The 449,176-nt window shown below is 43.5% G+C and overlaps 142 protein-coding genes across 178 annotated transcripts, besides 1 other annotated feature; 75 read left to right on the top strand and 67 right to left on the bottom strand.

The window, feature by feature from the left end:
- The first annotated feature begins 2,038 nt into the window (after positions 1-2,038).
- BCIN_01g05310 (hypothetical protein) lies at positions 2,039-3,597 on the top strand. 2 transcript variants are annotated; one of them, XM_024690539.1, is made up of 3 exons: positions 2,039-2,509; positions 2,573-2,878; positions 2,960-3,597. In XM_024690539.1, the coding sequence occupies exons 1-3, from the start codon at positions 2,281-2,283 to the stop codon at positions 3,247-3,249; spliced, it is 825 nt and encodes a 274-aa protein (XP_024546308.1). In that variant the 5' UTR covers positions 2,039-2,280; the 3' UTR covers positions 3,250-3,597. The 2 variants fall into 2 exon arrangements, with proteins under 2 accessions (XP_024546308.1, XP_001561412.1); XM_001561362.2 differs by having other exon boundaries at positions 2,573-3,597.
- Positions 3,598-4,715: 1,118 nt separating this feature from the next.
- On the top strand, positions 4,716-6,003 carry BCIN_01g05300 (hypothetical protein). Its single transcript, XM_024690538.1, has 5 exons — positions 4,716-4,970; positions 5,030-5,071; positions 5,135-5,298; positions 5,348-5,746; positions 5,799-6,003. The coding sequence occupies exons 1-5, from the start codon at positions 4,798-4,800 to the stop codon at positions 5,876-5,878; spliced, it is 858 nt and encodes a 285-aa protein (XP_024546307.1). The 5' UTR covers positions 4,716-4,797; the 3' UTR covers positions 5,879-6,003.
- Positions 6,004-7,531: 1,528 nt separating this feature from the next.
- On the top strand, positions 7,532-9,914 carry BCIN_01g05290 (hypothetical protein). 4 transcript variants are annotated; one of them, XM_024690536.1, is made up of 5 exons: positions 7,532-7,939; positions 8,001-8,262; positions 8,359-8,697; positions 8,764-9,515; positions 9,570-9,914. In XM_024690536.1, the coding sequence occupies exons 2-5, from the start codon at positions 8,072-8,074 to the stop codon at positions 9,614-9,616; spliced, it is 1,329 nt and encodes a 442-aa protein (XP_024546306.1). In that variant the 5' UTR covers positions 7,532-7,939; positions 8,001-8,071; the 3' UTR covers positions 9,617-9,914. The 4 variants fall into 4 exon arrangements, with proteins under 4 accessions (XP_024546306.1, XP_024546303.1, XP_024546304.1 ...); XM_024690534.1 differs by having other exon boundaries at positions 8,758-9,515; XM_024690537.1 differs by having other exon boundaries at positions 8,764-9,914.
- Positions 9,915-10,113: 199 nt separating this feature from the next.
- Positions 10,114-12,779, top strand: BCIN_01g05280 (hypothetical protein). Its single transcript, XM_024690533.1, has 5 exons — positions 10,114-10,587; positions 10,656-11,041; positions 11,124-11,518; positions 11,796-12,127; positions 12,210-12,779. Exons 1-5 carry the CDS (start codon positions 10,321-10,323, stop codon positions 12,474-12,476), a joined length of 1,647 nt encoding a protein of 548 aa, XP_024546302.1. The 5' UTR covers positions 10,114-10,320; the 3' UTR covers positions 12,477-12,779.
- A 20-nt stretch (positions 12,780-12,799) lies between these two features.
- Bcrrn3 lies at positions 12,800-15,481 on the bottom strand. Its single transcript, XM_001561369.2, has 2 exons — positions 14,808-15,481; positions 12,800-14,759 (listed from the first exon to the last, which is right to left on the bottom strand). Exons 1-2 carry the CDS (start codon positions 15,364-15,366, stop codon positions 13,291-13,293), a joined length of 2,028 nt encoding a protein of 675 aa, XP_001561419.1. The 5' UTR covers positions 15,367-15,481; the 3' UTR covers positions 12,800-13,290.
- Positions 15,482-15,751: 270 nt separating this feature from the next.
- Positions 15,752-18,156, bottom strand: Bchap3. Of its 4 annotated transcripts, none has more exons than XM_024690530.1 (5): positions 17,622-18,156; positions 17,087-17,531; positions 16,668-16,778; positions 16,480-16,607; positions 15,752-16,402 (listed from the first exon to the last, which is right to left on the bottom strand). In XM_024690530.1, the coding sequence occupies exons 2-5, from the start codon at positions 17,238-17,240 to the stop codon at positions 16,385-16,387; spliced, it is 411 nt and encodes a 136-aa protein (XP_024546298.1). In that variant the 5' UTR covers positions 17,241-17,531; positions 17,622-18,156; the 3' UTR covers positions 15,752-16,384. The 4 variants fall into 4 exon arrangements, with proteins under 4 accessions (XP_024546298.1, XP_024546299.1, XP_024546300.1 ...); XM_024690529.1 differs by having other exon boundaries at positions 15,752-16,384; XM_024690532.1 differs by having other exon boundaries at positions 17,626-18,156.
- A 1,919-nt stretch (positions 18,157-20,075) lies between these two features.
- Bcgim4 lies at positions 20,076-21,091 on the bottom strand. Its single transcript, XM_001561371.2, has 4 exons — positions 20,964-21,091; positions 20,822-20,912; positions 20,483-20,675; positions 20,076-20,420 (listed from the first exon to the last, which is right to left on the bottom strand). Exons 1-4 carry the CDS (start codon positions 20,995-20,997, stop codon positions 20,388-20,390), a joined length of 351 nt encoding a protein of 116 aa, XP_001561421.1. The 5' UTR covers positions 20,998-21,091; the 3' UTR covers positions 20,076-20,387.
- Positions 21,092-21,187: 96 nt separating this feature from the next.
- On the top strand, positions 21,188-21,903 carry BCIN_01g05240 (hypothetical protein). Its single transcript, XM_024690528.1, has 2 exons — positions 21,188-21,302; positions 21,396-21,903. The coding sequence occupies exons 1-2, from the start codon at positions 21,266-21,268 to the stop codon at positions 21,602-21,604; spliced, it is 246 nt and encodes an 81-aa protein (XP_024546297.1). The 5' UTR covers positions 21,188-21,265; the 3' UTR covers positions 21,605-21,903.
- Positions 21,880-22,501, bottom strand: BCIN_01g05230 (hypothetical protein). Its single transcript, XM_001561373.2, has 3 exons — positions 22,407-22,501; positions 22,188-22,354; positions 21,880-22,115 (listed from the first exon to the last, which is right to left on the bottom strand). Exons 1-3 carry the CDS (start codon positions 22,407-22,409, stop codon positions 21,971-21,973), a joined length of 315 nt encoding a protein of 104 aa, XP_001561423.1. The 5' UTR covers positions 22,410-22,501; the 3' UTR covers positions 21,880-21,970.
- A 136-nt stretch (positions 22,502-22,637) lies between these two features.
- Positions 22,638-23,468, top strand: Bcost2. Its single transcript, XM_024690527.1, has 3 exons — positions 22,638-23,016; positions 23,132-23,253; positions 23,307-23,468. The coding sequence occupies exons 1-3, from the start codon at positions 22,741-22,743 to the stop codon at positions 23,371-23,373; spliced, it is 465 nt and encodes a 154-aa protein (XP_024546296.1). The 5' UTR covers positions 22,638-22,740; the 3' UTR covers positions 23,374-23,468.
- Position 23,469: 1 nt separating this feature from the next.
- Bcgrh1 lies at positions 23,470-24,870 on the bottom strand. The gene is made up of 3 exons (XM_024690526.1): positions 24,568-24,870; positions 24,435-24,518; positions 23,470-24,384 (listed from the first exon to the last, which is right to left on the bottom strand). Exons 1-3 carry the CDS (start codon positions 24,736-24,738, stop codon positions 23,569-23,571), a joined length of 1,071 nt encoding a protein of 356 aa, XP_024546295.1. The 5' UTR covers positions 24,739-24,870; the 3' UTR covers positions 23,470-23,568.
- Positions 24,871-24,912: 42 nt separating this feature from the next.
- Bctgs1 lies at positions 24,913-27,080 on the top strand. Its single transcript, XM_024690525.1, has 5 exons — positions 24,913-24,995; positions 25,058-25,839; positions 25,908-26,110; positions 26,159-26,257; positions 26,314-27,080. The coding sequence occupies exons 3-5, from the start codon at positions 25,962-25,964 to the stop codon at positions 26,837-26,839; spliced, it is 774 nt and encodes a 257-aa protein (XP_024546294.1). The 5' UTR covers positions 24,913-24,995; positions 25,058-25,839; positions 25,908-25,961; the 3' UTR covers positions 26,840-27,080.
- Positions 27,081-27,111: 31 nt separating this feature from the next.
- Positions 27,112-28,446, bottom strand: BCIN_01g05190 (hypothetical protein). The gene is made up of 2 exons (XM_024690524.1): positions 27,886-28,446; positions 27,112-27,832 (listed from the first exon to the last, which is right to left on the bottom strand). The coding sequence occupies exons 1-2, from the start codon at positions 28,132-28,134 to the stop codon at positions 27,200-27,202; spliced, it is 882 nt and encodes a 293-aa protein (XP_024546293.1). The 5' UTR covers positions 28,135-28,446; the 3' UTR covers positions 27,112-27,199.
- Positions 28,447-29,539: 1,093 nt separating this feature from the next.
- BCIN_01g05180 (hypothetical protein) lies at positions 29,540-30,469 on the top strand. The gene is made up of 2 exons (XM_001561379.2): positions 29,540-29,902; positions 29,958-30,469. Exons 1-2 carry the CDS (start codon positions 29,742-29,744, stop codon positions 30,343-30,345), a joined length of 549 nt encoding a protein of 182 aa, XP_001561429.1. The 5' UTR covers positions 29,540-29,741; the 3' UTR covers positions 30,346-30,469.
- Positions 30,470-34,160: 3,691 nt separating this feature from the next.
- On the top strand, positions 34,161-36,847 carry BCIN_01g05170 (hypothetical protein). Its single transcript, XM_024690523.1, has 8 exons — positions 34,161-34,567; positions 34,695-34,707; positions 35,145-35,177; positions 35,352-35,413; positions 35,506-35,671; positions 35,733-35,892; positions 35,943-36,179; positions 36,248-36,847. The coding sequence occupies exons 1-8, from the start codon at positions 34,420-34,422 to the stop codon at positions 36,401-36,403; spliced, it is 975 nt and encodes a 324-aa protein (XP_024546292.1). The 5' UTR covers positions 34,161-34,419; the 3' UTR covers positions 36,404-36,847.
- A 6,840-nt stretch (positions 36,848-43,687) lies between these two features.
- BcMsn lies at positions 43,688-47,424 on the top strand. The gene is made up of 3 exons (XM_024690522.1): positions 43,688-44,782; positions 44,835-45,413; positions 45,606-47,424. Exons 2-3 carry the CDS (start codon positions 44,864-44,866, stop codon positions 46,859-46,861), a joined length of 1,806 nt encoding a protein of 601 aa, XP_024546291.1. The 5' UTR covers positions 43,688-44,782; positions 44,835-44,863; the 3' UTR covers positions 46,862-47,424.
- Positions 47,425-47,595: 171 nt separating this feature from the next.
- Bcdph6 lies at positions 47,596-50,293 on the top strand. Its single transcript, XM_024690521.1, has 3 exons — positions 47,596-49,034; positions 49,091-49,843; positions 49,923-50,293. The coding sequence occupies exons 1-3, from the start codon at positions 47,781-47,783 to the stop codon at positions 50,214-50,216; spliced, it is 2,301 nt and encodes a 766-aa protein (XP_024546290.1). The 5' UTR covers positions 47,596-47,780; the 3' UTR covers positions 50,217-50,293.
- A 13-nt stretch (positions 50,294-50,306) lies between these two features.
- Bcprp28 lies at positions 50,307-53,012 on the bottom strand. Of its 2 annotated transcripts, none has more exons than XM_001561388.2 (2): positions 52,642-53,012; positions 50,307-52,545 (listed from the first exon to the last, which is right to left on the bottom strand). In XM_001561388.2, exons 1-2 carry the CDS (start codon positions 52,942-52,944, stop codon positions 50,395-50,397), a joined length of 2,454 nt encoding a protein of 817 aa, XP_001561438.2. In that variant the 5' UTR covers positions 52,945-53,012; the 3' UTR covers positions 50,307-50,394. The 2 variants fall into 2 exon arrangements, with proteins under 2 accessions (XP_001561438.2, XP_024546289.1); XM_024690520.1 differs by having other exon boundaries at positions 52,320-52,583.
- Positions 53,013-53,162: 150 nt separating this feature from the next.
- On the top strand, positions 53,163-54,220 carry Bcmrpl25. The gene is made up of 3 exons (XM_001561389.2): positions 53,163-53,651; positions 53,739-53,799; positions 53,855-54,220. The coding sequence occupies exons 1-3, from the start codon at positions 53,191-53,193 to the stop codon at positions 53,891-53,893; spliced, it is 561 nt and encodes a 186-aa protein (XP_001561439.2). The 5' UTR covers positions 53,163-53,190; the 3' UTR covers positions 53,894-54,220.
- A 2,074-nt stretch (positions 54,221-56,294) lies between these two features.
- On the top strand, positions 56,295-58,872 carry BCIN_01g05120 (hypothetical protein). The gene is made up of 2 exons (XM_024690519.1): positions 56,295-56,885; positions 56,947-58,872. Exon 2 carries the CDS (start codon positions 57,124-57,126, stop codon positions 58,549-58,551), a length of 1,428 nt encoding a protein of 475 aa, XP_024546288.1. The 5' UTR covers positions 56,295-56,885; positions 56,947-57,123; the 3' UTR covers positions 58,552-58,872.
- Positions 58,873-59,091: 219 nt separating this feature from the next.
- On the bottom strand, positions 59,092-62,674 carry Bcrim8. The gene is made up of 2 exons (XM_024690518.1): positions 61,414-62,674; positions 59,092-61,359 (listed from the first exon to the last, which is right to left on the bottom strand). The coding sequence occupies exons 1-2, from the start codon at positions 61,873-61,875 to the stop codon at positions 59,365-59,367; spliced, it is 2,457 nt and encodes an 818-aa protein (XP_024546287.1). The 5' UTR covers positions 61,876-62,674; the 3' UTR covers positions 59,092-59,364.
- A 1,705-nt stretch (positions 62,675-64,379) lies between these two features.
- BCIN_01g05100 (hypothetical protein) lies at positions 64,380-65,699 on the bottom strand. The gene is made up of 2 exons (XM_024690517.1): positions 65,511-65,699; positions 64,380-65,432 (listed from the first exon to the last, which is right to left on the bottom strand). The coding sequence occupies exons 1-2, from the start codon at positions 65,511-65,513 to the stop codon at positions 64,767-64,769; spliced, it is 669 nt and encodes a 222-aa protein (XP_024546286.1). The 5' UTR covers positions 65,514-65,699; the 3' UTR covers positions 64,380-64,766.
- A 136-nt stretch (positions 65,700-65,835) lies between these two features.
- BCIN_01g05090 (hypothetical protein) lies at positions 65,836-68,324 on the bottom strand. The gene is made up of 7 exons (XM_024690516.1): positions 67,924-68,324; positions 67,569-67,748; positions 67,344-67,439; positions 67,198-67,275; positions 66,827-67,140; positions 66,673-66,732; positions 65,836-66,623 (listed from the first exon to the last, which is right to left on the bottom strand). Exons 1-7 carry the CDS (start codon positions 68,129-68,131, stop codon positions 65,997-65,999), a joined length of 1,563 nt encoding a protein of 520 aa, XP_024546285.1. The 5' UTR covers positions 68,132-68,324; the 3' UTR covers positions 65,836-65,996.
- Positions 68,325-68,726: 402 nt separating this feature from the next.
- Positions 68,727-70,475, top strand: BCIN_01g05080 (hypothetical protein). Its single transcript, XM_001548288.2, has 4 exons — positions 68,727-69,137; positions 69,186-69,380; positions 69,434-69,927; positions 69,984-70,475. The coding sequence occupies exons 1-4, from the start codon at positions 68,806-68,808 to the stop codon at positions 70,322-70,324; spliced, it is 1,362 nt and encodes a 453-aa protein (XP_001548338.1). The 5' UTR covers positions 68,727-68,805; the 3' UTR covers positions 70,325-70,475.
- A 268-nt stretch (positions 70,476-70,743) lies between these two features.
- On the top strand, positions 70,744-71,827 carry BCIN_01g05070 (hypothetical protein). Its single transcript, XM_024690515.1, has one exon. The coding sequence runs from the start codon at positions 70,806-70,808 to the stop codon at positions 71,346-71,348; it is 543 nt and encodes a 180-aa protein (XP_024546284.1). The 5' UTR covers positions 70,744-70,805; the 3' UTR covers positions 71,349-71,827.
- Positions 71,828-71,992: 165 nt separating this feature from the next.
- BCIN_01g05060 (hypothetical protein) lies at positions 71,993-75,840 on the top strand. 2 transcript variants are annotated; one of them, XM_024690514.1, is made up of 5 exons: positions 71,993-72,596; positions 72,795-73,151; positions 73,214-73,781; positions 73,834-75,180; positions 75,229-75,840. In XM_024690514.1, the coding sequence occupies exons 1-5, from the start codon at positions 72,442-72,444 to the stop codon at positions 75,709-75,711; spliced, it is 2,910 nt and encodes a 969-aa protein (XP_024546283.1). In that variant the 5' UTR covers positions 71,993-72,441; the 3' UTR covers positions 75,712-75,840. The 2 variants fall into 2 exon arrangements, with proteins under 2 accessions (XP_024546283.1, XP_001548342.1); XM_001548292.2 differs by lacking the exon at positions 71,993-72,596 and having other exon boundaries at positions 72,630-73,151.
- A 307-nt stretch (positions 75,841-76,147) lies between these two features.
- On the bottom strand, positions 76,148-76,964 carry BCIN_01g05050 (hypothetical protein). Of its 2 annotated transcripts, none has more exons than XM_024690512.1 (2): positions 76,719-76,964; positions 76,148-76,523 (listed from the first exon to the last, which is right to left on the bottom strand). In XM_024690512.1, exons 1-2 carry the CDS (start codon positions 76,866-76,868, stop codon positions 76,296-76,298), a joined length of 378 nt encoding a protein of 125 aa, XP_024546281.1. In that variant the 5' UTR covers positions 76,869-76,964; the 3' UTR covers positions 76,148-76,295. The 2 variants fall into 2 exon arrangements, with proteins under 2 accessions (XP_024546281.1, XP_024546282.1); XM_024690513.1 differs by having other exon boundaries at positions 76,148-76,439.
- Positions 76,965-80,004: 3,040 nt separating this feature from the next.
- BCIN_01g05040 (hypothetical protein) lies at positions 80,005-82,889 on the bottom strand. Its single transcript, XM_024690511.1, has 2 exons — positions 81,724-82,889; positions 80,005-81,667 (listed from the first exon to the last, which is right to left on the bottom strand). The coding sequence occupies exons 1-2, from the start codon at positions 81,832-81,834 to the stop codon at positions 81,398-81,400; spliced, it is 381 nt and encodes a 126-aa protein (XP_024546280.1). The 5' UTR covers positions 81,835-82,889; the 3' UTR covers positions 80,005-81,397.
- A 1,084-nt stretch (positions 82,890-83,973) lies between these two features.
- On the top strand, positions 83,974-84,498 carry BCIN_01g05030 (hypothetical protein). Of its 2 annotated transcripts, none has more exons than XM_024690509.1 (2): positions 83,974-84,159; positions 84,215-84,498. In XM_024690509.1, the coding sequence occupies exons 1-2, from the start codon at positions 84,035-84,037 to the stop codon at positions 84,306-84,308; spliced, it is 219 nt and encodes a 72-aa protein (XP_024546279.1). In that variant the 5' UTR covers positions 83,974-84,034; the 3' UTR covers positions 84,309-84,498. The 2 variants fall into 2 exon arrangements, with proteins under 2 accessions (XP_024546279.1, XP_024546278.1); XM_024690510.1 differs by having other exon boundaries at positions 84,212-84,498.
- Positions 84,499-84,702: 204 nt separating this feature from the next.
- BCIN_01g05020 (hypothetical protein) lies at positions 84,703-85,768 on the bottom strand. The gene is made up of 2 exons (XM_024690508.1): positions 85,561-85,768; positions 84,703-85,434 (listed from the first exon to the last, which is right to left on the bottom strand). Exons 1-2 carry the CDS (start codon positions 85,642-85,644, stop codon positions 84,982-84,984), a joined length of 537 nt encoding a protein of 178 aa, XP_024546277.1. The 5' UTR covers positions 85,645-85,768; the 3' UTR covers positions 84,703-84,981.
- A 1,063-nt stretch (positions 85,769-86,831) lies between these two features.
- On the top strand, positions 86,832-89,292 carry BCIN_01g05010 (hypothetical protein). The gene is made up of 6 exons (XM_024690507.1): positions 86,832-87,025; positions 87,082-87,218; positions 87,281-88,539; positions 88,597-88,622; positions 88,689-88,856; positions 88,915-89,292. Exons 1-6 carry the CDS (start codon positions 86,983-86,985, stop codon positions 88,983-88,985), a joined length of 1,704 nt encoding a protein of 567 aa, XP_024546276.1. The 5' UTR covers positions 86,832-86,982; the 3' UTR covers positions 88,986-89,292.
- A 2,328-nt stretch (positions 89,293-91,620) lies between these two features.
- On the top strand, positions 91,621-92,397 carry BCIN_01g05000 (hypothetical protein). The gene has a single exon (XM_001548298.2). The coding sequence runs from the start codon at positions 91,708-91,710 to the stop codon at positions 92,155-92,157; it is 450 nt and encodes a 149-aa protein (XP_001548348.1). The 5' UTR covers positions 91,621-91,707; the 3' UTR covers positions 92,158-92,397.
- A 240-nt stretch (positions 92,398-92,637) lies between these two features.
- BCIN_01g04990 (hypothetical protein) lies at positions 92,638-93,445 on the top strand. The gene has a single exon (XM_024690506.1). The coding sequence runs from the start codon at positions 92,771-92,773 to the stop codon at positions 93,290-93,292; it is 522 nt and encodes a 173-aa protein (XP_024546275.1). The 5' UTR covers positions 92,638-92,770; the 3' UTR covers positions 93,293-93,445.
- Positions 93,446-93,644: 199 nt separating this feature from the next.
- Bcsdh2 lies at positions 93,645-95,092 on the bottom strand. Its single transcript, XM_001548300.2, has 2 exons — positions 94,392-95,092; positions 93,645-94,335 (listed from the first exon to the last, which is right to left on the bottom strand). The coding sequence occupies exons 1-2, from the start codon at positions 94,819-94,821 to the stop codon at positions 93,863-93,865; spliced, it is 903 nt and encodes a 300-aa protein (XP_001548350.1). The 5' UTR covers positions 94,822-95,092; the 3' UTR covers positions 93,645-93,862.
- A 2,314-nt stretch (positions 95,093-97,406) lies between these two features.
- Positions 97,407-98,757, top strand: BCIN_01g04970 (hypothetical protein). The gene is made up of 2 exons (XM_001548303.2): positions 97,407-97,876; positions 97,929-98,757. The coding sequence occupies exons 1-2, from the start codon at positions 97,800-97,802 to the stop codon at positions 98,464-98,466; spliced, it is 615 nt and encodes a 204-aa protein (XP_001548353.1). The 5' UTR covers positions 97,407-97,799; the 3' UTR covers positions 98,467-98,757.
- Positions 98,758-99,202: 445 nt separating this feature from the next.
- Bcpot1 lies at positions 99,203-100,841 on the top strand. Its single transcript, XM_001548304.2, has one exon. The coding sequence runs from the start codon at positions 99,412-99,414 to the stop codon at positions 100,672-100,674; it is 1,263 nt and encodes a 420-aa protein (XP_001548354.1). The 5' UTR covers positions 99,203-99,411; the 3' UTR covers positions 100,675-100,841.
- A 13-nt stretch (positions 100,842-100,854) lies between these two features.
- BCIN_01g04950 (hypothetical protein) lies at positions 100,855-103,250 on the bottom strand. The gene is made up of 3 exons (XM_001548305.2): positions 102,858-103,250; positions 101,284-102,511; positions 100,855-101,202 (listed from the first exon to the last, which is right to left on the bottom strand). Exons 1-3 carry the CDS (start codon positions 103,083-103,085, stop codon positions 101,096-101,098), a joined length of 1,563 nt encoding a protein of 520 aa, XP_001548355.1. The 5' UTR covers positions 103,086-103,250; the 3' UTR covers positions 100,855-101,095.
- A 156-nt stretch (positions 103,251-103,406) lies between these two features.
- On the top strand, positions 103,407-107,107 carry Bcmsh4. The gene is made up of 8 exons (XM_024690505.1): positions 103,407-104,267; positions 104,336-104,654; positions 104,774-104,814; positions 104,862-105,219; positions 105,270-105,673; positions 105,726-106,000; positions 106,054-106,202; positions 106,254-107,107. The coding sequence occupies exons 1-8, from the start codon at positions 103,692-103,694 to the stop codon at positions 106,754-106,756; spliced, it is 2,625 nt and encodes an 874-aa protein (XP_024546274.1). The 5' UTR covers positions 103,407-103,691; the 3' UTR covers positions 106,757-107,107.
- A 456-nt stretch (positions 107,108-107,563) lies between these two features.
- BCIN_01g04930 (hypothetical protein) lies at positions 107,564-108,285 on the top strand. The gene is made up of 2 exons (XM_001548307.2): positions 107,564-107,870; positions 108,000-108,285. The coding sequence occupies exons 1-2, from the start codon at positions 107,695-107,697 to the stop codon at positions 108,091-108,093; spliced, it is 270 nt and encodes an 89-aa protein (XP_001548357.1). The 5' UTR covers positions 107,564-107,694; the 3' UTR covers positions 108,094-108,285.
- A 1,185-nt stretch (positions 108,286-109,470) lies between these two features.
- Positions 109,471-113,179, bottom strand: Bcdtc1. Its single transcript, XM_024690504.1, has 5 exons — positions 112,267-113,179; positions 112,071-112,215; positions 111,901-112,012; positions 111,513-111,793; positions 109,471-111,463 (listed from the first exon to the last, which is right to left on the bottom strand). Exons 1-5 carry the CDS (start codon positions 112,926-112,928, stop codon positions 109,673-109,675), a joined length of 2,991 nt encoding a protein of 996 aa, XP_024546273.1. The 5' UTR covers positions 112,929-113,179; the 3' UTR covers positions 109,471-109,672.
- A 2,437-nt stretch (positions 113,180-115,616) lies between these two features.
- Positions 115,617-117,364, bottom strand: Btp1. The gene is made up of 7 exons (XM_024690503.1): positions 117,101-117,364; positions 117,029-117,048; positions 116,944-116,980; positions 116,808-116,890; positions 116,362-116,747; positions 116,210-116,305; positions 115,617-116,153 (listed from the first exon to the last, which is right to left on the bottom strand). The coding sequence occupies exons 1-7, from the start codon at positions 117,297-117,299 to the stop codon at positions 115,799-115,801; spliced, it is 1,176 nt and encodes a 391-aa protein (XP_024546272.1). The 5' UTR covers positions 117,300-117,364; the 3' UTR covers positions 115,617-115,798.
- A 380-nt stretch (positions 117,365-117,744) lies between these two features.
- Positions 117,745-118,949, top strand: gstII. Its single transcript, XM_024690502.1, has 5 exons — positions 117,745-117,953; positions 118,003-118,025; positions 118,084-118,195; positions 118,250-118,433; positions 118,486-118,949. The coding sequence occupies exons 1-5, from the start codon at positions 117,920-117,922 to the stop codon at positions 118,808-118,810; spliced, it is 678 nt and encodes a 225-aa protein (XP_024546271.1). The 5' UTR covers positions 117,745-117,919; the 3' UTR covers positions 118,811-118,949.
- Positions 118,950-120,061: 1,112 nt separating this feature from the next.
- On the bottom strand, positions 120,062-122,079 carry BCIN_01g04890 (hypothetical protein). The gene is made up of 3 exons (XM_024690501.1): positions 121,889-122,079; positions 121,197-121,834; positions 120,062-121,146 (listed from the first exon to the last, which is right to left on the bottom strand). Exons 1-3 carry the CDS (start codon positions 122,011-122,013, stop codon positions 120,215-120,217), a joined length of 1,695 nt encoding a protein of 564 aa, XP_024546270.1. The 5' UTR covers positions 122,014-122,079; the 3' UTR covers positions 120,062-120,214.
- A 282-nt stretch (positions 122,080-122,361) lies between these two features.
- Positions 122,362-124,710, top strand: BCIN_01g04880 (hypothetical protein). The gene is made up of 4 exons (XM_024690500.1): positions 122,362-122,895; positions 122,942-123,227; positions 123,277-123,411; positions 123,465-124,710. The coding sequence occupies exons 1-4, from the start codon at positions 122,674-122,676 to the stop codon at positions 124,382-124,384; spliced, it is 1,563 nt and encodes a 520-aa protein (XP_024546269.1). The 5' UTR covers positions 122,362-122,673; the 3' UTR covers positions 124,385-124,710.
- A 2,520-nt stretch (positions 124,711-127,230) lies between these two features.
- BCIN_01g04870 (hypothetical protein) lies at positions 127,231-129,224 on the top strand. The gene is made up of 5 exons (XM_024690499.1): positions 127,231-127,466; positions 127,530-127,658; positions 127,734-127,949; positions 128,081-128,844; positions 128,901-129,224. Exons 1-5 carry the CDS (start codon positions 127,416-127,418, stop codon positions 128,968-128,970), a joined length of 1,230 nt encoding a protein of 409 aa, XP_024546268.1. The 5' UTR covers positions 127,231-127,415; the 3' UTR covers positions 128,971-129,224.
- Positions 129,225-130,969: 1,745 nt separating this feature from the next.
- Positions 130,970-131,985, top strand: BCIN_01g04860 (hypothetical protein). Its single transcript, XM_001548319.2, has one exon. It carries the CDS (start codon positions 131,088-131,090, stop codon positions 131,526-131,528), a length of 441 nt encoding a protein of 146 aa, XP_001548369.1. The 5' UTR covers positions 130,970-131,087; the 3' UTR covers positions 131,529-131,985.
- A 240-nt stretch (positions 131,986-132,225) lies between these two features.
- On the top strand, positions 132,226-134,736 carry BCIN_01g04850 (hypothetical protein). The gene is made up of 4 exons (XM_001548320.2): positions 132,226-132,638; positions 132,732-132,836; positions 132,918-133,749; positions 133,796-134,736. Exons 1-4 carry the CDS (start codon positions 132,605-132,607, stop codon positions 134,553-134,555), a joined length of 1,731 nt encoding a protein of 576 aa, XP_001548370.1. The 5' UTR covers positions 132,226-132,604; the 3' UTR covers positions 134,556-134,736.
- Positions 134,737-134,738: 2 nt separating this feature from the next.
- BCIN_01g04840 (hypothetical protein) lies at positions 134,739-136,860 on the bottom strand. The gene is made up of 5 exons (XM_024690498.1): positions 136,357-136,860; positions 135,924-136,296; positions 135,858-135,870; positions 135,735-135,805; positions 134,739-135,686 (listed from the first exon to the last, which is right to left on the bottom strand). The coding sequence occupies exons 1-5, from the start codon at positions 136,632-136,634 to the stop codon at positions 134,868-134,870; spliced, it is 1,554 nt and encodes a 517-aa protein (XP_024546267.1). The 5' UTR covers positions 136,635-136,860; the 3' UTR covers positions 134,739-134,867.
- A 433-nt stretch (positions 136,861-137,293) lies between these two features.
- Positions 137,294-138,794, bottom strand: BCIN_01g04830 (hypothetical protein). 3 transcript variants are annotated; one of them, XM_024690496.1, is made up of 6 exons: positions 138,638-138,794; positions 138,252-138,497; positions 138,077-138,199; positions 137,894-138,021; positions 137,745-137,829; positions 137,294-137,690 (listed from the first exon to the last, which is right to left on the bottom strand). In XM_024690496.1, exons 1-6 carry the CDS (start codon positions 138,690-138,692, stop codon positions 137,494-137,496), a joined length of 834 nt encoding a protein of 277 aa, XP_024546264.1. In that variant the 5' UTR covers positions 138,693-138,794; the 3' UTR covers positions 137,294-137,493. The 3 variants fall into 3 exon arrangements, with proteins under 3 accessions (XP_024546264.1, XP_024546265.1, XP_024546266.1); XM_024690497.1 differs by lacking the exon at positions 138,252-138,497; XM_024690495.1 differs by lacking the exon at positions 138,638-138,794 and having other exon boundaries at positions 138,252-138,571.
- A 240-nt stretch (positions 138,795-139,034) lies between these two features.
- BCIN_01g04820 (hypothetical protein) lies at positions 139,035-139,504 on the top strand. Its single transcript, XM_001548323.2, has 2 exons — positions 139,035-139,242; positions 139,293-139,504. The coding sequence occupies exons 1-2, from the start codon at positions 139,173-139,175 to the stop codon at positions 139,361-139,363; spliced, it is 141 nt and encodes a 46-aa protein (XP_001548373.1). The 5' UTR covers positions 139,035-139,172; the 3' UTR covers positions 139,364-139,504.
- Positions 139,505-139,562: 58 nt separating this feature from the next.
- Positions 139,563-140,443, bottom strand: BCIN_01g04810 (hypothetical protein). The gene is made up of 2 exons (XM_001548324.2): positions 140,032-140,443; positions 139,563-139,977 (listed from the first exon to the last, which is right to left on the bottom strand). The coding sequence occupies exons 1-2, from the start codon at positions 140,392-140,394 to the stop codon at positions 139,705-139,707; spliced, it is 636 nt and encodes a 211-aa protein (XP_001548374.1). The 5' UTR covers positions 140,395-140,443; the 3' UTR covers positions 139,563-139,704.
- A 286-nt stretch (positions 140,444-140,729) lies between these two features.
- Bcsam50 lies at positions 140,730-142,551 on the bottom strand. The gene is made up of 4 exons (XM_024690494.1): positions 142,494-142,551; positions 142,317-142,430; positions 142,076-142,262; positions 140,730-142,023 (listed from the first exon to the last, which is right to left on the bottom strand). Exons 1-4 carry the CDS (start codon positions 142,521-142,523, stop codon positions 140,846-140,848), a joined length of 1,509 nt encoding a protein of 502 aa, XP_024546263.1. The 5' UTR covers positions 142,524-142,551; the 3' UTR covers positions 140,730-140,845.
- Positions 142,552-142,656: 105 nt separating this feature from the next.
- Bcubc6 lies at positions 142,657-143,954 on the top strand. Its single transcript, XM_001548326.2, has 2 exons — positions 142,657-142,944; positions 143,013-143,954. Exons 1-2 carry the CDS (start codon positions 142,918-142,920, stop codon positions 143,781-143,783), a joined length of 798 nt encoding a protein of 265 aa, XP_001548376.1. The 5' UTR covers positions 142,657-142,917; the 3' UTR covers positions 143,784-143,954.
- A 66-nt stretch (positions 143,955-144,020) lies between these two features.
- Positions 144,021-145,519, bottom strand: BCIN_01g04780 (hypothetical protein). Its single transcript, XM_001548327.2, has one exon. It carries the CDS (start codon positions 145,326-145,328, stop codon positions 144,426-144,428), a length of 903 nt encoding a protein of 300 aa, XP_001548377.2. The 5' UTR covers positions 145,329-145,519; the 3' UTR covers positions 144,021-144,425.
- Positions 145,520-149,106: 3,587 nt separating this feature from the next.
- BCIN_01g04770 (hypothetical protein) lies at positions 149,107-150,017 on the top strand. Its single transcript, XM_024690493.1, has one exon. It carries the CDS (start codon positions 149,242-149,244, stop codon positions 149,713-149,715), a length of 474 nt encoding a protein of 157 aa, XP_024546262.1. The 5' UTR covers positions 149,107-149,241; the 3' UTR covers positions 149,716-150,017.
- Positions 150,018-150,690: 673 nt separating this feature from the next.
- On the top strand, positions 150,691-152,230 carry BCIN_01g04760 (hypothetical protein). The gene is made up of 3 exons (XM_024690492.1): positions 150,691-150,783; positions 150,877-151,037; positions 151,203-152,230. The coding sequence occupies exons 2-3, from the start codon at positions 150,936-150,938 to the stop codon at positions 152,064-152,066; spliced, it is 966 nt and encodes a 321-aa protein (XP_024546261.1). The 5' UTR covers positions 150,691-150,783; positions 150,877-150,935; the 3' UTR covers positions 152,067-152,230.
- A 1,680-nt stretch (positions 152,231-153,910) lies between these two features.
- On the top strand, positions 153,911-155,759 carry BCIN_01g04750 (hypothetical protein). Its single transcript, XM_001548332.2, has 4 exons — positions 153,911-154,414; positions 154,468-154,572; positions 154,621-155,009; positions 155,064-155,759. Exons 1-4 carry the CDS (start codon positions 154,235-154,237, stop codon positions 155,614-155,616), a joined length of 1,227 nt encoding a protein of 408 aa, XP_001548382.2. The 5' UTR covers positions 153,911-154,234; the 3' UTR covers positions 155,617-155,759.
- A 242-nt stretch (positions 155,760-156,001) lies between these two features.
- On the bottom strand, positions 156,002-157,878 carry BCIN_01g04740 (hypothetical protein). Its single transcript, XM_024690491.1, has one exon. The coding sequence runs from the start codon at positions 157,821-157,823 to the stop codon at positions 156,099-156,101; it is 1,725 nt and encodes a 574-aa protein (XP_024546260.1). The 5' UTR covers positions 157,824-157,878; the 3' UTR covers positions 156,002-156,098.
- Positions 157,879-158,180: 302 nt separating this feature from the next.
- On the top strand, positions 158,181-159,211 carry BCIN_01g04730 (hypothetical protein). Its single transcript, XM_024690490.1, has one exon. The coding sequence runs from the start codon at positions 158,578-158,580 to the stop codon at positions 158,911-158,913; it is 336 nt and encodes a 111-aa protein (XP_024546259.1). The 5' UTR covers positions 158,181-158,577; the 3' UTR covers positions 158,914-159,211.
- Positions 159,212-159,685: 474 nt separating this feature from the next.
- On the bottom strand, positions 159,686-161,293 carry Bcgab1. Its single transcript, XM_024690489.1, has 2 exons — positions 161,010-161,293; positions 159,686-160,954 (listed from the first exon to the last, which is right to left on the bottom strand). Exons 1-2 carry the CDS (start codon positions 161,158-161,160, stop codon positions 159,828-159,830), a joined length of 1,278 nt encoding a protein of 425 aa, XP_024546258.1. The 5' UTR covers positions 161,161-161,293; the 3' UTR covers positions 159,686-159,827.
- A 156-nt stretch (positions 161,294-161,449) lies between these two features.
- On the top strand, positions 161,450-163,863 carry Bcnop7. Its single transcript, XM_001548337.2, has 2 exons — positions 161,450-161,603; positions 161,734-163,863. Exons 1-2 carry the CDS (start codon positions 161,518-161,520, stop codon positions 163,688-163,690), a joined length of 2,043 nt encoding a protein of 680 aa, XP_001548387.1. The 5' UTR covers positions 161,450-161,517; the 3' UTR covers positions 163,691-163,863.
- Positions 163,864-164,011: 148 nt separating this feature from the next.
- Positions 164,012-168,314, top strand: BCIN_01g04700 (hypothetical protein). Its single transcript, XM_024690488.1, has one exon. It carries the CDS (start codon positions 164,246-164,248, stop codon positions 168,023-168,025), a length of 3,780 nt encoding a protein of 1,259 aa, XP_024546257.1. The 5' UTR covers positions 164,012-164,245; the 3' UTR covers positions 168,026-168,314.
- A 382-nt stretch (positions 168,315-168,696) lies between these two features.
- Positions 168,697-169,883, top strand: BCIN_01g04690 (hypothetical protein). The gene has a single exon (XM_024690487.1). It carries the CDS (start codon positions 168,724-168,726, stop codon positions 169,756-169,758), a length of 1,035 nt encoding a protein of 344 aa, XP_024546256.1. The 5' UTR covers positions 168,697-168,723; the 3' UTR covers positions 169,759-169,883.
- A 1,228-nt stretch (positions 169,884-171,111) lies between these two features.
- BCIN_01g04680 (hypothetical protein) lies at positions 171,112-171,856 on the top strand. The gene has a single exon (XM_001548340.2). It carries the CDS (start codon positions 171,242-171,244, stop codon positions 171,779-171,781), a length of 540 nt encoding a protein of 179 aa, XP_001548390.1. The 5' UTR covers positions 171,112-171,241; the 3' UTR covers positions 171,782-171,856.
- A 213-nt stretch (positions 171,857-172,069) lies between these two features.
- BCIN_01g04670 (hypothetical protein) lies at positions 172,070-173,414 on the bottom strand. The gene is made up of 2 exons (XM_024690486.1): positions 173,150-173,414; positions 172,070-173,092 (listed from the first exon to the last, which is right to left on the bottom strand). Exons 1-2 carry the CDS (start codon positions 173,358-173,360, stop codon positions 172,353-172,355), a joined length of 951 nt encoding a protein of 316 aa, XP_024546255.1. The 5' UTR covers positions 173,361-173,414; the 3' UTR covers positions 172,070-172,352.
- A 545-nt stretch (positions 173,415-173,959) lies between these two features.
- BCIN_01g04660 (hypothetical protein) lies at positions 173,960-179,723 on the bottom strand. The gene is made up of 4 exons (XM_024690485.1): positions 179,667-179,723; positions 175,917-179,609; positions 174,885-175,864; positions 173,960-174,787 (listed from the first exon to the last, which is right to left on the bottom strand). The coding sequence occupies exons 1-4, from the start codon at positions 179,678-179,680 to the stop codon at positions 174,201-174,203; spliced, it is 5,274 nt and encodes a 1,757-aa protein (XP_024546254.1). The 5' UTR covers positions 179,681-179,723; the 3' UTR covers positions 173,960-174,200.
- Positions 179,724-184,699: 4,976 nt separating this feature from the next.
- BCIN_01g04650 (hypothetical protein) lies at positions 184,700-185,550 on the top strand. The gene is made up of 2 exons (XM_024690484.1): positions 184,700-184,931; positions 185,023-185,550. Exons 1-2 carry the CDS (start codon positions 184,897-184,899, stop codon positions 185,261-185,263), a joined length of 276 nt encoding a protein of 91 aa, XP_024546253.1. The 5' UTR covers positions 184,700-184,896; the 3' UTR covers positions 185,264-185,550.
- A 7,757-nt stretch (positions 185,551-193,307) lies between these two features.
- On the top strand, positions 193,308-197,392 carry BCIN_01g04640 (hypothetical protein). The gene is made up of 4 exons (XM_024690483.1): positions 193,308-194,076; positions 194,228-194,473; positions 194,676-195,215; positions 195,273-197,392. The coding sequence occupies exons 3-4, from the start codon at positions 195,012-195,014 to the stop codon at positions 196,284-196,286; spliced, it is 1,218 nt and encodes a 405-aa protein (XP_024546252.1). The 5' UTR covers positions 193,308-194,076; positions 194,228-194,473; positions 194,676-195,011; the 3' UTR covers positions 196,287-197,392.
- Positions 197,393-200,191: 2,799 nt separating this feature from the next.
- BCIN_01g04630 (hypothetical protein) lies at positions 200,192-201,376 on the bottom strand. The gene is made up of 2 exons (XM_024690482.1): positions 201,098-201,376; positions 200,192-201,037 (listed from the first exon to the last, which is right to left on the bottom strand). The coding sequence occupies exons 1-2, from the start codon at positions 201,285-201,287 to the stop codon at positions 200,532-200,534; spliced, it is 696 nt and encodes a 231-aa protein (XP_024546251.1). The 5' UTR covers positions 201,288-201,376; the 3' UTR covers positions 200,192-200,531.
- Positions 201,377-204,003: 2,627 nt separating this feature from the next.
- Positions 204,004-205,745, bottom strand: BCIN_01g04620 (hypothetical protein). The gene is made up of 2 exons (XM_024690481.1): positions 205,545-205,745; positions 204,004-205,466 (listed from the first exon to the last, which is right to left on the bottom strand). Exons 1-2 carry the CDS (start codon positions 205,641-205,643, stop codon positions 204,141-204,143), a joined length of 1,425 nt encoding a protein of 474 aa, XP_024546250.1. The 5' UTR covers positions 205,644-205,745; the 3' UTR covers positions 204,004-204,140.
- Positions 205,746-206,240: 495 nt separating this feature from the next.
- Positions 206,241-208,230, bottom strand: BCIN_01g04610 (hypothetical protein). Its single transcript, XM_024690480.1, has 3 exons — positions 207,810-208,230; positions 207,475-207,754; positions 206,241-207,425 (listed from the first exon to the last, which is right to left on the bottom strand). Exons 1-3 carry the CDS (start codon positions 207,900-207,902, stop codon positions 206,377-206,379), a joined length of 1,422 nt encoding a protein of 473 aa, XP_024546249.1. The 5' UTR covers positions 207,903-208,230; the 3' UTR covers positions 206,241-206,376.
- Positions 208,231-211,600: 3,370 nt separating this feature from the next.
- BCIN_01g04600 (hypothetical protein) lies at positions 211,601-214,034 on the bottom strand. The gene is made up of 3 exons (XM_001547242.2): positions 213,151-214,034; positions 212,679-213,083; positions 211,601-212,613 (listed from the first exon to the last, which is right to left on the bottom strand). The coding sequence occupies exons 1-3, from the start codon at positions 213,561-213,563 to the stop codon at positions 212,523-212,525; spliced, it is 909 nt and encodes a 302-aa protein (XP_001547292.1). The 5' UTR covers positions 213,564-214,034; the 3' UTR covers positions 211,601-212,522.
- Positions 214,035-218,686: 4,652 nt separating this feature from the next.
- Positions 218,687-219,648, bottom strand: BCIN_01g04590 (hypothetical protein). 2 transcript variants are annotated; one of them, XM_024690478.1, is made up of 2 exons: positions 219,323-219,648; positions 218,687-219,155 (listed from the first exon to the last, which is right to left on the bottom strand). In XM_024690478.1, the coding sequence occupies exons 1-2, from the start codon at positions 219,391-219,393 to the stop codon at positions 218,978-218,980; spliced, it is 249 nt and encodes an 82-aa protein (XP_024546247.1). In that variant the 5' UTR covers positions 219,394-219,648; the 3' UTR covers positions 218,687-218,977. The 2 variants fall into 2 exon arrangements, with proteins under 2 accessions (XP_024546247.1, XP_024546248.1); XM_024690479.1 differs by having other exon boundaries at positions 219,474-219,648.
- Positions 219,319-219,393: a sequence feature (Short protein (BCIN_01g04590, ATZ45735.1) was converted to a misc_feature.).
- A 348-nt stretch (positions 219,649-219,996) lies between the features above and the next one.
- On the bottom strand, positions 219,997-222,294 carry BCIN_01g04580 (hypothetical protein). Of its 2 annotated transcripts, XM_024690477.1 has the most exons (3): positions 221,619-222,294; positions 220,336-221,564; positions 219,997-220,270 (listed from the first exon to the last, which is right to left on the bottom strand). In XM_024690477.1, the coding sequence occupies exons 1-3, from the start codon at positions 222,172-222,174 to the stop codon at positions 220,268-220,270; spliced, it is 1,788 nt and encodes a 595-aa protein (XP_024546246.1). In that variant the 5' UTR covers positions 222,175-222,294; the 3' UTR covers positions 219,997-220,267. The 2 variants fall into 2 exon arrangements, with proteins under 2 accessions (XP_024546246.1, XP_024546245.1); XM_024690476.1 differs by having other exon boundaries at positions 219,997-221,564.
- A 919-nt stretch (positions 222,295-223,213) lies between these two features.
- On the bottom strand, positions 223,214-226,078 carry Bccao1. The gene has a single exon (XM_024690475.1). It carries the CDS (start codon positions 225,517-225,519, stop codon positions 223,570-223,572), a length of 1,950 nt encoding a protein of 649 aa, XP_024546244.1. The 5' UTR covers positions 225,520-226,078; the 3' UTR covers positions 223,214-223,569.
- Positions 226,079-226,231: 153 nt separating this feature from the next.
- On the top strand, positions 226,232-228,924 carry Bcphs1. The gene is made up of 3 exons (XM_024690474.1): positions 226,232-226,880; positions 226,931-227,896; positions 227,963-228,924. Exons 1-3 carry the CDS (start codon positions 226,858-226,860, stop codon positions 228,804-228,806), a joined length of 1,833 nt encoding a protein of 610 aa, XP_024546243.1. The 5' UTR covers positions 226,232-226,857; the 3' UTR covers positions 228,807-228,924.
- A 99-nt stretch (positions 228,925-229,023) lies between these two features.
- On the top strand, positions 229,024-231,482 carry Bcphd1. Of its 2 annotated transcripts, XM_024690473.1 has the most exons (3): positions 229,024-229,255; positions 229,361-231,347; positions 231,434-231,482. In XM_024690473.1, exons 1-2 carry the CDS (start codon positions 229,216-229,218, stop codon positions 231,127-231,129), a joined length of 1,809 nt encoding a protein of 602 aa, XP_024546242.1. In that variant the 5' UTR covers positions 229,024-229,215; the 3' UTR covers positions 231,130-231,347; positions 231,434-231,482. The 2 variants fall into 2 exon arrangements, with proteins under 2 accessions (XP_024546242.1, XP_001547285.2); XM_001547235.2 differs by having other exon boundaries at positions 229,361-231,482.
- Positions 231,483-232,124: 642 nt separating this feature from the next.
- Positions 232,125-233,980, top strand: Bop2. Its single transcript, XM_001547234.2, has 2 exons — positions 232,125-232,861; positions 232,924-233,980. Exons 1-2 carry the CDS (start codon positions 232,499-232,501, stop codon positions 233,575-233,577), a joined length of 1,017 nt encoding a protein of 338 aa, XP_001547284.1. The 5' UTR covers positions 232,125-232,498; the 3' UTR covers positions 233,578-233,980.
- An 894-nt stretch (positions 233,981-234,874) lies between these two features.
- Positions 234,875-236,160, top strand: BCIN_01g04530 (hypothetical protein). Its single transcript, XM_001547233.2, has one exon. It carries the CDS (start codon positions 234,929-234,931, stop codon positions 235,952-235,954), a length of 1,026 nt encoding a protein of 341 aa, XP_001547283.2. The 5' UTR covers positions 234,875-234,928; the 3' UTR covers positions 235,955-236,160.
- An 894-nt stretch (positions 236,161-237,054) lies between these two features.
- Positions 237,055-238,492, top strand: BCIN_01g04520 (hypothetical protein). Its single transcript, XM_024690472.1, has one exon. The coding sequence runs from the start codon at positions 237,155-237,157 to the stop codon at positions 238,364-238,366; it is 1,212 nt and encodes a 403-aa protein (XP_024546241.1). The 5' UTR covers positions 237,055-237,154; the 3' UTR covers positions 238,367-238,492.
- Positions 238,493-238,810: 318 nt separating this feature from the next.
- Positions 238,811-241,104, bottom strand: BCIN_01g04510 (hypothetical protein). Its single transcript, XM_001547231.2, has 3 exons — positions 240,531-241,104; positions 239,998-240,476; positions 238,811-239,947 (listed from the first exon to the last, which is right to left on the bottom strand). The coding sequence occupies exons 1-3, from the start codon at positions 240,826-240,828 to the stop codon at positions 238,967-238,969; spliced, it is 1,758 nt and encodes a 585-aa protein (XP_001547281.1). The 5' UTR covers positions 240,829-241,104; the 3' UTR covers positions 238,811-238,966.
- A 283-nt stretch (positions 241,105-241,387) lies between these two features.
- On the top strand, positions 241,388-243,879 carry BCIN_01g04500 (hypothetical protein). Its single transcript, XM_001547230.2, has 7 exons — positions 241,388-241,941; positions 241,992-242,211; positions 242,259-242,356; positions 242,410-242,530; positions 242,592-242,976; positions 243,031-243,161; positions 243,227-243,879. Exons 1-7 carry the CDS (start codon positions 241,689-241,691, stop codon positions 243,726-243,728), a joined length of 1,710 nt encoding a protein of 569 aa, XP_001547280.1. The 5' UTR covers positions 241,388-241,688; the 3' UTR covers positions 243,729-243,879.
- A 486-nt stretch (positions 243,880-244,365) lies between these two features.
- Bcmsh6 lies at positions 244,366-248,695 on the top strand. Of its 2 annotated transcripts, XM_024690471.1 has the most exons (5): positions 244,366-244,824; positions 244,879-244,926; positions 244,985-245,150; positions 245,200-247,607; positions 247,662-248,695. In XM_024690471.1, exons 1-5 carry the CDS (start codon positions 244,477-244,479, stop codon positions 248,379-248,381), a joined length of 3,690 nt encoding a protein of 1,229 aa, XP_024546240.1. In that variant the 5' UTR covers positions 244,366-244,476; the 3' UTR covers positions 248,382-248,695. The 2 variants fall into 2 exon arrangements, with proteins under 2 accessions (XP_024546240.1, XP_024546239.1); XM_024690470.1 differs by having other exon boundaries at positions 244,366-244,926.
- Positions 248,696-249,907: 1,212 nt separating this feature from the next.
- Positions 249,908-252,107, bottom strand: BCIN_01g04480 (hypothetical protein). Its single transcript, XM_024690469.1, has 2 exons — positions 251,216-252,107; positions 249,908-251,149 (listed from the first exon to the last, which is right to left on the bottom strand). Exons 1-2 carry the CDS (start codon positions 251,738-251,740, stop codon positions 250,304-250,306), a joined length of 1,371 nt encoding a protein of 456 aa, XP_024546238.1. The 5' UTR covers positions 251,741-252,107; the 3' UTR covers positions 249,908-250,303.
- A 1,413-nt stretch (positions 252,108-253,520) lies between these two features.
- BCIN_01g04470 (hypothetical protein) lies at positions 253,521-257,417 on the bottom strand. Its single transcript, XM_024690468.1, has 9 exons — positions 256,818-257,417; positions 256,722-256,753; positions 256,566-256,669; positions 256,331-256,518; positions 256,072-256,281; positions 255,696-256,021; positions 254,913-255,643; positions 254,506-254,860; positions 253,521-254,450 (listed from the first exon to the last, which is right to left on the bottom strand). Exons 1-9 carry the CDS (start codon positions 256,840-256,842, stop codon positions 253,728-253,730), a joined length of 2,694 nt encoding a protein of 897 aa, XP_024546237.1. The 5' UTR covers positions 256,843-257,417; the 3' UTR covers positions 253,521-253,727.
- A 1,242-nt stretch (positions 257,418-258,659) lies between these two features.
- Bcbre2 lies at positions 258,660-261,055 on the bottom strand. The gene is made up of 2 exons (XM_001547224.2): positions 260,485-261,055; positions 258,660-260,434 (listed from the first exon to the last, which is right to left on the bottom strand). The coding sequence occupies exons 1-2, from the start codon at positions 260,949-260,951 to the stop codon at positions 259,177-259,179; spliced, it is 1,725 nt and encodes a 574-aa protein (XP_001547274.1). The 5' UTR covers positions 260,952-261,055; the 3' UTR covers positions 258,660-259,176.
- A 132-nt stretch (positions 261,056-261,187) lies between these two features.
- BCIN_01g04450 (hypothetical protein) lies at positions 261,188-263,628 on the bottom strand. 2 transcript variants are annotated; one of them, XM_024690467.1, is made up of 5 exons: positions 263,531-263,628; positions 263,224-263,392; positions 262,594-262,993; positions 261,874-262,526; positions 261,188-261,815 (listed from the first exon to the last, which is right to left on the bottom strand). In XM_024690467.1, exons 3-5 carry the CDS (start codon positions 262,985-262,987, stop codon positions 261,657-261,659), a joined length of 1,206 nt encoding a protein of 401 aa, XP_024546236.1. In that variant the 5' UTR covers positions 262,988-262,993; positions 263,224-263,392; positions 263,531-263,628; the 3' UTR covers positions 261,188-261,656. The 2 variants fall into 2 exon arrangements, with proteins under 2 accessions (XP_024546236.1, XP_024546235.1); XM_024690466.1 differs by having other exon boundaries at positions 263,224-263,387.
- A 230-nt stretch (positions 263,629-263,858) lies between these two features.
- Bcarp9 lies at positions 263,859-266,560 on the bottom strand. 2 transcript variants are annotated; one of them, XM_024690465.1, is made up of 4 exons: positions 266,079-266,560; positions 264,364-266,029; positions 264,212-264,304; positions 263,859-264,093 (listed from the first exon to the last, which is right to left on the bottom strand). In XM_024690465.1, exons 1-3 carry the CDS (start codon positions 266,377-266,379, stop codon positions 264,289-264,291), a joined length of 1,983 nt encoding a protein of 660 aa, XP_024546233.1. In that variant the 5' UTR covers positions 266,380-266,560; the 3' UTR covers positions 263,859-264,093; positions 264,212-264,288. The 2 variants fall into 2 exon arrangements, with proteins under 2 accessions (XP_024546233.1, XP_024546234.1); XM_024690464.1 differs by having other exon boundaries at positions 263,859-264,304.
- A 2,495-nt stretch (positions 266,561-269,055) lies between these two features.
- Positions 269,056-271,314, bottom strand: BCIN_01g04430 (hypothetical protein). Its single transcript, XM_024690463.1, has 7 exons — positions 271,077-271,314; positions 270,882-271,015; positions 270,702-270,825; positions 270,440-270,646; positions 270,011-270,388; positions 269,590-269,957; positions 269,056-269,538 (listed from the first exon to the last, which is right to left on the bottom strand). The coding sequence occupies exons 1-7, from the start codon at positions 271,232-271,234 to the stop codon at positions 269,234-269,236; spliced, it is 1,674 nt and encodes a 557-aa protein (XP_024546232.1). The 5' UTR covers positions 271,235-271,314; the 3' UTR covers positions 269,056-269,233.
- Positions 271,315-272,754: 1,440 nt separating this feature from the next.
- On the top strand, positions 272,755-275,268 carry BCIN_01g04420 (hypothetical protein). The gene is made up of 4 exons (XM_001547219.2): positions 272,755-273,432; positions 273,579-273,983; positions 274,064-274,555; positions 274,725-275,268. Exons 1-4 carry the CDS (start codon positions 273,100-273,102, stop codon positions 275,175-275,177), a joined length of 1,683 nt encoding a protein of 560 aa, XP_001547269.1. The 5' UTR covers positions 272,755-273,099; the 3' UTR covers positions 275,178-275,268.
- A 185-nt stretch (positions 275,269-275,453) lies between these two features.
- Positions 275,454-278,852, bottom strand: BCIN_01g04410 (hypothetical protein). The gene is made up of 10 exons (XM_024690462.1): positions 278,719-278,852; positions 278,496-278,583; positions 278,134-278,178; positions 277,631-278,053; positions 277,475-277,578; positions 277,329-277,418; positions 276,827-277,267; positions 276,371-276,773; positions 276,201-276,289; positions 275,454-276,144 (listed from the first exon to the last, which is right to left on the bottom strand). Exons 4-10 carry the CDS (start codon positions 278,035-278,037, stop codon positions 275,768-275,770), a joined length of 1,911 nt encoding a protein of 636 aa, XP_024546231.1. The 5' UTR covers positions 278,038-278,053; positions 278,134-278,178; positions 278,496-278,583; positions 278,719-278,852; the 3' UTR covers positions 275,454-275,767.
- A 2,646-nt stretch (positions 278,853-281,498) lies between these two features.
- Positions 281,499-282,911, top strand: BCIN_01g04400 (hypothetical protein). The gene is made up of 3 exons (XM_024690461.1): positions 281,499-281,965; positions 282,089-282,636; positions 282,691-282,911. Exons 1-2 carry the CDS (start codon positions 281,848-281,850, stop codon positions 282,334-282,336), a joined length of 366 nt encoding a protein of 121 aa, XP_024546230.1. The 5' UTR covers positions 281,499-281,847; the 3' UTR covers positions 282,337-282,636; positions 282,691-282,911.
- A 2,950-nt stretch (positions 282,912-285,861) lies between these two features.
- On the bottom strand, positions 285,862-289,699 carry BCIN_01g04390 (hypothetical protein). 5 transcript variants are annotated; one of them, XM_024690458.1, is made up of 3 exons: positions 288,743-289,699; positions 287,811-288,552; positions 285,862-287,760 (listed from the first exon to the last, which is right to left on the bottom strand). In XM_024690458.1, the coding sequence occupies exons 2-3, from the start codon at positions 288,380-288,382 to the stop codon at positions 286,704-286,706; spliced, it is 1,629 nt and encodes a 542-aa protein (XP_024546229.1). In that variant the 5' UTR covers positions 288,383-288,552; positions 288,743-289,699; the 3' UTR covers positions 285,862-286,703. The 5 variants fall into 5 exon arrangements, with proteins under 5 accessions (XP_024546229.1, XP_024546226.1, XP_024546227.1 ...); XM_024690460.1 differs by having other exon boundaries at positions 287,811-288,544; XM_024690457.1 differs by having other exon boundaries at positions 289,113-289,699.
- Positions 289,700-292,359: 2,660 nt separating this feature from the next.
- Positions 292,360-295,899, bottom strand: Bcrim9. Its single transcript, XM_024690456.1, has 4 exons — positions 295,237-295,899; positions 293,874-295,135; positions 293,655-293,824; positions 292,360-293,607 (listed from the first exon to the last, which is right to left on the bottom strand). Exons 1-4 carry the CDS (start codon positions 295,421-295,423, stop codon positions 293,001-293,003), a joined length of 2,226 nt encoding a protein of 741 aa, XP_024546225.1. The 5' UTR covers positions 295,424-295,899; the 3' UTR covers positions 292,360-293,000.
- Positions 295,900-298,039: 2,140 nt separating this feature from the next.
- BCIN_01g04370 (hypothetical protein) lies at positions 298,040-300,537 on the top strand. Its single transcript, XM_001548965.2, has 2 exons — positions 298,040-299,003; positions 299,064-300,537. The coding sequence occupies exons 1-2, from the start codon at positions 298,147-298,149 to the stop codon at positions 300,259-300,261; spliced, it is 2,055 nt and encodes a 684-aa protein (XP_001549015.1). The 5' UTR covers positions 298,040-298,146; the 3' UTR covers positions 300,262-300,537.
- Positions 300,538-300,660: 123 nt separating this feature from the next.
- Positions 300,661-304,242, bottom strand: BCIN_01g04360 (hypothetical protein). Its single transcript, XM_024690455.1, has 4 exons — positions 304,100-304,242; positions 303,691-304,013; positions 302,806-303,558; positions 300,661-302,749 (listed from the first exon to the last, which is right to left on the bottom strand). The coding sequence occupies exons 2-4, from the start codon at positions 303,697-303,699 to the stop codon at positions 301,100-301,102; spliced, it is 2,412 nt and encodes an 803-aa protein (XP_024546224.1). The 5' UTR covers positions 303,700-304,013; positions 304,100-304,242; the 3' UTR covers positions 300,661-301,099.
- Positions 304,243-304,276: 34 nt separating this feature from the next.
- Positions 304,277-305,561, bottom strand: Bcisd11. Its single transcript, XM_001548962.2, has 5 exons — positions 305,394-305,561; positions 305,109-305,273; positions 304,895-304,957; positions 304,789-304,838; positions 304,277-304,738 (listed from the first exon to the last, which is right to left on the bottom strand). The coding sequence occupies exons 1-5, from the start codon at positions 305,445-305,447 to the stop codon at positions 304,729-304,731; spliced, it is 342 nt and encodes a 113-aa protein (XP_001549012.1). The 5' UTR covers positions 305,448-305,561; the 3' UTR covers positions 304,277-304,728.
- A 1,104-nt stretch (positions 305,562-306,665) lies between these two features.
- Positions 306,666-309,300, top strand: Bcmet3. The gene is made up of 6 exons (XM_001548961.2): positions 306,666-307,012; positions 307,088-307,224; positions 307,348-307,375; positions 307,426-307,608; positions 307,658-307,803; positions 307,854-309,300. The coding sequence occupies exons 1-6, from the start codon at positions 306,981-306,983 to the stop codon at positions 309,047-309,049; spliced, it is 1,722 nt and encodes a 573-aa protein (XP_001549011.1). The 5' UTR covers positions 306,666-306,980; the 3' UTR covers positions 309,050-309,300.
- A 1,852-nt stretch (positions 309,301-311,152) lies between these two features.
- BCIN_01g04330 (hypothetical protein) lies at positions 311,153-312,270 on the top strand. 2 transcript variants are annotated; one of them, XM_024690454.1, is made up of 4 exons: positions 311,153-311,220; positions 311,275-311,818; positions 311,870-311,969; positions 312,028-312,270. In XM_024690454.1, exons 1-4 carry the CDS (start codon positions 311,178-311,180, stop codon positions 312,097-312,099), a joined length of 759 nt encoding a protein of 252 aa, XP_024546223.1. In that variant the 5' UTR covers positions 311,153-311,177; the 3' UTR covers positions 312,100-312,270. The 2 variants fall into 2 exon arrangements, with proteins under 2 accessions (XP_024546223.1, XP_001549009.1); XM_001548959.2 differs by having other exon boundaries at positions 311,153-311,818.
- A 13-nt stretch (positions 312,271-312,283) lies between these two features.
- Positions 312,284-312,912, bottom strand: BCIN_01g04320 (hypothetical protein). The gene is made up of 2 exons (XM_024690453.1): positions 312,778-312,912; positions 312,284-312,720 (listed from the first exon to the last, which is right to left on the bottom strand). Exons 1-2 carry the CDS (start codon positions 312,821-312,823, stop codon positions 312,497-312,499), a joined length of 270 nt encoding a protein of 89 aa, XP_024546222.1. The 5' UTR covers positions 312,824-312,912; the 3' UTR covers positions 312,284-312,496.
- A 1,729-nt stretch (positions 312,913-314,641) lies between these two features.
- On the top strand, positions 314,642-316,744 carry BCIN_01g04310 (hypothetical protein). The gene has a single exon (XM_001548956.2). The coding sequence runs from the start codon at positions 314,981-314,983 to the stop codon at positions 316,523-316,525; it is 1,545 nt and encodes a 514-aa protein (XP_001549006.2). The 5' UTR covers positions 314,642-314,980; the 3' UTR covers positions 316,526-316,744.
- Positions 316,745-316,983: 239 nt separating this feature from the next.
- Positions 316,984-318,607, top strand: BCIN_01g04300 (hypothetical protein). Its single transcript, XM_001548955.2, has 4 exons — positions 316,984-317,289; positions 317,349-317,582; positions 317,674-317,833; positions 317,917-318,607. The coding sequence occupies exons 1-4, from the start codon at positions 317,258-317,260 to the stop codon at positions 318,370-318,372; spliced, it is 882 nt and encodes a 293-aa protein (XP_001549005.2). The 5' UTR covers positions 316,984-317,257; the 3' UTR covers positions 318,373-318,607.
- Positions 318,608-318,632: 25 nt separating this feature from the next.
- BCIN_01g04290 (hypothetical protein) lies at positions 318,633-320,002 on the bottom strand. The gene is made up of 2 exons (XM_024690452.1): positions 319,913-320,002; positions 318,633-319,817 (listed from the first exon to the last, which is right to left on the bottom strand). Exons 1-2 carry the CDS (start codon positions 319,932-319,934, stop codon positions 318,787-318,789), a joined length of 1,053 nt encoding a protein of 350 aa, XP_024546221.1. The 5' UTR covers positions 319,935-320,002; the 3' UTR covers positions 318,633-318,786.
- Positions 320,003-321,295: 1,293 nt separating this feature from the next.
- BCIN_01g04280 (hypothetical protein) lies at positions 321,296-324,580 on the bottom strand. Of its 2 annotated transcripts, XM_024690451.1 has the most exons (2): positions 323,340-324,580; positions 321,296-323,276 (listed from the first exon to the last, which is right to left on the bottom strand). In XM_024690451.1, the coding sequence occupies exons 1-2, from the start codon at positions 324,275-324,277 to the stop codon at positions 321,731-321,733; spliced, it is 2,484 nt and encodes an 827-aa protein (XP_024546220.1). In that variant the 5' UTR covers positions 324,278-324,580; the 3' UTR covers positions 321,296-321,730. The 2 variants fall into 2 exon arrangements, with proteins under 2 accessions (XP_024546220.1, XP_001549003.2); XM_001548953.2 differs by having other exon boundaries at positions 321,296-324,580.
- Positions 324,581-326,635: 2,055 nt separating this feature from the next.
- On the top strand, positions 326,636-333,138 carry BCIN_01g04270 (hypothetical protein). The gene is made up of 4 exons (XM_024690450.1): positions 326,636-327,292; positions 327,365-327,481; positions 327,657-327,857; positions 327,908-333,138. Exons 1-4 carry the CDS (start codon positions 327,224-327,226, stop codon positions 332,573-332,575), a joined length of 5,055 nt encoding a protein of 1,684 aa, XP_024546219.1. The 5' UTR covers positions 326,636-327,223; the 3' UTR covers positions 332,576-333,138.
- Positions 333,139-333,398: 260 nt separating this feature from the next.
- Bcser2 lies at positions 333,399-335,336 on the bottom strand. The gene has a single exon (XM_001548949.2). The coding sequence runs from the start codon at positions 335,106-335,108 to the stop codon at positions 333,660-333,662; it is 1,449 nt and encodes a 482-aa protein (XP_001548999.1). The 5' UTR covers positions 335,109-335,336; the 3' UTR covers positions 333,399-333,659.
- Positions 335,337-335,588: 252 nt separating this feature from the next.
- Positions 335,589-340,194, bottom strand: BCIN_01g04250 (hypothetical protein). Its single transcript, XM_024690449.1, has 4 exons — positions 339,635-340,194; positions 339,249-339,525; positions 336,310-339,192; positions 335,589-336,250 (listed from the first exon to the last, which is right to left on the bottom strand). The coding sequence occupies exons 2-4, from the start codon at positions 339,517-339,519 to the stop codon at positions 335,934-335,936; spliced, it is 3,471 nt and encodes a 1,156-aa protein (XP_024546218.1). The 5' UTR covers positions 339,520-339,525; positions 339,635-340,194; the 3' UTR covers positions 335,589-335,933.
- Positions 340,195-341,200: 1,006 nt separating this feature from the next.
- BCIN_01g04240 (hypothetical protein) lies at positions 341,201-343,119 on the bottom strand. Of its 2 annotated transcripts, XM_024690448.1 has the most exons (7): positions 342,906-343,119; positions 342,770-342,845; positions 342,195-342,698; positions 342,067-342,140; positions 341,740-341,810; positions 341,355-341,681; positions 341,201-341,277 (listed from the first exon to the last, which is right to left on the bottom strand). In XM_024690448.1, the coding sequence occupies exons 1-6, from the start codon at positions 342,950-342,952 to the stop codon at positions 341,581-341,583; spliced, it is 873 nt and encodes a 290-aa protein (XP_024546217.1). In that variant the 5' UTR covers positions 342,953-343,119; the 3' UTR covers positions 341,201-341,277; positions 341,355-341,580. The 2 variants fall into 2 exon arrangements, with proteins under 2 accessions (XP_024546217.1, XP_001548997.1); XM_001548947.2 differs by having other exon boundaries at positions 341,201-341,681.
- Positions 343,120-343,734: 615 nt separating this feature from the next.
- On the bottom strand, positions 343,735-345,418 carry Bcmet16. The gene has a single exon (XM_001548946.2). It carries the CDS (start codon positions 345,030-345,032, stop codon positions 344,106-344,108), a length of 927 nt encoding a protein of 308 aa, XP_001548996.1. The 5' UTR covers positions 345,033-345,418; the 3' UTR covers positions 343,735-344,105.
- Positions 345,419-348,550: 3,132 nt separating this feature from the next.
- On the bottom strand, positions 348,551-351,022 carry BCIN_01g04220 (hypothetical protein). Of its 2 annotated transcripts, XM_024690447.1 has the most exons (3): positions 350,284-351,022; positions 348,723-350,198; positions 348,551-348,661 (listed from the first exon to the last, which is right to left on the bottom strand). In XM_024690447.1, the coding sequence occupies exons 1-2, from the start codon at positions 350,653-350,655 to the stop codon at positions 348,753-348,755; spliced, it is 1,818 nt and encodes a 605-aa protein (XP_024546216.1). In that variant the 5' UTR covers positions 350,656-351,022; the 3' UTR covers positions 348,551-348,661; positions 348,723-348,752. The 2 variants fall into 2 exon arrangements, with proteins under 2 accessions (XP_024546216.1, XP_024546215.1); XM_024690446.1 differs by having other exon boundaries at positions 348,551-350,198.
- A 177-nt stretch (positions 351,023-351,199) lies between these two features.
- BCIN_01g04210 (hypothetical protein) lies at positions 351,200-353,384 on the top strand. Its single transcript, XM_024690445.1, has 6 exons — positions 351,200-351,495; positions 351,570-352,004; positions 352,058-352,354; positions 352,407-352,824; positions 352,882-352,995; positions 353,056-353,384. The coding sequence occupies exons 2-6, from the start codon at positions 351,836-351,838 to the stop codon at positions 353,246-353,248; spliced, it is 1,191 nt and encodes a 396-aa protein (XP_024546214.1). The 5' UTR covers positions 351,200-351,495; positions 351,570-351,835; the 3' UTR covers positions 353,249-353,384.
- A 2,808-nt stretch (positions 353,385-356,192) lies between these two features.
- Bchox5 lies at positions 356,193-358,776 on the top strand. The gene is made up of 3 exons (XM_024690444.1): positions 356,193-356,393; positions 356,447-357,971; positions 358,115-358,776. The coding sequence occupies exons 1-3, from the start codon at positions 356,224-356,226 to the stop codon at positions 358,700-358,702; spliced, it is 2,283 nt and encodes a 760-aa protein (XP_024546213.1). The 5' UTR covers positions 356,193-356,223; the 3' UTR covers positions 358,703-358,776.
- Positions 358,777-359,992: 1,216 nt separating this feature from the next.
- On the top strand, positions 359,993-362,267 carry BCIN_01g04190 (hypothetical protein). Its single transcript, XM_001548941.2, has 2 exons — positions 359,993-360,288; positions 360,355-362,267. The coding sequence occupies exons 1-2, from the start codon at positions 360,089-360,091 to the stop codon at positions 362,204-362,206; spliced, it is 2,052 nt and encodes a 683-aa protein (XP_001548991.1). The 5' UTR covers positions 359,993-360,088; the 3' UTR covers positions 362,207-362,267.
- A 2,082-nt stretch (positions 362,268-364,349) lies between these two features.
- Positions 364,350-366,430, bottom strand: BCIN_01g04180 (hypothetical protein). The gene is made up of 5 exons (XM_024690443.1): positions 366,078-366,430; positions 365,630-366,025; positions 365,136-365,575; positions 365,016-365,086; positions 364,350-364,957 (listed from the first exon to the last, which is right to left on the bottom strand). The coding sequence occupies exons 1-5, from the start codon at positions 366,294-366,296 to the stop codon at positions 364,443-364,445; spliced, it is 1,641 nt and encodes a 546-aa protein (XP_024546212.1). The 5' UTR covers positions 366,297-366,430; the 3' UTR covers positions 364,350-364,442.
- Positions 366,431-366,667: 237 nt separating this feature from the next.
- BCIN_01g04170 (hypothetical protein) lies at positions 366,668-368,761 on the top strand. The gene is made up of 5 exons (XM_001548938.2): positions 366,668-366,936; positions 366,993-367,124; positions 367,174-368,069; positions 368,116-368,270; positions 368,319-368,761. Exons 1-5 carry the CDS (start codon positions 366,811-366,813, stop codon positions 368,567-368,569), a joined length of 1,560 nt encoding a protein of 519 aa, XP_001548988.2. The 5' UTR covers positions 366,668-366,810; the 3' UTR covers positions 368,570-368,761.
- Positions 368,762-368,771: 10 nt separating this feature from the next.
- On the bottom strand, positions 368,772-370,760 carry BCIN_01g04160 (hypothetical protein). Its single transcript, XM_001548937.2, has one exon. It carries the CDS (start codon positions 370,624-370,626, stop codon positions 368,992-368,994), a length of 1,635 nt encoding a protein of 544 aa, XP_001548987.2. The 5' UTR covers positions 370,627-370,760; the 3' UTR covers positions 368,772-368,991.
- A 106-nt stretch (positions 370,761-370,866) lies between these two features.
- Positions 370,867-373,289, bottom strand: BCIN_01g04150 (hypothetical protein). 4 transcript variants are annotated; one of them, XM_024690442.1, is made up of 4 exons: positions 372,867-373,289; positions 372,628-372,812; positions 372,381-372,575; positions 370,867-372,320 (listed from the first exon to the last, which is right to left on the bottom strand). In XM_024690442.1, the coding sequence occupies exons 1-4, from the start codon at positions 372,889-372,891 to the stop codon at positions 371,571-371,573; spliced, it is 1,155 nt and encodes a 384-aa protein (XP_024546210.1). In that variant the 5' UTR covers positions 372,892-373,289; the 3' UTR covers positions 370,867-371,570. The 4 variants fall into 4 exon arrangements, with proteins under 4 accessions (XP_024546210.1, XP_024546211.1, XP_024546208.1 ...); XM_024690439.1 differs by having other exon boundaries at positions 372,628-373,289; XM_024690441.1 differs by having other exon boundaries at positions 372,171-372,575.
- A 729-nt stretch (positions 373,290-374,018) lies between these two features.
- On the bottom strand, positions 374,019-375,207 carry BCIN_01g04140 (hypothetical protein). The gene has a single exon (XM_024690438.1). The coding sequence runs from the start codon at positions 374,590-374,592 to the stop codon at positions 374,146-374,148; it is 447 nt and encodes a 148-aa protein (XP_024546207.1). The 5' UTR covers positions 374,593-375,207; the 3' UTR covers positions 374,019-374,145.
- A 1,252-nt stretch (positions 375,208-376,459) lies between these two features.
- BCIN_01g04130 (hypothetical protein) lies at positions 376,460-381,459 on the top strand. Its single transcript, XM_024690437.1, has 9 exons — positions 376,460-377,126; positions 377,202-377,652; positions 377,713-378,270; positions 378,321-378,446; positions 378,497-379,299; positions 379,350-379,727; positions 379,790-379,979; positions 380,035-380,215; positions 380,270-381,459. The coding sequence occupies exons 1-9, from the start codon at positions 376,806-376,808 to the stop codon at positions 380,991-380,993; spliced, it is 3,732 nt and encodes a 1,243-aa protein (XP_024546206.1). The 5' UTR covers positions 376,460-376,805; the 3' UTR covers positions 380,994-381,459.
- A 274-nt stretch (positions 381,460-381,733) lies between these two features.
- Positions 381,734-383,776, bottom strand: BCIN_01g04120 (hypothetical protein). Its single transcript, XM_024690436.1, has 4 exons — positions 383,335-383,776; positions 383,191-383,284; positions 382,932-383,131; positions 381,734-382,878 (listed from the first exon to the last, which is right to left on the bottom strand). Exons 1-4 carry the CDS (start codon positions 383,665-383,667, stop codon positions 381,802-381,804), a joined length of 1,704 nt encoding a protein of 567 aa, XP_024546205.1. The 5' UTR covers positions 383,668-383,776; the 3' UTR covers positions 381,734-381,801.
- A 1,202-nt stretch (positions 383,777-384,978) lies between these two features.
- On the bottom strand, positions 384,979-386,645 carry BCIN_01g04110 (hypothetical protein). The gene is made up of 3 exons (XM_001548932.2): positions 386,046-386,645; positions 385,271-385,987; positions 384,979-385,217 (listed from the first exon to the last, which is right to left on the bottom strand). Exons 1-3 carry the CDS (start codon positions 386,284-386,286, stop codon positions 385,069-385,071), a joined length of 1,107 nt encoding a protein of 368 aa, XP_001548982.1. The 5' UTR covers positions 386,287-386,645; the 3' UTR covers positions 384,979-385,068.
- Positions 386,646-387,510: 865 nt separating this feature from the next.
- Bcmdm32 lies at positions 387,511-390,277 on the bottom strand. Its single transcript, XM_001548931.2, has 2 exons — positions 389,272-390,277; positions 387,511-389,219 (listed from the first exon to the last, which is right to left on the bottom strand). The coding sequence occupies exons 1-2, from the start codon at positions 390,065-390,067 to the stop codon at positions 387,853-387,855; spliced, it is 2,163 nt and encodes a 720-aa protein (XP_001548981.2). The 5' UTR covers positions 390,068-390,277; the 3' UTR covers positions 387,511-387,852.
- A 21-nt stretch (positions 390,278-390,298) lies between these two features.
- Positions 390,299-391,712, top strand: Bcpno1. Its single transcript, XM_001548930.2, has 3 exons — positions 390,299-390,501; positions 390,565-390,704; positions 390,767-391,712. Exons 1-3 carry the CDS (start codon positions 390,426-390,428, stop codon positions 391,322-391,324), a joined length of 774 nt encoding a protein of 257 aa, XP_001548980.1. The 5' UTR covers positions 390,299-390,425; the 3' UTR covers positions 391,325-391,712.
- An 826-nt stretch (positions 391,713-392,538) lies between these two features.
- On the top strand, positions 392,539-395,837 carry BCIN_01g04080 (hypothetical protein). Of its 2 annotated transcripts, XM_024690435.1 has the most exons (6): positions 392,539-392,979; positions 393,066-393,094; positions 393,152-393,269; positions 393,331-393,478; positions 393,530-394,800; positions 394,854-395,837. In XM_024690435.1, exons 1-6 carry the CDS (start codon positions 392,932-392,934, stop codon positions 394,866-394,868), a joined length of 1,629 nt encoding a protein of 542 aa, XP_024546204.1. In that variant the 5' UTR covers positions 392,539-392,931; the 3' UTR covers positions 394,869-395,837. The 2 variants fall into 2 exon arrangements, with proteins under 2 accessions (XP_024546204.1, XP_024546203.1); XM_024690434.1 differs by having other exon boundaries at positions 393,530-395,837.
- A 735-nt stretch (positions 395,838-396,572) lies between these two features.
- On the bottom strand, positions 396,573-399,519 carry BCIN_01g04070 (hypothetical protein). The gene is made up of 4 exons (XM_024690433.1): positions 399,077-399,519; positions 398,904-399,026; positions 398,758-398,850; positions 396,573-398,701 (listed from the first exon to the last, which is right to left on the bottom strand). The coding sequence occupies exons 1-4, from the start codon at positions 399,236-399,238 to the stop codon at positions 396,911-396,913; spliced, it is 2,169 nt and encodes a 722-aa protein (XP_024546202.1). The 5' UTR covers positions 399,239-399,519; the 3' UTR covers positions 396,573-396,910.
- A 289-nt stretch (positions 399,520-399,808) lies between these two features.
- Positions 399,809-402,584, bottom strand: BCIN_01g04060 (hypothetical protein). 2 transcript variants are annotated; one of them, XM_024690431.1, is made up of 4 exons: positions 402,307-402,584; positions 401,373-401,967; positions 400,992-401,310; positions 399,809-400,937 (listed from the first exon to the last, which is right to left on the bottom strand). In XM_024690431.1, the coding sequence occupies exons 2-4, from the start codon at positions 401,768-401,770 to the stop codon at positions 400,518-400,520; spliced, it is 1,137 nt and encodes a 378-aa protein (XP_024546200.1). In that variant the 5' UTR covers positions 401,771-401,967; positions 402,307-402,584; the 3' UTR covers positions 399,809-400,517. The 2 variants fall into 2 exon arrangements, with proteins under 2 accessions (XP_024546200.1, XP_024546201.1); XM_024690432.1 differs by having other exon boundaries at positions 402,311-402,584.
- Positions 402,585-404,542: 1,958 nt separating this feature from the next.
- Bccox23 lies at positions 404,543-405,565 on the top strand. Its single transcript, XM_001548923.2, has 4 exons — positions 404,543-404,705; positions 404,777-404,884; positions 405,084-405,111; positions 405,167-405,565. Exons 1-4 carry the CDS (start codon positions 404,644-404,646, stop codon positions 405,215-405,217), a joined length of 249 nt encoding a protein of 82 aa, XP_001548973.1. The 5' UTR covers positions 404,543-404,643; the 3' UTR covers positions 405,218-405,565.
- Positions 405,566-405,621: 56 nt separating this feature from the next.
- BCIN_01g04040 (hypothetical protein) lies at positions 405,622-409,544 on the top strand. The gene is made up of 9 exons (XM_001548922.2): positions 405,622-406,066; positions 406,166-406,456; positions 406,510-406,590; positions 406,650-406,745; positions 406,802-407,148; positions 407,196-407,571; positions 407,627-408,482; positions 408,537-408,658; positions 408,707-409,544. Exons 1-9 carry the CDS (start codon positions 405,935-405,937, stop codon positions 409,427-409,429), a joined length of 3,024 nt encoding a protein of 1,007 aa, XP_001548972.2. The 5' UTR covers positions 405,622-405,934; the 3' UTR covers positions 409,430-409,544.
- Positions 409,545-409,571: 27 nt separating this feature from the next.
- On the bottom strand, positions 409,572-410,595 carry BCIN_01g04030 (hypothetical protein). The gene is made up of 3 exons (XM_001548921.2): positions 410,214-410,595; positions 409,995-410,130; positions 409,572-409,938 (listed from the first exon to the last, which is right to left on the bottom strand). Exons 1-3 carry the CDS (start codon positions 410,349-410,351, stop codon positions 409,682-409,684), a joined length of 531 nt encoding a protein of 176 aa, XP_001548971.1. The 5' UTR covers positions 410,352-410,595; the 3' UTR covers positions 409,572-409,681.
- An 18-nt stretch (positions 410,596-410,613) lies between these two features.
- Positions 410,614-412,414, top strand: Bccdc43. The gene has a single exon (XM_001548920.2). The coding sequence runs from the start codon at positions 410,982-410,984 to the stop codon at positions 412,326-412,328; it is 1,347 nt and encodes a 448-aa protein (XP_001548970.1). The 5' UTR covers positions 410,614-410,981; the 3' UTR covers positions 412,329-412,414.
- A 33-nt stretch (positions 412,415-412,447) lies between these two features.
- BCIN_01g04010 (hypothetical protein) lies at positions 412,448-413,977 on the top strand. The gene has a single exon (XM_001548919.2). The coding sequence runs from the start codon at positions 412,642-412,644 to the stop codon at positions 413,791-413,793; it is 1,152 nt and encodes a 383-aa protein (XP_001548969.1). The 5' UTR covers positions 412,448-412,641; the 3' UTR covers positions 413,794-413,977.
- Positions 413,978-414,163: 186 nt separating this feature from the next.
- BCIN_01g04000 (hypothetical protein) lies at positions 414,164-415,699 on the top strand. Of its 2 annotated transcripts, none has more exons than XM_024690429.1 (3): positions 414,164-414,392; positions 414,477-414,623; positions 414,674-415,699. In XM_024690429.1, the coding sequence occupies exons 2-3, from the start codon at positions 414,553-414,555 to the stop codon at positions 415,440-415,442; spliced, it is 840 nt and encodes a 279-aa protein (XP_024546198.1). In that variant the 5' UTR covers positions 414,164-414,392; positions 414,477-414,552; the 3' UTR covers positions 415,443-415,699. The 2 variants fall into 2 exon arrangements, with proteins under 2 accessions (XP_024546198.1, XP_024546199.1); XM_024690430.1 differs by having other exon boundaries at positions 414,164-414,396.
- A 437-nt stretch (positions 415,700-416,136) lies between these two features.
- On the top strand, positions 416,137-417,488 carry BCIN_01g03990 (hypothetical protein). The gene is made up of 2 exons (XM_001548917.2): positions 416,137-416,520; positions 416,570-417,488. The coding sequence occupies exons 1-2, from the start codon at positions 416,444-416,446 to the stop codon at positions 417,336-417,338; spliced, it is 846 nt and encodes a 281-aa protein (XP_001548967.1). The 5' UTR covers positions 416,137-416,443; the 3' UTR covers positions 417,339-417,488.
- Positions 417,489-418,187: 699 nt separating this feature from the next.
- Positions 418,188-419,939, top strand: BCIN_01g03980 (hypothetical protein). The gene is made up of 3 exons (XM_001548916.2): positions 418,188-418,773; positions 418,850-419,223; positions 419,283-419,939. Exons 1-3 carry the CDS (start codon positions 418,434-418,436, stop codon positions 419,658-419,660), a joined length of 1,092 nt encoding a protein of 363 aa, XP_001548966.2. The 5' UTR covers positions 418,188-418,433; the 3' UTR covers positions 419,661-419,939.
- A 37-nt stretch (positions 419,940-419,976) lies between these two features.
- Positions 419,977-421,485, top strand: BCIN_01g03970 (hypothetical protein). The gene is made up of 2 exons (XM_024690428.1): positions 419,977-420,289; positions 420,368-421,485. Exons 1-2 carry the CDS (start codon positions 420,114-420,116, stop codon positions 421,089-421,091), a joined length of 900 nt encoding a protein of 299 aa, XP_024546197.1. The 5' UTR covers positions 419,977-420,113; the 3' UTR covers positions 421,092-421,485.
- Positions 421,486-425,098: 3,613 nt separating this feature from the next.
- BCIN_01g03960 (hypothetical protein) lies at positions 425,099-425,972 on the top strand. The gene has a single exon (XM_024690427.1). The coding sequence runs from the start codon at positions 425,259-425,261 to the stop codon at positions 425,628-425,630; it is 372 nt and encodes a 123-aa protein (XP_024546196.1). The 5' UTR covers positions 425,099-425,258; the 3' UTR covers positions 425,631-425,972.
- Positions 425,973-426,562: 590 nt separating this feature from the next.
- Positions 426,563-428,256, bottom strand: BCIN_01g03950 (hypothetical protein). Its single transcript, XM_001548911.2, has one exon. It carries the CDS (start codon positions 427,917-427,919, stop codon positions 427,194-427,196), a length of 726 nt encoding a protein of 241 aa, XP_001548961.2. The 5' UTR covers positions 427,920-428,256; the 3' UTR covers positions 426,563-427,193.
- Positions 428,257-432,253: 3,997 nt separating this feature from the next.
- Positions 432,254-434,400, top strand: BCIN_01g03940 (hypothetical protein). Of its 2 annotated transcripts, XM_024690425.1 has the most exons (6): positions 432,254-432,538; positions 432,598-432,948; positions 433,005-433,092; positions 433,148-433,417; positions 433,473-433,821; positions 433,870-434,400. In XM_024690425.1, exons 1-6 carry the CDS (start codon positions 432,349-432,351, stop codon positions 434,215-434,217), a joined length of 1,596 nt encoding a protein of 531 aa, XP_024546194.1. In that variant the 5' UTR covers positions 432,254-432,348; the 3' UTR covers positions 434,218-434,400. The 2 variants fall into 2 exon arrangements, with proteins under 2 accessions (XP_024546194.1, XP_024546195.1); XM_024690426.1 differs by having other exon boundaries at positions 433,473-434,400.
- A 27-nt stretch (positions 434,401-434,427) lies between these two features.
- On the bottom strand, positions 434,428-435,700 carry BCIN_01g03930 (hypothetical protein). The gene is made up of 2 exons (XM_001548907.2): positions 435,089-435,700; positions 434,428-435,034 (listed from the first exon to the last, which is right to left on the bottom strand). Exons 1-2 carry the CDS (start codon positions 435,386-435,388, stop codon positions 434,729-434,731), a joined length of 606 nt encoding a protein of 201 aa, XP_001548957.2. The 5' UTR covers positions 435,389-435,700; the 3' UTR covers positions 434,428-434,728.
- A 1,113-nt stretch (positions 435,701-436,813) lies between these two features.
- Positions 436,814-438,803, top strand: BCIN_01g03920 (hypothetical protein). 2 transcript variants are annotated; one of them, XM_024690424.1, is made up of 3 exons: positions 436,814-436,969; positions 437,045-437,860; positions 437,959-438,803. In XM_024690424.1, the coding sequence occupies exons 2-3, from the start codon at positions 437,050-437,052 to the stop codon at positions 438,693-438,695; spliced, it is 1,548 nt and encodes a 515-aa protein (XP_024546192.1). In that variant the 5' UTR covers positions 436,814-436,969; positions 437,045-437,049; the 3' UTR covers positions 438,696-438,803. The 2 variants fall into 2 exon arrangements, with proteins under 2 accessions (XP_024546192.1, XP_024546193.1); XM_024690423.1 differs by having other exon boundaries at positions 436,814-437,860.
- A 7,236-nt stretch (positions 438,804-446,039) lies between these two features.
- BCIN_01g03910 (hypothetical protein) lies at positions 446,040-447,095 on the bottom strand. Of its 2 annotated transcripts, XM_024690422.1 has the most exons (4): positions 446,789-447,095; positions 446,683-446,732; positions 446,461-446,586; positions 446,040-446,252 (listed from the first exon to the last, which is right to left on the bottom strand). In XM_024690422.1, the coding sequence occupies exons 1-3, from the start codon at positions 446,866-446,868 to the stop codon at positions 446,516-446,518; spliced, it is 201 nt and encodes a 66-aa protein (XP_024546190.1). In that variant the 5' UTR covers positions 446,869-447,095; the 3' UTR covers positions 446,040-446,252; positions 446,461-446,515. The 2 variants fall into 2 exon arrangements, with proteins under 2 accessions (XP_024546190.1, XP_024546191.1); XM_024690421.1 differs by having other exon boundaries at positions 446,683-447,095.
- A 334-nt stretch (positions 447,096-447,429) lies between these two features.
- Positions 447,430-448,042, top strand: BCIN_01g03900 (hypothetical protein). Its single transcript, XM_001548904.2, has 3 exons — positions 447,430-447,616; positions 447,706-447,789; positions 447,875-448,042. The coding sequence occupies exons 1-3, from the start codon at positions 447,509-447,511 to the stop codon at positions 447,944-447,946; spliced, it is 264 nt and encodes an 87-aa protein (XP_001548954.1). The 5' UTR covers positions 447,430-447,508; the 3' UTR covers positions 447,947-448,042.
- Positions 448,043-449,176: the final 1,134 nt, after the last annotated feature.

Genomic DNA, 449,176 nt, shown 5'->3' with positions numbered 1-449,176 from the left:
CAAACTGGTGCTCACTAAGCTCAACCTTATATCGATTGCCGTTTCAACTTCGACTCAAGCTTGTCTCTTTCAAAGTCGCAAATCGTGCAACATCGAGTTGTCATAGCATTTCCAACTCTTCTATTTTTCTGTCTCCCTTATCTATCGAATTGAAGAATTCTGGGCACACGGAACAGACAAATTGCATCAACAAAGCCTAGAATTCATCAGCAAAACACACCCTTGCTCCCCCCTCACTCGCAATGTCACCCAAGATCGTTTTTAATTTAGATTTCATGGCGAGAACAAGGAGGATCCCACAGGTCATATAATGCCCAGGAAAAAGATTCGAATTTCCCCGCGATTTATGCGTTTCAGTGTTTGTTATGGGAGAACTCGAGACCCGAACATGAAGTCATCGTGATTTTTCCAACCCAATGTGGGATGTGTAGAGATTGGCAAGATAATCATGATGATATTCATTCGAACTGCTGTATTAATGATAGAGCGTGTCCCAGATGGCGAGTTGCACCGCGAAGTCGGCGAAACATGTTTTAGATCACTCGCAGGACAAAATGCACTCTCGGCATTGTAAGTCCAGCTACTGTACGTAACGTCTTCACGTAGTCAGACAGTTGTTTGGGCTTCTAGAGTCACAGCGCTTAGACATTGCAATTGGCTGGCATCAATCCATCTGGAAGCTCCCTCGCTCTTGTCGAAATGGCCGACGACTAGACTGAAGAAAAGTGGTATCAGACTATCAGTTCATATTCTAATTATCAATCACGGTAGGTAAGGGGTGTTTCCGTCTCTTCGTAGTCAATCACCGGAAGTTGCTTCAACTTGGGGAGGCCGGTGGACTCGAGAGTTGACAAGCGAAGCCCACTTACCCACTCAGTGTACCAAGCAAAGACTTTACTCCGTGGGAATCGTCTTCTGTGCGCGAGTGGACCTTGCAAGTTGAATCATTGTTCCTTGGTTGGCCACATCATTTTTAATCTCGTATTCCTGGAAGTTGCAATCAAAAGTGTAAAAGTCAAACAACAGTTCAATCCAATCCACTGAATTTACCAATTAATCAGACAAAGTTTGGTGGCTGACGTTAGAACGAGTATAAATGATAGCATCGGCACAGTCGGTTACGCGATGTAAAGTTTTTTTGTGAGACGACACCGAGTATCGTGAAGATGTTTGATATTTCTGTGCCATGCGTGCATGCCTCGAGCATGCTTACTCGATGTGATTGAGCCTTGCTTCTGCGCTTCGTCCCCTCCCTTTCCTCCCCGTTTATTGGTGGTGCAAAAGCTAAGCTTCTGTCTACTGCAGTCTGCAGCAACACTAGATTCCATGGAGGTCCTGCCCGCCTACAGGGTAAAGTTAACTGTTTTTCGTAAGGCTCAGGTACCCTTTCCTTTAGTCCTTGTAAATCAATGCATTAACGCATCCTAGAATTAAGGTTATCTATAGGGAATACTAAGTAGTGAATGATCTACCTGATTCTATGCACGAGGTGTATTTGGACTTTCGACTCAGACTTTTGGGTGTCGATGAAGGGGTTAACCGAAGAACATCTGATATCCATTCGGTACATGTCATTCATATCATCGCCACATCGTGAGACGATAGTTATTCTATTCTTACCCAGCCTTGAGCCAAACTGCAGAATTCGATTCGTGCAACATGCATTAGAGCAGTACGTGCCATGGAAGAGGGTAAAGTTAAACCCTGTCGTACTAATTTCCTTTTCCAGGGTTTTATCGTCAGTAATTACCTATGCTTCCAACATAATCCTCGAATCAAACGATTCATATCCCACCAAGCTATATCTCGTCTAATAAGCCTCCGCCTCCAATTCCATCCTCCGTCAACCAAATCTTACACCAAATTCACTCAAATCTCTCTTGTGTCAATCACCAATGTGTCGAATTTGGTTCCGTGTAAGTTTGTGACCAATCCAGATCCAACATCCTTACTCTAGCGTTTAATCCTCCATTTATTAAAATGTATAATTATATCCCAGCCTAGAACTCCCCCGAGCCACCCCCCTCCCTCCCCATAAGTAAGAAGTGGTGCTGCCAAGGGTAATGGCACACGCACCTGTAAGGTTGCGAAATGAGAAAGTGGTTTAAAGAATCCTCTCCTTCCGGTTTCTGACATTCCTCCCTTCTTTCTTATTCACTCCAAACTGAAAAATAATAAAAGAAAATCAATCTTTTTTTTCTTCTTTCCCAAACTTAATCTTTTGTATCTTTGATACTGTCCATTCTTTGAATTTCTTCTCAATCAACCCTTAATATCAAAATGCGTTACCAATTCGTCTCCGCCGCCATCTTGGCCTCCATCTCCTCCGTCTTTGCCCAAACTGCTGGCTTTGACGCTATCTCAGTTCCAACCAACGGTCAAGTTGTTCAAGTTGGAGATGTTTTGGATATCACCTGGGCTCCTAACTCCGTCTCCGGAACTGTCACCATCAAGCTCTTGGAGGGTGCTTCCCCAGCTACCTTGAACTACGACCCTGTCGTCGTTGCCAGTGAGTTACAATTCCTCTCTATGCATTGAAGATCAGGGCAATTGTACTAACAAATACACTCAGCCTCCGTCAACAACTTGGATGGATCATACAAGTGGACCATCCCAGCTTCCGTTGGTAGCTTCGCAACATACGGTATTGCCATCTTCCTCGATTCCGATGTCAACACCTTCCAGTGGTCCTTCCCATTCGTCATTAACGCTGCTGCTTCCTCTTCTTCCTCCGTCATCGTTTCCACCACCGCCTCATCATCTGTTGTCGCTCCTACCTCTGCCGTAACCTCTGTTGTCGTCTCTGCTACCTCCGAGCCACACGCCGCCATGTCCTCCTCCACCAGCTCTGTCTTCTCTAGCATCTCTGGTATCCCAGGTGGATGCAACCCAGCACACCCAGGATCCTGCCCAAGCTCCTCCACCAGCTCTGTCTTCTCTAGCATCTCTGGTATCCCAGGTGGATGCAACCCAGCACACCCAGGATCCTGCCCAAGCTCCTACTTCAGCACTGTCACCACTGCTACCGCCACCCCAGCTCCAGTTCCAACCGTTGTCCCAGCTACCAATGGAACCGCTTCCAACGGAACCTGGACTGCTCCTTCTGGATCTAACGTCACCTTGAGCGCCGGTGCTTCTGCTACCAAGACCGGCTCCGGTGTTGTTACCGCTACTGGCGCTGCTTCAGCAAAGGTTGCTACTGGATCCTTCGCCATGTTGGGTGGTCTTTTTGCTGCTTTCATGTTGTAAATCATTTCTCTTCGTACCGTTAAGATTTGAGATATAATAGATAATACCATGATAGATACAATTATTTTCATTGGAATTATAAAAATACAAAGGACATACAAAACGCATTGCGCGGCGCTAGACAGCAACACATATTTCATTGAGTTTGGTTTGGGTGCGGATTTCAAGCTTCTGGTTACATAGGATTATAGGGTCCACAAATGTTATGATAAACTTCTTCTACATACCCATCGCAAGTTTTAAGAATACCCCGTGTTATTTGGTTAATGATGGATTGGCTTTGAGGGGCATTGTTGCAGTGGTTTGGCTTTTAGAATGAGGAATGAAGTCAGCATTTTTGATTTTATACTATATTTGCGCATACAGTGACTGACAGACAAGTGACCATTTCGCGTGATGCTTGTGATATTTGCAATAACTTTGACCAAGGGAAGGGTGTTGTGCTCTGCCAACTTCGAAGCGGATTTATTGAGCAGTCCAAAATCACTCACGCTTCCTGTCGTGGTTTCATTCATCTAACCTACATTAGCCCAACCAGCTCACTTCCCCAACTAGACGGAGATTTGGGAGATACCATGCATGATCTCTTTTTCCAGCCATCAAAGTTATTCATGTCAATATGTTCTCACTGCATACTCAGCATTGTCTCAAGTCCCATCAGCTGGAAACGGAACATCAAATGACGATGAGGATCAAGATAGTCTCGACCTCAGAGTTTCATCTAAATCTAGACTGCAATAGGTCAATTCCATCGCAGTGCGAGGATAGATACCATTTCAATTTTCGATCTCTGGGCCTCTAGTTAGATTTCGTGAAATAGTAGAACGAACATAAGGTATTGGAAGGAAAAGAGGGGATGAAGCTCTCCCTCGAATCAATTGGTAGGATTCGAAGATCTCAGACGAAAAACCAGTTGAATTTGTGTTGTTCGACACTCATATGGTGGATGAATGATCAGTCATGTCATATGCAATGCTTAGATCTAGCTAGCAGTCGAAACTTCACTTGGCCGTGACACCTGGTTCTTGTTCCAGACCCATTGGACCTCTCAAACCTAGTTCTAGGGCGTCTAGGTCGATGAAGGGGGTTGCTTCTGTCGTCGTAGAATAAAAGCGGTGGTAGTGTTCTTATTAAATCCCGGGCTTGAAAGTGCGGACGCCTGCATTATCGAGACTTCGTGATGTGTATCCAAGCATCTACTAGGTAGTAGGCACAACACCGCGTCTTGAGTACGCGAGCGATGATATATTAGAAAGCTGATCAAAGATAACCGGAAAGGTAGATGATCTGTAAGTTGTCCTCGGCAAAACTATCATAAAGTCCTACGAGTAACTACTTGCTTGCAGATAGATAACTTATTGCACCTTGCGCTGCTTTCGATACCCCGCCGCGGGGTAAGGTGGGTGGGTGGGTTGCACTGAAACACCAGCATGATCGCCCACTAAGAGATAACCACCAATCTTCCCGTCTTCATTCATAAGTTGCACCTTTCCCTCGAGGAACGGCTATACAAGCTCAAGCACCGTCAACAATAAGTCCCTAAGAAGCATGTCACCAACGGCGACTTCTCTCGATAATGAATCCGTGAATAATAGTCGAGTGGGAGCAAAGGGGACGACGGTGTCGGGTAAAAAGCTAAAAATCAGGTCGTACCCGAGGTTCGAAAGTTTAGAAGAAGAGAGATTATATCGCAAACAGCATTTGGCTGCTGCATTTAGGATGTGAGATCTTCTTTCTTTCTGAAACCTGTAGTACGTGAATTATTACTCATACATGACAGATTCGCCGATCGAGGTTTCGACGAAGGGGTTGCTGGGCATATGTGAGAATGCCGTCGAGTAGTATTCTAGTCGCCGATGATAAGAAGCTAATTACATTTGAGTAGTTCAGTTCGTGACCCCATTCTCACTGATCACTTTTGGCTTAATCCCCTCTCCCAACATTTCTCCCAAATCTGTGTATCAGACCTTATCTTGGTGAACGAAGATGGCGATGTGGTAATTGGAGACGAGCCAATCAATGCTGCAGCGTTTGCCATCCATTCTGAAAGTACAAGAACTCCACAGTCGGGCTGTTCGAGATAGCTGATATTGTGCAGTTCATAAAGCTCGTCCCGATGTACACGCTGCGTGTCATGCCCATTCTGTCTATGGAAAAGCCTACAGCGCATTCGGTCTTCCTCTAGATATGATAACTCAGGATTCTCTCCGTTTTTACAAATCACATAGTGTATATGACAATTTTGGGGGCATTGTACTTGACCGCGAAGAAGGTATCCGTATCGCGAAGAGTTTGGGCAATGGAAAGGCGTGTATTCTACAGAATCACGGATTGTTAACTGTTGGTCAGAGTGTGGATGAGGCAGCCTTTTGGTTCATTAGCCTTGACAAAACCTGTCATGCCCAGCTGCTTGTTGACGCTGCGGCTTCAGGTAGTGGGAAGACGAAGAAGATTATAGGAGATGAGGAAGCTGCTTTTACTTATGATCAAGTCGGAGGTATTTGTGGCTTCCATTCGGGAGAAATCTACAGATTGCTGACTTGACATAGGACCAGAAAAAGGGTGGTTAGCATTTCAAGGCTACTATGATGAAGTTATGGCTAAAACAGGTGGGAATTTCCTAAAGTGATAACACTGAGAGGCATGGAGAGAGAATCTAATCAGCCTGGTTGATGATCTTGTGCAATTCCATATATTCGCCGGCGCTGTCGTGGCTTGAAGCATCGTCTAGTCTTGATTTGACCAATTCATGCACGTAGAGATCTCGATGATCAAAATATCTGACGAATGCTCTTTCGTCTGTCGCTTATTCCGTAGTCATATTGTTCAATTTCGTAATCGTAGGCGCTTCCCATGCATGAAGCAGTCACAGACATGCAGGTCTCCGTTTAGGACGCAATTGTTTCTCCGAACATGCGACTGACACGATAATCCTTCGACGATTTTTCATCCTAAATCTCATTGAGACAACACTCAGGAAGTTTTCCTCCTCATCCTGCATATTTACAATGATCGGGCATACATATCTGTCCTATGTGTTGTAACATCGAGTAGAGTTTCCATGGTGAGCACGAAAGAGATCGCGATTGTCATGCACCCATGAATTCGGAACTTCCTGGTGAGCACCCGGTACCGATTATTCGGATATGGTAGGGAATGGTGGCTGAGAATGGGAAGAAAAGATTGAAAATGGGGGATCGCTCTTCTTGGGTATAGACATCTAAAGGTGGGACTGATAAAATGTTGCCCAAAAGATGTTTGGGTAGCGGCCAGTTATCATCCACGAACAAGATTTGAGGTACATGTAGCTATGCCCTGTCGTGGAGCTGACCGACCCAGAGAGAAATCGAGGCAATGCATGTGACGTGACGACAGCGAGGCTGACCACTATTGAGACCTACGTGGTAACATATGAGACCACTTTGTTAGGGGTTGGTCAGCATCAGCAATGAATTCCCATTCTCTTTTTACTCGTTTCACATTGTTCTATTTGCCCTCCTGGCTAACTTATCCTCGGGAAACGTCGACTACTGAAGGGAAAGTGGAAAGGTGTTGGTGGTTCAAAGTGACATAGACATAGACATAGACATAGACATAGACATTGAATGATGAAATGTGTATTAGATACACCAAATGCATGCATGTTCTTGCAGTATCTTCTGCAATGTAACTTGGGCTTGTTAGTGATCGAGGCGATGTGCCCATTGCCTCGGGAGGTGATGGTCGATGTAGATCCGAAATGTAGCAGATCAGATCAGATCAGATCAGATCTGTAGGGCGGCTAGCTTCTTGTGTCTTTTATCAGTAGGGAGTTGATAGCAAATCTGGGAGGCAAAGAGCTGATTAGCTACTGCCCAACCCGTCCGGAGTGGAATGTCACTGTGCCGATAGTTTGTAGCTGGCAGGTAAGTACGATGTCGAGGTGCAGCAGGATATTGGTTATACTTGGGTAGTCTATTCGAGACAAGCTAGAAGACCAGCCATTGTGTTGTTCAGCATCCCATTCTTGCGTTTGTGTTGGTTTTCCGTGCCATCCTCGAGACATCCCACACGAGACAAAATACATGGGAAGGCATGTATGTAGATGTGTATGTAGATGTGTATGTAGATGTGTATGTAGATGTGTATGTAGATGTGTATGTAGATGTGTATGTAGATGTGTAGGTATGCTCACCGGTGGCTCTTTCTCCTTTTGGGCGATGACTGATCTGGCTGCCCCTCCCCCACCCCCCACCCACCACCCACCACTAATAATAAAACCGTTCCGAGTTCAGAGTCCAAAGCTCATCCACATTTATTATTCTTATTAACACGACGGTCGACCGTTGTAACTAACTAGGTAGGTAGGTTGATAATTAATTCACTTACTTCATTCAATTCCTCTTCTCTGTCGTATCCTTTTACCTCTTCATTCAACGCCTGGTCACTTCATACGAACATCTACAACTCTCATTCTTCGTCTTTGCAAAGAACTATTCCTTCTTCCACTCGACATTCTACACATACTCTGCCTACAGTTTACTCAGATGCCATGTGCCTACCTACTCTCTAAATTACCCATCCAGCTGAGTTGGAACACCACCGCAACTAATCATCGACTTCCAAGGTAGTCAAAACAGCGCCACCAAGGACGTCGTGGTTTCGTACTTTCGTGCTTCGGTGATTTGCGAAACCAGATAAAATAAAAGAGGTGTGGTAACACGACGCGGGAAGCCTTGATCATATTCAAGAGCGGGGCTGATATCTTTTAGACCTATCTTTACCACCTTTTACTCAAGGTCATCTCACTTTCTAGCATACGGTTGTTGCTATCTCATTAGACATGTCAGGAATGCTGGCTGCACAAGCAGGAAATGCTCGAACGAATCGAGGAGAGACTTCTCTCGGCGCGGCAATGCGAGCGCCTTCTACTACCACTCCAGATGTCGTCGTTCTCAGCTTTGTGGACGAGGATATAAAGGTTAAAGAGGCGGCGGATCCAAAAAAGGATCTTTGGGTGTCTAGTGTTGACGGGTATGTTGAATCTATTATCTCTTGCGATTTTGTTTGGATTGCACATTAGTTTCTCAGAAATCGCGAACAATCAATACTAATTCAATCATAATATAGTCGCTATTCATCGCCGATGATACCGGTTCGTGTCGGACCTCATGCCCAAACCTTCTATGTTCACCGCGACATACTCACCAAATCGGAATACTTCAGAAAAGCGTTGGATGGAGGGTTCAAAGAAGCTCAAGATCAAGCCCTTGATTTACCTGAAGAGAATCCTACACTGTTCGAGTTTGTCATTGCGTTCCTCTATGAGTCAAAGTACTCTCCTCTGCGTCCTGTCGCAGAAATCCTCGTTGTCGAACCTGAAAAGGGCAAAGGGAGAGAACAGAACGAAGATGGAAATGCTTCGGGTAGTGATGACGGATCAGACAGTGGAACCGCAAGCGATGAAAGGTAGAATCCCCTGCTGAATATCCGAAAACTCTATTAGATCTTGTTACTAAATGCTCAAAGTGCCAGAAGTCGGAGAAGACGAGAAACTCGCCGCAGACGTCAAGAGCGAGCCTGGGAACAAAGACAACGAAAGGAATCTGGACGCCATCGACCGGATTGCAATTGTGCTCAATGTACCGTAGAAACCTTTGGTCCAACCTGCTGGAACTGTGGCGTGACGAGAAGAATACCTCCACCCAGAAATCGTTGGATGAATGGTCTCCCCCCACCGCCTCAGCCAATGCCGGTCATGGCTCGTAATGTTTATCCCCAACCACCCCCTGGTCCGAGAGACCGTAGAAGAGGTTCTCGAAACAATGCTTCGGATGAGCCTCCTACAGAGGAGAGAATGTCTCAAGAAGACTTGAGAACCTGGTCAATTGCGTATTCTATAAGTGTCGATGTTTACGTTTGCGCCGAGAGATATCTGATGCAGGACTTCAAAAGCTGTATTTCCGCATTCATCGTAAACAATTTTGAAGTTGCTGGATCAGATGCTGCACTACCTTCGGTCTTGAAATCATGTAAAACTTTATATGATGGCGTAAGCTCAATGGATCCTCTGCTCAAAAAAGTCTTTGCTAGAGTTGGTTTCTTACAAGCTAGATTGTGGAAGAAGTTTCCCGAGGAAACGTCAAATTTCTTCATGGACAATCCGGAGCTATCAACACTAATTCTTAAGGAAATGGCTGAGAGGAGAGAGGAAGACGTCAAAGAAGACTTGCCTGCTATGGATCGTCCTCCATTGCCACCGTTGCCGAGAGAAGATGTAATGCAAGGTCCGAGACGTCGAAATTATGGTCCAATAATGCCTTATCACTAACTTTGACAAGACTACAGGCAACAGCGGGCACCACCACAGCGTTACTACGTGCTGTAACATATTCTCACGCATCAATACTTCAAAATGTGCAGCATTTTTCCTTTTGTTTATGGGATCAAGGATCAAGATGGAGCAAGGGCTCACATTTCTAACTTTTTTTTATAGCGTTTTTTCTTATATGGGATACCTTGCATAGTGATGCGTATCTTCTCCTTATACCCTCAGTGTTTATGGAAGCAAAGGCTATTGGGGAGGACTGGCGTTCGAGGGCAGGTCTTGGTCTTGATCACGTTTACCAGCATTAAATTTACTTAGTCCGGAAAAAATACATATTTCGGTGTAGCAAAGCCCGATATTTTAATCCACTGATGCAGTTGTGATGTGATATGATGATTGATATGTACCTATGTATCAGCCAATATATTTCCAGTCTTTCTATTGGTCGCTTATTTCACTTAAAAAGTCTAAGCAGAATCCTGGTCGGATTTATCATTTTCCCGAGCTCTTTTCCCCCAGATCTGCATAACCCCGCCATTCAACGTCTCTCTCCAGTTGAAATGTTTCTTCAATTAGGAATCAAGTTTGCATGCATGCATTCATTCGTTCATTCATTCGTTGACTAGGCAGGTACGGATGAATGAATGGATGATTGACACTCGAAGTAGGGGATTCTGGATATATAAAGCTTGTGAGTGCCAAGGAAATTGAAGGTTGAAGTTATCATCCATTATATTTCCTCGAACGTTTTGGTTGCTTTCAGAATGAATTTAACCTCACTTCACTCTGTTCTACTTTCGTTATTCGTCTTTCCATTTCTTGCAATCGCGCAGAACATCACAGCATCTCTAGATTATGGCACATTCCAAGGTGCATACTCATCTACATATAACATAACCTATTATCAGAAGATCCCCTTTGCAGCACCTCCAACTGGCAACAACAGGTTTAGAGGCCCACAACCTCCTCTCCCTATCACAAATGGAACCTATAATTCCATTCAAACCTTTCCCGCCTGTCCCCAAAAAGGTGTAAGCGCTTTATCCCCATAATCACACTGCGTATCCGGTCAATTCAACTCTGACATAACCAAATGTAGAATGTTGGATCAGAGGACTGTCTTTACTTATCTCTCTACTCTCGCCCATGGACATCCAATCAGCCACTTCGACCAGTCATGGTAGTGTTCTTCGGGGGCGGATTCATTCAAGGCGGTGGTTCGCTGGCAGTTCCCCCTTCGGCCTATCCCATCCTCAATGTTTCTGCTCAAAACGATATACTCTTCGTATACCCCAATTACCGTGTCAACACATTTGGATTTCTACCAGGAAAAGAGATTGCGGAAGATGAAAGTTCAGATCTCAATCCGGGATTGCTGGACCAGAGAGCGGTTCTTGAATGGGTGAATAAGTATATCGATCAATTTGGTGGAGACAAAGATAATGTGGGCATTTGGGGGCAAAGTGCAGGAGCGGGAAGTGTGGTGTTCGTTACTCCTTTTAATACCTCTAGAGCGAATTCTCTTATATACCGAATGCATGTCTTGACTAACAACAATCTCATACAGCGCACAAGTCCTCGCCACTTCCGGGGAAACCACTCCACCCCTTTTTAACCGCGCTCTCGCCTCCTCTCCTTTTTGGCCTAAAACATACACCTACGATGCTCCCCAAGCTCAATCCATTTACGATACCATGACCGACCTGACAAACTGCACTGGTGCTATCAATGGCACTCTACAGTGTTTGAAATCTCTAGAATGGGAGGTTCTAGCCGAGGCGGCGCTAGTTGTTGCGGCGAGTCATACTTGGAATACCAGCAGTTATACGTGGGCACCCGTAATTGATGGAACATTTCTGAAGAAAACTTTGAGCGAAGCAACGGTTAATGCGAAAGGTGGTAGGGGTGGGAAAGGGGAACTCGCTATCACGGGGGGTTGGGGCATGTATAATGCACATGAAGGTAAGATAGGGTTCTTTGCTGGTCAGAATAGTGAAGGTGAAAGTGTTATGTTGAATACCGCGCTGGTCTGATACCGCAAAATTTCACTTTGCGCCTTGAGGGAATATTTACCGCATTTGATATTCTATGATTCTCCCAGTAGTTTTGGGAAATCGAAGAGATATTGAAGAGAAACCATTCCTTTGGAGCCTCATTACAGATACAACAAAGATCTTGCTTTTCAACTGAAACCTCTCTCTCTGAGCCTCAAAACACAGCCACTAACATCACCAACTAGGTGAAAACTTTGTTCCCTCCGGTCTCCAAAACGCCACCGACACCGGTACACCACCCTTCAACTCCACCATCGCCTCCTTCAACGTCTGGCTCGCCGGTTACCTCCCCTCATTTTCCCATTCCCAGCTCGATGCCGTGCGCGCCCTATATCCTCTATCTGGCCCCGCAGAGACATTTCCAGCCTACAACACTACATATGAGAGAGCAGGACTTATATACCGAGACTCGGTATTAGCGTGTCCGGCACTGTGGACGAGCAAGGCGGCAAGTGGCAGCGGATGGATGGGAGAATATACGATTAGTCCCGCGCGCCATGGAAGTGACACCATTTATGTAAATCTCTCTCTCCCCTCCCCTCCTCCTCCCATTCTCCCCCTACTCCGTACGCGTACGCTAATCCAAGCACCCCAATAAGTGGAACCAAGTAAACGCGGTCCAGAAATCGCAACCGCTCATCTATCAAGGCTACGCCGGAGCATTCGCCTCCTTCATGGCAACCGGGAACCCGAACCAACATAAACTGACAAATGCATCGGAGCCGGGCGTGCCAGAAGTCAGCACGGGAATGGAATATGTGATTGCGAGTGATGGATTCGAAAACGTGGAGATTGATGGGGTAAGATACAGTTTGGAGGCGAGGTGTAAGTTTTGGGCTAGTGTCGCGAGAAGCGTGCCGATTTGAGGGTGGAGGGAATTCTAGGGTCTTGACGCTGATGGTTTGGTTGGCTGAGTCGTGCACTGGGAATCTGGTATAGCTTATGGGTGAATATTAAGTTGTTCGCATGGATGTCGTAGAACGTATGCACACCCTGTCTATTATTGTTGTTTACCTAGGTGCCTGCAATGCTTTTCAGTACGTTTCTTATAGGCCAATAAACTTTCCTTACAAGGTTAGTGTCATGTATCAAAGGCAATAAAGGCCCGACGAGAATCTAGGCAGTGCAAGAATGAAAAAATTGTCAAGGAAGTTTAATCACGTCGGCCATCAAAACGAAACGAGCATATTGTAAGGTTCTTTCATTTGTAGATGCTCTCTCTGCGCGTTCTATTTCTCACAGAGAAACTTAATAGCCCAGCCTAACGTAGGTATCTGCTGGTTCATGAGCTGCTGGCAACAGCTAGCTCTATGTACAAGATCGCTAAAACTGAGAAAATATCGAACGGCAAGCAGGTCTACAATTGTAACTTCGTCGTACACCATTGACTAACCCCCACACATAATCGCCGGGGCCTACCATCCTTTTTTGATCCCATATATCAATCCGTTTATGTAGGAATATCCCCCCAAAATAAAAAATGAACGCCAACAATGCCGACGCCAGACTTTTCCCAACCCAACCATACAACGCCCGCTTGTCTGTTTTGCCCGGCACCTTCGCTGAAAGACTCATGCGTCTACCCGATAATCCCCTTACGATGAAACTCCGAATAGTATATATGTCGTCAAAACTCCTTGTTTCGAAAAGTGGCATTGCATCAAACTCCATAATGAAACCTTAATCTTCCGCTTCTTCGTCGGTTGCCGTATCATCGTCTTCAAGCGCATTCTCATCATCCTCATCCTCCTCCTCATCCCCACTGCTATCGTCATCACTTTCTTCTTTATTTAGTCCTGGAATGCCTTGCCATTGCACATAGTCATCCTCGATCCACTTCTTTGACACAGGTAGTTGATATGGATCAAAAGGAAAGTAAGCATCCAATTGGTGCCAGCTGTCATTGCTTGCACCATTACCCGAGTCTCGCAATGCTCCATTCCCAGCCGCACTCGAGAACTGACTTAAACGAATGCGTTTGTTGGTCTCTAGCAAAGGATATACGTATATAAATCGTAGATGATGTGCGATTTTAGCGAATTCGGAGACAATGGGCGGGGAACAGATCTTAAGAGGATTAAGTTTGGAGTAAATAGCGCGAGAGAGCGTCTCTTTTATGCCTGGTGTCCAGACAAGATCTTGGCCAATGAATGCTGTAGGGTCCTCGTCATCAAATACCTCGGAAGAATCTATAAGATCTCGCCAGCGGAAGCAAAAGATATAAAGTAGAGCTTGTGTCATAGCATAAAAAGTGCCGTATTTCTTTAGATCGGGTCCACGACAAGTGAGTTCATTTTCCATTCGAATGTGATCCAGATTGCTCCCGATGAGCTCGAAAACGGTCCTAACCACTTGAGGCTCAACATGTGCGCCTCGCGCCACAAAGCTAGCGAGATAGGCCGCGGAAGATTGTCGAAGGACAGCGGGTCTGCCTATTTGGAAAGCTAGTTGCACGCAAGTTCCGGCGAATTGATCGATAAGATGATCAGACTTTTGTGCAAAGTGGAAGAGGAGGAATTGTGTGTGTCTAGATCTGTATGTGGGTAGAATGATATTGGCGAAATGTCCTAGTAAAGTCTCAAACATATTTGCGGCTTCTATACTATTTGGGTCTGTGAAATAAGGATCATAGATAGCAAATAAGCGGTCCAGTATTGCATCCATTTTCTCAACACTGTCTTGGATTTCTTTGGCTCGTTTTGCTTGATCTCCACTTTCATCATCGCTATTAATCGATTCCGCGTCGCTGTCGTCGGAATCATCTGCGTCATCATCGTCGTCTTCTTCCTGATCAGAAGGATTCATGGCGAGACCTTGAACAATAGCACCTGCAACCTCATCGTCAACGTCGTCCAAGTCGACCTGCATTTGTACATCGATTTTGACCAGTCTATCCGTGATGAGAGCGAAAACATCCGACTTCAATTCGGGAGCATACTCCAGAACACGAACGAGATTGTTGATATATGTGACATGTACTCTCTTTGATTCATCGGCGAAGGGAAACTTGGTTGAAAGGATGGGTGAGAGTGTAGCGCTGGCGGAGGGGATCAATCGAAGAAGGTATCTCAGTGCAAAATGAACTCTCGAAGAAAGCGTATCGCGATTAACATCTGGGCAGCCAGGAAGACGCCCACTCGATACTCGTACTGTATTAAAGTTAGCAGAGCTTGGGAGACTGAGGATGGGTACCATACCTCCAGTGAAGTTATCAACAAGCGTTCCAAGCACCAGCCCAACGTACGCCCCCTGTGCACTAACTAAGTTTCCTAAAAACTGAGCATACGCCTTGACGAATGCCTCTTCTCTGCCCATCCAGTCGCATTTCAATATGGCCTTGACTAGCCCGTTGCAATCCTTATTCAATAGTGATGCATAGCCAGTAAGTGCTAGCAGATATGTTTTCGCCTCATCATTTGCACCCGTATCCTCTCTCTCGTCACCCTCAGTCTGCGCAAATACTTCTTTAATGCTATCGTACTTTTCGCTGTCGCCTATGCTATGTGCTTCTATTGCGCGTTTGACCTCCACTCTGATACTTTCTAAACTTCTACCCTTTGCGACATATTCCTCTAAAACCTTTTCCTCGACCTTGGGATTGAAAGACACCCTCGCTCGTTTTGGATTTGGCACCTCTAAATCGTCGTCCAGATCTGCATCTTGAGCTTTTCTTATCGTGCCTGACATGGTAGTCTTTAAAAGTGGTTTGCTACCGGTGGTGATAGGTATGGAGGGTTTCGAGGTAAGAGATACCATATTGCAAAAACTTGCAGTGGACAATTAGAATGCGTTAAGACCATTAATAGAATTGGAAAAATAATTATTGTGCTAAGAAGAACTATGTTATGTTCGAAGCAAGGCTACAATTGGCGATGGTGGTTTTTGCTCGTGTGCTTTTCTGAGGTAAGCCAAAAAAATATTTTAGATCTTGTCACATGATGAACCCCAGCTTTGCCCCTCCCTCCCCACTAAATGGTATGTATCTGCTGTGGACATCAAAGGGTTTCTTACCAATGCTTTACTTCTACTGTAGCAGTGAATCAATACATGATGTTCAGAATTTTCGATCACTACAAGAGCACTGCATAGTCCACAGCTGGAAAATAACTGCTGCTGTAAAGATGACATCTGCACATGTTGATGGTATCATTATATTCATTTTCCCCTTGATATACAAGCCATAGAATGTGTAGTATTATTCGAGCCATCTGATGTGGGGCTGTTTAACCTACATCTGATGCTGTCCTTACTGCCCAATGTCATTCGTCCATCTCTGAGCTTTCATGAGACCGAATCCCCTGAGGTTATCGGCTTCTTGCTCTCACGAGCCAAGAAATCTAATAAAGCATCAAAAAACACCCCTTACTTTTGACCCCATCCTTTGTACAAGGTAAGCAATTTGGATATCTCAAAAGTGGCCCATTAGCACCCGCCCAATTCCTCCCTTTCCAACACCTTTGCATATAGTTGATACATTCTTGCAATGTAAATCTTTCGCCCGTAAAATTCACCGATCATCCGATATAGTCAATTTGAATCCAAAACAAAACACCTAGTAACCTTCTCCACCAGTAGCGCCATTGTGACCACCACCATAGACGTAAGCACCGCCATCGTGTTCTGCTTCCACCTGTTGACCAGCAAGAACATTGTTGGCGCCCTCTGCTCCGACCGGGAACGTTGCCGAAGTTGCATTTGCAGTAGTAGCTCCAGAAGCTGGCCCAAAGCCAGAGCTTCCTGGTCTATTTTGGTTATCTCCTCGAGTTGATTGTTGCTAGAAGTTTCCGTTAGTCTTGTACATGGTTGGCCCAGTAAGCATGGATCATAGGTAGATGCTAAAGGACATTTGAATTAAGTGACTTGACTCACTTCTCGATATTTTGATAGGTAAATTTTGAGTGCTTCGGCATAATTTTCGAACCCCAAAGAGGTCATGGCGAAAAGGATATCTTCTCCATTGACAGTCTTGCGCTTCTCTTGATGACATTTCTCAGAAGCTGTGATAGGACAATTAGAACAGGACAAAAATTGATCTCGAATTTCAGACCGAGACATACCTTCGCTTGTGATGAAAGAGATGAATTCGCTGACACACTCTTGCATGCACTCTTTGGCCTCTTTTGCAATCTTTGCATTTTCAGGCAGAGCTGTCTTCATGATACGTGCAACTGGCGCAAAGTTACGAATGTTAGCTTCTGAATGACCAAGATCATATTTTTCTTCCCTCGAGGCGCCTCGCGTCTCCGGTGATTGAGAAGATGAAGTGTGAGACATGATAGGATGTATGATCACAGTGACACCGCTAGATTGAAACGTTTGTACTCCAAGCTCTTAACTGGTCCAAAGGCGAGGACATGCGCGTGTAATTAGTGCGATCAACGAAGCGATACCATTCACCATAAACTTCAATATAGGAAATCACACAAGATTCAATTCGAGATGGTGAATGACTGAAAAAAAGAAATCATCAACTAACCATTTGCTATAGGGAGCCATCTATCTTGTTCTTTGACTTCAAACTCGTAGCCTCCAGGAGCGTGTGGATCCGTATGTTCATTCATTTGTGCATCCGTGTCATCTGGCGAGACTCCTTGTTCAACGTCCGTTTCCTTTGGAGGGGAATTGGACATGATGTATTTGGGTAGGTGCAGGTGTCGGATAGCCGCTTCCTCAAAATTCCTTGGTTGCCACGTCGGCCGTATGATGTGTAGGACACGTCGTAAAGCCTTGCGATCTCGCAGTTATGCGTTCTGCGTGTTGACTTGCGTTGACCCTCGAGCAGACAGCCTTCTTTTCCCAATGTGCTTACGCTACCTAGCTGGATGTTGCCGGAAAACGCGAGTGAATGGGGGTACGCCTCCGTATGAAACCAGGGTCCTTTGAAAGGGTATCACTTTCTGGGCTGAGCTGCAGGTATCCTACTGCATAAATCGCGTCAGAGGGTTTACAAAAATTCGGGGATAGAAGGGTGGGTAGAGAATTTTTGGTATGAAATGGTAAAGAAAGCTTACCCACTTTCGTTCGAGGTCGGAGATATTCAAAGACTTCCTGCACGAATGCGCCTTGTGTTTCTATGTTTATGAAATCTGCAAGACAATAAATAAAGGATGCGCGTGGGTGGGAAAGATAGAAACGTGGGGTTTGATAAATGAACGAGGGAAGGAATGGCCGAGAAGGGTTCTTTTGGATTGTATGGCTAAGTGTATTTTTGTAATTGAGGGTATGGAATAGATGGTAGGAAGGGCAGGAATGGCAGGAATGGTTGTAAATGGTTGTCGTCGGTATGGGATGTTGTGGATGTAGCTTTATAAGTTAGGTAGGTACTGTGTGCTCGTACGGATGTAGCTTTGTTGCTAGACGTCAATCAAAAAAGCACGACGGACGGAGCAAATGGTAAGCTGGAGGGAGGGTAGATGCTCGATCGGTTGTGGCCTTTGACCTTATAAGGTTCCAAAGGGAAGGAGCTATGATTTTAGAGTAGCTAGCTCCGAGGCTCTTTCTTTTTAGGGTTGAATCACCAGCACAACGACAGAAAAAGAAAAGTCCAAGTGTGGCGGATAAGAAGCTGGTAGAGTCAAGGGACAGGTACGGGGTACAGACCTTGAGATACAGCTCAGCTGGCAAGATTCATTTCAATTCATTTCAATTCAATCCAGTTCAATCCAGTTCCATCTACTTCCTACCATTCAACGCCAGAATCGAGCAAGAGTCAATAAATGGTCAATTTCCTTAGCCCGGGATCCTGTATGTTGATAGAACCGTAGCAGTGCTCCTTGAGTTCTAACACTGTACCTGCTCGGTGCTTTCTTTACAGTAGACCCATGCAATTACGGTACGGCAAACAGCCATTGCCCTTTCGTCATGGCCGGATGGATATTGGGGAGAACATTCAATAGATACTTACGAAAACACGGTGTGTGGGTGGCAGTCTCTTACGTGGGTGCAAGTGTGAGTGTAATAACTTGAGTGTGAGGTGGTGTTGTGTAGCTATCAATCTGTGACACCATGCAGCTGTGAAGCTTTAGATATGTATACATTCAAGCACCGTACCTGGGCAATAATGTATTCTGTGATGTGATGCTTTGAGTAGGTACGTACGTATATGAGCTTCCCAGCAATGCGAATAGATGTATATTACTACTGATTCTGCATCTAGTTCTGGTTGAGATTGATTGTGGTGCAATACCAACCGACAACTCCCAAAAGCTGTTTTGTTATGAACGCCGAAACTCCATCCTGATGTGAATTAATTTTACCTCGAGCTCTGAATGGTCGACGCAAGAGTTGGTCGAGCTTCTAGACGTCAGGTACAAGAAGCAAGGCGTGGGATCGGCTTGGGGATTCTCTCGGAAAACGGTAAGATGTGTGAATGGAGAATTCAACTCCTATGCCTTCATGATCTGCTGTCCAATGAATAAATGAAGCTTCAATAAAAATCGTCATTGGTATGCTCGTTCAGATAGAATTGGAAAACAAGTGCAATGATTCGGGAATCGAGTGATTGTGTCAGGCCTGCATGCCTTTTACCCTCCAATGGCTTACTATTATTCCATATGCAATAAGTAATTGCGATTCACTCAACTGGCCAATACTCTTCAAGATATATGCGGCCTATCAGCTGCACCTTCCATCACATCACATCCTCAGTCGACCGATGAAGCATTGTTTGCTTGTCAACCATCCCTCCCCTTAGAATAGCATCATGCCATCCCACAAAAGGCACTGCATCTGTGCGTTGATATCACCAAATACGCCTACACTTTTGCTCCCACAGCTTGGTATTACGTGATGTCACGTCCGAGGCGTGGGTTAAATGAATAATTAAGACGACGGTGATGACGGAGAAAGTATCTACGATGTTATCTACGTAGGTCCTTGTCAAAGGAAAGTCTTGATCTGCTACTTTTGTTTTGTCACAAAGGTGTTTCATCGACGTTGATGAGCAGGTAAGATTGCACGTGTACACAGCGGGAGAAGGCCACATCGGATTGCTCCACATTCGCAATACAGTATCAAGTTATTGTAGGGGAGATTCGATCAATAAGATGTGGATGAGCAGGGGAGGTTACCTAGAGATGAGTATATCACAAAGCTCGCTGTCACCGTTGTATCGATTCTGAAAATGGACATCACATCTGTCTCTGTGCAGAAGTATCATGTTCGTCATCCATTGAGAAAATACGAGGTGAACCATAATCATCCTGCTTCATACCCCCACAACAGATATCATTTCTGCAGATGCAGGGTTCTGGCAAGCCTGACGGTGATTGAACAACACACCGCGCTTCTCATGCGAACTTAGCCAAAAATATGAACGTCTCGGGTCCTCTCGTTCCTGACAGCCCTCTATGATTGGGCATCAAAGACACCAATTCGAGGCGATCTCGTTGGGCGTCGAGACGCGAGCCGCCGTGATAATTCAGGACTCAGGCTCGAACTGGCAGGAGCACTGGATGTCTTGGGTCTAGATGGTTTGATTCATCCACCGATTTACGAGCAATCCAATGTTACTATGACGTTGTACAAACTCTCTTGATGCACATAAGAATATCACAACCTTCGGGGTAACTTAGTAAGGAGAATCATTTTGACAAGTCGAGATCTTGGGCATGAATGCTTCCCCGCGTATGTCATATTTGCTTCCCCATTATGCAAAAGAATAGCCTGGCAAGCTCTTGCCTCCTCATTGACTGCCTTATGAGCCGAAGCAGATTTTTACCCATCTTGCTGTTGATGCAACGCCCATACTCCAAAATATGTGACAAATGCTGACGCTTTTACTGCTGCACGACCTGGATGTTGTTCTTCTTCTGTGTAACAACACTCGTCAGCAAATGATTTCTATCAAACCGAAGAATCGTCCCTTTCATACCTTCCATTTCTCCATTTCTGATTGTTTGCTATTGTATTGCTTGACCAAATCCTCCAGGACTTTCCGTAGACCTTCCGAATTTGTCTTCAAAGCCGGCACCACATCCTTTACAGTCCTCTCAACTAACACGCCATTTATCATTCGAAAACACTTCCGGTCACCAGGAAGAGGTTCAAGTGTTTCGAGAACAAGTCTGTTTGAATTAGGACGGTGAGCATAAGGCTTTCAAGCGGTGAGAATTTGAATCTCCAAGTATGTCTTGTATATGTAATACCCCGAACCCTGAGGATGATGAATCTCTGTAAGACGGGGGTAAAGTAAAACAAGCCTGGAACTCACTTGTGCTCCTCTGCTTCTGTCTCTACATCGCCAATCTTTGAGGCTATTTGCTGCAGACCATTTTTGTAATTTGTGTACTGGTTTTGGAGCTCTGATAAAGTGTCAGCTAATAGATAGTTCCAGTGTGCAATGAGGTATGTACCTTGCTGCTTGCGCGCCGTAATTTGTTGCGCCATTTTTAAAAGTTAGGACTTTGGAATGACCGAGAAAGTATCGTTTCTTTGAGTCTCAAAGAAGGTTGGGAGTTTGAGTCGAAGAGCAAGTAGATACTGAAGTACAGTATATCATATTAGAAAGATGGGCGCGGGGCATCCACTAAAATTAATACTGCCACTTTCACCGCTTAGAATCATCCCGAACACTTTTGAACGATCTCAAATGTCATAATTTGTAACCCAAATAAAACATCGAATTGGGATTCCACAATCAAGAAGAAGTTTCAAAATGCATCCCCATTTATGGACCAAAGATAATTCTGCAGGTACTATATTCAACCTCTTATTCCCTTGCGAACTCTACACATGCATTTGGGAAAGCTCATCAGACCATTTCGACAATCTCTAATATTCAGTAGCTTGCGAAGAAGTCATGGCAGCTTTGGATGAATGCCATGCCAGAGGATTCCTTTGGAAATGTATGGGAATGTGCAACGATAAAAAGACAGCAGTAAACAAGTGTCTAAGGGCGCAAAGACTGGCACGAACAGCGGCGAATCGAGAAGCCGCAAAGGTCAAGAACGAGAAAATCAAAGCGAAATGGGCAGAGATAGATGAGGCTTCATGAGGGTATAAGTCAGACTTTGCAGACACCTCTTAGGGATTGGGTCATGGGGGAAGGGCGTTGGTTTACGATAGAGGGGCGTTTGGATGTCACTGAATGTTAAATCGTATCGGCATTACATTCCGGTATAAGATGTATGCCACAATGATACAAATGGATCGACTTGATAGAGGGAGGTGTGTCGGATATGGAGTAGGTGCTATGTTTAGTGTCGGTACTTCGTGGACGAGACCATATCAACAACTCAACTCAACTTAAACATCATGACAAATCTACCGTGAAAGGCCTTGGAAATATTTTCATTGTTGAAGTATAACATCACACCAAATTTGATCAATTTTGGAACACGCCTGGCCTGGCATCCCGTTTTTACTTTCGCGCTCTGAATGCATTGCCGAAGGTGAACAGTCCGTACAAGGCGAGTAAGCTCAAACCCGCGGGCAGAGGCTTTTGACTGCGAATTGCTCTTGGGATAGAAGAGCCTGCAAGAACGACAGACGCGAGAAGAGCGAGCCTGTAAAGAACAATGTAAGCTTTGGAATAAAGGCAAATGGTTGGACATACGCGGTGGGTCGAAGAGACATACTCAACACCATAAGACAGGCGGCTTTGGATACGATAACCACCCAAGAGGTACAAGGATCCAACAGTGAGGCCTGCGGCAACAGATGGAATACTTCCAGTCCTGACATAACCCATCGTTCCACCACCCGCAGTGAGTGCACCAAGAATATATGCTGGCAATTCGATTCCCTAGCCACCGTCAATAAACTGTACATGTCAAGGAGTAGATTCATGAACCCACCATATTTGCGATTTGTTCTTCAATTAGATTTAGATTGGGATTGATTGATGAAATGTTTCCTATGATTCGATACTACTCGGCAGTTCTGTGATATCTTATTTAGTATTACAAAGCTAGAGCAATTGAATGATGGAAGCTACCCCTCGGCTCTGGCCCCATGCAGAAACCCCTGTAAACGCTAGCGGCATCCCCATAGTAATCGCATCAAGCTTCGTGGCCTTCGAGCTCTAAGTCAAAATTCACAATTCACAACCACAACCTTCACACTTTTCCAATTACACCACGAATTTCACGTTCTTTCCTTCCCACGCATACGACCTTTAGATTCTGAACAATGGCGCCAAAGAAGAACGCTGCGGCTGCGGCTGCCATCGCACCACCCACCACACAAACCACAACTACCACAACTACTATCCCGTCCTCCACACCCATTAAGATACCCTCCAAATCCTCTTCGCAATATCAATCGCCCCAACAAGTAGCCATCGGTATCTGGCAAAACTACCTCAATAAAACACCACAGAGAACAAAGTTGATCGATGTGTTCATGTCATTTTTGGTTGTAGTGGGGGTTCTACAATTCGTCTACTGTATCTTGGCTGGCAACTACGTGAGTACCATATTGTACTTTGGGATGTGGATCGTGGGGAAGGAACATATGGCGATCAATGGAGAATAATGAGTATGGGTCAGTGGAAAGTCATGTGCTAATATAATCGTAATAGCCATTCAACGCATTTCTTTCTGGATTCTCGGCAACTGTAGGACAATTCGTTTTGACGGCTTCATTACGCATACAGACGAACGAAGAGAACAAGGCGGAATTTAACTCTGTCTCTCCAGAGAGGTATATAGGTCCCATTTCTTGATGAATTGGGGTACGGCTAACAATATAAATAGGGCTTTTGCAGATTACGTTTTTGGAAGTTTGATTCTACATTTCTTTTGCGTTAACTTCATCAATTAGATGTGTGGATTTCAGGGGAGCTTTGATGCAGCGTGGGAAGACAGATTTGGCAGGGACTGTAGGATTACCAAAAGCTGGGGAGGAATCTATTCCTACTATTATGAATTACAAGGGTGTTTTTTGTTTTTTTCCAAGTCACGACTGCGTATAGAAATGTGGAATTACTGGCTATACATTTAGTGCTATCTGGGACAGTTAATCAACACCACTATCATATGGATCTTTCGTCTCTGTGGGTATTGGACTGGGCGCTGGACTTGCGGCTTTGGGTGTCCCGCTCCTTGGAGGGCCTCCAGCTTTAGGAGGTGGAGGCACACCACCACTCTTTGTGCTCGGCGCATGATCTAACTCTCTACTCTTTTTCTCTCCCTCCATGAAATAGTCATCCATGAAGTTATTCGGATTGTGTCCATGTTTCTTCTCTTTCTTCCTTGCTGGTGTCGTGGTTACTGGGGCCGCTAGTTGAGCTGGCACCAAAAATTCACCTGGCTCTTGTGCCACTGCAGCTGGCATAAAGAGCTGACTTGCATTACTTTCACTTCCCATATTCTCTCGAGGTTCCTCGTTTGAAAACCTCGCGCTCTCTCCCTCGAACAATGTCTCTCCTGGTCCCGCAACAGGCTCGCTCAGCGGAGCTGGCAATCTATGTAACGCCCCGTATCCCAAAGTACAACCCAGAGCCCCATCCCCACCCCAGTCTCTACTCGGGTGAATAGTAACTTCTCTTGTGACATTGTATTCATTGTTGTAAATGTAGAGTCGTAATGGTCGCCCAATGTGATCCTCAACCAATTCACCCAAGCCACTCTCTCCGTGTAAGACTCCCTCAGGGGTACCGAGGATATAATCGCTGTAAGGAAGGAGGCCCGCGAGGTCGGCTGGAGAGTTGGCAGGTACGTCTAAGATGTGCCATATATTTGAAACCGTGGAGAGAGATGTCCATTGGAGGGTCAGGCCCAAGGATGGAGTATCAGAAGGAACGGGAATGTGGATAGTTCGAGTACGTTGGCCCTAGATATGTTAGTTTGTCGAATGTGAACGAATCGCGAGGGAGGTTATGCCTTTGCGCTCCAGAGACCAAGAGTTACTGAACTTCCAGCACAATTGCGTACTTCTTGAGCAAACAGATTTGCATCTGAATCATCCTAAACTTAATCAGCTATGCCAATAGTATTATTAGATAAGAGAACGCACGATCATTCGTCCATTAATTCCAACAATAAAATCAAACCAAGGCTCAACCGCCAGTTCTGAGGTCTTGTTCCTAAGAACTTGGAATCCAAATGCGCTATGGTTGTCCCGGTTCTGGTGAGTGGGAGAGTCCGAATCTAATCGGGAGATAAACCGATTCAAAGCGTTGAACATGTTGAAATGGATAATTCTCAAAAGGGTTATTTATTGAAGCTCTGGAGAGATTCAGTCAACACATTTGAGACGTGTTGTTCTCAAGGTGCGACCCTTGCTTTCATCATCAGCCTTGCAGCTACAGTATGGCCCAAGCTTCCTTCGCCTTGTTTGCAAATTGCATGTGGTGTGGAAGGCTACCATCACAAATTTCAACCATTCACTTCATCCTTTTGAAATTTGTACGAGGGAATGGATGGTGTAGTAATTCAACTGTTGTATGTATTCTTCACGTTTGAAACATTGAATCATGGGTCCTGAAGTCACTGACCATTTCTAGATAGTACCTGAGTTACTAGAGTGCTCATTCTCTACCATCTTCTTCATTTGGTTCAACAAGGTTGAAACTGAAGGATCTACATGTAGGAAAAGAAAGGTGCTTGTATAAGTGATAAAAGAAGTTTGTTTTTGGAAAAAGAAATCCGCGATCTACTCGTGTCTGCTGGCTGCCATCGGCCAAATCTTGATTCGTCTCAAAGTACTCTTCTCCTGTACGTACAGACACGGCAACAGAAAGAGAAGAATCGACGATCTTTAGAAGATATACTACGTCCACCAGAACCTCTTTCTTTACTTCATTCTGAGACATCATTGTGCCTTTTGAACTCTGGAAGACGTCCCCAAGTGATTGTCAGACAAGGACCTGGTGTTGTCTCAAGCATCGCAGTACATGTTGAAATTGGTGCCAGAGGGAAACCAATATCACCTCCGTTAAAAACGCGACTGGCACGAACTCTAGTTTAAGAATTCTTCGGTCGGGCAGTGCTTTCCAAGAAATTAAACAGGTCTCTCGACCCAGAACCCAACCAGTCAGCTCCTCAAAGTCACGGGGCTCAAATCAGCAAGTAGATACTGTTAGATCATCGATTTCGAAATTTCGTCCTCGTCAGACTAGTATCGTGACTCTCACTCCTGTGTCCCTAAACCGGATCTACTCGCCTTTGTCTGACAAAAGGATTGTGTCATTTGCTGGCTATACTGCAAGCCATTCAGCGTCAGAGCAGTAGGAAGCGAGCGAATCTTGCCATTTTGAAAGGGTTGTTGAACAGCTCTAGAACTCTAGTGAGTACACCTCCAAACCCTACACTCGATTCATGAATTTCAGTTCTAACAATAGCTTCATCGACAAGGTTTGCAAGGAGAATTGAGTCAAAAATCTCGTTCCAGCTCAGGAACATTTAAGAATGGTCGTCAATAGCAGCAAGTCGTTTGGACGTGCGGCCGCGAAAGATTATGAAGAGAACCAAGATGACGATATCCCTGCGCAATTTGAATTGGACGAGAATTGTACGCATTACACCTCCTTGAAAGAAGTACCCTGGGATCTACACAAGTAGGTTTGCATGTCATGATGTAATTTTCATCCAGCTGACATTGTTAGATACTGGCAGCAGCGTTATAGCGTGTTCTCACTCTACGACAATGGTATCTATATGACAGATGATGCTTGGTTCGGCGTTACCCCTGAGCCTGTAGCTACGTATGTCTCCCTTATTACACGCACACCTGTCCGTATTTATCCCTAACTATGCGTAGTCAAATCGCTCAGGACTATGCCTCTTCTACATCGCCCACAAAAACAACTATAATTGATCTATTCGCTGGCGCTGGCGGCAACTCCATTGCATTCGCTCTCTCTAACCGTTGGGCCCATGTCATAGCCATTGAGAAAGATCCGTCGGTTATCGCCTGCGCCGAAAACAATGCATACGTCTACGGTGCCACAAACATAACTTGGGTTAATGGTGACTGCTTTGAGTATCTTAAAACCCACGCCTCTTCTATTAATCCTTCAGAAACTGTCATTTTCGCATCCCCACCATGGGGAGGTCCTGGCTATACTTCTGAAAATATCTTCGATCTGAGTACTATGCAACCATATTCTGTGCAGTATATTCATGAGGCATGTAAGGCAATGGATACAGCATTGTATCTTCCACGAACCAGCGATCTCAGACAAATCTCTGCGCTGTTGCCCGATGGGAAGAAGGTTGAGCTTGTGCAATATTGCATGGAGGGAGCGAGTAAGGCGCTCGTGGCGTATATTCCAGCTATCGAATGAGAAGGATGTGATCGGTTTTATGAAGACTTCGGAGATCCGGGTGGAGCTGCAAGTCGAGGTGCCTTGAAGCCTGAGGGCTGAAGGCTGCAGCACACATGCGGTCTATCATGTGGGGATGGGTACAAAATTTTGTTGCATATCGGAAATTCCTGAGGCAAATGGTGGGAGAAGACTTGGCCACATGAGCATGATATCGAAATATGCAGATGGCATGAAGTAGCTTATAATATAAATCTATACATATAGGAATGAGGGTTACTACCTCTAGTATTTGAAGGGTTTCGTTCATACCAATTCAAACTACACATTATGTCAAATAACTTATATATCCAAGATTACACAGTTTACATATTTACAGTCTCATCTAACTAAGGTTCGATCACTTCCTGATGTCCTTGAATTCTGCAACCCCTGCTGTAGCCTGGTCTGCATCGCCTCCAATATTGCTCTCTCTTCGTACTCCAATGGCAACCAGCTAGGTATAATAATGTGATGCTTATCAATCTTTATTGTTCCTTCTTCGGAAGTGTGTTGAATTTCGGTTGGCTGTTCCACTCCACTAGCACTTTCTGAACTCTTCTCGGTATCTTCTTCAGACCGGCTGCTTAGCGAATGCGGCGTCCACCAGTATATGGGGAAAGTCCTCTGTATGTTATTCACGAGACAAGCGATAGCAACCAGAAGAACGCTCCCTAGCAGGACCAAAGGTATTAGAAACCACCCTATCTCCGTGATCTCAGGTGACGTAGCAGCCAACAAAGCAGTAGCTCCAGCGGGTGGATGAATCGTGTTGGTCAAGCCCATCACAGCAGAAGCCACACCGACTGAAAGAGCACCAGCCAACCATCGTAGATTCTCAAAGTCTCGACTAAGTTCGAACAGTTTTGTTATGCCGACGCCGATGATGGAGGCGAATAGTTGACCCAAAATTGCATTTCGTGGCTGGGAGAGAGGAGAATCGATTGTGTTATATTCTAAAATTGCGGCAGCGCCCTATCATTATCGTTAGACATGACGAAACTCCATGCAAACTTCTGGTAGCATACTAAACTTGCGATGACCAATGGAGTGCCACGTTCCTTGAAGTATGGAAGTCGGTATATATTTTCGACAATCGCAATGCCGCAGAAAGCTCCAATGAAAGCCCAAAACCAAACAACTAGACTACCAGTTCGAGACCTCGGCTTACTTCGATATCCAAGGAACCAGGATATTGGCGTTGGGAGAATGTAAAGTCTAGGGGAAGGAATAAAACGATTCAGATAATAATCTATATCAAAATCTAAGTTGGACATTGGTCCTAACTTTGGGCCAAGAACTCTGGTGGCCAGAAAAGAAATTCTGAAGAAACCTCAGGGATTTGACAAGATGTTTTACATACAAAGGATGTATACACAAACCATGTATATAGTAAGAAGAGAATCGAGCATAGAGCAAACGCAAGAGTCATATGAAAAAAAAGTCCAACAAAGAGACTATTCACACCCAACTATGACATAAGGGAAACTTTCCAAATCTCAGCATCTCCGGTGAATACAAGTTACACAGACGGAATCAATGCACAAAACCATTCACAAGGGAACGAAACGCATTGAAAGGTATGGGCCAAAGGAGTACTGGAGAATCGGAATCCGGGGTAGAAGCTTGGAAGAGGATTGACAATATATCCACGATATTATGTCAGTCAAAACAACGCACGAAGGAACCTATAGAAAGCGTGAAAGCTCCGTGTCGCCATTGCACATGACGATTCTGGATACCGAATTTGTGCGAGGAGAGGTGTACTGGTGCTTGCTGTTGCTAGTTGTTAGTTGTTAGGTTTCGAAAGGAGGCGCCATGACACATAGAAATGAAAATTCACCAGTAGAGTCGCGGATCGTTCGGGATATTTTGGTGCCTCAGGTCGTGTAGCTTCCGATGCTCCGACGATGCTACGGCAGGACAGCTCCATGTAAACTTGAAGATGTCTATGATTTGGCAGGTGGGTGCGTACATGTGTTTTGATGTTGGATTTAACTCGTACTTCGCTCGGCGTGTTTGCCGCGAGTACGGAGTATATATATCGGTCTAATTGATCGCTTCATGCCCACTGTTCGTATTGCGAGATTTTTGGGAACGTCTAAAGATACCCTTGTGGCCGGATGCTATGTTGCTCACTGTTTTCATTTCAGCAATTCAATAGCACGGAGCTGATCATACATGCTCGTGTGAAATTGCCATGTCGTATTGGGGGTGCAGTTCTCGTAAGCGCTGGCCCCACCACTGGTTAATTTAACTTGTACGAAGTACAAACGCTCCTGTTGAGATCGAACCACATACTGGTACTCTGCGACTTCAGTATCCCACCCTCTATATGTATTAGCCTGTTTATACTGTTCCTTCTGCCACGAAAGCTTGTGGGAGTAGCGCTCCATTGGCTCTTCATACATCGATCAAGTTGGTTTGACGTGAAATGTATTTTGGTTGTCGAGTACCAGGCTTTTCATGGCATTTTCTGTCTGCCCTATTTCTGTAGCATTTAGGTAGAAAGTCGATCCACAACGATTTGACATGAGGAATGTCTGGGCAAGACTGCGCATAGCCTTTATTGTGGATTAGGCCGTTGTATACGACATAAATTCCTTCGTTTTTCGCGTAAATACGATACTTTCAGGCGGATAAGCGTCATGGTATATAAAAGTATAAGCCTCGTCTATACATGAGAGTTCAGCAACAAATTCCAAGTGTTTTGTCCCTTATTTACATAGCTAGGTACGACTCAGGCCATTGCTTCAATTCGTATACCTCCTCGTTCTACTCCCGACTTCAACTTTGACTCTCCACCTGATAAGTTAGCCATTAGCTATATCGCGTCAACGAGCCCATTCCGTCGACTCCCATTCTATCCCAATCACCTGTCATAATGTACACTTCTACGGCCCTCTCATTTCTTTGTCTCTTTATGGCCTGCATTGAAGCCATTGTTATACCCGCTCCGGGTCAGATGAGAATATCCGTTGAAAATGTCGAAAATGTCGAAAATGTCGTCGCTTATGTTGGCGTCAGCGGTGTCAACCTTGGCTGGTAAAACATAAATATCCCTCCCCTTCTCGTCACCTAACCGACTAACATCCCAAAGTGTGGTATCCGATGACAACTTCCCCGCCAAGTCCGAGATATCCAACAACACTGGCACAGCAAATTGCTGGAACTGGGGCGTATCAGTTACAGATCTTGAAGTTACCTGGGGTAATTTTGATTGGATCAGTCTATATCGCGGCTCCGACTGTAATTCTAGCGACAAAATCACATACTTAAAAGACAATATCGATCTAGTCGATGGGCAATCATGTCATTCGACGGATATCGTGAAAGGCCAGCAATTCGTCAATTTACTTTCTAGTGGCTCAATACTGTTCGGTAGGGGTAGTGCACCTCCTAGTGACATACTTGTGCTTCCGAAAGCCACTCCATCTGTGGACTCTGTCGCCAACAGATTAGAGATGTTAAGGAATGAGGAACTGTAAACTCAATGGTAGATACACTGTACTGTTGTTGGTTTTATGGAGTTACGCGATTATGATACCCGGATGAAAGGAGTTGATTCATTTAATATTCATCAATTATACTTAATTACAAACACCGCTTCCATTCCACTATCTTTCAATCATGAGATGAGAACATGCGAAACTGTAACTATCTTGCAATAGTAATCACTGCCATCTTCACAACACGTGACAAAAACGAGCCAGTACTTTACTCGAGCGTGTAAGTCCTCACTCTATGGCAATGGGATACCAGCAATGTTTTTCTGTAAATAGCATTCGGATTGTACGAAGGGTAGGTAATAGGCGAATAAAATTTTGTGACGAAGTTTCTGTTCAAGTTTAATATCAGATACATGCTGCTTGATCTATACAAATTTAGCATGATCTAGTGTTCTCACTTCTACAAAGCCGACGTAGCAAGCTGCTCATCTTGCTTCGTGAATAATCTTCAACTGTCCATGAATACATCCATCTTAGTAGCATCTACATCCGATCCTTCCTTTGCCTCCTCCTCTCTCCATCTCAGCTTGTCCATTCATGTGGCAAATTGAAAGCCATTACATTCGTTAAGGTGATCCCTTTCGCCTCGTTCTTTGATACGATAAAACCCTATTTTCCAAGATGACGAGACCACATCGGGGCATTAATCTCCCCCCTCGAAAGACCTGTCTGCATTTATCTCCAGCAAAAGGCCCGCTGTTACACTTTACTCTCCATTGCCCGCATTGAATACGATGTCCATTCTCTGGTACTTTTGTGCTTTTAGCAATTCTTCAATCGGTTGTTCATTCATCTGTTCTGATTTCACACGGATGATGTGCAATAGTTTGATATTTTACGGAAGCAAGCAAAATTCTTCTATCTCTTTCTCTGGGGTAAGTATATATAGATAATTCTTTGCGGTTTCGAATAAGACGAGATGCTTCGATGTGGTCATTGTGCATGAATCATCGGATCTGTATAATTATAGCATATTTCGGATCTTGAAGGTCTGTGTAGCGAGGAGATCTAGGGGAGAAGACAGTATAAATTAACTTCGAAGTACATTGGTGTCTTTTGATTGAATGCTTGTTTCGTGTTGATAGCGTTCAATGACGAGATGAGGTCGAAGGTAAACATCGCCGAGAGTTCAGTTTTCAGAGCAATGGGCTAGCCGAGTTGTATGAGTTGTACGAGGAGATATCATCTCGGCTAATGTGGAGTTTCTTGAACTCACGCCTTTTTCTTTCGGGGATAGGATAGGAAGAGCGAGCAATTGGAGAGGATTGAATGGATTGATGGTCCAAGATCGAAGAACGAGATCTGGAAGTGTCGGCATAAATAATCATATGAAACCAACGGCCCCTGGTATCTTGTATAACGAGTGGAAAGGGATGGTTGTTAGGAGAAATCAATGAAGATTCTTACCTTATCGATATCGAATGATCACATTTTATGCTAGGAATTAGAATGCGCTCTAAGAGCGACATGCCTCAAATAAACTTGCTGTAGAAGGGTAATTTGAGGGTTCAATAGATTTCATGAGAGTTCCAGCGGACGCATAGAATCATGGGCAAAAGAAAACATCCAATATAACTATACTTTTCCGATTTTTTTGTATTGTTTAAGATCTCGAATACAATCATTCATTACAGGTCATGAAATGAGTTTATATGTTTTCATAGGGCATGAATTCAGATCAAGGTCTATTAAAATTCGTCAGAGGTTAAGAGGTGTCTCATCAGTCTATACATCCACTTTTGGGCTGCGATAGCTCATGATATAAGGTTCAGCCTGAGCTTTGAATTTTGATGGCTCCAAAGTGAGCGAGCTAAAGACTGAAGGTTTGCGTTGAACAGTCGACTGAAGATCAACTGCGAAAGTAATGAATATGCTGTTTGCCCATGTGGCGGAAAACCCATTTCAGAGACTGTGAGTTCTGATCCAAATATTTACGAGAGTCATGTTTATCTTTCTCATACGAAAGATTTCTCTTGAAGTTTTTTCCATAAATACCCCTTCAACCAACTGGCGAGATCAGTTGACACAATTTCAGTGGCAAACAAAAACATTAGAAATAACAAATCTTGTTTGCTTGCGGTAATGAACATCTTCACGCAAGCCTAGCAATGCATTCGAGTTGCTATGGGAGGAGCATAGTGAAGTGTATATCTGAGGTGAAAGATATAAACAGTAAAAGGGATATATACATAACATTCTTATACCACTAGTGGTATGTTACATTAGATCATGTTGTTTTGGGGTTGAGTTCTTGTTCAATGAGCCGCAGATGGCGTCTTATCAAAAATCGACAGTGTGCATTACAAGTAGCAAGCAGCTCGGAGAGTGCTTTGCAGCCAAAAAGAAGGAGCATTTGATAATCCTGCTCCCTTCTCAACCCATTTCGTTAACGGCGATGCGAACCTCTGATTGCAACAACTACATACGCGTTAAGGTATCAGTTGAAGAAGGAACATTGAAGGCTCGGGCTGGGAACGAGTAGCCGAATGATTGTCGCCATCTGACAAAAGGGGAAGCGACAACGAGTTAGCAAATGGTGATCACGCCCCATGGTAAATTGATCTCACACCGTATAAACTCTCCCATTTCCTCACCTCTTTTGTGATTTAGATACATATCTATATTCACTGATTCTCTATGCTAAGAGTCATGTTGTCCACTGATTCTGTATGGTAAGAGTTATGTTGCAGATTTATATGTTCATTTAGATTTGAAATCATGTATGCCTTGTGTGTTTGATCTCACGGTAGCATGCCTATCCGATAATAACAACAGAGTTCTGTAGCTAATGATTTATCAAGAAGGCATGTCTAGATACCATCAATAATTTCTGCTATTAGACGAAGACAATGATCTAGAAGTTTTCACCAAGAAAAGATATGCTGCTATCTACCTGCTGTGGGCGACCAACAGTCTGCGCAAGCCTAGAAACAAACAGATTCGGTCGATGAAAGGAATGAATTCACTCCATATTCTTTCCCGAAACACACATGCAGTACAGTATGTACTGCACTTACATATTACAGTGTCCTATTAGCTACCTGCATTGTAACTTAACACACAGAACAAACTGCTAGACAATTAGCCAGTATGAACTCGCAAGCACCAGCATCATTCCAACAAAGCTATTCTACCAATTGGATAACTAGCCATTGCCTGCTCGAACAAAGATGAGAAACAAAAACGGGCGTCGATGAAACATCTCTTACCTGCGATGTCACCCAAACTTCCTTACCTATCTGCATGTATCGTAACCCCTCACATAGTCACCAGTCAGTTAGCGAACAAGCAATAATAAATCTCACATGTCATCAGCCAAGAGAAAACCCGAGGAATGTAACTGTGCAATGCACCTCTCAATCACGCATCGACAGTTATGTAAGGCACAGTCTTCTTCGACGTGGGTCAGATTTTAGATGGCAGAGTGCGTAGTACGTACTCCCACCGGTTTCTTTCCTTTCCTTTCCTTTGCTTTGCTTTTCCTTTCCTTGCCCCGTTCAGACACTTGCGAAACAGCCAATTGCAGATGAGCATGGCGTGTGAGTCGCGACATACATGATTATCAAAGCGCGGAAACGGCACGGGAGTTTTCTTTCTAGGCCATTTTCACATAGAAAGTACGGATCTGATGGGGATCTCGCTCCATTGAGTAATGGAATCGCGGCCGGCATACATGTGCGGTGGTGACAATGGAAAAGTTTGCAGCTGCTCGCATTGCACCGCTCGGTTCGTGTGCGCAAAACTTCAAACTCCCATAGTGTTATGTGGGCGCAATGCAATGCGATGCGGTGAACGGCACGTAGTTATCACGGCACGCCAACGAGGTAAGATATTGTTCGGCGATGAATTCTCAAGTAAACAGACATTTCAAGACATTTCATTCTTTTTTTCTTCTTCTCCAATTGTTTTCTTATCTTGTCGTTTGCATATTCAAAGTCAGATTTGTCAAAAATAGCCACAAGGAAAAAGAAGGAAACCTGCAGTTTCAGCCACAGATAAGGCAATATTCCAGAAATATCAGCTTATTATTAGTCGCAATCCTACCCCAACCCCATGGCACATCGACGAAAAAGTCCTTCTCCAGGAACGGAAGGTGTCTATTCGAGGAAACCGCTTCATGATGAGAAATCATCCTTATTGGGAATTCCAAATCCGTTTTCCAATCGTAACACTCCGATATTAAAACAATGGACCGAATTAGGTGAGTTCTGCAGGAACAAGCAACACCACTTCCTACACCCTCCCCCCACCAAACTGCGCCGTGAAAATATCTTCGAGAAAGGGGCACAGGCTGATGTGGTGGCGTCGGTCTTACGACGTCTTGATAGAGATATGGCAACAGTAAGTGTCACCTCGGTCTTTTCTCTCCAAATCCTACTTCGTGGTTGGCTGTTCATGAAATCACAAAGAGGATTCCGAAAATTCTCGCTCGCAATACGACATTGCAACGTTTTTATGTATATTATACATGTCGTGTGTAGTGTATGTAATGTCAGCTGTACATTCTCCATGCCATCGAAGGATCTGGCGTGTGCTGGTTACATTACTTGTGCTGTCGCTTCCTACACGAATTCCTCGAAGGATTCAACGCTGTTTTCCCTCGTTGGATAAGTGTGGTTTTTAAGCATGAGTGCGACGTTGCGCTTGTGTAATTGATGACATGGAGGGGTCCTTTTGATCGTGGAGGGGTTGTATAATCGCTTGACTTTTGATTGAAGGGGAATGAGTGGAGGGGAAAATCAGCTGACTGGGATGAGATGCTAATTGTTTGTGTGAAGGGAGGATAATCATTTCATCGAGACAGGATATCGGTATGCAGTCTATTTTCCCTTCTTTTTGCTCATCCTGCATTGCCTTGACGTTGCATTCATCTCAACTTATTTAGCTTTCTGAGTAAGGCGTGGAGGAAGAGTGCCACGTGGGTGCTTGAAGCTAGAGGAATTTGTAAAGAATCATTTCTAATACTCGACTTTCTTTGATGGTAGAGCGGCATCTAATTCTCTTCGAGAATGTTTTGCAAGTTGGGGATACCTCCACAACGAGACTAGTAAGAATAGACTGACCCCAATGTTGCAATATCCTCAACGTGCATGGATGATGTGTAATGTTCGAGATATTGAAGCTAAACAAAGCACGTAGTTAATATTTGGTCTCATTTAATTGGGGCAGCGTTGTTCGTGGCTCTGCCGGTCTACCTGTACAAGGCTGAGATACCACCTAGATATGCCGTGGCTACCAAAGAAGACATCGTAGTCTGTGGGATGTACTTCTTAGGGGTGGCGATATGCTTTTGCTTGTCGGCGTTGTTAGTTGCCAATCTTTGTCCTTTGAACGCCAGAAGGCTTTGTGACTGATGTCATCCATAGGTATCATACCGTAATGAACCACAGCCAACAAATGGACACATTTGGAGCTCAGCTGGATTTCCAGGGAGTTATTCTTCTGATGTGGGGAGCAACGATTCCTCTAGTATACTACGGGTTCTATTGCGACACCGCAATTCATAGATACTCTTATTGGGCTCTGGTATGTAGCCTTCCTGTCTGTTGCTGGGAGAGGAGGCTAACTAGAGGAAGTTATCACTCCTAGCAGTCGCTTGCTCAGTATCTACCTTTCAACCTCATTTTCGAGATCCATTTCTGCGACCTGTACGAGCCGCCACCTTTGGCAGCTTAGCTGTGGTCACAATGGTGCCTGTCGTCCATGGTGCGACTATATACGGCTGGCGAGTACAAAATCAACGGATGGGAATCACCTGGGTTTTGATCACGCTGATGTTGAACGTACTTGGTGCAACAGCATATGCCATCAAGGTAAGAAAGCGAACAAAACTTCTTTGGAGAGATTACAGTCCCTGCAGAATAAGTCCTGACCGATACAGTTTCCCGAGCGCTGGTTCAATAAATCGTTCGATCTTTTTGGGGCTTCTCATCAACTCTTCCACATGATGGTGGTACTTGCAGCACTCGTGTACAGCAAAGCCATTTTACAAGCATTCGACTTTGCCCATGCATACGACCACACATGCAACCGATGAACACACATACATACATACCGCTTTCTTCGGATACCGCCAGAACCAACCTCGCCATGGGCATATCCATCTCTCTTCACCGTTCATAGCGTTTCAAGGATTGTTTGCCGGGCCAGACTTCCACCCACCATCTCTTACACACTTCATGAAGTCTCGTGATTTTGACGGCCCATGGCAATCTAACGGTACGTCCGGATATGGAAACAAACATCATAGCGTACATCGCAGACGAGCCTGAAGATTACTGAAAAGGCGAAATAAAAAGGCATTGGCATCTTTCAATCTTCGGTTTCAATTCGAGGAAGAAAGCGAGACACGTGTACAAAAAAGGCTCACCTACTTTCATATCGATACCCAAGCTTGTGGAGAATGACAAGTATTGTATATAATATAGAGTGCATAATTACTATCCATAATACATTGCTAGCAAATCTATCGTAGACCGCATAAACTTTTCCATCCGTCAAACGGGGGATAGCTTCTTCATGCACATGCTTCAACCTTGGTGTACCAGAGTTTGATCTTCAAGACGGCATAAACTTCCGCAGCAAATCATAGCAGCGGATGTGATATTACTATTTCCCCACCTGCTTTCTCTGCGGCATCGACCGCGAATCGTCCGGTTCATGCGATTCTTTGACAGCTCTTGCAATAGTAGGGCGAGAAAAAAAATGGATGTGGAAGATTGGAAATGATGATGGATATTGGAAAAGGACAAGGTCATGGATGCCGTAATTGAAATTGTTCTGTAGCTTCATGAAACGTTCTCGAAGGCCCGTCAACAAGGTTCGCGGATATCCAGTCCCTCCAGAGACAAGAGTGTGTTATTTGTCGGAGAGCATGCTACATTTTCGGCATGAATGTCCGTGGCTGCATACAAAAGTGGAACGAGCACTTATTTGCTTGTGTATATCTGAGCTTTCTGAAGGTTTGCTGGTGTGTGGATGCTATGCCACTGGATGGTTATCTCTCTTACGAACATCCGACGTTTTGCTCTGCTTCAGAGACAAGAGGGAGATCAATCATCTTCCTAGACGCAGCTGCAGGGTATGATATGGAACCCTCAATCGAGGGCAAGGGCATCTGATTTGGCAGCGGACGGGCCCCCATTTATTTTAAATACCGGAAGGCCAGTAGTGTACCAGAACTTCGACACAAACGGACATGGTTTGTGAAGTATTGGGATGAAACTTATCTCGCTATCATCTCTCAAAGCATCACTAGAACGTCTGCACCCCTCACAATCGATTTTCCAAAACCTTCTTTTCAAGGGCTTACGGCATCGCCTACGGATCCGAGTGACTAATTGGTAGGAACTGCCGACACTGGTATCTTAATGTAGTACAGGCTCATTTCGGCCTTAGATCGACGTCTCGAACGGTTGCGGAGTGATCCTCGAGCAATTTGTTCTTGGACTTGGATAGCTTCGTTATTGATATTTGTAAACCCACCGGCTCGAGTGAAAGTTTGTTATATGCCAGTAGATCATACTAATGAGACATGTACTGCGTATATCCCTTCACGAAGGGTCCTCTTGTATTGGACCCTTCTTTGGGTCTCACTATTAGAATAGCCCATAGACTAAGAGAGTTGTTATCGATAGTTTAAGCTTTTTGCCGCCGCTCAGGCTGTGGAATAGAATACAGTGAGACATATCAGTGGCAAACGCATTTGGAAGATGCTATTGTATTGTATTGTATTGTATTGTCATGGAAGGCTTTGTGTCAGCAAATTGCCTTTCTCCAACATGTTTGAGACCCGTTCTTCCTTCCATCCGAGCAGCGCCGCTCGCTTGCAGTCAAAAGTTCGGCTTTAACGGTGAGCCTCGATACAAACATAATTGCAACCCTCGAGGGTAGAGTCGAAGAATCCGGGGTTTTCGAGCCAGTTCCAGTCCCTCCTCGGCCATTCTTTCCAGCCATGATCAGAATAATAGTGCCGTATCGGTGTGCTTGAGTATTCTCTGGACAATGAAAGAGGTCGAGGACCAAGGAGCCCTCGGAATGTAACTCTAGCCTGCAAACAAGAGTTTGCGAAGCTTCGAATCATTCGCGATCGAGAAAGTATATCGTAAACTATAATAAACTAGATGCATGTGCCTGAAGGGTAACTTGATTGTCAAATCTAACTTTTCAATATTGAATCGTGCTATGAGATGAGGCTTAGGTAGGTGGTAGGTATGCGTACATTTCGCATTCCGATTCACATCGTCACGCGTTATTCAAACTCAGAATAGTGATGTTTTCAGGCCGGCATGGATCTACAAGAATATGTCATAGGGTACCTAGATCATCAGGACTAAGATCAAGCAGGACTTTAGTGAGGAAGGTTCCGCAGTTTGTAGAGGAAAAGCGTGCTATAGCGGTAGTTGGGAGATAGTTAGTATGTCGACCGGCTTTGGCTGGTCTCTATCATTCTATTTCGATGACAAAAAGTGGCGCGCCAGCAAGCACAATCTCTGGTAAAGTAGAGTCGTAGCATTATTCATTCCCAGGTCCCATCCCGCTGGGACATCTGACAACCGTCTTTCTTTGCATGGAGCCATCGGTTGACATGTAACCTGACTCGAAGAGCAAGGGAGGACTCTCCACATAAATCGATGGTATTATGGTCTTTGACCTACCTTCTTCCAATAGTGAAGCTTGTCAAGGTCAAGATTGAACGGACGAGGGCATTAGGAATACCAAACCCGCGAGCCGTGAGTGGGTCATTGTAGATTCGAGATTGAAAATCATTTGAGTTGAACCCAAAAAATGGCCAGCCCGATAGCCTCGCCAGCGAGCGGCCAAGCTAGGGTTTGGGGCTCTAGGAATGAATCCCCGCCGACTAGCCCGCCTGGCGTGATATAGTAGTACGCTCCATATCATTGGCATTACCCACGGGAACAAGCGAAGGAACTTTCAGATGACACCGGTAAATAAATCATAAATGGGGTGGACAGAAAAATCGGGACAAAACTTAGATTCTGATGGAGTAAGGACTGGGACTGGGACTGGGACTGCAACTGGAACTGGAACTGGAACTGGAACTGGGACTTATGAGGGTTCAAGATTGGCAGGCTCGTCTTGTTCCTGCTTTTCGATGCAAGAATAAGTAAGTAACATCAATCAGCAAGCAAGCAAGTATGTATGTATTCACACATGCATATGCAACATTTGTTGAGGTCGAGGTCTCTCCAACCTTCTTTGCCTTCGTCTTTCATCATATTGTCAAGCATCCTCTCTGTTCCTGCTTTGTTCCTGCATCGGTTCCTGCAGTAGCAACCAGCGAATTTGGAAATGGGGTGGGTGGACACACGTAACGATGCCATTCATTGCCCGATTGGTGAATGATAATTTTAATGGGTAAAGTGATGGATATATACGGAGTAGAGAAGGTCCCATTTTGACCGACCGATAAGAAGACGGATTGGATTGCAACGGAAAGCCGTCAGAATGCATCATCCACTCAGAATCCCTACATTCTTTTCCTTCCCCTTCCTTTCCTAACTTTCCTTTCACCGCGACCATGACCGTGAACTTGCCGGGTCGAGGACTAGGGCAGGGCTCCCTAGTCAAGTTCATATCGCAACTTCTTCTGGAAGTTCACCGGAAGAGGGTTGGTTTGGCTTTACGATGCAGAGAAATGGTTCTATGGATTCGATTCTATGGATTCGGCCCAGGTATGGTGTGGTCTGGTATGGGATGATATGATGGTACCGTACTCTGTGATATAAAATCCATGTCAGCCAATTCGATACGGATTCGGGACAAAGTAATAATGAAATGCCACCCCATTATGCAGGCCTCGGTCAAATCAGTCGACTCCACCACATTCAAGTTATACTTTGTTGCACCAGCCTCTTTATCCTTGATGGCTGATTACATTTGACAAAAAGCAGCAAGGGAATCCAAACCAAACAAGAAAATCATCCTCTCTCCGCTCCCCCGGAGACATCCAATCAGATGGAAAAGGCTCTCTCTATGTTTAGATCGGCTACGCACAAACTTGCATTAGAATATCACTGCAGAGTGCCACTTTTATGCAACATGCAACATGCCAGTAGGAAGCAGTGATGTGATGATGATTGTCGCGCAACCACCACTAATGGAATCCTATGCACCTTCTGCACATCGTTAGGTTATTCGCTCTCTTTGGGAAATGCTATTCAGGAACCAAAAGAAGCAGCCAGCACAAGACCTACATGTTTGGTTCGTGCAACGGACTAGGAGCATCAGAGTACACACCACACCAGCTGGATTTTACCACCTTGGACATGATAGGACAGGCATCCCACCAAGTATATCTCAGCATCCCACATTGAAGCCTCGAACCTCGTGTGCTGCCTTGTTGTGATGATGAGAACCATCATTGACAGGCTGTGGGAACTGGGCGAAACGCTGTGCATTATTGGAAAAGTGTGTGCATTCCATTTTATGCAGCCATCTTAGTTCTTTCTCGGCGCTAGGTGGCCGGGACTCATCCTATCGCAATGGTTATCACCTTATCGATTAGACGTAGAAGAGTGGGCGTGAACGAGTTCCCGGTCATATGAGGTCAGATTTTGTACATGAAGAATCTTCAAATGATGATGTTTGGAGGAGTTAGACCCCTAGTGGTCAAGAGGAAGTGTGTGAAATCAAGGTTCAACCCGATGGAAACGATAGCCCAATACGCGGCCTAATCGTTCGGGTGATAGTACATGATAAACTTTAGATCATCTCAAACGCCGGCGTCTAAGGATTAAGGGCTCCGTCTCAACCATATATTTGACTTTTCTCAGGCGTGTTCACATGAAAGACAGTGTTTCAATTGCCAGTTCCAGACTGCGGCTATAGACTTTCTTTTGGTGGGATGTTGATGGTACACAACTTGCTTGCAGAGTGTATCAGTACCACTGAGTAAGCCGCAACTCTAAAAATCTCTGAATAATGACTTGTCAGCGTAAGAAACTGACGAAGTCGGATCTAATCAAATGTCTCGCGGGAGGCGGGGAGACTGTCTGATCTTATCCTGATCTTCGAAAGTCAAGAGAAGGAGATCGTTGTTTCATCTTTTCATGATGGCGTCTTTCTTCTCCCCCACAAATCAACCTTTGCAGTAGACGCGGGGCAAAGCGCTCTTGGAGTAAGCTGAAAGAGGGCTGGATCTAAGGATCATTTCTCTATCGATAGGAAAAAGGGTTTCTTCTTCTTCTAGTCTTGGGGGCGAAGGAAGGAAGGAAGGGGTGGATGCACATTGGATGCACACGATGTCATCTAAGGTTGCCTCCGGCGAATTAGGAGCTGTCAGCTGTAAGCTGTGAATTGCTTACAACGTAGGTCGTTGTAGAAGAGAGAAAAAGGTCCATGGCAAGATGTGATAGGGTGAAACCCACGACGCCGAAATTAGAAGAGAGGATTTCCCATGTAGCCAACGAACCGGGGACGTTAGCCAAATCGAGCCAGCTAGAGTTCGTAATACAACGGCAAAAGTAAAGTTGTTGGGTAGCGTTGTTGGATCATTTTGCATTATCGCCTTCGCCATGCACGAATCACACTTTAGATTCATGTAGATATCCTAAAACGGTCTTTTGATGCATATCTGAGGGTGTGCTTCACGATATGAATGGCCCAGCAATGTGTTTCGTGTTTCGCGTCTCGCTTTAAACTTTTTCATTTGTTCCTTTGCCTTCTGAAGACTTGGATCATCCAAATAAAAACAAGTTAAAACAACATTACCACCGAATGCTTGGGTTGGTTCAATGATGTTAAAGACAAGATCCAAAAGTTTGTTAGGCCAAAATATGTTTCCCCTTGGATTCAGATATTTTGGTTTTGGGATGTGATTCGCATCGCCAGTCGGAGAGGCCGTATTAGATGAGGGGCCTGTTTTCTTCTGATCACTTCAATTATGGGATTCTATTGGCACTTGACGATTGCACGGGAGCGTTGTGAAGAAGATTTTTCTCCAATGCGGCGGCAGGGCTGAGGTGAGGTGGGCTGTGTATGGTTAGTTGTTGTAGGTTGATGTCAGTGTCATCGATGAATGATATAGACAGTGGACCATGAGATGAGGCAAACTTCATCAAGATTTCAACCTGGCAGGCAGTAGGTAATAGGTAGTCGGCAGTGGGTAGCATGGAGCAAAATATTGTCTAAACTGGTCTATTTTGCTAAGAATATAGTTTTCCGAAAGAAATCTGTGTGGTTGAGTTTTGCATGCATTGGACGGACTGGACGGATAGATTTAGAAATGTCTATTGAATGATTTGGATCTTGACGTGGGCTGTTATTGAATCGACAATAATAATGATTAGTTTTCCATGGCATCCCAAATAGATAATGTGTCGGTCGTAATCTCCGCCCATCATGATTACCATCGGTTTAGACCCACCACGAATGAACGAGCGAATTGAAATCATGCCATCTACTGCGTTTGTATTGATGGTTGCTATACTTTTTGTTTTATTTTAGATAACCTTGAGAGGTACAGTAGTCGGACAGCATAGCTGAAGTTTATGTTAGTTGGCATTAGCAAATGAATGCAGTGGAAGTAAAAGCAGGGACTACGAAGACATCTAAACTTTGAGCTCCAGACTTCAGACTTCAGACTTCAAACTTCAAACTTCAAACTTCAAACTTCAAACTTCAAACTCCAACCTTCCAGGTGAGTTCTGCTCGCTAGCTAGATAGGTCCATCATGCTGTATAGTTGAACGTTATTGTATGACCTCAGAAATAACGCAAATAGCAGCTACCTACCTTGCAATCTAAAGGAAAAAGTGACGCAGCATTCGAAAGTAAGATACTCGTAACCCGTAACTCGTAACTTGTAACCTGCAACCTGTAACTAACTCGTACCTCGCTCGCGTACCTGTCCAGGACTCCAGGTCCATGTTCTCACAGAAGCCATCAACCTAGCTGTTTCTCATAGTGTGCTGTGTCGTATATATTCATTCGTATGGATAATACATAGTACATAATACATAATGCTATGCTATGCTATGATTATGATTATGATACCTTCCAAGTTACCACGCTCCCACTCTACTTTAGTCTATCATTCGGGCTTATGCATGCATGCATACATGCACAATGCTCGACGGTCGTGCGCTGCTTAACCTTCTCGCCGCTTTTGAATGTTGGGAAAAAGGACACAAAGTGGCTAGCGAGCGAGGGAGAAAGAAAGGAAAATGGGATAAAATAGATAAAATAGATAATCGTCACAACCATAATCACCACAATCATAATTATAATAAAATCAAATAATGAAAAGAAAAGTGGCTTGATGTGAATGTGAATGCTCAAGCCAACAACTAATGATTATTGGTCATTAACCCACGACGTATTAGACCTTCCCTTCCCTTCCCTTCCCTTGAGCCATTCATGACCGCCTCTTCCTCCATGCCCTTTCAATACCCAGGACAAATAAACTGTCCGTACAAGGACCCTAGCATTGCGTGGATGGGTAGACTTATTAGACCATTCTATTCCATGTTCAGTAATATATCTCCTCGACGCTCTCCACTTCTACTCACACCTGGCATAGTACAGTACCACCCGAGCCACCAGAACGAGCCCACTATGGCCACTAATCTACTAGAATCCGTGTATTAGTCCAGAAAATCAAAAAGTTCCCGGAGAATCATCACTTTCTCAAAGAGCAATAGCGTCGAACACGAAAATGCTAGGATTCCGAATCCACAGTCGTACTAGATTTAGAAATTTCCATGCTACTCCATCAATCTATTCGTCCATCCCATCTCAATCGCTGCCGGTTCCCCCAGACAGGGTCCTGGACGCCGACTCACCACATCCACACCTAACTCACCCACTCATTGCTTTCTTGTTCCTGGCCCACCCGTTTCCCATGCCTTTGCCTGAGACTTGGCCTTTCGGTCGCACTGCCTATCTTACCCTCTATCACTCTCGTTGATCTTTCGAGATCTTTACTTTATTTGCAGGGTCCCCGTCACTACCTTCGTTCGTTCATCTTGTCTAGGTTTCCCTCATCGCTACCATATTCTTCTTATACCGACTAACGGTTTCCTTTTTGTAACTCAATCTTTTGGAACATCTTCGACTTGCGCTTTTTATATCATAAGCCTCCTCGAACTTCTTCTGTACCTTCATTTGGCATTCTGCTATCGCTCTTGTTCTGTTATCTCGCACTTCGATAATCTACTATATTGCACTGAACCATTGTGTCGACATCAATCAATCCTTCCACTTGACGAGCCTATGTATAATCAGTTACTCCAACATTGCCATTATTAGACAGATCTCCCTGCAGCTGTTGTCCGCCCCTCATTCATTACCTGCGAAGCCTTGTATTACTTGATTCAGCATCGACATCTTGACCAACGTGGTCTGCCAACAAAGTACCTTAATCTACCAAACTATCCTAACTAAATTTCACATCGGTACGTTGTGCTTGGATACAGGGTCCGAGGAATGCAAACTGACGTCCTGCAGACCAGCTGAGAAACCAAGGGATACTTACCATGGACTCTTACGCACAAGCAATGGGACAATCCCCATTTTTCTACTACAACCCAGACCCAAAATCAGACAACCGTCAACATGGTCACTTCTCTCAACAACCAAGCCATATGCCTATGCCTATGTACCACCAACACGCTCAAACCCTCCCATCAACACCAATGTACTCTAGACCAAACTCTTCGTCTTCGCAGCCTCCAATGCAACAGAAGATCTTCAACTCTGGCTACCTCGGACACATGACACCAATGTCCTCTCCACGCCCAATGTACCAAAAGCCCACCATATTGATTCAAGATCATTCCCCAAGACTGATCTTGGATTCGGAAAACGAGCACGACATGTACTATTACCCAGCAACCCCACCACTTTCAGCATCTTGCAGTGCCATGAGCAGTCCATCCAGCTGTGACATTCTACCCACCCCAGTTAACAGTGTATTTTTCGGCGCCGAGAGTTTCGAAGGTGTTAAGGAGGGATGTGAAAGTGAGGTTCAATCGGAGAATCTTGCCGGTGAATGGGCTCGTTGCGGGTCTCCACCTATGACACCAGGTATGCTATTTTACTATTCGAGATTTTTATCCTTACCAGCTTTGGAATTGTTTGAAAATGGATAACGACAACGGATTGCGATAATCCATTTGACAATCCGCATCAAAATTGTTAACGCCATTGTTTTCAATGTTCTGATGCAACAATAATAATTATTGAAATAATTTACTGACGAGGCTACCAATTTTCCAGTGTTCATCCATCCAAATTCGCTTAGCTCTCACGCTAACGAACTCCTGTCTGCCACTTCTTGCCCTTCGCTTTCACCTTCTCCTTCCCCTTATCCTCGCTCCGTCACCTCTGAACAATCCGACTTCGACTTCTGCGACCCAAGAAACCTCACAGTTGGCTCCTCAATTTTGCCTCCGACTTCAAACCCAATTTTGAGTTCGGGTCGTGAATTCTCTACTTTGCCAACCCTCTGTGCAGCTGAAGAAGAAGAACATCAATACATGTTAGGGGGTAGTGACGCATTCGCCAAAATCGAAACACGTGCGAACACCTTTGATTTCACAACAACCACAACATCCAACCACGGTCTTCCTACTTTTGATCACCTTTCCGAGCTCGATTCTGAAGACGAATTTGTTAACGGTCTTGTGAACTTCCCTTCTACCGATAACGTTCAATTCTTTGGTAGCAAGAGACAACGCACTGTATCTGATCTCGTTTCCCCTGAATCAGAGACATTCATCAGTGAGGACGATTTTGAAGACTTTGAGGATCTCGAGACCGAAAGATTTGCAGTTGCCTGCCTCCCAAGTCCACCTGCTTCAGGCTCTGAAGCTGAGCCCAAGAAGGAAAAGCGTACCAAAAAGTCAAAGATCGTTCATTGCGACGAAGATAGCTCGGAATTTGATTCTATGGTCCGATCCCGAAAATTCACTGTCCCAATGAATAACTTATCGGGCGCTCAGCCACAAGAGACTTCTGCCGACCACCAACAGACATCCACCGCCCCAAGTCAATCCGGTTCTTCAGAAAGCAACAACATGATGGGCTCATCAGGATCAGACGCTGCCAACACCCATCAAGCACCAGTCAATCGTCGCGGTCGCAAGCAATCCTTGACTGAGGATCCTTCCAAAACATTCCACTGCAAGCTTTGCAACAGACGTTTCCGCAGACAAGAACACTTGAAGCGCCATTACAGATCCCTCCACACTCAAGAAAAGCCATTCGAATGCCACGAGTGCGGTAAGAAGTTCTCCCGCAGCGACAACTTATCTCAACACTCCCGCACCCACGGAAGTGGTGCTATTGTCATGGGCGTATTGGAAGATGGCGAGGTTCCTGGCGACATGGAATCTGGCAGTGACGGAGAGCAAATCAGAGCCCTTGGCACCGCACTCTTCACTGCAGCCGCAGGTGCATCTGGCAGTGAAAGCAGCGGTACCGATAGTGAGTCCGACAGCCAATCCCGCAAGAAGCGCAAGAGATCAGAGTAAATACTGGTGTACGAATACTTGATTGGCCGGAGTACGCCGTTTACGAAACTTACGAACACAAAAATTAAACAACACTGAATATTTGGGCTTGCGCATTGCTTGTCGTGTGTTGGGCATTAGGGATAAAGGATGCATTGACGCTGTCATGATGATTTGGGAGGGTTGCTTGAAACACAAAAGTCATTGTCCCGTGTATGTGCTGCTATTTGCACACTTTTTTCACCATTCTTGTACTTTACTTTACTTTATTCAACTTTGTATTTGTCGTCGGTTTAGCGTGATGATGGATGGTCTAAGGTACAACAACCTTTCAAAGCGTGTACTTTGATGATGGGAAGCAAGGGAAATTACTTTCTTACATTCGTTGTAATAAATATCAGTGGAGCTGTGGATGGAAAGCGGGCGACCGTCTCTGATCTTTTGCTTTGCAATTTTCTCTTCAGAATTACTTGCGTAGCTCTTGGGTCTTGCCTTGTGCTGGCCAGAATGTTGAGATATACCAACAGACTACAAATACAATAAATAAATAAATACATTTCATAAATATCAAACTATTCTCATCATGAAACTGTGACTCAAGTGACCCAAGTGACCCAAGTGACCTCAACGATTGTGATGGTCCTCTTTGCAGCAGAGTGGTTTCTCGAATGCCTGAGGCATGGTCACTCACATCCCCCCAACTTGGTGACTTGAGTGTCCGAATTGATGTGAACATTTAATAATTGTGAATATTTGAATCGCATTGGATGCACTTATTAAGGCTCAGGATTTAGAATTTCGTATTTGAAAAGTGCTACGGACAAAAAGTCGAATGCGTCCCATGGCAATTTCTACCAACGCCTAGATTTTCATCTGCCCACATTGTTCTCGCGAGCAAAATCTGAAAATTCACACTACCGACCTGAAATAAGATATAGTCATGTCTGAATCTCTCAACGTGATTGCCTTGGTATCAGGCGGAAAAGACAGTTTCTTCTCAATATTACATTGCATTCAAAATGGACATAAAATCGTCGCTCTAGGAAATCTTCATCCACCTCTCACTGAGCCACAAACGGGAGAAAGCAATGGTATTCACAAGGATGAAAATGACCTCAATAGTTTTATGTATCAGACTGTGGGGCATACCATTATACCGTTGTATGAAGAGGCTCTCGGCATTCCATTATACCGACAGGCTATTGTTGGCAGTGCTGTTCAAACGGGGACGAGTTATGACGATGCGGATCTCACGAGTTCGGATGCTGAAGAATCGGTAGAAAAGAAGAGAGACACGGATGGGGATGAAACGGAATCGCTGGTTCCTTTGTTACAAAGAATCAAAGATGCGCACCCTGAGGCAAATGCTCTAAGTACCGGTGCAATACTCTCTACATATCAACGAACGCGCGTGGAATCCGTGGCCATGCGAATGGGACTCGTACCTCTTTCGTTCTTGTGGCAGTATCCGATTCTTCCCCCTGGAATGCAGATTTCTCTTCTGCAGGATATGCAAGCTGTAGGATTGGATGCGAGGATTATCAAGGTGGCGAGTGGTGGACTCGACGAGAGTTTCTTGTGGGAAAATGTTGCGTGTGAGAAGGGGATGCGGAGAGTGGAGAGAGCCATGAAAAGATTCAGTGTCGATGGTGATGGAGCTGTGTTGGGTGAAGGTGGAGAGTTTGAAACTCTGGTTGTGGATGGACCGAGCTGGCTGTTTAAAAAGAGAATAGTAGTGGAGACAAAAGACACGAGGGTCGTGAGGGAAGGTGGAGGCTCTGCTTGGATACAGATAAGTAGGGCTTCTTTAGTGGATAAAGAGAGCATCGAGAGCAAGGAAAAGTCTTGTCGAGTACCAGAATTGCTTGATCAGAGATCCTCGGAAATCCTATCCGCCTTGGACAAAAATGATCATTCCTACGACCCCTCCACATCAGGCACACCGGGTAGCGAAACATCGGCGTCGCCAACGTGGGAGCTCAAATCTTCGAGTGCTAATGGCATCGAAGGCGGCAACATGACACATTGGACAATCACACCAGAGAGTGCCTCTTGCTCATCGATATTAGACGAAGCCAAAAGTGTTGTAGAATCCATAAAAGTGCGACTTAATCAAGCATCGTTGAAAACCACCGACATTGTTTCGACCATGATTATGCTACGCTCAATGGAAGATTTCACAACGATCAACAAGGTAATTCCAAACACAGCTTGATGTCATAATAACATACATATCTAACCCATCTATAGATTTACGGCACTCTCTTCCCTCATCCCAATCCACCATCTCGCGTGACCATCTCCTGCGGATCCTCGATGCCCTCAAGCATATCTCTAATAGTTCATCTCACATTACATATTCCCTCGACTATCTCAACGCCCCGTAAAGCCCTACACGTACAATCGCGCTCCTACTGGGCCCCCGCCAACATCGGACCATACTCTCAAGCCAGTTCACTCCCCTCCTCGCTCTCCTCCTCCCAAACCTTCACCATCGCCGGACAAATCCCCCTCATCCCCCACACCATGCTTCTCCCCAGCTCATCGCCCTCACCCTCACCCTCATCTCCCTTCCACATCTCCACCATCCTTTCCCTCCAACATCTCCTCCGCATCGCAGACGCCACATCCATCAAATGGTTCACCAGCGCCTGCATCTACATTCCCAACCCCAACCCCTCCTCCCCCTCCTCCACATCCACCCTCTCAAAACTCGCCTACCAAGCCTGGAAACACATCCACGACCTCCCAACCCAAGACTCCCACTCCGACGACTCCGACTCCGACTCCGAACCGCGCGATCTCTGGGAAGAAAAATTCCGGTACTCCAACACCGCCCCCCTCTCAACCGAACACACGACAACCACATATCCCGACCACAATATCCTGCAAACGGTCACCCCTACGATCCCACCTTTCTGGACCGCGGAGGTGGATTCCTTGCCCCGTGGAAGCGAGGTAGAGTGGCACGCGCATGTGGGCATATGTGATGGTCCTATCGATGTTTGTTTTCTCCCCTCTCTCGTTCTTCTCCTACCCGCTGAAGAAATAGCATTATAATGACTGACGATCTTCGCAATAGATAAAGAATATTGAGACGCTCGAGCACCGCGGCAATTCGCTCACGACTTCATCTACACGCCATACTGTTCTTACTTTCCCCTATGATGTCATTCCTTCGTATGATGATCTCAAAGATGACTATGGTAATCGAGGGTTGATTCATTTAGTTTACGTGGATACATCGCTTGTTGATGTGAATGAACTTTTAAGTACAGGATGGGAAGGTAAGGGGGTGATACCTTGCAAAAGTTTATGGGATGGCGAGGGGAGAAGATTGAGTACTGTGATTGTGTTTTGGGGAGATGCGAGGTAGAGATAAATAAAAAAGACTTTATGATGTTGAATGGATTGCAGACTGGGATATGTATCTAATAAATATCTGGTATGATATAACTGGTGACTTTGAATCCTTTCAAAGACCCCTCAAAAAATTAGAACCTCAATACTAGCATGCTTTCAACATCTGCCATTACCCCTATCATTTTGCTGAACTACCAACCCCCACCACCTCCTTTCCCACCAAAGCCACCCTCTTCAATCTTCTTCATACCCTGTCCCCTTTGACTCTTCTGCTGCGCCGCCTCATGTTTCCTCAACTCTTCCGGCACCCTACTAATGCTGCTCTTCGTCAACATCTGCTTCAAATCATACATCGTATCGCTATCCTCATTGCCCAAGAATGTAATCGCCACACCACTCTTTCCTGCTCTTCCAGTTCTACCAATACGATGAGTATAACTTTCAATATTCGTCGCCATGTTAAAGTTCACTACCAACGATACATCCGGCACATCAATACCACGACCCGCCAAATCAGTTGCAACGAGCACATTAGTAGCGCCAGAACGCACAGATGCCAGAGCTGCTTCACGCTGCTCTTGAGTTTTGGAACCGTGCAGTGTAACAGATGTGAAGCCCATATGTTTGATGTCACGAGCCACAGCATCACAGTTCCGCTTAATGTTAACGAACACGATGATAGGAGGTGCGAATTCACCCGAGGCAAGAATTTCATTGAGACGCTTCTTGCGTTTATCTTCACCGGCAACAAATTCGACGCGCTGTTCGACAGTCTCGACGGCCTCACCAATATTACCAATGGTGACAATCGCAGGACGACGAAGATACTTTTTAGCGATTTTTTCGACTGCTGGAGGCATAGTGGCTGTGTACATCATAGTTTGACGATAACGGTCCTTGCCTCCCAAATGCCTACTCATCGCTTGGGCATCTTCTGCATCATCTGTATCTGGCTTCTCGTTACTGACTGGAAGGGCGTCCAAGATTTTGTTCACAGATTCTTCAAATCCAAGATCGATCATGCGATCTGCTTCATCCATGATGATATAACAACATTGCCCAAGGACGAGAACTCTTCGTTCAATACAATCGACTAGACGACCGGGCGTCGCAATGATGATTTCAGCACCGTTACGAAGGTTGTAAGATTGTTCCTCCAAGGAATGACCACCAACGATACTAACACAAGTGAACCCAAGGGGTGTTGCAAACTTCTTCGCTTCAACCTCAATTTGCTGTGCCAATTCACGGGTAGGCGCTAGAATAATGGCGTACGGTCCATCATTCTTCGTAAATTCGTTCAGAGGAGGTAATTCGGAAATGTAGACCAGTAATGGCAGTAAGAAAGCCGCAGTTTTACCCGAACCAGTGACGGCAACACCGATCAAATCTCTTGCTTGTAATGCTATAGGAATAGCAGCTCTTTGTACCGCTGACGGTTCGTCATAACCAACTTGATGGATAACATCCAGCAGACGTTTGGGTAACTTGGATTCTGACCAATTCCGCATAGGATTTGGAATCGCACCTCCTTTTGTACTGATATTGAAATCTTCCTTGAAAATACGCCAATCTCGTTCTCGCATATGTTCCAATTTCTTCTCACTCCAATGTTTGTCAAGTGAGTTCCTGCCGGCATCTTCTTTCCTCCGCCTCTCCATTTCCACAATTTCTCTTGCACGCGCGCCTCCAGCCTCCGCATCTCGTTCTTCCAAAGCTTTTGCATATTTCAGAGTTGCTCCTTCGTCTTCAGCAAAACCACCCAATCTACCTCGACCATATAGACCTGCTTCCGCGCGATTTTGGTAAATAGGGTTATAATCTGGGCTAGTATCCTCCTCGGCATTCCACTCAAAGTTAAACTTCTTCTCTGTCGTCCTTCTACGTTTCTTCTTCGCGGAAAATGTCGACTGATTCGTTTCGGCGCCCATGTATCGCGTTTTTATTAGAGCAGCTTGAAGATCTTCCGCGTTCGCGGGTCGTTTCTCGCCAGCTACCGAAGCTTTACCCGTACCTGCAGCAGCCGATTTAGCTGGTTTTGGCGGTGGCTCCATATCGTTCGGCTTATCACTACTAGATCGACTTTGCTGGCTATTCCGCATAGCTCGAGGCCCAGTGGGCACAAAAGAGGATTCTCGACGCCCATTTTCCTGCTGATATGATCGTTCATAACCATCTCGACCATTCGCAGCAGATCCATATCCGTTTCCATTTCCATTGACACTTCCTATAGATATCCGGTTATCCTGTTCTGCTTCACGCTTCCGCTTTTGTTCTTCGACCTCTTTTGCTCTTTTCTCAAGAGCCAGTTTCTCTCGAGCAGCTTTTGATAGAAATTTAGGCTGTGGTTTCATATAATCAGTATTGATCCCAGGAAATACTAGACATGTATTGTGAACATGGCTGCCAGCTTCATGTGAAAGGGAAAAACTACATACCTTAGCTGCGGCCTCGTCTGCCTCTTTCTTCTTCTTCAAAATATCTTCGATGCTCAGTGGACCTGGTTTTGGAGCTCCCCAGCCTTTCTTCTTTTTGGGTTCTGGGGGAGGAGGTAGTAACTCGGAGGGAGGAGGTGGTGGAAGATCGCTGGAAGGAGGAGGGGGAGGAGCTAATGAGCTTGGGGGTGGTGGAGGGACGAATGAATCTGGAGGTGGAGGTGGAGGGGATGGTGGTCTTCCATCGTTATCGCTCGGGGGCGGCGGTACTGCATCAGCGCTATTTGAGTATCCATTTGAGGCCATGACCGGAAATATGAGAGGTAGAATAGATGTCTCAAAATCGGATAATATCTATAGCTTAACAAATTTCCGAAGATTGAAACCTGCAAAAGAGTTGGCGCAAGACAAAATAACTTTGAAGACTGAATATCAAAGACAAGGCTGAAGAGTCGAGGCAACCAAAAGACTTCAGCTTACATAATCACCAATCATGAATTTTATTTCGACATCGACAACATCTCGAAATCTCAGCCTTTTGCGACAATCAAGATGCTGAAGCCCGTTCAATATGTGAAGCTTGCGCAATCGCTGCCACCGCAGCTGCAGAGATTTTTCGCCCGTTATCCACCTCAAGCCATTCTCCCACAGGCCAACGCTGTCAACACAACTTCAGATGCGGCGACATCAGAAGCTGTCAGCAAGGCTACCTTGAAGATCGAGGAAACTTTGGATCAAGCTACGCACCCAGCAATTACAGAGGCGACATCGCCATTCAGACCTCACAAGCATCCAGTTACTGGGAAGTGGCATGATCCAGTGTTTTCCCTCAGACGACAAGCAGATTTGTGCAAACTTGCAAGGCAACATGGAGTAGAGGAACTTTTACCACTCTCTGTAAAGAGTACTGAGGAGAAATTACGCAAGAGGATGGAGAATGGACTGAGGGTAAAGGGTACTGGTGTTGGACAGAGAGTCAAGGGAAAGGAATCCGAGAGAACATTGAAGTCGAGGTATGTTTTGCTCTCGCATTTGATGGATTGGTCGAAGCTTTGGTCTTGCATTTTTTGATACGTTTACTAATTCACGATTTGCAACAGATTGGAGAAGAGAAGAAAGGCTATGTTGGAGATGCCACAGATGATCCAGACATGGAAAGAGGTTCGTCTTCCTACATCAACCCAAATTAATGTTCGGCTACTAATGAATATCGCAGAGAGGTCATGGTCGTGGATGGAAGAAGTGGCCAAAATAGATATGATAATGAAGATTATTTGGCGCAACGTCAGCCGCGTAGCAAGACTACTCGTTGTACAAACACCACATTGGGAATGACTGCATGGGAATGGGCGTTTCAAAATATTGTAGAATTGTGCAATTACACGCCCTCTCTTTCGCAAATCGAAGAACACGTTTGATATATCAGGGGTAGAAGTTCAAGAATTGTATGTCTACTTAGCTCATGTGAAGATTTGTACGAATGGAGGATCTCGAGGTTTACTTTGAAATGCATGTCTTAACCACACTGGGTAATTTAGCACGTGCAATTTGATCGAATCGACTTTTAAGAATCTACGCCATATGTCTGTCGAGCGAATGTAGCCATTCTGCCGAAGGGTTGTCAATGCGGTAAATAGTTGAATCCTGAACGTGTGAAATGCCACATATATAGCAGGCTGTAATATCGATATACTCTCTCGATTTTGTAAGCTTGATTTTGTAAGCTTGATACAAGCTGTAAACGCCAGCCTGAAGCCAACTCCATGCGTGATAGCGTTAGTGAAACATGTACAGATAGATCCATTTGCCATCAAATGTTTTGATAGCATGTAAACTCCACATGGCCAGACCCAAAATTGATGAGTGGCAAAAGAAGATTTGCGGTGATGTGGATATACTTCGAGGTGATAGCCGAACTTGTAACTCAGGGGGTTTGTCGAATCGCCCAAACATATGGATTCTCTTGAAAGATATTCCAAATCGCTACTTTGAGTCTTCAACCGCGGATCAGGCTCGGGACGGGGGAGGGAGGTTCTCATTTGCACATGCTTCCATCAACTTCTTCGTCTACTCCCTCGCAGCGTAATGCGAAACAAGATACCGAGGTTTAGATCGATCCAAGTTCGGAGTGCTAGGTAGTTAGTGAAGAAGGAAGGAAGGCAGACTCTCGGGAGATGATGTGGATGGTATGGATGGTATGGCACGCCATAGCACACACAGCAAGGCATGACATTTGGCATCTTTTTCCCACAGGATTTGAACTCTTTCGAGTCTTCGACCCTCTTCCACCCTTGTAGCGATCATTCGTTTTCAAGCCCCAACAAAAAAAATAGAATACATGGGTCCTCAAATTTGTTGGGGAAATCTTTTCGGGTAAATTGACGAATGGGGTTTAGTCTCGAACCCTTTTCTGCAAGCTTGAGAATGCTCGATATGCCATGCATGACAATACAAGGGGGAACTCTATATGGCAATGGTGTGATTGGTCGGCTGTAACATCAAAACAGCTTTCCGTTCGTAGGCCAAATGGCAGGAGTCTCTGTGTGAAACGGGCAACCAATTTTGCTCTTTCCGTTCACAATATTCCTAGAACGTGTTTGCGTCTGTATGAAGAACATGGTACTTTTGATGCATGTGAGGATGCGAAACAGGCCGAAATCGCTATGCGAAGATTGAGCCTATGAGGTAGAACGAACCCTTCTTGCGTGTCTGGGTGTGCAGTATATGTGTGGGCGTACATTGATCGGGCTGTTCTTACACAAGCTGAATGAATGTTGTGCCGACACCATTCAAGCCTTCTACGCTGAGCTGGGTGAGCCACTGTGCGTGCCACTGTGCCATTGATCTGTATCCTCCGGAAGTGCTCTAGCGGTGAGTAAGTAATTAGCACAACCAACTCATCGTGTCCGTGTCCCCACAGAATGAATGCTCTGTCTCTCGTTCTCTCTGCTAGCCATGTACATGCACTAGAGCGCTTTGAAACGAACGGCCTACCTGTCAAGGGTTCTCCACGACGGAACCGAGAGATGGGTGGCGTGAGCTTCAAGTCCATCGGAATGTCCGTTATCGAAGAGGGAGGGACAAGGTGAGGGGCGGAAACTTGGAAGGAGGAAGAACAGTTGGATATTGCTGTAGAGGAGGGTGGTACGAGATATCACCAGATAATTACTCCGTGGGAGATCTTCTTGAGTAATCCTTTCTCGTCCTCTCGTTGCCTCGTTGCCTCGTTGTCTTCGGGATTTGCTTTGATGTGTCTGAACAACAAACGTGCAAGAAAACTCGGCATCTCTCATTCTCCACTGAAACTCAACAACAAAAAACGGTTCTGCAAATTGAGATGGATTGTAACAAACCCCACCATACGATAGCCAAATGGATATGCGTTATGGATATCATGATAAGATCTTCACGGCCCCTTTCCCATGTCTTACGTTCTTAACGAGTTGTTGTGGTGGGTGGGTGGTGGCAATCGAATCAAGATAATTGGACTCTCACATCGATTTCTCCATATCTACTTGTTTTAACAACCAAAACACAAGAGAATGTCTGGAAGTAGAAGGGATTGTAGCAAAGTAGCCAGACATCGTGTCTCGTGTACTCCATACATATATAAAGCGCACAGATGCAGTACGAAGCAAGCATAGAACGCATTTCAAGAAAGTGTCTACTCAGATTCGACCGTATTGATCGATTGCACGTAGCAGACTCCTCCTCCTCCTCCTCCTCCTGAATATTTTCTAGTGACTTTTGCCTTTTATCATTACACTTGCGTAGATCTGAGGATTTGACATTTTATACTTGGGCACTCCGTAATCATCCTAATCCATATGCTGGCCCCTCCTTGGCCCTTTCCCGTCCCTTGTTCAATCTGGAATCTTGCAGTTATTTGAGGGAGAATGACTGGTCCATAACAGTCAATAGGAAAGCGCTACGGAGAAATATCTCATTCTTTTTTTTTTTCTCTTCTCTCTTCTTTAGACCTTTAGGGCCAAGCGACGTGTGAACATCCCTCCCATACTTACTTTTAGTCTTTTACTAGGTATCTAGGTACTCCACCACTCACTCCACCACTCTCTCAATTCATCCCTCCATTCCTTTTCTTAAACCACCCCCTCTCCCTCTCCCTCTCCCTCTCCCTCTCCCTCTTATAAGTCCAAATTCTTTCCCTCCTCCATCTTACCACTTGCTCTCCAACCTCTTCACAAAACCTAATACACATCTTGAGGAGTGTGTACGAAAGTTGGTAAGTAGATGCCTCTAGCATTCGACCCGATTAGAAAGCGTTCGGAAGCTAACAAATACTCCTAGAATTTATCGTTGAGCCTTCTTTAATTCTATCCCACCAAAACCTCAACAAATTTGGTCGATTCACTTCAGACGGCTACAATCTTGTCACTCCCTATTGCCTCGAACATCGAAGTGATAATTTCCTTCGAATTCTCATTCTTTTTCTCTTAATTTCGAGTCTACAAAAATTACAACACCATGGCCTCTACCACTGCTCTCCCAAAGCGCACCGCCGTTCAAAGAACGGTGACCTCCTCCACTGCCGAATCAGCTCCCTCGACAGCTGCCGGTTCCCCCAATGATACCCCAAGACAATCCCCCTCGTCTACTTCTCTGTCATCTATGTCATCTCTAGGCGAAGATGTTAAGAGCACCAAGCCATATGGCAAACTCATCGATACTTACGGAAACGAATTTGAGCTTCCAGATTATACCGTCAATGACATCCGTAACGCAATTCCAAAGCATTGTTACGAGCGATCTGGAGTAAGGGGTTTGGCTTATGTTGCTCGCGATATTGCCAGCTTAGCCACCACATTCTTCCTCTTCAACAAATACCTTACACCAGAAAACGTTCCCTCAACTCCAGCGCGCGCTGTGCTGTGGGCTTTATACACCGTTGTTCAGGGTTTGTTTGGTACTGGTCTCTGGGTTCTTGCTCATGAGTGTGGCCATCAATCTTTCTCGACTTCAAAGGTCTTGAACGATACAACTGGGTGGATCTGCCACTCTGCTCTTCTCGTCCCATACTTTTCATGGAAGATCTCTCACGGCAAGCATCACAAAGCTACTGGCAACATGGAGCGTGATATGGTTTTCGTTCCAAAGACCCGTCAAGATTATGCTACCCGCGTCGGCAAGTTCGTTCATGAGCTTCACGAGCTCACCGAGGAGACTCCAATCGCAACTCTTATTCACTCCATCGGACAACAACTTGCTGGCTGGCCTTTGTACTTATTCATGAACGTCACCGGTCACAACAACCATGAGCGTCAACATGAGGGTCGTGGAAAGGGTAAGGTCAACAGTTTCTGGACCGTCAGTCACTTCAACCCAGCCAGTCCTCTTTATGAAGCTAAGGATGCCAAATTGATCTTGTTGAGTGATCTCGGTATCGCCATCACCGCCGCTGTCCTTATCATGCTTAGCAAGACATACGGATTTTACAACATGGCTATCTGGTACTTCATTCCATACCTCTGGGTAAACCACTGGCTTGTTGCTATCACCTTCCTCCAACACACCGACCCAACTCTTCCTCACTACTCTGGCGAGAGCTGGAACTATGTTCGTGGAGCCGCAGCAACCATCGATCGTGAATTCGGATTCATCGGACGCACTCTTCTTCACGGTATCATCGAGACCCACGTTCTTCACCACTACGTCAGCACCATTCCTTTCTACCACGCCGATGAGGCTACCGAGGCCATCAAGCCTATCATGGGTCGTCACTACAGAGCCGATGTTCGAGGCGGATCCCTTGGATTTTTGAAGAGCTTGTGGTCCAGCGCTCGTTGGTGCCAGTGGGTCGAGCCATCTGAGGGTGCTGAAGGTGAGGGCAAGAAGGTATTCTTCTTCCGTAACCGCAATGGACTCGGTACACCACCAATGAAGCTCAAGGCATAAATTGAGTATACGAAGTGCTCGTAAACTCAAACGTTGGTGGAGGGAATTAGCTCAAAAGTAACGGGGGGCCTGTGGTGATTTATCTGCTTTTACATTTGTTGAATTTCTGGGGGACGGGGTGTTAGGAGGCGCAAAATAACTTTCAAGCTACGAAACCATTTTGCACGTTCGCTCGCTGTAATACGCATCGATCAATGTGGTAGTCGGAAACGACGACTTACTGTTTCTCCTTTCTGTATCCCGCGCTGCAAGTTAGAGCTAGAAGAGAATGGCTAGATTAAAAACCAAGAAATGAAAATTTATGAATGAATAACCTTTATATCTTTCTCTATTTGTTCCTGTCTAGTGAAAATGATGACACTAAAGGATCGAGTAGAAGATGCATAATTCCAGTTACAAATCTCCCGGAGATGGATATGTGTATTTTCAAGGCTAATGCACGGTATTTGGGATCTTCATCCTAACATGGACGGTATTTCTAGAAATAGTCACAGGTGTCTGGCCATTTTCTACACACAATAATGACTGGGGGATTAACAATGCATAGATATTAACCTAGGCAGGCAGGTAGGTAGGTGACAATTGATGGATAATGTGATGTATCTTAGTAGTTAAAATTTTGGATATTATATATTCATTTAAATCGTCTGCTAGCAGCTTTCTTGGAAAGTCTCCCTCAAGCGCTGCATAGCATGGCATGGCATGGCATAGCTTCTAATAGTCTCTCGCTGTTTCAACCTCCTCTCCCTTCCCCCTTTCACCGTCCATGGGTATTTACAAGTACAAAAGCTCTTATTCACATACATTCCCAAATCACCTCTCATATCTCGGCGGTAAAGCTTCATGACCCGACGATGTTCCCTCAAAATCCTGATGTGCATACCCGCTTCCATATTCGTCTTCTTCGTGAAATATCGGCGCCGAAGGTTCATGGTCATGCGGTGCCGAAGCAGCAGCACCCTGTCGGCTACTCTCGCCCTCTTCTTCCAACTCGGGAAACTCTGAGGGCGCGCTTGCTTCAGCTAGGAGTCTTTGACGTTCAAGTTCTTGTTTATCGTCTGTGGCGTGCGAGGCGTGTGAGGCATGCGGTGTGAGATCCGAGAGACTGGGGGCTGAGGGGCCAGCAGGTGGAGATTCGCTTACGTGCGGATTTGACGGGTCAACCGGATGAGACGCAAGGGGCCTGGGGTTACTAGGCGGCAAACCGTCGGCGGTGTAAAGATCTTCATCGGCTGGATTAGGTGCAGATGGCCCAGGGTTGCCCCTTGCTGCAGCCGATGATGACGATGATGATGCTTGGAAATCTGGGGGCTGGCTAGGAAGAAGTCTCTGTTCTGCTCTCCTGAGTTGTTCTTTTTCACTGAGTTCTGTTTGACCTTCAGTTTCTGGTGGTGGAACGTATATTTGTGTATGTGATGGAGGTGGGTATATAGAATGTTGATCGGAACGCTGTTCAAAGTTGTGATTATATTCATAAGGGTATGGTTCGTCATAATTCGGGTCGTAATATTGGTAAGGATGATTAGGGTATTGCGCATTTTCTTGGTGTATATACTCGTGGTCGAACGGCTCTTCGTGTATGGGATTTTGAGCCGGAGAAGGTGTGACTGGCCTCGAGTTTGAGGATTCAGCTGGTTGTTTACCGGCATGCCTTGCTTTGTTTCGAGCACTATCCGTAGTCCCTACAATAACTTCAAAAACACAGGCAACCACACTCTTTTCTCGCCTAATGTGGTCCGTATCAACAATGCTACCCCCAAAGGCAGCCAACATGCTGGCATTCCCTTCTGATCTATTACCTGTGCTTCCATAGGCGGCAGGTAAGCTAACTGTTCCAATGCGTGGCACGTGTCGTTGTTGGCCGGCTAATTTCCCTCCCAGATCAACTACAACTTCAACTTGGTATTTGAAGTTTACCATCTGGCCAGGCACGCCACTTATAGTTGGAAAGCAGTCTTCGGGAACTCTGATAGATGCTGTAACGTGTGCAGTCAAAGTTGAAGGGTCAACAATGAGTGGCGCAAATGTCTGCGAAAGATCTTTTCGGAAGACACTAGTCGATCCAGCGGAACTTAGTGACAGACCACCTAAGCCGGTCTTAGATTTAGGGTAATATTCTTCATGCTTAAGCCTTTCAGCTTCTTTCCCTTTGATATCCTTGAACAGTGATAGAGGAGGCGAAGAATCTATTCGGCCTTGTCTGTAAAATGTAATTATAATGCCATGCATACTTTTGATAGCCTTAGTGTGCTGTACAGTAATTTTGACCGGCAGATAATCTCCTGGTAAGCATCCGGACTTGAGTAATTCGATTGTAGCTGTGATGGTTTTATCGTCTAGGGAATTGCTGCTGTTGCCTTGGCTATCTCGAGCAGACCGTGCCGATGATGGAACAGGTCCCAACCGAAAGCTGAGGCCAGTACTACTGCTTATCGTACTGTCTGTACTGAAAGTGCTTTGGACATCGCTTTGCGCCGGACTTCGAGGTTGCATTTGGTTATCATGCATATCCACTTGGCTCGCCGAGTCATCCGGTCGCGGTGACGTAGCTTCAGTTGTATCACTAATGGATCTTGTGTCCGCATGTTCGCGAGATGGGGGCTGGTCTTTCGGCTTAATGGACTTCTTCCTCTTTGCTCGTCTCGAAATAGGTTCCAGTGATATTGTTCGGGGTCGGGGTGGACCCAAGGGACCAACATCCACTCTCTCAACCAGCTCAACCTTCCTTTCGCACATCGAGGTCGCAGCTATTGTAGTTGGCCGGGTAATCGTCGAAGAGATCTGATATGATATCGTTCCCCTTTCAAACTAATCACATTCATTAGTCCAAGTCGCATTGGGGTTTGCTCAAAAGTTGCCTACATCGACGCTTGTCGGAATACCCTTGGTGGGAAATTCCAGTTCGAAATTAAATCTATATACTCCAGCATCAAGTCTACCTTCACCACATAATATAACTTCATCTTGGAAGAGTGAGCAATAACCATTCCCAAAGTATTGTGACTTCATGGGGTTGCCCGAGGCATACGTCACTGTGTCTGGCAGAGGCTCGTTCGCGCCATTGGCATTCTTGTAGACGTGTATGAAACCATGTAGGCAGACAGTGAGGTGAGTGATGCGAACGGGTTTGACAACAGTCAACACCACGGCACCCCTTACCAGATCCCCTGGTGCATATCGCCGATGAGGTTCAAGTGGTTCGATATGGAAGTCGGCCAGGTTGCGCGTACGGGACTTCAATGGGGCAGTCAATCTAGAAAACAGAGAGCGACCTGTCGATGCGGTCGGCGACGACTGGGCCGTGGAAGTGGCATTCGCGCACATGCTAATATAATATATGATATGTTCGCGGTGCCAAGTCTTAAATCGTGTCTGCCAAGTACTGGGAAGGAATTGACGGAAAGTCGCACGCAGAATATTGGCAGAACTGCAAATTCCGGGCGACTGCGGGGGGAATCAACGACAGTTGCCAATGCTAAGTCGTTATAATAAGAAGTGAATCAAGATGCATGGCAAATGCTTGAGTGTGGAAATTGAGTAATAAATAATAGTAATAGTAATTGGAACGGCAATAATGCAACAATCAACGACAAAATAACAAATATATAAATAAATATGAATATAATAGTGAATCGGAACACGAATGGGGTTTCGTTGATGGAGACAGTTGGGTCAGTCAATCAATATTGATGGGTTGACGGACAATGGAAGACGGAAAATCGGGAAGACTAAGGGTTTTAGGTCTCTCGAATTCTTGAATCTAAGACTTAATGACTTCTTTCTTTTCTCTCTTACTCGTAGAAGGATTTAGAAACGGGGGGTTTTGTGCAATGGTGATTTGTGATCTGGAACCAGGATTTGCAATCTTCTTCAATGAATGAACGGAGGGAGGAGTGGGTGGATGGGTGAGCGAGCGAGTAAATGAATGAATGAATGAACGTTTTGTTGGTCAAAACTCAAAAGATTTCAAATGCACCTAGTAGCTTTTTTCGTGCAAAGTGTACCTAGGCAGTAATTCGTCGTGGTTCCTCAGATTAGAACTTGTCAATGTTTTACCACTGCCCATAAATTGTCCGAGTCCGGGAGCAAAGGTAGGGTACCAGGTAGAGGAAGTCGGTGGCGCGGTGGGTAGGCAAAGTATGAGAGCAGCCAGAACAGCCAGAACAGCCAGAACGGCCAGAACAACGAGTCCAGCGCGCGTGCGAGTGCGAGCAGAGAGTATGGGGACTGCACCTGGGTAGCTACGAGGTACGAGGGATCGATTGATATGAAAGGTGGGGAGGGAGAGACCCAACGAGAGAGCAAGCGGGATGCACCTCTTTTTTCTTCATGAGAATGCGAAAGAACCTTGGAATCCCAGAAACAATATCTGGATGCGGAAGGTTTCGAAAATCAGTCTTCCTTTTGGTTTGAACAAAAGTTTGTTTTAATTTAAGATTTGTGATAAAATTGGGTACAAATCGTGGAAGCCGTGTAGCCCAGACAAATTTGAAGGGGTTCAAGAGGGACCCGGAGAAGGTCCTTACGTGTTGCAGAAAGCTTGAATTTGCTCAGGGGTCCAAGGTCCCACAGTTCACAATTCAAATGATCCAGTCCACGATATAGTTGGGCGGGCGAGTGGTGTGTGGTAGGTATGCGGTGTATGGTGGGTATTGGCGTGTATGTATTCGCTGAAACCTGACAATCTGATACTCTGCTTTCAGTTATAAGGCTGAGGGATAAAAGGGAGTTGAGGAGCTACGTGAGGCAGAGGTGGTGTTATAGTGCGTAAGAAAGCGCTTAGTAGGCAAAAAGCGTCGAAACTGCAAAGATATGTATGTCCCTGGTGAGAAGAAGACGGAGAGGAGAATGAGTGCTCAAGTGAAAAATGGAACACGGAAGGACATGAAGAGCATTACATTATCTACCTACCGATGCAGACTTATTCGGCTCTAGGGATATCCGTTTTGGATGATTTCTATCGGGAAGCGGTAGGAGAATATCGGTCCAATGCAAATTTCATGTATATACACTTGTCAGCCAACCATTTCGTATGTCAAAATATACTAATGAAGGATGTACAGCATGTAGCATTGTAGCAATATAACTTTCGGTAACTTTTCGGTGCAAGCGAGTAACCCTCGAGGAATAATAAGTGAAAGGGATGAGTCCAGTAGGGCTGGATTGCTCCAGGCGTCGAGGAGGTGACCAGCGTATACGATGTACGAGCAAACCATATATTGTCCACATCGCTTGCAACCTACTTGTTTATCATACCGGCACTCTTACATCCAATATAGTCTTGTGAGGGACTTGAATACCGACAGTTCATTCGCAATGTAACCTGAGTTCCTGATGGCATCTTACTTGATACTTTGCAAACCATAAAAGTATATGATCTTTCTTCGTCTCTTTCGGGATCCGATGCTTCCATTTCCTAGGCATCCTTCGATTGACACGGGAACTCATCTCTTAGCTTGAGATTTTGCGATGATTTACTGTTCATCATGCATGGCACTATCACCCATTCGTGTCTTCGAGTATATGCGCTCAGCCATATGCAGCAATCTGTATCGAAGGTTGAACCGTTGGATAAGGTGATAGGGCGCCCGAGAAGCGAAAGAGGATATATTTGATGCAACACTGTGACTGACAGCTCGTCGGTCTATTGTGCTAATTGGTGGATTCCTCGGTGCGGGGTACAATTTGGTTAAATCCCCGAGTCCCGTTTGTGACATCGAAGATTGTTGCCCAGCTGGTCCCTCGAAAATCGCGATTAGCCTAAGATTAGGAAAAAAGCTTGTCTAGTTCCTCCCAGGCATTTTCCCGCTTTGGGCTGCACTTGCATCTGATTTAGCAAATTTTCCAAGTGGCCAAGTGGAGATGTTGGGGTTTGCGTACATGTCACATCTGTAACATGAATAATGTTTCAAAAACGTATCATCAAGTTTTCGAGTTGGAAATAACAAACGAACAAACAAACAGCTCCCAAGCAATCGAATGATTAAGGTTAATGTTCGGATTGATCAGCCGTCTACATCGATGCACACCGTACCATTTGCTGTCTGATCACACTGTCCTCCATATCATATTTTGGAAGAAGCTGACAACAACAAAACATGAAGCTATACCGGCCAGACCGAGTAGCGATAATCGCAAGCCAGTAATACCATTTCCATCATATCACATTCCGATAATTCGAGGTTGTCCATGCAAGTAGAGCTACGAGGGATCCACTAATTTGGGACCGCTAGTTCTTTCAACCCTTCCCCGACTACATAGTCCTCACCACATGCTCGATGCATGATCTCTCCAGCTTGAGCTCGGTCTCCCGTCAAGCTGACCAGAAAAGATTCAAGCGATTCAAGGTTGTCGGTCCATCTCAACGTGCTCTCCTTAAGTTTGTTCGTTGCCTCCATTTTTCGCAAGATCTCAGCAGGATCGTTATCACTGTAGAGCTCCAATTCCTTATCAAGAGCGTCGTTCTCCTTCACAAGAGCCTCGTAAGCGTCCATCAAAGCGTCTCTGTCTGATCCACCATCAAGGAGCATTTCATCGTCCTCTTGACGTTTTGTCATTTCCTTTTCAAGCTCTTGTTCGGCGACCTCAATTGAAGCCAACAATTTAGTTTCCTCATCCTTCAATTTGTTGATCATGTTTTCTTTGCTCTTCTTGGCATCTGAGGTAAATGACCAATACCAGTTGCCACTTCCAATTTTCTCAACACGGATCAGATTCTCGTCTGTGAGCGCTTGGATGTACTCTTTCACTAGCATGCCGTTGATCGAACCGACAGATGGGAGTAGTTTCTCGAGTTCTTTAAAGGAATACACTCCCATGGAGGTTCGAAACCAGTCCAGAATCTTTGCTTGCTTGGCTGCGGGTGGTAGATTCTTGGGAGCCTTTATAACTATCAATCATTTGGTTTCATCTATTTTGGCTGACATCTTTGACAGCCATGTTTGTGTGGAGAAACTTACCATTATCAAGGAGAGATGATCGTTGTGAAGATCAAACTCTTGTCAAAATCTGCCGGAAAACCCTGTTTCGTAGATGAATCGTAATCTCAATAAAGGCCAGTGATGATTATGATGATTTATTGCACGCGCAAGAATGAAGGTTTCTTGGGGTTGAGGTTCGCAGTCTCGTTCAATGGTCGATGGTTAATCAATGTTGGTGAGGAGGAGGAAAAGTAGGTGGGCTGCTACGAAAAAAGGCGAGCAAGAGTTCATCTTTGCAGCACAAAATTTGTCGATACAATCAGGTGCTATATTACCCCAACATTTAGATACTCGGGCAGGTATTTGACATAGTGAGAAAATTACTTTTAACAAGAGATGTTGTCATAGTTTTCTATCACGACCACAACTACTCATCTACCTGATAAGTGCACAATTATCTGCTCCGAAAACCCTCTCAATTCAACCTTCGACGCAATAGATCCAGCCAGTGATTGCGTTATTCGATCATCTGGCCTTCTCAACATGTTCCATGGTTTCACTCTCCTTGTCTATCATCGCCTCTTTCACTGGATTCATCTTGCTAACTTTCGCATCGCTCCCCTCAATGACTAAAGCCACATCTTCCAAACTTGTCCCCTTCGTTTCAGGACACGCAAAGTACACCACGACAAACTCGACGGCGATCCATGCCACATAGAAAAAATAGAACTTCCAACCAAATCTTGCAAGGCCTAATGGGTTCACATAGGTGTTGAATGCACCTGCTAAGCCCGTGACTAACCAAAATAGTGAAATGCCTTTGGCACGCAACGTGTACGGCAAGATTTCAACCACATAGAGCATCATGGCACCTGTCCATCCCAAATTATGTACTCCGCTATACAGATATATAAAAGCAACCGAGGCATAAGAGGCGGATTTGGATCCAGTGTGGGTGAACACACCAGTAAGGATGGTGATTATGGTAAAGACAAGCCACATCAGGCCCATTGACCAAAGCAGAAGAGGTCGACGACCTACTCGAGCAGGTAGAAATGCAAAGCCGACAGAACAAGCAAAGGAAAACATTTGGGAGGTTGCAGTGATGAGAGTTTGCTGGAATGTTGTTGTGATCCCAACGTCGTCAAGCATCTAGAGCTTGTCAGTGGTGCCAAAGAGGTTAAACTTGAGATGTGCTTACTGTATGTAAGTAATAGGACACTACGCCATTTCCTGACCATTGCTTACAGATTCCAAAGAACTATGAATCATTATCAGCATTTAGTACACTTCGCAAATTTTCACCGTTGCTGTGCCGCCTCGAATGAGTACACAATAAGGGACTTGGGGCTCACAATCATAATAAACATTCTCCATTGGTTTCCTTTACCTCTCCACATTTCACTCCAACTTGATTGATTTGCTGAGATCTCCAACTCGATTGTTCCGACTATCTCTCTGTATTCGAGTTGTACGACCTCATCTTCTCGATCTCCATTGGCATGATACTTGGATAGCACACCCAAAGCAGCGTCTTCACGACCTTTGCTCACAAGCCATCGAGGTGATTCAGGAAGAAAGAAAATACCAAATGCTTGGGCGACAGAGGGCAAAGCTTGGAATATTGAAGGAATACGCCAGGACCATGTGGAGTTCAATCGAAATGTGCCTATCTATTGTTAATACCTAGCTTTCAACATGTGTAAGCTATGGCAAAACAGCCTACCAAAAGTTATCCAGGAAGCGATGATCGAGCCCATTGAGTATTGGGTATTTGAAAGCGCAGTCGCAGTTGCACGATGATCTACTTTCTATTAGTTTATCGCATTTGGATGCCAAATAATCCTCGGCTTCCTTCTCAGGAGAACTTACCCGGATATGCAAGTTCCGCTACTAGTACAGGTCCAATGGCTCCAACAACCACTCCTCCGATCCCTAACAGAAGTCTGCCAGCAATGAACATGCCAGCTAGGTTTTTCATCAGCCTTTGTTTCACAATGCTCGTCTGTGCATCCTTTCACTATTTCATTATGTCTCTGTCTTCGCCTATGACACTTCTTTCTGACCACGCAAAGCGATGGAGTGAAGCAAACATACCATTAATGGCTCCAGTACAAAGAGCAGTCCCAAGTATTGCAACCATACTGCCAAAGAACAACGCCATTCTTCTGCCAAATCTGTCGCCCAGTGGCGTGATAAAGAATACTCCCAAGACATTTCCCACCCAATAACTCGCCGACAAAATGCCCAAGAGTGAGCCCTTTGGGTTATGAAATTCTATCAAGTTCCTATTCATCAGCCATGTTTCTTATTTCAATACAATCTAATATGCTCTTCGATGAATGATAAAATTACCCTCTGAATACATCTCTTCTTCATAGCCACATCCCAGACCGGAAGAAAATAAAGAGTTACACCAAGCGAACACAAAAGAAAAAATGCTAATAAATACCCTTCTGCCAACTCTTCAACTGCTGCACATTGTTAATGAGACTCGCATCATAACCCTGGACATATTCACTCATCAGCGGTATCACGATAAGAAGATTGAGTTTCAGCAATCCTCGATCATGCCACCAGGGACCACGTTTATTCGTTAAATGAGAGGCGGACACGAGAGCATCTCTGTCAACCATGGGGGATTTAGTCGGAAACATCATTTTGGCTACGACAAAGAGATGCTGAGGAAGATGAGAATGTGAGATTGTTGGAATGTTGGAATGAGCAGATAGGATGCACATGAGTATTATATTTACTTTCATCACGATGTGGTTGTCCCACCCCGTCTCTGCATACAGGCCATGTTGAAGCTGCAATGCTACCTAGCTAACCCATCCTATCCTATCTTATCCCATCCCAACCCATCGTGCCCTACCACTTGACAACTCTTTTGCATATCATCTCATATCACATCAAGGGCATACGCAAGAGAACTGCAAATCTTCCCCACGATAACAAAGTTCGCATCCAATAGGGGATAATGCACAACTCGCTTATCGGGGATATTTATCCGGGGGTTGCGGGGTAGAGCATTTTCAAGCTTCGGCGGGTGATGAACCGACTGGGGCTTTATATGCGAAGGACAGGGGATTGGTGGGATATCTCTGGGGTATCTTCATGCATGCGTATTTTGGAGCTGGAGCCGAGGATCGTTTTTCAACAGGTATCGGTATTGCACGTGTGCATGCGCTGGTATCGTGATGGAGGGGGGATACGTATATGTGGATTCAGATGTGAGCTTTGTATTAGTATCAAGGTCATTGCGGCGGTATTTCTGTTTTCAAGATTGTTCATAAAGTCGATTGTTTGACTTTCACTAGATATTCATCTCATAATGGGACTCCCAGAGCCTAACATTTCAATCCTCGGCCCGGATCCCAAAAGAATACATAGAATCAACGCAAATTCCTTTCAACAAAACGCCATTACCACTGTTAGCGGATGGCAATATGTAGCATTCTATACCGATCATCCTACGTCCACGAAGCCGAGTGCTTGTATGATGAATCTGGGTAGAAGAAAAGTCTTACCCACGCATTCGAAGTGGGAAATATTGAGTTTCCACGATTATGAACAGGTGGCTGATGATGGACATAATACAATATCTATTGGTATCTGTAGTGGAGATGGAAGTATACACATAGCGTTTGATCATCATTGTGACAGGTGTGTTGTTGTTTTGAAAAAAGGCTGAGCAATGCTGAGAAATGTTAGATTGAGATTTAAAATTTTGAAACGCAAAGATTCCGAAAAATGTACAGAGGATTCTAATGTATGGAATGCATCTTTGTTTTCGCAAACGCAAGATTATCTTCCTGGTATTGCACATAATGATCTGATGGACGAAGTCACTTATCCTCGTTTTGTCAACGTGGATGATGATTTGTTGTTGACGTATCGTATTGGCCAGTATGTATATTCTGATACAACTGCACCTGCACATTAATTTAACGTGAATGTAGAGCAGGATTGGGATCAGATATTCTTTACCGCTACTCGGCAAAGTCTTCCACTTATACTTATATAGGCCAACACCTTACTGGTGTTTCTAACAGCCCATATATAAATGGTCTTGATTATCGAAACTCGCGTCTTTATTTGTCATGGTGTTATCGAAACTTCATTCTTTTCGAAGCTTCCACAGACGCAGATGCCCATAAACAACAAGCCGGACCTAACGGGCCCGAGAACAACTATGATCTGAATTTTGCTTATTCGGAAGATGTGGGAAAGACATGGAAAAGTTCGGATGGAAGAACCTTGGCCATACTGAATGGAGGGGAAGAAAACACCATCTTGCCGCAGTCCAAGGCGAGAGTCTTTGAGATTCCCATGGGAAGTGGGATCTTGAACCAAGAAGCTCAAGCGGTGGACCGAAAGGGTGGATTCTGGGTTTTGAACAGGGAAAATTCTGCGGGCGAGCAGCAGTGGATACTTTATTACCGCGATTGTACAGGTAAAGCCACAATACTGATCAAATTATATTGAGGACTTTATACTAATAAATATTAGGGGGGTGGACAAAGAATGCTGTCCCAACGGATGGCATAAACAAGCCTACTGAGATTGGCTCAAGAGGAAGCATATCTGTTGACAGTAAGAATAACGTATATCTCGCTTTGCCTGGAAATACAGATTCAACCCTCAGCATCGTAAAAGTGCATGGTAAGAACGGACAAGTATTCTTTGATCATGTATGGAGTGGATCAGGATTTGATGGCGAGCCTTCAGTCGAGATACAAGAGGTGGAAGGAGGCGAAAATCTGTCCATTTTTACAAGAACGGACAAACGAGAGGATGGACTTCGAGACGTAGTTGTTTTGGATTTTAACCTCGATTCCAAACAGATCTAGATAGACTTCCGAAAGCAGTTCATGGTAGGAACAAATGTGCCCCCTTCACCTAGACATATATCATGTCCCGCCTCCAGTTGCTTACAATATATGTATCGCGTAGATGATCATGGGTGAGATTCACTATACCTCCATTTCAAGAATCGAAACATCTTCCCGGCACATTTTGTGCTGACATGAAAACAAAGATAATGAAGTTTTGATTGGATAATATTTGGGTTTATACTGGGCTAAAACATTGCCAAGTGAAAACTGTTTGAGTACCTACCTAGTAGATAGCTATAGAGGATCTCGCATGGCCGAGGACGATGTGTATAACTACGATGAAATGTGATCAAGAAATTGGTGGAGGGTGTATTGACGCCTCAGGCATGGAGAGCATTGCCCCACTTCACATGCACAATGGCCAAGGTCGCATAGAGTAAAAAAGTAGGACAAACAAAAGACGACGGGGACAGCAAAACTCAACCCTGATGGATCAATGACTTGCACACCGACATATTACGAGATCTTAGACATCCCGTCGTCTCTCCAAAATGCAACACACATTCCGGTAGCAACTTTGCGAAGCGCATATCGACGCGCACTTCTTCGAAATCACCCTGACAAATCTCAAAGCCAAGAACAAAGTCATACAAGCAGACCCCAAACAGTCTATACTATTGACCAAATATCCGTGGCTTTCTCTCACCTATCGGACTCCAAACTACGAGCACAATATGACAAGGAATTGAGATTGCAGAATCACTCTATACATGGCACAGGACAAAAGGAAGGAGAAGTTTTCCGAACGGGTGTTGAAGTTGTCGACTTGGATGATTTGAATGTCGAGGAAGAGAATGGCATATGGTATAGAAGCTGTAGATGTGGAGATGATCGAGGGTTCTTGATTCGAGAGCAAGATTTAGAGGAGGCAGCTGAAGATGGTGAAATCAGTGTGGGATGTAAGGGGTGCAGTCTCTGGCTCAAAGTTCTCTTTGGTGTGATGGAGGATCTGCCAGACGATAAGGGATCGGATGCATAGATGCAGGATAATAAAGGACAATATAATCAGCTGTGCCTGGTTTGCTGTCAAAGGCTGGAGCACAATATGAAGGCTCGACAATAGAGAGCTTCGAATAAAGAGTCACTGAGTTCACCGGCCAAGAAGGAAAGAGCTAAAGATATGAATAAAATATTGGTTAGAATAGCATTTGGAAGCTTTCCGAGCCATGGTAGATGAGGATGCTTTACTTCCCCTTACTTATGGCCTTTACGAGCTGCTACGAGAATGGATGGAGATCAATATCGATATCTATACAGATATTGACTTGGCTTGCGTCAAAAAGTATGTACCGTCTTCCTATGACTTCCAATCAAAGCTCGAAAGCTATTGGTCGCCTCAAACCTGCGGTGGTTGTAAATCTTCTTCTTGCAACAACCAAATGAAACCTTGACGGTAAATATTGGAGCACGTCAACATATCGTAGGAGAAGATCGATATAATGTTGTTCGAACCGTTTACGTTGCGTGAAGAAGGAAGAAGAAGAAGAGCGCGAGAAGAAAAGTTTTGTGCAATGGTTAAATGGAGAACATCGCCCAATGCGGCTTAACGCAATCTGAATCTTCCTCACCGCCACCCAAAACAGCAGCCGGATAAATAAATCCATGATGAGTATGATGATTTTTGAAGATATATCCTTGTACGAATAGAAGAGTACGAGATGATTTTGGTGCCACGCTCCCGTCTAAAAGCTCGAAATCTCACATCTCACATCTCACTCGCATTAGTGAAGGTTGACAAGCAGGTGCTTTAGCCGTTTTCCCACCTTTGGCACTCATCCATCCTTCTCGTCCTACACGGCATCACCTGGCCATTCCTGTGCTCTTTCTGCCACTGTCTGGTTCCTATCTATCCACTGGCATCCATCAAAGCTTTTGCTTGCAGACCCAGAAAGACCCCACCTTCCTCAATCGTGGGTAGTTCGATCGTTCCTTCCCAGTCATTTCGATTGTCCATTCTTTTGCCCAGGTTGCAAAGGTGGTGCGTGTCATATTTGTACATACGGCAGAGCATAGCAGAGCATCGCATCCGGCGTTGTGTGTGTCTTTCGTAGCTTCCCTCACGTCTTACTTCGATGTCAATGCGTATCTCCAATATCCTTACATCGTCCTTTACTCGGCCTCCAGCCAGTGTTTTCCTTTCCTTAAGTAGAGCACAAAGAAGATTACCCGTTGTCAGCAGAACCTTTCAGAGTCTTTCAATTAGTTCATATCGAAGCTCTGCTTCACTGTATGTTATACCCCGCCATTTCTTTCATCCCGTGGAGCGCTTTCCATTCATTGTACAAGCTTGAACATCTACCCTCGTGATACCTCAAGCAAGTCAACTGAGGCAAGATCAACATACCTAAACCCAAATTTGCTTTTGATTTATTCACTATCATCTTAGTGCGCAGTGTTCATAAGCTCACCGATTATTCCAATTTAGACCCAGTCCTTCAAAAAACCGTCCTCAATTATCAAACAACCTTCGAAATACAACTTCAACTGCCTCGGCAATCCGCCATTGTTCATATAGAAGACACAAGATGTGTAGAGGTGTACATGCCGGAGAGGAGGTAGAGAGCGCAGGAATGGATGTTACCAATGGAAGAGAGATCTTGCCAGCAAATGTTATTCCAAGGCACTACAATCTCACATTAGAGCCGGACTTCAAGAAGCACACCTACGAGGGTACTGTTATAATCGATTTAGATGTTGCTGAAGATACTACTTCTATCTCCTTGAATACTCTGGAGCTTGAGATACATAGCACAAAAGTCACTTCCGGATCTGAAGCTATAAGGTCAGTAATGCATTGAAAAGGCGGCTGTGACATGTTTCCTCAACAAATCTAACATTCAATAGCTCCACTCCAGATGTTTCTTACAATGAGGACAACCAGACCACAAAGGTTGCTTTCAAGCAAACCATCCCCAAGGGAGCAAAGGCACAAATCGAGATGAAGTTCACTGGCCAGCTCAATGATAAGATGGCAGGATTTTACAGATCAACATACAAGAATGCGGATGGATCCGAGGGTATTTTGGCAACAACACAAATGGAACCGACTGATGCCCGAAGAGCTTTCCCTTGTTTCGATGAACCTGCACTGAAGGCAGAATTCACAATCACTTTGGTCGCGGAAAAGCACCTCACCTGCTTGAGCAACATGGATGTTGCTTCGGAGACTGAGGTCGAGGGAAACAAGAAGGCTGTCAAGTTCAACAAATCGCCACAAATGTCGACGTATCTTCTCGCCTTCATCGTTGGAGAGCTCAACTATATTGAGACCGACAAGTTCAGAATTCCGGTCAGAGTCTACGCTCCCCCAAACCAGGACATTGAGCATGGAAGATTTTCATTGGATCTTGCAGCACGAACCCTGGAGTTTTATGAGAAGACCTTTGATAGTCCATTCCCTCTACCAAAGATGGTAAGTTCTTATATTAGTTCCCATACTCCAAATGTTCTAACTTTGTTCGCAGGATATGGTTGCCATACCAGATTTCTCCGCTGGTGCCATGGAAAATTGGGGCTTGATCACTTACCGTGTTGTTGATCTCCTGTTCGACGAAAAGACTAGCGGTGCGTCTACAAAGGAACGAGTTGCGGAAGTCGTCCAGCATGAGTTGGCTCACCAATGGTTCGGTAACTTGGTTACAATGGATTTCTGGGATGGTTTGTGGCTCAACGAGGGTTTTGCAACATGGATGTCGTGGTATTCCTGCAACATCTTCTATCCAGAATGGAAGGTGTGGCAAAACTACGTAACGGATAACTTGCAAAGCGCCCTCGGTCTTGATTCTATTCGAAGCAGTCATCCAATTGAAGTACCAGTCAAGCGAGCCGATCAAGTCAACCAGATCTTTGACGCTATTTCATACTCCAAAGGTTCTTGTGTCCTTCGCATGATTGCAAGTTATTTGGGAGAAGATGTGTTCATGGAGGGTATTCGCCAGTATTTAAAGAAGCATGCTTATGGCAACACGCAAACTGGTGATCTCTGGGACGCACTGAGCAAGGCGAGCGGCAAAGATGTCTCGGCAGTTATGGACATCTGGACAAAACAGGTCGGATATCCTGTTGTAAGTGTCACCGAGAACGAAGATGGAAAGAGCATCCACGTCAAGCAAAACCGTTTCCTGCGAACAGCAGACGTCAAGCCTGAGGAGGATGAAGTTTTGTATCCGGTTTTCTTGGGTCTCCGCACTAAGAGCGGTGTTGATGAGGAACTTGTTTTAGACAAGCGAGAAGAGACTATTCAGGTCCCTGCAGATTTCTTCAAGCTGAATGCAGACCATACTAGCATTTATCGAACATCATACACTCCGGAACGACTCGAAAAGCTAGGCCAAGCTGCCAAGGAAGGTCTACTTACCGTTGAAGATCGTGCTGGAATGATCGCAGATGCAGGAGCTCTCGCTTCAGCTGGATACCAGAAGACTTCCGGTGTTCTAAACTTGTTCAAGGGCTTCACAAGTGAGACCGAGTTCGTTGTCTGGACTGAAATCCTCGCCCGATTAGGCAGTATCCAAACTGCTTGGGTCTTTGAGGACGACAAAGTCAAAGACGGACTCGAGTCATTCCAAAGAGAACTTACGAGCGGATACGCCCACAAATTTGGATGGGAGTTCAAGGATAGTGACGAGCATGTCCAGCAACAATTTAAAACTCTTCTTTTCGCTAGTGCCGGTATTTCTGGTGACAAGATCATCATTAAAGCTGCACAAGATATGTTTGCTAAGTTTGCAGCGGGTGATAAATCTGCTATTCATCCAAACATTCGCGGTAGCGTTTATGCCATCGCCTTGAAATATGGTGGCAAGAAAGAGGTATGTTCAATCTGTTTTAAAAAATAGATGGTGACTAATATTCTACAGTACGATATCATTTTAGATGCTTACCGCAACTCGACAAACAGCGATGAGCGTAACACTGCTCTCCGTTCTTTGGGACGAGCTAAGGACCCTGAATTAATCAAGCAAACTCTTGCTTTACCATTCGGCGGTGAAGTCAAGGAACAAGATATTTACCTCCCCATTAGCGGACTTAGAAGCCATCCAGAAGGTATCGAAGCATTATATGTTTGGATGACCGAAAATTGGGAAGAGCTTGTACGAAGATTACCAGCCGGTTTGTCTATGTTGGGAACGATGGTTACCATTTGCACATCGGGCTTCACTGGGGAACGTAACCAGAAGCGAATTGAGGAGTTCTTTTCGAAAAGAGATACCAAGGGCTTTGACCAAGGTCTGGCACAAAGTCTGGATAGTATTAAAGCGAAGAGCGCTTGGGTTGAGAGGGATAGAGAGGATGTCAAGGCCTGGGTGGAGGCAAATACTCAAGTAAAGAGTGAGCTTTAAGTAGCTCTAAACTACGTACTGAAAATTTGATACATAAATATCAAGGTTTCCAATAAACCGCACTGGCAGAAATCAATGCAATATTCAAAGTGAAGACAGTATTTCAAATCATCTGAATTATTTAATGCAATGCAGAAATTCAAAGCTCCTGGATATCGGAATGTAGCTTCGACTTTTGGACTGGTAGATGTGTAAGATGCAGAGACATCAAGATTGTAAACAATTTTTTGTCGAAAGCCCTATGCGGTTTTCAACTTCCAGATAAGTGATTATGTGTTAGGTGCGAATTGTGTTTCAGCTCAGTGCAATAATATCCCGCTCATGACGATCCCTGTCAGACTTGGATCACACACGACTTCTTGCTTTACATCTGTATCCTTCTCTCTTTTGAACTTGGGCTTGCATGAGCAATGAAATTTCTTTTCTGTTTGATGTATGATGAGAATTTCCCGAAGAGCCAAAAGATGAAGATGTACCTAACCTATCCTCGCGAACGACGCATTTGGCGAGTTAATGAATAAGTCAACGTGTCATCTGATATTCCACCTCATGACCCCAATATAATTAATTTTGAGTAGTTTGGGCTAGGCAATAATGATTGTGTGAGATTGTGTATCGTAGGGCAAACTTGCCGCTGCTCCAGCCACATGGCGTGCTGTACGTGCTTTTGATATCGATACACTTGATAGCTTGATGCGGAGTTGTGTAACGTAGCTGTAATGATTGGGCTGGTTGATTGCCGGGGTTGTTAGATATTGTGATTTGTTTTCGAGTAGATGATAGTATGATGTGAGATGGGATAGGATGGCGCACTAGCACTCAGGACGACACGTTAGTGTTTTTGAGATTTTGATGCGTGGGTGGAAGACACAAAGCCTCCGTGTCTGCATTCCCGTCTCGAAGCCACACACCTTGAAGCTGCACACAGTGTATATGCTTCTTTTATGCTGGTAGAGCACGGGTAGATATCACGTCTTCTGTATGTGTGGAAAACTCAGCTGACTTACCTCATTTGCTTTCTTCAGCCAGGACGGGCGTTGTTGAGACGGCTCGGTTGTCGGCACGGCGTTATGGGGAACAGTTTCTTTGCAATGTCGAGTTGGGAAGTGAAAGGTGGGAAAGAAAAGGAAGGGAAAGGGAAAACTATCCTGATACATGGCAAGATGGGATTATGTGGATGGCAAGGGAAATACACATGGCCTCAAGATCTTTGATCTGATACATGTAACTAATATTGCCAAGTCTAGAAACTCAGCTTGAGAAAGTTTTCAGCCCGTATTATTTTTTGTTTTTAAAATCAGCACTAGCTTGGAGTTGATATTCACACTTGCTCTCTCATCACAGGAAAATCACGTATCTGCAAAATTGTTCGGTTTTCGCCATCCTGACTCCTTGAATCTGCATCGAGACCTCCACGCAGACTCCAATCCTCTTTCCTCTGCTGGGATGTCCCAAAACTGTACTCCAGGTTCAGGGGCCTCTGAAATTCAACTCCTGTGGATTTTTATTCGCAAGTTGCTTCCGATACCTTGCCATGCAACCGCTATAGATACCGCCACTGGGGCGTCGTGTTGAAATCTCAAGTATCTCTAGCTTGAAGGGACGCTGGTCCTTTCTACACCTCCCGCCCCAATCCATGGAAATGGCCATTCCAAGCCGACAGCGGATTTTAAGGGTGAAATGTGTTCAAACGAATCCTGGCTCTTCGAATATTGTAAACCAGTCCATGTATTAGATGTGTCAATCCGGATAATCGGATCTCGCAACACAAATAGGCCCGTCAATTTGTCAATGAGCCTCGTCATAATGAATCCCAAGATATGCTCTGAATTTCATCCAAGATTCTGCGCGATGCCATCAAGGCACTGGCTTTGCATTGAAATTTGCAGACGAAGACGTTTGTAGACGAAGACGTTTGATGCCATTGGCTCTAAGAGTGCTACACACACTATGCGTATACTCGTGCGAGCAGAAGATCATGCGATTTTGACGTTAAATGGAAACAAGATAGGGAGAGCTAAGAAGCGACTGACATAATTTTCTTAGCAACCAGCTACATATTTTTTGCCGCCCAAGGAGACATGATGTTGCTGCAGGGGCAATTTCGGATAGCCTCGGCGTGGCCGAAAGTATACGCACACTCGAATCCAACATCACGTTCAAAATTCTGTTGTTAATTGATCAATAAATATTTCTATTCAAGACCAAACGTCATATTGTCCAGAAATTAATAGTTGCTATATGTTATATGTTATATGTGTCATGTTTCGTCGAATTTGGAAGAAGCTTGGTAACGAGATCCACAGGACTAGACAATTGAAATGAGCCGGAATCGAAAAATACACCAAAGATGATCATTTTTCACCCTTTTTAAACTTGCATATTCTGAAAACCTCTGAATTGATTACAATGAAATCTTGATATATCATACACATTCATACAAATTTTAATAAAAAATTAATGAAATTCAAGAATTCTATTTCGTAACAATTTTATTAATCAATTTAACACATTTTCAATTTATTTTTTTTTATTTTTAGGAAGCTTCAACTTTAAACTATAAACTCTAAACCAAATAAAATTTCAACAAATACTTGATATAATTTCTATCAAGTAATTACTGAATCTCTATTATATAAAAAGATTCCAGATATTAAAATTCTTTCTATAAACAATTATACACTATTGAAAAGATTGGAAAATAATCATTTTTGATGTATTTTTAAGCTACGACTTTTTTCAATTACGAGTCACTGTATCCCCTAGACTGTCATCTTGTGACTCCGGGGTGGTCCGTGCGACAATCCTTGAATGATAAAGCCTTATTGGATAGAATAGCTATTTTGATGAGGTTTTCAATTGTGATTTCAAAGTTCTATTTTTTGTAATTTTAAAAAATGGTAAAGATTTGAGATTGGTATATAATATTATATTCAAAATTTTGATATAGAAATGATATTGACTGGATTTTATATTAGACAATAAATGTGAATATTGAATGAAATTCAAGAAATCCTGATGTTTGATTGGTCACTAAGCCCCAATAAGGTCATAACATGGCGGTCTAGTAGATATCTGAGAAGAAATATTTTTGAAGATTCTTTGATGTTCGTAATTTTGGTGTGCACACAAGCTTCATAAAAAGCGTCGGAACGAAATCCGCATTAAGAAGGTACACCCAAGACCAGGAACCGATGATTTGAGGGGTCAATTGCGGGACAAACCGATTGTCACGGCGTGGAACAGACCGTCGCGAACGGCGGCTGGACTTCGAATTGTGTCTCGTCCCGTGTCTAGACTTCGGGGTTCAATTAAAGTTTCGAGGTACAAATGGAAGCTCTGTTCAGTTCAAGGCTAGCGCCTGTTCAAACTTCAAAACGTTTGCCATCACGCTAAGATGGCAGATTACGAGTTCAGTCGGCGGTTACTCGCTTGTGGCCACAGGACTATACAGGAGAGGATTGGCATCACTGGATGATATGTAACTAGAGGGAATGCCACTTGGCAAGTCCAACTGTTGTGTATGCTGATAAAAGCTCTTACCCTATCCCTGCCTAGGTTGCCTCGGAGATTGTCCATTCTGCAATTAATCGCACATCTTAGCCGATTTCTGGAGCAAAAAATGACCTCGTCGGCTCTTTTTGCTCATACAGTACTGGTGCACAGACATTGCCCTTAACTGGAAGGGCTCGGGACCGGTATCATCATAAGTGCATAGTAGTGTTGAATAAAGTTTGTGGACCAAATATCTTCCTTAACGGCCTCGAAGGGGACCAAGCATCAACGTTCTAGCTTCCCACGGCTTCTTAGCGATGCAGTTATTGAGCCACATCCGTTATAGAACGATGCACTCTAATAGGATTGCGGTTGAGGACATCCTTAGTTTGACGCGGAAAAATTATGACGATGGATTATACTCGTACCGGCCACCAAGTAAACAGGACATCCTTGAATTTCCTGACTACAACAATAGTCCATCCGAGGTCTATGGAGGGCGAAGAAACTTAAGCCGTCCTGTGTCAAACTCGTCAACGCTGCAGTGCACATTCGTATCCACATAGAATGAGATACAATCATACGAAGGACCGAGGCATGTACAAGATACCTCTCAAACAACTTCGAGATGGTGCAGACCCATATGCCGTTTCGAATGGTCTTCATACAAGCCGCACCGGCACGAGTACAACCCCGTGCACAGTCTCCATTGCAATGATCGCACTATGCATATTGAAGCCACGACAGTAACCTTAGATAGACAGGTACATCATACTCGCGATATAGAAGAATATCTTCTGGGCAATGCAAGATTCATGGAACATACGTAGTGTAGTACCTAGGTAATTTTGATATCCGAACCTAGTAAATATTTATCCGCCAAATCCCCACATCCACCCAAAAAAGCCGAAGTGGGGGATCCTCCATCCCCTGTCTATCCATCCATTCTTTTCAGCCTCCCGCTTCCTCTTCCTCGTTCCAAATCCACGGCTGAAGAATTCGGCTATTTCGCAAATATACCGTACATACAGACAGATTACATACAGATTACACACATACATTCCTCACATTTACGTTTCAGCTGAGAAATAACCTTCTCGCCGCGATCGGGGAGGTTAAAAAACACAATCCCTCTTTTGAGTTTCGATTTGTCAGATTTTTCCCCATGGATCCCCAACCTCAATTACCCTAAGAATCTAAAAGGGGTCCCCATATTTGGAGAAGAAAAATCTTCATGTGAGGACACTGTGGGCTTGATAGCAAGCTAGTTCACGCCGCGAAGAAGAAAGCTCCGCCTAGAGGACTGACAAAGCTTCATCGTACTGATTGGGAAAGAAGAAATAGTCAACAGGTACGAACCTAACCGTGAAGAAGCGATTGTGTTCGGCGCCGAAATACTAAAAGGAGATATATCGTATCGGATTATTTGAGGACTCGCTGATTCCTTTTTGCGCCCCCAAAGATATCATCCATGTGATTATCAGTACTTCTGCATCTAATTCGGCTCTATTCTCCCGGTTCTTGCTTTAGTATAGCGAGGATCGTCGCAGCGTTCGTGGCTCGAACAGAAATCATGCTGTATAACTGGCTCGTAAACAGCCACATATGCGGACACTAATGTAAGGTACTCGACTAGAACTATCAAAAGAAAATCTCGCCCACCAGAAATCTCGACTTTTGAAGATGGAAATAAGCCGGAGAAGAGAGGGAAAGGTAGATCGGTTAAAAAATTGTAATTGAATATGAATGAAGACTTGGATAAAGCCTGTAATCAAAAATTGTGCATCTGTGTATGCACCGAAGCGGAACCCTTCCCTTGCTTCTCAGTGAATAGAACTTTCATGATGTTGATCGCTAAATATACTCCTTCATCCCTTGCTTTTGCAAATACCCGAGATCCAGCTCTATCCAAATTTTTTCCCCCAGCCGTTGACGATACACGAGAAGCAAAATTGACCAATAAAAACTCCATCGGTGACAAATGTATATCCCCAAAATCAAAATGAAAAACCCATTCCCTAGCTTTTCCTGAACACCCTGCTCAAAAAAAGCTCGCCTAATAAAGAAGTAGATCGATTCGCTGAAGTTCTATGTTGATGCCCGAGTTTGTTGCGGAAGAAATTCGTCCAAAATTCTGCCATATGATGTTGGGGGTATTGGTGCAAGGGCAAACGCGAAATAAAAGTGCGAATCATGGTGCGTAAAGTCGAATGTGACATGTGGAACCACCTAGAGATTTCTGAGGCTTGGTGATGATGTCGGCATTCATGAGCATAGAGGGCAATGCCCGGGCACGACAATGTATCGTTCGTGGGGCCCCTTTGCACATTGGCGTTCTTTGCTGCCGTCGATGGAGGTTGAGAAGTAGTGAGCTCCAGGATCGATACATGAAGTGTAGATATAGTAGTTCCTTGTGTATTCGCACATTGTGCTGAAGAGAATGGCGTATTTTGAGGATGGACTTGGGTGGTAGGTTAGTATGGCCAAAGGGGTTGGAGGGGTAGGCAGTGTACATACCAGTTGGAGCTCGGGTGAAGAAGTGACGTGAGATATAACTCCAATGAAGCTCGAGTTGAAATGCGAATGTGAAGTTGATATCGGACAAGTACGAGTCAGGGAGAATCTCATACCTTTATATATCCAATGTCGAAACTTTTTGAGGCTGAAATATAACGAAAAGAATAGATGTGGATATATCACCTGAACCTTCCCTGTAACACTGTTTGAAAAAGCAACAGAATGTAAACAAGTATAAAGGCGTCACGGAAAGGCAACTAATGAGAAAAGCAAGGGAAAGCTCTAGCCACCAATGCCAAAATGGTGTCTGAGCAGAGACAAATCGGTGACTGTGTTAGATCTCGAGTACAACTGTGATATTGTAACCTGTACACGACAGATACAAACTCAAGAGTCAAGAGGTGAAAAAAGAAACGAACGATGATACGATACGCCTGCTGCAAAGTTGCTGATGTGAACGGATGATATGCGCTGCCAGCGGGGAGGGCTCGGTATGCCATTTGAATCAAAGCTTCACACCCGTAACCCCTGGTGGGATAATGCGCCCCGTACCCAAACATCTACAGGCGAATAAGGCATATGGCGAGCATCCGTACTGGGTTCCGGGCAGATGAACGCGGGCAAGGCCACTGTCTGGCAGATAGCAAACGCAGCATTAGGACTTTGCACCTACCATCCATATCCATAGTCGTTCATGAGCATTCGGGGCTGTTGGAAATGTGGATCGTGTGGATGCGTGGGAGGATCCGATTAAGAGACATGGCAACTGGACAGGGTATGCCCGTGTGAGATTTGGATGTGTTTGTTAGATAAATTAACTGGTGCGGTGGTGTGCGAAGCATTTTGGGAATTTTTGTGTGCAAGTCGCAGCTTGAGAGATGTGTGTCCGTGACATGGCGTTGAAAAAAAAAGTAGCGCAAGGTCCGTGATTTCTTGGGTCGAATCCTGGTGGCACCATGTCAAGCATCAATCCTCGATAATGAGGTGGTATATGTGTACATGTGTATATGTGTATGTGTGTATGTGTGTATGTGTGTATGTGTGTATGTGTGTATGTGTGCATCGGTATGGGTTGCACTCTGGGGGCGACGAAAAGCAAAACGCGCATCGTACGAAAGAAACAAGTTGTCCTTTCCGGGAGTCAACACATCGACGCACGTCAAGACCTACACAGGTGGTGAGATCTTCCCGTTTTAGGAAGTCTTACAAGGACCGAAAGGGCTAAGAAGGCTTACGAATACAGATATCTGTTCGGCAACAGCATTTAGCTCTATCTTTAACACTCAATGCCTGAGAAACAGCATTGGGAATGATCAAATATGGCAATGCGGTTGTTCATCTCCCACACAGCTAGCTGAATGTCACTTTAGCCTTCCTTGGACGATTGAAAATCCTTTCGTAATACACCTCCCTCGACACCAGCAGTGTACAGGGACATTGAAACCCGGAAATTATCCAAACAGGACGTCCTATCGCATCGTAGATTTAATAATGTATTCCAGAAGTCGTTGGTGCTGCGCTAGATCTAAGCATGCATCCCTATCTTATCTCGCCAAAATCTCCTATTTGCGTATTGCCTCCCATGCTCTTCGATCCCGATCGACTCAGATCTCACACAGCATGCTACCACCAAATCGCTTTGAGATTTGATGAAGGGGCCGAGATATTGAAGGGAAAAAGCAATTATTTGCTCAATGCAACCCAGTCTGTGCCCTATGGACCCTATCTCTCTCTACCCCGAGCCCCAAGGAACACATCCACCCATGCAAACGGCTCGACGGCCATATGATTGCAAGAGTGTAAGGAGGGCTTGTGGAACCAGAGTTTATACATGGGGCCATGGGATGCTGGGCGTCTTGCTGCTTCTAATTTCTCGGGACATGATCTCAAGGAATGCCAAGGGAAGAAGAAAACGTATGATAAGGAAATATGCTCCAAATTGTCCACTTGTGGTGATTCCCGAAGGCTTCACTGTGTAAAAATAGCAAGTGCCGAAACCAGCTCAAGGTCACATGCGATTATGTTGAAGAGACGCACTCGTGCAGAGGACATGAAGAAGACCCAAGGAGCTAAGTCAGCTCATCGGTGATACTTTTGCTACCCACTTTCACCTAGACATTTTGCGTTGCTTCATCTCACCGTTGGAAAAAAAGAGGTCCAAGCTGAAACTACATCATGTTCACTTGGATGGATTTGTCTACAGGTCAAAGCGGATTCTCGTCTGATATGTGTAAGGAACTATGGGTTCAAGGACAACTGTCGCCCAGCACCACCAATCCCAAGCAGGCACTCGGGAACCAGGGGGCCTGACATGTCAATCTTACCCCAGTACGATCAAATATTGCAATCGTCGGGAATTCATCTATGTGGCACGAGGACTTTGACAGTTTCGAAAGGCTGGCATTGGCATATCGGGCACTCCTCCCCCGCCCGCAGGTAAGCAGCATGACATGTATTAGAGTGTTCTTTAATTCACGGAATGTATCAGCAGCATCAGGATTTCCCGAAAGTCATCTAATATTCTCTACCGAAAACACCCACGTCCTTCTCATCGTCGTCTCACTCTCCCAGACGTCCTCAATTAAGGACGGCATGGTTCATGCAAGATCACCGAACCGAGCCTCCGAGGACATTTCCCCAGGTCTAGACTCCAAGTTCATTTCAGTCCCCGGCAATAATGGCACTCACGATGTTCCTGGTCATTTCGGCAAAGAAGCCGTTCAATCGACTGATATTACAGACCCGCCGGTCTGGTTGAAGAATCTAATCCTGGCATTGCAAGGCGGAACGAACTTCCGGGTCTTGAAGTGAGAACATTGAAAGTGCCCTACTTATGTAAGAGATTCAGACCTCGGTGTCGATATTGGGAAAAGGGCACATGATTCCGAAGGCTCCGGGAAAGTTAGCTAGATGAACTCGAAATTTCTTATGTTTCGAGAACCTTGAAGACACGATGGGTTTTTCTTATGCGAACCGACATGTGCATTATTAGTTTATTCAGCTTCTGGAAGCATGGCAATCATGTATTATGTATGGAAAACTAGAAGTGAACTAATAACTCCGCAACCTCCGTCCTATCCCTGAACAGCCCCAGTTGTCTTCCGGGAAACAAGTGCTTTTGTCTCAGGTACCAATTATTCAATATAGCCATGGATTTATGCTCCACAAACCTAGATTCGACCCCGTGTGTCAACGTATCATGATTGCAGGATCAGAAGCAATTCCTCCCCACCCCTTTGTCATATGCCGTGTAATCTCTCACAACAGCCCGACTATGACTGCCAATCCACCAAGCAAGCCAGCTCCAGCACCAATTTCATTTTGAAGTCCCGCGTTGCTTGTGGCAGAAGCTGACGCAGAAGTCGCAGATCCAGTTGCTGTATTTGACGAACTTGTGCCCGTCCCCGAAGCTGTACTTGAACCCGAAGTTGTTGTGCCTGTCGCTCCAGTGGCACTGCTTGCTGCGCTGGACGAGGTCGAGCTAGCGGACGAGACGCACGAGACCACCGATGGCAAATTGGTTACGCCCGAAGTTCTGCATAGATTCTGAGCATAAGTAACCGCAGTCTGCTCATCCTCGGCATTGCAAGCGTCGGCCAAACAACACGCGATGCCACTCAGAAATGAAGAGTTTGAGCAAATGCAGGCGATATCGAGGCTGGCGCAACCAGCGATCTGAGAGCCCGTCGTGTATTGGGTAACACACGATTGCTACATGGAATATCGATATCAGCAAGCTGGCTTCACGATGCACAACAGATCGGCACACGGCTGAACCAGAGATAAGGTGATTGGTATAACAATGGGAAATGGGAAGAAAAGCTTATTCGAACTCACTGCACAGGTTGGGAGTCCATTTTGTGCCGAGGCGAAACCTGCGAGCACTGTGCTGATGGCAATCGCGACAGAATTAATCTTCATGTTTTCAGTAACGTACGACGACAGATGGCTCAATTGGTGAGTTGTCGAATTGACGAGCTGGAGTGACAAAATGAGCGTAAATTCGCACAAACTGGATTGAGAGATGGGATGGTTCAAGGGAACCTTGGAATTCACTGTTTTCCTCAAAGAGGAGGTAGCATCTAGGTTTAAATAAAATCAAGCCATGCAGAGTACAACTTGTACAAGCCACCGGCCGCCATCTCTTCTCGCGATTGGCACGACTTGCAGTTCGCGTCTGCGAAGCAATATTGGCATCGGCATTGCCCCCTGCTAAAGCCTTTCCGCCCAACAAACTCAAAAGAACAATTGAAAATGCCAATCACAAATTGGGGATTCATTAGGAAGGTAGGAAAGGTATAGAGTTCACGATTTATTTGATTTCTTGTCATCAGATAGGTACTTGCATGGAGAATCCAGGAATGAATGTCGCCACAGTCGAAGTTTCAATTGCCAGTCTTTCCTGGCTCCAATCTAAGTTCGTATCTTGCACACCTATACGACTCCCCCTAAAGTTTATATAAAGTTTAGCAAAAGTGTATAAGTTTCTAGCTGACAATACAAGACGGTAAGTGCAGAGCTCGAATGTGTGGGCTCTTTATCAATACTGCCTCATCTGTATCAATTAGCCACCTGCTAGGCGAAGAGTAAAGACTTTCTAGGCAGTCTTTTCTATCTGTGGTCAGTATTGAATGAATCTAGACGACGGAATAGTAAGTAAACCATCCGGTTGATAGGTCTCATTCTAAAGAAATCCTTCAACAGTTGCTCCTGACTTCTTTGACAGTTCGCGTCTGTCCATATGGCTGTTCATTTGGCTGAATGTTACCCACATATTCTATCTACCAAGGACGCTAGTTTTCCTCTTCCTCTTCCTCTTCCTCTCCCTTCTCGCCCTCTGTCCACCTGAACACCTACAGAGTAATAACTTGGCGAACAACGCTAGATAAGGATGGCAACTCTATGTTCAATCAATCAATCAATCAATGTTCAAGGTTCCCCGCAAGGACTCTCGAGCCACTCTGACCCTTTTTTAGCTGATCACAATATCAGCTCATCACTAGCCGATAACCATTTTAGCCACAGCACTAGCCCCAAACATCTCTCATGAGCCCCCAATAATACAAATCACATTTTCAATTCCAGCCTCGTCCATACACACAACCAAAGAAAGTACCTAGGAGCCCAGGAATGGATCTCATATTATTGCGAGAGTAGGACGGAAGGATATCCTTTCACTGAACCTGAGTCCAGTCAGCACAAATCATTTCGCAGCGGGACTTACATTTATGAACAAGAGGGCTTCCTTATCTGGTAAAGATGGGGTTGCTTATTCTAGAGGATAAGATGGAACATGTTCCTGGTAGGATTTCTTACTTTTTCTGATCCGAAAACTTACTCGTTACTGATTGTTCCAAGGCACCACTCGGTATTTTGACGACCCCGAAAGACCCCAAGTCGCAAGTGCTGAATCTGCCGGCTTGAAGTGTGATACATCGGGTCCTGTTCCTATCATTCTCGTCCCGCAACCTAGCGATGACCCCAGGGATCCTCTGGTATAGTCTTCTATCCAACACGGGAAGACATATCTCTTACTGATTACTTCAATGGTGTCTAGAATTGGCCACTGTGGAAGCGCGATGTTATCCTCCTTGTCCTCTCAATCGTTTCGATATTCGCAACCTGTCTGGGTCCTATCCTCGCTGCGAATACTTTAACTCTATCATTACATTTCAATTTACCATTTACAGAGATTGCGATTCTGACGGGGTACTATCTGATGGGCGTAGGAGCTGTTGGGATCTTCTACATACCTTCGGCTAGAATATGGGGCAAGAGACATCAGTTTCTTCTTGGGACGGTGATCTTGATTTTCTCAAGTGCTTGGGGAGGTGCCTCCAAATCTTATGCAAGTCTAGTTTGGGCACGGATATTCCAAGGGATAGGAACAGCTCCCTTTGAAGCCTTGGTCAACGCTACCGTTGGCGACATATATTTCGTCCATGAACGTGGTAAACGTATGGCGTTGACTAACCTTGCAGTGTTTGGTGGTTGCTTCTTTACACCAATTTTGGTTGGTAAAATCACCCATACAATTGGTTGGCCATGGTCGTTCTACTTTGTCGCTATTTTCGTTGGAGTTTGTCTGCCACTTGTGGTTTTTTTCGTTCCCGAAACTGCATATGTACGGCCTCTTCATTTGAACACCGATCTAGCATCTACCGACGAAATAGACCAATTTATATTGAAACCAGGCCATGAATTAGAACAAATACTCCGGGGACCTAATACGACAGAAACCATCGTCACAGCAAATAGTAATGGCAGTTTGTCCCCACATGAAAAATCTAGAAGAACGCACACTTCATATGGCAGAGGCAAATCGAATTACAGAGGCACTCTCATGCCATTTAGTGGTCGCTACTCCGATGAAAGTTTCTGGAAACTTTGCTTGCGGCCATTTCCTCTGTTTTTTCAACCAGCAATCTTTTGGGCCTGTCTTATTCAGGGAGCCCTTATCGGCTGGACCGTCTTTATTGGAATCATTCTCGCGGCAATCTTCCTTGGCCCGCCTCTTTTCTGGGATGAAGTAAAAACTGGCTATGCCTACACGGGTGCTTTCGTCGGCGCGATTCTCGGTTTCATTGTTGCGGGAGTCCTTTCTGATTGGAGTGCCAAATACATGACGAGAAAAAACAACGGCATATACGAGCCAGAATTTAGAATCTTGTTGGTAATTCCACAGTTTATTTTTGGTTGCGCGGGACTTTATGGATTTGGGATTACGGCAAATAGACCAGTGGATTTTGGCTGGTTTTGGCCAATTTTCTTCTTTGGGTTGGAGGTTATGGGAATGGTAATTGGAGCTGTGGCGAGGTGAGTTTGTTCCGCCGCGCTTTAGATTTTGGAGAATAGTTTAACTAACATGTTTAGTTCACTTTATATTGTTGATGCACACAGTTCGTTTCCCCTGTTCTCCTTTCCTTTCCTAGTTTGATATGCATGATTTTTGACAATTGAAATAGGGGACATCGCTATCGAAGCATTTACTTGCCTTTTGATATTTAAGAACTTCTTCAGTTTTGGCCTCACATGGAGTGGATACGAGTGGCTTGTCAAGAATGGTGTCTATGATACTTTTATGATAGTCTCGAGTATTCAGGTTGGTATTTGCTTGCTCAGTGTTCCAATGTGTAAGTTATATCTGGTTCGAAAATGATTTTCTTGAAAATTTGCTTATAATTACTCTAGATATATTCGGGAAGCGGAATCGGGCGTTCTTTCACAAGCATGACATTCTTGGACTTTTGGGCTTAAGGTGAACAGTACGAAGTTTAATATCTGGGTCTGTAAGAACAGGGCAAATTAATGTCTTGGGTGTTTAATCTTAGTTTGAGTTGGCTGACGGATACTTGGCAATTTGGTTAAGTGCGGCCTGCCAATAAATCCTAACATGCCAGTCTGCTCTATGTTTTAGGGATGCCATTGAGAAAAACTCAAGCCTCTTACTGAATCTATCCATATCAAGGAAGGAGTCCTGTTGAAAAGATTAAACTTAGTAGAAAAAGTATTCGTGTCACTAGTTTGGAACTACACCTCTGACAAATTTTACACATTTATCTTCCTGCATCTTCGCACTCGATTTCGAGTATTTATGTCATACATAGAAGTCTCAAGTGAGAGTTATTTTCTACAGACAAGGGTCTGATCCATTCGAATACACATGCCTTAGATGTGAGTCTCTTCAAGTGATGAAATGTTTTGCTTTGGGCCTCTGATACCTCATTGCAAAATTTGAATCTAGACATTGAAAGAAGTCTTACTACTTTCATTTGGGTATTGCGTTCTTGACTATTCTACGGGTTGCACTTCTTTTGCTTGTAGGGTACAAATCCGCCATGACATGCTTAATTAGTTGAAGGATGAACCGGGAAATGACAAAACCTCGGACAGGTGTTATGGTTCAATCTACATAAGGACCGATTGTAGGATTTTAAATAGAGGATCTTAGAGTGCTAAATGCTGTGTTGCGTGAATAATAACAGCTTGACTATGATCTATGTAAGACTAAGAGTAGATTTCATTTCCTTAGATTCATATCATTCTCCACCCCACTTTCTGCGTGATAGCCTTAGCCTAGAAGTTCTATGCTAGGCCACAATAATCTCAATTATTGACCGCTGGAGGAGGTATGTGCTCATACCAAATGTGGAAACGATCGATAAGACTTCTGAGACGCATCAAGGTCAATGCCGTCCGCAGTCTATGCCTAATACTATCAAGTTCAGCCACGCGGTTCTGATTCAATTCTACCTGCGGTTGCCTAACTTCCGGTCCACCGAGTTGCCAACCAACCCCAATACACCGAAGTGCGACGTTGTTGATATTACCAGGAACTTAATGGCCCTATTGTAGAAAGGGTGGAATCCACAAAATTCACATTGTCGCCGGCTCTCAGGAATAAGCAGGCCTGAAACCAGATTGACTATTCTTGAACTCTTACGGCTGTTTGAAGATGACTAGGTCCCATCCCTTGGAATATAATTGGTACTTCATCCATTGTAAAATTATGCGCACTGCCTTTTGGGAGAATTGTAGACTTTAACTATTAACTGTTAAGTCTGGATATCTGTCTCTTTATACTACAATTTACTCATGCCATGGAGACTGTTCAGTACGAAAGGAACTGAAGGAAATGATTGTGAAAAGAACCTATGGATATGCCACGAAGTATGACAATTAGGGGTCAAATTTATCTTCATTGTGACTTTTTCTAGTACGATATATCAGGAGTTCCGATTCTAGTCATACCAGACTTTGAATATCTGTGTTGATTGTGGATAGGTCCCCCTTTGATTTTCGTTTGTGCTGGTGTATTTTTCTTTTCATGCTTGCATGATAGTCACAGTACAGGAAGAGGCTGTTATCACCTGCTACCACGTAGTCTACGCTGGCCACGAGACTTTCTTTATTTTATTTTTACAATTAATCTTACCTTCACCCATAAAAAGATCTAGAAACACTTCGTTAGAAATGTGCTAAACTGTAAGTAGCAACCAAGACTCTGCTAATCACTACTTGCCCAGCACTTCCCAAAAACCGGTGGACAAGATTTTCACGATGGCTAAAGTAACAATCAAATTCACACAAGTGAAAAGATATTTCCCCAACTTTAATCCCAGGGGCTCAAGAACCATGGTATCTGCAGCGCGGCTTCCCATTTGTCCACCCAGATGATTGCCCAGCTAAAATCATGTGGTGTTTCGTCACACAAATGATCGAAAAAAAAAAACACAACTGCAGCGCGGCGCGTGTCCTGATTCGAAGTATTGCCGTTACGTTCTCGGTGGGTCGACCCGGGATGGTAGAGTGTCAATTCGTGGATCCGGTGGCGCTGGGATGGAAATTGAAAGAGCTGAGGGGAGGGGCTCCGACGGTGAAGGTTTTTCATGTTGTTTATAGGATTGCTGGGTCTTGAGTTTCGGCAAAGGGGGGGGGCTGGAGCCAGGATTGAAATGATGGGATAATAGCCAAAGTCTCACAGTCTTTCTAAGCTATTCCACTTTGTTGGGCTATCGCTGTTTGATATCTGTTGGAGGCTCGGGATTTTGATGTTGTTTATTGCTATAATTCGCTTAACATCAATCTTCTTTAGCTCATATGGTAATATTCCCTTCAGTATCTGATGTTAATAAGAGGTTTTTGTTGAGTTGTATGTGGTATGTCCTCGATGGTTGTGGAAGTTTAATTCTTCATTGATCGCCTCTCATGAGTAAAGCAAATGAAGTGCTAGAAATGCGAGATAATTATTGAAGTCAGGGTTGAAAGACATGGAAACTGGTGGGATTTTCCACAGAACTATTGATATCGAGATTTTGCTCTCCTGTTCATCTCCTAAAGACAGGCGAGTTCTGTAATCCCTCAAGATAAATATTTGACAAATATAAATGTGCTCCCGATATCGTAAGTTCCAACATCATACACAGACCAGATTTAGACTAGAGTCTTGAAGTAAGAAAAGCACAAATTGTCAAACTTTCCATCATGACTATGGTCGTAGTAAGATTCACTCGGCTCCCCACGCCACCCCTCACAGTCAACACGAGCAACGCCCGCGACTACGATCCCTGGTACGAAGCCATCCAAATCGAAGACTGTCCCCCCGCAACCAAAACGTGGACCGTCCTCTCCACCCACATCGTTTCTTCCATCCACAACCACTACCGTCACTACAAGTACTGGAACTACAAGATCTGCAAGATGGAGATTATGTGGAAATTGGGCCGTGGACAGAATGCGCCGCAGGTGCTCTATGAGTATGCGGTTAATGATGAGTATTTGGTACTGCATGGGGGTCAGCATGAGAGGATCGTCACGGCGTTGCGGCTGCAGAATAGAGCGAGTGGCGATTATATGAGTGTGACGTATCAGGCGGGGTCGTCGAGTCAGGGACAGGTGGGGCTTGTTTCTTTTATGGAGTTGGAGAAGGCTTGAGTTGGGGTGTGGATGGTGTGTCGTGGAGGTTGGAGGAGGGGAGGGGGGATATTCAATAGTGGGAGTGGAAGAATTCTTAGAATGAAGCAGAATACGGCGAGTTTTGTGGATATGCAGGCGCAAGTAATTTGTGGATGCTCTCTTCTCAGTGAACATGTCAACCACTTGACAATCGCGGAATAGTTTAGGCAAAGACGAGCATCTCAGTGATTATGAAAGCTGAACAATATGGCCAGTGCATTTTCTTTTTGCCATGGTGAATTCTGGGTGAGCGAAATTTCTTTAAGGGGACTTTTGTGTGAGGATTAGCTTTATATCTATACTACTTCCCTTATTTTCAAATGAATAGTTGAATAGATTCTGATTTCATGGGCTTTGTGTTTTACACTGTGGCCTGTATAAACCTTGATCGTGACGCACATTTCTTTTCCATGATCGAAAGATTGGATTAAACGACAACAGCGATGTATTCTTTATTGCGAGACAGCAAACTGGCTGTTATGAAAGAATAATTCGACGTTGAGAGTGAACTCCCATGTCTATGTTTGCTGCCTCTTGAAAGAACAATCATACGATCTTTCATCTTGGAAATAAATTCTTACTATAAGAACATATGATATTTCCCTGCACTCTCTCTTTTAAATCTCAGCGCTTCATTATCACAGACCGACTACCTCCACATTCATCCAGCATGAGCAACACACCAATACGACTACTCGTCGAATTCAAACCCAAAGCACCGAAACGAGTACCCGACGGATCCCAGCACAAAGCAATCGAAGTTCAACACTCCGATGCTCCATACCAGCAATGGCTGAACCTGCGAGCGTCTCTCGACTTCCATCTCAATAGCCTAACGGACGCTTCCATGTCCATCATAAAAGTTCACATATTGTGGAATGTTCTGCATAGTTATGTGGTGGAGCAGGATTTCCAGTGGTCTTCGATTTATGTAAAGACTGATGAGATCTTGGAAACACAAGCATCGGTTTTTGGAACTCCGGAACCGGAACTTGAGCGGAACGAGGAGAGGTGTCGGGACATAGTGATTGCCTTGGGCTTGATGAAGGAAAGGGACTGTTGGGATCGTTTATGTGTTGAGTATAGTGTGAAAGCAGAAGAAGGAAGACGATAGATAGTAAAGGTTAAGGGGTTAGATGAAGGAAATTGAAAAATAGGAAAAAAAGGTCTTGCAATACACCTTAGAGTTGTTCCAAATAAATCGAGTATCTTATGTGATCGGGAAGATAGTAACATAACTTGAAGATAAATCAAATACAACCCGACATTGAATTTCTGCGATATTCGAGAGACCATGGCCCCCGAATATAATCCAACCCTTCTGAGAGGACTTGATACCCAGAATATGTTGGATGTCACAACCATGAAGGTTGATTGTTACTGACATCTAGACCACCGACAACATTCTTTGAAGCAACGGGGAATTCGTAGTATGCAGTATATTTTAGAAAGGACCATGATAGTTTTGAGAGTTTATTATGGCTCTTCTTTCACTTGCATTCACGGACAATGGCTTGGCTTGGAGGACAATGTTGAAGACGAAACCCAAACTTGTGCTGATAAATTCATGTTGTACTTCCTATCTACACAAACAGACTTAGCAATAACCGCCCAAAACACCACAACCAATTGCTGAAATGCTATCTCATCAAGCCCCCTCATTGATATCATTTTTAAAGACTTCTTAGAAAGCCATTTCCTTCTTAATCTCCGCAATTGCCAAACCAGGATTCAATCCCTTCGGACATGTCCTCGAGCAGTTGAGAATAGTGTGACATCTGTACAAACTCATGCTGTTATCCAAAGCTGCCTTACGTTCTTCCTTCTTCTGATCACGGGAATCTGCAAGCCATCTGTAACTCTGCAACAAGATAGCTGGTCCCAAGTACTCCTCACTGTTCCACCAGTAGGAGGGGCAAGATGTCGAGCAGCATGCGCAGAGAATACATTCGTAAAGTCCATCAAGCTTCTTACGATCCTCCTTAGATTGCAAGTATTCTTTTCCTTCTGGTGCTGGGTCGGTGTGTTGAAGATATGGCTTAATGGACTTGTATTGCTTGTAGAATTGTGTCAAATCTGGAACAATATCCTTGACGACATAGGTGTGGGGTAGTGGGTAGATCTTCGTTTCGTGCTTAGCGTCTCTTGGAATGCGGCCTGTAGAATAAATGGTCAGCAAATGTGTTTTAATATTGAATAGTTGATTAACATACACAAGCAAGCCAATGTGTTTACTCCATCAATGTTCATTGCACAACTGCCGCAGATACCTTCTCTGCAAGATCTTCTGAATGTAAGGGTAGGGTCGACCTCATTCTTGATTCTAATAAGCGCATCCAACATCATAGGTCCAGTCTTGTTGAGATCCAAAGTGTAAGATTGCATGCGGGGCTTGCTGGTTGGCTCATCTGGGTTCCATCTGTAAATGTTGAATGTCTTGATCAAAGACTCCGAGTCGGCAGCAGGTTCCTTGACAGTGGAGGTCTTGGAAGCAGATTCGACAGGACGGGATGGAGAAACGGTAGGACTTTCAGGTACTGAGCTGTCGACTGATGCCATGGTTCGCATCTGAGTTCTGAAAGCTGGTCGTGATGCGGCGAATATCGCGCGTGCACTGCGGGCACCTGTGCGGAGAGCAGCCATTATGGAGGAGTGGAGTTGGAATGTCAGGGTCAATTGGATAGGGCGAGTAGGTTCGAAGGATAATTGAGTATTATTACAATGTGGTATGTATCAATGGTAAGATAGAGAGAGAGAGCCCTTGCTTGAAATGTCAAAGGATCAAGACAAAATTACAAACAAAGTTGTCAATTACATTTAAGAACTTGTGGAGAAGGCGAAACTGCTCTTGAACCGAAATACCGACAAAAGTCGCTTACCTCACCTGATCAGCCAATCAGAGAGGGTTTTATTCAAATCAAAAAACGGGAAAAAGCGGGTGAGGTTATTCCCGTAAACGTGTAGCCGGGTCCCGACCAATTATTGGTATTTGCCTAGGTATTAGTAAATAGGTTGCAGTATATCTTCAATTTATACCGCGTTTGAACGACGAACTCTAGTTTTTACGGTAATAATCAAATTTTATGTGGTTTATATAACTTACATAATCCCAACCCATACAAAGACATCGACGTCAACACCATCATCACATTACATCGCACTGATTGTTTGCAAGTCGACGTCGTGTGCGTATGTGACCTCTCCTCCACGCAGGCATGCAGTCAAGAGCGGCTCCAAGCAGATCCCGGCGCGGCCACAACTGAGCACATGCAGAGTGCTTCGTATCATGTGACCCAGGATTCATGGAGCATGTTATTGGTTGTCCCATGCTTCAATTGGGTCCGGAATCATCGTATTCGGAAAATGTATCAAAGAGCAGCCAGGACATGCTCACTCTATGACGTTTAGACTACCTAGGGAATGAATGCTACATGTTCCATTCCCACGATCCCTCATACTCAAAAGCTGTGGGCAAGCGTGGCAAGGCATAAATAAGTAAGGCACACCCCTCTTTTGATTCTTGCCACTTGCGAGACTTGAGATCCGGTCCATGAGATCCAGCGTCTTGTGTATGTGTATTGATCGAAGCTAGCAAATCGAGTAACCATTCCGAGCCATTTTAATCACAGCATCTACTTGGTCCTTGATTTTCTCAGCATTACTACGGGAATCCCTACAATGTACACACATCTTTGGATACAGATGTTGGATTATATGTCCAGTGACGGATTCGCTCAATGGAACAAACACACTGTGGATATATGTCCTTTGTCAATTGCCAAGAGCATGGTGGGGTTTGGAAACATCTGTGCAAGCAAGCTTGGGGACTCGTTCACGTGCCTGAACTGCTTTGGTAGAACATCAAGTGATGAAAATGAATATGCTATCCTTAACAAGAAGTGATGCAATTAACTGCCCATTTCATTGGAATATCATCTCTGGCACATGCCCGTCCAAAGCATGCCATTCTATCGCCTGTTATAAGAGTACATTCGAGCCCGGGATCTAGAAACTCATCTTTTTCCAGCAAGATGGATACTAAGTAGTATCATTGATCCAATATTCTTACATAGCAGGCATTGTAACTGTTTCGAAAATCTTAGGTAGGTTCTATGATATGTTGATTCTCGTAAGAGTTCGTGACTTCTTGGCCGTCTGCCTTCAAATCGTTACTGGTACATAATCCCTCCACAGTGTCGCCCTGCCCGGGTTTAGAGCATCATTGTTAGCATGGTGTTGGGAATCTAGCCAGTCTTCAATGTATCTTCAAATATATCTTTCCTTTACTGACTACGGCTTCTGCGACACATCTGTCATTCCTTCAAAGATTTTAGGTCTCACAATTCCTTGGAATATGCTATTTTTATGGTATTATAACAGGGAAAACAACGAAGACCGTCACAAATGGCGATATATTTCGAATGATCGATTCATGATGCCTTTACTCCACGAGAACATCAGGAGCAAACTTTTGAGGGATTTCTAACAGTAAATGATTTGAAACTCCGTATTATTCTGATAAAGGAAGGTGTGGTTAGAGAGGCTATTTTAGCATGCGGCAGGTATCGTTATCGTTGAGAGGGACAAGGCATGACTTTGTACTACCACGGGCCTTGACTGCCCCTCTCATCCTGATACTATCATGGACAGCAGTCCACGTACGTAAACTCTACAACAAGATCTTTTAGACGCAATTTCCCCCGAGAACAGGGAATGTATGGCTGCAACTGTCTTTCTTTCAAAGAAGTGTTCAAGATTAATCATCCCTGGGGTGTCAATAATCGATCTGTGCCTGGGTTTGCTGATCTCGAGTTGAGAGCAAGTAATGTTTCAATGTTCCAAAGTCACTCTTTGATTTTCTCGGCCCTCTGAATAACAGCTGCATTTAAGCCCAAACCAAGATGCCCACCACACTCCACTATGGATCGGAGATAAATTTCATCTACACATGGCAAACACGGGAGTGGCTTTACCCCAGCAAAGTATAATTATCCCGGCACCAATAAGCAAGTCTGACAGTCTGACAAAATCCAATCTCAAAATACTCGTCAAATCTGACCAGGAACCCATTTCAAGAAACACTGCCCAGCCCTCGAGCTGGTCTTGGCCCAATTTCGTGTCAGCTGACGTTACATCTACGCCCAGAAGGAGACACTTACCACAAGAAGCGAACTTGATTTTTCCGGGTATATCATCCTCATCCTGCGAAATCATACCTAGTAAAATTTGAGAATGTCAAACTTACATCAACGGCATGCGAAACGTGTCGAGAGAGCTACTCTATCGTAAAAATTATGTTTAGCAGGATCACGTCTTTCGTTATTTCAGGAGTGCACAATTTTGTTCATTCCTCCCTATACACTGAGCCACTATGCCGAGCATGTGTCGAAACTCGATCGTAAGATCCTCTTTGGCTGATTTTCTGCAAGTGCTTCATTGTATATCCTATTTCTATATATTCTGGAGGTTCTCCACCCGAAGATGTTTTTCTTGCATAGTCAAGTTTCTCCATCTCTAGTTTTCAATATTTCAAGAGCTTTTCAGCTTATCGTCATTCCTTATTTTCAGGCTTAGTCCTACCCACATTCCTTTTTGTTTCAAAAAACATATATATTTGCAAAATGCATTACTCCTTTGCTTTGTCAGCTTTCGCTGCCCTCACCTCAATGGCATCTGCTTCGCTTACTATCAACAACTGGTCAGTATGCTTACTCTCAATATCGTCCAAGGTTTTGCTAACTTAGGTCTAGGTGTTCCACAGATGTATACCTCTACAAATCAAACAACGGGGGATGTAATGTCGGTACTAATGGAGCTTGTTCCACTGCTTCCAATGCTAGCCCTTGGGTCATCAAAGCAGGCAAGGGATCTAGCAGCACCCTCACCCTTCCATGGGATACTGATGGACATGGAACATCAATCAAGATCGCTAAAACATCCAACTGGAAAACCACACCTTCGGTTCTTCAATTTGAATATGCCTGGACAACTGGCCAATACGCTGCCCTGTACTGGGATCTCAGTGATTTGGACGGTTCCGGCGCTGGGCTGGTTGGAACTCCTTTCATGAGTGATAACGTAAAAGTCACCCCAACTGGTGCTGGCACCGGATCAGGAACTTGCGTGAAGCTCAAGTGCCCTGCAGGTGCTCTATGCAAGGATGCGTACAACACCCCCGATCAAACTGCCACCCGTTCCTGCCCACTGAAAACTGGAACTATGTGGTTGGACCTGTGTGAGCCAACCGGCGGCTTCAATTCCAGGAGGGAAATTGGCTTTGAGGCTTAGTAGTTGTTGACGATGGGGCGAAAATTTAAGGGGTGTATTGGTCTCGCTTATTGTCGTGTTTGGGATAGGAGAGAACTTGCCTGGCTGCTGGAGTTTTCTTTTCATATATTTATGTATTTCTGAGGGGGCGGGAGGAGTGTGGTACGATTGTATGATAATTTGCCGGGGGCTTATTTATCTCATATGTATGTTTCATGTACAATTAAATTTAAATACCATGGGGGCGTTGAAGGAGCAAGGCAAATGATACCCTTTTTTTTTGCTTTGAATCTATTCATTCTATGATCACCATCCCGGAACCAAATTAGAACACAGGTCATTGCATCTCGTGAAAATCTTCCAGCGGTGCGGTTACTGGAGAAAAACACCACGTTCCAGTTTCGATTTGTCTTTCATTGATCCTAAAATACGACATGCATGACATCCTCTTGTGACGCAGTGAGGAAGTGTTAGACAAACCCCGGTTTGAGATTTTAAGACGTCGACACTTTCTTATTCTGATAGAGCTTTAGCATATCGTAAAAGTCAGTTATATTACCATTGCAAACTTGGCTTCTGAACATCTTCTGAGTTTCAATCGACCACAATTTCTTGATGCTCGAGTAAGTTGTCTTGGAGGATAGAAAATTGCGGATAAGATCTTAAGCGGCTGCTCGTTTATGATTGGCTGTATCAGACATCGGACTCTCCACATACTGCATCTCCCCGAACTTCAATGCCGATGTTCTCTTCCCCAGGAAACATATTAATCAATGAATGGGGTAAGTTTTGCTGTAGGTTACTTAATTTTTCTTATTTCCTTCTGTTTATATTCTCCTCTTCTATCATTACAATATTTCACATACTTTTCGTGTTTAATTGAGACAGGAAATCTTCCAATTGACACCAAATCGTCAACGATTATCTACCCCTCCATCCCAATCTCCCCTCAATCCACAAACCAATATGTCAACCGGACCTCTTCGCAGAGGACTCTCGCAGATCCTCAAAAAAGACCCCTCAGACATCGTAATTCTCTCTTCCCTCCGCACCCCCATAACCCGTTCCTACAAAGGACAGCTCTCCTCCGCCTATCCCGAACAGCTCTTGCACAGCGTTCTCAAAGCCACTCTCTCTGCCAATCCCTCGCTCGACCCTGCTCTCATCGACGATGTATGCGTCGGCGTCGTGCTCTCTGAGCTCGGCGGCTCGAAAGCCGGCCGTATGGCTATGAACCACGCTGGCTACGATACCCGCACCTCCTTCTCTACTACCAACCGCGCGTGCAGTTCTGGATTGCAAGCCATTACCAATATAGCAAATTCGATTGCGACGGGCGGGATTAATATCGGTGTTGGAGGCGGAATGGAAAGTATGACGAGGAATTATGGATCGAAAGCTATACCTGTGGATTTGTGGCCAGAGCTGAAGGATGCGGAGAGAGATACGAAAGATTGCATTATGCCAATGGGCCTTACGAGTGAGAATGTAGCGAGTAGATATGGAGTTGGCAGAGAAGAACAGGATAGATTGGCGGTGGAGAGTCATCGTCGCGCGGCAGAGGCACAGGAGAAGGGATGGTTTGATGAGGAAATCGTGCCGGTTACTACAATGTGGCAGGAGACTGGTAAAGGAGGCGTGAAAGTAGGAGAACCCAAGGAAGTTACTGTTACAAAAGATGATGGGATTAGAAAGGGGGCTACGTTGGAGAGCATGCAGAAGTTAAAGCCTGCGTTCAAGGAAGATGGTGCATCGACTGCGGGTAACTCGTCGCAGATTTCTGATGGAGCAGCAGCTACATTGATGATGCGTCGTAGCACTGCTACCTCGCTCGGACTATCCTCTTCTATTATTGGTAAATGGGCCGGTACAGCAATCGCAGGATGCCGTCCAGATGAGATGGGAATTGGACCTGCGCTTGCAATTCCAAAGTTGATGGAGCAAGCTGGCATTCAAAAGGAAGAGGTAAATGTGTGGGAGATTAACGAGGCGTTTGCTAGTCAAGCCATCTATTGTGTGAGGGAATTAGGACTTATGGGTGCATATGAGAAGGGCGATGTGAATCCAAAGGGAGGAGCCATTGCACTGGGCCATCCATTAGGAGCTACTGGTGCAAGAATGGTGGCAGGTTTGTTGGCGGAGTTGAAGAGAAGAGACCAACAGGTTGGTGTCGTCAGTATGTGCATTGGTACCGGAATGGGAATGGCAGGAATGTTTGTCAGGGAATAAGTAGCATATACGGAAGGAAACAAAAAAATCTGTATAAATTATGGGACTGCATGAATGAGATGTACGAAACACCTGGAATATTAAAATCTGGAATATAACTTTTATCGACTTGCAATTTCTCGTACGAAGTTCCACAATGAAATAACGATTCAGGTTTAGAATCATCAAGATGCTTTTCGATGTTAAGATATATTTAGTAATAGAACGTATTTAGTTATAGAATGGGGCCTTAATCTTTTAGATTCTTTTCATTGTCCCGATGCAATTTCGACAATTAAACTCCAAAGACTCTGGCTATTGAGTAGTCTTTTCTTTTCCGGCCGCAACCTTGAGCTCCAGTCCTTTTCAATGTCCCAATTCAAATTTGACAATCGAATGAGCTCCCTGATTAACAATTGTGTCTATATTACTACTTTTTTTTTTAATGTCTCCAGATGCGCACCGCTTTATCTGCTCCGCCACTGCCCACTTTTTCTCCATCCGGGCTCCAGTCTACGGCATAAACTTCGTCTTTATGGCCAGGTAAATCTATGATCATTGTGTCAGTTTTTTGTACATTTAATAATTGGATTTGAATTAGAACATTGAGTGATACTAATGTAAACATACCTTTAGCTAATTTGTGAGTTGCCATATCCCATACTTTCAGTGTTGTATCCTTACTACATGTGACTAGTAGCCTAGAATCAGAGCTAAAAGCGCATTGGTAGACAGGAGCAACATGACCTCTCAATGTATTAATGAATTTTCCATCACGGGCGTTCCAGATCTTGGTATGGTTGTCGAAACCAGAGGAAGCAATGAGGAGTCCGTCGGGCGAGAAAGCTACGTGGTTCACTTGTTTTTGATGACCCAACATTCGTGCTATGGGCTTCGTTTGCTTGGAAGGTTCCCATAGATACATAGTGAAGTCGTCACTGGCAGTGACAAGGCGTTCCACAACTTCACCCTGGATTTGGGAGGCTTTGAGGAAACGTTCCTTTGCTTTCTTGACCTTTTCCTCCTCTGTTGCAGGAACCTTGCCAGTGTGGTCGAAGTAGCCAGTTCGTGTGACGAATTCTGTAGATAGTGCGAGATGGTTTACCCAGTGCGCATGAGCATTGAGGGAGTGCGCGAGAGTTCCGTCCTTTGCATTCCAAACTTTGACAGTTTTATCGCGAGATGCGGTATATATGAATCCAGTTCCTCCCCATTTGACACATGATACTGCGTCTTTGTGTCCAGTTAAGACCAATTCAATCCTCTGTTGATTAGTCGACCATACTCTAACAGTAGAATCTTTAGAAGATGAAGCGAGTCTAGGTTCTCCCGGTTTTTGAACGTGATACGGCTCCCAAGCTAGATTCGTGACCCATTTCGAGTGCCCCTTCATTGGACTGCCTAATTGCTTTCCGGTTTTCGGATCCCAAATCCTGACAGTGTTATCCATACTGCCTGTCGCAATCCTCGACTCATCCGGCGACCAACTAACAGCCAATACCCAACTTGTGTGCCCCTTTAGCGTGTGTACTGGAGTTCCGGTATCGCAGTCCCATATACGTGCTGTGTTGTCTCCGCTACCACTGACCATTCTGGAGGATGACCTTGGAGAAAACTGGGCAACCAGGATGGATTCGCCATGGCCGGGGATTGTAGACGCGCACCTTGAAACGGATTGGACTTTGAAAACTGCTTGTGGTGCTGCTGAGATATTTTGGGTTTCTTCGGCACTTATTAGTCCCGGTTTTATCAAGGTTTTGTAGACTTCTGTAGGGTAGGCGGTAGTGATCTTCTCTGCGGAATTCTTCTTGTCTGATACGGGTAGGGTAAATCGGTATGGAATATACTCGGAGGAGTCCTGGGACAATTATTAGCTCTAAACATTCAAACTCGTTGTAAACAATCAAGAGCTTTCAATCTTCAAAGTATTTGTGAACAATCAAAGGCTCTCAATCCTCAAAGTATTTGTGAACAATCAAAGGCTCTCGATCTTCAGAAAATTCATAAACAATCAAAAGCTTTCATTCCTTGGAATATTCGCGAACAATCAAAAGCTTTCAATCTTCAGACAATTTGCAAGCAATGGTAGGGTTACGATGTCCAAAATTTAAGTCAACAATGGCAGCCTCTTGATTGTCTGTAGTATGTAGAAACAATGACAGGCTTAGAGTTTCCACGGTATGCTTGAACAATAGTAAACTTACATGTCCCAAAAGAGTGTTCAACAATAGCTCCAGATTCTTCGGGTCTGCATTTGCGACTGGTACGAGGACTGGGCCATTGCCTATAGGAAGACCTGTAGTTTCATCGAAGAACTGGATTCGAAGACTGCCTGCATCGCTGGGTATTTCCTCAATATCTTGTTGCGCTCTGGATCTCTCTAAAGCATCCGTTCTCTGCCTCTTGCTTGGGGGTGGAAGTTGGGTCGACATGATCGAGAAAGTTGAAGGATTGATCGATGGTGTATTCGCAGAGGATTTAAAAAAAGACCTGCCTCTTCGCAAGTTTTGATAGAGAAGATGTAGATAAGAAAAGAGGAAAGGTCGTTTGCGGGGGGTATTTCTGGAAATTTATAGTCGTCAAGGATTATTCCATTCACACATTTTTGCAAAAAGAATTTGTGGGTCTGGCCGCTTATCGATAAGACCCTGATAAGTCATCAGCACGTGAACCAATCATTGAACTGCTTAACATCTGCAGGAACCCTGTCAAGACTCTCTGTGCACTCTCTCCACATTTCCTGTAAATCACATGCAATCAATTTCCAACTCTCAACAATAATACCTACCATGTACGTACTGGTGGTATCTATCAAATGGGGATGACCAAATTCATTCATATTCATTTCATCTCATCGCATTACAATCTTGTTATTTGATGCCATTGATACAGAAAGGAGAGTCATATCTTCGTTGGATCTTAGCAATGAGCAATCCATCCACTCTGATACCCGAAATAACACTTTAGTTGTTAACTTGTGATGCTTCCACAGATTCGAGCTTATATATGTTTCAAAGGAATACTAGGCGGTATTGAGAATGGCTTCATTATCAAGACCCTCAACTTCTTACAGTACTAGCTCTACATCTTATCCATGTGGCTATACAAACTCTAATTCATATTCCTTGCCTCCTCATGGTCGTCGTTCAAGCACTGCTCGTCCTAGTACAGCCCGCCCAAGCACTGGGCGTCGGTCGCGAGCAAGTTCCATTCTTGGAGGTGGTGAATCTCAGCAGATCATTTGTGCTGTCAGTGAAGGCCGTGGAGTATCTCCGACTGTCGGATTGGCATTCGTCAACATTTCAACTGGTGAAGCAGTCCTTAGTCAGATCTGCGACAATCAATTCTATGTCAAGACTCTTCATAAACTACAGGTCTTCGAACCTACCCAGATTTTGATTGTGTCTACCTCCGGGCCTCCGAACCCGAAATCTAAGATGTACCAAATCGTGGAAGAGAACATACTGGGGGCCAGAATTGTTACGGTAGATCGGCATTATTGGTCAGAAACGTGTGGTATTGAATACATCCAGCAACTGGCGTTCAAAGAAGATCTCGAGGCGATCAAGATGGCTATCGGAGGCAATTACTTTTCAGTGTGCTGCTTTTCTGCTGTAAGCTTTGACAGCTGCCCCTTCCTCCCTCCTCGTGAAAAATGTCCTAACATATACTATACACGTAGGCACTGAAATACATTGATATGAGCTTGTCTCTCACGTTTGCATTTCATTCTCTCCGAGTTAAATACCAGCCCTCGGAGGATTCTATGATGATAGATCTTGCTACCATTCAATCACTTGAACTAATCCAGAATTTGCAGAATGCCAAGTCAAAAGATTGTTTATTTGGACTGATGAATGAGACGCTGACACCAATGGGATCACGACTGCTGAGAAGTAATATTTTACAGCCTTCGACCCAGTCAACATTAATAGCCGCACGCTACGACGCATTAGCCGAGTTGTCGGAAAATGATGATATGTTCTTACAAACTAGACAAGGTCAGTCCAATGACCATATCTTTGTGTGCTCTCGACGCGGGATGGGTTTCATCGCTCTTCATGTCGACGCATAATCCAATTCTACTCTCGTGTGCCGTTTCTGACTAATCGAGTTTTAGCTTTGAAGTTAATTCCTGACATTGAAAAGTTGCTTACTTGTGTATGTCCCCGAGTCTATCTGTGCCAATATCTCCTGACATGATGTAGCTTATTATCATCCCGAATTTGCCAGGTATTTGGAATTCGGAACAAGATATCAATAACATTCTGATGCTAAAATCCTTTGCACAATCTATCAGTCCAGTCTTTGAGAGTCTATCGGGTGCTCGATCAGAGCTGTTGGTTCAGATACGTAATAACTGTCGTACAGAAGCGGTAAACTCTACAATACAATTCATTGATGAGGTCATAAATGAGGATGTTACATACCAGAAGACTCCTCTAGATCTACGAAACCAAAGAACATACGCTGTGAAAGCGGGGGTCAGTGGTTTCTTGGATGTAGCGCGCCAAACCTTCAAAGAGGCGACCGAAGATGTACATCAGCATGTGACAGAAATCCATCGTATGCTCACTTTCTTCCATTGTACTGTATTTTGCTCATATTGGTGCCAGAGAACTATGAAATTCAAGGAGAAACTAGATTCGATAACCTCCGAAAATACTACCTCCGCTTTTCCGAAAATGAATTCAATGGTCGAGCTATACCAGATGTACTCATCAATCGGTTTCGCAGAAAAGGTTATCTCGAATGCCAGACTCTAGATTTGATAAAGCTCAACCAGAAAATCGAAGATTCTCACATAGAGGTCATCTTGGGAAGCGATAAAACCATACAGGAACTCCTTGAAAATGTACGAACGGAAATCCCTAACCTCTTTAAAGTGTGTGAGAGTATTGCCATGCTCGATATGATGACTTCCTTTGGGCAACTAGTCACGAACCAAGATTGCTACGTCAGGCCGGAGATTACTGATTACATTGCTATCAAGTCTGGCCGTCATCCCATTCGTGACAAGGCATGTAGGGCCCGATTTATATCGTTTCAAAATACTAATCCAGTCTCTTTAGGTGCCATCACACAAATTTGTACCCAACGACTATTATGCAACACAGCAATCTCGTTTTCAAATTATTACCGGATGTAACATGAGCGGAAAGAGTACATACATAAGAGGGATCGCTCTTATGAGTGTGATGGCGCAAGTTGGTTGTTTCGTGCCAGCAAGCTATGCATCTTTTCCGATGATTCATCAGCTTTTTGCTCGCGTGTCAATGGACGATAGTATCGAAGCAAACGTTTCTACCTTCGCATCGGAAATGAGAGAAACAGCATTTATCCTTAGGTTCATTCCAGACTTTTTCTCTCATTTTCAGTTTTACTGACCCGTAGTTGTAGAAATATTGATGAGAAGAGTCTTGCTATAATCGACGAACTTGGTAGGGGGACCAGTACAAGGGACGGTCTAGCGATCGCTCTAAGCATTGCAGAAGCATTATCAGAGAGTCGAGCACTCATCTGGTTTGCCACCCACTTCAAGGAGCTTGGTTCGAAAAACCTTTTATTTTCTGACGAGTATGCTTGCTAACAGAGATAAGCACAAATCATGTCTGAGCGCCCTGGAGTTAGAGTCTACCATTTGTCAGTTGACATGAGAGACCCGACCACCATGACAATGCTCTACAAGCTTGATCAAGGTTGTGTTAAAGAACAACACTATGGTCTTGCTCTAGCGCGTGTTGTTGACCTACCTCCAAAAGTGATCACTGTAGCAGAGAAAGTATCAAAGACTCTCATTGCACAAGCTGCTGCGAGGAAGAAGTCATCTAGGACTTCAGCCGTTGATAAACGAAGGAAGCTTCTGAATGCACTGAAAGAGCATCTGAAGCAGCTTCTTGATAGTCCAATGGAGAATCATGAATTGCTAAAGTGGATTGGAAAATCACGCAAAGAATTCATAATTCATATGGAAGATATAGAGATTGTAATGCTGGATAGTGATGCGGAAGTCTCAGAAGATGAAAGCGCAATTGAAGAAAGCGAAAGTATCTTTAGTGGGCAACTGAGAAGCGAAGAGACAGTGGCAAGCGACGATACTTGAAATGATGAATTCACAATCACTTAGCTTAAAGAGCTTCTTATGTATAACTAGGTATGATGAAGATGTCTTTTAAGATGGTGCCACAAAAGCTAGATCAAGGAGTACTGCAGCATGGAAATGTCAAGAACGAAGTATTGGCGTAATTTGATTTCCAAGTGCTCTCATTGACGATTGACGTTGTCTTTGGCATTCTTGCAGTAGCTTGAGAGCTAAGGTCATGATACAGATGGATGGCGGAAGCATGTTTTTTTGGAGAATCGGTAGCAGAACTGGAAGATATTGATTGAGGAGTCTCATTGGGTCTTTGGACTTGAAATATTATGTGATAACTAGATGCAATCATGATTTACACGGCTATCATCGACAGTGAAAATAGAATGATTTCCTACACAGGACCACCAGACGTACTTCGGAAGGTGCCATGAAAACTCTCCAACAATCACAGCCCCTTCCCGAAATTAACTGCCATGCCGATCATCACGCAAATGTCACACAACAGGTCGTACGACATCCAAAACACAAATCATGATAAAAGACCATTTATGCAAGCGATCGAACAATTAAATGGCACGCTCTCCTCATATTATGCCAACATGTGTATGCTGGTTCAAAATGCGGGGTGGTCCATTGCGCCCGCTCAGATCATGTGTGGGGTGATTTCATCATCTATCGTACGACCTCTTCGTCTGGGGCGAGGAATCCTGCTGATTTTACAACAACTGTGTTGGTTGATGAGCGATAGGTATGTGATGGATTTGGAAGGAGGAGATGAGGGAGGATCTTTTAATATTCTGTATATAGCATCAGGAACAAATAAGAATCATAACATTTCCTCATTGTCCGACATCAAAGTCACTTGAAACTCCCCCTCCACTACTACTACTACTACTACTACTACTACTACTCTCACAACAATCTCACCAAACAACCACCATAAAATGTCAATGATGGCAAAGCGAGAAGCAATCGTAATGACCGTTGCCGCAATCGGCGGTCTCATCGGCGCCAACGCCTTGCTAAAACCTTCTCCTCACCACAGCATCAAGGCAGGAATGGATTCGCAGTTACATTCCTTCAATGCTCATATCAAACCGCATATTGAGCAAGATCCTATGTATGTATTAACCTTTTGTGATTTCCTATAGGTGCGTGGATGTGTATTTTATTGTGATGGGAGATGTGTGGTGGAAATGGGAGTGGGTGAAAGAGAAGGAAAAGAGGGAAACGGCTAATAGGTATATAGGGATACGATTTTTGATCGCACGGCGTTGATGGAGAGTGTGAAGGATAAGAAACCTTGGAATAAGACGTATGCGGAGAAGGAGAGGCATCGATAGAAGGGCGGAGAGAGAGATGGAGTAATTTGGTGTTGTTGTTTGGGTGGCTAAAGAGTCGTTTCGCTTGTGAGCAGGGTTTTGGGTCGGCGTTCAAATTGGAATTGGAGTTCGATTCCTTGTCCTGAGAGATGGATTGAATTTTATGATGAATAATACAACTGATATATATAAATGTCTGCAATGTTTTGACCAGCCACTGTTTGTCTGTATGTTCACAGATCTCCATGCAAACATTGTCTTGAAAGTATCAACATAACATTACCAAGGTGGCGTATTGTGGTGAGAACAGAGGATTGCAGTATTATGCCTTCCATCAAAGTGACAAAAAGCCATCAAGACTACAGGAAAAGGATTTTTGAAATCGAGAAAGAAGAATTCAAGCATTCACTCCTTCGAGTATTGTTGTACCCCGACCACCAGATTTTAAACATTTCGTTTATGCCCGGAAGCGACACCCCTGAACTCTAATAAGAATTAGGATTGAAAAAACCAATAGATTACTAGAATATCTGCTCCAATAACACCACTTGAAGAGTCTTGTTGTTCACCAGATGGCTTCAAATTCAAAAGCATCAACAAAGATTGAGCTTGAGAGTTGATGCAACCAAAATGATCTCCCAATCCCAGATCCTCAATTTCAAACATACGTTTTCCATAAGATGGTAACCCTACCTTCATTCACCGAACATTCATGCATCGAACTACCTGCACAAACATCAAAATTTGGTTAATCACGCCCGACATCCTAAAGAATTTCTCAAAGGAGATAATTTTGTGGCGATTTCCGTAATGATGGTGTTGTGCTCCATTCCCAGCTATTTGTAGTATTTGAAAGAGCGTAATCCAATAATGTGACGAGCAAAAAACCATCAACGGGTAAAAACATCATTATCAGGCGCCTCTGCTTTCTCCAACAAACAGACACCATCGTATTTATATTGTGAATATAGTATGGTATAGAAAGTCACACGTTTGGAATGTAAATCTCAAGTATGACCGTTGCTTGGTATTCTTTCAGGCAACCTTTTCCCTTTTCACAAGGGAGGATTTCTTGACTGCAACTAACTTCGATAGAATTTATCATAGCCTATGTCTAAGTGCAACGGTTCAAACTACTCAAAACAGCGGTTTTGGTCGTGGTTTCATGCCGTCTCGACTGCTGATTGGAACGCTCAACCCTTAAGCGCTTGTTTTCTTACAACCCCAAAACCCCATATGAACAGATATAGGGTAGATAAGATGCTTCATTGTATTATACAAAATGTAAACTACCTAAAATAGAAATTATTCAATCGTAACCTAAAATCTTTATAGTTTTACAGCTAGATTGATTAAATAGAATATTATATTTACCAAAAGATTTCCCGAGTCTAGTTTTGTTTTCTAACTAAATTAATTTATTTGGTTAACTATTCTTAATGTATTCAAAAAAAAAAAACTATATAAACTGATATATATGCATTGTGATCAAGAGCTACAGAAGTAAAGGCGAAGAATCTCTTGCGAGCTAATTTAGCGATGTAGACCTCATGAGTAGGAGACTAGATAGTATACTACCCAATCAAATATAACAAACTCTCTACTGGGTGCGCGTACCGACATCCTTCAGTACGTATATCTGACCATACAGGTCCGTAACATCGACGAACATTCGTAGGGCATTTATCAGGTCGCCAGGCCCCAGTTCCCTTTCCAACAGTGTCATCGCTGTGTCTAGTCCGCGCCGTTCATACTTGGCGACCCACAGGAGCTCCGACTTGACGTCATCACTAACGAACGCAGCTTTCCCAGCGCGATCCCAGAACTCCGGAAAGCCGACAGAGTTGAGGGAGCGCTCCTCCGCATCGCGTGCTAGAGACCCATAGTCGTTGTACATGCGGCAAAGGCTGGCCAGATGGCGGCAGGCGTCCTCAGCAAGGTATGTAGTGCGCGAAGAGACTAACGTGCCGGCAGTGCGAGTCTGTTCGGTGCTAGATAAGGAGTCGAGTACTAGACATTCAAAGAAGACAAAGGAGAACGGACAAGAGGTGTGATCGGCCGAGGTGCCCCGCACCCAGGAGTAGAAGGATCGACTTGGGTTGTGATACTGCAGAGGCAGATTCTCCTTGAATCTGTGGGCATCATTACCTTCATTTCGGACACTCTCACTCTCATGAGATCTCGACTGCGCACGCAGACGACAGTTATCTTCCGCTTGCATGATATGCGCTAGGAGGAAGGTCTGCAGGTCGAAAGCGAGTCGCGCTTGAAGCCGGGCAGGACTCGATAGAACAGCGGGGTGCTCCAAGATTTGCCTCTTAAATTGAGAGAGCACAACTCTCACATCATCCAGCGAGGGCCTATTTCCCAAGCCGTTGTGCTGGCTTGGGTTGACAAGACCATCAACGTGGCCGTTGGACGATGATCCAACGTTTTTCACATCGTAGTCAGCTCTGTTATGGCCATTAGTCGAGCCGTTGGTCTTGCGATTGGCCACACCACTCCGAGAATCGGTATGGGGATCGGTAAAGAGCTGCCTGACGAGTCGGCGAACAGAATCTAAATCTGCTTCAAAGTGCCTTTCTATAATACCCTCCATGTACTCATCTGCGTGAAAGTTCAAGATAGACAATACCATCATCTCGTACAAAACGGAGAGGCTAACCGAGGAGCCATGGGCTGCTGCGCATAATATGAGAGCCAGCGGTATGATGAAGACGTACTTGTCTTTGCCCTTAGCTGTCCGAGGGAAGATGTTTGTCGGATGCTGTTGCAAGGCTTGCAGAGCAAAGCAGGCCTGCATCTCGGCAATTCGGAAGGTGCTTAGCTCTGTATCACGAAATAGAAGAGTGAGAGACATGAGGCTCCCGGTTTTATGCATACTCATCAGAATCTTTTCGGGAACTAGGAATCCCTTGCTTTCCAGGGATGTTCCGATGGTAGAAACCGTTTCGGGTTCCACCAAGAAGGGTACTTGAACCAGCGAGGCAGCCAGGCAGTATGCTTCGCTGAGTATGCTCGAGCTATATGTCACCTTTTCTATCCACATATACTGGCCTTTGGTCCATTCATCCCTGTATGACAGGAGGAACGACTTCCCCAAGGTAATAGAGGATATGATCTTTCCTTTATCTAGTTGTCTGACGAAAGGCAATTTGAGCAATGAAGATAAAGCCAAGATGCTGTACGACGTTATCTCGCAAATTCCGTCCCAAGACCCATTCTTTTGCTGAGTGTTCAGTATGCGCATGAGGACCTGAAGCAAAATCATGGGTACCTGCCACTTTAGACTGGCACTGGCTTCAAATACCGCCTGGGCAATCTCTTCGTTACAGTAGAGGAGCTCAAAGGCGCGAGCTATCAGCATCATCCAATATAACTCATTACGGTGCTAGAAATGCCGTGAGCTTAGTTTTCCCACGAGGTAGTTTCAGACCTACCCATTTTTCCTTCACATTCTTGTTGAATGCTTGACTTGCTAGAAACCGGACTGCTTTGGTAATCTGCGGCACGTACTGGGTGCGGTCGTCCCGGCCCAGAAGGAAGATGAGAACATTGCAGTTGGCACTGAAGCTGGGGTTCCGTTCTCCCGGATATGTTAAAAAGTGTTCTTCGCCTTCGAATATCCGAATAACGGCCTCGGCGCTGCTATTGTAACCTAAGTAATGTAAGGCCTCCAATCCTTTGGATGTGTCATCCACGTCAGGCAAGACCCCAGGAGCTTTTTGATTGAATGTTAGCACGTGTGATTGGTAGGTTTCTTCGTGACTGGCCACCTGAGAGCAAGTTTGGAATGACGGATTTAGCATTCTAGAATCAGATACTCACCAAAACCAAGAAGTCCCTTCTGTTGCTCCAGTGCATCTTGCAGCAACTTGGAAAATACCGATGTATCAGACGGGTCTGCCGACACGCCAACTGCCGCAAGTGTGGGAATGACCTGCAGGGTAAAATTAGTTTTCAATAATTGTTCTATTTGGTGTGCGATTACGACTCACCCAGCTGATCTCGAATATAGTTGTTGGCCAGGCACAGGGTACACTTCCACCATGAACTCCACTGTCTCGATTTACGACGTCCCTGAGGTAGCATTCGGCCTGGTCGTCCCAAGTTGAAGCGTTCATCAGATATGCAGCCGTAGCCCTTCTGTGGTCAGCTTGATAATCACCCAAGACACTGGATGTCACCACTTACGCAGGAGAGTTCATCAATGAACCATTTCCCTCTCGCCATTGACTGACATTATCAAAATTAATATGACCGATGAAAGCTTCGAGAGAATGATACAGAGTAGATTTGATTTTGTAAATCGTCGAAGGCGGGATTTTGGTCAGCTTGGCATCTCGGACAGCGCGCAGAGCACTAAGCTGTGAAAATTCTATCGAAACACCTTCGTTCTCAAGTAGACTCAGAAGTGAAATGATCAAAATCTCCTGCCCAACTTGGTCCGTCGAATGCATGTCCCATTCATTCAGTAACTTCTTCAGGGCGACCTGAGCTTTCTGGGATCTGAGTCGCCAATCATGACTGTCAGGTTGGACCTTCAAATGCTGGATCAGAGACAGTAGAGCTGCAGCCGTATTCAAAATGCCATCGACTGGCGTGGCGTAAGACTCCCAGGCCCCAGAGGGTAGCTGTTGTGCTAACACAAAATCAAAGCATTCTGGAAACAACCACGTGCTAGCCACGTCGTTCCCAGACTCCGTCTTTGGACTTTGCACCATAGAAAGCCATGCTGTGTCATATAATGACGAGGACATTGACCCAAACCCTTTCCTAGATCCCAAATTGCACTTTGCTGCTAATTCGGCGAGCAATGCTCGTGCTTGTTTGTGACAAGAGCTGGAGACTTCCATGATTTCTTTGGACCAAAAGAATATTATTCACAACAATCATGACCTGAATCAATAGTGGCTTTGTATATAATTATGTGAGATCCTCTTATATAGAACCGCACTTCTTATCTAATCTAACTTCTCTTTTTTGTAGAATTGTCTATAGTTTAACACAGATCTATATTTCTAAGTTTGTATTAATATAAATCCTCATAGTTTCTCGCTTTTTTCTTCCTCAAATCTAGCTGTGCTTATTAAAGAATGCTTTAATCTACTATGCTTTGATGCAACTTCATGATATTCAGATGCGCTAAGACCATGCAGCTCGATCAGCAGTTTGAAGTAGTATGCGTGCTCTCGGTCACTTGTCCAGATCGGAACGTTGTAGTGACAATTAGCTGAGTCCTCGCACAGTAGGTGTACTCGTATGTCACCCCTTGCTCAACAAAGGCTCACCCAGCCCAGCTGGGCATGCTGGTACTAATGCCCTTATCAATCATAACCTCTTCAACCGCACCAATAAACAGCATCTGGAAATGAACTATCACCCTTCACTATAATGATTTCAAATGGATTGACAAGCTACAACACTTTCGCATGTAATATTGCGGCGTAGCAAAGCTACCCTATCTGTGTGACCTGAAAGTAGTACAGAATCGTGAGGATATTCCTTCCCTTGTAAGGTGTCCATGATAAAAACGTATCTATTTATGTAGCACCACATCACATAGCAGTCTAATGAACCCTCGTCGCGCGGACTTCTCCGCAGAAAGCGAATGTTGTACCCCGGCTGTCGCTGGTGGAGCATCTGTCAGATACCCATTATTTAACGGCCAGAGGCCCCATTCTCGTAGCATCCCACTATTAGGGCAAAGGCCACCAGGGAGTGACTCCGGGATTACCAATATCTATATACTTATAAATATTTAAAATGAATGAACGATTCTTAGGCGCATTTACATAGCCGCCGTGATCCTGAAATACAACCATATAATGAAATCCTTTACATAATAGGGAATTCCTGCCCTACTGCAGCTAGCCCGCCTCCGACCCCATGGTCTTATCTACCGTGCCCTCCACCCGCAGCCAGTGTAGGCAATAGTGTGCCAGTTCAACTTGAAATTGGCTAGTTTATTAGTTTATCGAAACCTCCACTGGCAGTGCGTTTAGTTTGAAGCCATCCAACTGCCAGTTTAACTGGTTGCACTGGTTTCCCCACAAAATCGGGTATTTTATCATTCCGAAATGAGAATCTACGACCATTCCACTGTCTACTCCGCTTATACTCTAGTTACACGTGATCAATGCTTGATTTGAGGCAAAGTTTTCTAATCAGCTCCGATTGCACATTTTCCGTGAATTGTTTCAACTCAATCCTCAACGTTTCATAATGAATTCTTTCGGTGCATAATCAGATCGTTCATATCTACGGTAGTGATTTAAGACTTTGAGACTAGGCAAGTTCTTAGAATTGAGTTGCAATCGCCGTCTTGCTCGCGATATATCTACTAGGTGAAACTCGTGGGAGAATTGTTTGCATACTGCATGCAGTGAGCCAATAAGATCTACTTTGATTTCTTACTTCGAGAACTACCCAGAAGAATTAACAGGTGATCGTCTCTCTTCTGATGATTGGAGAAACTCGAAAATATTCAGAAGTTCCTAATGAGGACGACAATAGCCACAGAATCTCTTGAAGGGTCATCAGTAACTCTCTCTCAAGTGCTACCAGTGACGGAATTTCTTTTGGAAGCATTCGAGAATGCTTAGCAAAAGTTTGCTAGTGAACCTTTATTGACATCAATGATAAATTCTGGGCGGACTAAACTCGATAAATATTATCGTCTTTCCGATAAAACTCCCGTTTATGTCGCTACTCTTGTTCTAAACCCAATTTTCAAATGGTCATTTGTCCACAAAACTAGGGCTAAAGCTAGAATGTTGAAGTTCTGTAATGACTGTCATTCGCCGGTGGAAAATGCGATACCTATTCCTAGTATTGAACCTACTGATACTAATAATCCGCTTCGTGATTGGTTCGCAGAAGTAGAGGCAGTACCTCTCTTTGGAGACGAATATTCGAGACATTGCTCTACTCCTCAAGTTCAACGTACTAATAAAAACTCTTGGGAATGGTGGCTAGAACCTCAACAGCAGAGTGATTACCCAAATTTGGGTCGAATAGCGTTGGATATATTGTCGGTGCCGGCAATGAGTGCTGAGCCGGAGAGGTTGTTCTCCGTTTCAAAAATGCACATTACGGATCGTCGAAACAAGCTAGAGGTTGAGTTTATTGAGAGGTTGGTGTGCTTGAAGTCATGGATGAGGCCGGAAGTATGGAAGAAGGACTTTTAGTGCACCAACTGAACTAAGAGTTTAATTTAATAAATTTTCATTTCAACCAGTGAATTTTAGTTTGAATGATCCCAACTGCCATAGTTTATTCCAAGAAAGCACAGCCGCTAGTTTATCACCAGAAACTACAACCACTGTAGACAGTTCTTTTTCAGGAAACACAATCGTTAGTTCATCCCTAGGAGCTGTGATCTCTTTAGACGGGTCATCCCATGGAAGTATTACCATAAAATCATAGTCGGGAACTATGACTCCTTTACGCAATTCGTCCTTACAAAGCGTAGCCATTAGTCCACTCCTAAAGACTACATACGCTTTAGACAATTATTCAATGACTGTTCACTTGCCAGCAGTTGTTTCATTATTACAACTATTTATTCTTATTTAGTACCAAGAAATTTTGACTTTATTTAGCACAATCAATGTATCTTTTCCTATATCTACAACCTCTGTAATACTATGTAATTATATTAACTTTAATCTTCCATATATCATTGATACAGTACGCCGACAAACACATCATTTCAACATTAAGCTTACACCTGGAAGCTTGCTCCTGGCTTCTGTATACTTTCCTCATTTGAAACGTACTTGACATCAAAAGCTCTGGTCTGCTGGATATATCCTTTGTTTGCTTTATCGATGTTAGTGTAACCGCCAACCTGATTTCTATCTACAAGTTCAATGTTACTGTCAGATTTAGAAATCTTTGCCGATTCTGGTGTACTGTTTTTAGGGGTGCTGCTTGTACCTGAGCCGGTACGACTACGCAATGATTGGAGCAAGTTTCGTAACGAAGCTGGGACGAGGTTGGAGATCATTTTGCGACTGTAAATAGGAGCTAAGGCAGGCAGACAGGCGCAGATGATACCGACGCTGAGTTCGGCGGTGCTATTACTTGTTAGCTATTTGTAGCATCAATACTCAAACAGGTCGTTCTCTCTTACAGCCATATTATCTCTGGAACGGGAGCCCAAGTTTGGTCATAATCACGAAGGGTCTCCACAATGATGACTTGTCGAGCAATGGTACACACAACAACACTTATTCTGTTAGCAAGGCAAATACGGGCAAGATTCTTCTGCAGGGGGTGACGTACAGGATTCCTGTCCCAAATATCGCAATTAGGCCAAGCTTCTGCGCAAGTTTAAGCTGCAGGCGGTAAATTAAAGGAAGTGGCATGATCAGGATCACAATATCCGTAAATATATTGATACCTCCAACAGCATAGCTGGTTTTGATGTTGTCAAAGCAACTCCCACCTCCGGTCCATCCAAGCAAATGCCACGTTCTGGCAGGTGGATTGCAGTTGAATGCGAACAGGAAGAAGAAGATCATGAGGTAGACTATCGTGAAAGCCATCATACCATAACAAATATAGCGAAATACTTTGTTGATTTTGAAAATCTTGACGTATAGAGTAAGGATCGAAAGTTTGGTGAACATAATGCCCCAGAAATAAAGCATGTCTCCAATGAAAACTCCCTGGAGTATGTTAACGAAAACTTGCGATAGAATGACGGATCAGAAGTCAGATGTACTAACATTGTGTTGGTAGTTGCCAATAGCTAGGAGCTTTTCAGGGCGGATGTCCCAAACATGTAATCCAAGTAGCCAGAGTTTGACATCTGTGATGATATCAATGAATACCATCTTAATGTGTGAGAGGATTTCTGCTTACTTAGGACTTCGATCACAACACGGCCAATGAGAAAGAGCTGAAAATTAACGTCATGGTCAACCAAACGTGAAAGCTTTTAGCTTACCAATGCTATGACAATAAAAACTGTTCGGATCTTTAGTACTTGCGAATCGACGTTGGAGTCTTTGGACCTTACAATCTTCCCAACCCCATGCTCTTGACACACGCCATTTGATGAGAACGCGAAGTAAGACAAACAAGAGGGCGAGCGCGCCTAGTATCACATTAGAAACTACTACGCGGTCTCCTATCGACACAGGATTGGCGTAGTCAATGACAACGCCGGGAGGTGCCGCGGTTGGTGGGGCATTTTGCCTAGGCAGGAGCAGCGGCATCACGGATGAATATGTTAATCAAAGCACAAGGAAAGTGAGTCGATAGCTTGAGTGATTCTCCGTTCTGTGGTCGATCAACGGAGGGTGCGATCGGGGGAATTATATTCAAGCCCATCCAGAGGTCTGAAGGAACTTGCCTCCTCCCACAAACATAAGCCGCAAAGTGGTAAGCTACGCGGCAGCTGATCTTCAATTGGACAAAAGCCGGCATGTTCCTGTTAAACAAAATGGGATAAGCGCAAACCTTACTGTGTAGTATTGGGATACATTAGGTGAGATACGACATTCCTCGTTTGAATAAGCGCTGACATTCATGGATATCTAGATAAACTAGAGGCAGAGGAAGATGGTGTGCACAGAAAACAGGGATGACGAATGATCCCTGGTTGTTGAAGGTACTGTTACAGGAAATTCTAAGAACCTCAGAGGCCCCCTCCCAACAGTTGGCTTTCTTACGTTTTTCTTTCCCTTCTGCTTCATATTCTCCTGCTTCTTATTGTCCTCCAGCCCTTCCTCAAGATTCTCGTACTTTCTCGTAATTTTTCAGTTTCTTGAATTACACGTTTCACTTCATATATCTTCACATAACTATATTGCCAAACGAGTAGCGTTCTTCCAGAATGTCTCTTAAACCACTCACTATATACTATGCTGGTGAGATTTCCGCACAATTGTTGTTCAATGCAATCTGACAAGTCTTTAGGCCCCGGTCCCAACCCGCCCAAGGTAACTTCCTCACGAGAATGATACATTCTTATTCTATACTGAAAACCATAACCCGCAGGTCGGTATCATCCTTGAGGAGCTTTCAATCCCCTACGAAATCAAAATGATGGGATATGGAGATCTCAAGCAGAAACCTTTCACAGATCTCAATCCCAATGGTCGCGCACCTGGCAAGTTATCCTCGCTTTTTATCACTAGACATGTGCTGACGTCCTTTCACACAGTTCTTCAAGATCCTAACACTGGCTACAAAATATGGGAAACAGGTGCGATCATCGAATACTTGATTGATCAGTACGACACCGATCAAAAGCTCAGCTATGCATCCGGTCTGCAGAAGTATGAGCTCAAGCAATGGCTGTTCTTCCAGGCGTCCGGACAAGGTCCATATTGGGGCCAAGCTGCTTGGCAAGCTACACTATTCCACGCGCCTTAAAAGCAATGCTGACTATACTACCAGGTTCAATCTTTTTCACGCGGAAAAACTCCCAAGCGCCCAAAAGCGATATGTGGATGAGATTCATCGTGTGGTCGGGGTGCTAGATGGGGTTTTGGGACAATCGGAGGATGGTTGGCTTGTGGGGAACAAGGTCACATATGCGGATCTTGCCTTTGTAACCTGGCACACGGCCCTTGCTGGAATATTTTCACCCCCAGAGTTCAAGGACCAATGGGACATCACTAAGTATGCACACTACAAGAAATGGGTGGAGAAGATGTTGGACCGTCCAGCTGTGAAAAAGGTCTTAGAGGAACAGCAGAGGCTTGTGGCCGAATCATCCTAGGCGATTCAACTCAACAGCATTAAGAAAGCTTCCCCAGCAGGATTTCGTCGGGAACAATTTTCAGGCCCAATGGCTTAACACAAGTAATACTTACATGTTAATAAACCAAATTATACCGATTATTCTCAATTTTCCTCCAGTCTGAGTCTTGTTCAACCTCCTTGCATTTGAAATCTTGAATTTTGCCATCGGCAATTCCTCCAAGTTCGAAAAACATTGTGAAGCGGACTTTACCAGGGCATGATTACCAATTGTATGAAACGCATGAAATCTCAATCTGTGATACGTGATCTATCAACTATTGCAGTGATCCAGGGGCAACAATGCTACTTCATTTTAATACTTGAGAGTCCCGACCTGATGGTTGTTATAGGATGCGTAACTATCAGTAACAGTCAGAGTCAGACTAACTCATTACCGGGTACTTAAACGATAGGATAGTTTTATCTGCAGTCAGATCTAGATAAAGAATTCACATGCCATTCTTGTGGGGCAGTGTCAACATTTCGAACTCGTACCAAGTGTTCAGGATATTGTGGCAAGAGCATTGTTCAATTAGGGACGTGGAGGGGTAGAGCCCTGTGGGAACGCCCCATTTGCCTACAACTTGGCACGTTGGAATGGCCCCCACTCGCCTACGCCTCGGAATATGACGAAGATTTGGCGTGCTGACACTGGCTCGTATACTTTCAGCCAAGCGGAAGACGCTAACTAAATAAAACGATGTGCCGATAAAACGATGTGCCGGTGATATGGGGGCCGCAATATGTACTCACTTGAGTTTCCATTTCGAAGACAACGGAAGAGATTTGTTGTTAATAACAAATACTACACTGACAGGGACGTGCTCTGCTAGATATGATTCGAGCCAGTTATTGGTGCAATATTTGTAAGATGACTTGCTACTAATGCGAGTGAGAGCAACACCTTTAGAAATGGCAAGCTGACAGCATATGAGAATGTAGGAGATTTGATATTCGAGGTGTGTTTGATAGTGATTACCAATCTGTGCTTTTGATCCTTTTTCCATTGTTGTCGGTTAAAATTATTCCTCCGAGGATGTCTTAGGTTTTGCGGTGCTGGAAGTCACGGGGGAGTTCGAAAACTCTGCAAATGAATCAATTTATTCATATAATCAGATCAATTTTATTGAATGTATGGTTAACTATGCATTAAATCTTTTCTAATTAATAATCATTGAAAAATAAAACTTTTAATTAATTAGAGTTTAGTTTCTCTTATTATATCACGTGCCATACAATATTCAAACGCCAATTTTGGTGTCAACATATTCTAAGCAAGTGGATGAAAATATCACATATTGATTCTACATATATCTATGTAACTAGAATCCCATACTTGAACCTTCTCCAATAGATTTGATAGTAAGAATTGGCTCGGGAATTAAGCTTTCCTTTTCACAAGTTTTAACGGCACCGGCTTTTTCATTTTCAAGCCCATCTCGAACACTGTACCACTTGACATCTGTTGCTCTACCTTCTCAAGAGTGCTCGCATAATCTTCTCCGGGTTTGCAAGCCAGCTCCACGCTAAATTCGCTGAACAATCGAGCAATAGCAGCGCAGAATTCTGCCTGGGCGAATCTTTGCCCTGGACAAGAACGATAGCCCTCAGCGAATGGAACATAAGCTCCTTCCGGAGGATTGTATGTGGCCTTTGAGTCCGATGATTGAAGCCAGCGCTCTGGGTGAAAATCGGACAAGGGGTATGGCGGCCCATCTCCAGCTGTTTTCTGGATTTCTGACCAGTGTTTGGGATTACGATGGGTCGCGCTTGTATTGATCATCACAAGCGTATCGCGGGGCAAAATATGAGTTTGGTTGCCTGATTTTAGCGTCTGCTCTTTCGTTTTGTTTACTTTGGGTAGAAATGGAAGGACGGTGTAAAGCCGAAGCGTTTCTTTCATCAGTGCTCCGACATGGCCATTCATAAGTTTAGAAAAGTCCGCCTTGTAGGACCACTGGCTTGCTTTCCGATCACCAACGAGGGTATCAATATCGGTTTGTAAAGATAATTGAAAGTCTGGCCTGCATGCTAGCAGCATCACCGCGTACGTGAAGATATTGGCGCTAGTTTCGTGGCCAGCAAGAATGAAGATAAATATGTTGCCGAGAATCGCATCCTCAGGGATTGACAACTCTGGACTGCGAAGTCCAGGAGTACCAGCTTTGACGAAGTGTTCTAGAAGAGTCCCATCCTCTTTCAGGTCATGAGTTTGAAGATGTTCAGCGGTACTGTCCCGCATCTCTTCCATATATTTTCGCCATTCCACGAAGGCTTCCTTCGCAATTTTGTGAATCTTCAAAGGGGAGTAATCTTTCACAACTCAGCACATATTTTCAAGGAGGAACATCACATCGACTTACTGAGAATTGGTCGAGGGGTCAGAAAGATAGTACTATTGTATTCGAAAACAGTACTTATTGCGCGTTCATAGGTCAAAGTATGCCCTGGACTGGGCTTTGCATCGTCCTCTGTCCACTTAATTGTTTTCCCGAAGAAGACCTTGCTGATGACATGCAAAGTGAGCTTTGCGGCATCGCCATTGAGGTTGGAAACAGAGCCACCATTATCGAGCCATTTTTGCATCATCATTTCTGTCTGCTCAACAGTACCTGTCCAAACAGACTGAAAGTTCTTGTCATTGAAAGATGGCGAAGCGACCTTTTTGAAAATTCGATGCTCTTCCCCTTCAGCGGCGGTAATTGTGGGCCCGTAAATGTTGAGGATATCAAGCATCTCAGTCGGCTTGACAAAATCATTGCGTCGGGTAGACACCTGCATGATAATTTCAGGATCGCATGTCCAGAGTATATTGCCCCCGGCGGAAACTATCATTATCGTATCATCATTCATCCTTCTGAAGGGCTCGTAGCCTTCATGCCAGGTCTCGCCCCATTTGGATAGTGGAAGCCAAGACTGAGTCCACTGACTTGGAAGTCTAGAAAGGAAGGGTATAAAGACATTCTGGAGGATAATCCATGGTATAGATTGAAAATACACTCTGAATCAAACTTCATCAGCGAGTCAATCTTATCACATTTAAAGTATAACTTACGGGGAAATAGAATACTTGAAGCCCGACTTTTTGGCTTCTTCGATGTGTCGCTGCAGATTTCGATATTGGAAGAATGAGAAAGCACTTACGACCGCAACCGTAGAGAACAAGATAGTGGAAGCCATGATCCAAGAATTTTGAGGACGTCGCCGCAAGAGTTGAAAGGGCAAATCTACAGAGCAGACATTTCCAGAGGAGTGAAAGGCAGGGAAAAGATTATGCAGAACTCCCGTGGTCCCGTTTAAAGCTAAGAGTGTGACCTCTGACACATTAAGCCGTTTACGGAAGTTGATAACAGTTGGATAGCGGTCCTCAAATGCCATTTACAAGGATCATATTGGCCGGGATAAAGACGCATGAATCCCTGTATTGCGGCTCAGTAAATACTACACTACACTACTACACTACTAGACTACTAGACTACCTCGCTCATTTGCTTACTTGCTTACTTGCTTACATGCATATAGTTCAACGATTCATTTTTGCATTTGAAATTAACGACTCACATGATCATACCTTCTTCTCTTGTTTCTAATCGATCGTTTAGTTTGAATGCTACATGGTATTTATAGATTTCGGGCGAATTTTCTCCATTTCGTGCTGTGCCGCCCGGTTCTTCTTATCTTGGGCGTTGTGAAGAAATGGACCTTATTGATGGCCATAGTACCTTTGGTAGCTTCAGAAAATAGCTTATAGTCCCTGATCTTGGAAGGATTCTGCTTAATCCTTCCATATATGAATTTTCTATCCCAAGATACATTGAGAGGCGCGCGATTTTGATCAACATGATAAATTTTGATGAAACAGTAGCTCGAGGGCGAGAACACCAATGGCTATCTTTAGCGATTCTTTTCGTGATTCTCTACACAGCATCAACACTAGCCCAGCATTTGAGGGCAGCAAAGGTCCCGCTAGTAGGAAGGCGTTTCTTCCTTGAGCCGCAATTTGTGACCAACTTTCGATTCTTTCGCCACGCAGGAGAAGTTCTGGGCGATGGCTATAATAGAGTGAGTGAGATCTATACAGATATAGCATCATAACTGATCGATTTAGTTCAAACACACCACCTTTAAATTCATCCGAGCCGATGCAGAGATGCTTGTGCTTCCCGCAAAATATGTAAACGAATTGCGCAACCTTCCAAATACGATCGCAAGTCCAACTCTTGCTCATGTCCACAATCTAATGGGTCGCCACACAAATATGGATGTGATACTGAGAAACAACTTGCACTTCCGAACTTTGCAGGAGAAAGTGACACCGAACCTAGGGTCCGTCACTGTTCCAATGCAGGAGGAGCTAAATCACGCATTGCAATACGACTTTCCAAACAACGAAGGTCAGTACATTGTTTTTCGTATTTGCATGGCTCTAACAGACCCCAACAGATGAGTGGGTAACCATCAAGCCATACCACACGATACTTCGACTGGTTTCCAGATTGAGCGCCAGAGTGTTTCTGGGCACCCCTCTATGCCGCAATGAACAGTGGCTGGAAATCTCTACTGAGTTCACAGAAAACGGTCAGTCTATACAAGTCAAAGTTAGACATATACGATGCTAATCAGTCGATCAGTTTTCATTTCTTTGGTTATCCTAAGACTATTTCCAATGTGGCTTCATGGCCTGATCAGCATGATTCTACCGAGCGCTTGGAAAGGATCTGCATATGTTCGACAAGCCAAGCGACTTCTCGTTCCCGAGGTAAAACGACGCCAGCAAGAAATCAATGCAGGCAAGCAGGGAAGTGCCGAGCACCGTAACATTTTGTCATGGATGATCGAGATTGGTAAAGAAAATGAGAAACAGCCAGCCGACCTAGCTCACCTCGAAGTCATCATGTCTTTAGCCTCCATCCACACTTCTCAAATGAATGCCGTTCATGTTCTGTATGATCTCGCCGCACATCCTGGATATATCCAAGACCTTCGAGCAGAAATAAAGCAGATTATCGAAACAGATGGCCCGTGGATGGAATGGAAAAAAACCTCATTTTCCAAACTTCGCCTCCTCGACTCGTTTATGAAAGAGTCTCAACGTCTAAACCCACCTACCCAACTCTCATACCATCGCATCCTGCTCGAAAACCATACGCTCAATGACGGCACAATACTTCACAAAGGTAGCCACGTATGCATGGCAGTGACAGCCATTCAGAATGACGAGGCAGTAACACCCGACCCTTCAGTGTTCGACGGATTTCGATACTACAAAATGCGCCAACGAGAAGATGAAGGACATCTCCACCAATTTGCTACTACAGAACCCACAAACCTCAACTTTGGGCATGGAAAATATGCATGCCCCGGCCGCTTTTTCGCAGCATTGGAGATCAAAATTATCTTGGTGCGACTCATTATGGACTATGACTTTAAATTCAAAGATAGCCAAATAAGACCAGCGAACCTATTCGCGCACGAGTTTATATTTCCAAATCCGGAAGGTGAGTTCCTTGTGAAAAGACGCAGAGCTGAGGAAAGATTGCAGCTTGTGTAAGTGAAGGTACATCCTGACCTGAAAGGGAGACAGTTTGTTGTGAGTATGCTCTAGCAATATTGGGACTTTAGACGATGGACTTCAATAGCGTTAGCCCTTTAATACAGCGGTGGTGAGAAAAGGAAAACAGGGGCTCTAGTGGTGGAATAACAACGGGGTACTTAGGTAAAAGAATTGTATGCCAGTATCAAATCGAAGCACTGCCTGTTTCTCTGTGATTGGTTTCTAGTATACTTCAAGAGTGTGTGTATGTGATATCTGTGGCTAGTACCTGGTCGATGTCAAAAGATTGTCCTATGAAGTTCTTCTTTAAATAACTACATATAGCCTATTTTATCATCATAAATTCAAAATCTGGATTGCCAATCTTCATTCAAATATGTCCATTCTCTATCAAAATCTACCATCCTCGAATCACTTCTCGGGTTTCTCTTTTTCATGAAACCTTCACCCTTCTATCTTTTGTCATACTCACTCTCTACAAAACGAATCAACGATACTACCACCCGACACTTCACGCTGTCATGGTCGGCACGATATTCGATTTAGGGAGGTGTGCTGTCAGCCAATTGCGAGCCCCCATTCCTTATACTCCAGAAATGCCTCAATCCATCCACCGATAACATGCGTGTACGTAAGAATCGAGAATATATAGAGTAATGCGGGAGTAATCAAGTTTTTAAGGTTCAATTCATTTGTTCACATTGCTATGGTGTCGATAGGGTTTCACATTGGCGCTAGCCCGCAGTCAAAGGAGCAGTAAATCAAGAATTATGAACTTCACTGATAGACACAAGTTAGAAACACATTGCTCACTGTCAACAATCTTTAGAAATAACAATTATGTGAAGCCGGCTTGCGATATCATATCTAATCTCTAATATAGCTAAGCAACCCTAACACAGGCGTGGCACCACCTCACTTTCACTCCATTCCGAAAAGAGGAAAGACGAGCTGCCACAAATGGCCCACAACTAACAAATCGTCAAAGTTTTGACCGGCACAGCAAGGAAAGACTTGACAACAGTCCTAACAGTCTTGCTTCTGGCCACTCTAGCAATCCGATTATATTGCTGGATCTGTAACCCCAAGAATCCGATCCTCCGTTGGCCTTGAGTGTGTACTAGAGCACACTTCCTGCTTTCTGGAAGCCCGCGCCATCCTAGTTGACGATGACGTATATGTCGGCGGTGGAGCTGTTGTTTATTGTGATGGAATTCATTTGACTATGGTGGTCAACGTTTAAATTGTATCTCTTCAAGATTTATTTTTTTGCTTGCTGAAAATATTTTAACTCAAAGAAAGTATACCGAGATAATAATTCTAGGAATAAAAGTATCTGGATAATTTGATTCTACAAATTTATATTAAATTTCAACTATCTAGTCTATACAGACTATAGATCTATTTAATGTTAGATTTCATTTCTCATCTGTTTTCCCCTGATTTCTAATTATACTACTTTATATTCCAGATTGTCGCCTTGCAATAGTTTCTCTATTATACTATCCATTTAAATATAAGAATGTGTACAAAAAGAGTCTTTCATACATCAAGATTAGCACCTCAAGTATGAACAATGAAAGTGAAGGACCTAGATTTATTACCACTTTTCAATTTGACACGCACGTTTTCCAAGACGTCGCAATACTATACTTTCCAAACACTGTTCTCAACCGCAACGATGAATAGCTTCAGTCCTGTCTTCAAAGTGCAGAGTCGAATTGCATGATGTGAGTTGATAAGAGGTAAGAGACAGGTCAATCTCTCTTTCCTCATTCAATTATTAGTTAAGTGATTAGAAAAACTAAGTTACACAAAGTAACACCATGCAAGCGGTACTGTCGGCTCATGTCGGAAGCAAAACACACATGGGTCGGCTAAAAGCTCATAGTTACATATGACAGTTTGTATACTCATAAAACCTTTTTTAGATCAGAGCTAAGTAATTGCACAGCGTTTTGATGTCAAGTGTTATTTCACACTAGTAAACTTTAATAAGGTTAATTTCGGCCGAAACAAGGTTGTCTATCACAACCACTATCCGCGTTGCGGATATTCGTTGCACGGCCTACTCATGAGAACCTAGCTGTTGGTTTTTGTGGTCATATCCCCAATCTAGTTTACTATCTCCATTACTATCTGTTCTACACTCAAAGTGACCGAGTGACGTAGCTATCCTCTGTGATATCAATATACAACGCTGATAAAACTAGATGCCTTCAAGAATCTACGGAAAAACAACAATCGAAGTGATTGTGAAGGTCAGAACAACTCATTAATTACCTTGAGCACCAAATATGCATTCGACACGATAGCCAACTGCCTATTTATCTGATAACTAAGCATGTAAAGAGATTTGAAAACAACAAGATTGAGAATACTGTGGCTACGATAAATAGCTCAAAAATGGTGCAATAGCTTCAATGAATGGCGTAAGGATAGCGGAGAGTAAAAAGAGGCATAAGTCATGGGAACGTACTTTCTTAAATCTGTCTGATAATTGGGGAAGTTCAGATGCACATGCAAATGGTCAGAGTGGAAAAGACAATAGCAAGATGGAGCAGCTGGAGCTGAATAAGAGGAGCATAGCAACTAGACCAACAGAAACACCTTCGAGCGACCACCCATGTCTAGAGTTCGAGCACGTAATGACGTCCACTGGGGATGGAACGAAGAATAAATAGAAAAATAAAACCCGAATCGGAGGTGACCACGACTTTATGGCTTTTGTATAACGGCAGTGGAGCTGTTCTGAATGAGATTGGTTCCTCCGGATCCACCTTTTGATGGTTAGATATAAAATAATCATCAAGCAGTTCTAGATTTCAAAGCTCTCGGTCCCAGGTCAACTATCGACTCATATAAAGTCAGGTATAAAAGCACCTTTCTTCCTAGAGGTTCTGACCATACATCGATATAGTACGCACATTTACCTATTCTTCTACACATATTCCATACACAACCAGGAGTAGGTTGCTCAAAGTTGAGTATTGACTTAAACAAAAAGGTGTTTTATTTCACCTAGTCGATGATGGCGCCTTCTAGCAAGAAAGTAATTAATGCCGGAGCGGAGAATGTTGTACGTGATCATTCTTTAACCTTATAAGCATGGCTTTGATGATTCTATTTTAACCAGCTATAGTCGTATTTCACACCTGCTCAGAATCCTCCATCAGGAACAGCAGTGGATCCTTTATTGAAGGCCCAAATCATTCCAAAGCTTTTCCAACCACTGAGCATTAGAGGCGTGACCTTTCAAAACAGAATTTGGGTGTGTACTCCTAATCTCAAAGCTTTGTGTCGTTACATGAGGAAAGAAAATTAATGATTTTGCCTTTTGGCGTAGGTTTCGCCATTATGTCAATACTCGGCTGAAGATGGGAAAGTGACACCATGGCATATGTCCCAAATTGGTGGCTGGGTCACGCGTGGTCCTGGCCTTACTATGATGGAGGCAACTGCTGTTTCAAAGAACGGGCGGATCGATCCCAATGGAGTAGGACTCTGGAATGAGGAGCAGCTTGAATCTTTGAAAGCGATTGTAGATTTTACACATTCTCAGGTACGTAAAGTTCGTTAAACCACACTACGCTTGTATGTTTCGGTTCTATAATACCCGTTCCTCAATGCGTCTTCTTTTCCACAAAAGAATTCCCTTTTTTAGGCAAATACTGATATTTCAATGTTCAAAAGAGCCAACACATCGGTATTCAGCTCGTGCACGCAGGCCGAAAAGCTTCCACAGTCGCAGCGTGGTTGGGAAATGAGAATGCAACCAAAGAGACAGGAGGCTGGCCTGATGATATTATCGGCCCAAGTCCAGTGCCCTGGGACGAAAACTCTTTCATGCCTAAAGAGATGACGCTCTCTGATATTGCAGATTTCAGAAATTCTTGGGTGAGCTCTGTTGAGCGCGCTTTGCGAGCCGGATTCGATGTCATAGAGATCCATGCGGCTCATGGATTTCTCCTTCATCAATTCCTAAGCCCTGTCAGCAATAAGAGAACAGATGAGTATGGTGGTAGTTTTGAAAATCGCATTCGTCTGCTTCTCGAAGTAATTCAGGACACAAGGCGTACGATACCCGAAACAATGCCTTTGTTCTTGCGAATTAGTGCAACAGATTGGTTAGAGGAAACTGGAATTGATGGTTGGACTCTTGAAGATAGTGCACAACTATCAGTAAAAGCTGCAAGTTTGGGCGTGGATTTTATCGATGTATCTTCTGGTGGTTCCCATCCAGAACAAAATTTCAAACTCGGCCCCGGATACCAAGCTGGCTTTTCAAAATACATCAAGAATGCTGTCAAGGACAAAGCCTTTGTCGGTGCTGTTGGTAACATCACAAATGGCGTACAAGCGAATGGACTTCTAGAAGAAGGCCTCGACGCCATCTTCAGTGGAAGGTTGTTTCAGAAAAATCCTGGTCTGGTTTGGTCGTGGGCGGATGATTTGGGGTAAGATTCCACCGATACGAACCATCCATCCATAGAGACTACTAACCTAAGTTTAGGATTGTTGTACATGCTGCAAGACAAATACAATGGGGATTTAGAGAAATTCCTAATCCATTCACAGCCTAAAAGTTCTAGCGAATAGTACATGATTTTCGCGTGTTTGCCTGTTCATCTCCTTAGATCATGCCATTATACAGCGCAAATATAGGATGAATGGAGAAGCAAAATAAGGACGGAGAGGAAAATGGTCTTACTCTTGTAAAGTGTAAAGGATATAGACGATGTGGATACACAGAAAACTTTCACAGACAAATCTATGCTGTCGATACTTTGCCCTTGTTTCCTTGATTGAAAAGCTAAGCTAATAATTTGAATGATTATAACGTGGTTTATCAGTGAGTGGGTCATATCAGTGAACGGGTCATTTGAAAATACACCAAAATTAGATCTTTTTCAATATTCTTATTTTAATAACTAATCATTATTTTCAAAAAAGAAAAGAATATCAAATAATAATAAAAATTTAACTTTTTAGAAATCGAATTTTTATATAAATATTCTTATTATATTATAAAAAAAGTGGAAATTGTCACGATTTTCATTACAAAAAAGTTATTCCTTTAATAACTATTATAATAATTTAAATTTCTAATAAATAATTAGATTTTTATAATAATTATATAATTAAATTTTATGTTTTCAAATTTTATAGAATTATATTATTAAATAAAGAAAGTGCACGGTTATACACAGACGAATTTTGTATATAAAATGAGATGATCCATTTACTGATATGACCCACTCACTAATAAACCACGTTATATAATATAAACAATTGTTAAATGCTTTTTTTAGAACTGGTTTTTTTTTTTTCAATTATTCGATATGTTTTTTTACTTAAAGAATAATGATAAGAGTATTTATAAAAAGCACCTCCTTTTCACTATAAATCAAAGTAAGAGATATTGACAACCAAACTTCTTCTTACTTTCCGCCCGTGTTCAGCAATTCCTACAGGGTTGGTGGGATGATGTAGACATTGGCATGAAGAGGCATGGCTATTTTTGACTGGTGGAGAGACACATGAGCCGGATTTCCTGGGTTTCCAATAGGTGAAAGTTGGTTCGGTACAGCGAACAGAAATCTTTGAGCGAGCTGATTCGAATTTCAAGGACTAGAGGTGGCTTTATAGAAAAAGTCGTTAGTATAGAACCGAATGCACACAGACTATGACGTCTTTTTGTCTCAAAAAGACACTATGAAAAGTCTTCGCATATACTATAGTCAACCTAATAGCTATGCATAGTGATCAGAGGTGAATCAATACATAGCGACAGCGAGGTACGGGGAGGCGACGCACTTGAGGCTTAAAACACACAAACGTAGGAGGTCAAATTAATAAGAGGGAGTAAATCGGATGCATTTTCAGTCTACAGGAGGAGAAACTATAAATATTGAATAACCATGTCACGTGGTGCTCGGGTCACGTGTTTACTCACACGCTAAAGTTGGCAATTTATATTAAAAAAAAAACTAGCAATCTACACTAAAAAGTTGACTTTTGTCACTTTTTGTCCCAAAAATGCACCATAATAGACTAAATCTCTTTGTCTCCTTTAATTGCCGAACAATCAAACTACCGAGAACTTTTGAATTAGTGATCATGGCTTAAATTATAAAGTTGACAACGCATACGCTGCCGGTAGTTACTTCGGCAATCTCCCATGAAACCTTACAGTACTGCTCAAAAATTGGAACCATTCCCCGAGAAACATTTCCGAATTTAGAGTTCTTTCAAGTCTCGGGTGGACAATCTTTACCAGGTATGATTAGTGATGAGAACTCGAATCACATATGGATACAGAAGCTATCTTCAAAGAATAGACTTTAGTCTAGTAAATCCAATAAGCGATCATAATTGTTGATTTTAAAATCTCACTCAGCCTTTCGACATGAATGTATCGTTCAGCCTATCCTCTAGCGAAGCAATGTCTCACCAGAATGATGAATATTAATCACAGAATGATGAACAGTAATCACAGAATATTGAATAGTAATCACAGAATGATGGATAGTAATCATGGAATAAAAGTAATCATTTTGATATCATGTGACCGAAGTTATCGACGCGTATATATTAAAGGAGATGGATGAGAGCTTGTAGCAAAAGTTTTCTCAACTCGCATTTCAATACTCTTGTTCTCGAATAACTCAGTCCACAATCACTCAAATATCTAAAAACCATGCCTCTTTGGATTATTCACCACCCCAAACATGTATTTGACGATGAGAATTCCAAAAAGTCATTGTCACAGGACATTACCAAACTCTACACTGATGTCGGTCTGCCCGCTTTCTATGTCGTTATTGTCTTCACGGAGGTCTCGGATGTAAACATGTACGTTGGCGGGGACCAGGCAACCACACCTTTCATTCGGATTTCAATCGACCATATCGCAGTTCATATGGAAGGCCCAAAAGTCCATGCGGAATGGACTTCGAAAGTTGATGGTGCACTTAAACCTCACATTGAGGATAAAGGGTACAACTGGGAATATCATATTGACGAGACGGAGCGTCGGCTTTGGAAGATCAACGGGATGTACGCACCGCCATTTGGTAGCCAGGCAGAGAAGGAGTGGGTTGCTGCGAACAAGGCGTTGCCCTGGGAGGAAACGGAGTGAAGAAACCATCCGAGACCCAGATTGGGGTATATGCATTGTGAGGAGTTGGTTGTTATGACTACAGTCGGGTGATGACGAAGGGACTTAGGCTCAGAAGGAAGCCTCCTGTATTCGGGGGGCTAACCTCTCATGCCTAGATGATAGCTTATATTTAAGTATAGCAATTTGGATACACACAGAAAACTTCCGCAAGCAAATCTATGTTGTCGATACTCTGCCCTTGTTTTCTTCGAATTTGCGTGCATAAGTTAACACACTGGGCATACCCTCGAAGGAATCTCCTGAGTAGATACACTTCTTGTTGATCCCTATTCACGGCTTTCCTGGCCTTGAGGATTAAGACAGTGCACGTGGATCGTGAGCGAGTGGAGGCGTGGCAGTAATACTTGTTACAACCTCAAAAACTTGGGATTTTTGAATACTTTATCTTTCTTTGTAGTATAGAAATTGAGCCGTACGAGAGCTTCTTCTATCTTATTATGATGCTTCCGATAGCACCTATTGCTTTCAGTGATGTGGTTTGTATGTTGCAAACTTCAACAACATTGAAGTGAGGTTAGAAGAGACAAGCTCGGACAATTGAATGCCCCGTGCCCATTTGATCAACCTCGCAGAGTGTCACGTGTGATGTCTTCCCTTGTATCACTTCACTGCTCATTGCTTGTCATGAACAATCTTGTTATTTTGAGAACACAAAGGCAAGCGAGGGCAGTACATGCTGTTAATTGTAGCATCTGCATGACAGCTAACTGATGTGCTTGATGGTTGAATGAAATACGACCAGTTTCTAATCTTATACATGTGACATCGTACTTGCTTCGTTCCTGCCGTGTTTGTGTTTGTGTAATGCATCCTATGCCTCGCAAGGTTTAGGGAAAAAGAGGTATGCTTGATCAATGGGGTCACAGTTACCTATATTATCCATTCGCCATTGGAACGATATATTGAGCTTGGGGTTCACTCTTCTCAACTTTCTCGGCTTTCTACTACACCCAAAATACACACAACACGAAACATAATAATATCGAACATCGGATACAAAACACCACAAATCATCTTGTCAGACATTCGAACGCATGCCTGAGGTTGATATTGTTGTCATTGGCTCCGGTAGGAACTACGTTATATTCTCCTTTATCATGGAATACTTTACCTCTTGCGTCTGAAATTACGAATCGCTGACTTTCATATAATGTTCCATAGGCCTAAGTGGTTTGGCATTTGCTAGATTCTATCTTGATATTCATCCAGCAGCAGAACTAGTTATTATTGAAGAGGACAGATGCCTTGGTGGTGTATGGAGTCAAAGTAAGCTTTGCTAACCTTCTGGCTGTTTCCCTCCACATCTATTTTCATTCTTATATACTGAGTTTTGTGTGTAATATCAAGGAAGATCATACGACAATTTCTGGTGTCAAAGTGGCCGTCGAATGTCTGGATTCTCCGATGTCCCTCTTACTGTTCCCGAAGATGCGCCTCTATATCATGATACATTCGAAGCAAAGTATGTTACCAATTATCTCGAGGAGTATGCGCATAATCATATATACAATGGAAAAACTATGTTTTCTAGGATAAAGTTCTACTGTAAAGCTGTCAACACCAATAAAGTGAATGATATATGGCTAGTCACAACAGAGCTTCCAATCTATCTCAAACAAAAACGTCCAAGTCAGCCGCCCATTGTCTATACATGTCGCAAGCTTGTTGTCGCTACTGGTCGTACTTCGCATCCTAAGATACCTTCAATCGATTGGGAACCGAGCATGAGATTTGTTCGTCATCAAAAAGCTTTTGGAGAATTATCACATCAGCCATTACCTTGGGCCAGCGGTATGCTATTTTTTGCAGTTCTTGGCGGCGGTAAGTCTGCTGCAGATATGGTCTACGAGTTAGTTAAGAAAGGTCAGAACGTCAAATGGATTATAAGAGCAAGTGGAGAGGGTCCAGCTCTACTTTTTCCTGCCCCTGGCCATGGGCGCTACAAGAATTCAGTCGAAAGCTCGGCAACTAGGCTCAAAGCACTCTTTAGTCCCTCTCCGTTTATGCCAAACACTTGGTGGTCTTCCATGATTCGTATCTTACTTTATGGAACTCGCATTGGAATAAGCTATATGATTAGGAGAATCAGGAACGTTGATCAATATTGTCGTAATATAGCAGGATATGATAGCAGACCAGGATCTTTATCGGGATTTAAGTTTCTTGACTTTAGTTCTTCGTGAGTCTGCCCCAGTTATGTGAGGAAACTACACTGACACCATTAGTGCATTTTGGTGTACTGGACCTGTGGGACTTGTACAGCACGATGACTTCTGGGAAACGATATCTCAGAATGTTCAAGTTTACCGGAATGACGTTGTTTCTTACCAAAACAACATCATAACTTTAGACAATGGCAAGCAGCTTATAGCAGATGAGCTATTACTGGGAACGGGTTGGGATCCCCAGCAACAATGTTTTAGCGATATACAAGCTCAATATCTCGGTCTTCCCCACTTTGAGCCAATGGATAGTGTTGAAGAAAGATCGTTATGGGAGAAGCTCTATGAGGAGGCAGATCGTCGAGTCATCGCCAAATTTCCACTCCTTGAAAACCCTCCTCCACACCAGAATCGTGCTTCCCCTGATACAACAGTACAAAGACTATACAAAGGTATCGCACCACTTGGAGATGATTCAATCGCATTTCTAGGGGCTATAGATATTTCCAATTCTTTTCGTGCCGCTGAAACACAGGCTATCTGGACAACAGCATATTTTGATGGCAACATAAAGCTACCTCCATTGGAACAAATGGTAAAAGAAGTCGCTTACATGGGGGCGTTTTCGAAACGGAGATATCCTACTCATGGTCAAAAGGGAGAATGCTTCTTCTTTGAGCTTATTTGGTATACGGATGCTTTGCTTCATGAGGTTGGCTTGAGATCGCATCGGAAAGGATGGTGGGCTGACTTAGTGGAACCTTGCCTTGCATCGGACTTAAAGGATATAAAGGATGAATACAAGCAGAAGTTTGTATTGTAAGCTCTCTGCTAGTCATGCCAAGGGTTACTCATTGGCTTTCGGTGGATCATGGGTAGGCAAATAGTGCTTCTTCGGATTTCTGTGAACACTTTTTGAGATAGCTAAAAATGGCTTCCACAACTTCTAGCTTCTCTTCTACCAATTCGCCCATGTAGGGACCACTTTATATAAATTCCATTCAAGTATCTAATTAAGTGCCGCCTGGCTTCTCGTCAACTCTTTGAAAGTAAATGGACCCCCAAAGTTTCTTCGCATTGTTCGCTCTTAATAAGTCATGAATATCTGACAATTAATGTCTCCCAAGATTCCACATCAGAGCTTCGGTTGAAAGCGTGGATTCGTTCTAATTCTCTCCCCATATCTCAACACTAGCAAAGCAATCGGCACAAATCCTATCGCAATGAACGCCAAAACACTATTACCCCATCCATACCCCAAATGATCATACAGAGGATTAGCACTCAAGGGGATCAAAGTTGAACAGATCGAGCGGATGATGGTACATGCTCCAGTAGCGCTCGCAGCATAGATAGTATATGTGTCCACAAGATACATCTGTACTGGCAGATAGCTAAATAGAATACCAACCGCAATAACCATACTTCCAAGAATAGGAACGATCCAATGGGTGTGATATTCAAGAGACCATCCGTACCAGAAAAATCCGATGGGTAGGAGAAATGCACCGATGAACATGGGTGGGAGACGATATTCCGGGCGCTTGTTGTTATTTTTAGCTTCCATCTTAAGCATATAACGGTCGGAAAATCGGGCAAAGGTTAGTTGAGAGAAGAGGAAGCCAAACATGAGACCGAGATATGCTAAACCGCTTTCTCCGGGTGCAAAAGAGTAGTTGTCTTGAAAGACGGTGCCGAGGGTCGCGAAACATACCATTCCGTAGGCGTTACTGAGGGCGCTGTAGAAGCCTACAAAGGGAACGATGGGAGAAAGGAAGAGCATTTTGAAGGGTCGGTTCCAGGCTGCTTGAAGAGTTTCTCGAGGATTTCCTGGGTTTGTGATCTTTTGACTTGTGGGTAGGTCTTTCCTATCATTATTTTGCTTCCGGCTTAAGACTACTGGTGCATAAGTCTCTTTTAGAATGATGAGAGATAGAGAGAACAAAACACCAAACTACTTAATTGTTAAATATCCGAGAGTGATACATCTGGGATCACTTACAGCAATCAATGTTGAGTAGAAAATCCATCTCCAACTGATGCTTTCCACGATATAACCACCGATGATAGGACCTAATTAGATGAGTGTTTTGACCAAACTATGAGCCAAGAGCCAAAAACTGACCAATCGTTGGCCCCTTTCAACAGTTAGCAAAAAGCCAGATCGTGATCATATCAATACTTTACATACAACAACAGGCCCCGTAGACATAATACTCAATGCCAATCCTCTTTGTTCCCTGGGAATAAGATCCGCCACAATTGCAGGACCCATAAGTACGAACGTGATAGCCGCAAGACCCATAATAGCACGGAATACGACAAATAAAGGAAGACTCTTGCTTGAACCACAAACAGCTAGAGCTAACATAAAGCCAATGTATCCAGGGTATAGCACAGTCACATGTCCGTATAATTCACTTATTGGAGCGATGAGAAGAGGTCCCAGACAGTAGCCTATAGTGTAGATAGAGATGGTGAGAGAGGCAATTGAGCCATTGGTAGAGTGAAAATCAGCCATTATGGAGGGGAGCGCCGGCTCGAATGCTGAGGTACATGTTGATCTGTAATAGTTAACTGCTAGTTCAGGAGGATTTGGAATAGTGTGCCATAATAAGCCCTACGCTATGAAGTTTGTGACAACGAGCAGAATTATAGTTGTCCATTTGCGCGTAGAAGACCAGTTTGTTGGATTCTGAGGATCAATTGACCAATTTGAGAGTGATGGATTACCATTGTTGAAATCATGCCCAGTGGCAAGTAACTCTGAGGCCTGCTTTTCATTTTCTGAAGAATGGATGGCATTACCGTGTGAAGGATGCAGTGAAACCTCTTCCGCGCTTGTATCATGTACCTCGCAAAGGGAGTTTGTACATGGTGTAAGTTGAGACCCCGATGTCATTTTAACAAGTAACAGCTTTTAACACGGGGAACAATCTCAGAAATAAAAGCCACAGTTTGATAGATTCAAGCCGATGGAAGACTCAAGATCACAGAGGAGATTGTTGTGGGAATCTAGTTGAAGTATCTGTGGAAAACTCAAATTTGCCTTCGGGTATGACTGATTTCCTTACGAGGCACGCTCTTAAATATCTAGCAATATCTTGGACGTTCGGTGTTACCGATCCACCTCATATCGTGATTAGATAGAGGATGATAGGTGCCAAAAATCTCTCAAGGTCCACACATCTCAAAGAAACGTTGAATTTGGTAGCACAAGCTATTGCCCCGTTGGAGCAAGAGCGACTGTGTTCGGCAACCACAAACGGTAAGAGTGGTCGTGCCAGAAATGCTATCACAATTAATGGCCTCGACATGAAGCTTGATAAAGCCGTGTACCAGGGTCGTGTATGCCGGATCAGTTTTCATTGACACGCAGTGCACCTTGTGGAACGGTACAAACTCGTTTTGCTCGCCGTAAGGCTAATCAATGAGACACAATGCGACACTAAGCCTGCTTAGTACGACTAGCTTGTACATTCTTTCTCTTCCGAACATTCGAGCTCTACTTTTGTGTTTGACAGACGTGCGGATGACTTGGCCAAGACCCGTTAATCGACGTGTCTTACCGAGGGATTCCGATTTGTCAATGGAGACCGGCCCTTTCCAATTAAATTTCCAATTCTTAAATGGCACTAAGAAGATAAATTATGGCAGTCAAGTAGATGCAAGGAACAGACATTATGGCTATCAATACTAAAAACACTAATTGATCAACTCGCATATATGAGCCCAACCGAAAGTAAACACACTCCCCAGAATTAATCATGAATCATTTCAGACCTTTTGTAGCTTCTCCCCTTCAAATATTCAGAAAATACATCCCAATTGACACACTCACGTTTGGATTGCGGACTTGCGTTCATATCGTGTCTGACATTACCAGACCAGTAGTAGGGGAGAGGTGCTAGATCTGGTTGGCAGATCATGGATGAACGAAGAGATTCAAGACAGTGTACTAAGGGTGGTTAGTTCTTTGCTGTAGACGAACATGAATTGGATTCCAACCTACATTGGTGATGTCTATCATCTTCTCGATCTTCGTCTGTCCAATTGGCATAGTAATGTTCTGGAAAGATGGACTGTCGGAGTCGTCTCTAAAGAGTGGCGCCGGGTAGTAAGCATTTAATCATTTTATTGTTAGTAAGAAGGAGCTCATACCAGACAGTGAAGATTATGATGAACGGTAAGAATCACAGCAAAGTTGTTGTCCTGTAAAAGTATGCTCTTGTTGATGTCTAGCTTTGCAGCTTCCTCGCGGTAAAGTCTAACGCCATGTCCTCGATTTGCTAGATAAAATGAGTTTCCGAAAGAATACTTCATGTTATAATCGAGTCTACTGACGATGTATAAGATTATTCCACGCCCGTTCTGATTCATCGCATGGCTCTCCCATGTAAATGTTGTTCGCCCAAAGATCAGATGGAGCCGTTTCGATTTCGTACTGAATCCCATCTGCAAAGGGAGCTAAAGTTCTGTCAGAATTGGATGCATCCTTGAGAATCAAACGTGTAGATACTCCACAATGATGGCCGATGACTTGATTTCATTTCTGGCAGCTGGAGGAAGTTACTCCGACTGGAGAAAAGTAATGTAGCCATGCCAATGAGAGTGAATGCTGCAACAATGCCGTAAATCATAATCAACCCGGTCCTTGATCGCAATCTCCCTGAAGGTATTGACTTGGGAGATAAATTTCCGCAATGAGGACAGTTTTTGCCCTCATCACCATGGCTTTTCCCCTCAGAAAGCAATCCCCTAGTATCTTCAAACGTATCAGGGATCATAACTAATGCTGAAAGAACGGATCAGATGTAAAGAGAAGATTTGGAGACGATCGAAATACAGAGGGGGGGGTGTATCAGATGATAAGAGCTGGTTAAGGTTGAACTGGCGGAACTGTACCGGTTATACAAAGTCTCTTCGTACACATATCAACTGCACACAAAAGATTCTTCATCGCATCTTTACCACATAATATCCGGAGCCCTGCACAAATACACATGCTTCGATATATCGATGCGACACTCGACAGTTTACATTTGGCATGAACAATGGCGCCTAGATAGGTGCGCGTGCTTGAATTGTACCACGTCGTCATTAATATCTCGTTCGCTGTCGAATAATAATGCGCAATGAGATTAAGATTGAATCTGTATGTCCTTGGCGTAGCCCTATCGGTGTGAGAGTACGGATACAAGTTTCTACTTTCAGATGGTCGATCGGCGTACAAACAAAACACACAATGAAGATGTCACTTTTTAAAGTTACATGTCATTGCTATATTCAATATATATATATCTGGAGAGTTACCAGGTAAAATGCTTTGCTAAAGCCCAAAATCATAGCCTTTCTTTCTCGTCAAGAAGATCTTACAGAATCAAAATACATCCTCGAAGCGTCAGCCGAATCTTGAAAATCGACTTATCCATTCTTCATCATGCGTCTCCAAACTTTTCTCCTCGCCGTTTCTCTTATTGGCACGGCCATAGCTATGGCCATTAGTCCCAGTAAGCTACCCACTAAGCACTATTTCAATAAAAATCTCATGTGGAAATAGGAATTGAGACAAACTCTGAAGTCGCTGCCGAGGGTGCTCTTGAGGCACAGCCGAATCGTGACGATTGGTGATGGTTTCCGAGCTTTGAGGTCCAAATCAAGATCTAGTGGACGGAGGAAATGTGGAAAACGGGGACCAATAGCAGCGCGTGATAATAAGTCGAATATGGGATGCCACGGCTTCGAATGCGTCTTTTATGTGGAATTCGGTCAGGGCATAGGCTGATTTGTGAGCTGCAGTCCGATCGATTTGAATCAATAAATTTGCCATTGGAAATATTTTGCGTGCCAACATTGTTTCCTTCTCTCTATTGACGAAAACCTATGTGGAATACAATTTTGAGGGCTGCATTAGTCTAGACCGAACGCTGTCATATTCACCCAGGGGTCCATCTCTCTATTTTGAAGCTGAGTTACAGCATGGCTTTCGTTCTCTTGGGATGCTCCTGCTCCCACTTTGAAGCTATCTTCGCTTCCATTTCTGATCGTCGCTTCAATGCTTCATATAGGTCCCTATGTGTACCACTAGCTTCAAGAAGATTCGCTGGTACACCTCGATCATAATCAAAAAACACTATACATATTTTGAAATCCGCAACAATAACTTGCTGGTTTAAAGACCAGGCAGAGGCAAAACCAAAGTAACGATCTGGAAAAACCTCAGTAATACGATTCGCGATAATAAGCTAGTTCGTTTTGTGAGCCCAAATCCAACATTATCTCGCACAACAGACTCATACCGAATCCGGGAATTTCACAGGCCTTTTAAAATTAGCCGTGTAGTTCTTGACGACAGGTCCAATGCCGCGGACCTTCAACATATCCTGAAACTTCTCTTTGCCCAAATACGGTTCGAATGATTGGAATTCGCGAAATACGCATTGGTTCACATAATGCACGTAAGCTGCGTTCTTCACGTGCTGGAATGGATCATGATCATCGGACCAAGTCACTCCACATTCAACCATGGTTGCCGGGTTGTATCCCATTGCGACGGCTTCCTCAATTACTTTCTTGCGAAGAGGTGCGTAAGCAGATCCGCCATCGGGACTTTGATAGGAGGAAGACTCTAGAGCGGAGCCGAATTTCGCAACTGGAGCCATCGTCAAATATGGAGTATGTTTGAAACTCTTAAAAGGCACTGTGAACTTCGAGCTTTTGAACGTGGGTGTTCCTCAAAACAATGTTTAGAAATGCTAATGATCGAAAGAATATCGATGAGTTGAAAGCTTCTCTTTATATTCGTAAAATCCCAATTGTTTGATCGGCGTCCGACTATTCATTATGAATGTCAAAGATCTTCTTTCAAAGCGACGTGGCAGTGGCAGCACCCAGAACCGCAGTTAAGACACAAGCATTCTAGGGGTCCCACAACAAAAGAAAGCACAGTAAGCCGATCCAAAGTCGTGATTGTCTTCCTATTTTCTATCCAGTCAGCTGGCTAAAGCTATTGGTATGCAGCATATTGTACATTTATACAACCTGAGCCCCCTTTTCGCCTTCTTATGGTATATGCCCTGCCTCGTCTACTCCTACTCCGCGAAACTTCATAAATCATAGAAAGTTGATGCCTACTCCGAATTGGAGACCCTTTCTGGTTTCCTCGCCTTTTCTAACAACGATGGGTAGACCGAAATTTAATTCAAATCGTGCCACGGGGTGTGCATACACCATTCCTATTCCGACCGCCAAGCTTGGAATCTCTCTGCCGATCTCTGCAACTGTGCCATACACGCTTTTACTTGTATTAGTTTCTGAGCTTTTGAGTGCGAGGAGACGGCCGGCATTGGCGAATAACTGGAGGCGCAGTGGAGTTGAAATATCGAGGCGAGGAAGTGGGAGAAGAAGGTTAATAGATGAAGCTGCGTAGACATCGCCTCCAACTGCATCTTGTCTGTCTCGAGGTCCAAGGCCACCAATCTTAAATCCACGAACGTCCGTTGGTCCCCCGAGTTGAAATCTATCATTTATGCGTGATGGCTTAGCTGCAGTGCCGAATCCAACGCCCAGCGGATACAACATTCCTGCTCTGATACCAGCGGTCAAGCTTGCGCCGGGGATTCCAGGAACTTTGACAGCCCCACTGGATTCTACTTCTGATTTCCAGAATCCCACATCTCCCTTTAAAGGCCCCCAACCTGCAATTTCAGATGTAGACTTTACAAGATATCCTTGGTTTGGCAGTATAGGGTGATTCCGCTCGTCTTTAAGCCATGTGTGTGAGATACTGCTCTTGACTGTGTCTCCTGCATCATTGCGAACCGTAGGTGACGCATTTCCAGCCAAGCCCGTCACTTGTCTCCACACTCCACTGTATCCAATCTGATGTGTGCTGCCACCGCCTGAAGCCCAACTATATTTTAAACCCCCGCCCTTGAGGACTTCTTCATGACTTGCCCAGGGCTTACTAGTCGCGCTCGATAAAACATCCACAGCTACCCTTTTATCGGGATCACTCAAAATTGGAGCCTCGAATGTAGCTTGATACGCAGAACGAGTTCGAGTACCGGTAGCAGCGTTGAAATTCAGGGTTTCGGCACCCCCGAATATGTTACGCCATTGTGCATTTCCATAGGCTGAGCCTTCGGCATTGCCAAGATCAGTGCCAGTTTTCAATGTAATAACACCTCGCTCTCGTGCACGAATGTATATATCAATATCGGAAGGAGTAGAAGAGGGTTCGGCAGGGTCAGGTTTATCAATGAACATCGAGATGTCATCGTGGAAAATGCCTAAGACGGAATAAGTATAATGTTTATTAGACCCCGATGGAGAGTATCGTACCATGTCGACGAAGTTTATTTGTAGCCGTACTGAGTTCCTGCAATGCCTCCGACAGTGTGTATGGTGCATCTCTGTTTGCACTAAGCAAAGGGTCGAATATTCCGTCGAGGAATGACCTTCTTGTATGTGAGGGGCCAAGGAGTCTAATCGAGGAGATTGTGACCGGTTTTGTGGAATTATTGCCAATCTATTCCGTGAGCCCATGAAATCATGATTTCCTGAAGAGACTACATGTACGAACCAGCTCTCCATTTCTCTGTGCAGCCTCTAGAGCATATCCCATATGCTTCTCTGCTATAGCTTTCTCTAGCTCTTCTTGTGATTTGGGATCGGTTTTTAGGAGACTCTCGACAAGCTACAACAGAATACATTAGCAACTTAACCGTGATATGGTCCAAACAGTAGGAACAAAACTCACAGCCCCCTTTGGCCCATTTGGCGAAGTCATATCTTGTAAGTCTACGCAGAACTAGTCCAGGTTCTCCGGTTCTCATTCACACAGCGGGGGAAGCTTTGGTTGAAACACCGTCGATGACTAAGCGTGAGACTAACAATAGGCCTACTGCACTTCCTGCATCATTGAATCATCCTTAATATAAAACCCAAAGCATTCCATGTGAACCTTCTGTTACGAACAACACAGGTACAACTTGCACAGTCTAATTGATTTATCGACAACTCAAAGCAACATTTTGGTTCCGATTGGATTTATTATCGCAGACAAAGAAAATCATCCATCAGACATACTCAAGAACCTTGCGCCGGACCTCCGAACGTCCTTTATCGTCATTCGCAGCGCAACAAGGCCAGCGTATCCTCAAAGTTTCAAGTGCGACGACAAAATGGCAAGTCGAGCTGCCAACAAACGGGTATGTAAATCAACTTGTATATGGCAATTTGCCTTTATCTACTTGACGATTAACACATGTTGATATAGTTAACCCGTGAATATAAAACCATCTCCGAAAATCCCCCTCCATACATCGAAGCCCATCCCTCCGAATCCAATATCCTCGAATGGCATTATATCCTCACCGGACCCCCGGACACTCCCTATCATGGTGGACAATACTGGGGTACCCTTCTGTTCCCTCCCAATTATCCATTTGCGCCTCCCTCGATAAAAATGCACACGCCGTCCGGGCGTTTCCAACCCTCCACTCGTCTTTGTCTCTCGATCAGCGATTTCCACCCTAAGAGTTTCAATCCCGCGTGGGAAGTCAGCACAATATTGATCGGTCTATTAAGTTTTATGACAAGTGAAGAAATGACAACGGGTTCTGTAAACGCAACTAAATCGGAAAGAAAATGGGCTGCGAGTAGGTCGAGATGGTGGAATAGCACCGGTGGAGGAAGTTACAAGAAAGATGGAACACAGAAGGGCAATATTAAAGCCGGGGACGGAGGCGCAAAATTTAGAAGTGAATGGGAAGAGTTGGATAAAGAGAACTGGAAGTGGATGAAAGAGAGAGGTGTCGATATTGTGACTGGAAATGAGGAAAAGAAAGATGGGGAGGAGAACGGAAGGGACTGCAGCGGAATTGCAATGAGGAGACCAGGGGGTAGTCAAGCTGTTGTGGGAGCTGTGGTAGAAGGTGGCAGAGAGGGAAGAAGTTGGTTACAGACACATAAATACTGGATCGTTGGTGGAGTGATTTTCACATATGTCATGATTGCAAGATTACTATCAGAAGGGCATGAGCTATAGATGTGTATATGGATCGATTTCTAAGCATGGAGTTCAGGAGGGGTTATGGTTTGTACAATAGATTAGCGTCACTCAATGCTTTTTATGAAGGTAGAGAATGTGTTGATGGGGAACACTTTTTGATTAGGAATAGGAATAGTCATATTTTCAATAAAATCCTTACTTTTATTACTGGTAAAATGTTGTGCTCCTATATTAAATGAAATCGTGCGACCAGTATCATTTTTGATGAGGTATTGGAATTTGATTGCTTTTAATATTTTGATATTACTATTCTCTCATCTCCTCAGGGAGTAACTACAATCTTGTATCTTCCAAACAATATGTAGGAATGTGTTACTATGATCCAACTACCTATTCTCGTATCCTTTCGGAGCCATTTACTCTCCTAGACGCCAAAACTACTATCCTTCCATATGAATGCTGTGATCTCCTCTTTGTATCTGCCGTCAACCAAATCCTGAGAATTTCAATCAATTCCAACATGCAATATCAAATAACTGCCACCAAACTCAAAACATTTATCCTTATATAAGGGGGTATCAAGAACAAATGAAACATATCGAACTATAACAACGTAACCAAGTGTTACTGCCACTCCGTGAATGCAATCCCACAGGAAAACACAATCTCCTCTTAGGCTCAACGTCTAATGAAAGAACTCCACCTCCTTCTGTGTTCCTTTACCGACTGGGCTCTGTCCTTGGTCTTTTCCCCTTTCATCTCATTCTCAACCTCATCTTCCATGACTAGTCGATATCTCCTCACACTCCCTGCGTCATCATCTCCTTCTCGCATATCCTCTTGGCAGAATCTACTTCCTCTCTTATCGGCGGGCAAGAAACAATCGGGTATACATCGTGTTACAAATCCCCTAATTCCTTTACTTGCTGCGTCAATGGCTGCGTACTCTAATCTTCGGGTTTGGTCTGAGGTCCAGTAATGGATTGTAGCTGGTGGGGGTGGAGCGGGAGTTGAAGTTGGGTTTGATGTTTCTTGAGGCAGGTCATCGGAGAGTGAGGGGAAGTGGAAATATTGGTATTGTGGTGGCGTTGATAATGTTTGGCTGTGGTGGTGCCTGGAGACATTTGGGCGTGAGTGGGAAGTGGATGTACGAGGAGATTTTGGGCCGCGTTTGGGTGTTGAGCGACTGGTTGCACTGGAGGATGAGGAGGTGCTAGAGGAATCCTTTGAACGCGAAGATGATTTTCGGGACGCATTCAATGAGGGCCGAGGATTATGGGAGGATGATTTTGAGCTGGGTCGTGATGACGTTCGCATGTGACTGGGTATGTAGGAAACATTTTCTGCGTAACCTGAGTCTTGACGATTCATCTTGGTAGGGCAAAATTCTCGAGGAGAAGATATGGTGTGTGGATGAGCATGGGATGAGTGTGGTTGAGGAATTTGTTGCTTGAGCTCGATTGGTGTCGGGTGTGCTAGTGCTGAATAAAAGACTGAAGCATCAGAGTTTATACTTGAATGACTCCTATTGCTCCAATTGGTAGTCAAGGGGGAAAGCTTCCGGTGGGTTCTGGAAGACATGTCTGAGATTGAAGCGAGGTTGGATCGAAATTATAATGACGATTTGGTGCAAGTGCGAATCGTGACTTCTTGATTTCGCTCGGAGGATGTAGCCGTCTTGTAGTTCTCAATCTTCTCGTAGATTGCAATTTTAGAACCACCTTTTGCCAGATATGCTTGCCAGATTGTTTTGAAATCTTCTGTAGAATTCCTGGGAGCGGAGTATCTGTGGATTTGGAAATCAACACCCAATTTTGTGCGGTGGGTACGTCAAGTAGATGTACGCATATGGAAGAACCACGGACAGTACCCCAATGGTTCTCCAAATATTACCCAAAGAATGATGTAAGTAGAGTCTAAAATTTCCCCGGTGGCTTTCCTCTAGCTGAATGTACCAAGCCCACTACTCGATAGATTTGAACCTTGGAGTTCAAGATAGTTCGTTAGATCGTCTTCCACCGCTTGGTTTGTTGAGCCGGTACTAAAATCGTCTAGTGGAGCGATGGAAGATTGATCCAGAACAATTCTAAAATTCGGTGTAAATGAGATTGGATGTTCGTTGTCAATCAATAAAGCCCATGCCCCTCCTAGCACTCGTTAATGCTTCTTGCCTCGAGCTTGCTCCGCATTAGTTGACCGCAACCCCACTCTCTTCCTATCTTAGCGTACTAGTTATCTTGAGCTTTTGTTGACGATGAGAACGGCGAGAAAAGTTGAAGATCTGAATTGATCACACGGAGGATGGCTTGATTCTCGAGAAACCTGTGCTATGGCACTTGCTCCAAGATGGGTGATCGGTTGAAGAAAAGAAGAAGATTTCGCGGAAATCTCTGGGTTAGATTTCAATATATTCTGCACTATCGAGAGACCCTGGGGAGGAACTCTGCCCGAGCCGATTGTCCAATTGTTTCTCGCCAATGCCCACCTGCAGTTGATTAGAAAATGTCTTTACTTTCTCATGTAATAGTGGATATAATCAACACCAATCCAAAGATTGTATTCGCTGTGTCGATAGACCGCTACTGCACAGAAACAATCGCGCTATCTGCAAAGCACGCTCGGGTGACAGATTGTTTGAGCCGATGTCGCCCAATTGTCAGTCTGGCGATGATTTGAGATTGTAAAGAGATTCCTAGGACGACGAAAATGGCGCTCGACACGGAATAAAGGAAGGACAAAATGAGGATAGAATGAGGATAGCTACCTAGGCAGAGATCAGATGGTGAAGGGGTACAGTACAATATAAGATACAATCACAATTGCGAAAGGATATGTGATGAATGAATACTTTGGGCATTTGAATGACATATCGGCATTAGATATAAGTCAACCATTCCTGTGCATTTTTCGCATGTGAATCTTTGCCAGTCTCTTGAGTCTTGACTCGCCAATAGCCTCGTGGCAGTCTACACCAAGTGAAACTCCAGATTTCCTTTTTAAGAATTTGGCGCTCCACCTCGGCATGTATTTCTGTCGCATTGGAATCACACGCGCTTGTTCGTCTCACTCCATGGCCCAATCACGAATATTGGCTGGAGATTCGGCGCTGAAACCCATCTCTTCACTTGTCCATGGAGTCCAATTGTTCACCATACCAACTCGTTCCAGGTTGCCCTTTCAAAAAAGAATCGAAGCGTCTGGGTTTTGTGCCAGTCTCACCGCCAATCTTCATCTTGAATGGTCCACGCCGCGGGTGTGTATCCGTCCCTGGCTGTCTCTCTCCCTACGGAGATGACAGCGGGTCCACGAGTCGGAATGTTTTAGCCCGGGGAACAAAGACCTTCAAGGAGAGATGGAAAGAAGATTGAGAAACGAGGACTGCTAATCTCCTGGTCCATGTAACTTATATTGATCGCACTTACTTTGAACTCTGTACACGTGGATTGAAGCGGTGTGTGTGGCAGGTAGCACAGAAGTATCACGGTACTTCTCTGTTTGCCCACCCAAGCCATAAGCGTCGTATCACGTTTATTGTGTCCATATCCACACTCATAGTTACCCATACCATAGCAATTGAGAGCAACGCGGTACACGCAATCAACCTGTAACAAATCATGTCACAACAATCGTCTTGGAAGAGAGTATTCTTCGAGATGCCAAATGAAGAAAAGAAAAAGGAACTTCGGTGGCACACGTGACCTGGGCAGACTCTTCCTCATTTCTTCTCGAGACGTTCCATTGCCAGAGCTTTTCTGCAAGGCAAGACAGACTGCCACAGTTGAATCACCGGTCATCCTCGACCTCGAAGGCTATACCTACAGACAAAGTCGACACTCGTTCAGAGAGAAATTGCTTGAGTCTTGAGTCTTGAGTCTTGAGTCTTAAAGACTGCGATTAGAGCAAGATGACGGCATCCTGGCGTTAAAAATGTCCACTTTTTCCAATTGGAAGAATGCCTACTCAAGCTTTTCAACTTGATGAAGGTCAAACATCAACTACTGCAATTTGTATACTGGATGAATCCACAAGGCTTTATTTCATTCTTCTAACGCTTGTCTTGTTACAATGCAACCACCATCTGATCATCAAACATATTTAAATTGGTCTGTACGGTTGCTGTGATCTGTCACTCTTCTCAAACCACCAACATCATTGCCACATGAAAGCCTCCCACTTTCAGCGTCTGCAAACAGTTCGATGAGTTCGATCTGACATAGGTCTCCTATCGGGACAAGGCCACATTCTCGTCTCGGGTACTATTTTGGGCAGTCGATTAGAATCTGGATTTTGAGGCTCGTTTCCATTATAAACCCTATTCCACGTTTTTTTGAAACACTTTGTAGCCTTTCTCATAATCCAAGCCATTCCTTTAACCTATCAAATCTCGAGTCGCTTCTTCACTTATCACAGCATGCAGGAAGGATCTCTTTACCTTGTGTCGATCTTCACTTTGTTAATACTTCTCACCTCATACAATTTACAACGGGTTTATTGCCCTGTGTCGACCACGGACACCCATCTGCGAACAAGCCGAAACGTATTGTCTCATCCTTCGCCATTAACTTGTGCAAGAGAAGGCCGAAATAGAACTTTTTACCATCTGCTAGACCAAGAAAGACTGTGCGTGCATTGTTACAGCCTGCACATTTCACGACACATCCATACTTTTACGACCGCTCCAGGCCTCGAATGGTACTCTCTTTACTTGATGAGATGATCCTAGGATACTGAATCCTGTAGTTGAAAGATTTACAACTTTTTCCTTTTGATCTGTCTTTTTCCAGAATTTCATATTCTACAATACTTGCAGTTTCACAGCTGCACAGCACAGAAATATAATAGTTTATAGAATGTTGAAAGGGGGAGTTTATTTTCAAGCCTCTTCGGCATCTACTCTGGAACTAAATTAAGGGACTTCCTACTGCTCAGCAAACGAGCTCATGCGTAGTTTCTACCAGTACACAGAAGACTAGTTGGTCAATCTGGCGAGGCACTTCAATTGATTGCTGATAGTAGAATCCTATCTTTATCTTCAACTCGCTGAAGTAAATTTGCGACCTCATCAAGACACCTCGATTGGCTTTAAATCATGTGATTTATGGGGCGGCTTTATTGCTTACAAGATGTCGGCGCCTATTTTTAGAGAACATCTATTTGATCGTCGAATACCATGCCTTTTTTAGGTAAGTGATTTGGAGGTAGTACCTCCTTGGCATTTCGACCGTCTTTACCACCCCTAGAGAGTTCGCGCCAGGATTGGGACCTCTAGATAGACTTGACTGCCTTTGCTAGGGTTGGGAGTACTAACCACAATGCTACCTGTAAGGAAGCATTTTTAATCTGACGTGTAATTATATATGAGAGACTCGTACTTTCCTTCAGCTGCATTCAATCTCATTCTCATCTATATCAGCACTTATCTCATTGTCGTCATTAGCCTCAGAGTTTACCACCGTATCATATTCCACAATTATACTCATAACGTTAATTGAAAATGTCTTTCAATGTCTACATGGTCGACTTCCTTGGTATCTCGCGAGGTATCTTCGTTCAAACTGATGAACAAGGAAGCGATAGCGGTCATCTCTATCAAGTAATCGGCGACATGCAAAACGGCATGATTCATTCCCACAAAGAGATCAAACGTCCGAACAATGCCAGCAGATTCATCGGCACGGTATCGGTATCTCAATACTCGCAAATTCGTGCCATCTGCGATTCTATCACTACAGGACCACCGAAAATCGACCCCGCGAATTCTCTTCGCCATTATCAAGAATGGACCAATAGTGTGGTGGAATTACTTTTTGCTAGGGGAGTCTTGCAAAGACCCAACCCCCTCTCAATGTCTACACAATTACAGAATGTCTCGAGGCGGGTAGACCAATGCTGCTCGCCAATATACGATAACCGTAGCTTTGACTGGATCAGCGCGAGTCGATTGCAGGCTCCTGGGATGGCGATGTGACTAGAAGATTGGGAAGTTTGGCTTGATTTATCAATTGGTAGATGGAGTTTGGGTCTTGCGGGTCATAGGCAGAGGAAAACAATATGGGATGCTTGGCGGCGTTGGAGGTGTCTTGAAAGTCAGTTGCAGCAACAGGCTTGCTGTCGCGATATGATTTGTAAAACATTCGTTTGCTCACTGGATTTCCATAACAATAATTCATGCTCTTATAAATCTTTTACATTCACTATGACCCTAAAATTTTGTTGAACAATTTTTCTGCCTGAATTTGCCTTCACTTCTGACTCCTTAATAAGAATCCAATGATCTTGCTTGAATCCTGCCAGTTTTGAATTGTACGACATTGACATCTTTCTTATGCGGAAGAGGTCCTGCTCAAAAATTGCTGGACTTCTCGAATAGTCTCGCCATAATCGAGGTTCTTCTAAGTCTTCCCATATCTCGATTCCGAACCATAATGAGCCTATGGCCGCCGTTAATTGATTATTGCCGATTGTAAGCCAAAATTCAAGCACCAACGGCTTTTTTTTTCAGGTTCAACATTTAAGGTTCCGACGAACAGCATCGGTCAAGTTTGAGGTCATCGTTTTTTGTCCAATCAAATTTTAGAATTTTGAGATTATGTTGGTTACCCCTTGGATTTTATATCACAATCTTTCCCCGTGAATTAGTACTGAGCGGTCATTCATCAGGTCGAACTAGGAAAAGTTTTCTATGCCACCTAATAATGAGGTTGATTCAGCAGCCTATATGACATGTTATCGACATTCATTGGCATCTCTTTCTCCGGATGAAAATAATCTTTGGGTGAGAATGATCCTATGGTCAAAGAAAACAAGAAAACTCGACCTGCATGTCGTTGTACGCGACATATTGGTTCTTGGCCAAAGATAATAAGAACCCTGCTACCAAATTCCCATCACGATGTCTTTTCCCTAGCCATCTAACACACATTCTTACATTTCTAATTTTCGTGGTCTTACAGGCTCGCAACTTTCTTTAATCACACTTGAGAAATAAGAATCTCCTATCGCCAGGGCTCAATTGATATCGATTCCCTTTGTCGTAGTAAGATCTTCTTTTTAGTTATGTCTAAGAAGCCAACCCATTACGTTTTGTGGGGAAATGCATGCGAAATTCTCTCTAATGTCGTATTTCAAGCTCTCACCTTAGATATTCCACCCAGAAAGGATTCCTCAACGGGTATTAAAAAAGCAATCATGTCTAAACGGAACCATTTTCATCATTACTCCCGCTCAACGGAGCCACCAGAAATTATCCGACGTCATCATCGAAACCTGCCAGGCCGCGCGGTGCAGATCGTAAGTTTTTCTCTCCCTTCTACATCCAACTCCTCCCAAATCTCAAACCTCACTTGTATGCACCCTTTAGGGCGTCTTTGAATTTCACACTGTTACTTTGGATTGAATTTCCTCTTTTTTTATGCCACTTCTTAGTAGAAGATTGCTAACTTCCAAACTCCACAGGGTCGTATCCGTGCCGGTGCCCACTATAAACGCTTCAAAGAAATCGTCGCCGAAGTAGAAGAAAAAAGTAAGAGGAAATGTGCCGAGAAGCATCTCTACTGGATAAGTCGAATTATCACCAAATCCTGCACAAACATAGGTCAAGACGGCAAACCCGATCCTATAATCGAATGGCCGAAAAGTGTCGCATTGCTCGAAGGATTTTTGTTCCTCCGCAAAACGTTTCCCGATGCAGAGGAATTTGCATACCGAAAACGGGGACCCAGAAAGTCCGGGAATTTGGTGGCTTTTGCACGGAATAGTAAAGAAATTGCGAAAGGAATGGCAAGGAGACTTAATTGGTATGTACCGGAAGATGATAAGAATGGGCAAAAAGGTCCGTATGACCACGATGAAACTATCCTTCAACCTGAACCCATGACACTCCACAACGAGGCATCTAGAAAGGCAAAAGCTGCCGAAGAAGCTGCCAAAGAGGCAGCCGAGAAAGCAGACGAGGAACTGAAAAGACTACTGAAGCGAAACCGATATAAAACCGAACGAGATGAGAAGAAGCGCAGTATCAAAGACAAGAATCCTACAAATCCTTACGCACGCGAAAGAAGAGAAGACGAGGAAAGTATTGTTACAGATAGCGATTTTGTGGGTAACTATAGAGATAGAAATGAGGCGGATAATGATCCACCTCCTGAGGAAAAGCCAAGGGTTCATCGCTATTATTATGATTCCGGATATGGATCTTCTTCTTACTCGGATTCGGATTCGGACTCAAGTACAAGCTCTATGTATCCACAATCTGTGAGAGATATCTACGGTGGGAGAAGGAGACATTATAAGAGACGTCGCAGGCATGAATATTATTGAAATTCTCATCGTCTGTTTCATTATAGGAGCGAGGATAGTAGTGATATGGGGAGAGAACCGATCGTTCATAACTATCCTCCGCCGCATTGTGGGTGGTCTAGGCACGGGTAGTCACCTATTTGATTCTTGACGTCTTAACGAGAGGGCTGTAAATCATCTGGATACTTGTTATACCACGGGCTTTTTCGACATTCCATAGATGTTGCTGCGAGTTTGACGGTTAGATATGGTATCTTTTGGAAATGGGAGTAGAAGTAATACAGTTGGAGCTTGAAGGTGGTTAATTGTAAGAAGGGGTTACTTATTCGTCTTGTATTTAATCATCAGTCTGAACTCTATATTTATTTAGACGTCCGGAGGCCTTTCCGCTACTCTCTTTAGGAACTCACCAAAGAAAAAATAGTGTCTATACGCATATAATCCGTGGTCGCATAATATACCATGGATGATTGCCTCAATGCCTCTTAACCCTTGAGGTCCACCGTTTCCAGTGCCATTGCCAGCAAATTCGCCTTTCAAATCGAAATCGGACCAAAATTCCTCTGGGAGCTCAAGAAGAATTGAAACGTTTATTAGGAAAACATGAAGACGCTCTCTTCATTGCGAACAGCCAGATTTAACAGAAAATGCAACCTTGCCTCTCACACCTCATGAGACATCGCTTCAATCACCCAGAAACGATGTGTAAAAACATTTGTCAATCAACTAGAATTTCATGTAGAGCCCATAAAATAGTTCCCATGCCCCAGACTAAGGTGCTTTCACCAAACTCAGCCACAGAGAATGAGACTACACTTCTATATCGAGATTGATCTGATCATTGTGGTATAGTGTACCTAATGACATTGTCATGTAGACTCACGGCTGCACTGACAGCAAGCTATGATCACCAGTTCGGTCCGAGCAATGGGAAAGGTTTGAACGAATTAAACGAGATAGTATCATAATAGGGACTTGCGATGTCTCATCATATTGATGCTGTGCGTTAATTATACATTGACTTGCACGTGTGCAATTGATAAAGTTGAACTGAAGCATTCAGGTTGAAGTTTCCTTACATGTTATACTTCGTCTTGATCCTCCTACAACATCACACGTGGACGTGAATCTTGTTCATTTCCACCAAACTTCGCATTGTCCAATACAAAGCCGAGCATTCGACCAAAAAATACCTCGGATGAAAAACTCGGCTACATTTCCCTATCGTGTCAGCCTACCACTATTGAAATTCGCTTTGTTGCTCAGGAATCCGAACTGTTCTGGATTGCAGGGTGTTGGTCTGGTGGGGATCAGAGTGTTCGGACGAACTAAATGGTGCTCGTCGATAGTCCTATCGCAATCCCGATTCAGCTAACTTATCTATATCTCCGAAAACTCAAATGTAATTGGCAGCCATGAGTTGTAGACGAACGACAAGGTCAAACGTAGTAGACATATTCCTAGGCACATAGCGAAATGTTTGTGCATGGTGCAATTTATTAGTCTGAGCTAAAAACGGCGGTTTAGCCGACTACCGACAACGAATCATTTACGAGCTTGCTGAAAACCTCGTGCGAGTTATTTCGCGTAGTGTTCTATTTTTGAAGAAGATGAATTCGTGCTTTCCTGTTGGTCAGCCAATTCACTGATGGTTAATGATATGAGAGGGGGTGATATTTGCATTCATTTAGTATTCGTGAATTCCAGTCATGTCGGATTGACATACCAATACTCGAGTTTTGACCCTGTCTCATTAACCGAAAGCAGTTTCTCCGCAAAATTGAAATTTGTCACAACAGGGCACCCCATTCAAAAAAATTGGCGTGAAAATCATCTGCTAAATCGTACATAATATCGTATCTCGCGGGTACATCGTAGATACGATTCACGAGGTTCTCGCGTGGCTTGAAGAGAGACCTATTTTAGACCTCTTTGGCAGGCGTTAGACTCGCTCTTGCCGTGAAATTGTCGACCCAGGGAAATCCCACCAAGCGTCATAAGTTATAACCCATGTACACCTGCCTTAAATCTCTCTGTTTTGATCTTCATATATACCAGGGGTTTGCAGATTTTGTAGTATCTGGAAAGCCATCCGCTTAGCGTCATCCCCACGTTTCTGTTGATGATCAATGGTTGCTTTTTCTTCCTCATGAGCAACACTTCTTCGATATACCAAGGTCTCGATCTCAATGATGAATCTCATCTCTCGTGATGACCATGTTCTTGGTGTTAATCGGGGAGCCCAAGTAACAGGTGTTGCATGTGCCTCTTTGGCCCTACCGTGGATTGCCGGTATACTTCGTTTTTATGTCAGGATTGGAATTCAAAAGTTCTTTGGACCTGAAGATTGGTTGACGGTTGCTTCTATAGTATGTATTTCACTATGATATACGATGCTCAATGTTAACATTATGGACCTCAGACTATACACACTGCTTTGTGTGGACTTTTATTACGGTCACTCGCATTTGGACTCGGTGCTCATATATATAATATCGATTCAGATTATCTTGATATGCTTGCCAAGGTGTGTTCATTTTAAAACACAATGGGTTATCTAGCTCACCATTTACAGTACATATTTGCAAGTGAACTTCTTTATGTTATTACCATGGCTATCACGAAAGTTTCCATTGGGGTCTATTTTTTACGACTTGCCAACAAACGATATCAATTTTGGATTATCTATAGTGTTATGGCTATTGCAGTCATGGTTAGCATAGCATACTTTATCTTCGTATTGTTGCAATGTCAACCAATATCTTATTTCTGGAATATGTTCGATGACGGTAGCGGATTTTGTTTGAGCACATCAACTCGAGCCAATGTCACCTATGCACATGCCGCCATGAGTGCTCTAACGGACTGGGCTTATGGCATTCTACCAATCACATTTGTCTGGAAGATGAAAATGAACCCGCGCACAAAGCTATCGGTTGTTCTTATTCTATCTCTCGGTTTCTTGTAAGTTTTGGCAACGCATGCCTCAAATACAACAATTTGCTAACATATCTATAGTGCAAGCACAGCAACAATAGTCCGCATATACTACATCAACAAGCTCAACCAGACCACCGACTACACTTGGGAAGGAATCAATCTAGTAAAATGGTCTATCGTTGAACCCGCCATCGCCTTAACTGCCGCGTCTTTTGCCACGCTTCGACCGCTCTTCAATGTCCATCAGAAGAAAGCCTTTAGTATCTACTCTGATAGCTCGGCCACCGCGGGCAAAACATCCCAGGAAACCCTTGTCGATTCTGATGACGAATATTCAAAACAATTCGCTGCAATGCTGGGCCTAAGCGACACGTGTGGCGTTCGAACATACGTATATGCGGACAAAAAGATCGTGCGGAAGGATGATTTAGAGAGAGAACGACTACAGGCGGCATGGAAAGCAGAAGAGTTGGATGATTCAATAGAAGTAAGTGATCTGAGTGCAGGGTATCAATCGGGAGAGAGCAGTCGTTCGATCGCAGAAAGTAGTGAGACGGGAAGTAGGGGTGGAGAAAGGATTGATTGGGCGAGTGGATATAAGACGACCGTTATCACTCAGACGAGTGAATGATTTGTTTGATTTGCGAAGATACCTTTGCGTTTGCTTTACGTTTGTTGTGTTACTTAGCGGGAATTTGGGATGTTATTATTGGCTCTTCTATTCTATTTTATGATATACTTTGGAAAGAGTGGGCGTGAAATATTATCTTTCCAAAGCTCTAAAAGTACTGTATGTCTAGATGTCCATGTGAGCGCAGTGATACATTTCGGATGACGTCTTCTGAACAGCCTTATAGTTTGTGAAACAATTCAATGTCAATGCCGAAAAGTCCAGATCCCAAAATCCGTTGCTATGTTAAAAAAGGGTTCTCTTGCAGAGAGACTTCGGATAACACTGCCGACTCCAAGTCAAAACACTCCATATCATTTTGCCTCGTTTTATACGACCAGGGAGATAAACAACGCGCATGATTTCATTTGTCAGGGATTTACGATAGTGCTTTGAAAACTTCGATTTGGAACACATGGAAATCCACAATCGACAATACCATCTTAATGCTCGCTACCAGAATCTCCGCCCTCGACCTCATCCTGCACCTCCAGGTCCGATTCCGAGTATGAGCCTGACGCTTCATCCTCCTCCTCGTCGTCATCGGAGATTTGTTCCCGGTCCCCCATTTCCACCCCCGATTTGGTTCGTTTTCTTTTCTCCTTATCGACACCCCGCCATTCTCTCTTCCCCTTGAGTGGCTTGAGAAATCTATCAGTATGTACCGCTCCATCCATCTCTTCATCGCTGTCAATACGAGAAACATTTCGCTTTGTGGGAGGATGGCCTTTACTATCCGCGGTTTCCGTGTCGGAAGCTGAATCTGACAATTCATCTTCATCTTCATCGAAAGACGCTCCAGATTCTTCAGATTCATCAAGATCGGGAATCATTCCTGGATAAAATTCTGTTACTTTGTCGTCCTTTCCTCCTACAGCAGGTCCCTCAACCATAGTCCTCATTATCATATTCTCCCCAAAAAGATCCGCACATCTTTGAGTAGCCCTAGCAATGACATTTGGCGAGAACCCGACTAATGCAGCAGATCCTATTACCTCGCTCCAATCCCTAAGACCTAGCATCTGCTTGCGTGTCTTCTCTGAAAGCTTTCTCGGTGATTTTTGAGGAGACACCGAGGCAGGTGTTCTTTCTTGTTTTGGTGTACTTGGCTCGATTGGTGGGGCAAAAATTGGCAGGGGTTTCTTCTGGATTCTGGCAATCCGAGTGAGATACTCATGCTGGGTTTCGCCTTCTAATCTCTCATAAACCTTCTTCGGCCGTCCTCGATGAGTTTTCTTTACTCTCCAAAGCTCGGGGTCATCAAGGCCATTCTGATTTGATGTAAACAGAGGGATGGTTGCAGGATCCATGGATTGAAGTCTGCGTGGCCGACCCACTGGCTTTTTAACGGGCGAATCTTTATCTGGAGCATCACCTGCTATGCTAGTTGCACGTGAACGAGACTCAACATCCGTATCGAACTCAGCTTGGGCGGCATACTGTCGGCAGGTTTTGCGCGCATGGTGCAAAGCCATCAAGACATCATCCAATCTCGAAAGGGTATGCCTGATTGACGGGCGCAATAATTCTCGAGAACGCTCGTCATCAGCTGATATCTCGGGTCGGAGAAGGGTTGTGGATAGAGGTGGCTCCGATGATTTTCCAATATCATCTTCTCCAATCTCGGGATCTTCCAACTGTTCTTGTTGCGGTTCATCAATATTCATTTCCTCTGTAACACTATTTTCGACTTGTCTTTCGTGGTCCTCGGCGGTTTCCCTTTGAAGAAATCTCTCCCTTGAATACTTTAATGTGACCCCAATCAATTCATCTTCCAAATCTCTACTCAATTTTGTAGCCTCTTTTCTTCTCAAAGTAAAAACTTCATCATTATCATCCGGGCCTATCTGCTCGCCTTCCCTTGGGACCACCGACGCTTCAATCGGCCATGCAGTCCATTTTTTGGGAGGTGCAAATCCGTTCGAGTCATCTTGATCCTCATCTTCACCATGAACAGTTAGCTCGGCATTGGAGTCTTTCGCTCGCTTTTTCAATGCGAAAGCATTATATAAATGAAGGCTCAAATCTCTATTCCGAAGTTCATCCAGCGAGGCCGCCAAACCACGTTCTTCTTCTGTGATTTGCTGCCATGTTGAAGCTGGTCCATGCCAGCGGTTTTCGCGGGGTGGAGAAGAATTCGTGAATGTCGAGTTTGTTGGCGACGACATTGTGAAAAGTCATGCAATCATGCAAGGAACATTGCTTCGAAGATCTTGTGAGTGCATTGGGAAATGGACAGAAAAAAGTGGTTTCGGCTAGGCAAAAAAGGTGCTTACCGCTTGCCGTATTTGATTTCACAACACTTTCCACTTTCCATAACCGCAATCGACAAGTCAGACTTCCATCAGATGTTCAAATCTCCCTCAAACAACATCAGACATCATAAAGGCTGCACAGATCCAAATGGTCTTTTGGCTCTAAATTATTGTGCCGTCATTCTAATACTCCAATGCTGATACTTTTGACTGATTTAGTACTATGATATGCATACACGTACGCTATTTGCAATAGATTTGCACTTAAAAGAGGTACAACTTTGAAGCTCTCGATTTTGATTGAATATAGTTTGTTCAGTCACATACATTGTATGTAAGAGCTACAGCAATTTATGTAATTCCAAAGCTATCTAATAGAATCTGTGTTTGATCCTCGATCATGTATACCCATGGACACCAGCAGAACGAGTTTTGCTCTTGGTTTTCTTCAAAAGATCGCCTACCAAGCCAAGTTTTAGTAACCCTATAGTTTCATTCGCAAATACCGTACTGGTTAGGGTGGAGTCTAGACCTATATTCTAAGTATTACATAGTACACAATGGATTTTTCATCTGCATCATCAAACCTCTACCACAATTTGTAGACCTCCACTGATCATTCGAAATTTACTCGTCGCTCAAGAATATTAAGATTCTTGCCGCAACCATGACTGCCCCCAATCAGATTCCTCGACTTCCTCACGATGGTAGCCCACAACCCACTACAAATTCAAATCCTCAATCTGTCTCGAATCAAAATTTTCAATCATCCCCATATAGAGTCCCTAGACAAGATCGATTGCTTGATAGTATTCCCGAGGAGGATAATCTCGTGAATACTACTGCAGCACATAATCAATGTCAAGTCGTCGGAGCGAGCTCCTCTCAAACCCAAACTCAACCAGTCGGACTCTCGCTGCTTCCCGAAGAATGTCCACCCCAATCAACTCAGGTATCTCCACAGTTGCCTTCGGGTACTGTCTTGTCGCTGACCTTTTCTTAGTCCCCCAAACCCCCGTTTAAATGGACGAATCCAGATCCTTTTAATACTGAAAATAACAACCGTTCGGCACGTCGGGCTCTTGCTTCTCCTACGCGATTCGACTCTGGCATTGACAGCGTTGCCCCCGATTCACTGGTATCCCTCGACTCTTGCATTGACGGTGTCGCTCCTGACTCACTATCATCCTCCGACTCCAAGACCAATGCAAATGCGCCAAAAGTTTCGATGAAGCAACGTATTTGTAATGCTATACGCGCCTTCGGGATTGAGATCAAATCACGAATGAAATTGGAAAGCAAATCGAAAAGAGAGCAGAGAAGGGCGCGAGATGCACTAAGATGCAAGAGCATAGCCAATGGTGCCGCAAGAGCAAAGGCCGAAGATGCGAGAATGAAGGCCCAATTGAATGTGCACTATGACGAGGAACGAAGAAAAAACAGCAATGCGCGAAGGAAAGTAAAGGAGAATGAGATGGAAACAAAGGCAAAAGAACAACGTCGGAAGGCCCAGGAAAAGAAGCGAGATGACCAGGAGAAGCGAGAGCGCAAGGAGGAGAAAAAGCGTGAAAAGAAGTGACTAAGGTTTGAAATGAAAAATCAGGGATGTCGCCTGTAGAATCATGTGAGGATAAAGGTTGCATTGGATCGAACATATGGGAGGATGTTTTTGCACATACATTATTATTTCAGGCATAGAATAGAGACCATGTATCATAGGTTCTGGTGTAATATTTGCGGCAGGATTTGAATCTCTTGGCCTTGATCGTCAGACATGGATATATTGTGGGAGTTTGTGATAGCGTAGTAGAATCAAGCCCTTATTGCACATGACTTCATAAGAATCACGACATGACGCACTGCACCGAAGGAATACTGATGATGGATCCAATCCAATCTGATTGCTCTATATCATAGTTATATTTGCCTGACCTCTTTACCCTTCATTTCCGGTCGTTCAACCTCCCATTCGTCCCTGAGAACTGCATAGAGTAAATCTGCAACCACCAGGACACTCCAGCCAAGGCTCCATACGAGCGTAATTGCATAGAAAAAATTGGCATTTCCACTTCCGGCATAAATCCATAGATAGTAAAAGGCAGGTCCCAGTAGCGTTGCATATAGAACCGTAGAAGAGGCCAAGAAAGAATATCGCAGTAATGGGAAAAGGTGGCTGTAGACTGGCAGCATTCCTAAGAATAGCGAGGTATCTGATATTGACGGGTATGGTTTAAAAATCGCAAAAATTCCAAGGAGTATTGTGAGCACAAAAAGAGGCTGACGTCGCACGCGAATGGTGAGGCCACCGACATATGATGAGAGATGGAGCCAGAATACACCGAGGAAGAATGACCTAAAAGAGTCAAACATTTCAATGAAGAAATACCACCACAGCCCGACATTGGGCGTGAGGTCTGGAAGCAGAAGTTGGACACCATAGGTTGATGATAGAAATTCCCAAGATCCTGTGATTATGTACGACATGTGTAGAAGTGAGTATAGGTAACCACAGACAGCTATGGCATTGGTGCCGACGAATAATGGCAAAGACTCCTGGCGCTTACTAGGACGTTGACGATCATAGCATAGCAGGGCCAGAGGAGGGAAAAGAAGTATGGGGTACATAGACAGGTACGCAGCGAATGCTATGGCAAACATCGAGGTATAAGATGCACCGACTAATGCTTTTGAAATGGCATATAATATAGCATAAGTCGTGAATATGCTTGTTGGACGGCCAATGCACGTTGCAATGGTGAATGGGTTGAAAAGAAAGGCAGCAGCAATGGCGAAGCTGGTCCACCGTTTATCCTTCCTAGGAGATTTGAAGAGCCTCGAATTTCCTGCCTCCCCAGACTCTGCTATATTAATTAAAGCATTTGCGCTGGCAAGGTCGACCAATGTGTATAGTAGGTATGTGAATGCGGGATACATCGAAGAGCTCGGGAGGAGAGAGAAGAGAGGGAGGAATAACGGTGCCTGATGATAGACACCACCATCGTACGGCGAGACGTTGTGATTATAAAGAAAGAGACCCTCTTGTACTGTAGGAAATTAGTCGCCGATTCAATGCTTGTGTCTATGTATGGGAATATATACATCTCTTGAAGCTTGTCACTGGTGTAGAGATCTCGACTCTCGCCGTCAACAAGTCTGGGAGGCCCGGGAAAGATGCAAAGAGCAACAGTCGAACAGCTGCTGCTGCCCCAAAAAGAGCTGCCTTCCTCCTATCGATACTCATGATGGACATGAGCTAATGTTAAGTTACTGAGCAAAAGAATGAAGCTCAATCATCAAACCAGCACCCTTTCTCATCTTATTAACCCACTCCCTCACGCACTCAATGCAGCAACCATCTTATGTACTTCAATTCGTTCTCAACCAATAGATTTGTTTTGATGTTCCGTGGTGCTAGGGTTGGGCGGTCCGTGCAAGGCGGTGAGACGATCTATCCAATGAGCAAAGAGTTCTTCTGTTAATCAGCGGATTGAGAAGCTTTGGAGAAATAAAAAAAAAGTTCTCTGGGAACTTTTTTATCAGGACGACTGAGAAACCCCCCCACGATACTATCTCCATCCTCATCTCGATCTCAATCGCAACAGCAACAATGGGAAGAATTAAGAAGAAGGGAACTTCTGGTCAGGCCAAGAACTTCATCACCAGAACTCAGGCAGTCAGAAAATTACAAATTTCGTAAGTACATCACACATATTCATATGCATTGTAGGATTGAAAAAGTCCTTTCCCCAATTCCCTCAGTCGCATTGTTGCTTCTCTTCTACCTATTTGTTCAAGCAAAGTACTAATCTGTTGATGCAAATAGTCTACCTGACTTTCGTAAGTTGTGTATCTGGAAAGGAATTTATCCTCGAGAACCAAGAAATAAGAAGAAGGCATCGAAGTCCTCGACACATTCTACCACCTTTTACTACACAAAAGATATTCAATGGCTATTGCACGAGAAGATTGTCGATGCTTTCCGTGAGCAGAAAGCTCTAGAGAGGAAAATCTCGAAAGCTTTAGGACGAGGAGATGCAAGCGACGCTGCGAGACTTGAACGTAACGCATCAAGACCGGAGAAGACTGGAAAGACTAAATACAATTTGGATCACATCATTCGGGAAAGATATCCTACATTCATCGATGCGCTACGAGATCTTGACGATTGCTTGTCGATGCTTTTCTTATTTGCAAATTTGCCCTCGACCTCGACTGTTCCCGCAAAGATGATTGCGAGATGCGAGAAATTATGCTTAGAATTCGAACATTATTTAATTGTTTCAAATAGCTTGCGCAAGTCATTCTTGTCCATCAAGGGAATTTACTACCAGGCAACGATACAAGGACAAGATATTTTGTGGTTAGTACCTTACAGATTCAACCAAAGAGTCACTGGTGATGTGGACTTTCGAATCATGGGTACCTTCGTCGAGTTCTACCAAACTTTGCTAGGATTCGTCAATTTTCGCCTCTACACTTCTGTTGGATTGGTATACCCACCAAAATTCGACGCGGCTAGAGATGATCAAGATGCTGGTTTAGGGGCCTTCTCGTTGGAAGGAAATGGTATTGGTGCTATTGAGCAGCCAAAGCAGATCACCAATGGCGATGCTTCAAAGCCCGACCCTAAACTCCAAGCAGAGATTGACAAACTGATGCTTCAACTCAATGCACCAGAGAAGGAGGTCGAGGAGACAACAAAAACTTCACCCGATGGCGAAGATGAGGAGCAAGCAACTGAGACCATTGATAAATTCGAGCCAGCTGCACCAGGTGGTGATATACTTATGCAACCTTCTTATTCTGCCACAGATCCATCGACTTTGTTCTCAAAGTTTACTTTCTTCTTATCAAGAGAGACCCCTCGCCAACCTCTCGAGTTCATTCTTCGGGCATTTGGCTGCAAGCGCATTGGCTGGGACGCAGTCCTTGGGGAGGGTGCTTTCACTCACAATGAATCGGACCCTTCGATTACCCACCAAGTGGTTGATCGCCCACCCGTACAGGTCCAACCTGAGGAAGACGAGGAAGTCAAGGAAGACAACCAAACAGCACAGCGTTTGAGGCCCGGAGCTCGAGTTCCTGGTCGTATTTACATTCAACCACAATGGATTTGGGATTGTATCAATGACGAGGAGCTCAAAAGACCAGATCTATATGCACCTGGTGCACAATTGCCTCCACATTTGAGTCCCTTTGTCAAGAAGGTACGTGGTCAGTATGATCCATCTGCCCCACTTGAAGATCAAGAAAGGGAGGACGAGGAACTCGAAATGGACAGCGGTAGCGAAGATGAAGCAGATGTCTCCGATGAAGAGGCAGCTGTTCAAAAACAGGATCTGGTTACAGCTATGGATGTCGATGAGACTGCCGAGGGTATGGATGTTGCTGGATCTGATGATGAATCAGATGAGGCTCCTGATAAGGTTGATGAGTCTTTTGGTGGCTTCTCTGAAGCCGAAGACAGCGAAGATGAAGAAGAGACCGCTGCTCTTCGACGTCAACGAGAACTTGAGGCTGAGTTGTCCGGTGTGGCCCTACAAGAAAAGGAAGTTGACCCAAGGGCTAAGGCTAAGACGGATGCCAAGAAGAAGGCAGCCAAGAAGGCGAAAGAAGAAGACGAGGAGTTGGAGAGATCCAAGATGATGATGAGCAGAAAGAAGAGGAAGATTCTAGAGAAGATGGTTTATAGTAATAAAAAGAAAGACGCAGAGGCAGAGGCACTAAGAGCCAAGAGGAGAAAGATTGAGAAGTCTGGAAAAGCAGCTCCAAGAGAGTAAGAGAATAATGGTGGCTACTGTAGCTGAGAAAAGTATGGCGTTCATGGCTTGGACAAGGAGTTTCAACCTGCATTTGGGGGTTTATTACTGTGGTTATACCTGTGGATATTAGACTAGCCAATCTTTCTTTTATCGTCATGAATGTTAAACATAAATCTGTGTGGCTTGTTATAATTTTTTGTGACCTGCTTTGTGACTTTGTGAAACTTATTTATTTTATATGCTTTTTGGTGACTGATCATGTGATAACCATGTATCCAGGGCCTGAAAGGACTTGAATACGGGGTCTCTTCATGACTTTTCTGGCATGGTCGGGTTTCAGAAGCAGTAAAAGCAAATTCGCGTCAGAACTACCGAATGTATACTCTGTGGCTGTGGATCATCATCTCTCCCGGCATGTGAAAGCTTAATCTGCTGATTGTAAAACAGAAAGCACAACGTTCAATAACAGCTATTGGACAGCCTCTTATACTTTCCATTTTCCAACATGCGATAGCAATTTTCCCATAACTTGGATGCTACTGCACATACGGATAGCCAGGCCAGGAGAAAAACATGACATCTTATCCCCCTCTCGACGCAACGACAAGAAATAGCTCTAGCACTTCACCAATCGAACGCCGAACAACTTCAAGCACATATTCGAGTTCAACCCAACGATACAGTAATGACAGCAGCGAGACAGGCGAATCTAGCACGGCAGTTAGTAATCGAAATAGCTTTGCGACAAGTACCTTGAACGAAGAAGGCAATGAACAAAAGGTTGGATTGGATGGGGGTATAGAGGACCGAAGTAAAAAGGACGGCAGAAGCAACCATAGGGCTCACAACAAGAGTCGAAGTGGTGGAGGATTTCTATTATCGAATTCTCTATTCCATCGCAATGCAGAGGGCTTATCTACGGCCACCGCAGAACAACAACCTCGCAATCGGGGATTTTTTCACGACGTGAAAGGTAAATCAGCGGACAAAAAACAGAGCAAGAGACAATCACGTAATGGTACTATAGTACCAAGTCCACTGGCTTCCAATGTGGCCAGCGCCCCCACGACCCATGCCATAGAAGAGGAAGATATAATTGATGAGAATGCGACGCCGCACAGCGATCATGGGCGAGGCACGAATGCGTCCGAGAAGCCTGTTACAAGCGGGCTTGATGTTGATTCTGCCCAGATCGTCAATCTGGCCCTGAACCTTAGTGAAAGTAGAAGAGCCGCATCAAGACGTAATGCTTCTACACCATTGCCCTCGAGTGCTGTAGGCTTTAGAGATGAGATGGCAGGAGGAAGTCTACGCCACCATTTACAACAGCAAAGGAGAGTGTCCAGAAATATCTCACCGAAGCCTGACAGAATTGATAGGACACTCACAAGTTCTCCACGCCTTTCATCGGGAATAAAAAATGGACCTTTATCAATAGCTTTGGATGCATCCGAAACTGCCTACCAATACCAATTCTCTTCATCTACATTAGCAAGAGCGGAGAAGGCTAAAAAGGCAATTGAGCTCATGGCCCAATACCGTCGATTGTTACAATATGTCCCTCCATTGAAGCCCGGGTCTGTGGAGAAGAATCAGCATAGCAGTCCAGGCTCAACGTCTGAACAACCACATCGCATATTCGGCAGACAGTATAATCCTTTGCAGTATATAAGGAACAGAAAAGTGCGTGCTCGAGCTCGGATTTCCATTGATGGGGAAGCACAAGAATTCGGAAATGTTCACAAGGTTTCATGGTGGGTTGATGAAGTTTCAAAAGCTGCATTAAATGACAGTTTTGTCAGCGGAAATCATGTAGCTCTTCCGCCATTCTCAAAATCTATAGAAGAAGGCCATTCTCCCCATACATCACCTCAGTCTGCGGGGAGTAAGAATCAAACCGCCCCTAAACTGGCAAGACCCAGAATCGACTGGGTTACTAGTCCTGCGGATATGCTTGCAGACATTTTCTGGATGGAACAGGGTGACAATAAGACGCTGATTGAAGATCGAAATGGGCGACCAATATTCCCTCGAAATCCTGAGCCTAGGCAATCTATCCCACGCAAGCCCGATGACTTTGACATGCTTAAATCGCCGGATCGTTCCCATCACAAGAAATCGAACTCGGCTGTAGACCTTCGTATTGATACTAAGCTTCCAGAGTTCAGATCTTCTAAGGTTGATTCAGACAAGCACCTGGAAAGTAAAGCCTCCAAGGTTCGACACAAACTACATGACGCAACGCATGCGCAACATGGCAGACACAGTGCAAGCCGCGAACGTTCCCGCTTTCTAAGATCTAGGAGTAGATCTAGTTCCGATTCCTCCGACAGTGAACATATAAAAAGGTTTTCAAAACGAAGACGCAGTGGGACGAATGAAAGTCAAGATGATCACGGTAAGGACATTCTTGAAAAACAGATGTTGGAAATGCTTGCGAAGGAATCTGGTGATGCCAATTGGATGACACCTAACAAGCTGGATAAACAAGTTTCCGTTACAGCCGTTGAAACACCAATTCTACCTCCACTCAACAGTGGGGAGAAATCGGATTCGAGCATAAGTTTGTATCAAAAAAGGACGGATCTGAAGGGTATCAACAAAGATTCACCTATCAAGAAAAGACACCCTTTCATATCTACCTCATCAGGACGACCAAGCCTCGAAGTACCGGGCGTTAGTCCTCGGAACTCTTTGGATGGCCTTGATACTACTGCTCCCAACTCTCCACAAATACGGGCCTCAAAGTTATCTAATTTTGTTCCTAGCATTGGACTAGACCTTTCATCACCTCGGAGTCGCCGGTCGTCGCCAAACAGAAAACGGGCCTTGTCACGAGTCAGGTCCAAGATCAATCCGTTTCGTGAGCACAGCAGAGATCGTAGTGTGGAATACGAACCAGATAGATCTCGCCTATCGATAGACTCTATTGGTTCCATAGATTCAAGAATTGATCCTAGAGAACACAATCCTGAAACTCTTAATGGTCGCAACCGGTCCTTGAGCCCCACGAAAAAACTCACATCGAGAGACACGGATGAAAGTGCAAAATCTTTAAAGAAACAGGCAAGCTTACGGAGGGGCAAAGGTGATGAACCATCTGGCATTCGAGGATTGTTCAAGGGCTCTCGTGGACCTGTTGCTAGAGTCAGCGAATTTTTATGGAAAAAGGATTGGAACAATTCTACTGCTTCAACCGATGAATCCGACATAGAGGATTTCCGCACGCCGGTGCGCGAAAACGAAAAGATGCTTATTCTGGATAGGCAAGATTCGAGATCAGTAGATGTGGAAGTACCACATGATAAATCGATTCCAACTTATCTCAATGACATGCCTTCATTCAAGTCGCCTATGGAAAATCGCGGAAGATCCACACAAAGTCGTAAAGCAGAAGCAGTCATTGAAGCAGAACCTTCGGATGTTGAAAATGTATCCAGCTCAAAACTCGAACCTCCTCCAAGAATCGAAATAGACGGCGTTTCACCTGCATCATCTCCAGGAGGAAACCAACACGATTCTGATGTCTCCGATAACTCGACTCGCAAAGGGAGCTATGCTCGAGGTGTTCGTAACGCGGACGCTCGGCTTAATGCCATACTCGGATATCCTGGCCACCAGGGCGATACAATGTTTGTAACTGGCTTGTCACACATCAAAGCGAATAATAATAGACGCCCCTCACTTGATATAAATCGTCGTTGGAGTCACTCTGACAGTGGAGTATCAAGTCATCGTGGCCTCGTGACAAGACGCGACATTGCATACGTTAAAACGCGTCTCTACTCGTCTGGCGTCAAGTCAATGTACCTTACACGTCAAGCTGCGGAACCAATAGACTTTCGAACTGTGCAGGGGAAATGCTACAAAGGTATCGATTCTCTCACCAATAAGTCTCTTCCTTCAGTTCCAAGATCACAACAGCATATATTAGCTGCGAACATCATTAGGGACGACATTCAACTTTCAGCACAATTATGGCAAAAATCTCAAGAAAATTTCTCCATGAATACTATTCAAACGCTTCTGAATGATATGGGAGCTCTACATAGTCGTCTAGTGGATAATTTAACTCCAATGGCAAGAAAGGCAGCAGATGAGGCGGATGAGGTCTCTAAAGATTTGGTCACTAGTCAGATATTGGAAGTCAACAAGTTGACGGCTAGCATGGATAAGATGATCCGGAGAAGGAGGAGAAGGTTGAGATGGGTGAGGAGAGGAGGGTGGGTTCTGGTGGAATGGGCATTGGTGGGAGTAATGTGGTATGTTTGGTTTATGGTTGTGTTGTGCAGGGTTGTCATGGGGATTGGGAGGGGTGCGGTGGGGGCTGTGAGATGGCTATTTTGGCTGTAAATGGTGTTACAATCCTGGATATTGCAAAGAAGAAGAACCTGCGAGTTGAAGAATTTCACATCAACAACGGAGCAGTGAGGGAATATAATATTTTGTGTGATATGCCGGGTTTCACAAGTGGAGCAATGGGTTTGGAAACAAAAGGGCTATGGATGAATAGGGTGCATGGATGGATGGACTCGGGAAAAAGTTCCTTTTGTCAGCATAATTGGAAAGAACACTTTTAATACATTAATGATACCCGATAATCTAGTCTAATACAATAAATTTCAATATGAGAGATTTGGTAGTACACTTTTAGCCTTCGTGCGATCTGATACAATTCCCAGTATGAGATGAAGATGCTTGCTTGGTGGATTAGTTGAGCATTCGAATGGCTGCCGACGACTAACTCTTTGATGTTCTTCTTTGTCTCTTACACTCTGCTTTCTTTATTCGTTTATTCCCACTCTATTCCAGACAAACATCTACGGTGATTCTTTGTCTCGGATCTTATTGTTGGCTGTTGACAACACTGAAACAACTTAATACAACACGACAGTGACGTATTTAAACTTTTCATTTCCCCTATTTTATTTTCTCTGCATCTTTCACTATCTCTCAATACGCATATCGCATCAATCAGCTTGCGAACCAATTCCAAAATTTCGTTAATTTTACATCTATATACAGATATCAGCAAGCAAAAGCGAGACATCATGTCATACAAAGCCCAAGCTCCGGTATACAACACCGACAACGGCGAAAAACCTCCTCCATCAATTGAAGACGAGAGAGTTAGCCCAAAGACTTTCTATAAGCTAGCTACTCTTGATTTAGAATCCGACTCTGAGTATGAATCTGAGATTGAAGAGTATGAAGCTTGTCAGGAACCATATTATGATTACAAACGTGAGGAGAGATCTCGTGCGAGATCTCCATCCTCTGAGTCTGTCCATTGGCAATCTAGCTCCAAATCGTACAGGGATGGTCACAAACCACAAGCTACCTATGAAAGAGAGAGTTATCGCAGACCAACAGTTCCTCATACAGATTCGACAGAAGAATATTGTGCCCGAAAGCGAGCGGAGCGAGCTGCTCGAAATACCAGGGATGATAAGCCTCAACAACCTCGCTATAGCCGCAAAGCTCCTTCCCCGGAGAGGGAAGAATATCGCAGGCCTCATGTTCCTTATCCATCCTCAGATCAGTACTACAGCCCTAGAGCCCGATCACCACCTCCTCCTCCCACACGACCAAGATATCAACCCGAATCTTACAAATCTTCTTCGTTCCCATACTCATCTTCTAGCCGCACACGTGCCAAGAAACTAAGTAAGATGGAAGAAGAACGAGAAGACAGAGAAAGAATTAGAGAGGATCTTCGAGCAAAACAAGAACTCAAGAAGGAAAGACTTAGAAGACATCACGAAGAGACTTTGAGGGCTAAAGAAGTATTAGATCATATCAGATTACGGAGAGAAGAAGAAGAACGTCTTAAAGATCGTCTTAGACACAGACAAAATGGTCCAGACGAAAGACATCAATCTCGTCCCAAGCACGAACCCCCTAGAAGCTCCAGACATGAAGATCCCAAAATCTACGAATCTCGCCCGAGACCTAGCTATCGAGACCCAGAGTACGGCTACGATTATGCGAGAAAGGAAGTTAGAGTTCCGGAGCCGAAAAAGGGAGAGGGATTGAGAGTGGACGTTCCTGAAGGATGGAGAATTGTCGTTGTGGTTGAGGATTAGAATTAGAAAGCGGTAAGTCAGAGGAGTGTTCCTACGGTTGTTTCCTTTTGTGCTGGTATATATACGCTTCTCTTTTCTAAAGCCACTCCTTTTATCAATTTCCTTGAGTCAATTTCCTACAGCCACTCTTTCAGTCACTTTTCTTAAGTTATTTCTAGTATATAGATAGATAGATTTTTCTTAGTTGTTTTTCCCAAAGTCATTCCTTTTCGATCGGTGCAAGAAATTCCCAGGTGGGAACAGTAGTAAAATAAAATAAAATTTTGAGCACAGCGTATATAATAAAAATGTTAATAACTTAGTGATTGTATGATAATAACATTCTGCGGGCTCTATTTCTAGTAAATGTTCGAGATAGGTGATTAGAAAGTGGACCGAGTGAAGGGTTAAATAAAGGCTACGTGAAATAGATGTTTTATGATATTTTATATCATATTGCCTCGGGACTTCTTCGTCTACTTGTGGTGTATAAGCCATGTGGTCTAACATCTCCCCTGGCGTGGGCAATCTGTCCAGTAGATCGTCCGAACTATAGAGTCTGTTATATTTCTTTTGAATTAAGTCAGCCTACACTGGTCCAGAATTTCCAGGTCTTTCCAGGCGTTTTGTGAATATTATCCAATCTAAGATACACTTTCAAATGTTATCAACGTCTTTCAACATATCATTCATCACAACTTGTATTACTCAAAGTATCCGGATGAGAGTTTGAGCTATTAGTGTCTCATTCAGTTAGTTTAGACTGGCAATTTCAAGTCCTCCTAGAAACATAAACTGGTCGGTTAGACTGTTTTGCGAGCAGAAAGCTGGAATCCTGTTCGGTTTACTGTATATGAGGGACGCATTTTTGATATACCTGTAGGTTTTGCAATCATGTGGATCCATTTGAGATTTAAATTATAATGAGAGTTGTTAGTTCTGTGGTTCAAAAGACAAGGAAATCTTGAACTTTTCATGTCTCGTTAGATGCGAGATGAGTGTTCAATAAGCTACAACGTGTCGTCAGTTGTAAAGCTATTTCATCATATTCTCAATGTACTGTACAAATACCATAATACATTGTTATCCAACACGAATTCCAGAGGTAATCTCGTCAAATTGATCTTACTTAGAGTGCCATCTGCCATAATCTTCCAATCCTAAATCTCGACCGCGTTTGTATGTCGTCATATCGATGTTCAAAGCAAAGAAAGGGAGTCAATAGCAAAGAAACAAAGCGGCAAAAGATTCGAACCGTTTGTTCGAATAATGTAACACACAATCGTTATTGTTCTGCGATGGTTTTTGTCTTATTAGAGCCGAATACCTGTTCTCATTTCCACGAACAATGCTATTATTCCAAACCTCCATTTCGAAACAACGCCTTATCATGACGATAAATAGCTCTACGTCCTGCTATTATGCTTTCATCTCCAGATCCACCGGAAGATTCTACATCTAACATACACCACTACCAATCACTAACCAAGGAACCAATCTCAACATGTCAGCACAAGAAGTCCCCACTCCCAGCTGCCAAGCAACACAAACATTCCACTATCATTGTGGTCACATCATCACCACCTTCATCGAACACTCAGAGATTTGTGAATGGAATCAGGAAAGTCGACCGACGACTCCCAAGCCCACCCTTTCCAGGCAAGCAACTTCCAGCTCCGCAGTCGTAAACGCTGGTTCAAAGCTTCGACGATCAGCCAGCTTCGCGTTGAAGGGTGTGGGAAACAGTTTGGGAAAGTTGGCTCGACGAGTGAGTATTCGGTCTCCTCAGCCTGCTCACGAATTCTCTTTCACAGCTCGAGTTCCTTGTCCTGAAGTCCTTTTCCAACCCCTCTATGAATCCCCTCCCTGCCCTCGTTGCGCAAAGGCCTTGGGGATGGGGCCTGAGGACTTGGATAAGAATTTCGTGGGATCCGAGGAAGAGAGATGGCAACAGAGGAAAGAGATGCTCAAGGCGAAGATGAACGAATGGGTCGGGAAGATGGGGGAATGGGAGCGCGGGGTCAGAGTTCCAAGGAAGGAATAAGGTTTCATAAGTAAGTCATATCTCTTTTCCCCTTTCGTTATTGATTCCTACTGGATAGGAATGAATGCGAGACCAAAAAAAACAAAAAACAAAAAAAAGACAGGTAGGTCCTTCGATCAGATAAGGCAACATCCAGCTCTGGTAAGTAATATATATGTACGATTTCCCCCAAAATACCTTTCTTAACACGTGAAATGGTTTGTATGCCGATTTTAATGAAGAAACATCTGTGAAGTGTAAGTAGCACTTGGAAATGAACCGCAATAATGCACATAAATATATCAATCTTATAGCTCTATATTAAAATTGGATATAGATCATTCTTAAAAAATGGCAAGTATTATTTGACAGGCGCACATCCACCGAGTCAATGTTGTGATTGATACATCCAGATATTGTTGATTCTTGAAGCGAACTAAAACAGTGGATATCATGTTGTGCAACGCATATCGTTCGTACGCACCCAAATCTCGCAGCCTAGAACCTTAACACCAATCCATAGATACAAACTTACCATTCATGTTACAGCCGCATTATATCCACCGTCCATCTCATCAACCGCACGGATCCCTCAAACTCTCCCTCCCACAACCCCAGCCTGATTCCCATTCGCAATTCCTCCGCTTCTCCTCCTCAGTCTGTTCCCTGCCTTTTCTCTAAAGCCACTATTCGTAAACTCTCTCATTCCCTGCTCTTTGATTGCCTGGTTTTGTTCGAGATCCTTTTGATCCCTAAGTCCTCCTGCGATTGCCGAGTTTACACTTCCCCTAAGCGCTTCTCCAGCTCCATGAATACCTCTCGCAGCATTTGCAATACTCTCTCGTTTGCCTCCTGGGCGGGAAAAATTGACGTTAGGTTTTGTAGGACTATTTGGCGTTTGCTGCTCGTTGATTGGCAGTCTAGGCGGATTGGTTGTGTTCGTGTTTGATGTTAAGTTCTGATCGTGAATATCATGGTTGGCCTGTGAATTCATTTGAGCATTTGTGGTGCTAGTGTTCGTGCCGGCGATGTTTGAGGGATTGGGAGAATTCGAGTCCATAGCATGGTCTATCACGAGAGGGGGAACGGGATTCGAATTTCGAAGTGGTGAACGTTCGGGAATTACACGACCCCCACCAGTACTTGATCTTCGGAGGGACTGTTCTGGTTCGGAAGGTACTGGTGTTTGAGTGTGTTGAGGGGTTCCAATTGGTGGAACAGGTGGCTCATTTAATGCGTAAGTAGTTGAGGATGCAGGAGGAGGGTCGATTGAAGGGTCATATGGGTGAGTATGAACTTGAGTTGAACCATCACTACGGACTGTTGTGGTCGCTTCTCCATATCAGTTTTGTGTTTAGTCATTGAATAGATCTAGTTTTAGATACTCACTAGTGGTAGTTGTCGTTGTAGTTGTCGTTGTGGTTCCAGGATTTTGATTTTGAGCTTGGTTTATTCGAGTATCTGCGCTCGAGATATTGCTACTTCTAAAGGAATCATTATTGCGATTGTTCAAGACCCTACTTTCATCGTCTGGAGGAGTTGGGAGTGTCGTTAGAGGCGGTTCAAGGCGAGTTTTGTCTTTACTTCGGAATAAGCCCATGATAATGATTAAGTCTAGTAGAAAGTAGTGTAAAATACTAGTTGATTGAAAGTCGTAGAGAATTGTGTATAGACTTAAGGTCTTCAATCTCTTCTGACGTAATTATGCATCAAAATCTTAAAGCAGGATATAATTGTCGATCACTACTATGTCTGTACGAATGGCGGGGTGTTGCAGGAGATTGCGCCACAAATTCCACACTTCAATTGTGGCTGCAGTCATCTCGTAACGCCACAAAATGCGATTTTCTCCTACATGTGAGAGTATCCATTTGCAATTGAATATAGACAATGAATGAATATTTTCTCATCTATTGTGGTCGTTTCAAATTAGAAGGTTGATTCAAAACAAAAACTATACGAATGTCATCGATTAGCCCGATAAATTGTTAATTGAGTAGACCACTGGCTTGCTTAAGACTTACGACGTAAGACTTGTCCTCGAATTAGTTAGAGGACCGTAACTCGCCTACTAAACCCCTCATACATAAGCGAATGATACAACCAACAGGTAATTGCGTCAGCTTGTGTTCCCCTTGAACGATTTTTATGACGTGCAATTGAATAATAATGCAACTGCAGCTCATGCCTTATTTGCTGTGAGTGTACTATTTACACCTTGGCCCCGAATTCTATACAAGCTCAAATTGGCGTAATCATCACTTTTGAAAATTCTTACAAATCATGTGCTGTTCTAGTCCCTCATTTTCAATACATAAAACTCATCTCCAGTACATGCGGACGTACGCCAAATAAACAGAACTATTGTTTAACATGTTACCAAATATCTTATCCAACAATTTATTTCTTCAGAGCTCCCATGGCTTCATACGCATGAGACTCACAGCGCTCCCGACATTGACGCGTCAGTTTGAATTGTTGTCGGTCTACCGCCTCTCCTCTTTCTACCCCCTCTTCCACCAGTACTCCCGCTTCGATTCCTTTTCTTCCCGCCATGACCAGTCCTCAATACCAAAGCCCCATCAGAACCACGACTCGCGTTCGCTTCATCTCCAATAATACCCCATCCTCCTGAATTCTGCAGCACCCGCTGCTCCTCCATCTCCATAATAGCCAGTTCCCCTTCATACTTCTCCCTCTCACCCCTTGTCATACTCTGCCAGCTCTTTCCCTTGGCTAGTCTTTCAATCATTTTGATCCTTTCGTTTTCTTTCTCCCATTGACGGTAATCTCTTATTGCCTTTGCTTCATCATCTTCCATGTAGTATTCAGTGAGGTTAGGTAGGCCATGCGTGGATTGGGCGGCGAAAATGGTCTTTTGGCGCAAAAGCTCGACAGGCATACTTCTGGGGCGGAAGGAGGGGGGGATTCTGGGGAGCGCAAATCGGTCTATCGGTGAGGGAGGAATAGGGGGAAGAATTTTTTCGAGGAAGCTTTTTGGCTTGGGTGAAGGGTTAAACTCGGGAACTGTGTGATGTAAATGTTAGCATCATTGATTTACAGTTCGATATTAAATTCGCCAAGAAAAATACTAGACAAGAGACAAAATTGTAGGGAAACTCACCATCTTTCAGATCCTCCGTGATCCTCCAACTCTGATAGGCCTGTTGATAAGGCGTCTCTCCAAATGGGAAATTAGGTGGCGCACCCCCAATATGTACCGGCTCCTGCTTTTTCCTCAACAAATCCATCCTCTTCTCTTCCATCGTCTTTCTCTTTGCCGGTTCTTTGACAATCTTCGCTTGTACCACCGGCCCACTAATTTTGATGACCTGTTGACCAGCAGGACTCTGTTCGCACGGTGGCCATCTTTGCATACTGAAATACTGACGCGGTTGGTGATATTCTGTAAAAGTGCGACCCGCGACTACAGTGCTCACAGGGTTAATCAATCTGTCCCGGGCGAATCCCCAAACATCTTCTTTGATGGGGAAACGAGATTCCCAGTTGTTATTTAGTTCTTCGATGACTTGGGTTTGAATCACTAGGGCGGAGTATTGCAAACGGGTGGAGTATGGGACAGCGGAGTCGAGAAGTGTTTCGAGGTTAAGACCATAGTCGGTGAAGATATCTGGGGCGACCCTGTAGAGATCAGACGCGATGCGAATTAAAGTTATGTTATTCGGGTTGGGGTTTGCGGGAGGTACGTTGGGCTCCCCAGGGTATAGTTCTTTTCCTTCTAAGCGTTTCATTGTGTCTGAGTAACTCTGGTGAACAACTGCGATGCTGAGGTCTCTCGTATAGTGCTTTTCCTCCAATGTGAGTTCTTCTGTATACATAGCGATTGCTCTACCAAATTTGAATGACGCCTTTTCGATAAAACTGTAGAGATTAGGCTGGATAATCGGAGGTCCGGTGAATCTATCCGCATTGTATTGAACGCTATAGGTGTTGGTTGCTTGTTCCCAGTCAATTCCATAGCCGGCAAACGCCCGGCGTCGACCATCAATATACTTCATTTCGGGATGACCTGTAAGCGAAACTCTTGCCACACGATCAAGCTCGAACCCAACTTCAAGTTCAGGTTGAAACCCTGTTTCAAAACTAATAAAGCAATTAGCTGTTTTGATATTAAATGAGATGGCATGGAACATACTGTATGTGATGGTATTCATGCATTGTCATAAAGTGTTTTCTCGCTGTAACCCGGTCAAAGGGAGGCAAATTCTGTTTACCTCGACGACCGTTTATTTGCCGGAGAAGTTGTAACATGGGCACAAAATCGGTACTCTTGACATGAGGATCATACTTGTTAATTGTACGAATATCTCTCTGGTCCAATGGATAGTTACCCACCGGTGGGTCACTCGGGCCCTTCTCTGATACCCAATAAGGAGGTTTTTCAGATTCTGGTAGCGCTTCAATGTCTCTTTCAAACTCTTCAAGAATCTGTCTAGGCATATCTTCTTTGTCATCTGCGACAGGAGGATATGGCAGCCAGTGACAGTTCCAAGATGGTTCAGTTAGTTCCCGGAGGACACCGAGTTCTTGTGGTACCAGTTTTATCTCCATACCATCTTTTACTTCGTTAAGTGCATCGAATCCTCGACCAGGCTCAAACCTTACACCCCTCTCAATACGTGCAAGAACTCCTGTCAGGAATGGCCTCGGAAAGGTATTGGCTGCATGCAACAAAGCATCCCATGTGGGAGTCAAGTTGCCCAAATATTTGGCAGCAGCGTCTTGGTAGTCGAACATCGATGGAATTGTGAAGGGGCCATTAAAATTAGCCGGTGGTGGAACGTGACCTGGGGCATTCTTAATGATTTTTTCACGAGCGTCATACCAGTCGTCATCTTTCCACCTCGTGTACTCAACCATAAGTTTGGTGTAGTATTTTGTATCCAGCTCTACGGGTCGCTTGGTCGGTTCAAGTTCCAATGATATTGGAACTTCTGGTAGAGGTTGTTGCCATGGCGAAGGAAGTACAACACGACGGAATCGATCTTCCGGACGACGTTGCTCATAATTAGAAGCTAAAAAATTTAAAGCTATTTCAATAGCCGCTCGTTGAATACCCCTTCTTTCAGCCTTAGACTGAAAGTTTAATGCGCCCGTGTCATAGAGAGAAGCTGTTTGCGGGTAGCCCAGGATAAACTGTTGCCAATTTTGTTCTCTATTACGATGGATACCGGTATCGAGATTGGGCACAAGAGACAAAGCATCAACCTTTGTAGGATGAATGGACATTGGTGAGGGTGGTTCGGTGGCGAGGTAAAAGACCCCAGGAAGATTGTCGGTATCAACATCTGTATCCACGAAATCTACACTTTGTAATACTGTGATGGTTTTATCCTTTGATTTTAGATTAGCTGCAGCTTTCACCCCAATCACAGTCCTTCTCTCTTCCTCGTCAAGCCTCTGTTTTATGAGACCCCATTCTTTCTGTAAACCAGCGAGAATAATGGAGGAAGCATCAGCTCTCAGGCTGTTGATCTCATCCTCAATCTTGTCTAATTCTGCTTCTATCTTTTGCAAAGCCGGAGAACCTAGCAGACTCGCATAGTTTTTCTTCTTTTTTTGGTCCCAGCTCCCACCAGTACCTTGTCCGACATCACCATCATCGGGGATATCCTTGTTCAGTTGTGCATTGAGAGTATTTAGTGATTCTGGGTCCAATCTTCTATGAGCCTGATATAGAACGGATGGATCGCGCTGTCTCAACACGGGAGCTTTTCCAGCATCAGGTGCATCCGTGAGAGTCGCTGGTATAGTTGGTCCCAGGAGAGCTTGCTTATCCTCCGGCTTATAACTCCTTATCTCGATTCCAACTCCTTCGAATCCCGCTAGCCAAGGATCCATAATGTCAGAAAGTGCTTTAAGCGCCTTATCTCGAACTTTAGGGTTATTGCTGAGCGTTTGATCATACATTCGACGAAGTCGAGGATAGAAAAAGGGCGCTAGATTTTGTCGAAGTACTGCCATTCCGACATGATTCAGTACGCCTCCTTGTTCGCTTTTTGCTTTTAGAAGTCGATGAATTCTTTCTACTTGCTTTTCCAACTCCGGAGAAAGCTCAGGCTTGGGAGTGGCCCAAGGTACGTAGAAGATATATGGCTGCAAAAAGTCGGGTGACATCTTATGTCTTATTGGGTCAGTCCTTAGAGCTCCCTTTTGCAATGGTAATAATACAACCCATGGTGCACCACTCTCTATATCAGCTTCTTCCCGTTGAAGTTCTGGTTCGTTCTTGTAAATGGCAGTCCAGAGATCTCGTAATCTCTGGATATAGGGTTCAATCACGACTTTGTCTCCCACACTACGAGAGATGAGCCACGTTTCCTTAGATTGTAAATCATATGCTTTATCCCAAAGCAAGGGAATGTGTCTCGTTTTGAATTGGGCCCAATGATTTCCCACTTCTCCAAATATATCAGGCTCAACGGGGGAAAGTATCTCAGCCATTCTCCCTAGTACCCACCAGTTGCAAGATTGCGGGCCTTTACTGTCACGACATTCTCGCATGAGTTCATGAAGCTCTGCTTGCATTTTTTGGACTTCCCTCATTCTTTCGCCGTATTCCCGTGTGATGTTAATCTTCGCAGGGTCGTATTTATCTTTTTTGACCATGTCTGGTTCGTCAAAGAAGAACTGCATTTGAGGGGTGGTCTTGGCAGAGAGATGTTCCAACAGCTGATCTTGTAAATCATTGTACTTCTTCCAATCATCTTTGACAGCTCTATACTCTTCATCTGTCATATCGCCTTTTCTTTGCCCAGTTGAATAAACATTAGCGTTACGCTCAAGCTTTTTTGCCTCTGGCGTTGGAAATAGTCGTAAAAAGCCTTTCAAGGCCGCTGCACTCCACTGTTTGGCATGACGTAGATCTCCACGTCCAAGAGAAATGACGTTCTCCCTATATTCATTCAAATAATATTGTACAGCCTCCAGGTATCCTCTGACTACCGGTGGTAGAGGATTGTGCTTTGGCTCACGCTCGTCTCCCCCTTCTGGAGTGACCCCTAGAACCTGGCCGCTTCCATACCAAGGATCAGCACCACTTTGTGCCTTTCCAGTATCTGATATACCGCGAATAGGATCTGTCCAAAGAGGAATTAATGCCGGGCTTTTCTTGGTATCAATGTATGCGTGGGTCTCAATTTTGAAAAGATTCCGGTTCTCTTCCTCTTCCGTAAGATCCGACAAAGTTTTCTTTGCATCTTCTTTGATAGCTCTGAGAAATACCGCGTGATCTTTAGTACGCTTAACTGTGAAAGGAGGCCGATCTTCACGGATTTTTGCCTGTGTGCCATTGATTTCCTTCGTTTCGCGAATCGCAAGAGTCACTTCATTCGACATAAGTCTTGTACTATAAGGCTGAATCTGAGGGCTCTCTACACACAAAGGATCGCCGAGAGCTGATTTTTCCATGCGATTATGCCAATCTGCTTGAATATCTGTCATTACTTTTGCATCTTTGAAGAGATTTTTGTCGCATGGGACTCGATGCTTCTCAATGTGCGCAAGGTAATCTTGTATCTGTGTGAGCTTGTCTTTGAAATCTAAGCATCGGTTCGCATCTTCGTCAGCAAGAAATGTCTTGATTTGTTCAAGACGTTCATTAGCCGGCGGCTGATCGTGACCTTTAAAAGAAGTTTTTGGATCGGGACGTGGTTCAGCATGTTCTATTTCAGTCAAGAACTTTGGAAGTTTCAACTTCCTAGGTGGAAGTGGTTCAGGTTGATCAGATTGATCGGATTGATGAGATTGATCGGATTGATGAGATTGATCGGACTGATCGGATTGGTCTCCATCATCCTCTCCTACAGAGAGTTCCTCACGGTCTGATCTTTTGAGAAAAGTTAGATTGTGTGCTCTTTCTCGTGATCTATCGATATTGACTTACTCATCTGACTGCATCTCCGCAAATGCTTATGATAATTCCTACTTCCACTTCTTTTCCAGAAAGTAATGATACTGGATGACGGCGATCTTACAGAGGATAGAGATCTTTGGATTGGTGAGTTTGCTACTGAGAATTGGGTCGGAGTCCTGCTTGAAATGTTCTTTGTGTGCAAGCTTTCACTTTGATATACATTTTTCTTTCAAGAGAAATAGCTAAGCTACCATTTGCATTCAATTGAGCTTCTCCAAAGAAAACGTTCCAAGAGAATAACCTAAACATTCCTCACAATGAAACAATTGGGTAAGAAATATCGCGGGGTAAATTCTTGCACATACATCAATACATGAGAACCACTGAGACTGGATTTATGATGGCTGTAGTCAATTACCAAGATTTATAACGTAGAGATATCTGGTGGAGACTTCCACCTTCTCTGTCTAATGGTGGCTCTCTCTCCAGAGAGAGAACTCTCCAAAAAACAGAACACTTCCATAAAAGTTTGTTCTTTGTCGAATCATTTTTAGACTGCAAACGGAGCGAGTCCCGTCCTGAATTTCTTTATCAATAATTTCCTCTCTGTTCTTCTCAACTCTTGCGAGGGGCCCTCTTTCAGCCTCCTTTGCAAACTTCCTTTTCTTTGTTGTGATGGATAGAATGAGTCTTTGTGAACCTGCGCGTTCCAACCAATTTTGACTTGCAGACATGAATTGAGTTGAGCTGCCTACCCAAGCAAATTTGGAGACTTGAAGATACACCAAAAATTGAGAATTTGAAGAAAATTCATGCGATGGAAAAAGTTTTCCACCCAGCGGAGGTCAAGCAAACCATGACAGCCGCAGAAAATTGAACGTATGTGTATGCTTATATATGTACTTTGTATTTTCGAGGCAAGTGCATTCAGAAACATTTGGATTTAAAGAATACACGTACATGTATTCGAGAATTTGAAGCAGGTGAATGAAACGCTACGAGACTGTAATTTTATTTATTTATATTGCGCATCTTTGGCAGCTATCTTCTCTAGAAATAAATAGGCATAAGTTCCTTCTATTGTACAAGCCCATCTTCACTTTCAAGAGGAAGTCATCAAGCTGATGATTATCCATGCAAAAGTCACGATATATGCCAGGCATACCCTCGGAGAGTCTGTCGTGTATTTCGTACTATATCCAGCTGAGCATTCCTGTCAATCCTCCAGCGAAAGCGCCCTCCTAATTGACAGGACTAAATATTGAACATTGTACCACTGAGTAATCTCTAATCTATGCATAAGACCTTCCCGACAATCAGAAGGAAAAAAGAAAGAAAGAAAGAGATGCAATGCAATGCAAATTTTCCTCGGCGGGAATGAAGAATTGTTTGTGCTACTAGGACTCCTAGATGACAGACTGACAATCAATTTCAAAGAGAAAGCATTGTTTGCGATGCACTCATCGGATATGACGGGTATCTCAAACAATGCGAAAGATTTCATATCTTCTCTAACCGAAGCAGAGACATTTTCCTCTGGTTTTTCGTCCCTTCCCTTTGCCTGACGCAGGAAACCACGCACAATACCTTACCTACACATTACAATCAAGCCTTCATCCCACCACTATGTCCCACATCTCTCGCAAACAATCTCCATAACCCCTGAAGAAGCTGCGCGTACCCGAGATCTACCCCTCTTCTTTCAAACTTCGTCCCCTGACAATTCCACTACTTGATGGATGCCCATTGTACCACGTAATCTTTTCCTGTCCTGTCCTGTCCTGTCCTGGCGATCAGAGGAATGGGGAAAAAAGGCAGCATGCATGAAATGAGCTGTCGTGCTCGATTATTATCATCCCCATCACACTCTCTGACCAGTCTGTTCATTCTCCAAGACGGAATTAGAAATAAATGCAAGGAAATGAATAGGCCACCCCAAAAGTGGAGTCGCGATGGAAGTACGGCGTATGTCATACTGATTCCAGATATGCATATTGGGAAATATGCATAATGCACATGACATTTGCATGGACCCCGAAAATCTCAATTTCCTCCTATTTCCCCATTCTACATTCATCCATCGACCGAGAATAGGAAGGGATACCTTGATTAATTGGGATGTTTGACAACACATATTAATCGATCAAATCAAACCAAATCACATCAGTCAATCTGCACTTATTTGCTTTTTACTACCTCGGTTCCTGCGCATATAAAACATTTATTCTAGAATGAGATCAAAAAGCTTCCATGACCTTCAATTTCGTTTGAACTGCAAGCCCCAAAGGACTAGGATGAAGATCTTCCGGTGCCGGGAGATGGGGTCTTAGATTAATACTGCATAGGCAAGAGATGAAATTTACGTGACTGCATGTGATTGATTCTGGAAGCAGAAGTCGCTAGGACGATTCCAGTCAAGAAAGATGTGCAGAGTGTTTGATGGAAATTGAAATGTTTGTGATTCGGATATTTGATACTCATGAGGAACGTGAAATCCGGATGTATCGGTGACTCACTAGCGAATTGTATCAACTTTGCCGTGGCGACTTATAGTTTCTGGGCGATAGGATATTTTCATTTCCATTAGCACCGTCTAGGTACATACATGTACACATGCACGGTAATTTGCTTTTCGAAACTTTCCCAAGGAAGCGCGTAGATTTGGTGATAGTTTCGTATCATTTGGCTTGTTCCCCGTTCTAAAGACACCTAGGTCCTCTCCCGTTTTAGCTCTTCACGCGTCAGACTGGGTTCATGCAAGTTTATCGTTAATTTATGCTCGGAGTTGGAACGAAGGTGTGGCAAAGTCCAAGAGAATGGTTTCGTGATATGAGGTAGAGTGCTATAGTCAAGGCATGGTATTCAATATCCGTGTGGGTCGTAGGATTTCTGGTGTCAATGAGTTCCTAGCCGGACCTCCTGAGCAAGGCACTAAGAGCCTGTGATAGGATGGGGAACATACAATTTTACATCGCGGCGAGACGGGACAAATATGCCAAAGATGGGATGGGAAATACAAGAGGTACGTGATACATGCAAGAAGTGTGGCTGTGATGGATGAATTGTCCAATCAAGTACTTGAGTCAGGAATTTGGGTCATCGTTCAGCCACAGCCACCACTTTAGACCTGGGAAAAAGGGGATGACTTCCAGCGAATCGATTTTAGACATAATTTTCCGCTTAATGTCGTATTCAACTGAACCTCACTCCACTGAGTCCACTCACAGAAGCAAACCACACGTCTAAATATACACCTTCCCATTCCAGTACCAACATCTAGCAGCCTCCGGTTCTCATTTCATGGTCATGGTAATAGTCATAGTAATTCCCAACCATAATGATCCCTCCTAGCCTTACAAAGCCACTTATTCAAACCCCCCATCCATTCCAGACAAGGAAAACACTAGGTTGACATGAGATACGCCGAGCCGTATTATTGGCGTCCTCTTATCCTATCCTATCCTATCCTATCCTATCCTATGCTCTTCCATAGATTTTCGCTCGGGGTACGACATGAATGCATACACACAATAACCCCCAAATACGTACGTACTGACACTACCTAAACATTGCGTATTCACCAACGAAATGGTCTGAGAACTAGGTAGCGTGTTAGATTCGCGATGAGGCTTTTGGTGATCAGGGTTTCGCGACAATTTCGTGCTTCGCAACTAGACATACACATTATGTTGAATTAGCATGAAATGTTTGGGACGCCTCCATGTCAAGCTATTTAGAGGTATTGATTGTATTGGGCAATTGTTCTCGCGTGTCTGTTCGCAGTCCCGCCTGGCACTATGATATTCTGGCACAGTAACAGAAACGGGGATACGACTTGTATGTACACTTACGTTGATCTTAAGACCTGTGTTGAACCTTATTATAAATACCGTATAGACCCAACAGCTTCACAGCGCACTTTGCCTCTTGCGAAATAAGGTTTCGATGAATGCCTGAATCACTCGCTCGGGAATAGGAAAAGTGCGCAGTCTACGGGGCCGGTTTCACTCTTGATATCATTATTCACTCACACTGCAAGACTACTGAGCCATGGGGAAGATGCGTCCGGCCCGTGTCAATTGCTTGAGGGATAGGGTGGACTTGTCAAAACCTTCAATTTCGTATCATAACGGCACACTTATAAATACCACGAGTTTTGACAGTGGGTTAGTCAGAGCTGTCCAAAATGGCGTAACGACCTGACAAATCCTGTATTGCAGACGTCCAAGAGCCGGATGGATTCTGGGGGGTCACCTCCACGGAGTCCACTCGATTTTTGCTTTTCCGCCCAGCTTCGTAACTCGTAAGACCTGTTGATCTTACCATCTCGCCGGGAAATGCCCGCTGCTGCTGCTGCTGCTGCTGGCTGGGGAAAAAAAGAAATTTAGAAAAAGAGTCATGAAGACTCGCAGATCAATCGTTCATAATCCATAGATCTATCGGCAATCGAGGGAAAGAATTTCGATTCCTGATCGAGATATCCAAATACACTTTCCACAGATTGAAGATTTAGATGCACCGAGGCCTAACGAATTTCCCCTGGAACTTATCCTTATCAATCCAAGTCGCCATCACCAACGATGCATTCACCCCGCAAGATGAGCACGTGCTAACCGCATCCATCCTAAGATGAATCGCGCTCCCCGCCTCGCATTTTCACCACACCAGAAACCATCGAGACAATATCAAGGCTTCAAAGACAATCCGAAATCCTGCTACACGCAAACCTTACTGTCATGTCATGTCATCATCATCCAAGCGCTCCAGCCCCAAATCAAGTTTCCTCCTGTCCCACGCTGCATGCGTTTTGCGTCGCTCAGCGCTCAGCGTACCAAGAGATATCAGTAGCCGCATATGCAAGTACAAGCTTGCAACATGCATCCTTACGAGGAAAAATAAATAAATCACGTCTCCCCCTCCCACGCGTTCACGCGTTTGTGTGAAATGTGTTTGGGGGCTAATTTAGATTATTGGGTCAAGGTATCATGGTGTGATATGAGTCTCCAGATGTGTTGCACCAACTCGGATATGCCTAGTCAGTCTCGCGGCTCCTACATCCTATAGGTGAAAGGAGGGGTTATCCGGAAATTCTCTAGTAATGCAGATCAAGTGTGTACTTGACACACTGGAGCTGTATTATTGCTCAAAGAGAATCTACTAATCAATAGGGGTAAAAACCACAACATCGTATCATCTCATCTCATCATAGGATGTCTTCTCCTATCTCCCTGTCTCGCTTCATGGATTCCCTACATACATTATGATTCATCGACCAACCGCCGTTTACGCTGATAGGTAGGTATATGAGATGTAAGACTCGGGTCCTGGTGTATGGAACGACCCTGAGACCCTCAAAATGGTGTGAGATTCGATACTAACTCTGCAGTCTTTTGATGTATTCCACCTCAGCAGCGCATACCACATCCAGGGGGCGGCGCAACACTCGCATCGGCACCGATGCGAATATGTCCGGCCACATTATCCAAATTCTCCCTTGCTCCGCGACCGACACTTTGCATCCGCCGCGCCGCGACGTCGGGGCATACACAAGTATTGTAACGGTACGTGCCGCGGTCTCTCATTCTTTCTTCTTTAATCAGAGGGTCAACAGAGGCTTGGAAGGCTGAGCAATTTCTGCGCACTGTATTGAATCGAGGCTATTGTGTACAGGGGAAGGAAGATTAGATGTGTAAGGCAAAGACACGTATATAGTAAACGAACCCAGGTCAAAAAGAATACTGCGCAAAAATACGAACCCGCGCCTCCCTTACAAACCATAGAGATTTATTTCATTACTCGGTATCAATATGTAATATTGGGCTCCAAATATATGTTATTGAATTTTTCGCCTTCATTCGTTCGGTGCTTCTATCTTCTAGCTATTATATCAATATCAATATCAATATCAAGATCAATAAATATCAATATATCGAGGAATATGCATAGGGATAATTAGTGCATACCTACGTAGATGATACATAAATAGCATAACTTTAATTCCACCACCAGCATATTTATTAGTGCATCTTATGCTGCGCACGGTGTTAGCGAGCACAAAATGCGGGGTGAGGATTTTCTTCTACATCACCTCACATCAATCCATAGGTACATCAATAAGATAGGTAGGTGGTGCGGTAGGTATGTGCTTGAGGGGGGCGGCCAGGCCAAATCGAACACAAGCGACAGCGTACACCGATCTCTGCTTATCTCTTATTTCTATCTAGATGTAGATAGATGTAGCTAGCTAGTTGTTCCAAGGTGCACGTGTTCAGTACCACACATATCTACGTACTCCATGCTGCATGCATGCATATCTACGGTGAGCGATTGCCTGTAAGAATCACGGAGGGAGGACATCTATACTGATAGTCGGTCTGGTGGACGAGAGAGAAAGAGAGAGAGAGAGAGAGAGAGAGAGAGAGAGATAGAATTTGCTTATTTCTGATTGTACAGAGTGTAAACTCAACTCGCTCGAGCTACCTACCTGTGATGTACATACAACTTACAATACAGGATTCCAAAACAATGTATATGCTAACTATCCTATACTATACTATACTATAAAGCCTATTTATTTTCCACACTGACTTTGATTTTTTTATTTTCTTTTTTTCTGAAACAGAAGCTAAATGTGGAGTGGGTATTACTATACCTTATTTTCTATTGACTGTGTTTATGTTTATGTTTATATTGATGTTGAGGTTTATATTATATTGTATTGTGTTATGTTTGTTATATATACCGATTTGAAAGAAGAGACCGATTCTTTTACACACCAGAACACACCAGGCCAGAAAGTTTATGTATATCATGTGTGTTCTCCGTGCTAGTTAGTGTGTGTGTGAGTGAGTATACATACCTACCTATCTACCATACCATACCATACCCAAAAAAAAAAAAAAATACAAGGTAGGAAACCGCCAAAGACGATCGATCCTAAGACCAAGACCAAGACCAAGACTATGTCCATGACCAAGGCATTCATTCATTCATTCATTCATTCATCGAATTAATTCTCATCACCCTCACAAATTCAATCTCTATAAAACCTGCCTAAATACATACATACGTATCTCTAGAATCAATCCCATCTACCGCCCACCGTCCCCATCCTCATCCCCCAGGCGGAAGGAAGAAAATTTCTGCTGCATACATATACACATACACATACACATACATATACATATACATATACATGCGATGTACATCCATCCATCCATCCATCCAGTTACAACATCACATCACATCACATCACATCGCATCAGCAAAAAAAAACCCCCCCCCCATACATAAGCGAATTTTCCCACTTTGTAGCATTGGTCAACGCGGTGAGTGAAGGAAGGGAAGATCAAGAAGCATGAAGCATGAAGCATGAATCAAGAAAGATAGATAGATAGATAGATAGATAGGCGACCATCGAAGAAGGAGGGGCGATTGGAATATATATTTTTTTTTAGAAGGTGTTGGATTTTTGGAAGGTGTTGGATTTCTAGGATGGATAATGTACTATTTGTTATATTCCTCTGTAATATCTATCTATCGTGAACTAACTGTTCAATTGATCGATTGGTGGATGGATGGATGGATGGATGAATGGATAACCTAGCCCTACTCTATTCTATTTACCTTTTACTTATTACTTTCTTGCTTATTTAACATTTTTTTTTTTTTTTTTTTTGCTCTCTCTCTCTCTCTCTCTTTCTGTGGAGGAAGAATTTTGTGTTGTATTGTGTTGTATTATTGTATTGTGTTGCTCTCCCAACAATTGCAATACCCCAATAGACTTTTCCAATGGATAGCTAGGATCCCATTTACGAGATAAGACATTTGTAGAGCGATAGTCGTGAATCGTAGAGTGCACACACGCATACACATACACGATCAGATTGGAAGTGTAAATAATCTTGTCCGGGGATTAACTTTCTCTATTACTTTCCTTGCCTGTGAAGAAGAAGAAGAAGTAGTAGTAGTAGATGATAGTTAGAGACTTATTAGAGTACATACTAATAAACCAATTACATATTACATATTACAGTGATTGATTACACAGTAGTCTAACGATTAACGATACAATAGTATCAATCATTCGTCGGGCAAACCCCATTCCATCCCATCCAAGTTCAAGTTCAAGCCCATGCATTCGGAATCTTCCAGGACGACCCAAAGAAAGTCTATCCGTTACGATCGCGCTGCTAGTGAATGCCCAATCCGAATCCCAATCCCAATCCCAATCCCGAATCAATGACATATACTCATCCAGCCAACCAAGACGAGCAAACCATCGATCCAACCAACTAGCCACCACTCATCGTTCTCTAGTCCATCGACCCATCCATCCCCCGTGCAAAGCAAGGCAAAGCAAGGCAAAGCAAGAAAGATTGAGATCGACCGCAACACTACAGACAAGACAAGACACGACCAGACAAGACAAGACAAGACAAAGATCGGAAGCCAGCGGAAACCAAACCCAGCGATGCAAATCTTCCCTTCCCTTCCCTTCCCTTCCGAATCAGAGATTTCCAGAGGAGGGCGACGACCGAGACTAAATCCGGCACCGCGTGGTTCGAAATACGTAAAAGATAAATAATCAAAAAAGAGAGATGTTAAGAGAGAGAGATTAAGAGAGATGGATCGATGAATGGATCAATGAATGCTAGATAATCCCGTCCGTCTCGTCTGTGACTCTGTGTGTGAGTGTGTGAGTGTGTGACCAGCGTCCGAGCTTTTCTCTTACCTGCCGATTTTTTCTACGTGTGTGGTGGGTGAGTGAGTGGGTGGGTGTGTCTTGGATCTATCTATACCTCACCACTCGCGAAGACCGTATTCTGTCGAAATCACAACAAAATGAGGCTGAACAACTAATAACCATGTGGGGGGGGAGGGATCCATCGAGGGAGAGCGAGCACAAGATGAAGCGACTCCCACCAATCGGAGGCGTAGGAAATCGTTCTTGCTAGTGTGCGTATTGCAGACGGTAGTTATGCACGCACGCTACAGAGCACATTACATTACATAGCGACCTCCCACAGAGGACAGAGTACTCGAATGAATGCCTTCTTCATATCTGAGCCTGCAATCCAATCCAATCCAATCCAATCCACCTTCGATGTTATGATCCTGCGTGCGGAGAAAGGCACCATGTACTTACTGTACTACTGGGGCACTCTGTTCACGCACAGCGGATCCTCGCGCAGAGTTTGTAAAATCTCTTCAACGACGGCTCTCCATAATCCATTGCACCGTTGCATGTCGTAGGTATCCAATGACACGCTCGCAGATACACATTGTATTATCTCATCTGCAGAGCCCAAAAATTAGAAAATGCAAAATTTTAATTAAAAAAAATCAATAACCGTTACGAGAAACGTGGGAAAGTAATCCCGGGTGAGTGAGTGAGTGAGTGAGTGAGTGAGTGAGTGAGCGAGTGACGGCACAGCAAAGCACAGCAAAGCAAATGATGTGAAGTTCACGAGCAGTTCAGGACGTGCAGCCGAGGTGCCGGCAATCCGCTTGACGCCGAAGGGAAATAAGCAATGGACGCACAGCGAGCGGCGAACAGGCCTGGAGGGGATTGTTCGGACATTACGCAGGCCTTGGAAGTGAACTGCGGCTTATGAGGTGTGTTTGAGTGGTGTGATGGGTAAATGATTTGGGTGCGTGTGTGTGTGCGTGTGTGTGTGTGTGATTGATGGATGAAGGAATCGGAACGAGTTCCCAGGACCCTTAATTCTTTTTCCATGGGAGGGGATCTTCGTGGGATTTCGTCAGGTCGGTCCCATGGCTTTGTTTTCTTGATTTCTTGTTTCTTCACTTGCACATCTTGATTTGCATTCACATCACCAGATGCATTGCCATTTGTCAGATATGTCATCTATGACCATGGAAGAGCTTTCCTTCCAAGCAGGAATGAGGAGATGCTGGCTGCATGCGAAGGAAGGAAGGTCCTTGTGGGTGGAGCGTGAAAAGCGTTTGGATCATGGTCCAGGGTGAGGGAGCGTCATCGCGTGTGGACAATTGCTCTAAAGTAGCGTACTCTGTAGAATGAATGGTAGGAACGCGTTTTTCGTGGAGCGGAGCGGCGCGGCATCGCGTGAGCGCGGGATGGGTATTGGTGTTGGTGTGACTGGATGTAGCAAGGCGCGGTACGAGAGTATAGCAATAGACTTTCGCTAGTGAGGGAGCTTAGTTCAAGTGGTCGGTTGGAACTACTACCTAGACCGGATATCTAGTTATGAATATAGTATCAAAATGCACGCCTAGCATATCAACACTATCAACACTATTCACAATATTCACGATGTTCACGATATTCACCATTTTTATGTACCGAGTGGTCGGGTCCATCGGTTCTTCAATCTAAATCCTCGTCTTGCCATGCCGTTCACCCATTCGACCTACTATCTGATTGGAGGAATCATCTCTCAAGGACTGAAAGCAAAACATGTCCCAGCCAGATAATCAATGTCAGGTAAGGTCTGTGTGTACCTAGAAATTAAAGAGCTCCATTCTTCGATGAAGATAAACGGTCATGAGGATGAAAGTCTAGGAAATTGGGGCCATTCTGGCATCAAATGGCTTACTTCTGGGGCTGTCGAGGTTGGAAGAGCCTTGGCGTGTTTACATTTGCGGGCCGGCGTGATTTTGAAGATCTCGACTGTGAAAAAGAATGGTACGTCGTTACCAGCCATGGAGATGATTTGGTCGGCCCAATGATCGTCTGGTGCATGTATTTTGTGCATAAACTTACCCCGAATTCCGGTCGTCGTTTGGTACGAACAGGACGGTTCCAATGGGCATGGTCGTGGAAGACCAAGCCTGGAACAAGATCTGGATGGTGGAAATTCTGTTTGCAAAGCCGTGATGGTTTCAGCATTGGTGGAGTGGGAAAGTTTGATCGCAATGGCAACCAAATTTCCCGTTTGGTGGTGGCCACTGTGATGGTTGGCGGATGGACAGAATTGCCTATTAGTTAGTGGTACTTGAGGAACCTAAGGTTAGGAAGCTTATCCTTGGGGTGTAGGGAAGCAAATGTTACTAGAGGATTTTACGATTTTACACTACTGAACTAGCCGGATACATCACGTAGATGGGATGTTGGGTTGCAACTGATATCAACGTGATAGCGAAAGAAGGGTTGTTCTGAGGAAGGGCGTTGATTGCCAGAATGATCCCAGCCCACTCGAAGCCACCGAAGTAGTTCGACGGCGCATTGAATTTTGCATTATTGAGAAGACGAAAGCATGAGGCCATTGGACGAAAGTAACACCCAGATACAAACGGTTTGGAGATTGCACCATCGGGTCAAATCAAACGGAGATCCAACGAACCAGTGGCGTGAAAGAAGCTGGAGACGAGGAAGGTTTCCAGTGCGAAATTATATCGTGTGCAAAGTACCATAGATCCCTATATGATTTCGGAATATATTCGTAAGAGGGCTAGTCCACTCGTGTGCACCTGAGCTTCACAGGTTGGGGATTCTTCCATCTCTTACCCCGTACCCTTTGCACTTCTCTTGAAACACGGTTGAGGGAAGTCTTTTCTTATTTTCTGCTGGTACCAAATATGCAAGATGATCAAGGTCTGGGCGAGATCGGAATTCTCACGTATTGCTTCTTACGGATCAATTGTTGGCATGGCATTATCGATGCGCTCAGGTGTGATGCGTTTGTCTTGTTCTCCTCGTCATCTCAGCAGCGAGCAGCATGTTCAGCCCTTGATTGCAGACAGGGCGCTCAGGAATAGGGGAAAGAGGTGCATTGCGCTGGTGTATCCTCTGTCGTTCCAACGTGATGGGCACTGGCATGCCGTATATAGAAAGATACAGACGAGTCAATGATATCAAATCAATGAATTATGAAGGTTATCCCGAAGCATATATAAATCGATCAGCAAGCCAATCTCGAGCCAGCGAGAAATGAATCAAATCAAAGCTGATGGCATTGTTTCCTGTGTTGACATGGTTTGATGCATGTGCAGAGGATGCAGGTATTCTCAAGCGTGTCAATCAAGGATGTGTGAATGGTTAGATTTCAATAGAAGCAGAAGAAGTTTCGATGTGATTGTCAAGGATGTCTGGCTTTTATTGAGCTGAGCTGGGGGATGTGAAAAGCGATGGATGGGATTAGGGTTGGGCCAATTTTACATTTTACCCACCTGCTGCTACATTTTGAGAGAGCGATGTAGAATTTGGATATTGTCGTGATGCTTTGGAGAAGCACAGGAAGCTGTCGCAGACCGGAACCCTCTCTGCATTTCGATATCTCTGCCTACATTCGGTCTAGTCACATGTACATCACGTTTCCATCTGGGTGCTTGGTACACTTCCTCCAGCCAGTCCACTCCACTGCTGCGATGAAGCGTGAAGTGTGAAGTGTGAAATGTGCTTGCGCTGCAGTAGTAGCACCACGCCCACGCCCAAAGTCTCTCAATTGATTTCCGGAATGGATGGCATTACATGGCGAGGATACGATAGTCAATGCTACATACGCTATCGGCTCCATTGCTTTCCCCCCCTTCGCACGCGTTTTGGCGTGTTTGATGAGTGAGATGCGTCGCCATGGAGGAGCTCAGGAACCAATATGAAGCATTGATGGCACAAGCAAATGTTCCTATGTGAGAGTGTAGAGTAATAAGTATGGAGTATGCGTAAATCATCCGAGCCAATGGAACCACCCAAACGCGACTTTTTTCCCATATGGTCTGACCGGAGCACGCTGCAAAGACCATGTCCTATCCTATCCCATCCGTCAATTGATACGCATCGTGCCATTTCGTGAAATCTTGGAACCATGTACTTTCCTCTTGTTGCTCTTCTTGGCATGGCTTCTGCGTCCGTTGCTCTCTAACACCAATAATCTACTTTTGTCGATCGGGAGTGGGACAGGAGGTAGGTAATTGTGCATATCAATTAGTGTAGCCAGGTGGTTAGGAAGGGACTGTGTAATAGAAGGCAGATACAACGTAGGCCTCACGGAGGTGTAGGTATCGTCCAGCTGCCCACAGGGAAAGCGCGTGCAATGAGAATTTAGAACACACGCACACACACACACACACACACCACCGAATCACCTTCCTACTGCCCTCTACATCTTTCCGGTCGGTTTCTCTCGCCACAACGCCGACTAGGCATACTTCGTCTGATGTTCTTGGCCTCTGGATTCACGGGGGGAGAGATTGAAAGGAGAATCCGCGAATCGATGCGGACGTGAGAACAAGCATCAGCATAATAATAGCACTCTCTGCGTTTGCAAGTGTCACCACCTCATGGTGGTAGATGTGGGAGCATCTGAGAGCCAGATCCATTGATTTTGCATTTGCATTTGCATTTACCATTTACGCATTATATACACATTATATACACATTATACACACATTATACACACATTATATACCCGTTGCACATCCGCCGCTACTTATTATAGATCCTTATACACACTTATTACTTGTCCATCCCATACTTTTCTCCATCCAGCCCTCACTCTTCCTTTTAGCCCAAGAAGGAAAGTCGTCCCCACCCGCAAACCCATACGAATGTGCTTTTGAATGCTCCACTTCCTCTCGTCCCCCATGCCAAAAAGTAATAATCCTCGCACTATTCCTCTTCCGGTGTAGAAAAGGACCATTACTCTCAACCTTCTCTCGAGATCCATTCGATCCATTCTTTCACTCCTTGAACTACACAAACCTCCCCTCTTCTTCTTCTCTCTCGAAATTTCTTCTCTCTTTTCCTCTCCTCCGCAAGTCTCTCTCCATTCATATATCAATAGACGGGCATAAAGAGGGCATTGGATAATTGACACCTTGTTATGTTGAAGCTCGAAGAAATTTGAAAAAATCAAGCAAGAATTTGGGTGGAAGACTGCTCGACGGCAACTTCACAATACACACACGCACCACAACATTCGTCACTTGGTCTTTCATTCGACTGTCCATAGCTGTCACTTTCTACGAGGAACAAAAGAAAGAAACCCCCATTCACACATTCACCTCTCTCAATCTTCTGGATAGCATTGGAAGGCCTTCATCACCGTCGCCCAATCATTCAATCCAGTAATCGGAAACCACCTTCCTGCTCCTCCTCCTCTTCCTCCATACACACATCCAATCCACTTCACTCGAACCACTTCTCGGCTTGAATCCTGCCTTGTCTCTTGATACTTACCACCAGAACAAATTCAATACTCCCCCCCAAAATTGTGTTATTTCTGCCACCAAGTTTCGACTCCTTTCTCGTTTCTTCCGCTCCCAATTCTTCGCTCTCGAATACCTCGAATTGTTTCAATTCTCGGTATTGTTTGTTTCGAAGTAATAATTTTTCAATAATCTTCAAAGTGGTACCTCTTTTGTTGTCCATCTCAATCTCGTCAACTCTTTTTATAAAAGTTAGACGGCTTTAAGATTTGGCTCCACAATTGAAAGTCAAGAGACTCGACAATCCAAGGTGAGCATTGAACTCTCCCCCCCCCCTCCCCTCCCCCCAAACTTTATGCAAAAGTCTTGTCTTCAAATCTCCTTCCTCTTCCAATTAAACAAGCAAGAATCCTTTATGAAAGGCATTGACTAACATTTAACTCTGGGTTCCCCTTACTTAGTGAGCATTTTTACATGCCAACGGTCGCTCATCTCACCTTGAACATTCTTCCACAAAAGCTCTACGTTCCTCCTCTCAACCCAACACTCGGCACGTAATTACTCCAAATATCTCAAGCAAGATCAAGAGAGTCAAAGATCGGAGACGTTTACTCGTTCATCCTATCTTAACTTCTACGGAGAATATCTGCAAAACATTTCTACCGCATCATCCTCTCATTGTCTTCCATCACGAGGGATCTACCTGGGTGAGTCTCGAATTTCCCAGATACACACTTCGACACTCTCTCCCCTCCCCCTCCCCCTCCCATGAACAATACCATCAGCTTCATGCGTTTTTGATGACCAAAGACGCATTCTCCTTCTCCACCTTGACACGATTGAGGCTTCTCCCTTTCATCATCTACTCCACTTCCGGCTGAGAGTCTCGCTAATCCTATAATTCACTAGAATTTCCACCGTATCTTTATAAAGTGATATTCACCTGCCACCTCACCAATATCAACTTTGAAAGGTTCAGCTTTTACATTTTTTCGCCTTCTTTTTTCGAGGCCATTGTCGTTCATTTTCGAATTATAGTTCCACCCACACTCTCTAATAATAATACACCAAAGTATCGTTCTATCGAACCGTACAGCACATTCTTTACAACCAACAATACTGCAATCCAGTGTCTATTGAAAGCCACTGTCAAGTCGAAGCTCCTGGAGAACTTGACGTCCACTCCTTCCCTACTACCAAACACCAAAATACCTACAACTTCACATCACCTTCTACACCTACAACATGTCGTACAATCAACCTTGTGACACGTTCTTCGTGGAGGATAATACTTTCCAACAGCAGCAGCAACAGCAACCTCGACCAAACTCTCAAGAATACATCAAGATGATGGGTCGACGGAGGCAAGAAGCCATGGCCAATGAGTTATCTAGACAAGCTTGCGATGCTTACATGGATGATATCATTGATCACATGGCATCGATGGAGGTCAGTCACTCTGCATTCTACTAGTTTCGTGTGACGTTATGCTAACATTTTTCACAGGATGCGACTATGCCAGACGTTGCCTCGATAGAAATTCAACAAGAGATTCAATGGTTCATGAGGCCTTATCTCATCGACTTCCTTATCGAAGCTCACTCTGCCTTTCAACTCCTTCCGGAAACTCTTCACCTCGCCGTTAACCTCCTCGATAGATATTGCTCGCGACGTGTGGTCTACAAGAGACATTATCAATTGGTCGGATGCGCTGCACTTCTCATCGCTGCCAAGTATGGAGACAAAAAGGAACGCGTCCCCATGATCAGAGAACTAAAGTCGATGTGCTGCTCGTTGTATGACGAGGAGATGTTCACGCAAATGGAATGGCACGTTTTGAACACCTTGGAATGGATGATTGGTCACCCTACTGTTGATAGCTGGTTGCAATTGGCCTTGTTGGAAGGACCTGAATATGAAGACATGACCGTCGAGCACATGTCATGGTACATCTGTGAAATGGCTTTATATCACAAAGAATTTGTCTCGGTCAAACCTTCAGCAATGGCTCGTGCGTCTCTAGCACTTTCGCGAGATATCCTTGGATGCCCCGAGATGGATACTTACGGACAGGTTGATTCGGAATTGATGCTCAGTCTTTCTCGACAACTCAACCAACCATCTTCGGTCCTCGCAAGAAAATATGCTGCCCCACACCTGTCTAGAGTTTCTGAAGTCCTCCGAAGATTCCTCCTCCAACAAGCAGCTATGAGCCAATGCCATGTTACCCCACCAACTCCACCTGCTGAACCAGCCACTAACCAGAAGTCAATGCAACAACACGATGTGTATAGCACACCACAAAAGGTATATGGACAACATGTCATCAACGGTTACCTCACGCCACCAATCACCCCAGAAGGAGAATATTTTGGTCCAGGGAATGGAAATGAAATCAAACCATATCAAACTTCAGCACCTAGGTGTCCGATCACTCCAACTCCTCAAACTCAGATGCAATACAGTCAACAGCAACAATATCAGCAACAACCATATCAGCAAGATATCGTCATGCAATAATTGAAAATCTCCTGAATTTGTTAGATTTCCCCTCAGTCCTTGCATCATCTACATCTTGATCTCGGACATCATATCACACCACACCACATGTACCACAATTTGTATTGATTGACCCAATTTCATCGGTCATTTCATCAGCATTCGATCACAAGACCAATTTTTTTCGGACTTTATCGTTTCTGTGTTCGGCATCAGCGCGTTTCATCGACCTATTTTTTCTATCAAAAAATATCTGGCATTAGCGAATCGTCGATTTTTATTTTCTCTTCAAAATCATCTTGTCGTTCTAGCGTTTTTTATTTACAACACACAATTACTACACACACACCGCTCTTCAGCAACCCAACTTTTCTTTCTTTCCTTTGTTTCTTTTCGGGGCGCAATCTTCCTTTTGATAGTAATTGAAGAGGGAGAAAATGTGACTAGAGAAGAAAAGAAAAAAAATAGGAAGGAATGGAGTTGGTATTCTGAGGCGTGGATATTTTCTTTGTTTCTGCAGGAAGTTTTTAGTTCTCTTCACAACCTTCTTGCACATCACATTCGGGTCGAATCGGGTCACAATTGAATAAGAATTTGAGGCACGAGGAAGATGATGGATGCATTCATTACTTGCATACATTCTTTCTTGATAGAAGTTATGCTTCAGTAATGGGTGGATGTGGATAGGTTTCTATTTGAACCTATGGTAATGGAAAGATGAGAGGTTCATTCCATTATATCTTAATAGAGATTGGTGGATGGGGAATTTGGAGGAAGTCTTTATTTCGGAGTGGTTTTTGTTTGGTAGGATAGGGGCTGCGGGCATGGTTGGATGGAGATACCCAAGATCCGGTCAGAATAAGAATGGCTGCTTGCTTACTTGCGTTCCGCAATGGTAATTGAAATCATCTAATTGGTTTCATTATTCCATGGATTGGTGGATGGGGTGGGGGGTGAATGAAGTGCATGGGGTCGGGAGCATGGATTCATGGCTAGATAGTTGGGTGAAGAGATGCATCGGTATTAGATAAAATGGATAATAAGATACCCGATCATCATAATTCTGTTCTAGTTGACTGTGAAAGCCATTGCATGTGGGTGATGAAGATGATTTTTAATTTTTTTGATGTGATGTGACGTGATGTGAAATTTGATTCTTTACTGATCCATTTATTACACAGCTTCCTTTTATACATCTACATAAGAGATGAGTATTCAGAAAATAGTTTTTGTGGTGGAGAAGTAATCTCTCATCTCTATTTTGTCTTGTGTAATATTTTCATGCTTTTTCTTTTCTTGCACCAGTATATAACGGTGAGTGAGTTGGGTATTGTTTGGAGGTGGGAATGGAGTTGATATTTGGAGATGGATTTGGAGGTAGGAGGTAGGAGGTAGGAGGAGATGAGATGAGATGGCGTTTTGGAGGTGATGTTTAAAAGTGATATTTGGAGTTGGATGGGATGGGATGGGATGGGGTAGAGTAGAGTAGAGTAGAGTAGAGTAGAGTAGAGTAGAGTAGAGTAGAGTAGAGTAGAGTAGAGTAGAGTAGAGTAGAGTAGAGTAGAGTAGAGTAGAGTAGAGTAGAGTAGAGTAGAGTAGAGTAGAGTAGAGTAGAGGTGGATAGATAGATGGTATTAAGGAGGCTGGACATTAGAGAATTTGAGATTTCGAGATAGTGGAATGAGGGTTGAAGAAGAGACAAGGGCTTGATTTAGAGGAGGGGAAAGGGAAAAGGGGAAAGGGGGGAGGGTGGAAGGTACATTTGTATATGTATATATGTGTGTGTATTTTGATTTGGAATTTGTGTATTATTGGGAGAGTTGTTATATTGTGTTGTGTTGAATGTTTGAGAGTTTGAGAATTTGGTTTTTGTAGGATGAGATGGAATAAGATGGGATGGGATGATATCGAAGATACATTTGCATGTTCATTTTTATTTTTATTTTTATTTTATACTATTTTTAATCTTTCTCTCTCTCTCTCTCTCCCCCGAGAAATCTCACATTCAATATCCAGATAGACAATCGGCACGAAACTACCAGAACAAGTAAATAGAGGAATAGTAACAACGTTATGAATTGGATTTGATTCGGGGTTTGTGTTCCGTTCTTTTCTGTTCTGTTCTGTGAAGAGTGAGGATGTTTTGGATGTTTATCTAGGAAGGATGCGATGGGGTTCATTTGAGCAGGTGAGTGAAATAGATAAATGGGTTTGGAGGGTTTGGGGGACCAGAAGGAGGGGGAGGGGGAGGAGGAGGTCATTTCTCTGAGATTGTGAATGAATAATGAAGTTGAGATTGAGATTTTGATAGATGGATATCTTAAGCGAGTTCGTGTCACCCATCAGATATGATATCGGTAGGTAGGTAGGTAGGTAGGTAGGTAGGTAGGTACTCACAAATGTTGTTCTTTGTTGAGATGAGATGAGAGTTGGATGAATAAAGAGAGTATTGTTTTGTTTTGTTTTGTTCTGTTCTGTTCTATTCTTATATTGAATATTGTTTTGACTTGCTTGCCTTTCTTCTACTTGTACTAATACTTGTACTTGTGTTGTTACGAAATAGAAATTGTTAACAAGGTAAATTCACTTCTTGAAGATATATTTATTCCATCATGATATTCTTGTACTTTATTTGAAGAATCTAGTATTTTTTATTATCTGCCTCTGTACATCTATATCTATATCTACATCTATATTCATATTTGATTTGTACAGAACCCTCTTTTCACCACAAAAGAAATTCGTAGCACTTACCACAGTACAGTAGAGTAACTTTAACATAACCATCTCTCTGTAAAATACCATCTATCTAGCTACTCATTGTATACCTACCTATCTACCTACCCACCATCACATAACCCCACAACATCCCCCATCCATTCTCCCTACTCCCCTTCTCCTCACCACGCAGCGCACACATCTTCTCCGCGCTTCCCTATCTACGCGATGGAAGTAGGGACAATCTTCTGGAAAACAATGGGTGCGACGTTGACGCAAGCAGAGACGAAGTCGCCGCTCGTAGTGGGAACAGTCGAAATCGAAGATTATGCTCTTACACATCTTTGAGAGTTTGAATTTGCGTATGGGATTCGGGAGCGGGGATCGGGAAACTTCGTTCGGATGGGATGGGAAGATGAATTTTGGAGGGTCTGAGTGTGAGAGTCAGAGTGACAAAGAGGGAGGAAGAAAATCATGAAGGTAGTGATAAGGAGGGTTTTTATATGTAGGGTGGGTATGAACGGCCGTTATTTTGATGATGTTCTTGTTTCATAATGTAATCGATTTCTGTCTGTCTAGAGAATGTGGTAGATCAGAACAATGATAGAACAATTCTGGATCTTCGATTTTGGCGGGAACGCCTCTATTTTCTATCCGAGAAGTATCGAGAGCACTCGCTCTACGGTTTCAAAATGACCATCATATCAAGTTGCACTATCATATCACATTGTATCATATCGGTATTGCTATATCATAGGTCATAACAAGAATTCTGTATACTGAAAACTGTTCAATCAGATGATGTCAACCACATAATTTCAAATATTCGAAATGGTTTCAATTTAAAGATTGATATCAGACGGGAGATATCATTTGATCAACGCGATGATGTAGACCTTTGAGTTTGTCGGTCATACGATCTCGCAGTGTCACTTGAAACGACTGTTATTTTAAGTTTGGAAACTCTAAAGACTCGTTAGTTGTTGACCAGTCATGATGCACGGAGTGAGCAGACAGGAACTCAGAAGTTTACCAGCCAGCTACTTGCAGAAATTATGAGGGGCTGTAGCCCTATCCTCTACTAATGCATATATAGATAGGGCAATCATATGATAGAGACATAAAATAAAATAAAAGCAAGCTAGCTCCTGGAAACGAACGATTTGTAATCTAACATATCTTTCAATGAGAATACTCTGGGAGCGACATGGACAGCTAATTTTGAGCAAAGAAATCATGAGAGCGTGAGCGGGGTATCTCACAGTGTTGTGGCTCAAAGTCGTCTTTGAAGCACTTGCTAATTTATTTATATAGGGTCAATCGAGTAAGAACTAGTTCATACTTTGGATCTTCACAATTTAGAAAAACCTCATCATCGTTCAGGAACTAAAAATCAACATATCCTGATATAAGAAAGAAGCCGCTTCATATCTTCTAACGCCAAGCTGTAGACATCCAAGCAGAATAAACAACGATGAATCCGTACAAGTTTCTTCAACTAAAGGCACGCTGGGTATTCGCTTTTGTTTCCAATTCAATCTTCCACTGCTAATTCATCCACCCCAAGCCCCCAACCCATTTGCTTTCATTTCTATTACTTCCTGCACACGTCAAACATTTCCTTTCCACTCCCAAGTTACTCACGGCACAGGAATGACAAACTTGTTTCCCACAGTTCGTACATGCATGATTTGTCTCACCAGCTCCATACATATCAATATCCATTATAGTATCTACATCCATCTCGTCACCCCCATCCATGTTCGCTAATGATGCATCGCAATCCTCGCAATTGGTCGGTATTAGATGTGGATGTGTGATTGTTTTAGGAGAAACAGATGTGGATGATGTATAAGAAGAATCGCTACTAGGTGAAATTTGACGGTTTGATGGTAATTGCCAGAAAGTGTGGAGGGAGGCTTGGTGTGGAGCGTTATTTGGAGGGTGAGGTATTATGGTACGAGGAGAAATTGCAGAAGGTGAGGGCGGTGGCATGCAGTTTGTATTTATATTTGAAGGTTGCTGCGCTGAATAAAGGATGGAGAGGGTATGTTCTGTAGAGTTGATTAATATCGGACGCGGGGCTGTTGGATTGCTGGAATGAGAAGACATACGATGAACGGTGTCTTCATTTGGTCGATTATCTCTATGACGCTTTTTAGTACGAGAGGAGAAAAGATTCGGTGATCTGATTGATGGAGAATCAATGTGCATAGAATTGGAGTTATTGGCGTGTAGAGGACTGGATAGGAGAGATGAAGTGGTTGAGATCTCAGATTCGGAACGCTTGCGTTTGAGAAACATGGTGATTATTGCCGTCGTGGTATAAATCTTAGTTTAGCTGATAACTTAACACTATTGATAACAAAAAGGATTGATATATCGAGCAAGACAAGGGAAGTTGATGTTGAATTGGTGGAAGAATTAGAGAAGGCTGGAACACGAGATTGATGGAGCCACTTTACGCGAGGAGACGCGCTAGCTTGATTCACCAATGGGTAGGTGCATGGACTGACGGGACACTTTTCAACTTTGAAAATTTGTATCAAATTCATTCGTCAATTGTTTAACATCAGAATCCATAGTTTTGTTGTTCAATTTTTAATCAATTGTTGTGAAAATCCCCAAATTATACAAACTCGGATTTCGAGAGGTATTGCTAAATCAGTTTTTGTAGTGTTCAGTTCTTACACATCCACTAATGATTTACAGAACGCGGATCGCACGTGTATCGATGCTTGAGCTTTGAGTTTGACATTGACCTTCAGTTCAAACAGACACAATTACTTGACCATTTCTCTTTCCTATGGTATTGCTGTTGCCTTTACTGCTTATGTAGCTTACGAACGAAGGCACGCTTGTCAATTGAGCTTCCTGAGACGACCCTCTGTGTTGTTACATTTGAAAATGACCGGGCTCACCGGCTCTGGATAACTGCATGTTCCGATGCCCATTCAATGTATGGCAAGTTATCAAATAGCTCAATTGGTTGTCTTGAAATCCCCTACAGTCTTTGTGTTTACATCATTTTCTTTTTTTAAAAAAAATAAGCGCAGAGAAGCAAGCACCGGAATCCCATGAAGTTTCATGGACTATAAACATGATTTATACCTTGTGGAAGATGATTTGTGTTCTTCAAAGATCCATTCTACTCTATTCGAAAACCACAAATACGACATGCCAGCATGCCATACTTAAGCTTGATTCAACTATCCACTACTAGGTACTTGAAAGTGCTTCTTATATCTGCCTCTAGCTATAATCAATTGTCCAAAAATATCACAATGTTTCCATAAACGACATTGTCCGTGAAAGCTTGAGTGGAGCTTTCGTCGAGATAGTCCATCTTCACCAAGCAAATTACATAGCTTCAACATCGTCACCAAGAAACACTTTGTTTCATCTTCTCCATAGCTTGCTCAAAACCCATCATAAATTCATCCTCTCGGATTCCCTGAATAACTTGTGGCAACATCGTGAAGATTGGCGGTGACCGAGTCCTGGGATGATTCATGATCTCTCGTCAGATACCAGCGACGTAAACATTGGAGCTCTCTCTTGACCATACCGCCTGAGTTCTGATCCAAGATTCCTCTAGAACAACATTGAAAAATGGCTCTGGGGATCACATCTTCATTTCATTAGTGGTCTCCAAAAGACGTTGGTGTAAATGATCACACAACTCTAGCAGAATCTCTGTATCAATACGACAACCCAGAATCACGATTGGGTTAACTGGTCTTATCTCCAATGCCTCAAAGCCATTCCAGTCAAGGTAATCTTTCACTTCTTCCTTCTTTGTGCTCCATGCTCCACTATATCCGCGCCACATAGTTAGGTCATGCATTCTCGACTCTCCGGCTTGGTTACTGCGGGCAGCGGTCATTAGGCTATTTGACCTAGCTCTGTTACCTCTAGTTGACATGATATCGAGAAGCTGGAGGTCTAGATAGGAGTTCGGATGAATATTGTAACGGTGAGAGAGCGCCTCGAAGTCGTTTCGCATATCCCACTAAACCTGTCCAAATTTCTTGGATTCAAGAATCATGCTCAATGATAATCCACTGTTACCAGCCAAATTGAACACCTGGTCTCCTAGGACTTGAAAATCGAAGCTATGTGTCCTATTCAATGACCCAATGGTCATCGTAAAAAAAAAGCGATTGCTCCATCTCTCGATAGTCCAATTCCATTTCCCTTACAGCTACATAAAAGTTCTTGGCGTCAGCTATCCTGAATACTTGAAGGACGGGAGGAAACCCATTCATTTTAGCAACAGAGCCTATAAAAAAGAAACGCTTATGAGGTTGTGTCTATTGAGTTGCCAAGAAGCGTCGAGGCGTTAAGCCCTATGGCACTGCCTTGTGCTAGGCTGGCAAATTTTGATAAATCTACTAATTTCAACACACAAAAACTAATCACCTGTCACCCTGACCAAAAGGAAATTGTACAGTATTTTACATTTTAGGTATACATAAAACTCACTCATACAAATTGTGAAGCTGGTCATGATTGAAGAGGCCTCAATATTCAAATATTTAGAGTAACCAGATTGGATTATTATTTAAGCTCCTGAATAATGAATTACAATGCCTATGGGATAATTTGCTTCCTGGGTACCAAATTCTTGTCACCAGTATACATCTCCTATTGCCTCGTAGATAAATCTTTGTGGGAGAGCTGGTGCCCGCGTTGTTTCAGAGCCCCTGTATATGGGAGTATAAAGAGAAAACGCTTTGTGATCCTCCTCCTCATCTATATCAAAAAGCTCATTGTCTGATAATAACACAACGATTGGATAGTGCTATCATATATTACCACATAACCTACCACATAATCATATGGTTTAGTCTGGTATAGAAAACATCACCCCAGCGCCATTGTGCGTGAGCCGGCGATCGCGTTGTTCTAGAGACCTTATTCCTAGGAATTTCTTTCATGGCCCTATGATTATCCCAATTCATTTCATTTAATCACTTTCATTCCCTCGTATTACTACACAAACTTGCACATATAACCATATGATTTGATGATTTATTTAGTATAAAAAGAAATCCCCTTTACGCCCAATCGTAACTTTTACACAAAACCCCTAGCAATGCTTTCATCGCTAGGCTCTTAAAATTCACTCAGCAAGCCAATTAATACTAATACCCCTTAATCACCAGAGCCGCGGCTTGTGAAATGAATTTGAAACCTCTTTGAAGAGTCTCCCGCCATAAACCGTCGATTTGGGAACAATTTTTGGTACTCCTCATATCTTTTCAACATTCTATCCTGGTTTTCCTCCCAAAGATCGTTTATCCGGAGAAATGCTGCAGGCGCATCTGCCTTTTCATCACGAGATCTTGAATCAAACCCCTGGGATATTGCATATTGAGCTCGAATCATTGATTGCTGATCAATGAATTGCATCAAATCCTCCAAAGTTGCTAGCAGCGTGGAAGACTTCCCAATGACATCCATTAGACCTCTGACAGTTTTTCCTTGCGTCATATCGAGCCAATTTTCCAAATTATCATATAGTCGCTTATGCAAGCCGAAGAGGCACTCGGTGTCTCCTGCAATATAGTTCCTTGCAGTTCTGGTCAATGGTCTGGTTGTAACTGGTCGCCAGCCATGTCGCTTGGAGTATGCTCCTCCAGCTGTTTTCTTCCTCGGCCAGGTATTCAGCTTATGTGGGCTCATGATATAGCGGCCTTCATCTCTCCTGACCCTGTGTAAGCCAAAGATGTTCGACTGTCGGCTGAAGCGAGATAAAAGCTCCTTTAACTTCACATCACGAACCTTCCCGACTTGAATTCCAAATTTGTGGAACAGTGTATCCCAATCGCTACGAACATCCCACCAGAGCTGAATTCTGTCATTTAATTCTAAAATCTGTTTAAGAGACAGCCCATCGTCACTTTGACACTCGAAAGTAGTTGTCTTGAGCTGCCAGACATCGAACACGTAGGTTATATCTATATCGATCGAGATGACGCTCATCGGCAGGAATGAGATGTCTCCGGTACGACCAAAGCCACTGCCTGGGATAGGCTTCCCCTTCTCGTCCTCTTCCGGCGTACCTTCGCAATCAAATGCAAGCTCAACTCCATCCTTGAGTCGAGACAGGACTGGTAGGTATCTGTCCAAATTTTCGAGCGTATCGATGAGAATTACTGAAGTGGGCGCATCCGGGCTTCGTTTTGCATCCGTGTTCAGAGCTTCCTCAGCCTTCTGATCCAACGCAGCCATTCGTGTTTCATATTCTTCAGCAAGTGAAACCACAGGCTGTATCTCACATGGATAATCTGACTGAGGCCAGAAGTCTTCCCAGCTATGAGTGGTGTCCCAATCAAATTCAGCGAAGCTGACATCACAGTCCCCGCTGGAATTTTCATTACATAATATAAGATCACGCTCTTTTTCGGCCAACATCTCTTCGACGTAGTATGACCATGAAACCGCCCACTCAAGGAAGGGATTGTATTTTGTATCCTCCTAAAGGTCATAAGTTAGTATGCAAGCAAATGCAAATAGAAGACAGGGACATATTGATGCTGAGAGAGAATCAGAGACGTTTTCATGGGTGTGTTCATCTTCATCGGATATCTCAACAGAATTCTGCAGGTCTTCGATGGATTCCACTTGGAAGGTGTATTCGATGTTGATAGACATGTTCGTTGGATACTGTGTCTCCTCTGCTGAACAATTCCTTTCATATGAAGTACTGTGGAAATGATGAGAAGGTGCTTGTAGTCGTATCGTGTTGGTAGTTCCTTGGGTAGAGTATACAAGATTCTGTTTGACGAAAGCTACCAAAGTAAAATTGGTTGCGAGAATAAAAAGAAAGGTTGTTGATCTGTAGGAGAATCTAGTCATTATAACTACTTTAAATTAGCAAGTGATACAGCCATGTACCGAATCTGGCTAGCTGTATTTGAGTGGACAGTCACTGTAAGAGATAAGCGAGGGGTAAATTTTCGTGAATCAAGTGACATCGATGATACAAGATCCGCTATGTAATTGGATTCTGATAGACCCTTGAATGATTTGGGGCTGTGTGGCACCAATTGATTATATGAACAGTACAGCAATTGCGATGAGCTCTATGGATCGCAAGATCTTGTTTATGATATTGTCGATGAGTGAAGCCGCACCGGAAAACCTGATTAGACATTGCAGACACATGTAAGATTCACTCATGCAAATTGTAAGAATGTTGATCATCGAAAATCTTGATTTCCTATTTCACAGAGAGAGTTATTATTACGCTATTATGATAATTTCTAAATAAACTAGTATTTGGTAGATATTCTGTGTCCTGTCAATATTCAATTCGAACATTTGTCTTTATGGCTCTTTGATATAGCACTCATATAACCGCTGCCCAGTTCTTTTAAATCGTACCTCACCAAAGCGCTAGCCAGCCTCGCTCTATATTCCTGTCACGCCTCGCAATAGCTCTTCCATGATCACTTTGTTGTCGTGAGATCTCTAGAAGTGCTTTAGTAGGGTGGTACTTCAATTCTTCATCATCCGGATCATATTCCGGAGCCATTGCGAGCTCGGCACGGAGCAATGATTGTTCCTCAACGAAAGCCAGCCAATCTCTTCTGCGATGCGGCTCGACTGGAGCAGCAGGCTCAGTGATATCTTGTGACTTAATTGTCGACAATCCTGAATCCAAGACGACCGGAGCTTCGATAGGTTGTTCGATCGTTGAAAGCTCTGTGGTATCTTCCAGAGGTTCGGTAGCCTTCTCGGGTATGTCTATCTCCATTTCGTTATCCCAATCTCTTAACTTTCGCCGGAGACAGAAGTATAATTGGAACATGCAGTCCGTATCCCCTGCAATGTAGCTCTTCGTGGTTTCGCTGATAGGTCGCTCCTCCTCCAAAACAGCATAACCTAGTTTATGACCTCTGAAATATTGGCGCCCTTCTTCCTTGTCATCTAACCAAACGTCAAGTTCTTCACTGCTCATGAAAGCCTTGCCATGATACTGCATGGTTCTGGACAATCCCAAAATGCCGCGTTTTGAACCTCTGCGGGACAAGAACTCAAGTAATTGGATGTCAAGGATTCTTCCTGGTGTAACTTCAAACAAATGATATAGGGTGTCCCAGTCTTGTCGAACATCAAACCAAAGTTGTAGATATTTCTTTGACTCCAAAACTTTCTTCAACGACAGTCCCTCTGCATTCTCTTGTTTGAAGACTTGTATTCCGAATTTTAGGAGTGCCGAGACATCTATGATAAATGTCTCTCTTCTAGAAAGAACTGTCATGGAGAAAAATGTCAGGACTCCATGACGACCAAATTTTTTTCCACCCTCGCAGTCACATGCGAGCTCGGGGACGTCTTCCAGGAGCTGTGACAGAACTGGCAAGAACTCGTTAAAGGTTGTGGGAGTATCGATCATTGTAGTCTTGAAAAGTGGCTCTTTTACTACAGGCTCTGTAATAATTAGCATGCTTCTCAACAAGATTGGAACGTGTAAACATACCTGTAGAATTTTCAAGATCCCAATCTATGAGGGGACCACTTTGCTGTCCCCATTGGTCATGTTCATCTTGAGAGCAAACCCAAAGGTCGACTCCGGTCTCCCATTCTTCCTCAATCTCATCCTCATCGCTGCTGCCGGGGGTGTAGTAATGTAACCATTCCTCGCTAGTAGAAAGGAGATTTGGCATGCAGTCTGATGAAAAGCTTTCGATAGTTTCGTTATCATCATCTGAAAGATTTTGATTGGAATCATAAAGTTCTGTGAGATCATATGTATTATACTATCATTACTATGTTAGGCTGAAATTCAATTAGGATGAAGGGGTAGTGTCATACCGATGTTGAGTGTTGCTCGGACTCATCGTCTAGGCCCATTCCAAAATTCTCATCAAATTCTTCATTGAACACGACATACCAGGTAGTAGACATCTTTTTGAGAAACTTAGTATGCAGATAGATTAAGTGATTTGGGTATCTGAAGTGACGGTGTGAAGATTTTTGGTCTTGTGTGTCAAGGAAAACGCTCAAGTCTTGGTATGAAGCCCGATGCTACTGACAAAGTTATCAGACCGAAATATGTCGTGGTAGTAAAGACAGATTGTGAGGTGCTGTAGAGTCCAATTATAACTAAGTGGGATCAAAGAATAGAATGGGAATGCACTGAATCTAGCAGCTGTATCCAATTTTTGAGTATCAAGCTAGGTGAACGAATGTATGGTTATGTGAATTAAGAGATATGAATGAGTTTAGAATCCCCGAAACATCAATTTATAAGAGAATTTTGAACAGTTTTCGAGTCCATGTCATGAAAGAACCCTTAAATGCCTAGTGAATTAAGTTCTAATTAGTGATTTCTAGATCAGTACTAAGAGATTATATATACTAGTGACACGCTAATAGTGATCGATTTTAAAGTTACCAATCTTGTTTATGATGCTGGCAATCAGCGAAACCAAGCCCACAGTCCGACACTCTCATCAGTTTACTGCCTCCATTATTAAAGAAAGCGAGTTGTAATAGCCCCTAGAAGTTCTCTTTTCAAGAGAACTGAAAACAGTGGTAGTAATGATACTCGGGAAAAGGAGCAATGATTGAATAGCTACTTTGGCTGTATCTTATTCGCTGACATATTCTTACAATAGTATTGCACTGCTAAACCCAATCTCCCATGCAAAAGCCAATCTTGCTTGGGACTAAGCATATGACTAAAATTTCCAAGTTATTACCAGGACTTATCTACATATGTTGGAATGAAAGTGTGAACGAAGATCATTGAGTGTATGAAACTTTTATGGTATAGCTCGTAGAAGTAAGAATATTAGTTTGTGTACTAGTAGTATTGAAATGGTACTAGAATAGTGCTAAAATAGTACTAGAATAGTACTAAAATAGTACTTGTTCAATGCCAAGATAAAAACAAGACTTTCGAGCTTCTGATGGGCCGTTTTCAGCCAATAAGAATCCAGTTTCCCCAGATTACCATTATTCAAAGCTGTCAAATTCGTTAAGCTAGATAATTCGCGCATGCACTATAATATCATGCTAGACATGAAAGCCCTAGAACTGATACACAAACTGCAAGGAGGTTGTGCTTCAAATTATCTACAGTGAATTCTTTGTGGTGAATGGGTGTCTCGTTTAGGGGGGTAAAGTCTTGTGGAGTATACATCGCTTAAGATCGAATGACAGGAATTAGGTCTTTACGATATACAATATTAGTTTATTAATGAATAAGAAAACATAAATTGTACACTCTTTTTGTATTAAATAACTTCACTATGTCTAAAGCCATGAAACATTTGGATAATGGTTGTAGAACTGGACGCTGTCGTTTGCAATGGTCCTCCCATGGATCTGGAAGTGATTCTTGAGAGATTTGAAGAGCTTATGTGGAACTTTGTGAGTATATGAGAATAGTTCATTCTAGCAAGTGAAATTGAGTTACGCACCTATTGCTGCCTTTTTATTGCACAGTTGGCAAGACATGGAAGTGTGAGGAGTGATCATGCTACCAGACAAGCTTCGGGGAAGTCTACTTTAAATACCGCTTTATTGAGTTTGTCTACATGTTTGGAAATGTTTGCTATTTGGCAACAACTTGCTAATGACATGTGGTAAAAGGTAGGTCGTCACGTTGATTGTTCTCTTCCTCTGGTTTACGTATGGCGTCATCTTGTGACAAACAATGACAAATTTAACCCTTGAGTGTAAATTGTTAAATTAAGGTATAGATTTCTAATTTGAAGCGAATATCACACAACAGTATAATCCTCTAACCTTATGACATACATTCAAAACTAGAGTCACATAACGTCATACCACTACAAGGAGATCATAGAAGTCCGATACAACAAAAAGAACAAGACTCATGGACAAATGCTTCTTCATCCTATTATATATCCTCTTTCCCTCATAGCCCAATAAAACATTGTCTCCCACCTTGATGACTGGAAAATTGATGTTCTTTATGAGCAATCTACACTGGAAAGTTGGATTTCGTCACTATCTGTCAGAAAAAGACTTCACAATATGTTACGAAGATGTATCTTACTGATTGCCCAATGATAATATGTGAAAAGTTTCTTCAAAGGTGACAATCATTTTTCTTTTGATCCCCAGGATAATCACCACTTCCACTCACAACCCCTCCGTTGACCTATTCGAACTTCAATCCATTGATTCAATCACTATGATAAAGCTTTCTTTGAAGATAGTCACAGATTCTAAAATCCCTCAATTGCTTTAATCTAATGACAACTTTTCCAATTTTTTTTATCAATTCCTTCAAGATTGCATACTGAATTGAATTGGTTCCGTAGGCTTTTCCTTTCTATCAACTGGAATTCCCAAGCTTCTCATTGAATCAAAAGTATTAATACTGGTCAAAATTACTGACCATCATCACGGGTAAAATGCTGGTATTCGATTCCCCATTCCATCTTCTGTTGCTATCAGAAAAGTCTCTAGTAAAATTGTGGGCGGGTTGTTATTTGATGAAGAAGAAGAATAATAAGAAGGCTAGTGATGGTAACAACTGTTATTAATTTTTGTAATAAAAGGTGTGTTTATTTGTCAACAGAGCTGCAGACAATGGAAGCAGATTTTGTTGATATGTATATTCATCCTTCCTGCACTCCAGGAGATTTATGACAAGCCTTGAAAATAAAATAAAAAATGACTCGATTCAACAGTAATGGACAAACCAATATGAATGCCACTACATCTTCTCATTATCCGCCGCCACTTCTGTGTTCAATTCACACTATTAAATCATCGATACCCTGTTAACAATCTTGTTCTATAAATTTTTACAACATCTTTCCGCACTGCTATACTCAGCTAGGCTCGACTACAGGAACACATATCATAATCTTCGAGAACTCTGATCAAATCTACCTAGCTAGCTACACAGGTCTGGATTGTAACCCTAGACAAATACCATCCTCTTCTATTAGCCAGGCGTTTGCTAACGCAAATCTCACACTTGAACACATCTCAGCACCGTTTGTCATAAAATCGAGCAATTCTTTTTTATCAAGCTCGAAAATTCCCTGGAAGTGGTCCAATTTGACTTTTCTTGCGTTGACTTCACAACTATTCATATCACAGGAGTGCCCGACGGAGCTGTATAACATGCTTCAAGTGGTAGTGGCGGCGGTTACAATACCAAATATTAGATTGGAACAATGAGATATGGAACACAGGAAAGGGATGAGCTATATCCGTTAGCGATCAGTGCGTTAAGCAAAGATAATCTGCCATGATGTGATGGCCTGGAAAGGAATGTTGGAATGGATCTTACGACCTGCCTGCCTATCTATAGGATATAATATTTTAGTTAAGATGAGAGGAGATAAGAAGAGACGAGAAGATGCTACTCGCATCTCTGCATCCATATTCCTATTCCTATTCGTATCATCTCCCATCTTATCTACATACCTAAACATGTGTACCACATGCAGAATTAGAAAATGAAAGAAACAAGCACTTAATTAAGACATGGAAAGAGAAGAAATCCAATATCACAAGCAGATAAAATACGATACAATAAGATAGATAGACAAAAACAACCCAAGCCAAGCTCTCGAAATTCTCGGTTATGGGAATATAGGGTGTAGATAGAAGAGTGTGTATTTATCTATGGAATTGTTGCTGTACATATAGATGATATACATGTAGATGCTATATCGAAAAATAAACGAGCTAATGAAGGGGCAATAGCTGTGTAGGCTTGAAAGAGGAAATGAATAGGTATGTATGAATGGGTGGATAGTGAATGAAGTATGAGAGGGAGTGAGGATATGGGTGTAGAATTCAATAAGTAGATTAGGCAAACTATTACTCTACTTCTTTCTCATCTGTGCTCAATTTGGGGGGAGGAATGCAATATAGATAGACAGACAACCAGACAGACAGACAAGATGTGATATGATCGATACATCAAGGACATAGTCAAGATGAGAAGAGACGAGCTGAGATATCAAGAACAAAATTATGTAACTATTAAAAGATTCACTAAGAGGTGGTGATAATAATATAATGTAATATAGATAATCCATCCATCCATCATGTTCTCATATTCTCCAAAAGACGTAGATAGGCAGAGAGAAAGTTCGTATTACGATCCTGCTTTCCTTTCTTCTGTCTCTTCTTCTGTCACGCCTTTTGTTCATGTCCTGACATAACCGAAACCAGTCCTTGCATGGACACTGACTGACTGACAGACATGTAGGTGTTTTCGAGAAAGTAGGAATTATATTCGATAGTTTTCCCTCGCACCCATCCATCATTCATTCACGTCTGCATGTATGCATACAAACAAACAAACATGTCCGTCCCGTTCATCCGCAATGGTATCGTAAATTAACCTTCATTCGTTCCCGACCCCATGTCCTATCATATCGCATCGCATCCAAGGAAACCCGACCAACAAACTCATGAACCCACATTTCCATCTTCAAAATATATCATGAAAGGTTTGTGGATTCTTTTTAAAGATATGTATGTATGTGAAACAAAAAGAAAAAGAGTTTTTGTGCTTGTGGAGATTTAGACTGTTTCGCGCTCAGTCTTGCCACGACGTTCACGTCCCTTAACAGACCATGGGAAATGAGCGACTGGAATGACGAAGAAGGAGTTACTGAAGAGAAGTAAAATGTTAGTTTTCTGAATCCCCTGTTGAAATGGATGGGGACAGGAACATACCTATCATCTGCAAGACCAGCCAAGGCATTATACCATGCCATAAAAGCAGCGAATATCCCGAAATATCCACCCGCCTTGATCGCACCGGAGAGAGCCACTCCCGTAGCACTGGCGCGCAAGTGACCGACTCCAAGACATAGGAAAGCCAAATCGAGGAAGAAGAAGAGCAGGAAAAAGGCAACGGTAGAGCGTAATGTGCAAAGCAGGAGAATGGTCGTGAAAATGAACCATCCCATGAGGAAAAATCCGAATGCGTTGTTGAAATCGTTGACGCCGGAACCGGTGGTTTCGTACGAGGATACAATCTCGAATCCACCGGGTGTGAGCACAATTGCGAGGGAAATCCAGAATCCGCCGTAGGATGAGAGTGCGGTGGCTCCGAAGGTGTTTCCTACTGCCATTTCCCTGGATGCTTGTTAGCGGTTGTTATTTTGATACATATGTATGAGCTCAGCAGGTATTTACTACATACCACATTCCAGCAAGCAATTGAACAAGACCACCATAGCCAAACGCAAGCGCAATAACAATACTGGGTTTGGTGACACCAGCCGTTCCGATATTAATGAGAGACAGGACGAAGGTAGTCAGAGCGAAAGCACTGAGACCCAAAGGTGCGGGATTGGCGAATTTTCGTTCTGTCGTAGGTTTATAGAGACCGGGCTGAAATTCTCCACCAAACGCGGGGAATCGGGCGGATTCGCCAGTATTCATGTGTGCCAATGGGTTTCCTCCATAATCATATCCTCGTGAGATGTGGGCATTGGGGTTGCTGTTAACACCTCCTCCATTGATATGGGCATGGTCCTGGGTATGAGTGAGACCGGATTCACTGGTGTATTCCTTATTGAATCCATTGTTCTCTGTGGTGGCGGGGCTAGCCATGATGACTTCGACTGTCGAGTTTTATATGTTGTGTTTCGAGCAAATCAAGCTTATCAATATGATGTGGTGTGGGTATGGGAGCCAAAGTTTGCAGCTCAATCTCTTCTGCTGAATAATAGATAGCAATACGATTGGGATTGGGGATTACACAAGGGGCAAGTGAGAAAAAAAGAATCGAATTTCTGAGAAAGGGATCAGAGGGGAGAAGGACATGGAGATATATACGTGAAATAGCAGACGACTGGCGAGGGAGGATACCTAGGTAGGTAGCATGTCCATCGGATGCAATGGGGAATGGGGTAAGGAAGCTTGCTTCATGAATGGCTCCATGCAATCCGGGGCGCAGCTTGTACGTACCGCGGTCATGTTGTTTGTGTTTATTACAAAGAAAATGAAATTTGAGTCGTCCAAGTAGCAATTTGCGAAGTGTTAGCATTGACCAATCCCATCTTCTGTCTTTGTTGGGTGTCCAATAGAAAAGCAGAACTTCGTAATGATTAGCACATCGACACACGACATGCCGAATGGAGTATCGTTTTAATCCTTGACCTCGTCATCCACCAGAAATCTCTTTGCACACTGGTCCCCTGCCGATTATCCCAGCTCGAGTCGGATTTACGATGAATCGTAAATTGAAAGTGTCCATTGTGGGGAAACGAGATGGATGTGGGATGTTTGTTGGCTGTTGGTCTTGCTAGATTCGTCTCGCCATTGTTTACGCAGTATGGGGATGTCTTGGTCTCCAGATCCTCCTCGTCCATTTGTCCTGGATACCGAACCGGTGGTCGTGATTGACATGTTCGGTCTGGTATTGTCCCTTCTCCCTGGTATCACTTTGTCGGAATCCCTGGGTGAAACTGCTGACCGTAGTGTCTGTCCTTTCCACAGCTAGGCCGCGAAAGGGAAGTAGCCAAAAGGGGATCGTTTGTAATCTACAACCCACAACCTACAACCCACAAACTACCCATTCGCCTCCTCTCAGATCAGCCTGTTTGCATTTGGTTATACTAGCACTCTGCAATGATACTGCAATGGCAGCCACGAGAGAAATCGCGATAGCTTATTGCTGGAGAATGGTTTGGAGCATTGTCATTGGCTTGACAAAGACCATTACATTAGTGAGCTTTACATCAAATTCTACATTGTATGGCTTATTATTTCAAAGGGACATTTCCATTATTGTTCCAAAAGTCATGGCACGACGATCAAAATCCCTTCGGGAGACAGACTAAGCTTAAAGGGGTATCGAGCTACAGTCAAAATCACACGCCCCTTCTTTAACCATTTTATCCGAGAACCTTGTGATATCAGATATCGTTTGTACTGGGGGTTTATAGAGTTTAAGATTTCATATTTCCAACCACCAGAATTGGTCTGTGTTGATCGAGTGGGTATGATGAGGAGAAGCTGGGGAATCGAATGGCAAAATGAATGACAGTTGTTACGGGATGTACGGAGAAAACGATTTCAAATCAATTTACCGTCCGTCAAGCTCGGGAGAAGCTCAACATTTTGATGGTAGCTGACTCGGATCAAGTATTGATTTTTAGTCCATACCCTGGATACTGCCCTGGGTCCTGCCCTGCCCTGGGTACCGTATTACGGTCAAATGCTGTTATTTTGTTGAAAGCTAGGATGGTTTGTCGCCGAGCTGACGGGTGCATTTACCTCCAGGTAGACTGTGTATGGGGTAGGGTTTGTACCAACCCCTGATTATGCCACGCCGGACGTTTGCCTTTAGGAGGAATGATAAGCGCCAATCATAGAAGCCTTATGGAACGGACAGAAAAGTCTCATAAAAATGCTAATTCTCAAGCCTAGAACCATCATATATTTGCAGCAATGTTACTTACACGAGGACTACACATTAGGCTTTCCTTTTGCTTTTCGATACTTACCTGCCTCGGTTGAACATCATAAGATCCAATCCATTCAACATAACTAGTGGGTGAATTCTCAAAAAGGCACACCCATTCGTGCGTAGGTAGTAGGATCACTGAAGAACAGAAGAAAACACGGGAGTTGCACACCGAAAGGAACAGCAGACTGACTCACATCTAAAACATGCACACAATCGCCAGCCCAACTTCATCCCCAACCAACTCGCGTGGAGAATTCCCGAGCCTTCTAATAATTTTAATTGTGAAAGGGTCGAATGGACCGAAGCGAGTACAACGGAGGCTCGTCTTCCAGCACGAAGTATGCACCCCATTTCATCGAATAGCGAATTTCAACGTATGCTTACACCCCATGAAAGAAATGCAAATATCCTAGTAAGAAGCATCGAATTGGAGTCAAGGGGTTACCGAGCTAGTACTGTACGAAGTAGTATTTACGGAGTGTAGATTAGCTTACCTTTACCGCGCCAATACGAACGAAAAGCTTATTCCTAGGTACACCAAGCATTTCCAGCTTCGAAAGTTAGTTGGACAAGTTCACGCGATGAACATTATTTTCAAGACATAAAAACGTTACACAAATCCCTTTTGTTTTTGTTTTTTTTGGTTTCTCCAAACTTTAACGCAAGCCACCGCTCTCATGCCCAGATATAAGTTTCTGTGTTTTTGAACGCTTTGACGTACCCAGTCTCTATGTGAAGAATAACGCTTGCGGATCAATGGAGAAATGGCTTTAAGGAAGTCTGAAGATATGATGGCATTTTAGAATTTGAAACAAAGAATCTTCAAGTACCGAATTCGTGAAGTACGACACGATACGATATGATATCACATTTTTGGCTGGACTGAAGCGAGGGGAGAAGAGACGGAAAGATGAAGAACAAAGACAACATGGTTGGCATAACATAACATAACATAACATAACATAACACCCTTACTAAGTACATGCTAATTGCATGAAGTGAGTGAACAAATAGAATTGCGGAAATCTCGGTATCGAAAAAGGAATAGTTTGGGTCCCCGGCATACATTTCCGCTTTGTTTTTCTGGGGGGAGGGGAGGGGTTCTTTTGCTTTTGGACTTTCATCCGGACATATCTCCAGATTTTATAGGGGGTGGTGACATTCCAAATTTTCAATCTTGTATTAGGACAGACGGACGTGAGTGATCGTGATGGTTGTAAGTGAAAATGGGTTTCGTATAAATTGTCTAGGTGTGTTTATTACTAATACGCGAATTATCATGTGATATCTCTCATTCGATGTTCACCGGCACCGAGAATCCAGAATCCACACGCCATAGAACGAACAAACCCTTCTATTCAAGAGCCAAACAAATCTCGATAATTTGCCATCAACCAATAACCAATAACCAATAATCTCCAACCCCCCAAGCATCTCTCCTTGGCTTCTGGAGAAAGCCTGTAGAACTCAACACAACATCTCAGCTCTCGGCAGCCCAATACCACTCTACTCCACAATAATATCGATAATAACACCTGTCGATGTATCTGAATCCGGAAGTTGATGTGCCTCTTTCCCTCTGCAGATAGTGAGGAGCCCGCCAGTCTGGTCGGATCTCAACATGGGGATATAGATGCATGCACGGAGTACTACGTGGCCATTTCATAAGGTTTGGGCTTTGCTGAGGTTGCAGTCTTGGGCGAGAGTGAGAGAGAGGGGGGACGGCTGCGTTTACTTTTTGGCTTCGGCGCGTGAGTTTTGATACGTGGGATCGCTAGGTACATGATAGGTGAGGGAGGCGTTTATTTATTCAACATCTTTCTTTCTTCGCGAACCAAATGCATACACGCACACTCCATTTGCTCTATGTGAAAAACGGATCATTGCTCCAACTACCTGAATCGCGCACGCAATCACGGACACTTTTTCTTGGCTAAGATCTACAGGTGAGTGCACCCATAATTACACGGCAGCGTAATGAATAGCTTCGGTACTTGTACTTATTGAAACGAAATCCTGCAAAATCCAATCCAAACTGTTGTTATTACCATATATACATGACAGTAATAAATTCTGTACTTGGTGGTAAATCGCGTCCGGGAGGCACGGCAGTCGCCACTCTAAATAGTGTGTTGAATTGTGCCTGGATGATCATTGCATCTTCGTTTCACATCCTCGGTTTGTGGATTCGGGTGGAAGGCGCGGGCGGTGGAGCGGAGATGGAGATGGAGAAAGAGGAGGGGAATCGGGAGATTCTTGATGAAGATGTGTGTGGAGGAGGTTCTTTGCTGCTTTCTCATGCGGACGACTGGAATAGAGATCCTTGGATGTCTTTCCGTATGAGTGTGCGGGAGATGGTACTGGGCTCTTGTCTATCATTTCTATTCACGAGAAATTGTGTGAAGTTTAACCTTGGAAGTAAGTTGTGTTTTTTCTTTTGGCGTGCCACTATTCGATATTGTAATTCCATTTTCAATCATCGGCGATTCGCAGGACATAAGAAATGAACGTGATCACACAAACTCATCTGAAGGGTTTGTCGGTCAAAACAAGAGATTCTAGTTCCAGTGCTCAGGAATTCTCCTTCACACCGTGTCTTTTCTGACACGTGTATTGCCAGTTTCTTGTGTGGGATATTTATGCTGTCTGAAGTGGGAAGAGAAAGAAACATCGTTATATCTTGAGAAAAAGGGTTCCATAAGAAAGATTCATTGGAATAAAAGGCATTAGCTACCATGCATATACTACCAGAATCGAAATCTCCCAAGCACCCCAAGCCATACTCAAAACTCCGTCAGTACCCTAACTCACCCTCAAGGTACCTCTCAGAGACTTTGGAAACCAAGACAGCAACACTCTCGGAATCCAAAAACATTAAAAAAAACAACAACAGACGTGATTCATCTGGTGGTGACCATAGGATATCTGAAATTGTCGCAAAACTTTTCCTTGCGAATCTGCATCTTTACTCGCAAGTAGGTGTCTGCGAACGCTCATAATTCACCAAGGCTCTTTTGACTCGCGTCTCCATCGCAGAGGTGGTGACCATTTTTTTGCTCGAATAGAGGGGTCTTGCAAGGGAGGGACTTCACATCCTCGTTGTTCTGTAGCTTCTCGCCTTTAACAATTCTGATATCGTTGCCGGTCACATCAGTGGTGGCATTCATTACCATACCACAATTACGAAGTTTGGCACGGAGTACATTATCAAGTAGGGCAGCACCGTTGAATGATTCAGACCATTCAGCTCACGCTGCATCAATGTCTACAACATCCAGAAATTGGAGATCACAACAATGCTTGTTTTCATAATGTCGATGTAATGTCGTGAAGACCTCCACGTTCTGAAATTCCATCAGAGTATCGCGAAGCAGTCCTTCCGGACTCTGCTCCTCTTCCACCTCATCAAGGTCGACATGATGTGCCCAGGATAATACCGCCAGCGGCGAATCTTCTTGAACTCCTCGCATCACAAAGAATCGGGATGTCAACGCATTTCAAACATCCGATCCCTGCCGTAGTCGACGAAAAGTGTGTCTTTGTCGAAGTCAAACTAAGTCTCAGGACAGGAATCTTCCGTACCGAAAGCCTTCGCATAGAATTTAGGTACACCGGGGGTGCTAACGGCTATAATGACCGAATCCACGCTCGGTGACGATATTGTTGGCATGAGCATGAGCAAGGAAACGATGAGCTTTGAAGAGAGCGATTCTATGTGAGCTGCTCTACTCCTATTAATAAGATTGATTAGCTAAGTTGCATAACATGATTATGTATGGATGTCTCTGATAGCTTTCTTGATGCGAAAAGATATTGAGAGCTCATTGCAAAGCTCCAGTCTATATGAAATGCAGTGTGGGTGTTTCTCTCTGTTTGGCGAGGAGGCTGTTACAATCACCTATTGTTGCGACCGACGAGAATTGACAATCGGAATCCGACGGACTTTATAAGTCTGCTTGTGAGACTCATCAGATCAAGAAGCTGTTTTATCGTGCTCAAAAACGAAGCATTTTGTAAGATAAAAAGTATCAATAAAGTGAACGGCTTACATATGGTGATAGTAGTAGTAGTAGTAGTAATAATAGTAGTAGTAGTAGTAGTAGTAGTAGTCGTAATAATAACCAAGAGAAACCCCAACAAAAGAAAGACAACTAATAAGCATCCAATAATTCAGACTGCAGTCCCACCCACAATCAAAAACTTTGGAATAATAAATGCATTTCCAATATTACCCAGTAATAAGTTTTTTATATTTTTTTATTTATATAAATCCTCACTCAAATCGATTCGCAACAATGGATCTATGAAATCGACAACAGTATGTATCTTATCTCTGGAGTTCTCGAAACCAAAATCTCCAAAAAAAAATAAAAAATGGCAGTTTTAATCTAATTATTGAAAACGCGAGAGCTCATGATCTCTTGGCATTGGTAAATGGTGTGGTGCATGGCGTTACCATACCTTGAGACTTCATGGTATAGTTTCACTAATATCAAGCAACTTCTTGGTGATAGCGTTTCCGTGGTTGCAATGCTTTAGTGCTGTGGAGTCTTGAGTATGGATTTCGAGCGGTATATAAGATTTTTATTTATTCATATATGAAACTGCTTTATATGTATATATATATATGTGTGTGTGTGTGTGTGTGTGTGTGTGTGTAAATGTATTTCTCATCGTGACAAACTAGTATATATACATGAATATAAACATGAATTTCTAACCTAAACCTCCCTTCCCTCTTTCTCTCGCTTCATCTTCATCTTCAATCTCACTTCCCCACTTCCTGTCTAACCACAATCCTCATCCTGCTCACACCCTCCACGCATCCATCTAATACTCCTCCTCACTATCACACTCATCAGCATCGACCCAAACAACTCCACTCACATCACCCGCGGACTCAGCACCCACCGTAGAAGTAGAAGCAGAAGCAGAAGCCGACGAAGTCTTTACTTTTTTCGTGTGCGTAGATTTAGTGTGCTTAGTACGGGTTTTGGTCGCGAGAGTGGTGCTTGCAGGGGCAGGGGTCGAAATCGCTGCTGCGGACGAAACTGGTGCAACGAGGGAAGCGGAGGCGGAGGCGGAGCTGGAAATCTCGAGACCGGCTGCTGAGGAGGCGGAGAGTGCGGGGGCGGAAGAGGCGGGGGAGGAGACGATGGCTACGTTAGCTGAGGTAGATGCTACGACTGCAGCGGCTGAGCTAGCGGCAACGGTAGAAGCAGCGGAGCTAGCAACTACTGCTGGAGTAGAAGAAGCAGTTGTAGTGGAGTTACCGCCCAAAGTAGCACAAGCGAAAGACATTTTCGACACTGGAGTTGCGCTATCCTTTGGAGTGCTCAAATCCCATGTCATAGAGACGTAAGGCCAGCAAACCTTGTCGGTACCGATGGTAACGATATCACCACTTACAAAGGCTTCGGTGGAAACGACGGCAGATCCAACAGTGGCACCGGTGTTGTCAATGACTTGGAAAGAGGTACCTGCGTATGTACCTGAGCAGCCCATGGGGACTGGTTGACAGTCTGGGGACGTGAGGGTTTCGTAGGTGACGATGGAGTATTGGGAGTTGACGGCGGCGATGTGGACGTTTTGATGATCATCGGTGGAGGACTTTGTGAGCCAGGTTACTTGGGTGTCACCTTCTGCGGCGCCAACGGTGGAAGAGGCTTGGGCTCCAGCGAGGGTTTTCTTATCGGTCATGACGGAGATGGCGACGTTGTGGTTGAGCCATCTGGGTGAGCATTGAGTGTATCCGGTTCCCATCCAATCGTTCAGGGTAAGATCGAGAGCACCGCGTGATTGCCATGCGAAAATATAACCATCGGAGCCTGGGATCGAGGCCAAGTTAGAGTAGGATCCGGACATACCGCCCATGGGTTCACCACTGACACCGTTGGTGGTGTTCTCGTTGGCGATCTTTTGACCGGACATGTATTGTGTTTCGGTGTTCAACCAGATATCACCTTGATCTTCAGCGCAGACACTTGCGAAGGGAGCGGCATCTGCAGCTTCGATAGCGATACCGGTGTTGTGGGAACAACCGAAACTGCTGCTTGCACCGGAAATAGATTGGAGAACTCCGTCGTCATTGACGTATTGGATGGAATCACCGAAATGACCAGCATAATCGGTAGTGTAGGCTATAAATATCTGTTAAACTTTCACATCATCAAAAAGAAGAAGATAATACACACCCTCCACGACGAAATATCCAGCATAAAGACCAGCAGTAGCGGAGTAAACAAGATCACCATTAGCATCTGGAGTCGAGGTCAACATATCCGAAGGATGAACTCCTGGACCATTCAACGCCGTCTCCCATGTCTTGGTGCCATTGGTATATCGGATGATGGAAACAATTGGCGAACCATCTGTAGGAAGATCAGTAGTCCCTGTCGCATTCACCGTTGCCATCAAGGCAAACCCATCATTTTGGGCCACCAACCCGGTAGCTTCATAAGCGGTAATGGAAACGGCCTCGCCGACGGCGCTGAAATCGGTGAGAGAAACTTGCTGCACGTATACTTTCGCATAGGTGCTATCGAGGTAGGCAAGATAGGCCGAGTTTCCATCTGGAGAAACGGAGAAGGGAGTGCGGCGATGGTGAGGAAGACCGGTCCAATAGGCGGCCTTGATGGGATCGAAATTCGCAGCTAAAGCGAGAGAGTCTGGGAAAGTGGAAATGCTCGCATCTCCAAGAGCAGAAGTGATGCCACTGGCAAGCACGGAATAAAAGAGTGTGGAACGCATAATTGCGTGTATATGTAATTTTGTAGTAAAGACCGACGATGAAGAACTTCAGTTCTCCAGGAAAGAAAGATCTAGAATAGACAAGAAACGAAAGTGGGTAGGTGTAGAAAGCAAGTATTCACATCACGAATGAGAGAGATGGAGTTGCATCTTTATTTGAAGTTTGAACACTGCCCAAGCCAATTACCGCTGGGCTCCATCCCTTCCATCAATGCCTGCCATGATCTGCTTAAGATTATCACACCATGCGAACAAGCAATTGAACAAATCTTCCGTGGTGTTTCCAAATGAATTAATTCATTAATATATTTGATTGTCCGAGCGGATAGGGCGAACAGCCCCTTGAAAGGAACGACGAACTAGACCGAAGAAGTGATTGTGGGGAGATTTGACACATTTCAGATGAAACGGACATCAAGGTTAAAAACCAACAAGCTCGTATTGTGTTTATTGTAATAAGGAAGTCATGTTCTTAGTAAAAGAAATCATTATGGGCAAGGGTAAAACTAAGCAAGTCGGTTTGTAAGATATATCGTAGAAGTTAAAGTTTATAGAAACATCCGATTATTAATAGGAGAAGTCTTCGTTTTATACGAGGACACAGCAAGTAGACTACCGACGTCTCTAATATCTATCTACCGTCAATCCCTAAACCCAAATTACAACATATAGAATAAGCTTAATTTAATTCAATTCATACAAGGCAAGCAAGAAAAGATCTTCATTTTCATATTCATCTTCTGTACCTACCTAGTACCCACCTACCGAATCACCTCATACTCCCCCCACCCTAGTCACTCCACGAAGAACGCAAACCCTCTCCATCTATCCAGCCAACATCCAACATCCAACATCCATCCTCAAATCCCCAGATCCTCAAATCCTCTTTCTATCTAGGTAACTACACTTCTCACAATATAGACCATACCCTCCCTACAAGTCCAACCAAGCATCCATCCAACCATCCAACCATTCAACCAAACGCATAAACAAATCTAACCCAAAACAAATCCCCGCTCGCCTCCCCCTTCCCCTTACCTCACCCCCCCGAAACATTCCCTCGCCGCTTTTCCACCCCCCCTCTCAAGCTCCCTCAAATTTTCACTATATTTTTCGGACATTCAAAAGCAGCATAACGTCCGTGGATCCACTATATAAACATCACGTTTCATGTTGAGTATCGATGGATCTAGATTTGATGGGATGAAGTATTTTAGCCTACACAGGTGAATTGTGGCAGACGATTACCCGTATGAATGAATAAGAGAGTATGTTTGCATTGCAGACTCTGATTTATTAACAAAAAGACCATCAACCAGACGCCGTTTGAGATTGATGTGCAAGGGTATATAAAACATCAATACAGAATAAATTCATCATAAACCACTATAATCATCATCCGATCTTCTCCAAAAGCCACATCCGCATCGACATCCATGAATGCATCCATATGCTCTCATGGCTGGAATTCTTCTTCTTCAAAGGAAGATGTCGAATAGTCTCTATTGGTCGTTGATTCTCAATCTCCTTTTCATTGAACCAAGCTCCATGTAATCCATACGGAACTCGCTGCGGAAGGTGTATTTTACATACAACGGTTTTCATATCCCTCGCATCGATAACCCAAAGTTCACTTTTTGCTTGAGGACCCGCAATATTATGTTCATCGAGTTGTGCCTCATCAAAAACATAAGAGAGTAACCAGCCATCATCTTCTGTCTTGCCATTTTCTCGGGGTACAAATCTTGACTCTTGGGCGTAGAAACCTTGTGGCAGTTTGAAGATTTTAATGGGATCATTTGGATCGTCCGAAGTAAGAATTTCAGTGACCGTTCGTGTATCAACACAACCTGTGATGGGGAGTTGATTCGTCTCCTTTCCACGGGCGATTAACGCGAGTACATCTACTTTGACGAGTGAATCAATTTTGACAGCACGGCCAAGAGCAGCTCCAAATGTGCCATCTGATACCGAGCAGCCGTAAACGTACTGAGCTTCAGCCATGGCTAAAGATTCGCGCATTGAAGGAAATTCGAACGGTATTGATGAGAGAGCAAATTGATGACTTATACTATTCTCCAAATTGGTAAGCGGAAACCGATAATAGTACAATCGGCATTGTTCTTCTTCGATTGGAGCAGTCATTGGGTTGTTTTTCGGAATAGGAGCTGCAACATCACCTGCGCTAAAGACTAGTGAAGCACTTGTCAACCGGCAGGCTAACATATTAATTGATGTTGTTTCCTTGCTTTTGGTAGATGTGTTAACGGCAGTTTCGTCCCAGCTATTGGCGGTATGAAAGATGCAGCAGGCATTCGTTTCAAACCATCGAATATGTTCAGGTTCCCATCTTGGGAAAACACCAAACCTGGAAATCCCGGATGGGTCATATGAGACCACAGGTTCGTTACGAGCAAGATTCATGGGGTCGAGAGAAAGAGGGAGATCCATGATTATGGTATGACTAAGGGATACACCAAAATCATGCATCATCTTTGCGGATTTGACTCCAGGGACAGTTGCGTTGACGAGTCGTGGGAGCTTATTAGGAGAATCATTATGATCTGTGCTGGGTATAATAGAATAATGTACAAAAGGTGCAATAAATGTAGAATGAAAAAGTATGAGTTCGTTCGTGATAGGATCGATTCTAGGATGTGCCGTTGTCCATTCCTTCATGAAACCAATGAGTCCACTTCCACCAAAGACTTCGCCAGACTTTGTGTCTGTGATCGGCTCTCCTTCTGCTCGAACACCGTCGTACCAGCCGACAGTCTCTAAGCCTGGTAAGGAAATACGCATCGGTGGTCCACTCTCGCATGTTGCTAAGGCTCTGCCATCATGGTATACTACACTGGTATTTGCTACGCTGATCTTCTTGATTGCCTTTGCAGATCCAGGTAGGTTGGAGAGGATGACGAGGAAAATAGTTCGGAAAATTCGTAGAATAATCGTGAGAAGAGTCGAGGCAGGATTAACGAGCGTAGCTATGCTCGGAAGAATGGGTAAACGGAGGGATGGTGTTGAGATACTTGAGAGGTATGTATCGGTAAGGATATATTGGTTGACGAAATACGGATGTGCACTACCATCTTCCGCCCTTCGAAATGCTACACCACTGAGCATTCCATCTCCATCGAACCAATGTGCATCCCTACCCAATTCTTCGTTTGTCACCGGATTTCCTCCATTGCGTACGTATTCTCCACCTGCCAGTTCCTTTGGGATAACACCAGTATAGATACAAGGTGTCAAGGGTTGTGTGCGATGTATAGGCGCGAAGTTCCCATGAAGATATGGATGTTGCTTCCTAAACGCGATCTTTTTCTCCTTGACGAACGGCATGAACGGAAGTGTCAAAGAAATGCTGCGATTGAGGATTCCTCAACATGAACATGTGGAGAATAAAGTGATTTGACAACGGTAATGATTGACTGGCATGGGTGTGATCTACGTAGGTAGGTAATGCGTAGACAAGGTGGAATTTGTGAATAATTTCCCAAGACAGGTACGATATGATGCTGGCGATTGGTGTAGAGGAAGATACCTACATACTCTCATGAAAGTTTCTTTGTGTTCTTGCCTGCTCGGGGGAAAGCGTTTAGGAGCTTCAATCCGAGGAGGAATATTGCGTGGAAAGCATCATTCCTTGGTCTTGTTGACCCCTCGCCCCTTGACGAATGAAAAGAATAGAACGGAGCGGTAGTTGATCAAGGTATCTACCAAGGTCAAGCTTGGTATGAATCTACCTTGGAGTACGAGAGTAGAAGGAACATGACGACAATATATTACTCGCATACGAGGTAATGGCCAATGGCCTGCTGCTTTCCGTCCTAAGGAATCGGGATCGGAATGTGGCTTACTAAGATCTTACATACACGTCGGTAGGTGATGGGAATTGATCATGGGAAACTGGGATGAATGAGGAATGACGAGATGGAGAAGTGAACCAAGCGATGCACAATCAATCGGTGATTACATAATACACATCGATCCAAAAAGTGATGACGACATGGAACTTTGATACAATTGGCAACCACCATTTTCTCGATTCTACGCGTTATTCACGACCATCTATGTATCCGTACCATATCATCCACCTAGTTTTCTTCATACGTACAATTGAATCATGGGAGATGCACTCGGTAGATAATCTGTCACTCACACCATTAGCGCGGGGATGATTCAGCCAGCATTCTTGCTAGACTCATAACGGACTCTACCTTGTTCAGAATGGCATAGTGCAGTGCAGTACGGTGCAGTATCAATAAACCGGAAGGTGCTGCAATACAACTCACCTACTATGTAGATTGAGCCATCAGGAGCCGCTTCCCGTAACCGTAAATGCCAGTCACACCTGAATACTACGAGCGGGAATGCTAAACCCTCGAACCTAGATTTATACGACCTGCTGCGCACCGACTACTTTTCTTCCGTTTTGCCAGCTTTGGCTGCTCTACTGGGATGCCACTTCCATTCCAACTTTTCTTCATTCAATCCCAATTAGCGAGAAGTCTCACCGCATCTCTTCTCTTCTCATATTACCTCGTCGTCTCCCCGCATCAATTCACCCGTTTTCTATCTCTAGGGTCTAGATAGAGTCTCTAGTCTTGGATTTTGTATAGAGATGTCTACATTCTGCTGATCTGGGTACCATCAATTTTAACTTTCCCCCGCGTCAAAATGGGCTTCGAATATGCCTTAGTGTTAGTACATTGACCCCTATATCTCGAGCAGGAAACTGACCATCATCAAGCCATCTCAAATATAACATCCCGCCAGCCATCGTCTTAACATTCATTTACCGGCCTTTCGTTCGGCGGATAGATGTATATAAGATTCTATTCCTCATAGCTATTGCTGTCGTTTCAACCATTCCTTGGGATTCATATCTCATCAAGCGGAAAATATGGACATATCCACCTAATGTGATCATTGGTCCTAAACTATTTCTGATTCCCGCTGAAGAACTATTTTTCTTTGTGATACAGACATACAATACGAGTCTTCTATATTTGCTCTTAAGCAAACCCGTTTTTCATTCGGCCTACCTTGGCGGCTGGGAGTGTCCGGGTGAAAAGAAACAGAAAGCTTGGGGTTCGCTGGTTCCGCCGGTTTCTTTAAAATCTGCGCGAAGTTTAGGGCAACTAATCCTTGGATCTCTGATTCTAACGGGAGGCTTCCTCATCGTGCAAAATGCTAGAGGAACGTATTTAGGATTGATTCTGGCTTGGGCAGGACCATTTGCCCTACTACTGTGGAGTCTCTCTCACGAATTCTTGATGAGACTTCCATACACAGCCACTCTATTGCCAATTGCTGCATCCACTTTATATTTATGGATAGTTGACACATTGGCATTGAAAAGAGGCACGTGGAGCATCGAAACAGGGACAAAATTAGGTCTGCACTTATGGGATGGACTTGAAATAGAAGAAGCTGTGTTTTTTCTTGCAACCAACATACTTATTGTGTTCGGTCTTGTTGCTTTCGATCATGCATTGGCTATTTTGTTTACCTTTCCTGACTTGTTTCCAACTGTTCCCGAATGTCCCTCTCCCAAAATGCTGGTGTGTGCACTTTTAACAGACACATGCAAGTACGATAACCTTCGCATTGCAGGTATTCAAGAGGCTGTCGAGCTATTGAGACAAAAGAGCAGAAGTTTCTATCTGGCAAGCTCCGTCTTTCACGGCCGCCTACGAATTGACTTGATCCTGTTGTATGTATTGCTTTCCTACAGTACCATGTTGGCTTTTGCTCTGATTTTTTTACTAATTTGGGCTAGATACTCTTTTTGTAGAGTTGCTGATGATCTTGTTGATGATGCAAACACTGATTCTGAGGCTCGCGAATGGATCGCCAAACTCACCCACTACCTTGACCTAGTGTATGCATCAAAAGAAACGGCCAATGTGGCTGCTTCGTGCCGTTCTGACGTTGATAAATACATCCAAAATAGCTTTCCACCATCTTTATATCGGACGCTTCGCCTTCTACCAACCCACATTTTGTCGCCTAGGCCATTATACGAGTTACTGGAAGGATTCAAGACAGATTTAGAATTTCATCAAGCAAATCGTTACAAAAATACTGGTGAATTCCCCATCAGAGATGAGCACAATCTTACGATATATAGCAGAAGAGTTGCTGGGACAGTAGCTGAAATGTGCTTGGAACTAGCTTTCTATCATACTTCAGCTGTTGTCTTGTCGCACCGACGTGACGAGTTGATTCGTGCCGGGGCTCGCATGGGAATAGCTCTACAGTATATTAACATCTGTAGAGATGTAGCAACGGATGCCGCAATCGGAAGAGTCTACCTTCCATCTTCTTGGCTCGAGGAGGAAGGCTTGCAACCTCAGCATATTGTGGAAAACCCTACCGGGCCAATCATTGACAAACTGAGAGGAAGATTGTTAAACAAGGGGTTTGCCATCTACCAGGAGGCTCGCCCTGCTATTGAACAAGTTCCAGAAGATGCTAGGGTATCAATGAGAGTTGCTGTTGAAAGTTACGTTGAGATAGGAAGGGTCCTCAAGGAAAATGAATACAAAGTTGCCCAAGGTCGCGCAACAGTACCCAAACTGAGGCGTATCGGAGTTGCTTGGAAGGCGTTGAGGCAAGGCTGATAAGTTTTGATATATCATTAATATTCTATAATTGTATTATGGACTTCCCAGCATACCATTTCCAGCAACATAAATATAAACATAGATAGGGAATTGAGACATATTTATCGAATCACCATACTGTCATGTGATTTGGCTTTGCACTCGTGTCCGAGGATGTTGAGCTCGGACCATTCCGAATGGAAACATGGCAATTGACGATGCCCACTCAAAAATTGGATGACACTTCGATCTTGATCTTGCACTGCCGGAATGCACAAAGTAAAACCAAGCATTATCTCTTATCGACCGATGTTGCGTGCGCACTACCCAGATAGGTAATCACTGTCTATTAATTCAACATGTGAACAATCTCGTGTTCTACTGGTCTTCGTACCGTATATTTCAATTCTGCTGCCAGAAACTTGTAATGGCGACCGCAGAAACGAAAAAAACTGCCATTGTAGTGGGTGAGTGCTGATCCAATTTACCTCTGTGTTTTACTCCCCTGGTCCCCATGCACTTTGTCTCCAACACAAGTAGGTGTTCCATGAACTAATGCTTGTGGACAATAGGTGCGGGGGTCGGTGGCATTGCAACGGCAGCACGATTGGCAAAAGCAGGCTTCTCTGTCACAGTACTTGAAAAGAACAGCTTTACGGGCGGTCGATGCAGTTTAATTCATCATGATGGATATCGATTCGATCAAGGGCCTTCCCTTTTACTTCTACCCAAGATGTTCAAAGAAACATTCCATGATCTCGACACTTCACTCGAAGACGAAGGGGTGGAGCTACTCAAATGCGAGCCTAATTACAATTTGTGGTTTGGAGATGGAGAGAAGTTTGAACTTAGTACGGATGCGAGTGTAATGAAACGAGAGATTGAGAAATGGGAAGGAAAGGATGGGTTTGAAAGATACTTGCAATGGCTTGGAGAAGCTCATCGACACTACGAATTGAGTGTGCGAGAGGTTTTGCATAAGAACTTCACATCGATATTCAACATGCTACGGCCTAGTTTTCTTCTCAACGTTTTTGCTCTTCATCCTTTCGAAAGTATATATTCTCGAGCTTCCAAATACTTTTGGACAGAGAGGTTAAGGCGAGTTTTTACCTTCGGGAGTATGTATATGGGGATGTCTCCATTCGATGCTCCTGGCACATATTCTCTTCTTCAATATACGGAGCTCGCTGAAGGCATCTGGTACCCGGTGGGTGGATTTCATGCTGTCGTTGAGGCTCTCGTCCGCATATGCGAGAGATTATGTGTCGATATACAACTCAATTCACCAGTCGATTCGGTATTAACGTCCCACGACGGCAAGACTACAGCAGGAGTTCTTTTATCTTCCGGCAAAAAGCTTAACGCAGATCTCGTCGTTATTAATGCTGATCTCGTCTATGCCTACAATAATCTATTCCCGACGTCCAAGTCCACGTCGTACGCAAAATCCTTACAGAAACGAACGGGCTCTTGCAGCTCCGTTTCTTTCTACTGGGCTCTCTCCAAGCAAGTTCCACAACTTGATACACACAACATATTTCTCGCAGATGAATATCGCGAATCGTTCGACTCTATCTTTGATAGGCAGTCCATTCCTGAAGAGCCTTCGTTCTATGTGAACGTACCCTCGAGAATTGATCCCACTGCCGCCCCAACAGGTAAAGATTCCATTGTAGTTCTCGTTCCTGTTGGTCATCTTCTCAATTCAGCTACGTCCAATCGTCCTCAGGGCGATAGCTCTGCCACGTCTGGTACTGGTATTCCAAAAGAACAAGACTGGGAGTCTATCGTAAAGTCTACTCGCCGAAGAATACTGCAAACGATAGAATCACGAACGAAATGTGAGCCGATTGAATCATTGATTGTTCATGAAGAACTAAATACGCCTACATCATGGGAATCACGATTTAATCTAGATAAAGGATCCATTCTCGGGCTTTCTCATTCTTTCTTTAATGTCCTCGCATTTCGACCCAAGACCAAACATCCCGAGATCAAGGGTGTGTATTTCGTAGGTGCATCCACGCATCCAGGAACCGGTGTACCTATCGTTCTGGGCGGTGCAAAGATTACAAGTACACAAATCCTGGACGACTTGAGGGTGGAGTGCCCATGGAAAGATAAAAGCAATGTGGTTTCCGATGAGGGGGTGATACAAGGGAAAGGGACAAAAAATCTGGATATAATTGTTAGACAAGGAACGATATCAAGTAATTCTGGGGTTTTCATCTTGGCTTTAATAGTGTTGATATTTACGACGGGGTACATTAATGGTAATTTGGGAATTTCGTGGGATGGAGAGACGAAGAGAACATGGGAAAGTGAAAAAGCGTTGTAATTGCCATCACAATTCTAGATATCCATCTTTTTGTTGTCGGATTCATTGTCAAGGTCATCAAAATTGATTGATAAGTTAAGTCAAGATACGGTTATTACCTGTGTAGTTTCTAGCGGACCGCGAAGTCTAGTGTCGATATCTAGCGGACCTCTTCCGGACCTAGAATGGTCTCCTCTTTTGTCTATAGGTCGTTATGTCATCTCGTCATAAGTTCGAATGTGAGTCAGCCCACTCAACTGCCATCCGGATTAGCATTGGTCTAATAAGTGTGTGAATATCTAACGTTCAATTTCTTTTTGATCAGATGTTCAACCCCTCAGTTGCCAAAAGGCTCTCAGAATGCTCTATCTTCAAGGTTTATACCCAGACGTCGATCGAGTGGTTGATGGGGTGGTTGGAGTCACATCCGGTGATGTTCGTCAATACTCTCGGGAAATGATTGATTCGTTCATGTGGTGTAATGAATTTGTATTTTCGGAGGCTCGGAAGAGACGGGCACTAAGATCTTGAGGAGGTTGAGCGATTTGTAGAACGACATGCTCGTTGAGGACAAAGTAGGTCTAGAACTTCTCAGTCACAAATCAAAAAAACAAGCTTTTTGTTTTGTGGATTTGATTTTGTGGGATGGAAGTTCATTGAGAATTTGAGATTTACGGTTTTGTCCATAATGGGACTGAGTATCGAAGTCTGTGCCCTTGTTACGTCAAAGTCTATGACACCTCTATCCTAATCCAATCCCGACTGTCAACCGAGAATATCAATCATTCGCTATATACGCATTTGAATGTCACTCGGGCCCCTAGGAAAGTTCCCCTCATCTTGTCATCATTGTTACATTTTTAAATCGTCGAATCAATTGGGAATTAATTAATATATGACATGTTCGCTGCTATCATTTCCTCAAAAGGCTGTAGTTTTAGCGACTAGAAAATTCTCTAGCCGAAATAGGTACATTTAAGTACGCATAGTTGGCAACAAATTCTCTGTCCCCCCTCGTTTTCGTGTGGATAATATCAAGCAGATCTACGGTATATGGAAAGTTTTATATATACAAATCAAGCTTTTATGTGGCGATCCTTGTTTGTTGCCCGCGTTTGTCATCTAGATCTTCAAGTCCCGATGTAACATCGATGGCAGTATCGGCAATTTGATGATGTCGATGTCGCTGATTGTAGTATGATCGAAGATTGAACAGTTAGCTGAATTTTGAAGTCTTTATAAGCCGCTTCATCCAGTTTGGAAATTGTGTGTATATTCTTCTATTTCTAGATTATACCAAGATTTCTGCTTAATTCTCATATATACCCACCCCTCTTCATATTGCTTGTTGTTGAAATAATTAACTATTGATATCCAAACATTCATCAATATGATTGAAAAACGAGCCAACGATGCATTGCACGCAAATCCAGATGTTTTTCACTACCCAGCGAGCTCCGATATCAGCATCACAACCCATGGAAGTGATGTGTATTGGGCCATTACTGCTGCAATGGCCTTTGCAACTATAGTTTTCCTGGCTTTGAGCTTCCGAGTTCCACGAAGCAAGCGTGTCTTCCATTACATCACTGCGGCCATTACTATGACGGCCTCGATCGCGTACTTTACCATGGCGTCAAATTTGGGCTATGCTTCTATCATTCAGGAATTCCAACGAAGCGATCCTAAAGTCAGTGGTGTATATCGAGAAATTTTCTACGTGAGATATATCGATTGGGTTGTCACAACTCCTGTAAGCTTTCCTGCTGTTACCTTCTTGTGTGGTCAAGTGCTAATACTCCTACTTTTTTTTAGCTTTTACTTTTGGACATCCTGTTAACTGCAGGTCTTCCATGGCCAACGATATTGTTCACAATCTTCTTGGACGAGATTATGATTATCACCGGTCTCGTTGGTGCTCTCGTTGCATCTTCTTATAAGTGGGGATATTTCGTCTTCGCAATGGCTGCCCTCTTTGGTATTGCTTGGAACATTCTCTTCGTCGGAGCTCAACATGCCAAAGCTTTGGGCAGTGAAGTGAATAAAGTATACTGGACTTGTGGAGGCGTTACCATGTTCCTCTGGTTTCTCTACCCTATCGCCTGGGGTCTTTCAGAAGGTGGAAATGTCATTGCACCCGATTCAGAAGCAGTCTTCTACGGCGTTCTCGATGTCCTTGCCAAGATTGGCTTTGGTTCTCTCTTATTGTTTGGTCATCGTAATATCGATCCTGCGCATCTGGGTCTGCATATTAGGGATTACAATGAACAGCCAAGGACATTCAATGACAAGGATGTTGGCCATCATAATGGTGCCCATCATGATGGTGCACATGTTCCGGTTACGAACAATGGTTATCGTGAAGGACAGAATACTCCAGCGGCTACTGCAGTTAATTCAAACCATGCGGTTAATGATGCGGCTTACAATAATACGGGTACTGTTCCTGTTAATTCGTCGGTTGTTTAAACAACGGGCTTGTGATCGCTTGGACGATAAAATGGTTAAGGGATTTTGGATCCGGAAATGTGGAATAGAGGTTCTAGCTGGGCATGCTATGAATGTCTATTCGACATGATGGCATGTAGGCTCACCAAAGTGAAAAGGTGGAGAATATAAGTCGTGGAAGTCTCGCACTGGAAACTTTTGGTTCTGCAGGGATGAGCATGGGAATATGCTTGTGCTTTTTTATGTGTTTTACTGTTTAATGATAATGTGGATGAGGGAGATGAAGGATATAAATATTTGGAATTGGGCGGGAGATGTGGATGGATTGGTTGTTGGCGATGACTTTTTTTTTCTTCTTCTTTTCTTTTCTAGTGTATCTACTTTTTTACTTTTTTCCTAGATGAATTATGATGATTGTGATTTATTTGATTGGAAATTGTGGAGTAGAGCATGGTGTTTGTGTGAGTGTGAGATGGTGTTTTGATATGTGGATTGTGGAATGAGCGTTGCTAGTGTGACGAGTGTATTGTATTTGCTGATGAGTTAGAGTTGTATTGTTATCTCGCTCACTGTGTTTCATGAAGTTTATGGAGGGTGGGTGTGTGTTGGGTTGTTGGTATATTCGTATGTTAGTACTCGTGGGTGGAGAGGCAAAGTATGTGAAGTATGCAATGCATTAGTGATTGATTAGGATTTTTTTGATGGAATGTTTTTATATTGAAGATTGGTTTTGTGGTTTTGTGGTTGTGTGGTTGAAGAAGGTGTTGTGCGATTGAGGGGGTGGGGGTAGTGAAGCATATCCTCTCGGCCCCGAGGGACTCCCATGGGGTTGTACTCGTACTGAGTGCCGGTCGGATTTACCCCGGATATCTTAAGTGCCGTACCCGCAGTGGATGTTGATCAGCGTTTGTTTTTATGGGTTGGGATGGGAGGATGGTGCTTGGTGCTTGGTGCTTGGTGCTTGGTGATTGGTGTGCAGGTTTGAAGTTGTTGTGTTTGGATTTTGGAGAAAATTTGGGGATAGTGAAGTTGTGATGGTGAGATAATGAGATGTGTATGGTGAGGATAGGTGATGAGTGAGGATAAATTCTAAAGCAGTAACGCGACGGTTATTCTAATGATGACGATATATTGCATGGTGCATGATGCTTGATGAATGTAGAAGGTGGGGTGGACATTTTGCTTGTCTTAAAATATCCTGGACACTTTCATTCGTTGAAGACAATAACGTCGGCGAGATCTTACTCCGATTAAAAGTCACCCCAGTTTGTAGCCAAAGAACCCTAGTATTATGGTTCTAGTCTTGTATATAAATCATGAATGATTCCTATCAAGATTTCCAAGCCAGTTCTTCGGATTTTCAAATTTCGCAATGGCAATTTCCCTTGGTAAATTTCTGCTTCTGATCTTGGGCTTCGTAGCTCTTGCCAGAAGTACAACGTTATCCAGCTTTCACGAGAATGATCCCGCCCCTGGTGGTCTTGCATTCAAATACCCTTACCCCGTGCACTTCTACCATTTCACTTCGCAACAGCAAAATCTAACCATGGCTTATATGGATGTTCCTCCCTCCAACACCACGTCCTACACCGGAACCATCGTCCTCCTCCACGGTAAACTCTTCTGCGGTGCAACCTGGAACACTACCATCCGTGCTCTCTCCTCTATCGGCTACCGCGTCGTCGTTCCCGACCAAATCGGCTTCTGCAAATCCTCAAAAACAATGCACTATCAATTTTCCCTGCACCAACTCGCCACCAACACAAATTTCCTCCTCCAATCCCTCAACATCACTTCCGCAATCATCATGGGTCATTCCATGGGCGGCATGCTATCCGCTCGCTACGCGCTCACCTTCCCCTCTCAAACCCAGCGTCTCATCCTGGTCGACCCCCTGGGACTCGAAGACTGGCAAGCTCTCGGAGTCCCCTACCAACGACCGGACCTCACCTTCGTCACCGAGCTCGCCACTACCTACACCAGCATCATGACGTATCAGAAATCTACCTACTACGGCGGAACCTGGGATCCCGCATACGACGAATGGGTCAACATGCTTCTAGACGAGTATACAGGACCGCAGGGTCGCACGTTCGCGTGGGATATGGCGTTGGTGACGGATGCGGTTTTTGTGGAACCCGTGGTGTATCAGTTGCCAAATTTGACGATGAGGAGTCTGCTCGTGGTGGGGGATTTGGATAATACGGCGATAGGGAAGGCGTGGGCGCCGCCGAGTGTGCAGGCGTTGATCGGACATTATGAGGTGCTGGGGAAGCAGGTGGCGGCGAGGGTTCCCGGGATGGATTTGGTGGAGTTTGAGGGGTTGGGTCATAGTCCACAGATCCAGGATTTTGAAACGTTTTGGAAGGCGCTGGAAGAGTGGTTGGGTGAGGTGTAGGTGTGAGGGTGAGGGTTGAGGGGGGTGGGAGATTATGGGGTTGTGTATGTTTTGGTCGATTTTCTCTGGTGTGCACTGCGAGTGAGTGACCTCGTGGGTGATTTCTACCGAGATCTATAATTTAAAGTACGAAGTATTAGAGATGTTATGTTATCGAAAGTATATACTTTCACGATTTGATAAATCTATCATTGGAATGTGTATTAAACGCATTATTTTGAATCCTGGATTTTTCATTTCTTTTTCCTTCTTCTCTCTTCTCTTTTCCTCCCTCTTTCTCTTATCTCTCTTTTATATTTTATCGGCTCCGAGTTTTTTTAATTACTTGAAAAGAAAAAAAGGAATTAGGTACTCTCCCTACCATGTTATTCAAAGACTTTAGAAGGAGTGTTAACCCTGTATTGAGAAGATCAGATTTGGAGATTGGACAATTGCATAATTCGATCTACGTAGTATAGATCTTTACAGTAAGTAATAAGTATGCGAACCCCTTTGTTAAAAGATTGATATGAGGATTTGATGTAGCGTTTGAACTGAAATGCTGTTTGACTGTAAATGGTTTATGTATACATAATCTGGTGGTATAAGTAACTACCTAGGTAGGTGATTAGAAACCATCTTGAGTATATTAATTCCTTTTAATGTAAACCTTTGGATTTTTTCAGGAAGGGGGCTGTCTTTGTCAATTCTGTTTTGATCGGTAACGGATAGCTTTCATGCTCTAGAAAGTCTAAAGGTGTTGCCGTATAAATAATAGCTATTATAGTCCAGAATCTACGTTAGGGCATGAGAGTAATTTGCCGAGAATTCTATTGTGCTGTTGCTGTTCACTCGGAACGTAGAGTATTAATTAATTATTTTATATATAGTGATTCACTTTTTCCCTTGATGATAGACTTACTGCTTCCCATAAATGTAAAATTGGGAGAACAATTACTTTGTTCGGGAATTGGACCAGCATTTAATTAGCATGAATTTGACAAAGAACTCGTCAACGCAAACGTCAATTAGCCGATTTTCTTTTCGCTTGTAAAGACACGATTCAAGGTACAAAGAATACCTTCTTCCGGTGGAGTTCCCAATAGCTGTATCTTCTCTTTGAGACCTCAAATCTTAACTACTTTTACTTTGCTTTAAGTTTTTGTAAGTCCTGGGTAATTCATCTTATCGGAAATATACGCAAAATCTTAAACAGTCATCATGAGTACCATAGGAATACGCCAACGAAGAGGAGAAAGTTCCACGTCTGCTTACTCTACAGCACGCCTCAGTTTCGGAGAATGGCCAGAACCATGGCAAGAAAATTCTCTAGTGCCGGGTGGGCGGGAAGAAACCTCAGAAGAAGATCAAGGGCCCGCCGAAACTCCCGATCCTCGTTCGGATGTCTCTGAATCTTCCTCCCATATTTCTACGGGCGAAGAAAAAAGACGCGAAACAGAAGGGAAATTCGTAAGATTTGCTGCGGAGGAAGCTCTTCAACAAAAGATAGATCTCAATACGCCACTTGATACCGCTGGTATCCCCGACTCCAAAGCCCATAAATCCACACCGACGCCTAGAACATGGACAGAAACAAGAGAAAATAAATTCTACGTCTACAAAGCACCGCAAAAAGTAAGCTTTATCAAGCCCTGGACCTGGCGATTTCCCCGCTGGAATTCCACGTCGACCAAAACAACAAAGACGGTAGGAGAAGGACACTACCATGCCCACAAAGAGCGTCCCAGACAGGCTCCCAAAAATGTTCCCAATTCCAGCCTCCTCATGTTCTGGACGTGGAATTGGCAAGCTCCGAAACCCGTATCGTGGATTCCAATTTACCCGTCCTATCACCCCGAGAAAGACGATCCGGAGCTGAAAATCTTCATTGCGTATAAATGTGGGCATCGTTTTCCTACACGCGTGATTTCCGGTCCTTCCTGGACGGCCTCTTCGCCCTCATCCCCCTACACCCCCAACACGCCCACCTTCCCCAGAAGCGGTAGCACAAGCGGACATCCGCACATCATTCCGCTCCCTTCCTTGAAAATCGAGACCCTTCGTGCCGCGGCACGACAGGAGGGAGTCAAGAACATAATCTCCCCCGAGAACTTTATGTGTCCCAATTGTTTCATATGGTGGCAATTCTACGCGGGGTTATACTCTACAGTAATTATCTGGGCTGTCCTTGGGTGGTACTTTTGTTTTGTATGGCCTTATACGTGGTGGGCTACGACTGAGACAGGGGAACCACAGAGATATGTATTTGTTGCTCAATTTGATAATCATCGTGAAGGATCTTATTCCGGCCAGGCAATGGCAGGGCTTTTGACGATGATTTTCGTGGTTTGGGTGGGGATTTATTGGAAATCTATATTGAAGTGGGTGTGGCCAAAAAAGAGGGAGGAAGTGAATTTTGTGACGAGACGATAATCAGTTTTGTGTAATAGGAATCTTTTGAGTGCTCTACATCCTCTGCAAGGTCCACATCTAGTTATACTTTCTGTATTCTTTAAAATTTGACACGGAAAGCTTGAATGACTGGATGACTAAAGGCCATTATGGAGGGGGGGGGGAATATTTAAAGATCATATTACTGCTCGGTAAAGCCGCCCCAACTGACAAAACAGCTCACACAACCAACCGAATCACCTTTTCTATGACTTCGAATTTAAAATTCTATTCAGTGGAATAAATAGACTACATCATATTTGATAGTCGAGCAAAGGAATCTACTTTATTTTTCTTTTCTACCATGAATTAACCAAAAAAGCAAAGGAAAAAAAGAGTAACTGTGACTAAACGATCCGTTTGCACTTCCACATTTATTGCTTCATTTTCACTTTGAGGGAGAGAGAAATTTTTGAGAATTGGAATTGGTCGGGGAAATTTTGATTGCTGGAGAAGAGAGGGATGTGTAGAATTTTGACCTTGGTTTGATTTTGATTTCTCGATCCCACGCCTTCGTATTTTCAAGTGATGAAAAAAAGTAATATGTACATAAACTAACAGAATTATGCCTACAAGATAACATTATAATTCCCATCTATCCCCATCTTCTTGGAAAGCAAATACTTCCTGAGGTCCCTCGCTATCTACAATATATCCCAGCTCACATTTATCGTACCTAACTACTCTTTCTGCCATATCTTCTGCATAAAATGTATCGAAGCGAGGAGATAAGGCGTCGTCAAGGGTTCTTACGTTTCTAGCTGGATGTAATACCGACCAAGGTTGTACGCATGTGTTACCTTTGCAGGATTTTGTTACCATAAGAAGAGCATCGAGGCGGGGAATGAGCTTGGGAAGGTTGAGTTTGCCGTGCGTGGAAGAGCTGGTAATAGATGAGGAGGGATAGATGTTGTTTGTTTGATGAGGATCGGTAGTTAGATCGTAGAGCTCGTGTTCATTGGTACACCAAACTGAGTAGTAGAGATTATGGCTATCGCTAATTATACGCAGAGCTTTGTAGGTGTTATTGGGACCATAGTAGACGATCTTTCCATCGTCGAGAGAAAATCGATGGATGCCTTCAGGAAGTGCTTTTCCCCAGAATTCGACATTCACGTGTTCCTGTCTAGTATTCTCGGCATCTTTGAGTCCTTGTGGATCGAGGGGAATGACGCTCCCGTCTAAATCTTTTCTTTTCCAATCGCCATTTGCAATCTTGAGGATCGTAGGAGCAAGGTCTGTGTGCGCGGTCACAATACTTGTTTCCTCTCCTTGTGGAACTCCAGGACCACGTATGACGAGAGGAATGTTGATGTCTTCCTCAAATCCACATTCTTTTCCTGGAGCTAGACGGTGTTGAGAGATATGGTAGCCATTATCGGTAGAGAAAATAAAATAGGTATTATCAAGGATACCATAATCAGTCAACCGGTCAACGAGACCTTCAATAAGTTCATCTACCGCTTGGAGCGTCTGAAGACGAGCTCGGTAGAATTCATCGTTGTATGCGATAACCTCGTCAGTGAGTTGGTCTAAATGTTTTATCCATGAGGCTCCGCTAGGCTATGTGAAAGGGTTAGCTTGAGCTTCCTTCAATAAAACACATGAATCACCTTATCCGGATTAAAATTAGCATTCCTTGGTACTTTTGCACCAGGAAACAAATGCTTGTGTCTCTCAGCAGGAAGAGGGGTAGTCATCAGAACTCCCTCTCCGGGCTTAAACGCAGCCAGGTCAACATTTGCGTGAGGGGCGATTGGCGCTGCGACCAAAAAGAATGGCTTTCCAGATTGTACTCCTTCATCAAGTAATCCGTATGCCTTTTGTGCAAGGACATCTGTTGAGTATTCGCCCTCGTGACTTACAGGAGGATGTTCGTTCCTTTGGAATGTGGAATTGTAATATTGATATGTAAAAGGGTCCAAAAGAAAATCAGACGACGTCCACCCAGCTGGATGGGGGTTATTCCAATTGCTCACAGTGTGATGATTAAAAAGTTTCCCCGTGTAGAAAGTGCTGTATCCAGCATCTTGAAGCCAGACTGGAAGATACGCATCATTGAAGCCTTGCTCAACGAATTTCTGATATCCACCTAATCTAATACATTAGCTGCCGGGATCTCCCAGAAACTGAGGTGAACACTGACCATAAGGAGGTGCTACATCCGTCACATTTGTGTTATGGGCATTCTTGCCCGTCCATAATGTGACTCTTGAAGGACAACATATTGCAGTAGTACAATAATGACGCTTGAAAAAAGTTCCTTGATCAATTACATGCTTCTTCAGTAAGGGCATAAAATCTATTGATTGCATGTGTAGGTCCTGATCATCTGTCAAAACAAGCACTATGTTCGGCCTTCCATCGTTTTTTTGTCCATTTGGAGCTTGCGTGGCAGCAGAAACTGTAGCAAGTCCTAGAACAAATAGTGGTGACACTTTCATGCTGAATTCGTTCTGTTCCAAATGTTTTCTGTATGGTCCCTTCTCGACATTCGAGTGAGAAGAATCGATACAACGCCAATTGAAGGCTTTGAGATGAAGTCCGTCATGATAAGTTGCGGTTGAATCTATTATATCATGGGCCCACCCACATTCCACATCTCGCTGTGGAGTACGAACTCTTCACATCGGAAGTGGAGCTCAAGTCTCGCGCCGTCAAAGAGTCCGCAGCAACGGGTAACTGGCGTCCTGGCATATGCTTTTGGGCTGGGGATTTCCTAGCGATACAGTTGTGAATTAGGGAGAATGCCCCGCTGTTTTAAACCCCCAGAATCATTTTTCCATACAAAGGGAAAAAAGCCCCTGCAAATTTGAGATATGACATTGAGTGATTACTAAAGCAGCCTCAACTCTAATGTATGGCGTGAGATCCGTGCCTATTTTCATCATCAAATTGCGGGGCTTTCAGGGTTGATTTAGCAGGGTGTTTCCGCTCATTCAAGCCTATCTTGTGATAAAAACTTCATGTGCATTTACTCCGTACATCTCTCATTGGGAATTCGGGATTTTTGGTTGATTCCCGCAGCCATATGTGAGATCCAATTTCGGATACTTGATAAGGTGGGATTTTAGACAAAATGATGAGCTTTCAAATTTTCATTCCAACCGGGACCGAGCCCCTGGATCTGTTGCTGACGGTCCAGTGCCTTGGCTTGCGCTGACAGCGAATTGAGTCAATGCCTTGAAAACAAAACATTAGCCGGTCTAGGCAGTTTGAGAAATCATTTATTAAACTTTGACGTCCGCCATAGCTTGAATCATAAGAAAGAATTGTTGTTGGAGATAGTATCGGATACCAAAATATGGCACTGCATGAGAGAGATACTGTTCCTAGAGATGATTCAAGTCAAGCTTCGTCCAAAGATGCTGATTCGATAAAATCGTACTCGGAAACAGATTCATTACTTTCACCAGTAACCGCTGCTTCTACTCCAAATTACAAGTCAACCGCAACTTTTCCAGACGTAGAATCTGCACAAAATGATCAAGTCCAAGACGAAACCACGGGAAAAGTAACGAGGAGCGCTGCTATCATAATAAGCCTTCTGCTGATTGGTAAATATTCACATCTCCTTCATTGACTTTATTTGTGCTTATTTTTCCAGGTGTTTTTATATCATACGCAGATGGCACGCTTGTTCTTGCAACATATGGCACCATTGCTTCCGAATTTCGGGCACTGGGTGATGCCAGTTGGTTAACTACTAGTTATTCATTAGCGATGTGTGCTGTCCAACCCCTTACCGGCAAGATTAGTGATATATACGGAAGAAAACCAGTTCTCTTGATATCATACGGGTTCTTCGTGATTGGATGCGTTTTGACGTAAGTAAGTTTCAGAGTTTGGAGATATTGTACTGATGTTTTGAAAGGGGGCTTGCACAAACAATGTGGCAAACTGTGATGGGGAGAGTAGTCGCTGGTATTGGGGGTGCGGGTATGAGTGTTATGGTCTCCGTTCTGATCGTTGGTGAGTGATTAGAGTCAGGTTTGAGTCTTCCCACACCTTTCTAACGCGCTCAGATCTTGTACCTCTCATTCATGTTGCCGCGTGGAGAAGTTATGTTAACGTCGTTGGGACGATTGGAAGGAGTATCGGTGGACCCATAGGCGGACTGCTAGCAGACACGATAGGGTGGCGTTGGTAAACTCTCCATTCTAGTCTAAACACCTGATCGTATCCATTCTCTAACAAACAATTACAGGTCGTTCATCGGGCAAGGGCCTCTGATGCTTTTCGCCATTGCTTTAGTAGCATATAAACTTCCAAGACAATCATCATCTGACGAGCCCATCCAAGCCAAAGATGGGCCTTCGAAACTTCGACGAATTGATTTTGTTGGAGCATTCTTGCTAACTGGAACCATCGCTGCCTTTCTCGGCTCTCTCAGTCTTGGAGGACAAGCACTACCTTGGTCGCATCCTACAGTCCTTGGGTTGTTGTTGGGATCTGTTGTGCTTGGCGCTATATTTGTGACGTATGAGGTCAAAGTCGCTGCGGAGCCCATATTCCCGCCCGCACTTGCGATCCAACGTGATGTAGCAGCATCTTATGCTATCAATGCGTTGCAGCTCGCTGCACAAGTTGGCGTAAGTCATTCTACGCCTTCTATTTGCGATGTGCTAATCACTAACCTCGCATAGATGATGTATTCCGTTCCACTCTATTTTCGTGTGACACAAGGTAGCTCTAATACTACTGCTGGGCTTCATCTCTTCCCCGCTGTCTTTGGCAATACGATGGGTGGTCTCCTTGCAGGCTTGCTAATTACTCGGTTCGTTCTTTGCCCATTCAATCACTCTTACCATTTCATAAGTTTGGTATACTAATAATCATCAGCACTGGTCATTACAAATACCTTCTGATCTTCTCTACTATCTCATCTATTTTCTCCTACACTATGCTTCTCACAACATGGCATAGCAATCACCTTTCTCTCGTAGGATCTCTCTCTATATTTCCAGGTGGTTTTGGTCTCGGAATAACGGCTGCTTGCGCATTCATTGCCCTTACCGTTTCTGTTCAAAAGAGGGAGATGGGTATGGCAACCGCCGGTATGTATTTGATGTCTAGTATCGGTATGGTTGTTGGAGTTGCCTTATGTGCTGGAGTTCAAAACAGTGCTTTGGGAAAAGCGCTTGTAGGGTTAGAATTAGATGGGAATATAGTGAGACAAGTGATGGAAGATGTAGGAAGCGTGAAAGACCTACCAGGAGATGTCAAAATTCTGGTGATAGATGCCTATGTAAAAAGTTTGGGAGCGAGTCATGCAGTGAGCGTGGGACTATCAGGTTTGGCATTTTTGATAAGTTTGGTGGTTAGAGAGAAGAGCATCAGATAGACAGAAATCTCCATGTTCACCTAGGTATATACCCATTCATGCATTTTGGTTCGCCTTTGTACATATCATGTCACCCTGACCAGCCGCAATCACATTTTCGGCTATTCTGGTAATGTGATGATGTCTTCAATACATATGTTCTTTGGCTGCATATTAGACTTCATAGAACAGTGTCATGAGAAAGACTTCATACTCCAGAGTATTCCATCCCATTTAAGACCAAGGTCAAAAGCCTGAGCTTTGCATTCTTTGTCAGATTACCAACCGCACACTAACTGTGAGACAAAATGGATTTTCATTCTGACGTTTTTACATACAGGGACCAAAGATATCCACTAGGATATGCTGAGAGAAAAGATGTAAACATTAGAGAAAAGGTTGACAGGACGTAAATGGACTACCATGGTGGTCATTCCAACCGATATGACTTTCTAAGCATTGTCAGGTGTAACTTTGCAGATTGATCCACGAAGTAAGAATTTATCAACCTTTTTAAGTAAACCAATTCTCGACGTTTGGAGTGATGATGAACAGCTCGGGGTTGTCAAATTAATTAAGAGTTGGCACGTGCTTAATCTCGCGGTTTGTCGCGCTAAGCCGCGTTGCGCGTCTTCCACCTATCACTTTCATTTCGAGCGGCCCGAAAACTACTTTTTTTGGAATACATAATTCATAACACCAAATCCTTCTCAACTCGATTTTTTTAGTTGATGTTTTATAGATTTTAGTCTTACGCAGTTTATCCAATATGGTGAAGAATACAGACAATGAGTCAACCCCAGCTCGCCCTCCCCCAACCTTGAAGAAACAAAACTCAAGCATAGGATCAAACAAGAACCAAGCATCAATCCTAGGATTCTTTTCGAAGAAACCTGCCACCACTCCTACCCCGAAAGCTTCCACAGGCTCACCCAGCGGTGTTTTACAACCCAATGGCTCTGCCAATAGTGCAAAGTCTACACCGAAACCCAGCAGCACCGTGAAGAGACCCCAGTTTCAAAAACCCATCCAGAAGAGTGCAACTCCAGTTCCAAGTAGTGACAACATCGAACCAGATAGCTCACAAGAGAATGAAAATGGCGGTATTCCAACTGAGGTAGACGGTTGCTCATCTTCGCCCCCGGCGGCTGCTAAAGGTGTTGCGGAGCAGGTTGCGGGCATCAATGGTTTAGCTTTAACAAGCAGTCCTTCACGAAAGGCATGCGCTTCCCTTCTGCAGATGAAAGTTCTCTCAAGCTAATATACTTATTCACTAGGCTGCTAGGAAGGTAGTCAGCTATGCCGAATCAGACGACGACGATGAAGATGTAACTCCGAGAACTACACATCGAAGAAAAGGAAAGAAACCTATGATTGAAAGCGATGATGATGATGAGGATACATTTGTTGGTGACTTAGATGGCGCTGATGATGATGATGATGGTCAGTCTATTATATTTGGATCTTTTCAGCAGTAACTTACAAATAATAGATGAGATGGATGATTTCGTTGTCGATGACGATTCTGATGGTCCAAGCAAATCTTCCAAAAAGAGAAAGCGTCCAACATCCACGGCATCATCTCGAAAGCGGACCAACAACTTGCCGGCCCATTCCTCTATCGATGACGATGAGGATATGCAAATACCAGAAATTTCAACAGCTCAACAATGGAAGTATGATCCAGATAATATTCAACCCCGACAGGCCAAGTCGTCGAGCATTTCGAGAACCCCCAATTCCAGCGGAAAGAAATTCAAAGAGAAGGCATCCAAAACCGACCCAAATCAACGATATGAGTGGCTAGCGAATGAACGGGATATTGATCGCAATCCTCCTGGTCATCCTGATTATGATCCTCGTACGCTATTTATTCCGCCAATGGCGTTCAATAACTTCACACCCTTCGAGGCGCAATACTGGAAAGTAAAGCAAAAGTGCTGGGACACTATCCTTTTCTTCAAGAAGGGTAAGTTCTACGAATTATACGAGAGAGATGCTACAATCGGACATCAGATATTTGATTTGAAACTCACCGACCGCGTTAATATGTCAATGGTCGGTGTACCGGAAATGTCGTTACAGCATTGGGCAAACCAATTTCTTGCTAAAGGCTACAAAGTCGCTGTTGGTGATCAGAAGGAATCGGCTCTGGCAAAAGAGATGCGCGAACGAGAAGACAGCACAGGCCCCTCTAGCAAAGGCAAGAAAGCAGATAAGATCATTCATCGAGAACTATCTTATATTCTTACTGCTGGTACCTTGGTTGAGGGTAGTATGTTACAAGGTGATTCGGCAACATACTGTGTGGCTATTAAGGAATCCACTACAAATGATGATTTACCAGCATTTGGTATCTCATTTGTCGATACATCAACAGGCCAATTCTTCCTTACCGAGTTTACTGATGATGTAGATCTGACCAAATTTGAGACCTTTGTAGCCCAAACTCGCCCTCAAGAGTTGTTACTGGAAAAGTCTTGTGTTTCGACCAAGGTGCTCCGTATATTGAAAAACAACACTGGCCCGACAACCATTTGGAATTACTTGAAACCAGAGAAGGAATTTTTGAGCGCCGAAAAATCCCGCCGAGAGCTAGATTACGGTGGCTACTTTACTTCAGCGGACGGTGGGAAAGAAACTTGGCCTGAGGAGCTCGAAAAGGCTAGAGACAAGGACTTGTTAATATCCGCCTTTGGAGCTCTTTTCCAGTACTTGAAATTCCTTCAGCTTGAGAAACCTCTACTTACACAAGGTAACTTTTCCTGGTACAATCCTATCCAAAAAGGTACAACTCTTGTACTTGATGGGCAGACCCTTATCAATCTCGAGATCTTCTCTAACACATTCGATGGGAACTCTGATGGTACCCTCTACACACTCCTCGATCGTTGCACTACACCATTTGGAAAGCGTTTGTTTCGACAATGGGTGTCGCACCCTCTTTCTGATATCAAGAGGATCAACGAACGTCTTGATGCTGTTGATTTTCTCAACAGAGATAACGAATTGAGTCGTTCATTTAAGTCTTCAACATCTGCGATGCCTGATCTAGAACGTTTGATTTCTCGTATACATGCTGGTTCATGCCGACCCGAAGATTTCGTAAAAGTATTAGAGGGTTTTGAACAAATAGAGTATATTCAAAAGGACATCTTAGGAAAATATAGTAGCGGCGATGGCATCTTTAATCGTTTGGTTGCGTCAATACCTGATCTTGCTGAGCCATTGCAATGGTGGAAGACTGCATTTGATCGAAAAAAGGCAAAAGAACACAAAATTCTTGTTCCTGAGAGGGGAGTCGAAGAAGATTTTGATGCGAGTCAAGATCGTATTGAAGAAATCAATCAGGAGCTGGCATCATTATTGAAGAAATACCAAAAGAAGTTTGATTCAAAGAAGGTAGAGTTAAAGAGCATTGGCAAAGAAATCCATCAATTGCAAGTACCAGTTTCTATCAAGGTACCAAAAGATTGGAAGGTGACATCCGCTGCATCTGGTTTCAAGCGTTATTACTTCCCAGAGCTTACCAATATAATTCGAGACCTTCAAGAGACCCAGGAAACACATGGTCAAATAGTCAAGGAAGTGGCAAGCAGATTCTACGCACGTTTCGATGAAGATTATAAGACATGGCTCCAAGCTGTGAAGGTTGTGGCACAGCTTGACTGTCTTGTCAGTCTTGCTGCTGCGTCTTCAGCTTTAGGTACTACGTCCTGTAGACCCAAGTTTGTCGACTCTGAACGAAGTGTAGTTGAGTTCGAAGAACTTAGACACCCTTGCGTTCTACCGAATGTTACGGACTTCATTCCCAATGATGTTCAGCTTGGTGGTCAATCGCCTAATATCAATCTACTCACTGGTGCTAATGCGGCTGGAAAATCCACAATACTTCGAATGGTATGTCTCTTGTTTTTTTTGCATAAAATAAACATGCTAACAATCCACTTATAGACATGCGTCGCAGTAATAATGGCCCAACTAGGCTGCTACGTACCTGCTAAATCTGCAACTCTCACACCCGTTGACCGTATCATGTCCCGTCTAGGCGCTAATGACAACATTTTCGCCGCCCAATCCACTTTCTTTGTCGAACTTTCAGAAACCAAAAAAATCCTTTCTGAAGCTACACCCCGTTCCCTTGTCATTCTTGATGAACTTGGTCGTGGAACTAGCAGCTACGATGGAGTGTCAGTTGCCCAAGCAGTTCTGCACCACGTCGCATCTCATATCGGATGTATCGGGTTCTTCGCCACACATTACCACTCTCTAGCCCTCGAATTTGATTCTCATCCTGAAGTTATCAATAAACGTATGGCGATTGAAGTCGATAATGAATCAAGAAGCGTTCTGTTTTTGTATAAACTGGAGAACGGTGTTGCTGAAGGTAGTTTCGGTATGCACTGTGCGAGTATGTGTGGGATTCCACGGAAAGTGGTTGATAGAGCGGAGGTGGCGGCGAGAGAATGGGAATTTACCAGTAGGCTTGGAGAAAGTTTGGAGAGGGCGAGAGGGGAGAAGGGGACTTATTTGCCGTTAGGTGTTTTGAGTGATGTGGCTTGGTGTTTGAGGGAGGCGGGGGCGAAGGGAAAGGGCCAGGAAGCTGAAAATGAAGAGAGTGGAATCAGTGATAGAGGTCTGGATTGTCTTCTGAGAGCAATCGAAGCTATGTGAAAGTAGCCCAGGCGAAATACATATCTTATGCTGTGGGATCTATAGCGAAAGACAAAGGGGAAGGAGAGCCGATTGCGTGCAATTCATTGCTCATGAAGGGCTCATGGTAATCAATGGCAGGCAGAGATACTAGTATGACAAAAGATCGATTGAACAAACGGATAACGTAGGCGTTATCCGGAATGAACGTGCCTATTGAAGGAGGATGTGTTTTGTATGTACAGTCAATGATTGATTATGAAGATACCTAGCTAGTCGTTGAGCAAATAATGGTCGCTGTTACTCACCATCTGATTTTACAATATCTAGATTCAATTCTCTTTCCTGTGAATTCTCCTTCAATTGGGAGACTATTAGGAAATGTGAAAACGGAGCGTAATTAACGAGATGGAATCGTTGGATCTTCAGTCCCAAATCCATTATAAGTTCGCAAGCATCTAGGTTGAATTTTTAGATACTAAGTTCACATAACAGAAATTCTCGATACCCAATGAACAATCAACCATTCCATTCCACAACACAATATTTATTACTTGGATTTATAAATCTATCGGTTAACATTTTCGGTTAAAAAAATCTACCCTCCCTCTAGGATCCTAAATCTTCATCACTATCCTATTCACCATCCAAGTAAAAGAAAAGTCCTCGGAGTTTCGAATTTCTAGAGAATGTAAACACGCAGCTCTCTAAGAGAAAGAGAATACAATTGATTATTTTATAGAACAATTCGAGTATTCTTCACTTTACGGTTAGTTTAATATGATGTAAGTAATATTCATCTCGTTTATACTTATCCTTTCCTCTACGATAATTAATTTGTGTGATTGTGATTGGTCTATATGCTGCTGCTTGCTTATATGTATGAGTAATTATCCTATCCTATCCTATCTTATTTATATAACTGGATGGATTCGTTTATAATCCAATGGAGATTTGTATACATATATAGATCGATAGATGAATGGATGGATGGATAGATAGATAGATACTTCAAAATGCAATACTAGAATATTGAAATTGACTGGATAGATAGATGTAATCTTATAATTATAATCCTAAAAGTAAAAGAGAAAATAAATAAATACATAAATAGATAGATAGCATTTCCCAGAGATAAAACAATAAATAGATGAGAGAGGATGAATTCTCAACGCATATACTCTCTCTCCCCCCTCCCCCTCTCAAATTATAATGATTCCATCCCATCCCATCCCATCCCATCCTATATCATCTATTCTACATACAAAGACACAAGTATATATTCATATCCATATTCATATTCACATTAACAAATAAATAAACCCAATCCCGATTTCCAAACATCGTCGAGAGATATATTCTACATATAAAATAATTACAGTCCATCATATCCATATCTCATATATATCAGAGCCCCAACTTATTATTATTTACAACCCTGATAGTCTCAATTGTATATATTATAGGTAACCAACCAACCAACCAGCCAGCCAATCAATCAACTAAACTTCCTTGTGCATACATATCTACCTACACATCTACACATCTGCAGAATCTCAAGGTTAGATTCTCAATACTTTGAATCAACTACTTCTGTACCACACACACACACACACACTTCCTCTCATTTTGACCTCCCATCTTTCCTCCCATGCATTCATTCATTCATCAATCAAATCCCATCACAACAACACAAATTCCCGAACACAAATCTCCAATATTCAATCATTTAAAAAATCATCAAAATTCACAAATACTCATTAAATTAAATGAAACAACCCAATTCATTGTTCTAACTACCATTCCAAAAAAAACAAAAAAAAAAGGCCAGGCTTTATATCTCGTTGTATTAAGGGTATCCATCGCATCCATCATATCGTATCATAGCATCATAAGTATCAATCCATTGTCCTTTAACTCATCCCACATAATCCCCATCTCTATTACTTCCTCTCCTTACTCTTTCGACTCCTACTACTCTCTTCTTCCTTCCTAATTTCTTTCTCCCTCTGTCTAGCATCTCTCCTCGCTTTATACCCATCACCATCACTACTCCCGCCACCCTCTTTTCTCGAACCCTCCCTACTCAACTCTCTACTCCCCCCCTCACCAGGAGTAAGCCCCTCCCCCTCCGCAAGCACCCTCCCATCCCTCGCCAACCTAACCTCCTTCCCCCTCTTATAACAATACCAAAACACAAACAACAGTACAAAAAGCGCCAAACTAAGCAGAACATTCGTTCCCATAAAAGCCGGCCAGCGCAATTTCAACGCATTGACAATCGCCTTCAACATGCCCACCACTGCACCCGGCTTAGTCACCAGATCTTTGAGCGACGAAGGTGTCAGGAGAGACTTCGCAGCAGCGCCCATCCCGCCTGTTTGCGCAGCGCTCGCGGCATTCGCAACACTGTGAGCTTGGGCTTCTGTAGCGACGGCCAGGAGTTCAGGAGCGAGAGTGGTGGTGACTTTTTGCGGGAGTTGCGTGATGAGTTTTTGGAGGAAGGAGGGGAGAGAATCGTAGGATTTTGAGAGGGTTCCTTGGGAATCTTCTAGGAGATGAACGAGGTCATCGTAGGCGGTTGGGACACCATTTATGAGATCTTTGAGAATGAAGGTGAATTTTTGAACGAGAACGGTGGAATCGGGGGAAAGAGAAAATGCGCGGTTGTTGGAAGCGGTTAGAGAGAGGTCATCGAGAACTCGGGATAGGTCGTCTTGTTCTCGTTGAGCTTCGGTGTCGGAGATGTTGGGATCTGGTTGAAGACCTGTAGCTTTGGCGTCCTTTTCCTGGAAAGGAGATGTTAGTTGTTGGTTGACAGAATAAGAGAGAATTGGATCGATGAAATAACGTACCTTTTTGCCTCGATTCAAAAAGCTTAATCTCTTCCACTTCTTGGCCACTTTCTCAGTATTATCATCAATTTTCTCTCCTTCCTCGCTCATCTTTTCCTTTCCTTTTCCTGGCGCTGCACCCTCATTCTCTCTTTCGACACTCTCTCCATCCCCCTCCCTCAAAATCATCTGCAGCTCATTATTCCTCCACTCTCCTGCCTCATCACCCATTGTTATTGCCTCATTTCTCCTTTCACTAGGTCTAGTCGGTAACGTAGGTTTTCTCTGCGGAAGCGGAGGTGGAGTTCCCTCTGCACTTATAAATCGATGCAAGAAATATTCATCCTCCTCGTTAAGAATTGGACTTGCGCCTCCTCTTCCCAAATCTGCAGATCGACTTCTGACGGTATTTAAACGACGTGGTTTTGAAGAAGTTGATGGGGAAGCTGGATTTGGTGATGCTAGAGGAGTGTTGGAATTGGAAGCTCGATCTTTCTTCTCGGCATTATGTTTCTTGACTTTTTTGTAGGTAAAATATTCGAGCATGATTGTGATTCGATTATTCTTGTTGTGTGTTCTTGGTGTGCTGGGTATTGGGTGTCTTTTATCTTCTTGAATCCAAAGATATGAACGTATGAATGTGTGAATATATGAAGAAAACCTTTAGAACAAGTAGAGTAAGTTATCGTATCGAATATAAGTTCCAAAACATGGTCACAATCCAGGTCATACCTCCCTCCCTTGTGCAACACACGTTTTTCTTTATTCACCACTCATCTTCATTTGCGACTCGCCATACCATCCGTACTTCGATCCAGCTCCAGAGATTCGGCCCCAGCCACACGTCATATCCAACAGGGATACGTTTGAAACCCTGCTTCGCGCCCAAGCGGCGGTTTGATGTTTCTTCTCCATCGACGTATCACATGCTTTCAATTCGCTGTCAATGGAGAGACCGATACAAGCCACCCAGGCATCCCCTCCATTCTCAAGCCACACATACATAGCATAGCCACATTTGTTCAGCGTAATATCGTCCCAACACAACGATCTTTTCTTCAAGAGAAAGAGTTCTGCTACCCAACATCCCAACCGAAAGAAAAATCAGAGAAATCAGAAGGAGAAAGCAGAATGTAATAGAAGCTCACTCCAGCTAAAATCTAAAGAAATAACTTCCAGAACGCCAGGTTGATGGTTCGAGCCCATCCGCATACAGACACGTGACATGACAGACAATATTACAAAAATTCAATTACCCCACATTTCAAAAACCATCCTTCAAAACTTCCAAACCAAAAGCAACCCATCTTTTGAACCACCATCAAAAAAAAGCAATCCATTCACCAACAAGAAATGAAGGTGAGTTAAAATGCAAAAAGACAAGCTCCCTCGGGTGGGCTCGAACCACCAACCTCTCGATCACGTGACTTGTTACAGATAACAGTCGAACGCGCTAGCCAATTGCGCCACGAGGGATTATTGTTTGTTGAAGAGCACCAAGAATTTTAAAAATATATACAATAATCCATCCACTCCACCACAAGCTTTTTCGCACTTCCACCATTTCTTTTCTTTCACCGGTGAGTGAGTGAGTGTATGAACTGACGTATGGAATCTACTCAACTATCGAATTCATTTATCCTTCATTTGTTAGATTAGATGTAACATCAAAAATCTACGCATCTTTCCCTCCGTAATTCCATAATTCCATCTCTAACATAAGGTTAAACGAATCATCCTACCAATCACAATTCCTTCCCAAGATACACGAATCGACATCAGATACAATCGAATCCATCTTAACAGTATCCTCTCTTCCTCCTTCCCTTCCTTCCTTCCTTCCTGGTGTTCCAAGCAATCTCAACACCCAAAATTCCCCTCGAACAGCCAGTCCTTTTTGAGACGTGCAACAAAAGGGAATGAATGGGATGATTTCAATCACGTGTATGTATCATATCGTTAATGGATGGTTGGAATATCTCGTGTTTTCTTTTCTTTTCTTTTCTTGTGAGATCTTACTTGCTATATTTTTTTATTAATTGATTGAAGGTTTCTAGATGAAGAAGAAGAAATTACACATTTATCAATAAATGTCATCCTATTTATCATTGTATAACTAATAAATTACCTCGTCTCATTTGTTTGTTTATTTGTACTTTTGTAAGATATTATTTGGTAGGTTTACATAGATAAGAGGTACAATTATACATTTCCATCTATGTTATGAATCTTCCATTTCATTAGTCGTTCCTCCTTTTGCATATTCCCATTCAACTCAGATATTCAGTATCGATTATCTAGCACATGATGTGAAATTTACTTGGTATGCTCAAGAGGAATAAAACTGGTATTCAAAATTCGTAGTAGTGAAATGGTATGATGACTATCCAAGCCTACACCTTCCTCCTTCCATCCTCCTCCGCCCAGATCGCATGAATCATGCCTGTATATACAAACTATCGACTTGATCAAGATTTCTCGACTAGCATTAAGCTTCACACTACCACCATACATCTCTCAACCTCACACACCACTACCCATGACCATTCCAACCTCCCAACCCCCCTCCCTCACCACCATTCTCACCATGTCTCCACATCGCCCCTTCATTTTCACCCACGCCCCCCATCACCGCACCAACCCCATTCAAATTAACATTCGATCCATCCCCATACGACCACGGACTAATCGTCGGAAAAAACCAACTCCCATCTTGCGGAAGCAGAGGTTCTTCCTCTTGACTTACCAGATCTTGCGGACTGGCATGTGGATTGGACAATGTATTTGTATATGTTTCCGAGTGATGTGAATTTATATTTTGTTGATGCTGATGCTGATGCTGATCCGAAGAGGAAAAGTAGAATCCGGTAGCGGGGTGGGATGTATGTGTGTAAGCTTGTGAAGAGTAAGATTGGGATTGGGATCCGAGTCGAGGGTCTATAGATGGATCAGGGTAATCTGAAGGATTGATAGCTTGGTGTTGCTCATCAATGTCGGGGAGATTGGTAATGTGTAGTACATGAGGACTTGATTCATAAAATGGGGGAGATTGATGAGCAATTTGTGCTGCTTGTTGTCTAATGTAGTTTTGGTGTATAGATGTAGGAATGTGTTCTGGTATATAACTCGACGAGTTGGATTCGAATGATTGTATACCCGTTGAAATGTTGGACGGCGGTGGTTGTGCTGAAGAGAAAGGAGATGCTTGAAGATTTGCCGAGTTAACAGGTGATACCGGAGATCCTGGATCTTGTACCTAGAATCAATATTAGTTCTCCAGAATCATTTCAAAATCAGATCGCCACTCATACCTCGGAGAGTGTCTTGCGACTCTCCAACTCCTCTGCCCTGTAATCTTCATCATCCGAGTAATCACTTTCTGTATCCGGTTCTTCATTATTACAGGATCTAGCTCGTGATCTCTTAGTGAGTTTCGGAGCTCTACGTTGTGCCTTCTTAACATGTTCCACGGCGACACGGTTGATTTCTTGAAAGATTGGTACTGATGGGTGACTCTCCGCTGCGCCTTGATCTTCAAAGCTAGATAGAAATGATACTACATCACTCATTAATTGAAGATCAGGCTGTACTTGTGGCTCAAGAGGATGTTGAAGAATATTTGCAAAAAGAGTAACACATGCTGCAAGTGCATTGTAAATAGACATGCTAGTAATTATATGTTAGTGTGAGATAGAATCCAGACACATTTCAGACATACCGTAAAACATTTCCTTCTATAGGGTTTGATAGTCTTGTACAATCTTCCAATAAATTGATCGTTCTCCTTGCTGCATTAACACATATCGCAGCGCTGGCATATACTCGTGGATTCAGTTTCCAATCGAAATCATTTTGGGATTTATCGCCATCATCATCGTCCATGGAGCCTGGGCCACAATATAATGATGCTCTATGAATGGTACTAAGACACTGGTAATAACCCCATTGCATACAAACAACCGAAACTATATGATGTTCATCGCATTTTATAGGGTGGCCCGGTCGAACTTCAATTGGAATAGTCTCGCACCATTGCTGAAGTTCATCATCTAGCACTCCAACCATCTTCAGTCTCTCCGTTTTCGATTTGGTAAACGATTTTGCAGAGTATAGTCTACTGTATACTCGACCGTGAAGTAATGATAAAGTAGCATTATGACGAAACGTAACAAATCTTCCCTCGGCGTTCTTTGGATATTGACTTGCAGGTGGTAAGTCCACCCCAATATCTTCATCATGAATCAGTGATGGACGACCTTGACGAATGACTATGCCACGTTCAATCATGACGGCAATCCAGAAAACGTTGCGTCTTTGCTCTATTTCAGCCTCATCAAGGCCGGAATTGGACATGTTACGATGAAGGCCAATGGTTTGTGCAAGTCTAATCGCTGCTGCAGATACAACAGAAGATGGATATGGATCTGACAGTGTGTCTAGAATGAATGCCTAATATGAGGTTAATACGTTCCATAATACATGCTGATGGAGAGAGAGTTACAAGTCCAGACATTGCCTGCACAGCCATGAGAGAAGGTGGTCCAAATTGCATATCAACAAAAGTACTGGCTGCGTTCCGAAGCCATCTCCACCAAGCCATATTCTCCAGTTCTTCAGGCCCTGTAGACTTTGTAGTTTGAGGCGTTCGAGGCGAACTTCCAGGCAATTCTTCTTTGCGCATGATCGTAGCAAGAGCAAAACAGATGTTGAGACACGCATACCAAGCAGGGTCTTCTGAACATTTGACCGGATATTTGCGTGAGTACCGTTCCATAAAGGTCTTTCGGTCAAATAGAGGCCACGTGATCATCATTCTATCAAAAATAACTAAGAACACCAATTACTTTGTGTTCATAAGAAATGAGCAATAAACTTACATTCCAAGGCCTTATCTGCAACTTCCTTGGGTGGAAGCGGCTTGTGTTGATCATCAGGCATCGCATGCCATATTGACGAGGACACAGAGTATTGGTTCATTGTTGTAAAGTTTGTAGAAGCCATGAAATTTGCAAAATCGTTATTTCCAGTCAATTTGGTGATAAGTTGAAGACCTTCTGGTGAAAGCATGGAGAATCCAGAAGCAGCACCTGATTATGTTAATGAGAGAATTCATCGGGAAATATGATCTAGACTTGCCCCTAAAGTTTTCACTTCCGCTATTACTTATAGTGAGCGCAGAGAACTTTTCAAACATGCCGGCTTGATCGGTTATCTCCTCTGACATCTGTCTTTCAACACCAGAGGCATCAATACTAAGCCCTGAAGATGTCATAGCATACTCCATACGTTTCAGCCTATCTTCTAAGAGAGAGATATTATTGACCCTACAAACCAGTTAGATATGTTGATTACGATTCAGATTATCTCATACTTCTTTCTCTCTCTCTTTTTCCGCTCCTTTGTCGTGACGGTGCACTCCATCTCCCGTCCATGGCAACGATTGCATTTTCCTTCCTGATCCCATTCGCATCTGATCTGATGATCATCAGTAAGATGTGGAAAACAAAGCGACTTTGATCATGTATACCTTCATTCGTTTGCATGCATCACATGCAGTTCCTATGTCCCAATCAGCTGACTTTGCTCGAAATACGTAATGAATAGATTATTAATGAAGACTAACGGTGTCTGGGTGTTCTGGAATCCATGTCATAGAAGCTGCAGAAGCGGGAGATCAACTCTAGGAATCTCTCAAAATCTCGGGTTTAGTCTTGTGTCAGGACGTTGTTGACCCCTTTCGAATCGGTGGATTCGAAAAGTCGTGAAAAGACCGAGCTAATAAGGAAAGAGTGCCGAAAAATAAAGAATATATGGGTAAATATGTGGGTAGCTGTAGACCTTTTATTGTAACTTTCCACTTGAGCTAAGCAAAGGAAGATATCGATGGCAGTAGAGGTCATGAATATTACCAAAAGCACTCGGATAGACTTCTTGACCTTATCCGAGTCGTTTCTATCAGATATTCAAAGTCTTTCTAGACACCTCCACTTGAGGCTGAGTAGGGGCTCAATTTGACACTTTCTCGAAGCTTAACGATGAAGCGGCAGTAGCCTTGCTGGCCGGCAAGCTAACATCTGGGGAAAGGAAATATATTGGTACAAGGGGGTATATAGAATCGAAAGGCCCTATTGTTGAATATTATACTCTTTACAAAATCGAATGTCACTAACAAGTCTTTTCATCTTGGTTTGAGGATCAAATAAAGTTTTCCCTATCGAATTCCAGATGGGGAACTGGACTAAAAAGCTAACACGTTCCCAATTGTCGTAAGCGAACCACTACTTAAATAGGTTGGTGGAACGGAATTACAAGGACTGTGTATAATTACAGGGGTATATACTTTATTGAAGGGCTCGGTTCTCTTTTCTTTAACACAACATGAATAAGTTTAGGGGGTGTTGATTCAAGTTCCTGTACTCGAGCAGATGTATAGACAGGCAGTTGGATAGCTAGGTGTATAGCTTTAGTCTTCGAGGAACTCAAGAATCCAAAAAAAAAACATCTCAATTCAAAGATTTCTCTGACAATCGGGATAATATATCATAGGTGTGAATATTTCATTGTACGTAGGTATATATATTGGCTTATAGGTCAAATATAGATCAGAAATAAACCTCATCATCGTTGTTAGTCAAAGAGCCAGCAGATTACCACCGATGGCGGCGGAATAGAATAACTTGAGGATAAAAATAACGATCGAGGCTCAGATCGTTAGGTATAATATGCCCAAGGACCTTCTCTGTACACAATCCTCGAGGATATAAATACCATATCAGAAAACGCAGCAACATACCTGGAGAATCCAATGGCTGGAAAGCTTACACCCCGATCACCTCATCACACCCATCAATGGAATCGTGAAACGGATATCAGGAGCGGAGAACATCCATATCCCCTTCCAAGTACCGGCATGCATTAATAATAAGTCTTCCCAAGTTCCTTCTCGGTCCTGTCCAGTCCAAGTTTCAAGGATCGTGCGCAGCCTTGTGGATCCCGAATTCCCGGAACTGAGTGTCCAGTCCCTCGTACTCGCATCAGGTACTCGCGAGTACTGGTTTCGGGACCGAGGATTGATAATCGCATCCATAATTCGACGGATTCTGTTGAGTTTCCTTTACTCGTTAGATTGGGTACACGTATATGGACTGCAAACGTGGACGACCTAGTGTCTATCTATAACAATACTTTAAATGAAGAGGTAATCACCGCAAGCTCTCACCGTATAGTGCTCGAGTGCCAAGCAGTTGCTACCGATCGAGCTCGCCGAGCAAAAGGAGTTCACAATACGCGTTTCGATTTTACTAGTGGTATTCACTCGTGTCACAAAAACCCCTGATATCAAAACATAGACACCCGTGCTGCCAGAAAGTGTGCGGTTTTGTTTCTGAGAAAATCGGGTTAGTCCTCTTGTAGTTTATCATCTTGTGGTATGTGTATCATCTAGCTCCGGAGTTTGTACACTTTCTGGCAGCAGAGGTAACAATTCCGCGATGAACTTGTCTATCCTATTCCTATATCTATATATTCAAAGGGGTTTTGAACAGACATCTACGGACGGAGTCATAATCATATTAAACCTATACCATCACCTATGCCATCACCTATGCCCGAAAACCCCCCCAAAATGCTCTTGTAACTATAATAATTATGTAGAGTAACCATAGTTAAATAGGTTTGATTCCGCTGCTTCTTTAGCAACTCATAATTTGGTATTATATCTCTCTGTTGCCCCATCATTATGCCCTCTCCCATTTCCTGACAATATATATCAGCTCCTTTTGCACAGCTACCAACCACCATCTAAAAAAATGTATGCCCAGCAAATTAACACTCCTATTTCAATTACATAGCACGCACCAAAACGCCACTTATGTCCGTGTCCGCGCCCGTTTTTAAACCTGTGTCCTTAAAAAATAACCATCCTATTCCACCTTGCACACATTATCTCAAAAGCAGGTTGCTGCACAAGGTTCTCCATCAACCTATTCATCATCCTGCACCAATTCCTTAATCTCTCCACCTGCATCTCCACCTCCCAGTCCCCCGCCATTTGCCGCTCCTCCGTTGGCGAACTGTAAATCCCTCTTTTTACCCTTCCCACTATCCCCTCCATCTCTAATCCAGAAATCAACTTCGTCAACAATATCATAAAGAATGTCTTCTACGATTTGCTCATCGTATCGATCGCTCGCTGCTCTAAGTTTGGGTAGAGATGATTCATCATTGACCATATCCACATCACCATCCTCTGTGCTCAAACCTGATGGAGGATACCACCATTGAGGACCGAAATTGACTTCTGCTGCACCACCCCGAAAGACTGATACGGCGGGAAAATAACCAAGCATCCCATCATCAAGACCTTCTCTGGCTCCAACTTGAGGTTGTGGTTTCGAGGCGTGTGGGAGGAAGGATAGGAGATCCGTAAATGGTGTTCCGATTAGCTTTCCATTTTTGTAGACTTTAATAGATGAGTGTGGAAGAGTGCGGAGAGCTGGTACAGGATGAGTTGGTCCGGGATCTTGAATTGCAGACGCGACACCCCCAGTTGATGATATGACTGGCGATGGGTTCATGAGTTCTTCTAGCTCCTTGCATGTGGAATATTCGATTTGTTCAAAGTAGAGGTGAGTTTTGAATCGAATAGGTACTCGATCTCGTATCATATCTGCTCGTTCCATTCCGCCGTCATCTTCATCAGTGAGATCGACTGCTGGGTTGTAATTTCCTTCGACGACTTTTCGATGTAATTTTTCGGAAGGAAGATTGATCTCTAGCCCAATAACATCTCCTTCATAGATAGATTCTCCTGCAGGGAAGAAGTCCTTGGGTCGAGACATCCATACTTTTTGCCCAGCTACATCCCGGATACCATAACTATAAGCATCGAACCCAACTGGTGCATCTTGGGCTGCTTCTCTTCTTGCGAACCCCATTCGAACGTGCCCATGCGACTCTTGCGCTGGCTCTCCTGCTTTAGGCCTCGGCACACCACTTGTGATCTTACATTCCCAATACCAACGACCTTCCCTTATTCCTACATTGGCCTTCGCCATTCTAAAGCCCTTATCTGTTGTAATGTGTCTCGCCGATTCATCCATCATCATATGGGGGGCCGAGTCTTCAAAACTTAGTCGAGCACCAAAAGGTTCCGTTTCGGTTTGTCGGTAGTAAAGAATGGAAGGAAAGGCTGGATCTGCTATGCCACGGGTATATCGAAAGTTCTTCTTGTTATATACGCTAAATATTTATGAGTTTAATCATCTATACGGTGTGTGCCGTAAACTTACTGATCAGTAGTCTCATGGAATTGAATCTCAGTACCATCTGGAGTGGTTTTGGTATGCGAAGGAACGAGAGTCGGCCCACGAGGAGCTTCGAAATCCGGTAGTTTCGGTGGAGGTATCTTGTATCGTAGAGGAGTAACACAATTGATTACGGCTTTCTTCTTGCTGGAAGAGCTTGATCTTGGATCTGGAGTAGCTCTTGCACTTCCTTCTGGCGCAAGCGATCCTGCCTTCGATTCTCTCTTCTTCAACGATTCCTTTTTAGCCCTTGAAGCTCGTTCGCGAATGCCACCTGGTGTTTCATCTCCAGTCTTTTGAACTTTGAATTCTGGATTGAGAGGTGATGATACTGCAGGTTGATGATCATCTTCTAAAGCGCGCTTTTGCGCAAATGCTGATGCTGGCGGAAGGATTGGTGTATTTGCTGAGGATATAGAGCCTCTTCGTGGCGATTGTCCGTCGACTGACATTTTGTTATGTTGCGATCAAGAACTATGGTATGGCAAGACAAACGGAAATGAAATGTGTTTGAAATAGGTAGGAATAAATTGCTGAGTTTGTGAATCTAGAAATCTTGAAGCTACACGGATCTGATTATGCTTGGACCATCAACGCTAAATTTTATACCCCACACCAAAAGCTACCTAGGTAAACCCCCGATCTCCTCGAGGGGCCAAGTCCAGAAGGTACGTTCGACTGTCAAATTTGAGATTTGTATATTGAAGATAGTTATACGACACTACAGGTACATGTTTCATGAGGCACTCAAGACGTCAAATTGATTGTCCACTCAAAAGTGTTTTGAGAATTATAAACTATAACTATTAACATCAAGTATACTATTGTTGCTATTTAGCAAACTATTGTTCGCCTCCATTATTGAGTATGAAAGAAAGCTGATGTCCTCCCTTGAAAACCACCCTCCCTTATTAGGCGAATATCTACGTTCTCGCACGGCTACTACACGATCCTTTCTCTCCAATGTTAGAACTCTTCAAGAATGAATCTCCATAGTTTCATATTAGATAATATGAAGCGTAAGTCCCTTGCAATATCAGCGCATCAAAGTCTCATAACCCGATATTAGACAACACAGCCCCCAAACATCGAGCATTAACAGACCCAGCTGAGAACCGCAACGTCCGGAAATGATTCATATTTCGTGGATCTCATTCCTATTCATCATCTTCATCATCTTCATCATCTTCTTCATCCTCATCCCAAAAGCCTTCCTCATCTTCGCTGACTGGATCCGGGACATATCTGAGTGGTTTCGCATTCTTCTGGATTCTGGTCGACTTTCTTGTTGGAGTGGAAGGTAGGTGAGCAATGACCTTAAGATGTGATTAGAAGGATACCCAGAAGAATATACTGACAGGATCATGAACTTACCACAGGCGGTGCTACTGGCGTTGCAAGCTTATCATTTAAAAATTTCTCGAAAGCTTTCATTTCTACGTCGGTCAAACTATTGTAGCCAATATTATCATTGAAAGTCCAGTGCTTCGTAACAATGACCTTCTTAAGGCCATGTAGACTAAGGAGTTTATCGAAGCCATTGCTTTTATTGAATTTTTGAACGGCAGCAGGAACGGTGGGGTCGTTCTGATACAGATATTGTGGTTTGCGATTGTACCATGCGCGGCGACCATCTACACAAGATCCCCACAATACAAGATCCAGAGTATCGATGTTTGCGCAAGAGGCGAGCATTCCGAGAATGAGCATATCCTTAGAATGCCCGGAACCACTACCAGACCATTCGTATCTGAAATTACGGGCATTCTGGATTAAAGTCTCCTTAACCTCTCTAAGGCGCTTTATGCTGCAAGAATTGAGGTTGAAAGAATTCTTCCACAAGAACTGCATGCACTCTGCATTTATGAAGCGGCAAGAGGCAAGAAGGCCAAGGGCAAGACCTGGTAATTTGAAACTGTTGCAGGAGGAGTAGTCGGGGTGTAAACCAGTTTCTGAAATCAGTGCATACTCGTAAATTTTGTATCGCAACTCGATAGGGAGCTTATTGAATCGGAAGACCTTTCCACCTGTAATGAAAACGTTAATTCTGCCCGGGTGCATGGGTTGTGTAAGAACGCGGAGCCGAATACATACTTGCGGTAAAGATAGCTCTATCCAGCTTCAATGAAATATCTTTCATAGACTTTTGGCTTGCTTTGAAAACCTCGAGGCTTTTCGGAGTGGAAGCCATTCTTGCCTCATTTTCCTCCGAGCAGATGTCTTCGAACGCAGCATCATTGAGATTAACAGCTTCATATTTACCATTGCCAAGTCTGCGTATCATCCAAATTCCATCTTCGATATCATCACTTTCCAAAGTCACAGTCTTATAAAGTCGATCAACCGGATTCGTTACAATAGCCTTGGCCGCCTCTGGCTGAGGAAAACTCTTCTTGGCATTGGTATTCTTTTTCTTGGTCGATAACTTTGACTTTGTCATTGTAACTTTCTTCGTCGCCTTCCTCACAGGGCGAGATGGTGACTTCATGTTGAACTGGTTCGCATAAGTAGCATTAGCAAAACCCAGATAAATCAAGTGGTGAGAATTTTGCAATCTGTATATACCAATTCATCTCATGGAGTATTAAATCCCATTAGATGGACAACAATTTTGGGAGGAAGAGGAACAACAAAATCCAGCAAAGCAATGACCAGAGTTTTGACACAAAGAGGATTAAAGAGACGTGAATCGGGCAAGGGATTTGGAGAGACAATAATACTTACTAGGTAGTTTTCCAGGCAGATTTCAAGGTCGTTGTGTAGATAGTAAGTTGTCCAGTCCAGTGGTTTTCATGAAAGAAAAGGGCTTCGTGGGAAAGTAAAAAAAAAGGGTTAAAAGCAAAGTGACGCGAGCTAAGTAAGTTTAGGCTGCCTGAAAATCTGGTTCGCTGTACTAGTGAATTTTCCGAGCTTGTTAGAAGAAAGTATAAATGGGAGTTGTATCAATGGCAAGTAATAAGTGTCGGGTGCTAGGTAGGCGGTAGGTGGTAGGTAGGCAATAAAAGAGAAGGAAGGAGCATGGCCAACTCACCTGACCTGGGTAGATTGCTTGTCCCTTTCCATAAAGCTCACTTCTTCAAAAGGCTGGGCAGCATACGGATATCCATCTCCTTTAATATAACTTGAATCAGTTGTTATGGGAATTCATCCAAAATGAAGAGGCAAGGAAGAGGAAAGAAGAGGTGGGAAGGGCCTCCAATTGGCTTTTTTCTATTCAACCTCTGGAAAATTGAACAATAAGATAACCCATTCAGCTCCAAAAGTGGTAATTGACAAAGATAACGTTGAGCGTCTCTCACCACCCTCTGTTCCTACCTATTCTCACTTCACCAACTCTCCTCTGAGGCCCACTCTTCTCCTAAGTCTAAAATTATTGACCAAATTTATCGATATAAAAACGGCCAATTCGGAGAGTGTTTCACTAATGGGTTCGGTACGAGAGAGGTAGAGCCTCGTCGGAGGTGGTAGGATGGTAGGAGCGGACATAAGAGGTGAAAGAGCTGGGAGGCATAACTGTATGTTAGAGAAAGGGAGTTGGCGTTTTCTTTTCGGGAGGCCTTGTCTCAAATCGGCTGTTTAGTTGTGAGTTTACTCCTTTACAAATATCTCAGCTCAAGTTATCTAGTACATCAAAGGCGAACAGAAGCAAAGGGATATTCATTTTATTACTACAAACTTGAATATATGGGCTTCGATGAAAGTATGGGTATACTTTTTGTCTGTAAATTTATCATCATTCTCTTCTTTTCTCCCAAATGCATTACCACATACTCCGCTTTCGCAATTCTTTTAATACACAAGTCCACTATTTCTGTATCAGTACAAGGCACTTATATCACGATCCAAGAGGAAAAAAAAACTTACACTTGATGAATAGCAGTTGGTCCTTCTTCGTTGAAATCAACTCGTGATAAGAACCCCTTGGATAGACCTTGATCGACAACAAAAATGACCTTGGCAGCTACTTGAGATCCTAAGAAAACGGCCTCCTCATAAGTCTTCCACTCTGGGAAGTATCCTGGAGGAGTGGCGAGTTTGATGCTGGTGGGTGACTGAGAGTGTGATGAGTGCTGAGCGTTTGCTCCGCTGTTGAACGAAGGTATGTTAGGATTAAGTGCAGGATTTGATGCGGTAGTCGCTGCAAGGAGTAAAGGATTAACTGCGTTAGCTGAGGGTACTGGATGTGGTGTCGAGGAAAAGGAAGCATTTGGTGTCATGGAACCTGTGCCAGATGGTGTTGGTAGATTCGAAGGGAGTTCACTCATAAACATGGTTGCAGAGCTTGGCGAAATAAGATATCGGGCATTGAGAATTGCAATGAGCGCATCTTTGAAGCCTCTGACCTTTGATCCTGATCCACAGATGATCAGAGAATCCCAAGCATCTTGACGTTTGGAGATGTCGTCAACGGAGAGGATAGTCCTGTAGACAGTATCGGCAATAGCGTCCATATAACTCTCACTTGCTGCTTGGAATCTCTCTAGGCCGATGTCAATATCTCTTCTCGTGCGATCAGGGTGCTCATCTTCCCAAGCTTTCTGTCTGCGTGCTGTCTTTGCTTGCTCACGAGCTGCAGTTTCATCCACCGCAACAGCCGGATCGGTACCTGACGTAGTGTCGACGGGAGCATCGGTGGCTGTACCGGTAGGAGATGGTACGCCCTCATGGTTCGCTGTGGTTACTGGCTCGGGCGTCTTTTGGCGTTTTGCGTCTGGCTCAGGAAGTGATGATTCGTAGTGGAACGTAGCGCGAGGTCTCTTCGAGTTTGGTAACCTCACTGGCTTAGCTGCTGCCGCCTCTGCTGCTTCTTTGTCCTTCTGGGCCTTCTTCGAAGCCTTTCCAGCTTTCTCCTTTTCAATCTTTGCGAGATATTCTTGAGTTTTCCCACTTGCCACAATACTAGCAACATCTAAAACACCATCGTCTTCTGCAGCATCGATACCATTAATGGCATCTTCTTCTCCTACCTCAGTATTTTGTCCTGGTCCGCGAGGTGCTTCTGCAACCTTAACATTCGGTCCAGACGATGGTGCACCAGTGGAAGCTGCAGCGGCAGGGTTGCTTACGACTTCTGCGTTCTCCTCACCACCCGGCAGAGGAGTCCCCAGAGGTAGTATTTCACAAATTGCACTCTTCTTCAATTGTTCTGCCATATCCCTTGTAAAGTCCTTCGACTTGAGTAACTCTTGCAAGCGCAATGTCATTGCCTCTCCACCAGACTGTGGTATATTTCCTCTGCCAGATATTTGGAAGTCCGTAACAGCAGTAATATCAACCTTTTCAAATCCTACATCGATGACTGTTGAGTTTGCGATTCCAAATGCGTATGAAGTTGCCAATGCGCTGTCCATGATGCAAAGCGCAGGAGTTCTGAACTTTTCAAATATGAATTGAGTGAGGTCTTCATGATTCTTGGCCGTCCAAGCAGGTTGCGCAATTAACATAACAGGCGTGTGAAGAGTTGGCGATAATTGGTTGTGAACGTGATGTAGGAAAGCGCAAAAGGCTGGAAGATTCTCGATTCGACCCTCTACATTGTATCAGCATATACAAGGCCTGCAAGAAACATATAGACAAACCTTTTAATGGCCAAATAGCGCCTTCGTCATCCTCCGGGACTTCTTCCAATTCTTCTTCCTCATCTGCCTTGTCTTCTTTAATTCCACCCATCTCAGTATCGCCGTTTGTTGTAGCTGAAGCATCCTTCTTTTTGGGTCGAATTTTGTATGGCTCATAGGTTTTTCCATCGGGAGCTAGAAACATACGAGTGGGAAATCTTCGTTGTGGTGGAGTAAAGGATTCAGGAAGACCTAGTTGAGCAAGAGTTGTTTGTGAGCCCGGCGCAATAATGAGAATATGCTCATCCTTAAAGGGTGGCATTTTTGCGAATGGTTGTTGATTAGTTCGGATAATATGTGGTAGTAATCCCTGTTAGGTTAATGGTGTGATAAACAATCGTAGTAAACTACTTGACAAAAAATGGAATGCAGCCCCGAAGTTCACTTTGTTGATCTAGAATTGAGGTTGTTCAGATGGAGATGGGTCAATGAAAGAGTCGTTCTTGGAGGGATGGAAGGGGTGTAGAATTATTAATGCTACTGTGGTGTAGGGAATAAGTTATGTCACACCGCCTTCGCTAGTCAGGATCAGCTTGCGTGGGCAGAATGATTCTATCAGTGGCAAGACAAAGGCGGTGTAACATAACTTATTCCCTACACCATAGTATGGATCCAGAATATACATCAATCCACTAAAGTCGCACCTTCCATATTTATCCCTAACAACATGTTCAATTTGATGGGTCCGAGCTTCTCACAAGGCTATCTAATCACATGAACTTTGGCGCTAGTTCCTTAATGATGGATTACAACGTGCGTGCCATATACATAGCATCTAATCTCATTACATTACACACTTACAGTTTTCTTTCCCCTCGCCTCTTCTCGCCTCAAGCCCTCACGACATATGCGGAATTAGTGGATCAGGATTTTGCTAAATATCAGATTTTTATAGGTCCGCTCGGTGAGACCTAAACTCGATTCGGCCAAGGCACACTTCGGAAATTTCTACAGAGGAAAATATCACGAGCATGGCAGTCACCTGTATTCGTATGTGTTTAAAATATACTTGTTGCACGTCTAAATTTTGGTCCTTCTCCGAGCTGTCTGAAGTTTCAGAAGAGAAAAGAGAGGTCCGGAGATTCCATGACACTGGGCACTTTTGATCATTTAGGGTGAGACGTGGCAATATTCTGAGCACGAACTGATCAATCATAAACCTGTCATTGATATTGTTGCACGTCTGAATTCAGGAAGGTTTCCGCGCATTTCACACATGAGTGCTGAGGAGGTGTGAGCTTGGGACTATATCTGGATTTGTTGCATGTCTGAATTGTGAACAATCTCCGCGCAGCACGCAAATCATAGCCGGAGAAGTTTTCGGTCATAATTTCATGGTTATGTTCCGCATCCAAATTTCTGACCATCTCCGTTGGGAACGCGCATCAGGAAGGGACTTCACGGAAGCTCGCAAGAAGAAAACGAAACAGGAGAGGATCGGTTGAAACTTGGTGGAATAGACATGTTACTTCTTTCATGATCTACAGCATCATAAAATCTGCAATACTGTGTTATCTTATTCCACTATTGTACGTCGCGCTCTCATATCATTTTGCTTGCTATCGCATTCGCCTGTCACTCAGCGACACTTGGAAATGTCAAGCTGAAAGTTTTGATGCCCCTACTTGAAATCCCCTCACTATCCTGCAAAGAAAATTACTATACCCGTAAACTTCCAGCTTGGTCATACCCCAAATGAATGGTCTCTGCGAATATCGGAAATCTGTTAGCGCTTTCGCCTATTTTGGCAAATGACTACGTAGATCTGATTTACAATAGATACCTAGGTGTTTGAGGATCCGTCTGAAAACTGTGGATCCAACACATTCTCTTCTTCTGGTATTCTAAAGTTGGCGCCGTAGATAAACGCTTAGTCCCATTCCCCTAGCTGGCATGAATGAGATCAGAGTAAAGATTGTGATGTGAGGCATTTAATTGTATCTCACAATGAAGTACAACTCAAGGAGATGTGGTTATTGCGGTCTAGTGTCAGAGCAGCAGGAAAGCTGGCGTTAATTCGTTGAAGTCGGAAAAGGGTACCTTCCATCTCTAGATTGAACTTTGCCAAGTTCTTTAGCATAGCTTGTGGTAGTAAGTAAGAGTATGGAGACTGATCGGGACAGTAGCGCTGACAGAAATTCATTCTCTCTGGGAAAAGGCGTCCAATCTAGAAATTCGTGTGTAGGCCATGCACCGCTTTTCAACAATCCGTTTCGAGTTTGGCTCAAATGCTCTTAGGGTGTATTAGATATCTCAATATTGCTGTCGTGTATGGAATCTGCTAAAATTTATCCTTTTCTATGCCATAATATACTTTTAGATAGTGGAAACATACAATCAATCTATGGATAGAAATCTCTCTTTCACATAATTTCTTCACGCTGTGGCCTTCAGAAATACCGAAACCCAAATACTCAGGCCAGAGAATTAAATAATCTACTCTTTCGATTTTGAGAATAGACATACGTACTCTACTTCACTTGTGCTGGTGGATGGCATATTTTCGCACTGGGAATGAATTCATATCAGGGTTTCTTTTGTGCTCTACTTCCTTGAAAATTGTTTTGGTCTCTAATTTGTCGAAACTTGCTAGTCTCTCTGCCCTTCAGAGCGCCATGGAGTACACTCACAGGGAAACTAAACAAGAATCAGTAATCTCTAAAATTTATCTTGGCGTTTCGGCGAAGCACCTTGGTTCTCAAAAGTACTTCATCAGTATCAAGATTTGTCCTTTTTCAATTGACACTGGGCGGTATGACACTAGCTTCTAGAATAAACATCGTTTTTGTGATACCCGCAATACCACTAGCACCTTCGAGATGCCCAATATTAGATCCCACGGCGCCACTCCAAATAAGTGGCAGGCTATAGATTAGGGGAAGCATGCATATATATATAGGGCTATCTCTGAAACAGTAGTTCCAGAGCGTTCGACCGATGGCGCTCGCTTTGATTGGATCGCCCGCCTGGAGTCGAAAGGTGGTGAGCTTGTATAGAATTAACATTAGGGTTCTCATCTGCTTTCAACCTTCCCCAGACAGCCCAAAAGAAATTACTTATTAATGAATTGTTTCATTCTTTAGTCTGGCTCCTTCAAAGTCTTGCTACACAAATATCTATACAACGATCTGTTTCTTCCGCCAAACGAGCATTGAAAAAGGTATCTGAGCTACAGATGTCCCTATCAAGATTCGCATTTGTAAATTGAAGCCTCTCGCAAACGTTTCTGTCACAGGTCTAAGTGCCGAGGGCGGTAACAATGCCAGACTTTCCGTGCTCCGCAATATTTCATGTACTTGATTCGGTGTCAAAATTTCCGACAAATGGGTTTTGATGTAACGATTCATCACGGTGGTAACAATTGCCAATCCAATAGCACCTCCCATCGTTCGAAATTGGAGGACGGCAGCCATCGCAACAGCTAAGACTATGTTAGCAAGAATATCAAAACGATGAGAAGTACTGCCCGAACATTTATCTCGTTCCTCCACCATGAAAGGGGCCATCACCGTCAAACTAGCTAGAGAACTCCCGATAGCAATAGCAGCCATTGCCTGATATCCATACTGTGCATGGTTAATGTGGCTATCGGTAGGAGAGAAACTGAGTAATGTGAACGCCGCGATTTGGAGACACGAAGCCGCGATAAACATGTACAATGGTGGGACTTTGAACTTTCCCTCCACGCCAGCCGTAACCATTGATCCAACAGGAGTGAAAGCCAGAAAAGGCAAGAGACGTACACCAGCGTTAAGTTGGGAAAGCCCGTTGACCACTTGAAAACGCAACGGCAGCTGGACAAGCGCAACAGTAAGTGGCATTCCAGTCAAGAATACAATACTTGAACAGATTAGAAACCCAGTTATGTTATAGGGTGTGTTTGAACAACTTACATAAAAAGTCCAGCACAAGTTCGACTCGTTAAAAATCTCCACGGGAATATAGGTTCGCGGGTTCCATCCCATGAAGTTATTCTCCATGACCATGCAAAAAATGAAATCCACGAGATGATGGAAATTGTTAGCATTGCAATGATGAATCCAGAGTTCCATTTATAGTCGATACCGGTTTCTTCGAGTGCAACGATCAAGAGGATTGCTGCACATAAGAGAAGGCCCGTTCCTATGAAGTCCACTCTCCCGAATTGTTGCCTAGAAAAGCTCTCGCTTAATGTCTTGGGTTTGTACATCGACTCAGGGAGATGGTGGTGAGGATAATTTTTGGGCAAAGCTAAGGATAAGAGTACTATCGTAATTGCGCCTAGAATTACACTGTTTGCGAAGTGTCAGCCTGATAAATTTCTCTGTCTGAGGAACACTTACTTGATAATGAAGATCCACCTCCAAGTCGTAAAGTTGCAAATGATACCCCCGAGAATCGGCCCTATCACGAGGGAGGTCCCCAGGATTGCAGCTAGTATACTTGTGTAAGAAGCATATTTCTCCGACGGTACAAGCTCGAATAGGATGACAGTAACAAGAGCATAGGTTCCTGATGCACCAATGCCTTGGAAGGCTCTAAGTATGATCCTGAATAATCATCAGACGTAGGTGGTTTCTGCAAGAATTTCGAGGGCATACCTACAACTGAGTCATTGACTGTGCTCCAGCACATGCAGCTGAGAATATAACAAACAATCCAACTGAAACTAGTAAAAGGGACTTTCGGCCAAAGATATCACTAAGCTTTGCGCTGATAATAAGAAAACCTGAAAGGACATGAAGTTAGAGCACTGCATTGCACAAGCATGAGTCGAGAACAAACAAGTATATGTGAGCATGTATGCCGTGATAATCCAGCTGCTTTCGTTGAAACCTCGTAAATCATTCGTGATAGATATTAGAGCTGTTGCTGCAATTGTTCCTTCAACCTGAGGAAGAAAGATAGCGAGCATTAGTCTATTGTCAGGAGTCAATTCGTTAGTGAGCTGACAGCTGTGTGGCACTAAAGGATACTCACGCTGTGGTGAGCAAATGCAGAGGCCATCCTTTTAGATAATTGGAGGCCCTTCTCGTTTCTTCAAGAGCTGATATAGGAGGAGATTCGAGATTGGCATCAAAACAGACTTTCTCTAAAATTTGTGGTATTGGATCTGTATCGGAAACACTGTTTTCCATCTTTTATTGTTCACTTACAATGTGTTCGAATCTTTGATTGTGAGATGGTACTATTCTAGAAAACATAGACGGAGAAGTCCAACCCGGAAGGAAATGTTTGTTCGCTTACATCAACCTAACATGTAACCACCCTCTTCTATCTGGCACAACTGCAAGCCGCAATTACATTGCAGCGTAGTATTACCCAGACTCTGTCTCCATAGAAGTTTAGCGGAGAATGTTACAGATAGGTCGAGTGCTGCATAGATAAAAATACCACCAGATACTCAAGTTCAACTAAAGCAGACCCCTATAGTTGATATTTTGACGTCGCAGTTGAACCCTTTACCGAATTCTAAATGATTACCCACCAGCTCTATGCAACACATCAGCCCCACCCCATCTATTCTCAGGGCCAATGAATTATTCACATCATAGATATATGATTTTGCGCCCCAGTGGTTGTATCCTGGTGATTAATCGAGGCCGACATCAAGGTTGGCATTTCAAAGCAACATTCACTTCCAATTTCAAAAAATGAATTCGTCTTATTTTCATTGGGGTAGACGGAAACTATAGTGCGGCGCAGTGGGGGTCAACGGTTGGATATTTTCCAACATCAACCAACATTCACGTACCAACACGTTTAATTAAAAGAAAATGCGGAAGGTTGTGCGAGCTCAGAAGACTTCATTTTATGGAAGCAAGGCCCATACATTTTGAACCATGCAGAGTGATCTTTACGCACAATCATCTGCATGGGGGAGTACGCCGTAATTAATAAGGAAATCCAGACAGATTAGCTTCAAAGATTCAAAATTGACTCTGTTTTCTTGAAATTGTCACAAACTTCGATCGCGTTATTTTTGGATCTTTGATAAACAAATCATTTTGCAACCCGCCCAGCCCACCTATGTGCTTGGTATCACAGTAATCGACGGGATATGCAAGCCGAGAAGCTTATCTTCTACGGGTGTGAGTACCCAGAAGCTTGTCTCAACGGTCCACCATGTGCAATCATCAGTTACCCACCACGAATTAATTTTTCACACGGAGTAACATGCACATCATATTTTTTTATCCAATCACAGAACATGTAAATAAGGATATCAGGCAGGAAAGTGCACAACTTCGACTAACGAGTTGATGTCAAGGGGCCAACTAGTCCTCCTAATTCCCCTCGGTCAAAGTAGATTTATGCGAATGACACATCAAAACACTCGCTTATATTCAAGGTCCACAGGTTTGAAGAATCCATGCCTCTTTAGAGCATTTATCTATTCTACTCTGAGGGCTTAATCCTACAAAGCCAGACAGACTATCAGGTACATGGGGGTTTGCAGAAGAGCCCATTAGATCTTCACCACAGTGCCAGTGCCTCGGTCTACCATGTACAGTGATCAAAGATGTGTCCAACTAGCTACCCGGCACTACATTCGAACAGATCTTGAAATTTGAGAGCAATGTTATGTAATGACAATCGTACTTAATTAGATTTAGCTGTTGGACAAGTTCACCTAGAACCGAAGTTTCTGCAACAAGAGCAACAATACGCGTGATCAACTGTTTTCTATTCAGCCTTTCATTCTTCCCTTTGGATCCATTATACCGCAGGAAATGGGCCATGAAGACGAGGCGATTCTACTTTTAGTTACTCCGGCATGCGGCACAGCACATATTTGAGTCAGCGGTGTTTGTCCGGCACCTGCGTCATGCCTTCGCTTTTTCCCTCGAACAAGAGTCGTTTTTACTTCTCATTCTCTGTTTCTTAAATTCTCTCGTATCTTTGATGAGTTGAGCAAGGTCTTTTTCTCTCAAATAGTACTGAATTTCACATCACCATTTTCCCCCAATCCTACTACCCGCCTCATCGCAGAACCAACACAATGGCTTCAATCATCTTTGAAGAAGGATATCCTGGTCCCAAAGCTCGGAACTCTCTGCACAGCAAGCCTCAGCTTCTTATCAACATGCTCGATGGCATGGCGAGAGTACGCCCGGCAGTCCTGTTTGGGGAGTATCCTGTATCTCTTGTCGGTTTTGACAAAGGGTATCGGAAGATCACCTATGGTCAGTTAGGAAATGCTGTGAATGGTGCGGCTTGGTGGCTGACGGAGAAACTGGGACCGGGAAAGGACTTTCAGACACTCTGCTATATGGGTTGGAATGATTTCCGATACGCTGTTTTTATTTTGGGTGCTGTGAAGGCAGGCTACAAGGTATGCCATATTTGATATTATAACGTGTCTGTTTGTAGAAGCATTGTATGGCAATGAATATGAATGACATAGAAAGAAGATAAAAAAACACCGAAAAGAGCTCAAACATACTTTTTCCGCTTCAATTTGGCTTATCATACATTTAGTTACTTCTTACTTCGTCACGAAACACCCCCGAAGCTACAAAAAGTCTTTTCAAGGCCACAGGTTGCCAAGTACTGCTGACTACCGATCCAAAACCACCAACTGTTGCACCGGTAGTACAAATACATGATCATCTACAGGTTCTCAGCGTGCCTTCCATCGAAGAGCTACTAAATTCTACTTACGAACACTTCCCCTATGACAAAACTTTTGAAAGTGCCAAAAGAGAACCATTGGTAGCCCTTCATACTTCGGGAACAACAGGTCTTCCGAAGCCAATAATCTATACTCATGACTTTGCAGCTGCTTACATGAAAGCAATACAAATAGAGCCACCGGAAGGGTTTGAGTCGATGGAGAGAAAGAGCGAGGGTGGAAGAGTCTTTGCTCTTACCGCTCCATTTCACGTGAGATCATTCCTTCCTCGCAAAAGCTATCCAACATTCATTGCCAAGATCACTGCACTGACAGACCTCCCGTTGTTTAGACTTCATTCGTTTGTATAATGATTGCAGCAATAGCAGGTCAAACAGCTTACGTCTTTCCACCCGCTGCAACCATTCCAACAGCGGCCCTTGCAGCCGAGGGGCTCAAATATACGAGCGATGTAACTGGAATTCTTGGTGGGCCCTCACTAGTAGCCGAGTGTGCCAGAAGCCCAGAGCTTCTTGACTCGCTAGCGAGCCATGTCAGTTTAATGTGCTATGGAGGTGGTGACGTAGCACAGTCATTGGGAGATGCTGTAGTTACCAAGCTCGACTTGTATACATCTCACGGATCCACTGAGTCGGTAAGCTACCCCTTGATTCGAAAAATTGGAGACTGGGATCCCAAGGACTGGAAATACTTCCAAGCCCATCCTGCAGCAGGTCTACAGTTCCGGAAATACAACGACAACCTGTATGAAGCGTATATTGTGCGCAATCCCAAACCTGAAGATGAGCAACCAGTTTTCAAACTCTTTCCCGATCTCACGGAGGTAAGTAATTTGTAACTTTGCTTCTAGCTCACAAACTTATTTCTCATCCCCAAACTCCAACTTTTGTGTGTCGTTTTTTTGTCTCCCTTTTTTTGATCTAGTTTCGTGCCTTCCATTCAGCCATGAACAACCTTTTCACTAGGAAATCACTAACTTTCTAATGATAAAGTTTGCCACTCGTGATTTGTACTCACCTCATCCGACTAAGCCGGATCTCTGGACTTACAAAGCGAGATCAGATGATATGATTGTTCTTGCAAATACAATGATTGCCAACCCCAGCATTATTGAACATGCGGTTATCGAATGTCCAGATATTACAGATGCTGTCGTGGTTCCTGTCCAGAAAATTGGGGTTGAAAATTATACCACAGGCATCGCTCTTTTAGTTGAACTTGCTTCAAGAGAATCGACGTCCGAAGAACGGCAGAAGGACTTGATTGATAAAATTTGGCCGATTGTTGAGAGAACAAACGTTTATTACCGGACTGATGCGTTTCTCGCAAAGGATCGAATTTTGTTCGTGGATCCACAGAAGCCGTTAGCTAGGACTGGAAAGGGAACTGTGAATAGAGCAAAGATCCTAGTTGATTACAGGGAGGAGATTGATAGGCTTATGTAGTTCTCTTCTCTATTTTTCCATATATTGGTTTTATCCGTTGTGGTTGTGTTCTTCGATTTAAAGCTTGCGTGATTCTAATATTTTAAGGCCATCGATCTTATTTAACTTCTTTGAAGTAGAGACTCTAAATTCAGCCACCTTTGTTTAGAGATGTGTATGATGAAAAGGCTTACTTCTGTTTACTCACCAGATGCAAAATATGGGTTGGTAACGCTACAACTTGAAAGCACGAGTAAGAAGTCAAGTTCATAAAGAACAAAATATCATTTTATTAACTGTTCTGTTTTATGAATTTGCTTAGAAATTGAAAATTGAAACCCCATATGTTATGCATCCATACCAGGCAGGAAATCCTTGTTCCAATGCAAGGCCATTCCCGCCCCCAAAGGCAACTCCGGCCTAAGTATAGGCATACAAATTTAACATAACAGGCAGAGAGTCCTGGTGCAAAGCAAGGCCGTCCCCGCCCATATATGTTATCAGATAGAGGACAAATAGAAGCAAATTGCTAGAGACATCTAAAATGTCAATAACATAAACGTGTAGGATAGATTTCGAAATCAAAACCTATTACAATTTATGAAAATGATCTAAGACCATCCGTTAGCACCACCAGTTGAAGCTCCCCAAGCATCATCAGCTGGAGCAGCTTCAGTGGTTTCAGCGGCACCCCAGCCACCACTATTAGCTGCATTGTCTGCTCCCCAGCCACCACCACCTTCAGTGTTACCCTCAGCATTCTCGCCAGCTTCCTCTTCATCATCTGAATCGTCATCAAAATTGAGAGTAGCGAGATCACCTGTTTGACCATCCATAGTAAAGCCTTCAGGAAGATAAGCCTCAAGAAAGTCAGGAACAGGTTGGCGAGTTTCCAACAATGTCTTGACCAAAGCTTCAGCAATATCCTCGTTTCGATCATTGTAGAACGAGCTTGCAAGACCCATGTTGCCAATACGACCAGTACGACCTGATCAATCAACGCTTAGCCAGCTGCAGAATTAAGTTGAAGTAGAATGTGCTTACCAATTCGATGAGTGTACTCTTCAATGCCGCCATGGTCATTGGATGGTAAATCAAAATTGATGACATGCATCACATTATGTACATCGAGACTGGAATTTGTGTAAGCGGGTGAACTTGAAGGGCATTCAAATAATTATATGAAACTGGGAGGGATAGTGTTTTAAACATACCCACGGGCAGAAACACCAGTAGCGATCAAGATAGGCATCTTTCCATTGCGAAAAGCACGGATAGAGTCTTCACGCTCACGTTGAGTACGATCGCTGTGAATAGATGTGCAAGGAAGATCGTTGTTGAACAAGTAATCATCGATCTCATCAGCGGAACGCTTGGTGTTGACGAAGATAATGGTACGAGCAGGTGGGGTTGATAGAAGTAGGTCGTAAAGAGCTTGACGCTTGCTGGCAGCTTCGACATAGATGATGTCTTGCTTGATATTAGTATGAGAACTACCAGCACGACCAACACGAATGCGAACATGATCGTGAGCCAGATGTTCCTTGGCAATGGCACGAGCCATCTTTGGGAAAGTGGCAGAAAACATCATGTAAATGATGTTACCCTCTTCTTGGTCTATTTCAGAATCAGTAATGTTTAAGCTAAACCAAAATAATTGAAGTACTTACCACCACCGCTCATAATTTGCTTCAACTCCTCCTCCCAGCTGGAGTCCAACATCTCATCTGCCTCATCAATGACCATGTACTTAAGGCGCTTGAGAGTGAGAGCATGAGGACGGCGGATCATATCGCAAAGACGGCCAGGGGTACCGATAAGAAGGTCACAGCCCTTGGCTAGTTGACTAAGTTGCTCTACAAGAGGACCGCCACCATAAACAACGCAAGGTCGAAGCATACTACGGTAGCAGAAACGACGAGCCTCATCAAATATTTGAGTTGCTAACTCACGACTGGGACAGACAACGACGACCAATGGCTCAGCTCTGACATAGTTGTCACGATCTGGCACATAGGTGGCTGGGTTTGGACGAGGTGCAGCAAGCTTTTTGGCCTTACCCATCAACTTTGACAAGATTGGAATCAAGAAAGCCGCAGTCTTGCCAGAACCTGTGAGCACGGAAATTCAGTAAATAGCTCGATTCTTTAGAGAGTGGTAATCATTACTTACCAGTTTGGGCGCAAGCAACAACATCATGGTCCTTCTTAATTGCTGGGAGGCAGTACTGCTGGATTGGTGTTGGAACATGATAACCGGCCACTAAAAGATTGGAAAGTCAATATTGCCTATCAAAAAAGGGTTTGGTGGATTCTTACATTTGATGTTTTCCAACATAACTGGATGGAGGCCTGCATCTTCAAATCTGCGGATGGGATCAATTTTGACGCTCCCCTCTTGGGTGACTTTTAGGGTGGTAATGCTAGAAAACAATTTTAGTAAGATATCATCTGGTTAAGAATGAAGATGAATACCTCTCAAAGGCGAGACCTTGACGAACATGATTGTTGTTCTTGCCGAACAATTGATCCTCTAGATCGGGGAATTTAGGACCAACATCACCATATTCTTCGTTCCACTCATAGATAGCACCACTTGAGGCCCATTCTCCAGGACGAAGACCGCCAACAGCAAGCGTCTCTGGCTCTGCATCTTCAGCTGCATCAGCTGCTAGCTCAACATCAGGGTCAGCACCATCTGCAACGGCAGCACGGGCTTCTGCTTGTTCCTTGGTGGACTTGTTGTAAGTTTCATAGTCATACTTCTTGGCAACAACCCAGCCGGCTTCTTGAGGATTCTTGCGCTCTAATGTGACAACATCAGGCGTTTCTGTTGTGTCGGGCAAGGCAGCTGCCATATCTCCAGTCTCCCAAGCAGACATGTTTCCTTGAAATGGTCTGTAATGAAGCACCCAGTTAGTTGAGTCCAAGAGGCAAAAATTAGGAAAGAGCATAGATCTGGTGTGTCTTTGACGCACCTTGAAAAATCAAGAAATTGAATGATCGCGTGAGATCTGCGAGATCTGTGAGATCAGTTAACCGTAGATCAATAAATATGCAATGAAACCATGAGAATGATCAAAGAACTGTAATAATGAACGGGACAAAGATAAAGTAATGCAAGATAAAGGAAGAGGAGTAATTTGGGGAGAGTTGAAGGTAGAGAGTAGACTTGTCTGAAACTAAGCGCGACTTGACAACATGAAGTGAAGAAGGGTAGTAGTGTGAGTAAATGGTCGCGCATTTCAATGCCAACGATAGCAGCGGGGAAGTAAAAAGGCGAAGTGAATCTCATGTACAATCCATATGCACAAGCTGGTAGATAGATCGAAGAACTCACTTGGTTGTTGAAGTGAATGCGACAGGTTGAAGCCTAAAGATCAACCTCGCAAAGAGAATGGAAGAAGGGAGAAATGTAATCCTCGACGCTATTATGAAAAGTTAGAGAGACATCGACATGTATCAAAGTAGATGGAATGTGAGACAGAGAGGGTCTGTTTTGATGGTAGCGTGAAGTAAGCCGAAGAACGGAAGACAAATTAAAACAACTGGAGTTGACTTACAATCAAGAATCGAGAAGAATTGGTATTTGATTGAAAGTATCGGAGACTTCAATCAAGGTGATGGAGAAAATATGAAAAGAGTAAAGAATCAATCAAGACCGGGGAGATCGATCAAAATTGATGGGGGGTATTTCGAAGGTGGTTGTAAAGGTTTAGGAAGAGTAACAGAATTGGCAGAAGTAAATGGAAGACTTTATGGACAATTGAGAGATCAAAAAACTGAAGAAACTGAAGCTAGGGTCCAGTCCTTTCTTGAATTATGATTGGCTAAGCTGACGAATTCGAGCTTTGTTGGGCGGCGAGATAATGGAGAAATCGTTCTTGCCAAAAACAGCAATGTGAGTTAAACTTGACTAGAACTAGCAATCACCCATAGATATAATTTAATATAACCTCAAAATTGATATGATACCATCCTTTGCAGCTCTACTGTCGTGTTTCATGATCGGGTAGCTTGACAATCCACGTAATATTGCCTGTCTTCATGATGTTCCTATTTGGGAGGTGAAGCTCGCACCTTATTTCTTTTACTAAAAGATGTCTTCAAAAAAGACAGAAGTGCATCAACATCAAGAAATTTTCGCCTTACCATCAGTACCAGCAGTAACAGAGATCCCGTCAAGCTACTCTCTGAATAATTTTCATACTGCATACAACACAGCTGTATAGCTCTCTCTTGCTGTGCAATATCAATACTTATGTGTCATAAAAGAACGTAGGTCAAATGGGTTGAAGTCAACGAAACTCCATCGATACAACTGAATATTGGCTGACACCTTCTGCACTTATTAGACATCAAGACAAGCCCTGTGGAACCACTACTTCCAAATAGACGATTTGGCCGCTATTCGTGCTCTGCAGGGCTGACTTTTCAGGTCACCCGCAGGCACCCTTACAATTCAACTGACTCATCGCGCATATCCTTCCAAGACTTTCGATACTCTCTAAAAGCTTCGAGGCTTGCATAACAGACCCAAGATACGAGAAGAACGAATTCTATTGTACAAAATTTGGTCCTTGTTTGGAAGATCCCGGCTCATGACGAGACACAGTGATCTAAGCTCGTGGTCACAGAAATGTTTAGCCAGCGAAAATACCCAGCAGCTCTTGCTCCTGCTCGCGGCACTTTCATTCACAATGCTCTACAGTACTACATCACGGCTAATTCACCGAAGAATTTTTTGCAGACTCGGAGCTTTTGGGACCTTCTCTTGTCGGGATCACCTGTTCGTGTTTTATACTATATAATGGGAGTCGATGATGCGAACGAACCCTATTCGCTTTTACCAATCCAACACAATTGGCTCTTACGCTGGATTTCTTGGCACAGTGGCGGGTCCAAACAGCTTCCCTTTATAGACTTACGAATCTTTAAACACCCGTAACCCCCGAAGCAATGTGGCAATTGGAAGTTAAGAGGGAAGGGGGTGGAAAAAAACGACCGGAAGCCAGAAAGTTCACAATCGACCTCCGATAGCCTTGGCGAAGTATGTTATAATAATCGAAGGTGTTGTTGAATGGATGCTCCTATCATACAAGGCAACTTGATCCCCTATCCCGACAGATATTCCCTCTTGGAACCAAAGACGTCTCGTATTTTCCCAACACCAACCCATGAGGTACATGTATCGTGGCATATCTAAACTTTACATTATTTGTCGAGAAAGATGTTTGTGGCGAAGCTAAAAAGAGCTTATATATATGGACTGTGGAAAACATCTTCAACCAGGGTAAGGTATTGCCCAGTCGAACTTTTCGGTCTTGGAAGACATAAAAGGGAGCTAATCTTGGAGCTCGATGAAGCCGCGCACTCGAATCATTCGGCAAAACAATGATGTATTTCCCCTATGCACGAAATGGCTTTTGTCGGGGAAATACTGTGTTAACATACATAGAAAAGAAATAGTTATGCTATCATTGTAGGCAAGCATGCCCAGATCTATACGTCTACCTATGATTTAGAAGTTTGCCTATCACCTGGTCTATTCACGAACCCAATGAAAACTGTCTTCGCTCCTCAAACTAGTCAAGTATGAACCCAGGGTTCATCAGAATGGAAAGGCGCAAAATTTTCAGCCCAAAGATCTTCGTTGGAGGCTACCAACTAGGAAATGTGTCTCGCAGGTTTGTCTCTTTCGCTAAATATGACATAGGAAGGAGATTGGAGTGCTAGATAAGCGTAAGAAATATCGGTACAACAGGTAGTGGAAGACTTTGTATATTTGCATGTATTTTCACATAGGTGGGTGTATTAAAATACAGAAACCCTCGTCTAAATAGACGCTGAGGAACTGCTAAATTTTAACGATTTTTAGTTCTTTCATTGTCCCATCTCTTTTGAAAAGGATCCATTTATTCTAGCTTTGATGGAGAAGGGAGGTGGACAGCAAATAAACTTGAATATACTGCCTTTCGCTCAGGCGATTAATATCTTGAGAACGTGTAGCATATTTTAGAGCCATCCTTTATGAAACAACTACAACGAAAATGTATATATTCAATAGGATTAAGATAGATAGCAGCAATATTAGATTAGAGTAACAAAGCACCAGCTTCACAATCACATCAGGATATCAATTCCATTGCTACAGAGTAAAGTCAAGTGCCCAAAAATAGTTCCCTATTTTGATAGATGTGTTCAAGTAAAGATAGATATGCTCAATTTACTTGTTCCTTCAAAAGCTATACAAAAAAAAAACAAAAAAAAACACAAAGATAAGCAAATTTCCATAGAAATCAAATCTCAAATCAGGATTAGATTCCGAGTGAATACTCAGTTCGGGTTCCAACAGTGAATACTTGAGGCTGGGTCGTTGATTTTCTTCCCTCTTCTTTTCTTGATTTCCTTTCTGCACTTTCACAATACTTTTCTCTGGGCCTCATCAATCCATCACAGCAAAAACTGCTTGTGATAACTCCAAGACATAAAGGATTGTAATAACAACAGTCGGTAAGCAAACTATCTCTACTCCTTGTGTGGTATCGATACCTTGAATAGTATCAATACTTCGTCTTCTCGAGGAAATATTAAGATTTCTCTGCGCCTCGGTTTTTGAGAGGGGTAGATGCATATCGATCGCATATGTATATTGATCTTCGTCGCTAATGTGAAAATAGATTTCAACCACCATGAATCTCGTCACTATCTACCCCACTCCCGAACACGGCAGTCAAGATTGGCCGCTAGGTGCTAGCTTGAGCATGCTGATACCATATGAGATTTCTGCATATGACGATGAACGGATGCGTAAGCCATATACTTCTCACACATAATACTTATATCCATACAAGACATGACATGTCATGATATGCCATTGTTCCTTGCTCATATTGTATGGAAGACTGATAGACTAACTAAAATCTTTAACAGTGTACATCCACATTCAAACCTACCGCGGAACACAAGAATGGAGGAGGCACGATGCATCCGCTTATGTTCCGCTTCCCAACACTCCTCAATACACTACTGTTGATCGCCTTCGACGGGCTGCGAGCTTTTGCCGAGCGGCAATGATCTCAATGATCTCCCTCCATAATGAGCGCGCTGCGGTGAACAACAGCAGAGTACTTGCATTGCAAGCCCAACAACAGAGTAATGTGTGTACACTCGGTTTATAAAATGAGGTTTATGAATGAGGAGAAATATAGCAACTTTGCTGATAATTTTACTAGGACGAGGACGAGGACGAGGACGACGATGATGAAGAAGAAGAAGAAGAAGAAGAAGAACAAGAACAAGAAGAAGAAGGAGTAGGAGGAGGAGAAGGAGAAGAAGAAGACGAAGAAGATGGAGAAGATGGAGAAGGTGGAGAAGAAGGAGAAAAGGATGATGATTATGACGATGACGATGATGTTGCAGGAGAAGCTGAATAGACAATCATCATTGTTGCTATCCATGCAAAGCCTGCAAGAGATGCTGTAAGTTCAGAGAATCACGCATACACCACACCAGCTAGAACTAACATTCTCTAGGCGGGAAAGAATTTCAATCGCGACTAGGAGATAGAGTGAGGGGAGGGAGAGGAGAAGAACGCATGGCGGTGTATTGTGAAAGCTATCCCTATGAGGGAATCAATCGGGAAAACGACATAATGGGAGATACTTAGATATGGAAGGATAAACGTCGCTTTAAGGGAAAGGAATACTTCTTTGTACGCCAGCACTAATATAAACTCTTCTCTATTAATCGTTCAATCTCTTTATTCCTTGGTGATGTTGGAGTTCAGTGAGCCAGTACTTATATGTACCTAGTACTGCTAGGCAGGCATTTGACAGAACCATCTATACCCTTGCTCGCTCCATAGATCCCAGCATCTACTGTACCCCGGCGGTATTCATAACCTACCCAGCGCTATTCCCATAGCACGGAGGAATTCTTTACATTTCTTATTCAAAAAAAGCGAAGGATGCTGTCAGTTCAGCATCCCAATCGCAGCATACTATTTCCCGAAACCACCTATCACTTGATATCGTGGCATCGTGCTATCGTTAGACCTCGCGAACATAGCCTACTCCCAACAAGACTTGAGTGGATGTCAGTAATGACAGGTTCTAAAATCGGTAGCGGCACCGCTGGGTCCTGAACGCAGTAGTATCTCTTAGACCAGGTTCTTGACGTGCCCAAATTTCCCACGGTTGACCTGAGATCAGGTGGGGGGATACCATCGAACTTAAGCATATCAACAACTGGAACCAGCACCGGCGTGCTGATGCCACAACCAGTCAATCCATGTACGTGCGTCGTCCTCGATATCGCCCGCTTGCAGCAGAAGAAGCCTAACATCTGATCCTCTCTCTCTCTCTCTAAGAAGATCATGCATGGACTTTGCGACGTAGTGAGCATGACATAATCCCCACTCCACACTTCCTCCAAACGATTCTTCTTGTGTATTCGAAGCCCGAGGGGTATATCCACGAAAGGATCTTCGAGTGAGGATTTCCGTATCGCGTCGTGTTATTTGAGAGAAACTGAAGACTCTAATGAGTCAAAACCAGACCATCACAATGCAACATGGCCCGTTATTCTGATTGATTATTCGCCCATGATGAAGCTTGATGTTCCTCATTGCTATCAATCATACCTACCCGCAAATCAGAAGTTGCAAGTACGAAAACCCGCAAAAACCACAGCAGATAATGTCATAAACACTTCACCATTCAAATTTGATTTCTTTCTTGACAGAAAAGCTCTTCCAACCAAATAATTAGTTGTTGTATCGAGCCTGGAACTCTACAAATCCAAGTGGGAAACAAAGTCTAACTTTTAGATGTCGGCCCGAGGTTGTTCCGTTGGTTTGGTTCATGAGGCATTTTCGACTTCAGTTGTTCATGTATTGAATGAGAGATGATGGTTCTTGTATGTTGATATCCCTCTTCGTATTTATTCTTCAAATGAGGGATCTTTCTCCAAAGAAATATTTACCTCTGACTTGATCTGTTGTTTCACTTTCTTTTCTTTCAATCTCCACAACATTGATATACTTGGATTCGAATCGAGTCATGGGAGATTCTATAGACTTGGCTAGGATAATATAAGTTATGGTATATACACCTGTGAAGTATTCCTAAAACTCCAGATACAAGTCTGGCGTGAGTTGCGTGTATGTATTGTCTTAAGCTGATTTTACCGGATTTCTTCTACATTGCCCCCTCCCTACTTCCCTCCCTTCCTTTCCCTCCTCTCTTTTAACCCCTCCTTCTACACACTCCCTCCCCTCTTCTTTCCATCAAAAACCTACTCCAACTTTGAAAAAACAGCTAGCCATATAACATCACATCACATCACATCACATCAAATCTCACACCCCCATATCAAAAAAAACCCCCCTACGCACCATCGACACCACATCTCCAAACCGAGAATTCCAAAATAGTCACCCATACATAGATAGATATCAAGCCACATAGCACAAGCCCTCTACACCGGATACCCATCATTCTCGTCGTGTCGTACATATCCATCTCAACCCCAGTCCCAATCCAGCATCTCCGTGTTTTCCCTAGTCAGAACCATTCCAAAAGCGAGCATCTGACTATTTTCCCTCGGTACCTATTCACATTCCACATCCTCACATCCTCGCCTCGAAAGAAATCCTCCTGAAATCCCATATATTCTAAGCTGGTGAATCTCTATCTAGATAGATATACAAATCCCCAACTCTTACTCATCATCTAATCATACCATACCATACCAACAAAACAGCGGAGCGGAGCGAATCCATATTCTCTCCCTCTTTGCCCCTCTTCCACCAACCCAATCGCAGAAGGAAAACAAGACAGACTCACCTACCTACCCCGTACTATCTAAACCCTATGAGATATCCCTTCCCAACAATCAACTTATTCTTCAAATCCAAATCCAAATCCAAACTCAAACTCAAATCAACACACGATCAGCTATTCCATCCCACCCCGCCCCATCCCATTCCATCCCACACAATTTAACATACACACACACAACCCCTACAAATGCATATATCTCAATCTCAACCCCAACTAATCTCATCGTCACATTTCAGCACCAATTCTTTTTCCCTTCAAAGGCTCTACGCGAAGGAGGAAAGGAAAGGAAAAGAAAAGAAAAGAAAGAAAAGAAAGAAAAGAAAATAAAAGAAGAAAGAAGGAAAGAAGAGTTAACTTAACCTCCCTATCCTCCCTATCTTCCCTATCCAACAACCCAACAACCCAACAACCCAACAAACCATTCGCTGTAAACTTAGAGCTCAGAGTATATACTACGAATTTCATATCCACTTCCTCTATCTCTCTCCCTCTCTCCCTCTCTCCCTCTCTCCCTCTCTCCCTCTCTCCCTCTCTCCCTCCATCCATAAAACCAGCTCCAACTCAGCTCCAACCCAACCCACAATCCCAAATACCCTCTCTACCCCCCCCCTCTCAACCTACACATCTCATTTCCAAACACACACACACATACAAAAACCCTTCTATATACCTTTACACCTCAAACTCACATCCACATCCACATCATACTTCTAACTTCTTCTCACGAGTCACCACCTACCATACCATACCATACCCCTCCATTCTCTTAGATTTCCCATCTACAATTCAAAAGAAATAGCACACTTCAAACTTCACATTAATCACAAAAACACAAATCACAACAACAACAACAACATAAAATACCATCTCAAAATGACCAATTCTCATATCACTACCTATCTATCTAAACTATTTCTTTTTGAGAGAAGAAGATGAAAAGAACCCCAAAGAGCACAAAAACAAAACCATCCGCCCAAAATTCATAGGTATCAATCATCAATTTCATTCTTAATCTTCTCTCTTCACTCTCTCATTCTTTCACTCTTTCAATTCGTCAATCTCTCTTTTCTCCCCTCTCGAATCAACATACGAACCTCCATCAATCCACCAATCCCCCCCCACAAAACCCTCTCAAAATCATCTCTCCTTTCCTTTCCCTTTCCCTCCAAACCCCAAACAAAACCTACAAACCCAGCTGCGTAATAGAAACACTTCATAAACCGTAGTTTACAACCACCACATCATCACAAATGCAATGAAAAGTAGTAGCCATAAGCCCACGCGTAAAAGAGAACTCGAAAAAAAAAATCAAAAAAATCGAAATGTAAAAAAGGGGGTATGCATCCATTCCATTCCATCCCATCCATTGCCTTGCCAATCCGACAATAGAGTAAAGTACTCAAACATCAAAGAAAAAAATAAAATAAACCCCGATTCGTGAAAACTTGTTGTAAAAGGTGTAAAGAAATAAAGCCATGTCTAGAACATGCGACACAATGATTGATTGTGTTCGAAGCCGAAAATCGAAGTTGTAAAGTGTTGGAAGAAGATCAAAAATTCGGGTTTGTTGTGTTCTCTCCTGCAGGAGATTGTAAATTGGTGCTGCTTCCCATACTCCGCAAACACAAAGCGTGGAATTATTGTATCAAAATATGTTCACCACCAAAGGTAAGACATATGTCTCAAATAACCCCTCCATAAAATCATCGTCTAGCCAGACTCTCCCTTTCCTTGAGGCGACTAGTTCTCCATCCCTCATACCAAAGTTCCCTGCTTGCCTCCCTCAATTCACCTCTCCATTCTGCAAACACTGCTTCCTTCAAACGTACAAAATCGCAATGTTCGACATTCATCGGATCCGCAAACCCCCATGGGAATTTACGACCAATGACATCGGGTTCATACAAATCAGGACTGATGATTGAGAGAGGTAGATAAGGAATCTCGCTAACTTCCGATTCGCGTTTGTGGCGACGAATGGAACCCGAGGAAAGACGTTTGGAATTGGGAGAACCACCCGATGAACCTGAACCATTCTCAGAAGCAGCATATTCATCTCTTTCATCGAGGTGGCTTTGGCTGTGGCCGATAATTGGGCTTTCGGGTTCATCATCTAGTCCGAGTGCTTCGAGTGGGTCGAGATTAGCCTTACGCAGACTATCCCAAACCGTCTTCTTTAAATACGTCATGTGGGCCGTTGTAATAGTGTCGGCTTTTGAGATGACCGGAATGACAGTAGTTTTCCCTTGCAATGTACGAAGGACTTGCAAATCAAGATCTTCATCGAGACTACCAAACAAACGCGGGCCTGTACCAAATACACCAAAATGACCATTTCCATTTGTGGTCACATTCTTTGAATCTTCAATATTCTGGTCCAGGCGTGTGGGGTCGAGAATGAGGAATACAGCATGGATGTGTGTATCTTGAACACCTGGAGCTCTCATAACCTTCATTTCTTCCGTGAAAGTTTCTTCAAATTTGCTTTCGAGGAATGAAGACATATCTCGAAGTTGAAGATCCACGACATTTTTATCCAAGCCTTCTGAATCCCACAAGGTTAAACCAATACGTTCACCTTCAATTTCGGATTCGAGATAATGCGAGATGAATTTTCCAGACTTGGGCGTACGTGGAGCAAATATATCTTCGGCCAATGGTTCGGGCTTTGATCTCTTCTTGGGGGGGATAGCGAGGGAGGTTTTGAGGAAATTAAGGAAAGATGTCTTGCCTGCACCGCGTGCGCCAATGATGAGAACACTACAGAGCTGTCAATACAAGTCAAGAAAGAAGGTGATGTCAAAACTTACTTAAATGGAGTAGGATCTTTACGTCTTCGCACTCTGCGAGGACTATTAATTGTGCTCACGGCACTGCTTGCATAGCTGTATCTTCCCCGATGTGTCATGCTCTCTGATCTAGCATAAGGATCAACCCAACCCCCATTCCTCGCACCCGAAGGGACTGGAGGAACTGGCACACTGAGGGTGCTACTCATTGTGTACGATCTAGCTTGGGGGTCCATTGAAGCACTTCTCGCACCTTGGCCACTATTTCCAGAAGTCGCCGAGCCCGGTCTGTCTTCACCACCGAACGAGGGAAAATGTGTAGGGACAGCAAGGTCGGGAAGACGAGGTGGAGATCTGGGGATCGCAGCTGCTTCGCGGAGGAGTCTTTCACGCTCTTGCTCTTGCAATTGAGCAAGATCTTTCTTATGCTTGGAGTTTAAATTTCCAGACTTGGACCGACGAAGTAACAAACCAAGACTGGAACGACGAGGGGTACTGGAGTTATTATGCTTTCCGTTCTCCGGAATTCCTGCTAATCTCTCGGCGCCATGTGGTGACGTTCCAGGAGTTCGTGGTCGGATTGAAGAAACCATCGTGGAGGTTCGATTTAATGGGAGCGAGAGTGTTTGTCGCAGAATTGACAGGGAAGGCTTGATTTGATCGATTCGTATTGTGTGGTGAATAGACTTTTAATTGAATTGAAATTGGAAGAAAAGGGTGAACGAATGGATGGGGGGTTCTGGAATTAAATTTCCCTGTAGGCCTTGCTAATCATTAATAAAATGGATTATGGAGAAATACAAGGCTTGGAAGAAGATGGATGGGTAAAAGGTTGAGGAAGACGGAAGAGAGTGAGTGTCGGGCTGCAACGTAAAATAGAATGTCGAGAATAATAAAAAGGTCCGGCAGTGAGATTGATGAATTGAGATTGATGAATTGAGATTGCGAATTACTTTTGAATGAATTATGATCTGAATTATCTCGCTACTCTCTCTCTTCTCGCGCTGGCTCTCTCGTTCTCTCGATCTCTCACTCTCTCTTTCGCAGTCTTTTGGGGGTGAAAATGAAATGCAATGCAATGGGATCCAATTGTTCTGTTTCTCGAGCAGACCCGAGGCTCTTCTTAACTTATAACTTGTAAGACGAACTACGGACCGCTTTCTTCTGCTTCTCCCTCTGACCTTTGCATCTAAAATGGGACGTTAAAGCAGGCGGCCGTATTGCATGAATCTTGGTGATATGGCGAGATGAAGAAAAGGCATCCGGCTTGAATCAATTGATTTGCAAATAAAAGAAAAGAGCATCGAGGTCAAATCAACATACCCGTCCGGCAACGATGTCAGTATCAGATGGGTCCTGTTTGCTCCAATTTTGATTCGGGAGATCCTTGATAAGGCTGTAACGGTCCAAACTGTCCCATGCAATGCTCGTCGCTAGCTTGCTCGTTTGGCGGTTTAGCTGCTCTTTGCCCTCTGCCCTTCCAGCTGAAATGAATGAAGGGGTAGGCAGTGCTATGCTGGTAGATGCTCGAGGAGAGAACTAACGTATGAGAATAATGTCTGGATCCCCAATCGGGAGAAATCGAATATGGAGATTGATGCGCGGGATATTGACGAAGTATGGTCGATGTCGAGGTCGATGTAGTTAGATGAGCTGCGTCGATGCAATTACGAGGTATGGCAAGTAGACCGGTGACGAGTGGATATTAGATTTGATTGACAGGAGTACGATGCATCATAGTATACGAGGAGGGCCAGGGCGAAGGGATGCAGTCGACGATGTCCAAGATATGAGTCGCAAGGCAGTAAGTAGATGGGCAGGATGATGGTATTGTTGATGACATTCAGACACAAGATACTCCTCGCGTACATCGATACAAAAGTGGCATGAAGAGAGACGATGGACAGATCAATAGGGAGGGAGGTACACAGTCGGTACGCAGGTCGGTCACATTATGATGAGCTCTTCTTATTATCGTTCCTTCATCCACCTAGATATTCTTCAGGTATCACCATTGATCACGTAGAAGTGGGAGAATGGCAAGCAAGTATCCAAGTATCCAAGTATTTCAAGTATCCAAGTATTTCAAGTATCCATCGATCCAAGTATTCAAGTATCCATGATTCCACGATTCAATTGTTCATCCCATTCTATCCCATTCATGCAAACCACGATCCATCCCCCATCCATCCCCCATCCATATATTATTTAAACCCCCTCCTCCCCTCCCCCTTCCCACCCACAATTCCACAGCGATCATTTCTCAAAATCCCCTCTATCCTCCGACCCATCACAAAACCCGTCCGTCATGCCTAGTGCCGTACCACAAGACGCAAGTGATAGGTGCACAATACAACACAATACACAATACACAATACACAATACACCACTCACCACTCACCACTCACCAATATCAGGGGCTCCAAAACACATGGAAGCAAGTAAACGCCACGGAAAAACCAATCATGGACAATCCTCCCTGCCTCTACATTGCATTACAACACAATGCAATACAGTACAATGATACCAAAACCAATGATCGATCCATACATCCATACATACATACATACACCTCCAAACAAATTCCATCCACCCATCCATCCATCCACCCAAACCCAGATCTATCCATCCCTACACTAGGAGAAAAAACCCCCCCCAACCCCAGCAATCCAATCCACAAGGCAAGGTAATCCCCCGAAGTCTCCAAATCGGAAACTTTTCAGAACCCTTACGTAGACCAAAAAAATAAAAAAATAGCGTGTGTGGAATGCACCCAAAGAAAAAAAAAACAGGGGAGGAGGAAGAGGAGGTGGAGAAACCTACCAATTCCAAACCACCTAGAAACGAAACCTCCCCAGGCCGAACAAACTAAACATCTTCGAGGCTAGATCCAGGGGTCAGGAACACACCAAAGAAACATCTTACATGGATTGCATGGATGGATTGCATGGTTTGACTCGCGGATTTTCCGACTTGCAGATGTTTCATCTTGAATGCCTAGGTAAGAGTAGTAGGTATCTGTATGTATGTGTGTCTGGATACTTTGTACACTGTACGCTGTACACTGTACAGACAGACTCCTCTGGACTGGACTGGACTGGACTCTTTTCTCTCTCCTCTGACTTCTGACTTCTGACTTCTGACTTCTGACTTCTTTTTCTCTCGAGGCTGATATGATATGACTAGGTAACATAACTAATAATACGAGGAACTATACAACTTGGTAAATTATCATAAAATCTTCTTCTTCTTCTCCTTCTTCTCCTTCTCCTTCTCCTTCTTCCTTTTTCTAAATAAATCTGTAAATTATCCAGAATTTCACTTTGTGATTAACAACAACACTCACTCACTCACTCACTCACTCACTCCTCATTATGTAACATCATCCATTCATCCATCCATCCATTCATTCATTCATTCATTCATATATATATATATAGTTATATAAAATCACCACGCAATCAATCCGTAACACCTCTCATATATTTAAATTTACTAGTATAGTATAGTGATAACTAGGTACTCCGTAGAGTTAATAAGTTACCTGTATCAATAAGATTTCCTCTTATTATTATTAATGCTCATGCTTACTTACGGATCTACATACTCATACTCATACTCATACTCATACTCATACTCATACTCATACTCATACTCATACTCATACTCATACTCATACTCATACTCATACCTACCTACCTACCTACCTACCTACCGCGATAACACAACATAATAATAACTAATATATCATATAATAACCCCCTATCTCCCATCCATCCATCCATCCATCCATCCATTCATTCATTCATCCATCTATCATCCATCTATCTTCCCCAAACCATCTCCCTCTCTCGACTTCTTTCTGATTTTTTTTATTTTTTTGATTTTTTTGATTTTTTTTTTTTTTTTTTGATTTTCCATGTCTCGATCCTCATCCTCCCTCTCACATCACATCCCATCACATCCCATCACATCCCATCACTCGAGCCTCACACACACACACACACAGCCAACCCCGTAATGCACAAACCCTCAAATCCACCCACCAAAACCCCCCCAAACCCGCACCTACATGATGCACACACGCACCATTCGCCCAAACCCAATGTATAATGCCATACATACATACCATAGAAGATTTATATAGAAACATCTCCTCCCATAACCATCATAACCATCAATCACAACCACTACCACTACCAATCATCAATTTGTACATGTCTAATTTTCCTCATACACATCATATCATACATATCATACATATCATACATATCATACATATCATACATATCATACATATCATACATATCATACATATCATACATATCATACATATCATACATATCATACATATCATACATATCATACATATCATACATATCATACATGCCACTAATGACGCGCTTTGCTCCGAGCCCCCTATCATGTTATGCATCACTCACTTAGTACCTACCTACCTGCCTACTTGCACTTGTACTTGTACTTGTATTTGTATCACACAAGCCCGACGGGCAAAAAACCAGTGTGCTCACTGGGTTTAAAATCATTCACGTGAGAGTAGAATCATTCATATTGATGTAATTTTTAATATCTGAAAGGTTCATTTAATTCTCTACTAGCTAAAGTATTCACGTGTCTTTGTCTGTGTCTGTAGAATCTATAGCCATCTCACCCACGATAATGTGTGAAGCTCTTTCAATCCTGCCACCTCCCTCAACCTCACATTCTGCACTCCCTAGTCATATTAACTGCTGTGCGCCAGAACTTCATTTCATTTGATCACCATTTTTGACCAACCACCCATAGCCCAACGACCATCTAGCCTTACGCGGCCCAAAGTTTCCTGCCCAAATCCGCTTGAATGCAAAAGACTAACTCCTAAAGCAGAGGCCAAAATGTAAGGCTTGCTACACAAAATTGCTGTTAAACAATCGTCGAAAATGAATCACAAAGTGTGGAGCCATTATATGAACAAAAGAACAAGGCGGCGATACTGGTTAGCCCAAAATGACTGTGCATCTCATAAAATGTATGCTTTACAGGTTTGAAAGAACCAAAACGCCGTGGGTCGTGCGACTCTATATCGACAAAGGAAAAAAAAAAACAGTGGCATTATTTACGAGTCGATTTGATGAGGTCATGAAGTAGGGGAAACTGTAAAATGAGAAGGGCAACGGCGGAAAAAAATTCTGAAAATAAATAATGCCAAATTCAAAGAGCGCTGGCACCTGGATAGGCAGAATTTGGTATCATGCCACCACGCATGACGCGAGGCGGTCCTCGACCACCACGACCAGTAGGCAAGGCGAAGTCTGGATTGTCATTCAAGAGAACGTCCTCGCGTCGAGGGACAGCCCTCCTATTCGGCATTGGAGGTCCCGCGTAGCCACTAGCGCCTCCGTTCCATCTGGGATTGATCCCTCGTTGTGACACTGACGTAAAAGTAGATCTCTCAGATTCAGCTGGAGAGCGCTGCCCCGACTGAAGCTCTTCTAAAGAATTGTAAGAGTTGTTGCCATCTAAGTTGCTTAAAGGATTTGGTTGAAGGTGAGTGTTAGGATCATAATGGTTATTCAACGGATGTGCAGCAAGATTCATGGCGGCGGGAATTGTCAGAGACGACTTTGTCGCTGGAGCTAGAGCTGGAGCTGGAGCTGGATCGGCAAAACGTGGGTCAACGTCTTCGTAATAATTATCATTCGAGTTTTCTCGTTTGTGAGTAGAATCGCTAGGAGGAGGTTCGACAGGTTGGGATGCAGGGTTCAGAGGTGATGATCTACCTGCTTGCTGTCCCCATACTTGTCTTGGTGGTATATATCTGACCACATTAGAAACTTGGCGACTCAATGATGGAAGATCACTTACTCGTCTTGGCTATACTGACTCGTTTCACTGATCAAAGTCTCATGCTTTTGCTGTATTTTTTGCTGTTGTAGCCCCACCATTCCAGCGACATCACCATCACTGTCTCTAAGATTGCCGAATTGCCCGACAAACCCTGGAGGGGGATGTGACGGACTTCCGGTTGTCGCATCCTAATGCCAAATTAGTATCATCAATGTTTCAAGGCGATATACTACTAACCATTTCGATCGCCTGTCCAACCATGCCAGCATTTTCCGAATTTTCCAAATCGTCCAAAGGCGGAGGTGATTCGGCACGAGGTAAGCTACTAGGTCTTATTTCGTCTGGTCTATATGCAATATATCCACCCGGAGGCGCCGGAGAAGCATCCCTGAATCCACCAATAGGCGCCGAAGGATCAGAAGGTCCTCGGCTGTCATATCCGGGCGGAGGCGCTCTTCCACCGTTACCCATCGCCATCATTCCGTTGTTCATCCCTCCTCTGTACGGGCCTGGGTAACCACCGCCTCTCGGACCATACCCCCCTCTCGGACCATAACCCCCTCTTGGTTGGCCATAGCCATACCCTCCACGGTTTGGGCCTGGTGGAGGGCCCCCATAACCTCCTCTATATCCACCCCTTGGTGGTCCATAACCACCTCTTCCTGGTGGCCCTGGTGGCATTCCACCTCGCCCTCTCGAATTCATGGAAGTGTTAGAATACTGGTGGCTCAATGCCTGTCCTGGTGGCCCGGCAGATTGGTCACGGTTTCGCATACCGTATGCATTTCCTACTTGCGGCATCATCGGCATCATCGGAATTGGGTTTCCGTATTGATCCATAGATGGGGTACCTGATTGTGGTCCGTTGTAACCGTCCATTCCCTGGCTCCTAATAGATCCACCAGGGACATTGGTAGGAGAGTTTTCCGTTGTTGGGGTTCTTGTAGTCAGAGGTATCCGTTCGTCACTAGTGCGTTCATTGTTATTCGCATCAAATGTAGCAAATGTTGGTAATTTCTCGTTGGCCGGATTTTTCGAAATGCTGGTGTCAGTGGCGACCGGAGAGATTGTTTCAGTTCCTTGACGGTTGTAGAAATTTTCCCCATTCATCTCTGCGTTCTCCTCAATGCGGCGCTTCCTTGCTTTTCTACTAACCAGCGTTCGGCGCATAGCGCATGACACAACACCACTTGCGGCAATAATGATTGTGGCGGCGAGCACAACATATGAGCCCCATGCCATGTGAGGTACGAAGAGTAGAACATCGATGAGGAATGCGAGTAAGGTGAGAATCAAAGTTAAGATGCTCAGTATGAATATTCCCAACAGGTATCGAGGGGAATGTGACGGTGCATGGAAGTGGGCGGCGATGGCTAAGATTAGCATGATAAGTGTGAATAGCGCAGCTACCGGGTGGATAATGAGAATAGCAGATAATGTTGATCTAGTCTTTGTAGAGAGATCGAATGTAGCTGATTGAGTTTCATCGTAAAGACTTTCTAAATAATTATTTGCTATCAGTGCTGTGCTTGGTATGCTAAAGTACCCATTGCGCGGAAGCATGTATAGAAAGAGTATGCATTCGAGAATTAAAACTTACCAGTACTATACCCAATTTCAACATTGCTACAAGTGCTTCCTTTACAAAAACCAAAGACTCCAAACTGAACTCCATCGAAAGAGGCCAATGGTATCGACTTGATTATAGGAGTCGAGAGAATTGATACGAGCAAGCATGCAAATGCAGCGAGCAGCAAAAGCGACAACGGAGTCGCCGGTCTTAACATTTTGTTGTCCTGTGCTATGCTGGTGCGTAAAAAATGGAAGTGCCAGCGTCTTTAAGACGCGGCGAGTATCGAGGAACTTTCGATCAAAGGGTGTCCAGGTGATGTTGTCGCGGAATGTACCTCAAGTCTCAAGTTCTCAATTCGTCGATTGTGATGATTATTGTTGTCCTTAATTCCCCACTCCTGACTAGACATCGATAAATGGAATACGATTTCAGTGAATTAAGTCATAAATTGGACGACAAAGACCGGATCAATGGACGTTGATGTTGCTGTCGCTGTTGTAGTTTCCTCCCTACAATAACCTTTTCTGAGAGACTAGAAGCAGGCGGGGACTAGGGAAAAGAGATGGGCAGCAGCCAAAGTACATGTGTTTTTTGTAGATTGTGATTAGGATTGACTTTGGCTTCTGGGAAAAGCAAGGTTAAGAGCGTTGATAGCCCACGCCTTCCAAGAACGGTTCCTCGGACTATGTCGTTGTAGGTTTAAAGCGAAGGTTAAAGGCAAGCAGTGCAGCAGAACCTTGAAGGGATATCGCGTGGAGTGGGATTCAATTGGTCTCGACTTCAGCCAAGATTCAATTCTTCCGAGATTTCAAAGGCTGTGTAAGTGAAAAATCGTAATCTTGGATAAGAGTCGGAGGGAGGATGGTAGAGACAAGTGTGCAGGAAGTGGTGTATGTTTTGCAATCCTCGAATATTGGACTGTACCGGAACGGACGATGATGGTCTTTCAATCTTTCAGATCTTTCAGACTGTCATGTCAGTCTTTTCATTCCATGTGGTGGGAATTTTCTGTCTCAATCTTATGCGCGTTTCAGATTATGATTGTCCGTCCCTGGCTGTGAGGGGGGAAGGGTTCGCGCCGTTCAAAAGCGTCTCGTCTCGAACTACTGTACACGCTGCATAGGAAGGATTCTGTACTCCGCAGAGCAATAGTATGGTATGGTATTCTCGTGATGAATTGTGAATTGTGAATTGTGAATTGCTCAGCCCCGCTGGTTAAAGTTGATCTTGGTTGTGTGCTGGGTATGTATGGAAGGATGCATATGGCACTTTATTCTAAAGAAGAAGGAGAACAAGACCACGACAGCTTCTCTTTCTCGGAAATTTATCAAGGCAGCTTGATTGCGGTCGATTATGCAGATGACAATGAGCCGAGGGCGATAAAATGGAGACACGCTGGTATGAATGGCAGGTACTAGATAGATAGATAATATGGGGAAGGGAGGGGAGGGGAGGGAGGGGAGGGCGAGGAGAAGGCAAGGAAAGGAAAGGAAAGGAAGAAAAGAGGATCTTGCGAATAGGATTTGTGATGTTCGCAGTATTCGCAGTATTCGCAGTATTCGCAGTATCAATTGCCCACCGCTTACCTACTTCATGGAGAGCATGAGAAAGAAGAGCACGAGAATTGAATGCTCACCACCTCCCTTGAACACATGAACTCCCTGGCTGGCTGGCTCACACCTTCCTGGCACACGGTTTCGCTGTAACAAACTAAATCTCCGCGTGGACATTCGTTTCCAGAGACATTATGAGGATCTTCAAACGCTTCATGCGACATCTAAAGTTATACATCCGAAGCTGGAGCTATTGTTTCTGTGCGATGGACATGCGATGGATATGCGATGGATATGCAAATCATTCAAGTTTATATTTAGTTCTGCTGTGCCTTTGCTTTTTCTCGGGCCATTGGAGTCTATCACTCCAGTATACTAACCCCCTCTCTATTCTCTCGAGTCTATCGTAATCTTGGTGGTGAGTGCGTGTGAAGCTGCTCGTCGATAGCCACCTCCCTAATAGATCAATCGCCGAGAATCGAAACGAGGAATCAGAATAAGCATCCACCGAGAAGACCTACCAAGAATCTACCAAGGACCTAGCAGTGCATAATCTCGAATTAATGCGTCTTTGAACCTAAAGGGTGACGGCAGTCGCTTCGGTGGAGGCATGCATTTGCTCTGATAGTGCTCTAGTATGAGGCGGGGGCACATAATAAATGAATTGCCAATAATCACAATCCATTCTCAACATTTCCCATGGGTGGAAAGTCCTGGGCCCCTTCAAACACGGTCCTCGCAAGTTGTAACATTCCCCCTTCCGCATAAAATCCCGGGACGATCATACAGAGTACAATATGGATGTGCTCAATTGCCGGCGGGTGGTCTTTTCCTGGCGCTGGTGGTTTGTTTGATGGTTTGTTTGTTTGATGGGTTGCGTGATGAGTTGCGTGATGGGTTGCGTGATGAGTTGACATACAAACTGGTCGTGCAAATACCAATATTATACGAGATGATGATATGTGAAGGAGGAGGATCTGGTAGAACGCACTGGGTAATGAGTTGTGAGTAGTGACGGCCCTTCCTTTGTCCTTCGTATTCGATGATGATTTCTCGAAAGGACACAACCGACCACCCCCCCATTCTTCAGCCATTTGCTATTGGAAGCATCTCCATCTCCATCTCCATCTTCATCCTCGTTGCCAATAATGCTAAGAAAATCCAAGGAGAAACCGTGGAGCCTCCATCATCAAAGGATATGTCAACTCGACCGAGCCGCTTAGTAAAGCCGGGAAACGGGACGGCGCGGGGTTAACACAACCTGATTTCTTATCAACGATAACGGTGGGAACTAGCTGATACTTTTCCTTATATTATCGTCATCGAATATTGAACTTTTTGCTTCCTCTATGTATTCCATTCACGTCGGCCTTTCAACGTAGCCATGTACCTGCGAAATGCAGGCAGGAGGTCGGGGCTCATTGTACCATCATGTAACAAGTCGTTATTCAATACATTCTCTTCCACACACCAAATATCCCGCCAGGCACGACAACAATCAAGTCAATTTTTAATTCGACCGAAGACGGAAGCCATTGGATATCATGTATACTCAAAGGTCCCCCAACGTTTAGTCCATGCGCAAAGATATCAACCTTTCGTCCCTCCTTCGCCAGCATCTTTGGGAAAGGCTGCCCCGCCAAAGCTATATCCTCGAACCATAAAATGGGGACGAAGATTACTATATGTCTCGGCGGCGACAGGCATAGCCTATCTCATAGACACACAACTATACGCATCCTCTATTACCAGATCATTGCGAACGTTCGGCTTGGGTATATTGGTGGCGATCGATTATAAGCTTAATTTTAGACCAAATCCGATTCTTGGGGGTGACATTACGGACTTGCACAGGAGGAATGCTGAGAGGATGTTCAATCTGCTACACCAAAATGGAGGATTGTATTTGAAAATTGGACAAGCAATTGCTATGCAAAGTGCAGTCTTGCCTCCTGAATTCCAGAAAATGTTTGCGAGAATGTTCGATGATGCGCCGCAGAATGAGTGGCACGACGTAGAGAAGGTTATCAGGGAAGACTTTGGAGGTAAAAGTCCAGAGGAAGTGTTTGGTGTTAGTTATACAAATAAGCCTGGGAGTGGAATTATCGAAACAAAGGCCAGAGCTTCAGCATCTGTTGCGCAAGTTCATTGGGCGAGGTTGGCTGATGGGAGAGAAGTAGCAATCAAGGTTCAGAAACGAGAGATTGCTAGTCAAGTTGGTTGGGATCTGTGGGCTTTCAAGTGAGTTTCTTGCATTTCAAAGCATTCGGAAATCCCGGATCTTGCTAACGATATCTTCAGAGTAGTGATGAAAGTATACACATATTGGTTCGATCTTCCATTATACAGCCTAGTGCCTTATATTACTGAGCGCTTAATGCTAGAAACGGACTTTGTAAATGAAGCAAACAACTCAGAGCAGATGGCTGGACTAGTAGCAGGTGAACCACGGTTGAACGGTCGTGTTTATATTCCCAAGGTATATCGTGATCTTTCCTCGAAACGAGTCATGACAACAGAATGGATCGAAGGCGTACGTCTTTGGGACAAAGAAGCTTTGACAGCCCCTTGGCTGGGCGGATATGGCAAAGGCTCTCCTGGGGCAAAAGGGACCCCACTGTCAACCCCCTCGCCAAACATCCTCTCAAGCAACAATCCCAAACCTGATCGTAATGCGGAATGGAGAGGTCGTAATGGCAAAGGTGGTCTAGGCCTCAGTTTAAAACAAGTCATGACTACCATGGTCGATCTCTTTTCCGCACAAATGTTCCTCTGGGGAGTTGTACATTGCGATCCTCATCCAGGAAATATTTTTATCCGAAGACAGCCCAATGGTCAACCGGAACTTGTCCTAATCGATCACGGTCTATACGTATCCATGACTCCAACTTTCCGACACCAATACTGTCAATTCTGGAAAGCTATCATGACCTTCGACAATGCCTCACTTAACGAAATCACATCTGCATGGGGTGTCAAGGCCCCCGATCTTTTCGCATCAGCAACTCTCATGCGTCCATATGACGGTGGCGACAACAGCACCAAGGATCGCATCACCAAGGATCTCAAGGGCAAAACAGCCGCCGAGCGTCACTACGAAGTCCAAGAGAGACTCCGTCAAGGTATTCGAGACGTCCTCTCTGAAGAAGAAAATTTCCCCCGTGAACTCCTATTCATCGGTCGCAATATGCGTATTGTACAAGGCAATAATCAATTCCTCGGCTCCCCTGTTAACCGCATCAAGATGACGGGTTCGTGGGCATCGCGTAGTCTGGTCGATAGCAAGGATTTGAGTTGGAGGGAGAGATGGGTTAACGGGTGGAAACATCTCTTGTTCAGATTTGTATTGTTGAGTACCGATGTGGCTTTCTGGGGAAGTAAAATTAGACAATTGCTTGGATGGGGCGGAGGCATGGAGGATGATATTGAGAAACAGATGAGGTTTTTGGCAAAGGATCAATTCGGAGTCGAATTGCAACATGGTGTGTTTGATGGATAGAGTTACGTATGTGCTAGGTAGGGGGAGCGCATAAATCATTACCGCGCAATTAAATAGTCGTGTATTATAGACGAAAAGTCCTTCTTCTTTCTTAGCGAGATATCACATCAAGTGTAATTATCATAGAGTAGAGCAGAGTAGAGCAGAGTAGAGCAGATAGTGTAGATGTATATATATATATATATCCACTCAATCATACTAGATAGAAACAGCTATATAATCACAACTTAAAGTTCCTCCTTATGAGAGATTATAAAACAGATAATCTTCGAGTTATATCCAATTTCACTTCTGTAAATAACTATGTACCTCTTTCTTTTTCCTTTTTCCTTTTCTTTTTCAAAAAGGCAATACATCGTCTATGATATATATATACACACACACACATATTTATTTAATTGATATATTTTCATCTTCTTCTATTCCCTCCCTTTCCCCCTTCTTCTACTACTCATATCATCTATCTGCATGAACAAACTAACCAGTGACAAAGATTCCAAAACCCAAAATTCAACACATGACATTATATCCCAATCAACAAAGGACAAGCAACAAATCCACATCGACACATCTCACAATTTCGCGCGAAATTATTTTTTTTTTGATAACATTGTACCCGGTCTATATATACAACCAACAAGCCCACAAAAGCATGTTGCGGATTAATTCCCAAAGCCAAAGCCCTGAATAACAAAGCACCTGCACCTCCGACACCATTGTATACTCTCCAAGATACTAGAAAACACAATGTAGTTATATCATCCTGATGTGTTGTAGCCAAACAAGTACGCGAACGATAAACATTTCCATAATACGCGTGTACATAAATATGGCCTTTTCAAGATGTTGAGATTTCTTCTTTGACCTCTTCATCCTTCTTCTCCTCCTCCTCCTTCTCTTCCATTTTTACATCACTCTCTATTTTCTTGGGTAATTGGACATTCTCCTCTATAGGCTCTATGGGCTCCGTGGGCTTTGTAGACTCTGTAGGCTTGCTAGGTTCTGTGGGCTCTGTGGGCTCTATAGACTCTGATGTTAGAGAGGTAGCAGGCAGCTGCGAGCTACCGTAGAGATTCCTTTCTAAGCCACCTAACAAATCTGGGAAGTCATCCTCATCTTCTTCTTCGCCTGTGGACTTGACTGGTTCTGCTGGTATCTTTGGCTCCTCTGCCGCGTGTGGCTCATTTGGCTCATTTGATTCATTTGGATCGTTTGTCATTTCTATGTCATTTGAATCATGTACCACGTCTGGCTCATTTGACTCATTTGACATTTCTATGTCATTAGAATCATGTATCACATCCGGCTTGTTTGACTCGTTGATCATGTCTATGTCATTCGACTCATGTACCACGTCTGGCTCAAATGAGTCCTTTGGCTCAAGTGCCTCAACTGGCTCAACTGGCTCGTTTTGCTCAACTGGCTCGTTTTGCTCAACTGGCTCGTTTTGCTCAATTGGTTCAGCTTGTTTAGTTTGCTCAGTTGGCGGAGAAACCTCGGCTGGTTCGACGACCTCGGCGCGGTCAGCAGCTTCTGGCACTGCAAGGGGCTGTGAAGTTGAGTCGGCTGGTTGAGCCTCTTCTTTGACTGGAGAAGCGGAGGAAGTTGTTGCTACTGGCTGCTCTATTTCTGTGACTGGGGAAGTGGATGAAATGGTTGCTATCGGCTGCTCTGCTTCCTCGATTGGAGCCGTGGCTTGGCTAGGTATCGTAGGTAGCTCTTCAACAACAGGTGTTGGAGAAGGCTCTGCGAAATTCTGAGGGGTTTTCTCTTCAGCTATAGGTGAAGGTTTGATGGGAGACTGAATTGAAGCCTGAACAGCGGAATTTGAACTTGAAATCTCGGCCTCTATTGGTTTCGCTGCACCGATCTGAGTATTCCCTGTATTTTCGAGAATATCAAGTAGCATCTCTTCCTCCTCCTCCTCTTCAACACGGACTTCTACAGCCACCTCCTCATGCTCTTTAGTGGGATGAGGCGGAACAGGGGGCAGCTCGGTTGGGGCGGAGACTTCCGCTATCGATACCATTTCCTGGTTGATTTTTTCAATGGGAGCTGATGGAATATCGGTATTCTCGGTCGAAAATGATATGGGCGCCCGCGCAGTAGTCTCCGTAGGGGACACCGTGGGAGTGTTGACTGTGGATGTAGTTAATGCTATTTGCTTCAAGGGACTACCGAATTTCCCTTCATCCTTTACTCTTTCCAGTTCTGATTTTATAGGTACTTGAATATCAGTGCCACCCATCATGGTATCGACGCTACTCGATTTTGGAATGTCTTGTGTAGTTGAAATGCTAAGGTCTTGAGAAGAGTCTCTATGTGGTCTTGATGGAGAATTAAGAAGATCAACGGAATCATCATCATCATCACCTTGGTCGCCTTCATCTCCGTCATCGTCATCTGAAGCCGGATTTGAGTCGTCTATCATCTCGGTATCGAGGTTCTTCGCTGGAGTCGCACCGCCTTCACCTTCGATTTTGATTCCCTGTGCCAATGTTAAAAAAGTCCGCTACATATTTCTCAAAAAACCATCTGACTTACATCAGCCCCTAAGTGAGAGTTTGCCGCATCGCCATTTTGACCCAATGGTTCGCTAGTTACGTTGGGGGTAGAAGTAGGCAATATCTTCTTTCGTCCCCTTCCAGGGCCCCGTTTCCCTTTCTTACCAACTGGACCCTTGCGTCGGAATGGCGTACCCTCGATCGCACTTGGATCAGGAATGGTTGTTTGAGAAACGACATCCCCTACAACAGCTTGTCCATGGGGCACGATGACTTTCTCCAGGTACTCGTTGCCTGCAGCATCTGTCCTACGAACTGTCGTTTGTACAACTGTTGGAACTGGAGCTGGTTTCGGAATTGCAGAACCCAATCCCTTCCTTCTTTTAGCCAGAAAGTCCATATCCGACGCATTTTGGTGACCAGGAATCTGCTTCCAGGCACGGGCTGTAAAACCGCTATCTCTAGTCTCCTCCTCTTTCTTGTCGGGCTTATCTCCTAGAATGGCTTCAAGATCTTGTTCTTCTTCATCCATAGGAGTAGGTCGCTTATATATCTTCCCAGATCGTGCGGCGCGTAACAAATCTTGACTATGTTGAGGTAATAAATGGGAGTCTTTTGGCATTCCCCAAGGCAGCTCTTTTGCCCAGATGTCATTTTGAGAAGCATTGCTTTCCTGCGGAGGTGGAGGTGCAACTGTAACGAATTCGCGGCGCCATTGTCTCACTGGAATGCCCTCGAGTATATCATGGTCAACATAGCCCGTGCGATTCTGCCGTCTTCCACCTGTTCGGTACTGCGAAGGAATTGTTAGTCTCTAGCTTTTAACCAAACGCGTGCGAGTTGACAAAGTAAGAGCTTTACACGATGAGACGAGAGTATGGCAATCAGCCAATTAGGTATAAGGATCTGATTTGTAAAAACTTACAGCTGGCATATCGGCGCCTTGTGTAGAAAACTTATGAGAAGGAGGGAACGAGGTGTCAAGCTCGACTGACGATATCAATGACTTGGGATCCCCAGTATTTGACACAAACAATGATGCTTTAGTTGAGGTAAGGATTTAATTGAACGATCCACATTGATCTTTAGAGGTTTGTATTGATTCCCTTGTACGCTAGTCCGCTCTAATCGTATAATAAGACTTCGTGCCGTTGTGATCGCATTCAGAGGCTGTTGGAACGGATTTTGCGACGCTGGGCTGCGCGTTCGATACGGGTACACTGAGCTACACGCAGACTTTCAGAATCTCTAGCAAAATGCATATTAGCAATTGAGCGCACAGTCAAGATAACGAATCGATTGAAAGTTAAATAGCTTCACTCAAGTCTACTTACTTGCGATCATCGATTACCTAGTATATTAATGGATAAGTAGAAAGTGCGGAGGGATTGAGTGAGAGACGTGACGCCCAATGCAAATCAAGAGACATTCATGTAATCACGTGATCATCAACTACAACACTGCTTCGTAGACGGTCTTGAGCGTCTTTGCCATGTAAGAAAAAGAATCATTGGTCATTGAAAAGCACACAACTTTGATTTATCTATAGCTGATGATACTGTTTTATTTTACACTCAAGCTCAAATTGAAAGTTAGACACAAGGGAGTCTTGCCATGTAACGTACTCTTGACGGCGACTTTGGTAAGCCGGGAAGCTGACGTTCATAGACCAAGAGAGGTACCCTTTCTGCTTCAAACTCTCCCTAATAATCCCGAAGCGTCTAGGACACCAGTGTGCATTGATGGAACAATTGTATAATTTATGTACCAGCTTAAGCACCTTTTTGTGCTACTTTGTTGGCTGAGGGGCGAGCTTCCTGAATTACTTGGTGTAAGAATGTCTCGCCGGACAGACACCAAAGTGCAATTGAACTCCATGTATAGTGATACATTTAACCAGGCCCAAACGTCTTGATTTCATAGCATTTCCTTAGGTCCACGTTCCAAAACCACCCCGGATATATCAGTCCAATCTATGTAATGTGAGCTGTATGTTAGGCCCCGCACTAGGAGGACTTCTTACCCTGTGTCTTTTTGTCTCATTATATCATTTCTCTCCCCGGATTGCTTTCCCTACATCGGAAGTTAGCAACATATCTTCTATGCAATGGCCTCCAGAGAGTACTCACCGATTTTCCCCCTTCGACTACTAATCGATCCAGTTGGAAGAACTGACTAACAACAGTTTGCCTCTGTTGTGGAGACTGTCAGTATACCTTCAACCCCCACTCAAGTTTATATCTGCATGCTCCTTTAAAAGTCGCCATGCGTTTGAGATTCCAATGCCAAAAGAAGCCTTCCAATATTATATAGAGTTCTCTGCCGCTACACTTTTTGGCGTACCTTTAAGCTCTGTAACTCCTTCAATCCTTTCTGCATCAACTCCTGGACCTTCCTCTCATCTTGAACGTCCTTGTGTTCTCTGAATGAGTCCCTTGTCCTACGTTTCGCATACTCTCGGAAATTGTATGCTGCGAATTGACCGCCTTGTCTCAACAACTGACGATACTATAAATCAGAAGTAAGTATGGATATATCAATCGGACATTCCCTCTCATGGCTTGGCATCACAGCTTTTGTGACATCGACGTGGCAATCACTTGCAGGGTGACAGTTATGATTACTTACCAGCGATCGAGCTTGCTGCGAAGCTTCGCCTTTCAAACCTGCTACCACAGACATCTTGTTGTAGTAAATTGTTTGGCAGAAAAAAGCTTGAGGTTTCCAAATTCAAAGGTTTGTCACTTCTTCAAACTTCCCTAAGCATCAAAATAAAGAACGGCAAATACCGAACCCGAATTTCCGTGGGCGTATGTACGGAGATAACGATAAGATAACATTCAACGATTCAATGAGGACATTGTATCGCCCTTCACGTGAGCTTGAACCATTTCCAATCTGCTTCGTTCTTTCTTTCTATCTATCCTGCCCATCGAATGTTCTTCTGCAGGAACAGACTTTTTCCTGAAGCGAACCTTCAAAGCACCTTGCTTTTTACTTCATATGAATCTGCAGGTTTTTGTTTCAAAAACTGTCTGGGTCATCACGTCTGGAGTGGCATGTGTATATAAACTTTTGTTCCGCATAAAGAGATTCCAGAAGATCCTTATAAAACGTTGATATACGCTCTGGTTATTTCGTATCGGACGACTGCATATCATCATCACAGAGAGAAGATCCATACGAATTTGAAACATCTAACCCTAAGAATATAATTAACGACTAGGCCTACATCATCTACCCCCCTATTGAGAAAAGTAGCGATCTATGGTTCAAGTGCCGCGCGGAAAGGGGGAGGGGAGGGGAATGTTTGTTGAATCGCAATGGAAGAGTGAAATGGGGTTCAAGCAAGCATTACTTGAAACAGCTCTGTCAAGCTGTAGACATGCAATCTATTACATACAAGCAAAGCAATATTGATTTGAACGTTACCTATCACAGCCATTTCTGTCTACCCCGTCGAAGACAGAAGATAACAGTGAGATGTCAGTCAGACGGTAGAACATGCCGAGACTAAACCCTTCCGGCCTTCCAATCGACCATTAGACATATCTGCTTCGTAAGTATTATGTATTGTGTTATCGTTGCCCTCTCATCTCCTTCTCCATCTCCGTCTCCGTAAACTTTCGTTGGTCATTCTGACAAATGATTTACCCCCTCCGTTACATATACAGGTGCGCCAATCCACATTTATACCTTCACCCCCATATTCCATTCCCTGCCCACATCGCTCAGAGGTTATCATGGTTATCTCGGGCTACCACACCTCTTCCCCATATAAAAGATCTATTTTGGTTTAATCGTTTGATAGCCTTACGTGTCATTCTCATTAACATACGCGTCTTTGTCAGTGAAGAGCCGAGCACGTCATTTCCTCTAGGTCATGCCTTTCCCAAACCGGGTTCCATACAAGGCGGGTGAGAGGATATTGAAGCTCTTAGTAAAGAAAAAAAAAATATTAAATTCTCTTGGTAGGCACAGAAGTTGATACGGAGACTATAAAAGCAGTATCGTACTTGTTTGTTCTCTATATCTTATTTATACCCACTCTTTCTAACTTGTTTGCACTCTTGCTTTCTGTCTGCCCATCTCTCTCTTCCTCTTCAACTTCTTCACACATATATATTACATTCTCAGAGGACGCTCCAATATCCTCCATTCTTCTCACGTATTGCTTGGATCACCTCATACTTTTTACCACCTTCAAACGCAGATATGGCAAACTCTCCTCATGGCGGTGTCCTCAAGTAAGAATGCGAAGTTACCAAGACTTTGTGAAGTCGAGGGGGGTTCGGATACGAATTAACTAACAATCGCAACAGAGATCTTCTCGCAAGAGATTTGTCAAGACACAACGAACTTGCAACAGAGGCCGAAACTCTTCCCGCTGTTGTTCTCTCTGAGAGACAACTTTGCGATCTCGAATTGATTTTGAGTGGTGGTTTCTCTCCCCTTGAAGGTATGTCATGTCCGCTTACATGGAGGGGCACAATGACCCCGCCATTCTGCACATTATCCGCCAAGAGATGATATCAAAAATCTATCTTTAATGCGACAACAATTGCTAATTCCTCATTACCAGGTTTTATGACCGAGAAGGACTACAATGGGTACGAGACTGCGCTTTCGAATATACTATTACTAGCCTAACATTTGACAGTGTCGTTGAGAACAACCGATTGGCAGATGGCAACGTCTTCAGTATGCCAATTACACTCGATGTCTCCCAAGAACAAATTGAGGAGTTAGGAATTAAAGCAGGAGCAAGAGTTACTCTTCGTGATTTCCGTGACGACAGAAACCTTGCAATTATCAACGTCGAGGATGTTTACAGACCCAACAAGTGTGTAATGTCGATCGAGATAAATGTGAAAGATCTAACAATTTGATAGGGAGAAGGAAGCCAAGGAGGTTTTCGGTGGTGATGCCGATCACCCTGCAGTTAAATACTTATACAACACCGCAGCTGAATTCTACGTTGGAGGAAAGATTGACGCCATCAACCGTTTAGAACATTACGATTATGTTGCTTTGAGATGTGAGTGGTTCGTCTCCTTGAATTTTAGAAAGCTACTAATACCAGAAAAGATACCCCCGCAGAAATGAGACTTCACTTCGACAAGCTCGGCTGGTCCAAGGTTGTCGCATTCCAAACCAGAAACCCTATGCACAGAGCCCACAGAGAGTTGACCGTTCGTGCCGCTAGAGCTCGTCAAGCCAACGTTCTTATCCACCCAGTCGTCGGTCTTACCAAGCCAGGTGATATTGACCATTTCACCCGTGTCCGTGTTTACCAGGCACTTCTTCCTAGATACCCCAACGGAATGGCCGTTCTTGGTCTTCTTCCTCTCGCCATGCGTATGGGTGGACCTCGTGAGGCTGTTTGGCACGCCATTATCAGAAAGAACTACGGTGCCACACATTTCATTGTCGGACGTGATCACGCCGGACCAGGAAAAAACAGCAAGGGAGAGGAATTCTATGGTCCATATGACGCTCAATACGCTGTTGAGAAGTTCAAGGACGAGCTCGGAATTGAGGTTGTTCCTTTCCAAATGATGACTTACCTCCCAGATAGCGACGAATATAGACCAAAGGACGAGGTCCCACAAGGTACCCGTACTCTCGACATCTCCGGAACTGAGCTTCGTTCTAGACTTCGCTCTGGTCGTGAGATTCCAGAATGGTTTTCTTACCCAGAGGTTGTCCGTGTTCTTAGAGAATCTCACCCACCTCGTTCTGCTCAAGGTTTCACCGTATTCCTTACTGGTTACCACAGCTCTGGTAAAGACGCAATTGCTCGTGCTTTGCAAACTACCCTCAACCAACAAGGTGGACGTTCCGTCTCACTTTTATTGGGTGAGACTGTTCGCGCCGAGCTTTCCTCCGAACTTGGCTTCAGCCGTGCTGATAGAACCCGCAACATCGGCCGCATTGCATTCGTTGCTTCCGAGTTGACCCGTTCCGGTGCTGCCGTCATTGCTGCACCAATTGCACCATACGAAGACGCTCGCAAGCACGCTCGTGAAATGGTTGAGAAGTATGGTGACTTCTACCTCGTTCACGTTGCTACCAGTCTTGAGCACTCTGAGAAGATCGACAAGAAGGGTGTCTACGCCAAGGCTCGTAACGGCGAAATCAAGGGTTTCACTGGTGTTGATGATCCTTATGAGATCCCTTCCAAGGCTGACTTCACTGTTGATATCGAGAAGACCAGTGTCAGAAATGCTGTTCACTCGATCATTTTGATGTTGGAGAGCGCGGGTTTGTTGGATCGTCTATAGATAAATAGCTTATTAGTACATTGGATTTGATGGGGGTTGGATAATTCCTTTTGGAATACAATTCAAAATGAGAGCATTTCGGGGCGTTTTCAAAGGTTTTAGATAGACAAGAGCAAAATTCTTAGAGTCGTATGCACATGAGTCATGTAGCTAGCGGATGGATATATTGGCAACAGGCGAAATTATATCTGTTCTTCATTATTGAGATCAAATACTATACACATTTCAATTTCACATTAAACAGCATATCATTCTTTTACTTTGGTTTGCGTTTATTGTTCTATACAATTGTTGATCTTTGAGAACGAGATCCAAGCCCTAATGATTCCAACAGTATGTGTAAATATACCCTCGTGATAGATGACCAATAAAGTTGAAAAGAATGGTAGTATTCGAAACTATCCTTCCAACCACCCCAACTACAATCCCGATATCTCCCATCCCATTTTCATCTCCATTCTCGACACTACACCCTCCGCAGTAGCATATCCAAAGAACTCTCCCGCCACAACAGATAGACGAGCGAGTTGTTCAGCCAAAACACATATCACTAGATACTTCGTAGGCTTCTCAACATCTAACGCGTAAACCCACCAATAGGATTCAACACGATCACTTCGAAGGGTTTGGTAACTAGTTCTTCCTGGGCGAGGATGCCGCCTGTGGAATTGAAGTAGGGCGCGCTTAGGTGCGTGGTTACTGCTGTTTGGTTCGCGTCTGGGAGGGGGTTTGTTAGGGGGGGGTGGGTTGTTGATTGGTTGGGACTTGTGGGGGATAGGTTGAGTAGACATACAAGTTTCTTGAAAAAGAATGACGTTCGAACCAGTCTGCGAATCGATCTGTTCGAATGCTTGGTATTTTTTCTGGCGAATGTTGGGTTTCTATCTTATCTTATCTCGTCTTGTCTTATTTCCATTCGTCACTTCACCAGGTCACGAAGTGGGCACGCTATATCTTGGTTTGGGAAAAGCAATGGATGAGGTGGTGAAGAGACGAGTTGTGTTTGTTCAGTTAAGGAAAATAGCGGGAAATAGCTAACTCACAACGCCCTCCTCGTTTTCGTGAACTTTACTCGCGAGATCGAGGAGTACTTCTTTGAGCTGGAATGGTAGTGATTAGCTCTCTATGTGTGTGTGTGTGTGTAACTGGATGGCGAAGATAGGAAAGTAGCAAGAGAATCGGTCAATCTGAAAATTAAACATGGTTGTTAAGTAAAGTAAAGAGAGATTTGGAGAGGGGGAAATTGGGTCACACGCACTCGGCTCTCCTTTCCTGGGGCAGGATGGAAAATGGCGACGACTTGGATTTCTTCTGACATTGTGGTGTGTTTTGCTGAACTTTTGAATGAGCGGTTTGATGTGAGAGAATTTGTATGTGTTGTGAAGTCGAGAGTCGAGATGCTTATCTTTCGTGTGAGAATCGAGTTTTGAGAACTGAGATTTATAGACTGATTTCGAGCTAGACTACGGAGGGATTTTCGCGCATCACGAGATCACGACTGCTAACTCGAATGGTGGTATGTGAGCGGCGGATATATCTTGGGCAGATGCAGGTAAGATGGCGGGGGTTGTGAGATTCTAAATGTTGGTACGTGCTTGTTGCTTGATTGGTTCTATATACGGTGATGCCTTTCAAGCTGGCTCATCGTGGTATTGGCCAGTACATTTGGTCAAGCTTGTAGCTGGCAACAGTATAGGATGCAATATTGATAGACGAACAGACGAACAGACGACTTGCTGACTTCGTGACTGCTGTCCTGTGGAATCTTTTGCGTTCTTCAATAGGTCAGCTTGAGCCTCTTAGTCTCATCAAAGAAATCAATATCCTGCTTTGAAAAGACACGGCATGATCACTTGGCGATTCGAAAAAGAAGACAGTTCATAGATCTCGGTCAGCATAGGTGCTGACTATATTGCCTAACTATTGGTATTGATATTGTAGGGCCGCATCATGCGCTCGTTGCATGCACAATACCAGATTCCAATGTTGGAAATCAAGGTATAGCATAAAGGTATCCTGTTTGCATCGGAGTGAGAATTGGATCCAGAGTTCCTGGCTCAGCTGTTCGAGTCTTTCGTTTATGATATTCCCATTAAAAAAACTGTACCAAAAAGCGTCTCGACGAGCAATGGCGCCAAATACTATGTATCTCATCACAGGCGCAAATCGAGGCAAGTAACCAACCATAATGTGTATACAGACACTTCGTTCTAAAAAGAATTCAGGAATCGGTTTTGGTATTGTCTCCATATTACTTCAGCACGCCAACACTACAGTGGTAGTGACAGTTCGCAATGAAACGACCAATGTTGCCCCTCTCAAAGCACTCCCAAAAGCCGATAACAGTGACTTAATCATCACTTACCTCGTAATTTCCACTACTTCCACGACAGAAATCGAAACTTCTCACAAAGCAGTGGCTGAAAGTTTGAAAGCCAAGGGTATTGAGAAAATCGACGTCCTCATCGCAAATGCTGGGAGTGGAACCTGTTTCAGGTCAACACTTGATACACCGCTCTCATCTATCGCAGTTGACTTTTACGCCAATACACTTGGACCTATTGCACTCTATCAAACACTCCTTCCCTTCCTCAGAGCTTCCACTAATGCAAAGTTTGTCATTATTGGGAGTATCTTGGGGAGTATTGGGGCTATGATGCCAGGAGCGCCAACTCTTTCGTACGGAACTAGCAAAGCGGCAGTACACTATGCTGCCAAAAAGATACATGATGAGGAGGAGAAGATGGTAGTGTTGACTATTCATCCAGGGTGAGTCCTCAAAATGGACCATTGTAAAGAGAAAAAACTAATCATACGTAGATGGGATCAGACAACAAACGGACAGAATTTTGCAGATAGCATTGGTGTTCCTGCGCCACCAATGACAGTAGAAAAGAGTGCAGAGGGGGTTCTCGCACAGGTAAGATATCTCGAGATTTAGGGAGGCTTTTTCACTAACAGCGAAAACTTTGAAATAGATCGATAGAGCAACCAAAGAGACAGCTTCGGGAATCTTTGTGGGCCTCGATGGAGTAGAAGTGCCTTGGTAGAAGGGGATAGGGAATAAACAGGCTAGAGAGCATTGTTATAAAAAAGAGAGCGCAAATTGGAAAGATGAGTTACCTGACTGATTATGGTTGTTAGGCCATGCCCTCAGTAGTTAGATTTTACATCCCAACCGTGAAAGCATTTTTGTGCCCGCCACGACAATGTCTCATCTACTTGAACTACGCATGTTAATTACCCTCCCTACAAGGGCAAGATTGCAAAATATGAATACGAAGAGCAATCTATGCATGAAGGGTAGATAGCACATCTGGTAAATGCACTTCGTAGGTGACCTGAATGAATATCATAAGTGGTGATCAAGGATGATAATCCCTCCGCGCCTTCTTGCCGTGGTACTATATATAGATGCCGTCCCGCGGAAGAGCCCGATTATGCGCGTCATTGGCTCCTTGCAGATTTTCTCATAAGATGGAGGTAAATGAAGGAAGAAATCCCTTTTCGATATGTACCTGCAGCGATCCATCTGCGCCATATTTCATTTCCACCGTCCCATTCAGCGGTGTGACTTTGTCTACCATACTGTCCTTTTCGTCTTTTATGTTCTTTGAACGGACACTGAAGATAGCGATACGTACGAATCAACCGGTGAATCGATGCAGTATCTGCTCGCTCATCTCATTAGTCCAGACACCATTAATATGAAGAATAGGAGAACGTACTCAATATCACATTTGCACCGACCCTCGTTCGATACATAGTATACATCACGTGCAAGCGTCCTCAGCTTTGATCGTTCATTAATGCAACCCAGACTCTAGTTGGCACGATGATGGCACATTTGGCATCAAAGCCCCTAGTGAAAATCTCAATATGAGACTGAGACTGGTCGTTGCCAACCTACCTCAGCTCGCTCGGCAATAGCTCGACACTCGAAAGGAAGAGATGTGACATTTTCGTGGCGCAAACGTGGAACACTCAAGCCGAATCAATTGTACGCCATATGTTCGGCGTGGTCCGCAGAGTCGACGGCACGGATTGTAGGGTGCGACTTGGATGTTTCGTGTCAGATAGACTGAAGGCCTGCAAGCAGAAGCACATTGAGCCAGCCGGATTGTATACATCGCGAAGTCACCCCGCCCAAAGAAATTTCGAGGCGATGATGATATTCATTATCAAATTAATTGAGTTGTCGAAGTATTCCTGCACCTTGCCAGGGATTTGTGGATTGTGGATGGAAATATATTAGGGGGTTCGTCATCTGTTTACGAGGCTGATAATGATAAACATCATTTGTACTTTGTTGCAAACATTAGTTGATTTGGTTGGAGGACGACGTAAGCATCTGTGTACATAAGAAGTTGAGCAATTTGCCGTACTTTATAACAAGTATGGGAATTGAAGGTCCTGCGAGATCTTTACTCTGTACGGAGTTGAGTTCTCGATAACGAACGATATCGTAGATACAACTGGATGTAAAATGCCAAGTCGGTAGTGAAGCTTTGGGATCTGACCCGGAAAAAAAGGATTGATATAACACTTGACGAATCACAACTCACATCGCCACGCCCACGTTAAACAAATAAAACCTAGATCGCTTCCTTCGATGTTCAACCACATCATAGATTTCAGAAGTGACACTGCGACACTGCGACACTGACCATGGGATACTTGGTGCCTCCTCTTCCTCCCAGTCTGTTTTGGATCCTATCCCATCCTCTCCTCTCCTCTCCCTCTGCAGTTTGGTATTAGAAGAACCCAACCTTGGAACTGGTTTTTATTGTACTCCGCATGTGCAATCTTCTTTCAATTCGAACGGTTCTAGAACTCAGGGATCCCAGATTGCGCTTCTGAAACCTCCCGCTCTAGTCAGGGTCTTTCCCGTGCTCCACCAATTCATTCCATCATGGAACTCCCATGGGCGTTGATCCATCAAACAAGGTTCTCCTGACTTAGAGATACTTTTTGGTCGGAGAACTTTCCCGTTTCCACCACCCGCTCAGCTGAACAGTCTAGTCGCCAGTGGCTGCTCACCTTATGGGCGTCCCTGATGGCTCTATTGACGGAGATATCCCGCCGCATCTGGCCACTTTTCACTCCAAATAGTAAGTGCAGGTAAGTTGCAGCACCTGCTCGAGTCGCACCCTTCAACATAGCAGCAGGAGGATTCCAAGGTTGCATGATGCATCTCAAGCAGAAACTGTAGCATTGGCTCTGCAGACTTGTTAGAGATGAAAAATTCAACACATGCAGTCAATCGGTCAAGCATTTACTTATGGATATTTCCTGGAAAGTCAAGTCGAAACAAATTGATCGTTTCATCGACAAACCACAAGCGTGACTGATCGACGTGCTATGTCCGGTATAGAAATATCACATCATCCTATCCAGTATCAACAACCAAATCACTTCAAGCATCACTCTTGTTGTAACAGTGGACGGTAGCGAGTAGGAAATGCTATAATATGAAACTAAAGCTAAAGGGGTAAAGGTCGGGGTTACAATTCAAGACAAATCGGAGCTTGAGAGCAAAAATACAACTTTAAATTCACCATCGACGCCCCCGCAAATTAGTCGATCCCGTCCGAAAGAGGCTTGTTCTCTGGTTATGACTGTGGACCGAGTCAAATGCTTGAGGGCTGTATGGTTTGAGGAATGAGTACTTGCTCTTGCCGAGCGAATATTTCCTTCATGTCTTTCCCCTACCCCAATCTCTCTTATTTTCACTACCAGATCTTTGTTTTTGATTAGATATCCTAGCCAAGCTTCTTCAACATATTTACATGGCATTGCAGAAATACCAGACTGCACGCAGAACCGTTCGATCTTTGTGAGAGAGTCAAACATCTTTCTATTCATAGAAAGCACCACGACTCTTACCTCTACAGCACAATCAGGTATTGTCGAGACTTAACTCTGTTCCTCATGATGGTGGCTAAGGGGTATAAACCCCAAATGCTATGGGCAATAATGGAACCAGATTCGCAGCAGAATTCTGACTACACGGTCGTCTTGAGTTCCGGGAAACGCCTACTTCAAAAGCTCGCATATGGATGTATACCCAGTTTCTTACAGAGAAGAACAATACGACCTAGTTCGCCAAAGACGCAAAAGTTGCATCCCACTTCATATCTCGATGGCCTCCGAGGAGTGGCTTCTTTTATTGTATTCATGGGGCATTATACCGAGGAGAATATTGGGTGGTGGACTGAGCCGTATGGACTTTACGAAGATGGTGCCCCGTCATCACCTATTCAACTCCCATTTGTTCGAGTACTATATTCTGCCAGACCAATGGTTCATATATTCTTCATCATTTCTGGATTCGTCCTCACCTACAAACCTCTCAAGCAAATACACTCTCAACAATACTCGGCACTTGCATCTACATTATCTTCGTCTGTCTTTCGCCGCGCAGTCCGTCTCTTCTTGCCATCTGTTATAACACTTCTTATAATGTCTATGGCGGTATATTATGAGCTCTCCGAAGCTCGATACGGATTCCCCCTATGGTCACTCAGCGCTCAGATTGGGAGTTGGTACGAAACTTGTTGGCAGCTTTTGCAATCATCCTGGAGGTGGGACGACCCTGCATCGCCTCTACCACGTTATAATCCAGCACTTTGGACAATCCCTGTGGAATTCGCACAGTCGATGCTTCTATTTATTGTTATACTTGGCCTTTCTCACGCTCGTGTAAATATGCGGCTTCTCATTTTAGCATGCATTATGTCTTTCTGCTTCTGGAGTGCACAATTACACGCAGTTGAATTTCTAGGCGGAATGTTCATTGCCGAAGTTACACTCCTCCAATCATATAGCTCGACGCCATCCAACTCTGCCGAATCCTCCCCTATCCTTCCTACTACCGAATTTGGCGATGGATTTAGCAAACAACCCATTGATACAGCATCCGAGACTTCGAGCATCAGTACGGCAACCAATAAAAGCATTTTGGTGAAGATATTCTGGATTCTTAACGTTATATGTGGTCTCTATATTTCATCTTGGACAAACGAGCATGTCGACGAAATTCCGTTCCTCTCAACCCTCAATGCGCACACTCCGGAACCATATAGTGGGCAAAGAGTTTGGTTCTGCCTCGCAGCCTTTCAAATCGTACTTGCATGCACACAACTCACTAGCTTACAATCTCTCTTCAATCTACCGGTTCCTCAATATCTAGGCAATATATCATATGCTCTATATTTGACACACAATCTCTGCCTTACGATCCTCGAACCTCGTTTTGGACCTTTGTTCGATAATACGATCGGAAAAGATTCTTTTATAGGTAGACATGCTTTTTGGGCGGCCGGATTGCTAGTTTATGGACCAATTATATTATGGACAGCAGATGTGTTTTGGAGGGCGGTTGATGTCCCGTCTACGAAGTTTGCGAGGTGGCTCGAAAATAAATGCTTGATTAAGGACGATGAGAGTCCTAGGAAGAAAAATACCCTTTTTTAGTTTAGTTATGGTTGATGCATTCAGGTTTGGGATATGAATCGCATGGTTATTGGCGTTGTATAGATATCAGGGCAACTGCATATTGAGAGTGATTTTGGGCCTTGGTTTATGAGCGAAATATTGGCAACACAATTTATGTATTTAGAGGCCATATAATGGACATTTATAATGATCAAATATTCCATTTACACATTGAGATATCAATTGAAAAGACCGCCATTTTGAATTGAAAGCCGAACTTAAATTTATAGATCTTTAATATGTCATTTCTTATATATTACATACATTTGGTTGGATAATCACGAAGTGTTGAGAAATGTGTGATTTCGTGTCTCAGTTATCCGTGTAACCTACAGTGGTCCTACAGTGGTGGTACGTACCTGCACAAGCATCAAGTTATAAGCAAAGCGCGAACCCCTCCTCTTTCATATTTCATATCAACAAACTACAACTTTCAAGCTTCGAGATAAACTTCACTAGAATTTACGAGTTCAAGCCTCACAGTAGGATTTCAATTTGGCTCAAGGTGGTATAATGTTTTCATTTCTCTTCCGCTGTGGAAGACTGCCTTCCTTCCTTGCGTTCTGAGACGGACCCTTCTCGCTTTTCCTTGCCTAGAGCAGTCTCTAACTTTACATTCCTTCCCACCTTTGCAATCAGCCAGCCAGTGTTCACTCGCCATTGCGATTGCATCTTCAACATACTTGCTATACTAACACAACTTACCTCACCATGGCTACCCAAAAAACAGTCTTAATCACCGGGTACCTCTTCCCGTCCTCTCCTCTCCACATACCATATATCTAAACTAACAGCCCCGCAGTTGCACTGCGGGCGGAATCGGACATTCCCTCGCCCTCGACTTTCATGCTCGCGGCTACCTCGTTATTGCCAGCGCTCGTTCGGCGACTAAAATAACAGATTTGGCGGAATTGGGTATTAAAACATTGAGTCTAGATGTTACGGACGGGAAGAGCATTGAGGAAGCCAAGAGGGAGATTGAGGGATGGATTGAGAATGGGGAGATTGGGGGATTGGATGTGTTGGTCAACAATGCGTGAGTGAGGACATATTTCTGGGGAGGGATCGTGGAGGGGTGTATTATGGGAGGTGCGATTGGGGATGTGGTACTAATGCATCGAATTTAGGGGGAGAAATTGCACGCTGCCTGCTTTGGATGTAGATCTGGACGATGCGCGCCATTGTTTTGAGACGAATGTTTTTGGAGTCATGGCTATGTGCCAGGCTTTTACCCCTTTGTTGATTAAACGAAAGGGACTCATTGTCAATATTGGAAGTGTAGCAGCTGTAAGTCCATCCCATACTCTCATCCCATCTCCCACCCAAACCATCACTTTACTTCAAACAACATCCTAACATCCCACCACCAGATCCTCCCCTACGTCTTCGGCAGCGTCTACAACGCATCCAAAGCCGCCCTGCATGCCTATTCCCGCACTCTCCGACTTGAACTCGCTCCCTATTCCGTGGGCGTAATGGTCGTTGTAACAGGCGGCGTACAATCCAATATCGCGCGAACACCTCGCATACTCCCCCCTTCATCCCTCTACCTCGAAATCGAAGATGAATTCCAAAGTCGAGTAAAACATAGTCAGAGTGGAAAGGCAATGCCTAATGTGGAATATGCAAAAGGGGTGGTAGATGCGGTTGTGAAAGGGGGTCAGAGAACGCTTTGGAGGGGAAATAAAACGTGGATTGTTTGGTTTGTGAGAAATTGGATAGGGAGTTGGTTCTTTGATTTGGTGCTTCCGGGAATGTTTGGGCTGGGGAGGTTAAAGGGGTTGATCAGGAGGAAAGAGAGTGATGAGGGGAGGAAAATGTTGTGAAGTGTGAGGTAGGTGGTGTGTTGATTGTGAGATATACATCGTATTAACGAAATACTTTTGGGGTTGTTTTCATTACTGTTATATCATATATAAGATGATTGGATATAGTTTTCCATATGCCATTAATATTTCTCGATAGAATATAATGGCTTTGCAATTCTTTAATGTTGTCAAGGCACGCATTTTAGGAGGCATTTTCTCAATAGATGGATTCTATACCATAATGTACATCTCATTCATAAACATATCTCTTGCTGTCTTGATCAGTCATTCAAACTTATTTCCATACCCATATGTACCAAGAGTCCAAAACAAACCGCCTTAACCAAATCTCAAATCAGGGACAGATGCCCACACCAGAAAATAAGAAAATATAGATCTTTGGATCATTCTTACACCCCCAAGATCCAAACTTTACTCTCCCAACAAAATACTCCTCTCATCGTTTACATTAACCCACACATACTCCACACACCTAGGATCCGTCTTTCCCTCTCCCAGCGTCACGGCCAACAAATTCGTCTCGAACCACGTAGGTCTCATGCCGAATTCCTCCAAACGCTCCCACCACTTCGTAAAGCGTTCGAAATGCACATGTTCATCATCCACCAAATGCAACTCGATCATCACCTGACCCACCGGTAACTTCCCACTCCCACCCCTCTCCTTGTCATGGAAATCCATAAACGAATCCAGCGCCGTGTACTCCGAACCCTCGATATCAATCTTCAGTATGTCGATGTAGGAATGGCTATTCTGCTTCATGAGCGTTTGCAGCGTGTAGAAGGGAGGTGTTCGCGAGGGGATATCTTTCGCGCCTAATCCGTATTTGTGGAAGTGCGCGCGCGAGGCGTGGGATGAGGAGAGCTGCGGGCCGAATTTCGTGACGGAGAAATCGTAGGCGTAGATTTGGGCCAGGGGGATGCGAGTCAGCATCTCGGCTTCGAAGGTGGATTCGTCGTTGACGCCGAAACTGTAGATGGTTATGCCGGGTTCGGGATCGGCTGGTTGTGCGGTTTGCGCGGAGCTGGTGGAGGGCGATGGAGAGTGATGCTTCTCGTAGAGACTCATGCCGCAAACCCATTTTCCGCCATCGCCCAGACGCCCCACGCGCTGGATGTCGTGCGGACAGGTCCAGGTGGCGGGGAAGAAGTCCCAGAGCGTGTAGGGGGTTTTGGCAAAGTCGGAGAGTTTTTGGGCGGGGAAGAATGGGATGTGTGGATATTTGGGGTGGTGGGAGGACATTTCGTGGCGGAGCGAGACGGAGGTGCGCCAGGCGGATTCGGAGCGCGAGATGCGTTGTTGGGTGGTGAGGGGGGTGCGAGTGGATGGAGAGGGTGAGTCGAGGTTGGGGGTGTGGGTGGGGGTGGGGAGCACGAGATCAGATTGGTGGAAGATGACGAAGAGGAAGAAGGCGAAGGCGAGCCAGAACCAGATGCCGCAGACTGGGATGGAGGGTTAGGTGGATTATTGTGTGGAGAGGGTGTTGGGGGCTGAAAATTATGTTTGGGATTGTAGAAATTGGTGAATGGATACATACCTTGTGCAACTCGTAGAGCCATATTGAAAGATGTCTTGAAGACGAGACTGAGAATGTGAGAGAGATGAAGACGTAAGTTAAGCGTCTACCAAAAAGAGACTCGAGTAGCGGGTATCTATCTCCAAAACGTTCCAGACACCCTGCCCTATCTATATCTGACAGGTCCGAAACAGCAACAGGGGAGCTGCGAATATCAAGAGACTGCGAGGTGTGAAAAGACGGAATAAGCTTGCGAGTCAATCCACGCTACGATTCCCATTCACCTTCACCACTGTATCCGCATTCCAGCCGATAGGAAAGCCTTCGATTTGACGTCTGTGGAAACTCCGGAAATGGACAAGTACCCGAGGAATGGAACTCCAAAGCTTGTGCGGAGGAATGACAGACCGCACGCATGCATGCAGGAGAGAACGAATTTCAGAATTCAAAGTTCGCAGCCCGAAACAGAAACCGCAAGAGATGAAAAGGAGAGTGATGAAATGATAATAAAAAGAGAGAAATAGAAGTAGCGCAAAGAAAGAGAAAAAGAAATAGAAATAGAGATAGAAAGATGCAATTTCCCCCAGAACCCTCACAAAAATATAAGGAAACCCAACTTCCCCAACACAGGATGCAGATCACCTTCTCATTCACGTCATGTCACTCAGCCCAAAGCCGCGTGCGTTTGGCAAGATGATTTATGGAACGTTCATTCCTCATTCCTGTCAACTTTCTTCGGTTGATGATGGCGATCTTCTGTCATGGATTCTTCATTTGTTCCTTCATCTCCGTTCATTCATTCATTCATCCAGCTCCATCCAGCCTCCAAAAACCAACAGGCAACCAAACAACCTCTCCTATGATCCATAAATCCACAAAAGCCATCCCCATCTCCATCCCCATATCCAAGTCCAAACCCAAACCTAAACCTACAACCAAAAACCCACAAACCACAAACCCCAAATCCCAAATCCCAACTCCCAAATCCTAACTCTCCAAATCCCTCAAACAACAGTAACAGTAACAGTATAGCAATACTATACCCCCCTCCTCTCCTCCTCTACATACATCAAACTTCCCGCACCCACTCACCAAACAGCCTCAGCGCCTCGCCCACCCATCTCTCATCGTCCAACAGCGCCAACCCAAACGACAAAGTACGTACTACGTACTGAGTAACTAATCTAGAAGCGAAGACGGGCGATCCAAACCCTCCACAATGCAGCTAGAAGAAACAGATAAGTTATCAGGTCTATGCTTTTCTTCAGAAAAGTAGACCCGTGGTGGGAAATTCTCTAGTCGCATCATTACGCGCGGGAGGATTCTACTAACAAGATATGGAGAAAACAAGCTCGACGAATGGGATTACCTTTTTTTCTTTTACTTCTCCAACAAAGTATTACGTGCTAGTATTACGAGGGAATGTTATGATATCATTGCTGTACTATTCTATACCTCCTCACATCTCCGTATCTTAATCTCAAGTCCCACATTGTATGCAAATGGAACCTGCGCATTGCAAACTACTTCCCTGCTTATATAAACCACAAAATATCCCGTCAAAAAAGTCCATATCATTTCCAGATGTAGAACCGCTCTTGCTCTCATAGCTTGCTAAAAAATCTCCCCCGTATTCCTGTCGTACTTTTTCAGGCTGGCACTATACTTTTTCAGGCTGGCACTATACTTTCGCAGTAGGTAGGATATCATTTCGTAAACAAATCGTAATCTCATTTCATCCATCTCTGTAAGAGGCGTTTCCTCATAATCTCATACTGTCATATCATTTTTATATCTTCCATAATATTGTATTCGCGATTGAAAAGATATCCTAGGTTTTCAACCCTCATCTTCATCTTCTTCAACCAATGCCGGTGTTCTTCTTTCATTTCTTCGTTTTGGTCGTCTGTGTCTTGAACTGCTGATGTTACTTGCAGAATCATCTGGCGCCAATTCACTTTGCATTTCATCTTCATCCCAATCGGCTTCGCTCATAAACTCGCTACCACCTTCGGCCCAACTTGGTCTCTCGTATCCTGGTCCCAAACCTGCCGAGTAAGGACCAGGAGTACCAACAATGATTTCTGGACGACTTGTTCGTCTTGACTCTGCTGCCATAGTCAATCCGACACCACGTTCACGAAGAGCTTTACGAACAGCCTCGGCCTTTCGATGTAACCCTTCGAATGCATCCTCAAGTGCCTCCATTCCTACATATATCTCACGCTCTATTTCAGCCAAGACAGCAATTTCAGCCTCCTCATCGTTAGAGACTGGATGCCTGTACTGTTGAGATGGAGTAGGACCACGAGAACCATAACTAGCTGACCGAGGTGAGAATGGCGTGTTATTACGAGAGGGGCCTCTCATGACAGGTGATGGTCCTCGGTAACCATTTGGTGTGGGTCCGCGAGAAGGGAATTCATCAACGACTTCATTATCAGCTCCAGACCATAAGAATCCATCGAATCGGCCAGATATCAAAATCTCCCATTCTGATGGTGCGATGCCAGAAATTGTTGCGAGAAGATTGTGAATATGTGGGTTCTTGAGTAGATATATGGCGACTTCTGGATCTCGTGGAGGAAGTGGCAGTCTATACAGTCGTTGCATAGACTGTACTGTTTTTATCATGAAATCCGAGCGTGGTTTTCGTAATGGAGTAGGTGCTCGTGAAACGGGTTGTAATGTAGTGGAGCCACTAAGCAAAGCGTTGAAGAGAGGTCGGTCATGGTGGTTTAGATGAGTTAGTATAGCAAATGAGAGAGTTTCATCATCTACTTCTTGAGGAGGTGCAGATGTTGTTTCGGGGCAACTTGAGAGCCATTTGTCAACTGATGCTTTTGTTTTAATGGATTGTCGTAGATAATGTTCCCGAAATTCGTCAGCTACATCAGGATCGATCTTAATAGGTGATCCAGGCCTGTGATGACCTGATATACCAAGACCAGCTAAATCATCGACTGATTTCGCACCAAGTGCTGAGAAATCAAAGGCAGGCCATTCGGGAAGTTCACGTCGACCACTAACCCATTCCAAGACCTCTCCCCATGAGAGACCTCTACTCCCCTCGTGAGAATCAAGATCCAAGTCCTGACACATAACACACAAGCAACCATCAGATGATAAATCTCTAGCAAAAACATTTTCCAAGCGGTCGAGTAGTCTCCTTGCAACGGAGCGATATCCAGTAGCAACTGCGAGTGATCCACTCTTATTGATGACAGTTTCGTATTGGTCCAGGATGTTGAAGTATGGTCCGAATATCTTCTGGATTTCCGCGGGAGGAGAGGACCTTGATGAATTGAGCGACTGGGAGGAGGTAGAGAGTAAGGTCTTGGGAACCGGACGAACCAATCCGCCATTTTGGAGGAGGTAATCAACGCTAGGGATGTTTAATGGTAAATTCGGGGGAGGGGGTGGTGGAGGAGGACGTGGAGAGCCATACACACTAGATTTAACAGAGGATGCATCAAAATGCATATAAGGAGACGGAGTAGATTTCATATCAGCCGATGGAGGAAATTGGGGAGTCTGGGTGGGGGTCTTTGGTGAAGAATCCTGTGCCGAAGCCGGGGAGGAATCCGTATCGATATTGGTAGGTCGTCGGCGAGATGTAGGTTGTGACTGCCTTTTACCTGCCACAGATGTGACATTGGAGTCATCGTCTTCGTCATACCTTTCGGTCCTTGAGGCCCTTGAGCTTGATGTCCGTAGGGGTGGTGTACCAGTCTTTGATGGCCTAGATTTTGAAGATGTGGATGACCGGTCTTCTTTCTCCTTCCTTGATGACTTTCGATGTTCCGAGCTCCGAGAACTGGGCCTCGAGGACATTTCAGAACCCTCCTCCCTCACCTTGCTCATTCGTGAAGATGTTGATTTCTGTCGGTGTGTAAATTCAGTGTCTGGTGGACTGGGTGGTCTGCCTTTTGCAGAAGCTGCTCGCCTTAGGTTCTCTGCAGATCTGGATTTATTCTTCTCAGAGTCGATATCTGTTGCTTCTGGCGTGTAAGGCCCAGTCTTTGATTTTGCAGGCCTCTCTGACACATAGCTATTTACAGCCTCTTTACTGTAGTTTTTATTAAAAGTTGGGTAGGATGATGTACCTGGCGTGGAGGAAGTCCTCGAGAGCTCAGGAACAACATCCGCCATTGTCGTAGTTGTCACCTCCGACATGCCTTCGTTTTTTTCGTCCTTTGTTTTATCCCTCTTTCGACGATGAGATGATTTGACAGGCTCTCCCGTTTCAGGATCTATGGCCTTGGATCTTGATTTGTGCTTTCGATTTGGATCTTTGTCACTTTTGGAAGATCGGTGACGCAGCTTCTCGGGTGAAGTTTGTTCGTTTTCGACCTCAGGATCGTTATCGCGGTCTTTGTGAGGCATTGCTAACACGATCTTTCTTATTGAGATCCAGTAGACGGCGCTTAAAACTTGATTTGTTGGCGGCGCATGTGGAGCAAAAGGCGAAATGGAACAAATTGGGCGAATGAACGGCGGTGAGGACTAAGGCTGCCACAGATTTTATGAATGAAAGTAGTAGTTGGTAGACCGTTGCTATGACATCAAACCAGGCAAGAATAAGGGTTAAGCAAGTGAGTGGAGGAGATCAAGTGCAGACAGAATCAAAAGAACGTGTAAGGCATGAGACTTTCCCAAGCTATGTCGAAATGGGTTTGGCAGATGGTCAGAGTGATGAATGGCGATATTTGATAGGTGAGATGGAGGGTTTGAAATTTGCCGGTAATGTAGGGAAGGTTGCTTTGGGACGGGGAAATGGCAATGGCGATGGAAATAGAAGAGCGTCCAAATGGAGTGAACGAGAGATTGAGCGAATGGGGCAATTGAATTGGATGCAAGACCGATGGGATGATTGAGCGATGGCATCAATTGCAATCAATGGCACGTATGGTAGATTGAATGAACGTGTAACATGTATATCGTCGATACAGTCGCATGACGATGGACGATGACCCTACCATTTGCCGAGGATTGCCTGCGTGGGTGTGCTTGTGTGCGTACGGACGGTACTGACGGTGCCAATACCTGGCGGCAAGAAGGCAAGAAGGATAATGGCAGCCCAATCTCATTATTGTTATTATTAGACGGCAATGCAGCACGCCTAGCTTTCTACGGCAAAGATGTAAGGTTCATGGGGAAAAGCATCAATCAGACGAGCACTCAAAAATAGACCGAACGGAGAGCCCAAAGGTTCAGAGAGGGCTCGATTCCGTACACATGTATGTATGTATGTATCTCTCTCTCTATACCTTCGCCGACGTTATCGTATCGACGAACCCGGGTTGTATGCTAGATATGGAATACCGACCTGCTTGCTCTATTGCACGTGAGCAAGTCCGGTCGGGAGGTAGTAGATGTGACTGTGATGTAATTAGGTATAATACTCTTTCTACATTCTATCATTACACCTAGGCACTCGAACTCGAACTCGAACTAGAACTAGAACTAGAACTAGAGCTGGAGCTGGAACGGGAGCTGGAACGGGAACTGGAACTTACACAATAGAATCCAAGTACTTCCTTCACATCTTCTACAACGTAGGTCGTGGAGTCCTTCCATCAACACCCGCGGTTCAACTTTCCGTCGTACATAGCCCTACCATTTGACTGGCATCAGGTATCTTGTCTTGTCTTGTCTTGTCTCGCACCGTTTCCATTCTCACCCTATGAACCCAATTCTAGCCCGAGCTGACAGACAGCAGGCAGAGACAACAAACAGACCGCAGAGCAAAAGAAAAGATGGATGGCAAGAGAAAGAAGAGAAAAGAAATGGCTGGGGCATCCATCCCTCAATAATTTCCGATTATCACGTCGGATCCATAGAAACAATTTAGATTTTGGCTCTGCACTCCGTCCAGATGCTACAACCTTGCTCACGCCATACAATCCAGCGTAGACATGCAGTGCCATCGCTTTGTGTGGCAATGTACAGTGCAGAGCATGCACAACATTATTATTATTATTATTCATCATCATCATCATCATCATCGTGTCGTCCATCTTCCATGTATCCCTAGGCAGATGTATTCCGTGTGTGCGCACCGTGTATAAGATCATCTCTTATACCGACGGGAAGCTTAATTATATGGAGTCCTATCTTGGTATTTGGGACGCAGCAGCAGCATTAATCCATGATGTTGGGTGTTCTTCTGTGGGGAGTTGGCCCTTTGGCTGGATGTCGGATTGAAATCTTTTCCACCCTTATCACCGTCGGTGGGGAAAGAGAAGACTCAGAGCTTCAGAAGACCAAAAGAGGCTTCCGCTGGCTTCGAAGCAGGAGCCAGGAATCTATGGATTGCGAGAGACCACCTTCTTGTTGCTGGATTCCATCGCTAGGCACACATGTGCATAGGTATATACAGACAGACACAGACACATATACATATACATATACATATACATATACATATACATACGTATATACACACGTACATACCTACACACACATTCCCATACCCATACCCTCGCACACATCCCAAGCACACACCAGACTTCACCGCCTTAATCACACGTTCTCATCATTGGCCCATCTGCATTCTCGAAAGGAACGGTGAAGAGCTCGTTCGCCCAATTTTGAGTCAACGAATGCCCACACACACATACACAGGACTCCATCCATTTTATCGCTATACCCGATCTTATCAAAATGGAGGGAGCGTGTGGCCACATTCTGGCCCTTTCACATGACCCCGAGCACTTCTTCCCCCCTCCCCCCTCCCCCCTCGACCTTCTCACACACACAAATGACATCTGCCCACTTATGAAGATGCATCCATATCCACTCCATTCGAGGTTATGTTCATTTGGTATAACAATCCGATCAAAAGAGGCTATGGCGTTCCAACCACGAACCGTATTCCCCAGTCATGCCAGTCATGGACTTGCTCGACTCACCCAACCTGCTCGACTTGTTCCAATTCAATTTGCTTTGTTGGTTGATGCTCACTGTGAACCCTGTTGACATGTCAACTGCTGACAGGGGAATGTTTTTTCTGCATGTGTTGTATGCGATTTGTCCCCAAATGCTCTTGTCTCTGCCTTTTAGCTTGCGCTTTTCTTAATTCAACCTATCATTCATATTCTTGCTTTTCTTTCGCCTTTCACGGCATGCATTTCCGTGAGCAATCATACTTCGTACGTGTAACTGTCTACCTTCCTGATGAATGCAGCTCTAGAGTTCGAAATCGAGCATCCATCCAGTCTTTAAATCCACTCGCTGTCTTTTGTTACAGAAACCATACAAAGTGAGAATACATATATCTTCACAGGGGTACATGTGCTTGATGCACCTCAGTCACGCCCTCGAAACATTATGGACCAGATGTCAGATTCAGCCCAGGATACACAAACACCGAACACGCCAGAGTTATTGAGTGACGAGGTGAGGCTTCACTCTTATATCATCATTTTTTTTTTTTATACACTCCGACTTGATCTAATTGTTACTGTCCAGATTAAATATCATTACGTTAGTTCACCGCCATCATCAATCTCCACAAACACGCATGATATCTCTCGCGCAAGGTATCACATGAAAGAGCTCGAGACTTTTGCAGTGAGGGTCGAAGAGGTAAAAAAAAAATTTCCCATCTATAAGATATTCGTATCACGGACCATCCACCATGTTTCCTTTTTGTTTGTTACGCAGGTCCTTTCCTTTCATGTCTTGTTGCTTCTGGACTCGTACACCAATATCTCCTCATGTCTGATCTACTACATATGCAAAATGCTAAAATCCAATGAAGGCTGCTGCGAGGGCTTTTCCCAATCGTGGCCGGTCACGTTATGCCGAAGTTTTAGTTGTCTTGATAAAGTGGGAGGAGAGTGACATAGATGCTCAACCAGAGTTCAATGCTTTGCGTTCTATGTTCGAGATATGTTACGGCTTCACTACCGATACTTGGTCGATCCCGTCGACACATTCACATAACAAGCTCATGTTACAGGCAAGTTATCTGCTTTCATTACTACTCAACGTCACCCTAACATGCAATAGGCTGTAAACTATATAGAAAAGCACGGAACGGAAGATAATCTCATCATCATCTACTATGGAGGTCACGCGGTCATTAACAACTCTCGACAAACTACCTGGTCTTGCACCCAAGACATTTCCCATGCTTCCGTGCGCTGGTCCGCCATTCAAAGCGTTTTCGAAGAGTCGAAGTCGGATGTGCTTTACCTATTAGATTGTTGTTCTGCTCCAGGTGCAGCGCCGTCAGATGGACCTGGTGTCATCGAAACGATTGCTGCCAGCGATTTCGAAACTTGGGCACCAGGTCCAGGTCGCCATTCCTTTACTAATGCCCTTCTTCACGTCTTGGATGACTGGATGCACCGGCCCTCGTTTTCAGCGGCTATGCTTCACAGTGAAATTCTTTCTGTCCTTAAACACGAAAAGCTCAAGGATAGTCATCATAGCGATCCACACAAACAAGAAAATAAGAAGACTCCCATTTACATCCTTGCTTCCGAGGATCCTAAATCTCTAAGCATTGAGATATGCCGACGCACAACTCCAGGCAATAGCTGGGCTGGTACCTTATCTCCAGGAATAGCGGAAGACATATACTCTCCTGAAAATTTGCATGGACTAACACCTGAGGGGAAATTAGCGGTTCCACACGTGCTCATATCTATTTCATTAGAAGAAAATCAACTGGTCGATGTGGAGGCCTGGCACAAATGGATTAAGCAATTCCCAGCGTTGGCGCAATTTGCCCTGGTGGAAGGAGTATTTGCGAGTCATTCCACCATCATCCTTCTCTCTTTACCAGTATTAATCTGGGACATGCTCCCAGAAAATCTAGCGGTATCTTTTGTGGCCTTTGTAGAATCTAGAAATCTTCTATCTCAAATATCTGAAAAGTTGGGCGTGGAAGTCTCGAAACAGCAGCAACCAAAGGAATTCCGAGGTAGACCAGATTCCGATACGCTTCAAATTCCACCCCCGCTACCCCTCATTCAACAAATTGAACAAGCTCTCCATAAACAAAAACAACAAACCATGAAAGATTGGGAAACCCATTTTCAAAAGGAGAAAGTTCGACTTGAAGGAAAAGTTCAAGATGCCCGTGATGACGCTCAAAAGAAAGAACTTGAGTTTTTGCAAGAGAGAAATACTTATAGAGAGCTTATGGAAAGGGATATGAGGGAAGTCAAGAAGGAAAGCCAGGTTATAAAGGAGGAATCAAGAAGAGCCTGGGAGGAGCTGGGTCGGCATGAGCACGAAGAAAGAGAAAGGACGAGATTGCTAAGAGAGGGTCAACCAATCACCATTGGTGGAATTCAAGTTATTCCTATGGGCGAGACAGATGAGAAGGATGATAGAGGACGTATGGTTGGGGATGTAGCTGCTTGGGTAGGAGGCGTCAAATCTGAGACGTCTCAAACGCCTAGAGGACGAGAGGGCTCGAGAGCAAGAGGGCCTCCAGATCTACTACATGAGCGACAATATCAAGAGCTCGAGGGTACTCACGTCGCAAGACCAGAAAACTCAACGAAACGAGCCCACGAAACTCATCCTAACCACTCTGTTGGCCCGACATCACCCATCCACCACGAAAATGGTGATATACATTTTGATGTTTCGATAACTCGTCCACCGCCAGGATTAGTCAAGCCAAAGTCCAATGCGTCTCATCAAAAGTTCAAAGATGAGAAGAGTATTGCTTCATTCAAATCTATTGCTAGCGGAGTACTATCGCCACCAGATAGCGTTGTTGCGAGTGATGAGATAGACGAGTCGACCCACGAGGAATACGAAAGTGCCTTGAGTGGCGGTGATGAAGATGGATTCGGTAGGGGAGATCGTGGGTCAGTAGATTTTCTTCAAGAGTTTCTTGACGCAGGAGATGATGCTCCTTGGAATCTTCCCCGGCAAAGTATGATTGATGGAGATGTCGCATTCCCCCAAGACAACAGAGAGAAGGAAAACAGGTTACCAGAGAAAGCTCTTGATCCGGATCAAATCACGCTTGAACCCAAATCCTACAGATCTCAGAGTAAACACGAGCCCATAAAGTCGAAAGAGCCGGAGCCTACGGCTCTGCTAGATTGGGAGAGACGCGGAATGCAGCAAAAGTTGGCCGAGCATGCTCTGCCAAGACCTAACGCCGAAACGACATTAGAGCCTACTAGCCCTGAACCTACAAAGGTCAAAGATGTGGACCCCTTCACTTTACAGGTTTTGGAGAAGGGTATACCGCAAGAAGTCGTCGAGCGTGTTTTGCCAGGACAAGTTACTCCACCTCGTAAAAGTCTTGAACTCGCTTCACGAACAGATGTCGGTCCATTGACATTACAAGCTCTCAAAACCTACGAAAAATTGCAAGAGGAGATGGATACTCATCAAGCCACAAGACGCCCAGAACGGCCAGATCGACCAGTGGAACATATTCCTAATAGACTTTCCCACATAACTGAAAGAGATGGTGATTGGGAACCAAAGACTCCCGGGAAAGTAGGCTCGGTAGGAAGTCCACAATCAAAGCGTAGAGACGAAAAGGTTGGGGATAAAAAGGCACTGGCTGCAGTAGAAGAGGCTATCAAGAAATTAATAATTCCCGAAATGGAAGAGTTGAAGAAGGAGCCAGAGATGACGAGAAAGAATTCGGATGGTTCTGGCAGAGTTCCTTGGGACAGTGATGAAAAGAGTGTAGGGAGGACTGAATCAGTCAAACACGGCAAAGGTAAAAGCAGCACAAAGAAAGCATTCGAAGCGGTCGAGGATGCTATCAAGAAGGAAGCCGAGGCATTGAAGAAAAAGGAGGAGGAAGAAGAGGAGATGGAAGCTTTGAGGAAGTTAAGGAAAGGTCAAAAAGAAAAGAAACGCAAAGACGAGGAAAAGGAAAAGCCTAAACGAGATGGAGATGATAAAGATGCTGCAAAGGTATCTTCTGGTCGTGATATGGAACCCAATGCTCCTATTGCCTTGGAGCAAAAGCATGATGGCAAAGAAGTATTGGTAGATGGTGAAAGAGCACTTTCGGCAGTCGACGATGCTATCAGAAAACTGATAGCCCCAGAGCTCGAGGGACTTAAGCGAACGGAGTCTCATAAAAGTCACAAGAGCCATAAAAGCGCAAAAGGTCAAAGGCACGAGAAATCGAAGATGAATGAGAGCACAAATCAGGAGCCACTCCCAAGCCGTGATGAATCTCCAGTGAAGGAGAAATTGGAAAAAGGACATCACAGACAACACTCTGTTCCAAAAATTGATGATGCTCCGTCAAAAGAGGCAAAGGAGGCGAACTCAAAGGCACAGAAGGCATCACACATTGATCAGCAGAAAGAAGGAGAAGTGAATTCAAATGCACCTCTTGCAAAGCAAAAGAGTGATAGAGGCCTCTGGTGGATGGAAAGGAAACCTCCCAGCCATCAACGAGAGGAACAGCCCCGGGAACAGTTACCGTCGTCATCATACTCGCAGAAGAACAAAGGGAAAGCTCAAGATGTTCCTCTAGATCCTGTTCCCACTCCACCTTTGGATTTATCACCAGAAGCAGAGGATAAACATGAGATGAGAATCTTACCTCAAGAAATTGATCATCAGACTTGGAAAGGATTTAAATTTGCCAACCGAGATGTAACACCCTCAATGTCTTCTCTACCAACTGCTATACCTCGATCAAGCCTCAATAATAGTACGCTGCCATCAAGTCCAAACAACCCATGGTCTCAATCTGAAGGTTCTTTTGGCACTATCTTCCCACCTCGTACCTCACTAGACTACTCTCGCGATCCACGCATGTCATTTGACTTCTCGCGCGGTGACTCGCCTCACAGCCAGCCCTCAGGCTCCTCAACCAGCAATCACAACGTCTACAGCCAATTCCCACCACTGCCCGAAGATCGCGAACGTCCTCTATCTACTCCCACAATTCCAACTCCCCTTGCTAGAGCCCCTTCACCACCCTACCAGCATTCTCGCTTTAATGGAAACCACAATCCTAACAACCCTTACTCCCAATTCGCGCAATTCGAACAATCCCTCTCAACACCCACTCTCCAACGAGTTAATACCGGTTCATCCTACCACTCTTTAGACGACACAGCGCGTAGCATCCACAATGTTCCCATGACCACCTCCGCCGCTCGTAGCATCCATAATGTACCCATCACCACATCCGCCGCTCGCAGCATTCACAATGTCCCCATCACCAACCATCCCATCACCAGCCATCCCCTCACCAGTCACCCTATCCCATCTCTCGCGCCCGTCTTCGGCCCCTCACCCTACAATCAAAACCAGCACCAACACGCGCCCATTTCCGCCGTCGACCCCACCTCCAACCCCAAACACTCCTTCACTTTCACCACCGCCCCACACTCCTCCCACCAATCTCCTCCCTTCTACCCCGCCGAGCTCCCTGCTTTTCCACACTCCCTCCCGCTCTCCCGCTCAAATTCAAATTCCAACGCTCAACCCCCGCGACATTTGCAAGAGTGGGAAAGAGGAGAGAGAGGTAGACTCTCCACGCAAATCCCTCAAGCAGCGTATCTCACACAACCACTACCCTCGCCGTCGCCGTCGGAAACGGAAACGCTGTTAAAGAAATTGATATTACCTGAGTTGGAGACGTTGGAGAAGGGAGAGAGGGCAAGGAGGGAGGAAGAGGAGAGGAGCAGGAGGGAGTGGGAGAGAGAGTTTGGGATTTTGTGAGGAGTGCGGATTGAGGAAGGGGGAAAGGGAAAGGGAGAGGGAGAAGAGAAGAGAAGAGAAGAGAAGAGAAGGAAAAATGAAATTGAATGATAGAATTAATTAGGTACTAGAGAGGGGAAATTGTCGTAGCTTGGATAATACAGAAAGAAAGAAAGATAACAGTACAACCACACAGCAGCGAAACAGGAGAGGAAAGCGAGAGAGAGAGAGAGAGAGAGAGAGAGAGAGAGAGAGAGAGAGAGAGAGAGAGAGAGAGAGAATAATTGTAAATATTCATCACTATGTAATAGTTTTTAATCGCTCGCTCGCGATTTGATTTAATTTTTAGGTTTTTTCTTTCTTTTTCTTTTTTTGGTTATGTATGTATCTAGGTATCTGGATCACGGATCACGGATCACGGGTAGGTATCTAGGTAGGGTAGTAAGTCGAGTGAGTGAGTGAGTGTTTTTGGAATTTGATTCGGGTTTTGGTTTTGGGTTTAGGATTGGATTTGGGTTTTACATAAGTTTTGGGGGGTTGGCTATAGATAGATAGATAGATAGTCTAATAATGCATATTGTTCATCTTCATCATCATCATCATCATCATCATCATCATCATCATCATCATCATCATCATCATCATCATGATAGCAATAATGAAACTTTCCAACTGGATTCTATCTGGATCTTGATTCCTCATACATACATACATACATACAGTACAAGTACAGTATTTCCTGCATGAACTATCGCATTTGAACATTCACAATTCGTTAAGCCTTGATACACATGGGATCAGAGAAGGAAAAAAAAAAAAAAAAAAAGCAGAAAGAAAAAAAATTGATTTGGTAATTTAGTATTCATCACTCATATGATTGATATATGTATTTCGTGCTCCCTTATGCTAAACGATGCCCAATTCGTTGATCGATTCCAAATAATAAAAAAAGAAGAAAAAGAAGGATATACAAATCCACTACCTCTTCTTTCCCATACGTCTCATCTCGCTAGCTTCATCAAATCGTCTAGTGCTTCCATCCATCCAACCTGCGTTCAACGAGGAGACATTTCCTTCCTCTCTATCTATCTATTCCTCCTTTCCCCTACGAAATCAAAATCTTAATCTCCTCAGCCGTCAATCCAAAGATGTGCAAAAGATCCAACATGCTTTCTCCATTCAACCTAGCCTGAGCCTCCATCTGCACCACGGGTTTAGCATTCCACGCAACACCCAAACCCGCCACTCCCATCATCAACAAATCATTCGCGCCATCACCCATAGCGACAACCTGATCCAGCGCCACATTTTCCTTCTTCGCAATCTCCAGTAGCAAATCTCGTTTCTTTTCCGCATTGACAATGGAACCGAGAACTTCGCCCGTCAGTTGGTTGGTACTAGGATCCGATTCGAGAGTATTCGCAAATGCGTAATCGATTCCCAAGTGGTCCGCGAGCCATTGTGTCAAAGGGATGAATCCTCCAGACAACACTGCCGTTTTAACACCCATTCTCTTCAACGCGCGAATCAGTTCCGCAGCACCTTTGGTGGGCGTAATAACACTTCTCAATTTCGTAAAGATATCTGCATCGACTCCTTTCAGCAACTTCGCGCGTTCACGAAGCGATGCCGAGAAATCCAATTCGCCATTCATCGCGCGCGCAGTAATGGCAGATACGGCATCTTCGACACCGATCGAAGCAGCGATCAAATCAATCACTTCTTGTTCGATAAGTGTAGAATCCATATCGAAAACCACAAGGCGTGGATAACGGCGGAGGACGGTATCATGTTGCAGAATCACATCGACGTTCCATTCGCGCTCAAAGCGATAGAGAAGTTCGTGTTTGCGCAAATCTTGGAGGTCAAGATATGTAGGATCGGGAATGGGCGAGAATGTGAGTTCGACTATGGATGGATGTTCGGGGTTGTCGAGACAGCGATGGGAGGAAGAGAGGAAATCGGAACCGGATCGGCTAGGCAGAGATTGAATGAGGTGAAGGAAGGATGTAAGGCAAAGCTGCGAGATGTAGCTTCCGTAGAGGTGATCGAGCGGTTCTGGATCGGGTGGAGGAGGTTCGAGTGGGAAATTGGAGAGTGTGCGGACCGGAGCAAGATTTGGTGGGATGGCGCGGGAAGTAGATGTCACAGATGATCTGGAAGGAGAGGAAGCTGGTGAAGGAGAACGGTCGGGTGGATAATCGGTGACTGAAACACGAGGAGATTTGGTTTTGTAAATGAGGGTTGCGATCATTCGGTCGGAGATTGTATTTGGCGCGGGCTGACAGTTTGCGTGCGACAAGGTATGATTGAGCCCGCTGTCGACAATCTTTGGAGGATGTTGTGGAGAGGGAACTCCATTGAATTGAGTGAAAGATTTGGTAGGAGATGAGATCGCGCTACCTTGAATACCTTCGACTATGCTATCTATACCGTGATGACCATCTTGTTGCGGAGGACGATATTGTTGATGTTCTTGAAGGTAAGAACGACTGCGCACATTATTGCCTAAGCTGGGACGTCCAGGTCTTGCTGATGCTTCATTTTCAGCCATCTTGCTCAAATTTAAAGGCCTTGAATATACTTCCTCTGCCTAGGTAAATATTTGACCCTTAGTTGAGAACTTGTGCGAGTAGTTAAGAATCAATTTACGGAGTAGTTCGTTCTGCGAGGATTGATTAGAGAAGTGGGGGTGAAGGCAGCCTTTCATTTGTTTCATTTGTGCGGAGGGGTATTTAGTGCTTTTGTATCTCGACCACTAACTTTGAAATTTATCTGATCCGAGGTCATCCCGATGAAATGCAACCCAATGAGCCCAATGTACCTGACTATCCTCTTGACTATTCTTCTGACTATCTCAGGACAAGTAGCATGCGTGATCATCACACATTTCCAAGTCTTCATTCTTCCCAATGCGTTATCAGAGTGCAGCGGTCACGGCGCTTCGATGGAAAATGCAATGAAACAAAATATGGCTCACTTATGATACATACTTTACTTCACCAGAACCTACATCTCACATTCCAAACATCAATGAAATGAGAAATTTGACTTGATATGTTATTTCTTATCTTTATGTAGCTATTTCATACAACCTTGCCAAATAACTGACTTCTTTCATAGCTCATTTTTGTTTGGGTCAGAAAAGCACCATACAGTAAATGAAGCTGATATGCATTAATTGACATGATAGTCATTTTGAATCTTGCCTTCCTTCGTCCATACATAGAAGAAAAAGTTCGTGATAAAGAAAGAAAATTAAGATAGCGAAAGAAAACATGTGTTTCGATTGAAGATACAATCAAAATGTCAAAAAGAAAGCAAGTCTAGAAGCGAAAATTGTGTTTGAGCTTAACGCTCGATGTATTGTACTCGATTCTTACCAGAACCAACGACGAACACTACCAGAATCCCTATTCTGATGCTTTCTGCCCCATGATCCCCAGCCATAATAATTTGGTGGAGGTGGCGGAGCATAAGTTGGTGGTGGAGAATACGAAGTGGTCGGAGTGGGAGAATTTGTAGAAGGTGCAGCACTTGAAGAATCCGTGGATGAGATTGAGGAACCAAAGTCAGAAGTCAACACAGACGAGACGATGGAAGAAGAATTGGTGCCAGCATATGTCCCAGTCGAAACCGATGTTGCAAATGTGGATGGTGTCAAAGTTGCCGACGTGATCGACGTACCAGAGCCACCTTGAAAATAATGTTAGCAAAACTTCAAAACATTTAGGTTTTCATTTATTTTAGTTTACCTGAGGACGAGGATGTAGTAGGGGAAGCTCCAGTGCTGGTATTAAATGAACCTGTTGCCGAATACGATGACAACGAGGTTCCTACGGATCCTTGACTGGAAGTAGATCCATCAGGATCGTAAGTACTGGCAGATGAGGTTGGATTCACTGAAGTTGCATTACCAATACTGGTAGGGCTACCAGAGACAGATGATTGATATGAGCTTGAGACTGGTAAAGTTCCTGATGGTCCAATTGGTCCAGTAGTTAGGGTTCCGTTTGAAGAGGCTGGATATGGAACTGATGATGACGAGCCAGAATCAGTATTCGAACTTCCTGTTCCCAAAGGCGCTGTACCAGTTCTCAAGACAGATGTAGTTCCAGTTGGTCCACTAGTCAATGTGCTGTTTCCTGAAGTTGGGTATGGAGCCGATGAAGATTGACCAGAATCACTGCTGGATATTGGTGAGGTTCCCAATGGCCCAGTTGGTCCACTAGTCAAAGTTCCATTCGAAGGAGTTGGGTATGGAACTGATGAAGATGATCCGGAATCAGTGCTTGAGCTCCCTGTCCCTAGAGGTGCTGTACCGGTGCTTGATGGTGGACTTCCGGACCCGAAAGGTGTGGATGTAGCTGCACCTCCTGTGCCTGTCCCTAGTGGTGGAAGGGTATAATTTCCATAGGGATAAGGTTGGTATGGTTGGGAAGATGCTGGTGAAGAACTAATACCACCTGAGACGCTTGATGATGGTGAGCTTACAGTGCCAAGTGGTGCAGAAGTAACAGAAGTGAAACCATTAGATACCGAGGTACCTGGATTGGTTGGTCCCGCCGTTGATGTACTGTTGGAGATTGGATATGGAGCAGAGGATGGAAGCGACGAACTGATTCCACCTGACACATTAGAAGAAGATGGGTAGCTCCCTGAGCTTGAAAAACCAGTACTTGATTGGACACCTCCTGACACAGAGCTTGGACTACCTGTTCCTGCTCCGGATCCAGTTGGGCCATTTGTGCATGAAGTACTATTTCCATAAGGATAGTATGGAGCGGATCCAGCGGAGGAGCTAATGATACCAGAGACAGAAGACCCCGAGGTACCAGTTCCTAATAAAGAGGATGTCGGCATAGATCCTGTGCCAGTTGGACCAGCAGTAGTTGAAGCATTATTACCCGTTGGGTAAGGAGCACTGGCAGACGAGCTAGAGCTAATACCACCCGATATACCTGATCCTGTGGGCCCAACAACTCCACTTGAGGTGGATGTCGAGTTCAGTGGGTATAGAGGAGTATATGATGAAGCTCCTGTCGACAAAACTCCGCTTTCCGATGAGCCGGAAGATAATGGCGCAGTACCGAGATAAGTTGGGCTGGCTACAGCGGTCGAATTTGTGTACAAAGGTGCCGATGCACTCGAGCTTGAAATGCCGCCAGAGATACTTCCACTAGAAAGACCACTTCCAGTCTGATAAGGGTAAGTGAATGGTGCAGTCCCTGAAGAAACGATTGTAGTTGTTGAAGACGATTCCGATGTCGAATTTGTATAAGGAGCACTACCGCCATTTGAACTTCCAGGTGCCGAGACACTGCCAGATGGATTGAATGATGAGATTCCGGAAGTTACAGGACCGGTTGCTGAAGCTGAAGTGTTTGTGTATGGCCCTGCAGATGACGAACTAGCTGAAACGTATGTTGATGAGCTAATTGGACTGACAGGAGTCGAAGGATTTCCAGACGTGAAAGGTGAGCTGGTATAGCTTGCAGACGCAGAAGATATAGGCTCGGTGGCCGATGCTCCTGAAGTATAGCTGGGATTACTTGAGCTTTCACTTGGGGTTATATCTCCAGAAGATGTAGTTGTACCGGCAGAAGGAGAAGTTGTTGTCTCGCCACCAGATGGGGCAGCGGTTGTCTCACTTCCTATTGCACTTGGAGTTGTTGTCGTATCAGCTCCCGGTGAAGTGGTTGTTGACTCGCTACTTGATGCACTTCCTGATGGTTGAGTCGTCTGGCTTCCGGAAGGTATAGTGATGGTAGGGGTGACGGTGTAGGTCTGAGTGTCAGTCACCGTAGAGCCTAAACTTCCAGAACTAGTGACAGAAGAACTTTGGCTAGCAGAAGATTCTGGACCGGCAGGTGATGAATACGAAGAACTTTCCGCTCCAGAAGAAATCGGTGCACCACTTATTGGGGGTGTGCTTTCCGGCCCTGCCTGGGCCGAAGATGTACTGCTACCGACGTTTCCTGGAGTAGTTGCGGCACCAGTATTCAAACACGAACATGCAGATGAGATCCTTGAAGGTGAATCATGGCATTGTGAAACATATGTTGGAAGATCTGCAGTGGCAGTATTTTCTGACAAAGTATATGTAGCACAAAACGGGCCAACAATGGAAGAAGACCGAATGAATTCACGGAGACAGTTGTCATGATTGCAATGATTAGTAGTGGTTGTACTTGGAGTGGTAGAGGAATAGTCCGATGAAATGATACCAGATGGTTCATATGTACCTGCCGATGTTATTGGCGAACTACCATTAGACTCTGAAGGAGTAGTAGTGCCTGGTGCTCCAGATGTTGTTGGTGGGCTTCCATTGAAATCTGAAGATGTAGTATCTGTTGCTCCAGGTATTGTTGGTGATATTCCATTAGTTTCCGACGATATGGTCCCTGTTGCTGAAGCCGACGTTTCTGGATCATAGTTCGAAGTCGAAGCTGAAGCCGAATCCGTGGAAGAACCTTCTGTAGCAGAAACTGAAATGGTGATTGTAGAGTATGCAACAGTGGAAGAAGTAACAACAGAAGGCTCAACCGATCCTGGGCCAGTAGATAGACTAACAGGAGAAGTACCAGTGAAAAGTATACCGCTGACAGAAGAACCAGAGACAGAGACCGTTACAGATCCTAGTTCAATTAGCATGCGATTGACCAAGATTGAGAAAGAAGATGGATGAACTAACCAATTTTAGTACTGGATGATGAAGTTTCCTCGGGGTCAGCGCTTGTGACTGGGTTTATGGTATATGTAGGCTGAGGCCCATATCCATATGGTGTATAGCGATCTTGAATACCCTCTGCTCTCTCATAGATTGTATAATCCCGAGGGGCAAACGCATCTGCATTGGCATTACGAAGGTGTGGCTGAAGCCATTGTGGCAGAGCTCGAGCTGCAGGGACCAACGCAAGCAGAAACGCGCTGGACGCAAGTCTAGCGGTAATATTGATTTTCATCTTGATCTATATGAACAAGATATAAATTAGTGATAAACTAAGAAGGACCAATTGATTCCAAAGGAGTAGGAACACTTCTGTGAAGTAAGAAAAGATATGGGAAGACAGTTCATACCTGAGATAGATCTATCACTTGATTGTTCTGACGAGGAGGACAGAAGAGCGTGATTTCGCAGAAGCGGATATTAAAAGGAGATTGTGACGAGATGAGTAGGACAACTTGATCCGTATTATAGGACGTCTCTCAGATAAATAGAAGTATTGCAGACCGGGACGTCAATTCAAAACAGCTGAATCTCGAGGGAGATGTGGTGGAAGGAGAATTGGTGAGAGGAAAGAAGAGAGGAAGTGATGAGATGAGGCGAGACGAGACGAAGAAGAAATTGTGGCATGGGAAGTGAAAGGTTGAAATAGATGGAAAGATGGGATGGGATGAGAGAAGAAGAGAAAAGGGACAAGCGCACTAAGGTGTAAGGTGAAAGGTCAAAGGTGGAAAATATCAGATTGCCTTATCGATCAAGGTATCCGACAGCAGAGAGGTTTCAATTTGAATGCAATGATGCAATAAAAAAGACAGCCACCTCCATAGGACCTACCCAGACAGACAGTAGATGTTCAGTAAACTGTTTTCGGCAACTCTTTGGTTCCGATTTGACTCGATCCCTTCCCGTCTCCAGGAAAAGAAAGAGTCAAGGTCAACGGTACGAGGCGACCAGGCAAGGTAAGCACACAGTACCTGGACAAGCAGGCAAGCGACAAGAGACAGCAAGTATCCATCATTTTTTCCATATTCTCATACTTTCCTCCAATTAAGACGTCATATCTTTCCCTCAAAATGTTTCATCCATACTAGCACTTGAAGTAATAACATCAAAACCACTCAATTTCGTATCAAAACATCCCATGAAAGAGGAAGTCTGCATGGAGCCTCCATCATTGCCATGTATTTTCCCATCATCGAAGACATTCGGAGATACCCAGCTCACCTACTATACACCCCAAAGCCAGACTTGCTATCCACTCATCTCCTCCCTTGCGTTTCATCGAATGTTGTGACCATCCCATATGGCAAGTTCCCGGGTTCTCAATTACCTTGAGGGATCCAGGGCGGAAACTCTTCCACTTCTCAAAGATTGCAATATAAAATTGTCTCTCAAATTCAAACGACTAGGAACGGACCATTAGGTTGAAGTTACACAGCGGTAGGCTGCATTGCATTCCCGTCCATCAAGTTGGACAACGCAACAAGCGAGGATGTACCTATCCGTGACTTGATGAGCTTGTTCCTGCATGTGAGAATATCCCTTTCATTCAATGCCAATAGTATTGATGTGAATTTCTAGCTGTGAACACCCAAAGAAGTCAAGTTGACTTAAGTTTCTGAAGTCCGTTTCCAAGAGACAGCTCGTATTACTAACAACCAGCCTTGTTGCATATCTTGGGCAAGACCCCCATCAACAGAATTAACAAACGCACCGTTGATCACGGATACAATGCAGCAGCTCTATAGTACTGATAAATTTACTGTTCTCCGGATTCAAAGTGACTCGAATCTTGCAAGAGTACAAAAGATTTTACACGATAGACGGGGGTCTAGGGATTCCAGGATGAGATCTCTAGCTTTTCGTCATGTCTATGGAATCTGCCAATGAAAGAATGAACTCACAAGTACTTTTCAATTTGAATAGCCTTGATTTACCTAATGATATGGCTTTATATTGCACAATTTGCAGTTCATAATGCACGCTGTAAAATCATCTGTTTACTTCAAGTTATTGAAAAGAACAACGCAAATCATTAATAATTAACATCTTTTGTTTTTCGCCAAGCCATACCTGATTTCCACTCCATCGCTACCAATTTACCCACGCCATATTCACCGTCAAAAATCGACAGGAAGACAAACAAATGGTTACCAACAACCAGAAACCGCAAGGATGTTCACGCACAGATGAACATATGTGCTACAGGGGATCTTCCAAGCGAATTAACGAAGGAGTACGAAGACTGGCCGAAAGTTGCACCGTTTATGGCCAATTTCGGGACGCTGCAGAAAGTACTCTACTCGGATCTTAGAGCTTCTTTTTGCGCCTGAGGCGAAGAAATTTGAGTCATAGTCGTGCCGTTACCTTCGATATCGGCAGCCCACAATGCTGCGCCAACTGAGAGATCATTAGCACGGATGTAGGAGTAGAGTTGAAAGTGGGAGGGAGTAATTACCAGTGTTGGTGAATGAGAAGAGAATAGATGCAATGGGGACAAGCTCAAGAAGAGTTGCGACGGTTCCGAATCTACACGGAAGTTAGTTAGATAAAACCTGTACTGGTAGATCTTGACAAAAAGTGTTGTCGTATAGCTTTGTGATACCTGTCAAAGATGCATTTATAAAACTGGTATATGCAGGAAATAGGACAAACACTGATAGTAGCACTGCACTTGCCAGGTACAAATGCAATGCAGATATCAAAGCTGTGCATTTGATCTCTATAAAAACGAGGGGTATTGTGAAGAATAAATGAGGCGACATTAGAGGGAAAAAAAACTCACGATGTGTATGCCCCTGAGTGCTTCTTAAGCCACTCTTCTTTTTGTGCGCTAGACCATCCCTTCAATTGGAAATACTAATCACTCTGTCAGCTTAAATGTACATGTCAGAAAATGGTGTCGAAACATACTCTTGAATGGACCCCTTCACCTCTTTGTCGGCCCTGCAAACCAACGAAGACTACTGTACCAACAACTGGTATAAGGTTCAATGGCAGATACATCAAATATCTTACCAAGCCTCCAAAGCTATACTTTTGACCATATCCTTTAACAACCTTACCCAACTTTCTCATTGGGTCACCAAACTTTCCTGATTTGATCTCTCGTCCACCTTGCACGACTTCCGTTTGGCCTTTTGCCACCATTACCCCATCAAATGTATCAACAAGAGCATCTGCAATGAGGAAGTTCTTGGAAAGCATAGTGACAATTGTGCTAGATTCAGAGAGGGTCAAGAGAACCGCAGAGACTGCGGCGAGAGGTCCATCGGTGAAGATGAGAATGGCAAGTTGTGGTAGATAGGTAAACATGAACATCACAATTACGACGACGACGGAAAGGGACAGAGTGGGTACGAGCTTCGATAAGAGGGGTTTCCACAATGTGCGATGCGAGAGAAAGTAGAAGATTCCCTGTTTGAGGAATCGATTAGCTTGTAGTACGATAGAATAGTGAGAAAGATCTGATTTAGAATCCAACGTACTTTAATGGGGTAGAGGTAAGCTCCACTGATTGCTGCTGAGCGTGCCAACTCCTTTGCTTTATCAAAATCTTCCTTTCTATTGTTTGAAATCCATTAGTACTTCGAACAGATGGATAAAGCGTCAGAATGAACCTACGCAACCTCCTTGGCTTTGGCGCCTGCTTTTTCCATTGAACTCGACATTTTGGCTGTATTCTCGATTTTGACTGTGTGATAGTTGTTGGCACAATCACAGGATTGTGAGGTTATGAAAGAAGGAGAGAGAACCACAGAATTCGACAATAAGTATTGCTACCTAGGCACGAAGAAACTAAATGCCATGTTTTCTTTTCCATGCGTTCTAGAATTCCTGTAGCAAGAGCAAAAGCAGTGTCGTCATTATTCTTGGCATTGAGATCCCCGCGTAAGTGGCGACAGCGGCCGCTTTCCCCGCAATGATCCGAGCCGAATGCCGCAAACTCAATTTTCATCACTCTTGCCAAAATGCCGAACGCTACCCCAGTCTACTACCTACTTCGGGCGATAACAAGCCTCATCTCGTCCCCATTTGAAGCCCTGGCGTCTTTCATTAGACGATATCAATATTCTAGAACACCATAGTCGCCCCCTAGAATTTGAGAATCAGCTTCTCCACACTCCCCTGACCGCTGATACCAGTACAGATAGTGGCTTCGTTTCATAAGCTTCTAGATCTATTGTGGTGGTGAGATACGAATTAGGTTGCACACACAAGTTCAGACTTGTCTTACCCGGTAATCGGGATTCTTGTCAGCTCATACGTTTGATCTCTTGGGAAATGTGCCTTGGAGAAGATTGTCCTCAAACCTGCCTCTGGCTGTTTTCCAGACCTCGTCGGGCCACAACAAGATGACTTTTTCCATACATTTTAAGACATTGATTGTTTAGTGTTATCCTACGAGGGTGACTGTGACAAGACCATGTGTCACACCAGCACCAGTTTTCGGTGGCGACATATTATCGGCGACTTGAATCTTTCACTTCATAACACATCAAAACGACATCACAACAAGAGCTTGGATTGCATTAATGTAACTTTCATTAAGTCGTTTTCGCTATATAAAATAGCGGGACTGAAACTTTTGATGGCGGGCATCAAAAGAACGAGCCTCCAAGATCTAAACAGGACAAGAACCATTGTAAGGTATCATATGATTTCCCTTTATTTAAACGCCTGCAACTCCAATGCTCATAACTCATGTGTTTATACCACCGATGTTCCCCCTAAACTCCGACCATGAACGGTGTGCTGTAATGGAACGAGAAGATTGCTAAGAAAAAAAAACTGCGTCAGGCAAGATAGCGAGTGCTGATGACTTTAAACCCCGACAGTAATGTTTTCAATCTTCCCTTCCCTAACCTGGACCTTTTCCAATGCTGCGGAAAGTTCCTCTTGTTGTTTCTTTTGTTCCATTTCGTACAGGTATTGTGCATACTTCGATCGTTTGTTGTGAATTCCGCACTCGGTCTTCTCAGTGCCCTTCCATCTTCCAGCACGTTCGTCCTCCCCTTCCTTTACTGGCTCAGTTGAGTGCCAATCTCCAACACTCTTGTATCCACGATCCAACAAGTCGTTGTATGGGACATCATTCTCCTTGATATAGTTTTGTACCTCCTTGAAGCTCCATCCTGCCAAAGGGTTGATCTTAATCAAGCCAGCTTCGTCCACCTCGACGATGTCCAAGCTCTCTCTCTTTGCACCTTGACTTCTTCTTCTGCCAGTCAAGACTGCAGCAACATCTAACTCACTGTATGCTCGTTGAGCGGGTTCGACCTTGGCAACCCAATCATACAAATCGGCGTTGGTCTTCCATAGCTCTTTACCATGCTTTCCCTCGAACTCTCCAACATTTTGGCAACCTTCTGGCTTATAAACATGCAAGTTTACGTTTGGGTATTTAGTCTTGGTCTTCTCAACCAATTCAAGTGTTTCGTTGAAGTGATACAAGGTGTCAAGGAAGATAGCATCGACGCTTGGTAGCTCTGGTGTTTCCTTTTGAAGCTTACTTAACATGTCAAGTGTGACAAGACCTGTTACTCCAAAAGCAGTGGTTTGGTAGAGGTTTGGAAAGGTTATTTTGGCCCATCGGAGAATGTCTATGGGTTGAAGGTTGTTGAGTGATGCATTGATGAACTTGAGGTGAGGCTTTGTGAGGACGATTTGGGGAAGAGAGCCTTGAGAAGATGCTCCAGAAGCATATCCCGACTCGTGATTCGAGGCAGATGATTCGCGGTGGTGTCCCATGTTGATGTATGTTTCGGTTGAGCGAAGGAAGAAAACTTTTTATTGAATTGTGATAGCAAGTCAAATACAGGCAAACAAACTTTTTCTTAAGTTATTGCTTTTGTTTAAGAGAAAAGAGTAAAAGGTATAAAGTTGACAACAGGTTGAAAGCTGAAAGAGGAAAGTGATATCAAAAGTCCAGCAGTAATAAATGGCACAATTATCTTCTCGATGGTGTGATCCGATCTAGTCTCACACGTTGCAAGAGAATACGATGAAGAGATATGATGCGGGATAATGGTATGTTGTGTATATTATATAAAGTAGAGAGTATGATCACACAATGCAAAAGAAGGGGAAGAGGAAGTAAAGTAGGAAAGATGATTCGAGTGCTGGTATATACTCTCTTGGTACATCTCTCCCATCGACAATTACAAAAGAAAAGTGGACCATCACACAAAGCACGACATTTCATTATTCTTACAAAGACGGACTTTTTGCACTTTTCCAGGCAAAGGCAAGTAATCATTCTTTCATTACCGCATTGCCGTGCCATAACTCCGTGGGCACTGAGCAGTAAGTGCTGTCGCGGAGGCTTGAGGAAGGCCTGGTTGCCTCATTTTGCCTTATTTTGAGAATTTGATATGGCGTGATAGACGCTAGTAAGGATTGAGGTCTTATCGATTTTTTATGCTTGTTTTGTTTGGTGAACCACTTTCGAGACTTTACTGAAAGAGGTAGAGGTTTATGAGGCTGCGATGCAAGAGAAGGTTCTTTATTCCTCTTTGGTTCCTGAATCTCGGGTCCTGTGTGTATCGAATTGTCAATTGAGGGTTTTGGGGGTGAGATTTTATGGTGGCAAATTTTATACTCTTTTTTTACTATTTTTTACTCGCTTTTACTTAATGTTACAAATTTTAACTGATTCGGTGTTTTTAATTTCTATTTAAGATAAACCTGCGTCCTTCATTGCATCGATCTTTCGATGTTCACTCACGCATTGAGTCTTCACTACTAGGAAGCGTCTGATGCTAAACTTGACCAAGATCAATTTCCCTCATATCGAAAAGTCGATCCTCAAATCATCTGCTCGGTAATCGGATAGTGTGGACAACCCCTGCCGATTACTTTCACTTGTGTCATTGTTGACAAAAAGCACGACATTTCACGTGATATGGCAACTTCACTGCTTACAAATGTTTTTTTTCGGTGGAGTTTACATCTTTGATGCAGATTGAGGAAGCCGAAGTTTCGCAGGGCGCACATTCATTGGTAATTGGAGGTTCTCGGATGCTTAAGAGTTTGAAGTTCTTATCTTTTCTATGGAGTAGAATCTTTTGCTTTGATTTATGGGGGTCAATATTCTACAAATGAAGAGTATAACTGGACATTTGATGCGTGAATCGTTTGGACCGGTGCGGAATTTCTGTGGTGTCCGGTAACGGTAACGGTAAGGGTCGTAGACTCGTAGCATGTTTTTGTTCTAGTGGATGATTCTTTAGCCAGGAGAAGACAGAGGCTAGCGAAGTCTCACTCAATGTCGCTCAGTACAGTCCATCAAGAGAGCATATCCAGGGTTCAGTATCAAACGTTTGAACACGGAGGATGTGAGTGATGGTGAAGAATCCCCACGGATAATTTATTTCACAATATCACTCACTCAGTTGATGGTAGATTTGGCTGTCAATATTCCAACCCGTATCCAGTTATGCAATTCTATCTCAACACCGTACAACACATATTCGTGAAATCAACTTCGCTTCCTAGATCGCAGCAACATCAACCTTGACCCTTCACGCTACACAACATGATTACCCATATACTCAAGTATCCGCACACGTACATCCGATCATCATCCGACGATTGAGAAAGATTCAAGTATGTAATCTGTTCTATCATTCATGCACACATCAGATTGTGAGGTTGGGCACTGCTACAGATTGGTAGATGTCAGCGGGCGGAGCAGTCGGATGATAGATGATGAATACTGGACAATATCCACTATTGAATACACAGACTTGTTGACTTGTGGAATGGGATTGAAAAGGGAGAATGAACGGATTTTCTTCTCGGTGCTTCTTATTGCAGTGCTGTTTTGCTGAGGAAAGAAAGAAAGAAAGAAAGAAAGAAAGAAAAATCGGTATAGTAGTCATGTGATATCCATCCCCTCCCCAATCTTGTTTGTAAATGCGTACATGATGCTTAAAATCTATATCTCTAATCAACTTCTCCCCGTCTAATGTGAAATCAATAATCTTTCTCAAACCTTTAATGGTTGATATGTATGGTAAAGCACTAGGTACTCGTATTTCACACGATTCATTACGATTCCCTTTCTCAACCCTCTTTGTCTTGTCCCCAAACCAAACCAAACCCCTTTCCGGCTGTTTTCTTTGTCTGAAGTCTTCGAACTCCAGGTGTTCGAGTACACACCATGATTACTCTGCAAATGCACACGCTGCTGAATCTACGGGGCGTTCAACTCGGTTTCTCATCTCACTCTTAACATCTATTTTTATCGTCGAAATGAAATCACTATACTGAACGCAAACTCGTCGGGAATATCCGGCTGTGAAGAAAGAGAATGGTATGCCTGACTACATTGGCGAGAGGAGATTTTGCTGTGTTCAATTCTGAGATTATATTGTTTTGTGTGTGTTTATCTTTGCAGAAATAAATAGATGATATCGTTCTCGTTCGTTGATAAGTTTTGATTAATTGATGATTGCGAGCGATATGGAGGGGGGTGGGGTCGTCTAATTCTCAAGTATCGAATTAAGAGTTGGTGGTTACTTGTTAATTGGACTTGGTATTGGTAGTATATATGTCTGTATTGTATGTTTGTGTGGAGGATCAACCAACTACTTTCGATCGTGTCCTTCATCTGCTCATTCCATATATGACTACTTAGCTACTACCTAACTATCACACACACGACGGCGACCTGAAAAGCAAATCCGCACTTTGCACTCATGTTAAGGATAGATGAACCTGGGGAATGAAGACATATAAATCGATTCGAAAAATCATACACAACCCCCTATCTTCAGTTATGCTCCCTGAGAAATATGTTGAGATGTTCTTAATTTCCTGACCTGACCTTCTAGATGCTAAAAAGGCTTTGCTATTTCATTGCCGTCGGGGATAGTAAGTTGTAATAGTAGAAGAAATCGGTATACACACGCACTAGGTTCATTCCCCCTCCTTTCTTGCGTCCTGTGTACTCACCTTGCAGCTTTATGTATGCAATATATCGATAATTTTGTGCTTGTTGCTAAATCCACAAGAACGCTCACTTCTGCTATCTTTTACACATAGCTCAGGGGACTTTTAGATATCATTTAATCTTCTGTTTGGGAGAATGGGGGAAAACATGTACTACTACTGCTTCTCAATGAGATTAGAGAGATGCAGCTTGATGACTCCTGAATATTGGAGAATGTTAGGATTGTGTCAAGGAAAGAACCACCAATTTTTTTTTGAGAAAATACGAGATAAACATGGTTTATTATGGTTGATTAGACTCTCGGTGCGAGTAATGACTGTTTTCAATATATTCATGTTTCTTCTTGTTATAAAGCACTAGCTCTGGTATCTTACTTCGGATGGGTTTCACAATACCTGGTAAGGTCATAAGCAAATAGAAGGTACTTATAAAGGTTTTGTGTTAACTCTGAGAATAAATCTTCGAGATAAATGATGTTCACACACCTCCCAGCTTTCTCCCTCCAAACCCCTCCTTTAAAACCCAGTTATAACCCTCTCAAACCTCGGTACATCCCTCCTAAACTTTTCTGGTTCATCCCTCGCTCCATCTTTCCAATACTCATACTCCATCCACACGTTTTCCGGCATCTGTTCCTCCGTCGCCTTTAACCAATTTCCCAGCTCAGGCGCAAGCGGTACAACTCCCGTTTCCAATACATATTCATCCCAAAGTTTGATCAACTCTTTCAATTTCTCCGGCTGTGCATCAGCTAAATCATGTATTTCTCCAGGATCAACAGAAAGATCATATAATTGCCATTTTTCGGTTCCCTTGGGCTTGGGTATAAATACGATTTTCCAAGATCCTTTGCGCAGAGCAGCTCGGCCGCAGGTTTCCCAGCCGGAGATAAATTCTTCGGCATGGATGCGAGGGGATGTGCCAGATATAAAGGGTAGCATGGATTTACCACGCATAGGTACGATTTCTCGTCCTTGATATGTGGGTGCCGGGTGCTGGGTTCCGGCCATTTCGAGGATAGTGGGCGCGAGGTCCATTACGGTGGCGAAATTGTGCGTTATACTATTGGAAGTATGGGTATTGAAATTTGAGGGGAATTGAGCAACGAAGGGAATCCTGACGCCCCCTTCGGTGGTATAGGCTTTGTAAAGACGACTAGGTGCAGTAGCAGCTTGTGCCCAGCGAGGTCCATACCAGATGAAACTATCTCCGTTCCCGAGATTCTCTAAACTATTGTTATAGTATTTCTGTAAGTGTTGGATCATGCTTCCTTGGACAATAGGATAAGCTTCATAAGCAGCGCCTTCAGCACCGTTGTCTGACATGAAACATATGAAGGTATTATCCAGTTCTCCAGTTTCCTCTAGATACTTGACCACGCGTCCAACGTTATAGTCGATACATTCAACCATCGCAGCGAATACTTCCATTGCTTTACACGACTTTGCTTTTTCTTCTGCAGTGAGATCGTTCCATTCTTTCACTTCATCTGCAACAACTGGATGGGGCTCCACATCTGGTGATATCAGTCCGAGATCTTTGAGCCGTTGAAGGCGCTGCAAACGAAGCGCATCGGGTCCAGCATCATATACTCCTTTATACTTTGCCACAAATTCTGGCGGAGCTTGTAATGGCCAATGAGGAGCCGTGAAAGGGAAGTAGCCAAAGAAAGGTCTCTCATCTTTCTTCTCATCTTTCTCTTTCAAATATTTGAGCATCTTGTCTCCATACCCATTACTTGAGTACCAATCCTCGGGTAACTTCTTGACATATTCACCATCCTCACTATGGAGTGCTATGAAACTCATCGTCATAAACTCAGGGATTTGATCGGGAGCATGAAGTTGAGGTTCATAGCCATAGTGATTACTGCAAGCGGGGAGATGAGCAAAACTTCGCTCAAATCCACGGGCTTTTGGTGAACGCTCGGGGGTTAGCCCGAGATGCCATTTTCCAGCCATCTACGTGGGTTAGCTAAATGTTAGGTATCACATTACCATGATGGCGATTATCATGAGGAGAGAAAATAAAGAAAACAAAATATACCAAAGTCAAATATCCATCATCTCTCAAAATTTCCGGTAATGTAGCAACCTTCTCATTCAAGTACCCTTCATACCCTGGCATACCTCTCTGCGGTGCCGTCGACATCTTCCCACTCGGGTCGTTTTGCCCGGAGATATTGGTCCACTCGATTAAGTTTCCGAGACCGGCAATATGATGATCGGTACCTGTCATTATCATTGCTCGTGATGGAGAACACGCGGCTGCAGCATGGAAATCTGTAAAGCGGATTCCGGCCTGTGCTATTTTGTCGATGTTTGGAGTGTTGATCTCCCCTCCAAAACACGAGAGATCCGAAAACCCTAAGTCATCGGCGACAATCACGAGGAAATTGGGACGTTTTGGGGAGGACATTGTGAATCGAGGATAGAGTGAGGCTCAAGTCTGGTATGGTGTTTGTGGCTCGATTTCAAAGGGACCTGAAGGATAAAGGAGAAACAAATAGAGTATGACACGAGTTCAATGTTGAGTCCGTCCAATTTTCAGCAAAGAAATCTTACCTCGAAGAAACTCACATAATTGTACTTACGAAAGATCAGATGATGTTCCCTCTGTTGGCCAAGTGTCAAAGCATTAGCGGCATGCTCGTCGCGTTACAATCCACAAGTATTCGTAAGAGAGTGGACTGAGTACTTCCATAAATGCTCCATGATTGGAGCAGAGCTCTAAATCCATTCACAGATAGATTGATCAACAATACATATGCAGTGGTTTCAATCTCAGATGATGTTGCAGTCTTCGGAAGTATAATTCCATAATCACTGACCATAAAAGTGGATCGTAATCTATCTTCATCCAATCACATACATATCAGACAAACACCAATGTACCCCGCACGAAATGGATTGCGCGGTCCAGTAAAATAGATCGTCCCCCTTGTCGCTCTTCCCCATACTATGTAACCTCATCATCGAATTGGATATGCCTGTCAAGACGTGATTCATGCTTGTGATGACCACATGAGATGCGCGAATCATAAGCAGAATGCTGGAAATGACTGAAATCTACTTCAAATACATACAACTAGATGAAAGTCCCGAAGATTTAGCATTGTGATGTGGAATGTTTAGATCTTGTCTAATTTTTGACCAAAGTAGTCATCATGAAGAATTCAACACTTGGCAAAATAAGAGCGTACTGGCTGGCAAGCGTAGTTTGCATGGGAGGATTTCTATTTGGTTATGATAGTGGCATGTGTGTATCCCTCTATTTCTTGCTCACCTGCTTGTATGTTTGCTCGATTGTTTCATCTACTAACAGTCATATAGTGTTGGTGGGTACATCGTGGTGAATTCGGCACAGTAGTATAAGTACGGAGTTTTAACGATGAATAGGTGGAGTCTTGACTCTCAAATCTTTCGTTAATGATTTCAAATATTCGACCGCTCATGCAACTCGCGTGAGTTCTCTTGCTGTTGGCCTGCAGCAAGCGGGTGCTTTTGTAGCATGTTTCTTCATATGGCCCATTGCGGATCGTATCGGGCGCAAACTTTCATTGCAAATCGCTTCGTTCATTTTCATTATTGGTGCCATAATGGAAACTGTCAATTCTCATAGCATGGCAGTATTTTATGCTGGGAGGGTCATTGCTGGCGTAGGCCTTGGAGCTGCCAGTGTGGTTGTTCCAATGTTTAATGCGGAGATGGCACCGAAGGAATTGCGAGGACAGATTGGGAGCTTTTTCCAATGGTTTTACACTTTTGGTTAGTTTGAGTGGAGTGATGAAGCACCCGAACGGGTTTTAACATTAACATAGGAATATTTACTTCGTACTGGGTTGATTATGCCATGGCCGAAGTAGTCCCTTCTGTGTCCAGACAATGGCAAATTCCCATTGGTCTCCAGATTATCCCAGCAGGTCTCCTTGGTTTTGGAATGTTTACTTTGAAGGAAAGTACCCGTTGGCTTACCAAGAAAGGAAGACATGATGAGGCTTGGGAAAGTTTGAAGTGGATTCGAGCAGATGGATCGCAAGCTACACTTGAAGAGATGGAAGAAATTCGTGTAGGCGTCGAAATGGAACAAAGAGCTACCGAAGGATTTCACTTTAAGGGTATGTTTCGTCGTCTTCTTGACAAAGTGAAGCGAACACTAATATTCTATAGAACTTGTTGAAAGGGATAACTTCAATCGTATTTTCACAGCATTCGCTATATTCACAGCTCAGCAAGCTACAGGTGCAACGGCGTTTGCTTACTATGGGCCGCAGTATTTCAAACTGCTCGTTGGCGGTGGAAATCGAGATTTATTACTAACTGCCATATTTGGTGCAATCAAAATAGTAGCCTGTGGAGTCTTTGTACTCTTTCTCTCCAATCGCATTGGTCGAAGGGCAGCTTTGATCGGTGGTGCAGTTTTCATGAGTGCTTGTCAAATTACAACTGCAATTGTGGTCAAAGAGCTTCCAGCCACCAAGACTGCAGGTGTCACAAGTAGTGGAATTGCGACAGTGGCTCTCATATACATGTTTGTCATTGCATATAATCTTTCATGGGGACCGCTACCATGGCCATATGTGTCTGAGTAAGAACTTTCTACTCGTGCCTTCATGTCCTTGCAATTTGTTAACCTCTGATGCAGAATCTTTCCAACGAGGATTAGAGAACCTGGTATTGCAATTGGAGTCTCATCCCAATGGCTTTTTAACTTCGTGTTCTCCCTAACAACTCCGTATATGATTGAAAATCTCGGCTGGTAAGCAATACACACATATCCTAGAAGCCAGAATTTGTGAGAAAATTAACATAAAACTAGGGGTACATTCCTACTCTGGGGTTTGTTCGATGGCATAATCGCAGTTGTCTCATTCTTTTTCTTGCGCGAAACTCAAGGGTTAAGTCTAGAAGAGATAGCACACAATGATTATGGGAGAGCAACGACTTTCAAAGAGGACGATATCTTAGTTGAACATGGTCGGACGACAAATTATGGATCGGCATCTAAATGAGAGACTAGAAAATTCACCATACTAATAATGATGAATGGGAATATAGATGATTTCAGATTGGAATACAACAGTCCAACTCAACTTAATTGCACGTAGTGGTTACACTTTAGGCTTAATTTAATTCAAGGTTACACCATCAAAAACATGTTAAAGTAATAAAACTGCTTTCAATAATTGTGAATTTTCGTCCAATTTATGATCTTCTATTCTAGATTCCTACTGGACAATTGCAGAAGTCTACCAGTAAATAAATCCGCCACAAACTATGACCCCAGTCACAACTCTATGCCGGTTGTTGCTAGTTTTGAAAAGAACTAGACACTTGAAGGCCAGCAAAGGCCCGTGCTGAGTCGCTACGTAACCCCTTATCTAGCGCTCCAATTAGAATAAGCAAATCGAGCTCTATACTCTGAAATGACAATTGAACGTACTGGATAAAGGCGCGGCATATATGCATTGTTGTATGCATAATTTACCATTTAGTCTGCTCCTTTCCCCCTGTAAATTGTGCATCTTTGAGCTAACGTACTGCTTTTAGGTTTTTGGCAGGCCTGCGATGCTTTCTCTTTCGAGTAGCAACGACTAGATGCCGTGTTGATGATGCCAATATAGTGTATACATATGTTCCCATCTATTGTTCATCTGAAATCTCCGTTCTTTAGCTCATTTGGTGTTGTAGATCGTTCTGCAGTATATTTCTGCATCATTTCACATCTGTGAACCTATCATCTAGATACACTAGCACTTGAAAATTATATCCATCTCATATATGATGGAACTGCAATAGATGCTGTACTTCTAGCTGTACTATATGAGCCTTTTCTTATATGTATTCGTTCCTGTCGTTTCGGAGATTTCGAATCCTGGCCCTTGCTTTTCGACTCTGTCCGTCTCATCTACCACTCTAGAGTGATAGATTGTAGAACATCTCTACTATGCTGATCTTTGTTCTCGTAAAATGATATGTGCGACGGCAGTTTGACGATATATTTCGGATCATTGCTCTGAATTTCAGACTTGCTAATTCAGTTAACCTTCATCAGGTTGTACAACAAGGAATATACTAAAGGATTCGCTTCGCACTGATGCAGAAGCTATAGCGTCCTGAAGCGAATTCTACTGTGAAGATAATTGTCGTTGAAAGGGGGGTGGGAGAAATAGTGACTATCCAAATAAACTATCTGAATAGCAGAATTGCGCGAAGGCTCGAGATGAATGACTTGGTAAATTTTCGTAGCGGTAAGATGTCGATAGTTTGTGGGGTATCTGCGCATTGCTAACAAAAATTCGAATAGATGTAGTGCAATATATCGCAATTATACCAGAATATGGAGTAGGGTGATCAATCGAGGCTCTGTCTCTCATCGTGCACCTCATCGTGCACGCGTAGACATTATTCGTCTCGTTTCGCATTCATTCGTACTCCTGCCTTCCTTTATACCCTTTCGTGTGTTCTTTTGATGTATTTCTTCACGCCCTTTATGTTTCTCCAGCCCTCGCGCCTTTGGGATATTGGGATCGGTTTTGAAATAACGGTCCTAGATAATTGGAATGCAAAGGGAACCTGCTAGTATTAGATGAGCTAGGAGAGAAACTTAGTATATGTGAGCATGCTGCTCTACAACTGTGGTCTCTTTAAGAATGAATTTTCATACGAACTTTCAACTTGAGTTTGATTTGTCTCTCTCTTTGTCTTCTTTTGGCTGGATTTGCCATTCTCTGCTATCTAATCCAGGTTTATCGCGCATTATTTCCATCTCTCTATTGTCTTCTTTCGATTCCTATCTCTTTCGATCGGTATATTCCCGCTGATACATAGATAATGTCTAAAAATCTCTTGATCAAAGTCGTTAATGGACTGAAAGTCTGTCAATAGAATGTCAATCTGCATCAAGATCACGCGTGTTCTATGAAGGGATGAATCTTGGCTATGATTGATGGCAGAAATTTGTAGCAAAACATTCAGGATTTGTACAAGGTGGCTAGTAAGTAGAGGAAAATTAGAAGGAGGTCACGTATGAAAGCAAAGGAATACCTGCGCTCGGGCAGAGAAGAGAGGTCGCGCTAATTGGAGAATCCTAAGAATCGCAACTAAGAACCACATTGGTGCCTCGCAATTAGACAATCGACAACGCCACGATAGCTAGCTAGATGGAGAGATCTCAGCCAACTGTTCCTCGGGACTGGCTCAAGTTCAAGTAGTAGAGATCATGTGCCATGTATTAATAGACTTGTACTGTCAACAACACCGTAAACCACGAGGTGCACGGGTCAAAAAAACCGTAACAAACATCTCTGCCATACTGTCCCTCTTGCTTCAATGTTCTAACCGTCGCGCTAGCAACAATACACCGCGCTAGTGATTGAAGCATCAGCGACTTCAAGACTCTGCTTAGATATAAGCTTCCCAACGCGCGACCTCTGAGAAAATCATTAACACATACTTTTGGATATCTAAAGTACTTTCTAACAAGACAGCAACCAACTCCCTACTTTGACTACTTCTAGTCTCTTTAATCCAAAAACAAACAAATTTGTTACCTTCAACACGATCTGTCTTTCTTGTCGACAGCCTGCAGCTCTACGATTCTTCAATCTGCAACGTATCTGATAAACTCACGAAGAGCCCCTGATAAACCCACTATTGTCATCTAGAATAAATCTAGGTGAATACCAGACGCCGTTTACCGACGGAACACCTCGCTTTTTTTATTAAGAATATTTTCACAACAGAAGTCGAAGGACTTTCAAAGGTTAGAACATTCTCATGCTGTTCTAAAGCCCCCTTGAGATATCATCAAGTCTGCTCCACGAATAAAAAGCTAACCTTTTTGATGCAGTGAGATACTGAGAAAGCATCTCGAGCATTTATAACAAGAAACTAATTCTACCAACACCGGTAAGAAACACATCCAACATCCCAATCCTATTAAACCTTTGGATTGGAGCTAAAAATTAAAAGAGAAATAGACAAGATGCCTAAAGACAACCAACACATCACTTTTCTCAACAACTACTTCAACAGTCTCCTCAATCCTGACATCTTGACGGAGACAACAAAACAGACTGCGATTAGATGCAATGCAGCACACATCCCACCTACAACTTCAGGTGTTGATGGTGTCGATTCGCAGATTGTCGGAAGGTATGAGTGAACTCTTATTCTTATGATTAGTCACGAAGCTAACATAAACACAGACATATCAGCGAATGCCGAAGACGCGCTCGTAACCAACCTCGAGCAGAGCGCATCCAACAGTGGCAGTTAGCAATCCTCCAAGCCGCCTACGCAGTCGATCATTATCCATCCCCAGGAGAAAGAATGAAATTGATGTATCAAACCGGAATGAGCTATAGGCAGATCAAGAATTGGTTCGAACAAAAGGCAAAGATGCTAAAGAAATCAGGCGGAGGTCCTGTCGGTCCAACATCCAGCAGCAATAAATATTCAACCAAGATGTGGAAGGCATATTTTGCAAATCCACTTGGCTATGTTCAGAAGTTGTTGAACGGCGAGATCGATCCTGTGACTGGTGCCGTTATTGGTCAAGCAGCACCCGGCTTGCCTAATGCACCTGCGAATGGGCCCGCTAATTCTATCAACGGAAATAATGGTCTAGTAGCCTTGGCACCTGGTACGACTGTTGTTCCCAATCTCGATAATCAATCTGGTTATCAAAATGGTGAAGGTGGCTTCTCTAATTTACAACCACCACCACAAAGTCAGATGTACCAGTATGGGCAGCCCGGATCTCCTGATACGCAGCCTGCAGCACCATATATCGAAGTAAACCAGCAGGCTCAACCCGAAAACTCAAATCTGCAGGCACCACCACATTACCAGGCGCCTCAACAAAAACAACATGGGCCCCAGCAGATTCCCATGTATACTCGGGAGCAAAACGTGGTGTATACCATGCCACCAACCCAGTCTGCGAACTCGGGCATCAGTAGTTACGCAGCTGGGCGAAGCTACGAAGTGAGTAGAGTTCAACCAGCGCCTCAACAGGAAGCTTATCCAGGGGCATACACCGCCGACACCATCTCTCATGATGTAGCACCGGCCTTATTCGATGGCATTCAGCAAACTTTGCCATACCAGCACAGATACGGCATGCCTGTAAGCTCCCAGTCTGTCATTCCATGCGATCCATTCGCAAATCAGGATGACAATGAAGAGGAGTATGAGGAAGATTGGCAGAGAAGACATGTGTCATTTTATCCTCCGGCGGCACAAGGTCATGCTATGCAGTATATGCCAGTATTACCGCAAGCTTCAGGGATTCCGATGGGGCAACAACCATTTAATGGGCATGTTGCCCAATCTAATGATCCTGCCCGAAAGAGGAAGTCGACTCTTGATGACGACGAGCTTAACCAGGGCCCATATGCCGCCCATTTGAGAAAGCGACCTCGTCAAGCCTCCGGTTCTAGACTTTTTGCTCCATCTGCAACAGGAAACTTTGCTGGAGCTGAAAGTAGGATGGCTGATACAAGAAGGCCAGCCAAGAGACTGAGGGCTATGAGACCAACTCTAAAGACCCGTCGTCGACCAATGCCTGGCCAGTCCGAAATTCGAAGGAGTTCCTGGAGTTCGACTGAAGACGCCATGAATTCATCTTTCGATAACAGTGGCGCGAGATGGTCTCCTCCTGAGCCCTCAAAGTTGAATATCTGCCATGGTAGTCCTTATGAGGAGAACACAGCTGAATTGGGAATGACAGTAAGTTTTATTAGTTCTTCTAAATGATACTATCACATCCCTTTCATCCTCCTGTATCCTCTCACTTCTTTATCTATTTCTGAGTACAAATTTCCTTTGTGAATGTTTCCTGATCGACAATTACTGACCTTTCAAAATTAAAGTCTCCTAATATCCGAACTCCCAATATCCGAACTCTTGATGTCCGAGGCTCGGATGTCGAACCACAACCTCTTGACCCTCTCCTCTTCGGATACGAACAAGACGGTCTCAACAGTGGCACAGAAGAAGTTTCTGGACAACTACTTGAGGGCTTTCCAACATCTACCCCAACAATCGGTGCAGAAAATGTAGGACAGTATGTCACGGAGAACATCACAGAGCGAGTGACACAACAAGGCAATACGACCGCCCCTGCAAGAACTCCAAGTCCTGCCTTTGAATATCCTGTCAGCATCTTAGATGGAGATTGGGAAGCTGACTCGACAGCTCAAGACCCTCAACTACAACAGGATTCTGCATTCCTACAAGGAGGAACTCAGGAGCTTGAGTTGTCGGCTGAAATACCTTCAGTGCCAGAGAATGCATTGAATACACAGGATGCCGAAAACTTCGAAAACCTGCTTCCTGTGCCAGACATGAATGCCCTAGAGCAATCTTTTCTGCAAAACGGAGAGTTCGATTACTCGGCCTTCCTGGGCAACGAAAGCCTTTTCGAGCATTGGGATACACCCAATCTCGATAACAATTGATTCCAGAAAGGCGGACCTGGCGGTAATCACTAGAAAAAGATGGGAACCCCGTATAATGTTGGATATATGATACACGGAGGAAAGGATTGCACTGTTTCGAGGCTTGGACCAGATTTGAAGATACCCGGCGCACATTGTCTGTTTGAATGAAGCTGTTATAGCATGAAGAAGACCACGGATCCTGTAGAATTTTCCATGATCTATCTGCGATGTACTTAAAAAATCTACATAAATCAAAAATCATAAAAGTATTTTGTTCAGAATTATAACAAATCCCATCAAATGTGTTATCTATTCAACCCCGACTTTCAATTGTGTGTATAAATGTATATTGTAATTGTATTTGTATGTGCCTGGCCCTCAGAAAAACATCACCAGAAGTGTAATAACTTCCGACTTCTTTGAAGACTAGCTTGACTGTGTTCGGTAGACGAGAATTGTAAAAATGGAGATAAGTCTGTGGAAGACACCTGGAAACCGGTATTGATAGTCGTAGAATCGACTGTGAAGGGAAAACTATCAATGCGAAGCTCGTAGTCAGTCCTGTCTCGTAGATGATAAGGGTAGTTTGGGCTTACACTCAAGAACAAGGAGGAACTCATTCTTTCGTATTGACCAAATTTGAAACCCTTTGAACCTCCATCTTAATGCTCCAACTTAGACTTCCAAACTTGAAATCGCTGCAATAATTTTGGTCCGCGGCTTTGTGCCTGTATTTTTAAGTGATCGAAATTTCGAGGTCGCATCCTGTTACGAACAGGGATGTGATCTGGATTTACCTAGGCAACCAATTTTGATAAGAACGAGGCGTTAGACAAAAGATAAGCGAGATGAAGATCAATGATTTCAATACACCCCACTATCTTACCACTAACTCCCGAACAAATCTAATCAGCTTCAAAGATTTGATCCCTGCATTTTGATTAACTATAACCACGGCCTTATTCGAGACCTTTTTTGCACCAATTCGAGATAGTAGAAAGTCGGCTCAGGGATTCTACAAACAAATTCACTGAGATAAGTAGGATCTACAACGATTAATAAATTCTACCGCGCTCAATAAATTCTATCGAGTTCAATAAATTCTATCGAGTTCAATAAATTCTATCGCGTTCAATAATTTGCCCACGCACACAACCACTTTCCACGAAATATTGGTTGGGCGGAATCTCAAGTAGAAAATCCCACAAGAATAGTAGAAGGCAAGTAACTTTCATCCTTCAACAAACTAATTCGGGGATAATCAGATCTGACTTTGGACGAAGGACTAGGCTTCATCAACATCAACCAGCTGCACATCTGCTGATCATCTAAATCGTCTTTCAGAATACCTCTCGGCCAAAATAAAATCTTAAATAGCTACCAAGTGCTAAGATTATAGTCAAAATGCCCAAATCTGAGAAACACGCAGATTGGCTCGACAATTATTACAAAAATTACAATGTCGATGGAATCCTACCTTTGAAAAGCGGAGAGATTGCAGAAATATGCAATAGCGAGCTTGACACGAAAGCTTGTACGAAAGGACCATCGCCAAAAAATCGGCGGATAATGACCAATGGTGTTGACGCGCAGATTGTAGGACGGTTAGACTTGCCTTGTTTTTTATTATGTTCAAAAAATCGATGGCAGTAGCTAATTTATAAATGCAGACATATGCAGGAGCTCAGAAAGAAGGCGGCTGGAAAGCCGCGATCTACACGTCGCATTCAAACCGCGAAAAATAGGATCGATAGGGTCCTTGAGAAGAGAGACGGACGTCTATGGACAGGTGATAGGATGCTCCTGGCGATGCTGAATAAAACAAGCCCGGCAAACATTAAAAATTATGTTGAAGAAAAGAACAGACAAAAAAAACGGAGGGCGTGGAAGGCTGGTGGGCAAGTATTCCAAGATTGGAAAGCCTGGAAAAGCTCGATGCCATCCTCAAACAAGTATGCGAACAAGATGTGGGCAGCATATAATGAAACAGGAAAGACGGACGAGTACCTACAAAAGCTAGCAAGCGGCCTGATTAGTCTTGAGACAGGCAAAACTATCGAAGGAAACTCGATTGAACATCCAGGATCATCTTTAAATCCGGCTAATGGATACATAGAAAGCGCGAGTGATGGTGACGGTGACGAGGAAGCTGTCGATGCAGATGCCAACGAGGCAATTGTAGACGACGACGACGACGACGACGACTATCCGATGGGTAATGAAATCGAAAATGACTTTGAGTTTCAGACTGGATGCGACTTGATAGTTGATTCATTCGAGTATTCTGACCACATCATTGATCTTCCTCAATCCCAGGTGCAGGTTGAAAATGGTGTCAACCCTAAGAAATTAAACCTGGCTGATGGCAATTTTAAGAACGCCGGGTGGCAGATGGGTTTCCAACAAAATCACGGCAATGCGGACAGAAACTCTGGTGAACGCCCAGTATCCTACAAGGCAGAAATAGGCGGACCTAATTCGAGAACAAAACTCTCGGAGTATGAGGCCTTTGACACTCGGCCGATGACGCAAGATAAGGGTTCTATGCTGGCATCCATGCAACCATACAGTAATAATGCCCATTCGAGAAACATGTACATGGGTTTTGAACCAAATCCTTGGGTTCAATCAAGCAAATATACTGGCGAACCCATGAGACAAAGACAATATGAGAGATCTGATGCTGGCAGTCGTAAGGAACAAGCTATGAGAGCCAGTAATTTCGACTATCAAGTCCACGAAAATCAGTTCAGATACCCAAATGCGTCACAAATGCTGCCTACTTCCCTACCAAAGAAGAGAAAGGAATCTCTGCTTGAGGAAGGAGTACTTGATGTCAGACCATCGAAGCGACAATATCGGCCTGGAGAATGTCTTGGGTCGGAAGTACAACTCAAGTTTGCACAACATTCCCAGCCTGAAAAGCGAGGAAATGGGCTCAAAGTTGACGTTAGTGGTGTCCGAGAAAGTGATGGGCTAAATTTGAACTTTGGAACCAATTTCAACACGATTGCCAATAACATGATCGTTGAAAAGACTAAGACATCGCAAGAACGGGATGTGCGCTTACTCGCTGCGTCTACCGTGCAACCTCACAATCATAAAAATGCAGTCCAAGGAAGACAGTCTATCTTCTGGAGCATCGTCGCACATCCTCAAGGCGGGCTTCGGGCTGAACAAGTTTCCAGTAGAGAGAGTAGAGAAAGCGGTCGTTTGGGTCGTCGGTCTGGCGATAAGTCCGACAATGCAATTGTCATCCCAGAATATTGCGAAGAGGTCGGAACTGTCGAGCCAAGCCACGGCACAGTTAATCGAATAACTGTTGACGAGAGACAGTCTGCCAAGAACGAAGAGCAGTTTAGGCATCTCTGGAGTCTCTTGAGTCCTAAAGGTTATACCAACACTTGGTATTCCCAAGGCAGAATTCGAGCATCTGAAGAGCCAAGTAAAAGCCCTTGGCAGGCTTCCCACCATTTCGATGGCATTCCAACTTCTATTTCTGTGCAACCACGACGAAGATAGTCTTGGGTATCTATTTCGGGATAACGAGATCGATCCCAATGATATCTTTGGTTTCGACACACACATACTCGAGTATTATAAGCACATATGATTTCTAATTGATGTAATTTTCTTTGCCGCAAATATAATAGCTAAAGAGGGTGATACGCCCGTTGAAAGACTATATCACTGTACCTAGTACTCCGCCTAGCTCTACGACGATGACTGAAATACAACCAAACTCTCAAACAAACCCGCAAACCCACAAACTCGGTCCATAATTCCTACGTCCTCTTCTCTTGCATGGTTATAAGAATGGAAAACCTGCTTTGAGAGCTTGGTTGGAGATTCTCTACTTGACTTAAGAATCTAAGTACAGCACTCATTGGGACACAGTTTCTACATGTCTTGTCACTGCCATCAAAACCATATATTCACCCTTTTTCCACCCACTCAATAACGACTATGTGGATCTGGGCAAACAATAGCGACTTTGAAAAGCGTGGATGAGGTTAGATCTGTTGAGGAAGATGTTGAGCGTTCTTGAGGAAATGCCGTCTATTGAGTGCCGCGTTGGAGAATTCAAATCGACAGTTTGAGAACCCAACACACGACTTGCTCTGCTCTATTTGACCTGTGTGGAAATACGTCTCATATCGTCATTGTCCGCAACTGTCGGAGACCCTGGCAGGTCCTCTGTGGGCTCGCCGCATATTCTCCAAGATTATCTTGTGTTCCATAGCTCCCCTATGTGCCCCCTCATATTATGCGGCTCTTTTTGTTCCGTGTTTCCAATTTTCATTGTTGATGACAGTGTAAATGCCTGTTTCGTGTTCTGGCGGATTTTGAATGGTGGTAAAGTGCGCAAATGTTGCTCATTGGATTTTATGTCGGGTTTGATGTCGTATTCCGAGTCGGATTTGGTCCTCGATCTGGGCCAGATTTGGGGCCGGAGATAAGGGCTTAAGCGCAAAGTGACCAACAAGGTCCTCAATTTTGTGGATCGATCTCTACGGATCGGTTGGAAGAGGATGGAGTGTGCCAGACAACGCCCTTGTTTGTCTCCTTTAAGGTGAAAACGAAGGTCTGAAGCCTGCACGATCGTCGTACAAATATAGAAAAGGTAACAAAGGAAGTAACAACAAAGAAAATCAAAATCAAAATAATTTTTGAACATATTTCTAAGATTTAATTTAGTTGACTGAGTCTTATAACTCTATAAGTTGCTTGAAATGTCTACAAAATACTTGATTTGACACGCTGTGTGATCGAAATCAGATAGTGAGATTTCGAAATCCGAAATCTTGAATTGTATAATCGGACTCGTCTAGGAACTCCTTATCAATAAGTCAGACTTTTCCGAATCCTAGTACGATTTATATACAGCAGCTATCAACTTTCAGTACAGATAAGACTTTCATTTAGAGCTTCCTAGATAGATATATATTTACTTGTTGAGTTATAATGATTTCCTTTTATACGATGTACTTTATCTATATAAAGAGAAAAGTAGACAAAGAATTTCTATCAATAAGTCTAAGTAATCAATATTGTTCGAACAACTACTTCTGTGGAATTCTATTGGTTCATACTCAAAATAGTACAGAATTTCAACAGGGGTTTATGCGGTCTAGCGTGAAAGAAGTCTCTCGAGCGTATTGATAGTGTCGGAGGAAATTCTTATTAGACTTCGTCCTTTCTAATACGGTTTCTTGGAAAAACTTTCATTCCACAATCTGATTATGACGAGGCCTACTAGCGATAATCATTTCTATTAAACAATTGAATCTTTGATAAGTTTATAAGTTACTACTGTGAATCTAACTTGTAAGTATGAGCCCCCGAAATAATTTCACGACTACCGTTCTTGGCGATTATTTTTGGGATTATAACCTATCATGTTAATCCTTAGTCAATATAGTCTTGTACAGCGCTAGAACTATAATTAGCACTCTAGCTAAATGACTAATAATGCTTCGCTTGTTAATACAGCTCTGTGTCATCATACAACTCTGCCGAGATTAGTCTTTTATCATTCCAGCAGTATTACATCGTCTAAACTGACTGTGCAGGTTGGCTTTGGAATAGAAATTTCGAGATAGATACTTCAAGGCCTCTAACGAATGGAGTTAGTCGGCGGTAGCAATTAGCGAGACTTCGAGATTACGCGATACACTGACAATTTAAATATTTTAATCTATATCTAATCATCTGGAAAATTTTGGACTGTGGTCTATAACCCATAGATGCAGAAACTTCACACTTCTTCTTTCGCGTTCCTGGCAACTCCTAGTTTCTTTAACATTCCAATCTTCCCAATATTTCTGAGCCCAATTATAGTCATAGCCAATGATGCTGCCATACAACCTACGCAGAACCATTCCACAGCCCTCAGTCCCGCCAAGAATGCTAGCATCTGGTCCGTCCCTTTGTTCAGCTCTTTTGATTGTACAGATTGCTGAATTACGGATGTAATAGGTAGCGGCATAGATCGCCCAATGGCTGCCATAGTCTGAAACATAGCCCCTGCGACTGATTGATCCTTTCGAGGAAGTGACTGGGTTGTGAATAGACCAAGGCATGGGTAGACTGTATCAGCACCGAATGCTGCAAGTGACATTGCAGGTAGTCCGAAGGCGAAGTATGATGTGCTGGGAGGTATTGGTACAGCAAACAGAAGATTGGCAATCATGGCCGAGCCAAGGCCAAAACTGAGAATGTAATTGCCATTGATTCGAGCGAGTAAGTATCCGGATCCGAAAGTGGTAAGAACTGCAAAGTCATCAGAGGTTAGAACAATTTTCCGTGAAAGAAGATATGCAGAACTTACTACCAACTACTCCCAATGGGATGTACCGAAGTGCAGTTTGTAAAGGGTCCAGAAGATGGAAGTCTTGGTAACTGAATTCAAATCAGCCCCTGAAATTGCGCAACTGGATTTAGGACATACTAGTAAGTTGTGTAGAGGCAGAAGTTCGTAAAGCCGGACGAGAATAAAGTGATGATTATCATAGCAATCGAGAATTGCTTATGACGAAACGTCGATATTTTCATCAATGGTTCCTTTGTGGTCTTGGTCTCTCGATAGTGTTCCCATAGAACAAACGCTATGAGTAAAACGCCGGATATCACTATGATTGCAATAACTGAAGCTGCCTGCCATCCAGATGAGCCCCCTTGAGATAAGCCTACGAGTAGTAGAAGTAGACCTGCAGTGAATAGAAAAGCACCAATCCAATCTACTCCCGAGGCGCGCAGTTTATCTTCTTCTTTGCCTTTAGGCGGCTCCTTTGGAACCACAAAAATGGCGCTTACAGCAATAGTAAGTGAAGCACCAGCTATCACAAAGAAGACAACTTTCCAACTGGCCCATTGAGAGATAATTCCCCCCTAAAGAATGGATTAGACTTGCCAACGGGACTTGGAAAATTAGGGAATACACACCATGAGATTGCCAAGAACTTGGCCCATTGGTGCTCCGCCAGAGTAAAATGCGAAGCTATAATTTTTTACTCGACCAGGTGGAATGGTGTGTCCTATGATGCCAATCGCTGTAGGAATAGTGATAGCCGATGCGAGTCCGTGCAAAGCTCGCATCACATACAAACAAATCTCAACAGGCGAAAAAGCCGTCCCTATACAAGTTGCAGCCGTGAAAAGTGCGCCGAGAATAAATAACAGCTTTCTGCCATATACATCTCCCAGCTTGCCCCATAAAAGTAAGAATGAGCCAGAAGTCAACGCGTACGAAGATAGCACCCATTGCTGCCGAGCTTGGGGGATATCAAGATCCCGAGAGATTTCAGGCAAAATAATGGTGACTGCTTGAGCAGCAATCGTCTGGGAAAACATTAGACTTCCTTCCGAAAATATTCATGAACTTGGTACCTACAACAAGAAACGTTGCTCCTGTTAAGACGATAACCATAGGGGCTACTTGTCGGATTGTCACTTCTTTTTCCGAAAATCGAGTTTCGACCTTCACAATTGCCGGCTCAATTGCCACCTCCTCCATCATGCCCTTTTCGAGTACAACATCCTCAATGGAGATTCGCTGGGGCCCATTGACATTGATCTGTGAGATATCACTTTGAGATATACTTGGCGCCATATCTTGCGAACAGCGATTAGGTACTTTGAAAAGAAGTAGTGGTGATAGAGCTACATTGTGAATACAGTTCTACCTATAACCTACAGCTATCTCCCTTGCAAGCACACCACCAGCCCGGCCACTATCTCCACCCCACTTTTGCGTCGTATGCCGGCAAAACCTTAAAATTGCCTAAAGATTGGTCTGTCAGAGCGCATGTTCCCTACTGTTGAAACCGCTGTGACAAGTAGGAGCGGAAGCGCAAGCGGGAAATGCTACGCTGGTGTTTTTTCTTCATCTGAAGCGATCATCTCTAGTCGGTTGTTCACGATAAAGCCATGCGTTTGTCATGAAATGCAACGATTAGATAAGAACTCTACAATAACGGCGATGGGAAAATGGGAGAGATTATTGAAGATTATGCGCTGCTTTAACACATCAGCGATCACTGGTGGATGACAAAGCAAAACAGTGCTGCATATTTCTCAAAGTTTCCATCTTCAAACTCTCAACAAAGATTTATACATGACATGTGATGTGGACTTCTTTCTCTAGATCATCTCTCCGATCCCTCAGAAACGCTTCTATAAATCCGCGCTTCAATAAACGCGCTCCAGATTCGCGAAGATTTATTGCCACAATGGGAGAAAGGACCTACGATGTTCGTTTTGTCACAACATTGCTACACACATGATTTCTTTTCTCACCATCAATTAGGATGCTATCAATGCCTTGAATACGCTTCAAACACCATACGAAGTTCTCAAGAAACGATGGGAGGCTGGGATCAAGCTCGATGAAGGAGCCAATCGGGAAATGAGACAGCATCTGACTCGAATTGGATATACCGTACTTTTCAATCTCCCTTCCTATTTTGCTGTCGCTAACTCACGTCCAGCAAGATGATCTCGAACGATTGAATATTGTCCATGTTGCCGGTACCAAAGGAAAAGGCTCTACGTGCGCCTATGTTGACTCTATCTTGAATCGTTATAGAAAGTCACATGATCTTCCTCAAAAGGTTGGACTTTTCACATCACCCCATCTCATCGCTGTCCGGGAAAGGATCCGAATCAATTCAGCACCCATATCAGCTCCTATGTTTGCAAAATACTTCTTCGAAGTTTGGGATCGTCTGGAAGCAGCTGCGACATCCTCGAGCGAACCATTTGAGAAGCCTGTCTATTTCAGATACCTGAATTTGATGTCTTACCACGTTTTTCTCCAAGAAGGTGTTGATGCTGCGATCTATGAAGTTGGTGTTGGAGGTGAATACGATTCAACAAATATTGTGGATCGACCTGCGGTGACGGGTATATCATCGTTAGGGATCGATCATGTGTTTACACTAGGAGACACGATTGATAAAATCGCATGGCATAAAGCTGGAATTCAGAAGGCAGAAGTGCCATCATTTACAGTGAATCAAAAGCCAGAAGCGATGGAAGTTGTAGAGAAGAGGGCTGTAGAAAAGGGGGTGAAGTCTTTCAAAGTAGTCGGTTTAGACCCAAGACTGACGACGGTGAAAATAAAACCGGCTGCAGATTTTCAGAGGGGAAACGCGAGTCTTGCCATCCGTCTAGCTGAAACAGTTTTGAACAAACTGGACTCCAAATTTAATACATCCTCGAATTCTCTACCCCAAGAATTCGTAGAAGCTTTGGAGCAAGTAGTTTGGCGTGGAAGATGCGAAACAAAGGTTGATGGAAATGTTACCTGGTACTTAGATGGCGCACATACTGCAGATAGTATCATAGTCGCAGCAAAATGGTTTGGTGACGAAGTAGCAAAAAAGTAAGTTTTATACCTTGACTGAGTTCATGTAACTGACCTTTTCTAGGAACGGCCCACGAGTTCTGATTTTCAATCAACAAGGTCATCGCGAAGCAATTGGATTACTTGAAGGACTTCATAGCGCAATCCAAGGATCTGTAAAATTTGACCACGTAGTGTTTTGCACAACATCTATCCAGAAAGAAAACGCATCCAAGAAAGGTAATTATTCACTACTCGCATAATCAAGTTCATCACTGACCCCATTAGACTTCGTCAACCTTTCCTACGATCCTAAGTCAATATCCGAGCTCACGATGCAGAAAGCCTTTGCTGAAAAATGGCGCTCGCTTGATTCCAACCTTGAAACCGATGTACAAGTTCTTCCAAGCGTGGAAGATGCGTTTGAGTACGTGCGAGGTTTGGCCACGGATGAAGTCCATGCTCAAGCTCTGATTACGGGAAGTGTGCATTTGGTTGGTAGAGCGCTGGGAAGTTTGGAATCGGTGGATGCACTGTAAAAGATTAAGGCTGTAACATGAAGTTGGCTAAAACGAAGAATCAGCTTGTACCTCAACGTCATTTTTTTTTAAGGGGAAAAGGGGAAAGGGGAAAGGGATAACGAGATTCACGATTGTGTACGATGTGTACGATATTGTTCAACCAATATGTTAATTTAGAAATGTTTAAATAATCAGAGCATGCTATTTCTAGAGCTAAATATGGTTTGCCTTTTCATTTTGAGTCTAACGTTTAGTATTCAAAGTCACATCAAATAGCATAGCGAAATACTTCGATGAACATACTAATAACCATATCCCTACATATAAAACATATTGGAACCATAGATTTCCCACTGTAAGCGCAGATTTTGTATTATCTATATTGAGAATGGGTATCAAAACAAACTCCAGTATTATTCTGTTCATCATTGAGGGAGCTTCTAGATTTTCCGCTCTTTCTTGCTCTGATGTTCAAGAACCTTCATAAGACCACCGACGAGATGCAAGCTTCCAGTCACCAGGACGAAAAATCTATCTTCATCTTCGGATGCCCTACGCGCAAGCTCTACAGCTTCTTCAATACTCGCATATTCCACACACATTGGATTACGATCCAAACTTGAATATAGTTTGGATGCTAATTTCTGTTGGGTGAGATCGTTGATCTCTTTTTCACTTGCCTCGCTCTTAAAAGGGGTATTGGTACAAAACGCAGCAAACGTGAACGCTTTGAAATAAATGCCAATACTCGCAAGTAATGTTCGAATGAGAGGGTCTGGATCGCGGTCTTGTTGATTGAATATCAACATGGTTTTTGCTGGGAGGGCTCCCTCCGCGCTAGCTTGAACCAGTTTTGAAGCGTACCAAATCCCAGTCTCCTTGATACTGTCAACCGTGTGGGCACCATCAATGAGCCATGTAATATTGCCAGTGACCACAACTTCACATCTACCAGCCCATTTAATTGTCTTCAGTCCTTCTAGAAATTTATCTGGAATCGGTTGTTGGAGAGATAGTATTGCAGGAGGAGTAGGCACGCCTTCAATACATAGATTTTGCAAGTGAGAAGCCGAAACGGCCATTGCCAGACTCGCATTGTCTCTTTGAAACTCTCCTTCGGCGCCCAATGTAATAGTTCCATCATCGAACCCTGCACATCGATTCACAACCTCTAATTTGACATTCTTCTCCTTCGCACGGCTTTCTAGAACGGATTGGGCTTCCTGAAGTTGGGGAACTGTAAAAGATGGGATACCTTGCTTCATAATGCCAGCTTTGTGCCAAGCTATCTTGTCAATTGTGTTTCCTAGCATACCAACGTGATCGATGCCGAGTTTCGTGATCGCGGTGGCAGTTACTGCTTCCGCAGGCAGTATATTGGTGCTATCATATTCCCCTCCAATACCGCATTCCATGATAGCTGTCTCTACCCCTTCCTCCATGAATGTATGTAATGCCATGATTGTGAGATATCGAAAATACCCTGGCTTGGTCTCAGGGGACGTAGGATTCGGATGCGGGGTAGCAGATGCGGAAGCGGCGTCAGAGAACCGATCCCAAAGCTCGAAGAAATACCGCGCAAATAGGGGTTCAGATATGGGAAGGCCATCTATTCGTATTCGTTCACGTACTGACATTAGGTGTGGTGAGGTATATAGCCCAATCTTGCCCAGAGCTTTTCTTTCAGTACCCCCTGGCATAACTCCGATGTCACTTTCTTCGCTGCGATACTGTCGCAGAATATTATCTATCATAGCGCATACACTTCCCTTCCCTTTTGTCCCAGCTACGTGTATACATTTTAGTCCGCGACTTGAGAAGTCCTTAGTCTCGTACCCCGCTTTGCGCGTCCATTCGAGCATTTCTGGTATAGCATACAGGTTCATATCTTTCGAGGTACTCGATATGGAGGATACAATTGTGCGATTAGACTGTAAGGTATCCAGAAGTGCGATTGCATCCTGATAGCTACGACCTTTGGAGGCCATACTGCTTGAGAATCGAATGTGAAGTTGGAGACTGCGATTGCGTAGGCAAGGTTCAGCTGCTACATTCCGAAGTGCACGGAGAAACATGAGCGATATTGTTTTGGGGGCATCTGAGTGGTGATTTACTTCGATCCATACTATGGTATCTCGCTCCTTTATGTTGTCAATTGATCATAGTGTTCGTTCATTCTCTACATGTTGTTGCGAACATCGTCTTGATCGATAGGGATTATGGTGTTTCACCGCCTTGGGCAGAAACGTTCTGGTGATATTTAACAAGACTTTAGATGAAATTTTAGGTCTTGAACTGCCAACAAAGAGTTGGGCTACACCCCATTCGAGTAAGATTAAGTATGAGTATGATGATGGTGGATCTTACATGTTTGTCAAGAAAAGTAAAGGTCTTATATTTTATCACATTAGGAACTGTGTAATCATCAAATTCGTTCCTGAAAATACTCCTACACACGAAAGCCGCCATCCTCTCACCATTATCACCTCAATGTCCACACTGACTGTGCGGCAACCACACACATGAAAATGAAATGCCTGCTACAGTTTGACTCCATCATCATTTATATCCATCAAGTTCATTGTTCTGAAAATTCATTGCGGTGCACTATGTGATATCCCAATTCCTGAAGTCAAGATGAGATATCGCTTCACATGCCTGACAATCATGCCTTCACCCCTTTTCTCTTATCTTGCTTCTTTGTATCTTTTGCTTTGATTGAGCTCGTAGAACGGCCTCTGAATCTGTGCTCTCTGCATATCTGGTTCGTTTGGAGTTTTGGTACGCTTGGAAGTCATGATTGAACTGATCCCTTGGTATTCTCATTGGGAAACAGCAATGGATCATTTGAACCTGAAATACTAGAGCCGCCTTTCTGATTTTAGTTGCGTTTAAAAACGGGTTCGTGATATCTCTCGGTTCGTGATCAAAATTTGTCTCTTGGGTTGTCAGCCGTAAAAGGTACCGTTTTCGAGAACTTTCCTGGGTTGCTTTTGCCCTCTTCGGAGAGTGAAGCAGGTTAGTTGTCGCTATCACTCTCAGGCATGGGTGCCACCCTCTTTCGGGGGCGCAAAAGGTTACGTCTCATTCCACGTTTACCAGGAGAGACGATTGGTTCAGACTCATCACCACTGTCGGATGAAGAAATAGAGTCTTCGAAAAAATTTAGCGATTTTCGCTCGGAGGACCTCGTTACATTCGGTGTTCCTAGCAGCACTTCTCCTGACTTATCGCTTTCGCTGCCATCAAGGTTCGGGGATGTGTTTTTATCAACCTCGCAGTCTCCACCTGTGGTACATTCCTCGACTTCCCCGTCGGCCTCCAACTCCTCTGTTTCACCCTCATTAGAGCTTTCATCCTCATTAGAGCTTTCGTCCTCATTAGAGCTTTCGTCCTCATCTTTAACCACAAAGCCATCGTCGGATACATAAGAATCATCATCAGAAGGTATCTCATCATCATCCGGCCCTAGTCTCTCGCCAACTGGGTTAGCAATCATCGGTATATTCCGCGAAACAGGTCGTTGTCGTCGCCGTGTGCTCAACCATTCCTCATATTCACGAGCAATGGCTTTGAGTATCGGGGCCCATATGCTGTTTTTTAGAAGCCATTTCCACTTTCGACGCCGATATTTATATATTTGTCGAAACTCTCTACCCTGGTCCTCCCCAAACCAAATCAGAGTTGATCCTGGACTTTTCCACGTGCGTATCCGTTCTGCAACGAGCCATGAATTGTATCTATCGTATGACTCCTTGAATTTTCGTATCTAATTGACAATGTTGGCCGACATTTTATTGTTTTCACCAAGGGGGTGGATTTATCTTACACTTGGCAGTGCTCTGTCCCCTTCTTTGTAATAATTGTTATAGAGACTCATCACATATCCATAGTCCAATTTGTCGAAAGCAGTGCCTGTATGCTGGCCGAACCATATGATTTCCTTTCCGGGAGGCGGAAGCTTGGAAACATTTTTTTCGATCCAGACTTGCTTTCGATCGTGCAACGCCTTGAAGCCCTTGATCTAGGTGGCTGTTTGTTAGCCCTGATTTGTAAATTCTAAGGGGAGAACACACATTTGGCGAAGCAGTATCTGGGCTCTTCAGATACTTTTCTATCGTCCATTCTACATACGAAGGAGGTAGCTGGTCATATTTGTGACCTTTGTATTGTCCATACCACAAAACTTGATCCCCAGGATTTGAGTCCTCGTCCCAATTCCCAAATTCATCCCCAATATTGTTGGCTGCGCGAAACAGTCCTTCATCGTCGTCATCATCTGTAAGTCCGCTATTCTCCCCATTATACCACTCACCAGCACCTGCATACTCGGAAGCCATCTTTGCGATAAATTTCTTTCAAGAATGGCAATCTGCTGTCAATAGTGGTGACCGATATGTCATGAATTTTTATAAATCCAGAATCGCTCGCTGTCCTCAAAATTCACTATGTTCAGAAGTTGCAGAATAGAATGTACTTCTGGACAGAAATATCTCTGGGTACATGGAATGATATATAAATTCTGGGTTTCAATGCTTTATTCCCTCTCAGTATTTCAAGCATTTCATCAGACAGATAGCAATCAACACGAAACAAAAGGGAGAGTAAAACATGGCAGCCCCGTATTGGTGGGGGATCGTTACACAGCAGCGTGATTACCACCCGAAATGCAAGTAAACGAGCGGGGTACGTCAGCTGCTACATTTTGCTGACTGGTCATGTGCTGATAATGAAAGACAAGGGACTGAGATGTGAAGAAGGGGGGTGTGGTGCCTAGTATTATATGTACTCGGAATCATCCTAGTAGATGTGCAACAAAAAGAATTCTCGAAATCACGGGTATTTCTAAATAGATCTGATCTCTCAGATTGTCATTGGTGTATCTCAAGCATACTACAATGTTTCAACGGTCTAGATCGCACAGTGCTAGAACGATTCGTATTCAGTATGAGAAGCTATCTAACGTTACTAAAGGCCGTGTATCCAAATGAAGCATCGCCAAGAAAAGAAATCCCCCATATTCTATCCAACTCTTCGAGTCCCATGAAATAACAACACTGCGTATATCCGTGTCAAATCAAAAGTCGCTCCTTGGTGGGCTCTCTTTTTCATGAGTTTCCATTTCGGGCCAAAGCAGCTCCAGCATCAACGTTAGAGCCGTCACCAGTACCATGAGCAGAAGAGCCAGCAGAAGCAGAAGCACCATTTGGAGCAACTCTAACAAGACCATGGACCTTTCTCAAATGATCATTGACTTTGTCTGGACGACAAAGTCCTCTCCCATAACTTCGGCGACATCCGACAATAGGGCATAGGTTCTTTCCTTGAATTGTCTGGCCACGTTGATGAACTGATGAGATGTGTCGAAGACGATCGGATGAGCGATTGAAGTCTTGAGCGCAGTTGGGATAGGAACAGGGATAACGGCCGGTGATTGGATGAGGGGTGATGAGAGGTGGTGTAGGGGTGACCGTCGCATTTGCATTGCTCGAGGGCAGAGATTCTGATTCGGCTAGCCGGGAGGTCATGATTTTACATGAATCCCTACTATTTATTGGAGCCGCAAGTTAGCAAAAAAAAAAAAAAAAAAAAACTCACCCAACATCTCCGACCCCTCTCTGTTCCCACGCAGGGTAGCACGGAGATTGGTCGAGAGCTGGATATATGGTTTGATTTGATGGGCTCCCTGTATTAAAAGTGCGCTGCAAGAATTGGTGGGTCGAGCGAGTTTCGCTGAGGAATCCTTGATTCAAAGGGGCTTGCATAGAATGGTTGGCCATAGGTACCGGGCAGTGATGTGTCGTAAGCTCTGCATGCAATGGAAACTGGGCGCTCTCCATGAAAAGCTCTCCGCTCAAATGGAATTGATCAGGATTAGGTATCTGCCAGTTCGTCATAAGCTCTACATCAAAGACAGGGTTGATGATAGTGTTGGTCTCGATTCCACCAGTGAAGAGCTCTTCGCCAGGTATTGATTGCCATGTTTGGTCGAAGTTAGGCATCTCGTATGCAGAATGATCCTGTTGAGAATAACGTTTCATATTGCTGACTGTAAAGAGGGCGATATGGCTTGGAATTTTAGCCAATAAGTGATTGACAGCTTTGAGGTGTGTGTAAAAAGGGCGACCAATAAGATCCGTATAATGCAAGGCTGTAAATTGATAATGCAAAAAATGGTAGAAAAAGTGCGAAAAAAGGAGTAAATGTATGTGGGAATGAGAGAAATGTTATATATTCAGAGACTACTCGGATGTGATTAGGAGTTGCGCCCTTTTTCAGGAACCCTTGTGAAAATTCAGGGCATTAAGATGAGGCTCTACTGATAAATGACTCCAAGGAAGACTTTGCAGTACACATATCCCTTTGAGACATTTATAGATTAAAGCACTCGCTTTTAGATCGAGCACTTGTGCGGCCTTTTGAGTCATGGCTTCTTCAAATAAAATTGCCAGTGCCGATGATACGCATTTCCACATACTGCCATCCTCCTTTTCGGTGAAATGACAAGCTGGAATCAGTATTCCAATATCTGTACATCATCAAGACTATGACGAGTCGTGTAAATAGGTATGATGGTCTCTTTTATAAGTTCTTAAGATATCTGAATATAATTGGCTGTATTCATTCACTGAAATGGCGTTGTAGTGGCATCGGTCATATTGTTAGGTTGTCTTGTTGTCTCGAGGTAATCTGCACGTGGTTTTCGGGCACGTGTAACTTTTCGGCTAATTTGTATCTCCTCTCCACTTTTGTGGTGATTGGCTCGAGACTTCATCAGAAATACAAACAAAAGAATATATATTTAATTAGTGACCTCCATCATATCTACAAGATCACCCATCCGGCATGGTGTAGTGGCTAGCATTTCCGCCTCTCATTCGAAGCTTCTGAGCTTCAATCAAGTCGCGGGAGACCGGGGTTCAATTCCCCGTACCGGAATTCACTTTTGCTCATGAACTGTCTGTCCATTTTGTTTTCCAGATCAATTTGGCATCTGCTCTGTCGTTTTATCCTCTCAAATGCCAGGGAAAGCAAACCGGCGTGTAGACATCACGTGCTGAGCGTGGGGTAAACATACTTTCTTAGCACTATCTTTTGCATGCCTCATTAATAATAGTAAACCTCGATATTTTGGTCAGAAAGGCTCTCCTTATTTCATGCTCTATCTCTTCTCTCGACTTTGATCAAGTATTGTATGTAATAGAACTAATGATTCAATATCACATTCAAGGGATTTTATCGAAGCAGAGAAAGTGGCGTCTACAAGTCGCTTAGGAAGTAACAGCCACACCCCACTATGAAAGTTTTTACTCCGTATGTTCATCAACGCTCCACAAGGTAGATTTAATTGTCACCTATCCCGAATCATTTTTGTGTAAGAATTACTGTTATCTTAATACTACATATCTGAAGATAGCTTTCTACAAGCTACCTATACACTCGTACAGATGTAAGCTTTTCTTCGACCAATGCCAAGTGGCCCACGACGCAGGCAAGGAAAGTCGCATTGCATTTTTATCAGCATACACTTTACGATACCAACAGCTTGTTTATAGACCATCTTATGAATCCCACAGCCACAGATGCTGGATATTAAATACACATCTATCACAAAAATTTACAGCCAAGTCTGCGTGCTCCGTCGTTGCCATTCTCATCATATTTTATATACGAAGTGTTCTTCACATGGGGTCTCAATTCCAAGAACCCACTTTTTAGACCCCGCTGGGGCTGGCAGTCCCGCTACCGCAAACTGATTCCTCTTGACCGCCTTTTTACGCATGCTGCGTGTATCAAATCCGGTACTGATGGGCTTTCTCAAATAGCCTGTATGTAGGCTGTATGAAAATATCCGATGGGATTTCTCTCTGTTCAGTGCGTTGTCATAGACCTTATTCAGTAATGTGTGGGGCCCGACCCGACCAAGTCAATGCATAGGGCAGCAATCTGCAGGCATAGGTCTCGAAATGCGTCACATTCGATTGACAGCCTCGTTTTTTTTCTTCCCTTCTTTTCGTTCTAAAGTTTCCTTCTTTCCCATTGCGAAAGAATTTCCCTTCTATTTGTATTGCCAGCTGCATCTTCATAGTGACACCAATAAGCTGCAGGTGATCGTCCATCAACAAATCTAATTCGTGCTTTTCATTCCCAGCCCATAGTAAACTACTGCAGAACAGTTATACAAAAAATTTGGCCCATTTCATGTGGATACTTCTTCTGACACCAAGCAACAAGGCTGTAATATTATCCATACATGGAGAACATAGATGTGGCTGCCTCTGATAAGGCGAGAGATTCAGAGCATTATTCGGAAATGGATCGAGGACCTGCACCGCAGAACGACACTTCCCATCGAGATTCAAGTCCATCGGAAAAAGCAATGGATAGACAACGCGAGGCTCAAGAGTACATTCGCAATCGTCGAGCGCAAGCAACTGTCACAGACGAGGCAGATGAGAATGTCATCGATAACGTTGCACAATTTGGGCCACAAAATATAAGTAGAGAAAGTGAAGATGATGAACAAAAGCTACTTGCTACATTAGCAGAAAAGTACAACTACAATCTATATCTGGTAAGTCTGACTGAAAGGAGGCCTTCTCAATCACCTCTTGTAATCTAGTGAAGTCCCAAACTGATCATTCAAAAGCCGCCTGGGAACTCTGGAAGCCCTATTATAGAGCATACAAATTACGCTGCTCAATTACATCGTGCCCAGCAGCCGTCTTTGCCACAGACACGTCAAATAACAGATGGGCCTGACTCCTGGCACCATACTCGTCCCAGAAATCGTTCCGATTCTCCACCTACCGAAAATACCCCTCGATCCCCCTCTCCTTCAATACGACAGCTCGATAGTACGCAAATAACTCCATCTCCGCCACCACCTATTCCAACAGCTCCGATATCTGACTTTCGTCCTGGTCCTATTTTTTCTAATTCACACATGCCTTATCAAGCGAATAATACTCGATCTAACTACACAACAAATCTCAGACAATATGCAGATAGAAACCGGGGACCGGCTAATAAGCAGGCTGCCGAAAGATCGGCATTTGAGAACAATACGGCCAATTCTGGAACGCAACCATCTGTAAACAGTGAGTATAGATATTTGATACCCGGGGCTAGAATTTGAAGCTAAACTCATGCAATTCTAGGTCAGCTCTCGGAAAGATACAGACATAATCAGATCGCATCTTCTCCACACCAAAAGTCCCAATCGCCACAGGCTGCGCCTACGCAATGGGCGGCACCCAAACCTGCTCGGAATAACACCAATATTGTCCAGAATCTTCAAGAAGCAACAGCTCTGCAATTAGCGGAGTCTGGATCTCCATCTTCCAGACTTCATCCTGTATCCTACTCTTCTCAGTCGCGGCAAGATACCAGTCAACAAAACATAGAGCAAGGGCATGATTCCTCACATGCCAGTGGCTCCGAACTCTGGAGTCATAACAATAGAATTCCGCAAAAGAATTACCCAACTCCCGACAGTCTGTCAAGCAATAGTCGCCGCCAAATGTCATATGCGCCACAGAACAATACCCACAGCAGTCCTAAAACTTTCGGCCATGCGCTAGCCGGGCAAATTGTACCAGTCCAACAAGGCCACCATGGAGGACACGGACATGAAACTTATGGTCCCCGTCATGAGCATGATATGGGCCACCCAAATTATGGCTATGATCAAAATTCTCAAGGAGATTTCAGTCCGCGTATGTTCATTTCTTTGGCATCTTTCACTGACAATACTAACTTGTTTTAGAAACTACAATCCCTAACCCATCGAATTTCACTCCAGAATCTCATGGAAATTCCACTCGTGGCGGTCATGCAGGGGGATATAGTTCTGAACATCAGTTTGAGCAAGCTCTGGATAACCGTAGACCACGTGAGTAAAACAATGCTCATTTTTACCAATGTCTACTGACCAATTACCAGAAATTCACGGATCGGTGTCGTCGCCCACCCTTCATCGCCATAATAATTTCGTTGATTGGAGATCGCAGCTTTGCCAGCTGTTCAATGCACCATCGGATAGTCATGACGAAGACCTTTTCAAGATGTTGGAAATGACCAGGAGCAAGCTTTTACCCGATGCTAATGACCCTAATCAAGAAAAATTATCCTTACCTTACCATACGATTTATCGAGTTAGATGCCATCAAAATGGGCAGATCCATATGTTTTTGGATACTCCTTGGCTTGTGAAAGATGGCCCTGCTAGTGGCCATATTCATGGCAGCATTATTGTACGAAATATTGCTCTACATACACAGCAATACACGAACTTATCGTTCATCGTATACAAAGACTATGCCTGTTGCAAATCTAAGATCAACTCATTGAAGCCAGAAAATTCCACAAAACTGCAACCCGGAGACTCGGAACAAACTGGGTTGAACGATGGGAATGAAATTTCAGAGTTTCTCGAAGGCGAGTCAGTGTGCTTGATCGGCAGCGAGCTATCCGCCGGTCTCAAAAGACTTACGAGGCAGAATATTCAAGAGAACTCATACTACCCTTCATTTAATGTTGGGACTGAGTTTAAGGCACCATATCCGTGGTTTTACCATCAAAGAGCTCCTTTGGAAGAACGAAGACGTCAGCTTAAACCCGAGCTTTTGACTCGTGTAAACTCATTTGTGGAATATGTCAACGAAAGTTTTGGGCCCGAATATGCTGTAGTCGATGCGCTTCTAAGTCAGGGGAAAATCACGCGCACGTATTTGTGCTATCTTTACGTAAGTAAATTCTTGGCCTAAAGTTGGAAGCCAACTAACATCATAGCCAGAGCCCTGATACCGTCATACTGCGTACCGAAAAACATGATGTAGGAAAGACGAAAGCTTACTTAACTAAATCATGGCTTCATCTGCCAGTAACAGGGAGCTCAAATGGAAGTGGAGAGTCAGCTACGTTGGAAACCTCTTTACTCGTATCTTCCTGGGCATTTGATGGCCTCTTCCAAGAGAATGTCGAGTTGATCACAATTGATGATTTCAAAACGCCAGAAGAAATTGTAAAGATCACCGCTCTCAGCACTTATCCGATGCGCTACGCCGACCCCACCATTGGCACATCGCTTAGGAAACAAGGAGAAATGTTCTGGAAATTCCGCAACGCGTGTTACGTATACTATAGTGAAGAAGATGAGTCTGTAGAAACTATTGTAAGCAAGTCCGATAATCAAATCTACTTTAGTAAGCTAGCTAACATAAAATTCACTTTCAGGGGCAGTCCAGGTACATGATTGATATCAAGACGTACAAGAAGTTGCACCCAGCATCTGCTGGCGTCAAAGCACCCAATCGTGATGATTTAGGTCCCTTGGTCATGGCATCTGACGTGCCACCCGAAGGAGTTTTTACCTTACTTTTGCCTAACACGATTATTGGATTTAATATTCAGGAAAAGAAATGGGGTATGTAACATAAGAACCTCTAATCATGACCTCGTTTGCTAATTCAATTCGCCAGTCGATCTCGAAGTTAGTCGCATGTATGCGGTAAAATGGAACAAGGATGCATTTGAAACATTGGCCGGAGATAACGACATGAAGGTCCTCATTACAGCTTTAGTCGCCAATCAAATCAAAGACGAACAAAGTCCAAGCCTCTTTGGAAGGAAGGGAACTGGATCAGTCATACTATTACATGGGTAAGTAATATTTCCTCCGGACTTTCGTAATCCAGGCTAACAAAACATCAATAGCTCTTCCGGGACCGGTAAAACCATGACAGCGGAAAGTGTAGCCGAAGTAGTCGAGAGACCACTCTACATAGCTCCATGTAGTGAGATAGCGACCACACCAGAGGCCCTACACAAATCTCTTCAACAGATCTTTTATCTAGGAAGAGTTTGGAAATGCGTCATACTCCTCGAAGAAGCCGAGCTATTCCTCGAGAAACGAACTTTGGGAGACCTTCGTCGCAACGCATTAGTCTCTGTATTCTTACGGGCACTCGAATCGTACAACGGGATTGTCATTTTGACGAGTTCTTCCATTTCGTCCGTGGACGAAGCGCTGAAATCCCGCATTCAGCTTTCCCTTCGCTATGCTCCTCTTACCTTGACCCAACGGATTAAGATATGGGAATCTCATATCACGCAGCTTGAATCATTGGAATCTTTATTCAATCCCTCTACGATAAACATCACTGAGCTTCGCGCAAACATATCTACGCTAGCTAAGTACAAGCTCAACGGACATGCAATCGGACATGCCGTTAGAACAGCCAGACAGCTAGCTTTATGGAAGGGCATTCCAATGGGATTCGAAGAATTGCAGTATGCAGTCAATGATGCAGGAGGATACGACGATTCAGACGAAGAAGACAAAAGAAACGCGGGAGAAGCCATGAAAGGAGTTGTAGAGGATGCAGATGACGACCCTTTTGATGGCGTCGAGGATTTAATGAGCGTCGCTGGGTTATGATTGATGATTGATGAGTTATGAGTTATGATTTTTGTATAGTTCGAAGTCGCGAGCGTTTGTCTTGTACACAGATGTCTTTCTTGTTGATTTGTATGTATGGAGCGTCGCATTCGTATTTGCGTTTGCATCGAAGTTTGTGGGAGGGGTTGCTCTGTTGTTTTTTTCTGCGTATACCATTCATCAAAGATAATCATTAATGAGTAGGATAGTGGAATATACATATCATGTTGTTGCTCTTGTTATTTCCATTCGTTGCATTCCGATAAGCGAATGTTGTTAATCTTTCCAAGATTTTGTGGGAGCCGAACCTCTCCTTTTCCGCCCCTGATAGCTCTATGTAGATGACGCTCACCCAGTTTAAAATTATTTAAAGCAAAGTGGAAGAGCGCGTTTCTACAAGAACGCTGTATATAAGAAAGGCATGTGGGATTGAACTATAGATTCAGGTGATAGATTTCTAATATCATACTCTTTTCCCAGTCCAGTACCAGATTTGATTCCTTCTTCTGCTCCTTAGCTAAACTTGAACATTTCATCCGATATCACCCCAAAAAGAAGTTGTTGCTTCTCTTCCAATCATAAGAGTATGCGTCAGAAATTTCTTTTGGTTTTGTATCTCAGGAGATGAGAGGAGATGGGAAATAGAAAATTGCGAGTAACGATATACAAGTATCCATACTAATTCTGGAATGGCACTATAATAACCGTAAATTATAATCATTCAAAGAGATAGTTTTCAGTATAGAATTAATTGATAGCTAAAGATTATAATTATTCAAAATCGTAACAAAACAAGGCCATCTACCATCTAATGCGCAAACCTAAAATCTAATCTTGAACTCCCACTCAATTTCGTATTTCTCTTATAATCCTGTTGTTCCTCAGCCGTCATGGCATTCCATACCTTTTCTCTCTGCTTATTCCTCATTATATAATATAGTTTTGTAAGTAGGAACACCGCAATGGCCGCGATATTAATTATGAGTAACTGCGTGTTACCACGATGATATAGCGGTTTATCGTCAGTCCTGTAAATGAAGTTTGCGCAAATATTTCCCAGTTGCACTGCCATATTGTACAGAGCAGAGGAGACAGATCGGGTTCCAACGTTGTTTGAGTTTTTGGAAGTCCATGCTACAAGAATGGCGTGGCAATAGGGGTATGAAAGAAGCACTGTCACTAGTGCGTATGTGTTCCAAGCCTGTACTCCTGAACCTGGCCAAAAGCGAAGCGCAATGATACATGGAAGGGTCCACAGTGGTTGTATCATGGAGACTAGAGTTCTTTCGTTTGCGCGTTCGGATAGCTGGGTGATAAGAAGTAGCATGATAATGTGGAAGACTGAATAAGGAATTGTCAACAAGTTGGTGTTGAATGTGCTGAAACCTAAGTTCTTCAGGGTGAGAGTAATGTAGGACTGAGGTGGTGATTGAGGAATATATGCGATCAACCCAATAGCATACAGTGGCCAAAGGTCGTAATCCTTTGCTGCGTGCCAGAGTTTTTTCGGTGTAATTGCTTGTCGATTGTGCATATCGCCCTTTGAAGGATCATCTCGAAGAACTCGATTAACGACGATGGATATCTCACGATCAGTAAACCAGCCCTTTGGTCGAAACCATGCTTTCGTCTGGACTGCAGATGCTGGCATCATGAAGAAAGAAGCAAGGCCAACTAGCAAGGTAATCAAGCCCTCAATGAGGAATAGCCAACGCCATCCTGCCCACCCTGATACACCCCGTAGGTGAAGTAAAGCAAAAGCAAGAATCGATGTAATGATGGTAGTTCCGGAAAGCGTAGTCCAGAAGAAGCTGAGTCGTACGGGAAGTTCTTTAGATGTATAAAAGTATGACAACCACAATACTATATCTGGAATAAACCCGCCCTATCAATTGGTGAGTTTCGAATTTTCAAGCTCAGATTTTACGATAAACCTACCTCAAGAAGACCCAGCATACTTCGTGTAGCATAGAATCCAGATTTTCCTTTGATTGCACACTGAGACATAGCAACTACTGACCAGAGGGTTATCTGCAGCGGAATCCATCTATCGGGTCCAATCTTCTTGGAAACCAGCTGTGAAGGTAATTCGGCTAGTAAGAACGAGAACAGAAAGATTTGGTTGCCGAAGTTGTAATCTAGATATTGTTAGTCCCAGAGCACTTTCAATAAAAGAGGAGAGTTATGACCAACGTACCATTTGTACTCAAGTTCAGGTCATCCAACAAATTATCTGCAACGGCTTGGGTTAAGTTACCACGATCGACCTGTAAACCAAAAAACATTACACACTGGAATGTTGTCAACAATGATCTAAATGATTCCGAGATCTCAAACTTACAGCCCAGAGACAAACTCGCCAATCTAGCCGTCGAACTAGACGTCGCTCTTCCTCCTCGGTCCAAGTGAAATTGGGGTCAAAGGCATGCCGACATTCATATTGCGATTTTTCGTAAACCGCAGTCCAGTGATCCCTTACGTCGGGGTCTAGAAAAGGATTTTTGGCAAAGGCGGATCCATCTTCATCTGAGTCGGAGGCCGTAGAAACAAAAGTTGAATCTTTTACAGGAATTGGGTCGCCAAAAGTTGTTGCTTCCTCGTACTGAAGCGAGTCATCTGGTTGTCGCGCAGCACCACTCTTAGGGTCTGTCTTGTCTGTGGCAACTTTAGACATCTTCGAATATACGCGGGTTGCTCTCTCAATTGATCGGTGTTGAGATGTAGGAAACTAGATACTTATATAATGCGATGGTTCAAAGATATGCTCATGCTACAATATCAGCTATATTGTGATTGGTGCGAAAGGCCAAGAGACGCTGCAGGTGTGGGGGGCTACCGAGGGTAGACACTTATTGAGGAAGATCCACAGGAAATCACACAATAGAGATATCTCGGAGTAAACTCGCAGCCAGACCTTCGTGGCAAAGACAATGCAGCGAGCGACATTATCCATAATCTCGGATCAAGACCTACCTTTCCCTCGTAATAGTTTCCCCGATAAATGAAAATAGTTAGAATCAGCAAAGTTTTCACGCCTCGACACCAGATAAGCCCATGACGTGCTTTTAGATGGCGCATAAATCATGCTAATATATTGAATAATTTCACAGTCAAACGCATGCTGCGTAAACATCATGAAATTCTCGAGCGCCACCATAAGAGAGCATATTCCGGGACATGCTCCAAAGTAGTCATGGAAGCCCTTGAGAGAAAAACTTCATAATAAATCAATCGATGAGAGAATCTCTAGCGCACTTGTCGCCATCAAAGCCCGTCCCAAAAGTTTACCGTTTTATCGACGAAGACAGCTCAAGGCACAAGCATTGGCCACAAGCACGAAACTCTTATCAGTGCTTAATGTACATATGATGTTCCGTCTGCATGGGAAGCTACAAAGTTGGAGAAACAGTGTAACGGGATAGTGGTTGGGTGTGCATATGGCATACAATGCCTGTAAGGACATATGTTGTCATCTGTCCCCGGACTTTCGTGATTGTTTCGCGATCGATTCAATTTTCAGACAATCCATCAAAGATACAGTGGTAATAGTGGATGAAACTTCTGTCGTCATATGTGAAAGGCGCAAACAGAATGCTGCCAATAGCTTGGCTTCGCTGTCCTCAATCGACAATTGAACCGTCTTTGCATTGTCTGTATGTATGTCAGTTCAAACCCCGTTGTTGGAGTGAAGTTCGGAAGGTAGCTGCGGTGGAGAAATGTCTTAACTTTTGGTCACGTGGATAAAAATGTTGTGGTCAATGCCTCCTGAGTTTAATTCTGTCCGCAAATTGAACACGCTCGAATGGAAAAGAAGTACAATCTAAACGAGCCATTTTGTCTTTTGTGATATCCATAAACAAGGTCTGTTATGGGCCATTAGTTCCATCTTTATATACCGCTATAGATGTTCGCGAGCAGACGGCCAGTGACTCATTCACCGGTGTTCATGACGGCATTCATGACTATATCTATCCACAAGCACAAATGGTAGCAATTTGACCAATAACAGTTTACAAGGATTCATGTCAATCATTTTATTCAAGTTCTTCATTATAGTATCCTGTAGCTATTTACATCAGATGCCTAGGGCATCTCTTCTAGACTGGCTCTCGGGGTCGAAAAATGGCTTTTCTCCAACGCTGACAGCTCTGACACCATATCTTTCACCCTGTCCTTCGAGATCATCTGTGGCCGTATGGAAGACTGAACGGTTGTCCCAGATAGCTATACTTATCGTTAGTACAGACAACATACAGGGTACTGCAAAAAAAACTTACCAAGATCGTTCTGGTTCTTCCACTTGAATCGCACCTGCAAATCATGATTGTCCACCAACAATCGCTTGAACCAACCCAAGAGTGCTTCACTTTCCAATTGAGTCACATCATTGATATGGCTAACATGGCCTCCAACTGGGAAAACAGATTTCCATCCAGTAACTGGGTTAGTTCTCACTACTGGATGCACGGCTTTCAATTCCTTTCCCACATTTTCTGGAGCTCCTCTTGGCTTATCGTACAATTCGAATCCACCATTTGCAGCAGCTTCAATGAAGCCAGGTTGTTGGAATGTCACAGTCAGACTCTCGAGGAATTTTTGATAGGGTTTTGAAATCCGGTCGTAGATTTCATATCCACTTGCCCACAATGTGTCGCCTCCCGTTTTTGGGAGAACCTCTAGTTTCAAACTTGAATAATCGGCAGGCTTTGGCTCGAAAGAGATATCCGCATGCCATTTGGAAGTATTTTGGAGACCGTTTGCTCGGTCAAATTTTGTGTTGAAGTAAAGTTTTTTGTTGAGCACCGAATCAATGGTACTAATTTCTGGATCTGTTACACGATATCCTTCTCTCTCTGGGTTGAGAAGTGGATGAATGTGAAGGCCTGAAGTTGATGGTTTTCCTGAAAGGAGACCAATGCGTTGGACAAGTTCTTTTTGCAAATCGGCAGTGAGATTATCTTGCTTGCGGAAGAATACCACGCCACGTTGAGATACTAAGTCATGGTTAGCATACAAAGACTCGTGATAGTATTGTGTTTCATTAGGACATACTAGTAAGAGCAAGCTCGCGTAGGAGCTCATCGGCATTGGGAGCTTGAAGCCATTCTACCAAATTGACATCTGGAAATTCGCGGCCGATAACGGGAGTAACATCAAAAGACTCAAATTGATCTAGAACGCCAGTGCTCTTCACCCATTTTTCTTGACTGGTGGAATCTGTCTTGGTGTTGTCGTTGCCTTTGTTAAGGTTAACGACTGGAGCTGATTGGGCTTCTGTTGCAGAGGGAGCCATGATATTGAGGCTTTTATATTGTTCTTTGGATCTGGATGAACAGGATGAAGAATTAATGTCGAAGTTCTTAGACAAAGAGAGCTAGAGATCATGATGCTTTTATAGAAGGGGTTTCTTCAGTCTATGTAGTTGTCTTTTCGATATGCAAAGTCTTTTTTAATTTTGACTTGATATACTGATTATACAGTTCTCTACTACCGGGAATAACGGCAAGTATGGCGAGATACAGATGATGCATGACGAGATATAGCAACAGTACGTCGGCTGTATGGTTTAAACTAGTATTGGAGTGCAATGTAAGTGTCGGATGTCTCCATGCGTGAATCGACATGCACCGTGATGCTAAAGTGATATGATCCAGACAGTGGTGAGTGGGTTACTAGATAAGAACGCGGGGTAATATTACTGACTGTTTTTTTAATCTAAACCCTGCTGTGTGTTTTGTGCGGTTTATGCTGTGATAGGGGGTGTAAATTGCGTCATATTCGTGACGAATATTATTGGATACTTGGCATTGAGATATTGCATCAGTCACGATTGACACTTTAACTGATAGGCCTAAGAATATAGGCAGCTCTTTAAAAATTAGTGCTTATGAATCACTCATTCGCTAGTGACTTTGTATCACCGTCGTCTAAGTGTTATTCCGTACCCGCTAGTCCCCCTCTTCGCTTACATGCAGAAGCTATTCGTAGGAGGGAGCAATACGGCTGGGTTCCCACCACTTCATGATACGTCCAATAATTGAGTTTTAATCTTCAAACTTGATGTGACATATATCTTTTGATAAGATTCAAGATAATGAAAAGGTTAAACTTCATTTGGCTACCAGTTTTATTTGTAGTTGATTTATAATTAGACAATTAGAGGATTCTGATGATGATAAAATTGACCAAATAGGTGAACTAAATTCCGAGCCTCCGAGAACCGTTGCTACTGGCATAACTATACAAGTAGAAGAAACAAATGGAATCATGATACTTTAAAGACAGCAGTAAAAAGTGAAAGGTGGAGCTACGAAGTTCATCGGAAGCAACGTAAGAGGACGTGCATTTAAAGTCTGAAGATTTACTGCTTAGTTTGGAGCTTCACATTTTCTACCACTTCGAAAAAAAGAGTTTGCTACATAGGCATTGATGGTAAGATTGGATACGATGATGATGTAGAGAAGGAGAAGAAGGAGGAGGCGAATAAACCAGCCTTGTGAAAACAGATGTTCAAGCCTGTCATCACGCGAATTAAGACGGGAGAGCAATGACTGATTTCAGTAAATTTATCTAATTTCATCTTCATCTCATTATTCTATAGAGATGCGCGTATAGACGTGTATGAACACGCATCGAATCCCAAACTCCTGTTCTTCCACCCGCTGATCCGTTTTTTGAGGGGGATATCTAAACGCCATGCCAATTCAACCAAGAAAGCAAAACCAAGCTATGCACTACCCATCCATTGCCACACCCTTTTATACAAAAAGATCATTATACCACACGGTAAAAGGAGAGTCTCATGACCTTGCATGCAGGCCTTGAACCAGCCCATTCATAAGTTTAATCAATTGACATCTCAAGCAACATTTCCAGCCATGCCCATAAATATTGCCTGGATTGCCATAGAGATTGACCAGAATCCCACCTTTTTCAACCGACGCAGGCGTGCCTGACTATCTACCACATCTTTCGCAAATGCTTCATAAGTCTCGGCGGACATATCGTCCATCAATCCACTATCGAAGATGGTCCAGCTACCATCAAAATCACTAGCTCGTTTCACGATTCGACAATTGATGGGGATAAACGTTTTCTTCGCATTGATATAGGCAACGATGGGTCGAATCAGGGCCTGATTGACGTAAGACAAGTCGCGAGTGAAGAGTGGTACGGCTGCTTTCACGTCATTGAGATGGATGCGAAGATCCATGACAATGTAGCGTTTATTGTCGTCGTGAGAGAGGTTCTCCGCCAAAGCATCACGCTCAGCCGGGGTGTCTAGTTCTTCTGTCCGCGGGTTGTTTTCGAGGATGTGGAAATAACGATTAGAAGTTACAGCTTCTTCCATGCGGTCGTAAAAGTCGGACATCACCTTGGCGATGCTGTCGTCCTCTTCAGTTGGAAGCATAACGTCAGAAACAATGTCGACATTTCCTTCATGGATCCAGCCAAACGGCCCTTCCACTCCTCGATTTAAATGGTCAATTTTGAGACCATCTATGCGAAGACGACTTTGCTTTTTCCAGGGGTTTGACCCGCCATTTCCAGAAGAGTCAAGAGCGTGAGAGCCAGTAAACCCGTGGATCTGTCGAGGATGAATTGTGAAAAGAGATCCGTCAAAGGCACCAGACATATTGCTCGCCGAAAGGAAATCATAGAATAGCCATTGTTTTCGTAATTGGGGCAAATCGCACGAGAAAATACTGACAGAGAAGGGTCGGAAGCCATTGGGTTGATGCACGGTGACTAAGAGATCCTCCAGCTTGAAAGAATCTATTTCGAAATCGCCGGGGTTATGCTCATGTCGGAACGATTTGGGGTCGATGTATTCGTCGCCCCAATGAACCGAAGTTCTATCTATTACCCCTCGGACACCTTTGATTTCTACGTCCCGAAGAAGTCCTTTGCCATTCCACCATTTCACAAACGATAAAGTGACATTGACTGTATCAAGAGTGACGTCAAATTGGGTGTAGTTTGTATCTTCCTCTTCCTCCTTTTTGCCCTCTGTATCCACCTGCCGTTGAGAGGCAGCTGCAGCCGCAGCACTCAAAGATGAACCCTTGCTAAAGTTCGTCTTCCCTTGCCCTGGTCTCCTTGAGACAAACACATTCCGGAATGTAATTACTCCATCTTTCCATCGCGGCACGATGGCAGATTCGAAAACGACCTTGATCCCCGCCGAATGTGTGAGGTAGTCACCTACCCATCTTGCTAATGTTTCTAATCTCGAGTCAGTCATCGTAGAATTCTTATGTTTTGTTATGACTCTTACCTTGAGCAACGACAGTGTTGATAGATAGAATAACAAGAGAAAAGAAAGTTGTAGTTCCGACAAAAATCCACGCAATATTTCCCAAGACGAACCACGAAACAAAAGCACTCCAATCATCTACATTCCAAGGCCGTCCGCCTCTAATTGTAAACCACTTGAACCGGACCTTAAGTCGAGACCAGAATCCCGTCGCTGCAGCAAGTAGTTCCTCTCTTGTCGGTCGATGGGGCATCTTTGGCATGTGAGGAAGATGGTACTTGCTCGAGGCAGAGTGTGAAATGCTAGAATCCGTGACCGGTTCCTTTACTGGCGGGGTAGTCTGTGAGGGGTTGTGGATCTCTTGGGGTGTCTTCCGAGCATTTTGTAAATTTGATGCAGAGCTTTTATTTCTTCTCGCATAACCTCTTGCCCTTCGCCGGCTACTTGAATGGATCTCACGTCGCCATTCTTGTTGAAAATATGTCGTCAAAGGCCTTCTTGACGATGATGATGCTGTATATAACGTCTTCTCCACTGTGGTTGTACATGATGCTATCGAGGGTGTTGCGGAAGTACCTGAGCTCAAATCGAGGAAGAAGACCCCGCCATAAGCGAAACTCCTTCGAACTTGAGTTTTGGGAGAAGAGCTGCTGAAGGACCTGATTCTGGATTGCGAAAATGCGCGACGAGTAGAATTTAATAGAGTCGAATTGGATATGAAAGGCCGTATAGATTCTTTGCATGCCCTTGTTGCAACGAGTGAATTTGCTTGATCCCATAACTGGGACCATAACCTAGGTTTTATGTTTATCGACATAACCTCCAGCTCATCCTGAAAGATTGAAACAAGACTGTTGAAGTCGTAGAATCCTTCCTCAACACTCGTATCTTGGAACAAAAAATGAAAATGAAGACACACGAGAGAATGAATGACGATGGGCTTTTCCGGATGCGCCTTTTGGAATTTTTGGCACTAATGAAGACGCTAGTGATCTTATCAGTAAATTCTCTATCGCATGCATCCCCCACTAAATATTTTTTCCAATTTGATCGACTGACTACGAACATTAAAATCGACATTCAAAAAAAAAGGACAATTATATTCTCAACTACATAACGAATATTTCCACGAAGATATTGTCCAACTTCCCCGTACGCAACCCGACAAGAGGAAAATGCCTGCACCAACAGCTTTGTTGAGGAGACCGGAAGAGCTTGCTGAAGCTACTAATGTGCCAGCACCCGATCAAAGTAATTAATCTCATGACGCTGTCTCTATGCGCATTGCGGGAATGGTAACTAATGCCACACCAGATCAAGATGATGAATTTTTATTAGATGCACCAGAAGTTACTTCCGCAGATTTGGATACTATCTTGCCTCCAGCCACCGACAACAGCGAGATGCACATTGATGAAGAAGGACGACCTCGATTTGCACCAGCCAAGAATATTGTACGGCTCTCAATCTATGCCACTCTTCAAAAAAGCGCATACGATTCTAACAAAAACAACAGGACCCAGCAACCCGAGTCGAAACTCGAAAAGTTCCCATTCCTCCACACCGAATGACACCTCTCAAAGCCGCCTGGCCTAAGATTTACCCTCCTCTCGTCGAGCATCTCAAACTCCAAGTCCGCATGAATATCAAAAACAAAGCCGTTGAACTTCGCACCTCCAAACATACTACCGATACCGGATCTTTACAAAAGGGCGAAGATTTCGTCAAGGCCTTTTCGTTAGGTTTCGATGTTGATGATGCTATTGCATTATTACGACTTGACGATCTTTACATCCAGACTTTTGAGATTAAGGATGTCAAGACACTGCAAGGCGAGCATTTGGGAAGAGCCATTGGCCGTATCGCAGGCAAGGATGGAAAGACCAAATTTGCAATTGAGAACGCAAGTCGGACAAGAGTGGTTCTTGCAGATAGCAAAATCCACATTTTGGGAGGCTTCAAGAACATTCACATTGCGAGAGAGGCCATTGTTAGTCTGATTTTGGGTAGCCCACCTGGAAAGGTTTACGGTAATTTAAGAACCGTTGCTAGCAGAATGAAGGAGAGATTTTAAAAGCTAGAAGGCATCGGCTAGACTTACGACATGGAATTTCATTTACTAGGCGTTGCGGTGGTGTTTGGGGAAGGGAATATACAGGGAAAAGTATCATTCTGGCATTCACGAATGCATTATATGTTCCTATTTGAGCTCATGTAGATTGGGAGAGGATGTATAGTATCCAAAAATTTTCAGAACTTAATCGGAGCTCCTTTGCCCATAATAATCTCATATAAGCGAACATGTGAAGAAAATATGAGATCTAGTTTAAAAGATGTTGATGTTGATTTTCTTAGCTGTCCTGCATATTCGAAGATTTAATTTCATCATACCTGGAGAATAGCAACACTCATCTTTGCCATTTTCTGACATCTTATGCCTACACCAATATTGGACTTGTCCAAATGAAAACAGAAGCGTGAGAAAACCACGACATCATGTTGTCTCCTTCGAAACGTTGAAGTCTAGATGTTTGACGCTGGTGACCCTCATGCCCATTACCCCAGAGAACGACTTTAGTCTCTTCTGGGTCCTAGGTACTCGCAGCCTGTGCAGTTACTTGTACCACTCATGTATCGACTTTCTATCTCATATCGTTACATTGAACCATAGCGATGGGGCACTCGAGTGTTAGCTCACAGGCACTGGGTAGGTCTAAAACATCCATGGAAATTCATTCTCGAAGCAACACACCTGGGCAATCATTCTCAGCTGAAGAAGGTTAAATATAGACAGGAATTCACGACTTCGCGGTAAGAAGTGCACGCTCTGCCATGTTTTTGTGGATCGTATTCGCCCTTATGGATCATTATTCTATGCAGGATCCCATGCAGGGATTCCAGAGTATTACATCAAAACATCATACCTTCGTAATGAGAAGACTCGGGAGGTGTTCGATCATGCATCTTGGAGGCAGAGGAGACTTCGTTATTCGATGACGGTGAACTGCTGCCAATCTCTCATAGAGGCTCAATAGAGGATACCAAGTATAGCAAGCAAGTCATAGCAAGAGGACCTGGGAAGAGGTAAAACGATGCCAGAAGTATCGTGATGTGTGTACCGATACCTACCTCTATGCTACTCCCTTCAATAGGCGATATGGCAAGATAGAGATAACTTTGGAAGAGTATTAGATAATAACAACCACTTTTGAACATTTGGTTGATCTGCTGCTGCATAAAGAAGAAGCACATTTCTGCATCAAAAATCCCCAAAGTATATTTCAAAAAGGAGGTCTCAAGTCGGTCCATTTTGGAAAGGTAACATACGACGTACCGCTTCCGAAAAGCCCGCTGCCCGGACCAGAAAAAAACATGCCCCTGTTGAAGCACCTCCTTGTCATTTATTTTGTCTCTAAATCATGATTCTTTGCCATACCTTATCTATCGTGCACCAATATCAACTCATTACGCAGTAGCCAATGACCAAAGTTCTTAACAAGGCTACTTTTCGACCCAAGGCTCATCAATCTTCAGCCATCTTCAGGACCTTTCTTTATCAATAAACCAGACGAAGTTCGATCGATTCGCCAAACGACGCGCCGACGTGACTGGTAGAGTTTGGATGTCCCGGCTCAGGGCCTCTTGTATACACAGCAGACGGAGTGGCGAAAGGTGACTGGTATGCAGGCAGCAAGGCTTAAGGCTGAATCGCAGGGCCGGAAAGCTAAGGTAGGCATTGATGGGGTGTCAAGTCGGCGCAAGGGAAATGGGTTTCTGGGAAATGAATATGAGGGGCTAATACATTCGAGTCACAGCTTGCCAATTCATATCATGAGTTATTGGAGTATGTATTTACTGGAGCAAGCCAAAGGGAACAATGCTAACAATGGACCTTGTGCAGAGAGTTCTCGTCGAAAGAACTCCGCTCAGTAGGCAATTACACATTAGGGAGGTTAATTGGAAAGGGCTCTTTTGGGAAGGTTTATTTGGCTTCGCACAAACTCTTACATGGCTCTAAAGTACGTTCAAGGATGGAATTAGTATTCGCAGAATATGTGCTAATTCACTGGTTTCCTGTAGGTTGTACTCAAGTCGGCCAACAAGGATGATTCGAATCTGGCTCGAGAAATACATCACCACCGGCAATTTTTACATCCTCACATCGCTCGCCTTTACGAAGTAATTGTCACCGAAAACCTGGTATGGCTTGTGCTAGAGTATTGCCCTGGTAAGTTCTATACATAGACGGACGGAAGTTGGGCTAATAATTATGGTGCAGGCGACGAGTTATACAACTATCTTCTTAAGCATGGTCCCTTACCGGTGGAAAAGGTCCAAAAGATCTTTACTCAATTGGTTGGCGCTGTTTCATTCGTTCACAATTCGTCCTGCGTTCACCGAGATTTAAAACTGGAAAACATCCTCTTAGATAAACACGAGAATGTTAAACTTGTAGATTTTGGGTTTACTCGCGAGTATGAAGGAAAGGCGAGTTATTTGCAGACTTTCTGCGGTACAATATGTTACAGTGCTCCAGAAATGCTGAAGGGGGAAAAGTATGCCGGGGAAAAGGTTGATGTTTGGAGTCTAGGTGTTATCCTGTACGCTTTACTATGCGGCGAGCTACCATTCGACGATGATGACGATAACATCACAAGGACTAGGATCTTGACCACGGAACCAAAATGGCCGGATCACCTTACAACTGACGCAAGAACTTTATTGGGTATTCTATTATCAAAGAGACCTTTAATACGTCCTGCTTTATCCGATATTCTGACGCATCCATTTCTTGCCGAACATGCACCACAACAGCAAGCTATTCTAAAATTACAGAGAGCGGCACCTTTCACCACTGCGTTAGAAAAGGAGACCTTGGAGCGGATGCGAAGTGCTGGTGTAGATATCGACCAGGTCATTGAAAATGTACTAGCTCAGCGATGTGATGCTTTGGCCGGTTGGTGGGCCCTTCTACTCGAAAAGGAAGAAAGGAAGCAGGTTCGAAAAGAACGGAAACGCAAGGAACGAGAGGCAGAGAACCGATCCTCACGAAGACTAAGTGCTGCGAGTAGCCGTTTGGAAAAAATGACGCCAATTTTGACTGGAGTCGATGAAGAAGGGCAGCCTTTGAAGATTAGCGATCCTCCTAGGAGCAGAGGAAGGAAGGAGAGGCGAAGCGCTCATTACCCGGACCTTATACTGACAGATTTACCTGGATTGCCCGAACACGGACAATTCTCCTCGCCTGAAGTTCACACCCCTCCTCCGCCACTTGAAAAGGATTCCACTCGCTCCGCAAGCTCATCCCGACATCGACGGCCTATCCCTCCTCCTAAAGAAGGCACTTTGCGGAGTGCCCGGTCACGAGGAAGCACACTGCAGCTAGTTACTTCTAATCATGATTTCTTACACCCCAGTACTAATGGCATTGCCAAACCTCCCCAACAGCGTCGGAAGCATCAGCATGCTATCATAAACCAACTAGCCCATTGGAAACATTGGATTCTAGACTCTGCTAGACGTGCCAGGTCACCTGGGAAAAAAACAAAAGCTAGTCGCTCAACACCAGATCTCCGCGAAAAGGCTGCTGACGGCTCGAGTAGTCCGAAGGACCCTAGTCCGCGACCAGTTACTTCAAAGTCTCCTACGATGACACGTGCTCCGATGCCACAACTAGGCGGCCCTCCTATTTCACGAATTCAAGGAACTTCAAGTACCAAGCGACACTCGTTATCTCCATCACCGGTAACCCCTCGCTCAACTTTTCAACGTCGACCAAGTAGTGGCTTGAGGGGACGGAAATCCACATCGTCTTCTGTTTCTTCCGTTCGCAGCATAATGCATCAACATACTCATTCGAAAGCTTCATCAACCTCATCCAATGGATCTGGCTCAAAGATATCATTGCCTACTCGCAGCCCTCACCACTCCGTCAAAGTCCTACCTGCAACCCCTACCCTTGGGTCATTCCCTTCTAACATCCGCGTCGTTCGACAAACTCCGCTTTCAAGTTTTAATGAAGGAGTCTCATGGGGTGGTAGCAATAGTGCGTTTGGTGCACCCCTTGTATTCGCAAAACGAAAAAAGAATTTATTCAAAGGACCCTCGCTCAATACTACCTCGCCTATCTCATCCGGTAGTGGAAACGGCCATGGTCACACAAGAACAGGTTCACATAGTAGAAGCACCAGTATAGCAGGCAGAAGAAGTGGCGAAATCATTCAAGAAGAAGACGAGGAAGAAATTGAAGAAGTCGATGTATTTACCCCCGTCACTGGACCGGGTGAAACAGAAGAAATGGTTTTCACCCCAAGTGATATGTTGAGAAGGGATGATACGATTGAGGAGTCGGACAGAGAGAAAACACCTACTAATGGAGCTGTATAGAGGATACTCGAAGTGAGAATGTTTTTGATTAAATGAAGGGGTTCATGAGGTCTTTGGGGGAGTGGATGGGTTGGTGCGGTGTGTTGCGATGTAGTGCGCATGTACATAGCGTACATATTCTCTTGTACAATTTGTTTTTCAACTTAATCTCCCTTGCGAATCGCACATCGTACATCAGTAATCGTCGATGGCGAGGAACAAAGCGGGTATGGATGGACGGATGAAATGGAATGGAAGGATTGGGTGGATATACTATATAGAAGCGTTTTGTTTTATCTGCTTTATCTGCTTTATCTGTTTTAACCATCCACTTACTTTCGATTTTACCGTATTTAGTATTTATTTTTTTTCTCTTCTCTTCACACCCTCACATATTTTATTAGCAGTACATTATTGTTTGGTTCTTCTTGTTTTTACTTTACATTTTACCTTTACACATTCATCTGTCTACACATACATATATACATACATACGTACATCATAGCATTTTTATTTCATTTTCTTGTGCCTCTTTTGTTTCCTTTAGCATGTTTTCGGTTGCAAGTTTTTTTTCTTGATTCTTTTTCCTCAGCAATTCGGGTATATGGAAGTTTTTGATACCATTGTTTGTGTGTATAGTGGGATGGATAGGGAAGAGAAGGGAAGAGCAGAGAAGAGAAGAGAAGAGGGTAAAATTGTACCGGAGTTGAGGAACGACCGGGGAGATGAGATGGGATGGGATGAGAAAGGAAATAGGTGGAAATGAAAATGCAAAGAATTTCTAGGTGGTGAAGAGAAGGGCAGGGGATGGGAGGGAGAAACAAGATCTTTTATTTTTCTCGTATATATATGGATGGGTGCATGGATGGATGGATGGATAGATGTGTGTACCTGTATATACATTGTGTATAAAAAGTAATAAATGATTGTGAAATATATACCATGTATTAAGTACATGCTTGATCGTGGATTATAAATATTCTTGTAATGATTTACTTTTAAACGTGTAATCTATGTATATGTAGGTATGCATAGGCAACCAAAATCGCCATTGGTAGACAGCTCATATCAGCGAATAAATACCCCTTGACCTAACTTGATGTTCAGATCAAGTAACGCCACGCCCTTAAGACTAATATGCTCGTATATTCCATTCCTGGTATTTGACCCAAACTCCCTTCCCATTCAATCCCCGCCCGGTCCAGTCCAGGCAGGCGCCAATGTTGAGATCCCAGAAAGAAGAGTTTTACCCAACGCCTCGTTATTATGTCTGTTCTATTTACAATTATGTTGACTACTGTCTCTGCGAGCGACCAGTTCTACCATAAGTAGGTGCGATGCGTGGTGGCGAAGAGCCTCTAGATGTTCTGATTCTATCAATTCCAAGAGGTTGCATGGTGCGATGATGATTGCCTCCCGATGGGCCTAGGGGATGATGATATTGAGTCCTGCGACGATTCCCAGAGGGCAGTTCCTCTCGGACATTCCTATTGATCTCATCTTCCCAATAATTTATGTCATCGGGGTTTCGAGCGTTCCTAACAGTATTCTGATGTTCTGCGAAAAGCATGCTTATTCTTGAATTATACTGTTGATGACCAGCATTATTTCTCGGTTGTCGACGTGGGGGTGGGCGAATCGAGCTGTCTGAATCATCATCGTCGTCGTCATCCCCGGTAACTTCGTTTGCAACGCCGAGATTTCCGCCCAAATTACTCTCTACACTAACATCTCGACTGGATCGTGATACACCAGGGGACACACTCATTTCAGTATCACCATCCCGATCCATGCTAGGTGGTAGATCTCCATCAGTGTCATAGTCGTAATGCTCGTTTTCGCTTCCGTGATTGTTAGACGCGCCGTCGCTAGTTCCAGCATAATCGATTGGTGTGGCATCCCCATCCACGCTTGAAGAGAAACCATCAAAATTTGGGTCCATTTCCTCATAATCATAATTCAGTATTCCCCGAAGCCCGCCCCGAGGCCGATCTTCTTCTTCTTCGGCATCTGAATTTGGATTACCTATTGTATCCGAATCGCTTTCATCCGAGGCTCTTTCATCGTCAGTTGTGGTATAATCACCATAATCACCCTGCGCCAATCTGTTTGTATCGTCATCCTCTCCTTCATCCAAGGGACTCCAGCCACCCGAGGCCCTCAGCCTGCGCGACTCATAATTGACCGCCTCGTCACCAAACTCCGAACCATTTGCACTGCTACCATTGTCGTCATCTGAAATCAAGATAGATCTAGAGGGTGTACTACCATTCTCCTCCGCTGCGGTTGAGACAGCTCTGGAAGGTGTTTCCGAGGAGCCGGGCCAGCCAGGTCGCGGCCGTCGGCGACTTGTAATTGCACCACCTTCATCATCGGAATCATCTTCGTCGTCATCATCATCTTCATCGTCTGATATTATGACCACTCTCTGTCTCGCCCTACGTGGTGGAGGAGCAGCAGACTCGCTATCTTCATCGTCATCTGCAATGAAATCTTCCAGTGAGCCAGCATCTTCGTCATCGCTATTGTCCTGATTGCTGGTATCGGAATTTGTAGGATCTTCTGAGTCGTCGTTTAAATCATCCACACGGTGACCACGCCGATGAGCGTGGAAATGATGAAGAACGTGACTTGGGCCAAAAGCAAAAGGATTATGGCGAAAGTGGGCAGCGTTTGAAGCATCGCTCATCTCCCTTGACAATTCGGCCTCAAGCTCAAGTTGAAGCCTGATATCCTCATGCTCTGCATTTTCTCCATAACCAATGTCAAAATCCGAAAGATCGCCGTCGTCATCCATATCGCTGAAGCCATGAATATCGTCAAACTCAGCACCACAATGATTGCACAATGGGCCGCCTTCATGCTCATGCCCACAGGAGGGACATCGCATAATCCCATCCACTTCATCGAGCCACAATTCCCCATGCCGTAGTGGGAATGTGCCTTTGAACAATCCTTCGGGGCTATTCTTATCTTTCTCTACCATCTCAGTTTCCTCGGCATTCTTGACCTTGTGCTGTTCTACCGTCTCGTCGTCTGGCATTAGCTGACCTCTTTGGATGAATATTTCGACCATATTTTTTATCTAGTGCTGATTAATACGCATTAATCTTGTTTATGTCTTTTTTAGGAATTTCTTACAAGGAAGGCTGGAGCTGGTATTTGTTTTACTGGTGCGCGACATTCTGGGCAAGTCTTTTTTCTCTTATTTGGGATGAACCACTGGCACAGACACTATCATCACGTCAACCTCTATCCATTCAACCAAATTCTCGGACTACACTCACAGAATAACAGTATGTATGGCCACACTGTAAAATCCATGGTTCGTAAAGTAGTTGGTCGCAGATGGAGCAAGTTAAGCATTTTCTCATAGAAACCAGGTCGTCTCTGAAATTATCCGCAGAAAGCTAGGAAGAATGTCAGCGTATGCTACAGGGAAATTTGTTTTCCAACAAACCTGTGCATTATGTTGAACCCGCTCTTCGTCCTCGATTTTTATAAGAGCCCCGACCTTCGTAACGGTTGGTGTAGCCTCCCGACTCCTGGATGTGTTTTCGCGCATGCGAGATCCATGACTTGGCGTGGTTCTAGACATAACAGAGGGGGATGAAGAATTCATGGTAATTTTCGGTACCGACGGTATCGTAGGAGGGCTAGGATCGCTCGCCGTTGTGTATGGGCAACCACGGCAGCAGTGTAATAAGTTTGGTATATCTGTCAGATTCTTCGAAAGAAGCGCCTTGCCTTTCAGAGCACTTAAAAGTGCCTTCTAGATGAGGCTGTAGGTGAGAATGGAAAAGTCAATGCCGTGTTGTGAAATGGATGTTCGCACAAAATGGATTGCGTCCCGCAAAGATAACCTTAGCTCAAGCCTTATTTACTGTAATGGGGTAATCGATCACGTGCACTAGTGTCGAGAGGCGTCGGGTCCATATTTCGAAGGTGGCTCTGGGGATCATCTGTGGCGCAGTACAGTACATTCCAAATCGCGTGCATGATAGGTAAATCTCGTGTCAAAGTGAATTGCAGATAGCCGTACTTTCCTGTATTGAGCGAACTTCGAAACTTGATGTTTCATGCTAGTACCACATGTCATCCAAACCTACCCACATTAGTTGCCGTATAGGAATCATTCATCAATTGACTTCACGGTTCTATTCACCTAACAATAGACTCAAAATTCTAAATATAAAAACCGGATGTATTTGAAGCCATTGATAGGGCTTCTTATAGATAGTGTTCTTAAATTTGTAGGAGTTTACAACCGCCTATAAGTTATATCTACTTGAACAATGGCTAAATTATTCTCTTTGCCCGGGATCTACTGCAGTACGGAAATCTCGACTCGATCTAATCCGTGTTTTCCAAGCGACCGTATAGGACAATCAAAATATAAATCCCCTCATTCATCTCACTACATCCAAGAGAAGCCCCCACAGACTTCATCTCAACATTGCATTAGCTTTTTCAACTGTGAAGTGGTACTACGTGGCACACATCCGACCAACCAACCATCGGGTCATCCAATACCTATCTATCTCTCGAAATCCCCCACCATAGATTTACAACCCCGCCCAAGGATTTCCGGTACATGCAATGCATATTCATCAAGTAAACAATACCAACAATCAAATCAAGAAGCAAACCATCAAAAGTTAACAAGTGCCATTGCATTGTACTAGCAAGAAAGGGACGGAACCTAAGATTCGAAGCCCAAGACTATGGAGCAAGCTCCAGATTAAAAGAGCCTATCTGATCTGCATTCAGCACGCTATTTTCAACTTCAATCAAAGATCCAGACGAAATATCTGCCTTCAAACGATCGGCGCTAAAGAGGGAATAAAAACAAAAGAAATTCGTGTCAAGTCATAAAAAGTCTAGCTGGCCGTGTCCATCATTCATTCAGCTCTGGCTTTCTTGTTGGGATTCGCAGCTTCAGCGCAGATCTCTCCCAGCTCTCCTGCCTTGACAAGTGATTCCTCGACGATTTCCCCGTTGAGATGAGTAAGTTGGCTGATTTCGAAATCAAGGAAGTTTTTGATGGCTTTGGCGTTGGTAGCACCGGCTTTCATGGAATCGCGAAGTTCCTTGAGCATGATTCTGATGCGAGCTTCGGCATTCTCCAATTGATATTCGACCGTTTGTCCATACAAATCGGAAAGATTAGAGATGGGTCGGACAGTAGTGAGGACGGTGTCGTCACGGACACGTGGGGATCGTGGACGGAAGGAGGTTACCATGGTGACTCTCTCTTGTCCACCAAATGCTTGCAGTGCTTGGTGATCAATGTAGCGACCTTGCAAAACCACAGCGCATCCCTAGGCAATGTTAGTAGATATACATCAATGGGTGTAAGCGATCAGCAGCTTTACCTTTGATGGGCCGCGGACTTTCTTGATATCACCAAAGCCAGTTCTCAAAGCAGTCTCGCCACCCACCATTCCTGTTGTGTCGCTCATCATGAGAACACAAACGAATGGATAACTGTCTCTGTGCCAGCCAACAATGGGCTTCTCATCATCCTCGCTTATTAAAGCACTGCTATCATGGTTACGTCTATTTCCTGGGACAGACAAGTTGACATGGCCAATTTCATAGTCCATAACAGGAACAAGATCTACACCCGCAATCTTAGAGATTATTGCGAGAGTTTCAGGGTGTTTCCAGGCCTCGTAGATGAATTTGCCGTGACTGCGTAAAGAGGCATGTTAGTCGAGTAATCAATGATAGCAAGGGGTAATATTGGAACTTACTCGGGAGCGTAGCCACGGAGTTGTTTGGGTGCGATATCTGAGGTATAGCTATACTTCTCTTGGACTTCCTTGGCGAAAATCTCTTCCCTCATGACATTGACAGCTTCCTCGCTAAAAAGGCGAAAGGGCTCAGAGACAGCGACGGGGGAAACACCAGAGGTGGCAGAGTACCCAATCTCTTCCATTGTGTGGATATAGCTAGGCTCTTCATATTGAAGATGATTCTCAGGCTTGAAAAGCTTTCCAACAGCTGGTGCACTTTGTTCGGAGGCTAGATACTTGGCGAAGGATCTTTTGAGGCTGTCTTGAGTTGCTCTGGAAGAAGTGTAGTTTGCCACCTTAGGGAACAAGTTTGGCTCAGGAGTTCCTGGTTGATAGCTTACGTCGATAGTGGCCATCTTTGCTGTAGTGGGCTGTTTTTGTGTTGGAAATGAGAATTATAGATGAGTTTTAATGTTGAATATAGTTGTTGAACTTTTTGTTTAAGCACTGATGTACTGGTGTCGTGTGGTATTATGATGTGGATCCTTTTGACTTTAGAGATGCGGTCGGTGGCAGAGAAGACGATTGAAGGCGCGTGATTTTATGTTCAATACTAAATAAACTGTCAGACAAGGTATGCTGGGGCAGCACATGAAATTGATGCTTTTAAAAGGAATATATGGTGTTCAACTTGATGGCAATCTCAAAATAGATTAAGGGGAAGCGACAACGATGAATTTGTCAGAGTTTCATGCATTGCCAGCTCGAATACCACGTTTGAAGCTCGAGGCTCAACACTTCCACGGTATTCGAGGTTGAATGAACCCCATCGCTTGCCCGACTGGGTTTGAGACAACAGTCTTAAGAGATGAGAAGTGAGAGCCGACGCAAGAAAGCGCACCCATGCATCGTAGACAGCGCATTGAAACGAGAGTAAGGAATGTGGACATACTAACAGATTAAATTATCCGAGGTGCAGTTATTCAGTGAATTGCTGAATGGGTTGATAATTGTATGATAGTCCAAAGGAAGAATGTTTTAATGGTATATGAAGAAGGTTACTGCAAAGGTCGATTCGAGAAGGACGACTCTTTTATATCTATAGCAACTTTCAAAGCCTTAAAATTGAAGCCCAATCTACGTCTTGTGTGGTAATCCATCGATGCCACGATTGTCAACCAACCACCATCTCACACTACTATCAATCCTTCGTTAATTTTGTACGTCCTCGATGCTTCGATCCTGGCCGCCCTTACTGTGCTCCTCCACACCTTCTTTGGAAGAGAGTTTTTCCTCCTTAGATGACCTTGGGGGTGAATGTGGAGATAGTTTCACGATATCTTGGGTGAAATCGTCACTCCAGCATACTCCTTATCGTTGATTAATATTCGTACTGGTCGATCGACGTGCCTAGGTCTAGCCCAAACAGCAGAATTGATATCTTCTACTAAGGCGACTCAACAATAGCGTTGCACCATGCGAACATCAATGCAGGGTACTGTAACTCAGATACATTTGCATGGAAACTGTTTCTGCAAATGGATAGTGGGAACCACACGAATAAAACACGGGCACAAGATAACGGGGTAATCAAATCCTGCCCTGACCCCAATATCCAATCGGTGAGTTCCCTCAGTGTTATAACCAGCCACAGGAACAAGGGAATTGTATGCCAGTTCCATGCTTGAGCGTCACCAATTGTATGATTTAGCAGTTGATAATGTACAGTTGGAGTACAAATTACCAAAGTCAAAAGACGGCAACCAATTATGGAGACAAATAGAATCAAAAGTGGAGGGATACTGATAGATGTGGAGGGCTAATGCATCACGAGTTGATCAGACCAGCTGGAAATGATGACCCAAAATGGAACACAAAACACTTCTTAGCACTATCGGCTATATTTGGCATGCTTCGCTTGATGCATTGAGCCGTTAACGGACATAGGAAAATCTGTCAATAATGTTGGTTCTGGAACATCCGGCAAAAGACAAGAGACAATAATGCAAACAGAGAAAATGAGACGCATTGAAGGTCGTAATGGATTGTCGCAATGGAGAGTTGCAATGGAAGAATTCGCGACGGGAAACATAATATCTACCTGTATCGTTTGTCCATTTGAAAAGTCATTTTCCATGGTAACGAATGCTAGACACGAACATAATGAGCTCCTCAATCGAAACAAGGTCCATATATATTCTACTACTAAAGTAGTGAGAAATCTTATTTCAGCTAACAAGCTACTGTTGGCAATTGCCCAAGACCGTTTGACTCTCCAGGAGAGATGATAATGTCTTGTGATCGACAATTTCGCTCAACAAGAAAATGGCACGGTCCTGATAACAATATTGGCAACAAGAGGATAGTTTGTGTGGAGGAAGTGGTTCCTTGAGGGGGATTCCCGGTAAATTCGGCCGTTGATCGTGAGTTGACATGTCTAGTAGGCTGAGTCTATTAATGGAGTGGTCAAAATGACGCATTGGGTTGACAATTGAAAAAGTCCGTATCCGTATCCATTCTCAGTGATGTGGGTGGCAATGAGTTGATAGCGATCTTTTCTTTCGGTCATTGCATTGTGGGCTTCGTTATCGAAAAATGCTACAGCATAGGCATATTATGTTGGTGTCTGTATAAATTTGGAGTGAAAATGGAGCAAGGGTGAAAAGATACTTGGATAATAAACGATGGGGAGGAACTGGTGGAGGGGAGATGTCTAAGTTCAAGTGAGTCCAAACAAGTTCAAACATTTGACATTTGAGTAAGAAACTCAAATGAGACTCAAGAAAGACGCAGGAAAGACCAACTGAGCAATGTCATTTTGGTCTACCTCGCTAATAAGTGCCGATGTGTGAGCTTGGCTCGGTTGATGACGCATCCCTGTTGATAGATATAGATAAGGATGGAAAGTGGCTTGAGATGGTGAGAGGTGAGAGGTGAGTGGTGAGTGGTGAGGAGGGGTGAGGGTGAGGGGTGAGTGATGAGTGGGAAACATGGAGGAAGCACGAGACACAATATTATTTAGCATGTGACTTTTCGGCTGATCGGGATTGGTATCGGCAATGGCAACAGTGTCAATGACGGTCTCGGGAGTCGGGAGTCGGGAGTCGGACATCGGGCTTAGGACGAATTCCCGAAGGGGCAGGTGATGAAACTTCAGGAAGCTTTGACTTTCTCGAGTAAGAGTCTATGAGATGAAACCAAACGGATTACGGCCAGTGTCTTTACCAACGAAGTGATTCACATTCTACCAATACCAACATCTCTATATCATATTTATCACTGGGCCACTATGGCGTCGGACAAACCTGCAGATAATCCATGGGATAAAGAGACGAGTCAAAAATTTGAAAGGTATTGATAAGCCGTCTCATCCCCCTCAAATTGTGGCGAAGGGGTTCAAGATGCTGATTTTTGCTGCAAAGTAAACGCCCTGGAGAATACTTTGACCCTTGTCAAGAAGCAGCTTCAAGAAGTCTGAAATGTTTGGCTCGAAACGGAGGTGATAGAGACATGTGTACGGACTATTTTCAGTAAGCTTGTCCCCAGAATCTAGGATGAAGAAGATAGAAAGTACCGGATGGTAGATCAGCCTTATGTGGACCCTTGATACCCAGTGCCCAATGAACAACAAACAGCAAGGAATGGCAGCACACTATACACGGGCTCTTGGAGGTTCATTACAGCTTTTGGACGTCTCATACATCAGGAGTGTGGACTAATGATTGACAGAGCATATCGAGATTGCAAGAAGCAATGGGTATGCATCGATCCTTCTATTGTGGCCAGCTAACCGCATACTGATATGGTTCTAGATCGAGCAACGAAAGGAAGCCAAAAGGAAAGCGGGGTGGTTTTCCTCGTGAGGAAACGGAATGTGTATGATAGAAATGTGATGTGTCAACTTTGCGGGGAGGGAAGGCATTAGAGACAAAAGTCATTGGCAAGGGGGCCTTATCCTACAACCCAAAAGTATCATTCTGGTCAGCAAAATAAAAACTGTTTGCTCAATTCGTTGGTGCTCATAATGGACTCTGCATTGATTGAAAGAGATTTATTAAAGCATACGAGCCAATGTATGCGGAATACTTATGTACGACGACTGCTACCCATCGCTGTCAGGGTTTCAAGACTTGCGCCAGTAATAATTACCTAGTAGCTACCTAGACATGTAATGCAACAGCATATGAATCTTCACTCAATACCACAAAACATATAATGAAACGCCATACTAGATACATATCTTCCTATTCTTGTTCGTACATTGTTTGGACTTTCACTCATGTTCTCATCGTGGGTCGATATAATCTATGAGACAATGGATGGCATAGGAGAGAGAGCTAACAAATTTGGTGTTCTTCCCTTTCCTCGCTAGTCAAATTCAATGATGCAACTTTAAAAAAATTATATTCACCAATATTGATTGACTTGCTGAAGACTCTGATTGTTTCCAGTCCGGCATCTCGATGACAAGCCACAACAGCTGCATATATCTAATCAAACAACTTTAGAGATACTTAACTAGCTACTTATCTATCACATCCGGCATATCCCTTTCTCGGTCTATACCTGGTAACATTCGAATGATGGCTGATAAGTTACTCAATGATCGTCAAGATGTCCCTATTTGGAATGCTGTCGAAGCCGGCAATTTCAAGCAAGCGCTGAAGTTAGTCGACAAGAGGTTGGCCAAAAAGCGGACTCCTCATTTAGAGGTATGTGATGTGTAAATGGTGAAAAATCACTACTAAATATCTCTCTCACGTGACCGAGAAATTCTTCCATCCCACAAATATAGCTAAGCAAGTTTCTAGGCATTCAAGATTTATATTAGATCACGTTCATCTACTCAATCGGAGAGGGATGTCGTACTTCCTCATCTCGAAGATTTGGTCGCTAAGAAAGTTGTCATTACGGATCAGGAGGATATAGATCTCTACGATGATGCTTTGGTCAATGCCGTTCCAGAAGCTGGATCGATCTGGGCCAGGACGATTGGTGAGTTGCGATGGCAAAGCGTCAAAGCATATCCCAAGCAAGAAGATTCTGGGTTGAAATCGTTCAAGGCCTGTTTGTCGGAACGCGATTGGGAACATGCTCAGCAGGTATTTCAAGCTCCCACTGATGCCACTGTGGAATACTAACAAATGCTTGGTAGATTGCAAGCAGTCTTGAAAAGACATTCCCAGGTAAACACCAATATGTTTTCTGGAACATCTCCTCTTTGTTCCTTAGATCTGTGAGTGACTGTATTGGACGAGGAGCGTCGTCTAAAGCGTTTTGCTTACTTGTTACCAGATTTCGAGCGATCTTCCTATTGAAAAGAGAACTTTATGGGGCCGATTGGCTTATGGACAGATTAGTAAGCTTGCTACAGCTACAATACAAGCAGATGTATGTATTCTTGTCTCGGCCAGAATCAGTGATATTAACCAATCCGGTGATTTCAGAAATCAAAGCCTCTTCCGACCCGTGCGATACATACACCGCAGGAGCTGTTACTTTTACAACGAATTACTGCTGCACATGGCAAATTGGAAGACCAGTTGAATTATCTAAATGAGCCTTCTCTTGGACCCGAGTCAATAGTTGCCAAAGGCGATTGGGAATTATGGAGAAATAAATTAGAGCTTATGCAAACATCTGAGCACTGGCAACAGCTTTTTGACACAACTGGTGGTCTTCTTAAACGTTCCCGCACAAAGGATGAACGCGGTCAGATCGTCGAGGCTAGAATGGCCGATTGGGCCGTGTGGCAAGCGTACCTACACTCTGCTCTTTCTTTGCAAACCCCCTCGTAAGTACTGTGAAATCAAGATATAGGACAAGAACTTACAAAACCAGTGCTATTGATAGTGTCTCGACAGAAATTGCAGCGCATCTGGACCCCACTTCTGGAATTGACAAAACATGGAGAAGAAATGCATCTCTAGCATGGCTTGAGTTTACCTTCAAGAGTTCTTCTACTCCATTTGCTACTGAGTCATCGGGATCAGATGTAGAAAATTACCCTCGGGTGACTGCAATCGTCAAATATTTGCAAGAATTTGGAGATGCTACCACAGCCTTTAGCGATCTCAGACCTTATGTAGAACTATCACAGAAAGAGGAGCGAAACAAGCTACTCGATATTCTCAGGAATGGAATTCAATTTGGCAAAAAGGCAAAGAAAGACGATTTGGATTCTCAATTCACGGCCTTATCGGTTACTAAGAACGAAGTATGCTACCCACTGAAATTTCAATCTGCTTATGATATTCTAACCTCTGATATAGTTCGAGAACGCAAACGATATGACGAGATGTGTTAATTTACACAAATTGACTCACCTCATCGTGAGTAGTATCTCCGAACACGAACGTCGTTCAAGCCCTCTACATAAAACCAGTGAACGATCATTTACTTGCACATACTGCTCCAATCCTTGCGGGGTATACTGTGAAGTCTGCCTCGAGCAACTCTCTAAAGATTCTATTGCCGCTTACACATCTGCAATGAATGACAACGGGAAGATTTCTAAGTCCCTTCTCCCTACAGACAGACATCCTGCCGATGATTTCTGCACATTGGCAGCAATGTGCTTGATTAAACTCGCTCTTTCAGACTCCAGTGATACTGATGGATCTCTAAAAGGCAAACAAATCGCGTATGCCTTGCAAGCAGCTGCGTGTCTCGAATATGGCTGGTCACAGTCTAAATCCAACTCCGATTTCTCACTCATTCTAGTCAGAATATACTCTTCTCTCGGCTGCGGCCAACAAGCTATGAAAGCATACCTCCACCTGAGTTTGAAGCAGATACAGCTTGATACTCTAGGGTACAGTGTACTGGATAGGATCTCATCTATGCACCCACATCCATTCCCTTCTGCCCCAGATGGGTCTTCTGAAAATCTCAAGCCTGTAGATCACCTTAAAAAGCAGAGAAAGATGTACGGAAATTGCCGTCACCAAGTGTCAAATAACACCTGGAAAGCATTTGAGCATGGAAGCTACAACACAATATTCCAATTCCAAGAGTTTTCTGAAATTATCACCAACACATTATCGGCAGTATCTTCTGCCGTTGAGACCACAAAGATTTCGCGACTCTTGAAGCAAAATGCGCCTTCGGATGTTTTTAGCATTCTTCGTAAGTCTGCCCTACCAATTTGATATAGTCGAGATACGTCTAACATACGACTAGCTAAAAACCCAGAGATGTTGGAAATTTTCTCTGATTCCAGCGACTATACTTCATTCCCTGATTATGAGTCTACTTTGGGAACAGGACTTGAAAAGTCTACCCGGTTTGCACCTGGTCCATCTGTGAGTTTGCAATCATAATACCGTCTGCACCCTGCTAATTCCATCCAGAGCAACCGAAGCCGTGGTGACTTGCTTGTCGAGAAATTAATCTCCACAATAAACTCTGATGTCACATCCACTCCCATCAATCTTGCCTCCTTCAGAGAGAAGATTCTTCAGATATCCACCGAACTCCAAAAACAAGAAAAGTTGATCAGAACCAACTCAGATGAATCCTTCTTAACACGCCCTGAAGCCTCAGCACTTGAAGCATACAGCAATCTCGCTTCCATCATAACCAAAGCCTGCGACCCTACCGCATCATCAGCTGCAGATTTTCAAGCCTCGCTCGAAACCTCCAACAAATGTCTATGCGCAAAACTAGAACAGCATCTCTCTTTTATCAGAGAAGGGCAGAATGTAACCCCTGCTCTATGGAATACTCTTCATACACTCTACACCGCTTATGACCTTGCATCTGTTATCATTAGTGCTACGAAATTCCTTGCGCATAAAGATGTTAAGGCTCATAAGTCTCAGATAGACCAGAGCAAGCTTTTGGCGGAAAGCGCAAAATCGGTAATGGAGGCAGTGGTTCAGAAGTCGAAGGAGATTAAGAGTGGAATGGATGAAAGTGGGTGGATTGATCGGGTGTTGGAAAGTATGGAGGTGGGAGATTCAGGGGAGCAGTTGAGAAGTTTGGCGGGAGAGAATTTCATGGAAGAGTGGGCTGGATGTATGGTAGAGGGGTGGAGGGACTCGGTTACTGGACTGGGTTTGTTGAAAGTATAGGGGAAAGTATCAAAAACGGGCGAGGATGCAGATAGATGTTAGGGGCTCCAATATACAGTAGAACATCACTTCGGTGAGATATAGAAAGGCATCACAATAACTCATCTTCCCACAACCCTCTCTCTTCTCAAATAATATTCATGCATGTCTCAACCATTTCCTCAAACAGATATTGGTATTGAGGTTATGCTTATATTTAGGTGGGTTAAATATCATATAAGATTCTATCCTCAGATGAGCACATCAAATTCATCACATCATATCTTCCTCGGCAGCCTTTTTCTGCGCTTTCTTAAGAGCAATCTGCTGTCTCTCCTCTCTCAAAGTAACAAAAACCCAAAACCAAGCAATCATTTCGATAAATCCCCATGTAAAAACGATACGATTCTGAAGACCCTCGCCCCAACCACCGGCGTGATGAGAGCTGCGAGATGCGAACATAGGGGAGGCGGACGAGGAAAGCCAAGAATAGAGTGCTATGGCCGCAGAGAAGGAAAATCGGATGGGAGCTGCGGAAAGAGTTAGTTTTGGGTTTCGGCTTGGATGAAGAAGGCGGATGACAAACCTTGGACTCCCCAGTGGTATTGGGATACTTCTTCCGGCATGGATATAGCTACTAGGTCTGTGATGCCGAGGAAGAGGAATATTATTCCGAGAAAGGCTATCGGTGCGGATTGGCGGTCGAAGGAACGCTCGTAGGGCTGTTGTATAGATGTGTTAGTATATATTATATGTATGAATATACCTCATGGCATCGCAGATATGGAGAACTCGAAAAACCTACCAAACCCATCGATTCACCCAAAATGAAGACCAGCGACTGCTGAGCAATGGTCACCGGGCTGGTGATGAAAAAGAATGCGAGGGTGATGTGGAGGAGGGAGAGAGAGGATATGATTGTCGCGCCGGAAATGATCCCCATGTTGAAAATATGTTGCTGTGTTGTAGAGATGGATGGAAAGGGGGAATGGTGTGGAAAGAGTGACTTTGGATGAGCTGGATATTTTTGGTCGAGAGATCATACCTATTCTTTAGAGCTATAAGGCTAGATGCTACCCTGAATGCTTTATTTAGGCGTTGTGATTAATCCGTTTCCGAAGCAGGGGTAATGCCTATAAATAAGACACTTGCTTATATATGCAAGCTTTCGTATGCTGAATGGAATCATGTACATCCATGATTGTGTGCTCTTTCAGAATTCGATTATTAATCAACCAGTCAATATTCTCATGTCAAATCTAGCTAGAGTCATTCAAAGGCTTATAATCATCTCAATATGTCAATACCATATCATCCTAAGAATACTTGTAGCTGTTCTATAGCAAAATAAAGAAAGCGTTTTCTAAGGGGTTTCGTGGTGAAAATCTTGGCATTTTTGATCGACTTCTGCTTGGTCAGCAATCACCAAAATCCGTTGAGAGGGGCCTGTGTCAACACGACGCATTATGTGAGTGTCCCGAGCTACATCCATGTTTTGAACTGTGACCCCTGAAAGTATCAGATGAGGGATAGACAACTTTGAGCTTGTCTGCCATCAAGCAAGATTGTCAAAATGGCAGAAGCTAAATTGGAGGTCGCAAAACACATCAAGTATTGGCAGAGATGTTTACATTCTCTCTTGCCTACTGTATATACCAGTACAGATTCCTCGCGCTTGACTCTTGGCTTCTTCATCCTTTCCGCTCTCGATTTACTTAATGTTGGCGCATCTACGTTTTCAGATTCGCAACGCAGAGCTATACGAGCTTGGATACTGAAGTGCCAACATCCGTTTGGGGGGTTTTGCGGTTCTACTAATCATAGGTTTCCTGATGTTTATTATGCAGATGTAGGGAATGGGAAACGAGATATCGATCCTGCGAATTTACCTGCGACGTTTTTTGCGATCTTGAGTTTAGGTTTTGTGGGGGGCTTGAAGGATGTGAAAAGGGAAGAGTGTTTGCGATGGCTGAAGCGACTGCAGAGGGACGATGGGAGTTTTGGGGAATTCATTACGGAAGATGGGAAAATACAAGGTGGGACAGATATGAGATATTGCTATGTGGCTACAGCGATTCGATGGATGTTGACTGGAGATGCGCATGAGGAGAGGGGAGAGGATGATATTGACGTGGAGAAATTGGTGGGACATTTAAGAGCTGGGCAGACATATGATGGGGGCATTTCAGAAAGTGCGCAGCATGAGGCGCATGCTGGGTACACCTATTGTGCCATTGCCTCCTTGTCCCTTCTCGATCGACTGCCAAAATACCCCTCTTCACAACCTACCGAATCATCAAATGCAAACCCCGCTTTACCTGGTCTCACAAACTTGCCGGAAACTATCAGATGGCTGGCATTGAGGCAGACATCGTATAACGAAGAAGAGGAAGGAGATGAAGATGGCCATAATGAAGCGACATCGGACCATCACTTTGTACCGGATGTCGACTCTACATTCGTTGGTTTCAATGGGCGGTGCAATAAGCGGGTTGATACTTGTTATTGTTTTTGGGTTGGGGGTTCTTTGAGCATGCTCGGTCGCTCCGATGTTATCAACAGAGATGGATCCCGAAGATTCCTGTTTGAGAAAACACAACATATGATTGGTGGTTTTGGGAAAACGCCTGGAGATCCACCAGATATCTATCACTCATATCTAGGTCTTGCTGCTCTAGCAGTACTGAAAGAACCTGGCATTAAGGAACTCGACTCCGCATTGTGTATCAGTGTGGATGCTAAGAAGAACATAGAAGAGCTAAGGAAAGCTGCATTAGTTCCTTCTAGGACGTATTGGGTGCATGGATACAGTTTCACAGTACGGGAAGATAGCCCCGAATTTGGAGAAAAGATGGCAATGGACGAAGGTCCGCCGAAAAGTCTAATAAACGCTTTTGAGGGTGTTAAGATAGCGGCATAATAACGGCGTAGTAATTCTTGGCTGGGTGTTTCTGTAGTACTATTTTAATGATACCACCCAAGTTCTTATCTTTGACAAATGTATCAAGTAGAGAGTGGCTTGAGTGTATCATGCTCTCTGTTGACGTGTAGCTATCTTCAAGCTTATCTTCGGAGTGTTTTTTCTTTACCAGATCCCCTGAAACTCCGTCAGGCGGCTGTTTATCGGCAAAACACCCGAGCTTTCGGTCGCGTAACGTCATTCGCCGAAGCTATGAGCTTCGAGCTCTCGTCCAAAGCTCTTTCAACCTCATTAAAATACAACCACATTCAATATGAGGCTTCTCAATTTTTCCCCACTCCTTCTCCTGGTAAATGCGGCCCATTCTTTTGATTCGCAGACTCCAATTATCGATGAATCGTCCTCGGGCTCTCTGAGCCTCCTCGAACTTCACAAATCCCTTGTCGAGATTGGATCCATTTCAGGGAATGAACATGATGTTGGCGCATTCCTGATTTCTTATCTGAAGAAACAGAATCTTACCGTAGAGATACAAGATGTCGAATTGGTCGAATCGTCATCGTCGCCGTCGGGAAAGAAGCGCCAGAATGTTCTAGCATATATCGGAGACAAGAGACAAACGAGAACATTGGTAACGTCGCATATCGATACTGTGCCACCTTTTTGGCCATACGAAAGAAGAGGCGATGAAATATGGGGCAGAGGAAGTGTAGACGCGAAGGCGAGTGTTGCGGCGCAAATTACTGCGTATCAAGACCTTATTGCGGCCGGCAATATTCACGAAGGGGATGTTGCGCTTTTATATGTGGTGGGCGAGGAAACGTTTGGGGCCGGTATGGGGGAGGCCAACAACCTGGGTCTTTCTTGGGAAACCGTTATTTTCGGCGAACCTACGGAACTAAAGTTGGCGGCTGGACACAAAGGGATAATGAGCGTACACATTACTGCAAAGGGAAAGGCTGGGCATTCGGGATATCCATCGCTGGGGAGGAATGCTAATTCGATGTTAATACCCGCGCTGTACGAGCTAGGTAGAATGGATTTGCCGTGGAGCGAGAAGTATGGAAATACTACGCTCAATATCGGAAGAGTTGATGGAGGTGTCGCGGCGAATGTTATTGCGGAAGACGCGATGGCCAAAATCGCTATTAGAATTGCTGCTGGTACTCCAGAGGAATTAAGAAAGTCGGTTCTAGATACAATAGAAAAGACGGGGCAGGATTTGGAAGTTGAATTCACTCAGGGTTATGGACCCGTGCATTGCGATAGTGATGTGGAAGGCTTTGAAACCATCACAGTCAACTACGGTACTGATGTTCCAAACTTGAAAGGAGACCATAAGAGGTACTTGTATGGGCCGGGAGATATCTTGGTCGCTCATTCCGATCACGAGCACTTGAAGATCTCTGACCTTGAGGAGGCTGTGGGCGGTTATAAGAAGCTCATCGAACACTCACTGGCTTGAGTTATGTCATTTTGGACACCCATTTCAGCACATTAATATGCGATGGGACTCTCTGCTGTATGGAATTTGACCAGTCAGAGTTTTCAATCCTTCTCTGACAGAACCTTACACTAATAGATATCGGGCGCGAGCCTCTTTCGGTAGAGTCCTGGAATGGAAATTTTCTTCATAATAATTGGTTTGAATTTCGAGGCATAACTCATACCGTGTGAACCTCCAAATGTATGTCTGATCGATAGTATTAGTGTCAAAACTTTCCTGTGCGTATCGATGAGGATAGTGATCTAGGTTATGATATACCATGGGATAACGAGAGAATTCATCGAAAGAGTGCTTGGCTAGGCCTTGTATAAGGGGCTTGCGCTTTCTTGGGGCTACCGTCTTCTGATAGTTCATCTTCTGTGTCTTTGATTCATCCGAACAATCGAATCATGAATCCATATCAAAAATTGAATTTTGACAATCACAGCATTTTATTGCTGAATGGTTCGTCACACACAGTAGCGAGTCCGTTCTTTCCTTCCTCCTAATGTCACACATAACAACAAGATCCAACCTTCAGGCCAATTCCTGCCGACGCAATAGAAATACAGAGATCAGTATGTATGCTATTTATCGTGTTCCCATATTTTTCATTTGAAAAACGTGGGTTTAGATGACCATTAGCTAACTTGACCTCAAAGCACATCTGGCTCAGCCATCTGTTATTCCAATTTTTCGTCTCGAAAATCAAAATCAATCCCCTCAAACATTGGAATCATGGCTCCAGATACAGAGTCCAGCATTGTTCGCAAAGCGCCATTTGAAGTGCCAGCTTGCGAATTCTATGAGTAAGTTTTATACCATTTTGTCCTAGCATCACTGTGCTCATTCTGTGCAGACGAAGTACGCTTTTCCATGGCGGAGATATGGTCCATATCATTTTAGGGCCTTCCAAAGGCGAGACGGGCAAAGTAAAACGCGTGGTGTCTCGCGCTGTTCTATCCTATTATTCGAAAGTCTGTGAGAGGAAACTCGGGTTGTTTGGAAAAATAAGTGACACCGATGCCAATGGTCAGAATCATAATAATGCGATCTTGGAGTTGAATGAGTGGAATACCGAGACTTTCGATATGGCACTTCAGTGGATGCATACTGGCAATATCATCATCGACATCGCAAAATCTCAACCTTTTGAAGCAATCCGGTTGTTTATTCAATTTTTCAAGATTGCCAAGGCATTGGAACTCGAGGGCTCTTACTTGAATGTGGTAAAAAACTTCACAGCTGAACTTTCCGCCGCCTCGGAAAAAGAATATGATGAGGACGAGAAATCTCCTATGATAAATCCTACTTTTGAGGAAATACTGAAAGATGCATTTGCACATCCCATTGATGGACGGGTCCGAGAGCTCCTGGCGAGCTTTTTGCTCAAACCGTATGTGAAGCACTTGCTATGCTCCGATACAAGTAAGACAAAAGCAAAGGAGTTTAAGAAGTTATTTGCAGAAGTTGAAGGTCTTGAATTGGATGTTTTGAGATTGGTTGGTGAATCGTTGAGTAGTCTTTCGATGGGCAAGGTGGACGGTGATGGGTATTCTACGTCGACGATGTGGTGTCCGTTGACGGAGTTGAGATTTGATACTGGGACCATGTATGAGGTCAAGTAGGTTGTGTCGAAGGCGAGGTTGGGTATTACTTTAGTATTGGGGTTTTGGGTTGTGTGGGGGTCTTTGGGGGGTGTTGATGGTATTTGGAGGATAGAGTTGAGGTCTTCCTTATTTCCATTTATTAGTAACTATGGCTTAGTTGCATTTTATTACACGTTGATTTTACATGGCACTTTAGTCTTGGGGGAGAACTGTGAGGCCATTTCATGCAATGGGTTTTTTGTGATAGTATGTTATTTTTGGGAATTAACTCGATATCTTATAGGATAGGAGTTGAGTTTACTTCTTCGATATTTCTTTCCGCAAGACGCAAGAGGTTATAACTTCGCAACATTGAGGTTATTGTCGATATTTAACGGACTGGAATCAATTTTCTTCTTTGGTAATCATACTTCATACTCTTAACTTCCTCGGAAGTTGCATTTGAAGCTTCGAAAGAATGATCGCAATGGCCGAAATATAAAAGAGACCTGGGAATCTGGTAGCATTGGGTGAGAGTTGACTATTTTATAAGACATCTTTTTTTTACAGATTTTCCCGGTGATTAGAAGTTATTCAAACGTTGTTTCTTAATGGTTAATGAGGATTGCATGTAGTCATGACAAACTTCTCAACGTTCGTATAGTTTCCGGAACTACTCAATGAAATAGCAATGGGCCATTTACCAAAGACTTGGTCGAAGTTACAGAGAACTGTAATGTGGAAGAACGTGATCTCAAAATTCACCTGTTTTAATGCAATGCAATGCGATGCTACAAATCTTAACATTCTCCACGGTGAATCAATTACGGTACTGCTATTTGATACCATAGTCTATTAAGCTGCACATATACGGCTTTATCGCTGGGCTCTTCTAATAACATAGACGCCTCTTCCTCTGTTACATCTCATTCCAGAATCATCATCGCCTTCACAGAATCTTAGTATCCCCCCCAATTTGGCTGTCCAACATAAGAACTTCACATTTTTGACAGCACGAAATCATTATCACAACGTCAAAGATGGCAACTCCATCGGACATTAAGAATTCCAAGGTACTTCCATTCATGTTAGATGCAAAAGGATCGGCACCTGGAATGTACGTCTACTCTCGTCTCCTATTAATCGTCATAAGCTAATGGTTGTAGTGAGAAGAGCTTGTACGAAGGTCCAACTGCGACTATCATCGTGGGACCAGCAGACAAATCTACAACATATATTGTTCCTCTGGCCCTCATATGCCACCGCTCAAGGTTCTTTGATCGCGCTCTCAACGGATATTTCAAGGAAAGCACCGAAAATCGTGTTGAGCTTCCAGAAGATACAGTCGAAGAATTCGAGTTGCTTCTAGAATTGATCTATTGCGGAAAACTTGCCTGGACTTCTTACATCCGAGGCCTCGATTCGATTATCAATTTCTACATCGTTGCGGACAAATTTGATGTTGCTGGTCCTTTCGAAAAAGTTGACACGAATTTAAGAACAATTCTCGTGGATCACTGGTATGCAATCTGCATCGAATATGGCACATTGGCATACGCTTTTCTAGAATCGGTATATCAACTGCCAATTGAACATAAGGCGCGTCGCCTATTTGCCAAGGCATGCGTACGACCATATCTTGTCTACGAAACTCTCATGAAAGATGCTCCGTACGGCAACACCTTACCTGCCGTTAGATCCAATACTTCTTGGTTGGATGTAAAAGCGGCTTTTGATACTATCGACGGGCTCGCGGTCGAGGTGGTGAAATCATTGGGTGAAACAATGGTTAAAGGACTTTCAGAACATAGTCACGGACCGGAATGCTATGAGGATCCCTTAACGGAAAAGAGAATGAGACCCTTGACGAAATGGAATTTTGCAGGCCACATTAATGCATACGGATCCAGGCTATGGCTGCCTCATTATGGGTAAGATATTTTCTTAGTTTATCATGAGTTTGGGGTTAGACTATTCAAACCTCAGTGTCATCGGATTATTTGGCTATCGTAATACATTGTGGAGGGGGTATTGGTGAATCGTATTCACAGTTTAGTTAGTTGATGATTACAATACAATCTTTCAACTTCGATTTTTTCCTTCAGGCCATGATATTGCTATATTCCCATCAAGACGAGAATGTAGATATAGATCTTGATCCCAACAAACCAGAATCAACGAGTGATCGGCTGGTTGCTTTTAGTGTATCCAGACATATTGAAAACTTCCGCTACCAAGCATGGAAGAACGGTAGAGTTTATCAGTGACCTTCTCTCTCAAACCTCAATGTTTATATTATAGTTCACTCTTCTCTCACCCTGAACCTGGCCAGATTCCATCAATAGTTGCCATTTTGACATCCCTCACTTATAAAAGAGAGAAATGCTCGTTGCTGGATACTCTGCATGGATAAATACTCCCAGATGTAGGTGCTCAGCCAGAATGTCCAGTTGGCGAAACATTAGTTTACCTAGTTCGACGACAGTCAATAGCAAGGACACCAAACCATTAGCAGGTAGTACTTATCCTTTGCTACCTTGGTCACCCTCTTTCCGTCAGTCTTGTGTGAATAAAACTCTGAGCGAGACATTACATCTTCCGCAGGTTCAGCAATCAAAATGATCTCAAAACCACGTTCAGATGTTTAAGCGTGGTGTTCGTCCAGTGAATCAAGGTCGTCGCTTCCTCATTTTATAAATTGCGCTAAGAGTCTCACGGTTAAAGAAAGAAGAAGATAAAAGAAGGTGAGCTTATTGGAAGCTTCTACAGATTCTCTCCACAATAGAGGTCAAGTTTTCAGTTTTTCTCTGGAATTTCTTCCACGCAATAAATAACTCCAGATTTCCCATCTTCGGTACTATTTCAATTCTTCCCACTCCAAGTGGTCTTTTCAACACAGGTGCGGTGCGTGACAAAGCATTAAGTAAATGCGGCAAACAACCCGAGCCACCAGATTCGACGTCTCTTTTAGGTCCAAACCGTGCCAAATCTGATCCTATCGCCAATTGCTCAACAAGATTGAATGGTACCATGGCAACTTTCAACCATTCTGCATCCAAGATGCTGGGTTCTCCCAGCGAAGTTAATTCTGCAAAGAACAACAATCAAGAGAATATCGCCTCGACTGTCAGGCCATTGAGTGCTAACAGCCCAGCCACTAATCGAACTCCTCTAGCAAAATTAGCACCACCTGTGACGAACACCACAACATTCGCATCTCCTGCAAGGCCAGTTTCTGCTATGCCAGCGAGGTCTCTCTTATTTGGCTCCAACACAGTCGGTCCCGGCTTCGAACCTTTTAGATCTTGTGCAGTCAGCAATACTACTAGCCCTCAAGCAGTTCAAGCTTCTGAGCCTCCATTCACTAAGGGTAAGTCTACCTCAAAAACTTTCAATATGATAAACTTTGAAAAGGCCCTGCTATTTTACATACTGACATCCCTTAGCTTCACATCAAATCCAAAGCGACACAGTTAATCCGCACCCCCAGAAACGCGCCAAGATCACACATAACATCGCCGCTCAACTGCCCGCCAGTGAGTTCACAAACAGACTCGATTTGTTTCGCGGTCCTGAAGTTCTGGTCACCGCTGGCATCCAGCTGGGAGTCAAAAACTATCTCATACCTAAAGCATTACTTGTTCAGGCTTCACCATACTTCCAGAATGCCATCACAGCTGAAACTTTGGGTCAAATTACACGAGAAACTCTCAAAATCGATTGTTCAATCGTAGCCTTTGATTTCGTTGTTCAATATCTTTACACTGGTGCTTTTGTCCGCTCTGATATTGCTGGTTTTAGTTCTGGGTCGCAACAAGTTGTAGGTCATAATGATCCTCCATGTGGGATGAAACAACGCTAACCTCTCAATCTATACAGACAAATCTTATCGATTTCTACGAGTTGGCAGAGAAACTTGGTCTTGATATCTCGGATATGATCTTGGATAATATCAAAGAGCTGCTTATGATGGATCGTCTCTATCTCCAGGCAGGCCACATTTGCAAAGTTGCCAATTTTCCAGACGGCCAAAAACTTCTAATGTTGTTTGCGCGCTCATGCATTCAAACATACCTTCAGTCTGTCAATCCTATTCATGGGAAGGCTTGGACATTCCGTTTTCAAAAAGAGCTCGACACATTGGATGGATTTGCCGCGAATCTCATGCGTGTGTATCGAGAAGTGGCAGACCAACGTACACCTTGCATGTTCACCGAGTCGTGTGATCTTCTCAATGGCAAGAAATTCTCTTATTGAGCGAGATTGAGGGATAAGAATGATAGTACTGGCCATACCGTGTAACTTATAACATAGGGGCTTTTTTGTTACATTAACAAACTCTGAGCTTTCTGACTTGCAGTGAAGCAACGGAAGAATTAAGGTATGAATCATGTGGCATATCATATTACATATGATACGCAGTAGGAAGAATTCTCGTACGACACTGAATTAAAAATGAAAAGAACCTTGTTGGCCAGATTATTCTTTGATACTGCCACATAGAATTAGCGTGAAATATATAACCTTGAAAAACCATTGGTCTCTCATATTCAACTTCCATCTTAGAAGAGTAGTATCAATACACCTTGTTGGTCACCTGTTTCGGAACTATTTCAAACAAATTTCAGAATTTTTGAACCAACTTTCATTCAACTATTTTAAGACAAACATATATCAACAATCCCCTCAAAAGCCTCACATCAAGAACAAATGGGCATTATGGATAACGAGGTCTTTCATTTTGAGGATGATGACTATGATTATCAATCCTCCAATGATGAGTATAGCGACGAACTTGAGAGTGAACCATGGGAAAATCGCAGCAGAAGATCGACCAACCCAGAAGAACAAGTCCCCAGAGCGACTCCAGCAGATCAATTCTTGAGGTAAATATCATGAATCCATATATACTACATGTTTCCCTCATATACTCACAGTCATTCGAACTAACACTTCTTTCCTAGCAAAATCAATCTTCTCACCGGACCCACTGTCAAGATCGTCGTCAACTCCATGAATGGCTCCAAACAAACTCTCACTGTACCCAAAAACCTACTCTGTACACGATCCTCATTCTTCCACCACGCTTTCAATGGCACTTTCAAAGAATCCGTATCTCAAGAACTCCAACTTCCAGAAACATCCATCGCGGAATTCGAACTCGTTATTCAATTTCTCTCCACGGATACCTTTACATTCCCCAGCACCGTGATCGACTCCCACGAAAAACTCACTCTCTATCTCCTCTTCTTCAAATCCTGCCACCAATTCTCCATTATCGGTCTCTCTCCCATCATCATCCGGTTCCGAAATTTTCTCCGCTGGTGTTCCGCCCGCGGCGAATTCCCCGACCGCTTTCACATGCAAATCGCCATTTCCCTTCCTGCTTCCCACGAGGCGCGCAAGCTGGCTGTCGCTGCCTGCGTCAAGCCGTATGCGTGTTCGATTACTAAATCAAGCACGTGTTATGGACGGGCGATGTTTCATCTCGAGAAGTATGTGGAGGAGGAGACGGAATTTGCGGCGGATTTATTCAGAGCGTATACGAAGGCTGTAAGGGGCGCGTTGGGCACCCATACGATTGTTGATCCGCTGACGGGGGCGGATTATACGGTTAGTACGGGAGTGGCGTGTCAGTTGGAGAGGAGCAGGGGAGATAGGTGTGTGAATCATTTGGGAAAGTTTTAGTTGTGGGCGAGTGGGCAGCGCGTCCGATAGTCCGGACTGCAGTCTAACAATGAAGATTATCAAATCTCCTAACCAATTTGAACCGTCGAATCATTTGAGATGTTGTATTTGATTGGAATGTTGAATCATTTTCAAATTTCAAATTGCTTTTGGACATTCAGAACCTCATATCGCTAGACTGCAGTCTGGACTATTGAATCCTCTGCGAATGGGGTTTTGGCTGCGGAGGAAGGTTGGGGAGGTATGCGGGACTAGAGATGGGAATTGAGCATTTTTCTGCATGATTGATAGGGAGTTAATGGCGGTATCTAAGGATAATAGCAGGTAGAGGATGGATATCTCACTTATCAGAACTAGATTATGAATATTAACAATCGCACTATACTTTTGCTCACTTGCTTTACCATCTTCGGCAAAAAAAGCCAAAAAAAAAAAAAAAAAAAACATTCTGAGAGATTCACTACTCAATCTCACCATCACTATTCGGACCCATAAGAAAGTACTCTGAAGTACCTTCAAAGCAACAACTAGAATGTCAAAACCTTAAGTGTAATAGTTATCTGAAATCTCAATAAACCAAATCGTTTTTTATATCATTAGAACTTTTATTGTTAATAACGTCCTATCAATATAGTGAATAGAAAAGTACATAATATTCTTTGAGAATAATATAACGTAGTTTATTTATTAGCATGCGAGTTATATTATTATATAAGTCACCTCTTTTTGTAGTTATACAAGAATTCGTCTAACTATGTGTAACCATGCACTTTCTTTATCTCACAATATAATTTTGTAAAGTTTCAAAAATTTAAAGTGTAAAAAGCTGATATTTTTTTTTTATCATTATTTAGTATCTTTTCAATTTGAAAAAAAAAATAAAAAATAAAAAAAAATATTGATTGGTTATTAAAATATAGATATTAGAAAAGGCTGATTTTGGTGTATTTTCGAGTGGTCCACTCGATGATATGGTCCACTTGATAATAAATCACGTTATTTGGTATTATGTTAATAGCGAGAAGGGGTTCTGGGGAGGTGGTGACACATTGGGCACGTGCATGGTATTGAACGAATAGGCAGCGAAGATATCATGGAATGTATGTACGTGAAATGTGCTGAGGATAATCTTGTTTGTGCAGTGTGAAATTATACTGAGATGCACAATGACAGCAGATACTCTGGCTTTGCACATAATGCAATCTTGCATTATTTCGTATGCCATTATCTACCCAGAAGCCGAAAGAAATCTTGGGATCTGATTAGTTACCGTCGCCAGTGTAGATGCGCATAGGCGTCTTGCAAGTACGTGCAGGCTCGATGAGGGCAAAGGTAATCAACCAGCTACATAGTTCAATACCGTCATTTCCGCGATTTCTGCCAAAGTAAAGGCAGCACGACTTCATGTTCTTATTTTTAGCATCAGTCATACATGGAAATAAGAAATACATGTGGTGATGGATGTGGACGTGCAAATGGACGCAAATCTAAATTCTCCTTGCAAGCACCCATCGTTAGGCCCGCGCGCTCGCAGGTCCATAGCCAGGTATTCGATGCACGAGAAACCGGATTTTGATCAATGCGCTTCAGGCAGCGCTGTTGTTTGGAACAAGGGACGACTCTTTGGTGCTGCTTTGGCAGAGGCATCCTCATCGACTGCACTTGCAGCATCGGTATTCTGGACTATCTACATGCGAATTAAACGTGGCAGGCTATAGAGCTCTGTACCACCTTGACGCTCGCATGTGGCAATCTCGCGCCTGTCAAAACCCATGATGATTGTCTGGAAAACATCCACTTCTGCGCTTGAATATAGTTCTGAAGCATACTAATGTTCCAGAATACAGTTTCTACCACGGTTTCGCATCTGCTGCCTACAACAAACGAGTCCACATCCAATATCAAACGGTTCGGAACTGGCGAGACAGATCCTCCGGGAAGAAACCCGAGTCAAATACCCTCGAAGATCAGGCTCTAGAAACTTCTTGGCTCCTAATCTAGAACGCATTTCGCTTCCATTTCCAAACAAAGGTTCGAATCCTTCGAACCCAAACGTCACTAGAGTGTTGACGGAAGGCCTTGCGTGCAAGGCTGGGATTCCAATTTAAATTCTGCATCTTTGATCCTTCCAACAAACCGTGAGGCTGCAAGTGGAGTCGGACGGCCATGACACCTTAGATTTGCTAATCTTTTGAGCCGCCGCGCACGAGCATTGGTAATTTGCTTGGCTTATCATGACAAAGGGGAACCTACTGCTTACCCCCGCAGAAGGTCAAGCTTTTAGGGTGGGGGCCTCTAAGGCCCAGGAAATTTTGATGACCGGGTTGGCTTGGGCGAAAAATGCAAGCAATTTTCGAGCTGAAGTATCAAGTAGAGCTTTCCTGACGAAAAACCGCCCGGGCTTGGCTGGTGAGTTCATGTAATAAGTCGAGCCAAGTTCTTTTTAAACAATCGAAGCAAGTCCTTGAAAAAAAAAGCATCCTCGTGTCGACAACGAAAATTTCTTCCTTGCTGCTGTGAAAGGAATGACACATGCAGTAAAATGGAGAAGGTGGCCGCATCATAAGCGACCATCCAAAACGCCAGCACCCATTCTCACTCAGTACACTCGCATCCTTCCTCGGATCACCGAAGTATCAAAACCCTGACGGGGTCCCGAGTGAAGTCGAAACGAGCTCAAATGCGTTAGAAGCACGGGGAACCAACTACCGGAACATGTTTGCAGCGCGTCGTTTCGGATCTACTTCTTTCATGCCTCTGTTTTCCGTGCAGAGCTCCACCAGCCCCGACATCCTGCGTGCTGTCCGATGTGAATCACGGGATTCTTTCCTGGAGAGAACCTTGGAGCGAGGAACCACGTAACTTTCTCGTCGATCGCGTAATCTCTATCATTTGTGCAAATTGTGCTTCGGCGAGTCCGGGCGGATTCGATTGTGATGTGATCGAGTCACAATATCGGCAGTGGCAGTGAAGAGGTAACGGTTGACGGTGCGACTCAGAGTTCTGTTGTGGATCCGGTTCACGGAGTGAGCCAATATCAGACCAGATGGATCGATGGTGATGTTGGTTTCCGAAGCCATACCTAATATTTTGTTCGAGGGTCTGTTTCAGTGTAACCTCCGTAAGATGTTTAGAGGTTGTGGAGACCCCGAGAATCCTGATTTTATTCCATGGGACGTTGGATAGGCTTTCGCCTCTATCACCATATCTGTTAGTATGAGATATCCCCACGTTTGGGTTCTTAGTTCGAAACTAGATGTTGTGATATCGTATTATCTGATCTATTTGCTAGAGCTGGAAGGATTAGATCATCATTCTGTACTTTGAAGACGTGACGAATGTCCTAACGAATACTCAAGCAGAATATGATGTAAGCGGTTACGACGCAAGCAAGGCTCCCGAGTGCCAATGTACCTAAGACTTCGAGGCTCTCTCGGAAAAATATACTGACGAATATAAAATCCGATGTAAGCCATTACGCCGCCTCAAGGCATTCGAGTCCGAAAGTGCCAACTATTTTGAGGCTCTTTTCCACGGCAATAACTGCTATGCATCCGAGTCTTGCGTTGACTCATTATTGTAAAATAGCAATATTAGGTCTTATCTCTTGCCATGGAGTTTCTTCCTCATTCAATATTCCGTGCCTCAGTGACCAACTTCTGGGACTGCAGATGACCATTGACTTGACACTGCCATGCGGCTACTCCGATGTTCCCAAACAATTCCAGCATTCCTCCCAAAGTGATCTATTGAAAGGAGCAACACAGTAGTTGCTCATTGATCCCATCGCACAAGCTTCTTCCCATTGACGGCATTTCCGGATCTCATCGGATGAATCCCATACCAAAGCATGTCCACGACGATGGAAGTAATGAGCATCGTCAATCCATACACAATACGAAGGACAATTTCTCACCCAAACAGCCACATCCTCGTCTCTCCGAACTCTCCTTCCCTTCCCCCCAAAAGAAACCCAAACCCCTCCATCCCATCCCCCAGCGCCCCTGGATTCCCAACCGTGGCCTCTCATCCAATCACCGCCCCCCCTTCGTATATCAAGCATCCAGTCCCCCGCCAAAAGCTCCACATATTTTCTTCCTCAGCGCTTAAGTCCGTCCCCCATTGCCTCAGCACCAATCAATAAGATAAGCATCCACTCGTAAAAGCATGCCACCGACCCACACAGCACACCCTTATCCGTCCCCTGTCCCTGTCTCCCTCCAATCAACCATGCTGAGGTTCCCCATTCATCCAAACTCTCCGATTCTGGCGGCGCTTAAATCCCTGACTTTTGCAATCGGTCTTCCAATTTCACTTCTTGTGTATCCAATAGCTCATCCGAGCTGGGAGATGCCACAGACAAGTCGGTCGGTCTTTTCCCGCTCCCCGTTAGTGGGTCGATGCTGCTTTGTGCTGCTCTTCCTGAATGCCGTTTCGTTTGTCTGTTTGGTTTGCGCTCATCCATCGACGGTTCAAAATAGAAATCTTCGTGCCGCATACGATGATGTCCGTAGGGAGGGATGTCATACAGTACAGTGAGACACGATTGTCTAATTTTGGTACATGTAACCTCTCTGAACATCCCCCTCAGTTCCAGAACGTCAGTTATCATGGGAGGAGTATACGAATGCTACAAAGCCGTCGATGTGTGTTTCTCCTCACGACAATAATAGCTATGGATCCATCACGGAGTCTGGGTAGGAAGATTATGCTTATTTTCCCCCTCCCTCGAAGCCGAGCAGCCTACGAATCGGGGTGTGTATTCCGTAGGGGAGTTCTCAACGTTCCATGTGCTTATTACACTGCTTCTATTGTACACCTAGGCAGCTTACAGTCTAGAAAGGCAGGGAGTTATCGATAGCACCTTAATCAGCCGTGCCAGTATTCGTTTAACGGAACCTGTTCCAAGCAAGCGTGACACGCTTCATCTTCGTCACTCTGTGGCTTGGACGGCTGGTGATATACGAAATATAGCTTAATTTATGCAGCCATGTTCTTGTTCTGCGCAGTATGGATTATTTCCGAGAAACATGTCACATACATACTTACATACATATGTCACCGGTACTGAGTGGATTCACGGGGTGCATTTACGCTGTGGGAATCACATCGGTACTTGTATTTTGGGATGTGATATGTGTCTATTTATTGCGGCGAGTGCACGGAGGGAAGTGATTATCTCTTGGTGTGATGGGTCTTGGTGATGTGATTGTGCGTGCTGCGTGATTAATTGATGCGACGAACGCTGAAAATTTCCAAGAACTTAAACGTGTGATTCATGTTGATATTGATGTTATTGATAGACACGTACATTCTGATTCATGCGCAAGGAAAAATGTGCTTCGGGACTTGGACTTACGAAAGGCATGCGGTCCGGTAGATCATGACTGTAGACCAAGACGAAGGATGGAGGTCAGAAATAATTAGTAAATTGCATAAGCTAATCATTTTGCACTTGGGAGATGATGTAGTGTGATATAATATTGTTTTTTGTATTCATTGGCTAGCTTATACGGAACACTCCACTATAGCTTCATCTCACCACTCCTCCTCTTCCCATGATCCTAGATTCGTCTTCTCTCCCAAGATTTCTTCTAAGCACCTAGGAAGTATCCATTCTCTCAGACATGCCCGTGAAACGCCCATGTACAAAATTATACGCCAACAGCCAGCAATTAAGTCCCGTTCTCCTCAATGAAAAAAAAAAAAAGAAAGCCTGATCCTCCACTCCTATTCCTGTACTTCCCAAATTCCAAGCAAACCCCACAAAATGCAATAGTCAGTCCGCTTGTTAACACCAAAGCCGTGCTATGAATGATGTCCACTCCGGAACTCCAGATGAGACTCCAGGCTATAATCGCCGAGCTCGCACATTTTCCTCCCTAAACAAGACACGACGGTGCCATTATTGTCGCAATCAAGAAATGAAGCCATAAAGTCGTTAAATATAAAGGTTTTTGTTGCTTGACGTCGGCGGTGACAAAAGAAATATGTTATAATGAGTAGTGATGTAAATATATGTAGTTCTAAAGGAACGTATTGATGTATGAAATGCGATAAATGGAATGCCGAAATGAGGGGTAGCATATTGGTATAAAATATTCACTCCACATGATGGTCGACTTTCCTTCTCTTGCCCTTGGGTGCGGGACTCATTCGAGGTGTATATGTGACTGTTCGGGTGACAACTTCCCTGACTTGACGAACGCTTGACCGTGTTTGTTTCTGTGGCTTGATATCAAAGTATCTTGCCTTGCCTCTAAGATCCCAATCATATGGCGAACGTGCGCTTCGTGCACTAAAGGGAGAGCGTGCGCTTAAGGGAGACTCAGCATATGAAGATGCTGGTGAAGCTGGAATGCGAAGACGTCCCAGGATCGCAGATGACGGCGCGGATGTTGGGTAGCTGAATGGTGTAGGAGGAACAGAAGTGGCTGGTGACTTATGTGCATCGCAATTGCATGAACAGTCACTACCTTCACTGCTAGTCAAAGATTCTGATGAGGGTGCAGATGTGGGCGTTGGCCTCGAACACTTAATCTCTGTAACGACGGGGCTGTTCATAGTCTTGAGGAAATCGGTATATGCAAGAGGAGGGGTAATGGGAGTCTTGATAGAGTCTTCTTGTTTGATGATAAAGTCGGCATAGCCAGGAAGTGGGCTACGTGCGGAATTTGATAGAGCTGATAGCTCGGAGGGAAAGGTTGAAGACATTGGAGTCTTGAGTTGGGGAAGCTTGGGTTTGGTAGTAGACATTGACCTTTTGGGTGGAGGAAGAATAGGTGCGCTCACGGCTGCGGGAGCAGAAGCTTTGATTGGGGATTCCATTATTTGTAAAGAATGACAAAGTAGACAAAAGGGTCCAAAGGTGTGCAAGCAGCGACGACGGTAGGGTTCGAGATCCGTGAAGAAAGAAGGGTAGAGGTTGAGACGTTTTGGGTCTTGGGGAAGTATTATAATATGAATTTCGAAACGATGTTTCCCCCCGTAGCTGAAGCAAGCAAGGTAAGGAAGGAGGAAGGTATGGTAACGGAAGAGATAGCGCCAAAAGGAACAGGGTCTGTCTGTACTGACGAATTTAGTATCCAGGACTAAGTCAGAGTAGGGCGCTTGGGGATTCTGGCAATGAGCGTAATTGATGATGTTGGCCGCCTTGGTGGAGGCCTTTTGACAAGGCAAGGTGGTAGAGGATGTGGGTCGGAAGTAAGACAAGGGAGGGAGGGAGGGGGATGAGGAAAGCAGCTAATAAGCTAATCACTTTTCTGTTGTTTGTGTTTGGATTCGAATTTGGATCTGAACTCTGATTCGATCGAGGTGTCGTTGCCGTTTAATCTATTCGGGCCCCTTCCAAAATGTCTGGAACATCCAATAATGTGCCGGGAAGAGGATCCTGTGGGTTCGGCGTGGGAGGGAGAGGGAGAGGGAGAGGGAGCAAGAGTGAAAAATACAATACTGGGATGGGAACTTTGTACACAAGCAATAAAAAGTTCCGATGCGTAAAAGCGGCGACGAGCGATGTGTGCAGCCGTTTGCTTTCTTTTCTGGAAGCGATAAAAATAATAAAGTGACTTGGGCTAGTTACTGTTTTATATTGCACTTGGTCCGAGGGCTGTGATGACCAGGGAGAAGTCCCACGACCAGGTCAGGGCAGATGGAAGGTGTTGATTGAGCAAGCCGATCGTCTAGTTGGAGACGAGTGCGTCGACGAGACTGGAGTAAGAAATGGCGACTGATTAGCTGGCGACGGAACAGAGTATAGTATACGGGTATGCAATTGGAAAAAGTGGACGCAATGCAATAATTATCCTTAATTGTTCATACGGGGTGTGCGAGAGACGACGTAGGTAGGTAGGGGAGGGTATGCGGAGCGACAGTGAAGAGCATGTACGAGCGAACTTCAACACAATCAATCCAGTCGCTGATAGGACGAGATTGAGATGCTGTGACTTCTCAGGGTGGCGTCGCTTTCGAGTATTGTGATTGTCGCAATTGTTCGTTCTATTCTCCACGACCGACACCGACAAAGCGATGTATCAATCCTAAGACGTGATTCGCGTTTTGAGTTTGGCGTTTGGGCAAACTGACTGCAGGAGAAAGAAACGTGAGAAACCTGAGAAACCTGAGCGGTTGGAGCTGAATCTAATTTGATTGGCTCCGCTCAAATGGGGGTCTCCTCGTGAGTATAGGCTATAAGCTATACTTAGAGCGGATGTCACGAATGTGTTCGGGCGTCAAAAGTATGGCTTATGATTCGGTGGAGAGTCGATTGATCTGATGATTGGTGCTTTGTCCGGCAGGTGTGCGATAGTGATATTGGGCAGAATTGCTTTTCATTTGATATTCACGGTGGACAAGATTCAACACCAATGTGAAAATGGGGGCGAAGTATAGGGATAGGGGGTGAGAAGGGGGCCGATAGATGCAGTATTGCGGCTGTCAAAATATGTTCACGAATGAGGCCTTCTGTGAAAGCCGATACGACTGAGAATAGAGAGAAGAAAGTGTCGAATTGAATGGACAGATAATTTCAATATTGGGACTATCGTTCTCATTTTGTAATGTGTTCTTACCGCTTCATGATCTCCTCAATGTCACATTCGACGCGCGCATCCAGACGGAGCTCTCACTGTTCAATATTCAAAACTCTTGCATTTCGCATGGTCGAATCATCAGTATCAGGAAAAATATCTTCAATTGACAGCCTTACAAATTGGGCCCTTTCCGCGCGCCTGAGGGCTGCCAGGGATATATGGAGCCGCCAGCCACGGGGTTTTCTCAACAGTTGTTCAGAAAGTGGCTCAAAACACTGATATGAGTGGTTGCGGTATCACTCGGGGGTTTATCTCATGACCCAAGTCGATACAGCAGCGCGCGGTTCGGATTAATAAGTCCACAAAGGCGGGGGATTTGGCTCGAATAAAAAGATGTCACGATTTTAGTTTCTCGAAGACTTCGATACAATGACCTGTCCAGACTTACAATTCGCAATCCATGCGCCCACTCTTCTTTCCATCCCCTATCCCTTCTATAGAGCGCTCGACCTCATGCAGTCAGAGATTCTAACAGGCTTTACATGTAGCTTAAACAGTGCTCCTCTGTGGCACATATGGCAGACAGACAAATACTACGGGTTGATAGATCGTATGCGGTATAAATTGCATTGGTCAATTGATGGTCAAGGAACTATCCGCAACATTACTAGATGGCCCCAATGTGGCCAGCGTTAATCTTGAGCATCATCATGTCTCGAGCTTTGGTGATGATAGGGATCAGTATCTCGTGTAAATTTTCCTATTCTAGTTTGCTTGTAGTCAAGCAAGATCCGCATGGAATTATGACAGCATGAGTAAGATAGGATCAGTCTATTATCTGGCTGGGATACTCGGAACGGGGCGTAGGATTTAGTGAGATCTAGGAGTGGGATCTGAATGTGTCAGTATACCTTCAATCCTGCCAAGTATTGATACCAAGTGTGATCAAGAGACAACATGGCAGGTAATCGCCGTGTTCATCAAGGCTCTCAGAGAGGCATTATTCTCTGCTTTGGTGCCATCACAACAACTCATCCAAGTGTCGTGATCTCATCCAATAAAAATTTACGAGCCGCCCTTGCTGAGGTGTGAAGATCCCGGTGCTCCACTCATGCAAGTGATTTTCACCATCGTTGACGCTCTGATGATGACGCCTTGTAGCAAAGTCAATAATTAATACTCCGAGGAAACAAACGTGGGATGCTGGCACATGTGATGAATTACTACCCCGTGCTAGGCTTATCTTTGTGACCAGAACGAAGACCTCTCCCCATTCGGAGCTCAAATGAATCAATGTGAAATCCCAATCAGTGACAAGAAGGGGTAACTACCAACTCTCATGATCCTTCAAAGTCTTAATGAGACCATCTTTTGATCTCATGTGGAAGATCTTGAGTGTGCGCCATTGAGGCCACAAAAATAGTTTCATATGCACGGGTCGCACTCGGGTTCTGATGGAATCGCTCGTTCCTTCGATAAATCTCCAGTATCTGATCCGAAAATCATGATAACATAAGCTTCGGATGACTCAGAGCTTTGCTGGACACTTCGCACGAAACGGAATCATGAAGCTCATAGTTTCAGATCCTTTCATATTAAAGCTCTCGTGAAATCCCTCTGACTCTTTTTTTAGATTGTCCGTCGCATTGGACTCAAGTTTCCCGTTGATACTTAAATGGAGGAAGTGTAAATGACAGTTATGATAGGATTGGTTGGATTGTTCACCCGCATGTCCGTTCATCCATAACGTGCCTTACGTGGAAAACGTAAGATGAATGAATCCCATTCAAGACATGTGAGTACTTGAGTATTTAGGTTCAAACCTATCATCACAGGCTGATGTGTCAAACGATGATCTATCGCGCCTTTGGATTTAATCACTTGAAAAAAAAAAAAACCTTCACTCCTCTTCCTGGGAGAAGTCAGAATTTCGCCTCCTGGGTAAGCGGGACACTTTATGTTGTCGATTGGAGCATGGAGTCGTATGTTTCTACATCAGCACAGATACTACTTTAATGTAAGATTAATATGCCAGCGTGTTGATCTCCTGGTCAGCATCTCGATTTTCTTTGGTGGTATCCATACTGTAGGTTCTGATTGAACGGGCAAACGATTTCGCTTGGCCACAAGAGGATACACGACGAGCTTAGTCGAACGGTGAGAGCTGCAATGTCACATTTAACCGGCGCCACCCGACAATTTGTGGATATAGCCTAAATCATCCTGGTAAGCAGACGGCAAACCACCACAAACTGCACCTAATTGTTCTAAAATGCGGGGCATTATGGAGAAACCTGGGGAATAGTACGATCAAGAATACTTTGATTTGTTGGCGAGGAGTCCTTATACAAGGATAACTGCCCGGACATTACTACATTTGACCTTGCCTCCATCCCACTTCCACTGGCGAGACCTCAACAGCTGATATTTGAGGATGTGTACTACTTACCGACAGCGTGTTCGAGGTAGTCTTAGTACACATGTTATAAAGGCTATATGCGGACCGTGGTTCCGTACGGCCGGTCTGGACGAGGTGCAGACTGGGCATCGGTTAATCGTGATGGATAAAATGAATTTAGGGTATTAAGACAGCAGATGTATATAATCCCATGTTTCCCCAGTCGAGAATGTGGGACGAAGCATTGCGGTGAATTCGTTGACTTTCCTCGATTCATTTGTGCAGTTTATAATCTTGAGGCAACGCAGATTTTGTCACTGCAGTCAAGATGGATTTCCAACGTACTAAAGCTACCTTCGAGCTCGCGGGCCAGGAGTTCCCTCGAGTAACATGGTACACGCAGAAGGGAATGAGAGGCTTGTACTGTTGTTTGATGTTTGTTGTTTTGACCTCGGCAACAAATGGATACGATGGATCCATGATGAACGGTCTTCAGTCCCTTCCCGCCTGGGAAGCTTGTGAGTGTTTCTCTGATGAATCGTCCTATCTTGAAATGAGAAACTTACGCTTGCCTTAGATTTCCACCCCACGGCCTCTCAACTTGGACTTCTTAACTGTATTATGTCGGTCGGCTCGCTTGTCGCCCTCCCCTTCGTACCATACGCTGCGGATATATTGGGCAGACGTACAGGTGTTATGATAGGTTGCACAATCATGATCGTTGGTGTATTGCTACAAAGTTTGGGATATACCTTCGGCTTGTTTGTAGGCGCTCGATTTTTGATTGGATTCGGAGTCGCAATCGCACATGGGGCATCACCATTGCTCATCACTGAGCTTGTCCACCCACAACATCGAGCTATCTACACCACCATTTACAACACTACATGGTACATCGGAAGTTTTGTTGCTGCTTGGTTAACATTTGGTATGAAATACACATTTATCAGAACCCTTGAAATCTTTAGCTAATGTAATCCTTAGGAACAAACAACATTGCAGGAAATTGGTCATGGAGAGCTCCTTCCGTCGTACAGGCTTTCCCATCTATCCTCCAAATGACTTTTATATGGTAAGCTCCTAATCGAGATCTTTAGTTTGGGAAGAAGAAGCTAATGCAGGTCAAGGTTTGTGCCAGAATCACCAAGATGGCTTATTGCAAAAGGCAAAAATGAGCAAGCACTCAAGATCTTGGCAGACGTACATGCTTCTGGGGACCAAAACGATGAAGTTGTACAGCTCGAATATCAGGAAATTCGCCAAACACTATTACTCGAGAAAGAAGTGGAGGGAAACCCATGGGCCGAGCTCTGGAAGACTCCAGGAAACAGGCATCGTCTTATTATTCTCGTATCTCTTGGTTTCTTTTCCCAATGGTCAGGAAATGGCCTTGTCAGGTGAGTTGGTACTAGTCAAAAGTATTTGAAAACGAAAATTGACATAATATTTTAGTTACTACATTAACATTGTACTGGAACAAATCGGTATCAAGAGCTCAACTACCAAGCTATTGATCAACGGTATCCTTCAGATCGTCAACATGATTGTAGCCACAGGAATGTGCTTTTTCGTTGATCGACTCGGTCGACGTCTATTGTTCTTGGTTTCCACGGGAGGAATGCTCGGTGTCTTCATTGTCTGGACAATATGCTCGGCTCAATTTTCAATGCACGGAAGTACAGCTTCTGCAAATGCGGTAGTAGTCATGATCTTCCTTTACTACGTCTTCTACAATTGTGCGTGGTCGGGTCTTTTGGTTGGCTACAGTGTAGAGATCCTACCATACAATATTCGTGCAAAGGTAATGAATCCCTCTACTTTTCACTGGCGTTGCTAATCGAAATTATAGGGAATGACAATCATGTTCTTGGCCGTTGACCTCTCGTTATTCTTCAACCAATATGTTAATCCAATCGCTTTGGATCACCTTCACTGGAAGTATTACATATTCTATTGCGTATGGTTGACCTTTGAGCTCTTTGTTGTCTGGAAGTTTTATATCGAGACACGAAATACTCCTTTGGAGGAAATTGTGAAACATTTCGATGGAGACAATGCGATCGTTGGTGGTCAAGTTGCGACCGAGAAGGCAAGAGTTATTGCGGCGGAACACGATTTGCATATTGGTGCTGAAGCTCATGATGGTGGTTTGGATGAGAAGGCAGCTGCTCACCATACAGAAGAGAGAATTGTATGATTTTGATGTTGTTAAGGCAAGGTATGGACGGGCGTATAAAGCTTAAATAGAGCTAGATACGGTGACAGTAATAGGCGGAGACAAGTAGTTCCTTTAATATCCATTGAATTCTTCTATTCAGCCCCTTTAAGCACGTTTCGTTGTGATTAATAGCATGCATGCGGTGACGAGTTCTGCTTTGCAACCCCCCCCCCCCCCCCCCCCACGCATTCAGGAAACCGTCAAAGTCGAATATCTCCCTTATGAGCCCTTTTGCAGACCGATGAAAATCGGGGAACTTTGCCGTCTGCAAATTATAGAGGTTTGAAACGACTTGTCCTCAAAATCAAATTCTGTCGTGGTTGAGTACGTCTCCTGATCCGGGGCCCACCAGTCCAACACATATCCTCTTTAGTGCTTTTTAATTCTGCACATTGAGGAGCTTTCTCCAGCGAGCACGGATCTCCCTGAATGTTTGCCTCCTGTGAATTGAACCCTCCCAACAAGAGCGTTCCTGCTACAAATCCAAAGATTAAACTTTGCGATTCCGCGACTCAATGAACATTTTTAATTCTAAAGCCGCATCTCTGACAATGTCCACCATCTCTTCCTTTGCTGTCAACAAAGGATAGTATGCCGCAATTCCCTCCAAGGTTAACCATGTCCTATACTCACAAACAGTCGTTTTGCCCTTCACAGCCACCACTTCCTGGACTCTCTCTGTGCCCAGAAGCCAACCGGGGTATTGGGTGGTCTTCGCGCTCATCTTTCTTTGCACTGGATCCAGCATAGTCAAGACAACAGGTAAACGTCGATCCCGTATATCTTCGACTCGAAACTAGAGTATCGAATTAGTTTCATGCAACTCTTTACACCACGAGGAGTATCTCACAGAATAAATCCCCCTGGCGCCCACGGTTGGCAATTTTTCCTGGTCATGCTCGAATTCATATTGGGAATAACCACTTCCGTATTTTTTGAAAGAGGTTATTACACGAAAAACATCGTCTGCAGGTGCATTGATCTTGACACTTGCATAGGCTGTGAGGATGGCTTCGTCTTTATTGATGGAAGGTGTAGCAATGAGACTTTTTTCATCAACGTGATTGCGGATGAGAAGCACAATGATGAAGAGTAAACATACAATAAGAAAGGCTAGAAACGAGATGAGGTAGGAGGACATGTCCATCATAATGAAGAGGTAGTTTGACGGCTATAGAAATAGATGTAATAGTGGATGTTTGAAGGCAGTGGGTGGTGGAGATTGAAGAATCTTCTTTGATACTTGTACCTCAAGAAAGAGCTCTTTTTCCTGATAGAATTTTCATGCTAGTGCCTATAACATCCGTCATACCAAGACGATCCATAACCAATACAAAGAAAGTTCGGTCTATGGCTTTTAACTCTTCCATACGATGCACATATATATGTGTGTGTATATACCTACGTAGGTATCATTCGTCCGCACCGAGAGCGAGAAAATGTCAAAACTGGCCGGAACGTCGGAATCTATTCGCACACCCGTAAAGGACAGCCCAAAGCTTCTTGGCGTTTTCTTTATCCTTCCCAGTTCTCCGCATGAGATTACCAGAGATTACATAAGATTGCAGAGATTACAGAGATTACCACAGATTACCGGAGATTACCAGAGATTACCAGAGATTGAGCTCGCAATTGTAATTTATCATAAATTGTATTGAAAATCTGACATGTTTCCCTAGTTATATCTACATCTATCTACCTGGTCCTAGTGTATGTGTTACCTTTGATTTTGTCAATGGCTTCTTTCGCATTTGAGATCTTTATATATATTCAATCATCCATTGTCGTCGCATTCATATATGCATTCATTTCTTTCATTTTGAAGATACAGATTACATCTTTCGTCTGATGCGCAGCCTTGTGAGAAGCTCTGACCTACGAAATTGAACTTGTCATGTCTAGCCTCGATTCTAGATCAACAAAGTGAACTTCGGGCTGCATTCAATTTTTGGTCAGGTCCAGCAGGTATTATTATCACACATTATTCACACTAATCAACAACTATTGAAAAAAATGCTACTCTTTAAAAATAAGCATATTCTTATTGTTACACCAGGCTCGCAAACAACTTTTACTCAAATAAATCTTTAACTAGATATCAGGGTTCTATAGTAGGGAATATACCGAAACGCATCAGATGTATTCTAATAAGGTAAGAACTAATCATATGCCCTAGCTAACCCCCGGGCATACCTAGTATACTGGACTATATATAGTACATTTCCTATCCTCAGGATCCTACTATTTCCTTTCTAATATGTATCTCTATGACACCTCGATTCTCTCTTCTGTCGTCATAGAGAATACTATTCCAGGCCAAGCCTGTAGATCCTTCTGAATAAGAGTTCCGGGCCACCGGAGTGTGGTGACTAAAAACCTACAGCTTAGGTAATTAGGGCATTCGCCTTAGTAATCTAGTCCCCGTGACAATTAGAGAGTATATAAAGACCAGTATATGCCCAGGGTTGATTAAAATATATAATTAGTTTTACTTAGATTTCAATACATTAATATAATCTCTTACTTATCCTATATTCGATATATTTCCTATCATCGACCTAATAGTAATTCCCAAGTTAAAAATATCATATCAATTTTATAATAGCTATCTTTTAAGTATACTTCTCTTCTAATACCACTATTAAAATCTATATTCAAGATCTAAAAACAGAGTCTTAAATTGTAATAGATATTTGTTGCAGGTTAATATTAAATTTATAATAAATATTAGGCAAATCCCCAGTCTTATTAATCCATACAACTCACCGATTATTCACGATAGCAATACTAATATCGTTTATGACAGTCGATATGATATCTTGGGAAGGACTTCCCTTGGAGATTCGTCTCGTGGTTTTGAAAGAGTTGATGCAGGATGGTTGTAGCTTGGCTGACTTCGCCACAGTGTCACGAGAGTGGCAGGAGATCATCGAGGCTCACAACTTCTCCCGGATTAAGCTTACGTCGGCACGCCTCGCTGATTGTGGTCAGATGCTTCATCGCAATAGGAGTCTCGTGCGCTACATTTGGCTTTGCTTGGAACTACAAGAATATGACTGCACTGAATCTACTCCTCCAAAGCCAGAGATGTTGAAGATGAGCAACATAAACAGTACCCTCATCACCACAGGAATCCTAAATCTGTTCACAACACTCAGCGTATGGGAACCAGGCAGTAGCTTGCTGCTAGATATCAGTGTCTACTCCCCCAGTGACTCTGAGCATTGGTTCAAATATCTGAACTTTGAGCCTGATGTTGATTTCGATATGTTTGACCGGAATCAACACACAAAGACTTCGATGCCGATTAGACCTACTGTCCACCACCACGAATGGATTGCTCCTACTCAAAATTCCATTGCACCCTTTAACGCTATCGAGAAAGTCTTTGAAGGAATCTTTTACGGGGAACCATTTGATAATGAAGAACAAGAAATTCAATGGTGGCAGCAATTGCCATTAGTTCCGGTAGTAACAGGTATACTTCTCCGTCAACAAACCCGCCGACGATGGAAACCAACTACATTGAGACGTATGTTTGCTCTTCTACCTAGACTTCAGGAAGTTCATTATGAACCTTGGAGGGAATGGTTTGATGGTCTACAAACGTGTATAGATCGATGTAAGTGCTAATATATCAATTAATTATTCTCTATTACTTCTATACTCAAATTAAACTCTTAATCTTCAACAACCTGCTAACACTCCTATTCTGTATAGCTTCAAAACTTCTTTTTGAATCGCTTTCTTGCGCTGGATTACAGAGACTCATAATCTTTGAGAATTTCGATCAAACTTATCCAGCTAGCTTTAGATATAGATGTTCTCCTACGCGAATCCCATCCCTTTCTTTTGGCAGGGCGCTTGCTAATGCTAGTTTTACACTTGAACATCTCTCAATATCGTTCATGGTAGAAGCTAGCCATTTTTTCAGAGCTCGAGAACTTTCCTGGAAGTGGCCTAAGTTGACTTGGCTTGCATTGCCTTCACGAGTGTTCATACCACAAGAATTTTCCTGGAAGTGGCCTAACTTGACTTGGCTTGCATTGACTTCACGATTGCTCATACCACAAGAACATCCAGTGGAGTTAAATTATATGCTTCAGGCAGCAGCAGCAGCGGCTCTGAATATGCCAAATCTTGAAACAATGGAAATATGGAATGGAGGGAAGGGGTTCGCAATGCTCTTTAGATATCAGCGCGGTAAGCAAGGGCGACCTGCTGTCATAACCTGTAAAGGAACATGGGAACTGAACTTAGGACCCCTTGTAATTCAGGCTTGGGACTCTGTATCATTGAAGGATTGCGGCGAAGGAATTGTTATTATAAAGGAGTTGCTGGATATAAGTGATGATATCAAGTCTCATGGTGATGCCATACATTATTTGGAATTGTCAAAGCCTGTTGTTCGCCCCATATCACTGCGCCAGATTCAAATGCAGCCCACAATTTTATAGGTAGTATAAGATCAATAGCCTAATCTCTATCACAAATCTAGAAGTATATAGAATTTCTAGATACTACTTATCACTTATTATTCCGAACATTCTTGTTAATAATTGCTATCGAATGGAATAAAATAACAGGAAATCAATTGATTGAGAAAACGAGATACTAATTGTTCGCAGTAGCTAAGTAACTTCACGAGTATTTAATGAAGATGTAAATAAAGCAGTTATAGAAGGAATGAAATGATATGATTTTGATGAAACACCTTATAGCCATTACTATTCTTAGTATAAAATATAAAGTCACTTAGAGCCTTCCTCAGATTCAATTCATATCTCATTAGTTCCTTGTTTATAGCTATTGTAAAAGAGTAGAAGATAATAATGGTCACACAAGAAAAGCCTTCGCATATACCAGTCAGTGGTCGCAACGGGTGGCTATAGGTATTAGTGCCTCATTTTCGTGGGTTGACTGGGTAAAGTGTATGTAGTACGGGTATTGCTTAATAAGCCCCATTCGCTTAGGATTTTATCCTAATATAGTAAAGATCGTTATTAATTTCAGTCTCATAAACAATTTCTTTGATTTTTGTATATAAAATATATACAAATTGCAAACCTACGGGTACCCGTGGGTATCCGTGGGTGCAAACGGGTATTTTGGGCTATTCATAATGGCTGGGTATTGGGGCGTTTGATTGGCTACCCATTAATAATGGCTTGAATTGGGTTTTCGAAAATTAGTACGAAACCCACCCATTGCGACCACTGATACCAGTACTAGAGCAAGTGGCTACACATAGTAAAATGGGGTGAATCACTACATCGCGGCAGCGAGGTGAGAGGGGGTGGGGGGCGGCTAAATTTGAGCACTCAAACTTCGGGAGTCAACGTAGAAAGTGGTAAAATCGGTGTTGTTTTTAGGTCTACGAAAGAGAAGCTATAAATACTAAACGCTGGTAGCGAGTGACTTTTAGGTCACGTGCTTTCGATCTCACACTACATAGTCTCTTCCTTTCATATCTCTTCTCATACACTAAATGACAAGAAAGAAGGATCAGAATATTAATATATAATGATGCTACAATCTCTCTCTTTTGTTGTTTTCTTTCAATCATCATTAATACTTTTACTTTTACAGTCGTAACAATTATTGTCTTTATTCATATAATAAGGGCCCGTTCGGATCGATTTTTTTAGGCGATGTTGATTACAAAGTTCAGCATTCGCGTTCGATAAACGCCCATTTAGGCTACATTTGTTATCTACAAATATTGACAACAAAACGTGTTTACCGAATGCGAATGTTGTTCTACAAAATCTACAACTCTATATTCACAACATATCATCAAAATCTCAAATGCAACTTTGAAAAGCATTTGACAACATTTTGTGAACCTTCTTGAATCTTTGAAGAAAAAGCAAGCTAATTTTCAATTGATTACATCATCTATTATCATATTATCCATCTATCTTCATTATCACCTTATCATCGTTAGTTACCCTTATCAACTTTACCTTATCGTCGTCACTTTTATCAACCTCACCTTATCATCGCCACCTCATTATCACTACCTTCGCATCGCTGCTCTCGTCGTCGCTATTATGCTAACAAAAATCACGATTAGCGATACTCCAATGTTAAAAGCTATATTTATAAAATTACAAGACTTTGTATTCGAATATACTAAACTTCGATCTTCTCTTAGTGTTACAATTGAAGAGAAACTTGCAATATTCCTTTATATAGTTACGAAAGGATGCTTTCTATGTCATATAGCTTAGCTAATCATTCCTATTGATAGGAGTGACTCGCAACGTGTCGCTGTTAGACAAGCTCATACTCGTCTTGAGTTTGCCCGAGCCAACAATAATATCGTTGTTGCTGAAGCTGTTCAAAGAGGTGAACTCCCGCTTATCGCAGCCCAAAGCGGCCTCGGTCGTCACAGCCAGTAGCAATTCCTGCGCAAGTCAAGCTTCAATTGAAGTTACCACTAGGTATTTAGGGTGCGTTCAGATCGATTTATTATAATTATTAGACCTTATTAGACCTTATTAGACCTTATTAGTATTAGAATCAATGCAAGGTGACGACTAGCGTATAATAGGGTCTAGGAGAGTATAAGACTTTTCATTCATTCCTTTCATTTTTTCGAAAGTGAAGTTATATATAATATAAAAACTTTGTATTGAATAAATGATTGATCCGATATCAATTCTGTATTGATGTTTCATAATAGAGCTCTCCCTTTCAAAGCTTTCGTTTTTGAAAGCTGTAAGAGCTATGAAAGAGTTTGAAAGCCATGAAAGTTATAATGTAGCTTATCAGCATGCGGGCCATTTGAAAATACACCAAAATTAGGCCTTTTTCAATATTCTTATTTTAATAACTAATCATTATTTTCGGAAAAGAAAAGAATATTAAATAATAATAAAAATTGAACTTTTTAAAAAACTAGTTTTTATATAAATATTTCTATTATGGATTCGTAAAAGCAAACGAAATGGAAATGTACTTCATATATGTATTATATAATCATATATCTATAAAGTAGGTCATTTTTATATTTATAGATTTATGGAACCCTTTTTGATTGGTTATAAGTAATATATTGATGCTAGGGTAGAATTGTTTCGGCCAATAAAAAGGCTAAATTGTTATAAAACAATTTCAATCTAATATATAATTGTTACGGGACAAAACGTGACCGGCTTAATTAGGTATGTGATAATAAATCCCTCAAATCTATTGTAACGTAGTTTATCAGCGAGCGGATCATATCACCGAGCGGATCATTTGAAAATACACCAAAATTAGCTATTTTTAAATATTCTTATTTTAATGACTAAACATTATTTTTGAAAAATAAAAAGATTGAAAATAATATTAAAGCTGAGTCTTTTTAGAAATCTAGTTTTTATATACATATTTCTATTATATTCTAGAAAAAATAGAAATTGTCACGATTTTCATTACAAAAAAGTTATTTTTATAATAACTATTATAATAATTTGATTTTTTAATAAATAATTAGATTTTTATAATATCCATATAACTAAATTTCAATATTTTCAGCTTTCTTTAAATTATATTATTATATAAAGAAAGTGCACGGTTACACACAGACGAATTTTGTATATAAATTAAGTGATCCGCTCGGTGATATGATCCGCTCGCTGATAAACTACGTTATACTAAATGGAACTCATATATATATAAATTGTATAATTTATATAGTTATAGAAAAACAATAAAAAGTTTTAATGTTATAATATACTAATTGATTTATTATTATTATTTATTTTAATAGTTCTTTTTATTTTTTTAAAAAAGAAGTAATTTATTAATTAATTTAAATAGTGAATTATTATTGATATTATTATAGTTTTTATAAAAAGAATATTTGGAAGAGATAGTAAAGAATTCTTTAGTATAATTTTAAGCTAATTAGAAGGAGGTGTTGAAGGGTTTTTTTAAAATGATAGTAATAAAAGTTAAATGATAGAATAATAATAATTTATTAATGGAGATAATTAAAATTTTTAAGAAATAATTGTTAATATTTAAGTAATATTATAATGATGAATTGATATTATAGATGGTTTAATGTAAAAGGAGATATTTAATAAAATGATAAAAGAAATGGAGAGAATAAAATAGATTTATAAAAGGGTTATAAAATATAATTTATATATTTTTCTTTTGGTTAATAATAATAGTGTTGCAGTTCTACTACTATCAATTTATTAGATTATTATATTTAATTAAAGGAAACTTTCAAAATTATAAAGATTGAAGAAATATATAGGTGAGAATATTGGAAAAACTAAGGATTTCTTTTTTCAAATAGAAATCATATTTCAAAGTAATAATGGATATTATTTCTCGATAAATAAAAAGAAGATTAATTATATTATTTAATATTTTGAAAAGTAGTTTTTATTGGTATAGTGTTGATATGAAAGCAAATCAATTAATATTAGTTTAAATTAGTTCAATTTCAAGAAATATATATATGATTCTATTATAAATAAAGGGAATCGATAGTGATAAACAATTTAGTGAATTATTTATATGAAATAATAATTGAAACAATCAATAAATATATTTGTAAGCTATTTGGAGAATCTAAAAAAGGATATCGAACTAAAAGCAAATAGTATTTGAAAAGAAAAGCTTTTTATAAAATTATATCTGTATATAATTAAAAGAATATTAAAATCTTTATAATAATTAAAATTCAAAAACAAATCAATAAAACAAACCTGTAGACTAGAAAATATAAATAAGTTTTATTATAGATAAGATATTAATGAATTATAAGGATTCTACAAACAAATTCAATCATTTTAAAGTTTACAATACTTATCAAAACAAACCCATTTCGAAATCGAATAATAAATAAATATTATTATAAAACCTTTAAAATCAATTCAAAAAAAGATTCAAAAAAATAAATTAATCAATATCAAACCCATTACAATACTATATACAAACTATATAAAGAATATTATTTATTATAAATATCAACAAAAAGAATATTACATTTCCAATTATTAAAATTTTATTATATATTAATATTATAAAGAAAGTTATAAATCCAAAAAGTACCCAAAAACTATATCACAATTTTCCCAATAGAGAAATATTTAGATCCAATTATTATTCTAAATATTTACTATTATAGCCTATACATTGGTGATTCTACAGCCTGTTATTAATCCGTCGTAACACAGCTGTATTAATGCCAAAGTATTTGTTTCCAGACGACAGGCGATAGATCACTTACTCTTTTCTGAATCAATGTTGGTGATGTAGCTATATCGCTTTTCTATTTTAATAATAGATTTGTATTAGTATCCTTATAATATTAACTTCTATAAAGATCCTCTTTACTTACCTTAGGCAGCAAATCGGCAGGCGAAGCAATTGCCATAGCAATAATTGTTGTAAGGAGAAATACTTGGAAACGCATATTGTAGAATAGGACTTGATTGAAATTTGGGATGATATGAAAATTTTAAAGAGTAAGAAGAAAGGTAAAGTAAATAAAGCAGACTTTCTAACTCTATGGTGTTTTCTCTCAGTAACGTAACGTATGGGGAACTCGGACACTTTTAGCCCTTCACCAACTTGAAACCGTAATAACTTTTATTATGCATATCCAATCACCTTCTACACCTGTTCAAATTGAAGAGAAGCTTCAAAAGGCTATAATTTCATTTCAATTGAAAGAATTTAAATCAATTAGAAAGGTTGCAGAGCATTTTGAAGTCCCTAAGTCTATCTTAGCTGATAGGCTAGCTAGAAAGAAAACACATTCCCAAATCTACGAAATAGCTCAAATTCTTTCAAACATAAAAGAAAAAACTCTTGTATAATGAATTTCACAATTTACTATTACTAGATTCTCTATTATATCTATATTGGTGAAGGCAATGGCTAACGAAATTCATTTTCAATATATTCAGGTTGTATCATTTCGAAATCCTATCTCAATAGAAATTTCATTTATAAGCTACAAATGGATCTATAGATTCCAAAAACGATATTCAGAACTTAAAAGATGCTATTCACATCAATTAGAGTCTAATAAAGCTAAAAAAGCAACTCCGGAGAATATTCAGGTTTAGTTTGATACATTTCGTACACATCTTATTGAACGAAAGTATAAATTAGATGATATATATAATATAAACGAAACCGAATTTGAAGTTGGAAGTATTCAAAGTATATATATTATAATCGATTCTATTCAGAAATCGAATTGGAAAGTTATAGCTAACAAGCAAGAATAGATAACTATATTTGAATATATCAATGTAATTGGAAAGGCTTTATTACCTATAATCATTTTCAAGGTTTAGAATACGAATTCTATATGGATTCCAAAGAATACATTTCAAAACTGGTAGTTTTCTATTAGTACAAATGAATGAACCTTAAATAGTTATAGATTAGAATAACTATATATAGTTTTTTGAACCAGAATTCAAGAAAGTATTAGATAATTAGCCTCGACTTTAATTATGGATAGCTATTTAAGCTATATTATAAGCAATCTAATTGCTCTTTGTATAAGAAAGGGTATTGAATTGCTTATATTATCTCCTCATTGCTCTTATCTGCTTCAGCCTTTTGATGTTGGGGTATGTGGGCTAATGAAGTGATATTATTCTTTAGAGATCGATTGGTATTCTTAAGTTGGTATAAAGCGAATTCAAAGAACTGAATGGATAGAACTCTTTCAAAAGATTAGAATAAAGATATTTAATTTTTTTAATATTAAAACTAGTTAGAGAAGAGCTGATTTGATATTTTTTTTTTATAAAAAGTATTTGATATATTATTATTTAATTTTTTCTAATAATCTTTTATTCTATAAATAAGAATTATTAATTAAGATTTAGATTTTTTTATATTTTGAAATTCTTTTTTAAATAGGATAGAATTAAGGCAAGCAAATTAGATTTTTAATTCAGTTTTAATAAATAGTGATTCTTTTGTATTATTAATTTGTTAATATATTAAAAAAATGATTAGATTTATAGAATCTCAAAATATTGAAATAATTTTATTTAGAAAATAATTTGTTAATATTCAAAAGGTAATTGAGATTTGAAAGAAGAGAATTAAAGATAAGAGAATCAAATTATAAGGTTAATTTGTATTTAGTATTTAAAAAGTATTTAAAATTGTATGTAAGGTAGAGGAAAAGTTTAAGAAGAAAAAGCTATAAGGATGGCTATATAAATGTTCAATTAAAGAATTAGAGAAGGAGATTGAAAAGGAAGAGCTAGAGAATAGTTTAAGTGATTTAGAATTAGAATTAGAGGAGTATATAGTTTGTAGAATAAGATTGTATGTAGAATAATTGAAAAAGTGTTCGAGTTCCCTATATGTTCGAGTTCATTATAAATTACATTATTATATTTATTATAATATTTCAAAAATATAAAATTAATTAAACTTCTAAAGGATTAATCGAAATAAATAATAGAGATAATCTAGTAAGGATATTAATAAATATTAAAGAGTTATTAACACTTATGGTGAATATTCAATAGATTAGTAATAATAGATTATAAATCGATTTAATAATAATAAATATTTTTTATTGAAAAAAAGAATATTTGCCGTTTTCTTTTAAAGATTATAAAAAGTTTATTTAATAATTTGGCTGATTTGATATTCTGGTTGTATAGTTTAAATTTGATTATAATAAGGTTGAATGCAATCTTAGAGTTCTTAGTTGTAAGATATGAGATTAGAAGGAATAGAATACGAGGTACACCGGTACAACTTGTAAAGTTTGAGAATATGAATTACAGAAGAGACGATCTTGTAATAGCTGTAGTACAATGTCACCCATATGCATTATTATTCTTATTTATAGTAAACATATCATTCAAACCCTATTCCTCATTTTACATTTTGGAGAGAGTCCGACTTGTCTTGATAGTAGATCGAGTAATCCCACATGACCCTGTTCCTAATCCTAAGACAAGAGATTTGTTCCGAGGAGTCTACGCAATCGTTTGTTCCAGCGCCAGGGAAATAACAGCCTGTCAATATTAAATCCATTAGATGCATTTTCCGAGAGGAAGAGTGAGATACAAGAAGGGAGAAAGAGTATAAGTCCATGTCTCCTATAACTCAGAGGAAACTTCAGCTTTTAAGGGCTATGGAGCCCATTCGCAGGATGAAAAGGATTTCAGTGATCTCTTCTCGTAAGGAAGCCAACGTATTAGACTTGATAAGAGAAGAACTTACCTTTTCAGTGCAAGCTCTTGTGCGCTGTGAGCACAGGCTCCCTTGCGAGTACCCTCTAGCAAGGATATTGATCACTGGAAGGCGGAGCACAACCATTTGTTCCAGTCCCCTCAAAATAGCATAAACCTGGAGATCCAAAAGTTTAGTATATGAATAATACCAAGGATAAGAAGTTGATCAAGAAAGGGTGCAATTTGCGTTGTGGAACGATATAAGACTTACCATCTCCCTCGCAGTAACAGTAATTTCCAATTCCCCCATCAGGGTCGGCTCTAAATCAGACTTCAGCGAAATTCTAGCAGTTAATATGCATTCCGTGGATAAATACTGATTGAGACAAGGTCCAACCTGAGCCATTCCAATGGCAGAAAGTGCAGTGACTATCAAAGTAATAACGAAAACTTTCATATTGAAGACTCAGAGTGTTTCAGAGAGCTGTGGAGCCAAAAGGTAATTGAGTGACTGAGATATTTCCAAAGATTGAATAGATGGTTTGAAATGCAGTAATAATTGAGATAATAGGGATCAAGACTTAGTTATATATACCTCTTGTCAGGATTCGCCCAAGTACAGATAAAGGTTGGGCCGAGCCTGCAAGTACTGACAAACAAGGAAAACATGACCCCTTGACTGCCAGCTACTCGCTGCCTCGCCAAAGATAAGGCGGGAAAGTGGCACAGCAGTCAAAAGGGATAGAACGCACATATATGGAGTGCATATACGGTTCGGAAAGTTGGCCCGAACCTGTAACTATATAGAATGCACCTATGTGGATTGCATATACGGTTTGTACAGTTGCATTAAGAACCTCCATATTTGAAATCCTACATTCGATGACTTCATTAAACTTATTGTCAGTTTTACCACCTTCCCTATTCTAACAATCGGATATGATTATACCGAATCCCGAAAGTGACGCTGTAACTTTACAAGTTATATATATATCGAACAGTTGTCAATTAAGTTATCGAAGTTCCAAAACACCTTGTCCAAGCCACATTTAAAGTATTCCTATAATTTCCAGATATCAACCATCCGACTTGCAATAATGAAGCTCGTTCTCAACAGCGCAACTGTTATCGCCACCCTGCTTCTCACACATCTGGCCTCCGCAGCCACACTTGGTCAACGGGCAGCAGAAACGACCTATCGTGGAGTAAGTCTCTACTCATGTTTCTCACATCATATATTTCACCATAAATTCAAATTTACCCATCGAGTAATTTACGTACTAATTTATCAAAGACATGTCAAACGGGAACTCAGGTGTGTGCGTACGATGTCGATGAGACTGTAGGCGATTCTTGCAACTGTGACACTAGTCAATTGGTATAGTTCATTTCTAAACTCGCGAGTCCGCTCTTTTCACCATTTCTGAAATTTTAAGAAGTTTAACTGACAACTGTGGTCTCAGTGCCAAGGCGATGGTAATGCATGCTTTTACAATGACACGCCCGGTGTCAGATTTCATTGTCCCTGCTCCTGAAGGCGGATTAGGAAGATTCGTGAGGTTCCAATTTTGGCCAGAGATGAAGTATTGTGTTCAAAGTAGCTAAATAATAGAAATGGAGCTATCAAACCACAACTATGACCTTTGCTGGCTGTGATCATGAGTCCTAGAATGTAATACCTGTGGATTCACTATACTGAACCCGTGGCATCAATCGTATCACTTAATAGATACGATTATACTTGGTGCAGATTGGTCTTCTTCCTATCTAAAAGGGAGAAAGGAGATCTCTATAATGTAATTTATCAGCATATGGGCTATATCACCATATAAGCCACTTTCACCTCAATTTATACTTTCAACCCTATATTATTCAACAATAATTAAATCAATTAATTAAAACTATTAAGAATCTAATAATCTAAAATCTATTATATCATTTTAACAAATTCTTATATTATATCCTATCTTTTCATATTTATTATAATATCAATTAAAAAATACTTCCCTATTAGAATTCCTTTCTTTTTGATATTTATTATATTAAATTTAAATATCAATCTTTTATTAAAATAATATATCAAAAATCTCTTATTTAGTAAACACTCTTTCTTAATATAATTGAGTTTTTTTTATATATTAATATTTATTTAATATTTCATTTGCTATTCGAAATATACAATTCTTTATATTTAAAAATATATTCTTATAAATTAATTTTTTTATATTCTTAATTAAAACTAATACAATTTCAAATATAAATATAAAAAAATTTAATTAATAATAAATTATTTAAAATTTAATTAATATTGATTGAAAAAGAGTTTTAATTGAATTATAAAGGATTTAAAAAATTTATTGATTTAAATTGAAAAAGAGAAATATAAATATACAAATTCAAATATTTAATTTCGAAAATATAACTTTAGAATTAAATAGGATTAAATTTATTCTTTGAAATCCTGATTTCATATTCTAAAAAATAATTGATTCTTTATATACAACTTTAAAAGCTATAAAGAATTCAATTTTTAAAATATAATTAATATATATTTTAATAAATCCATTAATTTGATTATCATATAAACATTTCAGATTACTAAAACAACCAATATCAAATAATTAAATTAAATAATTTAAATACAATAATAAATATAAACATATAATATCATTCTTTTTATAATATACTTAAAAAACTACTAATTCATAATTTTCATATCCATTCAATACCAATATTTAATATTTACTCTTTCTTTAATTCTTAAT

This window comes from Botrytis cinerea, chromosome 1, assembly GCF_000143535.2.
Source record: "Botrytis cinerea B05.10 chromosome 1, complete sequence".
Taxonomy (NCBI): domain Eukaryota; kingdom Fungi; phylum Ascomycota; class Leotiomycetes; order Helotiales; family Sclerotiniaceae; genus Botrytis; species Botrytis cinerea.
Note: the sequence above shows the minus strand (reverse complement) of the source record. Positions and strands in the feature narration are given on the sequence as shown.

Excerpts from the sequence above, each read along its gene's own strand:
- BCIN_01g04250 (XM_024690449.1), bottom strand. The coding sequence starts at position 339,519 with ATGAAAATCAATATTACCGCTAGACTTGCGTCCAGCGCGTTTCTGCTT. Across the intron at positions 339,193-339,248 it reads ATCATCCAGTACTAAAATTG|GATCTGTAACGGTCTCTGTC; the intron begins GTTAGTTCATCC and ends TAATTGAACTAG. Across the intron at positions 336,251-336,309 it reads TACTACATCCTCGTCCTCAG|GTGGCTCTGGTACGTCGATC; the intron begins GTAAACTAAAAT and ends ATTATTTTCAAG.
- BCIN_01g04150 (XM_024690439.1), bottom strand. The coding sequence starts at position 372,891 with ATGGCTTCCGAGTATGCAGGTGCTGGTGAGTGGTATAATGGGGAGAAT. Across the intron at positions 372,576-372,627 it reads CAGATACTGCTTCGCCAAAT|ATCAAGGGCTTCAAGGCGTT; the intron begins GTGTGTTCTCCC and ends ACAGCCACCTAG. Across the intron at positions 372,321-372,380 it reads GGGACAGAGCACTGCCAAGT|ATACGAAAATTCAAGGAGTC; the intron begins GTAAGATAAATC and ends ATTGTCAATTAG.
- BCIN_01g03930 (XM_001548907.2), bottom strand. The coding sequence starts at position 435,388 with ATGATGGACATGTCCTCCTACCTCATCTCGTTTCTAGCCTTTCTTATT. Across the intron at positions 435,035-435,088 it reads GCGCCAGGGGGATTTATTCT|TTTCGAGTCGAAGATATACG; the intron begins GTGAGATACTCC and ends TCGATACTCTAG.
- Bccdc43 (XM_001548920.2), top strand. The coding sequence starts at position 410,982 with ATGGCAGAAGCTAAATTGGAGGTCGCAAAACACATCAAGTATTGGCAG.
- BCIN_01g05290 (XM_024690534.1), top strand. The coding sequence starts at position 8,072 with ATGTCAGGAATGCTGGCTGCACAAGCAGGAAATGCTCGAACGAATCGA. Across the intron at positions 8,698-8,757 it reads GGAACCGCAAGCGATGAAAG|TGCCAGAAGTCGGAGAAGAC; the intron begins GTAGAATCCCCT and ends AAATGCTCAAAG. Across the intron at positions 9,516-9,569 it reads GAGAGAAGATGTAATGCAAG|ACTACAGGCAACAGCGGGCA; the intron begins GTCCGAGACGTC and ends AACTTTGACAAG.
- BCIN_01g03950 (XM_001548911.2), bottom strand. The coding sequence starts at position 427,919 with ATGGAATCCCCAATCAAAGCTTCTGCTCCCGCAGCCGTGAGCGCACCT.
- Bcprp28 (XM_001561388.2), bottom strand. The coding sequence starts at position 52,944 with ATGGCCTCAAATGGATACTCAAATAGCGCTGATGCAGTACCGCCGCCC. Across the intron at positions 52,546-52,641 it reads CAGACGAGGCCGCAGCTAAG|CCTAAATTTCTATCAAAAGC; the intron begins GTATGTAGTTTT and ends ATGAAACCACAG.
- Bcgab1 (XM_024690489.1), bottom strand. The coding sequence starts at position 161,160 with ATGTCCATCATGAGTATCGATAGGAGGAAGGCAGCTCTTTTTGGGGCA. Across the intron at positions 160,955-161,009 it reads AGTGACAAGCTTCAAGAGAT|TACAAGAGGGTCTCTTTCTT; the intron begins GTATATATTCCC and ends AATTTCCTACAG.
- BCIN_01g04810 (XM_001548324.2), bottom strand. The coding sequence starts at position 140,394 with ATGGCTCCAGTTGCGAAATTCGGCTCCGCTCTAGAGTCTTCCTCCTAT. Across the intron at positions 139,978-140,031 it reads CTGTGAAATTCCCGGATTCG|CTTATTATCGCGAATCGTAT; the intron begins GTATGAGTCTGT and ends AAAACGAACTAG.
- BCIN_01g04180 (XM_024690443.1), bottom strand. The coding sequence starts at position 366,296 with ATGGCGCCAAGTATATCTCAAAGTGATATCTCACAGATCAATGTCAAT. Across the intron at positions 366,026-366,077 it reads CAGGAGCAACGTTTCTTGTT|ACGATTGCTGCTCAAGCAGT; the intron begins GTAGGTACCAAG and ends ATGTTTTCCCAG. Across the intron at positions 365,087-365,135 it reads TGCCTCTACACAACTTACTA|TTACCAAGACTTCCATCTTC; the intron begins GTATGTCCTAAA and ends ATTTGAATTCAG.
- BCIN_01g04770 (XM_024690493.1), top strand. The coding sequence starts at position 149,242 with ATGTCTTTCAATGTCTACATGGTCGACTTCCTTGGTATCTCGCGAGGT.
- BCIN_01g05050 (XM_024690512.1), bottom strand. The coding sequence starts at position 76,868 with ATGTATCAGGATAGTTTTCCCTTTCCCTTCCTTTTCTTTCCCACCTTT. Across the intron at positions 76,524-76,718 it reads GGCTGAAGAAAGCAAATGAG|TGCGCCATCCTATCCCATCT; the intron begins GTAAGTCAGCTG and ends CCTGAGTGCTAG.
- Bcisd11 (XM_001548962.2), bottom strand. The coding sequence starts at position 305,447 with ATGTCTGTGGTAGCAGGTTTGAAAGGCGAAGCTTCGCAGCAAGCTCGA. Across the intron at positions 304,958-305,108 it reads AGGAGTTACAGAGCTTAAAG|AGGCAAACTGTTGTTAGTCA; the intron begins GTACGCCAAAAA and ends TCTCCACAACAG. Across the intron at positions 304,839-304,894 it reads TAGTCGAAGGGGGAAAATCG|GGAAAGCAATCCGGGGAGAG; the intron begins GTGAGTACTCTC and ends CTTCCGATGTAG.
- BCIN_01g04860 (XM_001548319.2), top strand. The coding sequence starts at position 131,088 with ATGCCTCTTTGGATTATTCACCACCCCAAACATGTATTTGACGATGAG.
- BCIN_01g04930 (XM_001548307.2), top strand. The coding sequence starts at position 107,695 with ATGTCAATGATGGCAAAGCGAGAAGCAATCGTAATGACCGTTGCCGCA. Across the intron at positions 107,871-107,999 it reads CATATTGAGCAAGATCCTAT|GGATACGATTTTTGATCGCA; the intron begins GTATGTATTAAC and ends ATAGGTATATAG.
- BCIN_01g04070 (XM_024690433.1), bottom strand. The coding sequence starts at position 399,238 with ATGAATTCTTCATCCCCCTCTGTTATGTCTAGAACCACGCCAAGTCAT. Across the intron at positions 399,027-399,076 it reads GGGTTCAACATAATGCACAG|CTTTCTGCGGATAATTTCAG; the intron begins GTTTGTTGGAAA and ends CATTCTTCCTAG. Across the intron at positions 398,702-398,757 it reads TACCAGCTCCAGCCTTCCTT|ATAAAAAATATGGTCGAAAT; the intron begins GTAAGAAATTCC and ends AATCAGCACTAG.
- gstII (XM_024690502.1), top strand. The coding sequence starts at position 117,920 with ATGTCTCTTAAACCACTCACTATATACTATGCTG. Across the intron at positions 117,954-118,002 it reads ACTCACTATATACTATGCTG|GCCCCGGTCCCAACCCGCCC; the intron begins GTGAGATTTCCG and ends ACAAGTCTTTAG. Across the intron at positions 118,026-118,083 it reads CCGGTCCCAACCCGCCCAAG|GTCGGTATCATCCTTGAGGA; the intron begins GTAACTTCCTCA and ends CATAACCCGCAG.
- Bcrim8 (XM_024690518.1), bottom strand. The coding sequence starts at position 61,875 with ATGTGCGCGAATGCCACTTCCACGGCCCAGTCGTCGCCGACCGCATCG. Across the intron at positions 61,360-61,413 it reads GTATTCCGACAAGCGTCGAT|TTTGAAAGGGGAACGATATC; the intron begins GTAGGCAACTTT and ends GAATGTGATTAG.
- BCIN_01g04870 (XM_024690499.1), top strand. The coding sequence starts at position 127,416 with ATGATGGCGCCTTCTAGCAAGAAAGTAATTAATGCCGGAGCGGAGAAT. Across the intron at positions 127,659-127,733 it reads CCTTTCAAAACAGAATTTGG|GTTTCGCCATTATGTCAATA; the intron begins GTGTGTACTCCT and ends CTTTTGGCGTAG. Across the intron at positions 128,845-128,900 it reads TCGTGGGCGGATGATTTGGG|GATTGTTGTACATGCTGCAA; the intron begins GTAAGATTCCAC and ends ACCTAAGTTTAG.
- BCIN_01g04410 (XM_024690462.1), bottom strand. The coding sequence starts at position 278,037 with ATGTCTGCTTGGGAGACTGGAGATATGGCAGCTGCCTTGCCCGACACA. Across the intron at positions 277,419-277,474 it reads TATGTTGGAAAACATCAAAT|TGGCCGGTTATCATGTTCCA; the intron begins GTAAGAATCCAC and ends CCAATCTTTTAG. Across the intron at positions 276,145-276,200 it reads AGAGTACACTCATCGAATTG|GTCGTACTGGTCGTATTGGC; the intron begins GTAAGCACATTC and ends TTGATTGATCAG.
- Bcnop7 (XM_001548337.2), top strand. The coding sequence starts at position 161,518 with ATGGGAAGAATTAAGAAGAAGGGAACTTCTGGTCAGGCCAAGAACTTC. Across the intron at positions 161,604-161,733 it reads GTCAGAAAATTACAAATTTC|TCTACCTGACTTTCGTAAGT; the intron begins GTAAGTACATCA and ends TGATGCAAATAG.
- BCIN_01g04310 (XM_001548956.2), top strand. The coding sequence starts at position 314,981 with ATGATGGTGGCTAAGGGGTATAAACCCCAAATGCTATGGGCAATAATG.
- BCIN_01g04590 (XM_024690479.1), bottom strand. The coding sequence starts at position 219,586 with ATGCTTATTAGTTGTCTTTCTTTTGTTGGGGTTTCTCTTGGTTATTAT. Across the intron at positions 219,156-219,473 it reads TACTACTACTATCACCATAT|GAGTAGAGCAGCTCACATAG; the intron begins GTAAGCCGTTCA and ends TCTTATTAATAG.
- BCIN_01g04270 (XM_024690450.1), top strand. The coding sequence starts at position 327,224 with ATGGACCAGATGTCAGATTCAGCCCAGGATACACAAACACCGAACACG. Across the intron at positions 327,293-327,364 it reads CAGAGTTATTGAGTGACGAG|ATTAAATATCATTACGTTAG; the intron begins GTGAGGCTTCAC and ends GTTACTGTCCAG. Across the intron at positions 327,858-327,907 it reads ATAACAAGCTCATGTTACAG|GCTGTAAACTATATAGAAAA; the intron begins GCAAGTTATCTG and ends AACATGCAATAG.
- BCIN_01g05280 (XM_024690533.1), top strand. The coding sequence starts at position 10,321 with ATGAATTTAACCTCACTTCACTCTGTTCTACTTTCGTTATTCGTCTTT. Across the intron at positions 10,588-10,655 it reads CCGCCTGTCCCCAAAAAGGT|AATGTTGGATCAGAGGACTG; the intron begins GTAAGCGCTTTA and ends AACCAAATGTAG. Across the intron at positions 12,128-12,209 it reads ATGGAAGTGACACCATTTAT|TGGAACCAAGTAAACGCGGT; the intron begins GTAAATCTCTCT and ends CACCCCAATAAG.
- Bcpno1 (XM_001548930.2), top strand. The coding sequence starts at position 390,426 with ATGCCTGCACCAACAGCTTTGTTGAGGAGACCGGAAGAGCTTGCTGAA. Across the intron at positions 390,502-390,564 it reads TGTGCCAGCACCCGATCAAA|ATCAAGATGATGAATTTTTA; the intron begins GTAATTAATCTC and ends ATGCCACACCAG. Across the intron at positions 390,705-390,766 it reads TTGCACCAGCCAAGAATATT|GACCCAGCAACCCGAGTCGA; the intron begins GTACGGCTCTCA and ends CAAAAACAACAG.
- Bcbre2 (XM_001547224.2), bottom strand. The coding sequence starts at position 260,951 with ATGTCAGTCGACGGACAATCGCCACGAAGAGGCTCTATATCCTCAGCA. Across the intron at positions 260,435-260,484 it reads TTCCATGAGACTACTGATCA|CGTATATAACAAGAAGAACT; the intron begins GTAAGTTTACGG and ends ATAAATATTTAG.
- BCIN_01g04360 (XM_024690455.1), bottom strand. Across the intron at positions 302,750-302,805 it reads ACTCTCACTTAGGGGCTGAT|GGAATCAAAATCGAAGGTGA; the intron begins GTAAGTCAGATG and ends ACATTGGCACAG.
- BCIN_01g04780 (XM_001548327.2), bottom strand. The coding sequence starts at position 145,328 with ATGTCTTCCAGAACCCACCGGAAGCTTTCCCCCTTGACTACCAATTGG.
- BCIN_01g04850 (XM_001548320.2), top strand. The coding sequence starts at position 132,605 with ATGCCTGAGGTTGATATTGTTGTCATTGGCTCCG. Across the intron at positions 132,837-132,917 it reads TGGTGGTGTATGGAGTCAAA|GAAGATCATACGACAATTTC; the intron begins GTAAGCTTTGCT and ends TGTAATATCAAG. Across the intron at positions 133,750-133,795 it reads TTTCTTGACTTTAGTTCTTC|TGCATTTTGGTGTACTGGAC; the intron begins GTGAGTCTGCCC and ends TGACACCATTAG.
- BCIN_01g04420 (XM_001547219.2), top strand. The coding sequence starts at position 273,100 with ATGGCTTCAATCATCTTTGAAGAAGGATATCCTGGTCCCAAAGCTCGG. Across the intron at positions 273,433-273,578 it reads CTGTGAAGGCAGGCTACAAG|TTACTTCTTACTTCGTCACG; the intron begins GTATGCCATATT and ends TCATACATTTAG. Across the intron at positions 274,556-274,724 it reads TCTTTCCCGATCTCACGGAG|TTTGCCACTCGTGATTTGTA; the intron begins GTAAGTAATTTG and ends CTAATGATAAAG.
- Bcser2 (XM_001548949.2), bottom strand. The coding sequence starts at position 335,108 with ATGGCTGAAAATGAAGCATCAGCAAGACCTGGACGTCCCAGCTTAGGC.
- BCIN_01g04320 (XM_024690453.1), bottom strand. The coding sequence starts at position 312,823 with ATGTATACTATGTATCGAACGAGGGTCGGTGCAAATGTGATATTGA. Across the intron at positions 312,721-312,777 it reads CGGTGCAAATGTGATATTGA|ATACTGCATCGATTCACCGG; the intron begins GTACGTTCTCCT and ends ATGAGCGAGCAG.
- BCIN_01g04030 (XM_001548921.2), bottom strand. The coding sequence starts at position 410,351 with ATGGGGATCATTTCCGGCGCGACAATCATATCCTCTCTCTCCCTCCTC. Across the intron at positions 410,131-410,213 it reads TGGGTGAATCGATGGGTTTG|CCCTACGAGCGTTCCTTCGA; the intron begins GTAGGTTTTTCG and ends TCTATACAACAG. Across the intron at positions 409,939-409,994 it reads ATACCACTGGGGAGTCCAAG|CTCCCATCCGATTTTCCTTC; the intron begins GTTTGTCATCCG and ends CTCTTTCCGCAG.
- BCIN_01g04880 (XM_024690500.1), top strand. The coding sequence starts at position 122,674 with ATGATAAATTTTGATGAAACAGTAGCTCGAGGGCGAGAACACCAATGG. Across the intron at positions 122,896-122,941 it reads TGGGCGATGGCTATAATAGA|TTCAAACACACCACCTTTAA; the intron begins GTGAGTGAGATC and ends TGATCGATTTAG. Across the intron at positions 123,228-123,276 it reads CGACTTTCCAAACAACGAAG|ATGAGTGGGTAACCATCAAG; the intron begins GTCAGTACATTG and ends AGACCCCAACAG.
- Bop2 (XM_001547234.2), top strand. The coding sequence starts at position 232,499 with ATGATTGAAAAACGAGCCAACGATGCATTGCACGCAAATCCAGATGTT. Across the intron at positions 232,862-232,923 it reads ATTGGGTTGTCACAACTCCT|CTTTTACTTTTGGACATCCT; the intron begins GTAAGCTTTCCT and ends ACTTTTTTTTAG.
- Bcost2 (XM_024690527.1), top strand. The coding sequence starts at position 22,741 with ATGGCGCCAAAGAAGAACGCTGCGGCTGCGGCTGCCATCGCACCACCC. Across the intron at positions 23,017-23,131 it reads GTATCTTGGCTGGCAACTAC|CCATTCAACGCATTTCTTTC; the intron begins GTGAGTACCATA and ends TAATCGTAATAG. Across the intron at positions 23,254-23,306 it reads AACTCTGTCTCTCCAGAGAG|GGCTTTTGCAGATTACGTTT; the intron begins GTATATAGGTCC and ends CAATATAAATAG.
- BCIN_01g04110 (XM_001548932.2), bottom strand. The coding sequence starts at position 386,286 with ATGGCTCCCTCTGCAACAGAAGCCCAATCAGCTCCAGTCGTTAACCTT. Across the intron at positions 385,988-386,045 it reads ACGCGAGCTTGCTCTTACTA|TATCTCAACGTGGCGTGGTA; the intron begins GTATGTCCTAAT and ends ACCATGACTTAG. Across the intron at positions 385,218-385,270 it reads GAAGAACCAGAACGATCTTG|CTATCTGGGACAACCGTTCA; the intron begins GTAAGTTTTTTT and ends CGATAAGTATAG.
- BCIN_01g04730 (XM_024690490.1), top strand. The coding sequence starts at position 158,578 with ATGACTGCCCCCAATCAGATTCCTCGACTTCCTCACGATGGTAGCCCA.
- BCIN_01g05310 (XM_001561362.2), top strand. The coding sequence starts at position 2,281 with ATGCGTTACCAATTCGTCTCCGCCGCCATCTTGGCCTCCATCTCCTCC. Across the intron at positions 2,510-2,572 it reads CGACCCTGTCGTCGTTGCCA|CCTCCGTCAACAACTTGGAT; the intron begins GTGAGTTACAAT and ends AAATACACTCAG.
- BCIN_01g04510 (XM_001547231.2), bottom strand. The coding sequence starts at position 240,828 with ATGAAAGTGTCACCACTATTTGTTCTAGGACTTGCTACAGTTTCTGCT. Across the intron at positions 240,477-240,530 it reads GGATGTAGCACCTCCTTATG|GTGGATATCAGAAATTCGTT; the intron begins GTCAGTGTTCAC and ends GTATTAGATTAG. Across the intron at positions 239,948-239,997 it reads CTAATTTTAATCCGGATAAG|CCTAGCGGAGCCTCATGGAT; the intron begins GTGATTCATGTG and ends CCTTTCACATAG.
- Bcgrh1 (XM_024690526.1), bottom strand. The coding sequence starts at position 24,738 with ATGTTCAACGCTTTGAATCGGTTTATCTCCCGATTAGATTCGGACTCT. Across the intron at positions 24,519-24,567 it reads GAATTAATGGACGAATGATC|GATGATTCAGATGCAAATCT; the intron begins GTGCGTTCTCTT and ends GATTAAGTTTAG. Across the intron at positions 24,385-24,434 it reads TTGGTCTCTGGAGCGCAAAG|GGCCAACGTACTCGAACTAT; the intron begins GCATAACCTCCC and ends TAACATATCTAG.
- BCIN_01g04640 (XM_024690483.1), top strand. The coding sequence starts at position 195,012 with ATGTCGTACAATCAACCTTGTGACACGTTCTTCGTGGAGGATAATACT. Across the intron at positions 195,216-195,272 it reads ATCACATGGCATCGATGGAG|GATGCGACTATGCCAGACGT; the intron begins GTCAGTCACTCT and ends CATTTTTCACAG.
- BCIN_01g05170 (XM_024690523.1), top strand. The coding sequence starts at position 34,420 with ATGGCACATCGACGAAAAAGTCCTTCTCCAGGAACGGAAGGTGTCTAT. Across the intron at positions 35,672-35,732 it reads TGCTTTTGCTTGTCGGCGTT|GTATCATACCGTAATGAACC; the intron begins GTTAGTTGCCAA and ends TGTCATCCATAG. Across the intron at positions 35,893-35,942 it reads GATACTCTTATTGGGCTCTG|TTATCACTCCTAGCAGTCGC; the intron begins GTATGTAGCCTT and ends AACTAGAGGAAG.
- BCIN_01g03980 (XM_001548916.2), top strand. The coding sequence starts at position 418,434 with ATGGCAACTTTCAACCATTCTGCATCCAAGATGCTGGGTTCTCCCAGC. Across the intron at positions 418,774-418,849 it reads TGAGCCTCCATTCACTAAGG|CTTCACATCAAATCCAAAGC; the intron begins GTAAGTCTACCT and ends GACATCCCTTAG. Across the intron at positions 419,224-419,282 it reads GTTCTGGGTCGCAACAAGTT|ACAAATCTTATCGATTTCTA; the intron begins GTAGGTCATAAT and ends CAATCTATACAG.
- Bctgs1 (XM_024690525.1), top strand. The coding sequence starts at position 25,962 with ATGGTCGTCAATAGCAGCAAGTCGTTTGGACGTGCGGCCGCGAAAGAT. Across the intron at positions 26,111-26,158 it reads GTACCCTGGGATCTACACAA|ATACTGGCAGCAGCGTTATA; the intron begins GTAGGTTTGCAT and ends TGACATTGTTAG. Across the intron at positions 26,258-26,313 it reads ACCCCTGAGCCTGTAGCTAC|TCAAATCGCTCAGGACTATG; the intron begins GTATGTCTCCCT and ends AACTATGCGTAG.
- Bcmdm32 (XM_001548931.2), bottom strand. The coding sequence starts at position 390,067 with ATGTCGATAAACATAAAACCTAGGTTATGGTCCCAGTTATGGGATCAA. Across the intron at positions 389,220-389,271 it reads CAACACTGTCGTTGCTCAAG|AAACATTAGCAAGATGGGTA; the intron begins GTAAGAGTCATA and ends ACTCGAGATTAG.
- Bcmet3 (XM_001548961.2), top strand. The coding sequence starts at position 306,981 with ATGGCAAACTCTCCTCATGGCGGTGTCCTCAA. Across the intron at positions 307,609-307,657 it reads GATGTTTACAGACCCAACAA|GGAGAAGGAAGCCAAGGAGG; the intron begins GTGTGTAATGTC and ends ACAATTTGATAG. Across the intron at positions 307,804-307,853 it reads CGATTATGTTGCTTTGAGAT|ATACCCCCGCAGAAATGAGA; the intron begins GTGAGTGGTTCG and ends ATACCAGAAAAG.
- BCIN_01g04890 (XM_024690501.1), bottom strand. The coding sequence starts at position 122,013 with ATGGCTTCCACTATCTTGTTCTCTACGGTTGCGGTCGTAAGTGCTTTC. Across the intron at positions 121,835-121,888 it reads TTCAAGTATTCTATTTCCCC|AGTGTATTTTCAATCTATAC; the intron begins GTAAGTTATACT and ends AGTTTGATTCAG. Across the intron at positions 121,147-121,196 it reads GACCCCTCGACCAATTCTCA|ATTACTCCCCTTTGAAGATT; the intron begins GTAAGTCGATGT and ends GAGTTGTGAAAG.
- BCIN_01g05120 (XM_024690519.1), top strand. The coding sequence starts at position 57,124 with ATGGCCTCTACCACTGCTCTCCCAAAGCGCACCGCCGTTCAAAGAACG.
- BCIN_01g04430 (XM_024690463.1), bottom strand. The coding sequence starts at position 271,234 with ATGGAAAACAGTGTTTCCGATACAGATCCAATACCACAAATTTTAGAG. Across the intron at positions 271,016-271,076 it reads CTGCATTTGCTCACCACAGC|ACTAATGCTCGCTATCTTTC; the intron begins GTGAGTATCCTT and ends TCCTGACAATAG. Across the intron at positions 270,389-270,439 it reads AGGTGGATCTTCATTATCAA|TGTAATTCTAGGCGCAATTA; the intron begins GTAAGTGTTCCT and ends CTTCGCAAACAG.
- BCIN_01g04660 (XM_024690485.1), bottom strand. Across the intron at positions 175,865-175,916 it reads CATGAATACCATCACATACA|TTTTGAAACAGGGTTTCAAC; the intron begins GTATGTTCCATG and ends TTGCTTTATTAG. Across the intron at positions 174,788-174,884 it reads CACGGAGGATCTGAAAGATG|TTCCCGAGTTTAACCCTTCA; the intron begins GTGAGTTTCCCT and ends TACATCACACAG.
- BCIN_01g04140 (XM_024690438.1), bottom strand. The coding sequence starts at position 374,592 with ATGAAACGTTATTCTCAACAGGATCATTCTGCATACGAGATGCCTAAC.
- BCIN_01g04130 (XM_024690437.1), top strand. The coding sequence starts at position 376,806 with ATGGAGAACATAGATGTGGCTGCCTCTGATAAGGCGAGAGATTCAGAG. Across the intron at positions 377,127-377,201 it reads ACAACTACAATCTATATCTG|CCGCCTGGGAACTCTGGAAG; the intron begins GTAAGTCTGACT and ends ATCATTCAAAAG. Across the intron at positions 379,980-380,034 it reads TATTCAGGAAAAGAAATGGG|TCGATCTCGAAGTTAGTCGC; the intron begins GTATGTAACATA and ends TCAATTCGCCAG.
- BCIN_01g04210 (XM_024690445.1), top strand. The coding sequence starts at position 351,836 with ATGGAAACTGTCAATTCTCATAGCATGGCAGTATTTTATGCTGGGAGG. Across the intron at positions 352,005-352,057 it reads CCAATGGTTTTACACTTTTG|GAATATTTACTTCGTACTGG; the intron begins GTTAGTTTGAGT and ends ACATTAACATAG. Across the intron at positions 352,355-352,406 it reads CGAAGGATTTCACTTTAAGG|AACTTGTTGAAAGGGATAAC; the intron begins GTATGTTTCGTC and ends AATATTCTATAG.
- BCIN_01g04500 (XM_001547230.2), top strand. The coding sequence starts at position 241,689 with ATGGCACTGCATGAGAGAGATACTGTTCCTAGAGATGATTCAAGTCAA. Across the intron at positions 241,942-241,991 it reads AATAAGCCTTCTGCTGATTG|GTGTTTTTATATCATACGCA; the intron begins GTAAATATTCAC and ends TTATTTTTCCAG. Across the intron at positions 242,357-242,409 it reads GGTCTCCGTTCTGATCGTTG|ATCTTGTACCTCTCATTCAT; the intron begins GTGAGTGATTAG and ends TAACGCGCTCAG.
- BCIN_01g04010 (XM_001548919.2), top strand. The coding sequence starts at position 412,642 with ATGAGGCTTCTCAATTTTTCCCCACTCCTTCTCCTGGTAAATGCGGCC.
- BCIN_01g04450 (XM_024690467.1), bottom strand. The coding sequence starts at position 262,987 with ATGAAGTCACCATCTCGCCCTGTGAGGAAGGCGACGAAGAAAGTTACA. Across the intron at positions 262,527-262,593 it reads TAGAGCTATCTTTACCGCAA|GTGGAAAGGTCTTCCGATTC; the intron begins GTATGTATTCGG and ends TTTTCATTACAG. Across the intron at positions 261,816-261,873 it reads CGCCAGTAGCACCGCCTGTG|GTCATTGCTCACCTACCTTC; the intron begins GTAAGTTCATGA and ends TCACATCTTAAG.
- BCIN_01g04690 (XM_024690487.1), top strand. The coding sequence starts at position 168,724 with ATGTCATACAAAGCCCAAGCTCCGGTATACAACACCGACAACGGCGAA.
- BCIN_01g04280 (XM_001548953.2), bottom strand. The coding sequence starts at position 324,277 with ATGCCTCACAAAGACCGCGATAACGATCCTGAGGTCGAAAACGAACAA.
- Bcarp9 (XM_024690464.1), bottom strand. The coding sequence starts at position 266,379 with ATGCCACCCTTTAAGGATGAGCATATTCTCATTATTGCGCCGGGCTCA. Across the intron at positions 266,030-266,078 it reads CGCTATTTGGCCATTAAAAG|AGGGTCGAATCGAGAATCTT; the intron begins GTTTGTCTATAT and ends GATACAATGTAG.
- Bcrim9 (XM_024690456.1), bottom strand. The coding sequence starts at position 295,423 with ATGTTAAGACCGGCGACTCCGTTGTCGCTTTTGCTGCTCGCTGCATTT. Across the intron at positions 293,825-293,873 it reads TTGGACAGGCGATCGAAATG|GATGCGACAACCGGAAGTCC; the intron begins GTTAGTAGTATA and ends ATTTGGCATTAG. Across the intron at positions 293,608-293,654 it reads AGTCAGTATAGCCAAGACGA|ATATATACCACCAAGACAAG; the intron begins GTAAGTGATCTT and ends TAATGTGGTCAG.
- Bcphd1 (XM_024690473.1), top strand. The coding sequence starts at position 229,216 with ATGGCGACCGCAGAAACGAAAAAAACTGCCATTGTAGTGG. Across the intron at positions 229,256-229,360 it reads AAAAACTGCCATTGTAGTGG|GTGCGGGGGTCGGTGGCATT; the intron begins GTGAGTGCTGAT and ends TGTGGACAATAG.
- Bcdtc1 (XM_024690504.1), bottom strand. The coding sequence starts at position 112,928 with ATGGAAGTCTCCAGCTCTTGTCACAAACAAGCACGAGCATTGCTCGCC. Across the intron at positions 112,216-112,266 it reads TCATTGATGAACTCTCCTGC|GGCTACGGCTGCATATCTGA; the intron begins GTAAGTGGTGAC and ends TGACCACAGAAG. Across the intron at positions 111,464-111,512 it reads AGAATGTGAAGGAAAAATGG|CACCGTAATGAGTTATATTG; the intron begins GTAGGTCTGAAA and ends CGGCATTTCTAG.
- BCIN_01g03990 (XM_001548917.2), top strand. The coding sequence starts at position 416,444 with ATGGCAACTCCATCGGACATTAAGAATTCCAAGGTACTTCCATTCATG. Across the intron at positions 416,521-416,569 it reads AAAGGATCGGCACCTGGAAT|TGAGAAGAGCTTGTACGAAG; the intron begins GTACGTCTACTC and ends TAATGGTTGTAG.
- BCIN_01g04060 (XM_024690431.1), bottom strand. The coding sequence starts at position 401,770 with ATGGCCACTATCGACGTAAGCTATCAACCAGGAACTCCTGAGCCAAAC. Across the intron at positions 401,311-401,372 it reads CTCCGTGGCTACGCTCCCGA|TCACGGCAAATTCATCTACG; the intron begins GTAAGTTCCAAT and ends CTCTTTACGCAG. Across the intron at positions 400,938-400,991 it reads AAGTCCGCGGCCCATCAAAG|GGATGCGCTGTGGTTTTGCA; the intron begins GTAAAGCTGCTG and ends AACATTGCCTAG.
- BCIN_01g04190 (XM_001548941.2), top strand. The coding sequence starts at position 360,089 with ATGCCCAAATCTGAGAAACACGCAGATTGGCTCGACAATTATTACAAA. Across the intron at positions 360,289-360,354 it reads GACGCGCAGATTGTAGGACG|ACATATGCAGGAGCTCAGAA; the intron begins GTTAGACTTGCC and ends TTATAAATGCAG.
- BCIN_01g05070 (XM_024690515.1), top strand. The coding sequence starts at position 70,806 with ATGACTTGCACACCGACATATTACGAGATCTTAGACATCCCGTCGTCT.
- BCIN_01g05090 (XM_024690516.1), bottom strand. The coding sequence starts at position 68,131 with ATGATGTTTCCGACTAAATCCCCCATGGTTGACAGAGATGCTCTCGTG. Across the intron at positions 67,276-67,343 it reads AGCGGAACTTGCATATCCGG|ATCATCGTGCAACTGCGACT; the intron begins GTAAGTTCTCCT and ends AATAGAAAGTAG. Across the intron at positions 66,624-66,672 it reads TGTCCTATTACTTACATACA|ATGCTTGACGACGTTGGGAT; the intron begins GTAAGCACATCT and ends GACAAGCTCTAG.
- BCIN_01g03970 (XM_024690428.1), top strand. The coding sequence starts at position 420,114 with ATGGGCATTATGGATAACGAGGTCTTTCATTTTGAGGATGATGACTAT. Across the intron at positions 420,290-420,367 it reads CCAGCAGATCAATTCTTGAG|CAAAATCAATCTTCTCACCG; the intron begins GTAAATATCATG and ends CTTCTTTCCTAG.
- BCIN_01g04610 (XM_024690480.1), bottom strand. The coding sequence starts at position 207,902 with ATGTCTACTACCTGGTATGTCGTGTTCAATGAAGAATTTGATGAGAAT. Across the intron at positions 207,755-207,809 it reads CCGAGCAACACTCAACATCG|TATAATACATATGATCTCAC; the intron begins GTATGACACTAC and ends TAGTAATGATAG. Across the intron at positions 207,426-207,474 it reads GGATCTTGAAAATTCTACAG|AGCCTGTAGTAAAAGAGCCA; the intron begins GTATGTTTACAC and ends TAATTATTACAG.
- BCIN_01g03920 (XM_024690423.1), top strand. The coding sequence starts at position 437,038 with ATGACAGTCGATATGATATCTTGGGAAGGACTTCCCTTGGAGATTCGT. Across the intron at positions 437,861-437,958 it reads ACAAACGTGTATAGATCGAT|CTTCAAAACTTCTTTTTGAA; the intron begins GTAAGTGCTAAT and ends TATTCTGTATAG.
- BCIN_01g04300 (XM_001548955.2), top strand. The coding sequence starts at position 317,258 with ATGGCTACCCAAAAAACAGTCTTAATCACCGG. Across the intron at positions 317,290-317,348 it reads AAAACAGTCTTAATCACCGG|TTGCACTGCGGGCGGAATCG; the intron begins GTACCTCTTCCC and ends ACAGCCCCGCAG. Across the intron at positions 317,583-317,673 it reads GATGTGTTGGTCAACAATGC|GGGGAGAAATTGCACGCTGC; the intron begins GTGAGTGAGGAC and ends CATCGAATTTAG.
- Bcrrn3 (XM_001561369.2), bottom strand. The coding sequence starts at position 15,366 with ATGGTATCTCTTACCTCGAAACCCTCCATACCTATCACCACCGGTAGC. Across the intron at positions 14,760-14,807 it reads TGTTGATAACTTCACTGGAG|TACGAGTATCGAGTGGGCGT; the intron begins GTATGGTACCCA and ends ACTTTAATACAG.
- BCIN_01g04470 (XM_024690468.1), bottom strand. The coding sequence starts at position 256,842 with ATGGATTCCAGAACACCCAGACACC. Across the intron at positions 256,519-256,565 it reads AAAAAGAGAGAGAGAAAGAA|GGTCAATAATATCTCTCTCT; the intron begins GTATGAGATAAT and ends ACTGGTTTGTAG. Across the intron at positions 256,022-256,071 it reads TGCAGATAAGGCCTTGGAAT|TTATTTTTGATAGAATGATG; the intron begins GTAAGTTTATTG and ends TGGTGTTCTTAG.
- BCIN_01g04080 (XM_024690434.1), top strand. The coding sequence starts at position 392,932 with ATGCAGGCAGCAAGGCTTAAGGCTGAATCGCAGGGCCGGAAAGCTAAG. Across the intron at positions 393,095-393,151 it reads TCATATCATGAGTTATTGGA|AGAGTTCTCGTCGAAAGAAC; the intron begins GTATGTATTTAC and ends GACCTTGTGCAG. Across the intron at positions 393,479-393,529 it reads TGTGCTAGAGTATTGCCCTG|GCGACGAGTTATACAACTAT; the intron begins GTAAGTTCTATA and ends ATTATGGTGCAG.
- BCIN_01g04160 (XM_001548937.2), bottom strand. The coding sequence starts at position 370,626 with ATGTTTCTCCGTGCACTTCGGAATGTAGCAGCTGAACCTTGCCTACGC.
- BCIN_01g04680 (XM_001548340.2), top strand. The coding sequence starts at position 171,242 with ATGTCAGCACAAGAAGTCCCCACTCCCAGCTGCCAAGCAACACAAACA.
- BCIN_01g04040 (XM_001548922.2), top strand. The coding sequence starts at position 405,935 with ATGATGGCTGATAAGTTACTCAATGATCGTCAAGATGTCCCTATTTGG. Across the intron at positions 407,572-407,626 it reads TATCGGTTACTAAGAACGAA|TTCGAGAACGCAAACGATAT; the intron begins GTATGCTACCCA and ends CCTCTGATATAG. Across the intron at positions 408,483-408,536 it reads GGATGTTTTTAGCATTCTTC|CTAAAAACCCAGAGATGTTG; the intron begins GTAAGTCTGCCC and ends ACATACGACTAG.
- BCIN_01g05230 (XM_001561373.2), bottom strand. Across the intron at positions 22,116-22,187 it reads CGCCTGTCTTATGGTGTTGA|GCTCGCTCTTCTCGCGTCTG; the intron begins GTATGTCTCTTC and ends TGTTCTTTACAG.
- BCIN_01g05040 (XM_024690511.1), bottom strand. The coding sequence starts at position 81,834 with ATGAGATTCTCCCTGACTCGTACTTGTCCGATATCAACTTCACATTCG. Across the intron at positions 81,668-81,723 it reads CTTCACCCGAGCTCCAACTG|TCCATCCTCAAAATACGCCA; the intron begins GTATGTACACTG and ends CTACCACCCAAG.
- Bchap3 (XM_024690529.1), bottom strand. The coding sequence starts at position 17,240 with ATGTCCAATTCCCCTCCAAAGGAAACGGACGTTGAACAAGGAGTCTCG. Across the intron at positions 16,779-17,086 it reads ATGGCTCCCTATAGCAAATG|TTGCACGTATCATGAAGACA; the intron begins GTTAGTTGATGA and ends ACTTTGCGCCAG. Across the intron at positions 16,385-16,479 it reads ACCTATCAAAATATCGAGAA|CAACAATCAACTCGAGGAGA; the intron begins GTGAGTCAAGTC and ends GGAAACTTCTAG.
- BCIN_01g04370 (XM_001548965.2), top strand. The coding sequence starts at position 298,147 with ATGTACCTGCGAAATGCAGGCAGGAGGTCGGGGCTCATTGTACCATCA. Across the intron at positions 299,004-299,063 it reads TGGGATCTGTGGGCTTTCAA|AGTAGTGATGAAAGTATACA; the intron begins GTGAGTTTCTTG and ends CGATATCTTCAG.
- BCIN_01g04580 (XM_024690476.1), bottom strand. The coding sequence starts at position 222,174 with ATGCGTTCCACACTCTTTTATTCCGTGCTTGCCAGTGGCATCACTTCT. Across the intron at positions 221,565-221,618 it reads TGGATATTTCGTCGTGGAGG|CCTACACTACCGATTATGCT; the intron begins GTGTGTATTATC and ends AGATATTTATAG.
- BCIN_01g04240 (XM_001548947.2), bottom strand. The coding sequence starts at position 342,952 with ATGTCGAGTTCAATGGAAAAAGCAGGCGCCAAAGCCAAGGAGGTTGC. Across the intron at positions 342,846-342,905 it reads GCCAAAGCCAAGGAGGTTGC|AAAGGAAGATTTTGATAAAG; the intron begins GTAGGTTCATTC and ends TTCAAACAATAG. Across the intron at positions 342,699-342,769 it reads CTTACCTCTACCCCATTAAA|GGAATCTTCTACTTTCTCTC; the intron begins GTACGTTGGATT and ends TTCCTCAAACAG.
- Btp1 (XM_024690503.1), bottom strand. The coding sequence starts at position 117,299 with ATGCCGCTGCTCCTGCCTAGGCAAAATGCCCCACCAACCGCGGCACCT. Across the intron at positions 117,049-117,100 it reads AGCATGGGGTTGGGAAGATT|TTTTTATTGTCATAGCATTG; the intron begins GTAAGGTCCAAA and ends AGATCCGAACAG. Across the intron at positions 116,891-116,943 it reads TGTTGTGATCGAAGTCCTAA|ATGTCAAACTCTGGCTACTT; the intron begins GTAAGCAGAAAT and ends ATATCATCACAG.
- BCIN_01g04650 (XM_024690484.1), top strand. The coding sequence starts at position 184,897 with ATGATTCATCGACCAACCGCCGTTTACGCTGATAG. Across the intron at positions 184,932-185,022 it reads ACCGCCGTTTACGCTGATAG|TCTTTTGATGTATTCCACCT; the intron begins GTAGGTATATGA and ends CTAACTCTGCAG.
- BCIN_01g04520 (XM_024690472.1), top strand. The coding sequence starts at position 237,155 with ATGAGTACCATAGGAATACGCCAACGAAGAGGAGAAAGTTCCACGTCT.
- Bcmet16 (XM_001548946.2), bottom strand. The coding sequence starts at position 345,032 with ATGGGACACCACCGCGAATCATCTGCCTCGAATCACGAGTCGGGATAT.
- Bcmsh4 (XM_024690505.1), top strand. The coding sequence starts at position 103,692 with ATGGCTTCATTATCAAGACCCTCAACTTCTTACAGTACTAGCTCTACA. Across the intron at positions 104,655-104,773 it reads GTTCTTACAAACTAGACAAG|CTTTGAAGTTAATTCCTGAC; the intron begins GTCAGTCCAATG and ends ATCGAGTTTTAG. Across the intron at positions 105,220-105,269 it reads GCATGTGACAGAAATCCATC|AGAACTATGAAATTCAAGGA; the intron begins GTATGCTCACTT and ends TATTGGTGCCAG.
- Bcsdh2 (XM_001548300.2), bottom strand. The coding sequence starts at position 94,821 with ATGGCTGCTCTCCGCACAGGTGCCCGCAGTGCACGCGCGATATTCGCC. Across the intron at positions 94,336-94,391 it reads AAACACATTGGCTTGCTTGT|GCCGCATTCCAAGAGACGCT; the intron begins GTATGTTAATCA and ends TTTATTCTACAG.
- BCIN_01g04000 (XM_024690430.1), top strand. The coding sequence starts at position 414,323 with ATGTCACACATAACAACAAGATCCAACCTTCAGGCCAATTCCTGCCGA. Across the intron at positions 414,397-414,476 it reads AGAAATACAGAGATCAGTAT|CACATCTGGCTCAGCCATCT; the intron begins GTATGCTATTTA and ends TTGACCTCAAAG. Across the intron at positions 414,624-414,673 it reads CCAGCTTGCGAATTCTATGA|ACGAAGTACGCTTTTCCATG; the intron begins GTAAGTTTTATA and ends CATTCTGTGCAG.
- BCIN_01g04700 (XM_024690488.1), top strand. The coding sequence starts at position 164,246 with ATGACATCTTATCCCCCTCTCGACGCAACGACAAGAAATAGCTCTAGC.
- Bcmrpl25 (XM_001561389.2), top strand. The coding sequence starts at position 53,191 with ATGCTGAAGCCCGTTCAATATGTGAAGCTTGCGCAATCGCTGCCACCG. Across the intron at positions 53,652-53,738 it reads GAGAGAACATTGAAGTCGAG|ATTGGAGAAGAGAAGAAAGG; the intron begins GTATGTTTTGCT and ends GATTTGCAACAG. Across the intron at positions 53,800-53,854 it reads TGATCCAGACATGGAAAGAG|AGAGGTCATGGTCGTGGATG; the intron begins GTTCGTCTTCCT and ends TGAATATCGCAG.
- Bcsam50 (XM_024690494.1), bottom strand. The coding sequence starts at position 142,523 with ATGACTTCGCCAAATGGGCCAAAGGGGGCT. Across the intron at positions 142,431-142,493 it reads CAAATGGGCCAAAGGGGGCT|CTTGTCGAGAGTCTCCTAAA; the intron begins GTGAGTTTTGTT and ends ATTCTGTTGTAG. Across the intron at positions 142,263-142,316 it reads CACAGAGAAATGGAGAGCTG|ATTGGCAATAATTCCACAAA; the intron begins GTTCGTACATGT and ends CTCACGGAATAG.
- Bchox5 (XM_024690444.1), top strand. The coding sequence starts at position 356,224 with ATGCCTAAAGACAACCAACACATCACTTTTCTCAACAACTACTTCAAC. Across the intron at positions 356,394-356,446 it reads GATTCGCAGATTGTCGGAAG|ACATATCAGCGAATGCCGAA; the intron begins GTATGAGTGAAC and ends ACATAAACACAG. Across the intron at positions 357,972-358,114 it reads CAGCTGAATTGGGAATGACA|TCTCCTAATATCCGAACTCC; the intron begins GTAAGTTTTATT and ends TCAAAATTAAAG.
- BCIN_01g04830 (XM_024690496.1), bottom strand. The coding sequence starts at position 138,692 with ATGAAGAATCTTTTGTGTGCAGTTGATATGTGTACGAAGAGACTTTGT. Across the intron at positions 138,022-138,076 it reads GTGGAATAATCTTATACATC|CAAATCGAGGACATGGCGTT; the intron begins GTCAGTAGACTC and ends CATTTTATCTAG. Across the intron at positions 137,830-137,893 it reads ATCATAATCTTCACTGTCTG|AGACGACTCCGACAGTCCAT; the intron begins GTATGAGCTCCT and ends GCCACTCTTTAG.
- Bcphs1 (XM_024690474.1), top strand. The coding sequence starts at position 226,858 with ATGGGCTTCGAATATGCCTTAGT. Across the intron at positions 226,881-226,930 it reads GGCTTCGAATATGCCTTAGT|CCATCTCAAATATAACATCC; the intron begins GTTAGTACATTG and ends ACCATCATCAAG. Across the intron at positions 227,897-227,962 it reads CGAATTGACTTGATCCTGTT|ATACTCTTTTTGTAGAGTTG; the intron begins GTATGTATTGCT and ends AATTTGGGCTAG.
- BCIN_01g04950 (XM_001548305.2), bottom strand. The coding sequence starts at position 103,085 with ATGTCGACCCAACTTCCACCCCCAAGCAAGAGGCAGAGAACGGATGCT. Across the intron at positions 102,512-102,857 it reads TGAACACTCTTTTGGGACAT|GACTCCTCCGAGTATATTCC; the intron begins GTAAGTTTACTA and ends TAATTGTCCCAG. Across the intron at positions 101,203-101,283 it reads AACTCACAAATTAGCTAAAG|ATTTACCTGGCCATAAAGAC; the intron begins GTATGTTTACAT and ends CAATGATCATAG.
- BCIN_01g04290 (XM_024690452.1), bottom strand. The coding sequence starts at position 319,934 with ATGGCTCTACGAGTTGCACAAG. Across the intron at positions 319,818-319,912 it reads GGCTCTACGAGTTGCACAAG|TCTGCGGCATCTGGTTCTGG; the intron begins GTATGTATCCAT and ends CCTCCATCCCAG.
- BCIN_01g05080 (XM_001548288.2), top strand. The coding sequence starts at position 68,806 with ATGGGACTCCCAGAGCCTAACATTTCAATCCTCGGCCCGGATCCCAAA. Across the intron at positions 69,381-69,433 it reads TTGACGTATCGTATTGGCCA|AGCAGGATTGGGATCAGATA; the intron begins GTATGTATATTC and ends ACGTGAATGTAG. Across the intron at positions 69,928-69,983 it reads TTATTACCGCGATTGTACAG|GGGGGTGGACAAAGAATGCT; the intron begins GTAAAGCCACAA and ends AATAAATATTAG.
- BCIN_01g04970 (XM_001548303.2), top strand. The coding sequence starts at position 97,800 with ATGCATTACTCCTTTGCTTTGTCAGCTTTCGCTGCCCTCACCTCAATG. Across the intron at positions 97,877-97,928 it reads TCGCTTACTATCAACAACTG|GTGTTCCACAGATGTATACC; the intron begins GTCAGTATGCTT and ends ACTTAGGTCTAG.
- BCIN_01g04400 (XM_024690461.1), top strand. The coding sequence starts at position 281,848 with ATGAATCTCGTCACTATCTACCCCACTCCCGAACACGGCAGTCAAGAT. Across the intron at positions 281,966-282,088 it reads ATATGACGATGAACGGATGC|TGTACATCCACATTCAAACC; the intron begins GTAAGCCATATA and ends AATCTTTAACAG.
- Bcubc6 (XM_001548326.2), top strand. The coding sequence starts at position 142,918 with ATGGCAAGTCGAGCTGCCAACAAACGG. Across the intron at positions 142,945-143,012 it reads GTCGAGCTGCCAACAAACGG|TTAACCCGTGAATATAAAAC; the intron begins GTATGTAAATCA and ends ATGTTGATATAG.
- Bccao1 (XM_024690475.1), bottom strand. The coding sequence starts at position 225,519 with ATGCCGTTCGTCAAGGAGAAAAAGATCGCGTTTAGGAAGCAACATCCA.
- BCIN_01g04620 (XM_024690481.1), bottom strand. The coding sequence starts at position 205,643 with ATGTCTATCAACATCGAATACACCTTCCAAGTGGAATCCATCGAAGAC. Across the intron at positions 205,467-205,544 it reads ATGAACACACCCATGAAAAC|GAGGATACAAAATACAATCC; the intron begins GTCTCTGATTCT and ends TATGACCTTTAG.
- BCIN_01g04220 (XM_024690446.1), bottom strand. The coding sequence starts at position 350,655 with ATGTCCTCCCCAAAACGTCCCAATTTCCTCGTGATTGTCGCCGATGAC. Across the intron at positions 350,199-350,283 it reads ATGATGGATATTTGACTTTG|ATGGCTGGAAAATGGCATCT; the intron begins GTATATTTTGTT and ends TAACCCACGTAG.
- BCIN_01g04120 (XM_024690436.1), bottom strand. The coding sequence starts at position 383,667 with ATGTCTAAAGTTGCCACAGACAAGACAGACCCTAAGAGTGGTGCTGCG. Across the intron at positions 383,132-383,190 it reads CCTGAACTTGAGTACAAATG|ATTACAACTTCGGCAACCAA; the intron begins GTACGTTGGTCA and ends AACAATATCTAG. Across the intron at positions 382,879-382,931 it reads GTATGCTGGGTCTTCTTGAG|GGCGGGTTTATTCCAGATAT; the intron begins GTAGGTTTATCG and ends ACCAATTGATAG.
- BCIN_01g05010 (XM_024690507.1), top strand. The coding sequence starts at position 86,983 with ATGGGGTTGCTTATTCTAGAGGATAAGATGGAACATGTTCCTG. Across the intron at positions 88,540-88,596 it reads GTAATTGGAGCTGTGGCGAG|TTCACTTTATATTGTTGATG; the intron begins GTGAGTTTGTTC and ends TAACATGTTTAG. Across the intron at positions 88,623-88,688 it reads TTATATTGTTGATGCACACA|GGGACATCGCTATCGAAGCA; the intron begins GTTCGTTTCCCC and ends CAATTGAAATAG.
- BCIN_01g05060 (XM_024690514.1), top strand. The coding sequence starts at position 72,442 with ATGTCAATGCGTATCTCCAATATCCTTACATCGTCCTTTACTCGGCCT. Across the intron at positions 72,597-72,794 it reads TATCGAAGCTCTGCTTCACT|ACCCAGTCCTTCAAAAAACC; the intron begins GTATGTTATACC and ends ATTCCAATTTAG. Across the intron at positions 73,152-73,213 it reads TCCGGATCTGAAGCTATAAG|CTCCACTCCAGATGTTTCTT; the intron begins GTCAGTAATGCA and ends AACATTCAATAG.
- BCIN_01g05240 (XM_024690528.1), top strand. The coding sequence starts at position 21,266 with ATGCATCCCCATTTATGGACCAAAGATAATTCTGCAG. Across the intron at positions 21,303-21,395 it reads GACCAAAGATAATTCTGCAG|CTTGCGAAGAAGTCATGGCA; the intron begins GTACTATATTCA and ends AATATTCAGTAG.
- BCIN_01g04740 (XM_024690491.1), bottom strand. The coding sequence starts at position 157,823 with ATGTCGTCGCCAACAAACTCGACATTCACGAATTCTTCTCCACCCCGC.
- BCIN_01g05180 (XM_001561379.2), top strand. The coding sequence starts at position 29,742 with ATGTACACTTCTACGGCCCTCTCATTTCTTTGTCTCTTTATGGCCTGC. Across the intron at positions 29,903-29,957 it reads AGCGGTGTCAACCTTGGCTG|TGTGGTATCCGATGACAACT; the intron begins GTAAAACATAAA and ends AACATCCCAAAG.
- Bcpot1 (XM_001548304.2), top strand. The coding sequence starts at position 99,412 with ATGTCAACCGGACCTCTTCGCAGAGGACTCTCGCAGATCCTCAAAAAA.
- BCIN_01g04630 (XM_024690482.1), bottom strand. The coding sequence starts at position 201,287 with ATGTTTCTCAAACGCAAGCGTTCCGAATCTGAGATCTCAACCACTTCA. Across the intron at positions 201,038-201,097 it reads AAATGAAGACACCGTTCATC|AACATACCCTCTCCATCCTT; the intron begins GTATGTCTTCTC and ends TCAACTCTACAG.
- BCIN_01g04990 (XM_024690506.1), top strand. The coding sequence starts at position 92,771 with ATGATATTTCCCTGCACTCTCTCTTTTAAATCTCAGCGCTTCATTATC.
- BCIN_01g04530 (XM_001547233.2), top strand. The coding sequence starts at position 234,929 with ATGGCAATTTCCCTTGGTAAATTTCTGCTTCTGATCTTGGGCTTCGTA.
- BCIN_01g04330 (XM_024690454.1), top strand. The coding sequence starts at position 311,178 with ATGGCGCCAAATACTATGTATCTCATCACAGGCGCAAATCGAG. Across the intron at positions 311,819-311,869 it reads GTGTTGACTATTCATCCAGG|ATGGGATCAGACAACAAACG; the intron begins GTGAGTCCTCAA and ends AATCATACGTAG. Across the intron at positions 311,970-312,027 it reads CAGAGGGGGTTCTCGCACAG|ATCGATAGAGCAACCAAAGA; the intron begins GTAAGATATCTC and ends ACTTTGAAATAG.
- BCIN_01g03910 (XM_024690421.1), bottom strand. The coding sequence starts at position 446,868 with ATGAAAGTTTTCGTTATTACTTTGATAGTCACTGCACTTTCTGCCATT. Across the intron at positions 446,587-446,682 it reads CTGTTACTGCGAGGGAGATG|GTTTATGCTATTTTGAGGGG; the intron begins GTAAGTCTTATA and ends TTGGATCTCCAG. Across the intron at positions 446,253-446,460 it reads CAAGAGCTTGCACTGAAAAG|GCTGTTATTTCCCTGGCGCT; the intron begins GTAAGTTCTTCT and ends TAATATTGACAG.
- BCIN_01g03900 (XM_001548904.2), top strand. The coding sequence starts at position 447,509 with ATGAAGCTCGTTCTCAACAGCGCAACTGTTATCGCCACCCTGCTTCTC. Across the intron at positions 447,617-447,705 it reads CAGAAACGACCTATCGTGGA|ACATGTCAAACGGGAACTCA; the intron begins GTAAGTCTCTAC and ends AATTTATCAAAG. Across the intron at positions 447,790-447,874 it reads ACTGTGACACTAGTCAATTG|TGCCAAGGCGATGGTAATGC; the intron begins GTATAGTTCATT and ends CTGTGGTCTCAG.
- Bcgim4 (XM_001561371.2), bottom strand. The coding sequence starts at position 20,997 with ATGGCGCAACAAATTACGGCGCGCAAGCAGCAAG. Across the intron at positions 20,913-20,963 it reads TACGGCGCGCAAGCAGCAAG|AGCTCCAAAACCAGTACACA; the intron begins GTACATACCTCA and ends ACACTTTATCAG. Across the intron at positions 20,676-20,821 it reads ACAGAAGCAGAGGAGCACAA|ACTTGTTCTCGAAACACTTG; the intron begins GTGAGTTCCAGG and ends TAATTCAAACAG.
- BcMsn (XM_024690522.1), top strand. The coding sequence starts at position 44,864 with ATGGACTCTTACGCACAAGCAATGGGACAATCCCCATTTTTCTACTAC. Across the intron at positions 45,414-45,605 it reads GTCTCCACCTATGACACCAG|TGTTCATCCATCCAAATTCG; the intron begins GTATGCTATTTT and ends CCAATTTTCCAG.
- BCIN_01g05000 (XM_001548298.2), top strand. The coding sequence starts at position 91,708 with ATGACTATGGTCGTAGTAAGATTCACTCGGCTCCCCACGCCACCCCTC.
- BCIN_01g04750 (XM_001548332.2), top strand. The coding sequence starts at position 154,235 with ATGATGAATCTCATCTCTCGTGATGACCATGTTCTTGGTGTTAATCGG. Across the intron at positions 154,415-154,467 it reads GGTTGACGGTTGCTTCTATA|ACTATACACACTGCTTTGTG; the intron begins GTATGTATTTCA and ends TATGGACCTCAG. Across the intron at positions 155,010-155,063 it reads ATTCTATCTCTCGGTTTCTT|TGCAAGCACAGCAACAATAG; the intron begins GTAAGTTTTGGC and ends ACATATCTATAG.
- BCIN_01g04600 (XM_001547242.2), bottom strand. The coding sequence starts at position 213,563 with ATGGCTAGCCCCGCCACCACAGAGAACAATGGATTCAATAAGGAATAC. Across the intron at positions 213,084-213,150 it reads CAATTGCTTGCTGGAATGTG|GGAAATGGCAGTAGGAAACA; the intron begins GTATGTAGTAAA and ends ACAAGCATCCAG. Across the intron at positions 212,614-212,678 it reads GCTGGTCTTGCAGATGATAG|TAACTCCTTCTTCGTCATTC; the intron begins GTATGTTCCTGT and ends ACTTCTCTTCAG.
- BCIN_01g05300 (XM_024690538.1), top strand. The coding sequence starts at position 4,798 with ATGTCACCAACGGCGACTTCTCTCGATAATGAATCCGTGAATAATAGT. Across the intron at positions 5,072-5,134 it reads GAAGGGGTTGCTGGGCATAT|TTCAGTTCGTGACCCCATTC; the intron begins GTGAGAATGCCG and ends ACATTTGAGTAG. Across the intron at positions 5,747-5,798 it reads TACTTATGATCAAGTCGGAG|GACCAGAAAAAGGGTGGTTA; the intron begins GTATTTGTGGCT and ends GACTTGACATAG.
- BCIN_01g04840 (XM_024690498.1), bottom strand. The coding sequence starts at position 136,634 with ATGACATCGGGGTCTCAACTTACACCATGTACAAACTCCCTTTGCGAG. Across the intron at positions 136,297-136,356 it reads GTTGTCACAAACTTCATAGC|ATCAACATGTACCTCAGCAT; the intron begins GTAGGGCTTATT and ends TAACTATTACAG. Across the intron at positions 135,687-135,734 it reads TCTACTCAACATTGATTGCT|TTTGGTGTTTTGTTCTCTCT; the intron begins GTAAGTGATCCC and ends ACAATTAAGTAG.
- BCIN_01g03940 (XM_024690425.1), top strand. The coding sequence starts at position 432,349 with ATGGATTTCCAACGTACTAAAGCTACCTTCGAGCTCGCGGGCCAGGAG. Across the intron at positions 433,093-433,147 it reads CTCCAAATGACTTTTATATG|GTTTGTGCCAGAATCACCAA; the intron begins GTAAGCTCCTAA and ends ATGCAGGTCAAG. Across the intron at positions 433,822-433,869 it reads CATACAATATTCGTGCAAAG|GGAATGACAATCATGTTCTT; the intron begins GTAATGAATCCC and ends TCGAAATTATAG.
- BCIN_01g04820 (XM_001548323.2), top strand. The coding sequence starts at position 139,173 with ATGCGTCTCCAAACTTTTCTCCTCGCCGTTTCTCTTATTGGCACGGCC. Across the intron at positions 139,243-139,292 it reads AGCTATGGCCATTAGTCCCA|GAATTGAGACAAACTCTGAA; the intron begins GTAAGCTACCCA and ends ATGTGGAAATAG.
- BCIN_01g05020 (XM_024690508.1), bottom strand. The coding sequence starts at position 85,644 with ATGAAGATTAATTCTGTCGCGATTGCCATCAGCACAGTGCTCGCAGGT. Across the intron at positions 85,435-85,560 it reads ATGGACTCCCAACCTGTGCA|CAATCGTGTGTTACCCAATA; the intron begins GTGAGTTCGAAT and ends TATTCCATGTAG.
- Bcmsh6 (XM_024690470.1), top strand. The coding sequence starts at position 244,477 with ATGGTGAAGAATACAGACAATGAGTCAACCCCAGCTCGCCCTCCCCCA. Across the intron at positions 244,927-244,984 it reads CAAGCAGTCCTTCACGAAAG|GCTGCTAGGAAGGTAGTCAG; the intron begins GCATGCGCTTCC and ends CTTATTCACTAG. Across the intron at positions 247,608-247,661 it reads AATCCACAATACTTCGAATG|ACATGCGTCGCAGTAATAAT; the intron begins GTATGTCTCTTG and ends ATCCACTTATAG.
- BCIN_01g05190 (XM_024690524.1), bottom strand. The coding sequence starts at position 28,134 with ATGTCCAACTTAGATTTTGATATAGATTATTATCTGAATCGTTTTATT. Across the intron at positions 27,833-27,885 it reads CATTGGTCATCGCAAGTTTA|GGCGCTGCCGCAATTTTAGA; the intron begins GTATGCTACCAG and ends CGATAATGATAG.
- BCIN_01g04480 (XM_024690469.1), bottom strand. The coding sequence starts at position 251,740 with ATGCTCGAATATTTTACCTACAAAAAAGTCAAGAAACATAATGCCGAG. Across the intron at positions 251,150-251,215 it reads TTTTGAATCGAGGCAAAAAG|GAAAAGGACGCCAAAGCTAC; the intron begins GTACGTTATTTC and ends TCTCCTTTCCAG.
- BCIN_01g04670 (XM_024690486.1), bottom strand. The coding sequence starts at position 173,360 with ATGGGCTTATTCCGAAGTAAAGACAAAACTCGCCTTGAACCGCCTCTA. Across the intron at positions 173,093-173,149 it reads TACAACGACAACTACCACTA|CGACCACAACAGTCCGTAGT; the intron begins GTGAGTATCTAA and ends GATATGGAGAAG.
- BCIN_01g04390 (XM_001547215.2), bottom strand. The coding sequence starts at position 288,382 with ATGGTTTCTTCAATCCGACCACGAACTCCTGGAACGTCACCACATGGC. Across the intron at positions 287,761-287,810 it reads AAAGATCCTACTCCATTTAA|TGTTCTCATCATTGGCGCAC; the intron begins GTAAGTTTTGAC and ends ACAGCTCTGTAG.
- BCIN_01g04760 (XM_024690492.1), top strand. The coding sequence starts at position 150,936 with ATGTCTAAACGGAACCATTTTCATCATTACTCCCGCTCAACGGAGCCA. Across the intron at positions 151,038-151,202 it reads CAGGCCGCGCGGTGCAGATC|GGTCGTATCCGTGCCGGTGC; the intron begins GTAAGTTTTTCT and ends CAAACTCCACAG.
- BCIN_01g04170 (XM_001548938.2), top strand. The coding sequence starts at position 366,811 with ATGTGGACTTCTTTCTCTAGATCATCTCTCCGATCCCTCAGAAACGCT. Across the intron at positions 367,125-367,173 it reads TGACTCGAATTGGATATACC|CAAGATGATCTCGAACGATT; the intron begins GTACTTTTCAAT and ends ACTCACGTCCAG. Across the intron at positions 368,271-368,318 it reads AGAAAACGCATCCAAGAAAG|ACTTCGTCAACCTTTCCTAC; the intron begins GTAATTATTCAC and ends TGACCCCATTAG.
- BCIN_01g03960 (XM_024690427.1), top strand. The coding sequence starts at position 425,259 with ATGCCACCGACCCACACAGCACACCCTTATCCGTCCCCTGTCCCTGTC.
- Bcdph6 (XM_024690521.1), top strand. The coding sequence starts at position 47,781 with ATGTCTGAATCTCTCAACGTGATTGCCTTGGTATCAGGCGGAAAAGAC. Across the intron at positions 49,035-49,090 it reads ATTTCACAACGATCAACAAG|ATTTACGGCACTCTCTTCCC; the intron begins GTAATTCCAAAC and ends ACCCATCTATAG. Across the intron at positions 49,844-49,922 it reads TATGTGATGGTCCTATCGAT|ATAAAGAATATTGAGACGCT; the intron begins GTTTGTTTTCTC and ends TCTTCGCAATAG.
- BCIN_01g05030 (XM_024690510.1), top strand. The coding sequence starts at position 84,035 with ATGTCAATCTTACCCCAGTACGATCAAATATTGCAATCGTCGGGAATT. Across the intron at positions 84,160-84,211 it reads CACTCCTCCCCCGCCCGCAG|CAGCATCAGGATTTCCCGAA; the intron begins GTAAGCAGCATG and ends GGAATGTATCAG.
- Bccox23 (XM_001548923.2), top strand. The coding sequence starts at position 404,644 with ATGGCGTCGGACAAACCTGCAGATAATCCATGGGATAAAGAGACGAGT. Across the intron at positions 404,706-404,776 it reads ACGAGTCAAAAATTTGAAAG|TAAACGCCCTGGAGAATACT; the intron begins GTATTGATAAGC and ends TTTGCTGCAAAG. Across the intron at positions 404,885-405,083 it reads ATGTGTACGGACTATTTTCA|AGCATATCGAGATTGCAAGA; the intron begins GTAAGCTTGTCC and ends AATGATTGACAG.